A 533,661-nucleotide genomic window follows, 5' to 3' on the forward strand; every position below is an offset into this window, starting at 1 on the left:
TAAAACCAAGGCATGCTCAGCATCTCGGCCCTTTTCTGCTCAGGAACTCAAACCATGTGATCCTGTCCACCATTAAACCATCTTTCCAAGCAGTCTCCATGTTTCCAGTGTCTTTTTCCCCACTTGGAACTGAACCCAGAAGGATATTTCTTCCAACAAAAGACAATACAAATGAACTAAAATTTACAGTTAGCGCTGATACACATATTCGGTATGCATCAGAAGTGAATGTTTGTTTCTTAACCATTCTAGACTATCCAGTTTTGGTTGCCACAATGTAAAAAAGAGGTTGAGACTCTAGAAAGAATGCAGAGAAGAGCAACAGAGATGATAAGGGGACTGGAGGCTAAAATATATTAGAAACAGTTGCTGGAATTGGGTATGTCTAGTTTAATGAAAAGAAGGACAAGGGTTGACATGACAGCAGTGTTCCCATATCTCAGGGGTTGCCACAAAGAAGAGGGAGTTAAGCTGTTCTCCAAAGCACCTGAAGGCAAGACAAAAAACAATGGATGGAAACTAATCAAGGAGAGAAGCAACCTAGAACTAAGAATTTCCTGACAGTTAGAACAAGTAATCAGTGGAACAACTTGCCTCCAGAAGTTGTTGATGCTCCAACACTGGAAGTTTTTAAGAAGAGATTAGATAACTATTTGTCTGAAATGGTATAGGATTTTCTGCCTAAGCAAGGGGTTGGACTAGAAGACCTCCAAGGTCCCTTCCAACTCCTATTCTATTCTATTCTATTCTATTCTATTCTATTCTATTTATTCTATTCTATTCTAGAATTATCTGCAGATTATTAGCAGGTGGATAAATAGAATATACACGGCATTGCTTGCTTAGCCCTTTAAATCTAACATCCTGGTATAGTTACTTGCATAAGAATCATATAAACATTGTTTTTATTTATGATCATATTTGAAACCATGTTTATGCGTGTCCTAAAGAGGAACTATGTACTTCCTGCTATAGTTCATATTTTTATTGCTCTCTGTAGGACACTTGATGCTGTTCAGGTGCAGCATGATTTCTTGCTTCCTCTTCTGCAGACTGCAAGATGCGAGTCTTGATTCTCCAGTTGCAGCTGCTTGGGGAAAATGTAGGGAAAGTTGAGATATTTACACCTTGTCTGTGACTTTGCTGGGCTCATAAGGATAACCTCTTGGGAACAGACTTTGAACTCCAGAATTGATGCAGCAGAAGTTCAACTCTTCTTATGTAATAAGGCTATTTATATTTTCACAAGAAAAGTTTCATTTCTGGTAATCCACACATGAGAGGGTAGTATATGACAAGCATGAGTAAGATTTCCTCTTTCTGAATAAGTTAATATATTTTTTAAAAAAATCTACTCACTAAAGAGGTAACATTCAAGAAACTCCCATAATGATTTCAAATTATTTCATAATTCCTGAAATATCTTGGTGCACTGGAAAAAGCGAGGCAATTAATAACATCAAAAAGACTTTCACAGAAGTCTGACTGCACCAAAAAATGTGACATCTCCATTCAAGACTATTTTGGCACTTGTCCGTGGTATGGTAAGCTGAAGTTCATCTCCTTCTTCTAATTTTGCAACACCTGCCAAAACATTGCAATCATTTTAAGTACAACAGTCTAATATACCCAGACCAAAACAAATCATATTGGCTATGATTTGGCTAGTCCTTAATTGACAAAGCTGCCACCTTCTTTCATTTTGAGGTTAAACAATGCATGTTATGCACATTATAAACACCTATAAATAAGGTGTATATAAATAAATATAGGTAGTCCTCAAGATGCCATAGGCCATTTAATGAATATTCAAAGTTATAACACCCTTCCCACCAAAAGCTATATATGAACTAGTTTCAAAGTTACAATGTCTGCAGCTCCCTCATGGTCATTGGCCCATTTAATCGACCACAGAAACACTGCAGCACATCCACCCACCTATTTCCCCTCATCCTGCTTACTGTGTCCCCACAGATACTGGGCCTGCTTTTCCACCTCACCGGCTTCTACACACTCCTCACGCCCACCCCCAGTCACTGTGTCCCCACTTATCTTTCAAATATATCCAGAACTCAAAGTTGGAGTAGGGAAGACCACTCTATTGCTGGGCCCTATGGCACAATCAAGGAAAATAAATCCTATTGGGTTTACTTTCATCGCTATGCTTTGTTTCCCCCAGGGCCAGCAATACTAGTGTAAAGCTAGCATTGCTGTCACCGGGGGAGGCAAAGATTGTGAGGAAAGTAAAACCAACAGGATTTCTTCTCAGGTTCTCCAGCATTACCAATGCTAACGTAAAGCTAGTGCTGCTGGTCCTGGGGGAGCAAAACATAGCAAGGATAGCAGAACCCAAAGGATTTCTTCCCCTCAATTCTGCCATGTGGCCCAGCAATGGAGTGGCCTTCTCTACTCCAACTTCCTGAACTCTGGACATCCGTGAAAGGTAAGCGTGTGATTGTGACAGGGTAGATAGGGAGGAGGCCTTAGGGATGTGGGGAACCCAAGCGGCAGGAAGCGAGTGTGAGGTATCTCAGAGGATAGGTGGAAGCCTTGGGAGGTCCAATGTGGGTGGGCCTGTCCCTGCATTAGGCCTCCCATGATCTCCCACATCCAAGTCACCCCATGCTCTACTTAATGTCCCATGCATTTGTTTAATGAATGCATTGGGGAGAGCAGGGATAGGGAGGTTATTAATGGTGTGGTTCATTTAATATAGACCCCAACTTTTGACAGTAATGGATAGGTTCCATTACTGTTGTAAATCAAAAACTATCTGTAAGTCCTTTTCTATATGGATCTTGACTTCCAACATGGATGAAAAGGCAGACTACAGTAGTGCGGTGTAATAGATATGCAGTATAGTTTAAGATTATGGAAGCTGCCTTGGGGCTTTGGATCAGTCACTCTTTCAGATTCCAGCCTCTCCTGAAGAATTCTCATGAGGCTCAAAGGATGGGGGATCATGGACATTAGTCTAAACTCTTTGGAGAATGGTCAAAATATAAACAAATCTCCATCAGTTAATTGCAAAGCAGCCTTAGTTGGAACAGCTTACATCCTGTGACAATACCTTTAACGTCATCAAAAAACAGAATCTTCCTATTCCAGTCCTTAGGAAGGACTCAAGAGATGGACAAATGTAGGCAAATCCAGTCTAAATACCTGTCTGACTATGCAATCAACAATAATAATAAATCATGCATTTCAATTTCTTCAGGGACTTGGGTCCACTCAGCAGCAATTCATTTTCTAAGTCCTGAGAGGCCTAGAACATTCTTCCCCATTCCTAACAGATTTTATGCCTATGTCCATCAGGCAGTCCCCAGTTTTATGCCATTTTCCTAACACAGAAAGATGTGCCCCAAAGCAAAAAGCAGTGTATCTTTGCATCTGTTTCTCTAACAGAGGTTGCTGCCTGCCACTGAAATTAAAAGAAAGAATTAACTGGAATTAATGAGTAAGGAGGTAAGGAGTTCAGCATAGCCCACCACACCATCCACTAATGAATCCTTTTATATGGCTAATTCTGTTTCCTACCAGTAAAATGCTTATCTAGGCCAATAAATTTAGGATGGTTTTCATAATTACCAGCAGTATAACAAGAATTGTTAGGAGAGGTTTCAGGCATGTTTTGCAGGCAACGAAATAATGTAACCAGACTGAGATCATCTCCAACGACGTGGGCTTTTTTCCTCTGAATCAAATGTCCCATTACAAACATTTCATCTGTATATAAAACCTGAACAAATAAATTTTATTACAACTTTAAATTAATACTTCAGACAGATTAGTAAAAGAACTTTTTTCTCTATTTTACCTGACCATATATGAAGAAGTAGCCAGTTTCTCTGACCAGTATTTTATTTCCATGTTCTTCTAGAGCTGTTCCTCTTTTAAAGCTAAGAAGCCAGGGAACTATACTTGAGTCATCTGAAAAATTATTAGTATCTCATTAAACATGGATTAACTATTTTCCTTGTATATTTCCTATGATTTTTTTAAAAAGAAAAAAATCATTATGCCTTTCAGATGAGTAGCTCAAACAGAAACTAAGAACAAGTATTAATGTTTGATGAGTAGTTCACATAACTAAGCCATGACTAGTGTTGAGGATACAAAGGGAAAAGAAGGATGAAACACTAAAAGGTAATTTACCTTTTATTTTTTCGCTATGACTTTTAAAAATCAAATGTAGCAGTGCTTTTGTATCATCTTGCTTGTTTCAACTTTTTTTGTAATATATGTGCTTTTTTCAATATTCTTTGTAATCTATTTCAATATTTTAACAATACATATGGATTTTAAAAAAGAGATAAGTAGCTTTTGTATACCAAGGTTTCAAAAACAGCCTCCTGACAGAAGCTATATTTTTATGGATCTACTAGGGTTCAGACTCTATCTGAACTCACCTCAGAAGGTTGGTGAATTAAAAGAATGCAGTGGAATGTAGGAGAAGACTTGTAGTCAGGTATCCTAGTTTTTTAGCATATACTGGTTAAGATATAGAAACAAACAAATCCTTTGTTTTGGACAAACTTATGGACAAACCATAATTGGTTGTGCATTCCCATGTGTCATCCATTGAAACAGTGGACCATCAGAGTTGAAAACTTGAACCTCTAATGCTGATCCAGAGTTTCCCCTAAAAGTGGGAAAGGTGGAGTGGTAAAATGCTAATAAATATAATTGGATTTTCCCTTCCTGCATTATTTAAGAACAAGGTTGCATTTGAACAATTATAATGCAATGGCAGAATATGTCTACTCACAGAAAATTGGTGGGTTGCGCAAAATCAAGTTAAGAAATTAGTACATTACCATGTTGCTGAATGGCACTTTTGCTGTCAGCCATCAATTGCAGACATGACTGTAATACTAGAAAGAGATATTTCAAATTAGACAGAAGGGGAAAAAAAGGAAATTAATGTGGAATTCAAGTAAAGGAAATAAAATATAATTAGTTTCAGGAAAGTTTTGATTGCAACTCTTCCTACACTACTAATGAGTGTTTAATTCAAACTAGTTCAAGGGAATGTGCATTCATATTCTGTAATGAATACATGTTGCTAGGGGCCCATTCAAACTATGCCTGGAAAAAAAATGACAGTTTAGAATTATAGTATTGCTAATATTATATTTTGAAAATAAATGAACCATGTTAATAAGAGCAATTATAAAATGAAATATACAAGATACACAAGTTCACCTTTGGTTAGATGTACATGAGTTGAGTTCCACTGATAACTGATCAGGGAAAGAGAGAGAAGGATTAAAGTTCATCAAGCAACAATTCATCTAAAGGGTGGAAGCTTGAAAGTCACCCATCTTTTCAGCAGGAAAGTTTGCTATTACAGATATCTCAGGTCTACCCTATCAGCATCTGATATTTTGACCATATAAGACCCTCCATGTTCAGCCACAATTCTTAATGTCCTGGACCCTGAGGTGTTTTTCCAGAGACCACTATGATCTCCAATCAGATCTTACTTCATCCAACCAGATCTTACCGTACCTGTTTCTCCTCTCTGAGAGGGGGATCTTTTCCCCCTATGTCTGTCTCCAGTCCACATTATGTTTTGGTTTCCTCGATGTGATCCCAAAACAATTCCCTGACAAAACACAGGCAAATAAGCATCATGAAGACTATAATTGCTCCCTCTCTCTCTCTCTCTCTCTCTCTCTCTCTCTCTCTCTCTCTCTCTCTCTCTCCCTCCCTCCCTCCCTCCCTCTCTCTCCCTCTCTCTCTTCAACTCCTCCAGTGCCCAAAGGTTTTCAACTCACCTGGCTGGAAACTGCATTGGCCATCTTCCAGTATGGAATGAAGGGGCTGGCTGCCTTGGTTTCTCCCAAGGGCTCAACAAGCTGTGGAAATGAATTGCTTGCCTGAATCCTGCCATTCAGCTTGCTGGTGAGGACTGCTAGTTCTGCTTTTAGTGCAACAACATAGTAAAGAGATGCTGCTGCCAGGCAAGAGGAGACAAACACTGCAAGTCCAAGAAAGATGAATAGGAGTCCATTGCAATCAAAGCCATTAACAGAATGAGAGGAAGAGGGGGAAGACCCACAAGTGGTGAAGGTATTGCCTTTTTCTCGCGGGAAATTCATAGATTTCATGACTCCTTTATTAAAGGCCAAGTAGAAACTTCAGCTACTTCTCATTCTGTGTAATGCAAACATTTTGCCAGTTGCATCCAAGCTACGTGGTCAAAATTCCATACTGCGTGCTTCCGGTCATGAGAACCTGCTGATGCCACGTATGTTGTTTCTGCTCTGCATCTGCACAATGTAAAGCTCTGTTTCTGTATTTCGGCAATGAATCTTCCTCATTTTGGTTTCTGCCTCATTTATTACCCATTATCCTCATTATGCAGCCCCATGACCTTGCCTGACTGCACAACCTCTACCAATGAAATTGCAGTTTGCAGCTGGGCATTAATTTCCTCCTTGGCAAATGAGTGCATTTGTGTAGGGTGGAAGAATTTTTAAAAAAGTGGGACTTCTGTCCATTTATAGTTCCCTCATACGCTACATATATCCCCTTTCATTAGGTCTGCTGTTGTAGAATCATTATATCAGTTCCAGATGTTCTTGTCTCGTCATGTATGGTTTCCTCCATTAGCTCACTTATCATTAGATTGTCCTGGTGGTGCACCTTGTTATTCCTGATGATATCCAAATCGGCCTGATTCTCTTACTTCATGTCAGTCTCATATCTGAGGCAAGCAGGTTAAGTGCTTTGATCAAAGACCCTTACTGGTAAGGTGGGCACCAATCAGGATTTGAACCAGTGGTGGGTTGCTCCCGGTTTGCACCGGTTCACAAGAACCGGTAGTAAAAATTTTTAGAACCCACCCCTGATTTGAACCTGTGTCAAGGATCAATGTTATTTTAATTTTTTTGCTTTTAAAAAACAAACTTTATTAAATTTAAAAAGATAAAATTATATAAAACATTCACATTAAAATACAATCAACAATACTAATCACTAGAAACTAAATATATGTAATATATAAGTACAATTATACACAGTGACTTATTTCCTCTTTTATCTTAATGACGGTGTATGATTATTACTTTTAATTTCTTACTAAATTTTAACTTTACCTTCTTTTCCATTAGTTTATCCACTCATACCAACAGTCCCATACCTTAAAATACTGTGAGTCTTCCTTATCTTTCAATTTCAACGTTAGTCTATCCATTTCTGCACATGTATAGATTTTTTGAATTATTTGCTGCTCCGTTGGCAATTGATCTGTTTTCCAGACTTGTGCTAGGGCTAACCTCGCCGCCGTGATTATATGTAATGTTAGATATTTTTTTTCTTTTCTAATGTTTTGTTTAAGCATTCCTAACAAAAAGATTTTTGGTTTTAGCTCAATATCTTCAACAGTTATTTCTGATATCCAAATTTTTATTTTTGTCCAATATTTCTTAATTTTTGGGCAAAGCCACCAGACATGAAAGAAGGTTCCCTGTGCATGTTTGCATTTCCAAATCTTCTTCGCCAATCTCGCAGGGGCTAGATACCATCTGTACCACATCTTGTAATGGTTCTCCTTATATGCTACTGATTTTGTTATTCTATAGTTGGTTTCCCATACCCTTTCCCATTCTTCCAATTGTATATTTTTACCAATATTCCTTGCCCAGGCTATCATTTGTCCTTTAACTAGATTTTCTGCCAGGTCGAATTCTAATAAATATTTGTAAATCTTTGAAATCAGGTTTCCATCTTTAGCTCCTAGTAATTTGTCTAGGCAATTGGGATTTATTTCGATTCCTCCTTCCTCACTATCTTTATTGTATCTAGTTTGTATTTGTAGGTAGGGCCACCAATCCATTTCTATACCTTGTTCTCTAAGTTCCTGCCGTGTTTTTAATTTTCCTTGAGAATCCAGTAGTTCTTTGTATCTTATTAATTTATGGGCAGCTAGTGTGTTGGGGTGCATTGCCGCCTCCAATGTGGATATCCAGCCGGGAAGGGATCAATGTTCTAACAAACCTGCCACACAGCTCCCACATATATATATACTGTATCATTAAACAAAAAGATAAAAACTAACACAACTTATATAAAGAAGGAAAAAGATAAAAGACATAGAAGAAAAAATAAATGGCTTCTGATATTCTTCACAGCAGCTATATGTATAATGTATTTTAATCTCTCTCTGTGTAGTTACATTATATTTTTCTTTCTATAATCCGAGTGATCATCATAACCATAAATCAGCCCAGAAACTCTTTTAAAGTGGCTAATTCTTTTGATGCAGTTCCCTGGTTGGGAACTGGCTTCCTGGTTTCCGGTTGATGGTATACTGCCCATTAATTTAAGGGGTAATATAGCTGCTTCCACAAGTACAGCATGACTCAGAGACTTTCTACTTGAACTGTTCAAGTCTTGGCTGGGTGTCCCAAGTTTCCATAGTAGAAACATCAATGAAGGTATTTCCTGTTTCTCTCCTGAGGACAAAGGGGTTTTTACAACTCCATTTTGCACATGTTTTTGGCATCAGGATCTGAGGAAACCATAACTGGGACCAGCAACTTGGTCATTAAGCAAAATGGTTGCTAAATGAAATGGAAACTGTAGTAATGGTCTTTCCTCAGCTTTTCTTTGGTTTACAGAACTGTGAAAGTTGCAAATGGAAGAATTTACTTTTTCATCACTATAACTAATGGCCACTAAACAAGACAGCTACTAAACAGGGGCTAAAGTATCTCTATGATATTTATGAATATTGTAGAGCCACTTTGGTAATGGTTGCACTGAGCTAGAAACTGGGAGATTGTAAGTTCTAGTTCTGCATTAGGCACAGACACATTAGGCACAAAGGTGACCTTCAGCCAGTCACAGTCTCTTAGCCCAGTGGTGGGTTTCAAAAATTTTTACTACCGGTTCTGTGGGCGTGGCTTGGTGGGCATGGCAGGGGAAGGATACTGTAAAATATACATTCCCTCCCCAATCTAGGGGAAGGTTACTGCAAAATCCCCATTTCCTCCCAATCAGCTGGGACTTGGGATGCAGAGAATAGATGGGGGTGGGGCCAGTCAGAATTTTTACTACTGGTTCTCCTAACTACTCAAAATTTCCGCTACCGGTTCTCCAGAACTGGTCAGAACCTGCTGAAACCCACCTCTGTCTTAGCCCTAAGAAGGTGGCAGTGGCAAACCATTTCTGAAATCTTGCCAAGAAAACTGCAGTGACTTAACCAGATAGTCATCAGGAATTAGTAACTTAAAGGCCCTCTCCCCACCCCTCTCTCTCATCTCTAGCATATAATTGAAAATCTGATACGTACTCATAAATTTTGTGGTTGCTTTGCAGCTTGTAAATATCTCCAAGTCAGATTGTCAAATGCAGCTCTAAATCTTTGCATAAAGTTCTGGTAATTATCTAGTAACATATCATTCCTCAGCAGACTGAAAGAATAATCCTGAAGGGAGCTGTAGGAAGCTGCTAGTTGACCCATCATAACAATTCATGCTGTGTGGTAAAAGTCAAATACTAATCCCAGGCACTTTCAAATTTCTCCAACATTCACGGGACAGCAAAGAAATATTTGTTGGGCTGCAGGCTAGCAACTACTTTGGATTTTGTGAGCTGCAAAATAACAAACTCACTGCTCAATTATCTATTAAGTATTTTCTGTTTTTGCCTTAACTAGGCATCCATACTGCTAGATACTCAACAATGTTGCTACTTCTTGTTAATATGTGATCATCCCTTGCTGATGCTGAAACTATACAGCTATTTTTTAACTATTTCCCCAAAAGCAATTTAAATAATGGGGGTAGGGAGTGAGGAAAGAGGCTGGTAGGATATGAAACTTGATCAACATTGTGGGTAGTTTTGTTATGAATTACTCCTTCTGATGCTTCCCAAGTGTCCAAAATTATTCAATAAAACTTTGTTTCTTGCTTTTAGTCTGGTGTTTCTTTCCTTCTTCAGTTTTCCAATCTGCAACCACTTCAGCCAGTCACAACCTGTTGTTAGAAGAAATTTCCTGGTTCCCCAGCTGGGAAACAGTCACCGGCGATGAGAAGAAATTGACACTGAAACAAGCTGCCAGAAAGCAGAACTCTTTAATTCAGGAAGGCAAGAGAAAGTAGTGACACAGCTCAAGCGTTCCTGGCTAACAAGCAGTTTGGGATTCTGTGTCTGTGGTTTTTTATACCTATTTTCCCTTTGAAGCATCTGTAGTTTGATGGGTTTTGGTGTGCCTCTAGTTGAAGTGATTGCCCTGAGTTTTTGTCTTCCTGTTTTAATGGGTTAATCCTGGTTCCAGGACCTTTGTTTTTCCTATCCTGTCATGGTCCAGGAAAAGGAAGTTCTGGTTTTGCCTTGGTGAGTTATTTTCAGCCTGGTCCCACTTATCTTTATTGCTCTACTTAAGTGTTTCTATGGTCAGCTTTGTTACTTTTGTAATAGCAGTTAATGGCTTTTAGCTGCTCTGAGTTTTCCTTTCAGCTGGTTTTTTGCTTTGGGGTTTGAATTTATTTTTTTAAAAAAAACAAGTTTTATTGGTTCCCCCGCCACATTTACCCACATCTTTTTTGAACAGAGCATTGGCCATATCTTATCTTATACAATTAATCAAATTCAAATACATTTTACTCAATTACAGTTTTTGCCAAAATCTCCCCCCCCTTTTTTATCATGTCTCAATATTTCTATGCTTTCTTATATAAACAACATCTTCATTTGCCCTTAAATTCTAATTATTGCTATTTATTCATATTTGTTCTCTTTTATTCTTTAAACAATTCATTCTTTATCTTAATATCTTTATATTTGTTCGGGATTGCCTTTCTTCCATTTCATCTTTTTTATTGTACAGCAATCTTTCTCCTCAAACCTACCACCTCTCTCTTTTCTTTCCTTCTTACTTTCTTTTCCCCTCCTCTTCTTCTCCTCCCTACTTCCTCTTCCTTTCTCCTTCTCCTCCTCTCTTCCTCCCTCTCTTACCCTCACTCCTACTCTAATTTCCCTTCCCTTCCTTCCTCCCTTCTCTTCCTTCCCTCTCTCTCCTTCCTTCTTCCATCTCTCTTCTCCTTCCTTCATCCCTCTCTATTGCTTTATTCATTTTCAATTTTATATTTTCCACTATGGAGTCCAGGCAACCCCGGTCTTTCTTTCATTTATCAAGTATATTTCTCAAAATTTCCCCTCATCTATTTAATTATCAGCAGTATATTTCATCTTATTCCATTTTTTCTTTTAAATCTTTACTCAAACAATCTTCCAACCCTTAGACTTTTAACTTTTAACAATATATTTTTTCTACTTTACTTTGTTGGAAGAAACATCCTTCTGGGTTCTGCTCCAAGTGGGGAAACAGACACTGGAAACATGGAGACTGCTTGGAAAGATGGTTTAATGGTGGACAGGATCACATGGCTTGAGTTCCTGAACAGAAAAGGGGCAGATACAGTAAATCCTCGGGTTTTTATGCTCTCTCTGGCTCTGCATTTCTTGGGGCCCCGAAAGAGTATCCTGATTGGTTGCCAGACTCCCAGGGGGTGGGGGTCTTGCTGGCTGATGGTCACATGTGCTTCCCAGGTCACATGTGGTGAGTTTCTGCTGCTATTGTGTAGAGGGCTAATCCTATCTTTGACAATTCCTACTATGGCTCTGCCTGAAGGAGGTAGATCTTTGTTATGTAGAGTAGACTGGCCCAGGCCTTAATGGCCCATTGACAAAGGGTGGGGGGCAGGAAGGTGGGAGCTGCTTTGTCTGTAAAATATGCTTCTCATATTTCTGCCTTTTTCATATTTTCTAAAATATTTCACTCTTCCAGGAAAGGGGTGGGTGCTAACTTCCTACAATCCCTACTCTTTTTTTTTTCAAAACGTGAGTTTTGAAACAAGTTCTTGGCAAAAGATTAAAATTGATCACATCAGGGAGGCTTAATGGGTGCTTTTAATTTTCTAATGCAAAGGGGAAAGACATTGATAGAGGCAACAGAAAAGGATTCCTTCAGTGGCTCCTGAAAGCTTTCAACCATGAAGGTCTAGCAGCCAGGAGAAAAGTTCTTTCAGGAGAAAAAGAATTTTACAGTATCCAATTTCTATGCCAATTAATTTCAGATTTCAAATTCTATGCCAATTATTTTCAGATTTCAGATATCACTTTCTGTGAGCTTCCAGTCAGGTTTCAAGCAAGCACATGTCCCAAAAATTTTTCACAGCCATGGTTTTCCTTTAAATTGCAGGCTGCCCATTTCCAAGGGTTGGTTACTGAACCTGCCCTAGCTCTTTATTGCATCCAGGATTTGTGAGTCCAAACTGAGGTTAGCCAGTGTACAATATCCATTCCTTTTTTTTTTTTTTTTTTTTGGTGTTACACATAATGAGCCCTGGGATTTCTACTCATGAGACCACCAGTGCAATATATTTTCCTTTACTGGGCAACTGGGCAGCATCATTTGTGAGTCACAGTCAGGGCTTGGGTTTTGGAGATCACTTTTTCTGCTATCTCTTCAAGTAAGGGAATTGCCTGAGGGGGATTGCCTCCTTCCCCATCGAATTAGCAGGGAGATAAGTCTCCTTGGGCTTTTAGTGCCACAGAGCAAAAATCAACCTAGGAGAAGCTTTGTGTGGAGGTAAGCGAGGGAAATAGTTTCAATCTAATTCTGAATAGTGTGTCTCTCTGTGTGTGCATGTGCATGCAGCTACTTTTACAATACAGGCAATACAAACATTTTGGGCATATTTCTCCTCCCCACCAGACAGAAATCTAGAGTGTACATAACTTGCTGTGGCAATCACTCCCAAATACAATTCTTACAATAAACTGATTACAATATAAATGAGACAAGAAAGAAAACCTTAAAATGAATTTCCACCCTCCCCTCATAGTCTTTCCAGCTGTCTTCTGGGAATTGAAAAGAGTCTTTTGGTCTTTACTTATACATCTCAGGGTCTTTTCTTTAATGTCTGCTGGGTAGCATACTTGGTGGTAGGGCTGGTCAGTCAGGCTTGGGAAGGTCTGCTCCACTCTGGTTGCTGTGCTGACTTTCAGTGGAGGCTGGATTCAAACCCAATTCCTGGTTCAAACAGATGGAAGGTCTCCTTTGGAGGTAGCATCTGGATCCATGTGCTCTGCTTCCACAAGTTGCAGAGTCCTTTGTGCAGGGCTGAAAGACATTAGAACAGGGTCCCCTCCCCCCTTTTTTGGGTAATCTTCCCAGGAAAGGCAATGTAACAGGATTAGAGATGGGGGGGGGGTTGCAGATAGCTTGCAAGCAGAGTTTGAAAAGAAACAACACAACAGTATTGCAGTTACTAAACAGATAATGCAGTTTCAACAAAATGGAGACACAACAGATAAGAAAAAAACTGGATTCACATCCTTCAGGAAAGAGATGAACAGGTAAACCCATTTAAACACATACAGTAAATGCAAGACTGATTTTATTCTTGTAAACAAACTTAAAATGTTTCCTCATAAACTTGAGTTGTTACTTTAAGATACAGAGAGAGGAGGAGAAAAAAACAGAAATGAAATGAAATGAAATGCTCTCTTTAATCTGTGTTTGTTGGCCAGACAAACACAGGGCAAAGGCTCTTTCTTTTTTTTTCTCTCTCTCTCCCATTTTTCATTGTTTCAAACTTTTTTTTCCTTTTCTAACAATTTAAAATTCTTGTCTCTAGAGATCAGATACATTTTACAGTTACAATTACCTCGAGGGTGCACAAAGACTTAGACACACACACATAAAACAAGGAAGACAAAGAGAAGAAAACAGAACTCTGAGATTTCACACACACTGATCATTCCCACATAAATCTCAGTTAAATTAGGGAAGGCACAAATCTTAAACATACCACGTGGTTGCATAGAAGACAGAGAGACAAACAAACAAACAAACAAAACAAACAAAATCCCCAACATTCCTATTTATATATTTCCCTTTTCTTTTAAGTACCTTTATTTAGCCAAATTTGTCTCCCGGTGTTATCTCTTAGCAAAGCCCATTTTTGACACAATTTTCCTAATTTCCTTTTATCCATGCCCCTCAATATGGGCACCCGCCTGGCGTCCCAGGCCGCGAGCACTTCTTCCACAGGGGTCCCCGCCACCCGCGAACTATCGCTACCCATGACCCTTTCCTTTTCTCCGGAAGGATCACTTCGACTTAGCCGGGTGGCACGCCGTCAGTTTTCAGAGAAAAAGCTCTGGGAAGGACTTCGATTCCCTTACGAAGTATGGGCCCCTTCCTCTTAGGGAATCGCCGTAGTTTTTCGGATCCAAAAAGGGGATCCGGGAGGACCTGCTGACCCCAGCAGGTGGTACTGGCACCTCCTCTCACACACACACGCTCGCCCCGTGTCTGGGCTGGACAAAACCGGGTTTCCCTTTCACAATTTTATTACCCCCCCTCACACGCTTGGCTTTCGCTCGGCTTCCATTCCTTTTAAACACAAAGTTCCACATTTGGTGACCCCCCCTTGCTTTCTCTATCCTACCGGTCATGGCTTGGTGGAGCTAGCAGTAGGCAGAGGTGCGGCTAGAGGTCACTCAAAGAGGTGAAATCAGACTGTTTTCCAGGTGGAATCCCACACACACACATCCTCCTTCCCTAACAGAAGGTCCTGTGCTCTGGCAAAACCCCCATGCTCTCCAGACTGTTAGTCTTTCTGCGGCTAGGAAATGCACAGAGGAAGCAAGATCCAGCTGTAATTGGGAGAAGGGCCTTCACTCACACACATGCAGGCATACACAAATTTCCCATGCTTTTCCATACTTCAAAATTAAAATTTAGAGGTACTCACCTTCTTTCCAAGCAGCCTTTGAGCTCAAACTCAAAACCCCTTTAAAACCTAGTTCCAAATGGCCAAGGTCCACGAAAACATACCCACAGACTCAATGGGTCTGCTGCTAGCAAGGGAGGCTTACCTGGGCCTGGTCCTTTGGTTAGGTTAGCTTGGAGTCCCACTGGCTCGCCAATTGTTGGAAGAAACATCCTTCTGGGTTCTGCTCCAAGTGGGGAAACAGACACTGGAAACATGGAGACTGCTTGGAAAGATGGTTTAATGGTGGACAGGATCACATGGCTTGAGTTCCTGAACAGAAAAGGGGCAGATACAGTAAATCCTCGGGTTTTTATGCTCTCTCTGGCTCTGCATTTCTTGGGGCCCCGAAAGAGTATCCTGATTGGTTGCCAGACTCCCAGGGGGTGGGGGTCTTGCTGGCTGATGGTCACATGTGCTTCCCAGGTCACATGTGGTGAGTTTCTGCTGCTATTGTGTAGAGGGCTAATCCTATCTTTGACAATTCCTACTATGGCTCTGCCTGAAGGAGGTAGATCTTTGTTATGTAGAGTAGACTGGCCCAGGCCTTAATGGCCCATTGACAAAGGGTGGGGGGCAGGAAGGTGGGAGCTGCTTTGTCTGTAAAATATGCTTCTCATATTTCTGCCTTTTTCATATTTTCTAAAATATTTCACTCTTCCAGGAAAGGGGTGGGTGCTAACTTCCTACAACTTCTTACAAGTATATTATTTAAATCATTTTTTGCATTTCAATTTCATTTAATTTTACATTTAATTTCCATTTTCCATCTTAATTTCAATTAATTCTTATAATTTATTCTCTCCTTTTAGTGCTTCTTCCAATATCATTCTTTCTTTCACATTACATTGTTCTATTTTTCATTTAACAGCATTTTCACATACAATTTCTACAACTAGTGTCCTTCTCTTTATTGACAAATTAATATTTTCACTGACTCTTAACCATTTTCTCTTGGTCTCTCCACAGTTCTCTTTCTTGATGTTTCCCTCTCTTTCTCCCATTTCTTTACCTTCTTCTTTTATCTTATCTTATCTCTCCCCTTCAGCCTTTTTCTTTTAATTTTAATTCTATTGCTTTTCATTCTCAATCTTTCCCCATTTATTTCTCTTCTCTTCATATTTGAGATGTATTTTCCCTTATCCATTTTTATTCTATCACTGTTAAACCCAGTGTAATCATCTTTATCTTTTTTTTTCCAATTATTTCCTTTTCAATATTATCTCCTTGTTTCTTTTGCTTCTCATTCATCTTTTCTCTTTCTTTTTTGGCCATCTAACCAATCCTCTGCTTCTTTATTTCCCTTAAATGCTTCCCTTATTTTTTGAAACATCTCCCTTAGTGTCTCATATTCATCCTCCCAGTTCTCCATATTTTCAATTTTAAAAGGCTAGGATTTTTAAGCTTGTTCTTATACTTCAGGTTTCAAAGTCCATATAATATCTCTTTTAAAAAAAATGTCCACTTCAAATATTTACTTGAGCCAGTACAATTTAGTTTTTGTCTCTTTAATCTTGCTTCAGCTGCACAAATATGCACTCCCACACCTCTCTCTCACGTTCTTTCCACCAACAAATGTCTTCTCCAATTCACTAGTCTTCTGGCAACAAAATCTCCATTTTATAATCCACAAGAACAAACGTTTATTCTCTCTTTTCCAAATTAAATCCTTTATTGTTTTAAAAAAATATTTTTCTGTCTCCTTTTTCCTTATCTTCTTATTTTTTCCAAATCCAATTATAAATCCAGGTGGAAGATTCCTTTTAGGGCTTTAGGTTTGATTTTAAAGTTCCTTTTTTCTCTCTCTCTCTGCTTAAATTCCCCAGTGCTAATTAGCCGCCAATTTCCGCTGGGATTTCTTTCAAGCTGTTAAAAGTTTTTTCCTTTACCTGTGAGTTGGCTAATTACTCTCCCGGCAACAATACTCCATTCAATTACCGCTCCGACATTCCCTCTTTCTGATCGTGGCCGTTCTGGCTTGGGACAGCTCCTTAATGGCTGCCTTCCTTCGCTGACGGGTCGAAGACTAATGCCGGCACTTCAGGGAACTTGCCCATTCCCTATCCATGCCAGCCAGCATCTTCTTTCTTCGCTGTCTTCACAAGACAGCTATGATCCCTAGGGATCCCTAAAATCGGCTAGGATATCGGTGCTCTCCTGGAGCTCCAGAATCCACACAGTATCGCCTGATGCTGGCCACGCCTACTCTGGGGGTTTGAATTTCTTAAAGGGGGAAGAGTTGTTTTAAGTCTTTTGGCACTGCTTTAGTGGTTTCTGGCACTGTCCTTTTGGAGTGTACTTCCCACACTGTCACATTCAGTTCTCTCAATCTTTGTGAAAATATAGACCAGTGATGGCTAACATATTTGCCATCGTGTGCCAAAAGCGGGGGGAGCGCGAGGGGGGGGTCACATGTGTGCATGCCCACACTCATAATTAATTGCGCCCTGCCCCCTGCGCTCCCCATGCTTTTGGCACATGATGGCACGGTGGGCCCGGTAGGCCCGTTTTTCGCCCTCCCCAGGCTCCAGATGCTTTCTAGGAGCCTGGGGAGGGTGAAAACAGCCTTTCCCACCCCCACGGAGGCTGTTTCCCAACTTCCAGTGGGCCCAGAAGGCCCGAAAATCAGCTGGCCGGCGTGCGCATGCATGCTGGAATTGACCTAGGGCAACGCTCGTGTGCCCACAGATATGGCTCCGCATGCCACCTGTGGCATGCGTGCCATAGGTTTGCCATCACGGATATAGACCATTGCTTCTTCTCCTCTGGCACTTCATCTGTTCTCCAGATTTTCTCAAATAGAGGCTCAGAAAGCCATTCTACTGTGCTTTGAGAAGCTGCTTTGCAACCAAAGATTCTCAGTTTGCAATTCAAACACCATGGAGCTAGTCAAAGATGATCTTCCCTTCATGGGAACTGAAAAGAAAACTACCGTACTTCACACAGGTGAATTTGGATCTGGTGACAATTAAGGACTGGCAAATACAATATCAATTACGGAGAAGTATCCTTTCATTATTTACCAACAAGCCTCATCATAATCAGTCAGTCCTGTGCTCATTTCTATATAGAAGGATTTCCCACTCTCTTGACAGGGCTATAACCAGTCATTTCAGAAATTATACAGAGAAAAGCATCAACTCATGCAGTAAATGGGTGCCACATAAAACACTGTTGCATGGAGTCAGCTACGATGAAATAAGTTCTTCAAAGCATCTTCCACAGGACCATTGAAGGCACCAACTTCAGTCTGTCCCAAACAGCAATTTCAAATAGACAAATCATGCAACTTTTAAAAGAGCACTATAAAAAAAGACAAGCACAATGCTTTAATTTGAAATTTGGAAATTAGCAGTAAGCAGCAAGGTATATTTATATTTAAAGCAGACCACACACAGGAAGAGGAAATTAGGTACTAATTGTAAATGCATCATTTTATTGCATATTTCAGTACACAAATGTAGACTTTGAGTAAAAATGTAATGCAAAGAAAAATGAGAAATAAAATGTAAGCAATTCTTTTATTATATATTACTCATAGTCTGAACATAGAGGAAATGGCAGGACTGTTCAACTTAGTTTTTAAGTCTACTCTTACACACAGGCACATCATGTAACATTTCAGAAAAATCTCCTATTAAACATATTTATTCAACTTCCATTGACTTCAATCCCTTTTTTAAAATGCTTATACATACCACCTCTCCCACAACTGCCATGGAATGTGTTACATGATTTATTGCAGGCTCTGCAAGTGCAAATGAGGTGGAAAGATACCACTTTGTGAAAGTACTGTAGATCAACAGTGTCTTTGAGGGGAAAAGTCAAACTTAAAACAGTGACTTTTGAAGGGAAAATGTCCTACCTCCTCCTCGGCAATTAAAAAAAACAAAAACTGTTTTAAGAGCTTAAAAACGCTCAAATAAAGTTGGTGAAAAAGATCTCTCTCTTCCAGGCTACAATATTGGAAATTTAGGAAGCAGTTGGGGAAATGTTTGTAAAATATAATTGCTAAAGATAATAATGCAAGACTGGACAAAATACAGGTTTGTAAAAAAACAAAATCTTGCACAATCTTTACTCCAAAAAATTAACAGTGTTACACTATCAATTTACAAAAATTAAAGGACTATCTAAAATGTATTATATGTGATCCGAAGAAGAAATTGGTCAGGGAATATCATACCAAAGAGAATTTCTCAGCAAATGAGACATCAGCACACTATCATTTACAATTTCAAATTTTAATGATAGCATTGTAACAATTTTACAAAACATTAACTAAAACAATGCAATAATGGTCATATTATATTTCTCTCCCCCTTTCCCATCCAAATGCACATTTTAAATATCTACTTGATCAGGTCACATATAAATTTGATAATTGACTATTAGCATAATAGGACATCATATAACCCTCACACATAATTTCTATATTTACTTGGATCTGGTCTGCAAAACTCCCAATGACCACTAGAGCAGGGGTCTTTTGGACCTCAGGGACCACTAAATTCATAATTTTAAATCCTGCGGACGGCTAATATGATCTGCCTAATGACCAGCTGGGTGGGCGTGGCTAGGTGGGCATGTGACTGGGTGGGCATGGCCAACTCAATGTCACTCAAGTCGAGGTGCGCCTCGCCAGCCTTTACTCACCTCTCCCCTCCCAGTCCAGGCTCCTTAGGGCCCGAAAGGAAGCAGTTGTTGGAGCTAAGCAGCCACCATGAGAAAGAGTTGGCAAAACAGCTGACTCAGTTCAAATTGGATCTGACCGAGAAGGAGGCTCATTAGAAGCACCTCACTGAGGACTACGAGCATAGGCTTTCCAAGCAGAGGGAAGACCTGCGGGAGTGCAAATCCAGGTACCGGCACCTGGAGGCTCAGCAGGCTGAGATGGTCAGCCAGTTCCAGGCCATGATGCAGTCCCACTGGAACAAGGTCCTCTGGCTCTTCACCACTTCCTTCTAGCCTTCGCCCAAAGCCCCGCACCAGGAGGCTAAAGCAGACCCCAAGTTGGAATTTCTCCCCCCCTCCAATCCACATAAAAAGACCCCAAAGGGAGAGACTCTCTGCAGCAACACAAAAATTCATTGCATGTATCCGTCCCAGGGGTCGTAGTTTGAGGACCCCTGATTTAGTGCAATATAAAAAAATGCAAACAATTTTTCTGTGGACCAACAAAATTTTCTCATGGACCACCAGTTGGTGACCATTGCATTAGAGGGCAGAAAGGAACGTACTTTAACACTTTGCTGCCATCTAATGGTTGTCTGTATTTTTGTTGCCCACATCCAAAAGCCTCAGTGGAACTTTCTTCCAAACAGCAAAAAGGTCAATGTAGTGTTACAACAGGGGTGAAATGTAAAATTTGTTACTACCAGTTCTGTGGGCATGGCTTGGTGATGGGGGTAATGTGACTGGGTGGGCGTGGCCAACTTTTTTTTTTTTTTACTTTTTTTTAAACTCTCCTCCTCCTATTTTCCTTACAACAACAACTTTGTGAGGTGGGTTGGGCTGAGAGTGATTGGCCCAAAGTCACCCAGCCGGCTTTTATGCCTAAGGCTGGACTGGAACCTACCGTCTACCAGCTTCTAGCCTGGCGCTTTAACCATTAGATGAAGATGGTGTATTTAAAAAGGTTATCTCTCAAAAATATTGGTAAAAGATTAATCAAAGTTTTAATTACAAGCTCAGGAAATTACTGACCCACAAAAGTTGCTCTGCTATCAAAATATGAAAATTATGTATTTCTAAAATATGATAAGCTTCAAGGTTATTAAAAATGTCTGTAAGTCAAAGCAAATATCTTGTAAAACTCAAGAAAAAAGGGTCTAAAGTACAATAAACCAACAAACATAATGCTATAATATCAATTCCTAAGTAATTATGAAAGAATACCTATTTCTGGACAACCACTGTAATAGTCTAGCATTATCCTCATGGTTGGCATAATTCGATTCACGTACTTTTGCATACATGTGTTTGTGCCTTCAGGTCAATGGTCATTCCTTGATCTTTCACCTGAACAAATCTCTGCAACTTTCTTGACAGGATTTCAGTTTGGTGTAATGTGAAGACAGAGAGCCTGGAAAGCAGGAGTGAATGAGCCCTAGTCTCAACTCAAACATAAAAGCTAGCTGGGAGACTTTGGGCCAATCATTCTCTCTCTCTTAGCCCAATCCCCTCATAGGATTGGCTGTTGTGGTGATAATAGGAGGAAGGAGTATTAGTTATGTTTGACATTTTACAGTGTATAAAAATTATTAATAAAAAGGAGGGATACAAAAATCTAATAATAATAATCTCAGAAATGAATTGCCCTTACCTGCTTTCTAGCACTGAGAGAATGACTATCTCCAGGTCACTCAGCTGGCTTCATGCCTAAGGCAAAATTAGAACTCACAACCACATAGTTTCTAGTCTGATGCCTTGACTGGCTTTCATTTAGCATAGTATAAATATCACACTGCCTGTGTTATTCTGAATATAATAATCAATTTTCGACACCACATATACAGTATTTAGCATAATAATACTAGAATATTTCTCAAAATATTTGGTGTAGTGTATTTTTTTATTATGATTATTTTGTTCAAAATAGCACAGGCAGAGAGATGTTTCCAAAGTAAATAATGCCATAAGAAAAGCATAGAAAAAAATTTAAAAATGTCAAAAGTGCAAATGCTACTGGGATGTAAATGCATTACATATTATGTTATTTTTGCTATTTTTTATTTTGCACTATAATTAACAAAATGAAAAAGATGCTATTAGACTATAACAGTCTATCCTTAACTACAAAAACCCACTGAGTCACTTTGGGTCAGTTACTTACCAGTAATTACTAGTCTACCTCATAGGTTGTTTGGGGGAAAAGGGAGAAGAGAATACCATACATCCATTGCCTTGAGTTTCTGAGTGAAAGGTGGGGTATACATCTAATAAATAATAATGTACTATGTCAGTGAAAAGGAATGGCAAAAATAAGGATAAAAAGATGCCCCATGTATAAATTCAATATTAATCCTTGTTGTACTTATACAGTGGTACCTCGGTACTCATTGTTAATTGGTTCCGGGAGGCGCAATGAGTTCCAAAAACACTGAGTACCAAACAATTTTTTCCCATAAGGAATAATGTAGTGAGTCACAAGGCAGCCAACACCAAATTCTAGCTTGTGTGTGGCGTACCAAACAATGAGTACCAGGACAAAATTTTTGTGTCAAAATTCATTGAATACCAAATTTGATGCGTTTCAAAGCAGTTGAGTATCAAGGTACCACTGTATATTAAGGTGACCAGATTTTAACATTGGTAAAGAGGGACATTGTGGGCGTGGCTAGCTGGTCATGTGACTGGGTGGGCGTGGCTAGCTGGTCATGTGACCGGGTGGCCATGGCTATGTGTATAGGGTAAGGTGAACAGATTTTAACATTGGTAAGAAGGACACCATTGTGGGCGTGGCTTATTGTGTGGGCGTGGCTTGGAGGCCATGTGACTGGGTGGGCGTGGCTAGCTGGTCATGTGACCGGGTGGCCATGGCTATGTGTATAGGAACTATTCAGAGGGCTGAAAAGTCATTTCTGACAGGTCCTCACACTTTTGACTGGTCCTCACACTTATGACCATCCTCACATTTATGCCCGTGCAGCATTCTTAACAACCATGTCACTCATTTCACAACTGCTTCTCTTCACCATGGTGACAAGATAGGGCAAAAACGTAAAATTTGAGGACAGTCGTAAGTTCGAGGACTGGTCAAAAGTGCGAGGACCAGTCAAAAATAACTTTTTCAGCCCTCCGAGTAGTCCATATGCACAAAAGGACTAACCAGAGGGCTGAAAAAAGTCATTTCTGACAGGTCCTCGCACTTTTGACTGGTCCTCACACTTATGACCATCCTCATATTTATGCCTGTGCAGCATTCTTAACAACCATGTCACTCATTTCACAACTGCTTCTCTTCACCATGATGACAAGATAGGGCAAAAATGTAAAATATGAGGACAGTCGTAAGTTCGAGGACTGGTCAAAAGTGCGAGGACCAGTCAAAAATAACTTTTTCAGCCCTCTGAGTAGTCCATATGCACAAAAGGACTAACCAGAGGGCTGAAAAAAGTCATTTCTGACAGGTCCTCGCACTTTTGACTGGTCCTCACACTTATGACCATCCTCACATTTATGCCCGTGCAGCATTCTTAACAACCATGTCACTCATTTCACAACTGCTTCTCTTCACCACGGTGATAAGATAGGGCAAAAAACGTAAAATGTGAGGACAGTCGTAAGTTCGAGGACTAGTCAAAAGTGCGAGGACCAGTCAAAAATAACTTTTTCAGCCCTCTGAGTAGTCCATATGCATTAAAGGATACAGCAATAGAGAGGGATGAAGGAAGAGAAATTAGAGTAGGAGTGAGGGTAAGAGAGGGAGGAAGAGAGGAGGAGGAGGAGAAAGGAAGAGGAAGTAGGGAGGAGAAAAAGAAGGTGGGGGGAAGAGAAAGTAAGAAGGAAAGAAAAGAGAGAGGTGGTAGGTTTGAGGAGAAAGATTGCTGTACAATAAAAAAGATGAACGGGAAGAAAGCCAACCCCAAACAAATATAAAGATATTAAGATAAAGAATGAATTGTTAAACTTTAAAGAATAAAAGAGAACAAATATGAATAAATAGCAGTAATTAGAAACACACATACAAACATACAATGTATTTTCTTTGAACAGAATATTTGGCTGGTTCACAAATTTAAACAGCGTTTAGTCATTTCAATTAAATTTACAATTTCTATATTTCCTTTTTGCCATATTTATTCCTCATCTATTTTTTAAAAAAACCAATATTACCCTTCATCCTCATCTCTAATCTTAATCAAATTCAATTTTTCCCTTCTATTCTATATTATACCCCTTCCCATTGTCATCTATTTTTATATCCATCCTCACATTGGTTAATTATGTAATTATGTAATACAGTTGTTTAATACAAATTCAACATTTTAATATAAATCAATTAGTTATATAACTATCTTTTTTGTATATTAATCAATATGAACATGAATATTCCAATTATTTCCATGCAATCCAATTTCTTACAAATCAATTAATTATATCTATCAATAATAATAAACCAAATAATTTCCCCCATATATACCTCCAAACCACAACTTAATTGCTGGGTCGCCCGCCCCTCCTCCCATCCGCGCGGCATCAGCCTACCCTAGCCCAGGGCTGGGCAATTGTGGCTCTTTTACAACGTTTGGACTTCAACTCCCGCCGAGCCCATTCTGGGGAATTGTGGAGAATTCTGGGAGTTGAAGTCCACAAGTCTTAAAGCTGCCAAGGTGGGAGACATCAAGCATGAGGCTGGCCAAGTATCCTCCTTGAGAGACAACAGTTGAACATCAGGAGAGCTGTAAGAGGGCAGGGCTACATTTGGAAATTTTCGCATTTTTGCAGGTGGTGCATTACGATCTGGTGTCTGCAATGGAGAGCAAAATCCGGCTTCTTCTCTCCGCTGTAAGGGCGGCATCAGGATTCCACCTTGGTATATTTGCAGCACAAGGCAGCCCTCCTCTCCTGTCGCTTGGGACTCGGAGCGGTAAACAGCGTCTGGTTCGGGGAGCAGCCGGATTTTGCTCTCCATTGCTCTCTCGGCCCCCTGCAAGCTCTCGTCTCTCGAGGAACGCTCCCTGAAATGGCGCGGGAAACTTTGGTTGGGCTTCTCGAGAGATGAGAGCTTGCAGGGGACCGAGAGAGCAATGGAGAGCAAAATCCGGCTGCTCCCTGAACCAGACGCTGTTTACCGCTCCAAGTCGGCAGGAAACGAGGGCTGCCTTGCGCCGCAAATATACCAAGGTTTTTTTTTTTTAACACTGATCAGCTGTAGGTCGGCCCTTTGAAGCCCCGCGGCAAGAGTTCAAACAGTTTTTTTCCCTCTAGCCATCAGCGGGGACTCAGGAGGCAGAATGAAAAATCGGGACTTTTTTAAAACGCCGCGGGACGCGGGACAAATTGCTCAAAAGCGGGACTGTCCCGCCAAAAGCGGGATGTCTGGTCACCTTACTGTATATGTAAAATGTATGAAAAAACTGTCTCATCTAGCTGCATCGAAAAATATTGCCAATAGTTTCTTAGGAAAGAGAGTTTTAAACCATGTATCTTAAAGTGTTAAGATTTTGAGATGTCTGAATGGTTCTAGACAGACTGACTGGCTTAAGGGGAGGAAAGTCAAATAATTTCTAAAAAAAAAGTTGAATCATCACTAGATGAATTGTATGGAGCAAATAATTTGATTTAATAATAATGGAGGTCAAATTCCTATATATGTATTGTTGCATTCACAAATTGCTATCAGGTTTGCATTTTATTGTAAACCAAACTTTGCACAAAGTTTTCCAATACTTGGGAATTTAATTCTTGAATAGGAATTAAAGATTCTTTGCTCAAAAACCAGAATATTTTCAGTTTATATTTGTGTTGCATATATGTAAACACACACACAGAGAGACAGAACACACACAGTATCTCTATACAAAACCTAGAAAAAAGTGTATTCTCCATTGTGGTCATATAGAAAGATTCCTTTTTTGATAATGAATTACATGGAGAATTAGAGATGAATGTAAAAAACTGAACTTTCAGTATCCTACTCTCAATTATCAACATGTCATTCCAGGGGAAAAAAATAATATTTTAACTGTACTGTTAGGCAGTTTAATTTTTTCATCCCAGGGCTTCCTTTTTTATCTAATTTGTTTTTCTGAAAATATTTATCTAATGGTTTCCCAAACAATTAAAACAATATAAATTTTAAATTAAAGACAGAAGAAATAGAGAAAAATGTAAAAAAGTGGAAAAGATATAAAGATAAGAAGGGGGGAAAAAGACGACCTAATAAGAAAATAATAAATGGCTTTCAAAGTTTCTTTCTCTCCATAATCTACTTTTTGTACCAATCAAATCTCTTAAATCATCAGTTCATTTTTTTCTTTTTTCAGTAAAAAGTCCATAAGGAGTTTCAAGTCACTAATAAATGGAATAATTGATTTTTCTCAAAGCAAAAATTTAATTCTGCCATTTCTGCTAATTCCATCATCTTCACCAACCATTACTCCATTGTGGGTGTTTCAGAATCTTTCCATTTTTGTGCATATTGTTGCTCAGCAGCAGCAATCATATATATTTGTTTCTCTTAACCTGCTGTTTCTTTCCTATAAAATACTTGTTGTGCTGTGACCCATAAAAGTATTTTCAAGTTCAGTTTGGAATATATTCATTCCATATTCTCAATATGGCACTTCTGATACAGTAATTTTTAAAATCTACATTCTTTATAGTTCAATAGAGTCATGCCTTCCAAACCTCAGATCATGCTAATTCAAACGTTCTTTTATTTCTCAGCAGCACCCACTCTTTCATCCAAAGTAAACAACTGGCCGCATACTAGTTTTATATCAGGCAATCTCAATCTCCCAGAGGGAGGGACCACCTAGATTTGAACCAGGACCTTCTCATGATCAAAGTAACTAAAAATCCATAGGAAAATATACAGAATTCATTTTGCAATACCAGGACTGCAAACTAAAGTCTTGGGCATGACCAGGTTTACCTGCCTTTGACATTGTATGTTAATATCAAAATGATTATAATCTTTAGATATACCTTTTCTTATTTAAATACAGAATGAGTAGTAAAAAGTATTTAAGTAGCCATTCCAATTAATTGTTTTTCCCTTAGTGCTATTTATAATATTTATAATATTAAAAGATGTTAATCATGAATCACAAAAATTAAATTTGGAGATTTAATCATATGTATTAAAGTAATAGTTGCCGGATTTCTTCTGCCAAGCTGGACTGGAAAATGACAAATGGGCAGTCAAGGACAAAGAAAAAGACTTCAAATAAATGAAATATCATAGAAAAGCTCTGCTTCTACAGTCTAAAATAGTTTCCTTTGTTTATGACAGTTGTACAGCTACACAAAAGAAACACATACCATTAAAATAAAATACTGCAGAACAATTACATGGTGATCGAAACAAAAAGCTTGTTGTATCCCACCAAATGGAAAATCTGCTCCTCTTGTCCCAAGAGCTGGGGGAAAAGAGGCGAGGTGGTGCAGTGGTTGAGTGTAGTACTGCAGCTACTTCAGCTGACTGCTAGTTCAGCAGATCAGCGGATCAAATCTCATTAGCTCAAGGTTGACTCAGCCTTCCATCCTTCCGAGGTGGGTAAAATGAGGACCCAGATTGTTGGGGGCAATATGCTACTTAGTATACTGTCTTTGGTGTAAGCTGCCCAGAGTCCTCGGAGAGTGGGCGGCATAGAAAAATGACAAACAAACAAACAAACAAACAAACGCCAGATCTTAACCTTTCTAAAGCTTGCAGCGCTGAGGCCAGCGATGTACCAGGAGGAGAAAGACAAGTCCAAAGGCTAGGGGTCACTGCTGAGAAGGCATGCTTCTGAGATCCCACAAGATGGCATTGTTTCATCTTGGGCCCTTTCTGTTGGAACGTGGGATAGGCAGATACCGTTGGAAAAATGCAGTCCCATAAACAATTCACTCCAATGCCATGCAGTGGTTTATAGGTGACAACTAGCACTTTGAATTGCAACTACAAATCTATATAGAGCCAAAGCATCTTGTGGTGTCACATGAGTATAATGAGGAATGCCTTTAACTACCTGCATAGCTATATTCCAAATAGTCTTCATAGGGCAGCCCCAGGTAGAACAGATTGCAGTAATTCACTCAGGAATGACTAAAGATGAATGACTGGGAGCAGGTTGAGCTGAGTCTGTCCTTCTATATCGACAAGTGATAGGACCTTGAGGTACAGTTGCAAGAAAAAGTATGTGAACCCCTTGGGATTACGTGGAGTTTTGCATGAATTGGTCATAAAATGTGCTCTGAACTTCATCTAAGTTACAACAATAGAAAAACACAGTCTGCTTAAAATAATATTACACAAACATTAGATGTTGCCATGGTTTAATTGAACATAACATGTAAACATTCACAGTGCAGGGAGGAAAAAGTATGTGAGCCGCTGGCCTAATGACTCTCCAAGAGCTAATTGGAGCCAGGAGTGAGCCAACCTTGACTCCAATCAATGTGATGATATTGGATGTGTTGCTGACAGCTGTCCTGCCCTTTAAAAACACATACCTGTTTTCGGTTTACTGATTTCAAGAAGCACTGTCTGATGTGAACCATGCCTCACAGAAAAGAGCTCTCAGAAGACCTACGATCAAGAATTGTTGACTTGCATGAAGCTGGAAAGGGTTACAAAATTATCTTCAAAAGCCTTGATGTTCACGTGTCCACGGTAAGACAGACTGTCTACAAATGGAGAAAGTTTAGCACTGTTGCTACTCTCCCTAGGTGTGGTCGTCCTGTAAAAATGACTGCAAGAGCACAGCGCAGAATGCTTCATGAGGTAAAGAAGAATCCTAGAGTGTCAGCTAAAGACCTACAGAAATCTCTGGCACATGCTAACATTTTTGTTGACACATCTACAATAAGGAAAACATTAAACAAGAATGGAGTACATGGGAGGACACCATGGAGGAAGCCATTGCTGTCCAAAAAAAATATTGCAGCACGTTTGAAGTTTGCAAAAGAGCACCTGGATGTTCCACAGCACTACTGGCAAAATATACTGTGGACAGATGAAACCAAAATTGAGTTGTTTGGGAAGAACACACAACACTATGTGTGGAGAAAAAAAGGCACAGCACACTAACATCAAAACCTCATCCCCACTGTAAAACATGGCGGAGGGAGCATCATGGTTTGGGGCAGCTTTGCTGCCTCAGGGCCTGGACGGATTGTTGTCATTGATGGGAAAATGAATTCCAGAGTTTATCAAGACATTTTGCAGGAAAACGTATGACCATCTGTCTGCCAACTGAAGCTCCGCAGAGGATGGGTGATGCAACAGGACAATGACCCAAAGCATACAAGTAATTCAACAAAAAAATGGCTTCAACAGCACAGAATACGCCTTCTGGAGTGGCCCAGTCAGAGTCCTGACCTCGACCCGATTGAAATGCTGTGGCATGACCTTAAGAGAGCGATTCACACCAGACATCCCAAGAATATTGCTACACTGAAACAGTTTTGTGAAGAGGAGTAGTCCAAAATTACTCCAGATCGTTGTGCAGGTCTGATCTGCAACTACAGGAAACATTTGGTTGAGGTTATTGCTCAATAACCTCAACCAAAAAGACGCCTAGAGAGCAGTTGGAGATCTAGTCGCTCCGAATCCGACCGAACACTGGTAAGATCTCATAATAAGACTTACCTAGTGGCGATAAAAGCGGCAAAATGTAACTATTTTTCCGCTCTTATTGCATCGGCAGATAATCGCCCAGCCGCCCTGTTTAGGGTGACCCGTTCCCTCCTCCATCTGGGAGCGCCGGAGGATCCCTTGCAGGGTCATGCCAAGGATTTTGTCCAGTATCTGCACGATAAAATCACTCAGATTCGGGAAGGCTTGGTCTCTGACTGGGTAGGTACAGAGGGGATGATGGGTGCCGGGCTTGAGACTGCCATTTGGGAGGAGTTCGACCCTGTTGCTCCCGAGGACATGGACAGGATACTGGGGCGGCTGAATGTGACCACATGTTTATTGGACCTGTGTCCCTCCTGGTTGGTGCTGGCCTCCCGGGAGGTTACGCGAGGCTGGCTCCAGGGGATTATCAACGCTTCCTTGAGTGAGGGTGTCTTGCCATCCGCCTTGAAAGAGGCGGTGGTGAGGCCCCTCCTCAAGAAGCCTGCTCTGGATCTGGCTGTTTTGGCTAACTATCGTCCGGTCTCCAACCTTCCCTTCTTGGCGAAGGTTGTTGAGAGTGTGATGGCGCGACAGCTTCCTGGGTACCTGGATGAAGCTGTCTATCTGGATCCGCTCCAGTCCGGCTTCAGGCCTGCGCACAGCATGGAAACGGCATTGATCGCATTGGTGGATGATCTTTGGAGGGCTCGGGATAGGGGTTGTTCCTCTGTCCTGGTCCTGTTAGATCTCTCAGCGGCTTTTGATACCATCGACCATGGTATCCTGCTGCGCCGGTTGGAGGGGTTGGGAGTGGGGGGTACCGTTCTGCGGTGGTTCTCCTCCTATCTCTCCGACCGGTCGCAGTCGGTGTTGGCAGGGGGGCAGAGGTCAACCCCGAGGTGCCTTGTTTGTGGGGTGCCTCAGGGGTCGGTCCTCTCGCCCCTTCTGTTCAACATTTATATGAAGCTGCTGGATGAGATCATCCATGGCTTTGGGGTGGAGTTCCATCAGTACGCTGATGATACGCAGCTGTACATCTCCACCCCAGGCCATCCCAACGATGCCCTTGAAGTGATGTCCCAGTGCCTGGAGGCCGTGCGGATCTGGATGGGGAGTAACAGGCTCCAACTCAACCCTTCCAAGACCGAGTGGCTGTGGCTTCTGGCGTCCCGATATAGCCAGCTGGTGCCATCGCTGGCTATTGTGGGCGAGTTATTGGCCCCCACGGATAGGGCTCGCAACTTGGGCGTCCTCCTGGATGCACGGCTGTCTTTAGAAGAGCATATGACGGCTGTGGCCAGGGGGGCTTTTTATCAGGTCCACCTGATTCGCCAGTTGCGTCCCTTTCTGGATTGGGATTCCTTATGCACAGTCACTCAGGCACTCGTCACTTCCCGCCTGGACTATTGCAATGCTCTCTACATGAGGCTCCCCTTGAGGAGTACCCGGAGGCTCCAACTGGTGCAGAATGCGGCCGCGCGGGGGATTATGGGAGCAAGGGGTCGCTCCCATGTGACACCTCTCCTGCGTGAGCTGCATTGGCTTCCAGTGGTCTTCCGGGTGCGCTTCAGGGTGTTGGTTACCACCTTTAAAACGCTCCATGGCATAGGACCTGGGTATTTGCGGGACCACCTTCTGCCGCTGATAGCCTCCCACCAACCAGTACGCTCCCACAGAGAGGAACTCCTCAGGGTGCCGTCAGCCAGGCAATGTCGGCTGGCGACCCCCAGGGGGAGGGTCTTCTCTGTGGCAGCTCCCGCCCTCTGGAACGATTTGCCCCCGGAGATAAGGATATCGGATCTCCGGGTCTTTCGCGGGGCCCTGAAAACTTTTCTTTTCCATCAAGCAGGGCTGGCGTGAACCCCCCCCCCTTTTTTTTTAGTTGTTTAGTTGTTTAGCTTTTAATCTGTTAATGGGTTTTAATTCGAAGTGTTTTAAATTTGGGCCAAAGTATATAATTCTTTTAATAATTTTAAATTTTGTATTGTTATGTGTTTTAGTTCTGGTTGTGCACCGCCCTGAGTCCACTAGAAGGGCTGTATACAAATTGAATAAAATAAATAAATAAATAAATTGCTGCCAAAGGAGGGTCAACCAGTTATTAAGTCCAAAGGTTCACATACTTTTTCCTCCCTGCACTGTGATTGTTTACATGTTATATTCAATTAAACCATGGCAACATCTAATGTTTGTGTAGTATTATTTTAAGCAGACTGTTTTTTTCTATTGTTGTAACTTAGATGAAGTTCAGAGCACATTTTATGACCAATTCATGCAAAACTCCACGTAATCCCAAGGGGTTCACATACTTTTTCTTGCAACTGTAGATATTTAAAAAAAAAAAAGGTGGGGGGGGAAGACCCCTGTGGCACTCTTCAAAGCAGGAATTTAGGACATGACTCTGCCCTCAAACTGACTGGAACCTTCAGACTTTGTGGAAGAACCACAGGAACATAGTGCTCTCTATACCCAAACTGTAAACTTGACTAGGACACCATGAATAATATGAAAAGGTCACCAAGGGCCAGGATGAATACACAATCCCCATCCTAGATCTGCCACAAATCAAGGGTGACCAAGTTTTTTCAGTACTCTACCAGGTTCTGAAACCTGATTGCCACCTTCAGAGCTGTACTCTGATCACATTCTCCATTTTTTCTAAGAAAAGCCTGGAGACAGGCTGAGAATTGTCCAAATCACAGGGATCAGCAGTGGTTTTTTTGAGGTAAAGACTCTTATCTCTTTCAGAGTTGGAAGGATTATCCTCTCTCAAGGAAGCATTCATCATTGGAAGGATCTACTCACATGCGGCCTTAACAAAGCAGGAGCAGGGGTTGAAAATACAGATTAATTTTAGTAACATCTTTAGTAACTAATCTTGTATCTAGCTGTCTATGATTCTCTGAAAACAAACTGCCAAATATATTTTGCAAACCATGTCTATCCACGGAGTTAACATACACACTATACTGAACTGCTTTATTCTTCCCTCAATTCAGAACACAACATTCAGCAGCAAATGTGTTAAAATGTCTTTTCCTAAAATAAAAGAAGACATTTTATTAAAACAAATAGAACTTTTATTTGTTTACAATGCAGTGTAAAAACTATGTTGGATCTTAAATCAGTAGATATCTCCGTGTTTAATTTTATTTTTTAAAGATAAATACAGACAGAATACACATTTTAAAAATGGTAATTAATGATCACTTCCCACAAATCCAGGTACAATGCAGTTGTGTCAGAAAGACAGACTGGAATTACAATTATATTATTGTTACATTAGATGTCATTTTTGCCATTTCTTCAGGGGAGTGGCTTTTTATAACTTCTTTGATAAACTGTTCGAGTGCAGTAAAGTAGCCTTGGCACTGCCAAGTGTCATTATGAGTTCCATCTGGAAATATTGCCAATCTTTTAGTCCGAGCAGGGGAAAGTTCGTAAAGTTGCTTCATCATAACTGGAGGAATCAATTGGTCAGCAAGTCCAGAAATGAACAGTGAAGGCATCCTACACTGAGATATTTTTCTATAAGATAGGAACTTGTTCTTATAGCACCATAAAGGAAGGTACCTCATAGGGAAAAAAGAAAACAGAGTGCTGGCCATATGTGGGATACTAAGGAATGTATTCTCCACCAAGATGGCAGAAATCCTATGAGAATTTTCAGAGGCCAGGTGAATAGCAACTGCTCCCCCCAATGAACGGCCAAAAAGAAAAATTTTTGTCTTGTCAAGATCTGATCTAGTCATCACATAGTCTAGAACAGCCTCAGAATCTAAATAGATGCCATCCTCACTTGCTTCTCCTTCACTCTTCCCATAGCCTCTATAGTCAACCAATAATAAATTTACTTTCAGGTTTACCAGCATCAACAAAGCATTTGGTAGTCGATGCCCAATGTTGCCTGCATTCCCATGAAAATAAATGATAGTAGGAGAATATGAGGAATTATCACCTGTGAATCTGAGAAGAATTAGGTTGAGCAACACACCATCTTTGGTTTTGATAAAGATATTCTCATGTGGGATGCCAGTAGGCATGGGAACATAGAGTCGTGATGAAGAGGGTTGCTCAGGGAAATAAAGCAACACATCCTGGAATTTATATAATATACCTGTGATAGATACAAATATTAACAGAGGTAAAATCAGGCCACCATACAAATGAAAAGTCACTATCAAAGGTAAGAGAGAAATACGGCAGACACCCCAGGACCATGACACCAAAGCAAGCAGCCACTTTTCAATGGAAGTCCAAAGCATCCATGATTTTTCCATTATAGTAGCCAATGAATCTCTAGTCCACATGAATCCTGAAAGAAGAAAATACACTTAAGCTTAAAACAACAAGAACAAAAAAAGTAAAGCAAAACAAATGGTAAGCATAATATATCAGAAAAATTGCTCTGACAACTGAGCAATTTTTGAAAAATAAAACGAAATAAGTGTCTCATCTAAGGCACTTGAAAAGTATATTAATTAATTTAACAAATTAATAAGAAAATTAAACTAATTTAAAAATTCATAAATAAAAGACAGAGAAAATAGAGGTAGGGAAGGTTGAGAGCTTCAACCCCTTTCTCTCCTTAGGTTTGACTGATGCCTTCTAAATTAAGGCAAATTAAATTTGTTCTCTTCCCCCATTGACCCCAAGAGAAGCCCAATTTAATTAGATTTAATCAAAATTCTATAATTCAAATCCATGTACAAACATACCAGCTTGCAGCAACAATTAAAACTCATTAGTTGGCAACTCAGAGCCATTACTTAATGTAGAAGAGCAATGTTGTATTCAATATTGGTTTTGCCCTAGTATGAAACAAGAAAGGAAACTTCATTGCCTGCCATACAATCTCAACAAGTGATGGCCTTTCTTTGGCTATGCCTTAATTGAAAATACTTCTACAATTGAGACAGCTGTTTTTTACCAACTCCCCTCCTATTCTTCCTTTAGCACTACATTACACTCTGTTCTAAAGATTGAAAGGATGGATTACAAAAGAAACAATCTTACTACGAAAATATGCTGTCTAAAAATTTTCAAAGAAATTGCGAGCTGGAACACAAAATATATTAAGTGAAGAAGACAGGGCAGTGTACTGCTTTGGATTTGAAGTGTTTCCCCAAAGACATGAGTAGCCTTGACTCCTTTAATGAGACACAGACAGGTGCAATGTTTGTACTTCTACATGCAAAGTACCATCTCTATTCCACAAATTATTATTTAAATGTGAATTTAACCAAGTACATAGAAGGGGGTAAAATAGGTATCTCAGACTTTTCTAATTTATTACTTGAAGGTAAAAGAAAGGATCAACTTTGGCCTTAGATGTGAGATACAAGATGCAGAATGGCTGAGATCACAAAGTGCTGTAGGACAAAGGAATGCAAGTGAAGAATCAGGATAACATCACAGCTCATGCTTGACATGTTTAGGTAGCAGCTGACTCCTCACTTTTATGCAACACCATTCTAGTTTATAACTTAGGTTTAGGTAATTCTGCCATTCAAGACTAAGTGTTTTTTCAGCCTTCTGTATCTTGTGATCACCTCTCTTCCTGCCAATTCAATAGAGACCAGGGCTAGGACAAGGACATACAAGTGAATCCCCTTTAGATCCTCCCATTTATACTGAAACTGTGGCACAGCATATAGAATGTAAGACACATACTCTAGACTACTAAACATATAAACGTAGAAATGGATAGGTTATGGAAGATCAACCCTGCTTGCTTTGTAGGGCAGATTTCCAGGCCAGAATTTTGATTTTTACAAAAATTCTATAGGGAAAAAAACCTTTTTCAAACTTGGGGTGACAGAAGTTGTATTATCTTTCTAAAATATGTAAGATAACTAAGACTCTTTTCTACTTTCACAAAGCCATGTGTTCTTCCAAAAGTAATGGTTCCTTGAAGAATGAAAACATCTTCATTGATGCTTAGTAGAATGATTATGTTACAATCTTATCTACTATATTTCAGAGGTAAAATTTCTAACTTTGAGTCATAACCAAATGCAGATGAGAAAATGACAAATTTTAATGACACACAAGCTTTCACATTAAGCTTAAGTATTCATCTTTTCATCCTTTTCCTTAACATCCCATTTGTGTTGCATCATTTTAAACTATAGGCCTGAGGGTTTTTACTGACTTCAATTAACATCTAAGCTGTTTTAGCAACCTTCTAGGTTGAACAGCAGCACATTAAATTTTTAAATAGATTACAGTTCTTCATCTTAATAATGCTGAACCTGTAGAATTGATTCAAAGAAATTTTAAATAACCATTATCATCCAGTAATATCTATACTAGCATAATAATTATATGCATAAATTTTTATGGCCATATCTATTTACTCTAATTTTGATAAAAGCTGCTGAAAAAACAAAACCTTCCAAGGCTACCAATAAAGTCTACAACCAGATAATAATTTGATCCAAAATAGGATGAGCAGAACTATAGCTATGCAGCAGCTTCCTGTCTCATCCAGCCCACTTGCAGCTTCAGGTTTATATTGTAAACTACCCAGAATCACTTAGCTCAGGGTGTCAAACTCATTGCACCACGTGACATTTTTCCCATTGGCAGAGCTGGGGTGGGGGGTGGCCTGCACATGATGCATCTGGCCACCAGTTTGACACTCTTGATTTAGGATGATATAGAAATGTGATGAATGAATGAACTGTTTTGAGAATCAGATGGCCATTCTAGCTGCAGTATTCTTATATCCCTCAAACCAGATGCTTACAGTTGAGGGACCATCAAGAATAGAATTGTAATAGATTGCAGCTGGATCAGAGGACCAAGAACTGCACTGAGGTGCTTTCATTTTGAATCACACAAACTTTAGCCAATGTCATACAGAAAAAATATTTTAGATACACAAATTACTTTAGTCTAATGACATACCAAAAATGACTTGAGGAAAATATCACAAACATCTCATCATTCAGGAATCTAGAAATATATCAGCACCCATGAATTTGAAATATCTTTCTTCAGCTCCTACAGGGTTGGTACTTAAAAGCATAATGATGGTTTTGTGCAAAGGATAATTAAACTGCCTCTCAGAAGTACTACCTTCTCATTTCGTATTCTTAGATTTAATTTTTTTTCAGATTTCTAACAAATATGATAATCAGGATTGCCAAGAAAAAAAACATGTACATGATAACTTTGTACATTAAAAGTAATAGTATTTCAGTCTTATGTCAAACTATTATAAATGACTACCATGGTTGGTTATAGAATTTTAAATCCTGATTTCATTGAGACTACTTTATCTATTTATCATCCATCTATGCCCTAATCTTGGAACTGAACAACTGCAACAGTAATATTAATTTTACAGTATTATTTTAGTTCTGGTTTTTCTTCATTCTTTTAAAAAAATAATCATAGCTGTTGATTCTTGTCATTATTTCAGCCCTGTAAAATATATGTTTAAGTGTTGCTTATCCTATATTTGTTCCTTGGTAATAATAAGTGACAAAGAGATGAAAGATTACCAGTAATGAGTGACAAAGAATCTAGATTTTTAAACAAACTATTCTGCAGATTTCATTATTTTTTCAGCTGTTAAGCCTGATGTGTTTAACTTGCAGCATCATGAGAATCATTTAACTGTTCTCTGAAAATTAAACTCAAAAGAAAATAGACTCAAAAACATAGATGGGAATAAGATACCCTTCCTACTTTCTCACATGTTCTCAATTTCTAGAATATTTAATTTTAAGTTCAGCTTTGTGCTAAATAAACAAGTCAGATTCACAAACCATATTGGAAATTGATTTATTTCAAGCTGACCACCTTGTTTTACAAGACAAAAATTGGTTTCTAGATCATACTAACTTTAAATGTATTATATAAAACAATGTTACAAAATTATTTCTACCATAGGGTAGGGTTATAGTACATAGGTCTAAGGTTTCAAATGAAATTTGTTGCAGACTCTCCACACAATGTTAAACTATTGCTTGGAAATACTGTTTGTGTGCCTTTCAATCTGCTTTACCACAAAATCTTTTAAAATCTGTTCTTAAAGTAATCAAATAAATCAACTATCCTAATTTTTAGCATTATTTTTAATACCATGGTTTACATTAGTGCAAATTCTTTGAAGAAATATCTACAGATATGTTCTATATAATATAGAAGAATAATACACTATGTTTTATAATAATAGCATGGAGAAAATAGTTTAAATGGGCCCCATGCAATCAATGTTTCATACAAGAACACGGAAGAAACCCAACTGTATCTTATATATCCACTAGCGGTATCTCAACAGTGCAAATTGCTTTAATTCACACATAATGCATTTGTGATATAAAGGCTTTGGTGTGCTTGTTTGTGTACTCCAAAGGAAGCCTATTATTGTATTTCTGAAATAAGCCAGTATTTTTCCAGACCTAAATAATTTCTGGGTATGAGCTAAGATATTTATTAGCAATCTAATGTAATGTACATAAACAGTAGAATTTGGCACTGACCCGAGAAACTACATGGTAATATATGCTAATAGAAACACAAAAGGCAGCTGATGCTTTCATACCTAAGGATCAACTTCTTGAAGAAAATGTCTCTTACATAAGCCATCTCTTTTCAACTTTAGATCAGGAACTGTTTTACAACAAAGAATTCCCACAGGATTTAGAAATGGAGCTAGGACAGAAAATAAAGAAGTTCAAACAGTAACTATTTCAATTACTTACTACCATATTTGTTTTGAAACGATCTTACTGTTCACAAATCTTACTAAAGGTGTTAAATATTTTAGTAAGCTTTATGTTACTGTTTAGTAAGCCATAAGAAACTGTGACCGACTGGAAAGAACTACACTGTCACCCATTTTTAGAAGTTGAACCAGCAGAGTGTTCAACACTGTGGATCTCCTCTGGCCAAACCTGATATAATACAAAAGACCGACAGTCCGATCTTCCAACGTATGTTTGGCTTAAAAACAATCGTGGGATCAATTCGGATAGACGGAGGCTCCGGTACAACAGCCTAATCATCATCTCAGCCTTAGCTTGTTCACTAGGTCCAACCTTTCCCAATCCGGGGCAGTTCAGAAAGTCAAAACTCTTAAATTCCAGCCTCCCCAGCCATCAAGGGTCCTTTAAGGGACGGGCCCTATTTCGGAAGGCCGCGGTGAAATGTCCTTTTCGAAAGAGATCAGAAATCCCCCGCCTCGAGTATGAGGAGGCAGCGAGGGAATGCTTCCGAGAGGAGAACTACCGGTACATACGGGCAGCCCTTTCGCGCCCACCCCGGGGATTTTCGAGAGAAACGCACAGCGGCACGAAGGGAGACGCAGGAGGCGAAGCGCTCGATAGACCCTGGAGGCGCCCGAGGCCGTGGACACTTTGAGACGGCTGTTTCCCCACCCCACCAAGGGAAGAGGACGGCGGCGCCCCTCCGCTTCCTAGCTAAGCGCGCAGGCCTCTGCTCGAATCAGCGGAGTCCCGGCACACCAACCTCATCGCTGCCCGGGACGGGATACTCTGCATCCCATCCTTCCTCCTCTTGGACCAGGCTCGACTCGCTCAGCCGTCACTTCCGGGAAACCGATTCGACAACGTCACAAGTGCTTCCGGGCAACGAGTGACGAGGACGGATCGTCTTGAACCGACGGAAAGAGCCCTGCGCACCAAGTTGGGGAACGCAGCAGAAATTGGCTAGCGAGGGGATGAGGGAAGAGGGGCGGGGCTTCTTTCTCGGGTTCGAGGGCAGGCCAGGCTTCCTGTTTCTATGGCGACATCCGAACCGCCCCTGTGAAGTTCCGGAGGTAGCGCTTTAATAGGCCGCGGTTCGCCGTGGAATGAGGAGGCGCCGTTCTCCCTGATTACCGTAGCTTGTAATCTGCCGGTGAGAATACATTTGGGTACATATCACATATACTCGTGAATAAGCCAATTAAGGTAGAATTTTTAACCAAAGCAGCATGAAAAATGCGCCACCTACCAATAAGGCAATCCTTGAAGTTTCTCTTAGTTTTCACATTTGGCTTCTCGGCGGGTGGTTTATTTTTGGGTTAAAAGTTCAAGGACTGGTTTACAGTGTCTGCAGGTGGGCTTACTCGTAAACATAAGACACCGGTATTTTACTTTAAAATGTAACCTTATTTACTTGTGGATACATTCATCTACGAATAAGATGAACCCATTTTTTCTGGATGTACTTTGGCACTTCAAATTCTAGGCTTATGCCTGAGGTTTATACAGGAACTTACAACTGGGTTGCTTAGTGATTGTTCGAAGTTATAACAGACCCTTTTCAGATTCAAAGTTTTGAAGGCCGCCTCCCCCATTGGTCACATGACAACCAGCCTGCATTTATGGTTGTTTGCAATGGCCTGCAGTCACATGACCATGACTTATGATGTTTTTGCCAAAACTGGTTTTATTTCTGGGTTCTGACAAAGAATGCTCCATAGCAAACAGTGGATTTGCTTAATGGCCTGCAACATTCAATTAACCGCCATATTTGCCTAACAACTGCTGCAAAAGCCATCATAAAATTGCGGGCAGTCACATGATGATATAGTTGATGCTCATCGTGACTTATGGCCATAATTGCAAGCTCAATTATGGGCATAATTCGAGAACTACCTGTATAGTACCTGTATGTTGTAGAGGACTGCTGGAAATGGGTCAAAAGCTGTACCCAACCCTGCTAAATTAGGCAGTGCTGTGCTTGATCCTGTTGGCTTTTTTTTTTTTTTTTTAATGGCTATATACCCAGACCAGGGACTTGGAATGTGTTAAGGGCCCTATTACTTGACTTTGCTATTAGTTGATTAATCATCACAGCTGCTGTTTATACTTATTTATTTTGTGGATGTTTTTATTGTTTTAATATCTTTAAATTGTTTTATAATTTTAGAATTCTAAGCCGCTCAGAGTCACTTGGTTCAGTTGGGCAGGTATAGAAATTGAACAAACAAATAAATAAATCTACCATAGCTAAATGGGCAATATTATTCCGGGAGTGCTGGCAGTCACGAATGCCTCCTCTTTCCCCAACAGTTCTTGATCCCACAGAATTGGGATAGGAGAATTGGTGGTTAAAGAGCAGCTGCCCAAACATGCTTTTCTTGCCATTCCTCCTAGCTGCCTGAGATCTGTTGCCAGATCTGGCAAAGTTGGCACAAACTGTTGGAAACATGGCTGATTAACTCATTCAGTGAGTCCAGATTTTCCTACTGCTATAAGGCAAATGGTCCTGAAGATCAGTAGGCAAGGATTGGGGCAGGGACATATCCACAACAGCCTCTGGCTGTTATCTTGATACAAGATTAAACAGATAGATGACAGGGCACAGCTTCTGCCAAAAGAAGCTGAAAATCTAACTATATTGTATATACCATATATTTAAAATATAATTTAAAACTGGAACAGGGAAATATGTGTTCAGGGTGCCTTCTCTGTGGGTCAGAATGTGTTAATCATTACTTAATCATTTGTCATCCTCCAAGTACGGTTGCTGAAGTTTCTCTGATCTGCAGTTAACAGGATGTGGGAATGACAAGTTTGATGTAGTTTGATGGTTCTGGTTTATAAACCAGGAGAGACTGAGTTCTAGGTCTCCCTTGGGCATAAAAGATGATTAGGTGACTTTGAAGCAGTCGCTATCAGTTCAGTCCACCTCACAGAGTTATTGTGGGGAAACAGATGTATTAGATATGCTTGCTGCCTTGAGTTATAGATAAAAAGGCAAGACAAAAATATAAGTCCTTAGAAGACAAATCTGGTGTAGCAGTTTGTGTTGGTTTATTCTCCCAGTCTGGGCAGTGCTGAGTCTAGGCAGCATTCTATGTTTCCACCAGATGTGGCAGTCATGGTAGGAGAATGGGAAAGACTGATCCAGTATTTGCCTTTGCAGGTGGCCTAGTATAGAGTGGACTCAGTTGCTCTAGGTTAAACTCTTGGCTATCTCCATCTGCTCTCTTTCTGAGCAACAGAATTCTGTTGGATCAGCACCTTAAGGGAAGCAGGATAATTGGCTCTATTTTTTTTGTTTCTTTATTAGATTTTTATCCTGCCTTTATTACTTTTTAGGTAACTCAATAACAATAACAGACTTATATATCACAGTTTTCCTCACTGTGTTGCCATGTAGTACTACTATATCATTATATAGCAAAAACACCTTCAAAGGTAAATTAAGACTATAAAGTTAGAATAACTGGATATGAAAAGAAACAATATAATATAATAGTATATAACACTGCCGCCTAAAACTTTTTTATTTAGTGTCTCAGATGGCATTTGGCTTTGCCTGTGTACTTCATCTGATGATATTCTGATAACCAATAGAACATGTTTCTAACCACATATAGATCACCATGGCATAGCTGGAACCAAAGAGTAAGACTAAGTTTATTACTTTGAATTTAATGTTCATTATGCAATGTCGAGGTATAGAATTAATTCACAATAAACCAATAACTAAAAATGTTCAAACTAAAAAGAGCTATGCATTTGTAATTCCTTTGGTTGTTTCTCTTTGTAGAGAAAAAACATCTAAGATGGCTTCAGTCCCCACTTCACATTCATCTTCCAAGCTAACTGTAGCATCAAAAGTCCCATTTGCAGATCTCTGTTCAACATTAGAACGCATTCAGAAGTGCAAATCTCGATCAGATAAAACAAGATATTTCAAGGATTTTCTAGATTCCTGGAGGAAATTTCATGATGCTCTTCATAAAAATGAGAAGGATGTGATAGATTCTTTTTATCCTGCAATGAGGCTCATTCTTCCACTGTTGGAAAGAGAGAGGATGGCTTATGGAATTAAAGAAACAGTGCTTGCTAAGATGTATATTGAATTGCTAAATTTACCCAAAGATGGAAAAGATGCTTTAAAACTTTTAAATTTTCGAACACCCACTGGCTCACAAGGAAATGTTGGAGACTTTGCTATGATTGCGTACTTTGTTTTAAAATCAAGATGCATCAACAAAGGTCAACTGACCATACAACAAGTAAATGATCATCTAGATTCTGTTTCTAATAATAATGCTGCCAAAAAGAAGGATCTAGTTAAGAAGAGCCTTCTTCAATTAATAACTCAGAGCTCAGCACTAGAACAGAAGTGGTTGATCAGGATGATCATAAAGGATTTGAAACTTGGTGTCAGCCAACAAACCTTATTTTCTATTTTCCATCCTGATGCTGCAGAATTGTACAATGTCACAACAGATTTGGAAAAGGTTTGTAGGCAGCTGCATAATCCTTCGGTATCACTTAGCGATGCTTCTATTACATTATTTTCTGCCTTTAAACCAATGCTTGCTTCTATTGCCAGTGTGCGCCAAATTGAGAAACAAATGAATAATCAGACTTTTTACATAGAGACCAAATTAGATGGTGAACGAATGCAGATGCACAAAGATGGAGATGTTTACAAATACTTTTCCAGAAATGGATATGATTATACTCAGCAGTTTGGTGCTTCTCCCCTCGAAGGTTCATTGACTCCTTTCATTCATCAGGCCTTTAAAAATATTCAAAACTGCATTCTGGATGGTGAAATGATGGCCTATAATCCTACCACCCAGACTTTTATGCAGAAAGGAAGCAAGTTTGACATCAAAAGGATGGTGGATGATTCTGAATTACAAACATGCTTCTGTGTATTTGATGTTCTTATGGTCAATGACCAAAAGTTGGGTCATGAAATGCTGAGCAAAAGATACAACATATTAAATACAATTTTTACATCAATACCTGGTCGAGTACAGATTGTTTCTAGAACTAAAGCAAACACACAGAAAGACGTAGTAGATGCCCTAAATGAAGCCATTGATAACAGAGAAGAAGGAATTGTAATAAAAGACCCCACATCAATTTACAAGCCAGATAAGCGTGGGGAAGGATGGCTGAAGATCAAGCCAGAATATGTGAGTGGGTTAATGGATGAACTGGACCTTTTAATTATTGGAGGCTACTGGGGTAAAGGTCTTCGTGGTGGCATGATATCTCATTTTTTATGTGCGGTTGCTGAGACTCCTTTGCCTGGTGAAAAACCATCTAAATTCCATTCCATTTGTCGTGTTGGTTCCGGTTGCACTATGAAAGAACTCTATGATCTTGGCTTGAAATTAGCCACATATTGGAAAAAATATGATAGGAAGGTTCCACCTTGTAATATCTTATGTGGTGTTGAGAAGCCTCAAGTCTATATTGATCCTTGTAATTCAGTGATTGTTCAGATTAAAGCTGCTGAGATTGTGAGTAGTGATATGTATAAAACAGAATGCACATTACGTTTTCCCCGCATTGAAAGAATAAGGGAAGATAAAGAATGGTATGAATGTATGACTCTTGACCTTCTAGAACAACTCAGAAGTAAAGCTGCTGGGAAGCTTGCAACAAAGCACCTTGATGTAGTTGAGGATGAACCACAAGAAAAGAAGCGTAAAACTCTGGCAAAAATTAAAAAAGCAGTTGGTTTAATGGATCATTTTAAAGCACCCGATCTTTCTAAAATAAACAAAGTTTCTAATATTTTTGAAGATGTTGAGTTTTGTATTATGACTGGGACACAAAATTATTCAAAGTATGCCCTGGAAAGCAAAATAGCAGAATATGGTGGCAGCATAGTTCAAAATCCTGGGCCGGATACTTACTGTGTTGTGGCAGGTACTGAGAATGTTAGAGTGAAAAATATTATTTCTTCCAACAATTATGATGTTGTGAGAGCCGAATGGCTTTTACAGTGTTTCCAAGCTGGAAAGTTTGTTCCATGGCAGCCTGCTTTTATGATTCACATGTCTCCTGAAACAAAGCAACATTTTGCTTGTGAATATGATACTTATGGTGATAGTTTCACAGCTGATACTGATCCACTAGAGTTGAAGGCAGTGTTCTCAAGAATTAATACCTCTGAAAAGATTTCTCAGGATGTGATTGCTGATATAGAAGCCCGTTATTCTTGGGAAAGTTCCCTAAGTATGTTCAGGCAACAAACCATTTACCTAAGTCTTTTTGATGAAATGAGCAATTCAAGGGACAGAATAAATCAAACCAGATGTTTAACCGTAGAGTTGATACTTCGCTTTCATGGAGCAAAAGTAGTGTCACAGCTTGAGGAAGGTGTATCCCATGTAATCAGTGGAGATCATTCTGATTTGAAGAAAATAAAAGCCATCAGAAGGACATTTAAGAAAAAGTTTAAAATTGTGTCTGAGCAATGGATAAAGGATTCTGTAAAAGATGGAGAATTACAAAATGAAAACTTGTACATAATGTAAGATTTTAATTTGTAAGAAAAGTCTTGTTACGATTGTGCAGTGTTTGAAGAAGGTGATTTGCAGTAACAGGAGTGGGAGTGAAGTACATCTCTTTCAAAATAGCCATTCTTTCTGCAAGATGATGTGGCTGCTTCCAAAGTTGTTTTCAGAGCACACTCTAACACTCTAGCTGGCAGAATGTGCTTTTTGAATATGTTGCACAATTCTAATCTTTTAATATTCCAACTCTTTTGAAGATATGTGAATGAAAGAAAAGGATGCTCAGGAAAACGGTGATGATGATTTCTCAATTTTTGTGTTTTTATCTGTTTTACCTAGCTTTTAATATATTTATAGGAAAACCTGTATTACTCAATTATATCTATTAAAATATACAGATCCTAAATAAATTTTATTATTTGCAGCCAATAGGGCTATATGTTGAAATTTCCAGTACTGAATGTGGTTTGAGATGTGGTTTAATTGTTTTTAAAAGTGCTATCTAAATCTGTGTTTCATTCATCTTTAATGTATTGTTGTAATGATGAACTTTTAAATGAATGGATATGTATCCTCAGAATTCAAAACATCTATAATCTTAAATGCATCATAGGAGTGCTTTCCCCAGCAAAGAGGCTTTTAGTTAACAAACATAATTAAAGTTTTAGCAAAAGAGAATCCAGGGATCTATTTTCTGAAACTTGAAAGGGCTGCTTTTCAATAGAATAGCAAGAATAGTTTGTTTTGCACATGTTTTCTTTTTCCATCATTCTGTAATAAATATTTAATATAATTAAATAATATATATTTTATGATTCTGTTTTGAAATAATTAATTGAGAATATTTAATTTTATGTATACAAAATGTTGATGACTGTGCAGTACAATTTCTAGTAATAATGTGTTTTATTAAAAGATATTACTAGCATTAAACATGGTTGGGATAAACAGATGTCCATCATCTGACAAAAAATTTAAAAATAAAATAATTAAAATTTTAATTAACTAGTTTATTTTTAATTAATTAAAAAGAAAAGGCTTTTCCAAAGAAGACAGAAGGCTGCAGGGCTGGGGTAGATCTGGCATCCCTAGAGATTCTCCATTCTCCATGCAAAAAGGCTTTTCCAAAGAGCACAGAAACATGTATAAGAGCACAATATCTAAAGAAAACAGTTTCACCAGCATCTGAGAAGACGGCCACTTTTTTGCCACTTGGCCTTGAGCTCTACTGATCATCAAAAGGTAAGAAGGCCTGAATAGTGAGGGAGTATGAGATACTTCAGAGGGTGCAGGGAGGCCTTGGATGGCTGGAAGCAGGTGATCTTGTTCCTGCACTAAACCCCCATGGTCTTCCCCATCCCTGAGGTACCTCATTCACACTTAACAGCCTATGCAGTCAATTAACAAATGCATTGGGGGAGGAGGGATGGGGCTCCTTCATTCAATATGATTCAGTTAATGTTATGACCATAATGGGCAGATGCTATTACAGTCGTAACTTAGGACTACTGGTAGTTGTGTTTCTCAAGAGGTAGTGAATGTGGGCAATGTATGTGTAAGTGCAAGAGGTGATAGAACATGGTAGTTTTGATGGTTGTAGAAAATTAGTTAATAGAAATTATTGAAGGGAGTAAAGGAACAAATTTCAATGCTAAGGTTAAAGAAACCTGACACTGTTTTAAAAAAAGACATAGTAAGAAAGAGAAAAGCCTGTATTATAAAACCTAGAAGGGGGGTGAGACAACAAAAAACCCCAAACTCCTAAAAATGGGAAAATTAAACCCTACCAAACAAAAACTTATTACTCCCAAATTATACCTAGTTCTATATAATTTAAATAGTGTGATGCATGTGTGCATTGGAAGTTATTACAGGTGGTTGTACTAAAGCTGCCAAGAGTGGTTAATAAATAGTTAAACTACCCTACCTGCTAAAGAGAAAAAAAAAAACTAGTTTGTCAGATCTGCCATCTTTAGCTTAGAGCTTTGCTGGCATCCTTCCATAAATTGTTAGGGGGCTGGGGTAGAAGAGGAAATAGGCAATTAGCATGTAAAGGGTAGAAATGAGCTAAAGAGGAGGGGGTAACAGGTTGACAGAAGCCAGAGATGTGAGAACCAGCCTGTTCCAGTCTTCAAGGCTGCAAAGCCTGAGAAAGGAATGTGAACTGCACCAAGCAGTTCCAAATATCTGAGCCGTTCCCAAAACACGTATGTGGCACATCATTGGACGAAAACAAACCGGACAAGGGGGGAGGGCCGGAGACAAAGGGGAGTACTGTAACACTGTGTCTGGGAACTTTAGTTCTAGCCTGCTTTCGTTGCAACCACTAATCCTTAGTAAAAGAACCTATCGTTTCAACTAAATGGAGTCAAGGGTCTGTCTTTCCTAGAGACCTAGCTGTGGAAAGTCTGACACAGTTGGACACACAGGCTATTTTTGTTTGGCACCTGACTGAGAAAAGAACTAAAGGTGCCAAATTGTCAAGAGGAGGCTGTGAGTGTCTGAAGGTTTCACATCACTTGACACTGTACACAGGCAATTGTGGAGTTAACCACGCCCCCTATTTTGCCACAGTCTGCTACAGTTGCCAATAAATGTAAGTTTGATGTCTTAGAAAAAAATCTGTGCATACTAAAACATCAGTTTGGTATCTTTGGAAGTATTTGTAATAGAAAATTGTGATGGTATGCAAGATGAAGCTCATGTTCATCCCAAAAGCCAGTCTCTTTAATCTTTAATCAAACCAGGGGTGAAATGCTACCAGTTCGGGCTAGTTTGCCTGAACTGGTAGTAAAATATGCTACTGGTTCGCCGAACTGGTAGTAAAAAAATGTAAAAAAAAAAAAGTTCCAACAATCAGCTGAGTGACGGGCGATTGTCAGAACTTTTTTTTTTTTTTACTTTTTAAACATTTTTATACTACCGGTTCGGGGGAATAGGTAGTAAAAAAATGCTTTAAATTTTTTTTAAAAAAGGCTCGGACGATTGTGTGGTACAGCTGTGATCGTCTGAGCCTTTTTTTTTTTTTTTTTACTTTTTAAAAGCATTTTTTTACTACCTATTCGCCCGAACCAGTAGTAAAAAATGCCTTAAATTTTTTTTAAAAAAAGTTCCCAAGATCACGCACCACAGCTGATTCCCCCCCCCCCCCGCTGTTCTACTTACCTTCCCAAGCCTCCTTTTGGTGTGTATTGCACATGCACATGCAGTGTGTGTTTGGTGCAAACTGTGCATGTGCATGCACAGCTTGCACTTGGCGCGCACCGCGCATATGCAGCCAGCGTACCGGTAACAAACCGGTTCAGATTTCACCACTGAATCAAATCATAATAAGATTATTGTAGCACATTCTTCTTCTTTCTTTATTCAAATTTCTATACTGCCCTTCTCCTTTCGGACTCAGGGCGGTGAACAGCCAAAAAATAAAACATTTTATATACAAAAGTTAAAATAAATTTAAAATAATTAAATAAATTTGGCCCATTAATTTAAAACATTCCAATTAAAAGCCATATCAAAATTATTAAAACCAATCATAAAATCAGGACAGCCCGGCTAACTGAAAAAAATAGGTTTTGAGAGCCCGACGAAAAGTCCGGAGGTCTGGGATCACTCGTATTGTATCACTCACATTGTATTTAAAAGGCAGTTTTTTTCTCATAGCTATTGAAACTTCTCCTCTTGAAGTTAGAACTAATACAGCAATATGGAGAAGGAAAAAGAGAAGAACTCATATTCCTTTTGCATTCTAACTAATGTCTTTCCCTTCTGGGATTCTCAGATCTATATAAAATAAACCAAAGTGAAAAACCAATATCATTTATGTACAGTTTACATTTAGAAGATCTACTAGTAGATAGCCCTGTAGAAAAGGTATTAAATTCTCATGGAGATATCTGGAATGTAGAATCATAGAGTCATAGATGTGTATGGGATGACCTCTGACAATATGGCTGTAATCATACTACATAAAGTAATCAATCAAATTCAGTTTCATTATTGGTATAATTGAGAATAAAGACTCAATTTTCTAAAGTGCAAGGAGTTTATCTGATAAAATTACATATAATTAACCATTAGCCATATTTTCTGCGGGTGCACAACAAAATTAATTAAAAATTACTGTAACTGCCTGGCTGGGTTGGTACATGTCATTAAATCAGGCACAATTCATTTAACAACTGCCTTGCTCAGCAATGGAAATTCTGGTTCCAATTGTGGTTGTGACTTGAGGAGGACCTGTGTAATGAATCATAGTAGTTCAAAATCTGCAAAATTACTCCTTAATTTGCAGTAGTGGATCTGAAAATGTTGTTTTTATCAGCATTTGAATTAATTTTTTTCAGCAAAAAGGCAAGGAAAACATCTTTTAGCAATTAATTTATTTGATTTCTGTTTATAACATAGTTCATATTACGTCTACTGTTATATTTCCTATATTTTCTGTTAATTAGTTTGATATAAAATGTATTTGGTATAATTAAATCAAAAATTTAGATTGTACTGCTCTCATTTTCCAAATCTAATGTTATATGACATTACACTTTACAACCATGTTGCATAGCAACATAAATTCCATCTCCAGTTACTGTCATTAAGTGAGTGCTACATAGTCCTGGAAACAATTGCAATGAGTGACTTTAATGAGTCATAGATAGGAGTAGCTGCATTCACACTCCTGTACATTCTGTTTCCAGCATTGAGAAAAGTGATAGACAAATCTTTGATAGTGAAGCACTGTCTTGCAAATTCCCAGCAAAGTTGCATACTATTTTTCCAGGTCAGCTTTCTCCAGTTTGCAGAATATACACAGTTAAAGAAAATGGTCTTGTACCAGAATCACAAGCAGCTAACCTTTTCATTCATGTTGCTGACTTTGCCCTTTAAGTTTTCATCCAGATCATGTATTTCAGATGTCCCTGTAGAATAGTCTTTAGCCATCAACTTAGATTCCTTTCTAAAGCATTTCATTTGTGTTAACTGATGTGAGTTGTACACTACAGTAGGGATAGTGTCCATTAAGAACAACTGCAGAGGTTTCTTTTTCTCTTTGTAGTGACATTGGAGGTAACGTACAAAAGCGGATCGGTAGGTTTTACTGAATAATGTATATATAAGTGGGTTGACTGCTGAAGAAAGGTAGCCAATCCAAACAAAAATATTAAGTAGATCCTCGATTATATCTTTGTCACATGCTTCCTTGCAAAAAGCTACCATCACATTTGTGATGAAAAAAGGACACCACATTACCACAAACAGGAAAAAGACAATTCCAAGTACCTTGGATGCTTTCTGTTCATTACTTATTGATTGCATCTTTCTCCTCCTAAAAGTTCCTGATTCTTTGTTCAGAGAGTGTGTGAAATGTTTATCCAAAGAAAGAGAACTTTGAGGGAAAAAACTGAATGAGCCAAACTTAACTTTTGAATCAAGATCATTCATGCATAATGTGGCTTCTTTCTGAAGGGATTTTATAGTTAAAAAATAGGTGATCACCATGATAGCAAGTGGAATAAAAAATGCTACAAAAGAACCAATTAAAACAAACTTTTCATCCACAAGAAAACAGCTTCCATTCTTGAAAACTTTAGAATCATCACGGAATCCAAATATAGGAACTGGCATTGAAATACCTATATGTTTAGTTAAAAAAAAGATAAGCACAGTCATTTTCACTTTTAAAAATACGTCATTCTGTGATGTACCACAATGGGTGCCTACTCGTTCCCAATAACATTCCTGAACATAAAGATCAGACCATCACTGCAGAATGTGAATTTGCTTCCTTGAAGTTTGCACAGCTATTCAGTGGAAGCGAAAAACAAAGTACCATCTTACAAATAGAAGTTAAAGGTTTTGGCTTTGGTAGTAGCTACAAGCACTGAGTAAACTCTACAAGGACAGATTGGAAAACCACTTGAACAAATTGCTGAATTCAAAAGTCACTAGCAACACCAACTTTATATGATAGAATTTCAATTCAGAAATGTGAATGTTTATTGTGGTACTTCATTAGCTTTTATTTGGAAAAAAACACAATCATAAGATTTTCCTGTTTGGCAGGTTTAGTAATACAGGCAGCACTCATTCAGTGGCCTCTCATTCAGCAACCATTTAAAGTTATGCTGCCGCCGAATGGGGTGAAGCGCACCCGGAAGACCACTGGGAGCCAATGCAGCTCGTGCAGGAGGGGTGTCACATGGGAGCGCCCCATCGCTCCCATAATCCCCCACATGGCCGCATTCTGCATCAGTTGGAGCCTCCGGGTGCTCCTCAAGGGGAGCCCCATGTAGAAAGCATTACAGTAGTCCAGGCAGGAAGTGACGAGTGCCTGAGTGACCGTGCGTAAGGAGTCCCGATCCAGAAAGGGACGCAACTGGCGAATCAGGCGAACCTGATAAAAAGCCCCCCTGGCCACGGCCGTTATATGCTCTTCTAAAGACAGCCATGCATCCAGGAGGACACCCAAGTTGCAAGCCCTCTCCGTGGGGGCAAGTAACTTGCCCCCAAAAGCCAGCGATGGCACCAGCTGGCTATATCGGGATGCCGGCAGCCACAGCCACTCGGTCTTGGAAGGGTTGAGTTGGAGCCTGTTTCTCCCCATCCAGACCCACATGGCCTCTAGGCACCGAGACATCACTTCTGGGACACTCTGTGCAGGATTTGCCTTAACAATAGCAACTGGAACAGCTGCAACTGCCATTGTAAGTTGATGCAGTCATATGACATTGTGCTTTCCAAACACTCTGCTCAACAATGAAACTGCTAGTCACATTTACCTTCATTAAGCAAGGACTACCTGTACTATATTGTTGTCCTAATGCATTCTCACACACAACATATAAATAATGCTGGTGTACCTTGGGAATCACACATATATATTTGCCAGCACATATACACTTTGAGACAAAGCTTCCCCTCCTTCTCCAGTGATTTAATGCAGTTGAGATCAATGGGAAGAGGAAGATAATATCTCCTCATCAGCAAACTTTATTGAGATTGTTCTATTTCGGATGCGGTGAGTGCATTTTTAAAAAACTCAGTTGTTTATTCTATTACTTACTTTCTTTTTAAGATTTAAGACTTTCTTTTAACACTCCCTCCAGCAAAAACAGAACAAAGCTGTCCTTTAATACTGTATGTTCAAGCCATACATATTTCATCCACTGTTAGTCTGCTGTGAATGATCAATGCCTATTCTTATGGGCTATTTTGGTTTTGCATCTTTTATTTCCATGCATTCTATATATATATATAGTAAAAGGAAACAATGTTATCTATGCAGGACACAGCTAGAGAGAAAGACAATGTTCTAGTGCTCTGCACTGATGCACATATGCCAATAAAGCACACAAAACTGCATCTTCGAGAAAACATCACTTAATAAACTAACAACAGTTACTGCAGTTTTCTCTCAATGGTACACGTCTGCAATTAACCGTGTTTTTCTTCTTGTATTACTTCTGTAATTGTAATTAAAAAATGGGGTGGTGGTGGTGGAATCTCCTTGTCTCCTTCTGAAAGGACATGCTAACTAAAAAAGACATTATTCCCAGAAAAGAAATGTTATGTCTCAGGCCTTCATTGATGATTAAGATTAACAATATACTTACAGCAGAAAGCAATAAAACTCCCAAATGTTTAACTGATCAGGGAATTGATCTTTCATGTTCCAGCCATTGTCCCATGCAGCACTTACTATTGTTGAGCAGTGTTATTTCATGTGAAGAGTTCTTGGGATAATAAAGCTACTGAGCTGTGGTGAATTTACAAAGCACTTTCCTGATAAATTGTTTTGGCTTAGGACCTGGTTATTTACGGGACCGCCTACTACCACCAATAGCCTCCCACCGGCCAGTACGCTCTCATAGAGAGGGACTCCTCCGAGTGCCGTCAGCCAAACAGTGTCGACTGGCGGCCCCTAGGGGGAGAGCCTTCTCTGTGGGGGCACCTACCATCTGGAATGAGCTCCCCCCGGAGATACGGAGGATCCCGGATCTACGCTCCTTCCGCCGTGCTGTGAAGACCTTTTTATTCCATCAGGCGGGCTTGGCCTAATTTCTTCCCTTTTTAAATATGTAAATTTTAATCTGTTTTTAAATTATTGGGGTGCTTTAATCTGTCTGGGCCAAAATGATTTAATTTGATTTTATCTGGTTTTTACATTTTTTGTATTTATGTATTTTATTGTTGGCTGTTCACCGCCCTGAGTCCTTCGGGAGTAGGGCGGTATACAAATCAAATAAACCTAAACCTAAACCTGTATCTATTCAGATTTGCATTTCACTTTATAAGTAAGTGTATTTTGAAGGGAAGACTCCATTTGAATTAAAATAGTAGCAGTACATTAGCTTTTAAACTAAATCCTGGGGGCGGAGGGGATCAATGTAAAATATTGACAATTTAGTTCAAATTGAATTATCTTGGGGTGACATGGAGCTGAAAATATTTTTGATTGCCCAAATGGGATTAATAGTAATAAAAAGCCATGAAATGCAATAGAAAATATGGCATCAATCAAGACATCAAAAGGCCCCAGGCAAAAATGCATAGCTTTAGAGAGAGATTGGGATAGGATGCACATATAATTTTACTGAAAGTAAAAATCTCTGATGATAGCATAACACATAAAGATAGAACAACTCACCTATTGATACTGTCCAAACAAGAGCAATTTTTGCCAAGGCCTTTGTCCTGGAGTTAAACTGGCTGTGATGAATGGGATCTTGAATGGCAATATAACGATCCAGAGATATGGCACAGAGATGCATGATGGAGGCAGTGGAGAAAAGCACATCTAAATAAATCCACACAGCACAGAGGTTCCTGGGCAGTGGCCATCTATATTCTGTAACCAAGGACAGCTTTTATTAACTCTACAGCAGTTTGGAAAGCTATATATTTCACTGATATGAAACACATTTTCTGTTGTTATATTTTATCTCATCCATCTACAGATTTTTAAAAGTGGTTAGTCCGTGTCCTTCTGATTCCTCCAAGCTCTTGAAGGCTCCAATATCCAATTCTGAAGCCAGCAGAGTTCTCTAGATTTCACTGCAGCTGATATGGCAGCAAATCTGCTAAATTGTAATGATACAATTGTCTTTGTACTCCGCCTTCCCATCTTTGGACTTCTTTTAAATTGTATAGTTTGCACCGAAACCTCCTTAAATCTGGGAAGGGGGCACATCAAACCCTATCCAGTGCTGATATCACATTTAAACTAATTGTAATTGTATTTATATAATTTCTAATTTCTCTGTTTTCAGCTTTTAAGATAGTCTAGTGAAACTGTCATTAAAGAAAGATAAAATTGGAAGTGACGACACCAGAACCAGTCCAATGAATATTTCTGATGATAAATACTTAGGACTTCTTTTTCTATAGTGCCATTATTGCAACCATTTCCCTACCATGCTATATTCCATTCAAATTAAAATTTAATTTATTAAAAGATACAGTACTGTTGTAGATCAGAAAAAGAGACCAGAAAAAGTACACAAATTACAATCATCCAATTTAAAAAACTGCTCAAACTTGAGACTAAAAATATCTAGAGTACCTTCACATCCAGTAGGTTGCAGCTTTTATTGTAATGTGTTTGTCAGGGTTCCAAGTTAACACCCCCAATGAAAGAAGACTCTGAGGCTTGAAGTTCTTCAAAGTTCCATTTTATTAGAGATGCCATATTGGCATCTAATATTCCCACAGCTGGGAAAACCAGAATCTGAACATTTCCAGATTTTCCACACCCAAAGGAAAGTCCAAGTCCCTGCCCAGCACCCACATGTCCATCACATGGTCCAATCAAAGCACCATCCCAACTGAAGATGCCTCCCAGCCACACCCCTCCAGGTGCAGGGCAAGATGTCTTTGACTCTCTGAGAAAGTAATGTTATCAGAGGTGGGTTTCAGCAGATTCTGACCAGTTCTGGAGTACTGATAGCAGAAATTTTGAGTAGTTCAGAGAACCGGTAGTAAAAATTCTGACTGGCCTCACCCCCATCTATTCTCTGCCTCCCAAGTCCCAGCTGATCGGGAGGAAATGGGGATTTTGCAGTAACCTTTCCCTGGATTGGGGACGGAATGGAGATTTTACAGTATCCTTCCCCTTGAGTGGGGTGGGAATGGAGATTTTACAGTATCCTTCCCCACCATGCCATGCCATGCCACGTCCATCAAGCCACACCCACAGAACCGTTGGTAAAAAATTTTGAAACCCACCACTGGTTATTATGACTACATATTACCCCTGCTCCATACAATCCCCCCTCCCAGTTTTCCACAACAGTAAATGTGGCAGGCCTGAAGGCCCAATGCAAAAGATGGCTTCTAGGCTTGATAGGCCTCCCCCCTCCCCTCATCAGAAGATCGTGTCCTGCAACGAGAATAACACAGGGGGTTAATTGAAAAGACTAATCACCTCTTCCCCTCCCCAGGGGGACCCTTTGGCTTATCAGGGTATTTATCATGGAATTGTTTTACTAGCTTGTCTGCTTTTACATCCCAGCTTTTAACCCAAGTAGCTTCAGACAAAGGGTACCCTTTCCAATGAACTAGATATTGCAATTGACCTCTATATAATCTATATCTAAAATCTTTTTAACTTTGTAATGGGTTTCTCCTTGCACCACCATAGGTTTGGGAGGTGGTCGAGTCTGTGGTCTTAATCTAGACCCGATGGCTGGCTTCAAGATACTGCAGTGAAAAACAGGATGCCCTTTCCCTAGAATGCAGGGGAGGCTAAACTGCACTGTCACTGGGTTGATTACTTTCACTATTGGGAATGGATGTAAAAACTTAGGTCCCAGCTTTTTACTAGACAGCTTTAGTTTTATGTATTTGGTTGACAGATAAACCCGATCTCCCACACGGAAGGGAGGTTGAAGAGATCAGTGTTTGTCTGCTTGCTTTTTATATGCCTCAGCGGCTTCTGCTAGCACTTTTTTAGTGTTCTCCCAACCCTTTCTCAGCAGCTCCGTCCACTCAGTCAGGGTTGTGGAGGAGGGGGTTCTCTGGGCAGTTCAGGCATGAGTACAAAGTCCATGCCACTTGTGACCTGAAGGGGGTCAATCTGGTGCTGCTGTGCACGGTGTTGTTGAAAACAACTTCTGCAAACAGCAGCAGGTCCGTCGACTTCTCTTGTTGGTAATCCACATAACATCTTATATATATTGTTTCACGATTATGTTCACTCGTTCTGCAGCTCCATTCATACTCATATGGAAAGCCAAGCTAAGTCCTTGTGTGGATCCAACTGATCTCAGGAACTCTCTCCAAAACTTAACTGTGAATTGGACTCCTCGGTCTGAGCTGACCCGGCGGGGTATCCTGTGCTGTCGGTAAATCTGTTTGATGAACATCTTTGCCAGCTTCTTTGCTGAGGGCAATCTCGAGCAAGCAGTGAAGTCCTCAAAAGGTAAGTGAGTCTCCACAGGCCTGCCTGTGGGGGCCCAGCATGGTAGGCTGTGTATGTGGGAGGGAAGCAATTTCATGAGGTATCTGGATCATGGGAGGCCTTGGGTGCTCTGATGAAGGTGGCCTATTCCATCACAAGGCCTCCCCACCCTGAGATATCTCATGTGCACTTAACGAACCGGGCATTCGATTAGCAAATGCATGGGCAAAAGGAGGGAGTGATTGTGGTCAAGTTACACGATTCACTCCTATGAATTCTTGGGTTACGAATGTAATTGGCAGGCTCCATTACATTCATAACTCGAGGATTACCTGTATTTTAGGACTTCTTGTGAGTGTTGACAGATGTGTATCTCTTTGTGCCTTTTCAATGTACATATAGGCAGAGACAAACAGACTTTATATCTGTTTGAACAAACACAAGTGCACAGACTGAAAAAATTATCTTTACAATGCTTTCAATAGTTATTCAAAGAAAAGATGCAGAAAAAAATGGCATAAACTCTTCTCAATATTCCACTTTTAATAATAACCCTGCAGCTATTTTCTTAGAGTTCCAAAGTTTTCTGAAGATCCAAAGTAAAACATGGCTTCCATGACTGACAGTGGGAAGTACATCCTACCAAAACCAGACATTGTATTTCTCTTAAAATTAAGGCAATAATATATGTCCATAGCACTCTTAAAAACTTCTCTCTCACTTATCCCTGAAGCACATTATAGAAAGCTGTCATTTTGTCTAGAGAAGCTTAACTTCAAGAGCATAATTATCTCTATGCATAATGATAGCATAATGATCTCAAACACTATGCTGTTTCAGAAAATAAAAATTCATTTGGACAGTGTGAAATATTCCAAACTAATCTACAAATGCAAGATCAGTTTTCCACAATCACATTATTAATAGTTTCTACTTTATTTATATGCCACGCTTCCTACTCAAGAATCCTGAGTGACCTCACATAGGATATCTGTCCCAACCATAGGCATTGAGGGTTGCTCTTCTTTGGAATTTAAACCTCAGACACCCGATCCTGCACAAAGCATTCCCTCAAATATTAAATATGTAAGCCACCCAGAGTCATTCACTGAAATGGGCATTTAATAAACATTCAATCAAACAAACAAATAACAATATTAGTTCCTAAACCATATGCAGTCTTACAGATATAACCCTCACCACTACATTCTGCCTCAAGCATTTGAATTTATAATGCTTGTGAAATACTCCTGATATTTTACATCAAGGTTACTTTCTTATCCTTTAGTTACTGAGGAACTCTATGGCAAATGAATCATAGTTAGGCAATCATCTTTTAAAATTTGCATGACTTTTCATCAGGCTATCCAAAGTAGTGATAACATTGAAAACGGTGTCACACGGATCTGTATACAGTTTCATAATGATACACCTAATTTCATTAACTTGTTAGAGTTACAGTAGCTGTATAAATATACAACAGTCATTTATTTTAATTCATAACTATGTTGATATTCTTATCTTCAAATTTTTTCTCCTAGAGTATGATTCCCCACATAGTGATGATTTAGGGTCCTTAGTCCCATTACCAGTCTAGTCTAAAATTTAATGATTTTGCAGTCTTAATTCTTCAACTATGAAATCTGAATAATAAATGCAATAGATGTTGCACGTGTTTAAAATATACAGTGATATACTTACTGATCTTTAAGTTCAATACAAATATTTAATTTTTTAAAAGTACAAGCCATCAAATTGTGCACATATTTGGCAATCTAGTACTTTTTGGATACATTGGAACAACAACTAGAATTCTCAGATAACTGTGAGGACAGAATGAGGACTGTAGGGGGCCTTTTTTAGTCAACAATGCTCTATTATTTGAGAAACAATGAAAGCATCTTGCAGAATTAAGGTTTTAGACATCTACATCTTCTAGTTCATAATTCTAATTTTTTAGAAAGCCTCTTTTCACTGAGTCTATAGTTACATTAAAGTAACTTGTAATATGCATATTAATCAATTAAAGTGCGGTATATTGAGTTTTAAAGGCTGTTAATAGTACTTACCGTATAATATAGTTAGCATTGATATCGGCATGACAAGAAAACCCAAGAGCATATCAGTTATTGCAAGTGACATCAGGAAATAATTTGTGGCATTGTGCAGCTTCTTTTCTAATGAAACAGCCAAGATGACCAGAATATTTCCAAAAATGGTTATAATAATCACAATAATAGTTAAAAGAGCAGGCCAGTTTTTCTCATGAAAAATAGGAAATAATGATGCAGTCAGGTTCCCTTCACAAGAACAGTTCATTGTATGATCAAAGTCTGCAGTCACATTGCATAAACAAGACTTGTTAATTTCTTCAGATGTAAGTACACTTCTGTTGAATTTTCTATCTTGGCTTAATTGTAGTAAGGAATATGCTGTTAGGTTCACAGACCATTCTTCAGAAAAAATATCCATTTCTAAAAATTCTGAAACTGGTGAATATATACCATTAAAAATGCAAATTGCAGCTATTTTATTACCATCAAACTCTATATTGATTATTAGTGCCAAAAAGGAAATAAAATTTTACGAATAAAATTGAGTCGTTCAGATGACTGTATGATTTTCAATTTCATATATAATTTGATATTATATACAATAAGTCTTCCTGAACAATTACAGTCAATTTCAAAATATTAAGGAAAAGAAAAAGCAATCCATCCTCCTCCAATGTTTTTAGTCATAGCGATCTTCCCTCAAAACATTTTAATCATGTAACTGACAATTAAAAAATATTGCAATAATTAGTTACAATTATTATTTTGTCCTATCATAGAAGTTATTAAATACCATATATTTATTTAATGCTCTCATTCTGAAAAATGCTATAAGAAAAACACTTACAATGTATTTGAAAAATCCTCTATATTAAATTAATGCTGTGCCTTGATTTATTTTATCCTTCATTGTATTTGCTAGCATGATATTCTTTAGTTCCAGTTTGCATGAATCAAATGCATTTTGTAGACTCTTCAGCTGTCCTCTTACAGCAACAGTGTTTCCTTGTCTGTTAAGTCTTCTTTGTCCTTTACAGCTGTTCCACTTATACTTCCCTCTGTTGTTTTTGTCCTAAAATGAATCATATTGGAAGAATAATCTCTGGATAATCATCCCCAAAAATTATAATGCACAGAGAAAATAAATTTCCAAAGTGGGTTCAAAATAGTTTCTAGCAAAAATGGAAGTGATTCTCTTTTGTCCTGTTTCTTTATAAGATGTCACATTATTTTTGACATTACATAAACAGCAAAGGCAGAAGGAGAATAAACTGAACAGAGCTGGATTTTTTTTACGTGTTGCAGTTTTATATGTATCAATGTGAGGCATTCATACTTTAAAAAAATTAACATTTCCCACAGGATATCCTGCAGAGCAGCTCTTGATAACAGCAGCCTGTAATAAAGTAGATTCTTCTATGAAAAAGAAGAAGCAAGGAATTGCATATAATGGGCAAACATCAGATTATTCATTTCAACAAATTTATCACATCCTAGCTCTAAATTGAAAGTTGAATATTACACTGTCAATAGTTTAATTTGGGAGGGGGGTAATTTTGATGTATAGAAAATAATTTGTTCAAGAAAAGGAATTACCTTTGCATGCTTTTTGGATTACAAACAACTAACTTGGCTTGTTTGAAAAAACAACATATAGAAAGCAACTACCTGAGCACCTCTATACAACCATAAAATTTCCACTTGAGGTTGTCTATCTAACCCCTCTTGAAGGACACCAGTCCATGACATAGCCTTCCTCTCCTAACCAGACTATATCTGAGGGCAGCTACCATAACATTTATTTTCTCTGAAGTGCTCTTTCTCACTTTCTCCAACCCAACAGAATCCTTGTTATTGGCAAAACATGTAGGATCTGTGGTGTATCTGAAGTTAATGATGTGGTGGTGAAGTTGGGGAATCTTCCTCAGCATCTTTCAGCTGCTTTCAAAAGGTGTCATTGTGAGGCTGGTGCATGCAGACTTCAGAGTCTCAACCAGTCAGAGTCTGACTGGTTTGGCATTGTACATTTTTTCTACTTGTGTCACCACATGTAGGAAAAGAAGACCCAACTGACAGCAACTGTCCACAGGACTCAGAGCTCAGTCCATTAGTTTACTTTATTGTCATTGCACCTTGTACAATGAAATTAAATGCCATGTTCAGTGTACATTATAACTATAAAAATAAAACACACATCCTTCACATTCTATCTATACAATTGAATTGAAAACCCAATATTGCATTAATATTGCACTATACCGTAGAATTCAATATAGTTACTGCCCTGGGATAGAAGCTGTTTTTCAGCATATTTGTTCTTGTCTTTATTATCCTATAGCATCTGCCAGATGGTAATAGTTCAAAAAAAAGGGTGCCCTGGATGAGCTGGATCTTTAAGAATGTTTTGAACTTTCTTAAGGCAGTGGGAGCTATAAAGCTCTTCCAAAAAGGGGAGAGGGCAACTAAGGATCCTCTGGCAATGACATTAACCCTCTGGAGTGCTGTCCTATCTGCCACTGGGCAATTGGCAGACAATACACAGGTGCAGCAAGTTAAAATAGTTTCTATGGTGCAGCAGTAGAAGGTCACCAGCAGTTTTTCATTCAGTTGTTGTTTCCTGAGAAGTCTCAGGTAGTATAATCTCTGCTGGGCCCTTTTCATCAGTGCTGCAATGTAAGTGCCCCAGGCCAGGTCCTCTTTTATGATAACACCCAGAAACTTAAAACTGGCCACTTGCTGCACTTGATCTCCATTGATTGCTTAGCACATTGTAAGCCGCCCTGAGTCTCCAGAGAAGGGCGGCATATAAATCAAATTAAAAAAAATAAAATAAGCAAGGGCTGGATGTCTGATCTATTCCTTCTATAGTCCACTATAAGATCCTTGGTTTTATTGCTGTTCAGTACCAAGCTATTGTCTCCACAGCAGGAAAGCATTAGCCTCTAGCTATGTGGGTGAGTAAGAATTATAACCAGTAGTTTACTGCTGTTGATAGCACTGTGTGCCTTGCCTACCAGCCCTTTTATGTGTATGTGATGAGAGGCTGATAAGAAGGGTGCTTAGCTACCCACAGGTTATGACTGGACAAACTCCTACTTATTATGCAGTTAAGGTACATTATTTGATATATAAATTAGAGTGATCACCATCACTGCCTGCCCACTCTTGGTGAATCAGATGCTGATCAGCTATATGTATTGGGAAAACTGTATGTCAAACAGGAAAGGGGAGCTTCGGATCCTTGAGTGCAATCTCCATCATCCCACACCTGTTGTTCAGGTGTTAAGAGTAATCCAGTGAGGTAAAGGCTTCTGAGTAAAACAGAAAGGAGACTCTATTATTTTATTGGTCCCTCTGCAATCAAGTTCTGTTGAATTGCTAAATCCACCACTCTAGATATCTGAACTCACCTCTTCCCCCATCAACGACAAAAATTGGTGGACATTTTCCTGCTGACAGTATAACCCACCAATCACTGTATTTTAAGTTGCCCTTCAGCATCACTCAGGCTTGTTAATGAAGCAGAGTTGAGATCAGCTACAAGAGTAGAGCAAATTTATATAGTACCAGCACACTGGAGCACATTAATCAGATTGTCTAGGTCTATTCTATATATCAGTAAAATTAAAATAGCATCTATGCTATGTTTACTAAAAATAAACATATTTTATATTCAATGAACATAAAAGAGATAAAACAGGGCTCCCAATTTGAGAAGCTAATGGGTATATTTAAGAAGCATATTATTGGTACTAGCTGCCAGTTGAGAAGAGTGGATCCTTGTCCATTCATAGTCTCAACCCATCAATTTGTAGAAGGCAAATGACAACTTCCTTGACTACTACTAAAGCTCAATATTTCCAGACAAGATGGAGAGGCTTCTGGTCAGTAAGAAATCAGGCACAGGTTTGAGTTTATCTATTCTGGATGAGGTTGTTTTCTCCCCCAAAGAACAGATCTATAGTCTGGGAAAGCTCTTTGATTCTCTCTTGTTTCTGAATTTAATTTCTCAGTGATTATATAACTATGTTCTCAGATGCTGCTGGAAGAGTCGGGAGACCTAGACTTAAGCTTATTGTTATGAAGACGTGAACACTTACTGGAGTCAGGGGGGAAATAAAAGTATACTGTAAATATCAAATAAAATAGGGAAGAAGATAAGTGGAGCATGTTGGTGCTCAGTTGGACTAGTGGAGTTAAGGGGTCACCATACTTTCACTGTACAAATGCCAAAGGGCATTGAATAGTGTTTTAGTCTAACTTAGTATAGTGTCTAACTTAGTATACAAAATAATTTAAATATCTAAGCAAAAATTGTTTCCCTATATCTCCAATAATTCCAAAGGGCTTATTTTATGGCACACATGCTCATATAAACATCATTTTTACACCCTGTGCACTTTTTAAACACATATACGGTATCATGGTATACGTCTGGACTCTTTTGGGGGTTTGGGAACAGGAGGCACTGTTTTGTAGTGGCTCTTCTCTTTCCTCCATGGCCAGTTTCAGCTGGTGTTGTGGAGAGAGGTCAAACACTAGGTCCCTGCAGTGTGGGGTGCCTTGGGGCTGATGTCTCCTTCCTCTCCTCTTTTAACATCTACATGAAACCATTGGGTGAAGTCTTCTGACAGCATAGGATATACTATCATCAGAATGTTGATGATAACCAGCTATAAATACCCACTCCTGTCCAAACAACTGCTACTATTGCTATAATGGCCAAGTGCTTAGAGGACTGAGGGCCTGGATGGTGAGAAACTGGCTTTGCTCAACCCTAGAAAAACTCTTTGGGTTTTTGACCCCTAGGGTGTGGTGATTTGCCATCCTTGACTCCTTGGATACTTCCTTGGACTGAGCTGATGCACAATTTGGACATCCATCTGGATCAGGGATCCTCAAACTATGGCCCGTGGGCCGGATATGGCTAATCAATGCAATGTATCTGGTCTGCGCAGTGGTGGGATTCAGCCAGTGGTGGGTTGCCCCCAGTTCGGACCAGTTCGCAAGAACCAGTAGTAAAACCGGCAGGAGGCCACACCCACCGCCCCGGATGTCATCATTGATCTGCACATGCACAGACGCTTCTGTGCATGTACGGAAGGTGCGTGCGCGAATGAAGTGAGTGCACACATGCAATCCCGTTGTGAACCGGTAGTAAAGGTAAGTAGAACCCACCCTTGGATTCAGCCCCACCCTTCGCCCTGCCCGTCACCCCTCTCCTCCCAGCCACTCCTTGTGTGGCTGGCTTTTCCCAGCTGACGGGGCCTGGGGAGGAGATGCCTCGCCTACTGTGGCTGCTAGTGGGCAGGGGGGCAATGTGGGTGGTGCAGCCTCATGGTCCCTGGCTGCCCCCACCTGCTGGCAGCTGTGGCAGGCAAGGATGCAAAAGGAGCGGCAAAAGGAGTGGCATCCACCAAGGTGCAGGAGTTCCTCCAAGAAACAGGCATGACGGTGGCAGCACTGGCACTGGCAGCAGGCAGAATGGAGGGGAGGCACGTGGTGTGGACCAACCCATGTGGCTGAGACAAGGCAAGTGGCTGCCCAAAACCTCCAGCAGGCCGCACCGCATTCCTCTCCCCTGTGCCTCTGCCTTCGGCTACTGCTGCCACTGTGGTGAAGACAAAGTGAGAAGGGTGTGAAGCGGATTCTGCCTACTCCGTCTCATCTCTTTTGGCTTGCGGTTGAAAAGCAGGTCATTGCTGGTCAGCTCCTTGCCCTTGGCCCGCGTGTGGAGCATGTTCCCCTTGTACATCCGATCCACCTTGGCTCCACCGAGGCCACCACTAGCTTGTGCAGGTCCATTAGGCCGTCTGTTCTGCCCCAGCTACGGATCCCAAAGAACACAGCACAGACAAAATTTTTACAAAACTTAATTTACTAAAATAACTCAGTCTTTTCCAAACAAAGGCTGTTAATAAACTTCCTTAACAGCCTACAAGAAAACAAAGATAAAGTAGTCACAATCTTACTAAGGTTGGCAGAAAGCCCAGAAGCAAAGTGCAGAAAATCCAGATGCAAAGGAGAATGAACTAAAGTTGTTCCCTACAAAATTGCTTCAGTCGGCGTTCCTCCTTAAATAGGCTAAGGGAGTGGCCAATTAGTCCCAAGCCTTACTCTCAAGGAGACCTCCTCCTGAGGAGCCACTCCTGCCTTTTGGCAGCTCTGCGTGCCCATGCATTGAGAAGAGGCTCCTCCTGTTCGTCCTCTTCACTTAAAGGAGCTTCTGGAGGTTTTGAAGGCCCTGGCTGAATCCCTGCCTCTAGCACCACATCTTCTCCAGCCTCCTCATTGTCTGACTCGGGTGCCAGCTGCACAGGCTGCTGGCGCAGTACCACACCAGCCTCCTCGCTGTCAGAATCAGCTACAATCCGTACAGGCCGCTGACGGGCCACAACAGCCGTCACTGTTCGCCATCACCGCCCAGAGCACCAAACCCTATCCAGCTATGGCCCCCCCAAGCCCAGCTGGAATCACATGCCTCCCCCCCATCTCTGCTGGGCCTGGGCAGCCAGGGCTCCGATGGGATTCTGGCTTTCCCCTCTCACGGTGACCGTTTTTTGCTTGCTGGGCCTGGGCGTGCTTTATCACCTCTACTTAGCCTTTCCAGTTGGGCGGGTCTGCCAAGCGGCGTGGACTTGCCACCCAGGAGCTGCCAGGGTAGAGACTCCCAATGATACACCTCCTTCATTGGGGCTGCTCAGCAGGGAGAGCCGAGCCCCACCCTTCCCTGCGAGGCAGCAGCTCCAGAGCATTTTTGGGGTGCTGCCCGACTGAGGCAGCTCCTTCAGACAGAGCCCCTGAGGCTACAGTGCCTTCCCTGTACTGAAGACAGCCTTCTGTCTTGCAGCCCATCTCTGCCACATCTTGGTTCCGAGCTGAGGGTTGCAGCCAGATTCCCCACTTGGCCGGTGTTCCGGGAAGGCGTGGCTTGGGGGTAGTGAGGCTTCCTTTCGTGCGAGTGGGTGAGTTGGCAGAGCGCTGCCCGAACCAGTGCCTGGGGCTGAAAGGCCCTCTTCCTCCAGCCTTGGAACAGGCGCCGCTTCCTACCCCGCACCCCGCTACACTTCAGGGAAGCCTGACAGGGCATCGCATTTTGGGTCTGGTAGCGGATGGGGAAATACCATGCCAGCCCCAGTTCCTGCAGGGCCTACTGGCAAAGCACCCCTCTTATGCACCTGCCACTGCAGTCGGGTGCGTGAGGGGAACACACTCCAGCCAAGGGCAAGACCCGCGAGGGGGCTGAGGAGATGACCTCTTTCTCTTTCACCTTTATTAAGAAAGTGAGATGATGACAATCCCTCCGTTTCCTATGTTATACCTATGGCCCTGGATGTAAGGATTGTGCCAGTTCTGCTTCCTCCCACTCCAGATGAGGAAAATGGCTCCCTCAAGCTGTTTTCAGTTTAGCAGATTTCACACTTTCAAAACCATCATTCAGTCCCCTTCCTTGAAACAGAATGGTTTGGTGTTATGTTGCCATAAATCTAACTTTTTCAAGAACTGAACAAGGTTATCTTTAAGCTGGTTTGGAGAATATTTTTATATTTGGAAACAGTGAGTTTCCTCCTTTTCTACGTATATTTTAACCATGAGGCTCCCCATAATCTTTCCAGTAAAATTATATCGTTTAGAAAAGATTTCTAAATGATATAATATAGCTTTTAAAACCACTATTGCTTTTAAAATCCCATTAAAAGGTCCAAGACAAGCAATAGATTTTAAGTGTTTATCTCCTAGATTTCCCTATCTTTTGTATAAATGTGGCCTTAAGGGCCAATAGGTAGAACAAAATTTTTGAAGAAATATCCGTTTTTTTTAAAGTATTGGAATGTGAAAAAAGAGCAAGATCTTTTCCAAAGTTCTAGCTTTGCTCATGAGAAAGCTGCAGTTTACTCCAAGCCAGTGTACAATGGTGAGAAGTAATGCAAAAATATTTTTTTCCTGTGCCCATACATCAACAGGTATAGGCATCCCAAAAGATGATTTATCATATCCTACTGTTTTCTTACAAAACTGTATAAGGGGTTAATAAAGTCTTATTTTGAACGAATTTGTAGAAATGTTTCCTTCTCATTCTTTCATTTCTCATGTGGACGTATTTGTAATATTTCAAAGATAATAATAATTTAAACAATACAGTTAAAAGACGAAGATTTAAGCATTTCGTATTGACTCATCAGTATCTACATTACAATAACATTACAATAAATCAGCCTCAAATATAAGATCTAGCATGAGCATTAATTAAGCCTATGACATGTGCAGTAAAGCAACCAATGGCAAGCCTTACGCCCACGGGAGGCACGTGACCTATGATGTCCCTTCCAACTCTGTTAATCTGTTAATATATTAAGTGCTATAGAAAACACGGCTATTCTTGAAAGGGTAGTGATTGATATTATATGTTTATATCTTTTTCATAAAAGATAAGAGATAACACATATTGATAGAAGTGATGTAAAAATTATACACTTACACAAGTGTCATTAATTACATCAATTGTCTGCTGCTTTTGCAAACAAAGGACTTCATTATTTGGGGTGAAGTCCAAAGTAAAACTGTCTGTTGCATTCAAAGTCAACTGAAAGTAGGTCCATAGAACTGAGGCTCTAATCCCATTATAGTTGGATAAATTATCTACTTGTAAATTTCATTGCAATGTTTAAATAAAAGAATGCTGAAAAATAAGACTAAGAACAATGCTGAGCTTTTTAAAATTTTATTACTTTATATCATGTCTGCTTAGCACTAAGATAAATAAATTTTATTTGTTTACAAACAGAAAACTCCATGGTACCAGAAATTAAAAATTAAGTGTTACAGTATTTGCTGTAGTGGTTAAGTTACTGTGTTCAAGGAGTAGTTGCTTTAGAAAACAATAATTGGAGACATACACTGTTCATAACTAGTTAAGCGAGATGTTCCATTTATTCAGTGTACTGCAGAATATAAATACCTTCAATGCATTACCAATATATGCCAATCATAATATTCTAATATTTTTGTGCTTCCTGAATTATTTCTCAACGGCTGTTGAATGCTGCAAGTGTAACTGCTCATATCTACTCTCAACAGTCTTATCACTTGGTGAATTATCAGAGAGGCAAAGGGAAAATCCTATTCACATCAAACTTATATTTGGAAAAAACAAATCCATATTTTTTGTTTACAACAGATATATTAAGAACTGCTCAGTTTGCATTTGGAAATTTAAGGAACTAAGATCTGTAACTTAAGTAATCGGCATCAAACCATTCTTTTACAATAAACATTCTATTCATAGAAAAGTGAAACCTGTATGTGGTCATCAACACTACTACACATCAAATGCAGACATACATAAAAGTTGGAAAGGGGAGAAGAAAAGCATTTCAGAGAAAAAAAACACGATGAAGGATTAGGATATTAACTACATACTGGACTAAATTGGCAACTGAAATTTAACATCTACTTGGGCTTGTTTTGCTAGGGTCACTATTTCAGAAAGCTTCACAACCTGGAAGACAAAACAGAAATTACTATGAGATAATCTCTTCAGAAAAAGTTGAGGCAATATATACTTTTTCCTACATGCAATATTAGTGAACCTTTATTAGTTGTAAGCCCACTTTTCAGTCAAGCTCAAGTTATTGCCAAGCTGAAAGATAGCCTTAAATCCCCCCTTTTAGGTAGGTATCTAAATTGATTAAGTAAAGTAACTGCATCAAAGAGATTGGCAAATTTGGACAGGTTAGGCCAATATGATGGCACCTTTGATCAGTGGCTTTCTTGTGGTTTTCTGAAATGTGTATATAGTCATGGGATCTGTATCTAAGTTCAAGTTATATTTCTTATAATCAGAGATGCCACTTTCAACATCAGAGATCCATCTATTCTTCCTCTCTGTCCATATCATTTCTTCATCTTATCATTTCAGTCTTATCAAAACTGATTTTACTCTTCAGATATTTTCAGTTCCACATAAATCATCTTGAAAGTTATAATTCTGTGGTTGGCTTTCTGATCTACACCCACACACACAAAAAGAACCATTAAAGATTTTGATGTTTAATCTGTAACTTGTGACAGGTCATCAGGGCACTGAAACCCAAGAGTGATGCTCCAGCACAGAGAATTAATATAGTGAACTTTATACAACTGAGAAGTAGTAAATTAAGTATACAAATTAAGTAGTAAATATATACAAACTAAGCTTGAATACATTTATACAAATTCTACAACAGTCTGAATTTCTTAAGCATATGAAATATTGTCCTTATACATGCCCCTATTAACAAACTACAGTGGGACAAAAAAGTATTTAGTCAGCCACCAATTGTGCAAGTTCTCCCACTTAAAAAGATGAGAGAGGCCTGTAATTGTCATCATAGGTAGACCTCAACTATGAGAGACAAAATGAGAAAACAAATCCAGATAATCACATTGTCTGATTTGGAAAGAATTTATTTGCAAATTATGGTGGAAAATAAGTATTTGGTCACCTACAAACAAGCAAGATTTCTGGCTCTCACAGACCTGTAACTTCTTCTTTAAGAGGCTCCTCTGTCCTCCACTCATTACCTGTCATTACCTGTCCTCCACTCATTACCCTGCCACGTGGCAGCAACCCTGCCCGAGCTCCTCAACGTTATCGCCACGGTGGCGGTTGATACCCCCAGACTTATGGTCATGGGGGATTTCAACCTGCCATCTGTGGGTGAGACGTCGGAGGTGGCTCAGGAATTCATGGCTTCCATGACAGCTATGGACCTGACCCAGTTAATTCATGGCCCTACCCACACAGGGGGAAACACGCTGGACCTGATTTTTGTCTCTGGAGAGTGGTTGAGTGATCTTGAGATAGGGGATATAGTCACCAAGCCCTTGTCATCACTCTCTCCTTCGCCTTGACCTTCGAACTGCTATACCCCGTCGCAGGGAGGCGGAGCCAGTAAGATGGTTCCGCCCCAGGCACCTGATGGAACCTGATAGGTTCCAGATGGAGCTTGGGCCATTTCCTGAGGCTCTGGCACACGCCTCGACTAGGGACCTAGTTGCCGCCTGGGATAGGGCGGCTGCTGGAGCTCTGGATTGGGTCGTGCCTTTGCGGCCTCTGACCTGGCGCCGATCTCACCTAGCTCCTTGGTTCACCGAGGAGCTGAGGGAGATGAAGCGCTGGAAAAGACGCCTAGAGAGTAGTTGGAGGGCCAGTCTTTCTGAATCTGACCGGACACTGGTAAGATCTCATATTAAGAATTACCTAGTGGCAATAAAAGCAGCAAAATGTACATATTTTGCTGCTCTTATTGCGTCATCAGATAATCGCCCGGCCGCTCTGTTTAGGGTGACCCGCTCCCTGCTCCACCAGGAAGTGCGGGAGGACCCCTTGGAGGGTAGAGCCGAGGATTTTGTTCAATATGTGTATGACAAAATCACTCAGATTCGGGAAGATCTGGACTCCGACTGGGTAGTTCCAGGGGGGTTGACTGAGGCAGGTCTTGAGAATGTTATCTGGGATGAGTTTGATCCTGTGACCCCTGACGATGTGGACAGGATTCTGGGTGGACTGAACGCAACCACATGTTTATTGGACCCGTGTCCCTCCTGGTTAGTGCTGGCTTCCTGGGAGGTGACGCGAGGCTGGCTCCAGGGGATTATAAATGCTTCGTTGGGTGAGGGTGACTTCCCCGCCACCTTGAAAGAGGCGGTGGTGAGGCCTCTCCTCAAGAAGCCTTCCCTGGACCCGGCAGTGTTGGCTAATTATCGTCCGGTCTCCAACCTTCGTTTTGTTGTGAAGGTGGTTGAGAGTGTGATTGCACGACAGCTCCCCCAGTACCTGGATGAAACGACGTATCTGGATCCGTTCCAGTTGGGCTTCAGGCCTGGGTACAGCACGGAAACGGCATTGGTCACGTTGGTTGATGATCTCTGGAGGGCTCAGGACAGGGGTTGCTCCTCTGTCCTGGTCCTATTAGACTTCTCAGCGGCTTTTGATACCATCGACCATGGTATCATGCTGCACCGGTTGGAAGAGTTAGGGGTGGGGGGCACTGTATTACGGTGGTTCTCCTCCTTTCTCTCCGACCGGTTGCAGTCTGTGTTGGCAGGGGGGCAGAGGTCGACCCTGAGGCCCCTCATATGTGGGGTGCCACAAGGGTTGATCCTCTCGCCCCTTTTGTTCAACATTTATGTAAAGCCGCTGGGCGAGATCATTTGTGGTTTCGGGGTGAAGTACCACCAGTACGCTGATGACACCCAGCTGTACATCTCCACCCCGGACCACCCCAACGATGCCCTTGAAGTGATGTCCCGGTGTCTGGAGGCCGTGTGGATCTGGATGGAGAGGAACAGGCTCAGGCTCATCCCATCCAAGGCCGAGTTGCTGTGGTTTCCGACGTCCCGATATAGTCAGTTGACGCCATCGCTGACTATTGGGGGCGAATCACTGGCCCCCATGGAGAGGGCTCGCAACTTGGATGTCTTCCTGGATTCACGGCTGTCTTTAGAAGAGCACTTGACGGCCGTGACCGGGAGGATTTTTCATCAGGTTCGCCTGATTCGCCAGTTGCGTCCCTTTCTGGATCGGGACTCCCTACACACAGTCACTCATGCCCTCGTCACTTCCCGCCTGGACTACTGCAACGCTCTCTACATGGGGCTCCCCGTGAGGAGCACCCGGAGGCTCCAACTGGTGCAGAGTGCGGCCGCGCAGGCGGTTATGGGAGCAACATGGTGCTCCCGTGTGACACCTCTCCTGCGCGAGCTGCACTGGCTCCCGGTGGTCTTCTGGGTGCGCTTCAAGGTTTTGGTCACCACCTTTAGAGCGCTCCATGGCTTAGGACCTGGTTATTTACCGGACCGCCTACTACCACAAGCAGCCTCCCACCGGCCAGTACGCTCTCATAGAGAGGGGCTCCTCCGGGTGCTGTCAGCTAAACAATGTCGACTGGCGGTCCCCAGGGGGAGGGCCTTCTCTGTGGGGGCACCCACTATCTGGAACGAGCTCCCCCCAGAGATACGGAGGATCCCGGATCTGCGCACTTTCCGCCATGCTCTTAAGACTCTCCTATTCCAGCAAGCCGGCCTGGCCTAATTTTCTCCCCTGTTTTAAAATTCTTTTAAATCGAAATTTTAATCTGTTTTAAATTATTGGGATTTTTTAATTGTCTCGGGCTAAATTATTTAATCTGGTTTTAATTATGTCTTTTAACTTTTGTATCTATGTATTTTATTTTGTGCCTGTTCACCGCCCTGAGTCCTTCGGGAATAGGGCGGTATACAAATCTAATAAAACAAACAAACAAACAAAACCTGTATTAATGGCACCTGTTTGAACTTGTTATCAGTATAAAAGACACCTGTCCACAACCTCAAACAGTCACACTCCAAACTCCACTATGGTGAAGACCAAAGAGCTGTTGAAGGACACCAGAAACAAAATTGTAGACCTGCACCAGGCTGGGAAGACTGAATCTGCAATAGGCAAGCAGCTTGGTGTGAAGAAATCAACTGTGGGAGCAATAATTAGAAAGTGGAAGACATACAAGACCACTGATAATCTCCCTCGATCTGGGGCTTCACGCAAGATCTCACCCCGTGGGGTCAAAATGATCACAAGAACGGTGAGCAAAAATCCCAGAACCACACGGGGGGACCTAATGAATGACCTGCAGAGAGCTGGGACCAATGTAACAAAGGCTACCATCAGTAACACACTACGCCGCCAGGGACTCAGATCCTGCAGTGCCAGACGTGTCTCCCTGCTTAAGCCAGTACATGTCTGGGCCCATCTGAAGTTTGCTAGAGAGCATTTGGATGATCCAGAAGAGGATTGGGAGAATGTCATATGGTCAGATGAAACCAAAGTAGAACTGCTTGGTAGAAACACAACTCGTCGTGTTTGGAGGAGAGAGAATGCTGAGTTCCATCCAAAGAACACCATACCTACTGTGAAGCATGGGGATGGCAACATCATGCTTTGGGGCTGTTTCTCTGCAAAGAGACCAGGACGACTGATCCGTGTACAGGAAAGAATGAATGGGGCCATGTATATCGTGAGATTTTGAGTGCAAACCTCCTTCCATCAGCAAGGGCATTGAAGATGAAACGTGGCTGGGTCTTTCAGCATGACAATGATCCCAAATACACTGCCCAGGCAACGAAGGAGTGGCTTCGTAAGAAGCATTTCAAGGTCCTGGAGTGGCCTAGCCAGTCTCCAGATCTCAACCCCATAGAAAACCTTTGGAGGGAGTTGAAAGTCCGTGTTGCCCAGCGACAGCCCCAAAACATCACTGCTCTAGAGGAGATCTGCATGGAGGAATGGGCCAACATACCAGCAACAGTGTGTGCCAACCTTGTGAAGACTTACAGAAAACATTTGACCTCTGTCATTGCCAACAAAGGATATATAACAAAGTATTGAGATGAACTTTTGATATTGACCAAATACTTATTTTCCACCAGAATTTGCAAATAAATTCTTTCCAAATCAGACAATGTGATTGTCTGGATTTGTTTTCTCATTTTGTCTCTCATAGTTGAGGTCTACCTATGATGACAATTACAGGCCTCTCTCATCTTTTTAAGTGGGAGAACTTGCACAATTGGTGGCTGACTAAATACTTTTTTGCCCCACTGTATGTAACAACTGTTGAGAGTACCTGTGTGGTTAAGAACCAGTGGCAAAAGTATATAGAAACGTTTTCACTCACCATTTTAGCAGCTTCATCCAAGTCATCACAAGCAAGTATTTTCAGACCACTGTCTGTTATTAAAGCTTTGGCATCATCAACTCGTGTACCTGCACAATTATATGGTTGTTTCAGGATTACAATATTACTTCTCTCAATTTCAATAATGTACAACATTCAGCTGCCACACCATTCCTTCCTTCCCACTGATTTTTCCCATAATTTATAGGCCTCTAAGGCTCTAGGAGTTGACTTTAATGTCAAACCTCTGTCAAGAATGCATTTCTGAATTAAACTGCTTTATTATCATTCCAGCCTAGTTTTTAGGTACAGGCCAATAACCAACAATTTGATTGAAGACAAAGCTTCTACCTGTTTATAAGTAGAAACAGGCTTAAACATGAACGGTGGAAAATTCCCAACAGAGCAGAATTTTCAATTGTTCTCAGTTCAATACTAGAACTAAGTGTGCCCATCCCCCCCCCGACATATATTACATTTAAGTTATCTAAGGAAAAACTGCTTGTAAGTATAACCAGATCTCACTTGGTAACTGCTTTTTACAAAGCAAGGATATTGGGAGTGGGGAGGTAACAGAGTGCAATACTGCATGTGGTAGAGAGCTAAGGCAATTGCTCCAGGTCCATATAGCTTTTTAACATATGAATATTATTATTTAAATAGGTATTAAGATTTTTTTTTAACTATCAATGGATGGATGAAAAAAGCAAAGAGGTCACTCACTAATACAGTTTTGGATTCAGCTATATTTGGAATGCTTACCTTGTAACCGTACAACAATAGGTATTTTTAGATCCAAATCTTTTACTGCCATAATTATGCCTTGGGCAATCACATCACATCGCATAATGCCACCAAAAATATTTACTAGAATAGCCTGAACCTATGTAAATAAGTAATACATGTCATCATAAGTTGAAGAACTATTAAAAGTAGATATTCTTTAAGCTTTTCCAATGTATATGAAAACAATTTGTTTTAATCAATTTTTGAAACATAAGCAACTAAACAACTCTGTAGAATATTCATACGTCAATCCTTCACCCTTGTAGGAATGGGTTGATTTCTACATAATGGAATACACTTAAAAGATTCAAGTTGTTCCTTTTAAAAGTTATTATTTATTTGGATTCTTTCTCCTTAAAACAAGATGGCTATCCAGACTCAAGGAAATTGGGGAGGTGGTCTTTTGCAAGTCTTTTATTCTGACAGAGAGTAAATGTTATAATTACACATGAAATGCGTATCCATATTCACATTTAGACAGGCATGCTTACTTAAACAAAAAACAAAAAACAAAAAAAAACCCAAAGACCTAGCAAGCAATTATCAATCCAGGAAAGCTCAAGTAGGACCCAGACTAGCTCCATACACGGTACTTCTTGCAAAAAGAAGTTGGTACTTTATTATTGCTTCTTCACTGCTCTTAGAACTGGAAGTTTGTAAATATTAGTGACACATTTTCAATTTAAATAGCGAGCTCTGGCATATGCAGCAAATCAATAGTATAGGTAGATTATCTAGATCAGGGGTGTGAAACTCAATGCCTGGAGACCAGATCTGACCTGCGAGGTGCTTAGATCTGGCCCGCGGGGCCACCCTAGAAACAGCAAAGGCCTGGCCCGTGGTGCTTCTGACAGTGAAAATGGAGCTTGAGAGGGCTTCTGAGCTCTGTTTTCACTGGCAGAGGGTTACAGGAGGATGTCACAGCCAAAAATGGAGCTCGCAAGGGCTGCAGGTGGCCCTCCCAAGCACCACTTATGCTGGCAGAGGGTTACAGGAAACTGTCACAACCAAAAACGGAGCTCAAGAGCCTGTTTTTGCTGTTTTTGCTGATGTCACATGAGTGACATCAAGCTGGCCACGCCCACCCTAGCCACCCTCAAACACAACCTTGATGCAACCCTTAATGAAATCGAGTTTGACACCACCGATCTAGATTATAGTTCTAGTAGAACTAGAAAAGGAAGAAAATAATGTTTGGTGCCAATAGTTAAACCAAAGATATGAATCTTCTTAGGAAAAATCTGCAGATATTCAAACTTAAAATTAAAAATAAACTAAGCATCAAATAGGCTGAGACTGGAGATAAGGTGATATTGGGAATTTAAAAGCATTTTAAAAGTTGGCTTGCCAAAAATAGGTAATACTGACAAAAGCTTGTTGAAAGAAGTTTTAAATTTTAATGAAATGCAACAAGGAGTGAAACATCAATTTTTGTCTAGAAAAATAGCAAGAAAGAAGGGGGATAGAGTGTCAACAGAAAATTATTAGTACATTGCTGGTTTCTAAGACATAATTATATGTCAATAATCTATATTTCCTAAACTTATTTTGGAAATACAATTTGTTAGCAAAATACATGTCTATATTTGGCAATATGGTTGCCAAATTGGTTATACAGAGGAAACTGTATAACATTTAGCAACCTTAATATGATGCCACTGCAATCTTTTCAAATAAAATGACCCACAGTATTCCCTACTAAAAGTTTAAATGGGTCCCATTGTGCTATTATTGTTATTGTTCTTTGTTTTTACTTATTCTTGGTCTCTTGGCTTCTAATCTTGTGTTTGCTGCTCAGAATCATGATTATGACTTGTGGTTACAATATGTAAATTGATATAACAAATAAATAGACAGTGTCCAATGCTCAAATATTTAATGTATTGGATAATTACCCTATGGCAACTAGTGTTAGCAATAGTGGATTTCTAAAAACCATAAATTGAGTGAATAGTAAATGCCTGGAGGGATAAAGTGGTCTATCCTCCAAAATATAATAAAAAATAAAGTGTATAGTTTAATAAAGAAGCAAAGCAGGTGGCAGAATATAAAGGAAAAACTACTGAAACAATATTTACAGCCTATATTTCTACAGAAATATTTCTATTTTACATAATTGTGTGTATAAACTGCCACATCTTTCTGAGTAGAAAAACAGATATATTGAGAGATTGTTTAAAAGATTGAAAATCAGAATCCAGGAGGGCTGAGTAAAAGTGAGTTGCTTATTGACTGCAATGTCAAAAAGCTCTTTGAGAAGCCCTCTCAAACTATGATGCGTTAAAGTGGGGCTATGGTAGAAAGAAACATTTCAGTCAGTTAGGCAGTAGACTCTTAGGTAAAGCAACAGACCATGCTATTCAAAAGGGTTCTTTTTTGCAGACAGAGATTCATAGGGCTAATCACAACATATTATATGTATCTGGGTGAGTTTATAGCCATGATGGCGAATCTATGGCACACATGCCACAGGTGGCATGCAGCGCCCTCTCTGTGGGCACGTGAGCTGTCACTCCAGTTCAGCTCTGCCATGCATGCGTGTGCCTCCTGCAGGCCAGCTGGTCATCAGGTCTCTGCCGTGCATGAACGAGGCGCATGCAGGGGGCTGCACACACATGCGCGTGAGGCGTGTGTGGCAACTGGCTCATATTTATGACAGTTGCAGTGTCCCAGGGTCAGGTGATCCCCTTTTGCAACCTTCTGATAAGCAAAGTCAATAGGGAAGTAAGATTCACTTTAACAAACGGGTTACTAAATTATCAACTGCAGTGATTCACTTAACAACTGAGGCAAGAAAGGTTGTAAAATGAGGCAAAACTCGTTTAGCAACAGATATTTTGGCTTCAATTGTGGTCATATGTGTACTGACTACCTGAACTGTCTTCACTGGAAAAGCTGGGATACATTCAGAGATGTATCTGCCTGTAAAACAGCTCATGTTGAACTGTATAGCAGTGTCAAACATTAGCACAGGAAATATTTTATGAATGTAATTAAAAAATGTTTTATATGTTTAATAAAGTTTGCCAAATTTCAATTCCATGGGTGTTATGCGTCCCAGAGTTTGGACAAATTCTGCAAGTTAGCCTATTTGAATAGCTTGGTTTGAAAATATTTGCCCTATGATCATCATTTTATAGAATGGAAAAGAATATAAGAGTTGGAAGTGACCTTGGGGGTCTTCTAGTCCAAGCCCCTGGTCAAACAGGAGACTCTCTACCATTCCAGACAAGTGGCTGTCCAGTCTCCTTTTTAAAAGCTTCCATGGATGGAGCACTCACAACTTCTGAAGGCAAGCTCTTCCATTCTTCTCACTGTTAAACTTTGCCCAGGGAAAGGTTATGGAATCGAGAGTTTTAGTAGTATAAAGATCTGTGATAGCGAACCTATGGCACGCGTTCCAGAGGTGGCACGCGTAGCCATATTGGTGGACATGTGAGCTCAACTCTGGCGCACAGAAGTAGGGAAACAGGCTGTTTCCTGCCTCCAGAGAGCCTCAGGGGGTGGTAGGGAAGGCCCATTTTTCTCTCTCCCCAGGCTCCACAGACTTTCTAGGAGTCTGGAGAGGGCAAAAATGGCCTTCTCCACCCCCTCAGGAGGCACTCCGGAGGCCGGAAATGGCCCGTTTGCCAACTGTCAGCCTCCACTTTTATATTGCTTGCTTGCTACGGCTGCCATTGAAACGGGGGGAGGGGGGAGTTGTCTGGATAGTTGGGAGGGGGGAAGTGAGCTGGTGGAGTAAATTGGAGAAAGTTTTCCTCAACGTTTCTCTGCAGCTGGGAAGTGCGCTGATAACCAGTCAAGGTCAACTGTCCTGGCATTCCAGAAGGATGGAGCCATCGGAAGTTGCACCCCACATGATCCCTGAGGGAGATATGGATTGGATAATCCTGACTGGACCATTGGGGGGTGGGTTTTAAGGATGGTTTCTAAATAATAATAATAATAATAATAATAATAATAATAATAATAATAATAATAATAATAATAATAATAATAATAATAATAATAATTTTATTTCTATACCGCCCTTCTCCCGAAGGACTCAGGGCGGTGTACAGCCTATTTAAAAACACAAAACAAAACAACGATTAAAATTTAAAATCATTAAATAGATTAGGCTCCAATTAAAATCCCAGAAATTTAAAATACCCCAATTTAAAATTATGATGTTGATAGCCCGGCCTGGCGGAACAACAGGGTCTTCAGTGCGCAGCGAAACACCCGGAGGTCGGAGATCTTACGTATTTCCGGGGGCAGTTCATTCCACAGGGCTGGGGCTCCCACAGAGAAGGCCCTCCCCCTGGGTGTCGCCAGCCGACATAACTTGGCCGATGGCACCCTGAGGAGACCCTCACTGTGGGAGCAGACTGGTCGGTGGGAGGCTGTTGGTGGCAGAAGTCGGTCTCGAAGGTACCCGGGTCCTATGCCATGGAGCACTTTAAAGGTGGTAACCAACACCTTGAATCGCACCCGGAAGACCACTGGGAGCCAGTGCAGCTCGTGCAGGAGGGGTGTCACGTGGGCGCAATGGGTTGCGCCCATAACCACCCGCGTGGCCGCATTCTGGACCAGTTGGAGCCTCCGAGTGGTCTTCAAGGGGAGCCCCATGTAGAGAGCATTACAATAGTCCAACCGGGAGGTAACAAGGGCGTGAGTGACCGTGCGCAGGGTGTCCCGGTCCAGAAAGGGCTGCAACTGGCGAATCAGGTGAACCTGAGAAAAGGCCCCCCTGGCCACAGCCGTCATATGCTCTTCTAAAGACAGCCGTGCGTCCAGGAGGACACCCAGATTGCGAGCCCTCTCTGTGGGGGGCAAAGATTCACCCCCAATAGTCAGCGATGGCACCTGCTGACTATATCGGGGCGCTGGAAGCCACAGCCACTCGGTCTTGGAGGGGTTGAGTCTGAGCCTGTTCCTCCCCATCCAGACCCGCACGGCCTCCAGGCAGCGGGACATCACATCAAGGGCATCGTTGGGGTGGTCTGGGGTGGAGATGTACAGCTGAGTATCATCAGCGTACAGATGGCACTTCACCCCAAAACCACAGATGATCTCACCCAGTGGCTTCACATAAATGTTGAACAGGAGGGGCGAGAGGACCGACCCTTGCGGCACTCCCCATGCGAGACGAGATATGTGATTTTTGTGCCTATTGCCTCAGACCTTTCTTTTCTTTGGTTGCATTCAGTTCATACTCAGTAAAACTATCTTTCTCTATGAAAATGGAATCGGGTTTTTCTTTCTTGAGTACTGAAAGGAGGCATACCTGACAGGTGGGACCAGAAGGCCTGTTTTTTGCTGTCCCAGGCTCCAGAGCCGTTCTAGGAGGCTGGGGAGGGTGAAAACGAAAGGCTCTGCAGCCCGGGGACAGCAAAAAATGGGCCTTCCGCTCCCACTGGAAGTTGGCAAACGGGCCGTTTCTGGCATCCAGGGGTGTGTGGGGAACCTACCCAGACTCCTAGAAAGGCTCTGGAACCTGGGGACAGCAAAAAACGGGCCTACTGGGCCATTGCGTGCCAGGAGCGGGTGGAATGGGGGGGGTTCGTGCGCGCATGCGCAGGGCACATAGAATTATGGGTGTGGGCCGCGCACGTGTGACAGCCCCCCGCTCCGGGCATGCGATGGCAAAAAGGTTAGCCTATATCACTGATATAGATGATATGGAAGTATGGGCATCTACTATATTTAGATTTAGAAAGGTTTAGCAGGTAGCAGAGGCTACAACAAATTAATGAAAGCTAAGTAGAACTAGCTTTAGTCAGTTATTGAGTGGGAAGCTGCTAGGGAGCCAGATGTATATATTTTACCATTACACTATACAAATTTATAGATAAAAGAAATTTACTTGCATTTAGCTAAAGGCCTTGGCAAAACAAGGACACAAACAACTTCAAAACTGGCTTCCTCACAGAGTGCACAAGTGAAAATAGTGAATGTCTTACAAATATTCAGATTAAGATTTTAACAATTAACAAACAGTAATACAATTTTTCTACACAAGATTATGAGCCTGTGCACATTTTTTAGTAGACAGCATACTGAAAGCTTTTTGAGACTTGTTTCTGAATATGAGAATAGTATATGAGATTATGGTATCTATAAACACTCAATAAGTATTCTGACAGAAAAAAGTCCTTATTTATGATACACTAGCATTTGGGTCCTTCAGCTCAGAAAGAGCTTTAAAGAACTACAATGTAATAAATCAAAGATTCTGTTCATACCTTTTTATCTGAAGTTATAAGCTTAAAGGCCTCAGTTACTTGTTGCACTGTAGCACCACCTCCGACATCAAGAAAATTCGCTGGAGTGCCTCCATGAAGTTTAATTATATCCATTGTAGCCATTGCCAGACCAGCTCCATTCACTAGAGTGAACGTGGGGTGGGCAGAGAGAAAGACAAAGGATGAGGATAAAAAAGAATCACTACGATCCAGAGCACCCATGTTTTGAGCTTCCTACATTGGATGAGCAAAACATACCCAGGCATCCAATGCTTCCATCTAATCCTATGTAATTGAGATCTGCCTTTGCTGCATCCCTGTCTCTCTCATCTTCCTGGGTCCAGTCCTGCAGGTCGAAGATTTTCTGCTGACGATAAGCCGAATTGCTATCAAAATTTATCTTTGCGTCCATACACATCACTTGGAAGACAAATAAATTGTGTTTAGACCCCTTAGCACTAAAACTTAAACTTCTCTCCTAGAAAAATATGTTCTGGAAGTTAGGTGTGATGTCACACTACTCTTTCCCCCCTCACTAAATGCAGTTCTGCAAAATGACAGATAACTGCATTCTTTGTGATCTAAGATAAGTCAGTGTAACATGTCTGCCTTCTATATCGCAGGTACTTGTTCTGAATTTTTGTTTACTTTTAACCTTTTATTTAAAAAGTACTGGGCAAGGTTGTGTCAAGATTCCAGCCACCCTTGTCGTTCTCCATCCCATAATACTCTGATACCTAAGTAGGCTAACTTCTAAATGACTGAATTCAAAGAACCATTGAATTAGAAGGGCATCAACTACAGTAGAAGAACCCTAAAGATAGCTGTCAATGCTTGAATTCAAATATGTAGATCTAGAATCCATCCCTTTTGGAGGCAGTCTGTTTCCTCAACAAACAGCCTGTATCATCAGATTATTCTCCTAAAGTTTCGTTCAGTGATAAGAGTGGGGAACCAGGGCACCTCTAGAGGACATTAAACTCATTATCATTTTAATAAACATGGAATAAGGCGAGGGATTATTGTGAGTCAGCAACCTTTGCCGTTCAGATGCTTACCAATTATAAGAGGAGTTTTACCTAAATCCTTCCCTTTTGAGGGAGATTTACTAAACCCACTGGCTCTAGTCCCACTATTTGGAGCCAAGAAATTGGTTCCTTCATCTGTGGCAGCTTTCAGTATTTGAAGATGGCTGTCATGTCACCTCATCATTGACCTTTCTCCAGACTAAACGTCCCAACTCCTTCAACCTTTCCTCATAGTATTTGGTTTCCAAGCACATCATCAACTTCATCACCCTTCTCTGGATACATTCCAGAGAATTTGTCAACATCCTTCTTAAACTGCAGTGCTTACAACTGAACACAGAATTCCAGGTGAGCTCTGACCAAAGTAGAAAAAAGTGATAAAGTGACCATTATTCCTTGTGAATTGGACACTATGCGCCTTGCCAGTTTAACTGCTGTATAATGCTAATAGGAAACTGATCTGTATTTAGATTTGGCTTACAACTCTAGAATCATTCTGCATTTTATGCATGCACCCATCCTTATTGTGCTGCATCTTCTCTGTTTCTTTATCCAAAACTGATATAAAGTTTAGTAAACACTATGTTGCATCTCATTTGTCACTTCTTCAAAATAGATCAGAGTCACTGAGGAGCATTCAGTGCAAATACAATCAAACAATTACGACAGATAAATATCTCCATAAAATAGTACAACCTTCTCTATATTTTACTAATTTGTTAAAAAGAGTATAATAACAACCTTGCCAAAATCAAAATATATTACATCATAAGACTCCTATGATGTACAAAAAAAGGAGGCATAATTTGCTTTTAAAAATTCTATGCTTATGATGAACATTTTTAAAAACATGGCATAGTTTTCTGAAGAAACCATAGATTGAGGCATATATAATGCTAAGCCATCCTTACATTTAACCACAGATGCAATAAATTGGTCCCAACACATTCTAGAATACTAATGATATATAGCATTTTACAAGAGTACCATTGTGAAGACTGAGTAGCAATATGGACATAAAGATTGCCCTTCCATCATACCATGATATCCCAAGTAAGTTTTATTGTTCATAATTTCCTTTTTAGTGAAAAGAATAGAACTTGGATACTGAAATTTAAGATTTTTATATGTCACCATACTAAAGAAGTCCATGAGAAAGTACTTTACCAATCCCAGTTGAATCTTCAACCATTGGATTTATTTCTACCATAGTGGCATCAAATTTAATGAAAAGGTTGTATATCTTAATCATATTTTCAGCTGCTTCATCTACCAAATTAGCAGGAAATCCCATTTTCTGGGCTAGCTAAAAAGAAAATAAAAGAGGAAGACAGTAAGAAACCAAATACTGTATTATTTTATATTACAAATAAATATGCATAGCATATATCTGGGACACTCAACAATAAGTGTCATCTGCTCTCCTCACAGATGAACCATATTGCCAAAATTCCTGTTACATTTCAAAAATTTTGGAAAAACCCTGATGAAAGCAATACATTCACATGTAAAGCATGAAGCCCTTCCTTCTGTAAATTTGTGTGGTGATCCTCAGTGAACATCCAGTCATTCCTCTTGGGGAAAACAAAACAGAAATCCACTTGTAGTATAGCTTTGATTAAGCATTGTATAACTAACAAACCAAACAAAGATAAACTAACATTTTTATTTTTGTTCCTAATTCAATTCTTATTTTTAAATTTTAATTTTTATGAATTTTTAAAAAGTTCCAGAATGCATGTATACCTTCCATTAAAACTATATTGAGAGCCTGTGAATTATGAAACTAATGAAACTGCTAATTAATGTAGACAACATTAAGATAGATGGACCGAAGACCTAGTTCTTATTGAACATACAAAAATGATGATGGCACTAAAATCATTTAATATATTCTTGAAATTCCCATACTGCATCTCTGTCAAAGAACAGGATGTTATGCAACAAAGCCCACATGCAAAACAAAATATGCCATACATTGTATCAACATATTCTGTTTAAGGACAAATTACAAAGTTCTATATTGCAGCTTCCTTCTCATAGAACATTTCCCTGGGCATCTATCCAATATATTTTTATCAGTTCAATAGGTCGCACCACTTATGTTATACACGTGCTGTCACTGAGCAAAAAGGGCCAGTTCATTACCCTGATGGCTTGTTCTTTTTTAATGCCTTCTACAATGTCAATTGGTTCCTTCGCGATTGCATCAGGATTTTCGGCAGCCACATCTTCAATATTGACACCACCCTGAGAACTGCCAATGAGAACAGGCCCCTGAAAAGAGGAAGTGTGTTAGCAAATTAGTACTATATTAGTACTGTTTAAAACCAGAAACCACATTCATACTCTTGTTTAGCCTCTTTAAGGCTTTAAGGTTTTTTAATAGGCTTCCAGACAATAGAGCTATATATTAATGGTAACTAATGAGGGTGAATGCTTGTGACTGAGTGGAAGACAAATCAATAAAAGTTTATTAATATAAATGTGATAGCCACATAATTTAAAATTCTGATAACTATTCCAGCCTTCTTTGTTACATCAAAAACCCTGTAGTAGAAATCCTGTAGGAAAATATGCATCATTTATGGATTTTTTATATAAGCTGACTGTCAAAGACAGTAAGAGTCTGGTATCAACTTGTAGTACAGTACATACAGGTAAGGATTCCAAGCAGCTTTAACAGTTTTCATTTTATGCAAAAAGGTTTTAATCCAGAGGACAAATACTGTCTATTCACATATTTCCAAATATCCAACTAGCCCTCAAATTCTTTACAAGCCATGACCCAAAAGTGGCAAGCAAGCTATCATTTTATATTTTTATTATATTTAATTCTATAACATTTATTTATTTATTTATTTAATTTTTATTTTAGGAAATTTATATTGCTGCCTATTCTCACATGGCGACTCAACGCGGCTCACAGGAATATAAAAACCTCATATATAAAACAATGAAACTAATAAAAGATAATGATCACATAATAAATAAAATAATAACTCCCCATCCCCTACCCTGGCAACAACAAATCACATGAGCCATTTTACGGGCTGCATCCTGCTCTCCATTTCCCAGGCCCGCTGGAGAACCAGGTTTTCAGAGCCTTCTGGAAGAGTGTTAGAGTGGGGCCATTCTACTCTCTGGGGGAATGATGTTCCAAAGAGAGGGAGCCACCATGGAGAAGGCCCGTCTTCTGGGTCCCAACAGGTGTATCTCCCTAGGGCAGGGTTGTCAAACTTGATTTCACTGAGGGCCATATCAAGGTTGTGTTTGACCTCCAAGGTGGGCATGTCCAGCTCAACATCACTCATATTGGGTGTGCCTGTGGTGGCCCAAGCGTTCTGCCAGCGAAAATGGGCTCCCAAGTTCCATTTTTGGCTGTGGCGGCCTTCTGCAACCCTCTGCCAGCGAAAACGGAGTTCATGAGGGCTGCCCGTGGCCCTCTCGAGCTCCGTTTTTGGCTGTGACAGCCTCCTGCAGCCCTCTGCCAGGGAAAACAGAGCTCGGGAAGGCCGCATGCAGCCCTCCTGAGCTCTGTTTTCACTGGCAGAGGCACCATGGCCAGTCCTTTGCTGTTTCCAAGGCAGCTCTGTGGGCCAGATCTAAGAACCCTGCGGGCCACAACATTCCTTGCCTCCCCACTCTGGTGGATCAGGTAGATGTGACTGGCAAGAGATGGTCCCTCAGATAACCTGGACCAAGCCATGAAAGGCTTTAAAGGTGACAACCAGCACCTTGAATTGCACTTGGAAGCAAATCAGCAACCAATGCAACTCAAGCAGGAGAGGTGATACATGTGCACACCAAGGTTTGCACAAAACCATGTGGGCCGCTGCATTTTGCACCAACTGAAGCTTCTGGATGCTCTTTAAGGGCAGCCCCATGTAGAGCAGGGCTACTTAATATAAAAGTATACTAAAGAAAACTGTAAATTATATGACTGACTATGGAACAAGATTTTTATGTAGTAAAATATTTTCACACGGTAACTGTCTGTACTAGGCAGATGCACTTGCCTGAAATGACCGTTCCATGGTTATGGCAAAATAGTATTCTCTCCTGGGATATCTGCGTTCACAAATAAATACTTGATTGCATATCCTTCCCTTTTCTCCTGTTTGTTTGGTAAACAACTTTTTTCCAATCATTTTTGAGGATATCTCTTTTGCTTCTTCTGGACTAAAAAAAATCAAGTATTAAAGATAGAGGAAAGTAGAAATAATGTATTTTTTAAAATTGCATTCAATTACGAAAAGATGGCAAACGAGGCTGCTGGGACTAGATATAAACTTTAATTACTAGGTTCAGAGAATCTCTTAAAACCAGTTACTTAGAATTGCAAGTGGAAAGATTTGTTTAGGTTCCCTCTGTAAATCCTATAGGCATTATCTGTCCACTTGGATTCCAAATGTAGAACTACATAGATCATATCCAGCATTGCTCTTCTTACAGTCAATTTTTCAAATAACAAACATGATTAGAATTCTGATATTGAAATAATTCAAGAAAATGTCTGAATGTTGTAGATTTCTAAAATCTAAAATAGAGTTCATCTATTGATTTAACTTACGAAAAAACTATTTTCACTCCTCCTTTAAGGCCACCTTCAAATGTTCCTTTTCCCCTGCCACCTGCTAAAACTTGTGCCTTTACAACAAGATCCTTTGCACCTAGAATAAAAAGGGAAAAGGCAAGAACTATCTTAATTTAAATATTAAAAATTGCATGACATCTTTTAATCTATAGCAATTGTACATCTAGTTTTGAAAATCAGTGACAAAATAATGCATTCTAAGACAGAAACTATTCTTTGCATAATGAAGAAAAAAATGAAATCAACTTTTTATTATTGAAAAATATCCTTGGTGTCAAGCTAGAAAAATATACAGCTCAAGAAAGATTCCAATAAGATTATGAACTTGTTCCTCAAGATGTAACTTTGCTGTTTGCTTTTTAACTAAAACAGGTCAGAAGTGCACTAGCTGTTAGTGAAAGGAGATTACTATCACAAATGCTTCTGTAAACAGTCAGCTGAGACCAAATATTTCACTTTTAGATAAGCTTAAAACAGCAGCATGGGGTTGTAGGATGTTTGAGCATTAAAATGCTCAAAATATTTTAGCACTTGTGGAACAAAAAAAAGTGTTAACAAAAAGTTTGCTGCCTTTCCTTTTGACATCATTCCCAATTAAAAAGTAATTAGGTTTCACATTTGTATTAGTATGCTTAACCATGAAATATAGCAAAATAAAATCCCTATCGCTTGAATGACTCAAACATAACTTTTAGTCAATCTCTTTCTACCCAACTCACTTCACAGGATTGATGCTGTGGGGAAAAACAGCAGGAAGGAATATTGGGTATGCCTTGAGTTATATATACAAATATAGGATAAAAATTTAATAATAAACAGCCACTATCAACACTTAAATTGTAAAGAACCTCAATCATAAAGATTGTTATGCAGAGACAGCTTCTATCATAAAGCTGTACTACTTTTTAATGGAGTTTTTTTAATTAGGTGATTTTTAATATTAATATTTTTTAATTTTTAGATGTTTTAATAGTTTTAATTAGGTTAATATAAATTTTTTAGTAGCATTTATCTGTTAATACCAATTAATTCCAACCTGAAGACCTGTATTCCTTTTATAGTAGCTTCTTCCCAACATCTACTAGAATAGCTAAGCTATTCTAAGTTAACTTAGAATAGCTAAATTCATAATTCAAGGTCGACTCAGCCTTCCATCCTTTCTAAGGTGGGTAAAATGAGGACCCGGTTTGTGGGGGCAATAAGCTGACTTTGTATAAAAATATACAAAAGTATGAAGGCTATTGCTTAACGCATTGTAAGCTGCCCTGAGTCTCCGGAGAAGGGAGGCATATAAAAATAAATAAATAAAATAAATAAATAAATATGGATAGACTCTGGAATGGGAGTTAAAATAAAGACATATGTTTAAAATGGCCTAAATCTCATGATTTTGGTATTTTTATTTGAAGAATGAAAACAGGATACTGCATGAACTTATAAATGTTATTATATATATTTCCTTTAGTCATTTACCTATTTTTTTTGCAATATTGTAAGCTTCCTCTGGTGTCTGTGCAACCAATCCATATGGAACAGAAATGCCAGCATCTTTCAGTAATTCCATACTCAGGTACTCGTGCAGTGATAAGTTCCTTCGTTGCTGAACTTGAAATACACGTCTATTAAATAAAACTGGATTTCCACCTATAACCTGTGGAAATTAGAACACACCTTTCAACTGAACAAAAATGTTAATTAATCCTTTAGTATTATTCTTTCAAATAAGTGATTAAATGCTTTTAAGAAAGGGTCAGGTCATGTGTTGGACTTTAATCTTTTGGTCTTTGAAATTTGGAGATTTTTTTTTTCTGTTTCAATTTTCACAATGCTGTCAGGTTCCGGCAATTCACGGGAAGAAAGCAAAGGATCCCACAGTCCTGGTTTGCAATAGGTTTATCTTCGCCAAGAATAACTCCGGCACTTAACTGACGATCACTGTGTGAAAACAAAGTCAGGGCTAACCGCCCAGTGCCAGCCCACACCATTTAAGCCTCTCCCCAGCCCTGCCCAACCACCCACATGCGCACTCCACCCATCACGTGAAAACCATCAGGCTCCAAACAGCTAGGCACACCCAGCATGCAGGCACCCGCCCCGCTTCTCAGCTGTGTGGCTGCTTCACAGCTGTTCAGCCGTGAATTCAGCAGCACCAACTGGCTTGGCCTATCTTCGCCCATCCGACTGGCGGCAATCAGGTCTGGGCTATCAACGCCCATCCGGCTGATATTCTGCCATGGTGCTTTGGTGGGTGTGGTGCGGCCGTGCAGCATTCAGTTCCCCACTGGAATGGCAGTTCCGGCCTCTCCTTTCCCCGCCAGGCACACCAGGGCTGACAAATGCCTTTTACCACTTCCTATAGTTCTTTAGTTTCTTTGTACATAAACTATGTATATTGAATCTAATGGATTGCAGATACATATAAACTATCAATATATGAATTGAGGAGACTTTTGAGAAAGGCTGAAAGAGGAAATATAATAAATTTGCTTGTATTTTATGATTTTTGTAGATGAAAAATGTGTATGCCTTTTTTTTCTTTTCCATATATTTCAGTGCAGTTTTGTTAAGAATCTCTGTATGGACATTTGTATGTATATATACGATAACACACATACACATAGTTATTCTAATTAGTTTGATGTAATGAATAACATGTCATGTTTATTGAAAAGGTAGTTACAATACATTTCCACAAGACAAAACATTTCCCTTTCCAGATGTTCCTTGAGAAATGTCTCAATCATCTGATTAAAACATCCTAAAAGCTTTAAAATGAAGCTTCTGGGTGAGGTTTCTATGATGAACTGGGCACTCTGAAGTAGCGGAGATGGTGTAGCAACTGTGAATGTTGCCCAGTGTTGATTTCTGGTGGGCAAAAGTCTTTCCGCATAATGGAAAAAATGGGAAATTGCCCACTTGTGTCCTAGAAAGCTGCTCCTCTTGAGCAGACTGTAGGATGAAAGTCTTGTGATCTTCTTTTGAGTAGAGCAGCTGGGGGTCAAAGGAAAAAGAGCTTGCTTGAACTCTCAATGTGCAGTTAAAAGACAGTAAGTTCAACTAGCACTTACAAAAGAAATATCCTTTTGCAATAGATATTGCCACAGCATTTTAAATTGGCTTTACATTGTATCTCACTGGATTGGAATCAGGTTTACCTTAGCTGCTTACCAGAGTGCTTTAGCTCATACAGTTCTGTTTCTATACCACAGGACCATTTTTGAAGTAGATGCACCAAAGAATAACTGCAATAACATTGCTTCCTATTTCTCTTATCAACCAGAGCATTGACATAATTACTGATTAGGCAATGGTTAACATTTTTAAGATCTCCTAAAATCCAACTGTATGCCATTCTAACTGCCCCAGAGAAGACAGATTTAATTCAGTTTAATTCAGATGGTATGGATCTCTGGCAGTTTGCTGACAAAATTTTAAAAAGCTTACAGAACCATTTGAAATATCTACTATAAGTTGAGTTAATGCCTAGCTAAGAGCAAAGTGTCAAAAAATAGAAACTACCCGAACATCTAGGAACCAAGATTGAGATGGCTTTCTTAATGGCAGAGATTCCCAAAACTGGAGAGTTAAGACTAAAAGAAACTTAACTCCCATTGAACATCCACAGTAGACCCTTTCTAGAAGTATCAAAAGATGAAGTATTTAATAGGTAAGTATCAGTCCTAGCCCAAGAAAGATATAACACAATCCAGCCAAAGTTCAGTTATTTTCTTAGAACTTGTAGACAGAACCTTGCCAGACTAAACTTAATCAATAGGAGATTCTAGGAAATGGCTATCCTAAATCTCTTCCTTTTCTCATGATCCAGGTTGAGATTGTGCCATGTTTTGTTTTACCCCCACCCCCCTTTCCTTCCTGGGAACCTGCTGTGTTACTGTGTTCCATCACTGTAAGACTTTAGCCAAAACACAGCTTGAATGTAGTAGAGAAATTACATTAACTATCTGCCTCACTGCAACATCCATTGATAAATTGTATCACTAATTTGGAATACCATTACAGGTAATTCTTGATTTATGACAATTGGGATTGGAATCTTGGTCCTTGAGTGGTCATTAAATGAGACACTCATGTGACTGCTTGGCTCAGCAACTGCAATCCTTGTATCCCTGGCTATGTTAAACAATCTCCCAGGCCATTAAATAGATGGAGCAAAACCCAAGCAAAACTGAAATTCTTCTGGCAGCAGCCTATTTGGTCTCCAGTATTCCTGCAGCCCAGCTCCCTTCCATGCACAGAGGAGAAATCCTTCATGAAGCTGCAGGAGTGGACCTGAAATCTTTGAGATTTCAATTCTGTTCTGGCAGCCTGTCTTTTCCCTTGCCTCTGTGCACATCTGGCCACTGTAAAAGATTATGCTGTCCCTCCCCCCCCCATGTATGGTGACATGTCCACATTTTGGGAAGCCAGCAGGAAAGGTTACAAGTGGAGGAGGCTTGTAACAATCTTCCCCCATAGCCTTCTGTAGAAATAGAAGCACCTAACGCCACCCCTTCAGTATGTCTAACAGCTCCTAATGATGCTCTCTAGATGATTAAAGAAAGGGGAAAGGGAAACACATCCAGCAGATAATGGGAAGTTAGAAGCCTGTCAGGAAACAAATTGTTTAGCAGATTAGAGATGTGTTGTTTCTCCACATTATTCTCCACATAACTGAGAACACATTATTCCCCACATTACCACCATCTCACTGAAGTATTAACTCTTATGTCATCACCCCAGTGTCAACATGTAGCAATCTTCACTTATTCTGTTTTTAAACAATTCAAAAGCAGGGATTCATTTCAATTAAAATATAAGCACTTCAATACAACCACATTTAAAAATTACTGCTTAAAGAAAACCTCTGAGAGCAAACCACCATTTCTTAATTTTCTGTGTCTATTTTATAATAATATTGTTCAAAAAAAGTCAGTTTGGTGTAGTGATTAAGGCATCAGGACTAGAAACAAGGAGACTGAATGTTCTAATCCCACTTTAGGATGAAGACAGCTGGGTGACCTTGGGCCAGCCCTTCTCTCTCAGCTCTAGGAAGAAGGCAAGGACAAGCCACTTCTGAAATCTTGCTAAGAAAACTACAGGTTGTCCGGGTAGTTGCTAGGAGACAAAACTGATCTGAAGGAACTCTTCTCCCAATACTATCCAAACAAACACTCAGCAACTACATATAAACAAAGATCAGGATAAAGACACACATACACCTTAAATCTCAAATGCCTATGGCTCAACTTAACTAAGCAGAGCAAATGCCATAATGGATGGCATTCTTGATATAAATTCTGTAAATAAATTCCTAGTGTATGCTGCACCCTCAAGATGGCATAAGACTAAGATCAGTTGATAAGGAGTATAAAGTCATAGCACAAGTATTATATCGAATAGCCAGATTCTATAGGGAGTTTTGTTTGTCAGAGTAAGTATGCTTAATCTGTCTTGGTAGCAAAATGACAGCTCCTTCGGAACAAATGTAATATTTTTAAATTGTACCCTGTTTCCCCTAAAATAAGACATCCCCTGATAATAAGCCCAATCGGGCTTTTGAGCGCATGAAATAAAATAACTCCCCCCCCTGCAAATAAGCCCTCCCCGAAAATATTTAAACTCATGTGCAGCCAGTCCCTGCCATTTCCTCTGGTTTCCTCCATGCACCCCAAAATAATAAGACCTCCCCAAAAATAAGGCCAAGTGCTTATTTCGAGGTTCAAAAAAATATAAAACAGGGTCTTATTTTCAGGGAAACACGGTAATAGCAAAGATAGCATGCTGCAATAATCAAATCTAAAAGTAATTCAGAGCAATCTGTGTCCAGGAACTACTGTAACCGGAAAGAGGCACTCTTTGTTCTGGAAGCCAATGATGGCTCTGGTATAAGCATATCTCCAGGTTATATAACTGCTCTCTCTTGTCCAAAACAGGCAAATTCCCAAACTAGACAACTATGTTGCTTATTGGGATATAACCTCAACATACTGGGTTTCAACTAGCTTACCATTTTCTCCAGATATTAATCCATAGCACAGTTTATCATAATATTAAAAGAGAATATGAGATATTTAGAATAGTTTTAATGTCACTCCATTTCTTCTGATGATTGCTCCTGAAAGCTGCATAAAGATTTCAAACAACATTTGTAACAGTATAGAATCCATAAAAACTTGACTTTCACATGACCATGGTATAACCACCCAATGGTCCCCTTATGATCACACCTCCATATATGGAATGGGACCATTGTAAAAAACAAAACAAAAACCCAATTTCCAATGCAAAAAGCTGGCCTGGAATGATATTATGGTTAACAGAATCAAAAACCACTGAGAGGTCAAGAAAAACCAACTAGGTTGCATTCCTTATACTTCTCTTCCTATATAGCTTATCCAATAGGTTTCACAACCAAGACTTGAAACCAGATCAAAACAGAACTAGATAATCTGCTTCTTCCAAGAGCATCTGCAGTTATGTAGCTACCACCTTCTAAATTCCCTTTACCTGAAAGGAGATATTAACAGATTAATTACTGTTAAGATCCAAAGAAACCAGAGCTAATTTTTTTATTTATACACCACTTATATTCAGCAACTTTTCATTCTTCAAGGATAAAGTTACCTCTCTTCCAACCTGTTCAGCTAATCCTCTGAAACTAGATTAACTCAGCCGTGATATGTAGGAGTTGAGTTGAGATATAGTCTAACACAAGTTTCTTGTCCATATTCTCAGGTCAAAAGAACTGATAATTCAACATAACCAGAGAAGTCCAAATCTTGGATATGCATAAAAGTATGTTCTGTTGATTATTTTTGTGCCATTTCTGCTATCTGTGCTTCAGCCATCCTCCATCCTACCTCATTTTCTGTAAATCCTTTGGGAATAAGTGACGTTCCAGCATCTAAAGAATTAGCAGTAGTACTTTGTACTATAGATTAAACCCTTATCCACAATCTCAATGCCTATATTTGTATCACATATCATACATTTATTTATAAACACTAGGTTTTACTGAGTTAATTTGAACATACTGAAAAAAGTTACAAACTCTCAAAGTCTAACAACGGGAATATTCAGTCACTAAAATGTGGCATGTGTGCAAAATGAATGCACCTGAGTCTCTACAGTGTGCTCTGTTTATTTTTCACAATCAAGTAAAAGTTTTGTTGATTTTAAGCTTACTAAAGCCTTGAAAGAGTCTAGAATGTAATGTGAGATGTGAAAAACACTAACCTTTATCCTATTTGAAGCAGCAGAAATAATTATACAAGAAAACAGAATATACATAGATTCCATTTGGATTACTCTAACAAGAAAATGAGAAGTACAAAATGTAACTCCGCTATGTGCTGTGGTAACTTTAAATTGAAACAATTAATGTTACAGCAATGACAACTGCTTGAAGACCCTGCATCACCTATGGGGAAGAGTAGGTGGTTCAGAATTTTTTAAAGAAATACTTGTGAAAAATTACTCTTATGTTAAATAAAAATAAGAAAAGGCAGAGTCAATGAAATCACCACCAGCTTCCTTTGGCTATTTGAGTCCACGTTGGCACTGAGACTTAAATAATCACCCTCTCTTGGCTGTGCTTGCACGACATAGTGAATCATAAATTAACCAAGCAGATTTTAACTTAGTGTATTGTGTAACCTTAATTGTTTTAGTTTACAATTCATGTGTTGTACAAATCCAAAAAATCAGATTAACAGAGAAAAACACAGTTACGATTAAACATGAGTGTGTTTGGCAAACATATCCTACAAATTGCAAAGGCAGGTAAGCAGGTTAAGCTTTTCCATATAAATATACGGCTCACATATACTTTCATTTTTTTTGTAATAAATACTGTTTTCTACAATCAAGATCCTTTTAAAACTAGAATCTGTCTTCTAAATTATTAACTATACTTTGTAGTCTGGGGTCATCTATACGTCTGATAAACAAATCTTTACATTATAAATCAACAACCTGCATCAATGATGCCAACCCTTTTTAAAGTGCAGAAGAGCCATTCAATAATGTATAATCAGTTGGCTGACAGTAAAAGGTTGGTTTCCCATTAGAAACTGAATTGCCTCACTGCTGTTCCTTCTTCCCAAAGACTCTGTCCCACATGTGTTGCCCTGAGCCGAATCATTAAGAGAGAGAGACAATTAGGCTTATCTTTGGCCTTTCAAAGACTTCAATTATTTTTTTCCCCATTTTTTTCCTAGTAGAAAACATGCAAGCAATTACAGTTTAGCGGGAACCAGGGGTGAAATGCTCCCAGTTTGGACCGGATCGCTTGATCCAGTAGCGATGGAGGTGGGTGGTTCGGAGAACCGGTACCAAAAATCCCTGCCCTCCCCATGCCCAGCTGAGCCGCACAATCATCAGAGGCTTTTTTTTTCTTTTAAAAGCATTTTTTCTGCAACCTCTTTGGCCGAAAAAATGCTTTTAAAAGTAAAAAAAAAAGCCTCTGATGATCATGCGGCTCAGCTGGGATCATCAAAGGCTTTTAAAAGAAAAAAACCAATTTTTTTCTTTTAAATGCCTCTGACGATCCAAGCTGAGTTGCCTGATCATCAGAGGCATTTAAAAGAAAAAAAAAGTCTCTGCCGATCAGGCAACTCAGTTGGGATCGTCAGAGCCTTTTGAAAGCATTTTTTACAACCTCTTCGCCGAAGAGGTTGTAGAAAAAATGGTTTTAAAAGTAAAAAAAAAAAGGCCATGCCCACCGTCACATTAACCCCCCCACCAAGCCACGCCCACAGAACCGGTAGTAACAATGTAAAACTGTATGAACGGGACAATTTTCAATATGACAGCTGAAATAATGAACTGATCTATTCTTTTGGCCTGGCAATTTATAAAAAGTTGAACAGAACGGAGCTTCAAGACAGAAGATCCCAAGGATATTCAAGGTCACATTCTTGTTCAAGCTGACAGCAATGAGAACACATTGAGTATGACTATTTTCCCTATTGTAAGAAACATAGAACCTTCCTAAAGTGATCTCAAACCTTTATTAGGCTACTTTTAAAGGGTACAGTTCATCTCTAGTAACTTGTTTTGCATTATTTTTCTGAGAATAGTTAAAACAGACCTAAGTAAATTAAATGTACATTCATTCTCTAAATTAAAGGTTTAAATAGCAAATATCATTCAAGTATTTTTCATGGGTATTTATTATAATGTATGTATTAAATTTACATCCTTCCTTTCCTCCTGGAGGTCAAATAGGATGCAAAAAATTCTCATCTGCATTGTCCCCACAACAACAGTCTTATGGGATGGGTTGAGCTGAGAGACAATGACTGGCCCCAAAGCTTTTACTGTGCTTCAATGGCTGGATGTGAATCTGGTTCTTCCCAGTTCTTGTCCAACAAGTTAGCAAATACTTCGTAAATATTTTCCCCCTGCAAGCGATCATAAACTGCTGCACATAGAATAAATTGCCCTATTTTCAGCATTGTCAGATATAAATCTGCAACTCAGAAATAAGAAAAAAGGAGGTTTTTTTAACCAAATGGAGATAAACTATTAAGCTAGTCTAATAAAGATCAGGCAAAAAACAACATAGAAACATTTCTTTGGCAATGTAGCTAATGACAATGAACAAGCCATGCATATGAAGAAACTCTTAGCATATGGAAAGGACAAGCAGAAAATTGAAGATACTTGATTATATGCAGGAAATTATTTGTTGGGAAAGCTGTAAAACTTTATTCAATTTGTACATCTAAATTTATGATCTGTCAGAGACCGCAAAAAACTTTGTACTTTTTCTTGCCTTTGTTTGGTATGACAGTTACTGCTTTGGTTCTGTAGGCATTCTATTTCTTAAACTTGGCAATTACAATAACTTCTAATTTTGCATAGTAGAATTATGTACTGTTACTGAAATTTTAAAATATTTTTGCATATTTAAATTACTTATTTAAAAAATTACATGGCTATCTATTTTATAAATGATAATCCTAGGTAATTCAAAATAGTAATCTAAACTCACAAAATCCCCAAAGAACTATACTTCCCATGACAGCAGCACAAATTTCCACCAACTCTACATTTGCTGGGTTCACTTCCATCTCAGTCTAATCAAGTGAACAGCTAGGTCTTCACAACCCTTGAAAAGGCTAATAGAGGTAGCTCTTTGAATCTTGGGGGCAGGGGAGAGGGGGAAGGCTGTTCCAAAGGACTGGGGCAGCCTCAGAAAAGTTGTGCCTTCATGGTCTTACCAGATGACACCATTTAACGAAAAGAAGCTGGAGCTGACTTGGGGTAAGCAAATTTCCTCAGAGAGATGCTATCCTGCAGAACATGGCCTCATGTCATTCATGGCTTTAACCAGCACCTTGAATTGCATCTGGAAATGAACTGGAAGCCAATGCAGTTCATGCAACTGTGGTGTGACATGAGCAAATAATGAAATATGTGCTGCTCCAGTTCTGAGTGGTCTTCAATAGCAGCCGCATGTAGAGCATGTTGCAGTAATCTACAGAGCGGTGACAATAAATGACTATGGCTAGGAGCCGTATGAATGATTGTGAGCAAAGCCCCCCTTAGCCACAGCTGCCCCTGCTCCTACTCTTGTTCAGTATTTTCCTAATGAAAGATTAGTTGATGCTGACATTAGGTACCGATACTTAGATACTTGTTTGTGATCTCATGAAATACTGTATGTGTTGGTTTTGGGATGCCTCCTGCTATATATCCATCCCTAAGAACAATAAGTGTTGTATTTTCTCTATTTGTACAGTATCTGCCTTATTGCTGATTGATGCAGGCCAAAATCTTTAGCAAGAATTTGGCAGCTCTTTCCAGTCTCCTGAACATCAACATGAAGACTGCCTGCATCTCTTTTGACTGAGGCAAGATTCAGTTCTACAAACATATGAAGAGCAGATTCCAGTGATGACAATCAATGTTTGTTTTATAGGGAAGGAGCTCTTAAACTCCGATTGCCCCACTCACTGAAACTTGATTCAATGTGTCCCTAAGATAGCTGATTATCCTAAGGTTTCACATATCTTTTCCAACAAAAACAGTGAATGTTGGCTTAGCATGTTCAATAAAGCCACTGTACACAGTTGCAAGAATCTCTACTAACAGAATAAACACACTGTGAGTCACAGTATTGCAGGGATATGAATAGGCACCAACTTCATCTCAGGACTTTATACTTTAAAAAATACCTAAGTGAAAATTCCATACACATTCCCCCCAACTATCAATACACAAAGGCAATCAACAGCACCAGAGAATGTTATCCCACAAGTGCAGAAAAGGCTGCAGTTATCAATGTCTTATTTCTTTCTAAAAAAACATATGGAATATCAATGCTCACAGTCCTTTACTGTAGCTGTTCCACCTGTAATTGAGCAAAATCTGCATCCAAAATACATAAAGCCAACCCTTAATAATGTACTTTGGTTTTCCCTTTATGATGCCCGAAGCATACTGAAAGAGTACACAGGCCATGATCTTTCTGAATGACCTTGCTTTAGCCAAGTGATTACAACCTTCCTCCCTATCTTCAAACTGAGATTCAGTGTGAACTTTCCTTGGCAGGCACCCCAGCACCATTCCGGCCAGCCCTCTCTGCTTTCACCTGTATCCACTCTTCTTTCCAAACCCTGAAAGGTGCTGAAATAAGCCAGTGTAGCGGCCAGAGGCACCTGAACAGGAGCGGGTGAGGGTGGGAAGAATGGCCGGGGCCTCAGTTGCCCTCCATCTGTGCTCTTTCCCTGTAAAGGAAGGAGGCACCCGATCCCCTTCGGGGCGCCTCGGGTCAGTGTGTGTCTCTTGCAGCTGAACTCCCAAGAAGCTGCGGGTGGTGGGAGGGTGGGAAGGACGTCCCCATGCCTCTTCCCTGCCAGGGATCACCTGCCCGCTCGCTCACCTTGGCAGCAGCGTTCAAAGTCGCGTGGCCGCTGCCACCTTGGCACCCACTCAGCTGCCGGGCGGCCGCGGTGACCACCCGCGTACAGATCATGGAGGCGGCCATGATCGACCTCCTTTCTGCGGGGCACCGCCGCTCCCGAGAACAGCCCCGCCCGCCCGGCGCCTGCGCAGAAAGACAGGAACTGATCCGAAGGCAGCCGAGTCTCTTGGTGCGTTTGTTCTTCTTCCTGCTCCAGGGAGGAAACGGAAACCACCGGCGGGGACGCCGGGGACGGTTATCCTGCGTTGGCGGCGCGTAAGACGTCTTTGAGCCCCTTGGGCTTTACTTCGCGGGCACGTTACCGATGCCCCGATTGCTCCGCCCCTCCTTTAAAGTATTTTAGGGATTTGATTACGTAGCGTCGAGTTGTTTCCGATTCCTAGCGACCGCAGACAGTTTTTCTCCTTAACGATCTACCCCCAACCTGGCCTTTCGAGTCGCGGTGACGGGCATCGGCTCTATAACCGAGTCCTTCCACTTGCCGCCGATGTCGTTTTTCGTTCCACCTTTCCCAACATAACAGTAGCTGCAAAGAAAACTTCCTTTTCCCTGCCTTTTATCCGAAGAGCTTTAATTTTATTTATGCTATTGTAAACATTTTAAACGCCCCCCCCCAACCGAATGGCATGCTGGGAAAAAAAAAGGGCCTCCCCTTCGCAGAAACTTATGAGGTTAAACGCAGGCGTCATGGGCCGCCCACCCCCTTTAAAACGGGGTTGTGTTTCCCAGCAGGGAAGAAAGCGGCCTTATTGAGTGTAATGCGAGGCTCCGGAACAGAAGTGGGGCTTAAAGCCGCGTGAATTTCCTTCTCCCTTTTCCCTGCGCAGGCCTTGACGCCGAGGTCACCAGGGGCCGCTCTCAGCTCGCTGGCTGCTGCCCGGCTGCAGTACTTTCCTCCGATCTCACCCGCGGCTTCCCCTTCCGGCCAGCAGAGGCGGCGGGATGGCGGCCGGAGCGAGCGGGGAGCAGAGCAGCACCAGGGAGAGGCTGTTGGCTGCCTTGGACGATCTGGAGCTCCTGGCCAGGTGGGCGCCGTGGATCTCTCCGGGGCCGCCGTTGGCGCTCCGCTGCGGGATTTCGCGCTGGACGTGGAAGAGCCTAACCAGGAATTAATGAGGGCAGCCCATGTTCTGGGCTGGTCGTCGTCTTCTTGTGTTCCGGGCTCCTATCCTCGGCCAAAGGGGTGGTTTGCACGGCGTCCCAACGTGCAACATAACGTTATTGGACGGTTAATAAGTACCCAATTTCCAAATTATTGATTTCTAGGCTCACGTGACAAAGAACTATTTATATCTCGCCTTTATTACTTTTACAAATAACTCAAGGTTGGGAACACACCTTCCTCCTATTTTCCCGACGACGACAACCCTGTGAGGTGGTGGATTGGGCTGAGAGAGTGACTCGCCCAAAGTCACCCAGCTGGCTTTCATGGGTGACTTCAACTCACTTGCTTTTTAACCTGGTGCCTTTGCCAGTAACCCAAACTGGCTAGTGGTTAACCATAAAATGGAGTTTTCTATTTCCCTGCAGAACGGTTGTGGAGGGCTGGCAGACTTGCAGGAACAAACTTGAGAAGCATCAAGTTGAGGGAAGTGTGGTCAAGATATGTTAGACAGGATGTAACTCTTGTTCTTTTTTTGAAGCTGGCTTTTGTGTGAAAATTGCTCTTCAAACATTTTACATGTTCAAGTCTGGGGTATAAAAATTACTTTTCTGAATTGAATGTAATTTATTTTGATGCACCTCTGAGCAGAATTTTAAAGGTTTGCTTTACATTGCAAGTGCTACTTCACCTGGCAATCCAAGGTCATTAGCAATTGATGATTAGGGAAAAAAAATTACCTATAATAACCCAACTGGTGCCATCACAGACAGGATGTCCACTTTAAACACCAGGCCCTTTCTAGCTCAATTTCACAAATTATATATTTTTAAAACTAGAATCCCCATCCCTGTTTGTTATGTTTTTCCTATAAGACCACTTAAATTGTTTTAATTTTTTTACTAACTGCATTTATTTATCAGTCATATTTTTATAACAATTATGTCAGTCAAATATCAAATCTAACTGGATTTACCCTGAGTAGCTGAAACAAGGGGAGGGGGGAGCAAAATTTAAGATGAAAGGAAGACTTAATTTATTTGCTTTGAAGGAGCGGGTAATATACTAAAACTGTCTTTTTGCTCACACACTTATATTGTTTTGGTTTAGAGAATTGATTGAAGTTTTGGCAATTTCAAGAAATCAGAAGCTAGCACAACCTGGGGAAGAGAGCCAGGTAAAGAGTTTAAAAATCTTATAAAACTATAGAAAAAATATTTTGTTAATTATCTACAGGTTGACCAGCTTGAAAAGTAAAGTAGTATGTCTGTTTCTCCATTTTTACTTACGTTGTTACATAAACAATTTTATACTTTTTTTAATCCAGGCCGAGTTTTATAACTAGAGCTATTAGAAAATCTAGATAGCTACTACAAGATTTGATTTTATTGGAAATCCTGAAATTGGCAAGTTACATTTTCCTATAATATATAATTATTTGTTGCACAGATCCTGGAATTGTTAATTCAGCGGGATAAAGAGTTCCAAGAATTGATGAAACTAGCTCTTGATCAAGGGAAAATCCACCATGAAATGCAGGTATTGGAAAAAGTTGTAGAGAAAAGAGACAATGATATTCAGCAGCTTCAAAAACAACTGAAAGAAGCAGAGCATATTCTGGTAAGTGAAGTGCTCAATATCTTTTGATGTTTCTGCCTATTAAATCAGTCATACAGAAAGTTGGTATAGTTTATTAGTATTAAATGTTCTAGTAAATGCAAATTAGGCTAGTTTATTTTTAATATCTTCAATCCTTTCCTTTGGTTGCTATGTTATTGCAAGCCAAAGTTGTCTATACTTTCTTGAAATCTGTTTTCTTTCTCTGTGCTAGTTTGCATGGTTTTTTCTTGATATTTAATAATAATAATAACAGAGTTGGAAGGGATCTTGGAGGTCATCTAGTCCAACCTCCTGCTCATGCAGACCACCTATACTAGGGATTTGAATCGCTTAACTGCCAACCTTTCTGATCAACAAGGTCAGCATCTTAGCCACTGAGCCACCTAGCTAGCCGGTAGCCATGTAAATATTTTATATGAATCCTACAGCATGTTACTAAAGAAGATATAATGGCTCCTTGAGCCTGAAACCCCTGGTTATCAAATTGTTGTCTGAATTTATATAGCATAAAAAAGGTAAAGGTTCCCCTCACACATATGTGCTAGTCGTTCCCGACTCTAGGGGCAGTGCTCATCTCCGTTTCAAATCTCTGTGGTCATGTGGCCGGCATGACTATGGAACTGTAATTAAGCAAGAGGTTGAATTGTACAATTCTTTGGACCAAAAACTTATTTTGGCTAATATGCTGTAGAAAATCAGTCAATTTAGTTTTTTCTTTAGCATTTTATATGAAGCCAGCTGGTTCTCATTTAATTAACAGCCCATTATTTAACTATGGCTTAATACAATTTTAAACCAGGCAATTGATCAAGATTTTCTTTTGTTAGCAAATTGGTTAGAAATATAGCCCTAAAGAAGTGTAGAAACATTCTTGGGATCCTATTAAATAACCAAGCTGCTGTTCTTAGACTTTTCCCTTGATTAGGATAACTTGCATATTTCCTATACAAATTTTAATTTCTGTAGAGGATTTATGAAAGAATGCACTTTTTATAAATCAGCATAACAATGAATAGTATTTTACATATAGGCTACAGCTGTTTATCAAGCAAAAGAAAAACTGAAATCAATAGAAAAGGCAAGAAAAGGTAAGTGTTGTTTTTAATGATTTCTTAAGTCTGTTACCACAACCATAATTTGAACATTGCATGTCTCATGAAATTTATAAACATTGGTTTCAATCATAATTTATTTTCATCAATAATTATATATTTTAAAAATTAATGGTACATTTGAAAAACAAGACAATTCAGTAGCATTACATATCATTTATTCTTGTTTACTTCAAGGCATTTTCGGTCACTTGCACCTTGATAAAGCTGTGATCAAAAATTAAATAAAATCTTGCAATCTTCTATGAGATCTTTGAGTCCAACAATAGATTCCTCCCGGAACAGTTATTTAGAAGAGGATTGAGGTGAAACTAAAAGGAGGAATTGAACAACACACACATTCCTGGTTTAATTTCTCTAGCTTTGTAAGGACAGTTTTTGGTGCTTCATGGGATGCTAGATATAATTATGAGAAGGGGAAACAATGGCCTTCCGGAGATTCGAAAATTGCAACTCCCAGCATTATTTACATTAGAGCAACAGGGAATTGTAATTTATGGTGAATTATAGAGCAGAACAGAAAGTAAAACTACTGGAATGTCTCTGTTGTCTGTAATATATTCGTGAATCAGCAGGGAGGAATGTTCAGAATGTTTGGCTTTTATTGCATCATGTTTGCACAATAATTTAATTTGAAGACTAGGAATTATTTTCATTTGGGTATTTCAAAGAGTTTCTCATGAGAACCATCATACCATATGAAAATGCAGCATCTTAGAAGATAAATTTCCATTATAGACAGGGCCGGATTTAGATGAAAAGAGGCCCTAGGCTATTCCACTTATGAGGCCCTTTCACCTATAGTGAAAGTGTAATTTTAATTTTGCTAACAATTTGAATGTAGGCCCCTCTTGATCTTGAGGCCCTAGGCTGAAGCCTAGTTAGCCTATAGGAAAATCCGGCCCTGACTATAGAAGAGATTGAAATGCACATAGAACTGCCCCCCCCAAAAAGAAAGGGGTTGGGAAAACAAAAGGAAATAATCATTTTATAATGTTAGTGGTTCTACATTTTTTTACTTGAAAGGAAGTGAATAGTGTGAATTTTTGTGTTAATTTTATATTATAGTGAATTTTGTGTTACAGAATGGATGGCTGCATGTATTCATTGCATCTACATTTCTTACAGGCGCTATTTCTTCTGAAGAAATAATTAAATATGCTCATAGAATTAGTGCCAGCAATGCTGTTTGTGCTCCTCTAACTTGGGTGCCAGGTAAATAATAAATATGTCTATAACATCTTATTTTTACTGGCAGTAGGTATTTACATATTCTTTGGCAACTGCAAATATGTTTATGTGTACTACTTAGTAAATTTGATAAGACCGGTAATGCAAAATACATATTTTCTAACATGGGAGATTTATGCAGTGTTTAGGATTATTAAGGTGAAAGATGCTTTGGAGCACACAACCATATGAATGTAACATGCAATTCCTTGAATCTGCCTTCTAGAATTAAGCTATAGCTTTAGAGACAGCCTGGGAGAAGGTGCAGCTGCTTTAAGGAGTTGCTAATACTCTTTGAGTGCTGAATCTTTTTTCCTTTGACTCTGAATTTCTGACTACTGAATGCATGCATGTTTTGTGCTACCAAGTGAGCAGCTGTTAACTTATCTAAGATTTTTTTTTAATGAAGAGTATGATAGGGAAAATAAATTATTTGTTCATTCATGCTATTTTTAAAGCTGGCCATTCATGAATGACTTCAGGTGGTTTACAGAAGGTTAAAACAAGTAATAAAGGTAAATGAAAGCAATAGTAAAAATGATCACAAAAGAAAAACCACTATTATATATTTGAATTATATTTGCTTATTCAGAATTGCAAACAAAATCATTATTTTTAAGGGGATCCTCGAAGACCATATCCAACTGATTTGGAGATGAGGAGTGGTCTTTTGGGTCAGATGAACAATCCTTCAGCAAATGGAGTTAATGGACACTTACCAGGAGATGCACTTGCAGCCGGCAGATTACCAGGTAATAGAAATTTAAGAGAAATGAGTCTGCTGTCAAGTGTGTTCATATGCACACTTTAGGTATATAAAATGCATATATATGTATGGGATATGCAATGTGGAACCTTAGGCATGACAAATGTAAATCTCAGAAGTTAATGAAATTAAGAAAATAAAGACAAGTCCCTTGAAATAAACTATTTAAGAATTTGTTTAAAATAAAATCAGATTGAAATTATTCAAAGAAATTAAAAATGAAAATATTAAAAGCATTTACATCACTGTAGTGAAATGTGTGTACAGTATTTGCACAGGCTTGAGTAAAAGAATTGTTTAAAAAAAACATTTAGTATTTTATCAGGAGATTATTTCTAACTTAAATCAAAGCTGGTCTGTAATGGAAAAACAAGTGACACTATGAAATGCAGTAGAGAGGGATAAGATCAGGATGTCTTCAGCTATTTTAGCACTTAGCACCATTCATTCGTTCGTTCATTCATTCATTCATTCATTCATTTATTGGTTCGATTTATATGCCGCCCTTCTCCGGAGACTCAGGGCGGCTTACAATGCGTTAAGCAATAGCCTTCATACTTCATACTGTATATACCTGCTTAGTAGGGCTTTCGGGCCCCCCAAGCAATGTTCTTTTTTATACAAAGTCAGCTTATTCCCCCACAATCCGGGTCCTCATTTTACCTACCTCAGAAGGATGGAAGACTGAGTCAACCTTGAGCCTGGTGAGATTTGAACTTGCAGTAATTGCAGGCAGCTGGCAGCTAAGTGCTACTTAACAGCACTTTAGTCCGTTGCGCCACCAAGGCTTCTTTAGATTTATTTACTTTACTATACTATACTTTACTATATATACTTATATATAATTTACTATATAAATTTAGACTTATATACTGCCCCATAGTGCTTTACAGCATTCTCTGGGTGGTTTACAATGACAGCATACTTCCCCCAGCAATCTGGGTCCTCATTTTACCAACCTCAGAAGGATGGAAGACCGAGTCAACCTCCAGCTTGATAGGGATCAAACTCCAGGCTGTGGGCAGAATTTGTCTGCAATATTGCATTCTAACCACTGCGCCATCAGGGCTTGGAGTTTTTGAAATATCAGCATCACCTTACCACTGAAGTTGAAATCTAGGAAGGGAATAAAGTTGCCTTTTTCTGTAAAATGCTTTTCTGGTGAAATTGTATATACTGCTAATTTTAGAGGAAAGACGACTTCTGAGGGATGAATTTAATCCTGTGATTTTTTTTAAATGGAAAAAACAAAGCTTTACTGATGGCGAGAAGAGTTAAGCACATTAATTTCTAAAGAAGACAAGTTTCTGGTAGTTTGAGGTAATAGTCTGAGAAATAAATTAGACAAAAATAACAAAAGGGTGGATAGGTGGCTTGGAAAATAAGAAAAAGTGTGGTACATGCTAAACCAGAAATTTCTAGGGTTGGTATAAGTGAGAGAGAGAAGCAAATTAGCTTATTGACCAATTAAAATAAATGGAAGATAGCATAAAGAATACCTGCTTTTATTTGCTGTCTTGTTTATTGTGAGAGCTTTGTTGAAGTTCTTCTAAAGCCCAGGTTGGCAGCACATTGCTTGCAAATGCCAATGAGTTCTTGCAGAATCACTAGTATTCCCTCAAAGTATCCATATCCTTTAGCATCAGCAAATCATTTCACCATTACCTACGCCTTGACATTCTGTATGCTCTGAGATTGCACTATCTTGGCTCAAGGTGGTAGAGGATAACATAAATTCTGCAGGAGAACCCATTGTGGCTGTTGATATGCTTATTGAGAAGCTTTATGAGCTGCCTGGCAGAAAATAAAATTATGGCCAATAGTTTATACTTCCTTGTACATGAGGAGTACTTCCTTGTACAGTTGCATTTAGTATGGAAGGAATTTGGGAAATCCAGTTTTGGTGTCTGGAGAAGGTCATTTGTTTTATACGGAGGAGGGTGTTTGTCCAGTTATTTAATACTATCCAATTGCTGTCTACAGTAAGCATGCATGCAGTTTGCAAAGGGAAAAAGTATACAGTAAACAGTTGTGCCCCAATGGAAGATTGTTAAAAATTTTATCAATATTGGTTGGTTCAATTATTTTTATCTGCTAAGCATATGTTGTATGGTTTGAAATCAGGAAGCTGATATCTTTTTAGATTAACAAATTATGGGTAATCGTCAATTTACAAGCCCAATTGAGTCCAACATTTCTGTTGCTAAATGAGAGTTGTGTGTTTTGCTCCATTTTACAACCTTCCTTGCCACAGGTAAGTGAATCATTGCAGTTGTTAAGTTAGTAACATAGTTGTTAAGTGAATCTAGTTTTCCCATTGACATTGCTTATCAGGTCGCAAAAGGTGATCATATAACTTCGGGACACTGCAATAATAAAAAATACGAGTCAGTTGCCAAGAGTCTGAATTTTAGATTTAGACTAACCTTATTCTCACTTTGAGTGTACACTAATCAGCATATATTAAAATGAAATTTCGCTGCATACAGCTCTGAAAGTCACCATCTCCAATATACACTACATAAATAGGACTAAATAAATAAATAAATAAATAAATAAAAAATTATACCCACATATATGACATGGAGAAATAACAGTCTACTGCAGACTGACTAGGTGGCTACAGACTGACTAGGTGGCTCAATGGCTAAGAAACTGAGCTTGTCGATCAGAAAGTAGGCAGTTCAATGGTTCGAATCCCTAGTACAGGTCTCCTGCATGAGCAGGGGGTAGGACTAGATGACCTCCAAGGTCCTTTCCAACTCTGTTACTGTTAAAAGGATGTACACTGTACATGTACATAGGGAGAAAAATGAATCTTGCGAGTTTATCAGATGGATGGCATAGGGAACAAAGCTGTTACAGAATCTGGTAGTCTTGCTAGAAATACTTTGAAACATCCTCCCAGAGGAGAGCAACAAACTGTGAAGTGGGTGTGTGGGGTCTCTAACAATGCTTTGAGCTCTAAGCACATAGCGCTTATCAATAGTATCCTGAATAACGGGAAGCAAACTTCCTATAATCTTCTCAGCTGTCCTTCCCACTCTCTCTATGGACCTTCTATCTGAGGCACTGCTGCCATCAAACCAAAGTGATGCAGTTTGTTAAAACGCTCTCAATTGTGCCTCTGTAAAAAGTGCCTAGGACAGAAGATATGCTCTTCTCATCCAACGGAGAAAATGCAGATGTTAGTTTGCACGTTTCACTAAGGATGATGTGGAAAGACCAGTTTAGATTGTTACTTATCTGCACCCCCAGATACTTAATACTGTTGACCACCTCTACAGCTGCATCCTTGATACTCAGTGGAGTATGACCAATTTGGCTCTTTGATCACGTGACCACGGGGATGCTGCAATGGTCATGTGAAAAACTCATAAATTGGTTTTCAGTGCTGTTGTAACTTTGAATGGTCATCAAATGAATGGTTGTAAATTGAGGACTACCTGTACAAGGTACTCTTAGCATCAGAGGGTTTAATGCAGGGGTGAAATGCTCCCGGTTCGGACCAGCTTGGGTGAGTAGGTAGCGATGATGGCCGGTGGTTCGGAGAACCGGTAGCAATGGCAGCTGGAGGCTCTGCCCACCCGCCCCATTCCCGGACTACTACTGCTCACCTTTCTCCCGCAGCTGGTTGTCAGGGAAGGCAAGCGCCCGAAAGGTACCGGAGTCGCTCACTCTCCTCCTTGAATGAGCCGCTCTGGTCCACGCGCCGGCTGCGCAAGCGCACATCCAACCTGCCACTGAATTAAATAAACTGTGCGCTTGCGCAGCTGGCGCGTGGACCAGAGCGGCTCATTCAAGAAGGAGAGTAAGCGACTCCGGTACCTTTCGGGTGCTTGCCTTCCCTGACAGCCAGCCGCGGGAGAAAGGTGAGCAGTAGGAGTCCAGGGAATGGGGTGGGTGGGCGGAGCCGCGGGAGAAAGAAATATAAAAAGTTTTACTATCGGCTTCTGTGGGTGTGGCTTGGTGGAAGGGGGTCTTGTGACTGAGTGGGCGTTGCTGTGAGTGACATCGAGTTGGCCACGCCCACTCAGTCACAGGACACCCCCTCCCACCAAGCCACGCCCACAGAACCGGTAGGGAAAATTTTTAGATTTCACCCCTGGTTTAATGGGAAAAAAGAGTATGTTCTTCTGAAATCAGTGGGAATTACAAATATATGGCTAGTTTATTTCGATTTTTGTAAAATTGATGTGTAATTTTATACTGTAAACTTCTGGTTGCCCGTCAGAAGGTTCTTCCATGTCATTTTAATATATTATTAAGAAATAAATAAGAGCATGAAGTAATTATATATTTCTTTTTTCTTCAGATGTACTTGCACCACAATATCCCTGGCAATCAAGTGACATATCAATGAACATGCTTCCTCCTAATCATAGCAATGACTTTATGTTAGAACCTCCTGGACATAATAAGGAGAATGAGGATGATGTAGAGGTTATGTCAACAGATTCCTCGAGTAGCAGTAGTGACTCCGATTAGGGTCTGCATCTGAATCACTTGACTGTACCAGCAAATACACACATTCTGCATTCCAGATAGAGGCTGTGGTACCAAGGAGGAAACTTAAAAATTCATGAGAATCATTCTTTTGTATTTGATGAATAAGACTTTATCCCAGAATTTCAGATAATTGTTGAAATAGGGTGGAGTAGCTACTGGAAATGTGTTATGCTCTGACATAATTTATTTTGGTATGTGTTTACTCATAAAAATCTTTTTGCACAAAATAAATCTCTATGAAATTGCTAGTTAGCTGTTGCTTGTGAGTAGAGTAACACTTTCTAAACAACAAAGAATTGCAAGGAGCAACTGTCACCAATTCCTTAATACATTTTTATAGTAAGTCTTCGTCTTCAAAATAGATCTTCAAGCAGCAGAGATGTGGGAGAAAATGTCATTCTTCAGCTCCATTAAATAAGCATTCTATGAGTAAAAGTCTGCTAACTTTAGATATAATAATCTCTCAGATTGCATAAAATCAGAAAATATTATTTAGATGAGACTTCCCCAGCCTGCTACTTTGCATGTGCATTCGTTTGTAATACTCTACTAGCATTCCCACTTCCTAGGCTTTTTGTCATGGGAATTGTAGCCCAATGCACACAAGGAGCATGAGAGTATAGAATAGTTTTGTATGAATTTTGCTAGCTGGATTCATTAACAATCAGGTTGTGTAAGTAGTAAATAGCTTTTACATATAAAATAGTAAGTTTTCACTAAAAATACTGAATGTATTGTGGTTACACCAAGTCTTGTTTAATGAATATGAGGGAACTGAGGTCATAAGGTCATGTAACATCTCCCTAAATCATGGATTTGCTGGCACTTAACACTCCCTATTGTGACTGTTAAGTGCAGACAACCTGAATTTTTAACAGCAAGCTAGGCCCATTAAACATGCCCTAAGCCTGGCAACCAGTGTGCGCAGGAGATGACTTTGGTTCTCAAACTTGGAGGACAGAGACAATGAAGGCAAGAGGGATCAAGGGAAAGGGAGAGAGAAATGGTGTCAGATCATCAGAAGCCACGCAGGGCAAAGGAAAATATCAGTGATAGAAGCTAAGGACAGTCAGAGAGAGAAAGAGTATGATGAAGAAAGGGCTGGCTTTTCAGTAGCACGCTGAGGACTTGGCCTTCCCAATGAACTAGAGGAAGAGATAAATTTTAAGAAAACCTAAGTAATATGAATGGATACAAACATCTTGGAAACGGTTTTTTTAAAATCTCATTTATTGATTAAATCAGAATTGGCTAGTTCTCTATATTAAGTTAAAATTAAATTGATATACTCTGTGAACTCACCATGCCTGTTTGGATTAAGATTTCACTTGTTATACTTGGGCACATATTCCTGACTGTTCCAGGTTACAGGATGGTTTTTTTCATATTTGCTGTTTTATCTTACCTGCTGGGATCCCTTGCTAAAATATGTTCATGTCAGTTTTAAAACAGCAGTTTTTTTAAAAACAAAACAAAACACAACACTTTCCTCTTGGATCTGGTCCTGTGCTAACTTCTCTTTTTTCTTTCCAATTAAAATATCCCCAAATCAAAGGCTTTTTTTAAAAAAAAATAATTTTCCTAAAAAATTAAAGGCTCAGTTAACATGAAATGGATTTTCATAGTTCCTGGTTTACTCAGTTAACCATAGAGGCAAAATTCACACAATATATTTTAATGTGGCTGAACAAATTTTGATTCAGTGTATCATGCAAAAATAACTAGTGGAAAACTAAACACAATGTGGGTTATATAGTTGCATAAAAACATGTTAATGTTTTTTCCCATTATTGGAAAAGTTTCATGATAAAAAAAGGTTTTCACGCTGGTAGTAATTTTTCTTTCCAATGGTGGTACTCCTAAATCAGAGCAAAATGGATTAGAATGGGAAGAGTTTAAAATATGGACCTTTTGTGATTAGACTGGATCATATCAATTATGGAGACAACTATAATCCTTTTACTATACAATCATCTTTTCTTACAGAGCAGAGTAACATAAAATATAGGATGCATTGTTGCAGCTGCTTTGACCAATAACAAAACCATAAGTATCACAAGTATGCATTAAGTCTGCATTAAATTTGTTGTAAAGAAAAATATGTGAAGCGGTGTGCCAAAATACAGCATTTGGAGGGAATATGATTACTGCCAGTCATGCACTATTGACAGAGGTTAGTTCAAGTATTTAGAGAAAATGTACAACTGATAACAAAAGTCTGATAACACTGATAACAAAAGTCTCTTCATAGGGGCCTACTGATATATTTTTTAAATGCAGAAAATATAACTTATAGATTTCCAGTGTACCCAATCAGGTGATTTAATTCTTCTTTGAAAGGATTATAATTTTGTTCTCTTAAGCAGCGTAGAGGCCAGAAGAGTATATTGGCTGGTGGAAACTCATCCCATTTTACCCATTCCCAACCTACAAAAAGAAAGAACAAATGTTTCAGCATAAGAAGTACATTAATCTGTCAATGATTGCTAGGATGATGTAACGTCAGATTGGGAAATGGGAGTTTATATAGAGGAAGAAATTCACTGGCAAGTAGTAAATGTCTAAAATTCCCAGTGTTGATATACAAAGACAATGATTTTTTAACCCAGAAACACAAAACTATTTCATCATTTTACAATGCTCCGTATGGCTGTGACAGCTGCAAGTGGTGCATATAATGTTCAATTTTTAAAAAGAAAATTAAAAGCATAAAAATTAAAAACATTATAAAGAATTTTTTTTCATACATCTAAAATGTAGGTACCTCTCAAGAGGTAGAGAAGACCTATTGCATGCAGGTGACAGTAAATGTAAGTGCCAATCTCTAACAGTCATCAAATCTATCCCAACAAAAATGATGTATATCCTGATCTCAAACTCTTTGAATGGTTAATTATTGCTTCAATAACACACATAAGCACAAGCCCAGCCCTGTATAATAATAGTAGCCCTGAAGGATTAGGTTAAGGGTCATCTTAATCCAGCATTTTGTTTCTCATACGGTACTTGTTACCAAGATATCTTCAGAAGGATGGAAACAAACTGTTCTGCATAAAACTATGTTTAAGCATTCCTGTTTTATTATTACATTTTAGTGTACTATCAGAGTTGCAACCTGCCTAATTATTTTGGAGTCTTACAACTTGAGATGATATTTTGTTACAGGAAATTTAAAGACAAATATTGAGTGGACAACTCAAAAGATAATACTGGGACACATTTTCAGTACCCTGGAAATTAATTCAGTTTACTTCAAGATAAATTAGAGAAACTTGCAGCCCAAGCCTTGCCTAAACACAATATCAACAAATAAGGGATATGATTTGCACTTTCATACACACACAAATGTTCACATGAAAAAAGCAGAAAACCATTCTCACATTATATATATATGCAGACAACATGGATACAGAGTTTTTTAAAAACTTACTTTCATTTTTATCAGGTTCCAGATTCTTTGGTTCGGATTCATGATTCATATCAACGTCTCCTTTCATTAGGATGGTGACATAATGGTAATTATCCTTTAAACTGGCAGCATTTACAACTGAAGCAAACTGCACATTTGTTAGATGCAAAGCAGCTTCTTCTAAAGTTTCTCTCTCTGCACATTCTACCAAACTTTCACTGCACAGAGAGGAAAAGTGAAGGAAATATGAGTTAGTCAGAAAGCAAGAGTGGTTCTATCAGTTTGAAATATCACAAGAATCCAGTTTATATGACAACCAGCAGGCATCAACTCTGAACAAGGTGCCTGAATATTTTTGTCAGCTTTATTCTCAAAGAAATTGATTATAAAGAAGTAATAGCACTTTATTTTCATTAATTCATTTTCTGTGATGTAGCATAATTTTAATATTTGTTTACTGGTGTAAAGCTTTTTTGTATGTGGAGCTAGTGGAAAATATTTGGTGTTTCAGTAGCTTCAGATTGTTTTTCTTATTTATTGTACTTTTATAACCCTACAACATGGAGTGGCCATAGGTACGCCCCTTTATATGCAGTCAGTGGAGGAGGTCAGAGCAGGTGCCTAGGGAGGTCTTTGCTCAGCTTCAATCTATGTGCCAGTTATGCCCTTTCCTGTATATGGAGGTTCTCTGCTTGGTCATTTATGCTGTTTAACTCAAATTTGGACTACTGCAATATGCACAACATAAGGCTAACCTTGAAAGGTATCTGGAGGATTCAGGTGGTACAAAATGCAGCTGCATGGGCAATTTTAGGTGTCCAAAGGATATATGTAACACGTCTGCTTCGCAAGCTGCATTGGGTGCCAATTTACTTCCAGGTCCAATTCAAGGTGTTGATTGTGACCTATAAAGCCCTACATGGCATGGGGCCAGGCTACTTATGGAAATGCTTTGTCCTATTACATCAGCCCGTCCCACATATTCAGTTAAGGGAAGATATGTTTCAGACTGTCAGTTAAAGAAACTCCTACTGGCAAGGTCAAGGAAGAGAACCTTCTCTGCTATTGCCCCACCCTGTGGAATATTTCCCCTCTCAGAGGTGAGGCAAGCCCCCACTTTCCTGGCCTTCTGAAAAGGCATTAAAACGTATCTCAGTCCCCGACAAAACCAGCATGGCTGCATAAAAAAAACCTCTGATAAACTGAAAGACAAAAACGACAAGAATAAAAAGCATATAGCGTGAATCTGGTCAGGAAAGCTAGGGCTCAGAACTAAGAATTGCAACAATGTCAAAAATAATAACATTTCTTTCAATATGTAAAAAACAAGAAAAAAGTGAAGGAATCAATCAGTCCACTAATGGGAGAAGATGGCAAGGAGGTGACAGGCAGCAGTGAAGAAAGCAGAACTGCTGAATTCATTCTTTGCATTGATCTTTACACAAAAAGAAAAAAATAGTTCAACTTATCAAAGGCAACACTATAGGAGACAGAATAAGAATGCAAGTCAAAATAAGCAAGAAAATGGTAAGACAACACCGATCCATTCTAGACGAGTTCAAATCACTTGGATCAAATGAATTACAGAGTTCTGAAGGAGGCAACAGATGTGATCTCAGAACTACTGAACCCTACTTTCAAAGATCCTGGAGCACCAGGGAATTACCAAAGGACCAGAAAAGAGCTGATATGGTTCTTATCTTCAAAAAAGGAAAAAAATGGATCCAAGAAACTACAGAACTATCAGCCTGACATCAATATTTGGGAAGATCCTGGAAAAGATAAACAAGCAACATATCTGTGAATGCCAGACAAACCTTATTGCATTCTTTGACAAAGTGACTAAATTAGTGAACCAGCGAAATGCTGTGGACATTGCACTTCAGTAATTTAACCAAGTAGATCACAGCCTACTTCTTGGCAACATAGAAAAATTTGGGTAGACATCACCACCACCAGACTGATTCGTAGCTGGCTAACCAATGACTCTCAACATGTAGTCCTCAATGAAACTACATGTACATGAAGGGAAGAATACAGTGGGGTACCCCAAAGTTTTGTCTTAGGCCTAGTACTCTTCAACATCTTCATAAATGTTTAGATGAGGGGATAGAAGGGGAACTCATCAAATTTGCAGACATCAAGTGGGGGGGAGTAGCCAACACTTTAGAACAGGGTAGACAATTACTTTTCCCAAGGGGCCACATGCAAAATTGGGACTGTTGTGGAGGGCTAAACCAATGAGGCTGCTGCAGCGCCCCCCACTATCATGGACTGGATAAAGACAGCCATGGACCATAGAATGCCCATGTCTGTCTAGAAGGATCTTGACAGATATGTATACTGGGCCTTATACAACAAAATGTAATAAGCTTTTATATTTAGGCAAGAAAAACCAAATACATATGTATAGAACAAGTGGTACCTGGTTTAACAACAGTAATTTTGAGCAGGATCTCTGTGTCCTAGTAGATAACCGCTTAAGTATGAGCCAGCAGGGTGCTGCAATTGCTGAATAAAGCCAATACAGTCCTAAAGCTGCATCAACCAAGGGATAATATCAAGATCACATGAAGTGATGATACCGCTTTATACTACATTAGTACAACCACACTTGGAATACTGCATTCAGTTTTGATCACAATACAAAAAAGATGAGACTGCACAGAACAGCAACAGGGTATGTTCAGCCTAATGCAGAGAAGGACAGGGGTGACTAGATAGCAGTCTTCCAATATTTGAGGGGCTGTCACAGAGAGGAGAGGGTCGACCAATTCTCCAAAACACATGAGGACAGGACAAGAAGTAAGGGATGGAAATTTATCAAAGAGAGGTCCAATCTAGAACTAAGGAGAAATTTTCAATGGCAATAATTAATCAATGTAACAGCTTGCCTTCTGAAGTTGTGGGTGCTCCATCCCTGGAAGTTTTAAAGAAAGGATTGAAGACCCATTTGTCCAGAATGGTATAGGGTCTCCTGCTTGAGCAGGGGGTTGAACTAGAAGACCTCTGACATTCTTTTCAACTGTTATTCTGTTACTATTACTGCCACTAGAAAGTCAAGCAAAGCTCTGACATCCCATTATTCAGATCAAAGCCTTTCCTTCCCTTCCCCTCAATTTTCAAAGGGAAGGGAAATGGGGGATTTATTAAAATCCCCCATTTTAATAAAATTATTAACCAGCAATACCAGATTTGGGCTACAAAAAAGAGCGAACGTTGGTCTACTATATCTATTCGTTACCACTGTCATTTGATGTTTTGCAACCAAAATCTAGAAGCTTTACCACCAATAAAAGTTTAAAACAATAACACTCCATATAATTAAAACTGTTTCCAGCTTGAGCAGGGGGTTGGACTAGAAGACCTCCAAGGTCCCTTCCAACTGTTATTCGGTTACTGATGACGACTGACTTGACTTCTTACTTACTAATTCCCTTTTCCTTCCTTCCATCCCTCCCTCCCTCCCCTCCCTAGGTGTAGGAAGCCTACAACTTTTTAAAATTAAAACCGAGCATTCATTCAGAAGGCACCCCATCTATTTATCCCGGTGTTTTTCAAAGACTGCAGCTTTAAATGTGTGGACTTCCATTCCCGGAATGTTGGCTGTGGGATTCTGGAAACTGGAGTCCAAATATCTTAAAAATAGCCGAGTAACCCGCCAAAGCCCCTCCGCCAGCTCCACGTGCGCAAGAGGAACGGGCCGTGCGACATCATCACGAGGCACGCCTCCAACTCACCCGAACTCTAAGTGTCCTCCGGGAAGCTGGAAGAAGCCGCTGCCGACGACACTTCTCCGCTTGCCTACTAGGACGCAACCAGGGTGCCTGAGGCTCGTGATCACCACCCCAACTCCGACCCCTGGGCGCAGCGGCTTCTCCATGGCCGGTCTCGCAGACTTATGTGCGGTTTAACTCCGCCTTCCTCGGCCAGACGGTGGCGCAGCCAATCTGCGTGGGAGAGGCGGTCTTTTCAGGGCTCAACTGCCGGTGGTAACTGCCAATTTGGTAGCAGAGATGTTCTTGAAGGATAATTATTATCTCGATTAAAAAAAAAACTTTTTAAAAGGACAGAAACCGTCTTAAACTGTCCACTGGGAATGAAAGAAAAGCTGACTATACACATCTACTAATCAAACAATGGCGGTGGTGGGTGCAGTTCAGGGTAAAAGAGCACAAAATAATACCAATAGGGGTAAAAACGCTAAACTTCATTTTAAAATGAAGAGCCTAGCTCTGACTTTGCAATGTACCCCTTGTTACCTTAATCATGATTTACTGGATTTGCACAAGCACTGGGCCACAAACTGATATCCTGAATGAAGCACCCTTGGTTATTCTTGCTAAAATTAAGCAGGGTCAAACCTGATTAGTAGGTAGATGGAGGCCACAGGGAATTATGGAAGGGTAAGCTAGACCGAGAGAGCCAGTTTATGGTTAAGGCATCTGTTCTGTCGGGAGAAGGAGGCAGGAACGGAAGGAGGCTAGGCTGGTACAACTCAACGTTTATTGCTAACACCAACAGCTAACAAGAACAAGGCAACTCCGCGCGAGCTAACGCACGGACAGAACTGTTGCCGTCTGACAGCTGCTTAAATGGAGGAGCTGTCAGACGGAGGAACCAATCGGATGGCTACATTTTCCCTCTCTTTTGCTGTTCGAGTCTTAATCAATCAGGAACGAGCTGTAGCCGACTGGCTCGGGCGGAGTCGTAAGTGCGAGGACTTAACACCATCAAGGCTAGAAACCAGGTGTCCTTGAGTTGGATTAGCTTTGGCCAGTCACTTTCTCTCAGCCCTAGGAAGCAGGCAGTGGCAAACCGCTTCTGAAAAATTTTGCCAAGAAAACTCTGGGAACTTGTCCAGGCAGAAAAAGAGAAAAACTCCCACATATGCAGAGGGAAACAAAGATGTCCGTGTCTTGACTAGGAGTTGAGCTAACTGGCTGGTCTTTAATTTACAGTTCAGGCAGTTATTTAGCCAAAGATGAGCACATCTGTAATAGCAGAAAGTGCCTTGAGCCATGGCTCATTTTAGTAGAAGTAAATATCCGCATTAAAACCCTGGAGGGGGATATGAGCCTGTGTATGACCGTGGGAGTAAAATGAAAGGTGAATGCATTTAGGAGACATTTTGTGATGTAAGGCATGGTTGCCTTATTTCCTCTAGTAGCTCAAGATTACATTGAGTATGGTCGGAACCAAGTGAGCTTTATGAGCAATTGCCGACCTAAGCCAGCGAGTTCACACCAGCTGAATTCACCAAGTTTCAGACAGCCACAATCTAGCGCCGTGCTCAAGTTAGCATCTCAGATACAACCGGAATGAAGGCGAACCTGAGTAGTTGCGGTCATGTTTGTTTTTGTGCCTCGGGCAAACTTCCTCAGAAGGCTCGCGCTCTGCCGGAGCTTTTGGTTTCCTGCGCAGCAGCTCCGACTTCTGGCCCGTCGAGTCTGGTTCCCGCTTGCCTTGCGGCTGAGGGTTGGCTGCTCGATCCGGCTGTCGACGCTGAGTTGGCTGGCTGGCTGGCTGGCTGGCTCCCGCCCTAGCGAATCCTCTACCTGCCTTTCGGTTTCCCTTGTTCGGTCGGGCAGGCTCGGCACCTGAGGGCGATAGAGAAGGAGAAGGGAAGCCGCGCAGAACCTTCAGCTGCACCGGTTCTGCTCCTGGGACTCGGCGGGAAGGAGGCGGAAGCCCGATCGGCCACCTTCGCCGCAGCAGCCTGACGTTTGGTATCTCTTCTGAAGCCTTAGCCGAGAGCTTTCTGCAGCCATGGTGAAGGTCTCGTTTAACTCGGCCTTGGCGCAGAAGGACGCAGCCAAGAAGGAGGAGGACGAGGAAGTGGGGCAGAATGAAAAAAACAGCTGCAGCAACCAAGTGCTCATCTTGCCCCCAGACACAAAGGTGAGGAGGAGTCCGGCGCCAGCAAGTGCTCCTGCCGAGGGCCAGCAGCAGAAACGGGCGGTTTTCCCGAGCGCTGAGCAGCAGCTTATCTTGCAAGCTGCGGCCTAAAAGATCAATCGAGAAGGGCAGCGCCGAGTTTGGAAGGAGAAAGATGGGATCAACAAGGAGGGACTGAGGCGTGGAGGGGGGGTTCGCTCATATATAGGGCCTACTGAGGCTCCGGAAGTAGCTTTAAACCGGCTGGGGCTTTCGAGAGGAGTGTATTTCTCATGGGTTTTTAATGTGCGTTAGCTTGAAGAGTTGCCTCGGAGCGCGACTATGGGAAAGTGAAATATTACCTAAATTTTGGCAGATCAGTTTATGAATCTAAAATGGCTGATGCGTGAGCAGCCTTTAAACATCGCGGGCCTCTCTTTATATTTGCATATTTTATCTCAGTTGCGCAGGCCTTTCGTTTTTCTTTTGCATAACATCATCTTTTTCGGAGCTTGGGCTGTGAACCTAAAATAGTTGGGCCTGATTAGTACTTAGTACTAACATTAGTACTTAGGAGATCAAAGGGAACTCCCAAGACTAGATTGACCTGGGATTTAGGGGAAAAAAAGTATATCATATTTTGACACTGGATGCAGATACCAATAAAAGGGCAATGGCAATTGATTTCAAAATTGGTATTCTTGTTCACCTCTCTGGGTAACCTGTTCCAGTTACTCCCTGAGCCCCAGGAAGAAGACAAAAGTAAACCAATAATAAAAATTGTAGGCACTTGCCAGGCATCCAAACTGACTCAGGCATGGCTTGTCTGAAGATTGTGATTTTGGATTTCAGTTCAGTTCAGTTCAGATCCAGTATAACTGATCATACAATACCTGTTATATAACCCATTATCTGGATCTATGCAGTACATTGAACCATAAACTAACCAGATGTGCTGGGTTTGTACTATACAACATTTTAACCTGTAATGTTCCTTGGGACTGACCATGGAAGACAGGAGGAAGATCTGGAGCTTAGACAGTGGTCTGATAAGAGAAATCTGAGTTCAAAAGAGGGGTGGAGAAAGGGTCGCAGAAGGGATCCTGCCTAGTTTTTGAGAGAGTAAAAGTAGGGGACAGGAGAAGTACTTTCAGACTTACAGGATTCTGTTAATTAACTTTACAATAAATACAGAGCTAGTATTCATTGTCTTGCTTCTTATCTGGGCTACCTTGAAAAGCTTATCAACCAAAAGGGGAAATCAAATTTGTTAAAACTATCAAAGCATAGCATGCTATATGTGTGCAGTTTTTAGTTCTTTAAGTGAGCTGATTAAGTGTGGGTTTGTGAACAAAGTATTCATTGAAACACTTGGTTGTCCTTTGTCCAGATACTATAACTTAACATCAACCTAAAGTATACCATCTGATGTAAAGAGAGTTGCAACAGTGACCATTTGGAGTTCAAATTAGTCCAAAAACTGTGGGTCAGTCTTGATGGGTAAGAGATTAAAAATGGCATGAAACTTACTCCTGGAACCTAGGAAGGATTTCCTAGGATTTCTTCTATATTTTTGAAAGAGATTTGTTGTTCAGGAGACAACAGGTCAGAAGAGGCTTCAGGCAATTGCTATCTCTTTTCTTTGGATTTTGCCTGTCCATCAGTACTTGGGCAGTCACATTGGTCTATTGCTTTCTCCCTGTTGATGGTGTTGCTGAAAGAGCAGCAATCCAAGAATTCTTGTGAATGAAGAGACTAATCTGCTTTGCATGAATAAGACCATGTGGCTTAATTTAATTTTGGTGTGCTGTGTAGGTATTTTGTATAATATCAACACAGATTTGAATGATCAGGGGAGAAATGCAGTTGAAGGGCTATCTGTTTGTGACCAAGATCCAGGAGCCAATTTTCAAGATTTTCTCCTTGTTAGAAAAAGAACAGAAATTTGGTTGGCATACCGTGTACATCCATGCGGTGCAAACTTTCCCAGTTAGGGCTGGCAGTAGCAATGGAATGTTCTGAGGTGATGATACTGCAAGGCTTCAGGTCCCTTCAGAAGCTGCCTTGGGCAACCAGCTTTGTGCTTGTCATAACTTAACTATGACAGTCTTAGAGCCGTCCCAATTCTTTGTCAGGGGTTGCTCACTTGATTGCAGATTTTTCTCATTGGAGCTCCTTGCCTGGGAGATATAGCAAACTTCTTACATGATTCAGGTTCATTCAGGACACTGGTTTCCACTGATGTTTTTGGGAGGGTTTTTTTGGTTCTTTCATTGTTATATGGCATCTTTTTTAATGTGCATATAATTTTCATATGCAAAGTGTATTTTAAAAGCACATTTCCAATTGTATATGTCATGTTACTAGTTTACAATATCTTTTAATAAAGAATAATGTAACATCTGCTGACTTTTAAAGTAAGTATAAATGTGTTGTTGCATTTTGAAAATTCTATTAGATAATAGACTTCTAAATAAAGCAGTAGTGACATTAATTATGAAAACTTTTTTTTGCTCACAGACATCTAGCAAGTAAGTACAAAAAGAGTCATGTAATTGTTATGACAGGAGAGACGGTGGCACAGAAGTCTGTCTGTCTGTCTGTCTTTCTTTCCTCTCTCTCTCTCTCTTTCTCTTGTTCTTTCGTTCTTTCTCTTCCTCTCACCTTTTATGACCTGTAAAGCAAAGTCAGTGGGGAAATCAGATTCACTTAACTGTGTTACTAGCTTAATAACTGCAGTGATTCACTTAACAGCTGTGACAAGAAAGGTCATAAAATGGGGCAAAACTTAATTGTCTTGCTTAGCAACAGAAACTCTGGGCTCAATTGTGGTTGTAAATTCAGGACTAACTGTAGTTAGTCCAGGAAATTCCAGAGCTGTTAGTTTAATTAGGAAATTAAACAATTGGAGGAAAGCAATGGCATGCCAAGAAATTTGCATGGATGCATCTACAATATTAGGAGCTGATCTTGAAGATGTTATCTACATCATCTGATACATTTTAAAATTCTTTCATTCTGTCTGAGATTGATCTGTATAGTATAACCCATTATTTAGAGTGCTCCCAATTTCCTGTCCATGTAATTTGAGTATCTCAGCCACTGTAGATATCTGCACACTGAGTATGTATGTCTGTAACAGATAATTATTATTATTATTATTATTATTATTATTATTATTATTATTATTATTATTATTATTATTATTTTATTTCTATACCGCCCTTCTCCCGAAGGACTCAGGGCGGTGTACAGCCTATTTAAAAACACAGACAAAACAATGATATAAAATTTAAAATAATTAAATAAGTGGCTCAAATTTAAAACCCCAATAAATTTAAATACCCCAATTTAAAACTATTGTGTTGATAGTCCGGCCTGACAGAACAACAGGGTCTTCAATGCGCAGCGAAACACCCGGAGGTCGGAGATCTTACGAATTTCTGGGGGCAGTTCATTCCACAGGGCTGGGGCTCCCACAGAGAAGGCCCTCCCCCTGGGCGTCGCCAGCCGACATAACTTGGCTGATGGCACCCTGAGGAGGCCCTCTCTGTGGGAACGAACTGGTCGGTGGAATACTTTGTTCATTACAATAGTTTATACACTGCTCAAACAACTAAAGGGAACACAAAACTACTGTATGTAGTGAACAAAGTATTTAATAAGGCTATTTCATTCATTCAGATCTCGGATGTCTTCTGCTTGTGTTCCCTTTATTTTTTTGAGCAGTATATATTAATCACTGTGCATTTTGAATATGTAGCAGAAAAAGGAAACTTGAGAGTTCACAAGGTTGATGCTATATGGAACAAAACTGTGACTGAATCTAGATGTTCTGCTTTGGATACTACGAAGCTTCCTCCCAGAAGCTAACAAGGAAAACCAGTTGTGAAGAGAATGTAGTGTCCCAGACAATCCCGCAGAGTCTGCTCAAGCATTGCTTATATGCTATATTCTGGATAGAAGGAAGTGAACTACCAATTATCTTTTCTGTCATCCTCACCACTCTCTGCACCACCTTCCTGTCTGAAGCAGTAATACTTTCAAACCAGAAAATAATGCAATATGACAGGATGTTTTTGATCATCCCTCTATAGAAAGTGGGAAGGACAGGGGAAGGAAGATAAACTTTTCTCATGTGATGTAGAAAATGCAGCTGCTGTGCCCTTTTCACCAGTGTCTCACTGCTGTGCGACCAAGCTAGCCTACTCAATAACTGCACACCCAGAAACTTGATGCTGCTAACTACCTCCACAGGTGACTCATTAATATGTAGAGGTATGCTGAACCTGCCTTTTCTAAAATCGATAATGATCTCTTTAGTTTCTTCTGTGTTTAAAATGAGGCTGTTTTTGTTATACCAGTTCACTAAATCCTCTACCTCCTTGCAGTAAGTAACCATGTTGTCATCTTGAATAAGGCCCACTACTGTTCTATCGTCCACATACTTCACAATATGGTTAGTGGTAAACCTAGCACAATAGGCATGGGTCAAAAAGGATGAACTTGGGACACAGCCCTGAGGAAAACCTGTGCTCAAGAAAATGGTGTTAGAAATATTAGTCCCAACTCGCACATATTTATCAGTAAGAAAATCAAGAATCCAGCTGTACAAAGGAGTATTAAAGCCTAAAATGCCCAGTTTGTATACTAGATGCCGAGGGATGATTGCATTAAATGCTGAACTGAAGTCAACAAACAGCATTCACACAAGTGCTTTCTGTTTAATAATTTAATAAATTTATTTTATATTTATTGAGTAAATTTAATAAATTTCTGTTTAATAATTAAAAACTGCCTGGAAAAAATAATTAGATGTGTGGCCTTGGTAGAAATAAGTGAAACCTCTTTTTGCTGATGGAATAGCTTTTGAATTAGAATTCCACCTGCCACTCCAGAAGGGAGTTCAGGGATTCCGTGGAAGATTTGGTGGTTGTTCAAGGTGGAAAAGAAGATAGGAAAGGAAGCCTGTTCACATAGCATGGACACAAATGGGGATTACATTATACCTACATGATGTAGCTCAGGGTGAGTTCTACTTACCTTTACTACCGGTTCGCATCGTGCCTGTACAGATCACTTATGATGACGTCTGGGTCAGTGGAAGGAGCCTCCCGCCGGTTTTACTACCGGTTCTTGCAAACCGGGGGCAACCCACCACTGATGTAGCTGGATATACCTCACTATTGATTACTTTTTTTCTGTGTGGCTTTCTAGGATCCAGCAGAAGTGGTGCCTCTTGGACAAAGAAGAGCTTGGTGCTGGTGTATGTGTTTTGGATTAGCTTTTATGCTTGCTGTTGTAATCCTTGGCGGTACCTATCTGTATAAGTATTTTCATATTCAGGTAAGATGAATATATGACCAAGCTTTGAATGTTTTTGTTGTTAACTTTCTAGGAATTGTCCAACTTGTCTTATCAGCTTAAGTCTTAATATAAAATTCATTTTTAATATTTTTAAATTTGAGAAAATTAACTCCAATACAACATAAACTATATAAATACATTTGGATTTAAGCTTAATAATAGGAAATATTTGCCAGTGTTCCTGCTGTGAAAACAAAATCTAGATTATCTAAACACTAGATTATCTCCTTAGTTTTCAATTGGTAAAAGTTTTTCAACTTGTTGAAGTTTCTTACTGATTTTAGTTAGCAATGTTGCAAATGGCAAATATATGTACTGTTAGTTGTCTCCAGAGGAAATGTTCTCAATATATATTTAACCTGAATAAAATATTAACTGTATATCAAAAATGGAAATTGTTTAAAGTAATGGGTAAAATGTAAGCTGTTCAGTTTTTATATTAGAGAGAGAGGAAAAGTGTTTTTATTTATTTGTGATGTTTTATCTCGCCTTCCCTTCAGACACTCAGAGCAGCATATTTTTCAGTTCCAAGCACTTTTATTTTTAAAGCTTAGATACAAACCTAAGGGAGAAATTAACAGTGACCAGGACCTCTGTCCTTTTTCTCCCAAGTGTTACGATAGGAAAAAGATTATCTACTGCCTCTCTTTGTCAGCCAGATTCAGAAGGACAGCTAGCTAACTAGCTCTTCTTTCTTGCCTAGAAAGGTTACTTCTCTGGATGTAGCAGTTTGGGCTCTTTGTTAGGGCATTATTTTTTCTGTATCATTACTTTGCTGTGAACCCCTGTGCAGTTTAACAAGAACTTTGAATTCACTAGCTATAGGAAACCAGGCTAATGTTGGAAAGTTAATTGAAGACTACAGGATATAAAATTATCTTGAGCATGAAGGGGAAAAATGTCACGGTATGTCACATGACGGCAATGTGATATGGTGAGTTTGGCACTTTGGTCTTGAGTATTCGATCTGAACAGCCTGGTGGCATCTTCATTTAAACATCCTTATGGAATTAATATAATTTTCTAGGTATACTGCATATAGTCAAACTAATACCGTGGGCTGGTTTGTACAACACATTGGGCTAAAATAGAGTTTGTTTCTTCGTGATTTCATACACAATTAGTCTAGACTAGAGCTAAAAATAAGTTGTGATTCATTTTGCTCATAGTTTGCTTGTACATTAGCAAAAGAAAGACAATATTCACCATAATAAAGTTAAAGTGCATATGTATGACTTGCTGAAGAATGTTGGTTGGTTAAATTAAGCTACTCAGTGCCATCTTAATCTGATTCTGTTGGCCATGTTATTATTGCTAGTGGTTGACCTGAATTTCAAAATATAATTTCTATGTCTACCAAGGCAACCAGAATTTCCAGCTGCTGCTATCTAGAATTTCAAATAACAACTGGTCATTCTCTGGTCAATTTTAGATTGATGGATACAAAATAGTCTGACTCAGAGGCCTGGGTGATTTCTGAAGGGGCTTGGTAGTTTTTATCTTATTTACCAGCAGATGTTCTGGATAGTTGATACTATCATTCCTAATCATCATTTTCCTTTAAAAATCCCACAAATGGCAAAAATGGGCAAGAACTGGATTGAAAGCAGCAATTTTGGCTGTTTGGAGATAGCTTACTGGTGGGAAATAGCTTGTCTTTCAATGGACCTCCTTTCTCATTTTTAAAAGTTGAAAAAAATATAGTGAAAGTTAGGCCTTTTTTGGCAAATTTTGCTGATGCAATTTTAAAACCTAGTTATCTTTTGTGGCCTACAGAATGCTCACCTTTGTGGTAAGCCACAATATGGATTCTCATTTTTAATTTTTGTTCTTTGTGTTGTCTGAACCAAAACCAAAATGGTTATGCTTATCCGAATAACACCAATGTAGTCAACAGTGGTTCATTTAATAATTAAACAAATATGTATGAAATTTGTATGAAGGTAACCTGAGGTTTTGTAGTAATTATTACTTAATGGTTGGCCAGTACAAAAAGTTGTAAGTTCAAACTACAATATCTCTTTTCAGATGATAGATAGTAATCTTCCTCTGATGATAAATTCTGCTCTGAATAAACTATAATATTATCTAATAAACTTAAAAATAGAGTGGCTAGTATTCCGGATTTGAGATTTAGCAGTGATGAGGTGGGGATGGATATATATTGCTACAAGATTCATGAACTCTGCTTTCTTTTGCATTGGCTAAGGTGTATTACCTTTGTTTTTTAGGAAAATGTTTACTTCTGTGGAATTAAGTATATTGAAGATGGCTTAACCCTAACTGACTCAGATACAATTGCTTCAGCTCGTTATCAGATAATTGAAGAAAGTATCCAGATCCTTCAAGAGGAGGATGTTGAGTTCATTAGTGTGCCAGTTCCAGAATTTGCTGACAATGATCCAGCTGATATTGTCCATGATTTTCAGAGGGTAAGGAATAATGCTCTGAATAACATTGTAATTGCAGGGAAAGGAGTTTGAAGTTACAGATTATTTCTGGTGTCTTTGTTATATTTGTATATATACTGTTAAGTGCACAAAGAAAGCCAAGGTAGGTCCCAGAAGTAAAGGAGGAAGTAAAAGGACTGCGTAAATTGCTTAAAGAGCCGTGGTGGTGCAGTGGTTAGAATGCAGTATTGCAGGCTAATTCTGCTGACTGCTGATTGCCAGCAGTTCGATAGTTCGAGTCTAACTGGCTCAGGGTTGACTCATGCTTCCATCCTTCCGAGGTGGGTAAAATGAGGACCCAGATTGTTGGGGGCAATATGCTGATTCTGTAAACGGCTGAGAGAGGGCTGTAAAGCACTGTGAAGCGGTATAAGTCTAAGTGGTATTGCTATTAAAGCCTGCAAAGTTCTGAATTTTCGGTTGTTACAAGTGAAGAAATAATTTAATGATGTAAGAACAAGCAAAAGACTGCTTGTATCCAAGCTTCTAAAAACAATGTGCCTTTTCTGGGTTAGTTTTAGGCTGAAACATTTAATACTATTTAGAGTTTACGAAGGACACTCTTTCCCACCTTTTACTTGTGATATATTGCACTAAAATTTTAATATAATAATATTAAAAAATATAAAAATAGCCCAATCTACCAAAACCAGAACTGTAAAAGACAGACTAGGAATACAAATTAAAGTAGGCAAGAAAATGATAAGAGAACACCTATCCACTCTAGACGAGTTCAAATTCAAATGGATTATATCCCAGAGTTCAGAAGGAGCTGGCGGATGTGATTCAGAATCACTGAATCATATCTTTCAAAGATCCTGGAGCACGGGGGAAATACCAGAAGACTGTAAAAGAGCTGACATGGTTCTCATCTTCAAAAAAGGGGAAAAGATAATCAAGCAACAGATCTGAGAACACCTAGAAGCAAGCAAAGTTATAACCAAGCCAACATGGGTTTGTCATAAACATATCATGCCGAACAAATCTTATTTCATTATTTGAAAAAGTGACTAAATTAGTGGACCACAAGAATGCTGTGGACATGATATTTTTTAATTTCAGTAAGATATTTGACAGAATAGACCACAGCCTACTTCTTAGTAAGTTAGAAAAATGTGGGATAGACAGCATCATCACAAGATGGATTTGTAACTGGCTGACAAACCGCACTCAATGTGTAATCCTTAATGGAACTACATGTACATGGAAGACAGTAAGTAGGGTACCCCAAGGTTCTGTCTTAGGCCCATGCTCTTCAATATCTTTATAAATGATCGACATGAGAGAATAGAAAGGGAATTTATCAAATTTGCAGATGACACTAAGCTGGCAGGAATAGCCAACACCCCAGAAGACAGACTCAAGATCCAGAAGGATCTCGCCAAACTTGAATACTGGGCCCTATCTAACAAAATGAAATTCAATTGTGAGAAAAGTAAGGTTTTACGCTTAGGCAAGAAAAACCAATTGTACAGGTGTAGAATAGGTGAAAAGTAGCTCAATAGCAGCAACTGTGAGATTGATCTTGGAATCCTAGTAAACAACTACTCAAATATGAGCCAGTAGTGTGCTGCAGCCACCAAAAAAGTCAATGCAATCTTCGGCTGCATTACAGAGAGATAGAATCAAGATCACATGAAGTCTTAGTACTGCTTTACAATGCCTTGGTAAGACCATACTTGAATTACTGCATCCAGTTTTGGTTGCCACAATATAAAAAAAGATGTTGAGGCTCTGGAAAGAGGGCAGAGAAGAATAAAGAGGATTAGAGAGCTGTAGACTAAAACATATGAAGAACGGTTGCAGGAATCGGGTATGTCTAGTGAAAAAATATCTAGGGGTGACATGATAGCAGTGTTCCAATATTTGAGGAGCTGCCACAAAGAAAAGGGAGTCAAGCTATTATCCAAAGCACCAGAAGGCAGGACAAGAAACAACGAATGGAAATTAATCAAGGAGTGAAGCAACCTAGAACTAAGGAAAAATTTCCTGATAGAAGAATTTATCAGTGTAATGGTTTGCCTCCAGAAGGTTTTTAAGAAGAGACTAGACCAGTGGTTCCCAACGTGGGCCCCACGCCTCACAGGGGGGCACTTTGATTTTTAATGGGGGCAATTGGAGCCTTGTTTAAACCAAGTTAATGGCTTGGTTATGCATGAGTAGGAGTTCACTTTTTGAATAGTAAGAATTATATGTGATATGGGGAGGGGGAATCATCAGGATTTTAAAAATGCTTAGGTGGGGCATAGCCAAAAAAAGGTTGGGAACCACTGGACTAGACAGACCTTTGTCTGTCTTCTCTAGGATCTCCTGCTTGACCAGGGTATTGGACTAGAAGATCTCCAAGGTCCCTTCCAACTCTGTTATTCTGTTATATACCTATCATGTATTATTTTGATCTGTATTTACTGTTTTAAATGTATCTGGAACATATGAGGTAGAAAACTATTCTGGAATACTTTCCAGAAGTTAAGCTAATTCTCTTTTTTTCTTGTTATCAGAAAATAATGTTTTAATAACTAGAGACTGAAATGGAATAAATGATACCTGAAGTATTTAAATTTTTGTCTTTGAAAGAGCAGTATACTACACTAAGTCATATACAATGTTACATATTCTAATACTATTAAGAGATTCATAACATTTCTTTATTAGAGACTTACAGCTTATCTTGACCTCAGCCTGAATAAGTGCTATGTCATTCCTCTGAATACGTCAGTTGTTATGCCACCTAAAAACTTCTTAGAACTGCTGATCAACATCAAAGTAAGATTAAAATAGGTTTTTTTTTATGTATTCAGTAATCCTTATCTTTATTAAGCTAATTTATGTCCCAGTTGATTAGAATGACTGTGAACCTAGTTTTATCCCATTATGGTATTTATATTAACATTTTTACTACCTTACACTAAACCCATTTAGTAATAACCCCTCCGAACAAAACCAGACCTTTGCAATTTGTTCTTTACTTATGGTTGAACAAACATCAAACAGACAAGTTTAAAAAATTAATATACATAAATTACATAAAAGGTGACCAAAACTATAAAAAAGGCACCAACTGCTTCCCATGGGCTAAAGCTACAGGTAATAATTTTGCCAGTGCCATAGAGAAATCGGTCACTTTAAAGGAAATCAGTACTCTCCTCATTACAAGGAGAGTACTGATTTCCTTTAAAGTGACAAATTGGAGTTATATGTTTTAATTGCCATTGTGTGTAGAGTGGACATTTTAATAAAATATGGAATATAGATTCAATATTTGTATTTGAAATAATAAATAACATTTTCATTTGAACAATTGAAATAACTTTAAATTGTCACCCTTTTGGATGCATAATTGGGTCAGAGGAAAAAAAGTCTCTTATATGAAGCATGCATGATCATAAAAGAAAAAATACTCAGGGAGAGTCAAGGAAGATGGGAGAATTTTATTATAGACATGGGTGATTTGAGCCTTGACTGATTAGATGATATAAGTTACAGACCTTCCTTTAGAGTTCTGCTCAGATTTTTGTGAGCCTAAAGTAAATAATGTAAAGCTAATATTGACAGATCATAATTTGTCTTTGCAGGGTGGTACAAATCTATTCTTCAGGGCTAAGATGAACCACAGGGATCATCCCAAAGAATTTATCTTGCTTGAGACCCTAAGCATTGTAGTTTTGCCATGGGCCCTGAGCTGAGCTCTTTATTTTGCTATTTTTAGAAACAGCTTGGAAAGAGTACAGGCTGGACATCTTCTTACACATTTGAGTACCATATAGCAGTAGTATACCCAAAATATTGACCTTGAATAGCTTAATGGTATGCCATTTGGATTTTAAAAATCAGTTGGCATCCTGGAAGTATTTTTTAAAAGACAAACTTTTCAGTCCATGATTTAAACTATGAGCTCTTGAAAAAGTAGGAAGTAGGCTACTTTCTTTCTGTTTCTTAAGATCCATATTCTTCAGAGGCAAAATTATAGATATAATATAAATTGAATTAATAATAAAGAAGTTAAATGAAAATGAATGCAACATATTTAATATTTTTTTAAACTCTTCCATGATTCTATTAATTCATGTAGGCTGGAACATACTTGCCACAGTCATACTTGATTCATGAGCAGATGATAGTCACTGACCGCATTGAAAATGTGGATCAACTGGGTTTTTTCATTTATCACCTTTGTCGTGATAAAGAGACTTACAAATTGCAGCGCAAGGAAGTACTGAAAGGTATGGTATAAACATAGTTGAGATAATAAAGATAGCCTTAATTAATGTTTTGTTTCCACATGAAACTATGCAAAACTAATATTTCAGTCTGTATATATTTTGCTGCATTGTAATAAAATCTGGTACATGCAGTCTTCTCTTACCAATGCTAATTGGGATCAGGAACACCATCACTAAGCAATATGGTCATAAGTCATGACATTGTGTGACCATGTTGATCTGTGACAACAGTTGCTGGAATTTGGCGAGTTCTGTGTGATTGCAGCATCCTGCATTTACCCATTTGCAACCTCTTGCTGGCTTTCCGATTGACTGCATGTTGAAAGCCAGCAAAGACGGTCACAGGTGGTGATCACAGGTCCATGGGATGTTGCAGCATCATAATTGTGAGTAAGTCACCAAATGTGATCATGTGATTCTGGGAAGGCTACAACTTGGTGTACCATTATAACATGAGAGAGTGGCTAATAAGCGGATTTTACATGAGGATTTACTTATATTATAAAAATGTCCATAAAAATATCCATGCCTCTTATAGCACCTAATTTTTAATATTACAGATGTGCATATTTAATATATGCAAAGCTTTAAAACAGATTTTTTTGCCTTTGAACATTTCACATCAGATTGCAATGTCAGTAATTTTATGCTTAGCACAATGTTCTGGTTGGAAAAAAACGGTTCTGAATAAATTATGAATATACTCTATTATAAGAAGAAATGATGCTATACCTGTGGCTAAATTATTTGGTGTAGTGGTGTATTAATTTTACTAATATTACTTTCATGTATTAAAACATTTTTGTACATTTTTCCCACAAATGTTTGGCAAACCTAAAGTTATGTACTACTACTTTGATAAATTAAGCATGTGGTTAACTTACCAACATTAATGACATTTAAACGTATTTAAAAGTATTTCATTGGAAGTTTGAAAATGTCCAGTATATTTAGATAGAATGCCTTATTTTACAGTATTTCTTAGGACAGTATAGTGAAGAAACCTGAAATTAAAATTGAAGATTTGATTACATATTTAAATTATTTAAATCAAGTTATTTATTTGATCTCTCTCTGTGAGATAAAGAGAGTCTGAAGGGTGTGCTATGCAACTTCAAAGCAGAGTCCACAGTGCTCCATGAGGCTTATTCCCAATTACACAGATATAAATTCATGCATCTTTTGTCCACTCAAGAGTCCAGTGAATCTGTGCAGTGAATGGAAACTGATAGAACCTCTTCATAATACAAATTTAAACTTAGTATCTTTCTACAAATTTCAATACACACTTAAAATAAGAAACCAGTGAAGATAGCAGATGGAAAAATTTGGATATACTTTCTGTTGAGAACAGTGCTTAAAAAAAAAAAGAAAGAAAATCCATAATGCTCTTTTTTAGGCTCACCTGTCTTCCCGTTGTTAATAATAGGAGATTCTGTGACATTGTATGAGTATGTGTGGACTGTGGTCAAGGTATTGTGGTGCTGACTGAGTACAGCTATGTATGTGGGAGGGAGTGCTGTAGTGTGAGCACATACTACAGAGTGAAAGATCCCTGGGATCTCATAGCGGAGCTCCTTGAGAAAAGCGACTTACAACCTTCTCTGCTGGCTTCTCCATGGACTTTGCTTTTGCCAAGATGGCAGGAAAGGTCGCAAATGGTGGTCATGTCACTGCAGGACACCTCAACTGTTGTAAATGTCAACTGATTGCCAAATACCCAAATTGCAACTATATGACTATGGAGTGCCTTGATGACCAAAACTTTTAGGACTGGTTGTAAACACCAATTATTCAGCTCCATTAGAACTTCAAATGGTCACTGAGTGAGTGATTATCAAATGAGGATTACCTGAATTCCCATACGGCCTGTCATTTCAGTACAGAATAAGGTCACTGTTTCTTTGCAGAGTTTTCTTGTATTCAAGAGACTAATTTAGATCTTAAATGGGAGAGCTGCTCTACATACTTAACAAAATATACAGTGTTTTTTCAATGCATATTTTTCCATACAAGACAATGTATAGTTTCTTTATAAAATTACTTAATATTTTATTCATTCTCCCATAATAGGTATTCACAAGCGTGAAGCAGGTAACTGCCGGATAATTCGACATTTTGAGAACAGATTTGTGATGGAAACGCTTATTTGCGAAGAATAAGGAATGCTACTGTAACAAAAATTAAGATACTTCAGTTTATCATTTCTATTATATGCAGTGATTTCTTTTTATCATTTATGTAAAGAATAGACAAGCCTATATAGCTTGTAATTGGATTAAGTAATCCAATTACTTAATCTCATGAAACATCTTTGTCATATTTTGAAGTATAATCTTATTTTTTATGCTGGAATAGAAGCTGTATATTGTTAGTGTATTTCACATAATAAATCCTGAACTATCAAGAGATAAATTGTGCATCCAATATTACCAAAAAATTCTATAAAATAATTCTAGTTAAAAGCTAAAAAATGTATAGATCAGTTGCAACTTTTGAGGTTTTTAACAGTGTATTAGTACTATTACTGATTACAGCTCATTAAGAAATATTTTATAAGAAAAATGGAATTTGTTGTGTTTCCAGTCACACTTAAATTCACTTCAAATTGGCTGTGCTAATATAGGTGTCTGCTGTACAAACTCCAGCAGTAATTTCATGTTATTGACCTGTATATAAATTAAGTGTATGCAAAAGAAAATAAATAAAAATCTGTTTGTGTAAATGTTTTTGCTAAGTTCTTTTACATGAACTGTGTGTTTAAGAATTGTATTTTAGAAATTACTGGAGTTAAATTTTTATAATTACTAGGTTACTAAGTCTTGGAATTATTTAAATTTATTTGTAATAGTGATTTAGAGTAGAAATGAAACACTTTAAAAAAAAAGTAAATGTTAAAGTATTGGGTTTTTTTTTTTTTTTTTACTAGGGGTTTATCATTTAAATGTGTATTTAAGAAGCAAAGAATGGATTTTTCTTGAAATCCGTTCTCTGGCAATCTCTCTGCATGCAAGGTGGAGGAAACAAGTCAGGCACAGGAGAGATGCAAAAGTGGCTTTTCCCCCACCCACTCCAAAGAGTGAAGAGATTGGAGAGAAAAGAATTACAAGAGAAGGAAGCAAGTGCACACTGGGAATATGTTTGAATGGAGTGCTTCCAGCTGGCAATGACAGTGCATTGCTTTTGTTGTGTATTCCTCAGTGCGCATGCTTATTCTCTTGTAATCCCTAATTTCTCCACTCTGCAACGGGAAAAAAAACCAAGGTAGGCACAGAAAAATTTGGATTGATTGTAATGGTAATCATATGACAAAGGAATGGGGTGAAGGTCGTAAATGTGGGCATTGGTTACAAAATTATTTTTCCAACACCCTCATAACTTTGAAGGTCAGGAACCGGAAGCGTGTGATACTGGCTGGAAAATAGTGAAGCTCCGATGGGCTTCGTGAAAATCCAGCCAGACAAACTGCTGTCGGGGGAGTCTTCGGACCGGAACCGTCTTAGAGGGACGGGGGAGAGAGAGAGGCAACTCAAAAGACCAAAGAGGAGCAAGCAAGCTCCTCGGAAGGTCGGAGACAGCTCTTTGAGCTGACGGTGGGGGAGGCGGCCATTATGTCCGCTACAAGCTGGGGCAACCGGATTAAGATGTGAGCAGGAGTGGAGAATGAACAGAGTATTGTTACTGGGTAAGTAATTGGCCAACTCAAAGGTAAAGAAAAAACTTTTAAAAGCTTGAAAGAAGTCCCAACGACTAATTGGCACTTGGGAATCTAAGCGAAGGAAGAAAAGGAATTTTAAAACTAAAACTAAAGCCTTAAAAGGAACCTTTCACCGGGACTTAAAACTGGATTTGGATGAAATTAAAACAAGACAAGAAAAAAGGAGAGAAGTATTCTTTAAACAACAAAAGGATTTAATTTGGAGAAGAGGAAATAATCATTTTTGTGGATTTACAAAGGGATATTTTGTGGCTGGAGGATTTGTGAATTGGGGAGAGACATCTGCTGGTGGAAAGAAAGTATCATACTAAGCTTATTTATATAATCATGAAAAAATTCTGGAAGTACTGTAGGAGTGTTTTGTTTATATAACTAGAACGTGATTGCAAGAAGAGCGGGGAGAACAAAGACTGAAATTGGAATGGCTCAAAGGAACGTTTGAATTGGACACTATCTGGAAAGAAAAAAAAAGAAAAAAGAGACACTACATGGACTTTGAATATGAATTATATGTAAAGGAATAATAAACTTAAAAATCCTTGCCTTTTAAATTGATAACTTGGAGAATTGGGAAGGAAATAAATGAAAATAAAGATACAGATCATTACACTGGGATTAAGAGTGACAAAATAAAATGATTACACTGTGATTAACAGTGATAGAATAAAGATGATCACACTGGGATTAATAGTGATAGAATAAAAATGGATAAGGGGGAATACATCTCAAAAAGAAAGAAGAGAAAGAAATGAGGAAGAAAAAGGAGAAGAAGGCAAGGGAATGGGAGAAAGGGAGGAAAGTGTCAAGAAATGGAATTATGGAGAAATTAAAAGAAAATAGGAGATAGTAAAAAGGAATTTAAAAGATTAATATGCTAGTTGAAGAGAAGGATGTTAACTAGATATCATGTAAAAAGCAATTTAGAAGGAAGATACAGATTATTGTAACAGATATAAGTAAAGATAAAATGAAATGTGAGTAAGTAAAAAAGAAGAAATACACTAAGGTAAAATAGATCAGTAGATGCAATGTGAAAGACAGAATGGACTATATATTTTGTTTTTGGAAGATGTACAAATTCGAGCGAAATAATAGTAACAAAAGAATTAATTGAAATTAAGGGGAAAATTGAAATGTAAAATTGAATAAAATGGAAATGTTAATAAATGATGCAAGTAAGAATAAAACAATACATGTAAGAAATAAAATAGAAGAAATATATTGTTAAGGTTATTGGAAGGTTATATTAGTAAAGGATTTAAGATAAAAATGGAATAAGTTGAAATACATTGTTAATAATTAAAAGATAAGGGGAATTTTGAGAAAATAAATGAAAGAAAAGTCAAGGTTGCCTGGACACCATAGTGGAAAATAGAAAATAGATACAGCAATAGAGACGAAAGAGGAGTAGAGGGATGGAAGGGAGGAAGAAGAAGAGAGAGGAATGGAAAGAAAGGAAAGGGGAGGAAGGAAGGGAAATAAGTAGGAGAGAGGGTTAGAAAGGGAGAAAGAGAGGAGGAGAGGGAGAAAGGAAGGGGAAGTAGAGAAGGAGTAGGAGAAGAGGGAAAAAGAAAGTAGAAAGAAGGGAGGGAGATGGAAGAGATTGAGAAGAAAGATTGCTGTACAATAAAAAAGATGAAATGGAAGAAAGGCAACCCTGAACATGCATAAATGCACTAGGATAAAGAATGAGTTATTAAAAAATAAAAGAGAATAAATATGAGTTAAAACAGAAAAATTAGAATTTGAGGGCAAATAAAGATGTTTATATAAATAAGCATAGCAATATTAAGACATGATTAAAAAATGGAAAAAGGAAATTTTGGCAAAAATTGTAACTGAGTAAAATGTATTTGAATATGTTAAATTGTATAAGTTATGATATGGCCAATACTCTGTTCATAAAATATGTGGGTGAAAATGGGGGGGGGGGAAATCAATAAAACTTGATTTAAAAAAAAAAACTTTGAAGGTCATGGATAAGGCACTCAATAAGTAAGACCAGAAGTGTCAGGGTGAGACTGGCTGGGAAAATACCAGGCTGTAATGAGTCTGGCGAAACCAAGCCAGACGAACTGCTGTCGGGGGTGTCTTTTGGGACCAGAACCATCCTGTAGGGACGGCGAAGAAGGAGAGGCATCTTGGACGGCTAAGAGGAACAGGCAAGTTCTTCGGAAAGCCAGAGAAAACTCTTTGATCCGATGGTGGGGGGGGGGGGCGTCATTGCGTCTGCCATGAAGCTGGGGCATCCGGAATAAGAATTGTACAGGAGCGGATATTTGGACAGCGTATTGGTACTGGGTGAGTGATTGGCCAACTCACAGGTAATAAAGAAAAAAAATTGGAAGCTGTTAAAAGTTATCCTGGCATGGAAATAGCAGCTAAATAGTGTCGGGGGAGGTTAATTGACAGAGAAGAGAGAAAGTGAAAGTAAAAAACACGAAAGCCCAAAATGGAGTTTGATGTTTAAACTTTAAATGTGGATACTGAATTTGGAGAGACTAAATTTATTATAAGAAAAAGAAACTCAAAAGAAAATACTTTTGGAATAGGATTGGATATAAACTTCAAGAAAAATTTTGAACCTTAAAGGAAGATTAAAGAATAAAGAAAAACCCACAATAGAAAAGCCCTATTAAGGATTTTAAATTGGACTTGAACTGGAATGTAAAGTTGGAAATTGGAAAGCAAAAAAAATTAGAAGAGAAAGTTAATTGGATTTAATACACAAAACTGGATACTTTGTTAAATTGTTGATTTGGAACTGATGGATTCTAGAGAGCCATCTACTGGCAGAAAAAAAAGTACTACAGTGAACACTTTAAATATGGGAAATTTACTGGGTCCTTGAGCCGTGAGAATTTGTAAGGAGCATTTGTTTGTCTTCTCAGTAACTTGATATTGATAATACAAGACGTGGAAAATAACAAACTTTAAATTGGAGTTAAAAAGCAACTAGAATGTCAAAATGTGGCAAGAACTAATTGAGATGGTTAAAATGGTATGTTTTATCATTTGATTTGGACAGAAAAAAATCAAGAATTTTTCCGGAGTATATTCAACGGGATGAACAAGCTATTAATGAGAAGCAAGAAAATAACACTGATGACAAAGACACTGATGAAAAACTAAATGATTACATTGGGAGTAGCAATGAAAAAAAGAGTGAATAACAGTTTCAATGATTACACTGGGATTGACAGTGCTAAAAATAGAGAGGTCAGAAAGAAACAAAAGAGACAGACTAACAATGGGGGAATGAGTAAGGTAAGAGGAAAAAAGGGGAATAGATCAGTGGGGAATAGAGGGCAATCAAGGCGAGCAATTTTTTTTTAATGATTACATTGGGATTAACAATGTTAAAAATAGAAAATCCAGAGGGGAAAAATTGAATGATTACATTGGGATTAACAATGGGGAAACAAGGAAGTTGAGAGGAGAAAAGGATAAAAGATAGGATAATTGTAAAAAGAAAGAAAAGAAAAAAAAAGAAAATGGGTGGTATACTAGATGGACCAGGAGAAAACGGTTAAAGGGAGTAATTAATGGATAGGAGGAAGGGTAATATGATATATATGTAAAGTAACAAATGTATTAACAATGGTATTAGGATTAATATTGGTGATTATATGATTTGATTAAGATGGAATATATTTGGTATAAAATGATACATTTAGAAGGGATTAAAAGATTGAAACTTAAATGGCAATATAATTGGTTTGATATAAAATGATTTATTTAGAAGGGGAAATTATATATAAGTATAATAATAGTTTTTATCAATAATTGTGTTAGAAGTAATATTGGTGATCATATTATATGAATAAGATGAAATATATTTTCTAACCCTGAAAGCGCAAAGGAATTGTATTAATATCAGGACAGTAAAAATTGAATTATACAAAATGAATTATTTGAAGGGGAAAGTTGGAATGAATTTGAAATGGAAGTTAGGTTTACTCAAAACGAGGGTTATAAAAACAAATGTGAAGAATTGTATTGTTTCTGATAAAATGATAAAAAAAGTTAATTTTTAGATAGAAATGATGTAAAACAAATATAAAGAAATTTATGCTTAAAAGGGTAAAATAATGGATAAGGTAGTAAGACAGGAGAAAATGGTTATTGGGATTGTAAAATTGAATTTAAATGGTTTGATATAAGAATTTATTTAGGAAGGAAATTTTGAATGAAATTGAAATGGAAGAGAGGTCTGGAAGAAGGATAATATGATATATAAATAGTAATCATCTTATTAATAATGGTATTAGGAGTAATATTGGTGATTATATTAAATGATATATTTAGGAGGGGTTTAAGAAATGGAAAGTTAAATGAAATTAGAATAACAGATGTGAAGAAGTGTACTGTTTTTGCTAAAATGGTAAAATGACTAATTATTAGATAAAGGTGATGTAAAATAAATTCAAAGAAATATATAGTTAAAATGGTAAAATGATTAATAAGGAATTATGATATGATAAACTGGTCCACCTTAGGAAAATAATTGTGAAAAATTAAATGATTAAATGACTGTGTTTAAAGTAAAGGGTTTCAATAGAATAAAAAACTTTGGAAAATAGATGTGATAAAGGGAGAAGTAAGATGAAATAGGTTAAAATAAGGAGGTTAGGGTGGATTGTAATATTGATTATATATTATATAGTAAATAAAAATTAGAGAAAAGGAGAAAATAGAATACATTGGCAGAAATTGATATATATATAGTAAATTTATAGAAAATAAGCTGTATGAATTTTGATTTGGTCAATACTCTATTCAGAAAAAATGTATGTTTATGTGTCTTGAAAAATATAAAATTGTTTTTTTAAAAAATAAGTGAGGACTATCTGTATTAGCATGGAAAAGTGTTCTGAAGAACTGAACAAAGGAGAACAAAATCCAAACATAGAGTTTATTATGGCCCAGATAGAAAGTTAAAAATAATAAAAACACAAAACAGGATAAGAATGTTGGAATTTGTAGTGTTAGTCAAGGTATGTCTAATTTTACAGGCTGTATAATGGATTTTCATTGTTCAAGGAAACAATCACTGATCTGATAACTAAATCACTGATCTGATTGTACATAAAAAGATCAGAATTTGTCAGGTAATTTATTAGACAAATCTTATGAGCCTCATAAGAAATATAGTGTAAGATATGAGCTGTAGTTTCAATAGCCTCATCTGCAGAGGCAAAGTTTTAGCTCATAGGGAACTCTTCTATATCAGGCCTCCAAAAACTTGTGAGAAGATTATTGAAGCATGCTACAGTTAGTGATCTTTGGAATTTGTAGGTTATATAATGAAAATATATTGGTTTGAAAAATAGGTTTGAGCAACTATGTCAGATTTAAAGAACCCTCCATCCAAACTCCTGGATTTTAAGTCCTGCTTTGGCTATAGATGACTTTGTGCCTCTCTCTCTCTCTCAGCCCAACCCACCTCACAGGGTTATTTTTGGGAAAACAGGGGGAGAAAAGTGTGTATATTTGCCTTCTTGAATTATTTGTAAAAGTAATAAAGGTGGACTACAAATATAAAAATTATGTGGTTAACACATTGTGTAACCCTTTAAATTATTGTAATTTTCGATTTGAATTAAGTTTTAAATTCTGATTACTTCTGCGTGAACATTTATTCACTTTGATTTGGGATCATGAGAAATATTGATAAAAGTAGTTAGCTGAAGATCGGTGGATTATGATTTCCATAGAACCAACCTAGTTGACCAAGTCGCAACAAGTCTTGCATGGAGAGCACAAGGACACCAGCTTCCGCCCAGCAAACCTAGCGAAAGGGGTCGACGTCGACAGCAGTAATTGTTGGCGTGAATATCACAACATCTACTGTTCAGTATAAAAGCAGTCACTAAACCATGTCAGTGGTTATTGGCTCCCATTAGGGAGCCTCCGGGACTCCAGCAGAAGGGCTAGAAAAGGGTAGCAGCAAACACTCCTGCTGTTCAAAGCAACTTTTGAGATCCGCCTGTTCTTCCAGGGTGGTCGCCTTCCCCCTTTCTTTGTGCCGAGCCTCTTAAGAGACATTGCATGAAGGGTCGGCTTTGCCTACGCAAGAACGGGTTGGATTCACTGTTTCCCTCCTTCCCTGTTCCGAAAATGTTGCAGAGATAGAAACTTTGAGAGTTATAACTCGGATTCACTTGTCACTCCGAGAAAATGTGGCCAGTTTGGCACAAGGTCGGTGGGTGCCAGGCTGGAAAATCGAATGTTCTTTATTGGCCAAGTATGATTTGTCTTCGGTGCATAAGCTCTCAGTGTACATAAAAGCTATAAATGATAAATCATGATCATAGGTAGAAATAGAGTTCAACCGTTAAGCCCGTGAAAACCAGCCCAGCGCTCGGCGCCCAGGAAGCCTCGGCTGAGTGCGAGCCGCGTCCGTCCATGTATCTCTACGGCAGGCTCAGCCGGAGCGCTTCACCAGAAGTGACGTCTGGGGGAGGGGCGTGAAGCATTTTCCCGCGGTTTGGGAGACGGGAGGGGATGCTTTGAGGAAGGCGGCTACGGTAGTGGCCGGCCTTTTCTGCAGCAGCGTCTAAGGCTCTCGGGGGAACCTCTATGTGGCTGGAGGCGTCGAACATGGCGCCGACCAGTCCCTCCCGGAAAATGGGAACTGGCCCCTCAAGCCAGACGGACGACAGCTCCGAGTCCGCGGGGGAATCTGAGACTCTCGCCGCCGCCGCCGCCGCCGCCGCCCCCCAGGCTCCTGACAGGTCAGTTCGCCCCGCAGCGGTAGCTCTCGCCTGGGGGCGGAGGGTGGGAGTGGGGTGAGGCGTGGGGCAGCAAGTGAGAGCTGGGTCAGGAAAGAGGAGAGAGGGCCGTCAGTCCAGCTCCTTTTGAGTGGCCCGTAGGTTGCCATCTTCTTTTCCGTGCAAGGAAGGAAATTCGTGGCCTCTACCTCTCGATTGCTCCTTGGATTAAGGGAATCATATTTTGGGGACTCATGGCTGGATTTCTCCCCCCGCCCCCCCAAGAGCTTGTGTGTTACATCGAAAATAAAATGATCTAAATAAAATAAAATTACCAACCGAGCCTTTCCCGTTTTAAAAGCTGTCGCCCTTATTTCCTCTTGGAAAACGAGTGGGTGCCAAACGAGGTCCCAAGAGGAGTGAAACAGCTTGATGGCTTGGAAAAGATGCTCAGGAGACCAAACAGACATGTAAATAAACGCCCATCCTGATAGTGCTGAGTTTTGAGATCAGTGATATTTAACAGGACAGAGGAATACAGGCTTCATTCTCATCGTTTGCCTGTGTTTTTAAATAGGCTGTACACCGCCCTGAGTCCTTCGGGAGAAGGGCGGTATAGAAATAAAATTATTATTATTATTATTATTATTATTATTATTATTATTATTATTATTATTATTATTATTATTATTATTGATCAGATGCAATGGCTGCTAGAGTTGAGAACATCATGTTTCTCTCTCTTGTTGCCTGTGCAGCTTTCCTTTGTGGCTGTTAGGCTCATCATAATCTGAATTTTACCTGGGAGATAGATGAACAGAAAAAAAAATATAAACATTGCCAAGTTCTTGAGATTTCTCTCTCCACAATAAATGACATTTGTGTGCAAGAAATTATACTGCAAAGAAAAGGCAGTGCTATAACAAACTCAAAATATTACTGATTAAAATTAGTTTCCTGTAAAATCCTTTTCTCTATCTGCCTATACTATAAAAACCATACATTTTTCACAGATATGTGAATACAACTCCTTCCCTAAAGCAGTAATAGTAAAAGAAAAGCCAAGATGGAGATGTCCTAGGAAGAGGTTAAACGGAAGAAGGAATAGAAAATCAGAGGAGAATAAGATAGAAGTAACAACTGGAAAGAAGAAAGTACCTGTTTAGATATTAAAAGATCAGCAAAGCAAGGAACACTTTAGGTGATTTTAAATTCTGTCCAGCCTTTCAGCAGCAATGTTTACAGTCATATTAAACAAAAACTGAGGGAGATGAGCCCTCTCTTTCCAGGTGATAGTATTTGGTATTTGGATTAGTAAAATTCAGATGAGACAAAACTCACTTAACAAATTTCTCACTTTAGCAACATAAATTCTGGGCTCAATTGTGGTTGTACGTTGAGGACTACCTGTATATGAACATATGTAGCTGAAGTTAGAAAAATAGAGCACAAGGAAAAAAATTCACATCCAAATTCTGGGATGATTGGAGAGGCAAGACCTTACAAATAGTTTTTACCTACCCTATTATGTTTATATATTTTTTATTCAACAGCTATTTAAATGGAGACATTTTCAATTTGCAGAAAGAGCTTAGGTTTGATCTTTCTTCTAGTGCACATTTTTCAAGCCCAGAGTTTTATGAGAGTAAGTAGTCTTGAAAAACCCAACTCCTTTTTTTCCCTCCCTTCCACCCCCTCTTAACTGATAAGATAGCTCCTGTAAGTTCATTTTTTTTTCTCAGTCTCATTTTTGAATTTCTCTTATAAACTTGACACCCATGGACTTTTCCAGATATGTATATATGTAGGTATGTATCCAGGTATTTATAGACTGCCATGACTAACAGTAATTGTGTAGTTTAAAAACGAAAATGGGGGAAAAGAATGGCAGACTAATATATCAAACATTCTAAAAGAGGTCCTTTGCCCACTATAACCCATAGCCTGAGAATCTAAGGGCTTGTTTAAATAAGAGTATGTATGTATGTATGTATGTGTGTGCATGTGTATAAATAAAATACTAACTAAAATATTTGGCCTAATTTACTTTCAAAATTTGATAATATTGCTTCTCATCTTCATATATCTGAAACTGAGACTCGAGCTTCTTTGCAAAAACTATTTCTTAACCAGCCATCAGTTTTACAGTGGTAAAAAAAGATAGCAATTACTTGAAGTTTAATATTATTAGTGTTCTCTTTTTCACTTTTCTTTCTTGTTACCTTCATCTATCCTCTTAACATTTTACTGTCTTAGTAAGAATAGGATATAAAATATTGGCATAATATTCTAATATAGAATATTAGAAAAAATATAACAACGAGAGTAGAGGCTGTGAGATACTGAGTTTGCAGCAAGGTTTAAAGATAAAATAAACGATGGGGGAAAAAGATGTGTTAGCATGCTGAAAAGACCACTGGCAGGTTTAAGGAACTAACAAAACATAGATCTAAAATTACATCACTGTTTAATAGCAACAATTAAAGTGTCATTGTTTTGAAATGATGCTTTTCATCAGAATTCTTTTTAGGTTTCATAATGAATAAAATACGTTTCACTGCATCCACATACCACTAAAATAACTGTACATTGATATATATATGAATGAACTTGTGTCTTGAGTTCATGGAATGAGGTCAGGAAAATACCATGGTACCTGTTGGTAACAAATAGGGCCTGTGATTGCATTTTTCATATACAATTTGCATTGTTTGTGCTTATTGATACATAAGAAAAGTATTGGAAGTGAAAAGTCAGTACCTTATTTGCTAAAATAGTGTAGTACATATTCCACAAAATTATGCAATCTGTCAAGTACCTAAAATATTCAGTTTTATAAAGTAATATATTTCTCTTTGCTAGGCTTTTGTTTGCTGAAACAGACTTTGTTTCCTTATGTGATGCTTTACGCATAACAGACAATGTGAGAATAACTGCTTGGAAGGCCTATGAAAAAATGGATATAGTGAGTATATCTTCCTTATTAAGTATGTAATTTTATTAACTAAAAATGTAATAACCATAATACGTTTTGGAAAATAATACCAAACACACACACAAACACTCACACCCATCCCCCCCCAATTTAGTTTTTGTTTATATTTTTAGTGCTATTTCACTTTTCTCATGAGCTGTTCTGCCCCAGCTACGGACCCCAAAGAATGCAGCACACACAAAGTCTGTACAAACTTTAGTTTACTAAATTAAATCAGTCTTTTTCAAACAAAGGCTGTTAATTAACTTTCTTAACAGCCTACAAGAATCCAAAGAATAAATAATCGTAATCTTACTATGGTTGGCAGAAAGCCCAGAAACAATTTGCAGAGAACTAAGATCCAGACGCGAAGGAGAGTGAAAGAAGTTCCCTGCAAATTGCCTGTCGTTGTCCTTCCTTAAATAGGCTAAGGGAGTGGCCAATTAGCCCCAAGCCTTACTCTCGAGGAGACCTCCTCCTGAGGAGCCACTCCTGCCTTTTGGCAGCTCTGCGCACCCATGCATTGAGAAGAGGCTCATCCTTTTCTTCCTCTTCACTTATGGGAGCTTCTGGAGGTTCTGAAGGCCCTGGCTGAATCCCTGCCTCTGGCACCACATCTTCTCCAGCCTCCTCATTGTCCGACTTGAGTGCCAGCTGCACAGGCTGCTGGCACAGCACCATATCAGCCTTCTCGCTGTTGGAATCAGCTACTAGCTGCACAGGCCGCTGACGGGCCACAACATGAGCTGACATTGATTTTAAAATAAATATTAGTTCACATCTGATAAAATCTAGACAAAGTTTTGTTTTTTAGTGCAAGTAGTGTTTAGTTTCTTGTTCTCCATGCGAAAATGGTTGCAAAGTGCTAATATTTCAGAATTGCTTGTTGCTATTTATGGCTGGCAACTTTGATAAGGTACACAGTCCTTCCTTATGTAAACAGAAGGCCCATCTATAGGTAGACCTTTATTTATTTATTTATTTGTTTGTTTGTTTGTTTGTTTGTTTGTTTGTTTGTTTGATATATATTGCTTCCTATTTGCACATAGAGACTTAAGATGGCTTACAAGAATATATAACATATAAAAACAATAAAAACAGTAAAAGAGAGAATCATATATAATAAAACAACCACCCGCCCTGGTGACAATACATCATACGAGCCATTTAATGGGCTCCATCTCGTTCTGTGTTCCCCAGACCCACTGGCAGAACCAGATCTTAAGTGCCTTCCGGAAGAGTGTTAGAGTGGGGATCATTCTAATCTCTGGGGGAATGATGTTTCAGAGAGGGAGCACAGAAAGGCCTTTCTTCTGAGTCCCACCAGATGTATCTCCCTAGGGGATGGGACCCACAACATTCCTTACCTCCCTGCTCTGGTGGGTCAGGTAGATGTGACCGGCAAGAGACGGTCTCTCAGATAACCTGGTCTCAAGCCATGAAGGGCTTTTAAAGGTGACAACCAGCACCTTGAATTGCACCTGGAAGCAAATTGGCAACCAATGCAGCTCCTGCAGGAGACGTGAAACGTGCACATCGAGGTCTGCATAAAACCATGTGGACTGCTGCATTTTGCACCAACTGGAGTTTCTGGATGCTCTTCAAGAACAGCCCCATGTAGAGCGCGTTGCAGTAATCAAGACAGGAAGTGACTATTGATGATACCTTCCTTTCTTTCCTTCCTTCTTTGGGTAATAGGGAGTCTGTTCCAGCTTCTTTCTCTGTATAGTCTACTCTAAGCTCCTATGGCTTGTTTGGCCAGTAAGAATGGATGAAATATAGAAATCCTATTCAATAGTTTTGCATTGATTTCTTGACATATCCCAAGCTGTACTAATATTCAGGTATATCCTAGAAAGTGTTTCTGTTACTCTTGAGTATTAATTATGGTTGGAGAAATGCAATTTGATATGCTGGCTCTAAGTACAGAATTGTATTAAATATAAAAGGCACACATATGCATAAAAGTATATGTATATATCTTCTGCCTATAATAAAAGGATTCCCATTTATGGCTTCATTCAATTAGTACCAAGACTTTTAATACGATTGGGAGGAAATATTTTGAAGTATAAAATATATATTTTCATTTTTCTGTTTTTTAAAAACCTTTTTGTTCAAATCCTATGAAATAGCGATAAATTATTCAAATTTTGGGACTTGAATATGAGACTATTGTATAGCTTTCACCTCCTGGCATTGCCAGATCTTTGCATTTTCAAGATATCTGGAAGATACAAGCTAGGAAAGACTTCTCAAATAGTATATACTGGTGATATGGTACCAGGCAAATAATTTCAATCTTGAAATGTTACTCAATAGCAACTATAGGATAACAGTTAGGGCTTAAACAAAAATCCCATTTTTTCTATTATCTCCCTTTTCTTTTGATGCAATAACCTTCAATATTTGATTGATCCTAAAAAGCACAATCCTAAGTATTGGTGAGCTATTCTTACCTTTGAAATAACAATAACTTAAAAATTATTTTGAGTTCCCCATACATACAGCAACAGCAATTACCTTTTGTAAACTGATAGATGTTGGTCCACTTACTTTGATAATAGAAGATATGGTGGTAAACTATATAAATATAACTACAAAAGTTCTATATAAAACAATTATATTGAATATAAATTTTGATCTGATATTGTTTATTTATTACAGCTCTAAATTTTTTTTTTATGACTAACTTATTTTAATCACAAGACTTTCCCATCACTGTAAGAGGGAGATGGTATTCCGATGTTCTATTATATTAGCTTCCTTGTACAATTATCTACTTTACCCTTTTTGTCTTAACCATCTGTTTTAAACCATCTTTAACACCTTAAGAAGAAAATGTCCTCTCATCGCCTCCAATTCTATCTCACCTCCGATGTATTCAATAACAGAACTCCTAGCACTGCGAGATTCCCCCCTCTCGCAAGTTTGGCCCTCCCAGTTATCTAGGGCTGCCCTCAAGGACGGGTTTTGGAACCCCGAGAGGTGGTATGCTAAGAACCGGAAGCTTTGGGGTTTTTTAGATAGTTTTTCAAATTCTATTTTAAGGGGATCTGGGAGGAGGGTGGTTTCCAATGTAAATAATGAGGCTGGGGGGCCTCCCGGGAGGGGGGTGGGTTGTATGGGTTCAGGGATTAACCCGCGAGGGACGGGGTCTAGTCCATCTGAAGAGCACGGCGGAGGAGATGCAGAATCTGGGGCCAAGGAGAGGGTTAGAGCTTGTGCTGTTGATAGACATTACATCAGTACTGTAGGTGGGAGGGGCAGATATGACGGGAGTAGGGGGCCACATCAAGTTGCGGGAGTGCGCGCTCGCTGTCTTCAAGCGGTGGCACGCTCCGGCCCCCAATGCTCTTCTCGTTCCCCAGGTGGCACAGACCCTCAGGCCCTGGGCCTTCGGCTGATGCTATGCAATGCCAGGTCCGTGGTAAATAAAGCCCCCCTCATTTGTGATCTTGTTCAGGAGAGGGGAGCGGACCTGGTGGGTATTACGGAGACCTGGTTGGGCCAGGAGGTGGGAGTCCCTCTCATAGAGATGTGCCCACCCGGTTTCCGGGCATTTCATCAGCCAAGGTCACAGGGAAGGGGCGGGGGGGTGGCAGTTATCATTAAAGAGGGTCTTAGTCCGAGGGAGGCCACTGTTCCTCAGACGGTCGGATGTGAGTCCCTCCTTGTGAAGTGGGGTTATGGGGTGCAGATGGGCCTGCTGGTTACGTACCTGGCTCCCTGCCACGTGGCAGCGGCCTTGCCTGAACTACTCAACGTTATAGCCGCGGTGGCGATTGATACCCCTAGACTTATGGTCATGGGGGACTTCAACCTGCCATCCGTCGGTGAGGCGTCTGAGGTGGCTCAGGAGTTCATGGCTTCCATGACGGCCATGGACCTGACCCAATTAGTTCATGGCCCTACTCACACGGGGGGAAACACGCTGGACCTGGTTTTTGTCTCTGGTCAGTGGCTGAGTGGTCTCAAGATAGGGGATATAGCGATCGAGCCCTTGTCATGGTCAGATCACTCCCTCCTTCGCTTTGACCTTCGAACCGCCACACCCCGCCGCAGGGAAGCGGAACCGATGAGGTGGTTCCGCCCCAGGCGCCTGATGGACCCAGATAGGTTCCCGACGGAGCTTGGGCCATTTCCTGAGGCTCTGGCACACGGCTCGACTGAAGACCTAGTGGCTGTCTGGGATAGGGCGGCCGCTGGAGTTTTGGACCAGGTCGTGGCTTTGTGGCCTCTGACCCGGCATCGATCTCACCTGGCTCCCTGGTTCACCGAGGAGCTGAGGGAGATGAAACGCCGGAAAAGACGCCTGGAGAGCAGTTGAAGGGCCAGCCGTTCTGAATCTGACCGAACACTGGTAAGGTCTCATATTAAGACCTACCTGGTGGCAATAAAAGCGGCAAAGTGTAACTATTTTTCTGCTCTTATTGCGTCATCAGATAATCGCCCGGCCGCCCTGTTTAGGGTGACCCGCTCCCTGCTCCACCAGGAAGCGCGGGAGGACCCCTTGGAGGGTAGAGCCGAGGACTTTGTACAATATCTGTATGACAAAATCGCTCAGATTCGGGAAAATTTGGACTCTGACTGGGTAGATTCGGGAGGGAGGATGGAGGCAAGTCTTGAGAATATTACCTGGGAAGAGTTTGATTCTGTGACTCCGGAAAACGTGGACAAGATACTGGGCAGACTAAGCGCGGCCACATGTTTATTGGACCCGTGTCCCTCCTGGCTGGTGCTGGCCTCTCGGGAGGTTACACGAGGTTGGCTCCAGGGGATTATAAATGCTTCCTTGAGAGAGGGTGTCTTCCCTGCCGCCTTGAAGGAGGCGGTGGTGAGGCCTCTCCTCAAGAAGCCTTCCCTGGACCCAGCAGTGTTGGCTAATTACCGTCCAGTCTCCAATCTTCGCTTCATTGCAAAGGTTGTTGAGAGTGTGGTAGCGCGACAGCTTCCTCAGTACTTGGATGAATCGGCTTATCTAGATCCGTTCCAGTCGGGCTTCAGGCCTGGATACAGCACGGAAACGGCATTGGTCGCATTGGTAGATGATCTCTGGAGGGCCCGGGACAGGGGTTGCTCCTCTATCCTGGTCCTATTAGACCTCTCAGCAGCTTTTGATACCATCGACCATGGTATCATGCTGCACCGGTTGGAAGAGTTAGGGATGGGGGGCACCGTGTTGCGGTGGTTCTCCTCCTTTCTCTCTGATCGGTCGCAGTCTGTGTTGACAGGGGGGCAGAGGTCGACCCCGAGGCCCCTTGTATGTGGGGTGCCACAGGGGTCGGTTCTCTCACCCCTTCTGTTCAACATTTATGTGAAGCCGCTGGGTGAGATCATCCGTGGTTTTGGGGTGAAGTATCATCAGTATGCTGATGATACTCAGCTATACATCTCCACCCCGGACCACCCCAATGATGCCCTTAAAGTGATGTCCCAGTGCCTGGAGGCTGTACAGATCTGGATGGGGAGGAACAGACTCAGGCTCAACCCATCCAAGACCGAGTGGCTGTGGTTTCCGACGTCCCGATATAGTCAATTGGTGCCATCACTGACTATTGGGGATGAGTCATTGCCCCCCACGGAGAGGGTTCGCAACTTAGGCGTCCTCTTGGACTCACGGCTGTCTTTAGAAGAACACTTGATGGCTGTGGCCGGGAGGTCTTTTTATCAGGTTCGCCTGATTCGCCAGTTGCGTCCCTTTCTGGATCGGGACTCGTTAAAAACGGTCACTCATGCCCTCGTCACTTCACGCCTGGACTACTGTAATGCTCTCTACATGGGGCTCCCCTTGAGGAGCACCCGGAGGCTCCAGCTGGTCCAGAATGCGGCCGCGCGGGTAGTTATGGGAGCAGCATGGCGCTCCCATGTGGCTCCCCTCCTGCGCGAGCTGCACTGGCTCCCTGTGGTCTTCCGGGTGCGCTTCAAGGTCTTAGTTACCACCTTTAGAGCGCTCCATGGCTTAGGACCGGGGTACTTACGAGACCGCCTTCTGCCACCAATAGCCTCTCACCGCCCAGTATGCTCCCATAGAGAGGGGCTTCTCAGGGTGCCGTCAGCCAAACAATGTCGACTGGCGGCCCCCAGGGGGAGAGCCTTTTCTGTGAGAGCACCCACCATCTGGAACGAGCTCCCCCCAGAGATACAGAAGATTCCGGATCTGCGCACTTTCCGCCATGCCCTCAAAACATTCCTGTTTCAGCAGGCCGGCCTGGCCTAACTTTCCCTTTATATTGCTTTTTGATTTTATTTTAAACTGGGATGTCTTGAATTATCTAGGACCAGAATGTTTAGTATATTTTAATTGGTTTTTTATTATTAACGTTTGTATTACATGTATTTTTATCGTTCGCTGTTCACCGCCCTGAGTCCCTTAGGAATAGGGCGGTATATAAATTTAATAAATAAATAAATAAATAAATAATACAACTGAGCTAACCTTTTTTTTCTAGGAAACCCAGCTAAAAAAAGAAATGTGGGGCATCTGCATTTTTATGGCTGCAGTTGACCTGGATGAGATGACATTCACTTTTACAGAACTTCTGAAATGTTTAAAAATTAGGTATGTTTTTTGTGTCCACATAGATCGGCATAATTTTGCAATTATAGTAATGTCTGTTTGACATTAAAGAATACATAAATTTTATTTAGAGTCATGATGAGAAGCATCTTTTATATTGCCTTAAATGATCTGTATGAGTGTTCATAATCAGTAATTAGTAAATTACATGTTAAAGTAGTAGGATTGCTAATTTTGAGGGAAACTGGGTTAAGACAAGAAACATTTAAGCGTTCTACCATCTTTTAAAGCCTCTCTCCCACTGCTATTTGAGCCTCTTGAAGAAATTATTCATTTATACATATCCCTCACATTGTTTCCCTCTAGGATAAACAAAAGCATGTAGAGTCCAAAAAAAACCTACTTTGGCTAAAACCTACTTAGCCAAAGAAATTAAAAGCATGAAGTAAAGGTAAAGGAAAAACTAATACTACTACATCTCTTAATATCTTTTTGTCTTTGGATACTGTCCTTGCTCATTCATACATGAGCTTATAAATCACCATAATACTCATCTCTTTTAAAGATCTTATCACTACCATCCAACCAGAACTTTCTTAGTTGTTCCTTTCCTCTCAATCTATTCACTCATCCATTTCAGTAATGCTGCTCAGTAATGCAGAATTATGTAAGGCACACTTACATACCATAGTTCTTTTCATTTTATTCCAAGCATCTTCTACATCAGCTTTCCTTACTTTCATTTTTTATTCATTCTGTTGGGTAATTGTTTTATTTAGTTAATCATATTTGTATAGCCAGTCATCTTATAATGAACGTGGGTAGCGTACCTTATAAAGCTATCAAAATACCGTATTTTTCAGACTATAAGACACTCCTGACTATAAGACTCTCATTAGCTTTAGAGGAGGAAAACAGGAAAAAAAAATCTGCATCTGCCTCCCAGCATCCATCTGGTATTCATCTGGCTAGCGTTCTTGTAGCAAACAGCCTGGTTAGCTTCAGCACGTTATAGCAACTCCAGCATGTGGCTTGTCAGGGCTTCACTCTGTTGCGCCTACCACCAGTCAACTGAGCTGAGCGGCTGCTGCCGCCGGGGAACACTGGAGCCTTCACTGCTGAACAGCTGATTGGCGGTTGGATTGGCCTCCCAGAATACTGCCGATCAGCTGATCTAGGTGGCAGGGATTGCCGGTGGGGATCGCTGCAGCGGCCCATTCACCACTGCCCATTTGCCGTGGCCTGTTCGCTGCAGCAGCCCGTTCACTGGCAAACGGGTGGCGGTGAACAGGCACCAGTGAACAGATGATTGGCGCCACACCAAACCCCCTCCACCCGCCGCAATATTCTGTCTATAAGATGCACAGACATTTCCACCCACTTTTGTGGGGGGGAGGGAGGTGCGTCTTATAGTCCGAAAAGTAAGGTACATAAAAACAGTAAAACAACCAATTAAAATGAAAACAGAAACAAGTAAAAATTAGTAAAAATGTAGCAAATATGCATAAATATACTCTAATTGTCATAAAGCAGCGATTCCCACCCATTCTGGTTCTGTGGACTGGTGGCGGGAGGGGGGGAGGGGATGGTTTTGCGCATGCACACACTGCTTGCGGAAATCCAACTTTGCATGCTTGCCTGCTGCTTGCAAGGCCAAGTTCCCAACAGGCTGCGGGCAAGCACCAGGCCACGAACTGGGGATTGGAGACCCCTGTCATAAAGCCAGCTGGTTGAAAAAAATGCTTTAAAGGCCTTGAAGGCCAACACGGTTGAGGCCAGTCTCTTCTGCGATGGGGGGAGATGATATTCCATAGGATGAGTTCACAGCAGAAAAAGGCTTTCCTTCTAGGTACTGCCCAATGGAACTCCCTGGTTAACAGGACACACAACATACCTCTCCTGTGGACCTGATGGGATAGATGTACAGTAAGTGGGGAGAAGCAGTTCCATCAAATATCAAATAATCCGTCTTAATATTTTTTTCATCCAGAATCATACTTTTTCTCTTTTTTTCTTTCACATTTTTTCTTTGCTTCTGTGTCCATGTTTTTTCCACATCCATTCTTGGTGGTCCCCCAAAATGGCTTGTCTCATGTTTAGAACTTCAAGCCACCCTTGTATCCAGCTCTGATTCTGTCAGACTTTCATCTGTTATACTTTTAGATTTATATTCTGTAGAGATTTGTCTAAATGAATGAACATCCTTAAATGCTTGTATTCAAAACAAATCTACCAAAATCTAGTTCTTTCATTTTCTCTATACTCATAAATTGTGGATGTCACCAGTATAGATTTGTAGCATCATGTATATCCACAACCCAGTGGTGGAATTCAATTTTTTTTACTACTATTCTGTGGGCATGGCTTGGTGGGCGTGGTGTGGCTTGGTGGGCGTGGCAGGGGAAGGATACTGCAAAATCTACATTCCCACCCCACTCCAGGGGAAGGATACTGCAAAATCCCCATTCCTTCCCCACTCCTGGGGGAAGGATATTGCAAAATCTCCATTCCCACCCCACTCTGGGGCCAGTCAGAGGTGGTATTTGCCGGTTCTCTGAACTAAAAATTTCCACTACTGGTTCTCTAGAACCTGCTGAATAGCACCCCTGCCACAACCTTAATAGTACTGTTTCATACTTTCTGCTATGTATTTTAGCAATTTTATTTATAGTTCTACACTTTCAGTTCTTAGCATGTATTCATCAACTGCATTCTACAAAATCAGTTCCTCTTCATACCTGTTACAGCAGTGACAGCTGTGGACTGCCATTGCTTCTTTTGATCTTATGAGATGATTTTTTTAAACTTCAAAGTTCAGCCTATGGCTCTGAGTTTCCTTGGTCATCACCATTCAAGTACTAGCAAAGTACTTACATTTTTTTGGCTAGACATTACTGACTGCTATAATAAATTATTAGTTGATTGATAATAATCAATAGTCAGGATCATTTAAAAGTACAAAAACAAAGAAAAGCAAATAGATAATATAGCATACTGGCAACTAAGAAAATAATCCACAAAATAATATTCATTATTCTATTACTGTATTAATACATCTATAATCCAGATAATGTATATCTAAAACCTTAATAGGTATATATATATAAATATAGTCTCCCAGGGAATTCTTCTATTAGGAGCAAAATGAAAATAAATCTAATGTCCCTATAGAATTTACAGTGTAATACGTATGAGATGGTTTCAACTTTCTCATCACCTCATGAGCAAATAGGATAATTTATAAAGATTTTACTACACCTGCCTTGGGTGGAAGAATGTTGAACTTAGGGAAAGTTGGATTTAACAAAAATTACTCTTAATTGTTATTTATCTTGGTTGAAGAACTGTGATAGTTTTTAATAACTATTCAAATAGCATGTTTTTGGGTTGTATAAATAAAACTTCTGAAAGTTGACCACCCAAGGGTCTGAAGGAAAGTGGTCAACATACGGAACGACTATACTGATATGTACACGTGCCTCACTTTATTATACAGCTTTTATTAGAGCATGTCATACAGAAACACACACAGTGAAAACACAGGAAAATAATTCATACAATACTGTATCATACAAAATCAATACATTTAATACATTTATGTATTGTTTTTTCATGGTTTGTTCATTGTTTCTGAAAAAAAGAGTCATTTTTAGTCTGTTTCTTATTCTTTTTATGAAGGTAAAAGAAGAAAGCACTCTCAACGCTAGTTATACCATTCAGCATACCTTGGCATTTTTCCACAGAAATGACTTTAATGCATTATCAAATGACTGATATCCTCTTCTTTTGGAATATCTGCAATTTCTGTGTCCTCATTTAATTCCCCACTTAATTCTTCTGCTTCATCAGCTGCTTCCAGCACTTTTTCACTGGGTTGCACCTCGGTCAGTACTGATTGGAAAATTGCTTCTGGGTGAGGTTCATTGCAGATTATCACATCGTCATCCATTGCAACAAAATCTTCAAAATCTACTCCCTAGAATTCCACCATGGGAACTGGGCTGTCTAGCGGGGCTGCAACATCTTGCTCTTGTAACAAATCCAGTTTTCTTGATTTCAGGCCAGGGTGGATAAAAATCAATGATTTTTTTTAAAAAATCAAAAAAATCAGATTTTTTTGATTTAAATCGGATTTTTTTGATTTTTATCGAATTTATTTTAATAAAAAAACTTTTGGGGTAAAAATCTATCGTAAGATAGTTTTCTATTTAAGATACATAAATAATTTAGTTTATTCAGCATGAAATGGAGCTTAGTTATGTAGCATGAGGCTGTATATTCTGCAACACTGGGACTATCGGTGAGTCAACAGTGGGTCAGAGGAGTAGCAGAGATGACAGTTGCTCTTTAAAAATTATGATTTAAATCGAGTTGATTTAAATCAAGCCTTTTTACTAGTGATTTAAATCATGATTTAAATTGTGATTTAAATCAACTCGATTTAAATCAAACCCACCCTGTTTCAGGCTGAACTTTATTCCAAGCAAAACTAATCCAGAGAACTGCATCCAGAGCAGTAACTGATGAAATGGATGATTTTGCTTCTGCAGACGAACCATAGGTTTGAATTTTAGCAATGACCCACTGCAGAAGCTGGGCTCAGTAGTGCATTTTGAATGTTTTGATTATGCCTTGGTCAAGAGGTTGAATTTTTGATGTAGTGTTTGGAGGCAAAAATTTCAGTTTCACGTTTGTAAGATGATTCACTTGGGGGTGGCTAGGACAATTGTCCACTACAAGGAAAATGGGCCGTTTCTTTTTCTTCATTTCTCGGTCAGTACCTCTTATCCACTCCTCAAATAGGGCATCAGTCATCCATGCAGATTTGTTAGATTTCCAGGTGACGGGAAGGTCTTTGGGCTGCAGGTTCTTGAATGAGGGTGGCTTTGCCGATTTACCAATCACCAAAGGTTTTAGCTTCTCTCTGGTTAAGCTAGTGCACAGCAGAACTGTGAATCGTTCCTTAGAAATTTTTCCACTCTCACATTTGTCACCATAACGAGGCTTCTGTCAAGCATCATCTTGGAAAAGAGTCCACACTTGTCAGCGTTAAAGATGTCATTATCTTTGAAGTCACTGGCGAAGTCTGGTAACTTTTTAATGAACTCTTCAACAATTTCTACTGGATCTCCATCAGATTCACCACAATATTTTCTAGGAGATCTCATGTTGCAGTTTAAATTTCTTGAGCAAACCACTTGATACTTGGAAATTTGATCCCCTGAGCTCCTTTGCGAACTGAGTGTTAACGGCCCTCATTTATTTGAATCAACGTAACGTGGCTTCATTGACTTCATCCAGCGAAGTTTTTCTCCTTTTCCGTTGTAAATCTCCACTTTCTTCATCCTATCTCTCCTGGTACTCATCTTTATGTTTTTGGATATTGCTTACTGTTGTCTTGCTGACACCAAAATGTTCCGCCATCTTTATCATTGGGTATTTTTTTTATCGATCCAGGAAAAGGAAAAAGGAAAAAAGGAAAAAAATTGAAGTGGAAAAAAATTAAGACTTTGTGCCATTTGTATTACGAAAAGAATCCATAATTATCATTGTTAAACTGCCGAATCAAAGTCCAAAATATTGTATTCTTTGATATTCTTCTTGAAAGAAATTCATTGCTACCAATTCTGCATTTCACTTTACTTGCCCTTGGTGCAGACTAGACTCAACTGGTCAAGTTATAGAGAATAAATTAATACTGTGTGTCATGCTCCAGGTGGTCAAGATATAACTTACAGAGTTGGACTATATAGAGAGGTTGGTTTTCTATTATGCACATATAATGTATGTCTAGTCTATGAAAATTAGATTAATTTAGGGAGATAGTCAATTATGGAGGTTTTATTGTAATTATATTTATTAGGTTGTGAAAACATCAGACATGAGACAGTATACTAACAGAAAATATCAGACATGAGAACAAAGTCACTGTTATAATACGGAATATAATCTCATAGGAATGGGAAAATATTAGACTTAATTTAGTAAATGTTAGAAATGAATGATTTGTTGCTCTCTTTTCTACTTTTCTTGCAGTGTATACAAATTTCTGCACTTGATTAAAGAAATAGATGTTAACATGGATACAATTAGTGCTAAAATGGACTGTACTATATCACGTCTGAAAATAAAATATGATATAATGTTTGCACTGTACCAGAAGTTTACAAGGTAAAATATTCATTGTCTATTGCATTTTGAAATTTAGATTTCTTTAAAAAGGAGTTTTTGCTTAAGCGATACTTAAATATATGTTATGAAATAGCTTTATTTATAATTGCTGGTAAGAAAATTAGGACAAATTTAAAGGTTATTTTTTGAATCAGAACCAGGAATCACATGATTATTCCACTTTTGTACTATTAACAATTGTTTAAAAAGGAAATTTATAGCTTAATCTTGAATTTTATGACTTGTTAACATCATCTAATATATATTTGAAAAAGAAAATATTATAAGGGCTATTAGTGAGTTCCAAGTTGTTTTTCCTTTGGGGTTATTTTTCCTTTGGGGTTAAAAAAGAATAAAATGAGTACTAAGTACTAAAAGATTATATAAACTGTTTAACTATAATTACCCAGATACCTTGACCCCCATAGTGAAAGAGTTCAGGACAAAAATAACCCCAATGCTGATTTATGGTGTGGAATTTTGGACTCTTACAAAAACTACCTTACTTGAACAAGTAGAGACCTTTTTTTTAAGAAACTGACAACACATATCAGCTCTTGTGGTCAGAGCAGAAACATATATCCATTCCATACATAGTCAATCAGTAATTAAAGTTTTCACATACTGATAGGCTATAGGTTACCCGAATACAAGTAGTGCTCAATTTATGACCCCAGTTGAGCCCAAAATTTTTATTGCTAAGTGGGACAGTTAGATAGAATAACTTTATTATCACTTTGTATACTAATTGGCATACATTAAAATGAAGTTTTGTTGTATACAGCTCTCAGGGTCATTCATTACCTGCAATATACACTACATAAACATGACAAAATAAGTAAATACAAAATTATGCATATATTATATGACACAGAGAAACAACACAGTCTAGTTCGGATGTATACATGTACATGGCGAGAAAAATGAATCTTGCAAGTTTATCAGATGGATGGCATAGGGAACAAAGCTGTTACAGAATCTGGTAGTCTTGCTAGAAATACTTTGAAACATCCAACAGAAGAGCAACAGAAAGAGACCGTGAAGTGGGTGTGTAGGGTCTCTAACAATGCTTTGAGCTCTAAGCACATAGCGCTTATCAGTAGTATCCTGAATAACAGGAAGCGAGCTTTCTATAATCTTCTTGGCTGTCCACACTCTGTATGGACTTTCTATCTGAGGCGCACTGCTGTCACCAAACCAAACAGTGATGCAGTTTGTTAAAACGTTCTCAATCGTGCCTCTGTAAAAAGTGGCCAGGAGAGAAGGAGAAAGATGTGCTCTCCTCACCCGACGCAGGAAATGCAGATGCTGGTTTGCACACTTCACTAAGGATGACATGTGGAAAGACCAGTTCAGATTGCTAGTTATCTGCACCCCCAGATACTTAATAGTGTTGACTACCTCTACAGCTGCATCCTTGATACTGAGTGGAGTACGACCATGCTGGCTCTTTCTAAAATCTAGTTGTGAGTTTTATCTCATTTTACTACCTTTCTTGTCACATTCTTAAATGAATCAGTGCAGTTGTTAAGCTAATAACATGGTTCTTAAGTGAATCTGGCTTCCCCATTGACTACTTCTCAGAAGGTTGCAAAAAGTGATCACATTACCCCAGGACACTAACCATCCTAAATACATGCCAGGTTCTCTGATAGTGAATGTTGGTTTTATTATATTCTTTTTATAATATAATATTTTTACTATGAGCTTTGTTATTTTATATTGTTTATCACTTAATTTTTAAATAAGTGGTTTAAACAAATTTTAACATGAACATAAATTGATGGATGTAATATGAGATGTAATATGTTAGAGTTTTGCTTTTTTTTAGTTCAATAACAGCTAAATGTTTACAACTTTTTTCTTATGCTCTGAGGACTACCAGATCACCTCAAGAACATAGTCAGCAAAGGCCCTTCTTGTTGAATTGTGAACCCTGAGGTCTGCTTCCTAAATTTTTCAAAAATGATAAATAATCCCATTTTGCATCAGCTCAGTTTCACTAAAAATACTTTTGCTACTATAATCAATTCTGATTATCCCCCATAGGAAAATCATCTCCTTTAAGATATTATAAATATATTAAGGTGAAATTTCAAATTTTATAACCAGATGTGTTCATTTCTCTTGTTTTTAGGACTTGTGAAATTATCTGCATTAACAAGCCCAATGATCAGTAAGTCTGTTTTCATAGAATAAAAATGGCTAATATTATTATTATAAAACTTATTATTTCAAATATTCAGGTAGTGCAATGGGAAAGGGCATACGGGTGAGCAGATAAGTATAGTGTTATTAGCTGATATTTTCTTTAAATGACAAAGAATCTGATTTTACATGTTACCTTTACAATTAGTGATGGAGAGGTAAGAATAACTTTAAGAAATACTCTTACCATAATTATATATCTTGAAATAAATTCAGATGATAAACATAAGTATAGCTATTCATCCAAGCTGATGGTACAAGAAAGTGAAAACTATTGCTCCTATCTTGAATTTTTATGAGTTCTTTTTTTGTGTGTGTGTCAAGTTTTTTTTATTTATATATCAATATTTTGAATATAGTGTATTGTCTGGGCATATCATTTTACGAAAGACAAGAAAGAAAAAATAACCCATATACTGATAGTAATGATAATACTACAACATTTTTATGAGTTCTCATAAAGTTAATAGTAGGAGGGCAATCATATTGTTTTACTTTCATTGATGTAGTGTAATGTTAGCATTTTTCCTAAAAATGTAAACAAAATATTCTTATTTAACTATTTTATTTGGCTGAGAAGGTCTATGCCATGCAAACTATATTTACAATTGTTTTAAAAGGTCAAATGTGAAAACTTACTGTGTTTTATTTGTAGAACTTGTGCTGAAATAAGTTCTTGCTTATTTATAAAACTCTGTTGGATCATGTTTCTTTTAGCAAAAGGTATGGATGTTTAAATCATATTTATTATTACATGCAATTTACTTCATTTCAAATTGTGTTTATAACTGAAATAATGGTTTGATTAATAAAGTATTTTGGGGGATTTTTTGATTTAATATTGATTCAAGACAATAAAAACAAGTAATAGTTAATATTATTGAGTGGTACATTAGTATATTTAAAACCTATTTTTATTCTGAGATCTCAAAGGATTGTAATAGTCTCCCCTCATATAATTTCTATAATAAAAATGTGTGGCAACAAGAATATGACTTGCCCTGTGTCATTCAAGGAGTTTCATGATCTAGTGGAACTTGAACTTCAGTTTCTCTGTTCCAATCCAACATTTTAACCAACGTATTATAGTAGCTCACTATTCTGGTAGGACCGAGATAAGGTTTATCTTATCAATTTATCTGAGCAAAGGAAAGAGGAATATATTTAATATCTGTACCAACTGAAATTCCATATTCCTCTATTTTTTTATTTATTTCTATCCCATATATTATTTTTACAAATAAGGCAGCAAACCTATTCAGCACACCATCCTCCCGTTTTCCCTACAATAACCCTGTGAAGTGAGTTGGGCTGAGAGAGAGTGACTGGCCCAAGGACACCCAGTTGGCTTTCATAGCTAAGACGGAATTAGAATTTAGGGTCTCCCATTTTCCAGCCCGGTACCTTAACCACTATACTGGGTGTCAGCAACCTGCGGCTCTGGAGCTGCATGCGGCTCTTTCAGCCCTCTGCTGTGGCTCACGATGCTGCTGCTGCTGCTGCCGCCTCCATGGTCTGCCCGCCATGCGCAGCACAGTGAACGCGCTTGGGGGATGATGGGGTTCCCTCCTCCTGGCCCTCCCCACTCACCCCTGGCAACAGCAGCGGCGTTGGACATGGTACAGCATGGGGCAGGCCAGTGTCTTGGGGTGGAGAGCAGGCTGCGCGTCCAGCACCAACTGAGGCTGGAAGTAGCCGCCCGCTGTTTCCTGCAGCAGTCAGACAGCGAGCGAGAGAGAGAGAGAGAGAGCTTCAGCTTGATTTGGCTCCGTCTGCTCCCATCTCTCCGCCTTTGCCCACTTTTGCAAGGATTCAGTGGATGCTACCTTGGTGATGGGGGGGAGGGATGTTGTCCTGTACTTTGCCTGCCAAGCATCTTCAGGGGTGCCTGGGGACTATATTTTCTGGCCACTTAGGACAGAGTTGCAGGATGTGTATGCATGCCTGTGTGAGTGTGCTGCTGCTTGGGATGATGCTTCTCTGATGTGTGTGCAGCAATCTAAGGCGGCAACCTTGTGGCACTGTGATGTAACAGCCTGACACTCACTCCTTTTGTAACGCAAGGTTTGTTTTTGTATCTTTCCAGAGACGGAGAGAATGTGGCTGAATTTCCTTACAGTTATTCCCTGGGTGTATGGGTTGGATAGTAGGGATGGGGAGTGGGGGAGAGAGAGGGGGGAAAGAGAGAGAGAGAAAGAAAAAGGAAAAAAGAGAAAGAAAGAGAGACAGAGAGAAAGAGGGAGGGAAAGAGAGAAAGAGAAAGGGGGAAGAGAGGGAAGGAAAGAAAGAGAGATAGAGAGGGAGGGAGGGGGAAAGGGAGGGAAAGGAGGGAAAGAAAGAGAGAAAGAGGGAGAGGGAGGGAAGGAGAGAGACAGACAGACAGATAGAGACAGTCATGTGTCTGGGTGGGAGTGAGTGATGTTGAGTTGGTCACCCCCAACCAGGCTTTGCGGCTCCCGGTGTTTTCTTTTCTGTGGGAAACTGGTCCAAATGGCTCTTTGAAGTTTAATGTTGCAGACCCCTGCACTAGACCAAACTATTATTAACATTTTATGAATTTTAGGGCTTCCTCTGAACTAGGGGGGTACAGGAGAAAAGAAGCAAATAATTATTTTATAGTGGCTTTGATGAAAATTTTAAAAGAAAAAGTCTTGATTTTTAAAGATTTATATTCAGCACAAATATTTTTATTTAATATTTCAGGAAAAATACTGCAGATGGAAGATGATTTGGTTATCTCTTTCCAGCTTCTGCTGTGTGTTTTTGATTATTGTACCAGACAATTACCCCCTGCACTACTTAAAGAACCATATAGTAAGGATTTAATATGTTTCATTAACAAATATAATAATAATGACTATACTAAAATATAACAGTTCAAAAGATGATATCCTTCCTTATACATTTCATAGTTGTGTTTTCATTTCAACTATCGCTTTCTTCTGCTTTTATTCTGTTCTAACCCATTTGTGTCAGGCACAAAAGATAAGATCCACACATGGTCCAATTAAACTGATTTATTACTATTCATGTCTATGCACAGAAATATTCTCAACTAAGAGCATATGCTGGGAGTAAGATAAGGTCAACTGAATTCAAGGGTCGACTTAGTCTGCTTGTGGCTACATAGAACTTCTAGGCTGAGTGCTCTCTTTTAACTCCATTCTCAGGTTCTGGGAACACTCCTTGCCTATTTAATTGCAATATAACACTTTTTCATATAATGATCTAAATGAGCAGGTGCAAATAGAAATTTTTAAATTTGAATCAGGCTTGGGAAAATTCTGAAAATTAATAAATTATTGTATGTGCATTATTTTATTTTAGCCCGTGCAAGTATATGAACTGGCTTAGAATTATATTTTTATCATGCTGGACAAAAAGATATTTGTCCATTTCTTTTACATCTCTATAATTCTAATGGTGATTATAAAAACTGGAAAAACAACTGGAAAGACATTACCAAATCTAAAGAGAATACACATTCCTATATTTATTTTTTTCCAGAACTAAAACTGAAACAAATGTTTTATATTCATATTACAGAATGGAAGATATACTTGTATTTTGTAAACTAGTCTTAAAAATGCTGGAATATTATATTTTGATTTATATAAGGATGGCCAATCAAAGACCATAGTATTGGTCTGAAGTTGCTATTGTATTATATTAAAGTATGGTAGATACAGCTGATGAGAATTCAAAAGTCAATATTCAGAAGGCCACAAATACCTCACTTGTTAATATAGCTCTGAAAACATTTATTTTTATTTACAAATAATCCTTGATTAACCGCCAATCGCTTAGTGACTGTTTGAAGTTACAACAGCATTGAAAAAAGTGACTTATGAACGCTTTTCACACTTAAGACCATTGCAGCATCTCTATTGTCATGTGAACAAAATTGGAATGCTTGGCAATGGTTCATATTTATTCATATTTCAACCAAGAAAGGTTGTAAAATGGCGCAAAACTTAACAACTGTCTCACTTAGTAACAGAAATTTTGGACTCAGTTGTGGTTGTTAATCAAGTAATACCTGATTAACATTAAATTCAGTTACCCTGATTATTTATTAAATTTATTTGCCACCCATCTTGTTTTGAAGCTACTCTGGACGGCTTTTAAATTTTTTTTTATTTAACAATACATTTAACTAGATGTGTCTCATTCTAACCTGTAGTTGTTCTGTGGATATTCCAATGATTTTCTTAACACCATCTATTCAAATAATCTATTATCTTCCTCTTCCTAGTAACATATCATGTAAAGGTTAGAAGGGATCTGGGAAAACATCTAGTCCAGGTACCCAGTACAAATTTCAGTGCTACAGCATTTCTCATACATGACCTTCCAGCCTCTATTTAAACATGTACACATCTCCTAAGGAAATTTGTTTCCAAAGGAAATTTGTTTCCATTCCAATCTCCTAAGGATATTCATTTTGAAAAGAAGCTGTTTGGGTTCACAGTCAAAATAAACAAACTCCTTTATGACTTGGCATGATGCATGAGTGCAGTCTATAAAGTGACCTGCAACAGTCCTGAGATGAGAGAGAAGAAAGTCTTCTTAGCTGTCACCTTTGTTGGTCAATAAAACAATATATGCTACACAAATGGGGATAAATTAAATGAAAAGAAGAGAGTCATCTATTCCATCGCTAGAATTAATGAAAAAGTCTGACCTAGCTTTGGGTTTAAGTATTGTGAACCCTTATGGGCTTATCCTTCAACTTCAGAAATCCATGCCAACATGTTCCTGTTATCTACCATCTCCTAGGATGTTCATCAGCTCCTGACCTTGAGTATTTTGATTTGGCTATCTTTATCAATCTAAAAATTATTATGCTTATATAAATATTGCCAAGGTGACGCAGTGGTTAGAGTGCAGTACTGCAAGCTACTTCTGCTGACTTCAATTTGGCAGTTCAAATCTCACCAGGCTTAAGGTTGACTCAGCCTTCCATCCTTCCGAGGTGGGTAAAATGAGGACCCAAATTGTTGGGGGCAATATGCTGAGTCTGTAAACCACTTAGAGAGGGCTGTGAAGCAGTATATAAGTCTTAAGTGCTATTGCTATTCCTTGTGACATAAATTCATGGTTTCTTGTTCTATCTTCTGGAGCAACTCTTGATAACTCTGATTGCCCTTCAGACACTTGACCATCTTGTCTTCTTATAATCATCTTCCATCCAGGCTAAATGTATCCTTTTCCTCCAACTGCTCCTCATAGGCTTTTTCTTCCAAGCTCTTTATCACTCCAGTTTGTCAGCGGCTTACTTAAGATATGCCTAAAACTGATGGCAATATTAGGTATGACTTAATGCAATCTAAAATTGGGGAATGGGAAAAAAGAGAGAGAAAGAATTGGGAATAGGAGTGCAACAATGTATATTTTATAATGAAATTCTTAGGTCATATTGGAAGAAATGGACGAGATTCTCTTCAAGATTGCCCCATCCCTTTGAGAAGATGCTATGAATAACATGGGAACCATTTGGAGTAGTGTGAAAAAGTAGAAGAAGGAAACTTTATAGAGGAAAAGAAGCAACTGGGAAAAATCACTTCTTTTCCCTTTTCCTCCAAAGAGAAAACACTATCTGATATCTCTTCAAACTAAAGGATTCATTCTATTCCTAGAGAGATGTGGACTAAACCATTAGACTTTTTCAGTTTGATATGAGAATTAAGATCTTAAGTCAAAGTTTGTTAAGTTTTGAGGAAGGTATCACACAGAAAGGACAGATGACTTTTGAAATTTATTCATGAACTGAATTATATTTTATTTATGGATTTATTGGTTTTACACTTACTTTCCTCCAGGAGCTTAAGATGGTATACTCCCTCTTCGCAATTTCCCCACAGCAACAACCCTATCATGAAGGCTGAGCTAAGAGTGACCAGCCCATTCAATAGGCTCCTGTGGTTGAAAATGGACTAGATTTTCTTGGTGTGTGCCCAAAACCCTATGATCTGTATACCACACTGTCTCACATGTAAAATAGTTCTTTTGGGAAGCACTCAGCCTGTCAAGGAGGAGGGCTTAAGCATGTGTGGATCTACCTGTTCATGCCTGACAATTTCTGATCTAGCAAACAAATCCTTTTTTGTATACTTGAAAGCACTTTTTAAATTTTGTTTATTGCTTTGACGTAATTCTTTACAATAAGCAAATGACTGGCTTCTTTCCATAGAATCTGTAATTGCAGTATCGTCTCGAACAAGTAGACAAGGTCAGAATAAAAGTGCAAGAACATCAAACATTGATACAGACATCAAGGTTATTGAAGAGCTCTGTAAAGAGTATGATTGTAATTTGGATGAGGTAAGAGTAGAATTTTTATAATTTTGTATTTTTAATTTTTAATATATTTTACCAGGTTTTACTGAAAGAAATACAAAAAAATGAAAAGCGAAACATACAAATAGTCCTACAACCACTTGGTTGGCGACCACTCCAAGTTAGAGCAGCACTGAATGAATGGGGGCTATGCCTGGTCCAGCTGTTCCAGAACTCTCACAATCTGGTTGTTCTTCCCCACCCGCCCATACATCTTTCCCCAGTTTCTCCCTCACCTGCACCACACACCCATGTACCCTTCTCAGTTTACATGGTATCTTTTGCATACACCCTCCCTGGCCCACCTCTTGTGCACTTTTCCTAATTTATGTCTCTCCAATCTTCCCTCACATTTTTTTACCATGGTAAAAATGGTCTTAAAGTTGGATCCAATGACTTGATGAATAGTTTTATAATGACATTGCTTCGCAATCAAAATTCTGGTCTCATTTGTTATAAGTCAAGGAGTACTTGTAGAACGTTTTGCCTTTTATGTAATGTCATCTAAACTAATAATGTTCCATGATTAATTTATGTATTAACAAGCACCCAAATGCTAATCCTAAATAAAAATAAATCTCTTAGGATTTCACTAGCTAAATTGAAATTATTTTATGATAATTATAATTGACTTTATATTTTATCAGCTATGGAATATGAATGTAAATTCAGCAGAGTATGTCTTTGTAGGCTCTCTTGGAAAATGTCTTCTTATATCTCATTAAGATCCTGGCAATCGCTGGGGTCCACATAATAGAAAGGGTATTCATTTCTGGATTTTTAAGTAGCTGACATGTTTCAGTCCTGTTGGTTATATTTTAATGAATAATTAACTTTATAAAGGTCACGAATATTCAACTTTTTTGGAAAAGTTCTGCAAATTTTTTTCCAGCCTATAATCTCATTATACATTTTTTTAAAATTCCATGATTTTTAAATTTATTTATATATTTATTTACATCCCGCCTTTATTTTTTCTTTTACAAATAAGTCAAATCAGCAAATATATCCAACACACCTTCCTCCTCCTATTTTACCCACAACAGCAATCTTGTGAGGTGAGTTGGGCTGAGAGTGACTAGCCCAAGGTCACCCAGCTGGCTTTCATGGCTAAAGCAAAACGTGAACTCATGGTCTCTTGCTTTCTAGCCTGGTGCCTTAACTGCTAGCCCAAACTGGCTCTGGAGTTAATTAGTTGGCTGGTATTTTCTAGGACACTTCCTGTTCCTCTTAATTATTTGAATATGGAAACAATATTGGATATGTTTCCAATATTTAACACTTGTTTTCTCTCTCTACTGGATGCTCAGCATTCATATCTTCTTTAGAAGGATTATATTTGCTTAGTAAACTGACTTTTCACACTGCTTAAATAAATTGTATTTGTCAACTGTAATTTTTTCCTGTCATAACCAGTTCAATATTTGCACAATTTTGATATTTTAGTCAGTGGTTGCAGAAGTGATGAAGGCTGCCAGGGCGAGCTTACTATTTCCATTACAGGTAGTCGCTTAACACTGTTCAAAGTTACAACAGACTCAAAAAAAATTACAACCCATCTTTGAAGTTACAATTGTTGCAAAACTTCCCATAGTTACATGATCACATTTTGGACACTTGGCAACCCTGCTCACATTGCAGCATCCTGTGGTCTGTTTTGTGACTTTTTTTGTCATTTTCTAGAAAATAAAAACCCCATTCGGACAGCCATATGACGTGTTTAATAATCACATTATTCACTTAACAACTACAGTGATTTGCTTAATGATTGAAATAAAAACTGAAATAAATAGATTGAAATAAAATCTAATTCAATCACAGGCTGACTTGACACACAATTACAATCACTTGAAGACCAAAACCTCAGGTACAATTGTGGTCATAAGTCAATGACTACATGAAGATAGCTTTCATAATATTGGTAGCATCTGATATGTAATATATGCTGTTAATATGGATGTAATAAAGTTTCATTATTTGCTCTTTGCTGTCATTCCTTTGTAATAGAATCAGTAAAGCTAATCCTGAGACATGCAGTGAATTTAGTTTTCAGGTGGTAAAATAAGGGAAGGTACTGCAGAAAAAGAAGATGATTCTCTTTTTTATGGTCAAAACTTAGGATGCTAATCAATCTGCTTAGAACAGTTCATGCAAGTGATATGTCCTAAACCATATGTTTTCATAGGAATTCATGCTAAACTAAATGTAATTCTAGATAACAAGTCTCAGATGTAGTAATGTGTTCATGCTACTAAATTATAGTAATAAACCACATACATTTTTATACCATTTTATGCATGAAAAATGACACTCATGATACTGATGCTCTTTTATAATTTTAGGTGAAAAATGTTTACTTTACTAGCTTTATTCCATTTCTGAATTCAATGGGCATTACAACTTTCGGAAGTCTTCAGGAGGTAAACCTAAATTAATTTGAAAATCAGTTTGCCATTATGAATCCTTGATCTGATTTTGATAATTAGAAACTTGTCCCTTGATAGACTTTTCTAATAGGGAAATGCTACTTACCAGTTTTTAAATACTTTTTATTAATATAGATGCACTTGAACGTCAAATGACATAAAATCAGTGGTTCTTGAACTGTTTACCCAATTACCCTTTTTCTGATAGGTTTCCAAAACCGGATCCTGGACAAAAACAAAAAATTATAAATTACTCCATTACCCCAAGAATATGCCCATATTATTCCCTTAGTAATAATTGCCCACAGTTTAAGAACCACTGCATTAGATGATAATTTAGGTAATGCTTTTATTAAAATAAATTGAGTAAATAAATGGAGTATAAACAATGTTTTCCAAAATAAATTACATATAAATGTATCATAGATGAATAATACATTTTCAGTATGAATCTATTTTTCTTTCAACAAGGTTGAAGATATGTCAAGCAAATATGAGGAAATGTATTTGAAAAACAAGGATATTGATGCTAGATTATTTCTAGAGAAAGATGAGACTTTGCAATATGAAAATGCAGAATGGTAATATATTTTCTTTTTTGCATAGTCCGTATTCCAGTAATATCTATTCATTCATTAGATAATTTGAGGATTAGCTTCAGCTGCCTCACAGGCAGTGACTCATAGGCACCTCATTTAAGAATGGAAGATTAGAATGAATATCCAGATGTCTGATTTTATTGACAATAGAACACAGTCCAATTTGGTTAAAGATACTTTGCTCTCTTTTATTAATTCCTATCCAGCTTTGGCAATGCTGTTGCTGCTTTTGTAGAAGCTTAGGCTAAAGTGGATATTTGATCCTTCCAAGTTACAATATAAATAAGTAGATATGATTTTGAATTATAAGAGTCAGTCAAGCCTAAGTCTGGGACGTTTGCTAAAGGAAATGAGAATGAATAAATACTAGATGAATATCTAATACATCTTGAAAAAAATTGAGTGAAAAGAATGAAGCAAGAAACGTCACAGAACAAGGGCACTTATAGGGACTACTATTATCAGAACTCAGCTAGGAGTATGTAACAATCCCTCTTTGAATGTTGCCATTAACAAGAACTCTGTCATGAGTGGTGGGGGGAACAAATGTGACCAGAGATTTTAGCTTGGTTTAAGAAAAGAAGCTTTTATATACCTACATGATACATATGTGTAGAGACATTTTTCTTATATTAAGTTTACAGTTAGAGAGAACTCCTACAAAAAACCAAATTGAAGATTCTCCTATTGTACTTCCACAAACCCCTGTTCGGTAAGAATCATTTAAATTGTATTAATATTGAATTACCGTAGTTTTTTCGGAGTATAAGACGGAGCTTAGTTTTTGGGGAGGAAAATAGGAAAAAAATCTGCCTACCAGGTATTCATCTGGCTAGCGTCCTGAGAGGGAGCAGCAATGAGAAAAGCAGGCAAAGCACTGAGATCGCTTCACTCACTAGCGCCTCATTAGGGCTGAAAAAAGCTTCAAAAAAAGCTACATTCAGAGTATAAGTCATGCCCAAATTTTCAGCTTCTTTTAGGGGGGAAAAAGTGTCTTATACTCCGAAAAATACAGTATTTTAATGGTTTAATTAAATTATTTTTGAATTGTAAGTCTCACACATTTAAATAAATTGAACGAAATAAGTGTCAGTTTCTTAAATATTTAGATCATTAAAATATTGCATACATTTACATTTGTAGTTTCAAAGGAAAAATGCAACAGTAAGAGTAGTCTTAGCCTATTTTAGCGGTTTTAGGGGTTCAAATATTTTAATATTAGCAGTTTTCTCAAAGCTTGCAAACATTTTATTTCTTAGATCCATTTAGCAAATCTATGATTAAAATTGTTGTACAACTTCACTGCTCCTGCAAATAAGTTCTTAATAATATGGGTAGTTTGAAATGCTTCAGAGGATGTTAATACTACAATTATAGGGAACAACTACAATGTTATATTAAAAAGTTATATTTCTGAGGAATGTCTTTATTTAAATGCTGTTGTGTTTCAGAAAATACTAAGTGTTCTTCATTCACTTTAGAGCTGCAATGAATACTATTCAGCAGTTAATGATAATATTGAACTCTGCAAGTGATACTCCTTCAGACAACCTTCTCTTCTATTTTAATGTAAGTAGCAACAATTTAACTATACTTGTGACTTTTAATTGTATCAGATTGAGTTTTGTTTTTGATTGGAAATAATAATTGCTTCAGGTATGGTATGGTTAGTTTCAATAAGATCCAATTTGGTTAAAAGTAGACATGTGAAGAGGTTGGCAGTGTATACCTGCTGTTGATCAGGTTTGTTGGCTTACCATCTTGTGCACACTACACCAATAAATTAGACATTTTTTATGCCATTCTGTGTTTTTATGAAGAGTATTTATATATACTAATTGCTTTTCCTGCAATTCTAAAGACTGCTGTTTAATTTCTGAAATTATTTTTTGTTAGGATAGTAACAAAATTTAATAAATCTCCATATTTGCTTTTGCTCAGGTATGATCTGGGCATGCAAAAATATTGTTGTTTAACTAAATGGAGTGGAATATAACAGGAGTTCTTTTGTCTTGTAATTGCTTTTATGAAATATAAAACATACCAGAAAAATAGGTGGATTCAGGTTAAGACATAGTAAGACAACTGTTAAAACAAGCCCTTTAGTTATAAGCACATTCAAAATTATGGTGTAATATTACAGGAAAACCAAGCTATGTCTTACGTTGTTAGGATCTTTATATGTCTTTTTGAAACTAAAAAGAAGATAAAGAAACATACATTTTTCAACATTATAGAGCAGGTGTCCCTAACCCTCAGATTGCAACCTGTTACCAAGCCAAGCCTGTTTGAAACAGGGCCATGGGAGATATGGGCAAGTGCGTGCACGAGTTCCCTCCACTCACACATGTGGAGCTGTGTGTGCACACATGTGCCTGCCCCATGCCAGGCTAGGCTGCCAAGCTGGAAAGGATGGGGACCACTGTTTTAGAGGATATAATTTTGTCAGGATTTAGTTCTTTCTTCTCTGATAAGCCATAAACTTTGGTAAAAGGAAGATTTTTGCAGGATGGGCATTATTTCTGTCAGGAATAAAAACACAATGTTATAATAAAATTACTAATTAAGAAGAACATTGATATTATTTTTTGAATCATTGGGTGAAATTCAGCGGTATCTATCCACTATGGTTGACATTGGCAGAAAGGATTTCCTCATATACAGCTTTCACCAACAACTTCTCTAAAACATATGGATGTTCCAAAGGACCTTTTTAGAGCTCAGTGACAGGAGGAAAGGACAAGTCAGTTTCTGTAAATTGATATTTGTGTACTTATGATTACTCCCCTACGGCTTGAATTTATTTATTTTACTTGTTGCTCTGAATAAATTTTCTAAGTAGAGAATAATTTCTATTTCAAGCAACCTCAATCTCCCTGATCTGCCATCCCAATAGCTATTAGTCAAGGGGACAATGGCTGAGTTTTATACATCATACTAACCCAGGATTTTGAAAGTTGTGTTGATATGACAACCAGTTTGGTCCTAAACTGGGCAACATCTCATACATGGGAAGGAGCTGACACAGAAAATGCTTTTTGCAATGACCACAGAAAATGGTCATTGTCTGTACTTCAAATTGGAGCATATTCAAAGAGCTTGTTGAACTTAAAATAAATATAGCAATAGCAATAGCACTTAGACTTATATACCGCTTCATAGTGCTTTACAGCCCTCTCTAAGCAGTTTACAGAGTCAGCATATTGCCCCCAACTATCTGGGTCCTCATTTTACCGACCTCGGAAGGATGGAAGGCTGAGTCAACCTTGAGCCTGGTGAGTTTCAATCTGCCAAACTGCTGAACTATAACCAGAATATAAGCAGACTTTTTAGGCTTATGGGCTAAACTTTGTTTTTTTCCTCTTTTTCAATCATTGCACAAAATCCTAAAATCTCAGTTAATGCAAAGGCAAAATGTGACTCACCCAGAAAGTTATTTTTGGTCCTTACTTATGTTAGTTACATATGGGGGTGTCATGCTGGGGGTGGTTGATAGATTAATAACAGATTCCACCTCCCCCATGCTTATCCTACTCCCCATTCCCCATCTTTTAATTATAATTGATAATTTGTATTTTATAGTGTTTTTTATATATATATATATATATATATATATATATATATATATATATACACATGTTTTTGTATTGTTTTATTCAGTGTTGTAAGCCAGCGGTCCCCAACCTTTCCAGCTTTGCAGACCAGTGGGGGGGAAGGGAGAGGGGATGGTTCTGCGCAAGGGGCGGGTGAGCCCGCACACACCCACCTGCTGCTTCTATGGCCTGCTTCTGAACGTGGAGCGGACCAGTAATGGGCAGTGGCTGGGGATTGGGGAGCTCTGTTGCAAGCTGCCCAGAGTCACTTCATGGTGAGATGGGTGGCAAACAAAATTAATAAATATTCTGCCAACCAGGGAAAAACAGGTATTAATATGAGAGGCATTGTTTTATATAGCAAGCATCCATGTCATATTGTACCCTAAATAGGTCTATAATATTCATCCCTGTAACAAACCTTTGTTATAACATGTTCATAATAGCAGATTCTAAATAGTAAGATTACTTCCATATTTTGAACTATGTTCAAAGGCAGGTTAATATAAGAGGTTATCAGAGTGGGAATCATTGCTATCTACTGACTATAATGTTCATAGCAATCATACTATTCTGATAAAAATAACTCAAGTTGCAGAGTGGGTTCTTCTATTGTAATAATACATCTGTGAGTTTAAGTTTTAAATTAATTCAAAGGCTCTTTCTTATATGTTAGCCTCCTGAATTGATTTCTTAAGCATAATAATTTAATTACATATGTTTGTTCTGACTAAAACAATCCCATCCTATTGCTAATAAAATGAAGCAGTGATTTAATAATGTAATGTCTAAAGCTTGTCCTCTAGTTAAAGATATTTTGTTTTTCTATATTATTCTATAATATTGTGTATCTAAAGATGCTGATGATGTTACCTATTCGGTTGTGTCTGACTCTTCACGATTCTATGGGCCAGGTCTCTCCACGTTTTCCGATCATGCACTACTATTTTGAGTTGTTCTGTGCTCTGGCTGGTGTCAGCTTTGATTATGGTATCTAAAGATTTCCTTCCAAATATTACAGAACTGCACAGTTAATCCTCATAAATCAATAGTGAAAAGAATAGAAAATATGGGTATTATCTTCAAGAACAAATTTGCTGAAGCAGTTGGACAAGGCTGTGCTGAAATTGGATCTCAGGTAGGGTTCTTCAATAATTCAAAACAAAATATATTTTTTTCTTAAGTGCTAGGAAAATTCTGAACTGGGGAATGCATTGAGTTGGGGAAATCAATGAGTTTAAAGTATTCCTCACGAAACATATAAGTGTTGTCATAATTCTTATAAATTCACACCCTTTACATATTTGTGGAAATATGCTGCAAATAAGATGCTGCAATTATCTGTAGAAGCAAGCTGATTTTAACAGCTTAGTTTTTTTTAATGTCAGTTCTATTTTATTATCAAAACATATTGTGTAATCTAGAACTCAAAGAAAACATCATATCAGTGTTGGCGAACCTTTTTGTTGTTTCGTGCCAAAAGTATGTGTGTGCGCGCAAACGTGTGTGTGTGTGTTGGTACACATAATGCAATGTGTGCCCCACCTGCGCATGCGTGCACGACCCCACATGCTCCCCTGCACATGTGCGCATCCCCGTGCATGTGCCCTATTTTGGGCCTAGAAAGCCTCCTGCACCAAACTTTGCCAGCCCCAAGCCTCCACCAGGGAGGGAGGGAAGCCTCAGCTGCTGCTCCTGCCGCCGCTGGGGAAGCGGCAGTGCGAGAATCGCCGGGGCGAGGGGGCCCGCTTCCCTTCCTCCCCGCCTGAGCAGGCTTCTTGAGTGGCCCCAAGCCTCCGCCAGGGAGGGAAGCCTGTTCCTGCTGCTGCCAGGGAAGTAGCAGTGCAAGAATCGCCGGGGCGAGGGGGCACGGTTCCCTCCCCACCTGAGCAGCTTCTTGTACGGCCCCAAGCCTCCGCTGGGGAGGGAGGGAAGCCTGGAGCTGCTTGCGGGCGTCAATGGCCTGGCTGGTGCACAGGCGCGCTAGGAGGAGCTGTCCAGTGAGCATGCGCACGCCAGGAAATGAACCATCAGTTGGCCAGCTGATCTTCCTGTTTCTGGCACTACCGCACCTGTGAAGGCCAGCTGATTGTTGCACGTGCATGTATATATATATGCCTGCTTATAACCAGAAGACTAGCTGGCCGGTGCTCATGTGTGCGCCGGAAACCCAGAAGAGGAATGGGCGACGCTGTGCATGCCAGGTGACATGGCTCTATGTGCCACTTCCAGCACGTGTGCCATAGGTTTGCCACCACGGTCCTATATGTTAGAACAATATAGAAATGAAATAAAAACCAATGTTGCCTATAAATGTATTTGAATGAATGGCATTTGAGGTGCTACAATAAGAATTGGAGAACTGCTGAAGATGGCCTGCTGAATGCCTTACTTGACCACCTTTTTCTAAGAGTATCTAATTCTCAAGTTAATTAACATAGATTTTGCAAAATATCACTAAGATCAATGTTTTAAATACATAATTCTCTTCAATGGCTTTGGGTACATTCCCATGAAGGGATAGCATGCAAATATGAGGCATGTATCTTTTATTATTTGGTGCAGTATAAAAGAGATAAAGGGATAAAAGCGAATTTAGCACTTTACTTAAACAAAAGTTTAACATTCAATGTGATGTATTTCCAAAAGTATGTTATACACTGAAGTATTTTTTGGCTCATAAGATAAAGTATGTTATAAAAGTCATGGTATTGTGTATGATTTTTTTATATAGGCATTGAATTCTGTTTTTTAAATTTTTGGATGCTGACCATAGTAGACTTTCTTAAGTAGTACTGTATAAATGGTCCACAAAAATTGGCAAAAGAGATTAAATAATTTGCATTCATAGCATTATGTTTCACTTGTAAAATATTTTATTTGCTATTTCAGAGGTACAAAATTGGAGTAAGATTATACTACCGAGTGATGGAATCCTTATTGAAGTCGGTATGTTTTCAGTATATTATTTTTTATAATATTCTATATGTTAGCTTTATCAAATGCTATGCTAAATTTTTAGTTATATATCTGTTACAGGAAGAAAAACGTCTGTCAGTTCATAATTTCAGGTATGTTTACTAAAATATTCTTTAGATATCTCTACTTTGTAAAACTGTTTTAGAATGCTTATATGATAAAAATTATCATATAATTTGTTAATGTTTGTCATTGTTAATGGGGTATGTTATTATTTTTTTTACAGCAAACTTTTGAATAATGACGTCTTCCACATCTCTCTGCTGGCTTGTGCTCTTGAGCTAGTCATGGCTACATATGGCAGTAAGTTCAAATTAACTAGAAGCATTATCAAGCAGACATTCTTGGGACAAACTTCTTTTCCCAAAGGGTTTTCTGTGATTGGGAATCTACCATCTTTAAAATGTTATTTTAAATGTAAAGTCTTGTAATAAATAACTCAGCATAACAGCTAATTTTATACATGACTTTGTTGCTCTACATTGATCAGTTGTGTTCTCTTAAGCTTCAAGAAATGCTTCACAGAGCGTGAATTTAGAGACAGACTTGTCTTTTCCATGGATCATCAACATCCTGGATTTGAAAGCCTTTGAATTATACATGATTGTTGAAAGCTTCATTAAAGCAGAACCAAGCTTGACCAGAGAGATGATAAAACACCTAGAATGCTGTGAACACAAAATTATGGAATCACTTGCATGGCAATCAGTAAGTTGTTTTCTAAACATATAATAACCATGGTATTGTACATCTGTGTTCCATAAAATTATTTTAATTGTATATTGGGTGAACTCTGAATTTACATTAGGACAATTTTATAAACGTATAATCCAAGTAAAGTAGGAGTTGAAGTGATACCTATTTCCTCAGTAGAACACACATACTTTTTAAATTGTGAAGACTGGTTTGAAGACCTACATTCAGAGGCATTTTCTATTTCTTTATACGGTAATAGTTTTGCTTCTCTACAGTGTTTGGAAACAGATTAGTTGTTGGGTTTGCACCTGCTCCTTAGAATGAATTGGAAGTGAATTACTAAAAAAGGTAGCAACTTGAGCAGGACAAAAATATTTGTCTCAGGGGTTTCTTGTCAGTTCAGTATTGGTCTTCTTTGGGGCATCTTACCTATGGCCTGTACATACTCCCTCCACCCCTTGTCTTTGTTATCGGACAGTTGCATATAATTTGAATTTAAAAAGGATGTAAAGGGGGAAAAGAAAAATACCTTCATTAGATTTCAAAGACCGTGACTAAAGAAATCAAATGTAAGCTTTGTTCTTTAACTTTAATGTATTGTTTTGAAAATTATAGAAATTGGTATTGGGTTGTTTAAATAATATTGAAAAATGAAAATTGTGGTCAACTCCACCTATCTTTATACACAGAATATTTCTGCTTATCTAATAATAAGGGGGAAATGAACCTTGGTTTCTCAATTTTTTCAGCTTCAGAACCATGGTGTATCACCACATAGTAGTACAGGTAGTCCTCGATTTACAATCACAATTGAGCCCAAAATGTTTGTTAAGTGAGACATTTGTTACGTGAGTTTTGCCCCATTTTATGACCTTTCTTGCCACAGTTATTAAATGAATCATTGCAGTTGTTTAGTTAGTAACCCAGTTGTTAAGTAAAACTGGCTTCCCATTGACTTTGCTTGTCAGACAGTTGGAAACAGTAATCCCATGACCCTGTGACACTGCAATGGTCATAAGTATGAACCAGTTGTGAAGCATCTGAAGTTTGATCACATGATCATAGGGATGCTACAAGGATTATAGCTGAAAAATGGTCATAAGCCACTTATGTCAGCACCTTTGTAACTTTGAACGGTCACTAAATGAACTGTTGTAAGTTGAGGACTACCTGTAAACTAAAGGAAGAAATAAATCAATAAATCTTCATTTTTGTCATAGACCAGCATCATTAAATGAAGGAAGAAACTTGAGTTTTCCACTTTCTAGTTAAACACTAAAGCAGTCAAAAGATGACTGTTTTACCTGGAAGGGGACCAAAATGATTAAGAAGGTAAATTCAGCATTTTGCATTTTGCAATTGGAAGTCTTGGACCCTAAGAAGTAAATAAGATTAAACAAACAAACAAATATTACATAAAACCTTACTTTTTCCATAGTAGTCTACTGTAGAGGTCCCCAACCCCTGGGCTGCATCCTGTTCAGAGCCAGGCTACGGAAGTGGTGCATGAGCACGGTGGATAGCATGCGCATACAGCTCCATTTCTCTGAGCTGTGTGCACGCATGCTTGCTGCTTGTGCAAATGGAGCTGCATGTGCTCACCCTCTGCTTGCACGGAACCATCCTCTTTTCTCCCCCTACACTGGTCCGTAAAACCAGAAAAGTTGGAGACTGCTGGTCCACTGTTTCAAAGACTTTTATGCTAATAACAATATTACAATTTTTCAGTTTACAGATTTTATACTGGGTTTAATTACTTCTGAAAGTGTTCAGTCCAAATGCATTCAGATAGTCCTGATGATCAAACATTATTTTAACTCTAATCAAAGCTGCAGTAACAAAAAATGGACTCTTAAGTGATTTCCACAGAATATATCAAGATTTTCTGGTTTTAGCTGTTCTCACAAGTGTTTTTATTATTATTATTATTATTATTTATTAAATTTTTATACCGGCCTTCTCCCGAAGGACTTGGGGCGGTGCACAGCCAAAAAATAAAACCAACAAATATATAAAAGTTAAAAAACAGCTTAAAAAACATATTAAATAATCTTGTCGCCACGTGTTACAGTGGGGCAAAAAACTATTTAGTCAGCCACCAATAGTGCAAGTTCTCCCACTTAAAAAGATGAGAGAGGCCTGTAATTGTCATCATAGGTAGACCTCAACTATGAGAGACAAAATGAGAAAACAAATCCAGACAATCACATTGTCTGATTTGGAAAGAATTTATTTGCAAATTATGGTGGAAAATAAGTATTTGGTCAATATCAAAAGTTCATCTCAATACTTTGTTATATATCCTTTGTTGGCAATGACAGAGGTCAAACGTTTTCTGTAAGTCTTCACAAGGTTGGCACACACTGTTGCTGGTATGTTGGCCCATTCCTCCATGCAGATCTCTAGAGCAGTGATGTTTTGGGGCTGTCGCTGGGCAACACGGACTTTCAACTCCCTCCAAAGGTTTTCTATGGGGTTGAGATCTGGAGACTGGCTAGGCCACTCCAGGACCTTGAAATGCTTCTTACGAAGCCACTCCTTCGTTGCCTGGGCAGTGTATTTGGGATCATTGTCATGCTGAAAGACCCAGCCACGTTTCATCTTCAATGCCCTTGCTGATGGAAGGAGGTTTGCACTCAAAATCTCACGATATACATGGCCCCATTCATTCTTTCCTGTACACGGATCAGTCGTCCTGGTCCCTTTGCAGAGAAACAGCCCCAAAGCATGATGTTGCCACCCCCATGCTTCACAGTAGGTATGGTGTTCTTTGGATGCAACTCAGCATTCTCTCTCCTCCAAACACGACGAGTTGTGTTTCTACCAAGCAGTTCTACTTTGGTTTCATCTGACCATATGACATTCTCCCAATCCTCTTCTGGATCATCCAAATGCTCTCTAGCAAACTTCAGACGGGCCCGGACATGTACTGGCTTAAGCAGGGGGACACGTCTGGCACTGCAGGATCTGAGTCCCTGGCAGTGTAGTGTGTTACTGATGGTAGCCTTTGTTACGTTGGTCCCAGCTCTCTCTACAGGACATTCACTAGGTCCCCCCGTGTGGTTCTGGGATTTTTGCTCACCATTCTTGTGATCATTTTGACCCCACAGGGTAAGATCTTGCGTGGAGCCCCAGATCGAGGGAGATTATCAGTGTCTTGTATGTCTTCCATTTTCTAATTATTGCTCCCACAGTTGATTTCTTCACACCAAGCTGCTTGTCTATTGCAGATTCAGTCTTCCCAGCCTGGTGCAGGTCTACAATTTTGTTTCTGGTGTCCTTCGACAGCTCTTTGGTCTTCACCATAGTGGAGTTTGGAGTGTGACTGTTTGAGGTTGTGGACAGGTGTCTTTTATACTGATAAGAAGTTCAAACAGGTGCCATTAATACAGGTAATGAGTGGAGGACAGAGGAGCCTCTTAAAGAAGAAGTTACAGGTCTGTGAGAGCCAGAAATCTTGCTTGTTTGTAGGTGACCAAATACTTATTTGCCACCATAATTTGCAAATAAATTCTTTCCAGATCAGACAATGTGATTGTCTGGATTTGTTTTCTCATTTTGTCTCTCATAGTTGAGGTCTACCTATGATGACAATTACAGGCCTTTCTCATCTTTTTAAGTGGGAGAACTTGCACAATTGGTGGCTGACTAAATACTTTTTTGCCCCACTGTAAAAACAGAAACAACCCATTAAAATTTAGTATTTAGGCCAGCACAGCTTGATGAAATAATAGTGTCTTGAGGGCCCGGCGAAAGGTGCGTAGGTCAGGGATCATACGTATCTCCGGGGGCAATTCATTCCAGAGGGCAGGTGCCCCCACAGAGAAGGCTCTCCCCCTGTGGGTGGCCAGTCGGCATTGTTTTAATTATGCAACTAATTCTTAGCTACTAGTATATTGATAAAACCATCCACCAAATGCTGCTATACCTCCCAAGTCTCTCAGCCTAACTTAAGCTTCTTTTCAATGTTGAAGGCCTATGTAATCATCCTTTTCCAGAAACTGATTTGTAACATTTAATCAAGAGCATTCTCAGCTTTCATAAGGACATAAGTGGCATTTGGTGTTGCTCTCTCTTTTAGTGTTTTCTAAGATACTTCAACAGATATTGGAAAGCTTAATTTTATTTATAGTTTATATAACTTTTAAGTATTAGATGCCTACTGCTTTTTTAAATGCCCAAGATGCTGAGATATACAGGCCTATCCTCTGTACTGGTCTTGTTCTTAAATGTATTCACATCAGATGATGGGACAGATTAAATAGGGAATCTTCATATTACTAGACCCTATTAAAATTCTACATATTAGCCTCTTGCAATAAAGGAATCTTGCTTTCAATGATAAAGCAGGCAGATAAATCTAGAGGAGTACACTTACGCATCTAGAAAATTATTTTTCTAATGCAAGTATAGGTAGTCCTTGACTTACAGCAGTTCATTTAGTGATGATTCAAAGTTAAACAGCACTGTAAAAAGTAACTTATTACCATTTTTACACTTATGACCATTGTGGCATCCCCATGGTCATGTGGTAAAAATTCAGATGCTTGGCAAGTGCCTTATATTTATGATGGTTGCAGTATCTTGGGGTCATGGATTACCTCGTGTGACCTTCCCCATTGAGAAGGAAAGTCAATGGGGAAACCAGATTCACTTAACAACCATGTTACTAGCTTAATGGTAGTGATTCACTTAACAATTGTGGCAACAAAAGTAGTAAAATGGGACAAAACTCACTTAACAAATGTCTCACTTAGCAACATCAATTTTGGGTTTAATTGTGGTTGTAAATTGGGGACTACCTGTAATAGTCTTCAACAGCAAGATAATATAGAAAACCATGTTTCCCGTAGCTAACCAAGTACAGTTATTCTGAAAGTTCATAATCTTTTCCTCTTCGAACTTATATTGCAACTACCTCTTTAATTTTTCTGAGGATACGTCATTCCTCTATCTGAACTTATGGATATTATCTTGTGCAGAACTAGATCATATCCTTGTCAGTCATGGAAGCAGGAGTTCATTTTAGTTCTGCCTTAGTGGTGAAACTGCCTCAAGTGGTTCTTATGTCAGTTAATTGGAAGAAGACGAGTACAAAACAAGGATTAAAACTCTATGAATACAGATAATAGGATGCAAAGTTACTAGAAAACTGACTTAAAAATAATAGAATGCGGAAAATTAGTTTCTGATAAATGTGTGAGTGCTTGTATGTGTATATGCATGAAATAATTTTATATATCTAAATGACATAGACATACAAAAAGTTAGATAGAAATTATCTTTAGGTATGTTAAATATTTCAATCTCTGCGATCGTATATGGAGAAAAAAATTAGTTTTTTAGAATAACGGATTAACAAACCCATGAATGAATGAATTTAGATTGCATATTTTGGAACATTGTTTACAAGATACTGCTCAGAATTTGTAATAATACTTATTAGCAGAGACAATTTAATACTTGCTTTAAGTCAGTGTTTCTCAAACTTGGCAATTTTAAAATAGGTGGACTTCCAGTTCCCAGAATTCCCCAACCAGCATGATGAACTGGAGAAGTTCCGGGTTTCTGATGAATTGAATCATAGGGGAAAAAATCCTGACATGCATAGGGGGGAAAAAATCATATTTAGAATCCTAAAATCTCCAAAGAAATAATGAGTAAAATACAAAGAACAAGGAATGATTAAAGTTGCTTACAGAAGCTACCTTAATGTTTATATAAACACACACACATTGAGACTTCTACAACATAGTTGTAGCATTGTCCAACCCAAAGTTTCCTGTGGTAGTTTGCTATAATTACTCTACCTCCTTCCATAACCACGCAACTAGAAATATTTCAGAGTAAAATCTGGCTCATTGCCATGTGCTATATTTATTTTCTAAGAAATATGTTTGGTTCCTGTGAGGCCCAGAGGGTTATGTGGAATTAAAATGGCAGATAGCTGGAGGCCAGCTCTTAAGGTTGAATGCTCTAGTTGCTCCTAAATGAGAAGTGACTTTGCATGCACATACATGTAGAGACAACTGGGTGTAGCTTCCAAAAGAAATGTGTGGACCTTGTAAATAAAATTGTTGCTTTATTTAATTAAAGAATCATGTGTTTCTACATGTTGGAAACATCTCTTTTGAATGCTTTACTCAGCCTTAGTCATAGCTTTATAGTGAAGATAATTTCTTGCACATTTTGCTTTTGAATAAGGATTATTAATATATTTGTAATTGACTATGTTTTGATATTGATTGTAGCCAGAAGTGCTTTTCTCTAGTTGAGAATTATGTGCCTATTTTATTTACCGGCATTAAAGATGCAATCTTTTTTTAGTATTACTATACTATTACTATACAAGTATTAATTTGATTATGATTTGATTATTGTAAAATTTTCTGCAAGATACTGAGCCTTTAAAATCACTGAAAATATAAAACCAACTGATTATTGGTCTGTACAGTAATTTAAGGTGAAGTAGTTTAGTCTTCTGATAAAAGTTGCTGAGCAATTAATGGCTGCTCAAGATAGTAGTTAAACTGTGAAACTGTGCAATTTAAAAGATGTGTTACCTCGAACACAATATATAAAAATCCATCTGAGCTCTCACATCTATCTTTTAAAGACTAATAGAACTAAACAGTAAAATTAAAGAGAACAAATGTGTAAAGTATAGACCAGAAGAAAAAAACATTGGAATCTCACTATAGTTTACTCACTTATATCATTTTTTAAAATTATGGATTGCCACAATTAGCCAGGTACTCAAAAAACCCTAAGTTGTGAAGTTTATAAATCAAAATAAATTGTATACATGTATCAGTACAGGTAGTCCTCAACTTACAACCATTCATTTAGTGACCATTTGAAGTTACAAGAGCACTAGAAAAAGTGACTTATCACTGTTTTTTTACATTTAAGACCTTTGCGGCATCCCCATCATCACATAATCAAAATTCAGATATTTGGCAACTGGCATGTATTTGATGGTTACAGTGTTTTGCAACCCTCTGACAAGCAAAGTCAATAGGGAAAACAGATTCATTTATCAACTGTATTATTGAGTTAACAATTGCAGTGATTCACTTAATAACTGTGGCAAGAAATGTCATAAAATGGGGCAAAACTCATTTAACAACTGTCTTGCTTACCAACAAAAATTTTGGAGTCAATTGTGATCATAAGTCGAGAACTACCTGTATAGATAGGTTCATATTTTAAGCTAAAAGTAAACGAACAATATCTTACATTGTGAACTCAGTGTATTAATTGTTCCCTATTATTACTAGCTAAAAGAATTTAAAAATATCACAAGTCATCTACTTAGAAAGATGCATTTATGTATCTTTCTTAGGCAGTGGTCCCCAACCTTTGTGGTTTGGTGGCCTGGTTGGGGGGGAGAGGAGAACTGGATAGCGTGAGTGGCCGGCCAGCATATGTATGTGCAGCTCTACTTGTGTGAATGGCAAGGTGGCGCGCATGCATGATTGCTGACCAATCCATCGCTCACACAAATAGATTTGCATGCATGCATGCTCTGGCCAGCCACTTGCACGGCCAAATTATGAATAGGCCACGGCACAGTAGTGAGCCATGGCCCAGAGGTTGAGGATCCCTCTTCTAAGGTACAATATAATTCCAGTTTTTTCCTGCAATTAACTAATATCCCAAAAATGTATCTGAAAATCTCATAATATTCTGTCCAAAGGCTATGCAAAAATTGTTTTCTCATTCACAGTAGGAATTTTTTCAACTGTCACCAAAATTTTGGAGATAATAATAGCTCACTTAGAATTTGTTAATTCCATGTGATAGTTATATTTATATTTATATTTAATAAATATATTTAATAAAGTTATATTTAATACTTCATAATTCAAATAAACAAGGCTCAGTTGGTAAACAATCCCCATAAACTATTTCTCTTCACTTTTACATGGTAGAATTTATTATATACAGTCTTTTCAATAGTGAATTACCTTTGAATAAAATAATAAATTGTCCATGATGTTAATATTGATACTGGTAACATAGAAATAAAACAATTTATTGGATAATAAGGAAAACTATTAGCATTTTATTATAACACCTCATTTTCCAAAGATATTGAATAATAAAAATATTTTCTTTTAAATCCACACAGATGAAATATTTTTCTAATTTGATAATATAAATTTCATGAAACAACATCTTACAGATTAAAAATAGTGTTTAAAATTCTCAACTTTTAAATTCAATATAACCATTTACATTTGTAGAAAACATAAGAATATTTATAGCTGAATTCTATTTTCTAACTCTGTCAACACCATTTATATAGTAGATTCAATGTCCAGTACTCTTGCTTTTAATGCTTGGGATCGAACTTGAGTATCAGAAACTTGAGTTTCAGAAAATCTCTGTCTTCTAGTTGATGAAGTTTTCATTTTTATTGAATTTTGAATACTGCTTGATATAAAATAATATACTATAGGGTCAAAACAACAGTTTGAAACAGCAATACACAGAGTGATTGGATACATAATTCTAACAGCAGTAACAATTGAACAATTAATCCATGCTTGGGTTCTCATGAGGGCATAAAATATTAGGGTGATGTTATAAGGAACAAAACAGAAACAGAAAATCAGTAAGTGAACAAATATCATTCGTAGAACTTTTTTTTTACTTAATTTATTCCTGGTCAGTGTAATTGGCTTATTTAATGTCCTTATAACTATTGCAGAGCATGTCACATTCAGTATGAGAGGAATAAAAAAGCCTACTGTTTCAATGAAAATAATAATTCTTGAAAGGTAGGTTTTCCAAGTTTTTTCAGAAAAGTGTTCAAAACATGTATTGTGTGTCCATCCTTCAGTACTAACACGAGCATTGGTGGATTGAAAGAAGCTTGCTGGTATGCTTCCTGTTGTCACAATTATCCAAATTATAATGCAGATGATCTTTGCATTTCTTTTTGTTCTGATTGTCTTTGACCAAAATGGATATACAATTGCTAAAAAACGATCAACACTGATACTGGTTAAAAACAAAATGCTTCCATACATGTTTGTATAAAACAGTGTGACAGAAATCTTGCATAGTACATCTCCAAATGGCCAGTCTTTTGATGCAAAAGAGTAAATTCTGAATGGTAATGTAAACACAAAAAGGAGATCTGATATTGCTAAATTAAGCATGTAAGTTGTAGTTTCATTTCTGATTTTTAGTGTGCACGTAAAGATGTAAATAGCAACACAGTTTGATATTAAACCAAGGACAAATACCATACTAAACACACAGCCATATAAAGTATATTTAAAAGAGTCTTGAACAGTACAATTGGAATTTGCCACCATAATGACAACTTAATTATTTATAATTACAAAATTCCTCAGTAAGTCTGTACCTTTGTTATAGTTGTAGTAAATCCTCAGATCGTTTATAAATCTAGTCTTTCCCTTCACTTGGGTCCACATTATTTGAAATTTTCATAGTTCAGTAAGCCAGTCTACTTATCAATATGTCATTCCTTTCTTCCAAAAATATTAGTTGTTCATGTTCACAAATCTAGACAGTAGTAAATTTCAGAAATAAGGAATATTGTCCTTCAAATTAATTAAAATCCAAAATATAATTTCTTCAAATGTTGAGATTGCTCTTCTTATTCACTGGAAAAAATATTGGAAATAAAAAAATATTACAAATAAATCCTTTGTAAATTTAAATTAAATAACTTTGAAACTCCTGGGAAAATAGATGTCCAGGTTTCATCACTGTGTTGCAGTTTTCAATCTTCTTGTCGTTGAACTGTACGATAGAATAAAATTCCGAAGCATGTCCTTTCTTGCTGAATTTCAGCTCCCTCCTCAGATGCTACTCTGCTATTATGCGTTTCCGTCTTCAGAGAAGATTAAACAAAAAGCCCTACCCATGCTTACTCAACTTACATGATAACATCACAGGAAGAAGGGGCTGAGCTACAAAAGGTTTCAGTTTTCAATTCTGCTTTAAGGTGTTTAGTTGAAAAGATTTTAGTCACAAATATTTGTATTGGAAAGTATGCATATAACTCAGTATGATAATCAAAACTTCTTTAACTCTCTTGAAATCTTTGCTAGACTGAACTTATTTTAGAGACACGTAAACTTTATTAGGCTTAAACATAAGTGTTTTTCTGTAATAAACCTAATACATGTACATTATTTAAAGCTTGTTGTAAAGGCATGTTTGCCACATTCATGCAATGAAGTATGGAATGGGACTTTCAGGCTCCCACCCTTGGCTGCGCCTCCTTCGCCTCCAGCCACCTGCCTCAGCCCATTTACAGCCAGCTTTCCTCCTCCAATTCTCCTGGCCAATGGGCCTCTGGCTTCCTATTTTTACCCCCTTCCCATTTTCACCCCCGTCATTGCCTCTGCACCTGGACTCTGGCCTGATGCCTAACTGGCAGTTCGGCTGCTGCCTCTCCCCCTCCCCCTGCCCCTGCCTGCTTGATACCGAATGGGCTGTTTGACTGCCCCCCCCCCCACTATGCATCACCACCTTTCAATATCCTCCACTGCCAGGAGCTGCACACAAACAGCGTTTGCCTGCTGCCCCCCCCAAGCCCCCAGGAGCAGCGCGCAGGCAGCGTTAGCCTGTTTCTTCCTACCAGCACCAGCACCAGCCATATGCAGGCAGCGCTTGCCTGCGTCCGCCCCTCCAGCCGCCCAGAAAGTTTATAAATAAGAATATTTTTGCTCTGCTGTGTTCTTACAGATTTTTCAAAACACTTACTTTTTTGCATTAAACTGTATTTTCTGAGCTGGCATTTCCTTGTTGATTCAAATGAGCTTTAGAGTTGAGCTACTTTGAAACCAGTCTTTATTTGATGAAAGCCTTAATTAATGTTTCACCTTGATTTCCTATACATGTATATGTAACTAAATGTAGGATGCTTAATGCTATGGGACAGAATTTAATATATTTAACTTTATGTACAAATGTGGTATCTAAATATTTTCCCTAGATAAAAGTGAAAGAAGGTACAAAGTCCTAGATGTAGGGTGTGGCTCTGCTTAGTAACGTTCCTTTAAAATTCAGCTCTATAGTGCTGGATTATCTGGGCAGATCAAGTGAATTTATATGGATTTTATGGCATCTTATTTCTTGTGTGACCATTCAGAAACTATGACAACAGCTTATTGATCATACATTGGATAGAAAGGACTCTTGTTAGATTTTAAGTGTTTCATAAATTTGTCTTTGATCATAAATACTATAGATATGTATGTATGTACTACTTTAAAATCCATTTATGAAACTTATAGTCTAGCACCACTAAGTGGTGGAATTGTGCTATATCTCACTTAGAAGAATTGATATGGCATTTTCTGTAAACATGCTATTGTCTTTTAAAACTTCTGAGGAAATGCTGAAAACAATGTGTAATGAATTCCACTTATCTTTAGGTAATAGTAGATGGTTTTTTTCCTGCAGAAAAGTAACATCTTTGTATAGATACTGTTTTACTTGGGTGCTGCTTTTTACTGTTTTGTTATTATATTTTTAAAAATCTACACAAAGACTCAAGATAATGGGGTTTGCCTACTTTAAGAACCTGTACCTACAGCATTTCTGAAGAGGTTCTGTGTGTGTCATGCTCTGTCACTATTTTGGTAGTTTTGATTATTCAACTAGTTGTCGTTTATCACAAAAGTTGACCTATGGAGAATAAAGAAACTTGTACTATTACTTAATATAAATGAATTTCTGTATACAAAGTTGGAAAGAATAATATAAATTGGTTGCACTTTTTAAGTACTTTAATATACTCATTTCACTCTCTACATATAATCTCTCATATTTCCTTAACAATAGAATAAATTATTTGCAAAATTCCCAACAGAATAAATAGTTTAATTTTGGGAGCCTCCATAGTATGATGACTTAAGCTAGAAATAATAAAAGCTACTTTGATTGTTTTTAAATCAAATGTTGATAATTGAGGTAAATAAGTGTAGCATTCAATGAGCCTAGAGGTAATTTCATTCCATTTCAGCTATGATTTTGGTTCCTTCCCAACTTTTAGAGAATATTTCATGACCCCTGGACATGCTTAGTTCTTACCAACATTTTGAAAAAGTTTATATCACAGCTTGCCTTTTTGGTAACATTGTTTTGTGCGATATTGTTATTCTAATGTATGATATTTGGGAATTGTTTTACTACATATTTCTTGGCCATTTTCCTTTATATAGCCTTATCTTTGTTCTAGGGTTAAATAAGAAATATTCCTTTGAATCATAGCTACGTAGTACTTGAATAAGAGACCTCTAGGAAATTTCACTACTTGGCTTCTACTGTGGTACTCTGCAGCACTGCACCTTTTTCATTGGCATCCAGAATTGGCAGTCCAAGATTTAGAAGGCCTGTCCATCTAATATTATAAACTTATAGAATTGAACCTTATTGGGACTCAGTATAGCACATTTTTACATGGTATTATTAATGTGGAAATCAGGCTTATTTGTGACACAAAATGAAGCAGAATAGTATGAAAGTCTTACAAATTTGTGTATGCTTATTATATCTTATTGGTTTCTTTATATATTTCAGAATTTGTGATTTACTAATGTAATTATTTAAATAACTTAACATGCAACTTTCTGTATTCATATATACTTCATATATACTGTAAGTTTTATGGTTGCTAAATTCCTTGCTGTTAAAAGCTGTATTGACAAATGTTTGAAATGTATATGAAAGTTAGCTTCCATTCTGAGTAGTCATAGATGGCACTTCTAAGATAGACTATTGTGTTATGAGTAAGAAGAATTTAAATAAGAAATGTAATTATTGTTTGGTGTCTTTTAGAATTCACCATTATTTGAACTGATAAAACAGTCCAAAGACCGAGAGGGGCAGGCTGATGAGCCCGAACCTGCCCACTATTTTACTCAGCCTCTTCAACATAATCACAGTGCTGCAGATTTGTAAGTAAAAGGAAATATTTTCCACTTTCATACAGAGCTACCCTCAATGGGAATCCAGATTAAAAGATTGCTGATAGATGGTTGTCTAGCATCTGCTTGAACATAATGCAGCAGGAAACGGAAGATTGCTACCTCTCTGGGTAACTGTTACCATTGTCAAGTGGTACTTTCTCTTAAGAATTTCCCTAATATTCACTCAGAATTTGCTTTCCTGTAATCATAAGCTTCAGTACTTGTTGCTTTTGTCAAAGTAGCATTCTGCTATTGTTTTGCAAGCTTTGCTTTTGTGGGGCAGGCAGGCATCCTTATAATGCAGAAAAGAGTGAGCAGGCTTTTTGATAACGCAAGGCTGTTTTTGTCAGTCTGCTTCCCCCTATAGCCTGCGATCTAAATCCATGATCTCATATCTTGCACTTTGCACCATCCTTTTATCTGTTTGAACAGTGCTACTTTCTGCTATTTTATTCGGTATTTTACTGTCTTTGAGAGATAATGGCATCTAAGGAAGTTTACAGTAAATGCAAGTTTAAAACACTTGGATTAAAATTTAAGTAGGTTAAGACAGTAAACAGACAAGATGCAGCAGGAAATAGATCCAGTATGATGTTTTGTCTGCAATTTTTCTAGCAATGTGAGCTGTGTCTTATTAGTAACAGTCATTGAGAGCTGGATTGGAAAGCAATTAATGGAGAAGGAGGTAGCCCACCTTATACTCAGTCATTTTGAAAATAAGGTTTATGGTCTAGAATATCATTACCCTAATTATCCTTTTTATTCTGTGTGTCTGTATCCTTTTTTTTAAAGGTACCTCTCTCCTACGAAGTCTCCTAAGAAAAAAGTTTCTTCCACTTTTGTATATTCTTCTCCAGAGTCACAGGCTGTGGGATTAAATCAGTCTCAGAAACCACATAAATCTATTTCTTTGTCATATTTCTATAAAAAAGGTAGGTGGATTTTAAAAGCTATTTTTCAACATTATCTCATCGAATCTAGATTGGGCTGTCTAACCTTGGCAATTTTAAGACTAGTGGACCTCAACTCTCAGAATTATAGGAGTTGAGGTCCACCAGTCTTAAAGTTGCCAGGGTTGGACACCCCTGATTTGGAGTAAATCAGAAAGGTAGCAGTGAGGGGGCAGATGAGCCAACTGCACAGGGAAGTCTCCTGCGCCAGTCTTTTTTGCCTGGCAAAAGCCATTTCTGGCTGGAGGGAAGGACTGGAGATGGAACAGATATTTAAGGCATGTTTCGATTCTAAGTTAATGCATTGCCCCCTTTACCACTAACTTTTTTGCAATTTAATAGTCCTGAAGTATATTTTAATTGCAGCATTATGTAAATTATCAATATTTCTTAAATATTTTAATGCATTTGATATCTTTTGGAATTACTTGCCCATGACATATGTCACACAATTTTCTTAAATATAGAATTTTACCAAATTAAAACATTATTTCATTATTATGTATTACTAATTCCTAATATGTTTCTACAAATTCAAGTAATGATTTCAGATTACTAAAAAGACTTCTGCTGAAATCACAGCAGAGTTTTAGAAAAGAAGAGCTTCTATACCATTCTCAAAAGTGACAGTCTCTCAATAAATATGCTGACTTTGTACAGGCTAATATAATTTTTGCTGTGATTAAAATAACACATACACCTTGTTACATTCCTGGAGTAAACTCTTAAATATATTCTGTACATTATATTACATTATCTCCCTGTGTTTCTATAAATATAAATATTGATTTGACCTTGTTTGTAATTTATAAACAAATCTCTTTCCAGTGTATTGCTTGGCTTATAGAAGATTAAATAACTTATGTTTGCGTCTTCTGCCTGACCATCCTGAACTTGAACATTTGATATGGACCCTTTTTCATCACACACTGCAAAATGAATATGAACTGATGAAAGACAGACACTTAGACCAGGTAATATATTTGACTGGATCCACTTATTTACTTTTTTTTTTTAATTTAGATTTTTCCATGCTCAAGCGAGTTTACATAACATTATGTTACATTACATTGCCTTAGTCCTATCAGAAACTTGATAATAGGCAAGCAAAAACAAATGATAATGTTATCCATTCAGTCATGTCCGACTCTTGGCAGTTCTGTGGGCCAGGTCTCTCCACATCTTTCAATCTTGGACTACTTTGAGCATTTCTGTGCTCTGGCTGCTGAGAGCTTTGATGTTGTCCAGCCACCGTATTCTTTGACAGCCAGGTTTCCTTTTACCGCTATCTCTTCCAAACATAATTGCTTTCTTCAGTGAATTGCCCCGCATGACATGGCCAAACAAGCAGTAACACACAAATGGTAAGACAAGATTAGAGGGAATATGAGTCAATTATATTCCTTCAGGGTTATTTATCATTGAAAGCTAGTATCCTTATTTAGAGTGGTAAATGTAGGAAGTAAAGGATTCAATATCATTCCCAAGTTTGGCATATAATTGGTGTTCCATATCTATTTCTCATATTAAATATCTACATGAACCTTTCTCAGGCTGGTGCCCCAATTATTTTGTAGTACAATGTTTAAAGGATTTTGTTTTTGGTATTTAATATTGCATAGTTTTATTATTCTTATAATTTTATAATTTTGTTATGTTTGTTATTTCAATTGTTTAAATAAATTTTACATATTTTTTAAATTAAACAAGTGCTCCAATAGCTAAGGTTTTAAAGCTTTTTCCATTCCTGAAAAGCCGGGGCTGGACTTTCTTTAATAACGAGTGATGATGGTGATGAGAATAATGATGGCTCCTCTCTGCATTTAAACAGATTATGATGTGTTCCATGTATGGCATATGTAAGGTGAAGAATATTGATCTCAGGTTTAAAACTATTGTGACAGCATACAAGGAACTCAACAATGCAAATCAAGAGGTATGGGACACTTTTTAGCAGTTATTATTGCTATTATTTGTATTAAAACTCTTATTTTGTCGAGTACCTTTGCAACAATAGCAAACAGCCAGAAGCTTCTAGACATCACTGATTTATGGATGTTACCTCTGACAACTTCTAGCAGATGTGGCAGGAAACAATTTAATCAACTTGCCTTTCTGCTAGCAATCAGATTTTGCAAGAATGCGACATGTTCTCAAAATTCCAAATGAATATGTGGTCAAAAACTAAGCATAATGTCAACATTAATTAGTATATCACTATATCCAAATATGAGGTTCCAGTTAAAAATACTTCCCTCACATTTTATTCAGTATACCACCTGTCTAAAGCATTTGAAAAGGATGATTAAAAAAAGGTGAAATTCACTGAACAGTAATTATTCATTATATTTTTAATTCATTCAGGACCAAACTTTTTTTGAATAAATCATCCTCAGATTAAGGAAGCTAACATTGTTGTGGGAGGGAATGTGAGCATAAGAATTTTCCAAAGAAGGAAAATCCTGTACAAATTAAGTATAACAGAGATGTTACAAACAGATATAGCTACTGGAAGAAGTTGTTATTATAGGGGGCTGATGCTTAAATTTCTAATCAATTTCATCTAGACATTCAAGTGTGTTTTGATCAGGGAAGGACAATACGATTCCATTATAGTCTTCTACAACATGGTATTTATGCAAAGACTGAAAACTAATATTTTGCAATATGCTTCCAATAGGGTAAGTAATTACATGTCTATCCTCTAATGAATATTTCTCAATAAAAATTGACAAATCCCCATAGCGCTAATTTAAAATTTCATCTTCCAGCCTCCAACATTAACACCCATTCCTCACATTCTACAGAGCCCTTATAAGTTTTCTAATTCTCCTTTACGTGTTTCTGCTGGAAATAACATCTATGTCTCACCTTTGAAGAATCCCAGCAAATTTTCTGAAGGGCTATTGTCACCCACAAAAATGACACCCAGAACAAGGTTAGTAAATTATTCCTTTAAGCAACTAAATCAAACGCCAGCCTAAAATGGATAGATATTTTTCAGTTTTAATACAAGTGATCACAATTCTGCTCTTCTTCCATTATAGGAAATATCTATTTGATTAGACATAAAAAGTTGTTTGTACAATCTGCATACCCTCACCCTCAAAAAGAAACCTTGCTCCCATAGACATTATATTTATTCTATATAGACATTCTGGATGTAATGTGAATGGCATTCATAGTTTCCTAGATTTTAATGTATTTGTTAGTGGGCTAATAGAGCCTCACGTGGACTTTCATATTGAGCTGTCTATGGGGGACTTCTATTGAGGCCAAGGGAACCATAGATTCAAATAGCTAATTGGGAGGAATGATCAGTTCTAGCCTCCTTTCTCTCTGTTCTCCCCTTGGCCTGTTTACTGTCATCCCTGCTGCTTGCTAGTAATTGCTCTTTTGCTGCTCTGACATTCACGTAGCTGGCCTCAATTGCTGATGTGAACAGCAGCACCCTTTTCTTGGTCAGGTGGGGATCCAGTTTCTATCAACTAACAATCCTTGTTTTGCTGCTTTTACCCATATTTTATTGTAAAATACAGTTTTTCTGGAAAAATGCTAAAAAAAAAATCAAAACCTGAGCGCAGTGAAAAATAGTGCTCACAGAAACACATTAACACTGGGCTGAAAGAAAGCCTGCCGCAAAGAAATTAAAAATGGAGCTGCATTGTTCTAATGCTAATATGACAGTAATCAACACAAGGGCTACAGAAACTTTAGGGCACCAGATGGAGCAAAGAAGATGGAGCTGTTGTTTGAAAGGGAATCCGCCCTTCCCCTCTCTGCAAAAGTTGTATAAATGAGCAAGTGATTCCCACCCAGTTTAAGCTGACTGCTGCTGGGCAGGTTTTAGGGCATTCTGGCAGATAAACTCACTGACTGACCAGGGAAGCTTATTTTAAAGGACCTTTAAATTTATGGACCCTTACATTCCCAAAGTATCCTTCTAGTAAAACTTGGTGGAGGCTTGAATATTTTCCTAGAAACTACATGTGTGGCAAACATGAATGAGAAGACTGTTTCACAGAACTTCCATGTATTTTTCTGATTATTATTGGGAAGAAAAAACATTTCAGGTACAATTATGTTTAAAGGTTATACCTCATGAATATGATTTGAGTATTTAGAATTAACATTTTAGATTTATTGTCGGAGAAAGCATGTATTCCATCTCAAGCTGAAAATCATGATTCACTCTAAAAAAATTGGGATCAATAACTCTCAAAATTTATCTTTATGAATCTCCAAAAATTGAGGCAAACATCAAATCCAGATTAATTTATCTGCATGTTTGAATAATTTCTGGATGTGCTTTTGATTTTGGCATAATCAAAAGTTAATGAGTGCGACTTCTTTTTAGAATATTTCTGTTTGCCTTTTCTGTCTTCAGAAAGTGGATCCTGTTGTGGCATGGGGAATTAGTAAGACAGATACTATCTGTATACCTGTTTTTCCTGAAAATAAGCCCTATCCCAAAATAAGCCCTATTTAAGAGCCTGCGCCCATTCAGTCTGGTTGCTTGTGATGCCTTGGCCGCAAGGTGAGCTGGAGCTGCTCCACGCACCCTGCATTGGCTTAATTCAGGGCCTCCTCAGCCAGGCCATCCACGCCCTGATACCTGCCTTGCAGCGGCAGCACCAACAACAACGTGCAGGAGTCCACGTGCCCACCGACCCACTTCTGCTTCTCATGGCCGCAATGGAGCAGGAGACTGAGTGGTGTGCCGGTGTCACAGCTGAGAGGTGAGGCAGGCGTTGGGATGTGGATGGCCTGGCTGCGGGGGCCCTGAGGTAAGCCAGTGTGGGGCAGCTCCACCCCCCCACCTCACAGTGGTGGCACTGGCGCACCGCATGGCCTCCTGTCCCGCTGTGAGCAACCATTGGAGGGGGGAATAAGACACCCCTGAAAATAAGCCCTAGTGCTTATTTTGAGGCCCTTAAAGAAAATAAGACCTGGTCTTATTTTCGGGAAAACATGGGCAGTAATACAACTGGACAATATTATATAAATTGCTTTATATTAATATATGTCTATGTAGTGTGTAGTCTCAAACATCATTTCTAGAAAAAAGATTAAATACTTTTTTTTATCTTGTCCTACAGAATATTGGTTTCAATTGGTGAATCCTTTGGGGTAAGTTTCCTATTTTGAGTAATTATTTAAATTAAATGTATTGCATTGGGGTTTGCTCTACATACAGCTGAGGTTTTACGTTTCTCCTAATATTTTTTGATGAAAAGTAATTGAAAGTCAGTTGACACTGGAAGAAAAAACAAGACGCAAGGTGTTATGACCCAGATGGTCAAGGCAAAGCAGGCCTCTAGAGAGTCCTTTATTGCTATAAGTAAATATTGCAACAAACAGCCCTCCAACGACCCCATGCTACCCTGAAGACATCCACCCTCTCTTCCCCCAAACAACAGCCCATATATAACAAAGGAAGTCCACAGAGTAGGAGCATGCTCACAGGGTGAGTTCCAGGGTCCCAAGAGTCCATCCAGCTAAGCGAGTTCACAAGACACACTGTACTCCACAAGGCAAGGCATGAGACAAAAGGCAGTCTCCTCAGGGCAAAAGGAAGGTATAAGCAAAAGGCAGTCCTCAAGGCAAGGCAAAAAGCACGAGTCAAGGCTGGGGGAGTATAAGCCAAAACAAACAATTGTTCCTGGCAAAGACTAAATCCCCATAGATTCTCCTTAAATCAATCCACTCCAGGTGTTCCTTGTGAGGAAGGGGTGGGGCGACCTTCTACTGAGTACCCTCACAGCCCTTCTCTGAGCTTGCCTATGCTCTGCTCTCCGTGCCTTTGAATTGAGGTGGGGAGGCAGCTGTTCCTCATCGGAGGAAATCTGCTGCCTATCAGCACCACTGCTTGTCAGCAGTCGATCCTCCCGTGTCTGAGTGCAGGTAGCTCTCCATCTGGTTGACACCCCTCCCCCCCCAAATGTCTGAGAGGCCTGGGACAGCAATGTCCTCAGCCCCAGGCCTCTTCAAATATGTCGTCCCCGTTGGACGGTCCCGATACCACCACCACCTCCGAACCAGGCTCCGATGGGGCCATGACACTAGGTTTCCTCTGCCTGTTTTTCTGTTCCAAAATTAACATATGTTTATTCCCAACTATTAGTAAGGAACAGACATTCATTAGTAGGAAAAGGGTTCAAATGGAACCATAGGTAATGGTTGTGCAAAAGATTGTAGATCTGGCTTTGAGGAAGGGAAAATGGAAATTGTCCTGAGAAAGTGGAAAGGGTGAGAAAGAAACTCAGGATAATACTGTCTCAGTTTTATTGTAATATGAGATGAGGCAAAGAGAACCTCTTCACAAGCTTTCCAGATTCTGGTTATCCTACTCTGCAACAATTACTGGAATCCCCGCTGCTTCTCTTTCTTTATCTTGCTTGCTTCAGAGGGATGACAATTAGCAATGTCAGTTCACCTCCATAGAAATTGGAGCCAAAATATTTTGTGGGCATCAAAGTGCATGTCAATAAAGGAGAATATTTATAGTTCAGGATTGAAACGAAGGGTTCTTTATGTTCTCTGATCTTGGTTGCTTTCTTTCTTTCGTTACGTTTTCTTTTTCCCTCATGAATTGGATTCCTTTAAAGGTGTTGATGATTTTATGGGTGTTGTCTAATTGACCTTTTTTCATTATGATGAAGGTGTCATCTACATATCTGATCCATTTTTGTGTTGCATTTGTGGGAGTGCTATTGATTCCAGATGTTGCGTAACGACCTCCATTGACAAAACTCTTTGAATTATGACTCAGATTATCAAGATTTTAGGTTTCCATTTAATTGTGAACATAGAACAAGTGTAATCAGAATGGAATGGGGTGCTTTGTCAAATCTTTTGCTGAAATCAAGATGTATCTGCATCATTCTCCAAATCTCTTGAAAGAATTATCTGTTCAAAACAGGATATATCATTAATTTGTACAGTCTTAAAAGCTCAGTCCTAATTTCTTTTAATTACTCCATCGTTTTTGGGAAGCTTAGAGATCAATCACATTATACTCCTGTTCTGACCCAGCCCTTGCAGAAGCAAGAAACTGACTCCCTGCAAAGAAAACCCCTTCTTTATTTACACATTGGGAATTAACTGCATTCACCAACAGAAAGGCCAGGCAAGAGTCCAGCAAGAAGTTAACTGAAACAATATTCCTTATCCACTCATTATGATAAATGCAAGGCTGTGAACTCCCAGCCAGGAGGCTGCAAATTAAGTCAGTTCAAACAGAAATAGACAAGCTTCAGTTTTGGCAAGGCAATCTTTGTCACTCTCTGTTGCTCGGCATTCTGAACAACGGCATGCGTAGAGGTTTGGAATATGCTGTCAATTTGTTTTAAGAGCCCGATTCATATTTTCTCTTAAAGGATTCCACTTAATACTTATCCAACCATATGTAAAAATAAATTATCTTTTTAATTATCTTCCTGGTATTCTAGAGTTCTGAAAAGTTTCAAAAGATAAACAAGATGGTATGTAACAGTGATCGTCATCTCAAACGAAGCTCTGAACTAAGCACCACTCCTAAGCCTTTGAAGAGATTGCGTTTTGATATAGAAGGTCAGGATGAAGCTGATGGAAGGTGAGCCGATTTCTGAATAAAATAATGCAGGTCTGTATTAGTGGCCCCATCTCAGTATCTAGGTTCATTCATGTAGAGTTTTGGCTTACTGTGTGGAAACCCACCTCTGCCATCTAGTTTATGGCAGAAATGTTGTAATTTTTAATGAGATTATGGTGAAAAAAGACATGATTACAAAGTCATCAGAATAGTTTCATTTAATTTTCATTAAATTTATATATGAACTCAGTATAATAAACTTTAGTTTTTTATTCATGTCTCTGCATTTCATTGTATTGCAATGATTTGTGTGTAGGAGAATGGTTGGGATATGTAGATGGGAGGGGTCAATTGATTTTATAAAATGGATTATTTTATTAGTTAATGCTATTAGTCCTGGCCTGCCTGAAGTCTCTCTTTTGGCATACCCAAGCATATGTGGACAGGCAGATATGTCTGTCCATGCATCTTTGTACTAAGCAACGGGACATCCCCAGGATTGATTTTAACTGGGTTGACACCTTTAGGTTGATATGATGTAGAAAATGGACATTGGATAGGATGTTTGTTATATATTTATAAGAAAAATCTCAGTTTAGTCCACTTGGATGCAGTGGACAAATTTCCCTGTTATTTGCATCATTTATTCTATTTGCATATTGATTATCAGATGGGTACAAATGATGTAATTTATATCATTAGCATAATATTGCTATAGCCCAGGTATGTCTAACATTTGGCTTGCCTGGGCTGCATTGAGTGAAGGGGAATTGTCCTGGGCTGCACATAAAATGGTTCATTGCAGTCAGCCAAATGTTCAGACAGGATTTGGCATTTTATTTACCTATCGAGTCCTTCCCAGAAGCCTGGGATAGGAAGATGTTGTTTCATGGTGTTAGAGGTATTGCAGGACGAAAGCTGTTTTTAGTAAACCTGCCTTTTGCAATTGACTGATGGTGAGTTTATCAATGCCGATGGTGTTCAGGTAGTGCTCCAGTTGTTTTGGGATTGCATCAAGGGCTTATTACTATTGGTACTACCTTTGTTTTCTTTTGTATGTATATAAATAACCAATTTCCTTTATTTTTTAATTTTTTTAAATAAAATCTTGGGCCACATTACTACCTGTCTAGGGCTGCATGCGGCCCGTGGCCTGGACATGCCTGTTAATAGATGATATGCTGTCTAATTCAGTGAGCACCCCCTTTTTTTCCAGCTGGTCCATAAATTATTTATTTGCAATTTCTTCAAATTTTATTTTTAGTAAAAGCAGTATGTAGAAGCTAAAAATGAAATTTGAACACTGTTAAATTGATATCTCTCTTTAACAATATCCCCCTGCCCTCCTTGGCGGTTCTGCCTGCTGGTTTTTGGTGGTTTTCTTGTCCTCTACGCAGGGAACTTTCCAGCTCAACCAGACTACTTCTTGAACTGTTTTCTACATATACAGTACATATACCACTTATTGGTAGTTTATTAACATATTAGTTTGCAGGTTCCTGACTTCAAAAATTGTTGCCGTCTTAGCAAGTTAGTAATAATAGTAATAGTAACTTAGTTAGACATAGTGTTATGTCTAATTTAGTTATACTAATTAGTATATATGGCAGAGAATCCTCTGAAATAGAGCTGTTGTGTTGAAATTGGAAATTCTGTGTAATTTGTTATTTTTGGGAAAAAAATGAAATTTGAATTTTAAGTTTTAAACTCAGGATTATATAAAAATGAAAGTAGTCTTACTTTTCAAAGGACATCTGCATAGGGAAGGCATGTTCCCCAAGCAGAAGATAACCTTGATTTATTCGAAGTTTCTACATGTGGCAGATATGCAGCTGAAGGAGATTTATTCAATTTGGTTACTATAGGTATTGCAGTGTGAATTGTCATTTGCTGTCTAGAGCAGACCTGGGCATTTTATGGTCCACAGGCACATCCGGTTTGCAGATGGTCCCAGTCTGGTCCGTGGTGGTGATGGGGTGGTGGTAGTACTGTAGGGACAGGGTGGCAGGGGGTGGGGCAGTAGCCCTTCACAACAATTCTACTTTCTCATGTAGCCCCTTGATAAAATTAATTGCCTGCCCCTGGTCTGGAGTCACAAGTTATGTGCAACACACTTTGAAATCAGAACTGTGTAAAATGTATAATTTATCTTCCCTTATCTACAGGGAACATCTTTCTGGAGAGTCAAAATTCCAACAAAAGCTTGCAGAAATGAGTAAGTTTTTGTACTGCATGAGAATAATATAAATTACTACTGGGGACATTTGAGATGGTCTTATACAACAATGAGCAAGTTCCTCACTAGTGCCATGTATTTACTGGGCTTTGGGGGTAGTGGTTCCCAAGCACATAAAGCAACATGCTATAATCCAACAAGCTCAGCTAGTCACTATTTAAATACTTCATGTAAAAGGAATCTCCATGCCATTTGGATTCTAATCAACCTCCAGTATCATCTGGCCTGTTCTTTAGCTTCCCAGCACCTTTACTTTTCCTCTTCCCCAGGAAATCCCTCAACCTTGGTTTTTCCCACCCCGAAATCCTCTCCATTTTGGTCTGTGTCCAAAAGAGAAGAACTCCATTTCACTCCATATCTTGGCCACTTTTCAGTTCATGCATGAACAATTTTATGAATAATATCAAAATCCCCAAGATGTAATGAAAATCTAGGTACCTGCATTTCATGAGGATTCTGTTTTTAATTTACAGATCCAAGATTAGCTGCTTGCATGTCTTCAATTTTATTTTAGCAAATGTCTTAATCAGTTTAGACTAACACATTTAAAAAGGCAGTACTGTTTTTGTTTTTCTAGCATCTACTAGGACTAGAATTCAAAACCAGAAACTGAATGATGGTGCTGAAGTTTCAGACACTGTACAGAAGTGAACTGCTCTTGAGACCCTGGATCTGCACTGTAACTTTTATTTCTACTACATTGTTTTGCATATATTGCGTAGCTAATTTAATTAGTTGAGTTTAATGTTTTTCAGTGTTTCATGCTATGACATAGCATATGTATTATCCATTTAAGTGTTAATTTATACATATTAGTTTTCAGTAAAATTGATTTCCCAGTGCATTGTTGTTGAATTATATTACCTTTTCAGTTTTTATTGAACTACTTTGTTTTAGATATTCGGGTTCAATATACAAAATGCACTAGTATTTTATTAAGAATTGTCATTTTAATGTTAGAATTGATGCACTATTTATATGTTTGAGGTCCCCCTCCAAGGAACACCCAACACTATGTCAAAGAACTGTCTGCAGGACAGAGTTCTACAATAATTTATACAATTGGATTTATAGTCATTAGTTCTGAATGCCCCCCACTTGCCTGGGCAGTGCACTTAAGTATGGTGTCTAGATCAAATCCATTAGCTAACAATTTTATCTTTTTTTCCATCTTAAAACTCATATACAAATTAGAAAATTTGGCAGCCTGGTTGAATGTTATTATTTTATTTCAGTAAAACACAATGACTGCAACAAAACACCTACACTGCACACTCTTATCTGTCTCCTGAGCAGAGAAGTGTAATTCTGTAGCTGTCATTCTTTAATCTGTTAGTTTTGTAATAATCAGTAGTCAAGATTGCAAACTCAATATAGACTATGAAAATAAAGTTCTGAAATTTTATTAACAGTAACTATTAAGAGTTGGCTAACCTAAACTATCATAACGAAGTATTTTGACAAATTGAGCATAGAAATATTCTGTATTCTAATAAAAATTAAAGATTAATAAAATAATTTTAAAAATAAGAATGAGAATCATTAATATACAATGAAAATTATATTTAATATATTTTATCCTGAAGTTGAGTTGCTGATATAATTTAGTTTATTGGCTTGCTAACTATAATTTAGTAAACATGAAATAGAAAGCAATGAAACTTTCAGAAATATTTCATACAGTGAACTTAAACCTGGAAAACTGGCTGATGGAATGCAATCCACATTCTTTACATCCTATGAATCTGTGTTTTCTCAGTAAGTATAAGAAAATAAGGACCTTAATGTTTAAATGTGTTACCTTATGAAATATACTATTTAAACTCAAATTCAAAACCTTCAGATTTAAGTTTAGAATCTAGGTTACTTATTGTTTTGTGAATCTATTCATTAGTGTAAACAAATTCTCCCACAAACAATTATTTCTCTACTTATCTGAATTTATTTGCAATAAATGTCATGAAGAAACACATATATTTACATTTTCATTTAAAATTTCAGAAATATCATAAAAGAACAGGACTGTGTGGAATCATCCTCATTCTTATAGTCTTAATATGATTTTTAAAATTGGGTTATTTCACTGAAAGTTTGGGTTCTGGCAAAATAGTGACTCAATATTACTTTATCTCATACACAACTTTAATTGACTAGGGACAATGATGTAGGTTTAGCTGTTCCGGGATTAGATTGTTTGGAAATACGAGAGCAAGACATTTATTTCTTGCTTCAGGCATGCCCCTTGAGCTTCCCGAACTCCTGTTTGAGAACTTTGTTAGATGTTCTAGCCACTCTGTATACAGTCTTCACCATCGACTCTTCAGTTTCTCATGAGCAAAACCTCCTACCTCAAGCAGAATCCCTGAAGGTTTGATCAGTACTATGTATAAGTCAAGGCAGATTTAGCGATAGTTTTCAATGTTACATATCCAGAAATTGTTCCACTATTAGAATTAGTTACTTGCTCCTAAACTGTAAAAAACTCTTAATAGAAAGAAGTAAATATTTGTGTCAATCAATTGGGATATTTTTCACTCTGCAGAGGATATCAATGCCATTGTCTTTTAGAAGATAATTAATATTAGCACTGCGGGAGATGGTCTGGCTGGAAAAAAGATTCTGCCCAAGAGAGGTGAACAATTTTACAGCAAGATATATGACTTTTCCTTTATCAGCCTGTTGCCCCAACCTGTATTCTAAAAATAAGTGTTCCGCCTGGCCATCAGTCCCAGTTTGGAAATTGTTAAACTAATCAATCAATTAAAAACTAGGAAAGCCTCCAACAGTGAACTAATGCTGGCCAAATTGTTATTAAAAATATTGATTGGTGAGTTTGCCATCTCCTGCTTTATTCACATATCCCAAATACCTGAAGGCTGAAACTCTTCTTTCATCATCCTACTTTTAAAGAAAAGCAACAGCCTAATTATCATCCAGTAGCATTCCAATAAACTAGATAGACACTTTCACTTTTGCAAGATTGGTTTGGCTGGGACAAGAGAAATTTCTAGATGTACAAGTTGGCTTTATGGAAGGGATGACACAAAGTTACCTAGCATAGTTTTAATTTTATTAAATCTCTAATACTTTCATAATTGCTGTGGGGTTCCAGAGGTTTTATCTTTTGTGGGCTTCCCTTTCCCTTCTAATTTTCCAAAGCTCATATTCCTATTCATAGACTAGCAACTTCAGCTGTTGGTAAGAAAAACGGTTGCTTTCATATTGCAAGATACTGTAGCAACTGTCTGCAGATATGATATCTGTGGACAGGCTTTTCCTGAAGCATGGAAGATTATTTCAAGATATTTAAAGTAGTTTAGCTGTATCAAAATTTAATTACTTAGCTTTTAGTGAAAACTGTTGTTTTGGTGTTTCCTTAATTTCTAAGATCAGTTGTCACAGTAGGGAGCCAGAATGCATAATGCTCTTTTTAAATAAGGTTTATGAGAAAATTATCATGACATCAGAAATACAAATAATGATAATGAAACTATCTTCATTATTAGGCAAGGGTTTTACTTCAGTTTTTAAATGCTCCAACTCGACTGGCTTTGCTTATGAAGTTCTTCATGAGGTCATGGTCCATTTCTGCAAAACCTGGAGACTGAGTAACGACAGTCAGGTGGTTGATGCAAAACCGGAAGCAAAATTCCTCTAACTCCTAGAAATGGAGTGTTTACATATTAATACACACTACTAATGTGTGATATTGTTCCACATAATCACTATAGGTGGCAGGTCAGGGCTGAAAAAAAGATAACCCTATAATGGAAAAAGAAATCTGGAACAGAAAAACAGCCATGACAATCTATTCCACTCATTAAAAATCAACTTGTTGCATCTCATAGCTAACTGAGGTGCCAATTTCTCACTCATGAAAATTTTGCTCTTGAGGGGGAAGAAAATTAAATGGAGTGAGAGAAATGTTCATATTAAAAAACCTCAAGAACTATTTCAACAATCCTACAAAATATGAAATAAGTAAAAAACCATGATAAATAAAGTATCAAATCATACTCTCCTGTGTCCCTGCCTTCCCAATCAGTGAACAGCAGATTCCCAAATGAAATGACCCAATAGGCGTTCAATTAAACTTTTCCTAAGCTCTAATTTACACCTCTTTGTCTTGGGTCCTCCCCCTACAGTTTTCCATATCCCTTAAATGTAGTTGGGTCACACCCTAACTAAATCCAGAGTTCTAAAACAAATAGCAATTGACTGTCAGGACTGAAAAAAAATTCTTGGATGAGAAGCAAAACATTTTCAAGGGAAAAAACCAAGAAAGTCCAGTTGCCTTTTGGAAAAGCACCTTTGAGACAACTATGACCTAGGTGATTGAGAGTTTAAGAAGCTAGTTTCACTGAGTTCAGAATATTTCCTTTATTCACCTCTTTTATGGCGTTCTCTAGACACCAAATATATCCTTCCCAACAAATTGTGAAATTGCTCTGATATCTTGAAAACTACAAAAATTGTTATTTTTAACAGCAATTCTTAGCATTTGCACAATGGTTTCACTTCTTCAAAGTACTTCACATACAGACAGGTCCAGAAATATTGGGATATCGACACAATTCTAACATCTTTGGCTCTATACACCACCACAATGGAGTTGGAATGAAACAAACACAATGTGCTTTAACTGCAGACTCTCAGCTTTAATTTGAGGGTATGTACATCCAACTCAGGAGAACGGTGTAGGACTTACAGCAGTTTGCATATGTGCCTCCCACTTGTTAAGGGACCAAAAATAATGGGACAGAATAATAATCATAAATCAAACTTTCCCTTCTTAATACTTGGTTGCAAATCCTTTGCAGTCAATCACAGCCTGAAGTCTGGAACACATAGACATCACCAGACGCTGGGTTTCATTCCTGGTGATGCTCTGCCAGGCCTCTACTGCAACTGTCTTCAGTTCCTGCTTGTTCTTGGGGCATTTTCCCTTCAGTTTTGTCTTCAGCAAGTGAAATGCATGCTCAATGGGATTCAGGTCAGGTGATTGACTTGGCCATTGCATAACATTCCACTTCTGTCCCTTCAAAAACTCTTTGGTTGCTTTTGCAGTATGATTTGGGTCATTGTCCATCTGCGCTATGAAGTGCCGTCCAATGAGTTCTGCAGCATTTGGCTGAATGTGAGCAAATATTGCCCAAAACACTTCAGAATTCATCCTGCTGCTTTTGTCAGCAGTCACATCATCAATAAATACAAGAGAACTAGTTCCATTGGCAGCCATACATGCCCACGCCATGACACTACCACCACGCTTCACTGATGAGGTGATATGCTTAGGATCATGAGCAATTCCTTTCCTTCTCCATACTCTTCTCTTCCCATCACTCTGGTACAAGTTGATCTTGGTCTCATCTGTCCATAGGATCTTGTTCCAGAACTGTGAAGGCTTTGTTAGATGTTGTTTGGCAAACTCTAATCTGGCCTTCCTGTTTTTGAGGTTCACCAATGGTTTACATCTTGTGTGGTGAACCCTCTGTATTCACTCTGGTGAAGTCTTCTCTTGATTGTTGACTTTGACACACATACACCTACCTCCTGGAGAGTGTTCTTGATCTGGCCAACTGTTGTGAAGGGTGTTTTCTTCACCAGGGAAAGAATTCTTCGGTCATCCACCACACTTGTTTTCCATGTTCTCCCAGGTCTTTTGGTGTTGCTGAGCTCACCGGTGCATTCCTTCTTTTTGAGAATGTTTCAAACAGTTGTTTTGGCCTTGCCTAATGTTCTTGCTATCTCTCTGATGGGTTTGTTTTGTTTCTTCAGCCTAATGATGGCTTGCTTCACTGATAGTGACAGCTCTTTGGATCTCATCTTGAGAGTTGACAGCAACAGATTCCAAATGCAAATAGCACACTTGAAATGAACTCTGGGCCTTTTATCTGCACATTGTAATTGGGGTAATGAGGGAATATCACACACCTGGCCATGGAACAGCTAAGCCAATTGTCCCATTACTTTTGGTCCCTTAACAAGTGGGAGGCACATATACAAACTGCTGTAAGTCCTACACCGTTCACCTGAGTTGGATGTACATACCCTCAAATTAAAGCTGACAGTCTGCAGTTAACACACATTGTGTTTGTTTCATTCCAACTCCATTGTGGTAGTGTATAGAGCCAAAGATGTTAGAATTGTGTCGATGTCCCAATATTTCTGGACCTGACTGTACAAGAACTGCTTCTAATTTTTACCAGACCCCATAAGATAGGCCAAGCAGTATTCCAACAGCGTGGATTCCTTGACTAACACTACTCAATATATTAATTGCACAGACAAATTCAAGCTCATAGCTCAATGTAGAACAAGGACCCCCAGTCAGTAGCAACTCAGTAAAGAACATTTTCCATACCTTTGCTTCATACTTGATTGCAGTTGATAGAAGAGCAATTGCATTCTCTTCAGAAATGCCCTGCTTAATTGTTTGTTGGCAAAGCTTCTTTAGTCGGTTGTCTCTATAGAAGCTTGCCAAGTCTAACAGGCCTGCCAAAAGAGGGGGGGGGGATCAAGTCTATACACAGGCTAGAAGAAACCTTTAGTAACACACAACTATAAAATACTTCTGGAATAAAAATGTTGCTAGTGATGTCACATATGAAAAGCTGGTGTTTTAAACATAGTTATCTGCAAATTTAATATGCGTTCTAAATGATGACTGTTGATAGCAGTTCTAGGCTCAAAAAATGATGACAATCCAGAAATGGGGGGGGGGGGTTTGTTAAGTTTGGAACCTCTTTTCATCAGAACATTTCTGCCCTGGGCCATCTAAAGCACTTTACAGATGCCTGGAGGTTGTATGCATGTGGATGAGGAGGAATCAGCTTCAGCTTTGGCTCAAACCTGACAAGACCAAATAGTTTTAGGTCCCCCCGTCTGTCTTTTCCACCATAGAGTGGCTCCTTTGCCTTTGAGTTAGAGACCATCACAATCAGGGAGATTCTGTCTTTTATTTTGTACTAAGCATCTGGAAAAGTCGAAATTTGCTTCAAGGTTTTAGCAAATGTATGGAGCTTCTAGTCTCTTTTCCCCCTTTCGCATATAATAGAAATGGGCAAGGAAATTCTTCCTCATTCTCCCTTCTCTGACTGCCAATTTAACATTAATTTCCCAATTAAATGGAAAGACAATTCAACATTGGAGCCACCAATGGAGCTTCCACTATCTGGAAATCCAAAATTATATCTTGTGGAGTTCTGTGCTCTGGAAATATTTTTTTTTAAATAAAATTTTCTAAGCTACAATTCTTATAGCAACAAAAAACTCTCAAGACAGATTCCAGCAGAAATATTTTCAACTCAGCAAAAATGTTAAAATGGTTTTAAGGAAAAATAATATATTGGTTAAACTGCCTTTTTTGACACCTGTGACAGCTTCATGGGAATGAGCTGCTTTTATTTTAACTTTTCTTATTCAGTGCCTTGTCTGCCTAACAATTATATTATGGTAAAATCTCAATTTAAGAGACTAACTGAGGGACAAGATGTCTGTTACTGAGGAAAGTTTGATGAATCCAAGAGTGAGGATTTACATCATTTGCATAATGATATAAATTCATTTCTGAATTCTATTTGCATTATTTCTGCCGTAATTTGTTCTACTCCAGTTAAAATCTACTATGTGATGGCAAACCTATGGCACGCGTGCCATAGGTGGCACATGGAGTCATATCAGTGGGCACGCGAGCTCAGCCAATTTTCAGGCCTTCTGGGCCCACCGGAAGTAGGGAAATAGGCTGTTTCCGGCCTCCAGGGGGTGAAGAAGGCCATTTTCGCCCTCCCCAGGCTCTTAGAAAGACTGGGGAGCCTGGGGAGAGCAAAAAACGGGCTTTCCGGTCCCACTGGAAGTCAGCAAATGGGCCGTTTCCGGCCTCCAGAGGGCCTCCGGGGGGTGGGCTCCTAGAAAGGTTCTGGAGCCTGGGGAGGGTGAAAAATGGGCCTACCAGGCCCACTGTGCCATTGCATGCCAAAAGCAGGGGAAGTGCGAATGGCTCACGGACGCATGCACAGGTGAGGGCAGGGCACATTGAATTATGGGTGTGGGCACATGCACGCACGAACCACCCCCACTCCCCCCACTTTTGGCACCCAATGGCAAAAAGGTTAGCCATCACTGTACTATATCAATGTCTGGTAAAATAAGATTTCACTGAATTACTTACATATAGAATAGCTAAGTAGTCTGCATTTCATTTGCAGACAATTGTCAGGTGAATTTTTTCATAGTTCTAGTGGGAAATATGGGATTTTCCCTACATAAAGGTAAGCTGATATTATCTTGGACAATATCAGCTTACCTTCAATGAAGGTAACAGTAGCAAGGCTTAATTTTAATTTAATGCCCATGCCTGATTTTTTTGCTGCTAAAGCAATTGCTTTTTCCAAGGTGAGACAGAAGAGAGAAAAGGGTGTAATGAATACTTTCAATTCTCATACGTACTCCCCAAACTATACACAGTTAAATAGCTTTGGAGCCAACAGAGATGACTAAATTCCTAACTATCCTGTTACTATTGATTAAAACAAAGGATGCAACAAAGGACAACTAGGCTACTTAAATCTTTCTTAAAACTATTCTCATAATTATTCATAGAAATATTAAATTCTGAAAAAAAAGACCTTTAATTACTAATTATGAACATCTACATGTGCCTATCTTTATTCTGGCCTACTGGGAAAGTCACAAAAATGTAGAATATATATATACTCTATTGTTATTGTGTGTGTGTGTGTGTGTGTGTGTGCAATATAATGCTTTTTCTTATAACACTGCACAACTTGTTATACCAGTCTGTTTATTTTCCTTCGTCACTAACAAAATACTTTCTCTAATGCTACAAGATGTGAAAAATATATGCAAACTCATTTCATACTCTGAACTAAGTTTGCACAAGTCAGTATATTCAAGAGTTAATAGTGTATGTATGTATACACAAATATGTATGTAAATATCATGAAAATATATATTAACACCTTAGCTGGTTGTTCCAATTACCTATGGCATCTTCAGGAGGGAGACTGATGCTATCTGTATAAAGATACTCCAAAAATGCTCGGTAAACAGGATATGAGAATTCACTTATTTCTATGATTTCCTCAGTACCATTGTTCAGAACTGAATGAAAATGTTCACACCTAGGCATAAAAGGGAAACAGTTATAACATCAGCACCAACAAACAACTCAATTCCTACCATGTAAAAGAAAACCTGAAATATTAACATGAAAATGATATGGGAAAGATGAACCCCTGCGAATGTAACTTGTATTAAGAGGGACTGAACCATTCCTTTCCATATTAGTTGTGTTTTTAGAATTGACAGTATTTTGTGCCTTACTGCCACACTAAACTGGCTTTGAAATGAATTATATACCTTGTAGAGACTTATTTCTATTTTTGACAATGTAATAATCAGCACAATATTTTGCTGATCATGAAGCTGCTTATTCATGCATGATAGATTTTTCATTTAATGAAAAACATACCGTGTTTCCCTGAAAATAAGACAGGGTCTTATTTTGTTTTGAATCCCAAAATAAGGGCTTGGCCTTATTATCGGGGGGTCTTATTATTTTGGGGGTGCAGGAGGCCCCGGGTGGCCTGCGCACTCACAGCCGGGAGTCCGGCAGAAAGAGGCTCCCTTCAAGTGCTATCAAGCCCCTCCCCTTCTGCAGGATGTGTGTGTAGAACACAAGCAGCCCGAAGGTACCAAGCCGCGCGAGTGTCTGTTCTCCCACTGCTCTCGCGCCTCCCAGGCCTCACCATGTTGATGTGGGCGAATGCCACTGGTGCCCACCACTAGCACCCGCGTGGAAGCCATGGCCTGGGCCAGCTCTCCCTGCAGGGTTCAGCTCCAGCCGTCACCATAGAGTGGGAAGCACACTCCCAGAGCGGCCACTGCCCTGGCTGGGGTTTGGAAGCCACAGAAGCATAGTTTAGGTGAGAAAAAGAAAGACTTCTGCTGCTTCCCTAGCATGCAACCAAAAGCAGAAGCTGTATTTTAATAGTACTGGAAAAATTTTCTGTATATGGGCAAAAAAGGCCAAAAAAGGGAAGCTAATGAAAATATTGGAGAAGATTTAGAATTTCATACCTAATTTTGAGGAACACTTTATGAACATAAATGTATTTTCCATCTACTTGAAACCTCAAATCAGCATTATCTGGGTTGTCAAATGCCTTTTTTATTGATTGAGCTATTGTTAAGTGATTGTCAGGTTCTGAAACAAAAATATTACGAATATTTTTCAGCAATACTTTCTATTTCAATCTCTTTCATAGTACATAAAAACAAGAAAATAATGGAAATCAAACATTTTTCATTACACAAATAAAATCACTACAAAACCTGGATATAAACAAAGCAACAAGAGAATATTTTTGTTACATTCTTCTCTTATTCAGGAATAATGAGCAAATGATTCATTTTTTGACAAAGTGACTAAATTAATGGACCAGCGAAATTCATCAAATTTGAAGACACTAAACTGTCAGGAATAGCTAACACCCTAGAACCGTGATGGCGAACCTATGGCACACGTGCCAGATGTGGCACACAGCATCCTGTAGACACACGAGCTATCGCCCCATTTCAGCTCTGCTGCACATATGTGCGTGCCTCCAGCTGGTCTTTGGGTCTCTGCTGCAAATGCATGGGGATGGGGCGCATGCAGGGGGCATGCAAATACATGTTTGGGGAGTGGGGCACGTGCGGGGGGTTGCACTCGCATGGGGTGGGGTGCGTGCAGGGAGGTGCACACATGCACAGGGGGCGTGCACACACGCAGAGGGCACGCACGCATGCATGGGGGCACGCACATTTGAGCAAGGGGTGGGGCGCATGTGTGGGGCGCATTGCATCTTGGGGGTTTGGGCGCGTTTTGGGCACTCAATTCAGAAAAGGTTAGCCATCACTGCCCTAGAAGATAGACTCAAGACCCAGATGGATCTCGAGAGATTTGAACGCTGGGCTGTATTTAACAAAATGAACTTCAATGTAGAGAAAAGTAAGGTTTTACACTTAGGAAAGAAAACCCAAATGTATAGGTACAGATTAGGTGAAACATGGCTCAATAGCAGTAACTGTGAGAGGGAACTTGGAGTCCTAATGGACAATCACTTAAATATGAGCCAGCAGTGTGCAGCAACAGTCAAAAAAGCCAATACAATCTTAGGTTGCATTAACAGAGGGGTAGAATCAAGATCGCATGAAGTACTAGTACAGCTTTATAAAGCCTTAGTATGATCACACTTAGAATACTGCATTCTTTTTTTATCACCATATTATAAAAAAGATGTTGAGATGTTAACAGATTAACAGAGTTGGAAGGGATTTTGTAGGTCATCTAGTCCAACCCCATGCCCAAGCTGGAGACCCTGCACCATTTTTGACAGATGTCAGTCTGGAAAGAGTGCAGAAAACAGCAACAATTATTATTAGGGAGCCTGAAACACAGTGCACTTTTTTGATTTGGGGAGGGGATCTCAGCGCTGCTGCCTGAAAACCCTTTCCTCTCTGAAGGCTTCAATCCCTCCCCTGGAGGCCTGAAATGCAATGCACTTTTTTGGCCTCCGCACACCCCGTTTTTGGATTCAGAGAGGAAAATCAATTGGAAACAAGGTATCATAAAATTTCAGATGCACGTGACTTTTGCTGAGAACTGAGGAGGCAGAGAATATAAAAGAACTGAGGGGGCAGAGAATCGAGAAACAGCCATGCCTGGTCACGCCACACCAACTGAGGGCATACCCATAGAATACAAGGATTTAGCTGAGGTTTTTAGCGAAAAAGCCTCAGATGAGCTCCCCCCCCACCGCGCCACTGACTGTGCAATAGAAATCTTACCCGGTGCGAAACTCCCTAAACCCAAGATGTACAGCATGTCACCGAGGGAGTTGGAAGAGCTGAGAACATTCATTGAGAAAAATCTAGCAAGGGGTTTCATCGAGCCAGCTCGACCAAAAATTGCAGCTCCAATGTTATTTAGAGAAAAAAAAGATGGCTCAAAATGTCTCTGTGTTGATTTTCGAAATTTGAATACGATCAGTGTGGAGAACATGTATCCCCTCCCCCTTATGAAAGATATGCTAACACACCTCGCTAAAGGGAAAAGTTTTTCAAAGCTGGACTTAAGGGAGGCTTACTACTGTGTCAGAATTAAGGAGAGGGATGAGTGGGAAAAGGCATTTAACACCCCCCTCGGGTGCTACCAATTCAAGGTGCTCCCCTTTAGGTTACAAGGAGCCCCTGCAGTGTTTATGCAGTTAATAAATGAAGTGCTACATCAGCATTTGTATAAGGGGGTCCTGGACTACTTGGGCAACATTTTAATATATACCAAGACCAAAGCAGAACATGTAAAACTAGTTAGGGCAGTTTTAAACAAACTCTGCTCTGCCAAACTTTATGCTAAACTTTCTAAATGTGAATTCCACCAAGAGAAGATTGACTATTTCGGGTACCGCATTTCACACCAGGGCGTAGAAATGGCCCCTCTAAAAGTGCAGACTGTATTTGATTAGGAACCTCCATGCATGTGTAAACAGTTACAAAGCTTCCTGGGTTTTGCCAACTTTTACTGCCAATTTATCCCCGCTTTCACTCAAATTGCCCTCCCCATCACCAAGCTCTTAAAAACGAAGTGGGAGGGCAATCCTAAACCAAGGCAGTTGTTGAACTGGACTATGGAATGCCAGGAGGCATTTGAAAAACTTAAACGGCTGTTCTCGGCAGTACAAATTCTAAAACACCTGGACCCGGAGAAACCATTTGTCATACAAGCAGATGCCAGCGAAGCGGTCCTCTTCAGAAAAATGAGCAAGACCAACTACAATCATGCGCTTACACATCCAAAAAGTTGAATGAGACTGAGCAAAGGTGGGCCATTTGGGAGAAAGAGGCTTATGCAGTTCGTTGGGCATTGTTAACCTGGAGACACTTCCTAGAAGGCAGTAAGACCCCTTTTGAAGTCTGGACTGATCATAAAAATCTAGAAGCCCTAAAGACCCCAAGGAAACTCTCCCCAAAACAAGTACGATGGGCTCAGTACTTTAAACGGTTTGATTTTACTCTAAAATACCTCCCGGGAGGAAAAAACTTTCTGATGCGCTATCCAGAAAACCACAATACAATAGTGTGAAGTCAGACGTAATCAAACCCATAGTACAAAACAATCAACTAGCCGCTAAAGTAGTCACCAGATCCCAGGCAAAAGAAGAAACACTGATGGACAATGACACCACCCAAACTTTTAAACAAGCATTGGCCACCGATGAATTGTTTTTGAACAACAAATCTAGCTGTCTGATGAAAGAAGACTTGGCTTGGGTGGGAGGGAAGTTGTATGTTCCAGCGAGCCAAAGACTAGGTTTAAGGTAAGACGCCATGACTCCAGATTAGCTGGACATTTTGGGTTTCTGAAAACTTTACACCTAATTAAAAGACAATTTTGGTGGCCATTACTAAAAAAGGACATAGAAAGCTATGTAGCTAACTGCCCCATTTGTGCAGCAGCAAAAAGATGTCAGGGGAAAACCCCAGGTCTTTTGCAGAAAGTAGCTGAGCCTTCAGCGCCATGGAGAGAGATTGCTATGGATTTCATTGTAGAATTGCCAAACATGAGGGAAATACCGTTATTTGGGTCGTAACAGACCTGTTTTCAAAACAGGCGCATTTTATACCTTGCCAAAAGATCCCAACTGCTAAAAGTTTAGCCAAATTATTCCTAATACACATTTATTGACTTCATGGAGCTCCACAAAGGATCATCTCCGGCAGAGGGGTTCAATTCACCTCCAAATTTTGGAGGGCATTTTTGGACATACTTGGTACTAGCCAAGGGTTGAGCTCCTCACACCACCCGTCTACTAATGGAAATTCTGAAATTCTGAACTCGGTATTAGAACAATATTTAAGATGTTTTATTAATTTTCAACAGGATAACTGGACCGAACTTTTGCCTTTTGCTGAAGTTGTGTTTAATAATGCTGTACATTCAAGCACTGGTTTTACCCCTTTTAGAGTAGCAACAGGCCAGGATTTCAGCCCCATGCCTGAACTACCCACAGAAGAACCTACCATCACCTCACTTAAGGAGTGGATGGATAATTTGCAAAACTCATGGCCAATGGTTAGATTAGCCTTAAAGGAAGCTAGAGAGGCTTTTAACATTCAAGCTGACAAGCAAAGGATAGAACCCAAACCTTTTCATGTTGGAGACAGAGTATACTTATCTAAAAAATTCCTGAAATCATTACAACCATTGAAGAAACTACGGCCAAAGTTCATTGGACCCTTCCCTATCACTAGAGTCATCAATCCAGTAGCAGTTGAACTACTCCTTCCAAAGACACTCAGGCAAGTCCAGGCAGTACTCAGGCAGTATTCCGTATTAGTTTACTCAAGTGAGAAGTAATCTCATCCCTCAGACCACCTGCATCTACACCACCTGTTCCCATCATGATTGAAGGTGAAGAACACTTTGAAATCAAGGAAATCCTTGACTCTAGGATCCACAGAGGGAAAATCCAATACTTAGTCACTTGGAAACATTTACCATCAGCACACAACGAATGGGTCACTAAACATCATGTTAGGGATCCAACCTTACTGAGAAAATTTCATTCCCAATACCCTAACAAACCTTGTTAATATACTATCATGAAATTTTGTTTATATTTGTTTTTTTTTTTACAGGTAGACCCTTTCGTTTTCTAAGGAGGGTAGCATGTCAGATCCCTAAAAGTGATACTGCCAATCAATTGGGAGAAGGGGGAGACTTGGATTCGATTTACTAGCACTGCCTGTGTCAACAGATATTTTACAATCTGTATCCTGGCGCCAAAGAGCCCTGAGATCCTCTTAAAGTGGAGGAATGTTTATGATAGCCGTGCGGGTTGTTTCACTTTAAAGGATAACGGTGTGAATACATGTTTGTTTGGGTTCTCAGGGAAACTAGTAAAGAAAACATCTTCACACTTGTGTACTGGCTAAAATCTGCATTCTGACTTAAAGGGAGGGGTCTCTACTGCTTTAACCCTACTTGTCTTGCCGAAGGGTATTCAGATCTTGCTTTAACTTGGTTGCTATCACTTCTGCTTAATAAAAGGATCCGTTTGAACTACCATGGTTCAAGAGTCTTTACTTTCTTAAGTTGGAAGGAGAGGCAATCCTTATACTAGCCCTCTGCTCTTCCCCAGTAGCATATTGGACACCTTCTGACCTGAGGGGCTCATCTTTCAGCATCATATATTTTTTCCTTTTGGTACTGTCCATGGGGTTTTCATGGCAAAGTTACTGGAGTGGGTTGCCATTTCCTTCTCCAGTGGATCACGTTTTGTCAGAACTCTCTGCTATGACCTGTCCATCTTGGGTGGTCCTGCACGGCATAGCTCATAGCTTCATTGAGCTACCCAAGCCCCTTCACCACGATAAGGCAGTAATCCATTAAGGGGGTACTTTTACCCCCTTGAGTTATGGATTTGGAGTCTCCAAATCCATAACCCAAAGTTCTTATTTTTCTTTGTGGCACTCTCTTGGGACCTTATATTACTATTGGAAAGACTGCTGCTTTTATTCTACTGATCTAGATAGTCACAGAAATATTATCTTTTATGATCATCATTGTCTGCTTCCCTAGGATTAAAGTTTTTTTTTAATTTCTCCAATACAATTTTCTATCTTTTAAGTTTTGTGTCTTGATATCCTTACCTTTTTGCTGTCTACTTCAGAACCCTAAAAACTGTGTCTCAAATGAAAAGTAATAATTAGAGTTTCTCTAATTTTAGGTGCCTTAATTTGAATGAAATAATGGGATGAGTGGAGGGGAAGAACTAACCTCTCTTCCTAAAAGCATTAACCTTGTCTTTATTAGTAATGCAAATTCTGCTCAGAGTGGCTTACCCCAGGTCTCTTGACCCCAGGATGCAAAACATTTGCACAGCTTGAGTTAGAGGGTAATATATTGAGCAAGCTCATGTCTGGGAAGGAAGTCTTCCAGTAAAGCTAGAAGCCACAGTTGGATACTGATTGGCTCGAAGGACAAGCATACTTTAGCAGACTAAACAGTAAAATTTCATATATTCCACAGCAAAAAGCTGTTAAATGAGTACTCTGTATTCATTTACTCCATGTCAATTCAGCCCAAATCATTAGTTTTATATGGGAGGACAAAGAAGATAATTAAAACAAGTGGTAAAATATCTGCATAATCGTCTAGTAGTACATGTTGTTGTATGTAACTGATAAAAGTATTTTCTTCTTAAAATTATTTGTTCAAAGACTCTTCTATGGATTTTACATGTTAAAGGCCTTTGTCCCTCAAGTAAATGTATGTACGTATCTATTTCTCTCTCTTTCTTTCATGTACCCACTTACCCACCCATTTGGTGAACTTTAAAATGTGCTTTCTACCAATGTTGTGCAGGTCTCTTCACATCAACTTGGTTTGGAAGTTTCTACTACAAAATTAAATCAATGTGGCTCTAAGCAAAACAGATAAAAGCGTCCTTAAGAATTTTTCATGGCAATTTCTATTATCTGCATGCTGGCATGAAATTTCCTAAAATAATACAAACCAAAAACTTCTAATTCTAACCTTAATCCACATAAAGCCATAATACTTTACAATTGGAAATTTCAGATAATCTTTCTTTCAAATTCCATTTAAAGATTAAAGCTTTTGGTGAAACAACAAAGAGTGGTATTTTATGAATTCATTCTTCCAGGATCACCCCATTTGACTTCTTGATAACCAACTTTTTGACTCCCAATGCATTTGATGTTTACTTTCACATCTTCTGCAGCAGGGGTCCCCAACCCCAGGACAGTGGACAAGTACCAGTCCGTGGCCTGCATGGAACTGGGTCACACAAGCAGCAGGTTCATTTGCGCAAAAGTGCATCAAACCATCCCCTCTCTCACCCTCATGCCACGCTACTGCTGCTGCCTATCCATGGAGCCAGAAAGGTTGGGGAGCACTGCTACAGAATACCAGACTGAAAGAAATGTCAAAAGTCCAGAATGGGTGGTTGTTCCTTACTGTCATTATAGCACATAGCAATGAATGGTTTAGAACCTGGCTATCTACAAGACCGCATTCTGCCACCGATTGCCTCCCACCGACCGGTACGCTCACAGAGAGGGCCTCCTCAGGGTACCGGCAGCCAAACAATGTAGACTGGCGATCCCCAGGGGGAGAGCCTTCTCTGTGGGGGCCCCTGCCCTCTGGAATGAATTGCCCCCGGATATACGAAGGATCCCCGACCTCTGCGCCTTCCGTCGTGCAGTGAAGACCCTGTTATTCCAGCAAGCCACTCTGATGGGATAAATGGTTTTAATTTGGTTTTAATGGGGTTTTAAAATTGGTTTTAAATGAGAGTTTTAAATTCGGCCTATGATTTAATTATTTTAATCTGCTTTTAAATTCTATTTTGTACACTGTTTTATTATGGCTGTTCACCACCCTGAGTCCTTCGGGAGAAGGGCGGTATATAAATTAAATTAAATTAAATTAAATTAAATTAAATTAAATTAAATTAAATTAAATTAAATTAAATTAAATTAAAAAATTAAATTAAATTAAATTAAATTAAATTAAATTAAATTAAATTAAATTAAATTAAATTAAATAAATAAATGAAGCAGAAAAATGGGGAACACACGAAAGAGTTGTATCTTTAGCCTAGGATGCACTACTGATAGCGAAAAAGAATGTGACTTTTTCCTCCAAATCATGATTCAAACTCTTTTTAAGGACTGCACTTAAAATATGGTAACTTATACATCTCCAAGATCTAATTTAGATTCAGGAATGCAAGCATTAAAAAAAGTTAATTTGAAGCTCACCTACTGAAAGGAGACGCCAAGTCACTGCAGGAGTAGCAAAACAAGCAAACACATCATCAGTGCAGCAGAAGTGGGTGAGGAATGGAAGAATGATGGACTGTCCCCGGCACTGACCCCACATATACACATCATCACCCTGGGTTTTAGCAGCAGAGGTGTGAGAAGAGTGACATGCTGCAATCTCTACAATTCTAAATTTGAAAAGAAAAAATAAAAATTTCAGAAGTGTAAGGAGAACATTCACAGCCAGGTTACCTGCGGAGCCATCTTACATCTGCATGCCCCACCTAGTCAGGCAGGGAAGGCATGTTATGTATCCCATCAATTAAAGAATTCCAACTGATAAGAGTCCAAGAAGAGAGCCTTCTCACCCCAGAGGTGAGGTGAGTCCTCACTCTTCTGGCCTTTCGGAAGAGTTTGAAAACCTGGCTCTGCCAACTCGCATGAAGCTCACAGAGGAACACACAATCTTGAGGTTGGTTACTACCTTGAAGGCTCTCTCCCCACTTTTTTGGGGGGGTGTAGCTTGCAACATGGTGGAACGACACAAACTCTGGGGCTCTGGAGTAAGCTTCGATATCTCAGCTGTTTTGGGGGTTCATAGGGGACCATAGCTGACCCATAGGGTCAGTGAAGAAAGGAGGCACAGGCTGGTGTGGGCAGGGAATCTGTAATTTCCCTGTAACGCCAGCGAAGAGCCTTCGACTCTACAGCTGGGAGGACAGCATTGAGAGCTGTCACAAAGCCAGAGCAGTCACGAGTGAAGAGAAAGAGGAAACAAGGCATGACATCTGGGTGAGAAAGTAATTGCTATCTTGGAAATAAGACTTCTATTTTTTAAGAGATAACCTGAACTGTAAAAAAAATTAATTAGAACAAAAAGGAACTGCAAGAGCGAAAGGGGAGGAACTGGATATCTGGCTACCTCCCCATTTCTGGATCAGTGGCGATATAAAATGCTGGCCAAGTATAAAAATTATTTTTTTCAAAGAATATGAACTGATTGTGAAAATAAGGGAAAGCATATTGGGCAGAGTGAATTTAGATTGAAATCTGGATGGTTTTTGGACTTTTAATTAGAAACCGGAAAGGTCTAATGCAGAACGAATAGACTTTAGATCAGAGAAAAAAAGTTGTGAAGATATACAGTGCCATCTAGTGGCAAAAAAAAAATCCTCTTTTTTTTGAGGAAGTGTGGAATGAACAAATGACCTTGAGATAAACTGTTTTATGACTCAGTGAGAGTAAAAGTGGAGAAGGGGAAGAAGAAAAAAGATTAACAACTGAGTAATAGTTCAAAGACTACTTTGTTGGAATTGTTTTTTTTCCCTGTCTATATATTATCTGCTGATAAATTATTTTTGCTGACTACCTGGAGTGCAAATTTTTGGATCTTTTCTCTTCCTTTCCTCTATTTTTTTCTGTTTAAAACCTGAAATGTGGAAAAGCTAAAATTTGGATATTGTATTTTTCTTTCTTTCTTTTTCCTTTTTTGGATTTTGCATTTCTTGATATTTAATATTTTGTATTTGGGATAACTACTCTTTTTTCTTCTACTTATTGTTTTTTTATTGCATTTCGATAACCAGATTTTTATTTTTTATTCATTTATATTTTTTCTTTACTCTCTTTTTTATAGTTGGGTTTTTTATATTTTTTGGCTGACCGCTGGACTTCTTGCTTTTATTTCTTGATTATTAAAACTTCTTTTTGGCAGTTAGTATTTTTTTTCTTTTCTTTTTTCTTCCACTGCCTGGATTTTCTTTTTCTTTTCTTTTTTCTTATTTCAGTTTCCCTTTAGGAGGAACATTAGTGTTTGGTTTTGTTAATATCATTTTTTAAACGTATGGATTAGGGTATCAAGAACCTGAAGATTTGTGGTGACCAGGACAATAAACGTGGATTATAAATATTGATTTATGAAATTTGGATTATAAATTGGGCGATTTGAAAGTAAAAATTAAAATGAAGAAGCAACCACAACATTTATCATCACCATCAGTAACAGCAGCATCAAGCTCCGCAGCACAAAAAGTAGCAGAAACAACAAGACAAAACCAACATGGAATTAAAAAGCATGATACAAGCAATGCATGATGACCTTAAGGAAATGAAAGAAATGATGGGAAGAAATGAAAAAGATTGATAACAGTGGAAGAGAAAGCAGAAGTGACAGAGAAAAAGTTGGAGATAGACTACAGACTTACAACTACAGATAAAAGCCAGGAAAAGACAATTATACAGCTTGAGATGGAGAGGGCAGATTTTTACTTAAGGTTCCAAAACATAGAGGAAGAAAAAGGAGAGAATTTACTAGAAAAAATTGCTGGAATATTAGCGGAAGTTATGAAAGAAAGCCCAGAACATGATCATGATTAACAACCTTCCCTGCTGGCTTCAATGGGGAAACCTGCAGGAAGTCAGAAGTAATGGTCATGTGAGGTCCTTGCTTAACAGTCTGTAATGATTTCCTTTACAATGGTAATCAGGGACTGCCATCACTACGCAGAATAGCCATGTGAGATCATTCTTTACAACTGCATTGCTTTAGCGACAGAAATTCCAGTTCCAATTACCATTGTTAAGCAAGAATGACTTTTATTGGAAGACATTACAGGCAGTCCTGGACTTACAACAATTCATGATTGTTCAAAGTAAAGACAGAGCTGAAAAACATGACCCACAACCAGTTGTTGTACTTATGACCATGATAGTGTCCCTCGTAGTCATCAAAATTTGTGCACATGGCAACTGGCATGCAGTTATGATGGTTGCAACATCTCAGTGTCCTGTGATCACCAACTGACCTTCCTAGGATGCTTTTGAGAAGTAAAGTCAATGGGTAAGCTGGATTTACTTGATGACCATGGCAAAAAAGGTCGTAAAGTTGGGTACAACTCACGTAATGACCATATCACTTAGCAATAGAAGTTTCAATTCCAATTGTGGTCGTAAGTCAAGGACTACCTATATGACCTCACTCAAGGCAAAATACCAAGCTGAAATAAAATTTGTTAATTGTCAGTATTATACAACATTAACACAAAGTAAAAATTGTTTTTGGTCAATATGGCTAGAGATTTCTTTTCAACTTCAGAAAATAAGTTTATAAATACCTTTGCTTTATGCCTAATCACTAACTCTTATTTTAGAACTTAGAATAACTTTATTGTCACTTTAAATGTACACTAATCGGCATACATTAAAATGAAATTTCGTTCCACACACCTCTCGAAAGGTCACTACCTCCAATATACACTACATAAACATGACACAATAAATAAATGAAAAATTATGTATAGAATTTTATATAATATGTATAATATATGTATAATAAAATGTATATAATAAAGTGACTTATGACCATTTTTCACATTTTTAAAAAATTTTTTGATTTATATGCCGCCCTTCTCCGGGGACTCAGAGCAGCTTACAATGCGTTAAGCAATAGCCTTCATACTTTAGTATATTTATACAAAGTCAGCTTATTGCCCCCACAAACTGGGTCCTCAATTTACCTACCTTAGAAAGGATGGAAGGCTGAGTCAACCTTCAGCCTGGTGAGATTCGAACTTACAGTAATTGCAGACAGCTGGTGTTAATCACAATGCTATCAGTCTGCTGAGCCACCAGACCCTATTTATGACCACTGTAGCATCCTGATGGTCACATGATTTACATTCGGATGCTTGACAACTGGTTCATATTTATGACGGCTGCAGTGTCCAGGGGGCATGTGACCATCTTTTGTGACTTTTGCTGAGCAAAATCAATAGGGAAATCAGATTCACTTAACAACCATGTTACTAATTTAACAACTGCAGTGATTGCAGTTAATCACTTAAGTAATGTGGCAAGGAAAGTCATAAAATGGGACAAAACTCACTTAACAAATTTCTCGCTTAGCAACATATATTATATGCTCAATTGTGGTCTTAAGTCAAGACTAGTTGTATTTTCTTTACTACTATTTTTGTACTACTATTGCTTATTTTTGTTTTAATCTTTTTTATTAACAAATTGAGATAGCTATGATTTGGATCATATTTAGGGGATAAAAACAGAGAATATAACCTTGTATATAAATAATTACTAATTCACAAGAATTAGTAATTGGTTCTGCAGAGCAGTTGGGAAGCACAGAAAACTATCAAAAGATATAACTTAACATCGAATGGCCATTTTTGTCTGCTAGAAGTTATTTTATGTGATTGTAGCTGCCTTAGAATCAGACAGACAAACAATTCAGTAACAAGTATTTTTTCTTAGGTCCTTGCCTAATGTTTAAAGCTAGAAGCATTCTTACAGCGTAAAACTTGTCCGATTGAGTCAAGATGAACAGAACTGTACCTGTCTTGATGTATTGTGACCAGCACAGGGTGTAACTGGTTACTCCTATTGCCAGTTCCCAGCTGGCCATAAGAATTGGCTCCCCAGGCATAGATATGGCCTTCATCTGTTAACACTAGTGTATGTGCATAGCCGCAGGCAATCTAGAAAAGAAAAAGAATTACGTTCTATTATTCAGAAATTATGTTTTTTTTCTGATTCCATGAAAAGATAGGAAAAAACATCCAATTTCTTTAATTGCATTTTTGAAAAACAAAATAAAAAATAAAGTATAGTTGAATCATTTTCAAAAAAATCAAAGTTGCTCATAAGAGCTGTGCCTAACTGTGAGGTACACTGAGCTTCTTGTCTCAAAAGCAGATGGGCAGATAATAAAACATGTAGGTTGATTCATTAACCTTACTTAAGAGAGATCAACCATCCTCCCTAATTCCAAAATAAGCAAGCCAAACTTTGGCTATCTTCTTGCTGGATTTCAGAGTGTGATGTTCCCATAAAGCTGGGGAAGATGCACTAAAGAGGTTGCCAAACGGGCAATATCCAGGCCAAGAATGAAATCAAGAATTATGAGGAAGAGCGGAAATTAGGAGGCATTTAATCTACTAAATATTTATGTCAGCTTTGTTCTTTCTAGTACAACCTATAAGACCTTGATTTACAACCACAATTGGGATTGGAACTTCATTGTTAAGCAATATGGTCATTATGTGAGTAATCATGTGACTGTTCCCAATTCTATGATCTTTTTCGTCACAGTCACTAAATGAATCACTAAGTCATTAAATGAATCCAGCTTCCTCCACTGACTCCATTGTTGGAACCCAACTGAGGAGGTTGAAATGCTGATTTTGTACCCCAACATACTACAACTGTTGTAAAAACATCAGTTGCCAAGTGGCTGAATCATATTATTACATGACTCTGGGGATGCTGCAATGGTTTTAAATGTGTGGATGTTGTATGCAACTTCAAGTCCTGCCTAAGCCATGAAAACCAACTGGTTGATTTTGGGCCAGCCACGCTCCCTCAGAACAACCCACCTCACAGGATGGGGAAATAGGAGGGGGAAGGTATGTTTGGATATGTTTGCTGCCTTGGGTTATTTATAAAAATAATAAAGGTGAGAGACAAAACAAATAAACAAACAAATAAATATATTTATGAAAGAGAGCCAGTTTGGCATGGTGGATAAGACATCAGGCTAAAAACAGGAAACTGAATTCTAGTCCTGTCTTAAGCACAAAGCCAGCTGGGTGACCTTGAGCTAATCTTGCCTTCCAACTCTTTCAGATTCTTATTTCTGCAAGCACTGGACAACTCATTAAGTTATTGGCAATATCACTTTGTTTTCAATACATAAGACATCTAACTGAATTTTACTTATACTTTCTATTCATCTCAATATTTAAAATGGCTAGTATCAGCTAAAATATGAAATAAAGATGCAAAATATAAAAATAGTACAAATGAAAACTAATATTTAAATTATTTACAATTTGCTATTAGTTTGTAACTAATGTTTTGGATACATCAGAAATCCCAGTAATTAGCAATTAGGATCTGAAGATGCTGAAAACATACCCTTTGCACGTGGATGCCTTGTAAAGCTGCTATTCTGCATGGTGTCGGCTGATTGCCACCATTGCCTAATCCAAGCTGACCATTACCATTATAACCCCAAACATAAACCTTAAAAAGGAGATAAATCTAGTTAGTATGTGGGTGTACATATAAATCAACATAAAGCATATAAAAATAACACACACACACCATTAAAATTGATCTGTAAATTAGAGTAATTTTATGTATGATTTTTTGCTACATATTTTACTCTTCATTTATGTAAAACAGTAACAATATTGTCCTGTATGGAGATATTAAAATACCTGAGATCAGGCTAACATTAAAACACCTGTCCTTTCTTAACCGGGGTGGGGGGTGGGGATAATAAATTGTCTCATGCTCAGGGAAATCTCAACTGATTCAAGGTGGCAAACAGCTTGAATATTTTTATCCTTAAACACTCTCTTTCAACTCCAACACTGCATCGGTGAAAATGGCAGCTTGATGCTTTAGGAACTAGTTTTTACCTAGATAGTGGTTTTTCTTGTTCTCCCTTCCCATTATCTCTGGTGTCCTTCAGATAAGAGTGATAGGCCATAAGAATCTTAGAGAAAGAGGTGTCATTTCTCAACTACTTTTTTTTTTTTTTTAAAACCACAACGAAGAACATAAAGTCAATCATCATAACAAAGTACATAAATGTATAAGTCAATAGCTGTTTAAAAGCTCCATATAGTAAATTATCTTTGCTAGCTTCCCTATGAACAGTCCATCTTTATAGGAGGCAGCCCAATTCTACAAACTACTTTGGTCTTCATGATGTTCAGATGACAGCATCTCATGAAAATCTGAATCAGAGGTTTGAGTCAGAAGAATAAAATTGCCACATGACTGCTAGACCTCTTTTAAGTTTAAGAAAGTATTAAACTGAATGATGAATTAGTGGAATCTAACTTGAAACTAATTCAACATCTATAACATCTATATAAGTGCATCAGGGGTGGGTTCTAATTATCTTTACTACCGGTTTGCAACTGGGCCGTGCATGCGAACTTTGTTTGCGCGCTCTTCTGCGCAAGCGCAGAAGCGTTTTTATGACGTCAGGGTCAGTGGGCGGAGCGTCCCGCCAGTTTTACTACCGGTTCTATAGAACCGGTGCAAACCGGGGGCAACCAAATACTGAAGTGCATTTTATAAACAATTTGCTCCAATTTACACTGGTTGCAATCAAGCAAAGGCTACCTATCATACATTCAACAACTGAGACAGGAAGTCAGACAGACATCTAAGCAAGTGTTAGTTTTTCAAGGAGCATAGTGGAAGGATAAACCAAGACTACTCAAAACTATTTGTCCCATATACTTAATATGGTAAATAAAACCTGTAATATATCTATTTAATTTCCAGTCTACAACAACTTTTAATTAATTATTCAGAACTTAACCTTCATTATTTCTATTGAATTATATCAAGATAAAATGCTAATACTATCTCAATTAAAACTATCTTTCCAATTTACTATACAGATTTAGCAGCACAAAATACATTCTCTTTATATTAATTCTTGGAAAATATAATGATAAGGTTGAAACTTCCTAGCTGAAATCCAGAGATTCATGAAAGTTCAGGTATGTGTCACAACCTAAAGGTCACTAGCCCACATTACACAACAAGGGAGGGGGGAGGAGAGGTATTGTCCAAATGATTTAGATTAAGGCATCTGATTTATTCTGTATTCTGGGAGTCCTCAAATAACAATGGCAATTAGGACTGCTGTTGCAATATGGTTGCAAAGCAAACCAAGCAGTCCCTGTTGCTATTGCAATCCAAGACAAGTGATTAAAGGGAAAGCAGAGGGAATATGAGGGTGCCACAGGAAGGATGGAGAAGGCCCTGGGATGCCTGGCTTAGGTTGTGTGCGAGTTAGTGAGGAGAATGCTAAAGTCTGGCATAAGTACAGGAAGGAGGTTGCAGTGGGTGCAAGCAAAGGGAGGGAAAGTGGGTGCATTGAATGCATGAGTGGAAAGTAATGAGGGAAAGGATAACTACATAACCATGTAGCTGCTATAATGGCCAGGACTTTTGAGTCTCTTTGGATAGACTTTGAAGAGTTGCTGAACCAATCAACATTAAATGAGGTATAACTGTATCTAAAACACTTTATACCAAAACTTCTGACTAATGAATTCCAAGTACAGCAAAGAAGAGGGGAATAAGAAAAGAAATGGAATGGTTAAAGAGAGAAAGAGTCAAATCCAAACAGAAACAGAATATATTCATATAAAAAGGGAAAACTATTCTGAGGCTGTGACAGAAGGGAGGCAAACATTTGAGTAATTATCAAGAGATAGGAAAAAGGAGGAATTTTCAATTTTTTCAATTTAATTCAATTTATATGCCGCCCCTCTCTGAAGACTCAGGGCGGCTCACAATACATTTAAAATCCTAATAAAAAACATTTAAAAATTAAAAACATTAAAACTCATTCATACCATTCATGGCCGGATCTCGCGAGCGAGATCAACGGCCCCAGCCCTGCCAGAAAAGCCAGGTCTTCACCGCTTTTCAGAAGGCCAATAGGGTGGGGATGGTCCGGACCTCAGGAGGTAACTGGTTCCAGAGAGCTGGGGCACCCACAGAGAAGGCCCTCCCCCATGGGCCTGCCAGCCAGCATTGTTTAGCTGATGGGACCCGGAGGAGACCAACTCTATGGGATTTTACCGGTCGCTGGGAGCTATGCGGTAGAAGGTGGTCTCGAAGATAACCTGGCCCTGAGCCATGTAGGGCTTTAAAGGTAATAACCAACACCTTGAATTGTGACCGGAGACCAATAGGGAGCCAGTGCAGCTCGCGAAGAATTGGTGTAATGTGGGTGTACCTAGGTGTACCCATGACAGCCCGCACGGCTGTGTTCTGGACCAACTGTAGTCTCCGAACATTTTTCAAGGGTAGCCCCATGTAGAGCGCGTTGCAATAATCTAACCGTGAGGTGACAAGGGCATAAGTGACCGTGAAGAGAGACTCCCAATCCAAGTAGGGTCGCAATTGGTGCACTAGGCGAACCTGTGCAAAGGTCCCCCTAACCACAGCTGTCAGATGTTGCTCTAATCTTAGCTGTGAGTCTAGGAGGACACCCAAATTGCGAGCCCGTTCTGAGGGGGACAATTTCTCCTCCCCCAGAACCAAGGATGGACAGTCAACATAGTCTTTAGGAGGCAATATCCACAGCCATTCAGTCTTGTCTGGGTTAAGTCTGAGCCTGTTGACTCCCATCCAGACCCTCACAGCCTCCAGGCACCGGCACATCACATCCACCGCATCACTGAATATGAGCAAACAGCCCTTGAAAGGCAGAAGGGCTGCTGGATGTTTCAGTTCAGAAGCCAGTTTGGGCTCCATCATTTGAACTGTAAAAAAGACAACAAAAACAGAGATGAAGGGAGAAAATACAACCAAAAGCATCCAGAAGGAAATGTAACAGGGGTGGGTTCCAAATTTTTTTACTACCGGTTCTGTGGGCGTGTTTTGGTGGTCATGTGACCGGGTGGGCGTGGCCAACTTGACATCACTCATGTCAAGGGTTAGGGTTAGGATGCCTGGCCTCTCCTCACCTCAAAGGCCTCAACGAGATACAATTTCCCTGTCTATTTATTTACTACTACTGAACATCCAAAATATACTATTTAATCCTATGTACATATGCCATATGTGTACATACATATTACATAGTATAGAGTGTATATAGGCACACAAAAGGATACATTATCTACTATATATACTGTATCTGTATGTATACACACAGAGAGCTCTTTTAAAACTATACACATTCAACCTCACTTACTACATTTGGAAAAACACACCCAGAATTTCTGTCACACATTTAACTATAACTTCTATACCTTTAGAACATTACACAGACCTTCAGATATTCTTCCCTACCTAGCCTGCACATGACTGTTAAGAGCCAGGAGAGGTCATGGATTGAGTAAAATGTGGTGAAACTCACTTAACAACGCTCTTGTTTAGCAACCAAAATTTTGGGCTCAATTGTGGTCATAAGTCAAGGACTATCTCTGCCTTCCTCTGCATGGCAGCCTTGACCTAGTACTCCTTCTCCTTTCTGGCAATTTTCCTCTCTGTTGGAGGCACCAAAACAATCTAGACGATATAAGGTTTCCTGCTGGAGCAGGGGGTTGGACTAGATGGCCTCCAAGATCCCTTCCAGCCCTAGATTGCTATCCTGTTTCAAAGCATCTTCTGAAGCCATGTCTAGTGCCAGAGTTTGTGGTCCTTCCTTTCTTTCTTTTTCTTTCTCTCTCTCTCCCTTCCTTCCTTCCTTTTTCTCTCTCTTTTCTCTTCCTCCCTCCTTTCCTTTCCTCCTTAAATGCCAGCAAAACCCACCACTTTGCTCCTAAAGTGGTCTAGGGCAGAGGTCTCCAACCTTGGAAACTTTTGGACTTGTGGACTTCAACTCCCATAATTCCTCAGCCAGCAAAGCTCCCAGAGTTCCTTAGCCAGCAAAGCAAAGCTGGCTGAGGAACTCTGGGAGTTGAAGTCCACAAATCTCAAAGTTGCCAAGGTTGGAGACTCCTGCCCTAGGAAAGCAATCCATGTTGCTAAAGCAAACAAATAACCCACATTGCATCTGTTTTAGGGGAGTAGGTTCAATTCATTGCCCAGTTGAAGACTGAAATGAAATGCTCCAAGCTGACAGCATTGCTTCTAATAACATTCCGCTCCAGATCAGATCTGGCTTTTTTTTTTTTTTTTTTGCATAAAGGAGGAACACGGAGCGAATGAAAACAAAAAGCCTCCAGCCTCCGATGCAAAGCAAATTAAAGCCTCTTTCTCCCCCCCTCCCCCTGCTTCCCTTTTACCTTTGTTTAATGCTCTGAAAGTTTTTCTCTCCCAGGCAAGCAGCAGCAGGGGACAGAAGCAGCAGCCACTGACTTGGAGATGACATGGAGCCCTTCACGTGTTCTCCGGCAAGCTGCTTTCTCTCCCCTGCTCTCTTGCTGGGAGAGAGAGAGAGAGTTTTTTGCAGCACTGTGTTTTGGGGACCCATCCAGAAAGCCTGGCACAGAGAAACAGCCAGGTTGAAGGCCGGTATTTTCAGCGCCCACAAGGAACCGCTCTTTGGTTCCTTGTTTTTTCAAGCTCAGGCTGCTTGGAATGAAAAGCTATTGCATAAAACGCATGGCTGGGGCTGAGGAGTGGTTCCTCGTGAGTGCTGACTTGCCTTCCCATCTACCACCAGCCATGGGAGGAAGAAGGTAAGATCGCAAGCCCGGCGGGATGGGGGGGGGGCGTAGCAAGCTAGGCCACAGGCAGCATGGCCTGGAATGGAGCTGGGCTGGGCCGTGGCAGCTTAGCCAGGCACGCGAGCCCAGCAGAGACAGTAGGAGGGGCCATGGCAAGCAACAGGGACCGGGGGAGGGGGCTAGCGCGACTTGCATACTTACCTGAAGAGGCAACTCAGTTGGGGTACAGGGCAGGCACCACATGGGAAGGCAGTTTAGTCAGGCAAGCTGCAGAGCAGACTGTGCGCATGTGCAAGTGCCACACAGTCTGCTCTGCCGCCCGGGCAGGGCAAGCGGGTGGGGCAAGTGGCGACCGGGGAACCAGTTCGGGGGCGTGGCCAGCCAGCCATCTTTACCAGTTCCACGACCGACAACAAATTATCGCTACCGGATTGCCCGAACCGGTGCGAACCGGTTGGAACCCACCACTGAAATGTAAGTATAACCACTCTTATCCTTCATTAGAATTTTTCCTGAGAGCAAGACTAACCAGATTTCTTTTGATTTAATTCACGAGTCTCAACAAGAGCATGAGAAACCCTATTTACTGATGGTGACACTTCTTATGCAATAGTACTGGGTGTCCATTTAAATCTCATATAAAAAAAATTACTATTTTTGTTTATGAAACTTTAGAAAGTTAGCTAATATCTAAATTCTATTATCTTAGAATTCAGCATATAGTTTTGACATATAATTCTTCTTAATTGGCTCCATTGATTAATAATTGAAGAGACAGGCACCATGAACAATTTAGCACATAAGGCTTCGCATGTTAAAAAAATAAGGTCTGTAATACAGAACAATACCTTACCTCACCATTTTCTATCACAGCCATTGAGCACATCTGACCACAAGCAATGTTAATTGCTATCTTGTTTTGTAAGCAGCCAGTAACTCTTCGAGGAATAGGCTGATTGGCTGTTGAACCAGATCCAATTTGTCCTGAATTATTATAACCCCATGAATACACCTGCAAAAATAAACTAGTAACAGACTGATATGCCATTCTAGAAATACATTTGTTTTCATAAAAATAGCACAAAGAAAGAATGCTAACTGATATGGACTCAACTCCATGCAGATCTATTGTGTTTTGTGCATGGAATAAAACATGTCTTTTTTTGTGGACAGATTTCTGTCAACATTTCTAGTACCTTTTCCCTAGAAAACTATGTTATTTAATTATCATGTCTTAAAGTACAAAAATAATATTGAAATAAAAGTAATACAAAAGTATTTGCAACTAATGCTTCAGTCAAAAAAATTCAAATATTTTTACCTACTATAAAAAAATTCAATTATTGGTACATAAAATTAATGCTGCTTAATTATTCATGTTTCACATTTGAAGTCAACAAGATGCTTCAGAGTCTGCAGCAATCTTGCAACTCCTTAAATCAAAGGTGTCTCTTCCCAAAACTGCATGCAGATGCATTTATTTTCCAGTTCACAGACTTCCTAACTGAGTATATAGGTTTATCTGGTTAAGTCTAATTCTGACCTACGTTTAAACAGTCCACTTATGCTGAGCCAATGGGGAAAAAAGACCTATAAAAAGTCTATCTAAAATGGAGTTGAAAGGTACCGGCTACAAAAAAGGTGGTTCCGCCCCAGGCGCCTGATGGATCCTGAGAGATTCCAGATGGAGCTTGGGCCATTTCTTGAGGTTCTGGCACACGACTCGGCTGGGACTTAGTGGCCGCCTGGGATAGGGCGGCGGCTGGAGCTTTAGACCGAGTCGTGCCTTTGCGGCCTCTGACCCGGCGCCGGTCTCACCTGGCTCCTTGGTATACTAGGAGCTGAGGGAGATGAAGTGCCGGAAAAGACGCCTAGAGAGCAGTTGGAGGGCTAGTCGTTCTGAATCCGACCGGACACTGGTAATATCTCATACTAAGAATTACCTAGTGGCGATAAGAGTAGAGAAGAGTAACTACTTTTCTGCTCTTATTGCGTCATCAGATAATCGCCCAGCCGCCCTGTTTAGGGTGACCCGCTCCCTGCTCCACCAAGGGGCGCGGGAAGACCCCTTGGAGGGTAGAGCTGAGGATTTTGTACAATATCTGTATGACAAAATCGCTCAGATTCGGGAACAGCTGGACTCTGACTGGGTTGATCCAGGGGAGATGACAAGGGCAGGTCCTGAGAATATTATTTGGGAAGAGTTTGATCCTGTGACTCCCGAAAGCGTGGACAGAATACTGAACAGACTAAATGCGACCACATGTTTATTGGACCCGTGTCCCTCCTGGTTGGTACTGGCCTCCCGCGAGGTGACGTGAGGCTGGCTCCAGGAGATTATAAATGCTTCTTTGAGTGAGGGTGTCTTTCCCGCCGCCTTGAAAGAGGCGGTGGTGAGGCCCCTCCTCAAGAAGCCCTCCCTGGACCCAGCTGTATTAGCAAATTATCGTCCTGTCTCCAACCTTCGCTTTGTTGCGAAGGTTGTTGAGAGTGTGGTTGCACGACAACTGCCTCAGTACCTGGATGAATCGAATTATCTAGATCCGTTCCAGTCAGGCTTCAGGCCCGGGTACAGCACAGAGACAGCATTGGTCGCATTGGTTGATGATCTCTGGAGGGCTCGGGACAGGGGTTGCTCCTCTGTCCTGGTCCTATTAGACCTCTCAGCGGCTTTTGATACCATCGACCATGATATCATGCTGCACCGGTTGGAAGGGTTGGGGGTGGGGGGCACTGTTTTACAGTGGTTCTCCTCCTTTCTCTCTGACCGGTCGCAGTCTGTGTTGACAGGGGGGCAGAGGTCGACCCCGAGGCCCCTTATATGTGGGGTGCCGCAAGGATCGGTCCTCTCGCCCCTTCTGTTCAACATTTATGTGAAGCCGCTGGGTGAGATCATCTGTGGCTTTGGGGTGAAGTACCATCAGTACGCTGATGACACCCAGCTGTACATCTCCACCCCAGACCACCCCAATGATGCCCTCGAGGTGATCTCCTGGTGCCTGGAGGCCGTACGGATCTGGATGGGGAGGAACAGACTCAGGCTCAACCCATCCAAGACCGAGTGGCTGTGGTTTCCGTCGTCCCGATATAGTCAGTTGGCACCATCTCTGACTATTGGGGGCGAGTCGTTGGCCCCCACAGATGGGATTCGCAACTTGGGCATCCTCCTAGACTCGCGGCTGTCTTTAGAAGAGCATATGACGGCCGTGGCCAGGAGGACTTTTTATCAGGTTCGCCTGATTCGCCAGTTGCGTCCCTTTCTGGATCGGGACTCGTTACGCACGGTCATTCATGCCCTTGTCACCTCACGCCTGGATTATTGTAATGCTCTCTACATGGGGCTCCCCTTGAGAAGCACCCGGAGACTCCAACTGGTCCAGAATGCGGCCGCGCGGGTGGTGACGGGAGCAATGTGGCGCTCTCATGTGACCCCTCCTGCGCGAGCTGCACTGGCTCCCGGTGGTCTTCCGGGTGCGCTTCAAGGTTTTGGTTACTACCTTTAGAGCGCTCCATGGCTCAGGACCAGGGTACTTACGAGACCGCCTCCTGCCACCAGTAGCCTCTCACCGATCAGTTCGTTCCCATAGAGAGGGGCTCCTCGGGGTGCCGTCAGCCAAACAATGTCGACTGGCGGCCCCCAGGGGGAGAGCCTTCTCTGTGGGGCACCTGCCATCTGGAACGAGCTCCCCCCAGAGATACAGAGGATCCAAGACCTACGCATCTTCCGCCGCGCCCTAAAAACGTTTTTATTCCAACGTTTTTGGTCTGGCCTAACTCTCCCTTTTAAATTGGCCTTTAAATTGGCTTTTAAATTGGGTTTTAAATCTCTTTTAGATAAATTTGGATGTTTTAATCTTTGAACCTAAACCTAAATTATTTAATCTGTTTTTTAATAGTTTTTAACTTTTGTATGTCTTTGTATTTATTTATGGCTGTTCACCGCCCTGAGTCCCTCGGGAGTAGGGCGGTATACAAATATGAAAAATAAATAAATAAATAAAATAAATAAAATAACAGACGGGTAAGTGCCAGTTCTATGAAGTAGAACGATGATCATTGTTCCAATAATTTGGTATAACTCTGAGAATGGAGATTTGAAAAATAGCACTACTGTAAGATTCCTGAAGTGTGGTTACAATTTTACTTTCAATAGAAAAGCAATGCATTTGTAGAATTATGATATGGAAGCAATTGAACTGGAACATATACAGTACATTTTTTTATATTTTTTTAAGCATGTGCAGTACCTTCCTATATATTGTAAAGATAGTACAGCACAGCATGTTAAAAAAATTCCGCCTTCCTGGTTATAGCTAAAAAATGAACCACTTGCTCCAACAGAGTTATACCTTGTTCATATTTTTATCAGAAAGAATAAAAATCAATGCTTAGGTAATTAAGGACCACAAAAATGACAGCATTAAGGAATTAGAAGTCATTAGTTTTAACGCTGTGGGGGTATGATGGCTGAGAAAGCTGACAGTCTCGATTTGAGACCCAAGCACCGAGCTCTTCTTATTTGTTTGAAGTCCTGCCCACCTAGCAATACAAATGTGAATAGATAAATAGATACTTCAGTGGGAAGGTAAGAGTGTTCCATGTGCTTTGGCATATAGTCATGCTGGCCACATGACCACAGCAGCGTCTTTGGGCAACACTGGCTCTCTCGGCTAAGAATTAGAGATGAGTATTGCCCCCTTGAGTAGGACACGACTGGAAAGGGGAATCCTTTACCTTTAAGTTTTAACATTGAATTCTTGCTGTTTTAAAAATTTTATATAAAACTCCCCCCTTATGTTTTTTCTTCCTGAAAATGGAAAAACATGAACTGGTGATTTCTGGATTTAACCATTTAAAAAGGGCTATATATGGAAGAAGGAAATTACACGACGTTATTTTGAAAGGGGAAATGGAATCAAGTAAATCTAATTGGTGTAAAGATTGAAAGTAGCTTCTTTAAGCACCTTCACTTTCTATTGTTTTCAACACATTTTTCTTCTCTTTGATTTTTCTTCATTTTTCATATCTTTTAACTTTGTTAAAAATTATATTAAAAAATAAAATTGATACAAAATTCAAAAGCAACTTGCACAGAATTACAATAATTCTTCTCACCTCACCATCAGCAGTCAATACCATTGAATGATGTGAGCCACAGGCAACTTCAATTACTTTTTTGTTTACCAAGTTGGTGGAGATTTGGCAAGGAATGTAGCTGTGACTGGTTGTTCCATTTCCCAGTTGACTGTAAGCATTATGACCCCAAGCATATACTTCTCCCTCTATAATATAAGAAAATAATTTTGAAAGGCTGATATAAAAATTGGCTACATTACAAGCTATCTTTTTCACAATGAATAACAAGATGATTTTCCTTCATTGTGAAATAATTACATAAATCACAAAAAAATGAAAAACGAACCCTTTGCTAACATTAATCAATATAATAACGGTTGAAACAAATAAACAGAGTAGATGGCAGGCTGAGAAGGGAATGATGTCTGTAAACCAATCAATATTCAAATATTGTTATCCTTGAAGTGGAATTTCTTTTACATGATATACAAAATAGTGTGACTATCTGCTTTCTCTTTTATTATCTCATTCTTATTAAAAAGATCCAAACATCAAAGCTTTTCCCCACACTGGCTTCAAAGGGCTTGTTACCAGCTGCACAGATATCATCAGAACGTTCTACAGCTAAACTACATTTGACAGACCTGAAAGATTCCTTCTTTGGGGCATATACCTCAAAGATTTACTTTGAGTTACCTAAGTTCCTTAAGGCCACCATCATAACTCTAATTTAGACATAATGCTTGAACGGGAAATATAGAAAGATTATACTTTGAAGAACTAGAATTTCACATATACTGCCTGTTCTTCACTTCTTTGTACATCACTTATATAGATATCTAGTAAGCTGCAGTTATCTGACAATTAGGCCTTAACTACACCCTATCTAGGCAATAGTGTCACACAAAGTTTGACATCTGATCTAATAGTTGTGGTACATATGTCAGAAAACTGAATACTTTATGAACTTGCAAGTGACATTGATATTGTTCAGGTCCACAGATAATGGTGAAAAAGTTTAGCTAAGTGACCTATGCACATACTTTTGTGACATGCAAATATAGGTAACCATTTTAAATAACTGGCTCTATTCCAAATAAAAACTATGATAATTAATCAATAGTGACTAATTTTCACAACCGTTTTATTATTATGAAACTGGGCAGATGGCCTATAGCATTTGTCCAAATAACGAAACAGTATGGGAAAGCATTCCCTAAAGGTCTGGTCCAAGGCTTGTCCAGGTACAGAAGTTAAGAATCCAAATGGATCTTACATGAAGCATGGAAGCATTTGATTCATGTTGCTCTACAAATGTGATGAAACAAAGTAAACAGTTGAGTTGAAACAGTGCTTGGTAAGCTTGTGGAGAAAAGTATATTATAAACCAACACTGCAGTGATCATATCTGAAAACTGGCATTCTGAACATCCATAATCATCACAATATAGCCCAAGATCAACTTCTGCAAATGGATTCAAAGTGATTGTATTACCATTAATCACAATTCAAGAGCATAGGGCATCAGTACTTTATCAACCAGTAAGAACAGGTTAATTGACTAGGGAACTAATTTGAGACTTTGGAGAATATGTAGTGCAAGTTGGTCAGTAGTGACCTCTCATAGTTGACATAAAAGTGCAGGTGATCCAGTAGAGTCAAGATAGCTGTAATATGGATAGCTTCTTCACTCAAGGGACTGTTAGTAAAAACAAGATAAGGAAAACTGCCAATAGCCATTAAACATGCAAACACTTAAGGCAATGGAAGGCAAATTCCTTTATTGCAAAATGAAGAAATTTCTGATGATCTGCTCAGATGGTCTGATAGAAACCAGCATCCATCAAATCAATGTAAACCAATCTCTGAAGATTTTGCAATGAAAGAAAGAATGCAAACAGAAATGGCAGCATGTTATGAATCCTACATGTACTGGTAGCAACAGTATTGAAACTAGAACTGATGCAATTTACTATTCAGCCTAGGCGGCTAGCTTGTCATTAACTAGATTAATCATCTAGACTGGAGAACAAGTGGTTATTTCACGATCTCTCCTTTATTCAGAGATTTCTCTAAATAAATTTAAATAACTCAACAGAAATATCATTTTAATATTTTTAATTTTTTAAAGTATAACACAGTGGCCAGAATGCATAACTGCAGGCTAACTCTGCCCACAGCTAGGAGTTAGATTCTGACCGACTTAAGGTTGACTCAGCCTTCCATCCTTCTGAGGTTGATAGATTGTTGAGGGCAATATGCTGTCTCTGCAAATCGCTCAGAGAGGGCTGTAAAGCACTATGAAGTATATATATGTAAGTTTAAGTGCTATTACTATAACTGTTAAAATTGAACAGTATCAAGATAATGAAGCACAGCTCAGCAACTACAATGATCTTATAAGCAGAGCCTGTTCATTGTTCCTTGTAAACCTTGAGAGGGAACCTTTCAGAGCCCATCAAATATAGCTCATTTCTAGAATGTTCCAAGGAAATTTGGATAAAAAGTTAATTATCTAGAAAGAAGTTACGTTCATACAATACTGCTATATTGTTTTTTTTCCATTCTCTAATGTCTTTGTAGTCCAATCTACTACCTCCTAATTGCTTCCCTAATATCACTAGGTACAGGATGCATTATATTCAATCAATTATTTATTGTTGTTTATATCCCATCTAATACCTTGCTGCTGTATCCAAGCACACATATCTTTTACATACATTTATAAAGAGGGACTTTAACAAAATAATGTATTTTCAGCATCTCCCATTGACCAAAATTCTAGGGCAAACAGAAACAATATTTGAAACTTTGAACCTAGTCAGATTGTATAGACTTGCTTGATTTTTGATGTGTTTTGAGGTATAAACACATTTCATTTCTCATGATGTTTTGTAACATTTAATGAAGAATATGTACAGCTATAGAATAAATATATCCTAAAATTCATAGCTTGCCTGTCATACAAGTTGTTTTATTACAAATTTTGAATATTTCTTAGCCATGTGACATTTAAAAGCAAATTGCTAAGTGTTATTACAAGTAGTCCTTAACTTATGACCATTTGTTTTATGACTGTTTGAAGTTATGACGGTGTTGAAAAAAATGATTTTATGACCAGTCCTCACCCTTACAACTCATGCAGCATTCACACAATTAAAGTTCAGGCACTTAGCAGCCAGCATTATATTTACAATGGCTGCAGTGTCCCAGAGTTAGATGATTGTCATGTGCGACCTTCTCAGGGCTTCTGACAAATCAATGGGTTAAACTGGATTCTCGTAATACTCACAGCATAAAAGTAATACAATAGGGTGTGACTCATTTAATCATTGCATTGTTTAGCAACAGAAATTACAGTCCCAATTTTAAGTACAAGTCAAGGATTATTTGTACATCCCTTCCATGTACTATTCTAACAACTAAGCTCTAAGTACCCAATTGTATAAGAACCCCATCTACTTTATCATTTAAAGAAAAGTAATTTCAGCATCTCCCCAGAATTTCTTAGCTTTCCTTTCTTAATAATATTGTTATTTTAAAAAGAAAAAACCTTTCCAAGTAATATATTAATAAAATAACCATAGCAAGAGCCATATAACATACCAGTAGTAGCCAGAACAACATGAGGTCCACTTCCATAACTGAGGGAAGCTAATTTTTTGCCACATAAAATATTTATTCTTCGAGGTTCAATGCTGCTCTGTACATCACCAATTCCCAAACTTCCGCTGCAGTTAGTGCCTAAAGCAAAAACCTATTACACAATGATACTGTCAGTACCAAAATACTTTTATAAGCATATATAATTAAAATATTTAAAAACACCCAAAATGCATTTATAATGAATTTTGAGTTTACATATTTGAGGATATATATTTCAGCCACATTTCTGCCATGTATTCTGCCCTAAAGGAAACCAAAAGTGTACATCAAGTATAAAATTTATAATAAACATCATGGAAGTGAGACTTATTTAACAGATGTACAATATAGTATATTTATTCTTTTTTGTGTTAGACCTGGGGAAAAGCTACATATTAAGCAAGGCAGAGAAGTCTCATGCCTTCCAAATCTTAAAACAAATGTGCATGCAAAGATTCTTGGCATGTCAAGCTTCAAATTTGTATGGAATCATGAACAACTAAAGATAAAGTCGATACCAAGACAAATAGCTATTCACTGTTATATCTTCAAAAATTACCTCATCATTTTCAGTTGCATAAAGAACTTCATTGCCAGCACTGCCAAATACGCAAACCTGACGAATTAACTTCAATTCCTCTTGAGAGTGGAGAGCAAATAATGGCCATTTCCCAACATCCAGCATCTTCTGTTTCGGTAAAAATATAGTATATACAGATATTGCATAATCTGTTATACTGCTGCCCAAACTTATACAAGTATGAGATAGTTCAGACTTGGCAAATTTTGGGATAACTGTGTACTGTAACTTCCTAACTCTGTGGAAACAATGCAGTTTAATGAGTCAAATTAAGATTAGCTGAGGGACAAATTTCTATAAAAAGCAATATTTGTAGCTCAGCATTGAACTGTAGGGTCCTTGGTATGCTCTAAGCTAGGCTGCTTTCTTCCAGACATTTCACTGCCAAACTAATAACTTCATCAATGCTAGTAGAGACCCCACTTGCTACTAGCAATGTTGATGTTATCTAGTTTGGTAATGAAATGTCTGCAAGAAAACAACCAAGCTCAGAGAGCACTGAAGACTCTATAGGAGAGACTCCTGTATAGTTACTTTTATTCTATACATTTTATTAATGGGGTTTCCTTATTGTGTTTTCATTTGTTCCAATCCTATCATCTTCCTTGTATGTATCTAGAACCACATTAATATTAACATTCCATTTGTTGAACTTTCTATCTACGATGGGAAAAGTTCATTACAACTGTCTCCCCTGAACATTCCCTGCCCTGACTTTTGAAGTTCACAGGATGGAACAGCAATACCAGACATTTCTTGTAGTGAAGGGAAACAATAATAAGGTTATAATATTTTGGGACCTTACAGTAGGATTGAGATCAAGCAATGAGAAGATGGCCAAATCACTATTATCAGACTTTACTCACTGGTATCTTCTTAACAGAACATAATCCCACAAGTCACTTGGCATAATTTTCAAAACGTCCTCTCTAGTGACCAGGATACTGATGGAAACAGAAGCCCCACTGTTCACAAACCCCTCAAATTGTCTCCATTTTTTTTAAGTAAAATATTTTGCTTTTTTTAAATGCTCAGAGCCATATGAAGCACACCAGAACAAAGCTATTCCAATTAGTTGGAATGTAGCCATTTGGTTGTCGAAATGTAGAAATAATGACTTCATAACTAGTTCAATGTGATCTTATTGCAAGAAACCTGGCTTCAAACTTATTTGGCGTTAAACTTTGATCAAGAGAGGGATCTCTCAGCACAGACACATCAGATCTGCATAAACACTGTGTACTAGTGAGTAGGACATACAACTATCTAAGGAACAATTTTCTAATATAGGGGAAAATGACTTTATACTGATTATGAAGTTAACTATACTGATTTGTTTGGAGCCCTGTGCATTTGTATGCTGCTATTATTCATGACTGACCAAGTATTCCTTCCTGATCATAAAATGTTACAATATCTAAGTAGTGGGATCTGTCTTACTTGGTGTCTATACAGGCAGCTTAGGACCCAACAAGTCTTGACATGTGTATAGCCTACAACAATATTCTGCAATAAAGTGTTAGGAATAAAGTGTTAGGAACATACCAACATCCCAACATCTAAGGTCTGCTCTGGAGATGCAGGTACTTATTCGTTTTTCCTGCCAGCCAGCCAGCCAGCCAGCCAGCCACTTGAGGTAATGTAGAGCAGATGGCCTCTTCCTAGTTGCTAACAAGAAGAGAAAACAGTTCTCATACAGACCATTGAAAGAGAAAATGTATTATTTATTTGTCAAATTTATTTGCCACCTATCTTGCCATGGGGCCACTCTAAGCAGACATTAATAAAGATATTTATCAATATTATAATAAAAAGATGGACTGAGAGCAAAGGGGAGGGACGTGGAGTCTGCAATCAATCCAGCAGCCACCTTCAGCGTGCAATTCCCCCATTTGGTCCCTAGACCAGCGGGCAGAGCAACGTCTCCAGGCTCTTGCAGAAGGATAGGAGGGGATCCCGTATTTCAAGCTATTGCGTGTACCGCTCAGACCACATGACTATGTGGTATGTATGCCGCTCAGACCACATGAGAAGATAAACCATGGGCTGTATGCCACCATTCACATTTGGTCCGTTTTGAATTTTCTCGCCCGCCAACAGGACCCGTGTCGAAGTTCAGTGTCACATGTAAACATTAGGAACAGCAACACTGCCGAGCCCTCCCAAGAAACGGTTGCAAATTTTGCAACCTTCGAACCTCTCAAGGAAAAGTTCAAAACTAAACATAATAGTCCATTTGTGTAGCTCACAAAAGGATCTATACGTGTGAATCAACTTCTGTGGGCATAATTGTCAACTCAGATTTCTAAAATGTTTCGGTGGGGGTGGAGGACGAGCAGGCCAACATGCACACACACAAACACACGCGCGCGCTAAATGAGCTCGGTCTCACGAGGAACACGCTTGTGCACCCGGAGAGCTCGAGCGGGAGAAAGGACGAGGCCGTCTCGCAGTCTTCCCTGCAGGGGCAGCGCCCGGTCCAAACGTACCTCCAGCATTCTAGCCGCTTCGGCAGGGGCAGCAGCAACCCGGCAGGCAGGAAAAACAGAGCGGCCCGATCGCCGCGTAAAACGCACCCCGGCCGCTTCTGATTCGCAAGGCTCAGAGCGGCGGGCGGGCTTTCGCGTTTTGATGAAAGGAGGCGGGGCGTTGCTATCCCAGAGCGGCGGGAACTGTTGTGGCTTCGGTCTCTTTGCTGCTGGGGTGAAATCTCCTTGCTATGGAGTAAAACCGCGTTCCTGCTTTGCAAGAGCAATGAAAGTCCTGTAGGAATACTGTATCCTGAACTGCAGAATCCTAACGATCGTTAAAAGGCAGTACCGTATAAGGGGAGCTTTTCGTGGGTCCCGCTGCCACCCAGCGATGGTCTTGATTAGTGGGCTTGCATAAAATGGTAGCTTTTGACCAAAATGCAGGCAAAAATCTCTCCTCCTACGGGTCAAGTGAGGTAATAATGAAGTGCTTGGTCAGAGCCAGGGCCAGAAGAACATAACCCCTTTATTTAGCCGAAGCCTATCCACTCTCAAACCCAAGGGTCATCGGGGACTATGGATCCCGCAGGAAGCGCCGCCATGGCTCTTCCCGCCCGCTGAGGCGCCACTGCTGCCGAAAGGGCTGCTCAGGTACTGCTGGGGGAGCCTCTGCCCGGCCAGGCGGCCGCCTGCGCGGAGGCGGGGATAGAACGGAGTCCCCACCCCGCCAGGGCCTGGGGAAAGTCCCAAGGGGGCCCGCGCTTCCTTTCGGAACAGGATTGAGCCAATCGGGGAAAGGAAGCCCCGTTCTGCCCGTTGAGAAACGTCGCCTTAGTAATTCGATTCCTACTCTGGTTTATGAACGAAAGAAGTGACACTGAATGCATATTCACGAAGTAGCTCGCTCGCTCGACGGGTTGAGCCGAATTATTTCTAGCCCCTTTGCTAGCGGTGGCGTGTTATGCATGCTCTGGGGTGGATCACCAGTGGAGCAGTCTCCCGGTAGTATTCACCGCCTCTCCCATAGAGGTGAATTCGAGGAATTTTTTTTTAGCAAGAAAACTTTCGTCCCTCTTAATTACCTTTCCTTTCCAACATCGGACCAGAACTCAACTCGAGGATAACTTAACTTTCCTATAATAAATGATTTGCCTGGAAGGAGCCCCTTCCAGGATTTCTTATTTTGATGTCCTAGTCTAGCACATTGTTTAGGGTAAGGCTTCTCAAAATTTATAGTATTGTAACTTCCTAAAATGGATAAATGAATTTGTGTCATTTTCTACATGAATAAAACTCTTTCGTTGGTTAGAATTCTGCAAAAAAGGTACCGTTTATTAAAACTCATGGTTCCAGACTTAAGCTGTTTTAACAGTAATCTTTTCCCCATTTTTAAAAACTAGAATTTAAACAAAATTCTAAACTTCACTTCTACCTGTGCTATGGAGACTACATATGTTACTCTGCTGGCCATTTATTTTTATCCTGTCTGCATTGTTTTTTTTTTATAAATAACTCAAGGTGGCAAACATTCCTGCTCCTATTATCCTCACAACAACCCTGTGAGGTGTGATGGGCTGGGAGAGAGTGACTGGCCCAAGGTTACCCTGCTGACTTTCATGCCTAAGGCAGGATTAGAACTGTCAGTCTCTTGGTTTCTAAAACAGCAATTGAATTTTTGAAAAAAAATTATATACTTTTATAAATCACAATCAGAATTTACCAGCTGAGTTTGACTGAGAGCTGTTTTGAAGTAAAGAGCAAATAAAGAATAATGTAGATAAAAGAAATAATGTGAATAAAATAGGAATCATACAGAGTCAGATATATGGGCTCTGGGGGACCCTCTCTATTCACATTATTATAAAGGGAAGACGTGCTTAGATACATGAACTCTGAGAGACTCTATCTATTCACATTATTATAAGAGAGGAAAGTGCTTGTTGGAAATTACATTAACAAACAGTTAAACCCTTTTAAGTGGTAATATATCTTCTGATACCTAGATGTCACGGAAAGGACTGCTATATGGAAAAACATCTGAGTGACCTGACTGTGAATGACACAAAGACCTATATGTTACAAAGAGTTACTTAATCTAATGAATTTACCCAAGGACAGTAGTAACTCTCCCATTAGCGACTCTGAGCACTTAAGAAAAGTTGTGTGGCTAAGATAATTTTATAAACTAAGATTAATGCTTTAAGTAATTAGATGAATTTATTAACAAGTATATGTAACCATAGAAGGAAAATCGGATGTATGATCTCATGATTAACCATATATGGAAAATGTATGATCTCACTGAATCCTTTGTCTTAGAAATGTATAAAAACCATTGTATCAGAGTTCTTTCTTTGTTCAAAGCTTCAGGTACAAATCTGGCTCTGAACCTTGCGCAATAAACTGTCTCTGACTGGCCTGGGAATGTTTTTTAGTCCTTCCATTCCACTACATTTATGGCACCCTGGCAGATGGGACTAGAGAACAAAGAACTTTTGTTCTGCCAGACAGCCTGCCCCAGCGGAACCGACGCCTCCCCAAGGAAAATCCACTGGCCGGCCATTAGGACTCCTTTGAAGTCCACGGAACCTTTTGGTGAGGAGGTGCCGTAACCCGCTGGCAAAACAAGCTAGTCAAGGATCCTTAAAGGCTAGCCAGACACAGAGACCTTAAAGAAAAAAAAGAAAGAAAGAAAAAAAGGAAAAAGAAAACAGGTAAGTATAAATCAGAGAGTTAAAGTCTCTCTGTTTAGAGTACCCACCCGTTAAAGGGGTGGCAGAGGGGCCTGATCACCCCCTACCTGGAGACCCAGTGGCCTAATGGATAAGGCACTGGCCTCCTAAGCCAGGGATTGTGGGTTCGAGTCCCACCTGGAGACCAGGTGGCATCCTGAAGTCTCTGGAATTAAGTATTTAAAGTATTTAGTTAAGTATTGTGTGGGATTGTGTGGGTGGTTAAACCTCTGCGGTTCTCATAGACGACTGTCGGAACGTCCAGCGTCGTGAGCCAGGGGTAGTGTTGTTAGAAGGGTGGTAATAAATATTGATCAGTGGAAGACTAAAAGAAACCCCCCCCTTAATTACTCAAGTATCAGGCAGAGTTTGCTAGGGTCTGTTTGATGAAAACTAAAGAAAGGGGAGAAATAAAACATTATGCAATAAAAGTTTTTTTTAAAAAAAATGTGTGATCTTATGTGTGGTAAGAGAAAAGAACTAATTGCAGTGTTATAAATTTTCTGATAAATTGCCGTTCTTAAAAAGCTAGAGAACTCTGAAAGACATTGTTTACTAGTCTTCCCACCCGGGGTTTAGCAGGCCGTAAAGAGGAAAGCCTGTCTAAATGGGAAGACTTGATCAATTTGGTGTGATTTCTGTTAAAAATATATATATATATATAATGATAGTGTGTAAATTTGAATGGAATTGATTGTGATATTTTTGGCTGGCCAGCAAATTAAGTAAACTTGTGCTTGAATAATTGTAATGATTGGTTTGCATGAAGTGAGATTTTTGCATGTGAGATTGGTGTACGCAGTTTGCTTGCAGCGTGAATGTGAAGTGTGTTGAGGGTAAAAGTTGGTGAAAATGCACTTTAATTCCCCTTCATATAATTTGTGGGAAATGTCTGTGAATTGTGGAGGTTAGAGAGAAATGCAGAATGTGTTGCTTTGTTGGAAGAATGCTGAATGAAGCAGGTTGCCTGCTTGGTTGCCTGCTGTAAAACTCTTTTTTTTCCTCTCCCCCCCCTTCTTTTCCTTTGGAAGTGAGAAGCAGGAAAAGGGTGGGCTGTTGGATTTTTTTCAGCGGACATCTCTCTCTGCTGACGGCTAATGTGGTTTTTGCTGCTGATCTCTTTAATTTGCATACGAAAGCTTTTCTGCTCTGAATACAATTTTGATTTTATTTTTTTTCTGAAAATTTTTGAGGTTTAAAACGCTTAATTAAACCTATATAAAAGAAATGATTTTGAAAGATTTTTTTAATCTGACTTGCATTTTACTAAAGGCAGAGAATTGAAACTAAAGTTTGATATATTTCAGATTTGTTTGTTTGATTGTTAGCAGCATAAGTTGTTGTTCCTTTCGAAGAAGGAGCTAATTTGTTTATAAAAGAGAGATATTCACTAAAACACGGAGATGGCAAGCTGAATAATTATAGGGAACGAACAACTACAAAAGGTTAGGAAAAACAGAGTGTGAACTATACAACTATTACTTATTTGCCAGATCCAGGACAGAAGAACCTAATCACAAACAAAGACATTTAACCATCATAAAACCACACACACACAAAATAAAGAATTCACACGCCAAATCAAAAGATGTTTTTTTGGGGGGGAAAAAGGGTAAAATGGTTACTCTTACAGTTACGACAGGCTAGCCTCGGAACGCTGTGCTTGTGTTTGTTTCTTGCCTGCCTCCCCAGAAACAATAAACTGATTCTACTCTCAAGCAGCTGACCTCCAATCATTTCGAAGTAATCTCCCAGCCGGGAGTTTTGAATTCAGGAAGGGAAAGCTCTGCCTTTCAACAATCCTTAAAGGGAAAGGCTTCTTTTTCCTTCCGACAGGAGTAGCAGCCCCTATCTATAAACAAGCAAAAAAATTAAGATAGTTCTATGCAAAATTAATTGTATCTGGACCTTGGAGTTTGAAATGGGAGGGACATGAAAGAGGAAGCCTTGAAAATTTGAAACAAGCTTTGACCAAGGCTCCTGTATTAAGTTTACCAAACTTGGAAAAGCCATTCAATCTCTTTGAAAACACACACACACACACACACAAATGAAACAATTTTAATGCAGCAGACAGACTTGATTGTAACCACAAATCACAATTTGAATCAAGCACAGTTCTTAGCCAACACCAGATCAATGGATCAGTTTGGATTAGAACATTATGGTGCTGAAGTGATTGATTTACAAACAAAAATAAGACCTGATTTGGAGGAACACCCCCTGGAGAAAGGAGAAGCAATTTGTATAAATGGTTCCTCTAGGGTGGAAGGGGGAGTACGGAAAAATCCTGGAAACAAGGGGTTTGCCTCGAAATTGGTCTGCTCAAACCTTTGAATGGTATTCATTAAATTAAGCTCTATGGACAGGGAGCCTGGATAGCTCAGTAGACAAATGCATTGTAATTTAACACCAGCTGTCTGCACTTACTGTCAATTCGAATCTCACCAGGCTCCAGGTTGACTCAGCCTTCCATCCTTTCTAAGGTAGGTGAATTGAGGACCCAGTTTATGGGGGCAATAAGCTGACTTTATGAAGGCTATTGCTTAATGCATTATAATCCTGAGTCTCCCGGAGAAGGGCGGCACATTAAAAAAAAAAAAAAAAAAGGAGGGGGGATGCTGGATACTGTATGGGATACTGGAGACTGTATGGGGATGCTGATGTATGCTGGATACTGTATGCATTTGGGATAGTGCATTCATTTGGCAAAATATGGGTGGAGTCATTGGGGAATTCAAGCTATGTAGATGAACTTTTAAAAAGCTATGGTTGTATTGGGATATATCCTTTAGTAACATCAATTATAAACAAATGTTTGATTTGTAAAAAGGTGAAGGAAGCATATGCATTAATTTTCTGGAAACCAGAGACAAAGTATTGAAACAATATATGTATAAACTGTCCAGATATTTTAAAGTTTTTAGGAAACAAGGACTATTAACCCAAACACCACCTTTGAAGTTTCCAGTCCATAAATTCCACCATGATGATTGGATGTTCCTGGAAGGAAGTGAAAGGGCCCATGCCAGCCCCAAAGGAGTGGAAGGATTGAGTGGTTGCCTATGCTGTTTCCCAACTGAAGAGGACTACAACTGCTCAGATCCCTTTGCGCTCTCCCCCAGATGTATTAGTTTTGTAACTGTGCTTTTAAGATCTTAGGAGGACAGTCCTGGATCCAATGGGCGAGACTGAAGCCCGCAGACCAAAGTGATCCAGCCACATACCAGGTGACAACAACTGACCAGCCCTTGGTGTTGAGGTTCAAGAAGATATCCTGCTGAGTCCTACCGGCAATGGACTCTCAACGCACGGTGGTGATCGTCAAGCTTTGCTGAACCACCCCGGAAGCTGGTTTTCTACGCACGGCTGAAGCTTGGAATGGAGGAAGACAACATTCCATGACTGTAGTTTGTAATGTAAAACCCATTAACAGTGATAGTATCCAGTAAGCACTTATTAAAAACACTCATGGTTGAGGAAGATTGGGGTGTGGGGACTCTGGGCAACAGCTACTTTAGCCCTTCTGTTGGTATTGTTTTAATACAATTGATATTGCCCTACCCCAAGTTACACATATCCCTAACCCTCTTCCTAACATGGTGAACTTGTAAACTTCGGGTCTTGCGCTCTTAAGGCCTTGTGAGTGTGGGAATAAAGTCAAGATGATTTATTTGGGGTTGTGGGTACTATTAGCCAAGGGTCTAGTGCATGATACTAGCTTGAACAGTAGTTCTCCAGGTTGTGTGGATGTTCAAGAAATTCCCCTTGTCTCTGCAGAAGGATTTGAAGATGTCAAGAATCCCAGGGGACCTAGCAGCATCAAGACACTGAATGGGGACACTTTTGGTCAAGTCCGCTCCCGCCAACAACGTGGCATCAGAAGGTGGAGTGGGTACCTTATTCCTAAACCAACTCCTAGACCTAAGGTTAAGAGTTTAACAATCCTGGTACAGGGGGGAATAGAAGGCCCCCCACAATAATTGAAGGGAAGAGATTGCATATCAGGGATACTGGAATTGGGTCGAAACCTGGTTAAATCATAGGGTCACCTTCCCTGTGTGTGTAGAGACATCAGAAACCTGGTAGGCCTATTGGATCCCTGACAAAAGAACAATGTCCATCAGAAGTGTACCTTGGTCCTAGAATGAACCTTAGGGATGTAAAACTAACCAAAGATCTTTTTTTCCTTCTGCACACCACTCACTTTCTCATCACCACCAGCTGCCATCATCACAAAATGGGGAGGATGGAAGAGGTCCTGGAAGGTATCCAAGGAAAGGTGCACTAGTCTGTTCCAGCCCCTCGCCTCACTATCTGGTTCTCCATTAGGTCCAACACAGGTTTATGTGTCTTCTTTCCTCCTGGGATACTACCTCCTGGTATCTTTTTGAAGGTCCAATCCTCGGAGATAAGCAAAAGGACCCTTCACTAAAAGTCCCATTACAGCCGCTGACAGGAATGTTTGTGGTGGGGGCTTTTGGGGGTCTGGACTAATGCAAGGAACATGCACACTAGTACTCCTTTTTCCTGAAATAGATGTTGTCAGTGGAGAACATACCATCCCTGTTCCTTTCATGGGGCATGTTCAGAAATGGGTACCAATCCTAGTCCCACTATTAGTAATCATGGGGATAGGAACTGCAGTGGAACAGGTGTAGGTGGGGCAACACACTCAGTAATACAGTTTCAGCAATTATCAAAACAAAGCTTGAACCAAATTGCTGGAACTCTGGTGGAAGTCCAAGACCAGATAGAGTCATTGGCAGCAGTGGTCCTACAAAATCAACGTGCCTTAGACCTTGTGGCCACAGAGAAAGGAGGTATGAGAAGATTGTTGTTTCTATGTGAATAAATCAGGTGTGGTCAGAGAAGTTGCCAAGGATTTGCAGGATAGGGCATCCAAGATAAGTCAGAGGTTACAAAAAACTGTCAGGTGGTTTTCTTGGTTGCCTGGATCCGGCTGGATTAAGCAAATGTTATTCTTGTTGATATGGCTGTGGCAGGCCTAGCTTTTATTCCTTGTGCAGGCCTAGCTTTTATTCCTTGTGTAATCCCTGTGCTGAAACAGCTATCTATCAGAGCAGTGAAAGAGATACAGACTGCGAAGGAATTAGTTTTGACTGAGCGCTTTCTTGAAGAAAAAGTTTCTGAAACAGACACATATGTCGAAATAGGGTCTGGGAAAAGAATGGAGGGAGTACCTCCAAGGATTAATAGGGTGAAGATCAAGAAATACCTATCTCTTGCCTAGATTAGTCATATGTTGTGGGATATTATATGTTGGCTTTGTGTATTAAGGGACATAGAGTGTTGTGTAGGAAGTAATGGAAGTTTATGCATGGAAAAACTTCCACAGGGGGGAATGAAGTAAAGAGCAAATAAAGAATAATGTAGATAAAAGAAATAATGTGAATAAAATAGGAATCATACAGAGTCAGATATATGGGCTCTGGGGGACCCTCTCTATTCACATTATTATAAAGGGAAGACGTGCTTAGATACATGAACTCTGAGAGACTCTATCTATTCACATTATTATAAGAGAGGAAAGTGCTTGTTGGAAATTACATTAACAAACAGTTAAACCCTTTTAAGTGGTAATATATCTTCTGATACCTAGATGTCACGGAAAGGACTGCTATATGGAAAAACATCTGAGTGACCTGACTGTGAATGACACAAAGACCTATATGTTACAAAGAGTTACTTAATCTAATGAATTTACCCAAGGACAGTAGTAACTCTCCCATTAGCGACTCTGAGCACTTAAGAAAAGTTGTGTGGCTAAGATAATTTTATAAACTAAGATTAATGCTTTAAGTAATTAGATGAATTTATTAACAAGTATATGTAACCATAGAAGGAAAATCGGATGTATGATCTCATGATTAACCATATATGGAAAATGTATGATCTCACTGAATCCTTTGTCTTAGAAATGTATAAAAACCATTGTATCAGAGTTCTTTCTTTGTTCAAAGCTTCAGGTACAAATCTGGCTCTGAACCTTGCGCAATAAACTGTCTCTGACTGGCCTGGGAATGTTTTTTAGTCCTTCCATTCCACTACAGTTTGGCACTTTTGAACTTCACTCCCTGTGTTGCTTGCTGCTACTGCCTAAATAAAGCAGGAGCAAGTTTTGATAGTGCTATCAATTTGGACAAACATAAGCAAACTGGCAGCTTCTGCGTCTTTACTGGAGTTGGGGGTTTTCTGGAACGCTGACATACACATTTATTTTTTTAAAAAATGTGTCCCATCCCCTGGAATCATAATCCACATTTTGAAATCTTTGGCTTAGAGCTACCACATCTGGCCCTCAAATGTCTCGGAGTGTCAAACCTGAGTGCCGTATTGGGATGTTTTTTTGCCTTTGTGGAGTCGGGGTGGGCAGCTGCCAGTTTGACTGGCCTTGCTCTAGGATAACCCCTAGAACACAGGAGTTTTTTGTACTGTCATTTCTTTTTCAGATTTTTACAAACTAGATCTGGTAGCCAAGCAGCTTCCTATTCAAATATTAACCAGGCTAATACCCTCCCCAGTTTCCCTTTTTCTATATTTTTCTATTTGTTGTAATCTTTATAATAATACATATAATAATATACTGAAGGGGAAAAAAATCATTAGTAAATCTATCCTGCCCCTGCCTATAATCCATCCCTCACCATCAGCCAGAAACACACAATATATATAAGTTATCACCAGAATATTTAATTGCTCTTGTGTACGGATATATACCGTGTTTCCCCGAAAATAAGACTTTGTTTTATATTTTTTGAACCCTGAAATAAGCACTTGGCCTTATTGCCATGCACTCAAAAGCCCGATTGGGCTTATTATCAGGGGATGTCTTATTTTGGGGGGAACAGGGTATGTCAAAAATTCTTTAAGATTGAAAAATTCTTTGAATATTACTATTTAAATTGGCACCCTTTTTGAATGCCTCAGAGATTCTTTTCCAGAAACTAATGTGAAGATGAGAAACATTTACTTTTTTATTTAGAACAGACAAAAGCTGGCTAATTATGCAAACACCTGTCTATTCCATCTTCTTAGTATCTCTATATTAGTCACAGCATTAGCAACACCCTGTGGCTGCCAGTGTGGTTGCTGTACTTATACCTGAAGAAATCGGCTTCAGTGGATGAAGATTGCAATATGGATGAGAACTTTTAGTCAGAACTCCTAAGAAGACATGTAAAGTCCAAATTATGTTGAAAGCATTTTTTCAGCCTCAGCTGATAGATTGACTCAGTACATTGCCCCCGATGAACAGGATAAGAGGGAGACAGACACATGTATCCTCTTCATATCTTCAGAATTGCATGCCTGAAAATTGTTCTAATATATATAGCTAAATTAAGTAGCATATTCAAGCCCAAAGTTTCCTACTACCAAATATTTAATCAGTTTTGAGCATTATAAGAAACATCACTATCCTCATTCCAGCGTTTCTCAGCCCTTTTCTTTCTGTTCCTTTCAGCCATTACAATGGCAGCTACCACAGTTACAAAGACCGTAAAAGTTATAACAAGAACAGTCATTGTCTCAGCAGTACAAAGCTCCGTATCTACAGCTGACAGAGGCAGGTTTCTCAACAGATGGGGCTCCATGCATGTCATGTTATAATAATCATCCAAGATCAGTCTCCTAACACTGTGCAGTTTTGCAAAAACTCTCTGAAGATCACAGTCACAGAACCATGGATTGTCTGAGAGTAAGATGTGAGTTCCAGGGGTTTGCAAAGATAATAATGTTTTGAATTTAATATGCTCAATTTTATTGTGGATCAAGTTAAGTGTTGTAAGGTGGCTTAATGGAATAAAGGCTCCGGGAGCAATAGTTTTTATCATATTGCCCTCCAAATTCAGGATCTCTAAGTGTTGCAGCATAGAAAATAATCTACTATGTAGGACATGAAGGCAATTGTTCTGAAGGTAAAGTTGCCTCAAGGACGTAAGACTGCGGAAAGTCCCCATTTCTATGGAGGAAATGTTGTTATTTTGCAAATTCAGCTTCTGAAGGTTTTCAAAGTATTGAAAACTCTTGTACTGTAGCTCCTGCAATTTATTGTAGGCCAAAATAAGTTCATGGAGAGAAATAAGACCCACTGAAAAACTGTTGCCAAGAAATGATATATCATTTCTACCAATATCAAGCTTGTGGAGCCTGCCCAATGAAATGAATGTTCTTTCAACTTTGTGAATGGAGTTGCTGCTCAAAAGGAGAACCTGCAACTTCCACAGGGAATTTAGAGATTTCCAAGGAATAAAATACAAGTTGTTTTGAGAAAGGTCCAAGTGTTCTGCATCAGGGGGAAATGTTAGATTGGACACCAGAGCATGAACTCCTGAGCAGTTCACAAACATTGTCCCTTCTTTGCAAAAACAGATTTTCTTGCAGGCTTGGTAGATTTTAGAATCACTGTGTGAAAGAGCAAACCAGAGCCAGACTAAGCAATGGAAATACATTTTCTGCCTTATTCTGTGCTTTTGTTGATTCCTGTTGAGTAATACAAATAAAATATATATTTTAGAAAAAGTTGCATAATGCATAATTACATTTTAACTACAGGTAGTCCTTGACTTACAACCACAATTGAGCTCAACATTTATGTTAAGTGAGAAATTTGTTAAGTGAATTTTGCCCCGTTTTATGACTTCTTGCCACATTTGTTAAGTGAATCACTGCAGTTGTGTTAAATTGGAAACATGGTTAATCCAGCTTCCCCATTGACTTTGCTTATCAAAAGGTCACAAAAAGGGACCCCAGGACACTGCAATGAATATGAACCAGTTACCAAGCCACTGAATTTTGAACATGTTATCATGGGGATGCTACAACAGTCATAAGTGTGAAAAATGGTCATGTCGCTTTTTTCAGTGCTATTGTAACTTTGAACAGTCATTAAGTGATCTGTTGTAAATTGAAGACTACCTGTATCATCATGAGACAAAGTTGTTATCTCATTGACATGTTTCCCGTATACTTAATAAATTGCCAGGTTGTCAAGTTCTCAGCAGTTTCCACAGATTTTGAGTTACAGTTTAGTTACATTGTTATTGGCTGTCTGCATGTTAAGGCTCTTCAGCACATAACATGGTAGATTTAAGTAAGAATCTATTACTTATAATGAATACACAACTAAAATGATTGATTATCCAAGGGAGCAGTTGTTTTGAGTTCCCATTGCTCCCAATGACACTAACAATCAAGATACCATCTGACAGAAGATTCAAAATAGGTATGTTCCTTCTGCATTTAGGATAAAACAGATTTTGTTTCATCTGCATACCTACATTTTAATGCAAATGTTGATAACTTGATAAGTTTGGGATAAATCTTTTAAAAAGCACAATGGATATTAGTGTAACTATTTTTTCTGTATTTTTGATAAGAGAATAGGCTACCCACTTATAAGCAGAAAGAAATGAAATATGAATCAAGGAAGAGAGGTTTGACCTTATATTTCCTTTAATTAAAAACTAATCATTTAAGCGACAGTTAAGTAGTAAAAATTAACTTTACTCAGTTAATGTTTAATGGATATTCACTTTAATGCTTTATCGTAGGGCACTGATGGTGAACCGTTTTGGCACCGAGTGCCCAAAACTGGAACGTATATGCACCAGCCGGCTGATCTTCACACGAGCCGGAGCACTGGAAACCGGCACGCACAAAGAGCAGCTGGCGCATGCGTGCCCACAGAGAGGGGTGTGAGTGCCACCTCTGGTATCCGTGCCATAGGTTCGCCATCACGGTCATAGGGATTATGACAATTTAAATTAAGATTTTTATTTCAGAATTCTTATTTTGTAGGACATTTCTGACTTAGAACATTTCTATATTGTTTCAATCAATAGATTCCCAAGGTGGTACAAAAGTTTAATAGTTTAAAAAGTTTAAAATACTTAGACATACAATATACCATTTACCAATTGGCAAACTATGAAAAGCTTATTTAATCCCTTGGAAAAGATGCTTATAAATAAGATGCCGGTCTACTTAATGGTGGAGGGTGGAGAGCTAGAGTTGTATATGATGTAAGGAACAGCTTCATCTTAAACAAGGCAGACCTTGAGATAATTTCACTTGATGAAGAGTGTGGGTTTTCTTTTCCTGATATGCACTGAAATTCTTTAAAACATTGAAAAGATTTCATTAAAAGATGAATTAGATGATTTTGCTTGAAAGGACATCACTTCAAACCCAAGATATTTATATTCTTTATCTTTAATTGATAAAGATGCCTCATATTGAAAAATAGGAGTGGGCAACTTCCATTCCTATTACAGCTTCCAAATGTTTGCTTTGTAATGTAGCACCCATAATATACTGATAATTATTGTAAACATGGCTTATCATTTTGAGATGGAAAATATGGAAACCAGTATTGAGCTATAGAAGAGGCTCCTGAAGACCTTATTCTCATTTTATTATAAACACAGTTATTTTGAAATAACCCTAAATTTGTTTTAACTGAGACTGCTTTGACAACGATCCACAATATATTAATTGTGTATCATCTCCCAGTGATGAAGTGTAGTAAATTATTTGAGTATTTTTAATGCATGAAATGTGAGAGTAAACTGTCATAGCACTTGTGTATGAATGGAGAAATCTCAATAGTTCCATTTTTTCCATGTTCCAAAATTATCCATGTTAAATTGAAAAAAAAAAAATTAAGTTTTCAATCATTATAGAACAACATAAAGATTGTACTAACAAAAATGTCTTCCAACTCCTCACCTGGAACAGCACAAATGAAAAGATACTTTTCTATTGTTTTTCATTGGTCTGCCTTTTCAGCAACTTTCACTATTTGTCATATCCAACAGTAGCAAAAGCAGTCTTACCTTTGTTGCTGCCCGAGACGCCCATAAAGTGCATGTTTCAAATGTCTTTCAAAGGATAGTGGCTGGTGGAAAAAGTATAGAGCTGAAAGGATTGGTTGTCATTGTGCTAAGGCAGACTAGTTGAAGTGTGTGTGTCTGCAGAAGCATCAGGTTAAAAAGAAAAGTTAATAATTTAAACAGCTGCAAATGAACATTTATGCCTACCTCCTGCTTCTTTTAGTAAATACTGATACTCAAATCACCTTGTAAGAGTGTGGAAATATAGCAGTACACGTTCCTTGTAATATATTGTGCTCTCTCCTATAATACACTGAAAGTTGATATGGGTGCATATTTTAAATAGTTACCCATATATGTATTGGCAAGGTATCTCAATAGACGTGTGAAGCAAGTGATGGAATAGTAAAAACATTGATTTCTACTAAGGTATTTTTGCAATAATACTGTATGTTATAGCATGCTTCCCCTTAAAACATGGGTTTACTAGAATGTATTGTATTTGTAGTCTCCAAACCCCATCAACCCATGACATTAAAATAAACAAGACTGCGTATTCTTGACTTTGATTTTATTCTTGAATATATTCTCCACCTCAGCCCTTTGACTGTATTCTTGAATATACATTCTCAACTTCAGCCCCTAAGTAATGCTAAAAGTTTGTTCTTTACTTATTTTAATATATCAACTAAAATTAACAGTTCACATTATTAATGCAAAGCTTGCAGCATAATTGCTTCAGGTCACAGCTACCTTGTGTATTGCTAAAAATTGATATTGAACCTTTCTTTAGCATACAGCAACTAAAGTCTTTTAACATATAGCAGTTTAGCAACCTAACCAAAGGCGATCTGCAATTTTAATCTCTGGTTTAAAACCTTCCACAGGATGCTTGCCCACTACACCACCAAGCTTGAAGGAAATGCAAAACAAGCAATTTGTCAAGATTGAACTGCTTTGCTTCTTTCAAACCTTCTCACTATTCAACTTGCCAATGAACTGGGGGGAGGGAAGGATGGAATGGAGTGCTGAGAATTTGTGCATGGATCAAGAGAGCCTGGAAGCCATCATGGTCACCACTGCAGGTGTTTGAGAAGAGCTGGACTGTTCCCATAACAAAAAGACGTCTCATAATTGAACAATATGATCACCCAAGGGTGGAGAGAAAGGGAAGCTTTTGTTTAACTAGGCAAGCATTTGCACAGAAAAACTAGAGCTGGTTTTGATTCTTCAGTACCAAAATGCTGTTATCTAATAAAGTTTTACTTTTGGAAATTCAAAACTCCCGAGATTGTTTGTTTTGGGTTTGCTAGTCGAACAGTTGACATAATTGGCATATTCTTCCAGCTTTTCCAAGATAATCTTGTCCCATTCTTGTCATATGCTACAATAGCCTATTGTAAATATCCAAAATATAACCTATAGTTGATTTTAAATCAGTGATGTAAGATAATCTTTTTCTCAGTATATGATTGAAGTTTGTATGGAATGTCCAGGTAAGCTAAAGTTTTCTTCCATTAGTACAATATATACAGGTTTTGTTAGTTTAACCCATAATACGTATGAAAGGATATAAGTCAGAGTTGTCAGCGAGTCCAGAGGTCAGAGTTTCATTGGCAGAATCCACATAAATGTCACTTGAGTTAGAGATCAAACCAGGGATGAAATCTACAAATTTTTGCTACCGGTTCTGTGGGCATGGCTTAATTAGTGGGTGGGACTTGGTGGTAAGGTGACTGGGTGGGCGTAGCCAAGTCAATGTCACTTCTTTGCCCTTTTTTAACCTACAAAACACAACACAACACAACTGGCTCACCCATAATGTAAAAGCAGCTGTGCTAGACTCAAAATGGCCCCGCAACGAGCAGGAACCTCACACAGCCACAAAAAGCCCCCAAAACCAACTTTCACACTTTACACACACACAACACAACACAACAGCTCACCCACAATGTAAAAGCAGCTGTGCTAGCCCCAAAATGGCCCCTGCAACAAGCAGGAACCTCACACAGCCACAAAAAGCCCCCAAAACCAACTTTCACACTTTACACACACACAACACAACACAACAGGCTCACCCACAATGTAAAAGCAGCTGTGCTAGCCCCAAAATGGCCCCTGCAACAAGCAGGAACCTCACACAGCCACAAAAAGCCCCCAAAACCAACTTTCACACTTTACACACACACAACACAACACAACAGGCTCACCCACAATGTAAAAGCAGCTGTGCTAGCCCCAAAATGGCCCCTGCAACAAGCAGGAACCTCACACAGCCACAAAAAGCCCAAAAAAACCAACTTTCACACTTTACACACACAAAATTCCACATACAGCTTTATGAGATTTTGTGTGTTTGTGTAGTTAGTGAAACACTACAGAAACACACTAAATCTCAGAAAGCTGCACAAATATTATCTTATTTTAATTTATTTTTATTTTTATATAAAAGCAGCTAAATTTAAAACTTCCTAAACTTTAAATGGCTAGGTCTAAAAAAAAGAACAACTAAAAAAAACCCCAATTAACTATTTTTTTTAAAGCTCCCAAAGGGGAAAAAAACTTACCCAATAGAACAGGGGTCTCCAACCTTGGCAACTTTAAGACTTGTGGACTTCAACTCCCAGAATTCTTCAACCAGCTTTGCTGGGAGTTGAAGTCCACAAGTCTAGGCAGGCAGGCAGGCAGAAAGAGCTGCTCACCGATGAGCTTGATTGCAGGCAGGGATATTGTTGCTTGCTGATGCATGGATTGCGATCGTCATGAGATCAGCAGCTAAGGTAAGCAAGCTGGAGGCTGGAGTCGGGGTGAGAAAAAAAGAAACTTTTTTTCTTTTACATGGCTCTGGCGATCCAAGCTGAGTTGCCCGGTTAGCAGGCAACTCAACTGGGATGTCAGAGCTTGGCTGGTCAGAGCCATTTAAAAGAAAAAAAGGCTCTGATGATCCCGGGGCTCAGCTGGGCATGGGGGGCGGGGGCAGGGATTTTTGCTACTGGTTCTCCGAACTGCCCGCCGCCATCACTACCTACTCACCCGAGCCGGTCCGAAACCAGGAGCATTTCACCCCTGGATCAAACCCTTGTTTCCAGCAAAGGAACTTGTGTCAGAGCTGCCTCTTAAATCAGGCTGCAGGCAGCTGTCACTAATTAAGAGAATTACTCCCTTGCTTGGCAAGGAGTTTCATAGAAGTCTCTGTTCTGCTTTTCTCCTTACTGACAGGGTGCAGACTTTACGTCCTCCTCTGACTGTTCCAGCTATTCAAGTGGTGCATGTTTTTGGACAGCTTCGTGCAATTAATTCCTGGATACTATCATTCCACAGGTTCATCTCAAACAGGATCTTCTTAATTGGATGCATAGTCTGAGTCCTGGGCCATGACATACCAGCAAGTTTTAGTTGAATCCTACAAATTTGGTGTACTTCAAAATATCTCTGTTTCTGCTATATGCATATAATTATGGGTTTGATCTACATGTATTGGTAGTACAATTGAATTTATAGAAACAGCTATTTTTAAAAGTTAGAGCTAAGTGAGGAGTATTACAAACTTGTATTAATGTTTATACTGCTTGAACTTGTTTAGTTATCTAAGTATTGCTATATAATGGATTTCAAACCCTTTCTCACCAGGTAAAATCTCTCCCCCCCCCAACAAAAGGTGTTTCTGAGAAATCAAAAAGAAATTTATTTCCTTGGATCAAGGAGTGAGACTATTGACGGTAAATGTCAATGGCCTCAATGCTCCGACAAAGAGAAGACGTATACTAACCAAAATTGTTAAAGCCAAAGTGGATATAATATGTATGCAAGAAACGCATATTAAATTATCACAAGCTAATTTATTGAAATGCCCTAAAGCAGGGAAACTGTTTGTAGCGGCTCCAGAGGAGAGAAAGAAAGGAGTAGCAATGTATGTAAAGGAACATCTCTCGCCGAAACAACTATTCGCAGACGAAGAGGGAAGAATACTAATATTAGAGGTGGAATTACTACAGCAAAGTATTATTGATATGAATTTACGCCCTGAATACTAAACACAAATCATTCTTCCGAAGAATACGAAGAGAAATCCGAGACTTGGAATTCGAGCAGGTATGTCTTCTGGGCGACTTTAATGCAGTTATTAATAGGACAAAGGATTACAAAACAGGGGAAAACTAAAAAAAAAAAAAAAGAAAGAAAAGAAACAGAGGACAAGATAAGAAGATCTTACCAGCCATTTGTAATGAAATGAGAGATGAATTAGGATTGAAAGATACCTGGCGCGAGCACAATCCGATAAGTGAACAATTCACTTATTATTCTCCCAGGCACAAATCGTGGTCCAGGTTGGACATGATTTCGATGTCACAAGAACTTAATTCTCAAGTGGCAGAGGTCAGAATTATGCCGAATGACTGGGCGGATCATAACCCAGTATTAGCCGTATTAAAGAAAGAGGGGAAAAATAGAAAGAGATGGATAATGAGATCAGAGATTTTAAAAGAAACCGAATTTATACAAAAGCTCAAGATAGAAATATCCCTTTTCTTTCAAGAAAACAAAACACCAGGAATGCCACTTCAAATAATTTGGGATACTGCCAAAGCTTTTATAAGAGGTCTTATTATTAAACACACGACCATTAAACACAAAAAAGAACAAGAAAGGGGTGAGTTAACAAGTAAATTAATAAAAGCCGAGGAACAACTACAAAATAATCCACTATCCATAGGAGCAAAAGAACAGATAGCACTCCTAAAACACCAGCTTAATCTCTTGGAGCTGGATAAATTGAAAGATAAGATAAAGGCAGCAAAGCAAAAACACTTTGAATCAGCTAATAAATTAGGAAGATGGCTCACATTTAGATTAAAAAAGGAAAAACAGAATAGACGAATTGATCAATTAGAAGACAAGGAAGGAAATTTAATAAAAGACAAAAAAGGGAAAGAAAAAATTGCAGTGGATTTTTACAAAGAATTATATAAAAGAGAGGAGATCATAACAGGTGCGATAAAAAATTATATAGAGAACTCGGACTTACCCAAGATACCCAACTTAAAGAGGAAATTACCTTAGCTGAGATTGAAAAAGCAGTGAAGAAACAGGGAAATTTGAAAACGCCTGGCACAGACGGACTTCCAGCTGAGTTATATAAAACAATGTTTGAGGTAATGGGAGAGCATATGAAAGATTTATTTAATGAAGTCCTGGGAAAAGCAGAAATTCCCCACTCATGGAGGGAGGCCAATATCAGTTTAATTCCTAAAGAGGAAAAATTTTCACCACAATTCTAGCAACAGATTAAAAGGCTTCCTGAATGAATTTATACATAATGACCAAAATGGATTTCTACCATCACGACAATTACAAGATAATTTAAGAGTCATGCTAAATGTATTGGAATATTACGAAGATCACCCAGGCAAACAGGTCGCACTAGTTTTTATAGACGCCCAGAAGGCATTTGACAGAGTCAATTGGGAGTTTATATTATTACAGTTAGAACACATGGGCTTTGGACAGAGATTTATAAACGCAATTAAAGCTATCTATTCCAAACAAACAGCCAGACTACTGATAAATGGGGACCTGACAGAAGAATTCCCTATTGGTAAAGGCACAAGACAGGGCTGTCCTTTATCCCCTTTACTTTTTATCTTATCACTAGAAACATTATTGCGTAAAATAAGGAATGAAGAAAGAATAAAAGGCCTTATAATTGGACAACAGGTATATAAAACCCAGGCCTTCGCAGACGATATGGTTTTTATCTTGGAAGAGCCCATAGAATCTTGTTTATATTCAATAGAGACAATTGAGGAATTTGGGGCGGTAGCAGGTTTATTAATCAACAAAAAGAAAACAAATATATTAATTAAGAATATCTTAGAGGAAGCTAAGAAGGGCTTACAGGAAGTGACTGGATTAAAAGTAGTTAACAAAATTAAATATTTGGGAAGTTGGCTAATTGGCAGATGTTCGAGCATACAAGAAGACAATTATAATAAATTATTAATTCAAACAAGAAAAGATTTAGATAAATGGGGTAAAATACAACTCTCACTTCTAGGACGAGTAATAACAGTAAAATCCTACGTTCTACTGAAGTTCAACTTTTTGTTTCAAACCGCCCCAGTGAATTTATCCAAAAAGTTTTTCATGCAGTTAAACCAAATAATAACTAAATTTATCTGGCAGGGGAAAAAGCCAACGATTAAAAAAAGATGATGCAAGAGATAAAAGAAAGAGGAGGCCTGGGCCTACCATGTTGGGAGAACTACTACTCAGCTGCTCTGTTAGCCTGGGTAAAAGAATGGATTACTTTAGGTAATAGTCGTCTTCTTAAAATAGAAGGTTACGACCTACAACAGGGTTGGCATATGGCACTTTGGAGAGATAATACTCCACAAAGCAAATGGTTCACCCGACATTACATAAGAAATATTTTAAATATTTTAAATTTTTGAATTAAATATTTTAACTCGAAACTAATCAAAATCAGGACTGAAAGTTCAAACATCTCACCCTGCAGGAGGCTGGCTTAGAGAAAAGGGCTGACAAATTAATTGGAGGGCTAAAATCATCTCATTGAATTCATAGCATGACATTGAAAAGCAATCGTTAATGTAAGACAGACTAACGCCATATACAAGACTGGGAAAGTATCTTGTGATTTCCAGTCACACGTTCACTTGCAATGAAAGAAGCTGGTATTATAGCACAAGTAGGACCTCTATTCTAGATTAATTAATCTTACTGTTTTTGAAAATGTGGATGAATTAGCAACTACAATCATAAAGAAGTAAAATCATTCTAAGTATTAGAAATATATTTTGAATAAGAGTCTGTGCAATTAATCAGTTGAACATTTTTAATAAAAACATACATTGGTACTTAGCATTAATAATATAAAAACGGAAAGCTGTAGTTGTAAGCTTCCCAGTAATTTTGATTAAAAAAACCTGAGGATTGTTTTATATGAAATATCAGTGTAAAAAGCACATTCAAACACAAAGTTTGTTTTTTTTTATAAAAGCTGATGCAAAATTTATCACACAGAGATCTCTTTATTCAAATGCACATCCATGTTGAAAGATCCGCAGGGTATAACACTAGTAAGCTGTTCACTGGTGAGTAAAGCAGTGACGAAAGAACTCTGGTTCATATTCAAGGCTGGTTCTCACTACATTTAACTCTTTTCTTGTGCAGCTTGTCCTAAATTCATACAAATTTAAATTAAATTTGTTATTCCACAAACTTTTGGAAATAGATATATTACAATTTTAAAATAATATATTTTAAATGGGATTTGAATTAAACAGTATGGAAAATCTAACTTATAATTAAAAGTGAATCTGATGCTATACAAAATATATTGACATATTGCTATTTAAATAAAGTATAAAAGAACATATTGTGGTCTAATTTGCACATAACAGTGAGACATAATTCTTCCCACTCCAATAAGTCTAGTTGTACATGTTGCTTCTGCATTCTAATTAGCTACTGCAACCAATCAATTTTAGCTTCAGGCTTTGCCTTAACAAGCCAGGAGTTCTTAAACTGTCCATGGTTTGTATAGATTTAGATCCTAGAGTTAACATTTGGGGTTCAGCAGCATTTTGATTTTTTTAAAAATATATGACTCAAGAAAGCAAACTACATTAAGGCATTTTGTTCTTGAAGTTTCTACTGCTAACTAATTCCTAAATGTAAGGTTGAGCTTCTAGAAAATTATGCTTGTAGCTGTAGCTGACCAAAAATGTATATAATTGCACTTAAAGTAGCATAAAAGAACAAGCTTTTTGCTGTGCTCTTAAACTAAAGTGAATTACTGATATTGTGATATTACTTAGGTACATAGGAATATATACACTTAATGACTGTAATTGGGATTGGAATTTCCATTACTTAGTGATGCAATCATTAGGCCAAATATCAATGTAACTACACCACTTAGCAACGATAAATTTTGGCAATCCTGGTTGCAGTCATTAGGTCAGGACTTCACACTTCTTCTACCTTGCTGCACTCACCTCTGCCTGAACTCCCGCCCATCCCCTATCACCCCTTTTTTAGTCACCCTGCAGTTACTTCTGTGTTGCCTCTACCAGTTGACTTCCCTGTCTTCTTCCTCCTGCTGCTGATAAGGTGCCTCCACAGCCTGGCCCTTCGTGGGGCCTAGGAGTTTTCATCTTGTACCTTTGGCCGCCCCTCCTTCTCCTCCAGGGTTCCTCCCTTGGGTGATTCTCCACTGACTATTCTCCTCGGCTCCACCCATTCGCACTGGGCAATGGGGGCACGTTCCCTCCATCCCACACGCTTTGGCACGGCCCATTCACAGAAGGAGGGTTTGGCCTGGGTTTTCGACGCTCGGGACAGTTAGTCACCAAGCAGCCATAAGCCACAGTGGTGGCGTTTGGGAGAAGGGCTCCAGCCAAATGGCTTTAGGAAAGCAAAACACTTGTTAGGAGAAGTAATGGGAGGGGGTAGGGGGTAGAAACTCCTGATAAAGAACAGTAAGGGAAGAGCGGGGGTGAGGGGGGAAAGGGAGGGAGAGAAAAAGGAGAGGAAGGAAGGACCATAAACCCTGGCACTAGATGCAGCTTCAGAGGATGCTTTGAAACAGCACAGCAATCCAAGGCTGGAAGGGACCTTAGAGATAATCTAGTCCAACCCCCTGCTCCAGCAGGAGACTTTATATACATCAATACACACACACCTTGAGGGAACTGTCCCAGGCATCGAAAAACCCAGGACGAACCCACCTTCTGTGAATGGGCCATGCTGAAGTGTGTGGGATGGAGGGGACGTGCCACATTGACCAGGGTGAATGGATGGAGCCGAGGAGAATAGTCAGCAGAGAATCGCCCAAGGGAGGAACCCTGGAGGAGAAGGAGGGGCGGCCAAAGGTACGAGACGAAAAGTCCCATTCCGCCCTTCGTGTGCTGATCACACACAGCATTCCCAAGGCCTTGATGGCAAAGGTCAACTGGGGACAGCATGGGCAACTGAGCTGAGGACAGCCAAAAGAGCAAAGATTGGGGGGGGGGGGGAGAGAGAAATAGGTGGGTTGGGTAAGTTGAAGTATACCATGTGATCATGAATGTGGGCAGGCTGCCAAGTGCCTACATTTTGATCATGAGACCACAGCTGGTCAACCAATCATTCAGTACTGTCATAACTTTCAACAGTTGCTGACTGAATAGTAATTAAGCAAGGAGTACTGTTTCATGGCGAAAACCTGTACTAGTTTCTCCCAAACTTGGTTGAATAATTTGACTGGAATTTGCCTGTCATGCAGACAGAAGAGCTTTTACATGTTCTCCAGAAGATAAAGGAGAATAGGAAATCATTGAATGAAACTTCTATAGTGTTCACACCAAACTCAGTAAACCGAATCTAGTTTAAGATTGGACTTTATGTCAATACTAAGATTATCAAGTATGAGTTAAAACAGGTTAAGGCTTTGATTCAGAAATTATCAATATGAAGTTACCTGGCAGAAGAATTCCTAGTCTTTCCTGAACGGCCTCCAAGTGTGCAATGTATTCAGTTAATGAATCTTCAGGATCTTTGGATGAAGTTTGTGAAATAAAACTAGTAGACCTGTAAAACAGAAGCAATTATACTTTTCCTTTAAAAATATTACATATCTTAGAAAATATATAAGTAGAAAAATACAAAAGGATGTGTTAAGAGACTTACAACTGTCATAGAAAACGGACATTTTCCTTATTTATGTACATGCCTTTGAGTCTGTGATGTCTCCTGGCAACTGTCTGCAAAACCCTGAAATTTTCTTTGCAAATTTTTTTGGAAGTGGTTTTGACATTGCCTGCTCTCATTTCTAGGACTGATAGTGTGACTAGCTCAAGGTCACCTAGCTAGCTTTGTGCTTACACCAGAACTCATGATCTCCTGATTTCTAACCTGAGACATTAATTGCTACAGCAAACTGGCCACACTAAACTTTTTGGTATATGAATTGTGAACAGGGTGGATTTGATTTAAATCAAGTTGATTTAAATCACAATTTAAATCATGTAAAAAGGCTTGATTTAAATCAACTTGATTTAAATCATAATTTTTAAACTGTCATCTCTGCTACTCCTTTGACCCACTGTTGACTCACCGATAGTCCTAGTGTTGCAGAATATACAGCCTCATGCTACATAACTAAGCTCCATTTCATGCTGAATAAACTAAATTATTTATGTATCTTAAATAGAAAACTATCTTACGATAGATTTTTACCCCAAAGTTTTTTATTAAAATAAATTCGATAAAAATAAAAAAAATCCGGGGCTTCCGGTCTGGCTTCTGTCACCGCCAGACGGTCCTTTGAGACCGCCAGCCCCGTCGCCCGTAAAGAGCCGCCTTTACACCTGAAAGGCGGCTCGAAAAACTCCGTTTCCATAAGGAAACGTGAGACAAAGCCGGCGAGGGCAGGTAGAGCACTCTGCGAAGTCCCCAGAGTTCTTTTTTACCTCTGGGGAGGAAGCAGTATGAGGCTCCCTATTCTCGCCGCTGCTCCGGGCTTCGGGCGAACTCTGCGCTTTGCAGAGCCAGGCGATGGGACCAGACCAACCAACGAAAACTAACAGATTTTCTGAATAAGAAGGATGAAATCTGGACCTGGGACCCTAAATTGCAAGTACTTCTAACAACCCTAAGACTGACTTTAAAAGCAAAGAAGAGTGGAAGGGGGGAAAAAAGAAAGTTTAAAATGGCGACTGGCTGAGGCTTGAGAAGAGCTGAAAGCGAAAGTACTTCCGTTTGACTAGTTTAATATGTTATAAAGTAACTGAGATAACAGTGCTGGCTAGAAGTGAAGAGAAAAATTCTTATTTCATGCTTCTTCCTTCTTAGAGGCTTGATATTGATATTGTTTGGAGAGAAGTCTTCTTCTTTAAAGGGGAAAAAAGAAAAAAAAATCTGCTCGTGTGGCAGGATGGCGTTAAAACTCACAAAGCCAGACAACCAAGCTGTGTGTGTGTGGGGGGGGCTCCCCCATTCATAAACCACATGAACAAGTTTTGAGTTTGCAGATGCAGAGGAATGGCTTTAAAGATCTAACGCAATTTGTATTGGAGGAGATGGCAAGACATGATGAGATTGTGAACCAGAACCTTGAAAAATTTAGACAGGAAATTAAAGAGTTGGTTCAACAAAAGTATGATAAATTCAAGCAACATATGATAAGTTTCTTAGATGCAATGATAAAGATGGATGAAAAGTTTAATTCAGAAATAGAGTCTAATATGAAGGAAGTTGATTACAAGATTCATAATTTGGATAATAAAATACAAAGAATTGAAAATGATTTAACAATGATTCAAGAAAATAGCTCAGAAGTAGAGCTAAAAATAAAGGAAGCTGACTACAAGACTTACAATGCAGATAATATAAAACAAAGGATTGAAAATGAAGTCATAATGATGCAATTCAGATTTATGGAATTTGCGGTCAAAATTAGGGGAATACAGGAAGATAAAAGAGAAGATTTGAGAAAGATGTCTGCTGAAGTTCTGGCTGGGATTTTAAAGGTTAGTCCTGAAGAGGTATCCTGTAAGATTGATAAGGCCTACAGAGCAAATTCTTGGGTGGCAAAGCAAAGGCAGTTGCCTAGAGATGTGGTGATTTACTTTACTGATAAAGGAATAAGAAATGATATTGTGCAAAAGTCTTTTAACTCCACTCTTGAAAGGTATGGAAGGAAGATTTGGATATTTAAAGAGCTACCGCCCAAGGTGCTAAAAGATAGAAAGGATTTTGGTTTTTTGGTGACTGAGCTAAAGAAACAAAACATCCCATTTAGGTGGGATGCTCCAGTTGGAATAATATTGAGATATCAAGGAGAAAGATACCAACTAAATACTGTTGAAAAAGCGGAAGAATTTTATTATAAGGTTCTTAAAATGGACTCAACATCTCCATGTATAACACACGAGGGGAATAAAGAAAAGCAAAATCAACAAGAGATTGAAACCCAGGCTAAGCAGATGGAGGCGGAGGTAATGGAAAAACAACAAGTTAGAGGCTTTTGTGGACGAGCCGCTTATGGATTCTCCTTCAGAGGTTGTAGTTGGATTACCTATAAATACAAGAGAGGAGGCTTTGGATTCTAATGTGATGACTTATCAAGTTACAGACCAGCATGGAAATCAATCAGTTGATATACAACTCCTAGAAAGGCAACCAGGATGGAGATCTAAGCCACAAAAAGTTAAGAAAAGAAGAAGCAGGTCCTACAAAAATAAAAATTTTTAGACTAAACAACAGTGTAATGCCAGTTACTTAAGAGACGATTAAAAACATGAAAATATAGCTGAGGCAAAGTATTGGTTTATACTATCTTGAGGAGAGTGACAGATCTCTGCAGTGCTGTGTTTCTGGGATGTGGAAGATGGCCTTTAACTGAGTGGATTGGAACTTTCTATTTTGGACTCTTTGACAAATGGATTATGTTTATGCTGAGCTATAAGGCAAAGAGAACTATGGGACTGGGGCACGCAGAAGATCTGGTTGTTATCCTAATACGGTGGTTGGAATTAATAATCTAGATGAAAGACATTACAGAAGACACTATATGGAATATAAATATTAAGTCACTCGGGTGGTTTTTTATATACGAAAACATTTATTATTGATGGGAGCAGATGGTAATTGAAGATACTGAACATACTGTTGGAACTAGAATTTGATGTTACCCTAACATGGGTGATGGAATTAACAATCCAGCTGAAAGATATTACAGAAGATACCATATGGATTACAAGCTTAAAGTCATTTGAGGATTTTATCTATATATGGAAATATTTTTTAGTGGTGTGGGCAGAAGAACAAAGATATTGAAAATATTATGTATGGTAGGCCTGCAGGAAAGTGGGTGGAGATAGGCTAGCTTATTGATTGTTTAGTTTAGGAAAAGGGATGTTATGTTATATTAATATACGTAAAAGATTTGAATTAAGAGATATATGTATGGGGGAGGAGGAAATGGATAGATTATGAGTTGAAATTGCCAAATTAGGATTTATTATATAATTTTATAGTTGAATGTTGCTTTGAAATGTATAGTATAAAGGGGATATAATAATATTGTTAGAAAGAAAGGGTCATCTTATGGGGGGTGGAGTAAAAAGGATGGTAAAGTATTATATAATCTGTTATTAATTTGGGTTTTATTCTGGAGAAGCCACAGGGGGAGGGGAGGGGGAGGGGGGGTTAGGGAGGAGGGGGAAAAAAAGGGGGAAAATCTGTATTTGAAAAACTTTTTCAATAAAAAATAAATAAATAAATAAATAAAATCCGATTTAAATAAAAAAAATCCGATTTAAATTTAAAAAATCTGATTTTTTTTATTTTTTTAAAAAAATTGTTGATTTTTATCCACCCTGATTGTGAATAATGGTATATATTATATCAAGAACCATGATAAATACATATGAGTCACAAAATGAAAACTATGAAGTACAATAAAATATGTCCATAGTACTAAAAGTCCGCTCTAATTTTAAAATCCTGTGAAATTCAAATATTGACTTTAGGCAGATAGAAACTCAAATTCTGGATGTTTTATAAATCCACGTACAAATCTATGAACTGGGGTTAAGGTTAGGGTTTAGGAATAGGTTACAATTTGAATTAAATTGTGTTGTCAGATTATTCTTAAAATATGAAATTATTTTAGACATTGAAGCATAGTCCTACAATGTAGTTCTTTGTCCATAGATCTAATGTCTTAATAAAACTTATTATCTCTGTAGCAAATAGTTAATTTAGCATATTTTGATGGAATACATGGTTTAGTAAACCTCAGTAAAAATATCACGGGTTGAAATGGGAACTGAACTTTTCAGATCTGTTTATCATCATTTTCCAAAATTGTTGAGCTTTGTAAAATTGCCAGTAAATATGAAAAAAATGATCTGACATTCTCCATTACATTTCCAGCTATTTTAAGCAAATGAACTATCCATTTTAGCAATCAGAACTAGAGTAACAGCAATACAACTTATACCAATTTTCTCCAAATATAATATTCTTTCCTTGAAATTCCCATTGCTGCTTATACTGGTAGATATATTACTGCATCTTAAATCCATTTAATTATACAGTCTTTGTATAAATCTTGACTTGTTTGATTTCTAAGTCAGATGCTTTGAGTTACATATTATAAGACTCAAATCCAATGCAGTACAAATCCAATTAAGTCAGTAAGAGTTCCCCTTGTTCTCCATTCTTTTAATCCTGTACTACTGGTACTTGTCTGAAGACACTGAAACCAGTCCAGTGGACCAAGCCATTGTGAATTAAGAATCTCAATTTTTTAAAGAGGAATTGTCTTGGGCTGTATGTAAAATCTATAATATAATTAAAGTATATTAATCACATAATGTTAAAAGTTTACAATCTTGTGGGACTGCATCACTAGCTACCCAGGACAATATGAGGCTTGCAGTTTGTGAGGTGGACACACCTGATCTAAATTCATAATTTCTAGTAGATTTATGACCATTCATTCAGCAACCATTCAAAGTTACAGTAGTACTAAATGAAGGACTTGCTACTGATCCCACAAGTTCTAACCATTGCAGTCCCCCTGTCACATGATAAAAAATGTAGGTATCTGGCAGCCCACTCACATTTAGAACTGTAGAGAGGCTTTGCCTATCTCACCACATCTATGCCCTTTTGCCCCCTGTATTTCATGATCCTTTGTTGCCTTGCCTTCCAAAGCTTCGTCTCTCTCAAGCAGCTGTTGGCTGCACTAGGCTTTCTTCCCAAGGACACACAAGGTGGTTTCTTTGTGAGACTTGGGGAAAACATGGCCAGTAGCTTCCTTGGGAAGGACCATTCTATGCTGGACATACCTTGTCAGCAGCAAAATCAAAAAGACATGAAAGTCAGCTGGTGCAGCAGACCACATATAGTAGGTGCCCTGGACTGAAGGTGGTGAGAACAAATGAGGCTGCAGTTCTCCCAATGCAAGGGCTTGCTGTGTGGAGAGCAGAGGTGAGCAAAAGTATTCTACAAGGCTCCTTCCGAGAAAGGAACCTCGTCCTTCCAAATGAACCCCAGGGTTGCTTCTATTTAAAAAGAGCAGTAAGCTCAAGCCCTTTTGTTGGAGGCAACAGTTTGAAATCTTGTGACTGATTCTGGACCTGGATAACAACCCTGCTATGAAATTTGGACTCTTGAACTTTTCCTGACCTCTCTTATGCCTATTGCTTTGGATTTGAACTCTCTCTCAAGGCAATCTTGCTAGACATTTGGGGAATTGATTTTGTTTGTGTGTGTTTATGTGTGAGATTTGCTATTACTATTTCCTAGTAGTAAAATTTGCAATAGTAAAATTTGCAAACCTTTCTATGTGCTTGTGAGTATGTGGCCTAAGATAAAACAATGGCACTGTTTTCATGGAAGCCATGCTGCTACTTTTTAACAATTGCATGACTGAAATAAATTCTAGAAACTAAAAAAGAAATGTAATCAGTAAGATAGATAATATATGATAGAATAAAGATGGCTTTATTAAAGACAATCAAATTCATACCAATTACAAACATTTAAAAAGAAGACTTGTTTTCCTAGTTAAGTTTGATATGAAACTTTATTCATATTGTATGTACTTTTTATCAACAAGTACTTGAATCATACCATTGAAGCTATACCATTCATAAACATGGAAATAAAATAATTACATGTAGATAAAATAATTTTGATATAAATAAACAGATTTTATCTATAGAACTGAACAAGACTCTAGTTAAGCATAATATAAATATTTTTATAATATTGTTAGTAAAAATAATCCTGCAGAAGACACACATACACACATACAGTGAAGTAAGATCTGCACTAACCTGTTATGTAAATGGTGTAAGGATTTAACTGTGCAGCTTGCAAGTCTCATGAGATTATTTCTGTTGCAGTATTGACCGTCTGGAGCAGCGTAACTTGGGAAGGGCTGTTGCTGCTTTAGTACTTCTAAACTAGCTACAGGATCTGTTTTAAGCAATGTAAAATTTTAATCTGAATTGTGAAAATTTTAGGTTATAGCTGTTTCCTCACAAATGAAGAAAAATAAGCATGAATAATATAGTACATTCTATTGTGCAATAAACACTGTATGTATAGGTAGTCCTCAAGTTACGACCATAACAGATCCTGCCCATTGCAATCAGAAGGGCTGTTAAGCGAACCACCTCATTAACAACTGCCCCATCACTGCTCTCCCCAATGCATTTGTTAAGCATGGGAGCATGGGATGCCTTGTGGAGGGGGAGGCCCTGGAAGGCCTAATACAGAAACAAGTCCACCTGCTTTGGGCCTTCCAAGGCTTCCCCCCACCCTGTGAAATACCTCCTATTTCCTTCCTGCCCACAGCCCTATGTGGCTCCTCTGTACTCCACCATCACAATCACACACTAATGTTTTGAGATCTTCAGAGCTCAAGGAGGTCAGGATAGGGAAGGAGGACAGGCTGCTCTGTTGCTGGGTCATGTGACATAATTGAGAAGGAATCCCGTCTTGAAAGGGAAAACCCTTTCATCATTGCTAGTCTTATCTATGCTACAGTGGTGGGTTTCACTTACCTTTGCTATTGGTTTGCTCGCGCGCGCGCCACTTCTGTGCATGCGCAGAGCGTATTTGATGACATCTGGGTGGGTGGGCGGAGCCTCCCGCTACTACTGGTTTTCCTGAACCGGTAGCAACCCACCACTGGTATGCTAGCACTGCTAGCACTGGGGAACCTAAAACTGTCTAGGAATGAGAGGAAAATTGGCAGGATTTCCTGTCCTCACTAGCATTAGCACAGGTAATGATGAGGTAGCTAACAATTTTGAAACTATTGACCATGGTATCCTTTGGGACTGATTTAGGGAATTGACAGCGTTGCACTTGTTCACCTCCTTTCTCCAGTCCCAGTCGGTGTTAACAGGAAGTGACAAGTCCAATTCACAGCCCCTTCTTTGTGAGGTGCCATGGGGTTCTCTCTAATCCTTTTTAACATCCACACCAAGCCCTGTGGAATTAAACATGAAACTGCTGGGCAAGATCATTTGCCACCATGGGATGATGTTTCAACAGTATGCTGATGAGACTCAGTTATATATCTCTATCCTGGGATAAGTGAATGATGTAGTAGATGTTATTTTGTGGTACCTGGAGTCTATTGGTGCCTGGATGGGGAACAACAGATGTCAGCTGAAGATGGAGTGGCTGTATATCCAGATCCTTAGTCTTGGATGAGGTTGCACTATGCCAGATGGACCTGGTGCATAACTGGGAAGTCCTCTTGGACTCATGACTCTTGCTCAAAGAGCAGGTGGAAGCTGTGGCTAGGGTGGTCTTTGATCAACTTCATGTTGTGTGCCAGTTACTTCCTTTCCTGGACAGGGAGGCTCTCAATTTGATCAGTCATGCCCTTGTCACCTCCCATTTGGTATCCTGCAACTACATGAGGCGACCCTTGAAAAGTATCTGGAAGCTTCAACTGGTGCAAAGTGCAGCCCTGTGAACTATACTACTAGTATAGTATACTAGATGCCCAAAGAAAGGCACATGTAACACCTCTGCTCCACGAACTGCATTGGGTACCAGTTTGCTTCTGGGTCCAATTCAAGGTGTTGGTTATTACCATAAAGCCGTACATGGCATAGGGCCAGGCTACCTACGAAAACTGCTTCGTCCCATCACATCATCCCATCCCACACAATCAAGCAGGGAAAGTATGTTGTAGACATTAGTTAAAGAATTTCGACTAAGTCTAGGAAGAGAGCCTTTTCTGCTGCTGCCCCTACTCGATGGAATATTCATTCTCTGAAGGTAAGGCAGCCCCCCACTCTCCTGGCCTTCTGAAAAGGGGTTAAAATGCAGCTCTGTGATCTTGTGTGGGGAGCCCAAAGGAGTGCATAGTCGTGGGGTTGGTTAGCACCATGAAAACCATCTTGCCTTTGTCAACCAATTTTTAACAGGATTAATTATTCCTGCCTCCTTAAAAATGTATAATTTAAAATTTTTAACTCAAAATTTTAACTAATATTTTAATTTTTTAATATATTGATTTATATTTTGATGTCTTACTGTATAATGCTACTTGTCTAGAGTCCCTTTTTGAAGGCAACGGCTGAATGAAATGTAAATATAAATATAAATATAAATATAAATAAATAAAGTATTAAAAGTAGTGTATTTATTTCCTGCCTAACCCTAACTTCAATGATACTAATTTTATTATGAGGAAGGTGTTTGAAAATCTCTGAATTAAGATATATATTAATTTAGAATGTTTTTATGTAAGAAATAAACAATGGCTTAAGATTTTAATATTGCTAGTGACAATACATTTTGAGAATATAGCATATATTGGCATACAAATGCTAATTTGCCTGTAACAGTCATGTGTTCTTTTCACATTCAAATTAATAAAACTGAATTAAAATTGTAATTGGAGCAAATATCCAATTATTTTATCAAAATATCATACAGAAAAGAAATATGATGTACCTATTTGTTATAAGCAAGTGACAGATTTCACAAGATCTTCATATAGATATAATTTTGCTATATAAATACCCTCAATTTAAGGCAGCTAAGCCATCCATTGAATCTCTCCATTGCTCTCTAACAACCTCTGTCTCATATCATTTGCAAAAAGTAAGAATATGTTCTGTTAATAATTACACTTTTTCAATTTCTGCAGCAAAATAAAATCTTATTTTGTTTACTCAGAATAAATCAAACTGAAACATATGTATATATCATTACTTTACTTTTCAGTTTACTTAAGAGATGATTTACTAACACCAAAGCTATAGGATTCATCAGAAAAAACTCTCACATGAATTGCGTCCAAGGCTAGAAGAAATGGCTTCCAGTGGCATTTCTTTCTTATTTACTTTATGCCATTTTCTCACTAGAAACTTTAATCTTTAGAGATAGAAAAAGACAAACATTAATGAGTAACTTGAAACAACACACAAGATAATATTTCTATATTAACTATTAATTATAGAAGTTTACAAGTGCTGCTCAACCACAATATTTTGCTTTCTTATACTTGCCTTGTTTTTAAAAAACAAGGAAACAATGGATTAAAGCTTTACTTATTAATCAACCATTTAAATCCCATTAGTTCCATTGGACTTGCAAGAATTTTTATTCAGCAGAAGTTTCTTATGTAAACCAGTATTAGGAAATAATTAATTAATGTAAACTCTTTGGGGAAAAAAAGTACTAAAGATAAGTTACCTTAATATTGCAATGACCACACGAACTGCAGATCTGAACTTGGTAAAAAAACGGCTTCGTGTTACAGAAACATTTAGATCAGGAGGAGAAGGATAAATGCCCATGCGTGCTATCAAGGACAATGTTGCTTGTTCACATTCTTGAAATCCACCCAAAAGCAGAAGAAGGTATTTTTTCTGATAAACCAGGGCCTTCCTAAAACTCTCAGCTCTCAAATATTTACGATATAGCTTTTGTATCTAAATAAAATAAAAATAATAATTCTTATGGGGAGCTAAGAAACTATTCAGAAAATACTTCTTGTGAACTGCTTATGTTTCCATAATAATTTGTTTCCATCTACCATGTTTCCCCAAAAATAAGACCCTGTGTTATATTTTTTTTGAACCCCGAAATAAGCGCTTGGCCTTATTTAAAAGGGTTTGCAAGAATGTAGGAGGGTATGTGGATGTCTAGTGTGAATGGGACCAGGGAGCGGCTGCTGCCATTGTTGTGGTCCTGCAGAGCTGGCAGCGGAGTCAGACAGTGAGGAGGCTGAGGAAGAACATGGGCCAGTCCTGGAGGCTGGGGAAGGCCCGGATGAGGGCTCTACGTCAGAGGCAGAGATGGAGCCAGGGCCATCTGGGAGTGATGTGCAGACTCCGGAGCTTCCAGAGGCTGACAGCAGAGAGGCAGAGGAACAGGACGAGCCTGTTCCTAGTGCACGCATGAGAAGTGCTGCCAGAAGGCAAGAGCAGCTAAAGCAAAAAGGACGACTTGGGAGTAGGGCCAAGAGATGATTGGCCCCTCCCATAAGGCTTAAAAGACCAGCAACGGCTCTTGGCCTCTTTGTCAGAAAACAACATTGATAGATTGGTTTCTTGTCTTGCTGCATTTATTTCTTGTTGGCGTCTTCTGCTTCTGAACTTTTGCCAAGAAAAGCCTTTGGCAGGTTGCCTAAGTAGACCAAGTTTGGTGATAAGGCTGAAGAATTGTGTTATGAAGAATTTGCTTTGATTTAGTTTGGACTACGCTGAGAATGAGTTAATTCTCAGCTCTTCTAATAAAGTCTGTTTGTTTCGAACTGTTTGCGTCTGATAATACCTACTTGGGCCTGAGTCACAACAGCCATGCGGTAACTGCTGCTGGAGGCACAAGGTTGTGTAGATGTGGCATGAGCACAGTGGGCCTAGAGTTGGCTGCTGTGAGATAGGGGATGCTGCATAGGTGGCTGCCATGGGGGGTGCAGCAATTCCACATGAATATGGAGTATAACATCCCCAGAATTCTCAGATGAAAAAGCCATGGGAATCTCAGCGATTTACCAACCTTTTGGGCACCAGGGATCGTTCGGTGGAGGTTTTTCTGTGGACTGGAGAGGGCGTGGTTTGTGTGCTGCCTGCATCTGTTGGGTGGGATTTCACTTATTTGCGTGGACCGGTTTCTGGCATGCCACGGACTGGTGCCAGTCCACAGACCAGAGGTTGGGGAGCCCTGTACTATAGCAACTCAGAATCTTTCCTACCAGCTCTTCGATTGACTTTGCTTAGGGGAAGCTAACAGCAAAGGTTGCAAGTGATGATGACGTGATATAGGATACTGCAACTGTGGTAAATGCAAGTCAATAACCAAGCACCAGATCATAATCACATGACCACATAACTTAAATATAGTTACAGTGTTGTTTACCTTTGGGCTGGAAGACATCACAGTTTGCTTATTTTCTGGCACATTTGTTTTGGTTGCTGCATAGTTTGTTCCTTTCAAACCATTCTGTAAACCACGCTTATCCTGGTAAATATACCCTTCTGATGCTTGCACAGTGTGAATTATACTTGTAGGGATAATCTAAATGTAACATTTAAATAATGTGATACAAACTTCATAATACAACAAAATTGCTTTAATTCAACGATGTAAATATATACTGTGTTTCTCCAAAAATAAGACCCTGTCTTATTTTGTGAACCAGTAGTAAAGGTAAGTAGAACCCACCCCTGCTTGGGGGGGGGGCTATGTGTGGTCCCCCGGGCTCCATTTTCGGCCTGGACAGCCTCCTGTGGCCCTCTGCCAGCAAAAACAGAGCCACCAAGGGCTGGTCCTTCACTGTTTCCAAGGCAGCCCTGCAGGCCAGATCTAAACCCCCCATAGACCTGATCCGGCCCGCCGGCCTTAAGTTTGACACCCCTGATCTAGGCGTTTGGTAACTGGCTCACATTTATGACCAGTTGCAGTGCCCATTACCACTTGATCACCCCTTGTGAACTTCTCTTCTGGCTTCTCCAGAAAGTCAATGGGGAAGCCGGTATGGAATGTTGCAAGTTGCTGGCCTAAGTCTCTTGCACCTGTGCACCCAGCTCTAGACTTGTGCCAGCCACTCACACATCCTTGTGCACCCTTCCCAAGCATTGCTTCTTTGCACCCTTGCACACCCTCCCTCTCTCTGCCTCCCTCACACTATCCCTAAGCTTTCCTTATACACTTGTGCACCCTCCCCAACCTTTATAATATTTCCCCCACACTCCTTGTGAACTCTCCCACCTGGCAGCGTGCGCACACACACACACACACACACACACTCATTTAATTTCCCAGGGAAAGATTTGGGAGGGGAGGGGAGGGAAGTAGTTTAATATGATTTTTTAATTTTTTATAATAAAATATATACACACACACACATACATATATACAGTAATATAAAATGTTGTATTATAATAATATAAGAATAGTTAATTTATTTTAGACACTCTACGGTTTTAAAGGACAAGATCATAGGCTTATGCCAAGATTCTGCTACAGAGGCTTTTCAAACCACAAAGCTTGGAAAAATATGTTGCTACTGTGAGAGTTTTCTTGCCATTTTTAATATGGATTTAGATCGCAATTCACTGAAATACTAATTCAAAACTGATGTGATACTTCACAGCTTTATCATTGTGGAGAAAATAGGAAGAGGAAAGTGTGTTGGATATGTTTGCTGTCTTGAGTTTTGTAAAAATAATAAAAGCAGGATATAAATAATTAAAATAAAATATTTTTATCCTATTGGAAGTTATGATATTAGCTGGTTTTCTGTAAATTAAAATCTGTAACTTAAGTCTAAATAGTTATCTATGAAAAGAAAATGTACCCTCTTACCACAGGTTTGGAAGAAGCCAGTAATTCTTTGATTTCAAGTATATGAAGTAAGGCTGCAACTATCTCATCATTTGATGCAGACCAATTTACTGTTCTGTTAATACAAGACAGAAAAATTTAATCTAGGTAGCTATGTGACAAGTAGCTGTCCCAAAAAACAAATATATAATTCTGTATATTTAGTCTTGAGCAACTTAACTAAAGATAATAAGTTTGTATAAAACAATTAACTAATCTTATATAGAACTTTGCAGCCATATAAAATTAATATTCACCAGCCAACCTCAAAAGTGATTTTGGCCAGGGGACAATTTCTGCTACTCAGAATCTTCATAGAGCACTTGCCTAAAATCTGGAAAGCAGTTAATATTCAGTAAAGAAAGCAGAGTTACATGTATCATTGAATTAAAGCTTTCTGATTAAGTATCGCTAATCTAAATATAATATCAGGTATTGCTGTTAACATTTTTTTCCAAGTAAACTGATATTTCTTGAAAGGTATAGACAGCGTGTCCAATTGTTAGAATGAATAAGTTACCCTTATTTCTCCAATTTCTAGAAGATGTTTCTAAAACAAAGAGAATTCTTAAAAGAATACTCACTTGTCTATAGTTTTATATATGAACTCAGAAAGATATGCAGCAACAAGAACCAGCTGTTCTCTGATGTTTTCCAATATCTGTTGTTCAACATGCAATCTTACAGTATCAGTTGTAAAAGTTAAGTTAGCATAATTATTTTTTGAAGGAAATTGGTTATATTTTTTAAATAATATTTCTTGATTCTTCAGATCTTCTAGCATTTGTTGCAATTCCTTGAATCTCACACAGTTATGTAAATATTGTAACGTGGACTCATTCTATTGAAATAAAAAATACAGTAATTTGTATTATATCCAATAATGCATATGCACAATATTCATAAACAGAGGGAAGTTGTCAGTGTTATTGATTTTTAATTGACAACAATATTATTTGAAATATACTTCTCAACCTCTGAGTATCCTGAGATTTTTTAAAATTGTATTAATCCTTCTGCAGTCATATACAGAGAAACAAAGAACCTTTTGAGGTACAAGAGGCATCTTGTGATAGTTGTGCTAAGAGAAATAAGGACTGAGTATGCCAAGCTGTTATTATATATCACAGGGACAACCAGAATATGATGAAGAGGTTGCTGAGGCTGCAAAATGTGGTATCTATCCCTCTGAATATTCAACATGAATGACAATTCAAAAAAGACTTTCAAAGTCTACAAGGTCCTGGGCAGAAAAATGGGAATATAAATATTGTTTTGGTAATTTTTCCACTTATCAGGATAAAATCTTTTCACATGTTGTAAGAGGAACAGGATTCTAGAAGTCAACAATTAGCTATATACAGTAGGTCACAGAAGTGAGTACACCCCTCACATTTTGTAAATATTTAAGTATGTTTTCATGTGACAACACTGAAGAAATGACACTTGGTTACAACGTATAGTGGGTATACAGCTTGCATAACAGTGTAAATGTGCTGTCTCCTCAAAATAACACAACACACAGCCATTAATGTCTAAACTGCTGGCAACAAAAGTGAGTGCACCCCTAAGTGCAATAATGAGGACATTATTTGGCAAAGGACGGAGTCCCGGGGCTGCATGCGGGCAATGACGGCAAAGCTGGTGCACATGCGCACTAAGACATTAAGGCCAGCTGATCATTGCACACGCATGCGCACCAGTAACCAGCAGACTAGCTGGTTGGTGCGCATGTGTGCCCTGGAAATCCGGAAGTAGAATGGGCGATGCCACGCGTGCCGGGCGACATGGCTCTGCGTGCCACTTCCGGCACGCGTGCCATAGGTTCACCAACACGGGCCTAGGCCATCTTTATGTAGAGCAACAATTCATTTTTTCCCATCCTCAGAGAGTTCATTGCCATGAGGTGCCATGTTGAACTTCCAGTGACCAGTATGAGAGAGTAAGAGCCAAATTTAACACACCTGCTCCTTCACACCTGAGACCTTATAACACTAACAAGTCACATGACACCAGAAAGGGAAAACGGCTACTTGGGCCCCATTTGGACAGTATCATTTATTAATTTAATTAATTTAATTTAATTTAATTTAATTTAATTTAATTTAATTTAATTTAATAATTTAATTTAATTTAATTTAATTTAATTTAATTAATTTAATTTTTTAATTTAATTAATTTAATTTAATTAATTTGATTTAATTATTTAATAATTTAATTTAATTTAATTTAATTTAATTTAATTTAATTTAATTTAATTTAATTTAATTTAATAATTTAATTTAATTTAATTTGTATACCGCCCTACTCCCGAAGGACTCAGGGCGGTGAACAGCCATAGAATAAAACATATAAATACAAAATTTAAAATAGATTAAAACGAATTAAATAATTTGGCTGATTTTTTAGGGATTTACTCACTTTTGTTGCCAGCAGTTTAGACATTATTTATTATTTTATTTTATTTTATTTTATTTTATTTTATTTTATTTATTTTATTATTTATTTTATTTTATTTATTTTTTTTATTTTATTATTTTTTTATTTTATTGTTTTGTTTTGTTTTGTTTTGTTTTTTGTTTGTTGTTTTGTTTTGTTATTTATTATTTTATTATTTTATTTTATTTTATTTTATTTTATTATTTTATTTTATTTTATTTTAATTATTTTATTATTTTATTTTATTTTATTTTATTTTATTTTATTTTATTTTATTATTTTATTTTATTTTATTTATTATTTTATTTTATTTTATTTTATTTTATTTTATTTTATTTTATTATTTTATTTTATTATTTTATTTTATTTTATTTTATTATTTTATTTATTATTTATTTTATTTTATTATTTTATTATTTTATTATTTTATTATTTTATTATTATTTTATTTTATTTTATTTTATTTTATTATTTTATTTTATTTTATTTTATTTTATTTTATTTTATTTTATTTTATTTTATTATTTTATTTTATTTTATTATTTTATTTTATTATTTTATTTTATTATTTTATTATTTTATTTTATTTTATTTTATTTTATTTTATTTTATTTTATTTTATTTTATTTTATTTTATTATTTTATTTTATTTTATTTTATTTTATTTTATTTTATTTTATTTTATTTTATTATTTTATTTTATTTTATTTTATTTTATTTTATTTTATTTTATTATTTTATTTTATTTTATTTTATTTTATTTTATTTTATTTTATTTTATTTTATTTTATTATTTTATTTTATTTTATTTTATTTTATTTTATTTTATTTTATTTTATTAAATTTCTATACCGCCCTTCTCCCGAAGGACTCAGGGCGGTGAACAGCCAGAAGATAAAACACAGGAAATACAAAATCTAAAATAAATTAAAACAGATTAAATAATTTAGGCTGAATTTTAAAATACCCCATAATTAAACAGATTAAAAATTTATGTTTAAAATTTAAATTTAAAAGAGGAGATGATTTAGGCCAGGCCAGCTTGATGAAATAAAAACGTTTTAAGCGCGCGACGGAAGGTGCGAAGATCCGGGATCCTCCGTATCTCCGGGGCAGCTCGTTCCAGATCGTAGGTGCCCCCACAGAGAAGGCTCTCCCCCTGGGGGCCGCCAGCCGACATTGTTTGGCCGACGGCACCCGGAGGAGCCCCTCTCTATGGGAGCATACTGGCCGGTGGGAGGCTATTGGTGGTAGCAGGCGGTCCCGTAGATAACCAGGTCCTAAGCCATGGAGCGCTTTAAAGGTAGTAACCAAAACCTTGAAGCGCACTCGGAAGACCACCGGGAGCCAGTGCAGCTCGCGCAGGAGAGGTGTTACATGGGAGCTCCATGTTGCTCCCATAACCACCCGCGCGGCCGCACTCTGCGCCAGTTGGAGCCTCCGAGTGCACCTCAAGGGGAGCCCCATGTAGAGAGTGTTACAATAGTCCAGACGAGAGGTGACGAGGGCATAAGTGACTGTGTGTAGGGAGTCCCGATCTAGAAAGGGATGCAACTGGCGGATCAGGCGAACCTGATGAAAAATCCTCCCGGTCACAGCCGTCAAGTGATCTTCTAAAGACAGCCGTGAATCCAGGAGGACGCTCAAGTTGCGAGCCCTTTCCGTGGGGGCCAATGATTCGCCCCCAATAGTCAGCGATGGCACCAGCTGACTATATCGGGACGTCGGAAACCACAGCCACTCAGTCTTGGATGGGTTGAGCCTGAGCCTGTTCCTCCCCATCCAGATCCGTACGGCCTCCAGGCACCGGGACATCACTTCAAGGGCATCGTTGGGGTGGTCCGGGGTGAGATGTACAGCTGGGTGTCGTCAGCGTACTGATGGTACTTCACACCAAAACCACGGATGATCTCGCCCAGCGGCTTTACATAAATGTTGAACAAAAGGGGCGAGAGGACTGATCCCTGCGGCACCCCACATATGAGGGGCCTCGGGGTCGACCTCTGCCCCCCTGTCAACACAGACTGCGACCGGTCGGAGAGAAAGGAGGAGAACCACCGTAATACGGTGCCTCCCACCCCCAACTCTTCCAACCGGTGCAGCATGATACCATGGTCGATGGTATCAAAAGCCGCTGAAAGATCTAACAGGACCAGGACAGAGGAGCAACCCCTGTCCCGAGACCTCCAGAGATCATCAACCAACGCGACCAATGCCGTTTCCGTGCTGTACCCAGACCTGAAACCTGACTGGAACGGATCTAGATACGACGTTTCATCCAGGTACTGGGGAAGCTGTCGCGCAACCACACTCTCAACAACCTTCGCAACGAAGCGAAGGTTGGAGACTGGACGATAATTAGCCAATACTGCCGGGTCCAGGGAAGGCTTCTTGAGGAGAGGCCTCACCACCGCCTCCTTCAAGGCGGCAGGGAAGGTACCCTCACCCAATGAAGCATTTATAATCCCCTGGAGCCAGCCTCGCGTCACCTCCCGGGAAGCCAGTACTAACCAGGAGGGACACGGGTCCAACAAACATGTGGTCGCGTTCAGTCTACCCAGAATCCTGTCCATGTCATCTGGGGTCACAGGATCAAACTCGTCCCAGATAACATTCTCAAGACCTGCCTCCGTCACCCTCACTGGACCTACCCAGTCGGAGTCCAGACCTTCCCGAATCTGAGTGATTTTGTCATGCAGATATTGAACAAAATCCTCGGCTCTTCCCTCCAAGGGGTCCTCCCGCGCTTCCTGATGGAGCAGGGAGTGGGTCACCCTAAACAGGGCGGCAGGGCGATTATCTGATGACGCAATAAGAGCAGCAAAATGGGTACATTTTGCTGCTTTTATCGCCACTAGGTAAGTCTTAATATGAGATCTTACCAGTGTCCAGTCTGAATGCTGTGTGTTGCGTTATTTTGAGGGGACAGCACATTTACACTGTTATACAAGCTGTATACTCACTACTTTACATTGTAACCAAGTGTCATTTGTCACATGAAAAGATAAATATTTACAAAATGTGAGGGGGTGTACTCACTTCTGTGATATACTGTAGATTGTGCTGCTATCTTTGAGTTACTTGATCATGGATCTTTTACACAAAGAATTCATGAAAAAGGTGGGCTACATCTCATGGACCCAGGAAGTATGTGCTCAGCAGGTATCTCACTATTCTCAACAAGAAAGCATTAAATTGAAGAAAAAGGGAAAGGACAGAGAAAGCCCAGAATTGAATGTATCAGTAAGGACTGAGAGCAAGAGTTTTGTCAAGAGCAAAAGATCAGGTCCACACCTGAAGTGCCAATTAAACTGATTTATTGCACAGTAATATTCTCAACTGATAATTAACACATGCTTGGATTTAGATACGGGTAAACAGAATTCAAGGAAGGTTGGACTTAGTTCACTTGTGGTTACTTAGGGATTTTAGGGTGATCCCACCTTTAACTGCATCCCCAGGTTCTGCCACTCCTTACATCAACAGTGCAGGAGACAAGAGGAAATCAAAGGAGTAGAAGGTTATGTAGAGAGTGAAAGAAATTATAAAAGTGGAATCAATAGGATTCATTATTTTAAACATGATATTATTGTGAGTTTATTAGGTTACCTTAGACAGCATAATAAATGGAAGAAATCCTTCTGTGCCACATTAAAAACTTGACAATGGGAGATTTTAATTAATGTGATATCTACTGGAAATTAACAATTACAGTCTTCTCTTGCTGATAACCTCTTTCGCAGAAAGTAGAAGGAACAAAGGTAGAGGGTTCTATTTTGGACTCAATCATTTTTAATTTTATGTATGTGCGTATGTATAAAATACATTTATTGTATTGATTATATGAGAGTCAGAGGCTGGATGACCTGGGGCCAGTCATTCTCTCTTAGTCCTATTCACCTCACAGGATTGTTGTGGGGAAAATAAGAACAATATGTATTAGGTGTGTTAATAATAGTAAAATAATAAATAAATAATAAAAATAATAAAAGTAGGACACAATTCAATTCAATACAAATCAATCAATCAATCAATCAATCAATCAATCAATCAACGTTTTTTACTCAAAGACTTCAAACAGAGCAATCTGTTCCAAATACGTAAGTAGCCCTTGCACAGATGATCTAAAGGCAGGCCCACAAAATCTAAAGCTCTATGTAGATTCTTTTATATGCAAAATGCATTATACTACTAAGGTACCCTCCCCCCAAAAAAGGATATTCTTACTTGATTTTCTTGAGCTTCTAGAAGTGCGCTTAGACAGTGACATTCAGTTTGTTGCTCCTGTGCCATTTTTCTTTCTACTTGTACTGTCCTGATCTCTTGATCTCTCGTTGATTGTTTCCACCCCATTTTTGTTTGTGCTTCTTTTTCTCTTTGTACCTCCAAAGTATGAACAACATCTTGTTTTTTATTTTGCATCATTGACCCTGTAATTTGAACAGTGTTTTGGAGAGATTGTTCTTGTTGAAAGTCTTTACAATGCAGATGCATTTCTTCCATCTGTTTCTTTGAATCAAATATCTGCTGCTGTGATTTCTCAATTATAGCCAAAAGTTTCATAGAATTGGACCTTTCTAAATGCAACTGTGCTTGCAATTCCTGCAATGAATCTTTATGTTTACAAGACCCACATTCATTTAATCTCATAGTCAGATGTTCTGTCAAAACACGTTCATGGTTCAAGGCAGTTAACATGTCTGCATTTTGTTTTTTTTCAATATCTAAATTTTTCTGCAGTTCCAACAGTTTATTCTGATCCTTGGATAATAAAGCCTCATAGCGAGAATGTTCAATTTGGAGTTCTTTACGGAGATTACTGTTTGCTGACTGTTCATGCTCTAAAGCCACAGTTAATTGATTGTTCTGAATACACTGTAACTCCAAGGCAGCTTGCAACTCCTGTACAACACAAAGATATATTTACATTAATTAGAGTAAAATTCAAAGTTGACTATGTATGAAGTCTAATACCATAGTCAATGCAATTTCATGGAAATTAAGATTTGAGTCCAGACAGCTTTAAGAAAAACAGAAAGAAGTATAGTCTTTAAAAAATGCAAAGAAACAATTTCACCAGTGAAAGAAGGTCTATCCTTTGTACTTGTGTTTTCAGCTATGGGTTATACCTTCCCGAAGATAAATTGGTTTATAAAACAGCACCATACAATCAGGGAATGGGTCTGTCTTAACACGCATTTACCCAAGAAAATAAGTTAAAGAATTAAGTAAATTAATGAGACATGAATAGTAAATATATTTTTATCATTTCAATTGGTGTTGCAAGGGTGAACCTATTTGAAATGCTTTAGTTGATTGAAGTTTGCCAAACTAGCCATGTATAGCTTATACAAATCTAAAGTGTACTTTTGCTGGTTAGCTGAAGATAATTTGATGATCTAAATTTTAAAATATTTTGGAGGTAGATTTACTGCTATTAGGCTTTTCTTTATAACTATTGGGAATTTGGACTGAATCTGTCAGGACATAAACATCATGCCATATCCAATAGAACTAACATTCAATTCAGGGGTAATGAATTTGATAAAGCCCTCAGAGAAGATTTTTAACTGGTGAGCAGTGTGTTATCTTATCAAACTTGAAAATATTTTGAATTTTCACATTTGTCTTATTTTTCAGCATATTTGACCATGTCATGGCTGCCATTCTAAATTATGTTGCTAAGTTATGCAACACAAGCAAAATACAAAAATAAATGCCCTCTCTCCACATTGAGGTGTTAAATATCGACATAAATTTTATATAAATTTATATTTATGATAAAAAATAGGGCAAATTCTCTTTTTATTGTTTGTAGAAAAATGAAAGTGCTCTACTGAATTGGTTATAGCTGTCTTTTCACTGACACATAACTTTCTTTAATGTAAATTGAATATTAGATGATCTTTGTAAGATAACTATTGAAAGGAGTCCTTTAAGTATTTGAGTTTTATTTTTCTAAGTAACTGACCTAGTAAGTTTGTACCTTAGTATATTTGGAGGGAAATAAATAAAACAATTGGATGATTTTATTCTCTTTTACATTTAAGAAGTATTAACAACACTACATGGAACTGAGCTAACAAAAAATAAATGTAGATTGAACTTTGATATATTCAAGGAAATTCATGGTGAAGTTAATTTCAACTTGATATTTTATCTAGTATTATTTGCTTGTCCAAAACTATGCTATAGAACAGTGATGGCTAACCTTTTTGCCATCGCGTGCCAGGAGAGGGGGGGCGGGGGAGAGTCACACGCACACATGCCCACGCGCATGCAACCCCACCCACCCCCGCTCCTGGCACATGATGGCCTCGTAGGGCCGTTTTTCTTTCTTATCTGGTTCCAGATCCTCTCTATGCATCTGGGAAGGGAGAAAACAGCCTTTCCCACTCCCTTGGAGGCCCTACGGAGGCTGAAAGGGCCCATTTCCCAACTCTCGGTGGGACAGGAAGTGACATTTTTTGCTGTCCCCAGCCTCCAGAACCTCTCTAGGAGTCTCTAGGAGCCTCTCTAGGAGTCTCTGGAGGCTGGGGACAGGAAAAAACATCACTTCCTTTCCCACAAGGAGTTGGGAAATGGCCCCTTTCAGCCTCCGTAGGGCCTCCAAGGGAGTGGGAAAGGCTGTTTTCACCTTTCCCAGATGCATAGAGAGGGTCTGGAGCCAGGTAAGAAAGAAAAACGGGCCTTCCCCCAGGCCCTCCAGAGGCAGGAAACAGCCTGTTTCCCTACTTCTGGTGGGCCCAGAGGCCCGAAAATCAGCTGGCCAGTGTGCGCATGCGCCCCAGAGCTGAGCTGGCGTGCCCACTAATATGGCTCCACGTGCCACCTGTGGCACATCATGTCCCAGTTTCTTTGATCTGGATAGAGGACTAACATTTAATCTAACTATAGATTCCTTCATTTTTCAAACATGCCATTTAAAATGATTACATGGGAGGCATGGCTAGTGCCGCGGCGATAAAATGGAAACTTATAAGAGTGAAGACAGGAGAGCAGACAATTGCAAGTAACAAACCCTTAATTCCACGCTTAAGTTGCTACTTTTTAAAGCTGCTTAAAGGAGTGAAGAAAATGGTGCTTGTGCTTAACAGGGTGTGAAAGTGAAAGTTAACTCTCGATAAAACTGTTAACACCCAGCACTGTTCAAGGTGGTTGGATTAAAAAAAAAAAAAATGGCTGGGTTTTTTGAAAGTGATGAAGGCTCACTATTACAAACATCAGTAAATACACAAATACTGATTGTGGATCTCTTTAAAGAAATTTTAGAATCATTTACCTCCGTGTTTGTGGAAAGAATGGAAGGGCTTTTCAAGAAGGATTTTATTCAAGTTCAAAACAAAGATACAAGTGAAGATACTGTATCGGTATTTCAGTTGCCAAATAATAGTGAATTGCTGAATGAAGAGGTGGAAGAAACAATCCAGTTTAATGTGCCTTTGGGAAATGGAATGGATGTTTTTCAAATTAAGAAGGAAAGGCTGAGAGGTTTGAAGGAGTGTAACCAGGAAATATTGAGAGAGATTTCTCCAGAGGCTTTGATACAGTCAACGGGAAAATTGTCAGGAGGCGTTGGGATTTCTAATATAAGAAGGAGGATTCGAAGTGGAATTTTACAACTTTTTTACAAAAATGGACTCTCAATCTTAGTTAAAGAGGTGTGTTTACAGAAAGGAACTACTTTAAGAAGAGAACAAGATTGTAAGGTACAGCAACTTCAGCTGAAAATTCAAGAACTTATAAAAATAAAAGAAGGCGGAGGAATAAGACTGAAGAAGGAGGTTCGCAAAAAAGTCAAGAAAAAATGGAGATGGAAAAATTACAATCCTTTTGCCTGGGGAGGATAGTAATAGTGAAAATGAATGACTATACCTGTATTTAGGGATATGATTTGTTTTGAAAAGTTATATTAAGTAATGTTATGTTTGAATTGTTATGGGCTACTGACCAAACTTTTACTTTTGTCCTGAAGTATATTAACACTAAAGTTATATTTCAAGGAATGCTTTGTTGAAAAATTTATATAAGCTCATGGGTTAAAAAAAAAAGAAAAGAAAGAAAAATATTGGGGATGTAAAAGTTATGGACAGTGTAGATCATTTAATATAAGTTTACGGGTTAGAAGAAAGATATTACTTAAATTTTTATATTTTGTTTTAGATTACATTAATACTATATTAAAGAATGTTTTGTTGAAGAATAAATATAAATTAGTGGGTTATAAGGAAAATACAAGTGGTGCAAGGGTTGAGGGAAGGTTTTTACAGTATTTTTTATAGATATCAAATAGTGAAGATGTTATTTGATTATACGCAGTGGATTTGTAGAGAATAAGATGAATAGGTCTATGCAAAGCTATTAAGTAAGGAATGTTTCCAGGAAGAATTAATATAAGTTTATGGGGTAAAAAGTAAAAATAAGATTTTTACAATATAATTTATTTGAGATTGGTTAAAATATTTTGTTAATGTGTTAATATATGTAAGGGTTGGAGATGTGATGGTTAACTGTAATGGGGCTCTGACTGTGCAATGTTGGAAGAAAGAAGACTTGTTTATTATTGAAGAATGGACAAGAACGAAGTTGGATTGATTACTTTCAAGCAATAATTGGTTTAAATAGTTATATTCAGATATGAACAAGGGGAGTTAAAGTGCAAAAGGCCAGTTGCGGCCCTTTCTTGATCGGGATTCCCTGTGCACAGTCACTCATGCCCTCGTCACCTCTCGCCTTGACTACTGCAATGCTCTCTACATGGGGCTCCCCTTGAAGAGCACCTGAAGGCTCCAACTGGTCCAGAATGCAATAGCGCGGGTAGTGACGCACTGGCTCCCAGTGGTCTTCCGGGTGCGCTTCAAGGTGCTGGTTATCACCTTTAAAGCGCTCCATGGCATCGGCCCTAGCTATCTTCGAGACCGCCTGCTGCTACCAACGATCTCCCATCGTCCCGTGCGCTCCCACAGAGAGGGCCTCCTCAGGGTGCCATCAGCCAATCAATGTAGGCTGGTGACCCCCAGGGGGAGGGCCTTCTCTGTGGGGCACCTACCCTCTGGAATCAGTTGCCCCCAGAGATAAGGAGAAACCAAGACCTTAGTGCCTTCCGCCGTGCCCTTAAAACCCACTTTTTCCAGCAAGCCGGGCTGGCTTAAGAAGAAATTTTAAATGTTTTAATTGGTTTGTATTTTTAATTTTGGGCCAAATTTATATATATTTTAATTGTTTTTTAATATTTGTATTTTATGTTTTTTAATTCTGGCTGTACACTGCCCTGAGTCCTCAGGGAGAAGGGCGGTATATAAATTTAAAATAAATAAATAAATAAATAAAATAAACCTATAGATAGTTAGCTTATGTTTTTTTTTTTATATGTTTGTTAAATGCTATATCCTGTATTTGCTCTGGGAGTCGGGGGGGGAGGGTTGGGGCAGGAAGGGGGAGGAGGGAAGGGAAAATATGTGTAAAATTCTTTAAAACTTTTCAATAAAAAAAAAGTAGTAAAACAAATCTAAAAGCTAGGAGAACTTTAACAAAGACCTTTTTTAAAATGATGGAGGAAATAGGAATTAAAGATGCATGGAGAGAATCAAAACCAAAGAAAAAACAATACACTTTTTATTCAAATCTGCTTAAATCATGGTTGAGAATTGACATGATATGGATATCATTGGAATTGCAAGAGAATATACAAGAAGTAGAAGTGGAATCAAGTATTTGGGCAGACCGTAATTCAATAAAAGCTAAATGGAAAGGACAAATAAGAAAACCAAGATGAACATTAAAGTAGCCAGCACTGAAAGATAAAGAGTTTATACAAACAATGGAGAAGGAAATGGATTTCTTTTTTAAAAAGAATAAAAATGGAGAAACATTCCTGCAAAATGTATGGGACATGGCCAAAGGATACTTTAGGGGATTAGCAATCTCCTATATAGGAAGGAAAAATAAGGAGAAGAAGAAAAGATGAAAGGGATTAGAAGAAGAATACAAAAGACTTGAATTCGAATTACAGAGAGACCACAAAAATTAAATAGCAAAAACCAAATGGAATTAGTAAAACATGAAACATAAAAAATGAAATTAGTAAAACATCTTAGAGAAAGAGGAATTGACACAAAAAATGAAAGCAGCCAAACAGAACTTCTTCGAAAATGCAAACAAGCTGGGAGATGGCTGGCATTCAGACTTAAAAAAGAGAAAGAAAAGAAAGTATACATAAACTGCAAGATGAGACGGGTACAATTCGACACAAAAATGACAAGAAAAAAATAATAAAAGAATTTTATGAAAAACTATACAGCAAAGAAAACATACTATGGTAGAAGACAAAATATTTGGAAGAAGCCAACTTACCAAAAGTGTCAGACGAAGTGAAAACAATGTTGAAGGAAAGAATAACAATGATGGAGTTAACAGAAGCAATCAAGAGGCAAAAAAAAAAAAAAGACAAAACACCAGGACCCGATGGCTTACTGGTAGAATTCTACAAATACTTGCAACACACCATAGGTTCATATATACTCGAAGTCTACAACGAAGCACTGTTTGAAGAAAAGATTCCCAAAACATGGACGGAGGCAATTATAACATTGATACCTACTCTGATTTACTATAAATAAAAAAATTATAGATCAATATCATTGTTAAATGTAGGCTGTAAAATTTATGTCTCAATAATTGCAAGTAGACTTAAAAGATTTTTGAATGACTTCATACATGTAGATCAGAACGGATTTTTACTCAAGAGGCAAATTAAAAACAATATGCGGATGATCCTGAATACATTGGAATACTATGAGACGCACTCCAGAAAGCAGATGACATTGATTTTTCTTGATGCACAGAAAGCTTTTGACAATTTGAGTTGGCAGTTTATGTTCTTACAATTAAAACAGATGAACTTTGGAGAGACATTTATCAGTATGATTAAGACACTATACTGAAAACCAACAGCAAAGGTGATTATAAATGGTGATCTGACTGAGAATTTAAGTATAATGAAAAGTACAAGGCAAGGCTGCCCTCTATCCCCATTGTTATTTATATTAACCTTAGAGTGTTAGCTAGAAACTTGAGACAAGATAGTGAAATAAAAGACATGAAAATAAAGAAGGAGGAGTATAAACTACAGGCATTCACTGATGACTTGGGTGTTTATTCTAGAAGATCCACAGGAAACAGGACCTAAATTAATTGCAAAAATAGAAGACTATGGTGCAGTTGCAGGTCTAAAAATAAAGAGAAAATGAAAATATTGGTTAAAAACTTTACAGATAAACAGAAGAGAGAATTTACAAGAATGATGAACATGCAGATTGTAAAGGAAGTTAAATATTTAGGAGTCCAATTAACAGCAAGATGTGTATCTCTTAAAGAAGATAACTATGATAAACTGAAAACAGAAATTAAGAAGGACTTGGAAAACTGGAAAAACAATTGTCCCTATTGGTAGAATAGCGACAATTAAGATGAATATTTTGCCTAGATTATTGTACCTCTTTCGGACAATCCCAATAAAGTTGGGGAAAAATATTTTGAAGAATTACACAAGGTGATATTAGAATTTGTATGGCAAGGTAAAAAAGTGAGAATAAAATTAAAAATACTACAAGATGTTAAGAGTAGAGTAGGGTTTGGCCTTCCGGATTGGGAGCTATTCTACCAAGCATCGGCACTTATGTGGGTGAAGGAGTGGATTAATTTGAGGAATACAAGGTTATTAACACTGGAGGGTCATGATTTGCAATTGGGATGGCATGCCTTTCTATGGTATGAGAAGGGTGAGATACATAATTACTTGCAGAGGCACTACATTAGGAAGGCATTACTGTTAGTATGGACTAAAATCAAAGAGCAACATTATTGGAAAATACCAGTTTGATTATCTACAATGGAGGCCAAATGTCATAAATATGGAAGAAATCATAAAGATATAAGGGCATACTAAATGAAAGGGGAGAATTAAAAACTAAACAAGAACTAAACAGATCAGGGATTGACCTATCATGGTAGCCACAATTACAGATACAATCCAGGTATGAAAAAGACAGGAAGGTGTATGGGTTTTATAAAGAACCAAATGAGCTAAACCAGATGCTAATGGGAGCAGATGAAAAATTATTTAAGAGGATATATAATTATTTAGTAACCATTAAATTGGAGGAAGAATTGGTAAAAGAAACTATGATAATTTGGGCTAAGAATTTTGGCTATACAATCGAATTAGACAAATGGCAGAAATTATGGAATAGAACCTACAAGTTTACAATGTCAACAGCGTATAAAGAAAATCTCTATAAAATGTTTTATGGAGGTCACTTGTCACCTGCAAGAATAGAGAATATGTACAAAGACAAATCTGTCAAATATTGGAAATGTCATATTATCACATGTGGTGGACATGTGGAAGAAAATTCACATATGGCTAGAAGCTATGATAAAACAACACATAGACTTGAAACCTGATATAGTCCTGCTGGGCATGCTACCAGAAAAGTACAATAAGGGTAATACATATTTAATTTTACATATTTTAACAGCAGCTAGAACTGTATACGCACAATATTGGAAAAATCAACAAACTCCCCACATATGAGAATATAATCAAAAAAAATAATGGAATGTGCAGACATGGATAGGTTAATGCCTTTAATGTAAAAATTAAAGAAAAATAAGATTCTGAATACTTTATGACATGGGAACTTTTTTTATAAATGGTTAGTCGATAGATACAGAGATCAGATGGACGGGTTTATATGAAATATGGATTATATGAGAAAGAAAAATTGATTAATAAACATTTTGATGCTTATATAATTGATGTTAATATGGAAGATAGTATATATATAACAATGATTGATAGTATCTACTATATGTTTGTATGTTGATAGGATCATAATAATTATGAGGATGTTTAAATTTTAACACTTTTATTACCTAGAAAACACACTGTTCAATTTAGAAATGGAATTTGTGATATAAAATCAATAAAATGGATAAAATTATTACATGAATTAATTTATGTTTATTTATATTTGTTCTGAACATGATGAATGCTTAATTTTCTTGGAGCAGGATTTGAAGACAAGAATATAAAAAACAGTGTAGCAATAGGAGTTATTATTTTCATGAGATATTTTACCTCTATAGCTTTTGATTTTTCATCCTCTTTTATTTTATGCTGTTTCTGCTGTTCATCCAATTTAATCTGTAATTCTATGTTTTTAAGATGTTCCCTCTGTAAATTCTCAAGTGCTGCTGTAATACTTCTCTCTTTATTTTCCAATGCAGAACTATGACATAACATTTTAAAATATTATTTATAAAAATTGTTATTCTAACTATTGTTTTTCAGCAAATTAGATCTTTAATGAGTGAACAAAAATAAAATCAATATATTTTTCACATTATAAATTTTAATCACAGTGGTATAAAAAAAGTCAAATTTCTTTTTGTGAACCTTTTCATGCTGGTATCAAATACACAATATAAAAATAATTTCTCTATCTGTGCACACACAGCTGAAAACATAAACTAGGAACGGTATGTTTCATTACAAAATTAGGGCTATGTGAAAAGGACAACTAAAATAAGAAATCGTAACAATAATGAAGTTAATTACCACAATAAAATTAACAAAAAAACTTCTTTATGTAGGAAGCAGGCATTTTATTAGCGAAGTTGTAAACAGCCAAAGAGAATTTGAGCATCTATAAATTAGAATTCGCTTAAAAGAATCTCAGATGTGAGCCTTTATACTATACAGTAGGAATTGATGCTATGTACTCTAAAATGATCAGTGAATTGGTGTGGACCACCCCCTTCTATTCAAATTCCCATGAATAAAACTAATGATTTCATGAGTGAGATAATCCTACTGAAGGGGCCATGAAAATCCTACATCTTCCTTTTTTCCTGATGCAAATTTTAGGAACAAATATAAACTAACCCTATGCCAGAAATATAGTAGGTTACTGGGAGGGCTTTCCACATGCAATTTACTTTGGAGTAATTTATACAGTTGTAAGAAAAAGTATGTGAACCCCTTGGGATTACGTGGAGTTTTGCATGACTTGGTCATAAAATGTGCTCTGAACTTCATCTAAGTCACAACAACAGAAAAACACAGTCTGCTTAAAATAATATTACACAAACATTAGATGTTGCCATGGTTTAATTGAACATAACATGTAAACATTCACAGTGCAGGGAGGAAAAAGTATGTGAGCCCCTAGCCTAATGACTTCTCCAAGAGCTAATTGGAGCCAGGAGTGAGCCAACCTTGACTCCAATCAGTGTGATGATATTGGATGTGTTGCTGACAGCTGTCCTGCCCTTTAAAAACACACATCTGTCTTGGGTTTACTGGTTTCAAGAAGCACTGTCTGATGTGAACCATGCCTCGCAGAAAAGAGCTCTCAGAAGATCTACGATCAAGAATTGTTGACTTGCATGAAGCTGGAAAGGGTTACAAAAGTATCTCCAAAAGCCTTGATGTTCATGTGTCCACGGTAAGACAGACTGTCTACAAATGGAGAAAGTTTAGCACTGTTGCTACTCTCCCTAGGTATGGTCGTCCTGTAAAAATGACTGCAAGAGCACAGCGCAGAATGCTTCATGAGGTAAAGAAGAATCCTAGAGTGTCAGCTAAAGACCTACAGAAATCTCTGGCACATGCTAACATTTTTGTTGACACATCTACAATAAGGAAAACATTAAACAAGAATGGAGTACAAGGGAGGACACCACAGAGGAAGCCATTGCTGTCCAAAAAAAAATATTGCAGCACGTTTGAAGTTTGCAAAAGAGCACCTGAATGTTCCACAGCACTACTGGCAAAATATACTGTGGACAGATGAAACCAAAATTGAGTTGTTTGGGAAGAACACACAACACTATGTGTGGAGAAAAAAAGGCACAGCACACCAACATCAAAACCTCATCCCCACTGTAAAACATGGCGGAGGGAGCATCATCGTTTGGGGCTGCTTTGCTGCCTCAGGGCCTGGACGGATTGTTGTCATTGATGGGAAAATGAATTCCAGAGTTTATCAAGACATTTTGCAGGAAAACGTATGACCATCTGTCCGCCAACTGAAGCTCCGCAGAGGATGGGTGATGCAACAGGACAATGACCCAAAGCATACAAGTAATTCAACAAAAAAATGGCTTCAACAGCACAGAATACGCCTTCTGGGGTGGCCCAGTCAGAGTCCTGACCTCAACTCGATTGAAATGCTGTGGCATGACCTTAAGAGAGCGATTCATACCAGACATCCCAAGAATATTGCTACACTGAAACAGTTTTGTGAAGAGGAGTGGTCCAAAATTACTCCAGATCGTTGTGCAGGTCTGATCTGCAACTACAGGAAACGTTTGGTTGAGGTTATTGCTGCCAAAGGAGGGTCAAACAGTTATTAAGTCCAAAGGTTCACATACTTTTTCCTCCCTGCACTGTGAATGTTTACATGTTATGTTCAATTATGGCAACATCTAATGTTTGTGTAGTATTATTTTAAGCAGACTGTGTTTTTCTATTGTTGTGACTTAGATGAAGTTCAGAGCACATTTTATGACCAATTCATGCAAAACTCCATGTAATCCCAAGGGGTTCACATTCTTTTTCTTGCAACTATAAATCCAGCCTGACATTGGCTCACCACCACCTCTCCTTGCAAAATAGCTGCCAAACTGTACTACAGAAAGGGAAGAGGACATGAACCCTCATTTACCCCACTTCCTTAGGGCTTCCAAATGCCCCTCCCAGCCTCAATTTTCGCCGGCAAAATGCTCGAGGGCTTTGCCGGCAAAAACGGAGGTTCAGCGGGATGCACACGCCCCTCCTAGCCTCCAATCTCACCGGCAAAGGCTTTTTGCAAAACCGACTAGAGCAGTGGTTCTCAATCTGTGGGTCGGGACCCCTTTGGGGGTTGAATGACCCTTTCACAGGGGTCGCCTAAGACCATCGGAAAAGACATATTTTCAATGGTTTTAGGAATAATTTTATGGTTGGGGATCACCACAACATGAGGAACTGTATTAAAGGATCGCGGCATTAGGAAGGTTGAGACCCACTGGACTAGAGCCTATAGGGACGCAATCTTTCTTCCCTGTAGGACCTTGGCAAGCCCAAGGTGAAACCATGGCAGAGAGACTGCACAGGAGACAGCACCATTGATCATCAAGATCTACATAAGGTAAGTGATCAGGCAGGATTGGGGGGTGAGGGGGAGGAAGCATGAGATTTCTCAGTGGGGCAGGGGAAGCCTTGGGTAGTTAGAAGTACTACTCTCCCCATGGCCTTCCCCAACCTCAGATACCTTGTGCACTTAAATCACGTGGGCGAAAGCATGGAGTGATCATGTTTAAATTACGTGATTCACTCTTACGAATGCTAGGGTTACAAATGTAATTGGCAGGCTCCATTACATTTATAACTCGAGGACTACCTGTATATGGAAATAAAAAAGAAAGATAAGACTTAAAAGAATCCTAGTGACCCTGGTTGCAAAGCTCTTTGGCAGAAGTCCCTTGTGTAGACAAGCTGGCTACTACAACTCTACTACTACTACTACAGAGCCTGTAGTACAGTGGACTAAACACTGTTATTAACATCTGCTGCTTGCAATTACTGCAAGTTCAAATCTCACCAGGCTCAAGGTTGAATCAGCCTTCCATCCTTTCAAAGGTAGGTGAAATGAGGACCCAGATTGTGGGGGCAATAAGCTGACTTTGTATAAATATACAAAAGTATGAAGGTTATTGCTTAACGCATTGTAAGCCATCCTGAATTGCCGGAGAAGGGCGGCATATAAATTAAAGCAAAAGATAAATAAATAAAAAAAAATCTCCCTCCGCCTAAAATTTGCCTATGATCCCACTCTCCAGAGGATTGCAAACTTCTTGTTTAAAAACCCTATGGAAGAAAAGAGACCGTTTTCATAATATAGCAATGAATTAACAAAAATGTAAGGCAGAATCCATTTGGAAATCTTTACCTGTATTTAATTACTTCATTTTGGGTATTTTGTAAAGATTTTTCTAATCTCTCATTTGTTTGTTTGCTCTCACAAAGATCTGATTTCAAATTCAATATTGCAGTGTGTTCCTGTTTCAGCAATTCGTGCATTTCGGAAGCTTTCTCTTGTTCATGTTTTAGGGAAGCCTGCAAGTCATTTGCAATGGATTGTTGTTGCTGAAGTTTGTATTCTAGAAGTTCAACTGAAAATAAAATTAAACATTGCAAAATGTAAATACATAAATCTATTTCTAAGCTTTCTATATTTTTCCCAAATATATTTCCCAATATATTCCCTTTACCATTTTTAAAAATTAAAGTTTCAATTTAGATGGAAGGCCAATGAGGATAATAAGGTAGTCCTCAATTTAGCACACTTCATTTAGTGATCATTTAAAGTTGAAATGACACTGAAAAAAGTGACTTATGACAATTTTTCCCACTTACGACCATTGCAGCATTCCCATAGTCATGTGATAAAAATGAAGACACTTGCACCTAGCTCATTTTGATGGTTGCAATGTCCTGGATCATGTGATCACATTTTGCAACCTACTGATAAGCAAAGTTAATGAAGAAGCCAGGTTCACTTAATAACTGTGTTACTAACTTAACAACTGCAGTGTGTGATAAGAATGGTCATACAATGGGGTAAAACTCATTTAGCAGCTGTCTTGCTTCGCAACAGAAATTTTAGGCCCAATTGTGCTTGTAAATCAATTTTTATGTTTAATATTTATTTATTGAATATTATAATATATAAACATTTATTTATTAATTAAAATTAACAATGAGAAGAAAAGAAAAATACATTACCCTGTCTTTGAAGCTGTTGTTCTTGCTTTTTCCCATGATTCTCTGTATTTATAAGTGTTTCTTGGAGTTCCTGTAACTTCTCTTGACTTTGAAGTTGTGTAAGTCTCAACTGAACTTCAAGATCTTGCATATCAGAAAGCAAGCTGCCCCTATCTGAGGATGAAAGATGTTCCATGACTCTCTTTGGTTGCTGCTCCTCCTGAAAAGAAAGTTCATTTCATACACTGAAATAATATATGGTAGATTTTTAAAAGATGTAAATTCACATGCGTATTTTTTACAGCACAGAATTTAAAACTAATTCAAACTATGAATTACATATCATTTACATTTTTAGGCCGTTTGAATTTACATAGATTTGTAAGAGTTTTTCTGATTCCTTAGGGAAAAATAAAACATTTAATATGAGTTATTTATATTGGCACTGGTTTGGATTTGCATGTGTACATGCATGCATATTTCAGTGAACCACAATTTGTCTCAAATAGGAATTTGAGACAATTAATATATAATTGTTTTGTTCTCAATATGGTATGTGATTTCCAGACTAATTTTTTTTAGAAATAAAACACTGGGAAAAAATAGCCATACACAGCTGTTTGCTTCATATTAGTGAACAGAATGTGGCAGTTGAAAATTATCATTTCACTTTACTGTTGCAGGCAAAAGTTTAGACATTTAGTATAATTGTATGTTTCAATTCATCCTTAAAAAATGGAACTTGGTACAACATATACATGATACAAAGTTGTTATTGAAATTCTCTGCAAATTTTAATGTATATTTACTAGTTATGTTCATTTACTTGTAGATTCAGAATAGGAAAATAGTGAACATGACAGATACAAATATTTGAATCTGATTTCAATCAGTACTTTTTAACACATCCTTATTCCAAATGTTTCCTATAGTCAGCTTTCTATACGTCCTTTTCCCCACTCTTCTTTGCAAAACTCTCTTACTTCAGAAATATTTTTAAAGTCTCCTTTGCACTGCATGCTTGAGACTTCCTTACAGATTATCAATAATATTCAAATCTGGTGACAGTAAACATACCAACCTTTATCTTTCTTTCTTGTAAATACTTCATAGCTGCTGACTTTGAGGTGTGCTTCAGATTGTTGTCTTGCTGAAAAAAGCATCCTTTTTCAGCTTTAATTCCTTCACTGTTTGTGGGCCATAACCCTAATCATTGGTATTTAACTTAATTCATTCTTCCTTTCATTGCATAGTATTTCCTGTGCCACTGACTGCCATACCACTTCTACAGCAACTCCATGCTCAATGGTTGGCAAAGTGTAATGGAGGAACAGTTTAGTTTTTCTCAATCCAAAGCAACTTGTTCGGAAAATGTCCTGGTTTATCAAGGTTTTTTTATGGTTTAAATGATGACTTATGAAAAGATTGGAGAAAGAATTTATTTCTGACAATTTGCCCATGCAGATCATAATTGTTTAATCCCAAGTGGGATTAACTACTCAAGTGAGAACTAAATTTCCAAGAGGTCATTAGTGGTTTGTTATATCCTGTCAATCTGACTAGTTTTCTGGCAGTTACAGCATTTTTTATTTAGTTCTAGAATTTGCTTTTCTATGCATAACAATATTGATACATGATATAATAGGTTCTTGGGAAAAACTCGATGCACATGAAAGCAAACACTAGCTAAAGAACTGGCAACTGTAATTTTTATATCGTTTTGTATGTAATAATTACGTATTAATTATATACATTAATAATTACAGTGACTGTAAACAAAAATATTATAATATCCATGTACCTTGTTTTCTTTATTAGATTGTTTGAGATAATTCTTCAGTGATTGTACTTTATCAACCAAGATTAGTCTCTCTCTTTGCCAACCCTCCACTGATGGACCTTGTTGAATCTTATCACCATCATCAAGAGGTAAAGATTTTTCTGATAGAACAAGTATTTTGTAACTCTCATCATATACCATCTTCAGCACAGTCTGAAAAAGAATTAAATATATTACTTAATGAGAACAAAAGGTCAACACTTAGCAAGGCATTTACCATTTGAAAGTTTGACTTTCTGCTATGTTGCAATTTATAAATTAAGATTCCTACATGCTGTGCCCTTGAAGGAGAAGGAAATCTTTAATTATTATTATTATTATTCATCTCCATGTCCAGGCTTTTGTGATGGAGGAAGTACAAATTTAATTTCCAGCAACAGTTGCTGTTTATATGTTAAGAAAAATACTAAAAGGAAGACAGAGTAAATGGAAAACTTTTCTTTAAATTCTGTCTTCTGTTGAAATCAATAAATACCTTATTTAAAATATTGCTATTTCATATAGATAGTAGATCACCTATTTATTCATGAGACATTACCATCAACTGTTGCGACATCATTTCTGTTTCTTTTACTGTTGGTGCAGTGACATCTGGAGTCATTCCAAAACACTGCAGAGGAGCCATGATATTGCTGTTTTGGCATACCTTATTTTCTGGCTCTGCCTGATTAAGCTGAAGTATCAAATCTAAACTAGTATCTGAAAAAGAGTATTAAATATGTTATTTTTTCCATTTTTATTTTTGATGCAACTTGTTAAAATAATAGTAATTAAAATAATAAAGTATATAGAACAACAAAAGGCAAAATGTTTATTGTCCTCTGTGAGGGCCAAAGTGCACCAAATGGTAGCATGATTTTCTAATGCTTGTGGTTTGCTGTTAGCTTTTTGTATTTAATTTCTATTCAAATGACTTCCTAATCTGGTGCTCTCTAGTACACATTATTTCATCTCCCATATAACCAAGTCCTTGCCCATGCTAACTAGAGATTATGGGTACTGAAATGCATCTTTCCCAGGTAGATGATCATTTGTGGGGGGGAGAGGACTGTCTAACTTAACTACTTTATTTACAGCTTCTGTTTTTATAAATTATTCCATATCCTTGTTAGGCCAGAATATTGTCATGGAATGCCACAGAGTTAATTCTAGGAAATATGTATCCATGAACTCACTGCTTCCATATTCAGTGCTTGCACTTTGAAGTCTGGACATTGTCACTTTCAGACCATCTTGTAACTTAGGTGGTATCAGAGAGAAGACTTCAGTGTTGTTTACCTATTAGATATCATAATAGGAAAAAGAAAAGAAAAATGGAATGAATTCCTAGGTATGTTAACGATTGATCTACAACCACTCTTGCTTTTATTTATTTAATAACCCATGTTATTAAATAACATCTCTTTCCATCCTTTTGTTCTAAAAATAGTCACAAGTTGCACATAACCATATAGCTGAAACAATATGAAACATAAATTTATGAACATTTTTTCAAAGTACACTATAATATTCTAAAGGCTATGTGTTAATGTGACCAATGGTATTTAACATTGTACAGTATTAGCTGTGCAAACACAGTGCTAGTCTTTGCACTCAAGAATTAAATGAGTCCCCACTACTGAATATTCTGAAGCAATATGCTACACGTTTTACATACAAGTCATAATATACTGAACCCAAAGGAACCCTGAAGTAGGTGATCCTCGTATCAGTGACTAAAATGATATATTTGCACCCCAACTTGTAGAGAACTCATCTGAGGAAAATAGGTTTCTACAGAAACTCTTGTTCTCATAAGAAGCTCTGCGGAAGGGTGATCTTTTTTAGATACACCAATACTTCAATCCAATCCTGAGCATTGTAAAAATCTCCCAATGTTTTCCAGAGCATTGGAAGCAGCAGATTCAATACTGCAAGAATCCAGTTTTACTAAAAAAAATATCCTATTAGGAAAAAATCAATTTAAACAGGGGAAACATTCAACTGAATAAGACCTGGAACATAAGAAAAGTGAATGTTCTCCTCAGTACCGCTGCTCAGGTAAGAGCTCTAGCTTCACTGGGCAATGAACTGCTCTCCCACCATAATTTCTACCAGTAATACATTAACAGGCTTCACATAACACATGCTTCTTGCAAAATTTTAATAATTTTCCCTCAGTATAAAAGGAGCATGCCATATAAATTAAAGGGCCTTCCACAAAATGTTGTAAGACAAAACACATGGTCATCTGAGTGCAGATCATCATGTGGTATGAAGGGAAGGGAGTGCCTGGTCCTTTTTTAATTCTACTTTCTCATTAGAATTGAGCAGCTTGAAAGGAAATTACACATAAGCAAGGGGATAGGAAAACTAGTTTCAAATTCCTCAAGATATTTTCTTTATTCTTAATTTCTTGAATTATTAAATGTACTTTTTATTTTTACAATTGCCCCATGTGCTGGCTACCCAAATTTGCAGAGAAATTCAATCTTTTCCTTTTAGAGACTCCCAATAAGAGAAGATTAAGAATAATTTTCTTACTTAGAGAATGACCCTTGGGCAGACACTACATCTCTTCAGGCATACAGAAATCTGAATTGAAAAACTCAGCTTTCTTTTCAGGGAAATCAGATTCTTTGGCATCGGTCAGAATATTATACCACAGTTCTTGATAGCTTACATAAAGCTTCACATGGTTTTAATTCTCTTGTTAAAGCAACAATCTTCTATGATATTAGGAAAAACTTAAGTATCCAGCACTGTCAAGACCCCAAATAAATGGACGTTGACTTACCTGAACGTCCCTTTTCTGGGCGCTGCGTACACTATCCATGAATGGGTTAAATCCTTCAGCCTTTGGCAAACAACTGAGTGATAAATTTTTTCCCCCTTTCTGGCTGCCAAGCCACGCCCCCAATCCCATGATACCCTAGTCTGAACGAAGGCGCAGCGAACGACAAACAACTGTCGAGTAAAATAAACCACAACTTTATTAGCAACCAACTTCAAACAGAAATTTAACACTAGGAATACAACCCGGCAGGCAGCCCAAAAACAAGGGAGGGTATGGATAGTGTACACAGCGCCCAGAAAAGGGACGTTCAGGTAAGTCAACATCCATTTTCCTGTACGCTGCTCCCACTATCCATGAATGGGATATACCCAAGCTCAAACTCCACGGTTTGCTTCTTCCTGTGGTCTCGAGGTGACGGGCAAAAGTCCGGCAAGATGAGTTTCTGGAAACCAGGAATTCACCTTGGGCACGAAGGAGGGGTCCAGACGTAGGATCACTGTGGTGTCTCGGAAGATACAAAGATCCTTTCGAATAGAGAGTGCCGCCAGTTCTGAGACTCTCCTAGTCGAGGGGATAGCCAGGAGAAAGGTCACCTTAAAAGCCAAGTACTTGAGAGCAACTGACCCAAGGTTCAAATGGGGGGCCCATCAAGGCCCGCAACACTAGAGGTAGATCCCATGTTGGATAGCGGTGCACCGTAGGGGGGCACAAATTCGTAGCACCATGTAGAAAGTCCTTGATGAGTGGATGGTGCGATAGTGACTGGTAGGGTGCGCAGGTGATGACCGTTGACAAGGCCGCTGCTTGACGTCTTAGGGTAGCCGGGGCCAGTCCATTGTCTAGTCCCATCTGCAGAAACTCAAGGATGTCTTGTACCGCCACTGCTGTGGGATCTACATGGTGGCTAGAACACCAGCGGCAGAAAGCCCGCCAGGAGGCCTCGTAAATGCGAGCCGTTGAGGGCCATCTGGCCGCCTGGATGGTACTGACGACCCTATCTGACAAATTGTCTTTCTTTAGAATGACCCGTTCAAATGCCAGACCGCCAATTGAAGCAACTGAGGCTCTGGGTGAGTTACCGCCCATTGGCACAGAACTACCTGGTGTGCTGTTATCACCCACGGTGGGTCTACGGATAGTGCCACGAGGTCAGCATACCACATCCTTCGAGGCCAGTTGGGAGCCACCAGAAGTAGGTTGGCCCTCTCGGTCAGCAACTTCCAAATGAGACGTGGTAGAAGTGGAATCAGTGGGAATGCGTATAACAGGCCGCTGGGCCACTTGCAGCGAAGAGCATCATGGTCCTGCGCCTGGGGTGCTGGGTAATGAGACATGAAGCGGGGCAGCTAGGTGTTGGCTGGAGTCGCAAATAAGTCTACCTCCGGGGTCCCGAATCGGGAGGAGAGCTCCCGAAATAGATGGGGATGGAGTTGCCACTCTGCCGGATCTATCATTTCTCGACTGAGCCAATCGGCACTGACATTGATCGAACCCGAGATATGATTTGCCCTGATTGAGAGCAATGTCTCTCTGCCCAGCTGAACAGGGCCTCGGACTCTAACATCAGAGCTCGGGACCTTGTGCCCCCTTCTCTGTTCACGTGTGCCTTGGCCGAGATGTTGTCCGTCAGGATCAATACGTACTGACCTTGTACTGCGGCTTGAAATTGGAGTAAGGCCAGCCTGATCGCCCTGAGTTCCAGGAGGTTGATGCTGTTGTGTTGTTCTCATTGTGACCACTGGCCCTGTGCCACTAGGTTGTGGAGGTGTGCCCCCCACCCTCGAAGACTTGCGTCTGTCATAAGGGTCAACCTGTCCATGTCTAGAAACTTGCAGCCCTTGAGGAGCAAGGCTGACGTCCACCAACTGAGGCAAAGGCGGACCTGGGAAGGTAACCACACTTCGTGCTTCGAGTTGGCCTTGCCCGCCCGTTGGAAGGAGAGTAAGAGCCATTGGAGGGGCCTCGAGTGCCTGCGTGCCCACAGTACAATGCCGAAGCAGGAGACCATCTTCCCGAGCAGACGTGATAGTTGGAGTAAGGGTACTCTTCTCCGGGCCAGGATCTGCTTTATCAGGTCTCGAATGCTGTGGACCCTGTCTGGAGACAGGAATACCTGGCCCTTGACTGAATCTATCACTGCTCCTAGGTGAAGGAGCCGGGTGGAAGGCTGAAGATTGCTTTTCTTGAAGTTGATCGTGAAGCCGTGCTCTTGGAACGCTTTCAAGACTAGTTTCATGTCCTTGACCGCCTGGTTGTGCGATGACGAGAGGACCAGAATGTCGTCCAGGTAGCAGAGGATTTGAACCGGAATGGCTCTGAGTCTGGCTGCCACCACCGCTATCAACTTGGTAAAGGTGCGGGGTGCCAACGAGAGTCCGAAGGGCATTGCGCAGTACTGGAAGTGGTGTCCCACGTGCTTGAACCTCAAGTACTGGTCTGGGTGAATGGGCATGTATAAATAGGCGTCTCGCAAGTCGACTGACTGAAGAAGGTCTCCTTGTCTCACTCCCGCTAGAATTGACCAGAGGGAGTGCATTTTGAACCTGCGGTACTGGACTGTCTGATTCAGATTTTTTAAGGTTTAAAATGCCCCTCCAACCCCCGGAACTCTTGGGTATGAGGAAGAGGATTGAATAGAACCCCAAGCTCTTAAAACAAGGGAAGAATTGATGGAACAAGGTATTTCTATAGACTGGTGGCCATATAACCAAATTAAATCTAGATATAAAAAAGATAAGGAGGAATTTGGCATTGAAAAGAGCATAAATGGATTTGACAAGATATGGATGGGTACGGACGACAAAATTCTAGCTAAATTATATAATTACTTATTGGAGTACGATATGGCAGAGGAAGTAGTTAAAGAACCGGTTAGCATGGGCCAAAAATATAGGACAGAATATAAATCTGAACGAATGGGATTCAATATGGAATAATAATCTTAAAATGACAAAGGCGACGGAAAACCAATACAAGCTGTTTTATAGATGGCATATGGCCCCAGCTAGGATAGCGAAGATCTACCCCAATTCGAGCCCTAAATGTTGGAAATGTGACCATCAGCAGGGTACTTTTTATCATTGCTGGTGGACATGTAATCAGGCACAAAAATTCTGGAGGATGATATGGATGTGGATTAGAGAAATAATAAAAGAAAATTTTGATTTCGACCCAAAAGCCTTTCTCCTGGGAATTTTGAAAACTGAATATGCAAAAAAGAAAAAGTATTTAATTATACATTTTCTGACAGCCGCTAGAATTTCCTTTGCCCAGTATTGGAAAGAAAAACAAATACCACCTCAAGAACATGTTATTGGAAAAATATTGGAGTGCGCCGAAATGAACAAATTGACTTCAGAAATTAATGACAGAGAAGATTCAGAATTTTATAGCGTGTGGGACATGTGGTACGAATGGATGGGGAAAAGAAATAAAGAAGGAAATAGAGATTAAATATTAATTAATTAACAAAATCTATATGAATAGTATTATATTTAGTCTTAGAGAGTTGAGCACTATTATCTTTAAGTGTTTTGAAATTAAATCTAGCTTTAAGAAACAATATCAAATAAAAGACAAGTAATAATGCATGTAGATGTATATATGTATATAATTGCACAAATGAACCGAAAATGTACCGAATGTATCACTATATGTTATAATAAAATAATAAATAATAATAATAAAAATCAAATTAAAAAAAAAAAAAGAACCCCAAGGTGTGTTGGTTCGGTGGTACTGGTTCTATGGCCCTGATTTCCAAGAGGTGGGCAATCTCTTGAGACATCAGGAGCTTGAGTTCCTTTGAATGCGGGGTCGGGCAACGCAAGAAATGATGGGGAGGAGGACCTGAGAATTCGATAGAAAGTCCAGAAGAAGTCATGCGCTTTACCCACAAGTCCGAGGTTAACTGGGCCCATTGCTGGAGAAAGAGGTGGAGTCTTCCGCCTATAGGGCCCGCAGCTTGGGCGTCACTTCCCCCTTCTGCCGGTTTTGAATCCGGTCCCACGAAACGGTCGTTTGGACTGTTGGTTTTGGCCTTGGTCTCGGAACTGTTGTCTGTCTTGATACTATTGCTGCCCTGATATTGGGAGTGCTGTGAGGAGGACCCCCTGGGTCCTGAGTTGAGACGAAAGGGCTGTTGGAGAGGGTATGGTGTGTAGCTGCGCTCCTGATGGCGGTAGAACGACGGAAGCACCTTCCTTTTGTCTTTGTCCTTGATCAGTACGGGTTCTAAAGCCAACCCAAATAACTCAGGTGCTTTATACGGGGCTGCAGCCAGCTTCCACTTTGCCTTAAGGTCGGCCTTCCGGGGGCGTAACCAAAACAGTCTCCTCGCCGTGACAGTAGAAGCAAGAGCCCTTGAGGCAAATTTTGCCGAATTTAGAGACGCATCTGTGGCATATTCGGTGGCAGCTACTATTTTATTTATGTCTTGATGTAGTCTGGTGTCCTCGGGAGGAAGCCTTTCTTGCAGCTGCCGAAGCCAAATGAGAGATGCCCTGTTGAAAAAGGACATAGCTGTTGTTGATCTGATCGCCCAGGCCGCCGCCTGATGTGACTTGCGAAAAGCCCACTCTGCCCTTTTGTCCTCCGCCTTGAGCCCGTCCAAGGCATCCGTGGAGATCATCGAGGAAGAAGACAGGGTCGCAACCGGCTGGTCCACTGATGGAAGGGCTAGTAACTCCTCCAGTTCCGGGGCAGAACAGTACAGCTTCTTGTCCAAACTGCTGGGTGTCGTTAGCAAAGCCGGCTGACCCCAGGGGTTCTGGATTACATCTGCGAACAATTGCGGGCAGGGTATATTCTTTTTCCGGTTTAGAAGATTTGAAGAGCGCGTCGTGGGGCCCCACGGTTGTGTGATTGCATGTCCTGACCTCCCTGGGCACTCCCAGATTAGTCATGAGACGAGCCTTATGGAGGAGTAACTTGAACAAGGCCGGGAGGAACAGACCGGTGAATGCCGGAGTATCGGGCATCAACACCTCGTCCTCTGAGAACTCAATGTCCTCTGGCCCCTCCTCTGAGTCCTCTGATGAAGATGCTTGAATTTGAGGCGGCTGAAGTTGAGAATGATGCTGATGATGCGTCCCCTGGGCCGTGAATGGCTGTAAGGGGACCTGTGTAGCCTGCTGCAAGCCTGCAGCCAGGAGTGATGATAATGCTGACGAAAACATAGACTGAAAATCCAGTTGAGTTGCCAGTAAGGGCCCCCTTGCGCCCGTAGGCCTGCCACCGTTGGTGTATAGGTCGCCTCCGCCACATGGTGGTGTTGGCCTGGTGAGCCAGCCGCTGAGATGTCCGGTAAAGAAAGGGAGACACCTTTTGCGTGGAGTAGAGTGGCCCGACTTGGCTGGATCGGGAGTCACTGGGGTCAAGGCCAAGCTTGTAATTCTGGGGCCTGCCTCCCTTGATGCATAGGGCGCGGCTTTTGAGGGTTCAGTCTCCATGGTTGGTGTTGCCGCCACTGCCTTTTGAGCCTTGGCGCACTGGCGCTCCAGTGCTTTATGGCGTCTTAAGGCATCTCTGTCCTGTGTGGATTGCACCTTGTCCGCACTGGATTTGCGGCTGGAGTTCTCAGCCCGCTTCCCAGTGCACTTTTTGGCTGATTTGGTCACCTTGCGAGGTGGGCTTGATTCCAGCTCCAGGTCAGAGGAGAGGGGAGAGTCTGACATGGTTGTTCAGCAGGGTATATGACCCGGTTTTTTTTTTTTTTTGTACTTTTATGGTCTGTTGAGGGCCCGAAGGTCCCCCAAACCACCTTCTACAGCAAGGGTTCCCCGGCTGAAGTCACTTCCCCCTCCTAATTCTTGATGACTGCCCCAAATGTCTGGAACCTCCGGCAGATTGTCGCTGATGGTCAGGAGAGGAGCTGGTCTAAATTCATCATCCAAAATGGCGGCCCGAGGGTCCGTCACAATGGTGGGCGCACGAGGCGCAAAGTTCGAAGGAGCCGGTAATGAGAGGAGGCGGCCTGAGGGTCCGTCCCAATGGCGGGCGCACAAGGCACGAAGTTCAAAGGGGCCGGTAATGAGAAGAGCCGGTCTGAAAAACACCCAAGATGGCAGCCCGAGGGTCCGTCCAAATGGTGGGCGCATGTGGCGCGAAGTACCGGGGAGCCGGCATAAGGTGGCGGACTCACAATGGCGGCCCGAAGGTCCTACCAAATGCCGCGCGCCATCAGAGAGTTCGAGGGTATTTACAGCAAAACTTGGATCGCAATGGCTCACCGACGCTCCTGAGTCTAAGCTCCGCGTTTCCTCAGCCGCTCCGACCTGTCTGCCTTTGACGACCAGCTGCGAGACGGTCACGATGATGGGGATGGCTGCCGTGTCAAGCGCACCCCCACCACGCTGAGGAGAAGCCGGGTTCGCCCTGAGATGAATGGCGAATGGCAATGATTTAAAAAGGGCGCCGAGCGCTGAAGCGTGGGCGGCCCGAACCTCCGATCCCGCCACCCAACTGATGAGCGCTCCTGCTGTTCTCGTGCTCCAAGGGGCAAGCCAAAACACGAAAAGGAAAATACTCAAAAATAAATCAAAAGCCTATGCGTCCCTTGTGAAAGGGAAAAACAAATCCCTGGATAAAAATCCACAAGCCCCCAGGAATCACTTCAGCGTTTGCCAACAACTGAGTGAAGACTGGGGTATCATGGGATTGGGGGTGTGGCTTTGCAGCCGGAAAGGGGAGAATTTTTTAAATATCACTCAGTTGTTTGCCAAAGGCTGAAGGACTTAACCCATTCATGGATAGTGGGAGCAGCGCACAGGAAAATTACAGTGACTGATCTAGATTTTATCTGCTTCATTCAACCATGCCTAGTAGTCATCTTGACTAAGCATCTTTCATTGGATTCCATCTACCATATATAACTTCACCTGGTCTTGAGGAGAATTCACCTGCTAAGGTATGGCTCATCAGATGCCTTTGCCTATTCTTCTGAATCCCAGGACATAAGTAGATTTAAGGCTTCCTCTCTCAAATTTTTCCCATCATTATTTTTTCATTTTGATCACCCTTTTCATCCAACAACCAATGCACTAATTATGTGGCTTCCATGAGAAATCCTTTGAAAATTTTCCAGGCAAAAACAAGGTACTGGAGTAGATAAGCTTTTGGCTTAATCTATACAAATTTGCTTTTATAACTTGCATGATTCAACATAATCAATATAATCAAATATTATTCAGAAATATTTTGGATCTTGTGTAATTATAGCACCTCTCTAACCATAAAAGTAATCCCTTTTTTAGGTTTTCATGTCAACCTGAAATAAGTGTAGTTGCTTTAAGAATCATATTGAATTAATTTTTTAAAAGCAGACTGGCATTCTTTTAGGCTTGTACAGAAGCCTAAAAAAGGGAAAGTCTGCTTTAATATGTAGAGATGCTGCATTTATGAAAAAAGTGAAGCACTTCTTCCCAATCACTTTCAAAGCATGCACAAGATAATCAGTAACACTTTCTTTGAAATCATTAACGAATGGGTAGAATAATCCTACATTCAACTGTTATAATAGCTCTCTTATTAGATTAGATTGCTGCAATTGTGTTTATTACTTCCTAAAGTAATTATATTTACTTTCAAGGAGTCACTTACATATAATTGATTATTAAAAGGCCACGGCAGTATTATCTGAGAATTACCTTTGCTTTCCTGACAAGAGTTCATGGTGAAATGATACAAAAAGGACTATGACAAAGTAATTACCATTCATAACTCATTTAGTTTCCATGGGAACTGTTGAAGATACATGACTCAGCAACAAAACAATGTGAATATGGAAATAATTAGTTACTTACTGATACATTTTCTTGTAGACCATTGCACTTGTTAACAGAAGAGGTGGGTTCTGAGAACACAGAAGACAAAAAGTCGGGATTGGCTGCTGCATCCTCACTGCTATTAGAATAAGAAACTGGACATTCTAAAACTCTAGGGGTGTCTTCCTGGATGATTGAGTTCTCCGAGCACAGGCTTTCAAAGGCTATACTATGCATAATATCAACTTCTGAGAAGGGTGTTAGGGAAATACTCGCTTGAAAGTCTAAATTTTGGTTCTCTTTTCTCATATTCTCAGGAGAATCCCACCAAGTTTTATTCATGATTATATTCTGAAAGCAATTTGGTATTGTTTGAGAGATTTGTGAGTTTTGAGAATCCTGATTTGATTGCCACATATTTTTAAAAAGAAGTTTCAGATTTTGCTGTACTTCATTATGATCTGTTTGCTTCCTCTGAATAAAAGGGATGTCTTGCAGTTGTTTATTGTGAATATTTGGATTTCTGCTCGAGATCTGCAGATTAGTCACACTATCTTCTTCCTGTAAAATAATACAAATCTTTAGAAAATTGCTGTAAATTGAATACTTCCTAACATTAGCTGAGATAAAACAGAAAATAGGGAGCTTTGTGCAAACATGCTTTCTATAAAAGAAAATGAAGCACAACTACATTTCTCAGTATGAATTCAGAAAAGTTTATTTTTCCTAGTCATCTAGCATTCAGTGATACTTCAAAGTTAACTTGTTTGAAATTTCCTAACGTTGTGGTATTTTCCCCCCAATTAGATATACTGACCCATTCTTTTGATAATATGTTTAGAGTAAGTCTGTAAAGATGCATCATAACAATATTAAGTTTTGGTATGATGGCTTGGCAAGAGCCTTGGTAGTACAGGGGTTTAAGGCACCTTGTTATTAAGCTGGTTATTAAGACCAGCTGCCTGCAATTACTGCAGGGTTCGAATCTCACCAAGGCTCAAGGTTGACTCAGCCTTCCATCCTTTCTAAGGTAGGTAAATTGAGGACCCAGTTGTGGGGGCAATAAGCTGACTTTGTATAAATATACAAAAGGATGAAGGCTATTGCTGAGCACATTGTAAGCCGCCCTGAGTCTTCGGAGAAGGGCGGCATATAAATCAAATTAAAAAAAAAAAAAGCTAGTATTACTGGTGATAGGCACATTCTGCTTACTGAAAAATGATTGATAATTTTCCTATACATCTGAGTTTCTTTTAACGATGTTTATCTTAACCTCTGAGTCTATTAAAGATTTAGCAATAATTGGGGTTAATACCTACCAGTGGGAATGAAAAATCAGCAGATGCGGAAAGCATATTACTTAAATCTTCCCCTTTCTCTTTTTCTTCAGAGGAAAATAAGGCATGAACATCAAGGGTATTAGGACATGCAACTTTTTTCTGGTAATTGTCTCGGTCATTTTCCATAGGGATCTTCAGCTGTGAGTGAAACAGATCTTTTTCAGACCTTAGTAATTCTAGTTCTTCCACCTTTTTCTTAATTTCAGCCTTCAGTTCTGCAAGAGTAACTTGAAGTTCACTTATCTTTCTTTGATAAGTGATCTCGTTATTGTGCAGTGCTTGTGTCATAATTTTAAATTCATTTTCAAGTTTCACAATATTTTCGGTTGTATGCTGAACTTTAGCTGCTTGCTCTACATTCTGCTCTGACACTATTTGGAGTTGTAGTTCTGTCTCTAACAGTTTCATTTCTCTCTCTCTTCGGTGAACTTCAAGATCCTGACTACATGAATTCATCTCTTTCATTTCATCTTCCTTTTGCATTACATACACCTTCAGAAGCATGTGTTGTTCTTGCATTTCTTTGTATAACAACTGTAAAGATGCTAACGCAGAACAGTGCTGCCTAGAAGATTCCTGAACATTTTCAAAATTTTGTTCTAGGATTTTAAATTCCATTTTAAACTGAGATTCTTTTTCATTAAGCAGCTGCTGCAAAGTTTCTTTATCCATCAAAGACATTTCTAGTTGTTTCTGAAGTTCATTCTGACTGCTACTAAGCCATACACAGTTGTCATCACCTTTTTCGTTTTCTAAAAGACTTTGTGACCCTTCCTTAAATTTATTATCAAGATTCTCTTCTGGTTCTTCCAAAGAAAAATAATTTGGATTGCCTTGCCCATTTTCAATTTCATGATAAATAGGTATAAGAGCTCCTGACTCCTCCTGAAGCTTCTTAATTACTTTACGAAGCTCTTCGATTTCATCTTCTTTTTTTCTTAACAAATGCTCCTTCTCACTACGAAGTTCTTCTATAGTTGATTTCATGACTTCGGTTTCAAGCATTTGCTTTTCGAGAACCTGAAATATTACTATGCATTAGTTCTGACGTATCTTTTTATTTTTAAACATATATTATAAACATATTTTATTTTATGTGATCTATGTGGACAGATCTTTTTAAGATCTTTTGGTGGCGCAGCAGACTAAAGTGCTGTTAAGTAGCACCAGCTGCCTGCAATTACTGCAAGTTCAAATCTCACCAGGCTCAAGCCTTCCATCCTTTCGAGGTAGGTAAAATGAGGACCCGGATTGTGGGGGCAATAAGCTGACTTTGTATAAAAAAGAACACCGCGGGGGGGTGGGGGGCGAAAACCCTACTAAGCAGGTATATACAAAAGTATGAAGGCTATTGCTTAAAGCATTGTAAGCCGCCCTGAGTCTCCGGAGAAAGGGCGGCATATAAATCGAAACAATCAATCAATCAATCAATCAATCAATAATTTTAATATTGTGAAGTAGAAACTAATTAGAAACTCAAATAAAAACGTGATTGTGGGCTGAAAAGAAATGATGACTCAAGCAGATAGTCCTCAACTTACAGATAGTCCTCAACTTACATCAGTTCATTTAGTGACTGTTTAAAGTTACAATGGCACTAAAAAAAAGCGAATTTATGACCATTTTTCACACTTATGACCACTGCAGCATCCCCATGATCATCTGATCAAAATTCAGATGCTTGTGAACTGACTAATATTTATGACAGTTGCTGTGTCCTGGGGTCATATGATCACCTTTTCTGGCCTTCTGACAAGCAGAGTCAACAGGGAAGCCAGATTCACTTAACCATGTTACTAACTTAACAACTGCAGTATTTCACTTAACAAATGTGGCAAGAAGAGTAGTAAAATTGGACAAAACTCACCTAGCAAACTTCTCACTTAGCAACATAAATTTTGGACTCAGTTGTGGTCATAAACTGGGGTCTACCTGTATTTGTCATATTTGTCACATAAGCTGTGGTGGTGCAGTGGTTAGAATGCAGCAAGCTATCTCTGCTGACTGCTGGCTGCAGTTCAATTTTTCCCAACTCATGGTTGACTCAGCCTTCCATCCCTTCTCGGTAAAATGAGGAGCCAGATTATTGGAGGCAATATGCTGACTCTGTAAACTGCTTAGAGAGGGCTCTAAAAGCACTGTGAAAAGTCTAAGTCTAAGTGCTATTTCTATTTAGGTCAATAAATAAAATCTAGTATTTTAGAACTTTAGCAGTAGAAACTTCTAAAATAATATTCTCACTGCTTGAGTTTCTGGCAATTTTGTTGTTATATCTGTTTGAATCTCTATAATTTAATATATATCAATAGATAAGGCAAATTTTAAAAAGTGGTATTTGTTACCTCATTTTCCTTGCTACTCTCTATTTTTTGTTCCAGTCTCTCAATTTGTTCATTCAGGTGATCAGTTTCTTGATTTTTTTCTTCAAGCAAGGATTTGAGAAACTGCAGAATAACCAGCTCATTTTCACCTGGATTTTGACATCGTATGGCCAATTTTTCAATGTTTTCCTAACAGAAAAAAGGTCTGTGTTAGACAGATCAATCTATCACAATCTGTTCCTTTACTGTTGACAAAAATAAAACTGCATGCTGAAACTCCAAATATGTCCCACATTGTGGAAAATATTAATAATACTTTTTTTTAGTTTATATGTATTAAATCAGTACCTTCTCTCTTATATTTGGAACAAATTATATTTGGAACAAATTGGAACAAATAGCCTCTGCTATTAGGAATATTATGAGATAGCATAGCCTTGATTAAAACAACTTTTGGCTTGCAGATGGGTAAAATTTAACAAAATACGTTTGCACTGTTATGTAATTCTGTTCAAAAGTACAAAGCTATTGCATTTTCCTATTTTCTAGGAAATAGATTGTGTTTTCAAGATTCTTTCTCTTAGCCTTAATAGAATCTGAGCTCAGACATCAAGCTACAAACAGGATTGAAACATAGCTTCTAAATGGGGGAAACTTATACTCCCAAGCTGAAGATACACGAGCCTTGCACTTTAAAAGCAAAATATACTTTGATGTGTGCTATATACAACATAGACATCAGTTAGCATGTAAAGTATAAAGATAATTCTGTTAAAATTTACAGCCTTCAGTGCCTCAAAATTTTACTTATATTTATGTTTTTAGGTTCCTTGCTCTTATTTGTATGTCAATGAGGACTTACTGTAATCGTCCAGGCCAAAGGTGTCTAAAGGTTGAATCATGGCAACTGGATCAATCTTTTTTAATCTGAGACGTTTTGTTGCTAATCCAAATAACTTCATCAGTCAGAGCAAAATTGCTATATTTGTATTTTTATGTCTATTTCCAAAAAATCACTGAGTGATAAATTTCTAACTCAAAGGGAGCCAGGCCGTAAAATACTACACTAGTTTCAATCTATAACAAAGTCTTATTTTTTTAAAATGAATAATGTTCCTTCAATTTTTCCTAGAAATTAGATGGGAAGTCTATCAAAACACCAATGTTAGCACTTCAACAAATGTAAATGGAAAAAACAGCTCTGCATTCCTTTCTGAAAACCATATAATGAATATAAACGTATCTGTTCTCCTAAGAAGTCCAATTTTGAACAGAGACACTGGAATTAAATTTAGGATTTGCATACCATCTTCTCCTAGTGCAATATTTCTCTAATTTTACTCATGCTTATTATTTGCTTTAAAAAAGGCTGTGCACCTAAACTAGATCTAAACTCTAGGTCTAGTTTTAATTACCGATAATGTTTCGTGGCATTGCTACAGCAAATTCTCCCAAAAACACATTATATGTTTTCTCCGTAATTAAGGTAATTTAGAGGTAGTTTCTAGGAACACAATCTCTAAAGAAACTATTTTTCCTTAAAATTAAATTGCAGACGTACTTTCAGGTGTGCATTTTCTTCTTTCAATTGGATTAGTTTGTTGATGTTAGCATTTTTTTCCACTTCTAACTTTGATTTCAGCTGTAAGATTTCTTCATTTTTATTCATTAAATTCTCTTTAAATTTTTCAAGTTGTTCTAATAAATCAGCAACCTGAAGCAAAATGAAATTATGGAATTAAACAAACTATTACTATCTTCAGTCATTCTATCAACATATCTTTGTAAAAGTTCACATTATTTATTTATATAAATTATATATATTTCAGTTAGAATGACTCCTAAACTGTAAACATCTATCAAAAGAAAGAAAATTACACCCAGATTTGCAAACCTGAGCTAAAAACTCTCTTACAAAAAATGGTGACGAATGCGCTAGCTTCATTGTTTACAAGCAATCATCAAGGAAACCTCCAGCTTTTCTTTCTTTCCTCAGATCAGAAAAGTAAGAAAGAATTTGGAAAATGCTAAAAAGAGACTTAATTCTTTTTATGGGTTGTGGAAATTAAACAAATGGCATTTTGTGCAAGTATGGAAATGTTTTCTGCAGACTCCATTTAACCATGAAGATTTTTCTGAGAACTAAATAAGACCTAATATTCTTTGTATTTTAGAGAAGATAGAATCAATTGTTCCATCTGCCCATGATGGATAGAAACTAAATTGGGATGTTTCAGGAGGCAGAGATTAATGGTCGCAAATCTCATTCAGCACTGTTGTAACTTCAAACAGTTGCTGAAAAAATGGTCTTTAAATGAGGATTATCTGTATAAACATCTGCAAACAAAAGAAAAAGGATCTGTGGACTTTTACAAAAGACATTATGCATTTATAAATTATATTCTTGGAATAGGATTTTTCACTGCTAATTATATTTTCACATGAGAATAATCAACATGAAATTTGTTCCCACTGAGTTTTATTTGATGTACCTCTCTCTCTTTTGTTGTAAGTTCTTCTTGTATTTTTAGTTGTTCCTTTAGCATTATATGATCCTCATTAGTATCAGTAAGTACTCTATGTCTAACTTCATCTAGTTTAGATTGCAAAGTAGAAATCAGAATTAAATTTTTGTTATGTTGCTGCTGTAATGTTCCTTTATCCTGTAAAACATCAAAAATTGCTTGAATAAGTAAATATTGTATAAATAAATATTTTTTCATACATGTTGATGTTTTAGCTTTCTAGAAACAACAAAAGCAAGAGGCAAGTGCTGCTCTAGTCAGTAATCATGTGATCATCTTTTGAAAGGATTTTATATGTATTAATATGTAATTAATTGAAGATAATTAAAGTTCACAAAGCCCTATAATTAGGCAATCCAGTCCAATACCCCCTTCCCAGTAAAGAAAGTAGTTAAACTACTCTTTACATCTTGTTGTTGAGTACATTCAATAAAGAGAATTTCCCTCACTGTTCTGGGTAATTGGTTTCGTTCTGGAAGTCCTTTTTTGAAATATTGAACTGTTATCTCACTAACTCAAATCCATAATAAACATTTTCTCCAGTGGACTTAGCTTCTTATTCCCTTGATTATCGTTGCTACCCTTTGAACACTTGCATTTCAGGCAGGCTCCAGGAGAGAAACAGTATTGATCACACTTGTGATTTGATAATCTCGCAAAAGTGTGATAGGAATAATGCATCCATCCTTGCTCTCCTTGACCTCTCAGCACCCTTCAATACCACTGACCATAGTAGCCTTTTGGTATGGCTGCAAGTTCTAAGTGGCACAGATTTGCATTGGTTTGGCTGTTTTCTAAGACTGGTCCTAATCAGTATTGATAGACTGAAAGGTCCAGTCCCTGGCCACTCCTTTGTGACATATGCAGGGCTTGGTACTTTCTGCGCTCCTCTTTAACATCTACAGATAGCTGCTGGGAGACATCATCTATCACTTTGGGATGAGGCATCATCAATTTTCTTGACAATACTCATATTGTCATCCAGGTGACCCACATGTTGCTATTGCTACCATCTTGCAGTACTTGGAGGTTATGGGGTCTGGATGGGAACAACAGACTTTGGTTAAACTCTGATAAGACTCCAAGTGGCTATAGTTTCATGGATCCTCTTTAGTTCTGGATAGGGTTGCACTGCACCAGAGAGATCCCATGCACAACTTGGGGTTCTTCCTAGACTCACAACTCTTGCTTGAAGAAGGCAGTTGTAGCTAGGAGAAACTCTGTGCAATTTTGTGTTGCATGCTAGTTGCGTTCTTTCCTGGATCATGGGTCCCTGAAATCAATCTCTCAGGCCTTGGTCATCTTGCAATGTGATCAGCAGAAGTTGGTGAATAATTCTTTTGTTTCATTTTTGTTTCCTAAGCTGCATAGTCCAACTACATTTTTGTCAATATCTCCATCTTCGGCATTCCAGTCTCCAATCATATGCAACTCATCTTGCTTACATGTTGTGTTCGCTTTCAGATTGAACTTGACCATAAAACTCATCAACCTCCTTTTCTTCTACATCAGTCATTGAGTATAAACTTGGATAATCTTCATATTAAAGTCCAAGAAGTCTAATTGGTATTATTTGGTCACTGTTTGCATTATATCCATTGTCCTTGCTAAATCCTTCCTGAAGCAATGCTGTACTTTTTTGTTTTTCATGTCCTAGCTAGTGAACAGTATAATCTTTTGACTGAAAATGTCCAATCCCAGGCCATTTCTATTTGTTGATGCTTAAGATATCAATAAACAGTTCACGGATATCATATTTTATTGCATTCAGTTTTTCCATGATCATGTTCTTTATGTTCCATATTTCCACTATAATTCTTCTTTCCCGCTTTAATTTCACTGGACAACTTTTTTCAAAAGTTTTGCTTTCTGGAAACCTTCTGATGATTATCATAGATTCCTTCAAACTGAACACAAATATAATTTCAGGAGGACATATCACATAGGAATCTTGAGAGTATGAAATTAATTTTCAATTATTATAATGTATTTAGTTACTAATATTTCTGACATGCTGCATGAGTTCAACAGGGGCAGAAGTGTTTAGCTGATGATTTTGGTTTGTACTCAAGTGCCAGTTGCTCCTCACTGCAGTGTTTAACAATAGCCAGCCAGCCAGTATTAATGGATTCCAGTTGCCCTGATATCATTTTTTGATTATGGCAGTATCCTAATGAAAATCTTCATGATGTTTTTCACTGACTGCACCTAGATTTTGGGGAAAGAAGTCCAAGAGTGCATACAGAAAATGAATCTTAGTGACATTTTGAATTCCATGGTCACATGTGCCATAAGAGGTTTGTCAACCAGATGAATGTATGTTGGTGCTCTATAGTTGCCAAGAAAATTCTCAACATCTTCCCTGAATGCATTCCAGGCAATTTTCTCTAGCCTGACTAACAGATCTTTGAATTGCTTGACACTAATAATGTATCTGATCTGTGGACCAACAAAAGCCTTCCTTAATCTTGGCATCAGTTATTCTTGGAAACAACATTTTTAATCAGTGAGTTTTATGTAAAGTGGAGGCAAAAATATTTGCCGTGTCAACAAGGGTTCATGGGCCACATTTTTCTCTCCTGGAACCAAATTCTTTCAGAGTGGTTATTTCTTTTTAATGTAAGGTGACCCTCTTGCACGGCTGTCCCATCTGCATATGTAACAACAGTACTTGGTATATCTGAGCTGCATTTCAAGCAGCAGAGCCACTACTTTTGGATCTCCATAGATATTTCAGTTGCATTTGGTGTACTCGATGTGCTTCAACAACAGTTCCGTTTTGCCATTATGTAAAAACAGAAGATTTCTATAGAACATTAAGCAATAGGTTAAATTACAGGTTATTTTTGTGATTAGCAGCCAAAAATCTGTAAGACATACCCAAAAGTGTTCAGGAAGCAAAATCTTCATTATCCAGTGTTTTCACTGTGTCCAGTGTCTGCACAGAAACATCAGCAACTGGCTATCCTGAATGCTTTAATCTAACCACTTCACTGATACTGTTAGATCCTCAGCATTTTCTCAATACGATGCTGAGTGCATCTGACCTGAGAGAACTAATGTCTGGCATTATACTGGCAATCACTTTATACTGTATAACCGAGTGATTTTCTTGATAAAATAAAGAAATGTTTTTGCAATTGCTTTCTTCCATATAAAATGAAATGATACTTTGGCCATAGTTACTAAAGTGATCATCCACTGCAAGCATCTACCCAATATACAGTAGGTACCTATTTACTTTACCTGACCAGCTGGGATGACCATCAAACCTTGATGAGAATATATTCTTACGCTCTTATCAAGAAAATTACCAATAATAAAAATGAGATATGATTAATAAACAAAAACCTATTCAAAATAAGGGGGGCCTGGTGGCTCAGCATTAAGATGCTGGGCTTGACAGCTGGAAAGCTGGCAGCCCAGGTTCGAGAGCAGAGCACCATGTGACAGGGTGAGCTCCTGTCCTCGCCCCAGCTCTTCCTAACCTAGCACTTTGAAAACATGCAAATCCGAGATACATAGGAACGACTTTGGTGGGAAGGTAACATCGTGCTGGCCACATGACCGCCAAAATGTCTTTGGACAATGCTGGCTCAATGGCCTTAAAACAGAGATAAGCAGTTCCCCCTTAGTTGGCAATGACTAGTGAAGTAAAATCTGAAGGGACCCCTTTACCTTTTATTCAAAATAAACAGATATTCCCTGATTATATTTCAATCAGTCATGTGCTTTCAGACCTCTTCCTGCCCCTCACAATGCTTCCAAATACATGCCCATGCCTCTTAGTAGACCAAGCCAAAATAGTTGAGTAGCTACATTTTTCTTTACTACCTGTTTGCATTTTCCCATCTTCATTGAGAAGTTTGTACATTTGAAAAAAAGCGCACAATTTCAGTTATTAGCTGTCCTGTATAAATTCCAAACCCTTTACTAAAAATATAATATTACAAAATTAAGCTTACTTCTTTTAATTCAATTTCCTTCTTTTTCATTTTTTCCAGTTCCTGCATATGTTTATCAACATTCTTTGCCACCTCCTTATTCAGACACTGCAACTCCCTGACCTGTCCTTCCAACTTTTCTATTTCTTCATTACGAGCAGCAAGGAGTTCCTCTATTTGCTCTTTTTCTGTAAAAAGTCTGTTATAATCATCCACTCTCTCTTTTATTTCATTGTGGAGCGATTCTACCTATAAAGACAAATACAAAAGAAACACCAACGATAAGAAAATAATCACCATATTCCTAATATTTTTACTTTGATTAATCTAATGTTTCAAATCAAAAGCTGCTCCTTGGCAGTACTAAAAACCCGAAGGCCTATATTCAGTTAGCTCCTGCTCAAAGTATTTTGCTCCAAGGCAACTGGAGACTCTCTGAAAGATCCCAAGAGATTACAAGGAAGAAAAAAGATAAATCTTAATGCATGTATGGTAGTCAAGTCATTATACTTCATCCTGTAATGTAGACAATTTATATATTCAACATATTCTAGTTTTAATGATACAGTCATATAAATGCTAAGATACACATAGGTCTCATGTAGTCCTGCCTTGCATCAGAAATGAATGGGGGGGGGGAGGCTTAGATAAAACAGTATGCCTAATTATAATTAATTAATATGCATCTTTAACTTTTCAATGTTTAATGGCTAGTGGTACTATTGATATAACAAAAAGGATGAAGGCTATTGCTGAGCACATTGTAAGCCGCCCTGAGTCTCCGGAGAAGGGCGGCATATAAATCAAATTAAAAAAAAAAAGTTGATTTTAGAGCTTTATTATGTACTGTATCTTATTGCACTGAAAAAAGTAAGAAATTACTGCTTTTTGTTTCTTTTTAAAAATTTTCTCACTTCCCTCACTTTATCTCCTCTGTCCCCTTTCTCCATTGTCTTTATTTCTATTTCTATTTTATATTAAGAGAAAACTTTTAATAAAATAAAATTAAAAAAAGATTATGATCCAGACATGCCAGGTGTTATGATTACAACATTGCAAGCTGCACTCATGTGATTGCCATTTGTGATATTCCCTGGTTTCCCAGAAACAAAGTCAATGGAGAAGCTGAAGGGAATATCACAAATTGCTCTTGCTACCTCCCCCCACCTCCCCCAAGGAACTCCTTATGGAGTATGAGATCAAAAAAGGTAGCAGGAGCAACTTGTGATCTACCCTGTCAGTTCTGGATCATAATCTTTTTTAATTTTTAATTTATTTTGAATCTCTTACTCTATAGCACTGTGCCTGCACTGAATAACATTACCCCATACATCTATGGCTTCCACCAATCTGTATAGTCTCTGCTTATCCACTTATGCCCTCTGTTGGCCCTTCCAAGATCTCCAATGATCTGCATGTAGCCAGCAACTGCCTTGTAAAGGGCCAGGCCATATGCACTTTGTCAGCAGTGGGAGGAAAAAGACAAAGCTGGTGGAGCATGCATGGCAAAGGGCAGAGCAGCAGTAGTGTAAAAAGAGCATAGGGTAGCAGGGACAGCAAAGATGGCAGAGTGTAGGCTGGCCAAAAGAGTAGAGAAAAGGGGGAAATAGGCAGGTGGGAAGAGTTGAAGCAGAGGCAACAACAGCAGAAGTGTGAGGTTCTGTGTTGTGACTCCGACTCCTGAGCCTGTCCTCATGGAGGAAGAGGACTCAGAAGGTGAGGGGGAGGAACTGACAAGGCCTCCCTCTCCAGGACCCTCCTCTCTGGCAATGCCTCAGGTTCCATCCAAAGGCCAGGGAAACAGCCTAGGATGGGCCAGGAGGAAGGCATTTCGGAGCACCCATTGATAGAGAGTGATAATGATGAATCCTGGCTTGATCCCAGGCAGCATCGGAGGGAGAAGCGTGCGCAGCAAAGGAAGAGGCGTGGGAGGGCCAGGAATTGAGCTGAGTCACTGAGCCACACCCCACAAGGGATAAAAGGGGGCGTGATTGCTCAGTAGGCTTTGTGACGGACAAAAGTTTTAACTCTAAAGAGTCACATGGTGAATCCTGCACTTCGACTCAGATATATTTTGGACTAAACTCTTGTGGATAATTTGTCACTCTGGAAACGGATTGCAGATAAGGCATCTCCTGCTTTTTGGGAGTACTAATTGGACTTGGCAGGCGTTTTACAGTAAGCTGCCAGAACTCTCGTCTGCCAGGAATTCTGGTCTATTTATACAATAAATTATTGGCAGGCGTTTGATACTGCATTTGTCTGTGTGAGGATGGGGGACAGAACATTCTGGTCTAATGACTGCATGATTCTGGACTAACAATAGTAACTGAGATTACTGAAATTGATCTAGGACAACTCACCACGGCCAACATACTGCAGCCAACTCACTATGGCCAAGTTGCCATGGGACAATTCAATGCTGTTTTAATTGTTTCATTCAGTTACTTTTATTATTCGTGACCATTTTTTTGTCAAAATTATTTTAACTCTTGTATTTCTGGATTGACTTTATTTTATTATTTGCCACAGTCACATTGAAATTAATTTAAATTTTGTATTTGTTGAATTATCCTGTGGCGAGTTGTCCCATTCCATACTGAAACTGCCAAACGGTGCAGTCATATGAAGTTTCGCTTGAGAAGCGCTTAGCTTAACGATGGAAATTTTGGGCCCAACTAGGGTCATTAAGTGAGGATTACCTGTAAGGATTTCATTGCAGGAACCTTTAAATGCTCCATGATAATGAGGAAAGTGAATCAAGTTGACTGATTAATTTATAGCTGGTTCTGATCTTCATAAAGCCTATATACTCTAGATTGCCACATTTCATAAAATGATACCAGAAAAAGCTTGGGAAACTATGGCATTAGAACACTACTTTGATTTCTATTCCTTGTTCTGTCAGTAAGCACTCATCAACTTCATTTACTCATTGCTGATTAGAAGCAAAAAAATTGGAGGAAATGAGTGAGCCTATAAAGTTTCACTTTCTCCCTGAGTGCCTCTAATTCATTTCCTTTTATTTGGGAAAGTCTACTAAAATTGTGGCCTGAGAGGCTTCAGTTCTGCCATCCTGTAGCTGAATTTACTTTTTCTCTGTTAAATCTTTTAAAATCTTTTGGTGCCCATGGTACATCAACAAAATGGTGTAAAACAAAACATTTATACTGAACTCATTGGAACACCATATCCTATTGTAATGGAACATAGTTTTCCTATTTAGCCTGCATACAATCACAGCAGATCATATTTGACTTCTAACATTCATTCTTCTTCATTTTGATAGATTCTCTTAATGCTTGCTTCAAGCACAAGGCTGCCCAGCCAACAAAATACTTATATTGTAAGTTAACACTAAAAATAGTTTTGATATGCAATGATTTTACTCACCAAATAGGTTCTGGACTTTCCAGAAGCTTGGGATTTTGTTGTAAGTTTTAATTCCATTTCTAGTTTCTGAATTTCTTCTTGAAACTCATCACGTTCATGTTCTCTTTCAATAGCTTGCTTCTGTTAAGAAAATGAAAGTTAATTTTACAGATATTAGAGTCTATTTTAGATTTCAAACCAAATCAAAATAATTTAATTACTAATTTTTAACATTTATTTTTTTCATAGATTAGCATAATTTTATACTTTGCGAGAAACCTTTAAGTCAGAGTGCTAGAAAAAAAAATATTCCAAATTTTTATACATGTTTTTCTTACATCCATGAAATCTCTCTGATTTTTCAGCTGTCTTTCAAGAGTTTCCATTTGTTGTCTTAGGTCAATAACTTCAGATGCCATTGCAGCTAGATTTTGATTTTTGTTTAACTGGTCTTCAAGTTCAATCTCCAAGATTTTCATCTGTGTATTCAAGTTTGAACAATCTTTCTCTGCTTGACACTGCAATTCCAAATTTGTTTTTGCTAGACGCTCTATCTCTTTGATTAATTCTAATACATAAAGGAAAAAAAGCAGTACCAAGAACATAACATTTTTCAAAATTCATATATTTTTAAATTAGTTATATACCATAAATTAATCTTTTTTTCAATACACTAGAATTATAATTATGACTGAGATTGGCATCTAACATTGTCTTGGCAAGGCCCAGAATTGACTGCATGTAATACAGGGAATAAGAATCTAACTACTTTTTCCTTTGTAAAATATTCTGTAATATAGCTGTACAAGGAGGATTTTGGGAAGTTAAAGTGGAAGTTATAGCCACCTAACTCTGATGCCTATCATCATTGCTAGTAAACCTACAAGGAGCAAAAGAGGAGGGTTAATGAGAAGAAAACTTCACCATAGCTTCCCCAAATTTCAATCAGTTTTTGTGAAAAGGTTATCCTCATTCTCCCCAGATCCATGTATAATCATGTCTATATGGTATGGGTCACAATGCAAATGAATCTTTCAAGAAACATGAACATTTTCTAAAGTCGTTAATAAAAATATTATTGTTAGAATTAACACTTGTGCTGCAGTTTAACCAACATAAATACTATTGCCTACTTTTGTTTTAAGTAGATACAATGAAAATTACATTAACACTGGCAGCAGTCTTATTCTCCAGCCAACATTTACATAAATTACATAAATTACATATTTAATATAGTATTATATATTTCATTTCATACCAACTTCTCTCTCTCCCACATTGGCAGCCAAAGCTTTATTTTGATTTATTAGTAATTTTTGTTCCTCTGCAAATCTTGCATTATGCTGGGTTAACTTCTGAATCTGTGCTTTAAGCTTTTCCAATTCTGCAATGAGACGATGCTCAGATTCTTCTTTAAGTTTTAAAGCTTCTTCCAAATAATGTCTTTCTGTTAAATAACCTTCAATGAGACCTATAACTCAAAACAGAGTAACATTTGAATTATTATTGAACAACAGTAAAATAATTTATACAAAATAGTAATATAATAACTGTTAGTGCTTAGCCCTACTAAGCAGGTATATACAAAAGTATGAAGGCTATTGCTTAACGCATTGTATGCCACCCTGAGTCTACGGAGAAGGGCGGCATATAAATCGACCCAATCAATCAATCAATCAATCAATAATGCTAACATTCTCTATGTGTAGGATTCTATATGCAGGGAGTCTGTCTTTAAAATGTCAATTTCACTATATGTAATTGTTTACCATTTATTCTAATTATATCAACATTAAACCACCATACAGTTAAAGCATCAGATGGCAGTATAATCAGCATAGCATGAGATAATCTTTTTTCCCCATGTAATATACTGTGCTCTGCAATATTATAACACCATAATCAAAATACTCCTCCCTTAAAACTTTCTTGTTGTTATTTATTTCTGACTTCTTTTAATTTGATGGATGTAGTTTAATCAGAAATGTCTGTCATTGGTTGCTTCTGCCTGCATTATCAATGACAGCTCTCTAACCATTTTGGCTTCTTTTTCTGTTGTTTTAAATTTTTTCAATTATTAATGTCTTTTCCAATAACTATTGCCTTTCCATTAAGTTTCCATATTTAACCTTTTGCTTCATTATTAGTATTTCAATTGAGGATTCTGACTTTACATCATCCAACACTGAATGATGTTGTGGTCCAAGTATTCTCAATTTTTCCAGATTGAGCAAATATCAAATTTTAAAATGGGCTGGATCTGTAAGTTGCAGAGAAAAACACTCTAGTTGTAAGTTGCAGAGAAAAACACTCTAGTAAATATATCAGTGCATTCCTATAGGAAATGTAGTTAAGCAGCTACTCAGTGTTGCTGACCGCTCCATTTTAAGTCTCTTCTCTCTGATCACATGATCCAGGCTGGAATATATGCTTCCCACTATCCACATTCCAAGTCCTTGAAATACATAGATGCAATGTACTAATTTGTTATTCTAAAACAGTACTGACGCCTCACCTCTTATAGCCAGTTCTGGTAAAGTGTGGCAGAAAGAATTGTAGAAGCCATGTTTTCCCTATCTTCTTTATTAATTGACAAATTAATAGCTCATATTTCTCAGGAATAATCCAGTACTCAATTGATTTTTACTACTGTACCTAAATTTTTAACTGAATTCTACTGTCAAATTATGAGGATTAGCAATAAAGAATAGAATGAATGAAATTATATATAATAGAGTCAAGTGAAAACTTTAGCAACTGGAAAAACATGTTGCTATAGTAGCAAAATTCCAGTATTTATTCAATGTTTATGGCTCTCTACTTGCTAAGAATTTTCCTCCTCTTCATGTAATTGTGGCCAGGTCCATGATCCATTACTGGGAAGTTTAGCTTGCTTACCTTTTGCTTTATGAAGCTCTAACACAAGTTGATTCTGCACTTTACTCTCTTCATTAAAACAGTCCATTAATTCGTGCTGTTCATTAAATGTTTGGCATGATTCCCAATTCTTATTCTTGCATTCCTCTTTAATCTTACTATGGATATTGTGCATTTCCTCCAGCTTCCAAACAAAGAGATTTAAAAGACAATGAAAATATGTACTCTGAGAGACAACCTGAAGTCTTAGATTGCACCTAGTCCCCAAATCCCTCTTATAGCTGTCACCTGAGATTATTATCAAAATCTGATGGCAAATGACTAAATAGTAGCACAATTCCTAGTGCTTATTGGCGGGAAATATATCTAGAAAGCTGATTTCTCCCTGCCCTCTTCCAAGAATCCAATGAAAGAAAGGATAAGGAATCCTAGCTTTGTCAGTAACATAAACATATCAGCATTCTGTAACTATTTTAAATTTAAGTACAGTACCTTCAAAGGAAAGATATTAAATTGTAGTGAAGTTTCATCTATACTCATATTTTTCTTACACAAAAACAATTTGTAGATAGGAAATTTTATATATAAAATTTGAAACCCTGAAGGTTGTGATCCTTGGGAGACTGAGCATCCAGGTGTGTATGTCACAATTAAAATAATGCCTTAGGCATGGTGTCATGTTTGGACTTTGGAGTATTGGTAAGATAAGAATATAAGTATCCACCTGCTTCCTTTTTGAAGCAGAAAAAAGGGTTTCTAGGGTTTTATGAACCATCACCAAGATTAAATTCTATGTTATATTATAGAATATTATTTGAAAGGAACGTTTACACTTCCATAATGTTTTTATTATACAAAATGTTTAATTTATCTATTAGATTATCATTATATGTAAAATGCCATTAGTTTTGAAAATGTTAAACTACTAAAAATAAAGTAAAGCTATTAATATATTTAGTGGACTGGAGTTTTAGTACAATTGAAATGGACAATTTCAATTTCTTAAGAAGCGTAAGTGATATTTAATCATATGGCAAAGCATTATTCAATAATGATTGATAGATACTGACCAATGATAGTTGGGTTTCATGTATCTCAGAATTCTCAATTGATGTGCCATGCAATAATTGTACTCTTTAGAATGTCTATAACACTATTAGTAATGTTGGGTATTTTTACTTGCTATGTTTCATAAAGCTACATTGATCTCTCGCTGTTTTATTTAATCATATTGCTGAGCATGTAGTTATTTGCTTCACTTATGACCATTCATTCAGCGACTGTTCAAAATTATAAAAATGCTGAAGAAAGGACATGCAATCTGTACTCAAATTTATGGATGCTGCAGTGCATCCATGGTCACATTATGATAATTTGGGCGCTTGGCAATCCACCTGCCATTCTGACCAACCACAAGGACACTGCAACTGCCCCACTGATCTATCACCACCCCACCTCTGTTTTGCCAGATCCCAGAGGCCCTGGGTCTCCTCCCCACTTAGTCATGCCTTACTCCACTTTGGAAAATCACACCCTCCTGAGATCCTGAAAATAGTGCCCACTTCCAAAATGCCATCCACTTCTGGGATGGCTCTAGGTGGCTCTGTAGGAAGGCCCTGTATCACATTGGCTGGATGCTCTTTCAAGAAAGGTGACCTTCAGAAGAGGTAAGCAGACAAGGCGTGATGGGATAGGGTGGAAGCTCAAGATCTGTTGTTCCCAGTGGGGTGGGAAGCTGTGCAAGGTTGCCTAAGGAATGGGGGCGCCTTGCACACACCGCGTATGAGCTGGGAGAGATGCTGCAGAGTGGGCCTATGCCTATGCCAGGTCTCCCAGGAACCCACTCCCATCCTGAGGCACCCTGCAGTCTGCTTAACAACCCCGAAAGAGAGAGCAGGGATTGTGGTCTTTAAGCAGGGCAGTCATGCAGGTGCCTGTTAATAACCACAACAATTTATCACTGTAATTCCAGGCTCAATTGTGGTCATAAGGCGAGGACTATCTTTATTTAAAGTGCTATACTGAAGACTGTTTGAGATGCAATAACATGTGAACTATACATAACAGCAGCATATCAATTCAAGAACTTATCTCCCTTCCCTCCATTGATATAAAAGAATAGGTCTTTAGCACTGCCTGGCTTCCCATGCTATTAATATATAAAATTTAATTACTACTTAGCTAAATAAAAGTATTTTACTTGTTTGGTTGATTCAGCAAGCATATCAAGAAGTTTCTCCACAGCGATATATAAACAACAGCCAATTTTTTTAATCCTCTCTTCATTTTCAAATATAAGTTCTGGATTTTCAAAAATACTTTCACATAAATGCTCACTCAATTCCAAAGAATCAAAGCTGTGTTCCAGTAGTGTTTGATCAGGAGCTTCACCTGTTCAATAAATTGATTTTTAAAATGTAAGTTTAAAAAACATAGAAAAACATTTTATTATATTTTGCTAATAAAATTTTATAAACCAAGTTACAATTCAACTGAATTAAAATTATTACAGAATTGTCACTGTGCAGAATTCAGCACCTATAATAGAATTAGTTTTTAAAAGAGTATCTTTACACGTAACTTTCCTGCATTTAAAATATTCAAGAGATTCTGTTCTGATTGTTTTACGCTACTTGTTGTTCTTAGTATTTTTAGATTTACTATTTAAAACTGTATCTGCAGATGTTTTTATTTTTTACTGGTGTTGATTGGATTTTATTGATTTTAGTATATTCTTTTTTGTACATTTATTATATTGCTTGGTAGCTTTTTTATCCCCACAGTGCTTCTTTCTGCACATTCCAAATGTAAAACATTTGACAGAGTCTAATTATGTCTCCACAGGAGGATCCCATATAAGGTATGGATATTTCTCATTCTCAATCAATAAGACCTTCATAATGAGTCCTTAAAATCTGGTTTAGAGGGTTTAAATAAATTCATAGCCATGTGAAGAACTTCATTTAGAGTATTCTTCTTGTTTTCTGTGGTTTACAATATCAAATTGAATCCTTGGTAAAAGAAAATTTTAAGTATTGACCAACTAGTTCAGAATGATAGCTGGACTTACTGTAAGGCATTTGACTAGCCACTGAAAGATGGATCTAGGAGGGAAGGCTTAACTGCATCTCTTCTAGTTTAGGTCTATGATTTCCCAGTCCAATGGAAGAAATCCCTTCCCATCAGACTTCATCAATAGCAACTAAGTTGCAAATGAGATGGGAATGGGACAATTTATGAGTTAGCATTAAGTGACTAACATGTACATACAGGTAGTCCTTGACTTACAATAATTCATTTAGTGACGGTTCAAAGTTACAGCCACACTGAAAAAAGTGACTTATGACCATTTTTAATACTTATCACCATTTTCAGCATCCCTCATGGTCAATTCAGATGCCTGGCAACCAACTTATATTTATGACGGTTGCAGTATCCCAGGGTTATGTGATCACCCTTTGTAAACTTCTGATGAGCAAAATCAGTGGGGAAGCCAGATTCATGTAACGACCTTGTTACTAACTTATCAACTGCAGTGATTCATAACTGTGGCAAGAAAGGTTGCAAAATGGGGCAAAACTCATTTAACAAATGTCTCACTTAGCAACAGACATTTTGGGCTTGATGTGATTGTAAGTTGAGGACTACCTGTATTGATCAGATACTGCTTTTATTTTATGGGCCACTGATATCTCTACTTTTTTTTTTCAACCCAGGATGAATATGAATAGTTGTAGCTAATCATTTTAATTAAATAATTAAATGATTAATTAATTAAATGGTTTATTTATTTATTTAATGTGGGTGGCATGCAAACCTAGAAAAAAACATAAAATTAGATAGACAGCTCAAACTAAAATCCAAACTGATGTATAAGGCCTTATATTTCTACAGTCTATATAACATACCCCCTCCTCTCAATCAGTATTGTAAAAGCCTACGAAGCTGATTCAAATAAATCTAAAAAAAATTAATATGGCAAAGAAGAAATAAAAGTAGGACTATGTAACTCCAAGTTATGCTGCCTGCCTGATAACCTCTCCCCCCACCCCAAAAGGTAATGCTATATTTGAACAGGGTCTAGTAAAGACTATAATATATTCCAGAAAGAAAAAAACTATCAACATAAATGTCTAATCCTCATATCAAAGACTGTTTTTTGTTCTCAGGTCTTTTCATTTGCATCCTACATCCAGGCTCATATCAGTACTCAGAGAAAACTGCAAAATAATGAAGGTGCTGTCTTTCTTTTTGTCATTTAGAAAGGCAGCTCAAGGGATTTCAATGGTAGTGATTAAAAGAACAAAAGCAACAGAAATTTGCAACAGTAGGTTCCTTTCATTGACAGCAATTAAACACACATTTAGCACTCCCAGGACTGGGAAAATTGGGCTGGCAGCTCTGCCACTAAGCAAAGTGGTTGCTAAGTGGGAAATCACCTGACCATGACTAGGCTGGGAAAAGGGGCTGCCTATAGAAATGGTTTGCTTTTCTTCATAGAACCCCTTGCAGAGCAGAGATTGGAGAGGAAGAGATTTCAAGAGAGTAAGCTATTTGCTTACTACACATCCCGAGCAATGCCAACAGCAGGAAAGGGTTAGTTAGGCAAATGATAATCTGCCTACACAAAGCTCTTAGTTACCTCCCACCTGGCAGAGTGGAGAGACTGGACAAAAAGAGATTTTAAGAGAGTACTTATAAACAGTTATGTATAGTGTGCCCAGGGCTGATAGCCCAATCACATTGCTTTCAATGTGTAGAAGAGCAAACAACTTATTTTCTTGCTATCACTTTCCTTCCAATCTCTCTGCAAGGGGGCCGGGGGGGGGGCAGCACAGGGAAGGAATAGGACAATGCATATTGAATATAATGGCAATCACATGAGTGAGGAATACTACAAAGGATGTAATTGAGCAAAGGTTTTTTTTCAGCATGATCATAACTTAGAACAGTCACTGAACAAATGGTTGATAAACAAAGACTACGTGTACAGCAAAGCTATGGAAGACAGCAAGAACATGGTTGCAAAATTCTGTCAAATAATTTATTTTCTATTCTACTTATTTACCCTGGCAAATTCTATTGTTTTTCTTTAATTTCCATAGCTCTATTGTTTTCAATGGGTGTGCAAGTACTGTTTCTTCAGATATGATCTCTTGTAACTCTCCAGATGCCAAGCTGTCATCAAGACAAAGGTCAATTTTCTTGCAGATAAGATCTTCCATATCTTTTGTGGACTGCACCATTTTCAGAAGTAATTTCAAAGCCTGCTGACGAGATTTTTGTAGTTTATCCCTACAACAAAACATTATAGATTGAATTGTTCTGTTTGCCATTTCCACTGATTACCTCTTCTTCCCACAATGATTTCTTCCTTATTAGAAAACAGGAAGCAAATTAAAGCAAAAGCAAAAATAAATGTTTACATGTTATGTATTTATTAGAAGCTATACAGGAAAGGCTAAAATAGGTGTAATTCTTATACCATTTCTCCCACAAATTATCCCTAGTCAAGAACTTTTCTAAAATAAAGTTGAAAATTATAATTTTATTTGTAATTTTGTATTTTATTTAGGTATCTAAAATTACAACTTTGGATACAAAAAAGCAAGCAAGACAAGTTATATTTCAGCTAAAATTATTCTTCCTACCAACACAAAACAAAAGTTAAAGTTTTGATATGCATCATATCCAGGTGACTCATTCTACATTGACCTGACACAGAAACACCCAGAAATTTAAGTTTTACAAATGACACTAAGATCTAAGGGTGAATAAGGATATTTGTCACTTGCTTAGGAAACTGGATTAGTAGATCAAACAATTCAAGATGGTATGCAGCAGCCTACTGAATAGCACCAAGGAACAGAATGCAAGGAACAGTTAATAAATAAGGGCAAAAAAGCAAAGTTGCTCCAGGCTTTCCTATTAATAACTTCCATTAAGCATACTGTATATTTTAATTGTATTAATACTTAACCCTTTAGCATAAAATTTCCTTTTCTCCATTTGGTAAAAATGTGCATCTTTCCTTGTACTGCCAAAGATTTCCAAAGTAGGCTTATGCACCTTACCAGTTGATTTATAACAGCTTACTATCCCATAGAGATTAGTTATTGCTCTTTAGTGTTTAGGCTATCAGTTGGAAAAGCACTGAACAAGATTTTAAAATTGGACCAAGGGAAAAAAGTCTCATGTAGGAGGAACACTATGGTCCCTAGGTTGATTGTCTCCAGAAACCACGAAGATCTCAAACAATGGGAAATTAGAATAGAATTATATTAGCTTCATCCTTTATTCTTAAAGATTTTTGGAAGCAGACTGAGGAGAGATATACAGGAATACTTTCCACCATGGATCTTTTCCAGGTTATTTGTACTTAAAGCAGCTGGATATATGACATCAGTAAGGACCAGCAAGCTACATAGTTAGCAGCAGGGGTGAAATCTACTTACCTTCCCTACTGGTACGGAAGTGCATGCGCCCCACGCGCGGACCCTCTGCACATGCGCAAACCCTTCTGCACATGCACAGAGGGTAAAAACAGGTCCTGGTTAAAATGGACATTGGTCCTACCTGAACGCCATTTCTAGTAGAGCTGGTAAAGAGCATCCAGAGAGGGTAGTAGCTCTATGTTCTGCATGTAGACTGAGCACGTGATTTTATTTGCATCTCTGGTCATTCCCTCCTTGTCTGGTGATTCCCAGTTTGGCAAGGCAAGCGATGCATAGACTTGTGACCTGTAAAACAGTAGTCCCTCTCGGATTGTGGACCAAACATTCGTAAGGGTGGGGCTGGATGCTCTCTACCAACTCTACTAGGAAGGGCGTTCAGGTAAGACCAACGCCCATTCTCCCTAGAGCTGGATTGAGAGCATCCGGAGTGGGACATACCAAAGCCGGCCTGTCCCCTTAACAGGTGGGTAGCATCTGGTCCTAAGTCCCCCAGGCATTATGGACCCTCTGGAGGATTCTCCTCCCAAAAGCCACTTCCGCCGAAGCGAAGGTGTCCAACTTATAATACCAAATGAATGGTGAGGGGGAGGACAATGTGGCTGCTTGACACACCTCCTCAATGGAGGCCTGCGTCGCCCATGCCACTGTGCTGGCCACACTCCTGGTAGAGTGAGCCGTTATTCGGCCTGTGTTGGGAGGGCCTAAACCTCATATGCCTTGGCTATGCAGGCCCTCAGCCACCATCCCACTGTTGAAGGAGTGACCCTGTTGCCTAATGTTGATGGTTGGAATGAAACAAATAAGGACTCTGTCCTCCTGAATGAAGACGTATGCTTGATATAAATACGGAGGGCCCTTCTGACATCCAAGGTATGCCATCTGTGTTCAACGGCATGTCGTGGCTCCGGGCAGAAGTTTGGTAGGATCAACTCCTGCGCCCTATGAAACCAGGTGTTAACCTTAGATATGAAAGAAGGGTCCAGCCGCAGGATGACCCTCTCCTGGTGAAAGATGCATAAATCCTGTCTGACTAATAAGGCCGCCAGTTCTGAAATCCTTCGAGCTGAAGTGATTGCAATGAGGAATGCCACTTTAAGCATCAGGAAACAAAGTGTGGCTGGCCTTAAAGGCTCGAAGGGGCTGCCCGTGAGAGCTTGCAAAACCTTAGTCAGATCCCAGATGGGATACCTGTGAACGACCGGTGGACACAAATTAGTAACTCACCTAAGGAATCTGCGTACTGTGGGATGTCTGGAAAGGGATTCCCATGTCCCGAGAGACAAAACCGAAGACAATGCTGCAACTTGCTTCTTGATGGCACTGGTGTTAATCCCTTATCCAACCCGTCCTGGAGGAACTCCAGGACCTGAGCCACCGAAGCTGCCGATGGATCAACCTGCAACCTGGAGCACCAGGTGCAGAAGGACCTCCAAGTTGCGTTGTATATTCTAGATGTGGATTGTCGTCTGGAGGCCTGAATAGTGTGGATGACCCTGGGAGAGAAATGTTTGCGCCTCAGGGCCTGTCACTCAACCGCCAGGCGGTCAGTTGTAGCCACTGGGGCTCCAGGTGGATCAAGGCCCTCTGGCTGAGATGGATCCTGTCGTCCGGAATCCTCCAAGGTCGCCACACTAATAGAATCATCAGGTTGGCAAACCATGGTCTCCTGGGCCAATGAGGAGCCAGCATGATTACCTCTGCCTTTTCCTCCAACACCTTCCTGATGACTGCTGGGATCATGGGAAGAGGAGGAAAGGAGTACAAAAGACCTGGAGGCCATGGAATGCGGAGGGCATCTGTCCCTTCCGCTCCCCGTGTCCGGTACCTGCTGAAGAAGCATGGTAGCTGAGAATTCTCTGGGGATGTGAACAGATCCAAGATCGGAGTCCTGTATTGATCTGACAGTAGCTGGAATAGAGAGGGATGCAGACGCCATTCCACCTGGTCCACCTTCACTCTGCTGAAACTGTCTGCCTGCACATTCAGGACCCCTGAGATGTGCTCTGCCCTAAATGACAGAAGGTGCCGCTCTGCCCAGCGACCCAGATGACCTGCTTCTGCCATGAGGGACCTGGAATGTGTTCCCCCCTTGTCAGTTGATGTGCGCTTTGGCCCTCACATTGTCTATTAGGACTAATACGTGGCGGCCAGAGATGGAGCCCTTGAAAGCCTTGAGAGCCAAATGGACCACTCTGAGCTCCAGCCAATTGATCTTGTGGGACAGGTCCTCCTGTGTCCACGCATCCTGGGCTAGCAGATTTTGGCCATGGGCTCCCCAGCCAGAGGCTGGCGTCTGTCGTGATGGTGATGCGGGAAGGTTCCTTGAACAGGCAACCCTTGCGGAGGGCTGGTGATGTCCACCACAGGAAGGAACGCCACACGTTCAACGGGAGTCTTACCTTGTCCTGTGAGTTGCTCCTGCCGGATCTTTGGTATGGCAGGAGGAACCATTGCAGCGTCCTGGCGTGAAGTCGTGCCCACGGGATTACATAACATCATTTTGCCGAGGAGCTGCAACAGGAGTGAGAGAGGAACTGCTCTCATAGCCATTATGCGCCTGGCTAGTTGTTGAAGACTGTCGTTCCTCTCCAGAGAGAGGGAGATTTGGCATGTTGCTGTGTCTATTAAGGCTCCCAGATGGAACAATTTGGTCATTGGAGAAAGGTGGCTTTTCTTGTGGTTTATGGAGAAGCCATGATCTTGAAGCGCCCTTATTGTGGCCTATAGATCCCTTTCCGCCTGTCTGGCTGATGAGGACTGGATCAAAATATCATCCAAATAGCATTGGACTCTGATTGGAACTGAGCACAGATGGGCCACCAGAGTCACCAATATTTTCGTGAAGGCCCTCAGTGCTGATGAGAGGCCAAATGGCATGGCTCGGTACTGATAATGTCTGTCCGAATAGGCAAAGCAAAGGAACTGCCTGTGTGCTGGTTTGATCGGAACATGAAGGTATGCTTCTCTTAAGTCTATTGAGGTGAGGAAGTCGCCCTCGCGCGTGCTGTCCAATATTGATTTGAGAGACTGAATTTTGAATTGTTTGAACTCCAGACACTGGTTCAGATGCTTTAGATCTAAAATTGCCCTCCAATCCCCGGAAATCTTTTGAATCACAAATAGAATCAAATAGAACCCTTGTCTCTGTTGCTCTAGAGGGACAGGTTCTATAGCCTGGATCTCCAGCAAGTGCTGGATTGCTGTCTCCATCAGGTGCCTTTTGGAAGCGTCCCTGGAGACCGGGCATGAGAGAAAAATTTTGGGGGGAACAGAGAGATTCCAGCGCCAACCCTGACCATAGTGAGTACCTATGTGTCTGAAGTCGTGGCCTCCCACTGATGGAAATGGAGGCTGAACCGGCCACCTATAGGTGGTGAGGTCCTGCAGTCACTTTGCACGGTGGTAAGGACAATTTCTAGCCCCTTGAAAGGGCTGCTTTCCTGAAATCTGACCTGTCCGGTTGCCTATCCTGGTGGCTAGGATACTGTCGTTGAAAGGGCTGATAGCTAGAACCCGGATTGGGGGCCCAAAAGGACTGCCTCCTATAATAAGGAGAGGGCCGGTGGTCCCCCCGTCTGTAAAGGGAAGGCATGGCTTTGCCCTTGCCTCTGGTCTCAACCAGGATAGTTTCCAGAACTTCTCCAAATAATTTGTTACCTATCAAGAGAGCTGAAGCCAATTTCCATTTGATTTTATTGTCGGCCTGCCAGTGCTTAAACAAAACAGGCAACGGGTAGTAATTGAAGATGCTATGGACTGTGAAGCGAACTTAGCCGCATTCAATGTGGCATCTGCTGAGAACTCAGCTGCAGCGATTAATTTATTAATATCTTGGTGTACCCTGAGATCTTCTGGTGGAATGCGTTCCTGCATTTAGCAAAGCCAGAACAGGGAAGCGCGGTTGAAGAATGAAGCTGAAGTGGCAGCCTTCACCACCCAGACAGCAGCCTGATGGGACTTATATAAAGATAATTCAACCTTTTTGTCATCAGGTCTCAGGCAATCCATTGCATCAGTTGGAATCAGAGCAATGAATATCAATGCTGCCACTGGGTTGTCCACCATGAGTACTTGTAAAATTTCAGCCAGATCTGGAGCAACATTATAGAGCTTCTGCTCAGTTCTGGAAGGGGGAAGCCCTGCCCCAGGGCTGTTCCATTGATGTTTGACTACATATAAAAATAATTTGGGTGATGGAACCACCTCCACCTCAATTGCTGACTCTGTAAAGAGCACATGACCAGAACTCCCCAGGCTGGGAGCAGGGTCGGGAACAACCTCAGATTCAAATTTCGTTTTGGACTTGGCCTTGCGAAGCAAGATTTTAAAAGGCCTGTAAAGGGGGAGGGATCTGACTCCCTCCCTTCATCCTCAGAAAAGGCCATCCAATCCTCCTCCTCAGCCAAGGAGTCTCTGCTTCTGATTGAATGGGCCACAGATGGAAGACTCTGAGGCCCCATCCAAGCCTCTTGAAGTACAGGCTGCAATACTGGAGGCTGATGAAGTGGAACCCCTGGAGAAGGTAGGTCCCTTTGCTGCAAGACTATGGCTATACCCTTGGCAATAGCTTGAGAAATCATTTGTTGAAAATGACCAGGTACTGCTGACACAGTTTCCTCCTGTGGGCGGATCCCTGGGGCAGTCGGAGTAAAGGAAGCTGTGGGCCTTGAAGTGGAATACAAGCCTGACTCTGCAAAACTTGCTGCAGGCAAACTAGGGTTTGCAAATGCAAAGGCCTCAGCTCTATCCAGAACCTCTCCCAAGGTGGGAGAGGACAATTCCCTGGCGCCATCTGGCAACCAGAGACTGTAAGTGGCTGGCTGCAAATGAGCTGGATCGTTAATAGGATCCAATGGCTCCTCTCCCTGAGGGTGGGAAATTTCCACTCCTCCTCTGGGGGAGGAGGGGGTCACTACGCTTCTGGCTCTGTTTAGCCTTCTGGAGCTTGGCCAGCTCTTTCTTCAAGGCCTTTTGACGCCTTTCTGCATCTTTTTTGGCCGATTTCGAGCCCCTCTTGCCACTTGAAGTGGCTGCCTGGCTCCTTTGTTGCCCCCTTAGCTGCAACTCTCTGACTGGAGGTTCCCTTCTTCTGGCCCAAGGAGGAAGTAGGGCAAGCCTTCTTGTCCCCTTTCTGGGCCTGCTGGCTGGTGGAAGGCGCGTGCGACACCATTTACCCCCACAACAAAGATAAGCCGGCCTGCAAAAGGCTGAAGCTGCCGTGGCTCTGATTGCGCTCCCACGCGCTCCTGCCGCTTCACAGTGTGCCCAAACTGGGTAGGGACTGATTTCCCCTCCGCCCTCCACCGGGAATGCCCAACCCCCGGCCCAATTCAATGCCGGCCTACAAAGGCCCTACCACTAATCACGGGTGGCGGGGACTTTGGCTATGGAAGCCGGAACAAGACCGCTCGCCAGCAGACCAGCTAGAGGCCTAATTGCCAAAGCGATTCTCCAAAATAAGTAAAAATAGTCTCTAAAGCTCACGCTTGGTTGTCTCAGAATGAAAGGCAAAGCCGCTCATTTAAACAGGTCTGTCTGCAATGAAGACTGAGCCGAACTGGGAATCACCAGATGAGGAGGGAGTGACCAGAGATGCAAATAAAGATCACATGCTCAGTCTACATGCAGAAGATAAGAGTTACTACCCACTCTGGTTGCTCTCGATCCAGCTCTAGGGAGAATCAGGAAGTAACAATGACCGGGTGGGTGGGCGGAGCCTCGCGCTGCCGTCGCTACCGGATTTCCGAACCACTTGCCGCCATCGCTACCGGTTCAGTTGAACCGGTCCGAACCGGTTGCATTTCACCCCTGGTTAGCAGTGACAAAGAGCTGATAAGATAAATTCTAATTTCACTATCCACCTCTTAAATGTTTGGGTATTCACATAGTTGTGGATTATTCATTCTACTACTATATCACACAGTTGTATTTTTATCCTTGCTCATTGACAGATATGAGATGAATTTCCACCCAACTCTATTTTATTTCTTAGACTATTCACTTAACTTATCCATGTACCTTTTTATTTTTTAACATTAAAGTTTTTAATACTATCCATTGATCATACCATCAAAACAGTTTACTATGTTGAAGATCTGAGAGATCAGAAAAATGATATGATGATTTTACTTGGGCTAAATCAGATTCTGCATCTTTCACTAACGTAGTCTCTGCTTCCTACCAATGTATTTATATTAGAAGAAACACTAATATACTATAAACTCTAAGTGCCTCTTTCCCATCCCATCTTTAAAAATGCATATTGGTAAACTATATCATATAGTTAAAGATTTAAAGAAGTTTTTTTATTTCTAAGTTTCATATAATTCTGGAATAGAATATTAATAATTAGGCCATCTCTTCTAATAAGTTCTGCATTATATCATAGTGTTTATACAAAAGTTATGTTAAATATTATATATTAACATATATTGTAATTTCTCTACAAATTATCTCTGAATTCTGAAACAATTTTGAAATTATTATTACATTGTGTTGCATTACTAATGTTTAATATTAAATGTTTAAAAGTTGGTCTTATTGTTGGCAAATATGTTAGCTTTAATATTCTCTATTATACATACCTGCCCATCACACTATTCCCCTTCAGGGTAAGCAGTATTAGGCAGAGTGCCGAAAAAAGGTAAGAATTAATAAGCACAAGAAATTAAATGGATATAACAACAAAAATACTTTTTACTAGATCTAGTTGATGCCAACACCATTCATAACTCTCTCTATACTTTTCTGTTCTTGAACAATCCTCTCTTCTAGCACATCCATAAATCAGTTCCTTTTTTTTCTTTACATTTCCTGTCCTTGAATGTCATTAATGCTATCCAGCTACAAGTTACTTGGTTTTCTTGACATGTCCCCCATTCTTCCTTTATATATACTATTCATTGTTCTACAATTTGATCTTCTTTCATTTTTTCTATATGATCAAATTACTTCGATTTAGTACTACTATACTGATCATTAATTCATTCTAGATCTTCTCTACTTTTGCCAGATACATTTTAAGTAACTCACTTCAAATTACTTTTGTTTGTCCTTACATATTCCATGTCCACATCCATTTTAACATTCATTTCTTGCGCAAATCACATATACCCCAATACAATTCTATCAGTAGTTGTATGCAATATAAATTTCCCCAGGTTTAGTACACATTTTACCAAAATATAGTTTACTTGTTCTATTTTTTCCTTTTATTTATGACTTGAAATTATTCATTCCATTTTTTTGTCAGGATAAATAACTTGATATTTGATATATTAATTCTCAGACCCATACAATCTAACAAGCTAATATTAACTGCAAATCATTTGGGTTCTTGGCAAACAAGACATCATCTACATACAAAATATGCATACATGTTCGTAGTTTGTTTACTTTATATAAAATACAAAATGTACTCCAGAATGTTTCAAGTGTTCAAACCTTTCATTCCTGTAACTGTCAATATCAGATCTCAACATGGCTATAAGAATATTTTCTTCCTGATTCTCTCTCTCTTGTGGATATAATTTTTTAAATTCAGTATTGGCCTTTTCCATTTCTTTCTTTAAAAAATTGACTTCTTTCTCCAACTGTGGAAAAAAATGAACAGTAAGGATAAATATCAATTTTTGCTAACAAGCATGCAGCTATCTTGTATTTTCACTGCATTTTGATGAACCATGGCACATAAAATAGAATAAATAATGTTATGGAAATTTGGGAGATAGCAAAAATATTGGAATATATCTACATTTATGCTTTAGGCTTGAGTGAATGACCTATTTTGTGATCAAAGTTCACATATGTTTTAAAATCAGTTACCAAGAACAATAGCAAGCATGTTCAATGTAAGAATATTACTGGAATAGATAGAACCAGAATTTCTGGCAATGTTTTTAAGACTGTACGACAGCAAAACAGACATATGCACAAGAAAAATTTCCTTCTGGAACTTGAAAAAGGTTTAAAGCACTAACTTAACAACTTTTACCAAAAAAAAAAAAAAAGTACAGGTAAAACTTGACTTATAATTGGAATTACAGTAGTAAGTCATGCTGGTTGTTAAGCGGGTCACTACATCACTACCTCCGATCTTAAGACCCTTTTTTGTGGTTGTCAAGTGAATCACTGCAGTTGTTAAATGAACACTGCCGTTATGAATCAAATCCATTGTTCATAATGGGTAGATTTTGCTGCAAACCAGGAGTAAATACTGGTTTCCTGCAAAAAAAATGCCATAAACCTTAGTTGTAAGTCAAGTTCTACCTGTACTTTTTTTTTTTTTTGAAAAGTTGGTAAGAGGAGCAAAACTGACCACTTCTATTATAGTTTCTTAAATAGGTAATTGCAAGTTATAGCAAAATACAAAATGAGGTCCAAATGGAAATACAATTTTACTTTTTCAAAAAACATTTCTCACCTGTTGCTTGTCTGACTTTATTTTCTCCAATTCTTTCTGAAGCTGCTGAAATTTTTCTTTTCCTTTTTCAATTTCCACCAAATGAAGATCTTGAAAGCCCTGTATTGTTCTTTTATGTTCTTCTTCCATTTGGAGGATTGTTTTTTGCAAAACATCCAGGGCTTCATGATGCTCATCTTCAAACAAAGGCCTCTGTGTTTCTAGCACAACAGTCAATTCTTCCTATATAGAATCAAAGATAATAATTCACAAATTATAAATTGTTCATCTTTGAAAAAAAGAAACAAAAAGTTGCTACCAGAAAAAACTAAAATAATTCTTCCCCACCATACTTACAGATTAAAACATAATTTAGAGTTTATTACAAAGTATTCTTCCTGTTTAGTTCTAACTTGAAACAATGCAATGATTCATAGTTTATGTCACCATGCCTTCTAATAGTCTGCACATTATCATAGATCTAAGTTCACTACATTTTAGTGGTAAACTACCACTAAGGTACCAGATCTAAGTTGCACAATTCCAGACAACGCTAATTTGGCCCCAATTTTCAACTAGTTGCTTCATAGCAATAACAATAGCAACAGCAACAGCAATAGCACTCATATACAGCTCCATAGTGCTTTATAGCACTATCTGAGTGGTTTACAAATCTGGGTCCTCATTTTACCGACCACGGAAGGATGGAAGGCTGAGTCAACCTTGAGCCACTCAGAATAGAACTCCTAGCTGTGGGCAGTTAGCCTGCAATACTGCATTCTAATCACTGCACCACCATGGCTCAAGGTTCATGTACAGCAAAGGCAATCTCTATTATAATCAGAATCACAAAAATTAAGATAGAACATGTTTAAGATGGTCAGGAAGTCTGCAATTACGCCTTACATATATTTTTTTCTTTCATGTGCAACAGAGACCCAAATTTCTATATATCCTAAATGACTGAACACTCAGAACATAGACTTTAAAACTAACTAGTAGGGGTGACCTTCGATTTAGTTATGGCAATCTGACATGAGAAGAAAATGAGAAACCAACTGAAACTAGTGACAACAATGCTATTATACTTAGCATATGAGTAGTCCTAACCTAACGTTCACACTTAGGAACTGTTCAAAGTTAGAATGGTGGTAGTGGTGGTGATGGTGGGGGAAACAGCTGTGAAACCAATTCCTGTACTATGGATGGTGGTACCCATATTTTATAAAGTCATAATGTTTAAATCATAACAACTGCTATATATTTATTTGAGTGTACTGCTATTGAAAAATAAAATATAAAATGAAAATACTAAAATTGCAATTAAAATAACCAGGTAAACCAACAGCATTCATAATTAAAATTAACAATCAAAATTTTCAGTTAAAAGCCTCACTTCTGAGATATTTTATGAGTTATTATGCCTTTTGGAGATAGCATTCCAAAGAAAAGGGGCAGCAGCAGTAGACAAAGCTTGACTTTTGAGTTGCTACCAGATGAGGTAGGTGGTCCTTAGGCAAACTCCTTAATGTGTAATTTTGATTTCTGGTTTGATATTGCAGCGAGACAGTCGTGGATAGCAGGCTCCGTGAATCCCGTCCAACCCTTCTTCGTTAGAAGGCCTAAGGGGCTAAAGTCACCCTGGAGGGATGACGAAGAAGGGACTCCTTGCTGATTGCGGGAGAGCAGCGGCTCTGCCACTCGATCCAAGGCACCCTCCCAATGAAGAAGAGAGACGGCCATTATGGCCACACCGAAGCTGGGGCAACTGAAGAAGAAATACTAATGAGCTGGAGCAGTTCATGAACAGAGGATTGGAACTGGGTGAGATGATTTTCAACTTCTATATTAGAAACTCAACCCCAAGTAAAAGAATTTTTGAAAGACTCTCCAAAGCAATGAGAAAGCAGCAAGTTAGCACATGGAGATAGATTATAGATCCAAAAGAGAAATAAAATTTTAATGGAAGACTATGAAGTTTTAAAATATAGGAAGACCGGACTGAAACTCTCAGTACTGTGAAAAGTGATTTTAATTTGCTGACAATGTTTGACTACTGGAAGAAATTGCATAAAGAAAAATGGACCTTTTGATCATTTGACAATCCCCTTGGTTTTAATGCTGGAATTTGGAGCTGGGATGCCATCTACTGGTGAAAAAAGATACTATACTACTACCGTGTTTCCCTGAAAATAATACAGGGTCTTATTTTCTTTTGACCCCCAAATAAGGGCTTGGCCTTATTTTCGGGGAAGTGTTATTTTTGAGGGGCAGGAGGCAGCAAGCCCACCGGCCCCACCCTCTCCATCCCACCACCTGTTTGCCTGCAGCCGCAATGACCCAAATTCTCCACACAAACCAGAAATTCAGATCTTCCAACTTCCTGAAAAAAAAATAAAATAAAAAGATCTCGCAAAGTTGGAAGTAATGTCACAGACTACTTTTCTTGCCCTGCAAGTGGCAGTGGAGAATGGAGCAGGAAAGCAGGTTAATGGAGGAATGTGGCTGCCATGGGAGTGGTGGGGGGTAGGGATCTCTCTCTCATACACACCATCTTTTCCTTCAGAACAAGGGGAGAGGCAGGAAAATCCCCCCTCCCCATTTTCAAGCCATTTGCAAAGACGCCCCATTCAGAGCCTTCAATGTTGCAATCCTGGAATATGCTGAAGGCTTGGAATAGGGTGTTTTTTGTGAGCAGCTTGAAAATGGGGAGGGGGGGATTTTCCTGCCTCTCACCCTGTTCTGAAGCTCAGCACAGACAGAATAAGAGGCAAAATCTCCCCTCCCCATTTTCAAGCCATTTTGGACCTACGAATCAGCTGTTTCTTGAATGGCAGCTGGAGCGCCTCAGCTGATCCCATTAACGGAACAAGAAGCCCTGAGATGACGGGGGAAGGGAAGGGCTGTCTCCTGTGCTTGCCACACCCATCCTTTCACTAGGGGTTATTTTCTGGGGAGAGCGTATATTTACGCCCACCCCAAAAATCAGGCTTGGCCTTATTTTCGGGACATGTCCTATTTTCGGGGAAACATGGTACATGGTTGAAAAAGACCTTGACGAGAAGCCAGAATTGATAAGAAGGGAAACAAAGTGAAAGGCAAACAACACCTGGAAGGCCAACTTTTTGTTTTTTGTTCTACATCTATTTGCTTTCTGGCTATTTGGGAGTAACTGGTGAGCCTTTTGAAGATCTTCAATGTAGTGTGGATTATAAACAATAGAAATTGCTCTCAAAACTCAACATTTGACTTTGTGGATTAATGAGACATGGGGAAATTTGGTGGGCCATTCTGGATCATAAATATTGTTTGATAGAACATCTTATGAGGCGAAAGAAGAAAAGTTCGTTTTTACAAATTTGGATACTCAGAGGGAGTAAATTGGCAGATTTCGAGGACTATAAAATTCGTGGATTCAGAGGAACAGTTCCGGGATTGAGCAAATTCTTCTAATATTGGCTTTTTGGTGTTCTGGACAATTGAGATATTGGTGGATTTGGGATTGAGTAACTTTTAGCCCATTAAATTAAAGCAAAATGTTACAACAGGGAAAAACAAATACATTTCAAAAAGAAATGCTATTGATGTTTCAATGTATTCAGGAAGCTATGATAAGGAACCATAGGGAGATGGAGAAACTGATGCATGATACAGATGTGAGACTAGGAAACCCTCAGCAAATGACAATCAAAAATGAACAAAAAATTCAGAAAATAGAGGAGAAATTAGGAGGAGAAAAGGAAAGAATAGAGGAGATAAATCAACAGATAATATATATGGAAGAGATAGTAATTTTTTTTAAAATAGAATAGGTAGATTACTATTTAAGAGGTCAAAATATAGAAGAGGACAAAGAGAAAGAACTCCCAGATGTAATTAAAGTGTTATTGATGGGTGTTCTAGAGATTCAACAGCGAGAGATAGACATAGAGGCAGATGAAATACTTAGACTAAATGTGACTGATGTAAGGGGATACAAGATCCCAAGGAAGGAACATGGGAGATTTGTCAAAAAGTCAGTAAGAGTTGAAATACTAAAAAGGGCAAGAGATGATGGATAGATGCAGTATACTTCTTAATATGGGATTTGCTTTATTAAGGGTTAGAAAATAGAGATAGAGATTAGAAATTGGGAAAATATTATGTATACTGCTACATAATAAAATTACTATATATACGTAAATGTTAGAAGTTGAAAGATTATTATGTATACCTAAATAGCATTATTATTAATATTGTGTATAAAGTAAATTGACCCAGAAAATACACTGTTCACTTATGTATGTCAAAGAAAAAAACTATAAATAAAATTATATTAAAAATGTGTAATTTTACATACAAACTGTTGTTTTATCAAATAGCTTGGATCAAATAAAAAACCCTTGTTACTGCATCATTACTGTACATCTCTTTAAAAGCCTTCCCTACATCTTTGAATTCTTAAATAAGCTATTTGAAAGAATGGTTTCTCAAGTGCAAACAGATTACTGAAACCATTACTACAGCAGCCAGAATGAATAGCCTTACAAGTCTACTAAAAAGATGAGATCTAGCCACTAATCCAATCTTTTATAGATGATAGTATGTCCTGAGAGTGGAACTAAGACCTAAAGATGCAAAACTGTGTGCACATGGGAAAAAAGGGGGTAATGCAACAGATAATCACAGTGCAACTATGATAACTAAGAACCGAGGTGGCGCAGTGGTTAGAGTGCAATACTGCAGCTACTTCAGCTGACTGCTAGTTCAGCAGATCAGCGGATCAAATCTCACCGGCTCAAGATTGCCTCAGTCTTCCATCCTCCTGAGGTGGGTAAAATGAGGACCAGACTGTTGGGGGCAATATGCTATTTAGTATACTGTCTTTGGTGTAAGCCACCCAGAGTCCTCGGAGAATGGGCGGCATAGAAATATGACTAATAAATAAATAAATAAATAAATATCCAGGTTGGCTTATATTGCTAAAATCAGAACTCAAAACCAATTGCAATCTTTACTGTTCAACTCTACCTTATGAACATCTTCATGTTCAGCAGCCATTAATTTATGTTTTTCTTTTTGAACATCAGCCAGTTCTATTTTCAGATTGTCTTCACAAATCTGCAATTCTTCAGCAAATTTTATTGTATTTAATTCTTGAGCCAAAAGCATTTCATTTTCTTTATCTTTCTGAAATAATTGTTCTTTCAATTTTATCTGTAAACCGCCAAGAGCTTTCTTGTGCTCTTCTTGCAGGAACTTAATTTTAAAAAGATATGTAGCCTCCAAACTATTCAAATCAGATAAATGCTTTGTTTCCAGCTGCGTAATGTGTGCTTGATTATTTCTCTGGATATCAGCCACAGGAGTCTCTAACCAGTTCTGTTGTTTTCTTTCTAATATAGATTTGAGAACTTCAATTTCAGCTTGCTGGCTGGATGTAAGGGACAAAATGTGTTCCTTATGTTTTTGATGCAACTCTTTATTTTGAAGCTCTAGCTCATCAATATGCTTTTCCCTCAATTTCTGGAGAAGAATTTCATGTTCTGCTCTGTTTTTTTTATTTTCTTCCAAAAATCTAGATTTATAAGGAAGCAAACAAAATATATTACCAAAAATATAACAGGGCAAAGAACAAATAACATAATAATGTAAAATATCTGGAATATTTTTTGAACATTATCTTAAAATGCTATTCATATTTCTTCTGCTTGTAACTGTAACACAAGGCAAAAGAAGTCTGCTTATTTATTTCTCTTATCATCCATCTACTTTTTTCTGCCCCACATTAATGTGTACCAGGAAGTATAGCTAATTTTTAAAAACCAAGTCAACTAAAGCTATTAATACAAGTCCATGAAGAGAAGACTGAAAAGAGACATGACAGCAGTCTTCCAATTGCTTGAAGGACTGCCAAAAGGAAGAGGGTGACAATGTATTCTCCACAGAACTGGAGGTAAGACAAAAAACAGTTGGTTTGCCACAGGGAGATCCAACCTAGAAATAAGGAGGAATTTCCTGACAGTGAGAATTATTAAACAATGGAACAGCTTGCCTCCTGGAGTTGTGGGTGTTCTGTTGATGGAGGTTTTCAAGAAACCTTGGGCAGGGGATTCGACTAGAAGATGCCCAAGGTCCCTTCCAACCTTATGATTCTATGAAAGTTTGTTCCATAAAGGATAAGATAAGATAGTAGCATAGTAGTCTTCTGCTGAAATCCAAAGATAAGATTATTTACAGGTAGTCTCTGATTTACAATGGCAATTGGGACTGGAATTCCCTTTGCTAAGTGATGCAGTCATAATGTGCAACTGTATCATTTAGTGATGGCATCACCTACAATACCATTTGTCATCATTAACTGAATCACACTATCACTAGGCAAGGTAATTTCATGCCGGTTTTTCATAGCCAGTCAGTTTGTTTGTTTGTTTGTTTGTTTGTCAGATTTATATGCCGCCCTTCTCCCGTAGGACTCGGGGCGGCTCACAACAATAAAACCACCTGACAATAGATAAAGATTAAATAATATTAAAAACCAATTTAAAATCCCCAAATCCCCAAGTTGCCAGGAAAGATGCAAGTTCCAGGTCTTGGAGGAGGTAAGAAGCTGATGCTGGAATGAGGGAGAGAGTCAGGTGCTAAGTGGATATGTCAGGCAGGGTTAGGGAGAATGTGTGAAAGGCACCATGAGAATAGGGAGAATGTACAATGGTATGTGAGAGGTACTGTGCAGATTGGGAATGACATGCAAGTGTTGGCATGGTGTGAATGAGGAGGGGCTGGATGCAGGTGCACAAGATAGGGGAAACTTACCCCAATGACTTTCAATCTTCCCTGTCATTGACTTTCTGGGGAAGCTGGGAGGGAAGTTTGCAAATAGCGAACATGTGATGGGTACTTGGCAACTGATTTTATGAAGATGTTGCCAAGCACCCAGATCATGGCCACATGACTACAGGGTTGCTAAGATGGCTGAAGACCAGTAGCAACCATAATTTGTTCAATCCAATCATAACTTGAAATGATCACTAACCGAACAGTCATAGGTCAAGAACTACCTGTACTGTTTTGTCATCCTGATAGTGTGGCACTATACATACAAACTTGTACACAGATCTTATGTATAGATTATAGATTTAGTGGCAATAGTAATCTGCAAAACAAAATTCACCTTTAAATTTATTAATTTAATTAAGGGAAATTTTCGGTTGAACTTCCGGCAGTATCAGAAGCTTCGTCTGCGAGCTGTGCAGCTGGCACCAAACTTTTCCTGTCAGAGGGTCCTAATTGGGACCATAGCCACTCCGGAAGAGTGGTGAAGCAAAGGGGGACTGTCTAGCAGGTAGAGAGGAGCCGCATCTCTTCTCCCTGACCTGGAAAGTACCCTCAACCGACTGCAAAGAACAGTGGCAGCAAACGATGGCTGCCATGAAATCGAAGATGACCAGAATACACAAGACTAAGCAGGAAAAGAAAAAGTGAATATATATATATATATATATATATATATATATATATATATATATATATATATATATATATATTTATTTATTTATTTATTTAAAGTATCCCCAAGAAATACGAGGGGGAAGCATACTGGGACTATTTGCTAGTGGCGGAATAAGCACATTTATAGAAAAAAAAAGTCATAATATTGAAGAGAATTTTTTAAAAGGAAACAAAGATAATAAATTGAACTCTCAAAGTAAAGATGTGACACTGAAAAGGTATTTTTAAAAATATTGGAATTTGATCTGGAATTTGTTCCTATTTTATTACTATCAAATTTACCCACCTATTGGATTTACAATTTAAAATAATTAAAATTGGATTATCAACATTATGCAGAGGCAAGACCAAGTTGAATTAGGAGCACCATCTGCTTTTAAGAGAACTGTGCACCTATGGGATCTTTATTTTTGTTGAATTATAAAGAATTACTTTAAATTTACTTTAAATTTCAAAATTATGAAACTGTTGAACAAATAAAAGTGATTGGAAGGGATGTGGATGACCCTCCTGGATGTTTTTTTAAAAAAACTGGACTGACTGTAAAATGGAAATAAGTGGAGATAACAATATGGAGCTGATTTAACAAGACATTAAGGATTTTATAAAAGAACAATGTAAGGAGATGATGGAAATATCTGGCTGTATGGATCGTATAGAGCAAAAACTGGAAAATGTAATACAAGGAATAACAAGTAAAGACCAGGACAATGAGGAAAGAATGGAAACACCCGAAAGAGAGGAGAATGCAGAATTGGAAAATCAAAAAGAAAACAATAAGAAGACATTAGTAAAATGAAGGGTGAAAAAGGGATTAGAGCAGAAGGAAAGTATCTTAGATGTGAAAAGGAAATGGAAGAAACAGGAAGATAGTGGAGGAAAAGAAAAAGGGGTTAGAATAAGTAGTCATAGAAAAAAACAACGGGGGAAAAAGATGAGGGGAGAGAAAGCTAGAGGTTATAGACAAAACAGACCTAAAAGTAGATGGAATAAATGATCTAAAAGAAGTGTACGGGAGGCAACCTCCCCAAAAAAGTACAAAATGTCTGTGTTATTTTAATAAGCTATATACTTTCATTAGGCATTGTATATAAATGCTAGGCATTGTGCAGAATAACAAGAACTATTTATTTTGAAAAGTATGAAAAAAGAGTCATTTACTGAACCTTTTACTGAAAAGATGGGTATGAAAATGAAAAGAAATGCAAAATAAAGCATAAGGCTATCTTACTGAAAAAAAAGAAAAAGACCAGTCCTGACTTACTTGTTGCGACAAGGAAGGCTAGAATGTCATATTCTATTTTATACTTTTAATACTTTGCCAGTTTGCCTTTTGGCATTACATAGTATGTCTAGGCAATATGTGAAATATTAAGCGTTTCATACTTTAATGTCCCATTTTTGGCATTCTATAGATTTCCTAGGCATTCTAAAAATATCTAATTTCACACATTGATGGTTAACATATTAATGAAACAGCTAAACAACTGCACATATAGGGTCTAGCCTTGGGAGTTGGTTATGAAAGCATTTACACTAAATGATCAAGTTATTAGTAATAGGAAAAATTACAAACCTGCTTTGTGCTTCTTTGTATTTAGCCTTATATTCTTCTTCTAAAACTTGTTTGGCTTTTTCTAATTCTTCAGCCATGAGAGTCTTTGTGGAAGATAATTCACTGTTATATTGAGCCAAAGTCTTCTGTGTATTCACTAAACTATCTTCTAACTGCTGGATAGTATTCTGTTGCTCCTTTAGAGTTTTCTCTAATTCTACAATTAGAGCAGCCTGCTGTTCTTGAAGACAAGTCATTTCTGCTTCTCGAAGGTCAGACTGTCTTTGCCATGTTTGCTTCTCATATTCTGCCTTGTTTTGAAGCTCTTTTTGAAGCAATAATATTTTTTCTTCAGATTCTGCTACCAATATCTTCTTTTCATGTCTCCATTCTTCAGCTTCTGCTTTATGAGTCTGTTCCACTTCCTGGAGCAATTTTCTAGTTCTTCTTAATTCAGCTGTATGATCTTCAATTAGTTTATGCTTAATCTATTAAATATTACACAAAATCCATTTGTTGTCCACTTCCAGATTGTCATCATTTCTCTCTTCCCCCTCCTCCCGTTACCACTCTGATACCACAACCCATCTTATGTCCTCCATCAATCACTCCCTCAAATCCTGGGAACCATTTAACATAATCATCTCCACATTAAACAATCACAGCCAACTATCAGTGAATAGCATCTCCCCAATCTTCTGCTGTAGCACAATCAGCAGCTGGAGGAAACACCAAGTGGATGCAAAGGCCATACCCCACATTCCTTATACCATTTGCTAAGGGCTGGAGCTACTTGCTTAATCTCCCAATAGATAGAGCCAGTTCAGGATCTTAAAATTGCAACTAAGAGTGCCAAAGGCAGTCCCACAGGAAGTCCAGCAGGCAAATGTAGTATTAGCATTTTATTAAATCTTCGTAGGGCAGAAATAGATTTCTCCACTTTTTGTTCACCTTCCTTTGCATACAACTCGATTTATAACTGTAATTGAGTCTGCCAATTATGGTGGTAAGTCATTATGGTCATAGTACGTCATCATGTGATCAGACCAGATTTTATCATTTTTGCAGTGATAGTCAAGCATATGCCACGGTTGTAAAAACAAACCCATTGTTCACTATGGGGCGGGTTTTTCCCCCAGAAACTGGAAGTAAACACCAGTTTCTGGAAAAATGTCACAAATTGTGGTCATGTGATCATGGAGTGCTACAAATCATTGTAAATGCTGGCCAGCTGCCAAGCACCCAAGATGTGACCCAGATGTGGCTGGCTATAGTGACTTTGGCACTGAATCGTAAGTAGTTTGGGGGGGTGGGAGAGAGATCCTTTGTAAATTTAAACAATCGCTAAGCAACCAGTTAGGAGTCAAGGACTACATATATTCACTCCTCTTTCTTGCACATAAAAAAATGTTTATCTACTGACCTTGTCATTGACTTTTAGAAAAATGTCTGCTACAGTCAGTTTGCTTTTTTCTATATTACCAATAGCAATCTGAATATTTATAACCTAAGTTAATGGTAATATCTTTGAGCTAGTTTCATCTTTAATAAAACCATCTTTTAAACTCTGAAATTAAATGTTATTTTTTAAAAATTATTTATTTACATTTACCCTTTGTCCCATTTATTTGTACTCATTACCTGTGCTCATATCCATGTTTATACTTATGCCTGTTATCCCGTACGTTTGACAAAATAAATAAAAAAAATAGTAAACACGCACCTTATTTTAAAAAAATGGCATAGATTTACTATTTTTCAATAATAAAGATTACTTACAGTGTCTAAACAAATTATTTCCTAAAAGCAGTATTTTTGCATTGCTCAGTATATACCTGTTCTAATTCTTCTTTCACATTCTTTTCTTGTACTATGCCGATTTCTTTTAATTCAGTGTTTTTTCTCTTCAGTTCTTCTATTTCTTCTTGTTGACTAGAAATAGATTGCATCTCAAGCTGAAGACCACCCAGGTCATTCTTGTATTCATTCGCTAATAACAAGAGTTGCTGTGCCACCTCTGTTTCTATCTGATGTGCAGCATCTTGAGTACTTTGTTGACGAATTTTAGCAATCTCTGAAAATGATGAAATGTTTTAAAGCACAGAAAAGAGAGTTTCAGAGACTAGCAGTCCTCAATCTTTCTGGCTCTACGGACTGATAGAGGTGGCAGTGGCAGGGGTTGGAGGCAATAGTTTCATGTGTGCAACTTAATTCTGCGCATGTGCAAATAAAGTTTCACATGCTCACCCACAGACTGGTTCCTAAAAGCCTGGGGGTTGGGGGGCCCTGTGATAAGACTGTAGTTGAAAACTTGTCTTGTGAATTCTAAGAAACTATGTTGTCATTTCTATTATGATGCACTTAAAATTATTCATACATCTAACTTTCTGATAAGAGACAATTGTCAACCCACATGAAGTAGCTGGAGAATATTGGTTCTGTCCCAATGAAAGCCAATCTAGAAAAGTTACTTCTGCAAGTTAAAGAGACAGTAGAGAAAATATATGTATCTAAAAGTATGCTGAAATTCTAGAGATGGGATTAACAGAGCTCTTATTATCTAAGCAATAAATCAGGAATATCCTCCCTTTATTATTTTTATAAATAGCTCAAGGTAGTGAACATACCTAATACTCCTTCCTTCTATCATTTCCCCCACAACACCAACTGTGTGAGATGAGTTGGGCTGAGAGTGAGTAACTGGCCCAAGCTGGCTACTAAGAATTGCAGTAAATTTTATAAAAGGTTTCATAAAATTTTGCTCTAAACAATATAACCTGGTAATTCAACCATTTAGTTGCAGGTTTATCAAATTACACGATAAAATATTTTAATATATTTTTCAATGTATTTATATAACTTATGTAGGGGGGAGGGAGGAGACACCAGGCAATCTTTCCTATACTTGACCTGTTGTTTTTCTCCCATTGCATAGAGAAAGGGGAAGTGATTACAAAGGGTGAGCAGGGACTCTCCACTCTGCGGGGGGGGGGGGAGGAGGGGGAGACAGGTCAGACACAAGATAATACAAAATGATTATAATGGCAATCATGTGAGCAAGAGACACAGCAAAGGTCTCTAAGTATGAGCATTGGTCGTAAAATTATTTCTTCAGCATCATAACTTCAACTGGTTGCTGAACAAGCCGGTCAATAAGTGAGATCTTCCTCTACAATACATGACTACTGGCTAAGTGGATAATCAATTATTTATCTTTGATATTTGATGTAAAATGTGCCCATTTATAGTGTAGAGGTTTTTCTTGTAAATCTGTTACAAATCAGGGCATTTAAAAACCACAGCTTGCTTATGAGACAGTCTTTTACCTTTGAGGTGTTCTTCTGAAATTTTTGCATGGAGCTGTTCAAGATGTAAACAATGTTTCTTTTTCAATTGTTCTATTTCAGAAGTATATCTATCTGAGAGCTCCAATTTCAGCTTTATAATATTCTCTTGGTACTGGAGTGTGAGAGTAGATCTTAATAACTCAATCTCATGTAAATGTTTTTTATCCAAACGCAGTTGTAAAGAACAAAGTTCTTCCTAGAGTATGTATGAGAAATCTATTATTAAGACTAGGAAATTTAAATTTTTATCTAATTTAACTATTTTGCACTATTTTATACATTACCACAATCTATACTCTTGCTTAAAGTGCAATATTATACTACAATATGCAGATGACATTTTACAACATCACAATCGGGTTGAAAAAACTGAATCTTCATAAACAAAATGAGAACTGAACAAGTATTAAGTATAGCATTGTTTTAACAACTGGAGTATTAATGCAAACAAAGTTAAGGTACAGAAATGAATAAAATAATTCAAGGAAAAAAGGTTCAATGATAATGATTTTAGAACACAAGTAAAATATTTGAAGTGATTACTTTATAGTGAATTATCTATTTAAAAAGAGATAAAAAGGAATATGAAAATAGCATAAGCATTGAATTTATGTTTTTACACATTTAAAAATTTGAAAAAAAATGTTTTTAGAGCAGTTTTAAGGTGGTAAAATGATATATTTATTTTCTTCAAAAAATTTTTTGTTTTTTTCCTATGAATAAAACATCTCCCTCACTCCACTTTCAATTGGGTAGTTCAAAACTACAGAATTTTAACCACCCAGAAGAAAATGATTTTTCACGTCACATTTAAATTAAAAATGGATTGCTAAGGCCTGATCAATAACAAATAGAAAGAGAATTCAGTTCAGCCATTCAACATAGCTCAGAAACAAAGAGCCCTGCCCTGCTTCCCTAATGTGAGTTCTGGAAAGATCTGCAGCGATCCAGAGTTTGAGGAAGCAGAGAAGGCCATTTTGTTCCTGGGCCATGTGGCGCAACCCTGGAAGCAGCTGCCATTTTTGGAGTGCCTGCAATTCAGGGCAGCCGCCCCCAAAATGGCAACCACTTCTGGAACCATGTCATGTCTCCCAGGAACATAGCAGCTTGCCCTTCTTCCCTAACCCAAGCTTTGGAGATCTTTGAAAGCTAAGTGTATGATGGATGATGTGAGGTGAGGAGAGTCTGGGATCCGATGGGGTGGGAAGCAGACCTAAGGCCTGTAAGGACTCTAAGGGGTGGGAAGCAGAGCAAAGAATGCCTCAGTGGGTAGGGGAGGCCTCTGAAGGCCTGGGACATGTCCTGTACTAATCCTCCCAGTGCCTCCCTTGCACATGTTTAATGATTGCATTGGGAAAAGTAGGGAGGGGGTAGCAAGTTAGGTGATCATATGGATGCTTCACTTAATGGCTGTCATGCCTTCTGACTGTAATGGGCAAGTTCCATCAAGGTTATCAGTCAAATACTATCTGTAATTCAACTGTTGACTATTCAACCTAACCATTTAAAACAGAAACAAGAACACTCTTTTCCAACTTCAGTAATAGGCAACCTGCAAGGGGACCTTTATACAGGTTCACCTTGTACACCAATTGCGACCCTATCTGGAACGGGAGGCTCTTCTCACCGTCACTCACGCCCTTGTCACCTCACGGTTGGATTATTGAAACACGCTCTACATGGGGTACCCCTGAAAAGTGTTCGGAGACTAGTTGGTCCAGAATGCAGCTGCTCGAGCGGTTGTGGGTGCATCTAGGTACTCCCACATTACACCAATCCTCCGTGAGCTGCACTGTGTAAGGGAGGCGCTGGGAGGACTAGTACAGGACACAATTCAAGGTGTTGGTTATTACCTTTAAAGCCCTATAAGGCTTAGGGCCAGGCTCTCTTCAACATCGTCTTCTACCGCATAACTCCCAACGACCAGTAAGATCCCAGAGAGTTGGCCTCCTCCGGGTCCCGTCAGCTAAACAATGTTGGCTGGCAGGTCCGCGGGGGAAGGCCTTCTCTGTGGCTGCCCCAGCTTTCTGGAATCAGCTACCTCCTGAGGCCCCAACCGCTCCCACCCTACTGGCCTTCCGGAAAATGGTGAAAACCTGGCTTTTCCGGCAGGCTTGGGGCCATTGATCTTGCCACTGCGATCTTGCGAAATCTGGCCATGAGCGGTGTTTATGGGTTTTTTAAACGTCTTTTATTGTATATTGTTTATACTGTCTTTGTTGTAAGCTGCCCAGAGACCTCGGAGAGTTGGGTAGCATAGAAATACGAAAAATAAATAAATAAATAAATAAGTGGGAAGCTCCACTGTAAGGATATGTTCTCAGCAAATCATACCCTGGCATTTTTACACTATAGAAATCAGGTGGTATGGAGGAGCTAAATAACTTTTAAATACTATTTGTTGCTTGGTAACTGACCTTATAGTGCTCCAATTGCTGAGTTAGCTGTTCAAACAAATCCAATCTCTCTCTTTCTGTCATTTCTTCCAATAGCGTAACAGAAGGGCTGTATAAAATATATGGAATAATTCAGAAAAATAACTTTAGCTAGTATTCTTTTAAGAACAGAATAATTTAAACTTTCTGAATTACAATCTGAGACAATCTTAAAATCCTCACATATGTATCAATATTGTAATCTATGATGAATCAAATAAGAAAATACTAGCATGAAGTAATAGGGACACGGTGACTCAGTAGCTAAGACACTTGTCGGTCGAAAGGTCAGCAGTTCAGCGGCTTGAATTCCTAGTGCCGCGTAACAGGGTGAGATACCGTTACTTGTCCCAGCTTCTGCCAACCTAGCAGTTCAAAAGCACATAAAAAATATAAGTAGAAAAATAGGGACTACCTTTGGGGGGAAGGTAACAGCATTCCGTGCGCCTTTGACATTTAGTCATGCTGGCCACATGACCACAGAGACATCTTCGGACAGCGCTGGCTCTTAGGCTTTGAAACGGAGATGAGCACCGCCCCCTAGAGTCAGGAATAACTAGCACGTATGTGCGAGGGGAACCTTTACCTTTAGCATAAAGTAAAGCTATATAGATTTCCTAATTCATGTTCATTTATGATGGTTAGAGGACACAAGTGTTAGTAATATACAGCTAATTTCACACTAAGTGCTCAGTAAAATTCTAAAATTCCAATATCTGTAAAATAGGGGAATAACTGCTCAAGAGTCACTCGAACAGTTATTCTGGAAGTCATAGTACCTTTTCCTATTCTTAGTGAACATGGCTAGCTAAAAAGTTTTCTTTAACAAGAAATTAAAATAATACTGGGGTGGAATCAAAAGCAGGATAGCAATATTAAATTATTAGCTTCACCCAAATTCCATATCTTGTTCTTGTGATTTTTCCATCTCCTCTATGGAATAATCTTTTACTTCTTGCAATCTCTGATGCAACATTGTTAATTCTTCTCTGTAATTTTCTTCCACAGACTTCAATTTCTGTTCAAAATAAAGCCTTAGTTGTTCCAACTCAGTTTCATGTTCTGTCTTTTTTTTATCCCATTTAAGTTGATAATCTTTTTTCAGATATTCCAGTTCTTCCACATGTGAGGTACGAGCAAGCAGCTGTATTTTCAGTTCTGATGGATAAAAAAATATCATTCACTTTAAATATATTAATTCAGCTGAATTGTTTTTAAAAATGCAATCCCTATACTATTAAGGTTTCAATACTGAATGCAAACACTACTGAAAACTGGGACTTAATTCTGAACATGGAGATCTCATTACAAAAACATACATTTCCATTCTATGCACATCTATGAAAAAGATGAATTAATTGAATTCAGTAGACTCTGATATATATCTATGGGGTTGCAGCTTAAGTTTGTAATATAATTTGATTTTCTCAGCTGGCCCTCTGAAAAGAAATTATAGGAGAAATAAATGATTAAAAGACTGTTTTTCATCAGTTTTTTCTTTAAAAAGCATCCTCATTCTTTCCATGGTACAACAAGATTGCACATTACAAAATGATGGGACCAGAACAAGAACTAAAGTTGCAAAATTAAATTAATATATAGAATTATTTCATAATATTTCACTATTTATTTAAAATTAATTTTTAGAAGGGCTTTGGGGATAACATGAAATGTAAGGTTACAAATAGCACATTCTGCATTAAACTAGAAAACCAGATTGGAATCTTGTAACCTATGATGAATTAGTTGTGCAATTGCAATTAATAAAGGTAAAGTGATTCCATTATGCTCTATCAGATCCTTAAAAGAGAGTTCCTAAAGAAGGAAAGAAATGTCTTATTGAATTTTTTAAAATCATACAGACAAAATTCTCCACATAAGAAATGCAATACTTTGTTTCACTTGTAGGCAAGATCTACAAAACTACAAACTGAGTCAAGGACTACATGTATAGATAAGGTACTGTATAGAAAGTTATTGGAGGTGTACTTTAGGTCCTTCATAATATTTGAATAAATACCGGATTTTGAGATCTCAGACACAAATGTTTAATATCATACACTTCTTGCATCACTTCTATCAAGTTAAACAAATCAAAATAATGTTATGATTAATACATCTTGTATTACATCTGTCCAATTACATCTATCCAATTAACTTTCTTGGGAGAATTCCCTATCTATGGCAGTATTTCTGAATAGTTTTGCTTTGTGCAATGACAGCATCAAGAGCTCTTTAAGAGGTGAAAGATAACCAAGCAAGAAATACCAAAGACTGATTTTGAGTAAATGGGAAAAATGTGTATGAGAAAGAGTGATTCCCCCCCTAACTCCAGATCATTCTCTAACTCCTCATCATTGAATCCAAGATGGCGCCGCCAAATGTTGCCTCGGTGAAATGTTAATGGTTTGTTTATTTTTAATTATTCTCTGCGACTCACTACGGATTTCTTACACATGAGACCATCTGCTAAAAATTAAGCAACGTTTCTTTAAGGAGCAGCTTTCTGTGATCTCTCCTCTCTCTCCTCCTCCCCCCCCCCCTTTACAAAGGCAGAGGAGATTCTAACACAGGAAGAAGGAATTTCCCCGGAGTTATGGATTACCAAAAAAACCAAATGGAAGAAGCGAAGAAAGAGAGGTAAAAGGGGGGGGGGATTTTAAACAGATTAAGGAATAGGAGAAATAAAACTCCTCTGCCTTCAATTTTCCCAACCAACGTACGTTCACTTGCTAATAATATGGATGAAATACTCCTTTTAAACAGATACAATTCTGACTTTTAGAATTCAGCAGCCCTATGCTTCTCTGAAACCTGGTTAAATGAATCAATTGAAGATAGCAGCCTGCATATCCCAGGGTTTCAGATTCAATCTGGTAAAAAGAAGGGAGGAGGCTTATGCTTATATATCAACAACAGCTGGTCTCAGGATATAATATATAAATTCTGTAATGAAAACGTAGACACATTAATTATCAACTGCAAACCATACTATTCGCCTCATGAATTTCCCTTATTTCTTCTAATTGCTGTTTATGTCCCCCACAAGCCTGTGTAAACAAGGCATTACGAACTCTAGCTGACCAAATTATGGAGGTTGAAGCCAAATACACTGATTCACTGGCCATTATTTTGGGAGATAGAAACAAGGCAAACTTAAGGAAAGAGCTAACAAAATACTTTCAGCATGTCAATTGTCCCACTAGAGGCAAGAATTGCTCATTGCTACACAACACTAAAAGATGCTTATCAGTCCTTACCACAAGCAGCTGTGGGACACTATGATCATTGCATGATTCACTTGTACCTGCTTACAGGCAAAGATTTAAAACCACAAAACCAACAATTAAATCAGTGAAGACCTGGACGGAGGAGGCAAAGTTAAAACTACAGGCCTGCCTTGACTGCACTGATTGGAATATTTTTGAAAGTACCTCTGCAGAATTAGATGAACTCACAGAGACTGTAACATCATATGTCAGCTTCTGTGAAGACCTATGTGTACTCACCAGGAACTTGCGAATATACAGTAACAACAAACCTTGGTTCACAGCTAAACCTAAGCAGCTATGTCGTTCCAAAGAGAAAGCCTACAGAAAAGGTGATAAAATGCTGTACAATCAGGCCAGAAATGTATTAACAAGGGAGATCAGAGCAGCAAAAAGAAGCTACTCTGAAAAGCTAAGGAATCAGTTCTCAACAAATGAACCAGCAAACATGTGGAAAACTCTTAAAAGGATGAGATGGATAGATAGTATCATCGACCAATGAATATGAATTTGGGCAAACTCTGGGAGAGTGGAGGACAGGGGAGCCTGGTCGAATTGTGAAGAATGAGACACAACTTAGGAACTGAACAACAACCATTACTGTCAATTGAAATTAAAAATTTACAAGTGAGTTTGTGATACATATGTCCCCTACTTTTGAACATGAAAAAATTGTATCTTTTTCCAAAAATGAAGGTAGATATAATTTAAAATGCTGTTAATTTAAATAATATAATTTAAAAGAAGCTATTAATGATTCCTTTTCTAAGTATACAATAAGACACTAAAAAAAAGCATTCCATAAAGCAAAATACATTCACTAAATTATAGCAAATCTATTCTAATTACAATTTACAATTTCCCAATTTTAAACCTACCACTTAATTCTTGCCGGCTTGCCCTTGCGCCATCCAATTGTGACCAAAGTTGCGCCATTTCTTCTTCTGATTCTGCCTTTAGTTTCTGTATCTACAGAAGTCATCATAAGTTACAACATCAGTCAGTTTTTACATTAACACGTTACTATATGAACTGTGGAACATTATTAAGGAGGAAGCTGAAGACTCAATAGGAAAGAATCATTTGGATCACATGTACAGTACACAAAGAACATTAATATTTGATAATACTTTAGATATAGGAAGTTAGTGGAGATAATTTTTCTAATCCATTATATGAAGAAATATCAGATTTTGAGTTATCACAGACTCAAATGCTTAAAATCATACTCTTTTTGCAATGATTCTACAAAGTTTTTGTTGTATATCATAATGCTGTGAATTATCAAAGCCACATAAATAACAATTATATTTTTATAGGGCATCTAGGTTACTCTGGCTAATCTCAAAAAATGAAATAAGACCAGGCCTGGTGATTAATTGCAGGAGAGACCACTAGGATATACCAGACAAGGATATACCAGGATATGCCAGACTAGGAAATTTAAATAAGATTCAGAAGACAATGAAACTATTTCATACTGTTGCTGAGACACTAGGACAGCAATGGCGAACCTTTTCGGCACCGAGTGCCAAAAAGGGAGTGCATGTGGCATGAAGTGCTGAAAAGGGAGCACTTCACGCGCATGTGCGTGCTTGTCAGGGCTGTGACCAGGAAGATGAGCTGCCCAGGGGCCATGTGCGCACTGGATAAGGTAGTTCCGGTTTTCGCTGCTGCACATGGACACGCGCCGATCAGCTGGCTGGCGTGCATGCTCACACCAGAAAACAGAAGACCAGCTCTTCCGGTTTCCAGCACTGCCGATGATCAGCTGACAAAGACCATCATTGCTTGTGCATGCGCCAGAAATCCAGAAGAGGAATGGGTGATGCCATGTGTGCCAGGCGACATGACTCGTGTGCCACTTTAGGCACCCGTGCCATAGGTTCGCCATCACGGCACTAGGAGTTGAGCTAAAAGCTTTACATGTACATAGAGATTAGGAACACTAGCGCTAAAATGTTTTCTTCCAGAGCTCTAGAGAATCTGAAATAGCTTAAACTCCTTGACATTATGGACAGTAATATGGATACTCCAAGTGTGAAGTAGGACAGCGCCAAAAGTTGCAACAGAGAAGTGAATTTCTAACTGTTGTCAGACCAGTAGAATTTTATACATGGAAAGGACAGAATGCTTCTTTCACTTTATGGTTTTGTGTAGCAGTAAGGCACAATTCTGCACAACATTTTACAATACTGACGCTCAAGAGGATTTGTCTTTATCAAATACTTTGTCCATAATGCATATTTACCTCCTGCTGCAACTCTTCTACTTGTTTCTTGTTTTGTTCTTTTATATCTTGCATTTCTTTTTCATGCTTGCTCTGCAGTGTTTTCATGGCTAGATGGTATTTATTTTCTAGATTTTTATGTTCCACTACAAAATAATGTTGAATTCTGTTATGAACATTCTTATGAGATGACTCATTTAAACTACCTTTTTTAGTATGAGAAGTAGAGAACTAGAGAATTCTGAAGAGATGTAGGAAAAAAGTAGTGAATTTGATGGTCTGCTTAATTTGTATAATTTTATTTAACTTTTAAAAAGTCACCATGGGAGAATAGGCGACAATATAAATCTAATAAATAAATAAATAAAAAACAAATCATTGAAATTTTTGGAGCAATGCAAAAACAAAAAAGGCTATAACCGAAAGAATTATGTGTTTGTCAGTGGTGTGTATGTGTGTGTGTATGTATAATAGATATAATAGAAAGAAATGGGGAAAAAACAACAAAGGGCAAAAGGGATAGCTGTAAAGGAGAGTGGTTAGCAGTTTAGGTACAAAACGTTCTAAACTTGGATAGCTTTTCTAGAATGGATATATATGGAGATGAAAGGGATATGCTGGTAGACAGAGTACATTTAAATGTAATGAAAAACAGTGAAACAAGCCACAAAAAATAAAAAAATAAAATGACCCTAGTAATGAATTTGCATGAAATAAAAAGATGTTTTGTTTCCCCACCTGAGTTTCAAATTGACTATGTTGCAAGGTACAAAGCTTAAAAGAATATTACAAAACCACATTCCTTTGTAACAAAATTGGCAGAACAAAAGTGAGAATTCGGCCCAATACCAAGGATAAAGAGCTAATCCTCTCATAAATATTCTTCACTAGATATTTAATCATCCTTATTCAGATTAATATGGGATATTTTAAACAATACAATCAGGAAAAATTAAATATCGTGTTTTCAGTTGGGCATAGGGGCTTATGAGGTCTTATATATTCTTTGCTATAAGCCAAGCCGCTGGAGATTATCATCCTCCAGAAACCCCACTGCAAGCAATGCTGCTTTTCTTCACAGGAGAAAAGATACTTAATACTAAATCTAGATACATTACTACTGGTAAATAATGTCCAGGACACTGGGGACAAGACATGGATAAAACTGAAAGAGGAGATTCTTTAGAACTACTGGCAGAAGGTGATAGTGACAGTGTAAGAACTGGAGTAATCCTCACGCTATCACTTTTCCTACCAGTGCAGAAGACTAAGCAAATCTTGATTATCTGAGACAAAGAAACAACATTATTTAATACATATAGTCCTCGACTTACAAAAGTTTGTTTACTGTCCATTCAAAGATACATCGGCACTGAGAAAAGTGACTTATGACAGTTTTTAACTTATAACCTTATAAGTTATAACCATTGCAGCATCCCCATGGTCACGTAATCAGAATTCAGATGCTTCACAAATGACTCATATTTATGACGGTTGCAGTGTCCCTGGGGGTCAGGTTATCCTCTTTTGCGACAAAGTCAATGGGAAAGCCAGATTCACTTAAAAATTGTGTCCCTAATTTAATGACTGAAGTGATTCACTTAGCAACATAAATTTTGGGCTGCATTGTGGTCACAAGTCGAGGTCCACCTATATAGAGCATCTAGTATTGATTCTGATAGTTACAGTTTCAGTTCGTAATTACTTAAGACTTAACAAATTTCACATCATTTTGTATGCCACTCCACTTTTGAAAAACATACTTCAAAATAAATGAAGTCTACTTTGTATTGATAACAGTAACAAACATCTACTTGTTTTAACAAAATCTTTTATTTTGCTGATTTCTTGACCTCTCTGGGGAGCATAGAAATATTGGAAAAAATTATTCCCAAAATGAAGTGCTTACTTTCAACCTGTCTTTTTTCAAGAGAAAGCGTCTCCATTTTTTTCTTTAATTCTTCAGTTTCTGCTGTTAAGTTTTGCTTCAGCTTGTTCAGTTCAGTCTGATGTTTTACAGATAACTCTTCAGATACATTTTTTAAACTGACATCTACATTCAAGGCCCATTCCTTTTTAAGATTCTAAAAGGAAATTAAATTTAATAATGAAAATTCCATTACCTTAACAAAACATTTTTTCCAAATTGGACTCTTCGTAACTTTAGTAACTCTTCTACTCTGTCCCAGTTACTATATTGTAAGACTTCACAATAGGAATTCACAATAGGAACTTCAGAATAGGATTCTATTATAAGGCATCTATCAAAACATGAAACACAACCTACCTTTTCCCCCCCCAATAGCATTAACATCTTACTAATCATCTCAGGATTCTTTTAGCACCTCTGAAATCTGTCTCCTAATGGGAAACACAGAACTCTAAATATATCCTTAACTAGGTGATCTTAGGAAGACTGGTATTGGCAATTTCACTCCTATCCTTGCCTCTTACATAAGGGGCATTCTGGAAGAACTGAAACAGCAACGTTTGTCACTCTTAGCACTGTTGCCCCATCCTTCTTACATACATATATCCTTTTTTCCATGCCTTTAATACAGTTATTACTTTTCTGCACTCCAAGGCAGAGGAGTCCAGAGTTATGCAAGTGGTAATGGTTCCCAGCTATTGATTGCCAACCTATCAGCTATTGAAAAACAGTAGCTAGGATGAAGATAGGAGAGGCAATAGTCAAGAGCGATTGAGTTGCTGCACTGCAATTCCACACAAGATGGACAGTAAGCTCAAGGTATCTTCTGTAAAGTTTAACCTACATTAGAAATGAGAACACCTTATTGACATCTCAAAATTAATTTTTAATTAGCATATTCATATCAAATTCTGAACAATATTAAAACAATCTTCTAATTTAAAAGATAGAAAATGTGATTTAATAATAGTAACAAATTACATACAATACCTCTAAAATGTTAAGATGCTTCTTCTCCATTTCCAGACTTATTTTCACCTTCATTTCATCTGCAAAATGAAGTGGAACAGAATGGGACTGACATATAGGTTCAAATGAATATTTTTTAAAATTTGGTCGTGAAAGCACATTCTTCATTAATTTTCAAAGTTAGTACAAATTTTTGCACATCTTTGTTAATATTCCCTCCTTTAGCTTGTACAAAATAGTCAAAATATTACAAAGCTTGAAATATATATTTTTATTTAATTTTTTAAAATGTTTTTGGCAACTCATTTTTTTTCATTTTATTTAATCACTCTGAATATACTGCATGATCCATTATTACAGTATTTGGGATTCATTTTGCTTCCTATTTACTGCTTCTAGTAATAAATCAGCTCATCAAAAAATCTGGTGTTTTATTAATCATATTGACTCAGAATCTATAAGTTGTATACCCATGTCAAGTTGATGTTTCAAAACCATTTCTTCCTTTTCTTTCTGATTCTGTTTGTTTATATGCTCCAATTCAAAATGGTATCGACTTTGCAGAACTGCATTTTCTTGAGCATGCTTATCATTGAGCATTTCACGGAGCTCCATTAGGGCAATTTCCTTCTCCTTTGTCAGATTCATTTGCATTAGCTCCATCTGAGATGTGCATATGTTATTTGAACTTAGTCTTATGGCATCCAGTTTAAGATTATCTGGGACCTACAAATGAAAAAAGACAGCATATGAATGAATATGCTTTATTATAATTATCAGTTTCTCACAATATTAGAGTTCCAATGCTGTGCTCCTTGGAATCAAGCTGCTACTAAAAACAGAAGATATATTAGGTTTATATGGGGTTTTGAGAGCAGCATGCTGTTTCCTCACAGCTTGGTTTCATAATTAGTATAACATCATGCTAACAATATAAACGGCACAAATTAAAAACTTCATTGGTTGCAATTAGTGAGGATTTAAGATCTGCAGTAGCCAAGGACTTTATTATTCTACTAGCTGGATACCTGTGCTTTGCTACAAAACTATGTGATGAGGCTTGATAAATCGACACTTACAGCTTGACAATTAATGAGTAGTAGGCCTCTCCTCTCCCCTTCTCTTCCTCAGCCTTGCCCCACAGAACCCTATCCTATCCTATCCCCTTCTCTCCCTCAGTCTTTTGCATTTGGAACAGATTTCTTTTCAGGTGGGGAGGGAGAATAGAACTCCTAAGCATCAGACTGTGTTAATAATAATATAGGAAATACTAATGCTCTGATGGTCATTTTGAAAAATCCTTTCTTAGTGAGCACCTAGACGCCAAGAGGAACATATGTGGCAAATTTCAAGTTTGTAGGCTTTACGGTCCTGGAGATTTTGTGATTAATGCATGAGTGGTTTTCGCTTTTATATATATAGATTGAATATTGTACTTCAGCTTGCTGCAGCTCCCCTTGAAGCGTAGCTTCCACTTTTTGTTGCAAGTCTTCTAATAACTGCTTTTGTTCCTCCATCAGTTTAGCATGTAGGTTTTTGTTCTCATCTTGACACTTAAAAAATTCATCTATGTCATAATTTTGTTCTTGTTCCTGAACCTAAGGAGAAATAAAGAGCATTACATATATTTATACACAAGAACATTCCCATATCATCAGAAATATGATAACCAGATTTCAAGGTTGGAAACAAAATTTGCTTTTTATTATAAACCTGAGATCCAGCAGCTGCAGTAAACATATATTTGGAATTAAGTAACTCCAAATTCAAGACTATTTTAAGTATCAAAACCAAATTTACAGTCCTTTTTTTTATTGAGTTTTCTTCATCAGCAATATGTTTTACTGTTTGGGGTTGGTCATTTTTCCTGCTGATTTTAAACAAATTAGATCAGGAATGTGCGCTGTTCTATTTCAAATCACCAAGCTACCCAGATATACCTTCACTCTTCTGATAACAGCATAAAAATTATTAAAGTGTATATTACTTTTTTTCCTCCAAGATTACAACAGTTTGATTTGTATATCATTTGCATACTACACTAAGATAGTTTTAATATTTCTTTGCTATAATTGGATGATTAGCATCGTTATTTATCCTATGGCTGTTGCTACAAAATTGTGCTATGAGGCAGGGCTACGGACAACCCCTTAAAAGTGTGTGTGTGGGGGGGGAGAAAGAGCCACGCGCCGTGCAGACACGCGCATCCCACACCTGAGGCTGAGAGAAAGACCCTTCCTCACCCGGTACATAACAGTCCCCGGACACTCCGGATGGAGCATTCGCCCCCTCCCCCAGGCAGCTCGGGAAAGCGCCTGCACTCTGCGACCACTCCACCCCAGAGCAAGTAGAAAGCAACGCACTTCTGGAGGAGCGCGGGGGCTGCCAGCAGCCTCTCGAACTCTTGCCGGATCTTCCCCTTCCATATCCAACCGACGACCCGACTCTCGGGCCAGCAACGGTCGCGCAACCCGTGGAGGCCTCCAACTTTCAGCCAATGGGCTCCCTCGGCGTCATCCAGCGCCCCTCCCACCCAGGTGCCCTGCAAAGCCGAAGCGAAGCAGCCTCGGCGCCATGTATTGGAGCGCCGGGAACCAATAGGGAGCCGGTAGCAGGGCGCGACGCTCCAAACTGAGCTGGCGGCGCAGCTTCCGGAGCCTGTAATCGCTGAACTGGGAAAAGCGAGGGGGAGGCGCCCTTAGAACTCCGAAGCTCTTTTGGGGTCCTTGGGGAAACAAAGCTTTCTTTTGGTTTCGATTGTCGAAATTTCAAAACTGCAACCTGTCTAGGGGCTTCAGTACTGTATACAAAAGATGGAGTAAGAACGGCCTCTGAAAGAAACTTATGTACTAAATTCCCTACGAATTCATACGAGCCTGTTTCTGCCGATCGTGCACTCGAAGTCCCTGGCACGGCCGTTTCTATAGTAGTTTTCTGTTTACATTCTTTTTCACCTTTGTAAGCCTAGGTCCTAGGTCGTCTGCGATTGGGCGAGCAAAGAAAATGAAATTGCAGTGTTTTCGGACGGCGTACTGATGTATTACTTTTGTGGAAGAAAACCATAAAGCATTAGTAATTTGTACTGTCCAATAAATTTTCTCAATCACAGTCCAATCTAGTACACTATTGAAGAAAAAATACAATATGTGTATATATTGGATATACGCACACCCCCGTTACGATTCGAGCATACAGGTTTAACAAATTATTATATATATTTTACCTATACCACCATTATGAGAATAGGGAGCATAGCGAAGCTAGTGGTGAGAACAAATGAATTATTGAAACTGGCATGGCTTTTTAAAAAGGTAGTTTCAGAAAAAATAAGACCCAGAGTTGGAAAATAGCATTGAGGTTCCTTTTTTTCGCTATCAGCTGTAAGGCCTCCTAGTTTACAATGGACCTATTTCACCCTCCTCCAATGCGTTAAATGTTAGTAATTTCCAAGAATCGAGTTCTAACTCTTCATTTTTCTCTACAGCTCATGCGGATGGTTCCCCAAAGAAAACTCACAACCATAATTTGATCCAGAAGAACACTTTGCACACTCTGTTTTAGTTTTAAATTTCAATCCCCGCCTTCATTCTCAAAACTATTAATACAGTACAGCGAAGCAAAAACATGGATTTCCTCCATATCGAAGAGCCGCCGGCAATAGGAAGAGGAAAAGGCAGCACCGTAGATTTTAACTCGTTGATGTTTATGAATCAAGCTCTTTTCCTCCTATGTTAAACAAAGAAAATTCATCTTAAGAAAAACGGACGTTTCTCAAGCGCTAATCAGCAAAAAATAAGAAATATAGAGTGGAGCAGCTTCAAGGCGCCTGCAGTTTCCTTGATGGCTTATGTATTTCTTCCCTGAAAAGACCTGGAACCAACTGTATTAATTGCACATTTATTATTTTGGTGTTGAAGTGTTTAATAGATTTTTCTTACAAATGTGAGATTGGATTTACTACATAACAAGAGTGAACTTTTTTGTTTACAGCACTGAAGCTGCATTCTGCTTCTATACCAATTGAAATAGTTTGTACTATTAAATAGTTTGTACTATTTCAATGGCCCTAATTGTGGATTTTTGATACCACCTTTTATTGAAAAAATCAGTGATCAAACTGATTTTATCTGTCAAACAGAATTTTAGGTAGGCTTTCAAGTTAGGAGAAATTACAATACTATGTATCTTCCCTGGCCGTGTATATAACGTACTGTACTTAAGTTAGTGGAGGCAAAGTACCTTCAAGTAGTTTTTGACTCCTGCCCACTCCTTGGACAAGTCCTTGTGGTTTTCTGGGCAAGATGTTCAGAACCGGTTTGCTGTTTCCTTCTTCCTGGACTGAGTTTTGTGCCTACAGCAAGACTAGAATTCACAATGTTTTACTGGCAACCATGATTTCTACAAATCAGTCCACCAATATGTTTTAAAGACTGTTTCATTGTACAGGGAGTCCTCAACTTACATCCACAATTGAGCCCAAAATTTATGTTGTTAAGTGAGAAATTTGTTAAGTGAGTTTGCTCCATTTTACAATTTTTCTTGCCACATTTGTTAAGCGAATCACTGCAGTTCTTAAATTAGTATTTAGTTGTTAAGTGAATCCAGTTTCCCCATTGACTTTGCTTGTCAGAAGGTCACAAAAGGAGATCACATGACTCCGGGACACTGTAATCGTCATAAATGTGAGTCAGTTGTCAAGCATCCAAATGTAAATCACGTGACCATCGGGATACGGCAATGGTCATAAGTGTGAAAAATGGTCATAAGTCACTTTTTTCAGTGCCAAGGTAACTTTGAACAGTCACTAAATGAACTATTGTAAGTCGAAGACTACCTGTATTGATGAACTAACCTTCAGTTCACCCATATATCTTCTCATTATTGCATATCTAACAGGAAGGGTTAATCAACTAACTTCAGGACATAACTCTTTTAGAAAGAGGCAATTATTGCAATGTGTTTGAAAAAGACGCTTTTGAAGCCAGAGGACTGTAATAACTAACCTAATAACTAATCTCAAGCATTTTCCAGGGTCTGTTGAATGAAATTCAAGTCCTATTGCTGAAACTCCACTATCTGAAAATTATATTATAATTTGTATTTAAAAATCCATCACCTAAGAAAACTGTATGAATGTGAGAAAAATGGAATAGCTCCATTTCTGACAGAAATGTTATGAAACGTGTGAACTCAGTCTAGATACATTTTAAAATGTTGGCAGTGAAAGATTGCAAATACAGTATTATAAATCTTCCTTGGCCGTGTATATATAGTACTGTACTTACCGTAAGTTAGTGGGAGCAATGTACCTTCAAGTCATTTTTGATTCCTGCCTACCTAAGGAATTAACCTAGAAACTGGTAGACTGAGCTTTGGTACCACCCTAGGCACAAAGCCTAGGGTGGTACCAGCTCAGGATAGCCCCCGACCTTCTTTCTTTCCGTCGCGAGCTGAAGACGTGGCTCTTTCATCAACTCAACTGATCCATTTGGGGATACACTGTTATAATTTTAAACTGTTTTAATAGGGTTGTTGATTTTAATAGTTTCATTGTGATTTGTATTGGAATTTGTCATTTTGTAAGCTGCCTTGAGTCCCTAGGGAGAAAGGCGGCATATAAATCGCAATAATAAAATAAATAAATAAATAAAACCAGCTCAGTAACCTTGGGCTAGTCATTCCCTCATAGCCCTAGGACGAAAGCAATGGCAAATCACTTCTGAAAACACGTTAGCAAAAAAACTGCAGGGATTATCCAAGCAGACACTAAGAGTCAACATTGATTCAAAGGCATACACACCTACATACACACACATAAATGTAATTGATACATACTATCTCAGATGTGACTGCACTGACTAGACTTCTGATTAATAATGTAGGAAAGTATTTTTCACATACTGCCCTGACAGTTTTTGCAATAATTTATAATTAGAAGTCCTGGGAAAAGAATTATATTAGGCCATATGAGATAGTATCTTTTTTGAAGTAATAATCTTTTAATTATTAATTGGTACATTTTGTTGCTTGGGATTTTTTTAAATTTTATCTGTGATTGGCCAGAAATGGAAACAAATATAGGAGACCTAAGTCAGTGGTCTTGATATACAGCTATATATTATTTGTTATTGATCAAATGTGCTTTAGATTAATCTTCAGCACAACTATACAATCTTCATTCTATTTTTCTTTGATTTCTGAAATCATGACTTTAATGAACATAAGTTGATGCTTTATATTGTCAGATATTGGTCATAGTATGAAATTTCAGGAATTATTTTTTAACTACAGTTTGGGAAACACTTGGTTGAAACTTCACCCATTTTTGTTTGTTTGTTTTCTGTCTTTCTCTGATGACCAAATATTGTATGAGTCAGGTGAGTACTAATCCTTGGAAATACATATTGTTTAAATTGCAACCAACAGATGTGAAGCTAATTCATTCCTTAGGCTTAACAGAGTTATTAAGAGGAGGGTGTTAGCAACGCACAGGGTTGGGCACATTGAACTTGCACTGGAAGAGTCAGCAGCCCTAAAGAAAATATTTCTATTGTTCTAGTGAAACAATATCTTAGCAACCCTGTTGAGTGTACATTTCAAAAGACATGGTGCAGTATAAGAAGTTTCTGTTCTTGTAACCACAGCCTGTAGCTGTGGTTACTGAGGAAAAAATACATAGAAATTCATAATGAAGCTGGGGAGAGAGAAAGTTAACCCATGTTCAAAATAATGTAGCTTACCAGACACACATTACCTTGGAATTTTCCCCCAGTGATGGAATCTGATGTGGCTGATCACATGACCCGTCTGAAGCTCAAACTCCTTGAAAAGGTAGGCTGATTTTTCTACAATTATATCCAAGTATTAACTATCCAGTAATAGGGCAGAAAAAAAATCTATCAAAATGAAAATTTTGGCATAATGAAGATTTTTTCATCATCAGTTAGCTGTCTCATACTGAACATGTCAAGAATGCTATGTATGCATAAATATGTACCTTTTGTCAAGCATTCCTGATACTTTGGGCCTTTCTGCAATTTGTCTTGATTTCCTACCTGCCTATCAGAAAGTCTTACTGTCATAAACTTTACTGTCCTATTGCCAAGCCATATCCTGCTTCTAGTGCCTGTGTTCCGTAAATTACTTTGGAGGAACCAACTGACAAAATTACACAGATACTTGAAAAGTTGCCCAAGAAATGTGTTAGAATAGTGGAGGAAACCCTGCTTTTACACTGGTGTAAAAGGTAAAGGTAAAAGTTCCCCTCGCACATTTGTGCTAGTCATTCCCGATTCTAGGGAGCGGTGCTCATCTCCGTTTCAAAGCCGAAGAGTCAGCGCTGTCCGAAGATGTCTCCGTGGTCATGGCATGACTAAACGCTGAAGGCACATGGAATGCTGTTACCTTCCCACCAAAGTGGTCCCTATTTTTCTACTTGCATTTTTTATGTGCTTTCAAACTGTGGGGTTGGCAGAAGCTGGGACAAGTAATGGGAGCTCACCCTGTTATGTGGCACTAGGGATTCAAACTGCTGAATTTTCGATCGACAAGCTCAGCATCTTAGTCACTGAGCTACCATGTCCATCTTGAGCCACCGCGTCCCTCTCCCTCTACACTGGTGTAGCTAAGGACAATTTTACACTGATTGCTGGCTAGGGTTAAAATATAAAGCAAGTTTACAAGAAAGAAAATGGATGTCAGAGGGCATTGATGCTTTCAGTCCAAGAGGGATGTCTACTCTAATGCTGTATAACAGCAAGTTGAGTTTTATGTCATTTAAGATTTGTCTAATTGTTTCCCGCAGATTCCTTTTCTTAAGAATCAACGTTTTTTTACTATGAAAACTTAACGTGTTAAAATTAATGTGAGAAGTTACAGGTTTTTTTAAAAAAAGAATCGTATTATATTTTTCCACAGAAATTAGAAAATGAACGTGAAAACTTGGATGACTCTGAATCACCCTTCTCTACAAGTAAGCAATTAAAGCATATTTGTACTGGAATTATGTATGATGTCAAGTCATGGATTGCAATAAAGAACTCTGCAAAATTAATCCCATCTGGATTTAATATCTGCCTAAAAATATTTTATCACACCAAGTTTTATTGATCAGGTTACCTAATTAATTGCTAAACATATGGAGGATGAAAGTTAAAAATATCAGCGCAAAAGCATTAATCTAGGATTGCAGGTCTGTGTATATCTACTTGCAGAGCTGTCCTGAAATCTCCATATGGCAGTACTTATCTGTTTATAAGTATGTTGATATAATGTACCCTGTTTCCCCAAAAATAAGACATCCCCTGATAATAAGCCCAATCAGGCTTTTGAGGACATGTATTGAAATAAGCCTCCCCCCCGAAAATAAGCCCTCCCCAAAAAACACAGAGCTGGAAATCAGGTAAGGCAGCAAGAGGAGCCCCATCTTGCTCCACGCGCCCCAAAATAATAAGACCTCGAAAATAAGGCCAAGCGCTTATTTCAGGGTTCAAAAAAATATAAGACAGGGTCTTATTTTCGGGGAAACACGAGTATATTATTTTTATTACTTTTCACTATCTGTTTAATGTGTTTATACTTCATTATTAGCTGCTTGGAGTCCATCAGATCTGGGATAGATTACAAATATTGTTAAATAAATAAATAACAAACATGGATTGGCTTGACTTGCAAAAGCTCTGACCCAAAATATGACCCTCCTTTTCCAGTTCTTTCTCTTGCTTGCAATGTCAGCTTCAAGATCTTCTTTAAGTGGAGTGACAATTTTTGAATTCTGCAGCTTTGTAGTTTTGCTCTCTCTTTTCTCTTCACTCCTTTTTAAATGACATATTAATGTCACCCATATTTTTTTGCAGGGAATTATGACAATTATGGCTATGCCTTACAAAGTGCACTGAGAAGAAGGAAAGACCTTTTACAGCAGCTCAGAGTATGATATCCCTAATTCTTATCATTTTCTTTTAAAAATGGAATAAAATACATCTTCTTCTGCTCACTTTTTACTATGTTAATATGATGTTAATAGAATAGTTTAGTTCTTTGCCAGATAATATTATCAGTTTAGATAAGGTATAGTGGGAATTTAAGAAAAGTAAAAATTCTAGGGAAAAGCAAAGTAATTTTGAGTAGGTAAATTAGGGAGGAGAGGCAAGAAAAACATTTTTGCATCATGATTTTTTTGGGGGGGGGAAAGGAAAATCTCTTATAGCACTTTTAAAGTTTAATAAAATTGGAGGTGGAGTTATGCAGTATGACATCTATTTCCCTACAATATGTTGAATACAATTAATGAAAAGTTTAATGTTCATTTTTTTTTGCTAATGACTAGCAAGAAATGACTATATACTGGAAATGTCTTCAATTTCTGTCTTGTTACAGGTTGGTTTTCTTTAAGCAAATGTATGCGTTTAGAAAAAACTATACTTTGTGTTATAGGAACAAAATCTTTTGGAAGAGATTTCAGTACCACAAAGTTTACCAAGAATTCATAAAAAGTCCTTGAAGCCACATCATATCTACCAAATTCCTCCTCCTCCTCCTCCTCCTCCTTCTCCTCCTCCTCCTCCTCCTCCTCCTCCCCCTCTACCTCAACAACCAAGAATTATCCAGCAAACAGTAAGTGTTTTCTGCTTTATTTCAAGGAGGAACAAAAACTCCCCATCAAACTAATCCAAGCAAAACTAACTGTGGGCACAAATTCATTATATAACAAATCTGGAACATCATTTCATCAGTACATCATGATTTCATAAGATCCCTTGGGGTATTATTGGGTTCCAGATTTTATAACTAGCAACTCAATTGCAGATATTAATGAGAACTGTAATATATTCACTATCTAATTTCTGCATATTAGGCTATGCAGGTTTCTGCATATCAAACAGGCTGAGTTACTTTGTTGTGCCCTGATCAGATGGCAATTCTTGATGAACAAAATTTGCTGGCAGATTTCAATTCCTTAACTAATTACCCTGAAGATGACACCACATATTAATTGGTGAATGGTCCAACAGTGTATACATTAAAGCACTTTAGCACTGGTATGATAAATTTAATATTGAAGATTTAAATAAACTTTACGTTCGATTTGAGTGGAATAATCTGAGATCCCAAAACCCTAGATACAACTCTTAGAATTGTACCAATCATGAACAACTGTAATTTTTAATAGAATTATTAAACACATGGGAAATAATACTCATAAGCATTTATATTGTTACGTTATGTTATGTTTTATGTTATGTTATATACTGTACTGTATTATCAAATCAATTTATATGGTTGCTACAAATGCAATTCTGGACAGCTACCAACATATTAAAACAATAGAAAAAGAAATACAACATAAGTGTTATATTTAAAATGCTTGTGTTGTATTTCTTCTTCTATTGTTAAATTAAATCTAATTTAATTTTTTGTCCCGGTCTTTCCCCACTTCTTTGTAATGATCTTCTTCTATAATGATCTTTTCAATCTTCGTGAACCAGCATGCAATTCTTCAGAACATACAGCTTTGCTAGCCTCTCTTCTCTCTCTTCCTAGCTTTCACTGTTTGTTTGCTCAGTGAATTCTATGTAAGTATAACATTTTAATTGTTTAATATGTTGTCCATTAACTTCATTTAGCTGCAGATATACAGTAACAATGGAGCGACGGTTTACTTTTTGACTATTCTTTTTTTCCATCTTTTTTGTTTTGCAAGTTACCACAGCAACCAGCAACCATAATTCAACAAATACCTTCATATCAGCCACCACTCATTACACAGATTCCAACTCCACAGTCCTTTTCAGTACCCAGATCTGGGAGTATTAAAGAAGGTATTTGTGTTCAAAACTATAGTTCAAAAACTATAACTATGTGTACACTATGTAGGAATAACTCTCATTTAATATAGTAGATCTAATTTCAAGTCCAAGGAAATATATCTAAGATTACAGCATGCTGCAGAGCTACAACCCTATGCAAATTGACTCAGAATTAAGTCCACTGGACAGAACTTGGACAGGATTGTTGATAGGGCTCCTATCTATGTACACAAATTTAAGAGTAAGATTGGTTAGATTCAGGGAGACTAACAAGATTTTATTTCTTCCATTCAATTGTGTTCGATTCTCAGACACTAAACAAGTCCCTGTAGTTTTCTTGGCAAAGTTTTTCAGAAGTGGTTTGACCTTGCCTCCTTCCTAGGGCTGAGAGAGAGTGACTGGCCCAAGATCACCCAGCTGGCTTTGAGCCTAAGACAGGAATAGAACTGACAATCTCCTAGTTTCTAGCCTGGTGCCTTAACCACTAGACCTATAATGGCGAACTTATGGCACGTGTGCCCAAAGTGGCATGCGAAGCCATGTCGCCCAGCATGCGTGGCCTTGCCTGTTTGTCTTTTAGGTTTCTGGTGTGTATCCGCATGTGATGATCAGCTGTCCTTCATTCACACGGCAGTGCCGAAAACCAGAGTGTGCATGGGCGCCGGCCAGCTGATTGTCGGGTGCACATGCGCCAGAACTCGGAAGTTTGGCTTTTCCAGAGCGCGATCCCTTTGTGTGTGTGGCAATGCCGAAAACCGGCCTGCACATGCATGCCGGCCAGCTGATCGTCGGACATGCATACACACTAGAATCTGGATATCGGCTTTTCTGGAGCGTGGTCCTGACAAGTGCGCGCGCACGTTTCCACACGATGGCTCACCATCACTGCACTAGACTAAACTGGGTCTCAACTTTTAAGTAAAATGGCATAAAGAATGCCAAATATTTTTTTTAAATTTTCCGACTTACAAGGTTTGGGGATGCAATTTAAAAAGTAAAGAGTAGCTATGGAAAGTCTGGTTGAATAAGAGGAGCTTACTTTACTCTTCTTTACTGATATAACCTGTGTCTGTGTCTGTATTATGTACTGGATAAATTTAATACATGCAACAAAACAAGGACTTGTGGATAAGATAGTGGCACCAAGTGACAGGAAATTTAGATCTGCACACAAGTGCTAATCTTAAATTATAATCAGACAATCTAAATAAATACCGTAAATAAAGGGACAGAAAAGGTGAAGTCACACCACTGACCAATGTAGCTTTGAAAAGAAATAAAACCATTCATGGCACTTTCCCTGACAACTTTACCATACTGGCAGGGATGTCGCAAAATGGCAGGCATAAGCAACAGAAGGTAGAATGGTGTCTTCCCACCTTTATTATTTTTACATAACTCAATGACGCCTGAACATATTCAACAAACCTTCCTCCTCCTATTTTCCCCACAATGATAACCCTGTGAGGTGGCTTTTAAGGCAAAGGCAGGACTTGAACTCACAGTCTTTTGCTTTCTAGCCTGGTGTCTTAACCACTAGACCAAATTGGCTACCATAATGGCATGCACGGGGCAGTTGTCTTCAGCCTGGGATCTTGGTTCAGGTGCAGAGAATAGCTGAGAAAACTTGTCCAAAGATGTGGCTGCTTTAAGGAGCTACAAAAGATGCTACTTGAGCACTCTGCACACTCTAAATAAACATATATTACTCTGATATAAGGTAGGCAAGTAGCTAAGAACCTGCTTGGTTTTTTTTCATTCAATTGAAAGATTTATGATGTCCTTTCCTAGATTCTGTCTGGACAGTCTTTGAAAATAAAGGAATTGTTGAACTAATTATTTCCTTCTTTGTTGAAGAACTCTGTGTACATCTGTAGTACGACCACTGTGTGGTACGACCACTGTGTTACTTCCAAGTTGTTAACATGTGCTATTGTAATACTTTTAAAGTATAGATTTGGCAGCTCAGCTAATACTAGGCTGCTTGTTTTTTTAAAAAGGCATTGATCTGAGAGATTATGCTGTTCAAATGGCTGTACTTCACCCTTTGAATTACATTATGTTCTCCATTATAACCATAGGATGGTCTTGAATTGTCTTTTATCCGTTATAGATATGGTAGAAATGATGCTAATGCAAAATGCACAGATGCATCAAATCATTATGCAGAACATGATGCTGAAATCCTTACCACCAACATATTCACCAACTAGTGGGTACGGGGTCCCTATGCTTCAACATGGACAACAGGTAATAACTATTTAGTCTGAATCGTATCTGTACATTTTATTATTATTATTATTATTATTATTATTATTATTATTATTATTATTATTTAAATTTGTATACCGCCCTTCTTTCGGACTCAGGGCGGTGAACAGCCAGAATAAAAACATCTATACACAAAAGTTAAAATAATTATTTAAAACTAATTAAATAAAATTTTGGCCCATAATTTAAAACATATCAATTAAAAATCAGTATCAAACGTTAAAACCAACATGAAATCAGGCCAGCCCGGCTAGCTGAAAAAAGTAAGTTTTTAGGGCCCGACGAAAAGTCCGGAGCTCTGACATCACTCGTATCTCTGGAGGTAGATCGTTCCAGAGGGTAGGCTCTCCCCCTGGAGGTCGCCAGCCGACATTGTCTGGCCGACGGCACCCTGAGAAGGCCCTCTCTGTGGGAGCGAACCGGCCAGTGGGAGGCAACTGGTGGCAGAAGGCGGTCCCGTAAGTACCCTGGCCCTAAGCCATGGAGCGCTTTAAAGGTGGTCACCAACACCTTGAAGCGCACCCGGAAGTCCACTGGAAGCCAATGCAGCTCGCGCAGGAGAGGTGTCACGTGGGAGCGCCCCGTCGCTCCCATAATCCCCCGCGTGGCCGCATTTTGCACCAGTTGGAGCCTCCGGGTGCACCCCAAAGGGAGCCCCATGTAGAGAGCGTTATTTATGTGTGCTAATCATTTTAATGGTCAGCGTCATTCGAACTGAGATTCTTAAAAGGATGAATTATAGTATACAGATAGTTCTCATTTAGGGACCACAATTAGGACTGGCAGCTCTGTCATTAAGCAGAGTGGTGGTTAATTGGCAAATCACACAAGCGGGACTGCGCTTTCATTTTCCCCACTCCCCCACTTCTGAAATGCTCAGCCCAACACTGGTATAATTAGCAAGAAAGGAATTTATGTTTCTAGTTACAATCATTGGAGCGGAAGAGATTACACATGAGTAAGTAAGAAGGCACATTATGGGAAATATACATCAAATGGAATGCACTGGCACCAGGAGTCACAAGTGTACCACATAAACAGCCTGCTGTATTCCTCATTGTGTGCCTGCTTACTTCTTATACTCCCTTCCACTCCATTCTCTCTACTGTGGGGGAGGGGGACTAGCAATTTCTGTAGGCAATCTCCTCTGTATCTGACCCTTTTTTCACCTTTTTTTTTCCAATTTGAAACCTAAGTTTTACAATACTTAAAAATTTCAGTACTGAAACTGCATGCACCAATATACTGTAGTAGTTTTGGCCAACTTCAAAAGTATAAGTATATTGCATTTCCAATCAAAACAAGTGAAAGCATTATACAATGAAATGTTTTGTGCTTCTTCCAACATGAAAGATTGGCCCTCCCTGAGTGGAGTTTCTTATGGTGGGAAGTGAGTTTGTCACCGATTTATTAATGTATTTTGTGAGTCTGAAACAAAGGAGAAAAAATGGATAAAACCATAAGCTTCAAATCAATATCGAAATCATGGCATCATTTGACTTGATGTATTTAATATATTATCCTGATTTTTTAAAAAAATATCTGCAGTTTACTGCTCCTATTCCAACAAGAGTGGAGAAATCACGACCATCAACTATACATCATCATCACTATACATCTTTAGGAGCACCAGTTATTCCTTCTCAAAGTGGCTTCCCCATGTGGCCATTAGTTCTGCAACCTGGTCTTAGCCCACAACTGGAAGGTTTCCCATCTGAAGTACATAATCTGCCCATTCCAGTTAATGCATCACACACGTAAGTCAAGAGTTTGCCACAGTAGGAAAACTGGTTTCGAAGTTTTCTAAGACATTGGTTCTATTTGTTCCCTTTTTACAGTATTCCAGTTCAGGTACATTTCTTTATGTATTAGCCATAAAGAATCACAGAGAAACAACAATAAGTTGTTGTGAAATATCAAAAGTCATTTTTTCAGGAATAGCAAGTTCTGTTATATTCCCTATAGCAAGTCATATTTGAGTTACTTTCAATTGCTCAAAGGTGCACTAAAAGGAAAAAATAGATAAATCATATAAAGTTAGATCGTTGTGTAAATATGTATTTCTAACTACACATTTTCCTTCCCAAAGTGTGCCACCTCACAGACTGCTTGGATTACCTTTGGGTTTGTAGATTCCATAGCAACAATCTAGAAAAGGTAATTTGAGTGCAGACTTCCTGTATTTATATCAGGGCTACGTCAGCATGCCAGATTAGCCCTTTTCTGCCTGCTAACTCAATAGATTTGAGATGTTTTTAATTGTTCAACTAGGCACAACTAACAGTAACAGTGATGTTCCTCAGCTTGCCCTATCGGGCTTCTCTCATAACCTTGAGAGCTTTTCTGCTTTCATAAAGTGTGAGCAGAATAAAGATGAACAATCCTGAATCTAGGAAAGTCCCCTTTAGATTTATAGGAGTACAAACACATTGACTAGACATGGTGGGAATTATAGCCCAAAACCCCTTGAAGCTTGAGTTTGGACATTTCCAAATCTGTATCACCTATTGAGGAGGAAAGTAAGCAAGCATCTTTTTCCAATTATTGTACAGCATAGGAGTTCTGGTTGCATCTTCTTGCATGAAACTTTTGTTTGTTCAGCTGATCATTTTGTAGTAAGATTCTCCTGGAACAGCTGGTATAGAGAACTCCTGTTAGGGAGAACTAATCTGCATATTAGATAATGTAAGCTTATAAGGACAAAGCTGTAAGTTCCCACAGATTCTACTACAGAATTTATACTAGACCCATTTGATGTGTTTGGTACCATAACTGTGCAGCAATATTTGCTGAGTTCAGAATGTGAATGAAAATAACATGTGGAGAATGGATTGGAGTGTATTATGTGTCTTCTGAATGATTCCAGATAAAATATTGGCCCCAAAAGAAGCTGAGAAAATTTTCTTTTATTTGGAATGGCCCCGTCAGCACCTAGAGTTATATTTTTAATAATTTTTTGGATACATATTTTATTTTCCACCAGAATTAAGATGATGATGAATAGCTTATATAGTTTATCATTCTACCTCTGGCTATTCCTATGATTTTTAATTTTAAAATTAGATTAGTATGCTGCCTTTATAGAATTATTTATTTTATAATTTATACAATAATAGAAAAATATGTGAATTTATAGAAAGCCTATGATGCAGGCATAGTACTGTAAATAGTAAAACATAATGAATAGACATACGCAATTGATTTCAATTATTAATGAACTTCTTGACACTATAAAGATTTTATTCATGAAACTATCTGAGATGCAAGATTTTGGAGCTAGAGAGAAGGAAAGAGAATTTTAGTAGCATATATAAACTCGTTTTCCAAATTAGTTTTTTAGTTCCTTTCTTTGTACCCCTCCATAACTGTAGAAGTACACTATTACCTTGCTTAAATATTGTATACACGCTAACTGGTTTCTCTTACAGGTGGCTTGCAAAGGGGCAATGAGTACCTAATTAAAAGCATTGGAGCTCTCTCATCTGATACTTCACTTCGCTGCAGATAGACAGAAATTATGCACATTTGCTGAGAACATAGGATTTCCAGTGAGCATAAAATTTCCACCTGATACAACAGACTTATGCATCAATTTTATTTGAGCTATACTACGTGATAAATATTGTGCACCATATCCTGTTCATTCATGTTACAGACATGAAAGAGGAGGAAGAATGCCATAGGAAAATAAGGAAAAGTGCCAGCATCCATACTGGCCATACTGGAAGCTATGAGTTACATAGCAGCAGTCATATGATAATAATTAGGAAGTGATGGAGACACCTTTGCGCATTGTTCAATCCACCTAACAACATTTAAAATAGGATGTAATCAACAGGGCCTTTCACTGCAAGGCTGTCTACCGGAGTGGTCGAACTAGGAGTTGATGGGAAATCACTGCTCTAATTACCCCAAAACAGGGAAGAAGGGGTAGCATGGAGCATAGTGGCACAATTCTTCTCAAACAATGGAAATAGTGTTTGGTCATACAGACAGAGTAATAAAGCTAAGGAAGCCAGAACTGTTGTAAAAGTGCATTGACTAGGGCATCAGGAGCAGCAAAACAAGCTCTATGAGACAGAATAGGAAGAAAATAGTTGTAGTTTAGCTAGCAAGAGTGTCATCATATGCAAAAGAAAAGGGGGCCCCAGAAATCAAAACTATTGTGCTGGCTATTGTGCTGGCTAAATTCTTCTGTTGCAAAATAATAGAGAAGCTATGAGGCACTCATCATCCCTTTTCTTTTGTGCACGTTAAATAATTCTGGGTTATATGTGCAGAATGTCCAAAGTTTAAAACTGCTAGAGCTTCTCAACAGGAGTGGCTTGGAGCCTTCTTTGCTATCTGAAAACATTATTGTTCTTTAGTGTCAGGCCCAAGCCCAAAGACAACAGAGTGAAATCCAATTGACTCCAATTCTTTATTTGCTTACATGTAATAGAAAAAATCGTGCTAGACTACAGCTATAATCTTCTAATCTAATAAATACAGAGAGAGAGATTCTAGGGTATAACCATCCTGACGCTATCCAGTCACCAAATGAACTGTTTTAAATCCTGGAATCCTGGGAAAAAGTTAATGCTGCCAGCCAGTGAATTTACTTCAGCAGCAGATCCAGTCCGTTCAGAGACTGAAAAAATCCTTGTCCTTTTCTTAATAATGACAATCCTACATTTTACATTCAGCTGTAGTTCTACAAGATCAAAATCCCTTTCAATCATTTTCCTGTCTTCCACTCCTGGAAAGTGGAAAGCTCTCCAACCTCCTCATGTTAATCAAGAGATCTGAAAGGGAACTGAACCTGTCCTTCTTTGAATGCAAGTACAGCTCTGTGCATGATCCAGGACCTAAATAAATCAGCTCTGTGCATGATCCAGGACCTAAATAAATCAGCTCTGTGCATGATCCAGATTGTACTGACAGCTGTATTTGCCTTTAAGTAAACATTAGAACTCCCTTTCAGACCTATCACCTGAAGCATGCATGACAGTTGGAGAAATTGGGGCAGGGTTGAATGTTACCCATCCTCCCCTAACTTTGAATTTTTCTCCGTATTCAAGTTCCTGAATAAGATTTGTATTTCTTATGAAATTCTGTCAATTAGAAGCAATTTACAGAACAGAGGTCCTTCCAGTCAGTCTCAAAACTTCTGTCTCTCGAGATCTACGTTTCAGTATTATGCATGCAATATTGCAGAAAAGAAAGTTTCTCTGATGGTTCAGGCCACTTGTTATCAAATATAGCAAGAGGATGGGTATATGGAGAAGAGTTACAACAGTGATATAAGCAGCAGGCAATCTTCCAATTGTGAGCAATGAGTTACTATGTGTCTCATGGAAACAAAGGAAGATGGCATGCCCAGGCTTTGGGAGGCTCTGGTTTCTTAATGTTTAAACATCAACAATGCTTTCTGAATCTTTCTTTTTCCCCAAATGGAATGATATTGTGTTTTGTTTTGTTTTTGTTCATGACACTTTGCTACCAAAACCAGCAACAAACCAGGAAGTTGTTAAGTGAGATTCGCTCCATTTTATGACCTTTTTTTGCCACAGTTGTTAAACAAATTACTGCAGTTATTAACTGAATCTGGCTCCCCCCCCTTGACTTTGCTTGTTGGAAACCAACTGGGAAATTTACAAATGGAGATCACATGACCCCAGAATGTGCAATTATCATAATACATGCCAGTTGGCAAGAGCCCAAATTTTGATCACATGACCATGGGGATGCTACAATGGTCATAAGTGTGAAAACTGATTATAAGTCACTTTTTTCAGTGCCACTGTAATTTTGAATGTCACTAAATGAATGGTGGTAAGTCAAGGATTACATAAATGGCCCTCAAGTTTCCACTTATGAGTTCTGCTTTGGAGCATGAATTTGCTCCTGAGCAATGCCTGTCCCTGAGCATCCCGAACTCTGTATGTGAGGTTTGCAGTTCTTCAATAATTGTCTCTTGAGTGATTTGACAGAATCCATGTTAAAGTTTTAGAAGATCAGATGTTAGTGATAGCTCAAGTTCTTGAATGGGAAGTCAATATACTCTCAGGCCAAATGTCTTTCCTTTAGGGCTCTCAGATTGTGACTGCAAAACTTTAGGTGACTACTAGGTGGCAGCAGAGGCCTGCATGAAAGTCCAAGTCTGAATTTATGGCTGGATGTTTGCAGGACAGATGTTAGCCTTTTTTGTTTGTTTGTTTCTATTGTTCTCCATTTTGTATTGTAAGTGTATGTGAAATGGGAATTGAGATATCTAATACCCAGCTGTGTGATGGTCTCTTTGATTATCTGCAGTAATGTGTATAGGATGAGAGTATAAATTCACGGTACCATTTACAGGTACCATTTTTTTCCTACATTGACATTCTGCAAAATTCAACAAAACATACAATATTTACAGTTATTATAAATTCCGAAATTAAAGACACTGGAAAGATAAGGAGATGGGGTTATGGACCACCAAGAAGATTGGCAAAAGTTTGGTGTAGTGGTTAAGGCACTAGGCTAGAAAGCGCAGACCATGAGTTCAGGCCTTGTCTTATCCATGAAAGCAAGCCCAACTCACCTCATAAGGCTGTTGTTATTGGGAAAATAGGAAGAGGAAGGTGTGTTGGATATGCTCACCACTTTGTGCCATTTGTAAAAATAATAAAGGCGAGGTATAAATACATTTTAAAAAAGCAGTAGTGGAAAGAGTCTGAGAAAATTGGGTTCTCGGCCAGTCCACCCAACTGCACTGGAAACAAGCCAACACCAGAACGGAATAAAGCAGTTGCAATCCTTTAATTAGGTTCAGCACAGCAAACACAGGCAGGAGAAAGGCACAAGCCGGAAACAAGGTTTAAAGTTAGCGCTACACGCAATCGCAGTGTAGCGCCTTTTATATACACAGCAATAAATCAAGTGGCAATTAAACAGTTAACATCACCCCTCCTTCCCCTAGCTGGCCTGAAGGAGGAGCACAATAAATCAATTAACAATCAAACAGTCAACATCATCCCTCCTTCCTCAAGCTGGCCTGTAGGAGGAGCGCGTCTCTGTTACAGCACAAGGCAGCGTCATCTGCAAACACCATGCCCCCCCCATCTCCGATGAAAGAGTTCGCTTCGTTTTGTGTGCGGGTGGTAAAGACTTCTCAAACAGCTGATGACACGCCCTCGGAGAGTCCAACAGCTCGCCCCCTCCTCGTCGTCCTCCCTAGTGATGGCGAGACCCAACCGAGGCTCGACAGGGGTATTAGGTTTGTGGGAAGATGCTTAGAAGATGTGGTAGCACTGTGAATTTTTATAATACCAATTTTTACTCTTGCACAAGAGTAGAAGCAGCAAGAATTTGTAGTTGAACAAATATAACTCAAATTCTGGTACCTAATTTTCTACCAATATTACATCTCAAACAGAAAACCTTAATTACAGGATTGCATTGTAATTTTTTTTTAAATTTTATTTGCATCTGTTCAGTCTGATACATTTTGTTTTTTCCTGGGATTACAGTTCCAACCATTAAATTAATGGGGTGATTGGAAAAACTAAATCATTCAAAAGCATCTATAAATGCATTTTTCTGTGCTTGTTTCACCAATTTATATTATAAATTATTATATTATTCTCATGTAAGATTAAAATATTGTGTACTCAGAAGTCAAAATAAATAAACCATATTCTCGATAAAGAAACACTGAAGTTTAGTATTTCTTTGATATTACTGCCCTATTTTACATGCATAGCCAAAAAAGAACAAACAGAATAAAGTGTTGTTGCTTTTCAACATTGATTGTGTGGCCATTTTAGGAGGGGGATTAAAAGATCAAGAATGCATCTGACACAACTCCTCCCCCCCTTGTGCTGGCATTGTGATTTTCAGGGATGTAGATAAGGGTTGGGGGAGATCTTGTATCACAATGATACAACATTGTCATTGTAATTTTGGCTTGCTGCATACACCATTTTCACGGGCTGAACATTAAAATACATGAAGTTGGAGAGTCAGCTATTGCACTCAATAACACAATTGGTTTACAAATTACAAGTCACAAGTGGTGTTAGATAGGGCGAATGAGGATCCAGGAGCCAGGTCAAAGTGAACTCTTTAATGTACAGTGAGAATCCAGCAACTTTACAATCTAACAGCTCTCCTTATATAACTACTTGCCAAGTGTGTTAGCCAATGATCATCGAGCTTTTTCCTGCTCTAATTTTTCCTCCAAAATTAGATACATAACACTCCTCCCTCCCAGAAGGCATTGTACCAAGTATTTACATACATAATCGCGCTAATGACTAGGGCATTCCCTGATTCTAGTTGACCTGCGCAATTCAGTTTGAGGCGGAGATCTGGGCTGGTCGGACGGACTCTGTCTCTCCCAGCCCAGCCAATGGAACCTCCTGGAATTTCTCATGGGCGGCACAGATTTCAGGTGGGCCTGGCTTCTCGTGGAGGAGGTGCTGGACACCAAAGTCCTCAGGTAAGGCTTCTGGCCACTTCAGGTTTGAGTTAGCTGTTGGAGTAACAATTGGTGAGTCAGGGACTGGATCGGGGTGGGTTCTAAAATTTTTTACTACCGGTTCTTTGAGCATGGTTTATTTTGTGGGTGTGGCTTGGTGGGTAATGTGACTGGGTGGGCGTGGCCAACTTTTTTTTTTTTACTTTTAAAAGCATTTTTTTCTACAACCTTAAGAGGTTGCAGAAAACAATGCTTTGAAAAGCTTCTGCCGATCAGGCAACACAGCTGGGATCATCAGAGGCTTTTCAAAGCATTTTTTTTACCACCTCTTCGGCCAAAGTGATTGCAGAAAACAATGCTTTGAAAAGCCTCTGCCGATCAAGCAACTCAGCTGAGATCATCAGAGGTTTTTCAAAGCATTTTTTTTACCACTTCTTTGGCCGAAGAGGTTGTAGAAAGAATGCTTTTAAAAGTAAAAAAAAAAAAAAAGCCTCTGATGAGGTGGGTGGGGTAAGCGACCAGCAACCGGGCCAGGGACCGGTTCGGGGGCATGGCCAGCCAATATTACCAGTTCTCAGAACTACTACAAATTTTTACTACCGGTTCTTGTGAATCGGTGCAAACCGGGAGCAACCCACCACTGGACTGGATTGTACTTGTATTCTGGTTCGTTGAGCTCTGCCTGGGCAATACGCTTTCTTAATTGATCTATATGCCTTCGCCACACTTTCCCATTACTAACTTCCACAATATATGACCGGGGGCCAGTGATTTCACGAATATGCCCAGCTACCCAGAGGGTTCCCTGCGCATAATTTCTTGCGAATACAGTGGACCTTATGGGGAAAATCCTGGTCCTATTTTCGGCTTCCATATACCCCTCAAGTGAGTAATTGGGATGGACCCATTAGGAGTTCTGCCGGGCTTCTTCCCGTTGCCATGCATGGGGTAACATGTTGTGCCACTAGAAAAGTGTCAATCCTGGCCTGCCAATCCCCTGGGCCAAGTCTGGCCAAGGCCTCTTTGGCCGATCTGACCATCCTTTCAGCTTGACCATTACTGGCTGGATGAAAAGGTGCTGTGAGGGCGTGTCGGACCCCAATTTCAGCCAGGTACCCCTCAAATTGCATAGCCATGAATTAAGGCCCATTGTCCGAGACCAGGGTGTCTGGTAGGCCATGCGTGGTGAATAGCCTCCAGAGTGCCTTAACTACAGCCTCCGCAGTGGTGGAGTGCATTAGGATGACCTCCAGCCACTTAGAATAAGCGTCCACTACGAAAACCTTGCCGGGACCCAGGGAATGGAGTAGGTGTTGCACAATAGGGACAGGATAGGTGCTCTGCTGTAGAGCTTTATTGAGGGTGCACTTATAGTCAGTGCATATGTGCACTGACCCGTCAGCTTTAATTGGAGTGACTATCGGGGTCTCCCATTTTGCCCGGTCGACTGGCACTAGTATACCCTGGCTTATGAGCTTGTCCAGCTCCTGGTCTATCTTAGGTTTAAGCGCAAATGGCACTCTTCTCGCTTTCAGTGTAATGGGGGCTATCTGGGGATCCAGATTAAAAGAAATAGGAGTCCCCACATACTTGCCAAGGCGGTTGTCGAAAACATCCTGAAATTTGCGGAGCAAGTTGTCTGCCAGGCTGCTGGTGACGGAATGGATACCAGTCACTTCCATGCCCAGGGCCTTGAACCAGTCAAGTCCGAGAAGGCTTGACAGACGTCCGCTGACCACGGTGATTGGCAACCACTTGTTGAACTTGCCAAATTTCACCTGGAATGTCCCATAGCCTTCCACAGGGATGCGATTTCTCTGGTAATCATTCAGTCTTAGACGCTGACGTTTCAGCTGGTGTTTCTGTAGTTTCGGAATGGCCGCCTTTAGTTCGGCCCAGGACATGATTGTGATAGATGAGCCAGTGTCTATCTCCATTTGTCATGGCGATCCCTCAATCTTGACTGTCACATGCAGTTTCTGCTCCGGGGATGTGGTAGCCTGGCTGATGTGACTCTGGAACATCTCGGGGGTATTATCATAGGCGCTTCTCCTCTGGAGGTTGTTCCCATCCCTCTTGGGGGGTCGTGGTTGGCCAGCCTGGCTGGTAGCCATTCGCTGCCTGTGGTTGGATGGTTGAGTCACCCTGCAAACTCGCGCCAAATGCCCTTTCTTATTACATTGCCTGCAGATGGCATCTTTGAAACGGCATGTCTGCCTCTGATGAAACCCCCCACAGCTAGCACAGCTCTGTTTCTGGTCGTCAATATCGTTCTGCTGCTTGCTCTCTGTTTTGAATACTTCTTCCTCGCTTTCTTCAGCACTGTCGGTTTGAGCTGATTCACTATGGATGATTTTTGTGCCGCCTGGGGTGGTGCTTGCTGCTGCAGAGACTCTGCTGCTTTATTCGACGATTCATGTGCTCTGACTTCATCTAGGGCCGTGTTGGCAAACCTATGGCATGCGTGCCAGAAGTGGCACGCAGAGCCATGTTGCCTGGCATGCGTCGTGTCGCCCATTCCTCTTCCGGGTTTCCAGGGTACGCATGAGCACCAGCCAGCTAGTCTGCAGGTTACTGGTGCGCATGCGTGCATGACAATCAGCTGGCCTTTAGTGCAGGTGCGCACCGGCCATGCCATTGTTGCCCGCATACAGCCCCGGGATATCCACCCCTTGCCAGCCAGGAGCACTGCCACCAGTCACTCCCCTATGCCTGGCTGCCTGCTTGCCTCATCACCGCCACCATGAGGAAAGGCCCTGCAGCTGCGCTGCCTGGAATCCATGTGGGCTGGCGCAGGGAGAGGACAGATATGGCTGCCTGGAGTGTGAGGGTGGCAGGAGGAGGAGCTGCTGCTGCCTTGTAGCCAGCGCAACCAGCCTGCTGTTGCAGCCTGCCACCACCCTCTCTCCCCCGCCAGCTGCTCCTGCCACCGCTGGAGAAGGGGAGCGCAAGAACCACCACCGCTGGGTGCAAGGGGGTGGTGGGAAGGATCTGCGGTCTGGGGCTTCCCTGTCTCCGCACCCGAGCAGGCTGTTCAGGTGAAAGAAAAAGCTGTTGCCGGCTCCAGACCTGGTGGTCCACAAGCTCAGCCCAAGCTTTACAAGCCGCTGTCTTAACCACGCAGCCTTGCCAGATCACCAAACAGCCCACCGTGTAGGCACAGCAAGAATCGGCTGGCCCAAACAGCCCTGCCTCGGAATAACAAAGACAACACCATCCCCACCCCCCTTTCCACCTGGTACAAGGGGGTGGGGGAAGGATCTGCTTTCGGAGCTTCCCTGTCTCCCCAGCCAAGCAGGCTGTCCAGGGGCAGGGATTGAAGCCCCCACTTGCTGCTTGTTGCCCCAGCGCAAGAATCGGCTCCGCTGGGTACAAGGGGGTGGGGGGAAGGATCTTCTTTCGGGGCTTCCCTGTCTCCCCACCTGAACAGGCTGTCCAGGGGAAGGAAAAAGCCACTGCCAGCTCCAGACCTGGCAGCCCGCAGGCTCAGCCCGAGCTTTACAAGCCGCTGTGGCACAACAAGAATCGGCTGGCCCAAACAGCCTCGGAATAACAAAGACATCGCCGCCTCCCCCCTTTCCACCTCCTCCAGAAAAGGGCTAAGTGGGTCGCTCCCACCCACCCCCTCATTCTTCATTCATTGTGGTGTGAAGGGGGAAAAAACCCACAGGAAATCCTGCTCCTGGTGCTGCCAGGGAAGAGGCACCGCAAGAACCACTGTTGCCAGGTGCAAGGGGATGGTGGGAAGGATCTGCTGTCTGTGGCTTCCCTGTCTCCGCACCCGAGCAGGCTGTCCAGGGAAAGGGATTGAAGCCCCAGCCCACTGCTTCTGGCGCTGGCACCCCCTCATCCCTGGCAACAGCGGTTCTTGCGGTGCCTCTTCCCTGGCAGCACCAGGAGCAGAAAGCAGATCTTTCCCCCCACCCCCTTGTACCCAGCGGAGCCGGTCATTGTGCTGCCAGAAGCAGCAAGTGGGGGCTTCAATCCCTGCCCCTGGACAGTCTGCTTGGCTGGGGAGACAGGGAAGCCCCGAAAGCAGATCTTTCCCCCCACTCCCTTGTACCCAGTGGAGCTGGTCATTGTGCTGCCAGAAGCAGCAACTGGGGGCTTCAATCCCTGCTCCCAAAAGCCCAAAACAAGTCGCGGTAGGGGCGGCATGAAGCGCATGTGGGGGACTGCGCATGCGCAATGCAGAACGTATGCATGGGGGAGTGTGCGCAATGTGGGGCGCATGCATGGGGGTGTCACGTGTGCATGCGCACGCGTGAGGGATCGCATTGCATTAATAGTGCTGGCACGCGCAGGCATTATCGCGCACACACACACTTCCGGCACGCAACAAGAAAAAGGTTCGCCATCACTGGTCTAGGGTAATGTGAAGGGTGAGGGTCATCTTGGCCAGCAGTCACCTCTGGAGGCTAATATCCTTAACCTCATAGATTAGTTGCTCTAGGTCTAGGAGAATATCATCTAGATCACGGTACTTGCAATGCGTGGCGGCCTTGTGTAATGCTGCCATGTATGTATTTATTGACTTGCCGTCCCTTTGGAGTCTTTGCCAGAACTCATAGCGCTGAATGAATTTGGATGGCACGGGGGCATAATGTGCCCTCAACGTGGTCTGCAGGACTTGCCACAGTACAGACTGTACCAATGTTGGCTCTGACAGCAATTCGGCTGTGTCAAACACTTCGTGGCCGCAGTGGCTCAAGAAGAGGGCTCGCTTCCGATTGTCAGACAGCCCTTGGAGGTCATTTGCTTCGAGGAAGCATTCAAATCGCGTCATGTACGATCCCCATTTTTCTTTCACGGGATCGAACGGCGGTGTGAAGGCGGACATCGCTCTGCTATGCTCGGCTTGTGCAGATTTTCCTGCCTGGCTGGATTCGGTTGTCAGCTCTTATTTGTGCAACCTGTCTACCTCGATCGCACCCTTGTTGCCAGTGTTAGATAGAGTGAATGAGGAGCCAGGAGCCAGGTCGAAATGAACAACAACTCTTTTATGTACAGTGAGAATCCAGCAACTTTACAGTCTAACAGCTCTCCTTATATATAGTAGCTACTTGCCAAATGTGTTAGCCAATGATCATCAAGCTTTTTCCCGCTCTAATTTTCCCTCCAAAATTAGATACATAACAGGTAGCTTTTACTGTGCTTTGTGCCACATGTTAAACTAATTCAGATTGTAGCATACCACAGCTTGTGAAGCAGTCCCATGGTCTGGCTGACAACTAGGACGTTCTTGAACTTTTTCTTTCCAAAAGGTTCAGATTACGAGTACCTACACTGGAAAGAAAGAAGAAAAAAACACCCCAGCCTGCTATAATAATTTAAAAAGATGGATTCACAATAGGAGCTGAGTGAGAAGTACACCAAGGAATTCCCTCATCCTTTCTACAGGTAGTCCTCAACTTAAAACCATTTGTTTAGTGACTATACGAAGTTACAACGGCAATGAAAAAAGTGACTTATGACTTATGACCACAGTACTGTTGCAGCATCCCCATGGTTACATGATCGAAATTTGAATGCTTAGCAGCTGGCATGTATTTATGACAGTTGCAATGTCTCAGGGTCATGTGATCAACGCTTGTGATCTTCTGACAAGCAAAGTCAATGGGGAAGCCACTTCATAACTGTGCTACTAACTTAATAATTGCAGTCAGTCACATGACAACTGTGGCAAGAAAAGTCATAGAATGTCCTTTCTATGTCACTTAACTGTCTTGCTTAGCAACAGAAATTTTGAGTTCAATTGTGGTTGTAATTTGAGGATTACCTGTATAGGTAACAGATACCCATCTTCAGATTCAATTATTTTGTCTTGGAGGCAGTGGGGAAGGGGTGATCTTTAGTCTTATTATTCTACTGTTGAAAGTTATATTAGAAAATGAACAACCTGAGAAGACCTGATGTCAAAATGTAATCTGCTTCTGCAAAATCTGGTTGGTCATTGAACTGAATGGACCCTCCTCTTTCTCCTCCCTTGCAAAAAATTTTTGCTGAATGCAAGAAGAGGGTACAGAATCTTCTGACTAGTCAAAGGAGAGACATACAAACCATGGATTCTTCTAATACACAGAGGAAAAAAGTAGCTATAATTGGGGGAGGATTGGTAAGATCTTTTAAAATATAAAAATATAACAAAATTATGGTCACTGAGCAGAACTGCAAACCAAATTTTAACCATCATTGCTGAATAGTGTCTATTTTTTGTATTTGAATGAAACAGGAAACCTAACAAGGTTTGTCTGTCTGACAGAAAATGTTTCAACCTTTAAAAATCTGTTTAAGATGAAAATAGTTGCACATTCTGTGATGATAAAGGATTGTTTTCATGTCTTCTTATCTATGTATACTCACAAGTATGTCATAATTCGTTTTCACTTTATCATATGGGTTTCTCAATGGCTTTTGAAATGTATTTGTAGGAATTCTGGACCTGTTTGTTTCCAGTAGCTTTCCCCTGTAAATTGTAGCTACTGAAGTTCTGTTGGTATTTTGTAGCACCATTTTAATTTTTAATTGGCACCAGTCTGCAGAAATCAGGAAGCTACCATAAGATGTCCCATGTCTGCTGAGTATGGGATGGTGTGAATTTGTGTGTGGGAGAGAGAAAGAGAGAGTGAGAAAGTGTGGGGTGGGAGAGGGTGGGGATAATATTACTTACTTTGTATAAAAATGAATTGGGAAGAATTTTTTTTTTTTAAATTTGATTTATATGCCGCCCTTCTCCGGAGACTCAGGGCGGCTTACAATGCGTTACAATTTGATTCTGTGTAGGACTTAGCTTCTTTTTTTGTTGTTGTTGAAAAAGTTTTTATTTTATTTTATAATCAAACAAATATACAATATAAGCAATCATTCAATCTATCATCAACCTTCAACCCCCCCTCCCCACCCCTCACCCCCGACTTCCCAGAACAAAAACAGGGCATAGACTTCAACAAACATTTGCTAACATGTGCTAACTTACTGCAAGATTTAAAACTCCCTGGACCCCTTAACTCCCCTTCTACAAAGTCATCAACCTCCCCTTTCATTAACTCTAAGGGTTCTAAAAACATTAACAAACATTGATCATTCAAACCCTAAAAACTCTCTTAGTATATCTGTAAAATATTCTTAATTCATTTACTTAAACATTTTACTCTCCCTCCACTTTTCTCAAAATTCAGATATTTTAGAAAATCTTATAACAAAAAGTAAACCTTAATTAGTCAATAATTGAATTTCTGCATTTTCCCCTCAATCTTCCTTCCTCCCTCTATCATTTAAATTTTAAAATATAATCATTTTAATTAGCCATTAATACATAAAAATTTTATAACAAAAAGTCTTCCTCCCTCCAACTTTTAAATCTTAAAACATAATCCTTTTAATTAGCCATTAAAACATCAACTGCAAAACCAAAAAAGATTAATCTTCCATTCTTGCTTTCTTTTTATATTTTTTCCAATCTTTCTTCATTCCTCCTAGTTCTGTTTTGAGGAGGTTTTTAATTTTAATTTGAGGTTGATGTATCTGTAAAAATTGTCCCCTTTTGGAAAGTGTTTCCTCTGATTTAGAGCCACCATATCGCCTCTCCTTGCTTATATAGTCAGTCACTTTATTCCTTGTTCTGTAAAACCAAAAATTATCATCAGTTCGCAAAGAAAAATTCAGTTGTTTCTTTTCAGTTAGTTGTGTGAAAGCCGCTGGCAAATCTCCTTTTTCCTCCAAAACCTCGCAAGGCTGGTCATTTTCTACTTTTTTCCTCTCCAAATCATCACAAAGAGCAGGAAGTAAGCTTGAAAATTCTTGAGAACCAGCCGATTCCACCTTCTCTGCTTTAATCAAAATGTCTCCTGCATTGTCATTGTGCTCTGTATTTGCTTTTGTGTCCTCCAACAATTCTTTTAATTTCCATTCGAAGATTGCTATTTGGTTAATCTTAGCTACAGTATGATTGTTCATGGCTTCCTTTACAAATTCTGTAAATTCATTAATAGAATCCTTGTATCTCTGTGAATTAGTCGACTGTGTCATTTCTGACACCACTGGAGAAGTTCCAGCACTTTCAAAAACTCCTTTCTTGGAAGCCATCTTTATGACCATAAAGTCATAAAGTCATAAAGTCACAGCCATAAAGTCTCTTGAACAGCTTTCAGCAATTTGTTTGTAAATCCCCAAGCAAAATGATCTTTTCTCCAAGCAGCTCTTTAAAATCAAATCCAGCAACTTAAAGCCAGTCTCTGAGCACAAATCTGTCCTTTCCTTTCTAACTTTTACTTTTAGACTCACAACAAAGACGCCATCTTCACCTCCAGCTCAGGAAAGCATTATACTTGCAAAAGCTTGTTCTCCTGCTTCCGTTCAGCCTGCTTTTTGGATTCAATTAATCTTCTTTTTGACAGCAGAGTTGGACGCGACGCCTAGCTCTGTTAATACAGAGTCGCATCGGATCCGGAGCTTCAGTGGGCTGACGGGGGGGGGCTCTCACCCTCCAAGCCCCTGGAGTTATTCCGGGGGCTTCCGGGGAGCTCTACCCTCACCCACCGGCTCTCCTCCCCTTCTTCTCCCGAAGGAGAGGTTTTTGAGCCGTCTGACAGCTGATTAGCGCTGTCAGGACGGCTCCAACGGAATCACGATGCCAGCGGTCTAAAAAGACCGTCCGCGGCGCCAGCGGAGCCAAACCCTGTGTAGGACTTAGCTTCTTGAAACTTTCTGAGAAATTTGTTATTAAGGACAAGTGACTACAGTAACAGATGCCTGTTTTATTGTTAAAAAATATAAAGCCTCCCCTGTGTCTAAAGAAATAAGGATAAAGTAATATGGAAATTAGAATATGGTCCATAAAAGACATTTGTCTTTTCCTTAAAAGTTTCTAACTGTGATACTGTGATGTGAATGGCAGCAAGTCAGTAGAGCTAATTTCTCCTAATTGGGAAGGTTCTGTGCAAAAAAAAAAAAACACCTGTTAAAAGTTGGTAAAATTTGTGGTTTTGAGCAAGTTAAAAAAGAAAGCAATTCTAGAGACAAATATGCCTCAAAAACAGAATTGAGAATGATTGTATGATAAATAAATAAACATAAAATAAAACATGACATAAAAATGAAAATATAACAAGACAAAAACATATTTTCCAACTTGTTTTGACTGTTATAAGAAGCAATGATTAAATAGTTTCCTTATTCTCTGCATTTCATGACTTTTTATGAAAGGAACTTCTTTATGTGGATAGAAACAATGAAGTGGCAATCTTCACATTTCTAGCAGAGGAAAGTCCCTCAACATTTACATTTTGTCAACATCTTGTCGAGCCTGATTCACACGAATATATCATTTTGGGGGATTTGGTTGACTTGATTCTCCCCTACAGAAAAGGCTTCAGATGCAGTATGCATTTTAAAACCATGTAGCATTCTCTCAAATCCTTTTCAGCATATTTTCGTTTTTGGCTGAAAAAACACTGTAATGCTTCTGTTACAGGTGGGTTCTCTAAATGCTTCTTTCTTTGCAAGAAGGGGATTCCAAGTAGAAATGTATGAAGCAAGATCAGGTATGATCTGTTATTTGATAATATGTGAACATTTTAGATGATAAACCTACGTATATAGAAGCCTGCAAATCTTACTGCAATGCTGTTTTTGAAATTTCTTATTCTTTCAGAAGTGGAGATTTTATAGTATTAAATCACCAGGAGACTTCGATAATTAGAATTATTTACAATAATACTTTAAGTGATGGTTTAGTTTTTTCAGATCAAATACAGCATATCTGTTATCCTTATATTTGCAAGTTGGAGCAATAGGACCTGCTTCTAAACTTCACATCAATGAATTTATACCAACATTTATTGATCAAAATTGCAGAATCAGTAAAAAATTTGTAGAATCTTTTGCCCCATGTGTGATTTTAAAAACAGAAGAAAAATCTGTATGTTCAATCATTTTACCTGTGAATACAGTATTCAGGATGGAGAAGTAGGGTGACAAATATTACACTATGGAGAAATACAGCATTGATGATTCCTTGATAAGACCAAGGAAATGGTGTTATCCAAAGCCAAAGTATAAGCATGGAATGTTAATAAACTCACATATGAGAAGATAAAATCATATAAATAGCCAGTTGTCTTGTTAGAATCAGGGTCTACAAGAGCCTAGATGGGAAGTCCATCAGCCATTGTCAGGTTTTTCTTTTCAAAAAGTGGGAATTCTATCCCTTTAGTTCTCCAAGCCTTCCAAGCAATTCAAACAATGTAACATTTCTGAGATCAGTTTTCAGAGTGTTATCCTATGTGCCCAATTCAGCCCCCAACTTAGAAGACTTAGAGGATTTGTCTACCTGGAGGTAAGAATTTGGCTCATTAAAACCTATTATTGGCTGAAATTTATAGCCACAACCTGGTGTGTGTGTGTGTGTGTGGCTACATTTATGCTTGCTTACTGTTGATCAAGCTGGATAAAAGATCAAACTAGCTCCATTCCTTACATTGCTGAGGATTCAATACTGTTTAAAAAAACTATTCCGCTCAAATAACAACAACAACAAAAGTGCAAGGGAAGACTCAGAGGAAAAGACATACAGGCAGACCCTTCTGCAGTTCTGTGGCCAGTTATTTTCCTCTGGCTGGTGTCAGGCACAAGAAGGAGGTCAGAAAATCCTATGGAATCAATAGTGTTTGTTTGGGGGGGGGAGGGGGGAGGGGTGGCAGCCGGATTGAATCTTCGTGTTTGAAAAGCAATCCATTGTCCATCAACATCCAAAAAGGGAGGGCAAGGATGCCCTTGAAGTGATGTCCCGGTGCCTGGAGGCCGTACGGATCTGGATGGGGAGGAACAGGCTCAGGCTCAACCCATCCAAGACTGAGTGGCTGTGGTTTCCGACGTCCCGATATAGTCAGTTGACGCCATCACTGACTATTGGGGGCGAATCATTGGCCCCCACGGAGAGGGCTCGCAACTTGGGCGTCCTCCTGGATTCACGGCTGTCTTTAAAAGAGCACTTGACGGCCGTGACCGGGAGGATTTTTCATCAGGTTCGCCTGATTCACCAGTTGCGTCCCTTTCTGGATCGGGACTCTTTACGCACGGTCACTCATGCCCTTGTCACCTCCCGCCTGGACTATTGCAACGCTCTCTACATGGGGCTCCCCTTGAGGAGCACCCGGAGGCTCCAACTGACGCAGAGTGCGGCCGCGCGGGTGGTAATGGGAGCGACATGGCGTTCCCATGTAACACCTCTCCTGCGCGAGCTGCACTGGCTCCCGGTGGTCTTCCGGGTGCGCTTCAAGGTTTTGGTTACCACCTTTAAAGCGCTCCATGGCTTAGGACCTGGGTACTTGCGGGACCGCCTACTACCACCAATAGCCTCCCACCGGCCGGTACACTCCCATAGAGAGGGGCTCCTCCGGGTGCCGTCAGCCAAACAATGCCGACTGGCGGCCCCTAGGGGGAGAGCCTTCTCTGTGGGGGGACCTACTATCTGGAACGAGCTCCCCCGAGAGATACGGAGGATCCCGGATCTGCGCACCTTCCGCCGCGCCTTAAAGACCTTACTATTTCACCAGGCCGGCCTGGCCTAATTTTCCCCCTCTTTTATAAAAGATTTTTAAAATTTTAAATATCTTTTAGTATTTATATATTCAATTTTAAATTGGTTTTAAAAGTTTGGGGTTTTAAATTTGTCGGGGCCAAAATTATTTAATTTGATTTTATTCTATTTTTTAAATTTTGTACTGTATGTGTTTTTATTGTTTGGCTGTGCACTGCCTTGAGTCCTTCGGGAGTAGGGCGGTATAGAAATCTAATAAAATGAAAATGAAATGAAAAATGAAGAAAGTCAGAATGATGTGAACAAAATTGCAATGAAACCCCTCACCACCCCATTGTGTAAAGCCATTCCCCCAGGAGCAGAAAATTGCTATGAGGTTGAAAGTCTGTATAGATTCTCAATCATCCAGGTCATGGTTGTCCCAAAGGTGCTTTTTCAGGAGGAATTGGACTTCCTTGTTTTTTCTTTAAAGATGTTTCACATCTCATCCAAGAAGCTTCTTCAGCTCTGACTGAATAGTGGGGAATGCAAGGATTTATATTCCTTGCAGACAGCTGGTCATTTACATCCTTTTTGAGGGTCATTGAAGCACTTGGATGTTTTGGGATGAACATCCTTCGAATGGTGTGGGAGTATGAACAGATTTCCAGAAAAATTGCAGACTTCAGAAACTAGGAGCACTACTCAGGTGACCCTGAAGACACAAATAAATCTCCAAGTGCTTCAACGACCCTCAGAAAGGATGCAAATGACCAGCTGTCTGCAAGGAATATAAATCCCTCCATTCCCCACCATCCAGTCAGAGCTGAAGAAGCTTCTTGGATGAGAAGCAAAATATCTTCAAAGAAAAAACAAGAAAGTCCAGTTCCTCCTGAAAAGCACCTTTGGAATTGCTATGAAATTGATTTCATTATACATGTTTTCAGTCATATAGAGACTGACACTGCCCCCACCCCCCCCACAAAGGATATCCATCATGAGGTACAACAGAGACTTACCCTGAGATTAAATGGACAGCCAATAAATTTTATAAATTTGTTCTGTCACCAACCCCACGCACACACACCAACAGAAGTTCAGGAGTTAAAGACCAAACCAGCCGGCAAAATCCTTTTCCTTATGATAATGGAACTTGGCAACAACCTAGTGGCTGCCTGCCAAGAATTTATTATTTACAAAGAGGAGAGATAACTTCTTCCTACTTCTGATACATCAAAGGAAAGCAGCTCAATAATTACAATCAAGTCCAGAGATAATCCCGTCTTAAAGCAAAAGTTCGGCAATGCAGAATGGCGTGGAAGCTTTCAGCTTTGTTCGTCACAAGGTTTGACTGGCCACCACGCTCCCTTTTATATCCTGTGGGGTGTGGTCCAGTGACTCAGCCTAATCTCGGGCACGCCCTTTATTCTGTTGCGCGCGCTTATCTCTGCGACGCTGGCGTGGGTCCAGCCAAGACTCATTACCCTCATCACTGTCCATCTGTGGCTGCATGAACGTGCTTGGCCCCGGCCCTATCTCTTGCTCTTCAGCGGACACCGAAGGCATTGCCAGAGAGGAGGGTCCTGGAGAGGGAGGCCTTGCCAACTCCTCTCCTTCACTCTCGGAGTCCTCTCCTGCCGATGACACAGGCTCAGGTAACGGAGCCACAACAAAATTATAAATAAACATGTCATTCGTATTCTTCTGCTATCCTTAATGGGAAAAATCGTACAGTTCTACCCTGGCACAAGTCAATATTTGGAAAATGAGTAATATGGAATTATGAACATTTTTGATACTAGCAATTATAATATCTCAATGCACACAATAAACGTCTGCTTCATTTCTTTTCAGATATCCGTAGTTCAAGTGTAACTCGTGGCAGGAGCATTAATTTGGCCTTATCTCACAGGGGACGGGAAGCTCTCAAGGCAGTTGGAATGGAAGATCAGGTGACCTTAAAGAGAAAGAGCTAACATTCTCTGTGGGAGGTGGATCATTATAGGACTATTTGTTAATTTATTAATAACATTTCTAGGGCAGAGTATTAAGGATTCTGTCCACCATAATCAGTGGTGGGTTGCTCCCAGTTCACCCTGGTTCGGGTGAACTGGTAGTGGTGCTGGCGGGAGGCTCCGCCCACCCACCCAGACGTCATCAAAAACAGTCTGCGCATGGGCAGAAGCAAAGCGAGCATGTGCGCCCGCATGCTACCAATAGCAAACCGGTAGTGCCGGGATTTGAATCCCACTACTGACCATAATGTAAACATTTACAAATAATATATAATTATATCTTTTACCCCTTGTTGCCTTGGCAACAGAGCGTGCATATCTCCATCAAACTCATCTTCCTTACTCTCTACAGAACAATAAATCATGCTGCTAGCTATTGTGTTTGACCTTACAGGGATTAAATCGTTAACTTTTTAGGTTGGTCTTGCTTGATGAAAGTCCACTACTTTCATTTTATGGGCTTACATTACTCCTTGGCTGCCAATAATTCATAGTGGAATATGTTGTGGATGATGTAGAGTTTAGATAATGATATGTGATGGACCAGTAGAGATCTGTGTTCAAGAGACCAAACAAAGTCTTCCAGAACCTTCCAGTGAAATAGACCATATAATGAAGGAGCCTGGTGGTGCAGTGGACTAAACTACTGTTAAAGTAGTATTTAGCTACCAGCTGCCTGCAATTACTGCGAGTTCAATTCTCACCAGGCTCAAGGTTGACTCAGCCTTCCATCCTTCCGAGGTAGGTAAAATGAGGACCCGGTTTGTGAGGGCAATAAGCTGACTTTGTATAAAATAGAACACCGCTTGGGGGGCCAAAAGCCCTACTAAGCAGGTACAGTCAGGTCCAGAAATATTGGGACATCGACACAATTCTAACATCTTTGGCTCTATACACCACCACAATGGAGTTGGAATGAAACAAACATGATGTGCGTTAACTGCAGACTGTCAGCTTTAATTTGAGGGTATGTACATCCAACTCAGGTGAACGGTGTAGGACTTACAGCAGTTTGTATATGTGCCTCCCACTTGTTAAGGGACCAAAAGTAATGGGACAATTGGCTTCTCAGCTGTTCCATGGGCAGATGTGTGATATTCCCTCATTACCCCAATTACAATGTGCAGATAAAAGGCCCAGAGTTCATTTCAAGTGTGCTATTTGCATTTGGAATCTGTTGCTGTCAACTCTCAAGATGAGATCCAAAGAGCTGTCACTATCAGTGAAGCAAGCCACCATTGGCAGTTGCTGGCTTGCTTTGTTGGATCTCCTGGGCGACCGTGGGGCGTTATTTGGCCCCTTGGTCGTCCCAGAGGCCTCCATGAGGATTTATGGAGGCTGGGCGAGGCTGGATGAGGCAAGCAGCATGGTCCCAAGGAAGATCCGGGAGGGGTTGGGGAGAGCTGGACTATGACTGAGGGGTTTTCCCCCCTATGGCATTGTTGCCTCTGCTCTCCTTTTTCACCCCCATCCCCCTGAATGTGGTGATGCCATGTCGTGTATGCCTGCTGAACAATCATCTCCGGGTCTAGATGCCATCTTGACCTCCCCGGAGGTAATGACGGTTATGATCTCCGCTGTCTGAGCCTGTCTGGACTATGTGGACTGACCTGACCCCATTCTTTCCCTCCGTTGAATGGAGGTTTACATCTGGGGATTCAAGTCTTGGTGGAGTGGGTCTATAGCTGCTGTCTCAACTCCGGCTTTTTGGACGATCGTGGTTGACCAGCCCCCGTGAGAGGAGGGCTGGGTCACCCTCTGCCGGACCGAAACAGCATTTTACTCCCGCCATTGCCGTGAGAGGGCACTGAGGTCTCACATGCTCCATTGGAACTCTATTGAAGCCTGGCATTTCACTCCTTCTGACTGTGATAACATCAAATTGGCCCCTGGTTATTGGCCATGGACTACCACCTCCCTTTGATCTTTGATGTACTCGGTGAATGACCTTCGTGCCCTGCGAGACTCCCCCCTCTCGCAGGTCTGGCCCTCTTCGTTATCGAGGGCCTATCTTGATGACGGGCGTTGGAGCCCCGAGAGATGGCATGCGGTTAAGAAGAGTTTGAGGGGTTTTTTAAGTGGGTTTTTTAGTGAGTTTTTAACAAAAATTTTAAGGGGTTCGGGGGGGATTAGGGTGGGTTCTGGGGGAAATCCACCGGGTTCAAGACCAGCCTTAGCGAAGGGCTGCGACATTAGGGACGTAGAACCGGAGGTCGGGGAGGGGGTTGGAGTTCGATTTGAAGAGGGCTGTTCCATCAGTACAGTGAGTGGGAGGGGCAGATATGGCGGAAGCTGGGGACCATATCATGTGCGGGGAATGCGCACTCGCTATCTTAGAGCGATTGCGCATTCCGGTCCCCAATGCTTTTCTTGTTCCCCAGGTTGTTCAGATTCTCAGGGCCAGAGCCTCCGGCTGATGTTGTGCAACGCCAGGTCCGTTGTTAATAAAGCCCCCCTCATTCACGATCTTATTCAGGAGGGGGAGGCGGACCTGGCGGGCATTACGGAGACCTGGTTGGGCCAGGAGGGGGGAGTCCCCCTCGTGGATATATGCCCACCAGGCTTCCGTGCATTTCATCAGCCGAGGGCTCAGGGCAGGGGCGGGGGGGTGGCGGTTATTATAAAGGAAGGTCTGGATCCAAGGGAGACCACTGTTCCACAGATAGCCGGATGTGAGTCCCTCTTTGTGAAGTGGGGTCGTGGAGTACAGATGGGCCTGTTGGTCACGTACCTGGCTCCCTGCCACGTGGCAACGGCCCTGCCCGAGCTCCTTAACGTTATAGCCGAGGTGGCGGTGGGCACCCCCAGACTTGCCATCATGGGGGATTTCAACCTGCCATCTATCGGTGAAACGTCTGAGGTGGCTCGAGAGTTCATGGCTTCCATGACGGCCATGGACCTTACTCAGTTAATTCATGACCCCACTCACACAGGAGGACACACTCTGGACTTAGTTTTTGTCTCTGGTCAGTGGTTGAGTGGCCTTGATATAGGGGATATAGCCATCGAACCCTTGTCATGGTCTGACCACTCGCTCCTTCGACTGGACTTTCTAACCGCTGCACCCTGCCGCAGGGAGGCGGGACCGACCAGGTGGTTCCGCCCCAGGCGCCTGATGGACCCTGATAGGTTCCAGATGGAGCTTGGGCCATTTCCTGAGATTCTGGCTCATGACTCGGCTGAAGACCTGGTGGCCGCCTGGGATAGTGCGGCTGCCGGGGCCTTGGACCGAGTCGTGCCTTTGCGGCCTCTGACCCGGCACCGAACTCACCTAGCTCCTTGGTTTTCCAAGGAGCTTAGGGAGATGAAGCGCCGGAAAAGACGCCTGGAGAGTAGTTGGAGGACTAGCCGCTCCGAACCTGACCGAACACTGGTGAGGTCTCATATTAAGACCTACCTAGTGGCGATAAAAGCGGCGAAAACTAGCTACTTTGCCGCTCTTATCGCGTCATCAGATAATCGCCCGGCCGCCCTGTTTAGGGTGACCCGCTCCCTCCTCCATCTGGAAGTGTGGGATGACCCCTTGCAGGGTCGAGCTGAGGATTTTGTGCAGTATCTGTATGACAAAATCGCTCAGATTCGGGAAGGGCTGGCCTCTGACTGGGTATGTCCAGACGGGATGACTGAGGCAGGTCTTGAGAGCGTTATCTGGGGGGAGTTCGATCCTGTGGCTCCCGAGGACATGGACAGGGTCCTGGGACGGCTGAACGCGACCACATGTTTATTGGACCCGTGTCCCTCCTGGTTGGTACTGGCTTCCCGGGAGGTGACACGAGGCTGGCTCCAGAAGATTGTTAACGCTTCTTTGAGTGAGGGGGTCCTGCCGGCTGCTTTGAAAGAAGCGGTGGTGAGGCCCCTCCTCAAGAAGCCTTCTCTGGATCCGGCTGTTTTGGCTAACTATCGTCCAGTCTCCAACCTTCGCTTCATTGCGAAGGTTGTTGAGAGTGTGGTGGCGCAACAGCTTCCCCGGTACCTGGATGAAGCTGTCTATCTAGACCCGCTCCAGTCCGGCTTCCGGCCTGGGCACAGCACGGAAACGGCATTGGTCGCATTGGTGGATGATCTCTGGAGGGCCCGGGATAGGGGTTGCTCCTCTATCCTGGTCTTGTTAGATCTCTCAGCGGCTTTTGATACCATCGACCATGGTATCATGTTGCACCGGTTGGCGGGGTTGGGGGTGGGAGGCACCGTTTTGCGGTGGTTCTCCTCCTACCTCTCTGACCGGTCGCAATCTGTGTTGACAGGGGGGCAGCGGTCGACCCCGAGGCACCTTGCTTGTGGGGTGCCACAAGGGTCGGTCCTCTCGCCCCTTCTGTTCAACATTTATGTAAAGCCGCTGGGTGAGATCATCCGTGGCTTCGGGGTGGAGTTCCATCAGTACGCTGATGACACCCAGCTGTACATCTCCACCCCAGGCCACCCCAATGATGCCCTTAAAGTGATGTCCCAGTGCCTGGAGGCCGTGCGGGCCTGGATGGGGAGAAACAGGCTCCAACTCAACCCCTCCAAGACCGAGTGGCTGTGGCTTCCGGCGTCCCGATATAGCCAGCTGACGCCATCGCTGGCTATTGGGGGCGAATCACTCGCCCCCACGGAGAGGGCTCGTAACTTGGGCGTCCTCCTGGACACATGGCTGTCATTAGAAGATCATTTGGCGGCTGTGGCCAGGGGGGCTTTTTATCAGGTCCGCCTGATACGCCAGTTGCGCCCCTTTCTAGATCGGGACTCCCTACGCACAGTCACTCAGGCACTCGTCACTTCCCGCCTGGACTACTGCAATGCTCTCTACATGGGGCTCCCCCTGGGGTGCACCCGGAGGCTCCAGCTGGTCCAGAACGCGGCCGCGCGGGGGATTTTGGGGGCGACGAGGCGCTCCCACGTGACACCTCTCCTGCGCGAGCTGCACTGGCTCCCGGTGGTCTTCCGGGTGCGCTTCAAGGTGTTGGTGACCACCTTTAAAGCGCTCCATGGCTTAGGGCCGGGGTACTTACGAGACCGCCTTCTGCCACCAATAGCCTCCCACCGGCCAGTACGCTCCCACAGAGTGGGCCTCCTCAGGGTGCCGTCCGCCAGACAATGTCGGCTGGCGACCCCCAGGGGGAGAGCCTTCTCTGTGGCGGCGCCTGCCCTCTGGAACAACCTCCCCCCAGAGCTACGTACAATAACAGACCCCCGGATTTTTCGTCGGGCCCTAAAAACCCATTTATTTCAACTAGCTGGGCTGGCTTGAGTCAAATTTTAAACGGATTTTAAATTGGAATGTTTTAATTACGGCCAAAACTATTTAATTATTTTAAACAGTTTTTAGATCTTGTGTGTTTTGTATGTATGTCTTGTTTTTACTTTGGCTGTTCACCGCCCTGAGTCCTACATTGGAGAAGGGCGGTATAGAAATTTAAACAAATAAATAAATTAGGCTGAAGAAACAAAAAAAAACCCATCAGAGAGATAGCAAGAGCATTAGGCATGGCCAAAACAACTGTCTGAAACATTCTCAAAAAGAAGGAATGCACCAATGAGCTCAGCAACACCAAAAGACCTAGGAGACCATGGAAAACAAGTGTGGTGGATGACCGAAGAATTCTTTCCCTGGTGAAGAAAACACCCTTCACAACAGTTGGCCAGATCAAGAACACTCTCCAGGAGGTAGGTGTATGTGTGTCAAAGTCAACAATCAAGAGAAGACTTCACCAGAATGAATACGGAGGGTTCACTACAAGATGTAAACCATTGGTGAGCTTCAAAAACAGGAAGGCCAGATTAGAGTTTGTCAAACAACATCTAACAAAGCCTTTACAGTTCTGGAACAAGATCCTATGGACAGATGAGACCAAGATCAACTTGTACCAGAGTGATGGGAAGAGAAGAGTATGGAGAAGGAAAGGAATTGCTCATGATCCTAAGCATACCACCTCATCAGTGAAGCATGGTGGTGGTAGTGTCATGGCGTGGGCATGTATGGCTGCCAATGGAACTGGTTCTCTTGTATTTACTGATGATGTGACTGCTGACAAAAGCAGCAGGATGAATTCTGAAGTGTTTTGGGCAATATTATCTGCTCACATTCAGCCAAATGCTGCAGAACTCATTGGACGGCGCTTCACAGTGCAGATGGACAATGACCCAAAGCATACTGCAAAAGCAACCAAAGAGTTTTTGAAGGGACAGAAGTGGAATGTTATGCAATGGCCAAGTCAATCACCTGACCTGAATCCCATTGAGCATGCATTTCACTTGCTGAAGACAAAACTGAAGGGAAAATGCCCCAAGAACAAGCAGGAACTGAAGACAGTTGCAGTAGAGGCCTGGCAGAGGCATCACCAGGGATGAAACCCTGTGTCTGGTGATGTCTATGCGTTCCAGACTTCAGGCTGTGATTGACTGCAAAGGATTTGCAACCAAGTATTAAGAAGGGAAAGTTTGATTTATGATTATTATTCTGTCCCATTACTTTTGGCCCTTAACAAGTGGGAGGCACATATGCAAACTACTGTAAATCCTACACCGTTCACCTGAGTTGGATGTACATACCCTCAAATTAAAGCTGACAGTCTGCAGTTAACGCACATTGTATTTGTTTCATTCCAACTCCATTGTGGTGGTGTATAGAGCCAAAGATGTTAGAATTGTGTCAATGTCCCAATATTTCTGGACCTGACTGTATATACAAAAGTATGAAGGCTATTGCTTAAAAACATTGTAAGCCGCCCTGAGTCTCTGGGGAAGGGCGGCATATAAATCAAACTAATAAATAAATAAATAAATAAATAAATAAATAAATAAATAAATACAAGATTTCAATCAAAATAGAGCTGGAAGGGTCCTTGGAGCAGCCCTCTGCTCAAGCAGATGACCTTATATCAGGGGTGTCAAACTCATGGCTCATGGGCCAGATTCGGCAGTATGGCCACCCTGGAAATAGTGAAGGACCGGCCCACAGTGCCTCTGCCAGCAAAAACAGAGCTCAAGGCTCTATTTTCAGCTGTGATGGCCTCCTGCAGCCCTCTGCCAGTGAAAACGGAGCCCGGGGAGGTCGAGCGCAGCCCTCCCAAGCTCCGTTTTCGCTGGCAGAGGCACCGTGGCCCGGTCCTTCGCTGTTTCCAAGAGCTTCGATGAGAGCTAGCCACTCCCACCCTGGCCACTCCCACCCTGGCTCCCTGAGGTCAAACACAACCCTGTTGTGGCCCTCAATGAAATCAAGTTTGACAGCCCTGCCTTATACCATTTCAGTCAAGTGACTGTCAGTGTCTTCTTAAAAACCTCCAGTGATCAAGCACCCACAACTTCTGAAGACAAGTTGTTCCACTGGTTAATTGTCCTCACTGTTAGGAAGTTTCTCCTTAATTTCAGATTGCTTCTCTCCTTGATTAGTTTCCATCCATTGTTTATGGTCCTGCCCTCTGGTGCTTTGAAAAATAAATTGACCCCTCCTCTTTGTGGCAGCCTCTCAAATATTGGAATATTGCTATCATGTCTCCCCTAGTTCTTCTTTTCTCAAGACTAGCCAAACCCAAATCCTGCAACCATTCTTCATGTTTTAGTTTCCAGGCTTTTAATCATCTTAGTTGCTCTTCTTTGAACTTTTTCCAAAGTTTCAACATCTTTTTTGTAATGGATGCAGTATTCCAGGTGTGGTCTTACTAAGGCTTTATAAAGCAGTACTAATACTTCACGTGGTTTTGATTCTATGCCTCCGTTTATACAACCAAGGATTGCATTAACTTTTTTGGCTGCTGCCGCACACTGCTGACTCATGTTTAAGTGATCCTCCACTAGGACTCCAAGGTCCCTGTCACAGTTACTGTTTTTGAGCCAGGTTTTGCCTAATCTGTTCTTGTACCTTTGGTTTTTTCATACCCAGGTGTTGCTTTTCTCCACATTAAATTTCATTTTGTTGGATAGGGCCCATTGTTCAAGTCTGTCAAGATCTTTTTGGATTCTGAGCTTGTCGTCTGGGGTCTACTTGAATCTTTCCGAGCTGCTCCAGGATGACTTGACATGTGTAGAAAGCTCCTGTGGTGTCTTGCTTGAAGAGGCATCTGTGCTGGTAGAGAAGGTGCTTGGCAACATCCACATCTAGGGAAGCAGTGAATTCTCAGCAACCTTTACAGCCCAATGCTCCATGAGCTCTGCCAGTTGCAAAAAAATGGAAGAAATGGAAGAAAGAACTGAAATGCTGGGAGAAAGTATTAATTTTTGTCTATGAGAACAGAAGAATTTAAGAGGGGTTCCATCTCCCTTTTGGATGCTTTAATTATCAGGCAGGAGAAAAGTACAAATGTACACAATACACAACAAAGAATTAACAGGGGTAGAATATGGCCAGTGATCATTGTGCAGGAAGTTTTGAATTGTTAATCTTTAGATAGATCGATTATTAATTAATTAATTAATTATGAAATTTATTTGTTGCCCATCTTGTGTCCAATGACTCTGGATGGATTATCAATAATAAGAAGGAAAGGAAGATATGTTGCAAGTCACTACAGACAGAACATATAGAATGTCAAATAATACGGTTGGAAGAGACCTTGGAAGTCTTTTAGTCCAACTCCCTGCTCAAGCAGACCCTATAACTTTCCATATAAATGGCTGTCCAGTCTATTCTTGAAAACCTCCAGCGATGGAGCATCCACAACTTCTGAAGGCAAGTCATTTCAATGATTAATTGTTCCCACTGTCAGAAAATTTCTCCTTTGTTATAGACTGGATTTCTCTTTACTAATCTTTCACCCATCACTTCTTATCCTGATCTCAGATGCATTGGAGAATAGACTGATCCATTCTTCTCTGTGATAGCTAGGTTACAAACCTTCTTAGGCAAGTGGGCACACTTGAGCTTGAGAGTATGATACAGTCTCTGATAAGGAGCAATCAGTGGTGGGTTGCCCCCGGTTCGGACTTGTTCTATAGAACCGGTAGTAAAACCGGAGGGAGGCTCCACCCACCAATCCTGACATCATCAGAATGCTTCTGCACATGCACAGAAGAGCGTGCGCACGGCCCCGTTGTGAACCGGTAGTAAAGGTAAGTAGAACTCACGCCTGGGAGTAATGTTTGCCTTTTATAAAAGGGCTGCCATAACATTTCAAGATTCTAAAAAGCAATCCACTAGTTAAAACTAAAATAATTTGCTTCCAACCAAAGAATATTCGGAGACAGCTGATTTAAACTTCCTTGGTCTGGTTATGTTCCCCCCCCCCCCGCCCCCAAATGTAACAAGGTTTTTGAAAATTCAAAAATTGCATGCAGTATTAAAATAATTTTTTTTTCAATTAAATTTCAGATTGTTTCTAAAGGCATCCCCATGAAAGGAAGGAGAATTCACACTCGCTCAGGGAAAAGATATACAATTTTTTATGGAATAAAGAACCAGGTATGTTAAATCAGTCAAAACATGTTAAAGCTAAAGCATTTAACTTTTGTGTTTTATTTTTGCATACTTGTGCATGATGTGACTAATGAAAAATCGGCTACTATTATGAACAGTGGCACTACTGTCTATTTCCTGGAAGTATGAGGACACAAATGGCCACTTTCAATATTGTGCCCATCTTTAGCATTGCTCTCAGGGAAAGCTGGGATCAGCAGGAGTGCATGGCACACAGTAGATTCCCTTTTGCTATATTGTTTTGTCTAGAAGAGGATAGAAAGATATACCTGTGGACTAGTTATCTAATCTAGCCTATAACAATAATCTCTGCTCTTATATATGTATTCTCATTCTCTCTCTCCCTTCTTCTAAAATGTGACAGCATATTGGAAGAATGGAGTGAAATTTGGGGAAATGACTTTAAAATAAGAGTTTTTGTTTAAAAAAAAATCATAGGGTGTCTATACAGACATTGATGAATAAATGTTATTGGATTAGAAATGAAAATCAAAATGTTGCCTCAGCAGATGAGGCCCATATTCAATGCAATTCATACAAATAATTTATACTGTACAGTAATTTCAGGTAAGCTCTGCTAGAAATTCAACAGCAATTCTAAAATATTGCAGCCTTGATTTGGTAACCTTCAAAATGGGCTCTTCCAATTCTTTTCTACTTTCAACAAACAGAGTGATATCGGCTGCCTTGCCACTTAAATTGTATTTTGGACAGCTATTTTGATTCCACCCTTTTTCAGTCTCTGCCATACTTCTTGACATAGATATTTTAACTTCCTCTTCTTCTGTAACTGTATATAATTCTGTAAATACTTTCCTGTTTAGTGAATGATGTGCTTTCTTTTGTACCTCACTTTCTAGAGAAATCAGTTCCTAAATATTTTCCTTCTGTGCCAACACTTCTGTCATTTTACAATTTCATTTGTAAAGGGGTTCAGTTTAATGTTCATCTGCTTCTATCAAATTAGTCAGAGTATTTCTATCTTAGTGGCAACTTTATATATATTTATATATAATTTATATGCCACCCTGTCTTGCTCTCCAAGACGATTCTAGATGGCTTACAGTATACCCTGGATGGATTACAATTATACAATATTATGATGTATCTGACCTTAAACACTTATCTTTCTTAAGTTTTTTTTTTTTAATTCTATTTGTTGGTATTCTTGATTGAGATATCTTACCTTGCTGTTTCTTGCTTGTCACTGACATTTATTGGTTCTTCTTAATATTCAAAGCTCTTATCCTTTGTTGTCTGTCATGAAAGTTTGTTTTGAAAGTCACTTGGATATTTTCTTCTTTGAAATTTTGGAAATGTTTTTTGTTTTCGGAATGTCTTTTATCTCATCCCCCACTTCATCAGGTTTTGTTTCACATGAATTAAGCATGTCATTTATATTCCTTTCTTGCTGGCACAATTACTCTCTTCAATTTAATCCATATATTTGATAGTGAAAATTCACTATCTGTAACAGTCTGTAACTGGAAATATTTCTGAGGGCTGGCATGCACTTGTCCATTTTCTGTGTCCCGTGGTGTAGATCTGCATCTGGTAATGCCTGTGTATAGAGTCTGTGCTTATATTGCATGAAGCAATGCTTGGGAATAATCAAAGCTTTCCCCCCCAACCTATCTCCTGCATAATTGTAGCTGCCCATTCCAATTTCTCCTCTAATTCTAGCTTCTTTCCTTTTTCAAATATTTTTATTCTATTTACCCATTAATAGTCCTACATGCTTTTCCAGATGATGTGTTAAGCATTTCCTGCAATTTGCCATAGAATTCCTAAATGCCTTTCACCTTTGCATTTATAATAGTTCATTATGCTATTTCATTTTATTACATTAATGGTTGCTGGGTATCCACTAATTCTAATAGATATCATTTCTGTCCTGCATTGAGTTAACTAAGCATATATAGCAGAGTTGCCCAACCTTTCCGGGCCGGCTTTGCAAACTGGGAGGGAGTGGAAGGGGATGCTTCCACGTGAGCACACACGCTCACCACTCATGCAAATGGAGTGCACATGCACATGCTAGCCCACTGTTTCCACAAGTGCAGATGCACACACACATATGCCACTACCACAGCCTGGTTCCAAAAGGCCCAAAGGGCCACAGCCCGGGGGTTGGAGACCCCTGATATATAGCAATGCCCTTTTGGAGCATCATTGCCATTCTGATCCTTCATATGATCTTGTATCCTAAAGAGTATAATGTAATCATCTGATTTAAAGTGACCAGATCCAGTCCATCTAAAATCCTAAGGCAGGGCTGTCAAACTCGCAGCCCACAGGCCGGATGCGTCACGTGCTGGCCACGCCCACGCCCAGTTTAGTGAGGGGGTGGGAAAGTCATGATAAGTAACGTGATAATGCCGTGACGATGCGAGTTTGACATCCCTGTCCTAAGGCATCAAATGTAGTATGCTTCATTTCTGCTTTGATGATTTCAGGTTTTCTTTGGTTCATGCTTCTCACATTCTCTTTTCCAATTGTTTCAGCAGTGATACCACCACTGACTCGCAATAGCAATAGCATTTAGACTTATATACCGCTTCACGGTTTTTTACAGCCCTCTGTAAGCAATTTACAGAGTCAGCATATTGCTCCCAACAATCTGGGTTCTCATCTTACCAACCTCAGAAGGATGGAAGGATGAGTCAACCTTGAACTGCTCAGAATTGAACACCTGGAGTGAGCAGTGAGTTAGCCTTCCAGTATTGCATTCTAACCACTGTGCCACCACTAGCTATGCTTGCAGTTCTGGTCTGGTGAGTTCATCACTTCCAGATTTACCTGTGAATATTCAATATTCCTCCCAAGTATCTAAAACAGTGCCTTCTGACCTAGGGGTGATAATGTCTCACCAGCTGGTGTCTAAACTTGCCTGAATTTTCAGCCATGTGCATATGGTTTTCTTGGTAAAAATACAGAAGAGCTCCTCTATTGCCTTCTTCTACGTATGGTGTTTGGAGATGCTTCTTCTAATTTTGTCTTCCTTCATCTCTTCATAGCCTCTCTTGCTATGGTCTGTGTTGTGACTTCCTTTACCCTTTCTATCTTACAAACAAGATTGATTCTGGAAATCATATTCCCATTAGCATTGTTCTCAGAGTTCTTGAAAATATGGAGTCCTCCAGCACATCAAGAGATAATTCTTTAGGATAGACTTTTAGTAACCATGGCCTCTGCTCATGAGAATAATCTAAGATTTATATTGCTAAAATATTGGGAAAAGTGTATTGTACAAGGCTATATTTAAATATAGTTAAACATATAAAATGTTCTCTGCCTTATTTTGTTTTTGTTTGTTTTTAAACAGTATATTCTTTCTATAGATAGAGCAAATTTGAATAAGGGGTTATTAACTGGTAAGTGTGGATTAATCTGTTTTGATCCTTTCTCAATTTATCATATTTAAAATTATGTTGTGTTTGAGGTAGAATCATCATTACACAGATAGAATCAAGATATAAGAAGGATGAATGGCTATTAACTGTTTAAAATGAGTGTCTTCTCCTTTTGCATGAGCAAAGACTACAAGCAGTAAATGCATGCTTGTAGAGAAGAGAGAGGGAACTCAAAATCAGCACCTCAATAAAGTCTCTGAAGACACCAACTCTTAAAACCCATTAAACTTCTGCTATTTGTCAACCGGCTGCCAAATTCTTAGGTTTAAATACTCTTTCAAAGTAACACACTTCCACAACCTCAGGCAAGCTGAACATCTCAGTAACTACAAGACAGAGAGTTTATCTAGTCATTTTGCTTTAAATGCCCAGCATGCTGCTATGTAGAACACGAACATTTGGTGGCAAGCCAAAAAAAGAGACTGCAGAAAAGTAATAATGGGCATAGCAAAAGTTATATTGGTAGAGTTTACTAACCCATCCCCCATTCAAGAATAGGAGAACAACACTTTCACCAGGCATAATAGAAAGTTGCTCAGAGCTGGTAGAGTCCTGGCTGCTTACACTAAGCAAGTAATGAGTATGTTGGAGTGGGCCAGACTTGTTTTTCACCATATGATTTGTCTTTGTGGTGCAAAGTAGAGTTATTGAGAAGATGAAGGCAGAAAGTTAGGAAGTGGAAGTGGATACATCACATCAAATGCCAAAAGTCAAATCTTGTGTTGACATGTGTGACAGGCCAAATTACCCATATCTAACTACAGGGATCTTAGTGAATGGACTGGGTGAGAAAAAGTGATTAGAAAATATGCTACGTTCTATAAAAGTATTTATTACAGAACTATTTGTCAGGGCTCCAAGGAACACCCCCAACAAAATAAAGCTCTGAGGCCTGAGGTTCTTCAAAGTTCCAATTTATTAGAGATGTCATGTTGGCACATCTGGAAAAACCTGAATCTGAAAGCTTCCAGGTTTCCCCCACCCAGCTAAGAGTTCACAGCCCTGCCCCACACCCACAAGTTCATCACATTGTCCAATCAACTCTTCACACTCCACCTGATACAATCTTCATGCAGTCTACATCAGATGCTGGCAAAAGTCCTTGAGTACAGAATGTTGTTATGACTAACTTTCTACCGCTCCAACAACAACCCCCTCCCAACTTCCCCAACTAAAATATGTAGCAGTTTAGAAGCAAAAAGAAAATTGTCTTCCAAAACTGACACTGTTTTTTGTGAACAGTTATTCTACCTCTAAGAAAAAAATATATCTAAATGTTTAGATTTCATGTTGTTTCTTTTTTCTCTATTTACAGCTGCTGAGAAGTATCCCAATGTTAAGTTATACTTTGAGCACAAACTGCTTCACTGCAATGTAGACTCGGGGCTACTGACCTTTTCAGGGTAATCAAATGGCTCCGATTTTTCCAGCACACTCTAATCATTAACCAGTACCCAAACATTAGGCCACACTGACTCTTTCCAACTGTTATGGGCCTATATTTGTGTGAATTGAAAAATCATTAGGTTCCCCATCCCCAAGTTAGCAAAGATTAATAATTTAACCTAAATTAACAAACATAAAAAAATGTTTAATCAACAACCAGAAGACTGCACTTCACAAACTCCTGGCAATATAACTTCTTGGATGTAGGGGCTTCTGCTGAATTCAGGATATATTTTTTACTTGAGCAATGATTTATATTTTCAGGAGATTATGAGTTTTTTCAATAAATAAATCTTAATACAAAGCGCCAAGTTTATGCATTTACTTAGTCTCCTCTTCATCCTCTTCTTCTTCTTGTAATAAAAATATAAGATGAAATGTATGGAAACATATTTGAATTGGAGTTTGAAAAGATCATCTCACACAAAATCATTATGTATAATATTGGAATATAGGACTCAGAAATCTATACCTTATTTTTAAAACCTTATTTTATTGTCAGTAAAATCTAATGACATGTAGAGTGTCATTTGTTACATTAAAATATAAATTTTAAAAGTCAGGTTTTTTGAATTTTTTTAGAGTTACTATTCAATGTCAAAATTCTTATTTCAGAAATAGTTTACTTTTCCCCAAATCTGAAGGAGTCAAGTAGGGAAAAAAAGTAAATTTTTTAAACTTAGTGCTACAAGAGAGATCTAAGTAAACGGAAGTCATGTTCTATTATCACACAATATATCACAATATTTATTTATACCTGAGCACACATACTAATGGTACTTTTTGTGTTTTCTTAAAGATCAGACCAAATGACTAAAGAGGTCACCTGTGACTTAATTGTGGGCTGTGATGGAGCCTTTTCCACAGTTAGGAAGCAGTTTATGAGACAAACACGGTTTGATTACAGCCAAGTATATATTCCACATGGATACCTGGAACTGAAAATTCCTCCAAAAAATGGAGATGTAGGTAGTTAAAATTCATGTTCCCAGTTCATAAGGTACATTGGCGTTGACAGATACTTTTACATTACTTTTTTTTTGATCTTTCAGTTTGCAATGGAGCCAAACTATCTTCACATTTGGCCTAGGAACACATTCATGATGATTGCACTGCCAAACCTGGTAAGAGACCCTAAATGCATCTTTCATCTTTGACAATTGAGAATCTGGATTTGGTCTGGACAATCAGTTTCAGTCAACATTGACTTCCTGGAAGCATACGGTATTATGGATTGCATACCTGGAACTGTATGTCTAAATTTTTACTGATACAAATTCCATTCCTACACTCCATTCATGGTTCATGCAGTTCATTCCCATTCTTATATCCTCTCTTATTGCTACTGGCAGGTAATTTCTGATTCCTCCAACTACTGAACTGCCTGAGTGGATTCACTCATTCATAATTGTTCTCTCTTATATAAAAGCATTGCCAGCATAGTTTATTACAGCCTGAAGGGTGATTTTAGGAGGAGTCACAAAGTGGAGGAAAGGAAGCATCACTTGCACGCTGTACTAAGATATGAAATTAACTTCAATCATCAGAATTGCTATTTTAAAAGCTTGATTAGTATACAAGAGTTCAGAAGTTTCTATTTTCTCTGTGTTACAGTATAACATATTCTAGAAAAGAACAAGGTTCGAATGGTCATTTTTTTGTAGTGAAGGAAGAGTGTAACCAGTGGTGGGTTCCTCCCAGTTCCGCTGAGCTGGTAGCGGTGACGATATGACATCACCGAACTGGTAGACGGTTGCCTGCAAAAATAAATGGGTAGACCAGTGCCTGCAAAAATACATGAGTAGATCAGTGCCTGCAAAAATAAATGGGTAGATCAGTGCCTGCAAAAATAAATGGGTAGACTAGTGCCTGCAAAAATAAATGGGCAGATCGGTACAGCTCTGCAAGCAGTTAAAAGCCTGGTAGACTAGTACCTCTGCTAAATCCTAAATAATTGTCATATGACCATCAAGCCACGCCCACAAAATAAGCCACACCCACAGAACTGGTAGTAAAAAAAAATTAGAACCCACCCCTGAGTGTAACAGATAGAGTTAAATATCAACTATTACTATCTATTGTGTCCCCTTCTTCCTTCCAAAAGATAGTTTCTTGTCAGATAAAAAAATGACAGCCAAAACCAACTTTGCTATTTCATTTCTTTAAAAAGACTGAAAAAGAGCCTTTGCTATTCCATCAAGGTTGGACAGGCCTGATTTAGTAATGAAGTTGTTCTAAGGATTTATTTTCTTTCCCAACTTTAGACATTCTCTTGCTGTATTATACAGTATATCAGGGCTGCCTGAAAAATCAAACAAACAAACATAAGTCAGCCTTCAGTAATTCAGAGTAGAAGGTGTGTGGTTCAGCGGTTAGAAAAGATCAGCTCTGTCTTTGTTCACCCTTATCTTTTCTGGCTTTAGTTTCAACTGATAGGATTAAGGATTATTTCATTGCTCAACTTGTTTTTCTTCAAGGACTTGATAGATTAGATTGACCTAGTCCATCCTTTCTCTCTGCCTGTGGCTCAATGGTATCAATATTTTGTACACTCCTAGTTTCTAACAGACAGTTTTGGAGCTGGTATTTTAAAATGCCCTTTTCTTTTACTCCATAGGCACTCATTTGCTGATGGTTGCTGTCCAAACATGGGCAAACAATAAATAAATATTTCATTTTTGAATGCCGGTTCCATTTCCAAACCAACAGACTCTAAATCCTTGAAATGTGATTAACATCTCATCCATTTAATGATCTGCAAGTTCACCAAGATGACAGATAAAAATTTGTGGGTATCTCCCCACTTGCATCTAATCATAGTGCTAACATGCCCTGGCAACAGCATTTTCCTATGTCCCTAAGAGATTGCCTTCAGCTCATTGCCAATCTATCAGTAAAGCAGATTTAAGTCATCCTTAGCTATACTGGTTTTATAGTAGCCCAAAGAAGCATTTATTTAACAACACCCAGGAACACACTCAATATAAAGAAAACTGTAGATTTTGTCAGCCAGAAAAGTTAAGATGACTAGCAATGAACAGAGCCAATAAAATATAAGAGTTTGACAATGGAGATATATTACTATAGTTTTCTGTTTTTTCAATCAAACAATGGGGGAAGCCCCTAAAGTAAGTGCAGTACCTCTGAAAAGGGTGGGACCCTCTTTTTTATTGAAAACCTCATGGAACAGCATAGAAAATTATAGGATTTAAATATATATAAATATATGTATATATGTGTGTGGGTGTGTATTCAAATAAGTGAACTTGACAAAACTGAATGTATGTATGTATGTATGTATGTATGTATGTATGTATGTATGTATGTATATTCTTTCATTTGCAAGGAAATTAGTTTTGGACTAAATCAAAATTCTTTTCAAGTTTTCATGTAATTTAACCATTTTAATCCATAGGATAAATCATTCACCTGTACACTCTTCATGCCCTTTGATGATTTTGAAAAGCTTGCCACAGGAGAGCAAGTGCTGAATTTCTTCAAAACTTATTTTCCAGACTCAGTTCCTCTAATAGGAGAGTAAGTTTCAATCTGTCTACTATAAATCAAATCAAAACAAAACAAAACAAGCGTAATCTAAGAATAGAAGCATTTAAGCATCAGTGGGCTATTGCACATGACAGAGCAAGCTCTTGCAGAGATTATGATAGACACTAAAGTCATTGATATTGTTCTTTGGGCGGTGCTTACTATTGTGCATTAATTTCCACTTATTACTTTAGTCTTCACTCTAAAAAAAAGATTCTGAGATGGGTTTTCTGTAAATTCTCCTGCAATCCAAGATGGTTAATAAAAGTTTAACTCAGGAAAATAAACTGTTTGAATATTAAAAAAGCAAGTAAAGATCAAAACAAGTCCAGTTGTCCTTCAACCCCAACTTGTATATTTTATTGAATGTTTGCTTTATATTAGGACTTAATTATTCCTTTAGTGGTGTTTTTTTCAATGTTATATCATAATGCAGATCAACAATAAAAATAGTTTAAAACAATGCAGAAAACCCTCAGGAGCTCAGTCATACATCTGCCTATAATTTTTTTCATTTGATATGTATGTATGTATTTGTGATCTTTAATTTTTCTTTGAAGTTCTGAACTTACACATTGCTACTTGTTGGGTATTTAAGAATAGTTATGCCAAAATCCCACTTCCCATTCTCCTTGCAGCTTTCAAAATATCCATATTCCAATCAGTTATCAAATGTTAATGTTTACTTAGCATTTAATCAGTGATACAGCACTTTGAAATTTCAGGCACGAACTGATGCAAGATTACTTTGTGCTACCAGCTCAGGCAATGGTCTCTGTGAAATGCTCATCGTATCACATTGGCTCTCAATGCGTGCTAATGGGAGATGCTGCACATGCTGTTGTACCCTTTTATGGCCAAGGCATGAATGCTGTAAGTCAATGAATCTTTGCAACTGAAATTTTTGTTGTTTTGTGTTTCTCAATAAAGAGCGCTTCTTTGCAGCTATCAGCTTCCACCCTCTGCAGTAGTTTCAGATAATTGCAGAAGTGTCCTCATTGCTAATCTGAAGGAGTGGAGAAGGAGCTGGCCAATTAAAAAAAAAGCAGTACCCTATTTCCTCTGCATTTGTTCACACAACAAGGAAAATGGGAATGAGAGTAAGGGGAAAGCTGCCAAGCAATAGGGCAAAGGGATTGTGAGGTGGTGTCTGGATTTTCTTAGGGCAGGAGAGACTCGGAGCAGGAATGCAGATAATGTAAACATGCCACATCTATTAACAAGTGAGCATGAGAACAGGAAGGCAAAAACTTCATTATAAAAAGGGAGATGTGGGAAAAGAACATGATGGATTTGGAGTAGGATGGACTATAAGTTCTGTATCAGCCTCTAGCTAAATTAAATAAAAATACCTCAAGCATTTCTTTAACAAGCAGCGATAACCATCATAGGGAAACTGATCAGAAGCTTAATACATTAGGGGGGGAATAAAACTACAACTATATATAGGAATTGTAGTAATAATAGTTTCCTAGAAAATTTTCTACCTTGCTTGACTATTTCCTCAGTGGAAAATTCAGAGGACATAGTTTACATCTATCTTCAGAACCAGTAATAAGGGAACTAGCTGTCAAAACCACATAGAACAAAATTTTAAACAAAATTTATCAGAGCAGAAAATAAGTTTAAAGTCTGGTTTTGATGCAGCAAATGGGTCTTTCTAGGTAAATGAAGCAGGAAGATGACTCAAGTAAAGATTCTAGTTCTGCCAAGTTGTGGAGATAGGAGTCAGGGTTAGACAAATATCATACGCATGATTCTAGGAATTAATCTTGTGGCAATCCAGGTGAAGAACAACTAGGTCTTGGAGTAAGAAAGCTAGCAAGCCTAGAAGACAAAGGATGTCTGCTTCAAGAGCAATCATAGAGGTGGGACAAAAAATTACAAAGAATTAAATAGATCCGAGCTGTGCCCAAATGATTAAGAACAAAACAGTAAATTCACCAAAAACAGTAAAAACAAGCTTCAGAGATGTTCTTATTTACTGATCTCTTTTTAAATCTAACAATAGAGAACTTTCTTGAAATATCATTGTGAACAGAAAGATTAGCAAAGATAAACATCAAAGGATAAATCAGCCAAATGTTGGAAATGTTTGCATTTGCCGGGCTCATACTATCATATGTGATGGTCATGTTTAGAAGCAAAGAATTATTGGTCTAGAATATAGAAATGGTTGGAAGAAATACTACATAAATCTATAGTATTAAAACCAGAGTTTTTTTAATTGGGTTTTCTCCCAGAGAGATATAGTAAAGAAGATGTATATTTAACTATACATATAATAACAGCAGCAAGAATTGTATTTGCACAAAATTGGAAGACAGAAAAAATTCCATCAGAAGGTGAAGTAATAAAAAAGATTTTATACTGTGCTGAAATGAATAGATTAACTTTAAGAATTAGAGATAAAGAGGAATCAATGTATTTCAAGACATGGGGAAGATTTTATATATGGTTAGAAAAGAAATATGAAGATAAGAGGATAGATAAATGATTTAGATAATAGAAAGTTAAACGAGGAAGAGGATAAAAAATAGAAACCCAGATGACACCAGAGTAAATGAAAAAGGGGGATGGGAGGGGGGAAAAGAAAGAAGATAATAAGAATAAATGTACAATTATGATGATAATACTGATAGATAGAATAAATCTGAAAAGAAATTGAAAGAAAGTATATACTATTAGAATACAGAAATTGCTCAGATATCAAACAAGGAGAATATTCCACAGCAAAGAAGATAGAAAGGAGAGAGGAGTAGAGGTTAGGAAGAGGAGAGGGAGGGAGAGGAATGGAAGAAAGGGAAAAGGAGAGGAAGGAAGGGTAGGGGACAGTAGTAGGAGAGAAGGTGAGAAGGGGGAAAAGAAGAGAGGAGTGGGGGAAAGGAAGGGGAAGTAGGATGAGGTAGGAGAGAAGGAAGGAGAAAGTAGGAGAGGAGAGGAGGGAGGGACGGAAGGGAAAGAGAAGAAGGAAGGTTGTTGCAAAATGAGGGAAGAAAGGGTAGAAGAGCAACTCCGAATGTAAATTAAAATGACTTTTTTTAATGCTTTCTTTAAGGAAAACATGTATATGTATGATTAATTATGTATAAGAAAATGTACATTTTATGTTATGTGCATAAGAAATAAAACTGAAAAACTTTTCAAAAAAAAAGATATCATTGTGAACAATAGTGATACTTAACAGGCCAAACTTCCTGCCCCCTTGCCCCTCTGAGGTTTTGGGGGAAGCCTCTCCTCAAATGCCTTCCACTTCTGATTTATTAAAGTTGAGGTAATCACTTCTGCTTTCTTAATTCTGAGTTAAATATTTGTAATTGAGCATTTAATTGTTTTAACTGGTCAGAAAGAACAAAGCATCAAGGTTTGAGGAGGTGTTACCTGGCCTGTGTGACAACCTTATCATTTGAAAACTGTAAAAGTAATTTGGCACCTACTAGGTCAGGGGTGGGCAATTGTGGCTCTTTTACAACCTGTGGACTTCAACTCCCAGAATTCCTGAGACAGCTTGGCCAAGCTGTCTCAGGAATTCTGGGAGTTGAAGTCCACAGGTTGTAAAAGAGCCACAATTGCCTACCCCTGTACTAAGTCATACATTTCTATGTTTTCCCCAATGCAATACCCATGGAATTAGAATTTACTACTTAAAATTAGGTTCTTACTTTCCTTGCATTTCCCCCCCAGGGATTTGAAGACTGTCTAGTCTTTGATGAGCTGATGGACCAGTTTCAAAATGACCTCTGTAAGTGGCTATGAGATAGAAAAAACAATATTCTACCAAATGCAAATTAAAAATGGCTTTATGTGAAATGAGTTCAGTATCTCGGTCATCTACTTCCCCATCCACATATTTAGGGTGTGTCTTCTCCTTCTGCAAAAAGGCATAAGAATCAACTCTCCCAACCTCTGTGTGCTAGGCAGATTATAAAGTCAGATAGGTGCTACATGTATGTGTATAGCAGAATAGAAGATAAGGACTGTGATTGCTCCTGAAATGGAAAGAATCTTTCTGAGATAACTTAACTAATATGGCCCAGGTGTCACAATCTACAGGTTTGGAGGATTATTCTGTGGGAAAAACATTTGTTTCCCCATCAGCAGTAATAAGAAGGAATTGAACATGAAGCACACCATAAATTGGCTACTTACCATGAGACCAGAGTCTCCTCTTTATCATGTGTACTGTGAGTAACATTGTGAATTACTCTGTAATATATGCATGAAATAGTCTAAAGCAGGGGTATCAAACTCACTTCATCACATTGTCGTATCAGGACTTTTTTCCCCTTTGCTAAACCGGGTGTGGGGTTGGCCAGCATATGACTCATCTGGCTCATGGGCCGGGAGTTTGACACCACTGATCTAAAGCAAATAACATGCATAAATTGACTCCATGTTTTTATGCTAATCCCATGACATCTCAGTTTTGGGCCTCAAAGTCCCCCTCCTGTTATGTACTGTACTTTTTAAAGACAATGACAAATATGATGTCTCTGCCTGCAGAAATTCCTCTTTTAGCAAACTATTTTTAAACTAGACCAAACTGTTTTTCATTAATCTTGTGAACGTGTTCTGATAATTTGATATATTGCATTTCATTTTGTTTGTATTTATAATCTGGAACTGCCTCAAGACTGTTCTACAGACAAAATCAAACATTATATATTTGCTCTTTACTTTGTTTTGTAGTTAGTTCAATGAAATTAATAATCCTATCCTACCCTAGTGTTACTGTTTTCTTTAAAAGGAGGTGCTGAATAAAGGTCATGAGTTATTCCTCAAACTGCATTAACATATTATCCTCTAGTTTTTCAGTCACCAGAAATGGAGGCCGGCATCAATTGCACTGCTCTAGTAGCTGAGGCTTAAAACATAGAACATAGAATAATAGAGTTAGAAGGGACCTTGAAGGTCTTCTAGTCCAACCCCCTTCTTCTTCTTAGTTCAGCCCCCTTCTTCTGCTTCAGTACAATAACAGAGACCAGCCAGAGTGAGTGAGTGAGTGTAGTGGAGATAATTTAAGAAAGCCTTTGGTGGATTCCCCTGCATTTATTTCCCTTTCACTGAGTGATACCGGTTTGTGGGATACATAATAGCACTGCTTGGTGGGCTTTCAAAGAGTGGGAAGCTCTTATCCAAAAATTCTCTGGCTGGCAAATTACAGGCTTACAGGAAAAATGAAAAGGAGCAATTCTGATCAACTCCTGTTTCAGCCTATGCCCTTCCTCCATGCCTGGGATATGTGCCAGTTGGAAAAGCTGTAAAAGCTGGGTAAAAGTATAGGGTGAATTGGAAGGAAGCTGCAGCTGATAAACACTGCAAAGGAATGGCAGATGAGTGGCTTCAGCTGGCAGAAACTGGAATAGCCATAGGGCATTCAGTAGGATAAGAATAGGCAGAATGGCATTGAATCCCCAGAATAACAGAAACAGAGAAAATATGGTCAGGCAAAACTCATTGTTGGAGAAGCAGTAAAATCTGGCAGGTCTTGTCTCATTTAAGTCAACATTGTGTTCGGCAAAAGACAAGGACAAAACTAGTTTAGCTATCTAAGCCCTAGCTTTTAGAAAGTGGCCTTGTATACAACAACCCTGAGAAATGTATTTATTTGCTAGAATTATATTGTGCCTTTATTTTGTACAAGTGTACATAATGCTCCTGCCTCCATTTTTCTCCACAACAACAATCTTGTGAGGGGGGTGGAGCTGAAAGAGTGTGACTGAGGCCATTCTCAACCTTGTTTTAAAAAAACGTTCAGGTCTTAGGGAACCCCTGCATTAAAATATTTTTTTCTACAGCTCATAGTACATTAGTATGGTCAGTAAGTTGTAGGTATAATAGTCTAATACAGTAATAATTGTTGGTGGTTTTTGGAATGGATAATTATATTTTTCTGTGGCTCTGGTTTTTTGTTTGATTTTTCCCCTGCCAGAAAGGATATGAAGTCTAATGTAAGTCAGTAATATAAGTAGATGAAACTTAATTTTTTCCTTTCTTTAAAAAAATCCTGCTTGATTTTTTAAACACATACAAGTAAACCTAAAAGTCTTATCACAAATTTCTTCTGTAAAGATGCTAATGAGCAATGATATATGTAAAGTTTTTCCCCATTTAAACTAAAAAAATTAGGGGGGGCCCTTACCTTTCCTGAAAAAAACAAAAAACATTTGCAAGGTTATCATTCTTAAAATCCTTCCTTTCATAAATTTTAAAAACTTAGAAGGCACACATACTAAACCTTTGAAGTTAAAATATTAAACTTTTTAAGCTAATTAAATGTAATTTGTGTAAAGGTACTCTCATTCCATTTTTTTAAAGAAAAGGCTGATTATGAAAAAATATGGACAATATTGAACAGTGAAGCTATTAAAAGTCTTAACCCTAAGAAATATGTATAAACATCTAGAAACTTTATACAAAACATTGAAAAAATGTCCCTTAGTGAGTGACATGATGATATAAATATAAAGTAACAGTTACAAAATTATACAGTAGACGTTATTAATCTGCAACAGCAAAATGGCAGGCCAGCAGCTGAGTCATGGTCTGTAAAAATTTCCAACGCTGCAAGCACTGGTATTATGTGACATACAAAGTTTTTTAAAAATATGATATTTTTTTATTGCAATCTCTTGCAGAACCTGAATTGATAAGGATTGAAGTAGAATATTACTGTAAACAGTTTACAGATTGTATCTCTAGACACTGTATGCTCATAAAGCTATAAATAAAACATGAAAAAGCACGCAACAAATGCTTATCAGGGAATGGCAACTAGCTGCAACTTCTATTTGCATCTTCTGTGGCATATCAAAGTTTCTCTCTGAAGAAGGCCTGTCCCTGTGCTTTTTCCTTAGGCATTTGCCTTTCAATGTTCTCAAAGCTGAGGGTACCTGACGATCATGCAATTTCGGATTTAGCCATGTATAATTATATAGAGGTAAGTTAAAGAATATTTGATTGGCCATTGAATTATGGGCAAGGCCACCAAATGCAAATCTATCTCTTTCTGATTTCAGATGCGGGAACGTGTGAATTCAAGGTGGTTCATTTTCCGAAAGCATATAGACAATTGGCTTCATGCCCTCCTGCCCTCTATCATCATTCCTCTGTATACTATGGTGAGACTCTAAACCTTAATACTGTAGGATTTTTCATGTATTTTTTTTCTCCCGATTATCCACTTTTTCCTTCTGGGATATGCCCAGGGTCCTGTATTGATTTTGTAATCTCCTTTAGGTAACATTCTCCAGAATCCGATACCATGAAGCTGTGCAGAGATGGAAATGGCAGAATAAGGTAAATTAAATTCAGATGCATTTGCCTGACCTACATCAAACATTTATTATTGTAGCAAATGCATAGGAAAAAGTTGAGAAGTATATCTATCTTCACTTTAGATTTGATAAAGATGAAAATTTGGAATATATATTACCATCAAATTATATGTACTGTAAAGATGCAAATAGTTTCCCAGGTCGTACCTGATTCATCTCCTCTTTGTTCATCAGGATGGAGAGCATGACCAGACACACTCCAGGACAACCACTACATATAACCCCCTAGCTAGAATTTGTGAGTCCTGAGGTTGTTCAGGATCAGCAGGGTATCAGAGGCTGCCCTTAAATCTCTTCCTTCCAGGACTCTCTTCCTTCCTGGAATGTGAGCCCAACTTCACCAAACAGTTCTGAGAGAACTAATGAAGTAGGATGGTTAAATGCTCATTATCATCAGCTTCCCTTGTGCCATATCTTGCCAGTTTCATGGTGAGGTAAAGGGACATATGAAAACAGAAAGCTGTCAGCCTTGGAAGCCATATTAGGCCGGAAGCTTCAATGCGGCCACCTCCTCATGTGTGGGAAAGTAGGAGGGGGATTTAGGAGAGGGGAATTAGTAGACATAATAACATTCTTCCTTTCGGTCAAGGTTAGGGGCTGGGTCGAGGTGGAACGGACGTTGATTGGAACATGTGATTGAAAGGGGAGAAGTGGGATGGTTTTGGGAGCTTTGACTTACTGAAGGAAAGCCCGGGCTTTTCAGATTCGGAATAATGTCAGATGTGCCAGTTTACCTATTCTAGTAAAGAGAACTTTGGAGAATGCCTGCTTCCGCGTCTTTACTGGGAGTTGGGGGTTTTCTGGAACGCTGACATTAGCAATATAACAAAGAAATAAAAATGGTAATTGTTAAATTGTGGGCGATTGAAGAAAGAACTCGACACAATGTAACTGGAAACACTTTATTTAACTCCGAAACAGCAATGGCTACTCTAGCCCTGGCAGCCCTTTATATAGTCTGGAGCTGTCCGCGGCTTCACCCACTGACGTGCCTCTAAATTTCCCGCTTCTCAGGACTAATTCCTGATTGGCTTATTTAAACTGTCACTTGATATTCAACACTCCTCCCCCCTAGTTCAGCGTCCGCCGGTCCAGTGTCTCCTAGGCTACATAGTCACGTAAGTAGGCGGGTCACTTGGAGGCTCGACTGGACCTGCGCAGTTCAGTCATTCCGGTGTCTTTGGAGTGAGAGGTTAAGGTCCGTTGCTCTCTCTGTGTGGGCTCCGGAACTCTCTCGAGCTCGGTTTCTGGCCTGGATTCGCTTCCTTCTCCCGCTTCACTCGGCTGTCCTCTCCGGTCCCCTTCGGTGCTCGTCTCCTCCTCCGGGGTCTCAGGTACATGCTCGCTGTTGTTTTCTTCCGGGCTGGTGTTTGGCGTCTCCAGTCCTGGCGTTTGTGGACCGGCCCACTCTGCTGCTACTCGTTTGTCTTTTCCTTCCCCCTGGCTGTTATGTTGGGGTTCACTCTCGGCCCTCATCAATCTTCCCCTGATCTGGTCGATGTGCCTTTTCCAGTGCTGGCCGTCTGTTGTTTGGACCCAGTAGGACAGGGGTCCCGTCACCTGGGTTATCGTCGCTGGCACCCAGAGTGGGTTTCTGCTCAGGTTTTTTGCGTGTACGCTGTCCCCAGGCTGGAACGCTCGGATTCTGCTCGTGGAGTCAGTTGGCTTCTCCGTGCTGTACTGCGGGTGCAGCCTGTCCAGGGGGGATCTCAATTTGCGGCCCATTAGTAATTCCGCTGGGCTTCGGTGGGTTGTGGCACTTGGCGTAATGTGCTGGATGGCCAATAGTTTATCCAATTTGGCCTGAATGTCCCCTGGGCCCAGTCTCGTCAATGTCTCCTTCGTAGATCTCACCATCCATTCCGCAAGACCGTTCGTTGATGGTTTTTTGGGGGCGGATAACGCGTGCCTTATTCCTTGGTCAGCGAGGAACATCTCGAAGGCGTTCGACGTAAATGGTGGCCCATTATCAGAAACTATGAGATCGGGGATTCCATGTGTGGTGAATAAGCGTCTCAAAACTTTAATCACTGCGTCTGCTGTGGTCGTCGTCATGAGCACTACTTCGAGCCACTTCGAGTACGCGTCCACGATGACTAGGAACGTGTTCCCTTTGCATGGCCCTGCGAAGTCGATATGTAATCTGGCCCATGGTGTTCCCGGGTTCTCCCAATCGTGGACAGGGGCTGAGTTCGGAGCTGCCCTAGACTCTTGGCAGTTCACGCAGGAGGACACCCACGTTTCGATTTCTTTGTCCATTCCTGGCCACCACACGTAGCTCCTGGCTAGCGCTTTCATCCTCACGATTCCCGGATGCCCTTCGTGGAGTAATTTGAGTGTGTGTTGTCTTAATGTGTCTGGAATAACGACTCTATCTCCCCACAGCACGCACTCCCTTAGTCCTGACAGTTCATTTTGCCTCCGTCTGTATGGTGGGAATTCTGTGCTTATATCCTTTTCTTCCGGACACCCCTTCCAAATCCAATTTAAAACTCGCGCCAACATTTTGTCCTTCAAGGTGGCCCTTGCGATGTCGGCTGCAGATATTCGGGCTTCCTCCATCGTCTCTATTAGCAGTGTGGTCATCGCTGGCGCTGGATCCTCCCCTGTTTCTGGAAGTGGGCATGTACTGAGGGTGTCTGCATGGTCGATTGATTTCCCAGGGTGATGGAGCAGTGTGTAATTGTAGGCTGCTAGGAATTCCACCCATCTAAGCATTCTGGGTGACAAAACGGGGGTGTTGGTTTGTCCCCCGCTATGATGCCTAAAAGCGGCTTGTGGTCGGTTATTAGTTCAAAGTTCCGACTGTAGAGATACTCATGGAACCTTTTTATTCCGGCTACTGCGGCTAGCGCTTCTTTGTCCAATCGGCTATAGTTCCGTTCGGGTTTCGATAGAGTTCGGGAGAAAAACACAATGGGGGCTTCTGTTCCGTTTGGCATTTTATGGCTCAATACAGCTCCAATGCTGAAAGGGGATGCATGTTAGTCTTATTGGCAATGTCCCGCTGTATTGCACCAAAATTCTGTCCGAAGTTAGGAGGTTCTTTATGTCTTTGAACGCTTTCCTTTCTCGCTCCCCCCATCTCCATTCCGCCTTTCTGTCCAGCAGCCGGTGAAGTGGTTCAGCAGTGGTGGCTTTCTGTGGCAGGAAGATATTATAAAAGTTAAGCAACCCCAAAAATGCCTGCAGTTTGGTTTTATTTTTTGGAGTGGTTGCTTCTTTGATCGCTCTCAGCTTTCCCGGGGTGGGCCTAATCCCCGACTCATCTATCAAGTATCCCAGAAACTCGACCTGGGTCTCTGCTAGCTGGCACTTGTCCCTTTTAACTTTGAGCCCCACTTTCTGGAACCTTGTCAACACCTCCCTCAGTCACTGCTCCAGCTGGGTCGTGTCTCTTGCTGATATCAGGACATCGTCGAAATAAGGGATGACCCCGTCGATTCCTTGTAGGAGCCGTTCCATTAGACTTTGGAATAGCCCGGGCGCTATGCACACCCCGAATTGCAGTCTCTTACATTTGAACGCCCCCCTGTGCGTAACGATAGTTTGTGCTTCCGCGGTGGCTTCATCTACGGGCAGCTGTTGGTACGCTTGTGCTAGGTCCAACTTTGCGAAGATTCTTCCCCTCCTCAGGGAATGCAAGAGGTGTTGTACTACTGGCACGGGGTATGCGCTTTGTTGGAGCGCCTTATTTAATGTACTTTTATAGTCTCCGCACAAACGTACTGACCCATCAGGCTTAATGGGTGTCATGATGGGGATTTCCCATCTCGCGTGGTCTATTGGCTCTAAGACCCCCTGCGCGACCAGCTTATCTATCTGTTCATCTATTTTTGGTCGCAGCACAAAGGGGGCCCTCCGGGGTTTGATTCGATTGGGGCTACCTGGGGGTCTAGATTGAACGTGATTGGGGACCCTTTGTACTTGCCTAACTCTCCGTTAAACACTTCCACGAACTCCCTCATCAGGTCTTTCTCCCAGGTGTCGTTTTCGATGTGATCGATGCCGGTGATGGCTAGCCCCAGTGGCTCGAACCACTCCATGCCCAGCAGGCTGGGTCTGTCTTTGTCCACTATCGTGAGGGGTAGCGTGGCTTTGAACGTCTTGTAGGCGACGTTGAACTTGCTGATGCCTACCACAGGAATTCGGTTCCCTTGGTAGTCGATGAGTGTGAGGCACTGTCATTTGAGGTCGCGGGCTATGATGTGTGGCAGCAGCTTCTTGATCGTCGTCCAGGACACCATCGATAGGCTGGATCCTGAGTCCAACTCCATCTTGCAGGGTCTCCCCTCGATCAAGACTGTCGCCGCCATCTTGTTTGCTCTCCCCGTGCTGGCATGGCCGATCACGATGGTCTGATGGGTCTCACCTCGATCTGTCATCGTTTCTTTGTCCTCGCCCAAACGGTTGTCTCTTCCCGCTGGTCTGGAACTTTCTGCTGTTCGTTGGTGAACGGGGGGTCTGGTCCTTCTGGAGGCTGGGTGGGATGCCCTGCAAACCCTCGCTATGTGCCCTTTCTTCTCGCATCTTTGGCAAATAGCATCCCGGAATCTGCATTCGGCTCTTGGGTGGTTTCCTTCGCATCCCGAGCACCAGGCCTCTCTCTTCCCTTGTTGTCTCTCCTTACGATCGGCCCGAAGGTGATGGACTTCATCCTCCTCGTCCTCGTCCTCCGATTCTGATTCCGCTCTTTCATAGTGCACAGCTACCTCCTCCTTTACTGGTGGTCCGCTTTTCATCTTCTTCATAGCCACCGCCGATTTCTGGGATGCCTCGGTTGCGGATGCTTCTTCCAAGGCCTCCTTGAATGTGATTTGAGGCCGGGCCAGCAACCTACTCTGTAACGTGAGGTCTCTCAGTCCCAGCACTAGACGATCCCTCATGGCCTCTTTCAGGTTTAGGAAGTCGTATGCGGCAGCTATTTCTCGCAAGGTCACCACGAACGCACTGATCGACTCTCCCTCTCTTTGGTCCCTCCGGTAAAACTCATGCCTTCTTACCAGGGATGATGCCTGCGGTGCGTAGTGTGCCTTGAGTATCTCCTGCAGCGTTGTCCAGGTCATCGTCTTCAGGTCGGCTGGGGCGGCGAGCGCCTTTGCCATTTTAAACACTGCTGGTCCGCAATGGGTGAGAAAAAGGGCCCTCTTCCTCTGCTCTGACAAACTCAACAGGTCGTTTGCCTCCATGAACATGTAGAATCGCTTCATGTAGGCTTCCCAATCTTCCCCGGTTGGGTTGAATGGAGCAGGTGGTATGATTGCAGACATCACGGTAGCCGATGATCTGACCGGTACAGTACGGTGGATCGGATGGGTGGCTGATGATTGCTTGGAGATCGCTGTGCTGTCCTGTTCCTTCAGATCCCATCTTCGTCGCCAATGTTAAATCGTGGGCGATTGAAGAAAGGACTTGACACAATGTAACTGGAAACACTTTATTTAACTCCAAAACAGCAATGGCTACTCTAGCCCCGGCAGCCCTTTATATAGTCTGGAGCTGTCCGCGGCTTCACCCACTGACGTGCCTCTAAATTTCCCACTTCTCAGGACTAATTCCTGATTGGCTTATTTAAACTGTCACTTGATTACTGAATTCAACAGTAATTAAGGATGCAAGAAATGCTGGCTGAACTCAAACCTAAATTTCTTTGGGACTGACATTGATGTGTGTTCAGAACAAGAGCCTTAAATAGCCAGATTTAAGTCTTACTAAAAATGTTGGCAAAATAATTGCAATTGTTACCCCTGCAATATTTTTCAGACCTTTTACTAAAATTCAAATTTTTCATTGTTTTAAAGGTGATCAATAGAGGCCTCTTCCTCACCATGGTAGCAGCAGCAGTGATTGGCATCTATCTGTTCAGAAATGGAAAGTTACCCAAAATTGACTTTCGTATAAAGGATTTCTGGAGACATACTTAAAAATGGTGGGAAACTTTCAGAAATCATTTGAGATAGAAATGAATGCTTTCTGAATAATTAGTCTCTATTTTAGAAGTTGGTCTTCCAAATATAAAAACACATATGATATAGATGAATGCTGGATCCAAGACCTAAATTCCTGTTCATATAAAGAAATTCACTATTATTTTGTTATCAGTGAACATGTCAAGCCGCTTCTAGATTTGGACATGCCTTGCATTTCATCGTTGCTTTGCTGTCTTGTGTTTCATTTGCAAGGAATCTGCAATATCCCAGCTATATCATCAACACATTTTGACAGAAGACGCTAGGGCGTTTCTAAGACTGTTCTACCATCTCATCTTCGGTTCTCTCCCATAAGATAATCATTATGGCAATGCTTGGTGTTATCTAATTCAATTGTTTCTGCATCTTTTAAAAAATATTTTCATGTAATCCTGTTATGGATATGTTCTCAAGTTCTAGTATGGTGAAAAAATAAATAAAGTTGTTGGTTAGGATCCAGTTGTCTATTTCTGCTAGAACAGTTTCAGTAATTGCAATAGAAAGGTAATGATTCTCTCCTCTATAATTATCTCCCTGCGCATCCTCAAAATATGACCTGGAGGGTCTTTCAGGTTTTGTGGCAACAGTGAAATTCAGCTTGCATGATACAGTATTAGTTCCATCCAAAGTTCTAAATCTCAATGTCATGCTCAATGGATTTTAAGGCAGATGGTTCTGGGAGGATGGTAAGATCGCCAGTGGGAAGACACTGGGAAAATTAGGAAATGAGCAAGTCAGTGAGACAATCCTAGAAAGATGGGAGGCAGCCAAGCTGGTGGGAAGATACTATGATGATTGGTAGGTGGAAGAGCCAGCAGGAAGAGGCTGAGAAGGTGGGGTGGGGGCCAAAGTTGCGAAGAATAGTGGAGCAGAGAGCAGAGAGTATGCACTAGGAAAATTGGAAGTACATTTGAATCTGTTGTATTTCTGATTACATACCTGAATCTCATTTACTATTTAATCCCAGCTGAATCTTCTCCTGCTTGCCTTTAAACGTATGAAAATTCTATCTATTCATAATTTAAGGGGAAATAAAATTGATACCAAATAATCCCTTTCACATCTCAGACTACTTCAACACATAAGGCATATCTGAGCACAAATTGAAATGTACATGAGCTTTATTGATATCAGTGTATAGTTGAGAATTGCAAGCATGGCTATATAATTACAAATTGAAATGGCTTTAAATCAGTAAAAGATTTATTGATTTCAATGATGCATTAACAACATTTATCAAGTACCTTATTAAGTGCCTGGGATTTGCAACAAGCCAAAATTTTATGAAAACAATGCTATGCACATTTGTGACATCAAAAATACTGCTCCCTTCATACCTATACATGTGATACATTGCAGTGCTAATACAAAACGGGAGAATTTCATTTCCAATTGTTGTCTTGCCATTTTCTCTCCCTGTGGAGGGTCATGCCTAGCATCTTAAGAATTGACAAACTTTAATATACAGTGCTAAAGTGACTGCAATTATCTTGTTTCATCTTGGTTGCATACAGCTTGCCTGATCAAACCAATCTTTTTCTGTAGAACTACAGGGTTTTTTTTTTAACCCACAAAGAAGTTTAATTCATATACCACTCTATTAATTAAAATTTGTTAAAATGGGTTGTAACTTGTGACAATACTATTCCTCATGTAGTGTCCAGAATTTGTGCTTTCATGTCAGCAATTGATGTCTACAGTGCTGAAAATTTAGGATTTACATATGTCAATAGATCAAAAATGAAACACACAGCTTTCAAACATCTCATCTGCTACTATGTCTCATGCTGCTTGGCTTTGCATTTGCTTATATTCTGTGGACTTAACCAATTTAACCAAATTAGTAAAAATGGTTTAATTCAATTGGTAAACCAGGATAAAACTCTGTTCATGCATCTCATCAATCATAATATGGTTTGCCTGATTTATGACTTAGCATGTTCTTTGAATGTAGCGCTAATCAACAGCCCAAAGAAAGCTATACCATAATTTGTGGATCTGTCAGCATTTTTTCAGTAGAAGGGTTTTCTATATTCAGCAGCTGATATAGTTAAGTTTAAACCAGAAAATGGAAGTTACCACTCAGTCTTATCACTCACTGGGTAATACTTTTGGAAAAACTCATTTTTCTGGACTAACAAAACATTCTGAACAGTGGAAAAGAAATGCAAATACATTTTTACCAACATGTTATTGTTTAAAACAATCCTATTACTGGGGCTTCAATGGCCAATTGCTATCCAGACAAGATATCTGGCAAAAGGAATCTCATCCTCAGTTCATAATCTGCTCCTCAAAGTTATCAGATCATCAGATCCCTGATATAGCACCAGGTGAATAAAAGTCTTTATGGATTTTCCAATTCATTTGATAATAGCTTCAGACTTGTCCCTTACAACCAGAAACAAAATTTTGGGTTTGCTGGACAAGACCTCACAAAGCTTGCTGACCTACAATCATGGATGAGCCAAAGCCATTTGACGCTATTCCACAATAGCCAAATATTCCCCCACACACACAAAAAAATCCCCCAATATTTTCTGACTACTCACTTGGTTTTGTAAACTAAAAGACAAGCATACACATAGGTACATATAGGCAATATGTATGGAAAGAGCAATGCTAGAAATGTGTTAAGTGCTGGAAGCCCTCTGAGGTAGTAAATGCAACAATTTAAAGCAAAGGGACTGAATGCTGATTGGCTGCTCTGCTCTGATTGTTTTGAATTCAACATAGTGCTTACTTGGGAAAATTGCCAGTTTGTGGTAATAGCTCATCACCTTCTCACTATGTACCTCACCTTAAAATAGGCCTTATTGTTAATTAAGCAAAATTGTTAATTAAAAGAACTCCCTGAGTGGCAGTTGGCAATTTTATTTACATACTATATAGTAATATAGTAGAGTTTTAGGTAATTTCACAAATGAAAATTCAAATTTCTACAGTTTGTGTGGTTGATGAATGGAAGAGGCCTAGTTGTTCTGAGTGCTTCATCTGAGTTATGCAGTAAAGTTCTCTAATGCTTAGTTTTTTTAAAAAAAATGGAATAGAATCATGAATCAGAAAACCCACAGAATGGTTTTCTCAAAAATAACTAATATTATACAGCAATAACCGTTGATTTAGGAAAAGCAAATGGATTCATCTTCTGTTTTTCTGCTGAAGAGTTTCTTTGTGCTTTACACTGTTGCTGAAGTTTCATTTCATTGGCCATTAAATCGGGGGTTCACAACAGTGGTAGTGGCACTCTTGAAAAGAGGATTGTCAGCCTGTCAATAAAACATCAGAAACCTTTAGCTGTTAATAAAACCTAATATTTCAAAAGTAGATCAGGATTCAGATGGACAATTATACACTCACTTAACGTGATAAAACCCAAAATAAACAGCAGGAAGACGATAGAATCTAAACCAAAGGCCTGCCCAAGTACCCCAAGCTGAATCAATTACTTTGATTAATAACTCAAATACAGGAAGAAAACGACACAAGAGGGTCTTCTTCCTTTATATCTCGTCACAAGAGTTAAACATCTTACCTCATTCCATTTGGCCTTGGATTTTTCCTTCTCAAATCTGTGATATTCTCTGCGATCAATCAACTCTGCCACTAGCCGCCAAGCCAGGAGAAGAAGGAGCCCAATAAGAGCCACTCCAGCTATAGTGCCCCCCACTATGGCTGCAATGTTTGGGGGTTGGGGGCATTCTAAGAGAAGAAGGAAAAATGATTAAAATACGTGTGCTTGACTGAGCGCTAGGTATGTTTTTATAAGACTATATCTGTTTGCATATATTACATACTAGTGGTAAACTTTTTTTAATGGATAAAGATGAGGCAGAATTCAAAAACTTTTCCCTATATAAATAACAGATCCTGAATCTCCATATGAGATTGCCAGAAACTCTTTAAAGGCCACATATTCTGTCAGTGGCAGGGTTCGCCATCCCATCAGGGAGACCTCTTAACTAATTCTGACTCACTAATTCCTACAGGGTCTTCTATCACAAGGAAGAAAAATCCTCATGAGATCCTCTCAAAATGCTGAACAATACAAGTTGCCTCTTTTCCCATTACTTACACAATGAAGGTCAAGATCTGTTTCTGTTACTGGCTGTGACCAACACAGCACTAATGCCATTTCTAGTCAAGAGATATTACAATGGAGAACAGATGTTAGTTTTTGGTGATGTGGCACTAAGCATACCTTTCTCAGGGTTGACTGTAATAGAATATTGCTCTTCTCCGTCAGTCTGAAACATTGTGTAAGAGATCCAGCAATTCTGTGAATCCTTCTCCCTGCATTCTTTACTTTTTGGTTGCACTTTACTTTCAAGAGCAATATTTGAACAATTATCAGAGCAATTCTTCTGAAACGGACCACTCCCAAAAGCAAGACATTCAACACAAGAACTAAAAAACAAACAAACAAGAAGCAAAGCTTTTTAAAAAAGTTTCATAACAGAACCATTACAAATCTATATTTTATATAGCATATTATAGCATATTGTAAGTGATGATGTAAAGCTGAGAGAATCCAAACTTATTAAAATACATACTATGTAAGTTCTGTTTCAGGAGGATGAAAAATTTGAGCTAACCTCAAATAGATGAGATCTCTCAGTGGTGAAATCTGAACCAGTTTACTACTGGTTCACTGGCTGCGCATGCGCAATGCGCACCACGCACCAAATGCGAGGTGCATGTGCACAGTGCATGCCAAAAGGAGGTATGCGGTAAGTAGAACAGTGCGTTGGGGGGGGTGATCAGCTGTGGCGCACAATTTTTTTTTTACTTTTAAAAGCATTGCTTTTAAAAGTAAAAAAAAAAAGCCTCTGACGATCGTGCTGCTCAGCTGGGATTGTCAGAGGCTTTTTTTTACCTTTTAAAAGCATTTTTTCTACAAACTCTTTGGCTGAAAAATGCTTTTAAAAGTAATAAAAAAAGCCTCTGATGATCGTGCGGCTCACCTGGGCATGCGGGGGGGAGGGATTTTTGCTACCGGTTCTCCGTACCATCCGCCGCCATTGCTACCGGATCCAGCGAACCAGTCAAAACTGGGAGCATTTCACCCCTGGTTTACATTAATTGTCCCTGGTCAACTGGTATTGTTTACTAAGGAGAATAGAGACTGAGGTAATATACTAATGAGACTCCTTCCAAACCATTTTATGATATAAATAATCTGAACCTGAAGTGGAGCAATAAAATCTAGTTGTACAACAGATATCTCTCTAGGAGCCTAGGATTTGTTGGAGACTCCCTCTTTGTATTTTTAATACCAAAATCTACAGACAGTAATGAATTGATGCCAATTCCTGAATAGGTTGGGAAATCAATGGAAATAGTTTAAGGTAAGTTCTGCTTAACCCTTTATACTGACAATATAGCAGCTGGCTCACTGTCTCTCTGTTAACATAAAGACCAAAACATGAATAGTAAAAATGATGTACTTTGGGATTTAAATTAAATTTGTTATTGTGCATTTGTATGTGTTATTACAATGAGCTCTACTTTTTGTTTATTAGAATATGCATTGCTGCCATATTTTTAAAAATAAGATCAAGATTTTTTTTGAGAGAAAATTAGGATGATTGGACATTTCCCTGGGTGTTGAATAATGATGGGAAGAGACTGTAATGTGTAATTTCTATTTGCTAAGTTTGTGCATACCTAGATATTTCAGAAAGAAATAAAGGCTAATCAACAACAACATCAAAAGGGCAAAGCTGTAATTACACATAACTAACTATGCCTTGCATGTTTACTAAATAGTTTACATCTTTTTGTATCGAATGGAGCAGCTTAGGGAAGCTCTGAAAATTAACATACTCATCTTGTGCGCAAAGGCACTATATAGTTGTCTCATAGAGTTTGCTATGTTCTGTAATTTGAATGGAAGTAGAATATAGATCAGAAATGATAAACAATTGATCATATTGATTCTCACCATGATAGCTTGGGAATGTGTTACATAACATAACATAACATAACGTAACGTAACGTAACGTAACGTAACGTAACGTAACGTAACGTAACGTAACGTAACATAACATAACATAACATAACCATATAACAGTATCTACAGTATATATCTCTACCTCTATCTATCTCTCTGTCTGTCTATCTGGCTAGCTAGCTAGCTAGCTAATCTATCATCTATCTATTATCTCATTCTGATCAGTTGAAAGGGAGTACCCCATGCATATACAGTATGCTGGACTAGTGATCTGTCTAAAGTATCAATGAACTTCTTCAGTTCTGTATCTTAAATCACAAACCAGTATATCACATTGGGTGATCAAATATGTTTTAGAATTGCTTCAGATTTTATCATGCCTCCAAAGGTCTTTGATTTTTAAGAGAACAATGTGAATTTGAATTTGTTGTTCTTAAATCAAAGCCTTGCTTTAAAATGAATGTATAATTGCTAAGAAAATATGAGTTAGTATATAGTAAGTCTGAAGAAGTAGCAGCAGCCTGTTACTGTGGAAAAAGACAGTACAGGTAATCCTCAATTTATGGCCACAATTGAGCTCAAAATTTCTGTTGCTAAGCAAGGCAGTTGTTAAGCAATTTTTGCCCCATTTACAATCTTTCTTACCACAGTTGTTCAGTGAATCATTGCAGTTGTTAAGTTAGTAACACAGTTACATGAATCTGACTTCCCCATTGACTTTGCTTATCAGAAGGTCGCAAAAGGTGATCACGTGACCATAGGACACTGCAACTATCACAAATACATGCCAGTTGTCAAGCATCTGAATTTTGATTATGTAACATAGGGATGCTGCAATGGTTATAAGTGTATAAAACTATCAAAAGTTACTTTTTAGTGCATTGTAATTTCAAATGATCACTAAACAAATGGTTGTAAGTAGAGGAATATTTGCACAAGGTATCACTTAAACCTAAAAAGTATAATGATGCACAAAGCTTGGCAATAACTTGCTCAGTCTACCAAAAAGAGAGTTACAATTAAATTTTAAAGTATTATATCAGGAACTCTTTGACAGAATGAACCCAGAACTGTTTATCCTATTCCCTCCCCCCAAAAACCAGGGAAATTTACTTCCATTTACAATATGTTTGATGATAGCTTACAATCACTATTCCAGTCACAAACTCAAAGGTTAAAAGTTTAATTAGCCAGATTAAGGTAGGAAAGGTTCTAGTGGTGTCAACATTCCTATAGATTTAATAAATGTTATTAAGTTATTGATAAGCAATTCATTTGCATTTATAGATTAAGATACTTATATACCCAAAGACCAATGAACTATTAGCAACACACTTTTTTAAAAAAAATCATAAAAAGATGTAATTATAGAAAAAACATTTTGCTGCATTATTGGTACTGTAAAATTTGTTCAAAGCATTTAACTGATAGCTAATGAAGAGAAGGACAAAGGGTGACATGATAGCAGTGTTCCAATATCCAAGGGTTTGCCACAGAGAAAAAGGGATTGACTTATTCTCCAAAGAACCTGAATGCAAGACAAGAAGCAATGGATGGAAACATATCTAGAACTAAGAAAGATTTCCTAATTGAACATCTCTCTAGAACTAAGAGAAATTTCCTAACAGTTAGAACAATTAATCAGTGGAACGACTTGCCTCCAGAAGTTGTGGGTGCTCTATCACTGGAGGTTTTTAAGAGATTGGGCAGCCATTTGTCCAAAATGGAATAAAGTCTCCTTGAGCAGAGGGTTGGGCTAGAAGACCTCTAAGGTCCCTTCCAACTTTGTTTTCCTGTTATTCTGAAGAATATCTTTTCTTCTGTTAATCTTTTCAATTAACTATTGATAGACTATGCTCTCAAATCTATGTCAACTCTTGACAACTACACAGATTTTCTCTATGATAATCTGTCTCTAACCAGATCCATCTTGCTACTGGTTATCCTGTTGTTCTCTTTCTTTCCACCTTTCCCAGCATTAGAATCTTTTCCAGAAAGCTTCATGTTTGCAAAATATGTCTGAAGTAGGATAATTAATTATAATTTAAATCATTTTCCAAACCTTAAACTCTAGCTAATTTTAATATGTAATCTAGTTTAACAAACAATGATTTTATGAAGACTAGCTACAGAATTTTTCCTTTGTACTGAAATGTCAGATATAATCTAAAAAAGAAATGACAGTAGCCCAATTTCTCTTTACAGCAACACTAAAGGAAAGAGTGTGCAAGCAAAATGTTTACTGCAGCTCATTATGTCTCAAATTCCTTGGATACTTTTACTCTCAAAGGATTTCTGACAGTGTCAGCCAGATCTCCAGCATGGGTTTCTTCAGCGTGCTTGGTATCGGCTGCCATAGTAACGGGGAGGGGGGGGTCTCGGATATTTGGGATGGGGAAGTGAGCTAGTGTAGTCCCTTGAGAACTGAAAGGGAGGTTTGCACTCATGAAATATGGTGCTGCTGAAGGGAGGTTTTTATACTCTGTCAAGGCCAACTGTCCTGAGACTCCAGATGGAAGAAATACCTGAAGATGGGCTTTTCTACAACATCATACTGGATAATGATTGGACTCACACGGCTGGATCTTGTGGGGAGGGATTTGGGGTGACTTTCAATCTGCAACTGTTGAATCAGATCTTGCCTTGCTTTCACTGCTATCACTTCAAACGTAGTAAAAGTACCTCTTCTCTAAATCAATGGAGTTGGGGGTCTTCTTTCTTGAGTTTTGAACAGAGGGAGGACTGACAGACAGTGACATTCAACACAGGCTCCTAAGTAAATCTAGAAGTCATGGAATAAGATGGCATATTCCTTTAGGATTGCATTATTACAGAATAACAGTTGGAAGGGATTTGCAGGTCTTCTAGTCCAACTCCCTGTTCAAGTAGGAGACCCTATACCATTCCAGACAAAAGGCCGTTCAATTTTTTTCTTCAAAACTTCCAGTGATGGGGCATCCACAACCTCTGGTGGAAAGCCATTCCATTGATTAATCTGCTAGGAAATTTGTCCTTAGTTTGAAGTTACATCTCTCCTTAATAAATTTCCATCGGTTACTTTTTGTCTTATTCTCAGGTGCTTTGGAGAATAAGTTAACCCCTCTTCTCTACGACAGCTCCTCAAATATTGGAAGATTAGTCTCATATCATATCATCCCTTGTCCATCCTTTCGTTAGATTAGACATACCCAATTCCTGTAACTGTTCTTCATGTTTTAGCCTCCAGCTCTCTAATCATCTTTGTTGCCATTCTCTGTACTCTTTCTAGAACATCAACATCTTTTTTATATCATAGTGGCCAAAACTGGATGCAGTATTCCAAGTGTGGTTTCACCACAGCAGTATAAAATGGCACTAATGCTTCATGTGATCTTGATACTATCCCTCTGTTGATGCAGCCTAGAATTGCATTGCCTTTTTTGGCTGCACACTGCTGGCTCACATTTAAGTGGCTGTCCGTTAGGACTCCTAGCTTCCTCTCACAGTTACTGCCAGGTACCTTTTCTTTAGCTGTACATTTGGTTTTTCTTCCCTAAGTATAAAACCTAACTTTTCTCACCACTGAATTGCATTTTGTTGGATAGGGCCAGAGGTGGTATTCAGCCGGTTCGCCCCAGTTCACCCCCCCCGCTATGCCATCCTATTTAGGTACGTTTTTGAGGCCAGGTGCATGTGCAGAAGGCGCACAAGTGCGTGAAGCAAGCATCCACGCGCAGAGCGAACCAGTGATAACAAAATGTGAAACCCACCACTGGATAGGACCCAGCATTCGAGTCTGTCAAGATCCTTCTGTATTTTGAGCCTATTTTATAAAGTGTTGCCTATTCTGCCAGCTTGGTGTCATCTGCAGATTTGATGAGTTCCCCTTCTATACTGTCATTGAAATTGTTTATGAAAATGTACTGGGCCTAAGACAGAACCTTGCATGCTTCCTCCATGTAAATGTAGTTCCATTGAGGATGGCATGTTGAATGTAGTTCAAGTTAGTTATGAATCCATCAGACAGATGCTGTTGATCCCTCATTTTTCTACCTTACCAAGAAGTAGGTGGTGGCTTACTTTGTCAAGTGCCTCACTGAAGTCCAAGTATACTAGCATTGTGTTAGTCCACTAATTTAGTCATTTTGTCAAATAATGCATTAAAATTTGTCTGGCATGATCTCTTTTTTACAAACTCATGTTGGCTTCCAGTAATAGCTTTGCTCGCTTTTCAGTATTTGATTATCTTTTCCAGAATCTTCCAGGTATTGATGTCAGGCTGATTGATTCATATATTACAAGTAGCAAAGTGAAATTAAGTGATGATAAGGAGTTGGATCAAAGTAGACAATTCCCGCATATCACTTACATATATTTGGCACAGGGAGATTGGCAACTTGGGCAGTCCTCACAGAGAGGGGGCTGATAGCGTCCATTACATTTGCATGTATTGCACTGACATTGCCCACGGAGACTGCACACGTTCCCATTCTTATTCCGGCATTTTTCTGTTGAAGCTAGGCACTGACAGGCAGTGCCGTCATATTCTGGGTTACATTTACATTTCCCACAGTCACAAGAACCTCTTGCTGAAAAGAGAAATTGGAGAGGTTAGGACCAAAAGCATTTCTTTGCATCTTCCTTGACACATAACATCCACATTATCTAGAAAGAGTTATTAAGTTAAAATACAGGCCAGCACTCTGCTGCAGATGGCCAACCATTCACAAGTGACCCACTGCAGGTACAGAAGCCCTGGAATTCTGTGCATCATATGAAAAACACTGCAGTGTTGCACCCTGTTATTAACACAGCTGCCTGCAATTTCTGCAGGTTCGAATCTTACCAGGCTCAAGGTTGACTCAGCCTTCCATCCTTTCTAAGGTAGGTTAAATGAGGACCCAGTTTGTGGGGGCAATAAGCTGACTGTATAAATATACAAAAGTATGAAGGCTATTGCTTAACACATTGTAAGCCGCCCTGAGTCTCCGGAGAAGGGCGGCATATAAATCAAATTAAAAAATGCAAGAACAGCTTGTCCTTGGCAAACTGGATGTTCAAAAATTGAAGTAAGCAATATTCTAAAGAAAATAGTCAACATTTATTTATAGGAACACATAAATTCATCCCAGGTATATGGTTATCAGCTGCTTTACTTCCAGATTATACAGTGTGGATCAAAGTGCTATTTATACAGCTCTTTGTAAAATGCAGAAAAATAACATAGAGTGCAAAATGGGAATCATGTTTTACAGCTTATAGTAAAAATGTCTGGAATAATAGTATCAAAGGCCAGAGGAGGTAAATTTGGTATTTTCATATTCAGCTTTCATCAGTCACTTACCTTCCCCTCCACACACTAGATTATTGTGAAGTTCACAGTTCATGTTATCACATTCACAGAAGGGACCATAAATATGCTTTTTGCTATCTGCCATAGTATGGCAAATACATTGTCCACATACACAATCTCCCAGGCCAGAACAAATGACTGAAGAATTGTCCTTTCGACAACTTTTTTCCAGTTCCTTACTGGTTTTGCCTCCAGTCTTACAATCACAATTCTTTCCAACATAGCCAGCATTGCACCTGGCATGAAAGAAGAAATATTCAACATCAAAGAATAGCGTTAGCAAGCAACATTAGCATGCTCATCCTTATTTTCAACTACAGTTTCTTTTACCTGTATTTATAATCTGTTACTATACAGTTTGCATCCATATATACTCAACAAAAAAGGATTCCCACTGGATTTTACTTCTGGATGGAGAGGCATAGAATTATTCTACTAATTTCTTTTTAGTCCAGCCCATAGATGCCTCTGCTGCTCAGACTGTACAGATTACACTATTCTCCTCAGGTTAGTAAACTGCTATTTGAATTCACTTGCAACAATCACAAAGGTTTCAGGCAAGTATTACATTTATAAATATATACAATCAGATTTTTTTAGTTCTACTTTGTTTCATAAGTTTATGTTTTACATTTTTAAAAAGTTTCTGTATACTATGCATGTGTTAAAAATTACCCAGAAGATTTGTGAATTTGATAAGAAAATGATTCAGTATGAAATATTTGCTAGGCAGGTACTCAGAGGGCCAGTTTGATGTAGTGGTTAAGGCATTAGTCTAGAAACTGGGAGACCATGAGCCCTCCCCAAAATGTTTTTTATTACTATTTATTGTTCTCAAGTTAAGTTCCTTGCCTTGAAAAAATTCAAGCAGGCATTTCTTTTTTCTATGAGAACAGTTTTTTTATAGACAGACTACATGAAAATATTGATATACAGCTAGTCCTTAAATTACAATAAATTTTTTAGCGACCATTCAAAGTTACCATGGTGCTGAACAAGAGGTACTTATAACTGTTTCTTGAGGTTCTGGCCATAACAGCACCCTTCCCCACCCCCACCCCCAATAATCATATGATCACCATTTGCAACCTTCCTTGCTGGTTTCCCACAACAAAGTCAACAGGGTAGTGAGCAAGGAAGGTTGCAACTCACTCCCACAAGTTGCTTTTTTCCCCCGAGGAGCTCCTATGAAGTTTGAGGTACTCTATAGCAATAAAAGACAGTATGTGTACCTCAGAGTAGATCTGTGGGGTCCCTGGTACACTCTGAACTTGGTTTTCTTACAGAAGTTTCATTACCAAATGTCTACTAGAAGGTAACATCGGTACTAGAAGGGAGTGGGGTTTGCTCTCTTTTATGCACTAGTGGCTTGCTTTGTCAGTGTTGGTAGGAGTGGTCTTCATGGTTCCAGGTGCATGCCCTGCCCACCAGGGTGAAATACAAATTTCCAATAAACTGTACAGCTGGATGGAAAATGGCCCAAGAAAGTAAGCATAACATTATATGGCTGATGATCATGATTGCACACCTCAGACTAAACGAATATCAGCACACTGTGGAAAACCTCAAGGAACAATTAGTATAGACCATCACACCAGAACACACATAAAGGCCGACAACCCTCATGAAGATTACTTCCTGGAGACATGCTGGAAAAAGAAAAACCAAACTACAAATCAAATTCATTTTCAAAACTATAACAGGCAGAAGACTAGCAGAGTACATCTATGAACACCAACTAGCATTCAGAAGAAATGGTGAAAACTCCTTATTTTTACAACACATGGACAGACTTAACCATGGTTTCAATTGGGAAACTCTGAAGATCCTAGACCAAGCCAAGTCCAAAAATGCTAGAGAATTCCTGGAACCCTGACAATGACAAATCAGATATCAATACTACATAGACATAAACAGCATCTACATAGTATATACCCATAATGGCAAACCTATGGCACGCGTGCCACAGGTCTCAGGAATGCCGTGCGAGGCGCAATCAAAACACAGCAACAGCCTTATTCAGCTCTTTTTGGCACGCTGGTTTATTCGTATCCACATCCGGCTACACACTGTGATTCGTAAATACGAATGAAATCGGCGCTACGTTACACCAGGAACGTTTATATAGCCCATCCTCCCATTAACCCATTTAAACCGCGCCCTTGTTTATTACCATACCCCTCGTTAGTGTTAGCGGCATCAGCGCGTTCTGGAAGGTGCTGTTTGCTGCGTCATCCGGTGAGGTCCTAATCCCATCGCACCCAATACCATCACCCCACACCCCGCATACGACCGTCTCCACCCAGTGCCACCACCACCAAGTACGTATATGTCCCTCGATGCTTTCAGTGCGCATTAGCGATGTCGAGCAGGTTGCTAGGCATGCTAGGTGGCACGCAGAGCCATATTAGTGGGCACGCCAGCTCAGCTCTGGGGTGCATGCGCGTGCCGGCCAGCTGATTTTTGGGCCTTCTGGGCCCACCAGAAGTAGGGAAACAGGCTATTTCCTGTGTCTGGAGGGCCTGGGGGTGTGGGGGGGTGGGGAAGGCCCGTTTTTCTTTCTTACCTGGCTCCTGATCCTCTCTATTTATCTGGGAAGGGTGAAAACAGCCTTTCCCACTCCCTTGGAGACCCTACGGAGGCTGAAAGGGCCCATTTCTTGACTCCCAGTGGGACAGGAAGTGACTTTTTTGCTGTCCCCAGCCTCCAGAGACTCCTAGAGAGGCTCCTAGAGACTCCTAGAGAGGCTCTGGAAGCTGGGGACAGCAAAAAATGTCACTTCCTGTCCCACCAGGAATCGGGAAATGGGCCATTTCAGGCCTTTGGAGGGCCTCCAAGGGAGTGAGAAAGGCTGTTTTTGCCCTTCCCAGATAAATAGAGAAGATCTGGAACCAGGTAAGAAAGAAAAACGGGCCTACCAGGCCATCATGTACCAGGAGTGGGGGAGAGGGGGGTTGCGCGAGCATGTATGTGGGCACGTGCATGCGCAACCCTCCCCCGCCCCCCCTCTCCTGGCATGCGATGGCAAAAAGGTTAGCCATCACTGGTATATACCATTCAAAAGAGACAATCAAAAAGCCAAAAAGACCCAAACACCTCCTCACCAGCAAGCCAGATACGCAGAGATTATTACCAAAATTAATACTAGACCAATAATCAACTCAGTCAAACAAGGTAACAATAAACAACAGCCTACTCAAGGGACCACCAAGACCATTCCCACCAACACTAATAGGGCAAGCCACTCATATATCAAACAAGAGCAATCACCACTGCCTTCTAGCACTGATGATGTTACCTAGTTTGGTAATGAAATGTCTGCAAGAGAACAATCAAGTTCACATAGCGCCAGGAACCCCATAATCCATAGCACACACACCCCTGCCAGCACACACTGTCTATATCACCTGCCAGCAGTATCTGCACACTGCCTCATGACATCTGTGCATCACCTGTACTCCTTGCCCAGAATTCCCACCTCTTCCTGCTTAATGACCTAAATAGTCCTGGAGTTACAATGGCAACTGCACCTATTGCGACTGCTGTCATTAAGTGATACAGCAATATGATGTTGCACTATATGATCGCTTTGGTTATCACAGAAATTATAATCACATGTCCAACACACCTTCCTCCACACAACAATAACCCTGTGAGATGAGGTGGGCTAAGAGCCCAAAGTCACCAACTGGTTTTCATAGCTAAAGCGGGATTTGAACTTATGGTTTCCTGTTTTCTGGCCAGGTGCCTTAAACATTAGACCAAACTGGTGCTCAATTGCTGTCATAACCTGAGGACTACCTAATAGCAAATATTTGACTTGTGTTGCTAAAATAGTTAGATTACCTGCAAATCCCACAGTTTATAGTCCCTTGTCCATTGCAATCAGATTTATTTGGTAATTCCTCATCACATTCACAGTTGCACCGACTGTATATATGTACAGTGGTCAAGTCTGTGAAACCAAGAGGCTGCAGAGTAAAAGTCTGATTTTCAATGCATGATGTTGCTGTAATTTGCACTTGGAAGGTAATCTGTAAGAAAAAAAGAAGACTGCCCCATCTAGTCTCAAATGACATTTAAAATAATTAATAGAGACATTGTATTTCATTAATTATTTATCTAATTATTTACAAATTATTTTTTATGAATATCATTTGGTTAAATAAAATTCTATGTTTTCAAGGATTATTCAACAATGGATGTTGCAGAGATATTTACAACAGAGACGTATGAACTTTGGAAATAAGATACAATTGTTGGTAAAGCTCCTAATTAATAACCTAAGGACCTAATAACTTACTGGGTTTTCCTGAAAATAAGACCCTGTCTTATATTTTTTTGAACCCTGAAATAAGCCCTTGGCCTTATTGCCATGCGCTCAAAAGCCCAGTTGGGCTTATTATCAGGGGATGTCTTATTTGGGGGAAAAAAGGGTAATAACCCAAACTTGATGCCAGAGGATAGCAATGGTTGGTTGCCCCCTCTGGATTCCACTTCAGTTTAAAGTATTGACCAGGAATGGGAAAAAGAGATTCAGACAACCTATCGAGAAGGACTTACAACTAAAGCCACTGTTGATGAATGGATTTGGTTGACACCAGAGGTTATACAAGACCTGTGTCAAGGAGTTGAACATTGAACTAGAGGAGCAATAGGGGCAGAAACTATTGGGGTCATTGCCATATGTGTCCCCAAACTATATTGTAATCCAATACAAGTGAGAGATGGAGGTCTACCTGTTCTTATAAAGAAAGATTTGAGGAAGGATCAAGCTGAAGACCCTCTTGTACAACTTGACTGTGAAGGCCCTAAAAAGCAGTTAGCTGACATTTTTGCTGACTGATTTACTGAAGGAAGCCCATCTGTTGCATAAAGAATGGGATCAATTGCAGCTCTACAATGTGGTGGCCTACAAAAGGACCCCTCAGATAGTTCTGAAGATAAGTGGCAATTGTTTCTACCTGAAAAGCATAGAGAGACAGTGCTGGATGATTTACATGACCATGATGATTTGAGACCAGAGAGAACATTTAAGCTAGTAAAAGATCAGTTCTATTGGCCTTGCATGAGGGCTGATGTTGAAGGTTATTGTCACTCGTTTGTATTACATGCAATGAAAGGCTTTATCTTTCCAGAGCTGCCTCAATGGGCCACTTACAAAGTGGAGGATCTATGGAGCTAGTGTGCTTCCTGTGTTTGGAAGTGGGCAGAGAGAAATGTTCTGCTAGTAACCGATGAGAGAGGGTGGGGGGGGGTCCCAGGGTCTGGTTTCAAGGCCAGAATCCATCGAAGCTCAGTAGCTAAGAAGAAGCCACAAAATATAGGCTGAAGGGTATCAGACAAGATATGTTGACTCCGGTATTAAAAGCTACATTTTGTCCTACCTTGAACAAGGTTTATCTTGAGCAGGAAATATATTTTATAAAACAACTGGCACTAAATGTATGCAAAAGCAACTTCAATGAAGATTGTCTCCAGATGTAACATTCTGTCAAGAATCTGTCCCTTGGATTCAGGCACATCTTTTAAGAAAGGGGGTGCCACAATTTTATGTCAATTTCATTTTTTAAAAAAAATAAGGAATGGGAAGGAATTTTGAATGGAGCATAGTATCTTTTAAATTCAAAGAAAAAAAATCACAAACTTTTCAACAGAATCTTTAGGTTTGGTGAACAGGCTTACAAAATAAATTAGTATGTAAATAAATGAAAAACTTTTTGGGCATAAATGCTTTCGGAAATGGAGAAACTACTAGCCTTTTCTTTCTATGTACACTACAGTCAAAATACTTTTCAACAGAAACAATATATGAGTTACCCCCTACCTTATCATTTATTTTTACATTGTCACATTCCCCTTGTGGTTGGTTCTTTGTATGTATCTGATTAAGGCAGAAGGAATCATATGAGATTTTGATAGAGCTTGGCACAGAGCTGTGTTCTAAAATAATTTTGGAAGATAAATCCTAAAATGAAATAAAAATAAACTTGATGAAAGACTAGAACCAGTGTCTTATTACCATATTCAGAGGAAGAAAAACAAGATATTGTTGTCTGTAAGTTCACAATTATACACTCCTTACATACAGAATAAAAATAAAATTAAACAACCCCAAAGAATTTTGGTGTCTCTCATTTTGATGACATATCTTATTGTAAGTGATGATCCACTAATACAGCTGACTGCTACTTTCTTACAGAAAGTACATAGTCTTCCAAACCAAGAGACAGTCACAGCAACATTTTTTTCTGGAAGATGGCTGGATTTTCTCTCCCTATAATGAATGCATTATTCTCTGGCCTGGAAAGCAAAATGGTCAGCTCAGCTACAGTTATCCTAGTGAAGAGTTGTTTTGTTTTTACTTCTTCTGCCTGACACTTTCTTAGAAATTTAAATATATTTCAAAGGGGTTAAATAAATAGCTGATTTAGCACACTTTTTCACTGCAAGGACTACACCAAATTCTTTGGGGCTGCACCTATGCATGATGGGTGCATGGAAATCCACAGATATATCTTCCTTACACACATGCCATATGTGCATTATAATTATCTAATACAAATAATATTCGTATTAAATAATTACATAGAGAATTGTATCTCTTTACAGTACTGTATCTTTTTCTGTTATATTTTTTCATTTATTTTAAGCATTTATTATCTATTTTTTATGCAGCCTTTTGATATAGTGATGCATATCCTTTTGAATTTATTCCTTTTTCTTTTTTTTATTGTTATTTCAAAAACAATACAAATTTTATTTTAAAAAAGAACTTCCTATACATATACAGACTAGCTTTAAGCTCTTAGATGGGGAGTGAAGGGGAAGCTATTATGGGTTTTTTTATTCCCAACACTGACAAAATATATTATTCTCCCAGAACTGGATTGGGAGAAAATGAGAAGCCACAAGATTTTCTGTTTCTTCACTGCAAGAATGACATTCTGCAGTAAGTAAGTAGGTTGTCGGGCTGCCTGGAAGTGAGAAACGGATAGAGACAGATGTGTTGAGCTGCAGGCAGCTTCCAGAGATCATATATACTAGCCTATGAGCTAGAAGCGGACTTAAGTAAGATAAGAAGATTATTAATAACACTTACATTATAAGCACGCTGGATGAGTTGAATTATATTATTTGAATTCTCCTGCAGTTTTCCTACAGCAGACTTGGGGATCATTTTGCTCAGTTTCTATCAGTAAAAAACAAATATGCCAAAAGCATTAGCTTATGAGCTTTCATGCAGCATGATACAGGGGTGGGTTCTACTTATCTTTACTACCAGTTTGCAATGGGAGTGTGCACGCTTCTGTGCATGCTCAGAAGCTTCTGCGCATGCGCAGATCATCCATTATAATGTCCGGGCAGGCGGGCAGAGCCTCCCGCCGCTTTTACTGCTGGTTCGCAAGAACCGGACAGAACAGGGAGCAACCCACCACTGGCATGATACCATTTAGCATTTGCTTTGTTCACGTGACACAATTTATAAAATCTTCTATTTTATTGGAGATTTACTTACTTCATATGTATCGTAGACTTTTTTGGTAACAGCAAAAATGGGCTGGATTTTCTTTTCTTTAAGTTTTTGTATCAACTGACCAACAGAAGGATAATCCTATGGAACCAAGGAAATGGTATGAGAGCTCTCTTTTCAGGTATTGTTTAGCTACCATTGTACAACTCTCATATTTTCCCACTTGTTTTTCTCCTCCCACTTTTTCTTGCCACAAGAAAATCTCCACTGAGATAGAAAAAAATGGAATAATTGCTGAATGCTTACTTACTATATTCATAATTGTATGGATGCCTTATTGCATTCTACTATTTTATTCTGTCTCTCTTTTGTACCATGCCATGTGACTGGTAGTTCAAGCAGCATCACTCTGAGAGCAACGCTGGCTTTGAGTAACAGAAGATCAGATTATGAGACCTCTTGCTTTAGAGATGATCACTCTCAGAACGTGACCCTCACTAGTCTTGCCTAAACAATCAAGATCTTCTGTCATTCGCCATCCTTTCTTCAAAAGGGGTTATGGGACGACCAACGGAACAATGGGTTTGTAGTGGGCATGCTTCCTGTTTATCGGGATTAGAGGAAGTGCTGTGGACAGGACAGCCCCTTTCGGCTATTCAATAAAGCCACTAATTTTTCCCCCAGAATCCCCAAAATCTTGTACAGCTTTAATGAACATAAATAGCTTCTGTGTTCACACAATATTGGCACATCTTCTTTTTAATAACTGTTTAATAATCTTCTGTCTTTTTAATAAATGTTTAATAATCTTCTGTCTTTTTAATAAATGACAGAAGATAGCCTTACTACATTTTAATATTTTGTTTGTTCTTTTTTTATTCCACGGATTTCTTTTAGGCAGCACACTTTGTATATTGGTGTGTGTGTGTGCATACATGGAGGTACAAGTATAGTACATGTTACTCTAAATATATAATCGAAATATATATACAATTGTGTAATTACCCTGTTTATCCGAAAATAAGACATCCCCTGATAATAAGCCCAATCGGGCTTTTGAGTGCATGCACTAAAATAAGTCTCTACCCCCGAAAATAAAGCCTCCCCAAAAATATTTAAACGCAGAGCTGGAAATTAGGTAAGACAGCAAGAGGAGCCCCATCTTGCTCCACATGCCCCAAAATAAGGCCAAGCGCTTATTTTGGGGTTCAAAAAAATATAATTCAGGGTCTTATTTTCGGGAAAACACAGTAGATGCAACTAAAAACAATATAAAATCTTCCTCTTAATATAATTATTGCTTATTGGATTGCACATAATTCGATAAATCATGTTTTTATTGTGAAAATGATTGGCCTCTTGATTCTAATTTCTAGAGGGCAAATAGTGCAGACCAGTTGCTGTTTTAGTTAGTTCCAGTCTATTTCTAGATTGAAAAAGAAAACTACTTATCATATAGCAGGGCTAGCCGACAGCTACTTGTATACTTACATATTCATTGCTTTTTTTATACATATTGTCTTCCAAGTGACATTGTCCATCAAAAGGTGTTAAGATGGCTCCAAGTTTGCCATCCCCAGCAAAATGAAAACCATCATCTGTTGTGTAGACCAGTAAGCGAGTCACATTCTTCCAGCCAATTATATTCTGGATTTTAAAGTATAACAAATTTTAAAGCAGTAGAAATTATAACAAATTACAAAATCATTGATGCAGGAAGGAACATGATGAATCGATCAATTTTTTGATCTAAGATAGGCAAGCTTATCTAATGTCACAGCTTTAACAGGCACCTGTCCTGCTGCTAAGGAAAGATATTCAGCATTTCCCTTCCTGATATCTTCCACCAAAAGTGTTCTTCATGAAAATTTATTTTTCCTGACCTACCCTAAGGCTGAATTCAGTGGCAGAGATACAAAGAAAATAAATGTGAGGCATTCTACTTCCCAAAGCTCCTCAGTTGTGATTCAGCTAGTGCAGTGATGGCTAACCTTTTTGCTATCATGTGCCAAAAGCGGGGAGATCATGGGGGGTCACACATGCGCGTGCCCACACCCATAATTCTATGCACCCCCCCATGCATGTGCGAGCAACCACCCCCCCGTGTTCCCCTCGCTTTTGGCACGTGATGGCACGGTGGGCCGGGTAGGCCTGTTTTTTATCCTCTCCAGGCTCCAGAGGCTTTCTAGGAGCCTGTGGAGAGCAAAAACGGCCTTCCCCAACCCCTTGGAGGCCCTCTGGAGGCTGGAAACAGTCTGTTTCCTGACTTCCGATGGGCCCAGAAGGCCTGAAAATCAGCTGGCCAGTGTGCACATGTGCACTGGAGCTGAGTTCGCATGCCCACCGATATGGCTCCGTGTGCCACCTGTGGCACGCGTGCCATAGGTTTGCCATCACGGAGCTAGTGTGTTTATTGAAACCAAGAACAGAGCAACCAAACCTCAGGAACCATAAAAAGAATTTATTTTCTAATAATTTTTAATCTTAAGAAACCGTAAAGAAACAGTAAGATATAATTGAAGTCAAATGTTTCATTCCAGGTGAAAAATCAGCCTTAGCAGAAGACAAATATTAGTTTTAATAACTGTGTAAATCCTGGACTGTTAATTATGTTTAGTTTGTCACTTTTTTCCTGCAAGCTGTTTCAGTTGCCCATACTGACAACAAGCACAATATAAATGTAAATAATCATAGTGTCATGTCAATAGCGGCATTTATATGGGCTTACATTCATGCTCCTGAACAGAAAATTATTTGTATAGAATTTGTGGAGAAGTAGCATATATTGGAAATAATAAATTAGTGAAACCATCTTCATTTTTTAACCCAAAAAGGTCCTTAGTCAATTCTATTTCCACACAATTCTATTACCTCACAGACAGCAGCCTGCATCATGGCATCAAGTCCTCCCTCTGGCGCATCAAGATTCCCCGATATGTTCTGCTTCCCTACTTCTTCTTTAAAACTCTGTACATCATCAGTGAGGCTAAGCACATGCCTGAAAGCAAATGGTGGTTGGCACTTGGTCTCTTTGGTTGGGCATGGATTCTGGAGCTTCTCTGGATGGGTGTTTACAAATGGCAAGACAGTCTTATCCACAAAGGCACCAAAACCTAAAGGAAATATTAAGGAAAAATAGTCAACCTTGTTCAATGTAAATGTGTGTATGGGAGAACCATAAATCACTTCAGGAAAATATCATTAAAAATAAAATTATAGGAAAAAACAGGACTATTCATACAATTATTAAAATTATAAAGGATTATCCTCAGTGGTGGGATTCAAATAATTTAACAACCGGTTTTCTGCCCTAATGATTTCTTCCAGCAAACAGTTTGCCAAACTGCTCAGAAAGTTAACAATCGGTTCTCCCGAAGTGGTGCGAACTGGCTGAATCCCACCACTGATTATCCTTTAATAAAAGGGATGCAGTGGCTCAGTGGCTAAGACACTGAGCTTGCCGATCGAAAGGTCAGCAGTTCAGCAGTTCGAATCCCTAGTGCCGCGTAACAGGGTGAGCCCCCGTTACTTGTCCCAGCTTCTGCCAACCTATCAGTTCGAAAGCACGTAAAAAATGCAAGTAGGAAAATAGGGACCACCTTTGGTGGGAAGGTAAAAGGGTTCTGTGCTCCTTTGGTGTTTAGTCATGCCAGCCACATGACCATGGAGACGTCTTCAGACAGCGCTGGCTCTTCGGCTTTGAAACAGAGATGAGCACCGCCCCCTAGAGTCGGGAACGGCTAGCACATATGTGCAAGGGGAACCTTTACCTTTACCTTTTACAGTATCATTTAATAATCAAGATACAGTTGGATAAATATATATATTTATCTTTTCTTTTGTTAAGGAATAGCTATTTTCCTTGTACACAGCTGTTGTGCAAAACAGAAATGATGCTTTTCCCTTCACTTAGAAATACTATTCCCTCTCATTTTCTACTAACTTCTGTCCTTCAAGGACTTGTTTTGGAGATACCAACTGTCTTAAGAAGAGCTTGGTTGGACTGCACTGAGGACCTACCTAGCCAAGCATTCTGTTTCTTGCAACAATCAGTCAAATCTCATCAGACATCTATGAGAAGGACAAGAAGATAACGGATATTCAAATCAATGCTAACTCTCCTGGAGAAGGCATATTATTAAGGCATATTTGTAGCTTTATCCTCCATGAATTATTTAATATTCTTTTAAAGCCATTTAAGTCGAAGGCTCTCAGTATAGCATAAAAAAGTAAATTCTGCTATTTCATTTAGTAGTATGAGGAACACTTTCTTAAATTCCCCCAACCTGTAGCTTATTTGTAGGATCTTGGTTTGCAGCACAATGTGAGGTGAAGATTTTTAAAGTTATCTCAAAAGGCTTTAGTGCTGATCTCTCAATATTATCATGCCCCTGTATTTTTCCAGTCCAAATGTCCAAAATGTCGCTTTGCAAAATTTCCATTTACAAATTGCAATGCTGGAGCTCTTTGGTGCTTGGGGCAGGCTGGCTTCCCTTTGATATTTCTACTTCTCCATTGCTGACAAATTACAAATCTTGATACTGTCATGCTGGGCTTTTCACCCAGGGATATACCTTATTATTCACTGTGGAGATAATCCTTCTGAGATAAGGATGGGGCAAGTACATGCAGTGGCATTAAGTAGTTGATTTGGCACTCTTGCCACCAGAATAAGTATTGGTTGCCCTTGGTGGTTATTCAAAATGGTTGAAGTGGGGACAAGTGCTGACCATTGTGAGACCAAATCTGAGGGCTTCAAGAGTGGAAACTATAGTAACATAGAAGGCCCCTAATCTAATTCCAAATAATGTACATCTTCCTTACAGAATTATTGCACCAGATTCCAGAACTCTACACTCCTTTATTCCCATGGTATGGTATTTTATTATATCAAATCAAAAGAAAGGAAAGCTTGCTATAAAATATAGTTGCATATAATGTTAAAATTCTGAAAATGGCTATTTCTTACAAAATTAAGACATGTCAATTAAGATATGATAAATAGATCTCATAGTATAGAATATCTCAGTAGAATCTTAGTAGCTGGAAATACTTGAAAAAATAAGAATGATGTCAAGCTTAGTTCTTGGCCACTCATGGACACTGCCATGCCATTTTCTTATCAATAATATTAAGCCATTTGTACTATTACCACCTGGAATATATTTTCGTAATTTCAACAGCCTTAGAGTTTCAGAGTGGTGTCTTATTGACCACTAGTTGAGTATGTTTCTTATTAGGTGTTTTTCAAGATCAGCTAAAGTTGGTTAGGTGCTTCCAACTGCTGTGACAAGACAGTTGCATATTTTAGAAGAATGTACATACCTATCCGTGCACGTCTGGTAATACTCTGGAGAGCTTTAAGGAGATCTCCTCCTAATTTCTTCACTGTTTGCAAATCATCATCCATAGAAAATGAGAGGTCCATCAAATAATAGAGATCTATTGGATAATCTTCCCCACGCTGGAATGTCACATTAAAAACAGCAGGTTGTTCTATTGGTAAAAGGGAAGACATTGAACATCTGCTCCAATTTTACCTCATCTCACAAAGCTAGTGATGCTTTTCTGAACTAGAAGACTGTAGGCTGAGTAGATTGTGAGTCATGTGAGAAACCCATGAAAGGACAGGAAAGGACAGAATAAATCAACATGGTGGTCAAATTGTGGCAGAATGATAAAGAAGGTACCACTGAAGTTAATTAGGTCCCAGGGGAAGGTACAGAGTGTAGGAGCAGAGGAGCAAAGTGAAAAACGCACAGAATTAATGGGGAATATGGAATATTTGGTAGAGAAACAGAAAGCAATCCAGCAATCATTGTGGATACACAAACACATTCACATTCTCTTTAATTTGCATAACTTTATATGCAATACTCAGATCTGACATAAATATTCTGAGAGATGCATATAGTGTTTTATTATCCTGAAAAGTAGGAAATTTTAGAGTAAAAAATTGAAATTAATAGAATTGAAGTTAGTCTAAATTATCGTGCCAAAGTCATGGTGAATGAATTGCCTTGGAAAACACAGTTAGTCATGTTGTCTAAACATAGCTTTTGGGTAAGAAAAAATCAAAATATCAATATATTTGAAGTGGGATTATACTAATTTTCTGTTTTAAAAATGCCTGATAAGAGGTGGAAAAAGTCACATGTGTCATATGCTTCCTATCCTAAAATTGCAGTCATCGTTTTAGCCATTTCCTAAATTTATGATTTGAGGTTCAGCTTGTGAGATACCTGGTCTTAGATGCAATCGCACCACCTCTGGGTAGATTTGTTTCTTTGTGTTTGATTGAGCAGAAGAAACTGGGTCAACAAAGTTTTCTGGGAAAATAATATTTCCATCACATCCCTTCTCAAGGAGCTGCTGCTTTGTGTCACATCGAACAGAATCTGGTTCTCCTATTTTTGTGAAATCCTGTGTTTCATAACAATCAAAGCACAAAAACACTTAATAAGCTTGAGATATTGGGTGGACCTAATATATTTTAGATAGAGGAAAATAATATTTCATTGTTAAAGGGCATACTTCTTGCAATCATCATCATTATTATGATCATCATCATCCCAGCAACTCTGGGCAGTTTACCAATTATTTAAAACATTTAAAAACCAAGTAACAGTACAAAAAAGCATAAAACTACAAAACTACAAAGCAGAGAAACAAACCCAGATAGGAACAAGAGAAACAAAGTAAATGGGGATCAATTGTTCTCATCAAATCTAAGCAAAGAGCCATGCCTTCGAAATACCAGTAGAGTTAGGGCTATTTATTTCTTAAAATAATAATTAATCTACTTGGTATTCACTTGGTACATGAAGACAGTACCTCCTTTAAGTTGAACTCAGTTCTTAGAACTTAATGATAGGGCCATATAGTTTCCTTGACAACAATACAGAAGTGGTATGAGATTGCATTTTTCGAGGGTGCTTTTTCATCCAGCCTAATTTACTGAATATGTTGGTCCTCTGCATCTGCCTCCTGGTCAGTGAGGTGTGGTCAATAGTATCTTGGCTTGCAAACCTATGCCTCAGATATCCTAAATTGCATAGAATAACATAAGCATGCCAAATTGGCATTAGTTGCCCTTTTGGCAAACTAGCCAACATTTGCCAAAAACTGGCTGATAATGTCCTTATCATTAGCAAGAAATTCTGCAATGGCTCCAGTATGACGGAGCTATTTTTATTTTTCTCTTGTAAAAATGGTTTAAAATCCTTGATTGACCAAAGCCTTGATGGGCACATCAGAAGTAGTTGAAAATATAAATTTATGGGATTTATGCTAAAATATCAAGTGTGCACAAAACAATTATTATTTCTTTAAGAATAGCCTTTATAAGCCTTTGAATATACTTATTCTTTTTGGGATCAATAAAGCCTATTTTTAACATCTTCCTTGTAATTCCACTTTTTAGTGGGGAAACTAAAAATGGATGAGAATTAGAAGAATCTTACAGATTTTCCATACATTCTGTTTCCCTAGCATTTACAACACCAAATCAGAATACCTAAAACACTGTAAACACAAACATATTTATATTGTTGTGAATTTAGAACAGGGGTGGGTTTTACTTACCTTTACTACCGGTTCGCAAAAGGGCCACTCACGCAGAAGCTTCTGTGCATGCATAGAAGTGTTCTGATGACGTTGGGGTCATTGGGCAGAGCCTCCCACCAGTTTTACTACCGGTTCTATAGAACCGGTGCGAACCGGGGGCAACCCACCACTGATTTAGAGTATGAAGACAATACCCAATCAAAATTTAATTATGTTCCACAATAAGAGGGAAAATCAGTTCCTCATTTTAACAACATTTATTTCTGTATGCTTCTGGTGATTTGTGCATACATTCTTTCCTTGGGATTAACATTAGGTGTGAATGTAAGGAAAGACTGAAAAAAAAGTACGATATAGAAACATACTCAAATTTGAATCAATAGAAGTATCCATAGATATTTCTGCCCTCTAGGAACTAGCTATAGTAAGCATTTGTTTTCTGATCCAAAACCACAATTGCCTGCAGATCAGTGGTGAAATGTAAAATTTGTTACTACCGGTTCTGTGGGCGTGGCTTGGTGGTGGGGGTTAATGTGACTGGGTGGGCGTGGCCAACTTTTTTTTTTACTTTTAAAAGCATTTTTTCTACAACCACTTTGGCCGAAGAGGTTGCAGAAAAAAATGCTTTTAAAAGCCTCTGACAATCAGGCAACTCAGCTGGGATCGTCAGAGGCTTTTAAAAGCATTTTTTTTTCTACAACCTCTTCGGCTGAAGAGTGTATGGTATATCATACATGGACTAGAAATATAAATTAACATTTCAACTACCATAGATTAATAGAATCCAATAAAATATAAATGTCAAAGAGATCTATATTCAAATATCAATGCTGCCATCTAACCATTGAAGCGCAGCATTGTTTATATTAAAAATATCTGATGCTGGACCAGTATATGCCCTCAGCTTTCAGCCAGCCACAGTGTGATCTACAGTTTGATGTGGGACATCAGAGTCACACTGAGGGGATGATATTATGCCCCATTTATACAGAGAGTCCCAGCAGACACCACGTGATGTGTGAATTCTATTCAGGATTGCCCGTTGCTGATGTGATAGTTCAAAGCCTGGCACCTGTTTTCTGAGGTCATTTATATGTCTATAACTGGCCATTCCGTGGTCCATTTGGTTTTCCACTGAGAATTGATCTTGGGTAGATGTTGTGCAAGTGCCAGCGGGGGCTTCCTGGATTTGAGTTCCATTACAAGCAGCTATAAGAAAGAACATTACAAAGGAATGTAATGGTTATAGAAAACAAAGTATGCTTTGTTTCCTATAACCCCAGTAAAGTAGCATTTTGAGAGATGAGTCAGAGAAGGTCAGATTCATCAGATGATAAAATAAAGATAAAATTCTTTTTTTAATATTTTCAGACTGCAAGGTAGTATTTTCTTTTTTGGGAGCACTGAGAGCAACAAGTCATTTCATAAAGCAGAACTTGATGTGAGCAAAAGTTTCCACCCAAAGCAAAAAAACAAAAAGCAACCCCAAATACCTAATGACAGTTGAAAGGGACAAATTAAAAAGATACATCATTCTGAAGGACTCTTTAAAATGTAAGGTTTTGTGTTTTGTTTCTCTTTTTTTTAAAAAAACAACCTACCCGTTTCTTGCACCAGGCACAACCAGGGCCAGACTCAATGCAGTCCTGACATGTTTTTACGTTGTATTTGGTACATTTGAGAGAAAATGCTTAAGAAGGAAGAAGAAGAAAATGTTATAAAAGAGATATTATAATAATGAACAACATAGAAGTTGAAGTACCCTGAATCTCCCCAGATATGAAAATAGCCCACCTTGGCAGCAACTTACAACCTGGAAATGCATTTTGCCAGTCGCCCCAAACTGTTCTTAGCCTTCAATTTAGGATCACAATTGATTGTGGCTTATTCTTAGAATGTGATGGGACATATTGACCCTTCAGCAGAACCTAAAGAATTGGGCTTCTTTATTTCAATGGTCTTAAGCATCTTCCTTATTCTAACGACTGAGGCAATATGGCAGAATTGCATAGTAATATTGCTTAGTAAATGCAGCTTACCTGTTGTCAACAGCAGCAGCAGAGCTCCAAATAGCAAAATGAAGTACCTAGGAAACATCTCCTGTGAAAAGTAAATAGGATGCAATGAAATATAAGAAATGAGACAATTATCTTTACAATGCAGGCCTAAAATTTAAATAATAAATGGAAGAAGATACTTTGTGGAGGAAGAACTCCTGAAAAGAAATGGAAGGATTCGTAGTATTTGTTTATACTTGTGTTGACTGTTTTAAATTATGGTCACATTAAAATTACTGTGAGTTACACTAATAAAATAATTAACTTAATTTAACGAATGTAAAATACACAATATCAAGGAACTGGAACTAGTAAGACCACACTCTGAATACTACACCCAGTTCTGGTGACTACAATACAAAAAAAGTGTTGAGGCTCTAGAAAGAGTGCAAAGAAGAGCAACAAAGATAATGATGGGCCTGGAGGCTAAATATATGATGAATGGTTAGGAGAGCTGGGTATATCTAGTCTAACGAAGAAAAGGACTACCTTCTCATTAGGAGTACCTAATGGTTGTGTCCTGAGCCAAATGCTCTTCAACGTTTTTATAAATGATTTAGATGAATGTATAATAGGGTTAGGGCTGAACAAATTTGTATAAAACAAAACTGGGGGAGGAGGGGACAGCTGGCACTCCAGAAGATGGGCACAAGATTCAAAGGGATCTGACAGACTTGAATATTAAGACCTATCCAACAAAAAGCAGTTTGATGGGGAAAAAAATGTAAGGTTCTGCATTTAAGTAGGAAAATCCAAGTGCACAGATACAAAATAGGAGTTGGCTTGGCACTAGTACAGGTAATCCTCAATGTACGACCACAATAGATCCCAAAATTGTTGCTAAATGAGACATTTGTTAAATGAGTTTTGCCCCATTTTATGACCTTTCTTGCCACAGTTGCTAAGTGAATCAGTTGTTAAGTGAATCACTGCAATTGTTAGGTTAGTAGCATGGTTGTTAAGTGAATCTGGCTTCCCTATTGACTTTGCTTGTCAGAAGGTCACAAAAGATGATTGCATGACCCTGGGACACAGCAACCATCATAAATATTAGCCAGTTGCCAAGTGTCCAAATTCTGATCACGTAATCAGGGGGATGTGGCAATGGTTATAAGTATGAAAAATGGTCATAAATTGCTTTTTTCGATGCTGTTGTAACTTCTAATGGTCACTAAGCAAACTATTGTAAGTTGAGGACTACCTCTACCTATGAGAAGGACCTGGGCATCCTAGTAGGCCACAAAGTAAGCATAAAGGAGCAGTGTGCTGCTATGCCAAAAAAGCTAATTATATTTATATTATATTACTATTTTATAATTAGACAAATGGTTGCCTTCTTGCTCAGACTGGATTAAAAGCCACAGAATATGTTCAGTACATGCTTTACTACAAAGGTGAGGAAACCCACAATATCTGTGCTATATATAACCACTATTTCTGCTCTCTCACAAGATCACACACATAAAATTCAGTGGCCAATTGTTCAATTTTTATCACACAAAAATGTTTTGATAAAATATGTCACATATAGGTGTATTAAACTTATTTTGAATAAAGACAGCCTCTCCCAACGAGCTAAATGTTTTTTCTCCTTCTTCTGGTATCATCACCACATGCCTTGCAATTCTGAAGGCCAAAAAACAATTTAAAAAAGACTATGGCCTCCAATCCCCACCTCTTGTCTGCCTTGCTTTAAGTGGGGACTAATAAAGTTACAAAACTTCAAATCCTTTGGAAAACCTGTATAAAGGTTGGATATGCATTTAAAAAATATGAGTCACTATAACATGTACTTCTCTTCTTCCATGCCAGACAGTAGTGAAGTGTCATTTTTTGTATTTTACTTTGTTTTAAAGTAACTATTATTCAGCACCTGGAAAGAAACCAAGAGGGCCCTCATGGCCAGGAATTTCATCAAGATATAAAGTACTGAACCAAATTCTTCTGAATATTTTTTTAAAAAATATTTTTATTAATAATAATAAAAAAAACAAACCAACATAAATACATTAAACCAAACATACAAAACGGACAAACATTAATTCAGTCCAATGACTGACTTTTAGAAGTTACTACAACGGTGGGTTATTTTCATATTTCTATTTGTATCTATATCTACATTCACATATTTACATGGTTATATATGTATATATATAATTGACTCCTTGTTTACTTCTATGCATTTCTATTGAATAGTCGAAAATTATCTTTATATTCCTATTTTTGCCTCCAGCCAGCTGTACCATCTTTGCCATACTAAATAGTAGTCAGTATCGTCTTTCTCTTGTATTTCTTTTGTGAGCTTATCCAATTCTGCACATTCTGTAATTTTAGCTATTATTTTGTCCTCTGTGGGTAACTGTTCAGATTTCCAATGTTGGGCAAAGAGTATACGTGCTGCTGTGAGGATATGGATGATCAGATATTTTATTTCTTTGGTATATTGTGCTGTGATTATTCCCAATAAAAAGATTTCCGGCCTCATTTCCAGTTTTTGTTTTGTGATTTCTTCAATCGTTATTTTAATTTGTTGCCAATATTGTTTTGCCCTTCGGCATGACCACCAGAGATGATAATATGTCCCTTTCTGTGATTTACATTTCCAGCACATTGGAGACGTATTTGGGAACATCTTGGCCAGGTGCGCCGGTGGGAGGTGCCATCGGTAGAACATTTTGTAGAGGTTTTCCTTATAGGGTATAGACAATGTCATCTTATAATTTATCTTCCACAAATTTTCCCACTTATCCAGTTCAATAGTATATCTTATATTTTTGGCCCATGTTATCATATTCTCTTTGACGACCTCCTCTTCTAATTTGTATTTTAGTAGGTACTTATAAATTTTGGTAATCATTTTCTCATCTGTACTTTGTAATATTTTATCCAGTTTATTTGGTTCATTTTGGAATCTGAATTGTGCCCGATCAGTTTTGTATCTTGATTCAATTTGCATGTATGGCCACCAATCAATGTCTATACCCTGATTTTGTAATTCTTGTCTTGTTTGTAATTCTCCTTCACTGTTCAGTAGTTCTTTATAACTCCTCATTTTCTCTATATCCATGGCGTTGGGATATATTAGTGCTTCCATTGTCGATAACCATCGTGGAATTTTGGTATAGTGCTTTCTAATCTCTTGCCATGTTTTGTACAGTGATTCTCTGATAATATGTTGCTGGAAATATCCATGGTGTTTATTTTTTCTAAGAAGTTAATTTATTCCCAAAAATGTTCCTACCCGTATCCGTGTTGTCTTTCTAGACCAGGGTTCTGCAACCTTAAACACTCAAAGAGCCATTTGGACCCGTTTCCCACAGAAAAGAAAACACCGGGAGCCACAAAACTCTTCCCGTGCCTGACTATTTCTTGAGCAGCCACAAAACTATTTTATTCATTTTATTCGGCTTATATGCCGCCCTATCTCCCAATGGACTCAGGGCGGCGCACAATAATAAAAACACACAATACACAAGCCACAATACAAAATAAAATCTAAAATCTAAAAAAATTAAAATTTAACCCTTAAAACCCCATCAGTCCAGGTCAAGGGATTTGAAAAGCCAAGTTTTTAATTCACGGCGGAAAGTGCGAAGGTCAGGCACTAATCGGAGCTCCAAGGGGAGTTGATTCCAGAGGGTGGGTGCACCCACAGAGAAGGCTGTACCCCTGAGGGCCGCCAGCCGACACTGTCTAGATGATGGCACCCTGAGCAGGCCCTCTCTATGGGCGCGAACAGGGCGATGGGATATCGTTGCTGGCTGTAGGTGGTCTGCCAAATATCCTGGACCTAAGCCATGTAGGGCTTTATAGGCCATCACCAGCACCTTGACTCTCACCTGGAGGGCAACTGGGAACCAATGCAAGCCGCGCAGGAGGGGTGTGACATGGGAATATCGGGATTCTCCCATCACAACCCGCGCAGCTGCATTTTGCACCAGCTGAAGCCTCCAAGTGGTCCTCAAGGGCAGCCCCCATGTAGAGAGCATTGCAGTAGTCAATCCATGAGGTGACCAGTGCATGAGTAACTGTGCGTAGGGCACCTTGGTTCAAGTAGGGACGCAACTGGTGCACCAGACGTATCTGGGCGAATGCCCCCCTGGTCACGGTCGTTATATAGTCTTCTAAGCTCAACGTGAATCCAGGAGGACGCCCAAGTTGCGCACCCCATCTACAGGGGGCAAAACTTCACCCCCTATAGTCAGCGATGGCACCTCTCCCCTGAACCGAGATTCCGGTACCCACAGCCACTCGGTCTTGGCCGGTTTGAGTTGCAGTCTGTTTCTACCCATCCAGACCCGTACCACTTCCAGGCAACAGGCCATCACATCGAGAGCATCACTGGGTTGGTTTGGGGTGGAAATGAAAGGCTGAGTATCATCAGCGTACTGATGATACCTCACCCCAAAACCACGGATGATCTCCCCTAGCGGTTTCATATAAATGTTGAACAGGAGAGGCGAGAGGACCGACCCGTGGGGCACCCCACAGGTGAGGGGCCTCAAGGTCGATCTCTGCCCCCCTGCCAACACCGCTTGCATGCGACCCGAGAGGTAGGAGGAGAACCACCATAGAACAGTGTCTCCCACTCCCAGCCCCTCGAGGTGATGCAGCAAGATACCATGGTTGACGGTATCAAATTCCGCTGAAAGATCTAATAGGATTAGAACAGAGGAATAACCTCTGTCCCTGGCCCTCCAGAGATCATCCACCAGCGCAACCAATGCCGTCTCCGTGCTGTATCCAGGCCTGAAACCCGATTGGTATGGGTCGAGGTAATCCGCTTCATCCAGGACCAGCAGGAGCTGACGCGCCACCACATTCTCGACAACCTTTGCTAAAAAGCGGAGGTTGGAGACTGGACGAAAATGACTTAAAACAGCTGGATCCAAGGCCGGCTTCTTGAGGAGGGGCCTCACCACCGCCTCCTTTAAGGCGGTCGGGAAGTTTCCCTCCCTCAAAGAAGCCACTATCACCGCCTGGATCCAGCCTCCTGTCACCTTTCGGGCTGAATAAACTAGCCAGGAGGAACACGGGTCCAGCAAACAGGTGGCCGCACTCAGCTTCCCCATGATCCTGTCCACTTCCTCTGGGGTAACAGTCAAACTCTTCCCAAAGCACAAGACCCGCTGTCTCACCCCCGTCTAACTCTATCCAGTCAAAGTCCAAGCCGTCCCGAATCTGAGCGATTTTGTCTGACAGGTGCTGACCAAACTCCTCGGCTCGTCCCTGTAAAGGATCTTCCCTCACCCTCTGATTTAAGAATGAGCGGGACAACCTGAACAGGGCAGCCGGACAATTCTCTGCGGATGCGATGACATCGGTGAAGTAGCAGCGCTTTGCCGCTGCCAACTCTCCCAGGTAGGCCCGTGTGGCCGACCTTAACTGAAATCGGTCAGATTTGGAACGACTGGCTCTCCAACGGCTCTCTAGGCCTCGTCTATGCCGCTTCATCCCCCGGAGCTCCTCGGTAAACCAGGGAGTCAACCGGGGTCTGCGACAGGTCAAACTAGCATATGTAGTTGAATTAAACATTCCGTTTTCTTCTGAAACTTTTCTTTTCTTGGATTTATCCATGGTTGGCCTAACCGGGCATTGAATAGCTCAATAAATCGTGTGCCGGCAGGTGTCACAGATTGGTTGTTGTGACACATATTTTGAGTAACAGGGAGCTGCAGCAGAGGAATGAAAGAGCCACATGCGGCTCCAGGTCAGCAGGTTGTTGACCCCTGTTCTAGACAGTACAAATTTAAAAAAGAAATAACATGCCCCTGGCTGACATGAAGGAAGCAATGACATTTGTAAAACACTACAGTATGAGGAAACATTGCAAGCTGCACATTCATATTCTACTAGCATTACAACAGAGCATTTCAGATTTTCCTCTGTTGGCAGATGATAGCCAAAAAAGGAAGAATGTTTCTCTCTTTTGTCTACTTCCAGTTTGATTTCAAAAGTGGCGAAAGGGCTTGGTTTTACTCGTACAGACAGAGCCTTTCTGTTTCCCCCGTTTTTTTAATGTATTAATTTTACAAGTACAAGCAATTTTACAGAAAGGGGAGAATGAGAGAAAAGTGAAAATAGAAAATTACAATGATTATAAAATTAGTTAAACTATTTCAAAATTAATGTAATATAAATTTGCATATTTGAGTACTTTTTAGATGTTAAGTGTGGATGTATTACATATAAAGGCTGATATTATATTACATCAATTTAAAAATTTAAATCATTATAAAATAAATCAATATTAAAATTGGGTTATTGCGTAGCATAATAATTATAACAACCATTACCCATAAAATATAATTCAAATTGCAAACATTTCTGACTAATCTAAATTGCAAACTAATCTGACTAATCTAATCTTCTGGCAAATTTATCAGATCACAAAAATATTGGCTATTATAATCTTCCGTTAAGAGAAACCCAAATTTTGGCTTTGATATAAACCCATTTATAAAACTACAATCCAAAAATAATTTCAATGTTGAATTACATTCTATATTAGAATTATTTTTCAAATAAAAAGTTAGTTTTGACATCAAGCCCATAATTGCATAATCATTCTTCTACAGAAGAAATTGCTCATAATTTTCATTTAGAAATGCAGAAAATCCTAGCAGTTATTATCATGTATGAAACCAGTTCAATATACTTTGAGGGAATATAAGGCTTAGTAAATTTCTAAAATTATTAATCCTAATAAAGGTAAAGGTTTCCCTCGCATATATGTGCTAGTTGTTCCCGACTCTAGAGGGCCAGTGAACCCAACAGGGATTTGCTTCCCCTATGGCATACTTAACAAATCGATGTTCCTAATCATCAAAGGGCCTTTATTTTAGCAAGATGTCACATTTCCCCCTCAGCTGTCCTTGACGGCTGATGCAGGAAGAGCTCCTACCCACAGTGACAATGCCCCTGTGACCCTGGACACACAGAAATAATATAACATGTACTTCTCTAGTAGCTGTACTATAAAGGCATTCATTTTAGTCTCATTTTTGTTATTGAATAAAAACCAAAGGTGCACAGCACAATTTTACACCTTCCTGCTGCTCTCAAATACCAACCCTGTTACAACATATAGTGTTGCTAGGTTTTGTGCAGAAGCACTTAAAAGTTTGTCAGAAGATGATCTGTGCCACAAACTAGTTTTAATGAGCATCTAGACTGTTATTACATAGTTTTGTGGTATGATAGATTTAATTTGTTGTTTTACCAACATTTATTGCTTTTATTATTTAATATTTTTAGATATTTTTAGCTTTTTATGTAATTTTTATTTTTGTATTTTATATGTTTTACATTCTTTTGTACTGTACTTCACCCTTCTTGTGTTTGTTTTTGACCATAATAAAGGTTGGTTTATTGCCTCTTATCTTGATATTAGATAATTCACAACCATGAAAAAAATGTACAGAGAAATTTGGTCAATGGATGACAATTGATATAGATTAAAATATTTAATTGTTAATAAGACAAATATAAAATCTTTCAATATTCCTTTTTCAGAATAGCCAGGACCACCTCACTGGTTTAAGCATCTACAAATAAACAGCATATACTCATCCAAAAGGAATGACAAAAACAAAAACAAAAAAATACACATGGAATACTTAGAGATTTGACTGAGTTAAAAAAAGTATTATACAAAACTCAGATAATTAATCATAAATAAGTTGTTGGTGAAATACAAAATTTAATGTCGAAAGCTATATGATTACAAGTAGTCCTCAGTTAATGATGGCAATTGGGACTGGAATTTTTGTCTCTAAGCGATGAAATGGGAAGCTGCAATGTCATGTACCTGCACTATTTAGCCACAGAAATTCTAGCACTTCCAATTGCCATTGTTAAACAAATCAACAAATATTGTTAAGCGAGGGCATCACATTTGCAACTTCTGCCATCTTTCCCACTGACTTTGTTTGTCGGAAGCTGGCACAGAAGGTTATAAATGGTGATCACATTGTGGACACTGCAACAGTCACAATTATGAGAACTGGTTGTAAGTATCACTCATTCAATGCTGTTGTTGCTGAATGAGTGGTTGGAAGTGAGGACCACTGTAAATGGATGCAGAATTTTAACAGAACAATCCACATTCAGTGGAAGAATGGGACAATCTTCTAACAAGAGGAAAGTGAGGTATTAATTCCATACTACAAACACAGATACGGTTGGATACTTTCTTAAATGGATGAAACTCCACTGAACTCAACTGAATGAACTTCTGGGCAATATGATCTGATTATTAGTCAATCTATGATGGTAGGAACATTTCCATAAAAGCAGATGACTATATTTAGGAGAAGAGCTAGGAAACAGAACAACATAGGCAACTCTCTTGCAACAAAGCAAGTGATAGAATCAAACTGTAACCACACTATTAGTATAAATTGAGTAATGGATGTGGTGCACACCCACATAATTCTGTAGAAGTGTGGGTGGTGACTAAGCTCTGTATAGTGGCGAGACTGAGTTATAGTTGAAGAAACCTTTGGGTCAAATATTATTTTTGCTATGAACTCTTAAGTTCGGCACTGTAAATTTGTTTCTTAAACTTTCATTCTCAGACACTGCCAGCTTCTTCTGTTGTGGGATGAGGCATGCAGGGAGACATTGACCAAGCTTACAATGTTACTGTAATTTGCAATTCTTAGGTCAATTATTACAGAGAAGAGGTCATTAAAAAAAGGAAGAAGGATATCTTTGAAAATTTCTCAAGCTGATTCTTGCTTCACACTTCTGCCCAGAATTACAGCTAAACTGGACCCAGTGATTATTGTCTCATAATGTCAGCCCCCACTAGAAACCAGGAACTCAATTCCACAGGAAAGCTAAAACTACTTTTATTCAGATTGGCTGAAATGTGAGTGACAATGTACTCTAAATGTAACAAGGTGGCAAGTTGGAGAAGGTGTGTTTATCTCTTTATAAATGAAACTACACTAGCATTGCACCTTTAATCTGTAAAATGCTTGCGAGAAAGGAAGCAGAAAATAAAATAAAGTATCTTCTTTGTTTTAACTTCAACAAGTTTGTCATTACTCTGATTTGCTGAAACAAATATTAAAGAGCTGTTTCATCCTGACGTGTTTCAAAAATAATGTTGATTAAGCTAGCAATAGTTTTGCCAAGTTCTAACATACTGACCAACTTTAAATATGAGCTTGTACTGAAGAAAGTAAAGGAATGCATGTGATTTCCAGACTAATCATTTATTTATTTATTTATTTATTTATTTATTTATTTATTTATTTATTGGTTCAATTTATATGCCGCCTTTCTCCGGAGACTCAGGGCGGCTTACAATGCGTTAAGCAATAGCCTTCATACTTTTGTATATACCTGCTTAGTAGGGCTTTCGGCCCCCCCAAGTGGTGTTCTTTTTATACAAAGTCAGTTTATTGCCCCCACAATCCGGGTCCTCATTTTATGGATTAAGTAGCAGCTAAATGCTACTTAACAGCACTTTAGTCCGTTGCGCCACCAAGGTTCAATTATTATTTGTTTTAATAAACAAATAATAATTGCTAAATTATTATGTTTTAATATTCACATTGAATTATTGGCATCAAAGTGGTCTTCAAAAACAGAGTCTTCAAAAACTCCTTCAAATAGGAGAAGAACAAGAAAGATAAGTGAAACTTCTTTTGACAGGCACTATCAGAGTCAGTCAGACTCTGGCACTGTCAGCTTACTCATTTTATTCATTTTGTTTTTGGAGGATTCTTCCTTTTTGTCTCACCATCATCATCTGCTCTTCTCCTTAGTCATTCCTGGGAACTGTGTGAATTGCACTTTACATTGTAAAGTGTATTTCAAATACATTTATTTTAAATACATTTTATTTTAAATTATTTATATTATTTAAATACATTTTAAATTATTTTAAATTATTTAAAAATAATGTTACATCATCATCTCCTCTGGTGACGTAAAATTATTTAACACCATTGACAATGCTGCTGCCCTACAAAGCGACCTTGACCACGTGTCAGAATGGTTGCGCATTTGGCAACTCCAAATCTCAACTAATAAATGCTCTATCCTACACATTGGCAATAAAAATCAGAACACCAAATACAAGTTGGGCGGAAATGACCTTGTAGATGACCCTCATTCTGTCAAGGACCTAGGAGTACTCATCTCAAACGATCTAAGCCCCAGAGCTCACTGTAACAGTATTGCCAAAAACGCATTAAGAGTTGTTAACCTAATTTTGCGAAGTTTCTTCTCCAATAATATTGTATTGCTAACTAAGGCATACAAAACCTTTGCCAGACCAATTCTTCAACACAGCTCATCCACCTGGAACCCACACTGTATTTCAGACATTAATATGATTGAGCGGGTTCGGAGGTATTTCACAAGAAGAGTACTCCATTCCTCTACTCACAATAGAATCCCTTATGCCACCAGGCTTGAAATTTTGGGCTTGGACAATCTGGAACTGCGCCGCCTGTGGTCTTATCTAAATATAGTACACAAAATTGTCTGCTACAACTTCTTACCTGTCAATGACTTCTTCAGCTTCATCCTCAGTAATACACGGGCAAACAATTGATAAAAACTCAAGGTAAACCTCTCCAAACTCGATTGCAGAAAATACAACTTCAGCAACAGAGTGGCCAACGTCTGGAGTGCTCTACCCGACTCCGTTGTTATATCCTCAAACCCTCACAGACACCCCATTCCTAAAAGGTCCGTAAAGGGGATGTACATAAGCGCACCAGCGTGTCTACCATCCCTGTCCTACTGTCCCCATTTATTTGTATTCATTTCCTTCATTCATGTCCATGTTCATATTCATACCTGCTACCTTGTACATGTTTGACAAACTAATAAATAAAATAATAAAATGAAATGAAATAAAATGAAATAAAATAAAATAAAATAAAATAAAATAAAATAAAATAAAATAAAATAAAATAAAATAAAATAAAATAAATAAAAAGAGTGTTGAGAAACAGGAAACTCTGGGTTGCTCCCTCCCGAGTAAAGAGCCTATTAAGGGCCTGGTGGCTCAGCAGACTAATAGCATTGTGATTAACACCAGCTGTCTGCAATGACTGTACGTTCGAATCTCACCAGGCTCAAGGTTGACTCAGCCTTCCATCCTTTCTAAGGTAGGTAAATTGAGGACCCAGTTTGTGGGGGCAATAAGCTGACTTTGTATAAAATATACAAAAGTATGAAGGCTATTGCTTAACGCATTGTAAGCCGCCCTGAGTCTCCGGAGAAGGGCGGCATATAAATCAAATTAAAAAAAAAAAAAAAGAGGAAAGTGTGGCAGGTCTCCCAAAGCTGTCTGGATCGCTATTTAAACATAAACATTTGATAATAGTGCAAAAATTCTAGTGACAAAGACATCTGCATTTTATTGAAAATTACACCTCATTTCTCTTCTAAGTGTAAAACATAATGAAACTGCAACAGCTAGTTGAGAGAGGCAGCATCTATCAGCATCTGAAGTTTTTCTTTCTTCTTTAATAAATGGAAAACTAATTGCAAAGTTTTTTTCTGATGCAATTTGATAGCTTTAAAGCCTCCAAAGAAGCTTTTTTAATTTATACTTTGGTGCAGTTAAAGCATCGGGCTAGAAAGTCAGGAGACTTTAAATCAGTGGTTCTCAACCTTCCTAATGCCGCGACCCTTTAATACAGTTCCTCATGTTGTGGTGACCCCCAACCAGGGGTGGGTTCTAAATTTTTTACTACCGGTTCTGTGGGCGTGGCTTATTTTGTGGGTGTGGCTTGGAGGTCATGTGACTGGGTGGGCGTGGCTAGCTGGTCATGTGACCGGGTGGCCATGGCTATGTGTATAGGGACTACTCAGAGGGCTGAAAAAAGTCATTTCTGACAGGTCCTCGCACTTTTGACTGGTCCTCACACTTATGACTATCCTCACATTTATGCCTGTGCAGCATTCTTAACAACCATGTCACTTATTTCACAACTGCTTCTCTTCAACATGGTGACAAGATAGGGCAAAAACGTAAATTGTGAGGACAGTCGTAAGTTCGAGGACTGGTCAAAAGTGCGAGGACCAGTCAAAAATAACTTTTTCAGCCCTCTGAGTAGTCCATATGCATAAAAGCATACAGCAATAGAGAGGGATGAAGGAAGGAAAGGGAAATTAGAGTAGGAGTGAAGGTAAGAGAGGGAGGAAGAGAGGAGGAGAAGGAGAAAGAAAGAGGAAGTAGGGAGAAGAAGAAGGGGGGGAAGAGAAAGTAAGAAGGAAAGAAAAGACAGAGATGGTAGGTTTGAGGAGAAAGATTGCTGTACAATAAAAAAGATGAAAGGGAAGAAAGCCAACCCCAAACAAATATTAAGATATTAAGATAAAGAATGAATTGTTAAACTTTAAAGAATAAAAGAGAACAAATAGAAATAAATAGCAATAATTAGAAACACACATACAAACATACAACATATTTTCTTTGAACAGAGTATTTGGCCGGTTCACAAATTGAAACAGTTGTAGGAGGTTAGCACCCACCCCTTTCCTAGAAGAATGAAATATTTTGGGAAATATTAAAAAGGCAGAATATTATATTTCCCTGGATGAGAAATGGAGAAGCATATTTTACAGACAAAGCAGCTCCCACCTTCCTGCCCCCCACCCTTTGTTAATGGGCCAGAGGCAGAAAGTCAATCCTTTGTCAAAGGACATTTGCAACACAATAGCAACAGAAACTAACACAATGGGCCCCATCAAGCCATGTGATCCTGTCCACCATTAAACCATCTTTCCAAGCAGTCTCCATGTTTCCAGTGTCTTTTTCCCCACTTGGAGCAGAACCCAGAAGGATATTTCTTCCAACACAGTATTTAGTCATTTCAATTAAATTTACAATTTCTATATTTCCTTTTTACCATATTTATTCCTCATCTATTTTTTTAAAAAACCAATATTACCCTTCATCCTCATCTCTAATCTTAATCAAATTCAATTTTTCCCTTCTATTCTATATTATACCCCTCCCCATTGTCATCTATTTTTATATCCATCCTCACATTGTTTAATTATGTAATACAGTTGTTTAATACAAATTCAACATTTTAATATAAATCAATTAGTTATATAACTATCTTTTTTGTATATTAATCAATATGAACATGAATATTCCAATTATTTCCATGCAATCCAATTTCTTACAAATCAATTAATTATATTTACCAATAATAATAAACCAAATAATTTCCCCCATATATTCCTCCAAACCACAACTTAACCATTTCTGCTTTCAACACAATATACAATTAATAGTATCTCAATTATTACAATTCCCTAGTTAAATAGAGCTTTTTTTCTTTTGTGTTTTAAAATCTTGAACTCTCCTCTTTTGCCCTAAATTTCCCATTGTTTGCACTTACCTTTTTTGGTGAGGAAAAAGAAAAAGAAATCTCTCTCCGTGCCTCATTTTGTCACGTTACAGCAAAGACCCTGCTTCCTTACTTTCAATTTCTCTTTTCAGCATAGCTAGGGGGAAAAAAATTTGCTCCAGGAATTTACCTCTTTGCAGCTAGCTCTTTGAAGCCCCGCGGCAAGAATTTAAAGTTTTTTTTCCCTCTAGCCACCAGCTGGGACTCCGGAGGCAGCAATAGATTGGGAGTGGGCGGGGTAAGTGAACAGTGACCGGGCGATCCAACAAAGGCAAAGGTGAGTGAAGGCGTGGGGGGGGCAAGAGAGGGCTTTGGCGACCCCTGTGAAATGGCCGTTCGACCCCCAAAGGGGTCGCGACCCCCAGGTTGAGAACCGCTGCTTTAAATTCTAGTACTATCTCAGCCACAAAGACAGCTGTGTGACTTTGGGTCAGTTATTCTCTCTCTGAGCCCTAGGAGAGAGGCAATGTCAAACCATTTCTGAAATCTTGTCGAGAAAATTACAAGGATGTGTCCAGGCAATTTCCAGGTATCATCACTGACTCAAAGGCACCGAAGGACTGAGAAAGGGAAAGGGAAAGGGAAAGGGAAGAGAAAGGGAAAGGGAAAGGGAAAGGGAAAGGGAAAAGGAAAGGAAAGGAAAGGAAAGGAAAGGAAAGGAAAGGAAAGGAAAGGAAAGGAAAGGAAAGGAAAGGAAAGGAAAGGAAAGGAAAGGAAAGGCTGCACTGAACTCAAGGATTTTTCTTGTTTTTAAATTTCCATTAACTTATTTAAATCAATGTTTCATATTCTGACACATTTAATTTTTATAAAAATGGGGAACAAGTTGACAAAATTTATTATGAATATGGTGAAATACTGTAGGGAAAAAAACAGCTATATCTTAAACAAGGAACCACTTTCCTCTCCCCTCCCCTTCTGAAGTGATGGCCAATTTACCAGAGCATGACAACCCAAAAACTAAAAACTAGAGAACCTTACCACAACATAAAAGGAGGAAGGGAAGCAGAACTTTTAGTCAACAGTTACATTTTTTTTAGTCAGCGGTTACATATGCTGTGAATACTAAACAGGATAAAAAGTTATTTATAAATTGGTTAAAAAGTTCCAAAGACTATTTGCTATGTGTTAATCCAGAAATGTTTTGGTGTTGAAATATTTTACTGTTGTTTTAAGGACGTTTGAGGGACCGACAAATCTTTGGTCATTCATTAGCCATTTTTTTAAAGGAACATTTTCAGGGGTTCAACTAATGATATACATGAAGAAGCATTATCAATAGCTAGAAAATGGATCAGTTTCATTTAAGGATTTTGACTGGCATTTCATATTCAACAGGTAGGTTATCTAGCATTTTAACAATAGCTTCAATTAAATTGGTACCGGTAGTATAAAGTTACTTTTAATAATAATGATGAGTCCTACAAACATCTTTATCGTTGTTTAACAAACTTACAATTATAAGTTGGTGGACACTATGTGATTTTAAACAAATATTAAATAATCTAACCAAAGAAAATAATTTGGTAGCTACTAGACAATGATCTAGCAAACTTGTTAAAATGAATACAGCAAGAGTCACCATTGTACCATTTAGGATGATTAAATTAAACTTCTTACAAAGACTAACAAGAGTCCGCTTAATTGATGTTCTGATCTGCAGACTGCCTGTTGTGCAATTCACTTAAGTACTGGAAGATACATATTAATCTATTATTAAATTAAAATGCTTTAATTTTAATCATCAGGGAAGTTACATTTGGATACAACAATAAGTGCTGATCCTCATGCAAAACAAAGTAAGGGAGATTAAAGAGACTGATTTGGAAGAACTGTGAAAACAGAAATTCAGATATTATAGATAACCTTACTTCTGTCAGAGGTTCTCTATTTTTAATAATCACATAAAGGGAAACATTCTGCTTTCATATCTGAGAAATTATGCTTCCCAACAGAGTTGCCAACAGCACTTTTTGTCATATTGTTGTTATGGACTGTTGCCACCAGGAAAATGTTAGATACAACAAAGAAGATTTTTTATTTATTAAGTTTCTATACCATTGGCTCCCAACTACTCTAATTCGTATTAACAACATCATTTTTTGCAAAATGATTTTTACCAGAAGGTAGGGAACTATGCTCAAAACAAGTCCCTCAGATCAACCTGGAAGTATTGTACACATTTTCAATTAACATTGCGATGCTTATTGATCCATTATGCCACAGTTCCTAAACAACACATCTAAAGTATTGCAATCCTTATAGTTGTGAATTACAAGGTTGCATGAATACTATTTGCACACCCAATTTAATTAGAAACAATGGGATATAGCTTACTGAAAAACAAGCCATGATACAAAATTCTCACAGTTCCTTACATCCAATAATACATGCTTATAAATAGCTAACTCCTCCACAGTAATCGATGAAAAAAGTTAAACATTTCTGAATAGTATTTCAGCAAAGAAATACCACTCTAACCACTGCTGTATTCCCTCATTCCCTCACATGCAGAATGTTGGGTGGAATTAGCCATCTTATTTTAAAACAAATAGGTCTCTGCTTAATAATTCCAGAAAGCCTGCCTTGCCATCTTGATGCACTCTGATGCACCCACTGCTAAGAGCTTCAGATAAACTGGTGATAAACTACACAGATAAACTACACAGCTGAAACCATGCTCGCTCTCTCTCTCTCTCTCTCTCTCTCTCTCTCTCTCTCTCTCTCTTTTTTACAATTTTAGGATATTTACAGTATTCCTGTGATAGGTACCTGACTGCTTGCAATGCAATGACTAAACAGGCACTCTGTAAGCTCCATATACCAGGATTTAAAACTGAGAAGTTGATTTAGAATTGAGAAATGGTAGTTAAGAAAACAGCCAAGAAACAGGTTGCTTTTTCTTAGACAAAAATAAAACAAGACAAGTGAACAGAAACAGAGCGTCAAGTCTTTGTGGCACAACAGATATGTTACCTCGATGGTGAAAAGCATCTGTGGCTGCTGGTAGCAGAAGAATTAAAGCTTGGTTGTATTAAAGCCACAGGGAAACAAAAATAGTGGAATAGCTGACAATTCACAGCACAAGAATAAGTAAAAAGCAATCCCAATTCATAGATTTTTCAAAAGAAAAAGGAAATGAATATACAATGTAGTTATTAGTTATAATAATCTCATTTCAAAGGAGAGAAATACCCAGAAAAATGTAAAAGAAATATAAAACGTACATCAAGCAGTCTCCGTGGCTTCATATCAGGTTTCTTTGTTACTTGTGAAAATGTGGAATTCCTATTCTTCTGAAGAGTCACTTCTGTATTAATAATAAAAACAAAACAAGCCCACAACCCTCTCTTTAGAAAATGACTAAAGTCACACCCCCTTCCTTTAGTGTACTGATCTTCTATTTCTGTAGAGAGGAAGTGAAAACAGAGGAAGAGTAATTCAGTAAAGAATATGAAGAAAAGAATATTCAGTAAAGAATATGAAGAAGATTTCATTCAAACCTGTGCAGAATATACATTTCTTTGGCTGTAGATGTACAAGAATTAATGGGATCACAGTCCTTTCATAAAGATCAATAAATAACTACTAAAGATGGTTTGTATCCTAGCTTCATAACATGAACCTCCCTTTTTTGGCCAGTACTTAAAAGCTGAAAAGAATGGAGCTGAGGTACACTCTTGCTTAGCTTTTCTTGGGATGGTAGTGGTACAAAAAGGCTTCTGTATTTTTCATGGCATCATAATTAGACAAAATAGTTGACAATCAACAATAGACACTGCTAATTTTTTCTCATACCCTCTCTTTGGAGATTGAATCAAAAATTACATTTATATTAATAAAGGAGGCAGAGAGAATGCATCTGGGAATATTTTTTTAAAGAGATGATAGAGTGCAATTCAATGGTCAAATATTGACTGTACCACTTTAAACCTCACTTGCTCCTCTGCCCAACACATTTTTTCTTATAAGGACTATAGTAAATTGACTGCACTGCTTGGGCATCTGAAAAGGATAGTCTACAGTAGTGGGACCCACCAATCAAAATCTATCTTTAAGAATTCAACTACTATCAGGTCCTTTTCCAATAACTTTGCTATTGTTCAGTTGTTGAATAAGGTTACTATGCAGTCTTAGACATGGACTCAGCAGGCTACTCTACCTGAGTTTCATTATCAATACACTATATCCAAAAGTTGTAGAACAAATTGTCATGTAGAACATGACAAGATAGAGATGGCATTGAAAATAGATTTACTAGTGAGAGGCCAAGAGAATGACTTAGAAAAGGATGTTTTACTGGATCTACATAAGCAATTAGCCAAGGCTTTATAATTTCAATGGGAAATACAAGTGACAAACCAAAAGAATGACATGATAATATTTTTCCCTACTGGATTTATAGAAGGACTTGTTAAAGTTTTATAGAGCTCTGAGCAATAGGACAAAGAAGAAATGAAGAGAAATCAAATCCTAGGACAATATTTGAGTGAACTAAAAACTGATGGAAGAAAAAGGAATATAAAGCTGGTTTATTTGATCAAGGTTGAAACAAGCTATGTTGTTACTTCTGTCAGTCCTTTGTGGACTTCCTGCTAATATCAGGACTGAAAAGATGATTTTTGTGAATTTGTTTATAGATAAGAGATGGGATATGGGAAGGAGAGAGAAATGTTCATTACTTTAGAGAGGGCAAAGAATTACCAAATTTGTTTATACTTATTGTGATGAAGGTTGGAAGTCACTTCTTTACATATTTCTTTTATTGTTATTATATTATTATAATAAAAATTCTTAATAAAGGTAGATAGATAGATGATAGCTAGCTAGCTAGCTAGATCTATAAGACAATAGATACATAGAAGAGTCGTGGTGATGCAGTAGTTAACATGCCGTATTGCAGGCTAACTCTGCTCACACTGCACTCACTGTTCAATTCCTTCAATCCTGAAGGGCTCAGACTTCCATCCTTCCAAGGTCAGTAAAAGGAGGACCCAAATTGTTGGGGGCAATATGCTGACTCTGTAAACTGCTTACAGAGTTGTTGTGGTTCGCCAGCAGCCTGTGGAGCTGGTAGCAGAGTCGGACAGTGATGAGGCTGAGGAAGAACATGGGCCAGTCCTGGAGGCTGGGGAAGGCCTGGATGAGGGCTCTGCGTCGGAGGCAGAGATGGGGCCAGGGCCATCGGGGAGTGATGTGCAGACTCCGGAGCCTCCAGAGGCTGACAGTAGAGAGGCAGAGGAACAGCAGGAGCCTGTTTCTAGTGCACGTATGAAAAGAGCTGCCAGAAGGCAAGAGCACCTAAAGCAAAGAGGACGACTCAGGAGTAGGGCCAAGAGATGATTGGCCCCTCCCATAAGGCTTAAAAGACCAGCAATGGCTCTTAGGCCCTTTGTCGGAAAACAACGTTGATAGTATTGCTGCACTTATCTCTTGTTGGTGTCTTCTGCTTTTGAACTTTTGCTAAGAGAAGCCTTTGGCAGTTTGCCTAATTATACCAAGGTTGGTGATTAGACTGAAGAATTTATGTTATGAAGAGTTTGTTTTAATTTAGTTTGGACTACGCTGAGAATGAGTTAATTCTCAGCTGTTCTAATAAAGTTTGTTTGTTTTGGAACTGTTTGCTTCGATTACTATCTACTTGGGCCTGGGTCACAACAAGAGTGCTGTAAAGCAACGGTCCCCAACCATTGCGACTTGGCAGACTGGTTTGGGAGAGGGGAACTGGGCCATCTGAGTGGTAGGCCTGTGCATGCGCATGCAGCCGTGCGCAAGTAGCAGGCCAGCATGCACACATGCAGCTTGACTTGTGTGAGTGGTCAGTGTGCACGTGCATGAATGTCTACTGGGCTGCTGCTCATGCAAGTCTAGCTGTGTTTGCATACACATGTGCTCCAGCCAGCCACTTGCATGGCCCAATTCCAGTAGTGGACCATGGGCCAGGGGTTGGGGACCACTGCTGTAAAGCACTGTAAAGCTCTCCCTCTCCCTTACACACATACATATACAGGATATCTCAAGTCAAAAATTGGCTGTAAAACATTTTAAATTATTTTTTTAATTTTAAAAATTAATGAATGCATGCCAGAAATAATTATATATAGTTATTATTAAAAAAATTGCAATGACTTATTTATTTGGGGAACTGTTTTATTACTTCTGAAACAAGTATATTTACCCTGTTTCAGCGGTGAAATCCACTTACCATCGCTACCAGTTTGGGTATGCTCCCATGCTACATGCATGCACACTACGTGCGCGTGCGCCTCTTCTGTGCATGTGCAGATGGTTAAACAACGGGATATAATGACATCCTGGTGGGTGGGCGGAGCCTCCCGCCACTGGCGCTACCTGTTCGGCAAGCCAGATAGAACAGGGGGGGATTTCACCACTGCCCTGTTTCCCAACCAGAATAAGACCCAACCAGAAAATAAGCCCTAGTGTGATTTTTCAGGATGCTTGTAATATAAGCCCTGCCCAAAAAATGAGCCCCAGTTAAGATTGTCAGCCAGACGGATGCATTTAATGCTGTATTTCCCTGAAAATAAGACCAACTGGAAAATAAGCCCTAATGCATCTTTTGGAGCAAAAATTAATATAAGACCCGGTCTTATTTTTGGGGAAACATGGGTATGTATACAGTATACCACACACTTTTGGTAAAGAAGTCGGAAAGAATTGTAGCAGCTGTGTTTTACAACCTTTTCCTTAATTCTTGCTTAAGACTCTTAAGCATTCTCACTACTTAAATGATAATGGGAAAAATAGGAAAGATTTAGTTCCACCCCTTTTTCCCTTCCTATTTTAGTTAATATGTTCCATAACACCCTTCTAAAAACAACAGCTAAGATTCAGCACAAATGTCGAAGCAACCAATTGCTGAAGAAATAAGCAAAACACTAAATGAAGGTTGTGGTGAAGTATGGATAGTCCAGTGAGGATGGGTCATATCCTGACTCTGATGCAATATTTGCAGGGTTAAGTAAGAATGAATAGTACTTCAGGAAATGGGAATGGTTATATTTGTTGTACATTTAGATCCTACTAATAGAAATGAGAGAAAAACTTATCACTGGCAAATACAATTTCTCTTTTGTAATTGGATAAGATCCACCACGATTCCCCCAACTATAAAGTCAAATAATTGATCAAGTAAAGAAATAATATATGTACATGTTTATAAAGTAATGTGGTTTTTTTGTTCTCAGGGCAAGTCTGTTTAGAAGGAAATGAGACTTACTTGCTTTGCCATATGTAACTTAAACCATTTAGGTTTAAATCCCACATCCCAAATTTATACTCGTAAATTTGAAAATAAAGTTGTAAATTTCTTTCTCCCACCTGTGGAAAGAATGACTAAAATTGAATTTTCATTTCTATAGAAAGTCATACTACATGGCATCCCATTGGAGTCACAAGCCACACCCATGAAGGGTTGACTCTGCCTGCTGATCAAGAACAGTCATGCTCTTTTAATCTCTGGATTTAGAAATTGTGATGGAAGTCATAGAATAATAGGGTTGAGAGTGACCTTGGAGGTCTTCTGGTCCAACCCCCTGTCCAAGGCAGGAGTCCTTCTTCCATCCTGGACAAATGGTAATCCAATCTTCTCTTGAAAACCTCAGTGATGGAGTACCCAAACCTCGAGAGGCAAGCTGTTTCATTGACAAATTGTTCTCATTGTCAGGAAATTTCTCCTTAGTTCCAGGTTGGATCTCTCTTTAACAAGCTTCCACCCATTTCTTCTGGTCCTGCCCTCAGATACTTTGGAGGATAAATAGACCCCCTCTTCCTTGTGACAGTCCCACAGGAATTGGAAGAGAGCTATTAGGTCTCCCCTAAGCCTTCTCTTCAGTAGGCTAAGCGTACCTTAGCATACCATTACCCGTTCTTCATATGGTTTAGCTTCCAGACCCCTATTCATCTTTGTTGTTCTTTGCACTCTTTTTAAGGTCTCAGCGTCTCTTTTGTATTGTGGTGACTAGAATTAGACATAGTATTCCAAGTGTGGACTCACTAGTGCAGTATAGAGTGATTCTATAACTTCTCATGATCTTGATGCTTTGTTGATGCAACCTAGAACTACTGTATATTGGCTTTTTTGGCAGTTTCAGCACACATCTGTCTCATATTTAAATGGTGGTATACTAGGACACCTAGACCCATTACAGGTGCTACTGTTGAGCCAGGTACTGTCTGTTCTGTACCTGTGCATTTGATTTTTCATGCGTATGTGCAAGACCTTACTTTTCTCACCAATGAACTGCAACTTGTTGGATAGGGCTGGAATTCATCAAGGTACTTCTGAATCCTGAATCTATCTTCCTATGTGTTAGCAATGGAGTTTCATATTTTTCTTTCTGTCTGATACAAATAGTTCTTGACTGACAACCATTCCTTCAGTGACCATTTGAAGTTACAACAGACTGAAAAAAGTGACTTATAATTGTTTTTCACACTTAAGACCATTGCAGCATGGTCACATCCCCATGGTGATCGCACGCAAAGCGGATGTGCGATGCAAACCGGTGGTAAAACTGGTTAGAACCCACCACTGATCACATCATCATAATTCAGACACTGTGTGACCTTCTGACAAACAAACAAAGTCAATAGGCAGCCAGATTCATTTGACAAGTGTGTGCCATCTTTTGCATTGGGGCTTCAGGCCTGCCACATTTACTGCTGTGGGAAATTGGGAGGGGAGATTGTATGGACCATGAGTGATATATAGTCATAATAACATTCCTTTCTCAGAGAGTCAAGGACATCTTGCCCTGCACCTGGGAGGCTGGACCTGGAAGGCATCTCCAGTTGGGACGGTATTATGATTGGACCATGTGATGGACTTGTGAGTGTTGGGCAGGGACTTGAACTTTCCTTTGGGTGGGGAAAACCTGCAAACTTTCAGATTCATGGGGCAAAATTGAATTAACCACTGTCTTGCTTAGCAACAGAAATTTTGGGCTCGGTTGTGGTTGTATACCAAGGACTACTTGTATTGTTTTTGCTTGGGCATTTATTATCTCATTTCTCACAATTTCCCGAGCATTTTGGACTGTGTTTTCTTCTAGGATTTCTATGCAAGGAATTCTTTCTAGTCTTAGTTTGCTAAAGTCAATTCTTTTAAAGTCTAAACATTAGTCTGACTTTGTTCACTTACCTGTGGCTGCATTATGATGAATTCTAGTTTGACTCTCTCACAAAGTTCCTATAGGTTCCACTTCCTATTACTTCCACTCCCTCAACCATTTCTTCCCTACTAGTAAGAATTAAGTCCAGTGTAGCTGACTCTCAAATTCCCTCCTCCACCTTTGGATGATAAAGTTGTCAGCTAGGCACATCAGGAACCTATTTGATCTCTCACTTAATGCAGAATTTTTCTTCCAATTGATGTCAGGGTAGTTTAAGTCTCCCATTACTACTCTGGTCTGTTTTCTGCATACCTTAACTCAGCAATACATGTCTTTTTTTCATGGGGAAGTCTGGTATTTGTATGATGATGTCAGGATTCATACCATTTGCTTAATTGTCATCTGTGGAAATGACAAGATGCGAGGCGCCTTGTGTGTGGGGTGCCACAAGAGTCGGTCCTCTCACCCCTTCTGTTCAACATTTATATGAAGCCACTGGGTGAGATCATCAGTGGTTTTGGGGTGAAGTATCATCAGTACGCTGATGACACTCAGCTGTACATCTCCACCCCGGGCCACCCCAATGATGCCTTTGAAGTGATGTCCCGGTGCCTGGAGGCCGTGCAGATCTGGATGGGGAGAAACAGACTCAGGCTCAACCTGTCCAAGACCGAGTGGCTGTGGTTTCCGGCGTCCCAATATAGTCAGTTGGTGCCATCACTGACTTTTGGGGGCGAGTCATTGGCACCCACAGAGAGGGCTCGCAACTTGGGCATCCTCCTGGATACACGGCTGTCCTTAGAAGAACATCTGACGGCTGTGGCCAGGGGGGACTTTCTATCAGGTTCGCCTGATTTGCCAGTTGCGTCCCTTTCTGGATTGGGACTCCTTATGCACGGTCACTCACGCTCTCGTCACTTCCCGCCTGGACTACTGTAATGCTCTCTACATGGGGCTCCCCTTGAGGAGCACCCAGAGGCTCCAACTGGTCCAGAATGCGGCCGCGCGGGTGGTTATGGGAGCGACATGGCGTTCCCACGTAACACTTCTCCTGCGCGAGCTGCACTGGCTCCCAGTGGTCTTCCAGGTGCGCTTCAAGATACTGGTTACCACCTTTAGAGCGCTCCATGGCTCAGGACCTGGGTACTTACGAAACCGCCTTCTGCCATCGGTAGCTTCTCACCCGCCAGTACACTCCCACAGAGAGGGGCTCCTCAGGATGCCGTCGGCCAAACAGTGTCGACTGGCGGCCCAGAGAAGGCACAGAGAGCCTTCTCTGTGGGGGCACCTGCCCTTTGGAACGAGCTCCCCCTGGAGATACAGAGGATCCCAGATTTACGCACTTTCCGCCGTGCCCTCAAGACTTTTTTATTCCAACAAGCAGGGCTGGCCTAACTCTTTTTTATTGTTTTATTTTAATTCGAATTTGTTTTTAAAAATAGGGGTGTTTTAATTAGCATGGGCCAAATTTATTTAATATGTTTTTTTAAAAAAAAAAATTTAAATTTTATATTGTATCTGTTTTATCTATGGCTGTTCACCGCCCTGAGTCCTTTGGGAGTAGGGCGGTATATAAATCTAAATAAACTAAACTAAACTAAATTGTATGTAAATCGGATATACTGATGTTGAGATTGACCTCTGCATGCATGTATTATAAAATGCACTATGAAGAAATAGACAGCAAAAGCTAAATACAAAGAAATTGAGTTTTGTACCCATTAAGTTTAATTGTTTAATTGGAGTGTATTAGAAGGCAAAGATTTTAAAATATAATGGGAATTTGAAGGTTTTCATTCCTATAATCAGACTTGATTTAGGATAAATAAAAAATAGTCTATGAGAAAAAGACACTAAAAAAGCAACAATTTGATCTTTTGCAACAAAAGCAACCTTTATCAATATTTTATTGAGATCAATCTGAATTATGATAAAGTCCAGTGGTAATCTTAAACACCTATTGAAGTTAGAAAACTGTATGAATATATTCAGATTTCATTTTAAGTAAGAAAAGGTGGGATGGTACAAAAGATCAGATAAATGACAAATGAGACTCTTTTAAAGAAAACTTTGGCTATGCATGTTCTCTAGATATATCTATTTGAGATATGTTTTTACCATTTTTTAAAATATTAATTAAGGTTATAATTATCATTCTGTGTGGTTTTACTTTTTAAGTTACTATGGATCTGAAAAGTTTTGATAGAATAAAATAAAATAAAGAGCAAACTCACAATAAAGACAAGTAATTATTATCATCACAACACTTTTGAGAAGAGTGAGAAGTGTTTGCATGAGAGAGAGGAAAAAATATTATTTGCAGATGGAACAGGAAACCAATGCTGCAATCTGAAATGCAGAATTAGTTTGTCACTTCTTTAATGTTTCCTGAGAAACATCTCTAATTTGCCAATGAGAACAATTTTCTCATTTTATTCTGTATGAAAGTGTGTATAGGTGTGTACTGTACAGATCCTTTTCCTTTTTTGTTGTTGTTTTCAAGTGGTACGGCACTAATGATGATGTGGTTCCTATATATTTAAATAATAGTATAAATAAAAATAAAAAGGAACAAAAATGTAAAATAATGCAGAAGCCAGAACAGAATGGGCCAGATGTGTTATGAAACAGTGGGAAGGTTATTTAAAAATAGAAACTTTTCATGATATGCACAAACACTATTACTTTTATTAATTCAAAACCAAATGAGAATGTAATAGAAATGCCCAAAATCCAATGTAATTCAGATTTAGAGGGTATTGAGTATAAGACACAAATTTTCCAGAGAAACTACATTCTCAATCCTTTCCAGGGAAAAGTCAAGTTTTTTTTAAGTAGCCCAAAATGCAAGCATACAAAGAAATTCACGGCTACACACATTTATTTATTATATCCTTTTAATATTCTAAATATACCAGATATGCTAAATAACTTACAATTTCCCCTCCCAGAACAATACACACATAAACATCACTGTAATGCTGTACATGTAAATAGAGTTCTCCCCACCAGTGGTCCTGCGGAAGAAGAAAATATTTATTACTTTACAAAATATTAACAGAATGAGCACTATCCTAACTTGGGAAGTAATTTCCCAGAGTGAGAAGTTGTGACCATCCAACAGAACTCCACTCCCTAATTCCTTAGTGAGTAGAAATTCGCTGTATTCCCTCTTGGCTAACACATTGGTGGGCAGATTCTATTTGGAATAGATGATCTTAGTGAGGACCTTAGTCATGGAGGTTATTATGTAAACAATATCAAATTTATAAAACTGATACAAAATGCATATAGATTCAAAGAAACAAAATATAGTAATTCACAATGAATCATCATCCCAATCAGATTGCAGTTAACTGTATAACTCCAATCTGATATAGGGATTCTGTCCTCTTTGAGGTGGCCTTTGAAATGAAGAATGCAGTCTTATTGATGATGTACAGATTTGTTCCCTGCAATAAGTAAGACTTTCTCCTGGGTGCCCCAATAGGTTAATTTAAACATTTATATGCCTGGAACTTCTAGGGCCACGATGGCGAATCTATGGCACATGTGGACATACGAGCCATTGCCCTAGCTCAGCTCCAGCACACGAGTGTGTTGGCCAGCTGGTTTTCGGCTGGCCCCACCTACGCTGCCCCTCCCCTCCCAGGGGTCTCCACACAGCCCATTTTGTATTCCAGTTAAGTACAGGGCTCGCGCGGAGGCTCTGGGAAGCTGTTTTGGCCTCTGGAGGGCCTCTGGGGTGGTGGGGGAGGCCATTTTCGCCCTCCCCAGGCTCCAAGAAAGCCTCTGGAGCCTGTGGAGGGTAAAAACGGGCCTACTGGGCCCACCAGTAACCTTTTTGCCGTCACATGCCAAAAGCTGGAGGAGCATGGGGGGGTCACATGTGCAGGGGGCAGGGCACGGGGAGGGGGCATTGAATTATGGGTGTAGGCACACACGCGTGTGACCCCCCCCCGCACTCTCCCCACTTTGGCACACAACAGCAAAAAGGTTATCCATCGCTGTTCTAGGGAGACCAAAAGGATAAAGATCTTAGACTCTTAAGTGTCCTTTCTACTGTTATATGAATAACAAGTTTAGTTGGCATGAACGGTTAAGAAGTAGGACTCTGGACATATTTGGAAATACTGTATAGATTTGTGTCCAAAATGCAGTTCCTGTTGAAGTTTGGAGTTTATCATATCAACATATTTTATTATTCATACTTAATTAGAAATTAGACATTTGGATTAGACTTTGTAGCGGAACATGGAAACTTTCGTTCATTTTATGAAACTACAGGCCTTTTGGTCTGTTTGGCAAGCTAGAAAGTATTCAAAGCTATTAATTTATCTTGCGGACGGCGTTGGGGTGTTTTGAGCTAGATAAAATATCGGAAGAGTTCTTAACTATTATTTTCATTCCTCTATTTTACTGGCATCGGCTTTAGTTTAAAAATGTTTTGAGTTCCAATTTTTAATTTAGCCCTCCCCCCTCCCTCCACACCCCCCGCGCGCCTGCATTCCGATAAAAGAAAAAGGAACAGAATTATCAGTAAGGAATCATCACTAAGTCTCAGTTTGGAAAGCCTGTTCCTTTTATAGTTCTGCATCGGTCTCTTTGCCAGACACGGAATACGTTTCCTCCCCCTTTGCACACGTGCATCTCTTGAGTAACGGTGCCCTAAGCTCTGATTTCAACACTCCACGGCCCAGAATCTCCTTCAAAACTACGAAACCCGCCCGGCGAATTGGTAAAGGAGACGGCAGCGCTGACGCCCCCTCGTGGCCGAAAAAAAAAGGGGGGCGGACTTCACAGCGCAGGCGCCACACTTCCGGGGGAAATTGCTAGCGAGCGCGTGGTCTAAGTTCTTTTGCCCCCTCCCCCCCCCCTTCCCCCGATTGCTGCTTCCCCCTCGCGCGCTGGTTCCTCTTGGCTCGCGATGGTGGGGAAAATAGTAAGGCGGAGGAGGCTCCACCAACCCGCGCCGAAGCCGACACAGCCACAGCCGAGTGGGGGCGAGGAAGTGCTTTCGGCGGCCCTGCAGACCTTCAGCGCTAACACTGGAAAGGTGGGTGGTGATGGTGCGAGGAGGAAGCGATGAAAAGAGGAAGACAAGGGCGCGAGAGACGCTCTCCGGTGTCCTAAGCTCTTATTTCAACACTCCACTGCCCAGAACCTCCTTCAAAATACGAAAGCCGCCCGGCCAACTTGTAAAGGAGACGGCAGCGCTGCCGCCCCCTCGTGGCCGTAAAAAAAAAAAGGGTGGTGGTGGGCGGACTTTATAGCGCACGCGCCGCACGTCCTGGGGAAATTGCTGATCTTACTGTGAAAGGAGAAATTTTCTGAAAGTTTAGAACACTTAATCAATGGAATAGCTTGCCTCCTACAGTTCCATCACTTGGAGGTTTTCAAAAATAGACTGGACAACCATTTGACCGAGATGGTATGAAATCTCTTGCCTTGAGCAGGATTGTACTAGAACAGGGGTCTCCAACCTTGGCAGCTTTAAGCCCGGAGGAGTTGCTGGCTGGGGAATTCTGGGAGCTGAAATCCTCCGGGTTTAAGCTGGCTGGGGAATTCTGGGAATTGAAGTCCTCCGGGCTTTAAAGCTGCCAAGGTTGGAGACCCCTGGACTAGAAGACCTCTGAGCTCCCTGCCAGCCTTATGATTCTGACTTCTATGTTCAACCAATTTTCAGTTTGCAGTTTTGATCACTGCAATTGACAGTCTGAGAAAGGCTGATTTTAAAAAGTAATTCCTATGTCTAAAAAAGAAAAGAAATTAAGTTGATTTTCATTTAAGCTGCATTTTTATAGTAGCAACAGTGATGTTGTTTTAATTCTTGCATTCTTGAATAAAATGGCAAAAACAGCAGCCTCATATGTCTCAATATGATTAAAGTGACATTTTGAGGAAAGAAAAGAAAAAGTACCCCCAAAAACAAACGAATGTTCTTATAGAGGTATTAAAGCCTGTTCCATAACTGAGGGAGCTCAACCAATCTCATTGCACATATGTTGTGCACTGACAATAAAGATTTGAATTTGAATTTTTGATGGATAGACTCAGAATAAGTCGGGCGCTGCGACTGCTGGCCTAGCCCTTGAAGCAGCAGGCAGAGGCAAGGGGAGGAGGCATGTGATCTGGCCCACCGGATGCACTGCACAGCCACTTCCCCCGTCATGGCCATGGGCAAGCAAAGACAGATGGTGGGACAGAATGGTAGCTGGCTGTGGGAGGCTCATCTCACGTGTGCAGTGGAGCTGGAGAACAGCAGGGGCCGAGCGCGCAGGGGCCACGGCATGGCACTACCCCCGCCTTGCTACCTGCCTTGTGGCGGGGGCACCGGCAGCATGCAGAAGCAGAGGCATGAGGAGGCCTGCTGTTCTGTCCCCGTACCATGCACACACCCAACCAGCCAGCCGAGGGTTAAATAAACTCTTCAAACACTCAACTTCAGTGATAAGGAACTTGGCAGCAACTCCGTGGCTGCCTGCCAAGAACTTTTACTCCGATAACACAGACAAAAATACACACAGTTTGAATAGTCGAGTTTGTAATTAAATCCACAGCAAATAGGCGTTGTGTCCAAAGGTGCAAAGTGACTCACCAGAGATTAGCTTTGTCTGTTACAGAGTCTGAATGGCCACCAAACTCCCTTTTATAGCCTGTGGGGTGTGGTCCAGTAACTCAGCTTAATCTCTGGCACGCCTCCTTTTCTCCTGCGCACGCTTGTCTCTCCGACGCTGGCGTGGGTCCAACCACAATGTTTCTTCATCACTATCCGACGGCTCGGAAACACCTGGCTCCTGGCCAATCTCTTCTCCTTCGGGAGACACCTGAGGCATTGCCAGAGAGGAGGGTCCTGGAGAGGGAGGCCTGGCCGTCTCCTCTCCTTCATGTTCGGAGCCTTCTTCCTCCGATAAGATAGGCTCGGAGGACGGAGCCACAACACCTGCGATCCGGCTCGCCAGACGTGGCCACCTTCCCCATTGCAGCTGCGGGCAAGCAAGGAGGAAAGGCATTGTCCGGCATGACCACTCAGAGCTGAGGTTTCCTGCTCATGTGCTTAGTTGCCAGCACACCCATGTGAAACACTACAGAGGTGACTTCATTTTACAGGCTAGATTTGCCCCTTTCCCATTTCTCTCCACATTCCTCTCTCCTTCCCTCCAGAAAGGAAATCTCTGCCTTTCAACACAGGCAAGGCTGATGTACAGGATCTCCCTCCTTCTCCCCAGAGCAGTTATCTTTCATTGTCAAAACTGGGAAGCCACCTATTCCTCCTCTTACCCACCTCCCCAACCACCAATCAGCTCAGCCCACCCCTGCACAAGGCTCCAAGAGGAGTTGCAGGGCCCTTGCAGAGGCAGGCGGTGGGGGTGGTGCCACACCGCGGCTCCTGTACGCTCAATCCCGTGTGTCCCAGCTCTGCCGCACATGCAGAACAAGCCTCACATGGGCCCCCACCCCACTGTTTGTCTTTGCTTGCCCCCAGCTGTAATGGTGTGCTGCATTGTGTGCCTACCCCCCATGCCTCTGCCGCTTGGAGGGCCGGGCCGATTGTTGCAGCGCTCAGACTCACCTTTGCTGCACAGACTGTCGGCCTCCATATGCTTGCTGCTTCCTGTGCTGGCCACGCCCCCCAGGGCTGACAATCTTAACGGGGTTATTTTGGGAGGGTAGGGCTTAAATTAGCAGCACCCTAAAAATCATGCTAGGGCTTATTTTCTTGTTGGGTCCTATTTTTGGGGAAACAATAAAAGTTAATAAGCTAAATATATTAAATCAGCTTGAAGAACAGGGTAGTGATTACATAAACTAAGATACCAAGAGGTTTGAAGTATTATACGTTCTGCAAAAAGACTAGCAGTGTTTGCATACTAGATTGCATTACAGTAAACATGCCTCCTTTAAAAGAAGAAATGAAGTTATTGCTCCATTTCTGTATATCAAAATGGAAACAATGATTAAACATTGGCTATCTCCCATCTTTTCTTTTCTTTTTTTGTTCTTGTTAGGGCAAGGGAGTTCTGACATCAGACATTTTTTCTGGAGTGAATATTGATCCAAAAATTCTAGTGAAGAAGTTGGACACTGATTCAAGGAATCCTGTTTCAGTCATAAAAGGTAAGAATTGAGCGTCTTTACACATGTCTTTGCAATGAATAAGAATGTAAAAATGGATAAAATTCATCTTGTAACGGCTGTAATTTGATTTGATTTGATTTGAAATTGATAAATTGGATCAAGGGACAGAAGTGGAAATAGCTTCATATTGAACAGAAAGCATACTTTTCTTCATGCTTAACATCACGATAACAATGATTCTTTGGCTGCTTCTCTACTTTGTGAGAAATAGATGATCTCAGGGGACTGGAATTCTCCCCATTAAGACTTGTTGGTGATGTGATCCTGGTTGTCAGGGCATGTGAACTGGATCCAGTTCATCTCCCTAACTTAAATCAGTGCTTGCTCCCAAAAGCACATATTTTACTCAAGTTGGGAACACACTGGAGTTCTCAAAGTCTATCTTTGTGGTTTTTTGCTCATAATACTCTTCCCTCCCTGACTATGTATGAAGTGCATTTATGTCAAAATTGCTCAGAAGAGAATGGAAAACAGAGTGCAAAAACTTACTGCTGATTTGTTTAATGTCCTGTATTTTTAGTGTAATAATGCAGTTAGGCTAATTTTTTCCTAAACAACTTGCAAAAATGACTGTTGTAAAATTATTTAATTTTTGAGAAATTGAGCGTTGGTCTTACCTGATACGCCCTTTCTAGTCACTAGGAAACGCCGGTCACATGAGGGATGTGACTTATCCAGTAATCCTAGGACCGAGTCTACCAACTAAAGTCCCGCCTCTTCCTGTATCCAGTTTGAGACTAGGACGTACGGTAAACTGTCGTGTCTGTAAAGATAAAAGAGAAGTAAAAAATCCCCAGGACCCACCCCTGTCCCCCAACAGCCATAATCCATCACGAGAGGTGCCGAACCAACCGGGAGGGGGTGACTGGTGTTTCCTAGTGACTAGAAATGGCGTATCAGGTAAGACCAACGCCCATTCTCAGTCACGGAGGAAACGCCAGTCACATGAGGGATGGATATACCAAAGCCCATGTACCTATTGGGAGGGAGAAGGCCGGCACCACTCGTGGTCCTGGAAAGATACCCTCTGCAGCACTCATCGCCCAAAGGAAGCTTCCGCCGATGCATAAACATCCAACCGGTAATGCCGGATAAACGGAGACGGAGAAGTCCATGTAGCAGCTCGGCAGACCTCCTCGAGAGATGCTTGGGTAGACCAGGCAGCCGAAGAAGCTGCACTCCTGGTAGAGTGGGCAGTAACACCACGAGGCACTGGCAAGGATTGAGCTTCGTAAACTAAGGAAATGGAGGCCCTGAGCCAACAACCCAAGGTAGTGGAAGAGACCTTCGACCCCATGGACTGGAGTTGGAAAGACACAAAAAGGGCCTCAGAACGACGAAAGGAAGAAGTCCTGGAGACATAAACCTTGAGAGCCCGACGAACATCAAGCTTCTGCCACACCTTCTCCAGGCGATGACGAGGGGAAGGGCAGAAGTTGGGGAGAATGATTTCTTGAGAACGATGGAAGGCTGTATTGATCTTTGGAATGAAGGCTGGATCTAATTGTAAAACCACTCGATCAGCATGAATGATGCAGAGGTCCTGATGAACTGAGAGAGCGGCCAACTCCGAGATTGTCCGAGCCGAGGTAATCGCTACGAGAAAGGCCATTTTAAAAGACAAAAATTTCAGAGAGACTTCCCGGAGAGGCTCAAAGGGAGGACCAGTAAGAGCCAATAGAACCTTGTTCAGGTCCCAGGTTGGAAACCGATGAACCGAGGACGCAGATTGGAAGCGCCTCTGAGGAATGAATGGATAAGAGGGTGAGTGGACACAGACTCCGAGGTACCGCAGGTGAGGATAGAAGAGATGGCAGAGATTTGCCTTCTGAGAGTATTGGGAGAAAGTCCCGACTTGAAACCATCCTGAAGAAATCCTAGAATGTCAAGAATGGAAGCAGCAGTAGGAAGAACCTTCTTACGTCGACACCAGGCAGAGAAGGCCATCCAAGTGGCATTGTAAATACGGTTTGTCAACTCGCGACGAGAAGCCTGGATCGTAGAGATTATTTCTGAAGGGACCCTGGCTGTGGACAGGAGGAACCGCTCAACCTCCAAGCGGTCAGCCGGAGCCACTGAGGGTCTGGATGAGCTAGGCGGCCTTGCCACAGAGAGATCTTGTCATCCGGAATCTGCCAATAGGGTGAGACAGAGAGAGCCACCAGATCCGCAAACCACGGTTGTCTGGGCCAGAAGGGAGCCAGAAGGACGAGCTCGGCTTGTTCCTGCAACAGCTTCCTGATGACCCTGGAGATGAGGGGAAGAGGTGGGAAAGCATAGAGAAGAAGACCACAAGGCCACGGGCTGATCAAGGCATCCACAGCCTCGGCCCCCTGGACAGGAAACCTCAGGAGCTGGTGGTTGGATTCGGACGCAAAGAGGTCTACTGCTGGAAAACCGAAGCGATTCACAATGTCCTGGAACAGAAGCGGATCGAGGCTCCACTCCGTCTGGTCCACCACTGAGCGACTGAGGGCGTCCGCCTGTACATTTGAGGACCCCGAGATGTGAGAGGCATATATGGAGTCCAAGTGACTCTCCGCCCACCTGAAGAGACGGGAGGCTTCCCTCATGAGTGCCTTGGAGCGGGTCCCTCCTTGTCGGTTGATGTGGGCCTTGGCAGCTACGTTGTCTGCCCTGATCAAGACATCCAGACCCCGAAGGAGAGGAGCGAACTTGCGAAGGGCCCGGAAGATAGCTCTGAGCTCCAAGATGTTGATGTGAAGTCCTCTCTCCTGGACTGACCACTGCCCCTGAGCCAGATGAGACCCCAGGTGAGCCCCCCATCCGAAGAGGCTCGCATCCATGGTGATGCTCATGCGCTGAGGATCTCTGAATAGGCACCCCTGAGCAAGAGCCAGAGAGGTCCACCAGGCCAAGGACCGAAGAACTGCTGGGGTCAAGGGAACTCTGGTCACTGACATACTCCTGCGAGACTGTTGAAACGGAAGCAAAAACCACTGAAGTTCTTGGCTGTGAAACCGAGACCAGGGTGTGATCCCAAAGGCAGATACCATCTTCCCTAACAAGCAGGAAAGACCCAGGAGAGAAAAAGAATGCGAAGCTCTAACCTGACCTGCCAATTCAACAATACTGTCCTGGCGTTCTTGTGTAAGGGAAACCTGCAACCTGACAGTATCAATAACAGCCCCCAAATGCTGGATGCAGGTGGAAGGAACTAAGTTGCTCTTGGAACGATTAACCAAAAAACCATGGGACTGTAGAGTTTGAAGGGTGACCTGAACATCCCTATTACCCCGGGCCTCAGAACTAGACAAAATAAAAATATCATCTAGATAAAACAAAACTCTAACAGGAAATGATCTCATATAGCCCGATAAGGAAGCCATGATCTTCGTAAAAACCCTGGGAGCCGAAGAGAGGCCAAAGGGAAGGGCTCTATACTCATAATGCCTACCCTGATAACAAAAACGGAGATATTTCTGATGTTCAGGAAATGTGGGCACATGAAGATATGCCTCCGTCAAGTCGATGGTGGACAAAAAATCACCTGGACGAATAGAAAGGAGAATAGTCTGGAGGGATTCCATCTTGAACCGACGATAGACTATATATCTGTTCAGCCTTCCAGCCTCCTGAAGCCTTGGGAACTAGAAACAAACGAGAATAAAAGCCCTGGCCGACTTCCTCCTGGGGAACACATTGAACAGCCCTAATCTCCAAAAGATGTTGAATGGCCTCTTCCAGCAGAACCCTCTTGGTTCTGACATGGGAAACCGGGCACCTGACAAACAAGATAGGGGGAACAGAAGCGAACTCAAGGGTTAAGCCAAACCTAATTGTACGTCTAATCCAAGGATCTGAAACTGAAATATCCCATTGGTCAGCAAAGGATGCTAACCGACCTCCAATTATGGAGTCAGGGATAGGAAAGGGAGAACTAATGGGATCTACGGAAGGGGCGGCCCCTACCTCCCCTGAAGGGCCTGCGGGAAGGGAAACGGGACCCCTGCCTGACCTGGAAATCCTGCTGTTGTCCATCCCTGGGCTGAGAGTAACACTGAGGCCTGGACTGGAAGGAAGAGTAGTCAGAGCGAAAGGAATTGGCTCGAAAGGAACTCTACTGACGAGGATCAGATCTCCTCGATAAGGAAGGCAGAATCTTGTGATGATCCTTTGTCTCGATGAGAAGTGGATCCAATGCTGAGCCGAGAAGGGAGCCGAGGCAAGCCTCCACTTGTTTCGGGCATCCGCCTGCCACTGTCGAAGCCAAAGAAGCCGTCGTGATGTCACTGAAGCCCCGATAGCCTTCGCTGAGAACCTGGCCGCATTCAGAGTGGCATCAGCAGAAAACTCAACATTAGCTAGGATTTTGTTGATGTCCTGGTGGGATCGTACATCAGAAGAAGGCAGTGGTTCCTGCAGTTGGCGAAGCCAAAGAATGGAAGCCCTGTTAAAAAAGGAAGCGGCCGAGGAGGCCTGAATGGACCAAGCTGAGGCCTGGTGATCCTTGACCAAGGAGCGCTCAAACTTCTTGTCTTCAGGACGCAGAGATTCCTCTGACGGACCAGTAATAGGAGATGCTGAAGAGAGAGCCACCACAGGTGCATCTACAGAGGGAACTTGAAGGATGTTAGCAAATTCAGAAGCCATATTGTAAAATCTTTTATCTAGACCATTAGGAATAGGGCCAGAACTAGGAGAAGACCACTGTCTTTGGATCACATCAGAAAACAGCTTGGGAGCTGGAACCACCTCTGCACGAATGGAAGGCTCCTGAAATAATAATGATGAAGAGGGATGCTGAGAAGAAGATGTAGAAGCCCCCTGTCCCCTTTACTTTTTATAATGGCGCTGGAAATTCTACTAAGAAAGATTAGAGGCAACAAAGAAATTAAAGGATTACAAATTAAGAAAGAAATTTTTAAAATACAAGCCTTCGCGGATGACGTGGCCTTAATAATGGAAGATCCCTTGAAATCTGGTCCCAAGGTACTCCAGGAAATACAACAGTATGGTGAAGTCGCTGGCTTTAAGCTTAACAAAACTAAAACTAAAATCTTAGTAAGAAATATGGCGGAGATAAATAAGAAGCGGCTAGAAAAGTCCCTGGAACTTCAAATAGCAAAGAAAATAGAATATTTGGGAATCTGGATCACTGTAAGGTATTCCTCCTTAAAAGAGGACAATTATAGTCCATTACTACAAAAAATAAAGCAGGACATAGATAGATGGAAGAAACTAAAACTATCCCTTACAGGTAAGATTTCAGCAATTAAAATGAATATTCTCCCCAAAATCATATTTCTATTTCAAACCATTCCGGTGAACCTGGATAAAAAATATTTCCTAGATTTGGAAAAGAAGATGCGAGACTTTCTGTGGGAAGGGAAGAAGGCAAGAATTGCATATAAAACACTGCAAGGAAAAAGAAATATGGGCAGTTTCGGATTGGCAAATTTACCAGAAAGCAGCTAAATTAGTATGGATCAAAGAATGGGTCACATTACAAAATAAGAGAATCCTGACGCTAGAAGGCCACGATCTACAGGCAGCCTGGCACGCTTATTTATGGGGCCCAAAGAACAAAAAGAAATCACATTTCCACAGACACAAATTAAGGGAGACTCTGATCCAAACATGGGAAGAAATTAGACAAAGATTTTATACGAAAATACCGTTTTGGCTCTCAATTATGGAGGCGTTGATTGCTACTAATAAAAGGGATATTGGGAAATTTGGCACGTATAAAGACATATTAGATGGAAATGGTATTCTTAGATCACGAGAAACACTAAATAATCAAGGTTTTAATTTGGACTGGTGGAGCTACACGCAGATAAGTTCTAGATATCAAAAAGATAGGGATCAATTTGGTATAGAGACGAAGTACAACAATCTAGATAAAATTATGTTGGGGATTGAAAAGAAAATGCTAGCCAGATTTTATAACCTCTTATTAGGCGAAGACAGAGCAGAAGGGATAGCTAGGAATCAACTAAGCATTTGGGAAAAAAATATTGGCCACAGACTAAATTTCAACGATTGGGAGGAGGCTTGGAATAGAAATTATAACTTTACTAAATCAGCAACTTATAGGGAGAACCACTACAAAATATTTCACAGATGGTATCTAGCCCCAGCTAGATTAGCAAAAATATTTCCTAACGCCTCAGGAATTTGTTGGAAGTGTGGAAAGGAGGTTGGCACCTTCTTTCATATGTGGCGGTCCTGCTCAGAGACAAAAAAGTTCTGGACAAAAATACGAACTTGGCTGCGGGAAATAGTGGAAGAAGATATAAAATTATCTCCAGAAATTTTCTTACTAGGAATGACGGGAGATGGACTCTCTAAGGACAAGACACAATTGATTACACATATTATAACAGCGGCCAGATTAACTTTCGCAAAATACTGGAAAGATAAACAAATACCTCCAGAGATGACAATAATAAATAAAATTTTGGAATGTGCAGAAATGGCAAAATTAACCAGTATGCTTAAAGATGATGAGAATTCAAAATTTAAGGCAGTATGGGAAAGGTGGTATAAATGGTGGAATAATAGAACAAGACTATAAGGATATGCCTATTTCTAATAATGATAGATTTGAAGATACTTGTTGTGTATATACTGTATATATGTAATCGCACGATATCTTTTAAAAAAACCTTTTTTAAAAAATCAATAAAGTATATTTAAAAAAAAAAAGAAGCCTCCTTTTGAGTGGAAGAAGAAGAAGAACTTCCCAGGCCAGTAACATTTTATTTATTTATTTATTTATTTATTTATTTATTTATTTATTAATTAATTAATTAGATTTCTATACCGCCCTACTCCCGAAGGACTCAGGGCGGTGCACAGCCAAACAATAAAAACACATACAATACAAAATTTAAAAAATAGAATAAAATCAAATTAAATAATTTTGGCCCCGACAAATTTAAAACCCCACACTTTTAAAACCAATTTAAAATTGAATATATAAATACTAAAAGATATTTAAAATTTTAAAAATCTTTTATAAAAGAGGGGGAAAATTAGGCCAGGCCGGCCTGGTGAAATAGTAAGGTCTTTAAGGTGCGGCGGAAGGTGCGCAGATCCGGGATCCTCCGTATCTCTGGGGGGAGCTCGTTCCAGATAGTAGGTGCCCCCACAGAGAAGGCTCTCCCCCTGGGGGCTGCCAGTCGGCATTGTTTGGCTGACGGCACCCGGAGGAGCCCCTCTCTATGGGAGCGTACCGGCCGGTGGGAGGCTATTGGTGGTAGTAGGCGGTCCCGCAAGTACCCGGGTCCTAAGCCATGGAGTGCTTTAAAGGTGGTAACCAAAACCTTGAAGCGCACCCGGAAGACCACCGGGAGCCAGTGCAGCTCGCGCAGGAGAGGTGTTACATGGGAACGCCATGTCGCTCCCATTACCACCCGCGCGGCCGCACTCTGCGCCAGTTGGAGCCTCCGGGTGCTCCTCAAGGGGAGCCCCATGTAGAGAGCGTTGCAATAGTCCAGGCGGGAGGTGACAAGGGCATGAGTGACCGTGCGTAAAGAGTCCTGATCCAGAAAGGGACGCAACTGGCGAATCAGGCGAACCTGATGAAAAATCCTCCCGGTCACGGCCGTCAAGTGCTCTTCTAAAGACAGCCGTGAATCCAGGAGGACGCCCAAGTTGCGAGCCCTCTCCGTGGGGGCCAATGATTCGCCCCCAATAGTCAGTGATGGCGTCAACTGACTATATCGGGACGTCAGAAACCACAGCCACTCAGTCTTGGATGGGTTGAGCCTGAGCCTGTTCCTCCCCATCCAGATCCGTACGGCCTCCAGGCACCGGGACATCACTTCAAGGGCATCGTTGGGGTGATCCGGGGTGGAGATGTACAGCTGGGTGTCGTCAGCGTACTGATGGTACTCCACCCCGAAACCACAGATGATCTCGCCCAGCGGCTTCACATAAATGTTGAACAGGAGAGGCAAGAGGACCGACCCTTGCGGCACCCCACATATGAGGGGCCTCGGGGTCGACCTCTGTCCCCCTGTCAACACAGACTGCGACCGGTCAGAGAGAAAGGAGGAGAACCACCGCAACACAGTGCCTCCCACCCCCAACTCTTCCAACCGGTGCAGCATGATACCATGGTCGATGGTATCAAAAGCCGCTGAGAGATCTAACAGGACCAGGACAGAGGAGCACCCCCTGTCCCGAGCCCTCCAGAGATCATCAACCAACGCGACCAATGCCGTTCCCGTGCTGTACCCGGGCCTGAAGCCCGACTGGAACGGATCCAGATACGTCGTTTCATCCAGGTGCTGGGGGAGCTGTTGCGCGACCACACTCTCAACAACCTTCGCAACAAAGCGAAGATTGGAGACCGGACGATAATTTACCAACATTGCCGGGTCCAGGGAAGGCTTCTTGAGGAGAGGCCTCACCACCGCCTCTTTCAAGGCGGTGGGAAAGTCACCCTCACTCAGCGAAGCGTTTATAATCCCCTGGAGCCAGCCTCGTGTCACTTCCCGGGAAGCCAGTACTAACCAGGAAGGACACGGGTCCAATAAACAAGTGGTCTTGAGCTTTATATAACAAAGATCTGAATAATTGAGGCTTGAAAAGCCCAATGAAGGAAGGCTGGTCTGGCTCCAGACCTTCATCATCCGAGAGATCTTGATCCGGGGCAATTTCCCCTTCAGATAGGGAACCTTGACTTGTATTCTCCTGGGAATCCCTCTTTTCCTCACAATCCACAGGATCAGCAACAGCCTGGGCCCTCACAGAACGACTCTGCTGACTCACATAACCGGAGGCCTCAGAAGAGGCTCTTTGCTGCAGGCCTTCAGCAATACCCTGCCTAATTGATAATGAAATAAGCTCTGACAAGGCAGGAGTTAAACTCAAAGGAGCCTCAGCCCCTTGATTGCTAGATTGAGCTGGAACCTCAGGGGGTCCTTGCCTTGGAGGGGCCTGAATAGACACAATTGGAGATAGAGGCCTAGCAGCAGAAAATACAGAAGAAGCATCAGCAACCACATTCTCACCCAGAGTAGACTGATCTGGAGAAAAATCATGTTCAATTTGGATTTGAGAAGGGGGAACAGCCACATTGGAAGTGGGGAGGGCAGAGGATTTAGAGGGCCCCACAGCAGGAGATGAAACTCTAGAGGCCTCCGATGCAGCCTTCTGAAAGGCCTTTTCCATGGCCTTATGCCTCCTGGTCTCTTCCCTTGATGATGCAGCAGGATTGGCACTCTTGGAATGAGTGGATCTAGTAGAAACTCTGGCTGCCTTGGAAGGGACAGGGTCCTCTGAAGATCCTTCCTTAGGATCAGAAGTATGGCCCCTCTTTCCTTTGTTCTGGGATTTATTGCCCCTAGCATCCGCCATTTTGGAGCAGGAAATTACTTTCACAGCTCAGAAATCTAAGGCCAAAAGAGGGAAATAACCCTTAAATATACACCCACAGGGAATAATTGGTGGTTCAGGTAATTCACTGCGCCAGGAGAGAAGCTGGAAGGAGCCAGAAGCCAGGATGGTCAAACAGGAGGCTGGAAATGGCCGCTAGCCAAATGGCTTAAAGGCGTGGCAAAATTAGGCGCGGAAAAGCCTCGCGCCAAAACTTGCAGCAACAAAGGTTCCAACAGCTGCAGGAGGCAAGGAAACCTCCCAAATCGCCCCAAAAGGACAGAAAACTGCTGCTGATAGGCGCGGCGGTGCTTACGCATGTGTGCGCTGCCGCGGGGCTGCTCATGGCTGCCGGAACGCTCCTAGCGCTCCCCAGCTGATTTCAATTAAGTCCTGCTGCTTTTTTGTAAAACGCCAGCAAAGTAAGTAGAAATGAGTAAAATAGGTAGAAAATAGCAAAAAATGGTCAAAAAAGCTCTCCCCACGTGGAGTTAAAAGGGAGAGCTAAACAGACACGACTGTCCTCTACCGGACCGAGTCGAAAAACTGGATACAGGAAGAGGCGGGACTTCTTTAGTTGGTAGACTCGGTCCTAGGATTACTGGATAAGTCACATCCCTCATGTGACCGGCGTTTCCTCCGTGACTGAGAAGTCCTAGTTACTGTTACTTGTTATACTGTTCCTCAGTTTACCTATCTATCTATAAACATGCAAACAGATACACATGCATACAGACATGCACACACTAAGTAAGTACCGTGTTTTCCCGAAAATAAGACCCTGTCTTACATTTTTTTGAACCCTGAAATAAGCGCTTGGTCTTATTGCCATGCACTCAAAAGCCCGATTGGGCTTATTATCAGGGGATGTCTTATTTTGGGGAAAACAGGTTATCTTTTTTTTTTTTATTAAAAAGAAATACAATTTTCTCCCCCCCACCCTTCCCCTTCCCCACATAAATTATACATTTTCTTATACATAAGAAATCCTCCATATACATGTTTCCCTTAAAGAAAGCATTAAAATAAAACATTTTAGTTATATTCGGAGTTGCTCTTCTCCTTCTTCCCTCATTCCACAACAAACCTTCTTCTCCTCCTCCTTTCTTTCCCATCCCTCCCTCCTCTTCCCTCCTACCTCTTCTCCCACCTCATCCTACTTCCTTTCCCTTTCCCCCACTTCTCTCTTCTTTTCCCCCCTTCTCGCCTTCACTCCTACTCCTGTCCCCTTCCCTTCCTCCTCTCCTTTCTTCCATTCCTCTCCCTCCCTCTCCTCTTCCTACCCCCTCCTCCTCTCTCCTTTCTAACTTCTTTGCTGTGAAATATTTTCCTCCTTTAGTATCTGGGCAACTCCTATATTCTAGAATACACTTTCTTCTGCTAAAACATTTCTCTATTCATCACTTTCCCCCCATCCCTTATCCCCCCCTCCCCACCCCACCCCTGACTTCCCAGAGCAAAAACAGGGTATAGCATCTAACAAACATATGCTAAAATAAACTAACAAATTATAAAGTTCAAAGTTCCCACATGTTCTTTGCTCCAATTCAACAACCTCCCTTTTATAAATTCTCAATACCAATTAAATTAAATTCATTCTTCCTACTTATATAGAAAAAAAAGAAAAAAAAACCTTTTTCTTAATGCATAATCCGATACTTTAGCAGTCTTACAAACAATAAAAATCATGAATAAATTCCATTTCTATACCAGAAAAAAAAATTTCATCTTAAAATCTTGCACATTTTATCTCATATATCTTTTAAAATAATATAGTCTAATGTTAAGCATTTTAAAAATCTCTTAATACCTTTAAAACACTTATTTACCAAATATAAATTTCAGAATCTATAGGAGGGTATCTTTCAATTTTTCAATTAACCGTCTTAATACCTCTAACTTTTTAAAAGAACAACCCTTAACTATCCAAAACTAATTATCAGTTTACAATAAAATTCTGAGTTTAACATTAATCCTCTTCACTTCAAAGGGTTAGACATCCTAAAAGCTTGTACAATTTATCTCATATATCTTGTAGAATAATATAACCTTATGTTAAACATTTTAAAAATCTTTTAATACCATTAAAACACATATTTGCCCGTTGCCAATTTCAAAATCCACAGGAGAATATCTTTCTTAATCTTCTGTTCTTCACTTCTTTTTGTATTTTTTCCAATCCTTTTTTTTAATAAATTCTTTCAACAATCCCCCCCCCCAGTTTTATTTTGGAAACTTTTAAAATAGTGATTTGAGGTTGATGTTTCTGAAATACTCACTCTCTTCTTGAAGTCAGATTTTCTAACTTAAAATCCTCATCTCGTCTCTTCTGGTTTGTATAATCATTCAATCCATTTCTTTGTCCATATAGCCAAAATTTGTTGCCATAAAGATTGTCAGCTTGCAATAAAGAAACCATTTGTTGCTTTTCTGTCATTGGAATGGAAACGTCCACCAAAACCTTTGTTTCAGCTGTACCAGCCAATCTCTTAATCCTGTCCATTTCCTGATCTTCCAAAAACAAATTCTTCTGAATAATTTCCTGCTTATAACTTCCCAAGCTATTTTTTGAAAAAGCCCTTTCGATTGTATTCAGCAGGGCTGAGGTAAAAAAGTCTAAAAGTTCTTGAAAAGCCTGGACAGTCACGGCTTGGGAATTTGCTGATTCACCAGCCCTGTTGTCAGCCATATTTCAGCTACTTTGTATTTATCCAGCTATCAGGACAACAATTCAACTTTTTTCCACACAGTATAAAGACCAGATTTTAGTTAAAATCAGAACCAAATTCTTTTCCTCAATACCAAATTCTTTTCCTGGCCGCTTCCATTTAAAACTTTCTCTTTCTCTTAGGGTGTAATCCAGTAGCTGTAAAGTGTTAACAAGCCTTAACGAGCGCTTCCCCTGGTAGTTTCTTCCTCCCGCCCTCAGGCGCCATTTTCTGCATATTAAAGCGGAGTTAAAGTGTTACTTGCAAATTTCCTTTTGTTTTCTCCTGATTTGCTCCGTCTGCGATCGAAGTAAAGATGTTAAAAATCCCCCCTGTTGATTTTCTGCAGATTCTGGTCGCAGCTTCTAGCTCCGCTTCAGCGGAGTCGTTTCTGGTCCGGAGTGGCTTGACAGGCTTCAATAGGGAGCCCACACCCTTTGCGCCCCAGGATTTCTCCTAGCGCACTTGGGGGGGCTCTACCCCCGCCTGTCGACTCTTGTCTCTCCCCTTTGCCCGGGGAGAGGGTTCCAAGCCTCCAGACAGCAGTTTTTCGGCTGTTCTGGGGCTTTTACGGAACCAGAGAACGGGCGCTCAAAAAAGAGCATCTTCAAAGCTGCGGAGCCAGGCAGGAAGTCGAAAACAGGTTATCTTGTGGTGCATCTTGTCCCTTGAGAGAAATTTTCATAAAATGTAGAAATTCATCCAATAATGCTCTATATTTTTTTAAAATACAGATTTTTACCTCTTGGTGCTTAAATATAAGCAGCTAGAAGCTGGGCAAGTCATTCTTGCCTAAGATGATATATCCCCCACCCCTTCAAAAAAAGTTTACTTATAAGTGCTTTTCTCCTTTTAGTTCAAGAGAAAGTTTATGGAGAAGTGCTCTTATAGTATTGATAATCCAATACAGTATTACTCTGTAATATTATTTAACTAATTCACTGTCTTATGGATGCCTTAATTGTTGGCAAACTTGCACCCTCCAATCTATTACTTTCCAGTCATTACAATTATCTACATTTTTACAACACAATCAGCTCTTATCTTGTAGAATTTTCAGAACTTTCATGAGCTAGAAGTTGCTATTTCAAGAATCTTAAATCTACCCTCTAAAATCATGTTATTAAACTCCTAACATTTGAATCAAACATTTATTACATTCAATACTAATATTTTGCAGTTTCCGTGGTAACTAGATTGCAAAATGAATTGTTTTCATGAGGCTTACATTTTTGGAAATAAAACAGTCAGGTCTTAGAACATAACATTGTATATAGATATCATTAGGTCAGAATTTAAAGCAATAGAGGCTGTAACATCCAGATACCGCCAATTTTTAAAAAAAGTTTATTTGCTTCTTCATTCTTTGCTTTTCTTACATTTTGACTGATTAAGGTTCTGGAGAATTAGACATCCCTTAATATCCTTGTTGATTCTAATAAAGCTACTGATTTTTTTTTTCAGAAGGATAAGCATGATTTTCATTTGCATATGTAATAACTGATAGAAAAATGTTTCCTTTCTAGAAGGAAAAATATTTGTAAAATGAATTTACAGGCTACTGCCAATATTATGGAAGCAGACTTTTGTTTGTGCAGTAGAACTTCTCCTTCCTTTCCTTCCTGCTCGTAAGAGTTAGTTCTCATACTATCAACACTATCAGTGTGAACTAGATACGAACAAATCTGACCATGTGACAACAAAGGACAGATGGAAAAAGGCTAGAAAGGAACAGGCAATATATTATATAGCGCAGGAGAAAAAAAAATCGAAAAGTTTGAATATTTCTTCTTTGTGACCACCCAGCCACGCCCACCTGGCCACTGTAAGTCATCATAGTTTTACATGCAACTGGTCCTTTGAGGGCAACCATAATGCTGATGTGGCTCTCAATGAAATTGAGTTTGACGCCCCTGGATTATAATGTAGTTGAAACAAACTATGGCTTTCATTTTATGCTTTGAATTTATATTAAAGCTCGATGACCTTGCCCTTCACACATATCTGTCCATGCCAAATCAGAATATATGCTGAAGCATTCAACTGGAAGAAGTACACAGTTTGGAAATCCAATAAATTGCTAATGAAAATGCCATTTCACAAATATTGACTGAAAAAAGAGCAAGCTTTGGTGGTTGTCAGTGTCCTCTTCATGCAGCAGATGATAGCAGTGCTAAAAATAATATCAGGAAAGGACAAGAATGATTTACCAATGTTTGAAATCCATTTTGCAAGCTTTCTGTTTTGATACCTGAGCAAGCAAAAGGATGCAAATTAGAGGTTCATTAAGAATGTTGCAGTTTGCTTCTGAGTGTAAATAATACAGAATCCTACAGAGTTGTGTGACCTCTTTCCTAAAACATCCAAGTTCAGTCTGAGGTAGTCATTCATATTAATGTAGTAATTAATTAATGTAGTACATATAGGAAGGGGGATATTTGCCTGTTCCCTATACTATCACTAAGAATAAGGAGAAACTTGCAAGGGGCACACTATGGGGTGCATGTTCTCTGATCAGTATCTCCCTTCTGAATTGATTTTACCTGTCCTATTCCATTAAAACACTATGGATTTTCTGTATGCAGAAGGAATATTGGTTTCTATCGCTTTTCTGAAGATAAAAAGCAATTACAATAATAGTTGCCCTTTTTTTAGAATTTATCTTTTGTTTTCACATAAAACCTTATTAAAGATATCATCTATAATCCAGTAATTGGATGCTTATGGACTAGCACCCCAATCATGTTATTTATATAGCCTAGTTAGAATATTTTAAGTCTTTATTAATTATAAAAGACAGAGACAGTAGATGTAGGCTGTTTAATATGTTGTTTTATTTTCTGTTCAGTTAATTACATTTATTTCCATATATATTCTCTATGCATATAGAGAATATATTGTTCATTGATGCAAAGAAACATTGTTATTATTTCTCTTGTGTTTCAGATGAAGATGAAAAAGTAATGTCTAAGAAAGAAAAAATGAAGATGCGTAAGGAGAGATGGCTGCAAAGTTAGTATTTGTTTAATGATTTTCACAGATAGCTGGATTGTTAGGTACAGTGTGTCAAACAAGAAAATGCTCCTGGAAATATGAATAAGAATCTGTCTGAACAGTTATTTCTGACAAAGGCCCAGTATATATATGGAATGGGGTGTATAATTCTGCTGGCTCAAATTATTTCAAAATTTACCTAATTTTCTTAAATACATATAAATTGTATTATGCTTAGATATGTGCATATAAAATACAAATGCTAAATACTATATAGTAGTTTGTCGTGTAATGCCTTTTAATTACAGAAATAAACCATACAGAAATAATTCCCCTTCTATAATTCTATAATTTCTAAGGTTTTTGCCCCCAAATCTAAGATCTTGCCTAAAAATTACATAAGAAGTAATCATGTGAGCAAGCCATATTCTGACTGTTAAGAAGGTTAGGTTTCCGCCTGGGACAGACAGATAAATCTAGTGGGAGTATAGAACCCCAGGCCACTTTGGTCTTCCGTATTGTATTCGATGGCTAAAATTCTCTGGGGCTATAGAGAAGCTGGAACGATTCCTCACTGGAGGAGAAATATAATTTAAGTACATGGAGAAAACGGGGTTACATTGGTGCTTCTTTTGCCTGTTTCCAAGGAGCCTTCTCAATTTTAATTGATAAGGGTGTGGTTTTGTGTGTGTTGAAGACAATGCTGACTTAATGTTTAATAATTTGGTATTAGTTGTATTGCTTAGTTAAGATTATAATGTGCCTTTGATTGCTTTAAGTTAGGGAGATAGTCCCAAAAAGGAAAAAGACAAGAGTAATGTCTTTGGCTACCATAAAGCATAAAGGGTAGAAGTGCCTTGGTACTACAGTGGTTTAAAGCACCCTGTTATTAACACAGCTGCCTGCAATTTACTGCTGGTTCGAATCTCTCCAAGGCTCAAGGTTGACTCAGCCTTCCATCCTTTCTAAGGTAGGTTAAATGAGGACCCAGTTTGTGGGGGCAATAAGCTGACTTTGTATAAATATACAAAAGGATGAAGGCTATTGCTTAATGCATTGTAAGCCGCCCTGAGTCTCCGGAGAAGGGCAGCATATAAATCAAATTTAAAAAAAAAAAAAAAGTGGAAAGGTAAGAAAATAATGAGCCACTTGTGGTAAGAAGTATGGGATTTCATGATTCAGCACAAAGGAAGTGGAGCGAACAAAGGAACATAGACATCTAAAGTCTCTTCATAAGTGGAATCCTGGAAGGCCAGATAACAACTAAAATGGTTTCCTGAGAGGACATTTTAATAACCAAAAATTGTTTCTCAGGATAGACAAAGTGTATTTTTAAACTGTGTACTGATTGGGCTATATAGATTTTGCAAACAAATATCCCTCAGTGAGATGTTTCATGCCAAGATCAAAAAACACAGTTAACTCACTGAGGTTTCATTAAAGATAATTTATTTTAATGATCTCTGGACAATAAAATGAATAATAATGATAAAATGAATATCTAAGTACATACTGTAGAACCAATTTCACACTTCAATCTTAGAAGGTCATTAGCATATCTGACTTGAATTTATAAATCTTGAGAATGGTTGGAGTAATGAGAGAGAATGATTGGAGAAGAAAAATAATGAGACTTAATAATAACAGCTGAACTGTTTTTAGAGGGCAGAGATTTGTTAGCTAGGGAGGAAATTAAAATGGAAAGTCTGACAAAAAGTTATCCTTGTATAACTATTCTTTGGGAAATAGCTGAACTACTGAAGGGAAGGGGGAAGTTACAGGATTGAAGAATTACATAAAGTGTAACCAAGTAATTGATTTGAGTTCAATTGAACTGTCACAGGGTGATCCTTTATAGATAAAGGTACAGTGGAAAGAAGAGAACCAGTTTGGTGTAATGGTTAAAATACTATAGTAGATTAGCAACTGTGAGACCATGAGTTCTAGTCTCGCCTTAGGCACGAAGCCAACTGGGTGACTTTGAGCCAATCATTTTCTCAGTCCTAGGAAGCTGCCCAAAACTTTGCCAGGAGAACTGCAGGGCTTTGTTCAGGTACTTGCCTGGGGGAGGAGGGGTGATTTAGTTGGTGATGCATAAGAAAGAAATATGTGAAAATCAAATTTTATTATCCCTTGTAGCTGAAATTAATTAGGAAATTGATGTAATGTTGCATTTCTTTTACTTCAGCAGTAATCAGTTACAATTATATGCCTTCGAAACAGTTGATATTACTTCCTTACACATCAATGTAGTAAACTAATTGTTAGGGGATTTAATTACTTGATTAGCAAATTTAATTCTGTAACTATCAAAGCAAATACATTTTCATCGGTTGATTTGCTTCCTGCTGATTTTTTTGGGGGGGCGAGAGAGGAGACATTCTGTTTTTGTCCTACTTTTTTTTTGACAACTGGAGAGTTAAAATTCATTCTAATGGAATAATAGCAGTTTTATGTTTTCCAGTCCAGTCACAAATAAATCATGTTAAATTAAGAAAAAAGGAAGAAAAAGAATTCAAATTTTGACCACTAAAAATGTACCCTGTGGCTTAACCCCTAAAATGATTTCATAGGAAAAGAATTCAAAATTAGGTATGTGCAAGCTTTAAGTAAGTGACATTTTTGGAAAGCTTTGAAGCAACAGAACTTCATAACTGCAGACCAAAAAAAGAAGTGTTGCAGAACTGAAAATACTGACAACTAGCCAAGAGAGTGCTTCCAAGAAAAGTATATACAATCCATATTTTTCATAAGCATCTATTAAAAGCAACTATGACAGGTCAAATGAAGGTTGTACGTTGAGATGTCAAAACAGCATAACTCAAGGATGAAGGAATAAAGGGAGGTAGTAATGTACTAACTGAATTAACAGAATGCTTGCAGCTCAATAGTTCATGCAGAGAATCCATGATAATGTTGAGTAGGTCTTCAGCTAAGAAAAAGACAACCAGATTGAACTAATATTCCAACTCAAGTTATGTACTTTTCCGTCTTTGAACATTACATTAATAGGAATTTTTAAAATTATACCAGGTCTTTGAATAAATTGCAGTAAAATTGACTGATTGTTTTAGCACTTTGAAGCTATTGAGCTTCTACTGTTCAGGCTAAAAGTGCTGTGATTCCATTGTTGTAACCCTGAATAAATAAATATTTCTTTTTTACCCTTTTCTTCTGTCTTTCATTCTTACCAGAAACCTTTAAAGAAAGAACAGAAAATATGTTTATCTGTTGCATATAAGAAAGCTGATGCTACAAGTAGAGAGAGTAAAACCAGTGCTTTAGATTCCTCTTTCTTAACACTTTAAAAGGGCAATAAGCTATTAATTATTGAGTGTGTCATAGGTCTATTTTCAGTACTAGGGAGAGGTGCTTCTGACTGTGTACTCTTTTCCTTTATTTAAGAAGGACGTGATTTAATTTAATTGCAATAGCTTTGCCCTAAAAAATAGGGGTGAATCAAGATTGCAGAATACCTATTATGTACCAGACTATTATAATTCAGGTATTTAATTTTTTTGTTTGATTTAAAAAAAAATCTAACAAGAAGCATCAATGTTGAAATAAACCCATTGGCATAAGCTTTGATCTCAAAGCCCATTTAAAGAAAAGTTCTGACAGAACGGAAAGTTTTGTGAAAAACTTAAATAAATATGGTGAGCTGTTCAAGATAGTAAATTTTTACAGGTAGTCCTTGGGTTATGACCCTTTGTTCAGTGACTGTTGAAAATTACACAGTAATTTTGACTGGCCCTCAAATTTGCCATTGTAGTATCATCACAATTTGGGTGCTTAGTAACCAGCTCGCAGTTATGATGGTTGCAGTATCCCAAGATCACATGATCATCATTTACAACCTTTCCTTCTGGCCTTCCAGAAGCAAAGTCCATGGGGAATCTGGCAGAAGATTGCAAATTGCTCCTGCAAATTGCCTGCACCACTTTTTTGTCTGCCCACACAGGCTCTGTAGTGCCTATGGCATGCTCTCCTATGGTATCTACTCATGCTTCATAGCAACTCCCCCCTCCTCCATGCTCCATAGCACTTGTCTGCAGCACCTACCCACTCGCCCTCTGTACTGCCTGTCCCAGCTCTAGCACACTCCCATTCATAGTACTTCCCCAATCAGCTTGTTTGTCGGGGCCCTCATGGTCATGTAAGGTGCTCGCTTAATGACCCACACAGTCCTGGGGTTACAACAGCAACCAGGACTGCTTGGATTGCCATCACTAAGCAATGCAGTCATGTTACTTTGCACTTTACAACCACATTGCTTAGCAGTGGAAATTTTGATCCCCCTTGACATCATAATCCAAGGACTACCTGTAATGTAGATGCCCTGTTGAAAATGGTGAATTCTTTATATGTTTGTCAGGTTTCTTTGAAAGTTGGCATGCTTGAAGCAGAGGCTCATCTAAGGACATTAATCCAAGGGTAACACATGAGAGAAAGTGTTCCTTATGTTTGCCTAGTTTAGAGAGAATATAAAAATGAACTTTCAGCTTCAAAAACTATTCCTTTCCCAAGCCATAAAACTTAGTGCGTGTATAACATTCTTTTTATTTATTTATTTGTATCCCACCTATATTATTTTTATTTTTTATTATTTTTACAAGGCAGTGAACATACCCAACATACTTTACTCCTCTTGTATAATTATTTATTCTTTGGATTATTGACTCATAGCACATTGTTCCATTAATCTTACTGCTGACTAGATTGCATTTTCTTATTTTTGGAGCTTTGCATTTTAAAGTTTACATTTTGACAAAACGCTATACTTTCACTAATAAAATCATTTTACTCATTGCATTTATACTACAGGACTTCTTATTCAGGCAGTAGTACACAATGTAAAAATTAGTTTAACAGAATTTTAAAGTACTTTCCTAATAGATGTTTCTCCCTTAAATAGAAATTGAGAGCATTAAGTTGGCAAAGCAGCAGCACAAAGCAGAGGCAAAGCGGAAAGCGACTCCAGTTGTTGGAGATATGCATCCATTGATGGATGCTCTGCCTGAGCTTTCAGATCTGGTGACAGTAAGCAAGTTCTGCAAACAGCGTACTAAAATGTAAGTGCTTTGAGTACTGTAATAGATGGTTCTGATTCCTCATTTAAGCAAACTCTGGCTGTATATAAGAAAGCTTCAAGGTCGAAGGCTTTGCTTAGGTTCTAGACCAGTGGTTCTCAACCTTCCTAATGCCGCAACCCTTTAATACAGTTCCTCATGTTGTGGTGACCCCCAACCAGGGGTGGGTTCTAAATTTTTTTACTACCGGTTCTGTGGGCGTGGCTTATTTTGTGGGCGTTGCTTGGAGGTCATGTGACTGGGTGGGAATGGCTAGCTGGTCATGTGACCGGGTGGCCATGGCTATGTGTATAGGGACTACTCAGAGGGCTGAAAAAAGTCATTTCTGACAGGTCCTCGCACTTCTGACTGGTCTTCACACTTATGACCATCCTCACAGTTATGCCCGTGCAGCATTCTTAAAAACCATGTCACTCATTTCACAACTGCTTCTTTTCACCATGGTGATAAGATAGGGCAAAAAACGTAAAATGTGAGGACAGTCGTAAATTCAAGATCTGGTCAAAAGTGCGAGGACCAGTCAGAAATAACTTTTTCAGCCCTCTGAGTAGTCCATATGCATAAAAGGATACAGCAATAGAGAGGGATGAAGGAAGGGAAGGGAAATTAAAGTAGGAGTGAGGGTAAGAGAGGAAGAGAGGAGGAGAATGAGAAAGGAAGAGGAAGTAGGGAGGAGAAGAAGAGGGGGAGGAAGAGAAAGTAAGAAGGAAAGAAAAGAGAGAGGTGGTAGGTTTGAGGAGAAAGATTGCTGTACAATAAAAAAGATGAAAGGGAAGAAAGCCAACCCCAAACAAATATAAAGATATTAAGATAAAGAATGAATTGTTAAACTTTAAAGAATAAAAGAGAACAAATATGAATAAATAACAATAATTAGAAACACACAAAGAAACATACAATGTATTTTCTTTGAACAGAGTATTTGGCCGGTTCACAAATTTAAACAGTGTTTAGTCATTTCAATTAAATTTACAATTTCTATATTTCCTTTTTGCCATATTTATTCCTCATCTGTTTTTGTAAAAAACCAATATTACCCTTCATCCTCATCTCTAATCTTAATCAAATTCAATTTTTCCCTTCTATTCTATATTATACCCCTTCCCATTGTCATCTATTTTTATATCCATCCTCACATTGGTTAATTATGTAATATTACAGTTGTTTAATATAAATTCAACATTTTAATATAAATCAATTAGTTATATAACTACCTTTTTTGTATATTAATCAATATGAACATGAATATTCCAATTATTTCCATGCAATCCAATTTCTTACAAATCAATTAATTATATTTACCAATAATAATAAACCAAATAATTTCCCCCATATATTCCTCCAAACCACAACTTAACCATTTCTGCTTTCAACACAATATACAATAAATAGTATCTCAATTATTACAATTCCCTAGTTAAATAGAGCTTTTTTTCTTTTGTCTTTTAAAAACTTGAACTCTCCTCTTTTTCCCTAAATTTCCCATTGTTTTCAACTACCTTTTTTGGTGAGGAAAAAGAAAAGAAATCTACCTGCCTAATTTTCCAATGTTGCAGCAACAGCAAAGCCAACAGCCTGCTTTACTTTCAGTTTCGTTTTTCAGCATAGCTAGGGGGAAAAAAATCTGCTCCAGCAAGCAGCAGAGCCCTGAGCAAAACAGCTGAGAGCAAATCAGCTGAGAGTCGGGAGCCGAACTAATCAAGGGCTAATTAGCCTATGCTGAAGCTCCGCGGGCCAATAAAATTACAAAAAAACACCGAACCATTTGTTAAATTGCTGGCTCGCCCGCCCCTCACCCACCACTATTTATTGGCAATAAATAGTGGTGCGGAGGGGCGGGGCAAGCCAGCAGTTTATCAAAGGGTTCGGCCAAACCCCCTAGAACCGGCAGAATCCCACCACTGGCTATAGGGCGGCCCTTTGAAGCCCCGTGGCAAGAATTTAAACAGTTTTTTTCCTCTAGCCATCAGTTGGGACTGAGGAGGCAGCAATAGATTGGGAGTGGGCGGGATAAGCGAACGGCCGGCGATCCAACAGAGCAGAGAGTGAGGGTGAGTGAAGGCGTGGGGGGGGGCAAGAGAGGGCTTTGGCGACCCCTGTGAAATGGCCGTTTGACCCCCAAAGGGGTCGTGACTCCCAGGTTGAGAACCGCTGTTCTAGATACGTAAAGTAAAAAACCCCTATCACTTTTTGCTGTTAATCAAGATTATGAATACACTTATTTGTTAGCTCCTACCGTGTTTCCCCGAAAATAAGACTCTGTCTTATATTTTTTTGAACTCTGAAATAAGGGCTTGCCCTTATTTTGGGAGGAGTCTTATTATTTTGGGGCACAATTTGGGGGTGGCAGGTGGGGTGGGGAGGGGGAGAAGCGAGGGGCAGGAAGCCCTGCCATGCCTGACGAGAGAAGAGACGACAAGAATCACAGCTGCTTTTGCAGCTGATTGAGGCTGCAAAAGCAGTAAGAGAAACGGTGGAGGGGAACCAGGAGGATCAGGTAGATGAGATGCTGGGTGGTGAGAGCGGCGACCGTCGCCACGAGCAAAACACTGGATGAAAGTACCCGCTGTGCAGGTGTGCTGAGCCTGCATTGCGTGGCTGGCGGGGCGGCCACAGTTTCCCGAGTGCAAGCCTTTCCCGGTTGCTGGACACCGGGCCCTCCCTGCCCTCCACTTCCGAGCAGGGAGGCTGTCCTTGGTGGGCGGAGTGGCAGCTTCCGCCTCCTCCTCCCGAAGGCCCGCCCCACTTAAAGGCCCAGCACGGCGCTTCCCCTAGCCCGGCCGCCCGTCTCCAAGTGCTCCGATTGCGCAGCCTCCCAGCCCCTCGGGATAAACTGGCCAAGAGGCTCTCACAAATTCGCTCACAGCAGTGAGTCAAACCTGTCCTGAGCCTCACCACTTTCAGTCACTGCCTCCCTGGCCCGAGGCTGCCGCAGCGGCTCATTCACTTAGGAAGGACGTGCCCTTTTCTGGCCAGTCGTTGCTTTGGAGAAATGTCACAGCTAATCTCCACACAGCCTCGCCCACAAACAGTGCAGGCCAGGAGCCCTTTACTCCCCGGTTCTGCCTTCAGGACTCTACCGGGTGGCCCCCTCCCCACAAATTCTTGGCCTGCCTTTGTCAACGTTACAGAAGATGCAACACTGCACACTGCCCATAAGTAACATGCAGCCTCTCACAGTAACGAGAATTGCCTGCAATTTTCCTTACTGTGAGAGGCTGCACATTGCAGAGAAGAACGAAGCAAGGCGGGGTGGGGTGGGGTGGAGGACAAACCAAGGCAGGGGCTGTGGAGCTGCCCCAAAGCCCCATATCGGCTTACCTGAAGGCCCTTCAGCCAGGCCACCCATGCCAAACCCTCCCCCTCCCCCCCCCAGAGCAGCCACATCCCTTCACTAACCTGCTTTCCAGCTCTGTTCTCCCCTGCGCATAGTCTGTTGGACTACAGTAAAAAAAAAACAAATACCAGTAGTTCAGACCTTCCAACTTCTCATGAAGAAAAAAAAAATCTTGCAAAGCTGGAAGGTGTTTTTACCATAGTCCCACAGAGTACTTTTCTTGCCTTGCATGTGACGGTGGAGAACGGAGATGGAAAGCAGGTTAGTGAAGGGATGTGGCTGCCTTGGGAGGTTTGTGGGGGTGAGGGACCTCTGTGTGTGTTGTGTAGAGAGAGGGGGTGGGGCGGAGAGAACATTGCTGCCAGCCCTGGATAACTCTCCGATGTTGGATCGGATCTCTCTCTTTCTCTCTCTCTCTCACACACACACACTGTTCTTTCTTTGGGATTGCAGCACAGATGGCCCTTCCAGGATTGCAAGGCTGAAGGCTTCAGATGGAGCATTTTGGGGATGTGTGTCTGTGCTGCGATCCCAAATCAAGAAAGATTGGCAGGAAAAGGGGGCAGAGGCCAGCAGCTGGGGAGGTGCTCTAGAGATATAGGCCGAGTTGCACAGCCCTCGCTAGCTTAGCTGATCAGTGGGCAGCAATTAAGGGGCTGAACCTCCAGGAGGTGACCGGGGAAGGGAAGGGCTGCCTCCTGTGCTGGCCATGCCCACCCCTTCACTAGGACTTATTTTTGGGAGAGGGCGTATATTTATGCCCGCCCCAAAAACCAGGTTTGGCCTTATTTTCGGGATACGTCCTATTTTCGGGGAAACACGGTACTAAGGATGTGCTTTCAAAATTTTCCAATCCTTTGTTGACTGAAAAGTTGCAAAGGTACACATACTTGCTTCAAAAGAGATGGACAAACTCCTGAAGGCATGTTTTAATTAAAAATCAGGACTGTCCTAAATATTGGAAGTTTAGATAAATATTTGTAAATAATTGAAAATGTGAAGCTTTAATATTATTCCAGGAATGTATAACTACAGATCATTTTTCAATAAACTTGTTAATTTGTCTTAAAGTAAATTCTCAAACTTAATTTATATATATATTTTTTAAAAATGTTTTGCTGTTGTGTAATTTAGCAACTACTCAGTTGATAAATCAGTAGATGCTTTAACAATGGTAGAATGAGAAAAATGAGGTTTCCGGGTTATTTTCAAAGTTGGAAGTAACATGGTTCTTCCTGTCACAGAAATACTATTTATTTGGAATTCAAAGTAGCACCACATTGTTCAAAAGTGATGGACACTTTTAGAAAACAAAACTATGGGCAGAGTGCATTAACCATTATTTCTGTTTTCTTTAGGCAGAAGAAGAAGAAAGTGTTGACAAATTTCAACCAGATGAAATCAGCCCAGAAGCGCAAGGTCTTGTAAGTATTCATAGGGAAAGAAGTCTCTTGAGCATTGACACCAAAATCTGCTGTATCACAGTTGCAGAGCAATTCTGTGGTTCTGCTGTGGGAAAAGTAGCTGCACCCCGATATTGCCAGTGTGATGAAGTTGTGCAGATTCCATTCTTAACAAGTAGCAAGGCAATAGCAAAATAGCTGTAAAAACAAATTCAAAACCAGTAGTACTTGTACCATCTCACATTCTCTAACAGTTTGTTGCTATCATGCCATCATGTATGCACTGACAGTGTCCCTTATTGAGCACTGCATTAAAGATACTAATACATGTTGATCAGTAACGTTCCTTTACTTGGCATTTAGTGTGCAACATACACTATAGATATTTGACCTATTTTGCTATTCAGAAATTAAACAGAAATTAACAAGGCAATCAAAATCCTGATAAAAAGTGCCCATAATAATTTGAGAAGGTTGTACAGGCTTAACAACTGGTCCATTAGCAACCAAAGTTACAACTCTAAGTATCTCTAAGACTTCCTTAGAGATACTTATGACCTGGTTCTGAACTTCTGATGGCTGCACATACACACCTGCAAATGATTGCATTTGGGGCATTTGGCAACCCAATTACATTTACGGCCATTTACACAGTCCCACTGTCATATGACCATGATTTTTGTGATTTTTGCCGGTTCCTTCCATTTAATTCTGGTTTCTAACAAAAAAATGCCCCTTGAAGGAAACAGGTTCATCTAGTGACTGCAGTGTTCACTTAATGACCACCACAAAAAAGGTTGTAAAACTGGACAGTCAGGTGTCGACCTGTTTAATGACTGCCATGACATATGACTGTAGTTCCAGGCTCAATTATGGTTGTAATTTGAGGACTATGTGGAGCCAAATTGGAAACAAATTGGAATATTCTAGGTGATGTCTTGCCCTTGGAATGGTCTTTCCCAATCTTGTGCCCTCCAAATACTTTGGATTTTAACTCCCATAATCTTCAGCCAACATAGGGTTTGAACATATTCTGGTTGGGCTTTATTCAGTGTATCTGGAAGGCAAAAGCTGCCATAGGAAAAATGTGCTTCTGCTCCTAAAAAATCAGTAGCAATTAATGGAAGATATGCTCTACACACTTCTGCCCTCTGCATCACATCCCATTTGTTTTGGAGGACTTTATAACCCTCAAGAGCATCTTGTTTCTGGGGAAATGGGATGATATGGCTGTGGAAGAGATTCACAAAATCAGGCTCTCTAATTTAGTAGAAACATTTTCCTGTAAAGAAGACACCAATGGGAACTATTTTGTAAAAGTACAGTAATATAATATTTTTTTACAGTCAGTAGGACACTGGGTGAGCTCAGCTGTGCCTTGTTAGTGTCTCTTTAATTTCTCTATATTATAAGAATATATGCTGGGAGCATTGGCAATAGGATTTATTTAAAATGTAATGCTTAGAGCTCTCTTCTTATGGATTACAGTTTTCAGTGTACATATGCTATCAGTTTGGTTATGTTAAGTTGGTCATATTTGAGTGTGTTAATATATTGTAGCAAAATATTTTGCTTTACTAAAATACTGTGCATCTTTTGTTAGGACATTTTTCCATCCCTCACACTTTAATCTTCTCTCCCCCCACCCCACCCAAAAAATGTAATGCCAGCAAATTAATTGATACATTTCTCCCTTTTCTTCCTTTTTTTCCCCCAGGGAAGAGGAAATGGCACAGTTTCACAAGACAATATCAAACCCTTTGTTCAAAGCCAACCCTCTGTCAATCATTAGTCAGCATCTTTCCAAAAAACTAAAACAGGAGAACAAGGAAGAACCACTTTAATACCATGCCTGAGGATGTTTGAAAACTCCAGCAATGACTCCATCATGGCTTTATCTATACAGTAGCTTAATGTAACTTTCAGAAACCAGACCCAGTCACTTTCTTTGCTGAGCACAGAAATAAGGTGATCAACATCAATTTGCGCACTATGAGTACTAGTTACAACTCTGGATTGTTTTGTTGGAGACTTGTGAAACTCTGTAGATGTAAGACTGTTCTAATTTCCCAAATTTATCCTAATTATAGTTCTGTAATGTAATGTATAAATCATCAACTTTCTACCTCCGAGTAATGTAAACCTTTTTGTTTGTTTCTTTTTGTGAGCAGTTAAATGGCTGCCTTTAGAAAATTGTTTTGGTAAATGCAACATTGTGATTAATAAAATACCTAGTGCTTTGCTCTTTGAAGATAGTCAAAATCGCTTTTTTAAAATTTGAAATGTGATGACATACTTAAAGACCGTACATATTAGATGTGTACATTCAAGTTAGTTTGTATGTATGTGTAAGTATATTTGTACACAAACATCAGTATTTGTCTGTATAATACAGTGGTCCCCAATTTTTCCAGCTCCACGAACCAGTAGTAGCTGCTGTGGGGGGCGAGAGGATGGTTTCATGCACATGCCCACTTGCGCAAATTGGTAGCTTCCGCAACCCAGTTCCCAATGGGCCATGGCCCAGTACTGGGCTACAGCCCAGGGGTTAGGGACCCCGGCATAACATACATGAAATTATGGAAAGTAATGTCCATTTTATCTAGCTGAAAATGGACATTACTTATAAACAGTTTATAAGATCTATGAAATTCAACAGCGGTCTCCAACCTTTTTGGCTCAACTTAAGAAAGTAAAAACTCTTGAAATGAGATATTTCAAAAGGAACCTTTTATTAAGCAGAAGTGACAGCAATGGATTCAAAACAACGTCCGAATACCCTTAGGCAAGACAAGTAGGATTAAAGCAGTAGAGACCCCTCCCTTAAACCAGAATGCAGATTTTAGCCATTACACAAGTGTGAAGATGTTTTCTTTACCAGCTGCCCTGAGAACCAGATAAACGTGTATTCACATTATTATCCTCCGTTATCCTTTAAAGTGAAACAGTCCCACATGGCTGTCATAAACATTTCTCAATGTTAAGGAGATTTCAGGGCACTTTGGCACCAGGATATAGGTTGTAAAATATCTGTTGACACAGGCAACGCTAATAAATCGAATCCAAGTCCCCTTCTCCCAATTGAATGTCAGTATCACTTTTAGGGATCTGACTTGAAGAAGCTATAAACTAAAAAATAAAAGACTAAAATCTTTTCAGCTATTAAACTTGGTCAGATCCTGTTCCTTGGCATAAAATAGCTGTGTTATGATGTAGAAAATTCATCCAACAGTAATAAGTGGGCATAAAATTTACCAATAGGATCTTTTTTTTTTTTTTAATTTGATTTATATGCCGCCCTTCTCCGGAGACTCAGGGCGGCTTACAGTGCGTTAAGCAATAGCCTTCATACTTTTGTATATTTATACAAAGTCAGCTTATTGCCCCCACAAACTGGGTCCTCAATTTACCTACCTTAGAAAGGATGGAAGGCTGAGTCAACCTTGAGCCTTGGAGAGATTCGAACCAGCAGTAAATTGCAGGCAGCTGTGTTAATAACAGGGTGCTTTAAACCACTGTAGTACCAAGGCTCTTGAGAGTAATGAGTGGATGTGGCTGGGGAATTTGGGGAATTGGAATTCACAAGTCTTAAAGTTGCCAAGGTTGGACACCCTGAAAAAAAAGCAGTGGGTATTTATGACTATCAAAACGTCCTGTAGTCACGTGATCTACATGTGGGTACTTTGCAAGTGGTGCCTGTCTATGTCGGACAAAACATCCATAATCAACATCTGGGTACTATACTTAGTGACTTTTGCTTGTGATGCAACATCATTATTTTTTTATTTGCTCTCCAAGAAAATGAAGAGAAGGCTCTTGCTCTTGCCCTTAAGAGCATTCAGAAATCTCTCAAAGCATAACCCATATCAGAAGAGTTAGCTTGCCCTTAGAAGACTTCATATGTTATACTGTGTCCTAAGAAATATGATCAAGTGTGACTTCTAAAAGAGCCCTCTTTCCATCAGCATTATATATTTTTTTCAGGTAAACAGCTTGTTCTATCACCTTTCATTAGACAGAAAATTTGGATACTGCTACCTCATCATCTGATAACTGTCTCCATGTAACTCCACATTATGCAAATGTTTTCAAACCATCCTTTTTGCTGGCCATAAAAATGCTAGGTTCCCCATTTCTTATACTATACCGTGTTTCCCCGAAAATAAGACCCTGTCTTATATTTTTTTGAACCCTGAAATAAGCACTTGGCCTTATTTTCGTGGAGGTCTTATTATTTTGGGGCGCGTGGAGGAAACCAGAGGAAATGGCGGGGACTGGCTGCACATGGCATTTAAATATTTTTGGAGAGAGATTATTTTCAGGGGGGGGCTTAATGCATGCACTCAAAAGCCCAATCAGGCTTATTATCAGGGGATGTCTTATTTTAGGGGAAACGGTAGTGATCACAAAATGTTCACACATTTCTTAATTTATTCATAATTGTATAAATACAATGGCATTTTCTTCTGGCTCTAATCTTCCATCTAAAAGTTAAGGTCTCTATGTTTTGGCCACAGGAAACATTAAGTGCAGTTACCATTCTATTTTTGATGTACAGGAAGTCCTTGATTTATGACCTCAGTTGGGATTGGAACTTCCATTGCTAAATGAGGTGGTTGTTAAATGAGTCATACCCAATTGTAAAGTCTTTTTTTGCTATTATGGTTTAAGCAAATCGCCATGATCATTAAATACAGTCATGTGAAAAAGAAAATACACCCTCTTTGAATTCTACGGTTTTATGTATCAGGACAAATCATCAGGTCCTTAGCAGATCTTAAAAGTAGGTAAATACAACCTCAGAGGAACAACACATGATATATCATGTCATCATTTCTTTTACAAAAAAAAAAAAAAGCAAAATGGAGAAGCCACATGTAAAGAACTAAGTACACCTTATGATTCAATAGTTTGTAGAACCACTCGCTTAATGACCACAATACTTAGCAACTGAAATTATGGTCTCATTTGTAGTCATAGGTTGAGGACTATCCTGTATAGTTAACTCAAATATATTGAAGGATTATGAAAACTGGGTGATTTATTGTCTGAGCAACCACACTTGCCTTGACTGAAAGTGAAATAGAAAAGATACTGGAAGGCTGTTGATCAGCAGACTTGTTTAGCTTATGAAGTGCCCCTGGGAGGAAAACAGATCTGCCTGACCTTTGTGACTATTGGTGATCTTTGTGACTATGTTTCACAGCATTTTGCTGAACCTCCCCCCCTCCCACACACACACACAATTGCAAGAATCCTAGAATGAACTCCTGTGAGGGCATCTGCACTCCTTTTTACTTGTGGACTCTTATGAGAGGGTATTATCTAACATTTCTGCCACTTCTGGGCTAGATCCTTGAATTGTGGTAAGAGTATTTGCATATGGCTGCGGGATTAAGAGCGACCAATTTCTTATTTTATGGTGATGTTAATGTGAATGTTTAATTGTATAAGATGGGAAAGTTATTATTTAGAAATGTACTATATAGGACTTCCGGTTGACGTTGCAGTGGGAGCAGACTAGAAAATAGTGGGCTCTGATGAGCCGTGTGAAATCCAGCCGAATGAACCATTGCCGGGAGGCTTTCGAGCCATAGCCTCTTGCAGGGACGGTGAAGAAAGGAGGTGTTTTGTGGACCGTGAGGAATTGGCAATTTCCTCGCTGGAACAGAAACAGCTCTCCCAAAGCGGCAGCGGGGGCAGCGGCCATTTTATGGTGGCCATCTTGAAGCTGGGACAACTGGACTGAAGAATTGATTTGGAGTGGTGTTTGGACGGAGTGCTAGAACTGGGTGAGATAATTGCCAATTTATACTAAGAAAAAATTGAAATTGGAGTCTTAAAAGAAATTCCTGAGCTTGGACTAGCATATCTGGCATTTGGGGGGGAAAAACAGGCGGAAAAAAGAAGAAGCTGGGACTGTAATATAAAAAACCTAAGAAGAAGTTTTAGATCTGGAAAATTGAGAAAAGCAAAATATTTCAAAAGGGGAAAAAAGTGATTTTTAGAAGAAAACAACAACTTATATGAGGATTTTAAAAATTTCTGGATATTTTGATAATCGGATTTAACAGACTATTTTGTAACGGAATAGTAACGGAGAGTCATCTGCTGGAGGAAAGAAAAAGTACTGCAGTACTAATAGACGAAACAGAAGAAATAGCAGCTGGAAGTCCTGACCTTGGTCATATAGAAGAAGATAATTTGGACACTGAGAACAATTAAGGAGTGACTGTTTTACATCTGAGATTTTGTTTCATTTTCCTTCTCTCATGGAAGATAGCTTTTTAATTGGATTTGACTGTTGCTGAATTTGGACAATTAATAATTGTGATCTTTTTAAACTTGAAGAACAAAGGAATAATTGAAGAAGAAAAAGACGAAAAGAAGAGATAAGAAAATTAAATAGACTTTAAATATTGGCTAATTGCAAAGAAATACAATTGGGGAGGTTTTAATAATCTTTTAAATTGTTACAAAATGGAGTTGCAGATATATGAAGAGTTAATTTTGATGTTTAAAAGTAGGCATGAATGTTTATTAGGCAAAACCCCAGAAAATTCACTGAAAGATATAGAAAAAGAAAGTGAAGAGGGAATTGTAAATGAGAAGCAAGAAGTTAATAATGTTGAAGAGAAAATATTAAAAAATAAAAATCAGATAGATAATATTATAGAAATTTTTGGGAATGCAAAAAGAGTAGAGAGGAAAGGGGGAAAATTCTCCCTAAAAAAGAAATAGTTAAAAGGGAAAAGGGAAATATCTGGGAGAGACAAGGGAAAGTCTTGGTGAGGGATGCTCAAAAAGTACAACAAAAAAAGATAAAAGGAATGCAGAAGATGAAAAGTAACATATAAAAAGAAAAAAAAGAATTGAGAAGTTAGAGCGAGATAAAGGGTCAAGCAAAAAACTATTAGAAAATGGGAAAAGATTGAGAGATGATGGTTAAAGATGAATGATGATGAGATAAATATTAGTAAATACATATAAGGTAGATTAATAAACGGGAATGGGGAAGTAGACAATATAACAATAATAGTGATTGTGATAGTCTTGAATTTAAATTGTTATTGTATTGGTAAGAGAAGAATTATAGGATATACTGTGATGTTATTTAGGTGAAGGCATTGAATATGAAATGATAAAGAAATGTGAAAATAAGTAATTTGATAACATTAATTTTGATAACAATGTAAAATAAGATGAATATTTCAAATGTCAATTGTAAAGAGAATAACAATGTTGAAATCATGTTAGCAATTATTATTGTAAAGAAGAATGAATAGAACTTGTTTGTGAGAAACCTCAGCAGATTGAAATGTGAAAATAAGTACTTTAATATTATTAATTTTGATAACAATGTAAATTAAGATTAATAATTCAAATGCTAATGATTGGGAAAAAGGAATTAGAAACATAATTCTGGAAATGAAGAAAGATGGTAAATAACTGGAATAATTGAAATTGAGGAGAAATATAAGGCCTAAAATGATCTTATTTGTAAGTAAAATTGAAAATGATAAAAGAATTATGGAAAGAGAACAACATGGCAGAAGTTGAAATAATAAGATATGGTGAAAAATGACTAATTTGTGATAAAGGATTATATAAAAGAGATGAATATTGAAAAAAATGGGAAGATTAAAATACATTATAGTTATGATTATGATTATGTATAAGATGTGACTCGGTCAGCACTCTGTTCATAAAATAAGTATGATGAAAGGAAAAATGTAATAAAACTTGTATTAAAAAAAGGAATGTACTATATAAGTTTTTTTTTTAATTTGATATAATTAAATTTCATATAATTTGATTTATATGCCGCCCTTCTCTGGAGACTCAGGGCGGCTTACAATGCGTTAAGCAATAGCCTTCATACTTTTGTATATTTATACAAAGTTGTGCCCCCACAAACTGGGTCCTCATGTTTTATTTCTTCATGTTATTTACTCTGGATATTTTAGTTAGATGTTTACAGTGAATGTTTTAATTGTTGATCGTATTTAAACTGCTATGAGTATATGTGGATTCAGGGGCGTACAGATTTCATAAATGAATATGTACAATGGATAATCCATTGTCCATCTGAATCCTAAACTGACTTCTTTCAGTTAAATCATCTTCATGTTTTTATTAAATGCCATGTTTTGATTTTTAATGAAACCATTAAACCATGTTTTTATTCAATACTTTTATTAGTGACACACACAGGGGCCAGTTCCAAATCCCGTCGCTACTGGTTCGCTCGTGTGTGCGTGTGCACTTGTGCGCATGCACAGCGCTTCTGCGCAGAAGCTTCTGCGCATGTGCAGAAACGTCCGGGCAGGTGGGTGGAGCTTCCTGCCGCTGCTGCTACCAGTTCGCCCGATCCGGTGCAAACCAGTAGCAACCCACCACTGGACTCACATGCTCACTCTTGAGTGAAGCGCAACAAACCTGTGTGGTTTTCATTGCAATAGTATGTGAAACGCTTCATCCCTGCTGCTTTCTCTTAACTTCCCAGTCTAACCTGCAGCCCTGGGATTTCCTGTTAGTAAGTTTTGGGTCTTGATTTAAAAATATATCCATGGAGCTAATCAATCAAATGCTCACTTGTATTCAGCATTGGTGTTGTTAAATGTTTTAGTTGAACATAATAAGAATTTTTGCAGCAAGGATTTGATAATTTCCTTATTGGTTGCAGGTAAACTTGAAGCTTCTGAACATTTCATCTCTTCCTATTAATTCTTGATGCAAACATTTAGAGTACTGCTTCATCCAAGGACACATTTTTAAAAGAGAAATAAATAATGTAGATGATAATTAGGTTAAAGCTGTCTTAATGTAATACTATTTTTTTACTTGGATCAATTTCAGTCCAGATAAATAAGGGAAAAAATATGGAAAAAATTATTTGCATAAATTTTATTTGCATAACTAACAAAAAACAATATTAATCATCTTCCTAAAACCTTTTGATTCTGCTATTTCCATAAATATAACATAGTGACATAAGGTTTCCATGTGCATTTATTTTTTCTTAGCAGTTTTTACTCATTTTCCTGTATTTTGTAGCCAGCTTCTTTTATCTAATGCATTTAGTCTGTTTTAAAAATCTGTGGAAAAGCTTGTGAACACAGTCTGAGTCCTGGCTAGACAGATAAATATTTTGACTTCACTTAAGGCATTTTTCTTTTTTTCCTAATTTCTAAAGTCAAAACATTAGATTTATTTTACAATTATGTTTAAGCTACATTATGTACTTAAAAAATACTTAAGTTTCTTCCTTATATTGGAAAAGTATTCAAATATAAAATACATATACAGTAATGGAAAAAATGTGTTTCAGGAGAAATTAGTACAAAATCTTCAATAGGCAATCTTTATTTTAAAGTTAACCAAAATGTTATGAGTGAAAAATAAAATGTTTGGAAAAAAAAGATTTGGTGTCTTCAAACCTATGTCTTCTTTTGTCTCACTAATTTTCTCCTTTACATGGTTGGGTCTCAGGATTTTCTGATTCCTCCTTTGTCCTCCATGTTCATTCTAACGCCAAGTCATGTCACATTTACTTTTAAAGACCATTACTTTCTTTTCTCTCAATAAAAAAATTGGCCCATCTCCTGCTCAACTTGTTTACCAAAATCTTTTACTTTCTATTTCATTAACTCACTATTGTCTGTTCATATCCATTTATGATCCTGCACTTCACTGCCAAAAACATTCACCTGATATTTATTGATACCAAATTATTTATATTACTAGCATTTAGAAAATGTTAGCTAGAGTTTGGCAGCATATAAGGATTCTCTTGAGACCCAGATGTTTTTGGAGCATAGACCATATCATTTGGCAAGCTTCCTTTCTCTCTCTCTCTCTCTCTCTCTCTTTCTCTCCCTCCCTCCTTCTCCCCCTCTCTCATAAATTGGCTTTGTTTCCTATCTTGGCTTGGTGAAGGAAATGTCTGAACATTTTTTTCTTCTAGACAATATTCCAATCTGATGCTTATTAATGATTTCTAATACATTTCTATGAATTTTGGGGGAGGCATTTTTTGCTACTCGGGCATAATTGCAACAGATATCTTGCTAGAGAAGGTATATCCTAAATAATTTGTTTACAAATTATTATTGTCTCAATGCAGAGCATATAAAATGTTGTGAAGGAATGGGATGGGGTGTGACAAGCAATCCCCATAATGACATGGTTTAATTTTAGTTTTAAAAAAAAATTTCATACCAAAAGCTTACATCATTGAAAACATGTTAAAGTTAGAAGTTTGGGGGAAATCCTATTTTTTGTAAGAGTGATTATAAGTGTCCATTAAAACTAGATTTTCCTTAATCTAGCCTGATTTCTTGGTGACTGCCTAGGCACATCTATATTGTTCTTCTGGCAGCAACACAAGTGACTTTTTATGGCCTTTTTCTGGGATAGTTTTTCAATTCAACTTCCTAGATTAGCCTATTATCTTGGTTTTTGTGGAGGTCATCCAGATACTAACAAGTCGAACCCTGCTTAGCTTTTGAAGATCAGTCAAGATTAGTAATTTTGTATAAATTTTTAATATGATTTAAGAAATTAATTCTATCAATACAAACATAATATCACACTAATCAAGAAATAATTTCTAATTGATTTCTACTGCTCAGAAAGATTTGCTTTGACTATGCAACAAGAAGCAATTTAATGATAAATGTTCTTAGTTCTATCAGTTCATCTCTGAACAAATATAAATTTGGGTCGTTCTTTCTGATCTTCGGCCACCAATAAGGACTCCTGCTATTTTTTCTTGGATCTTCTACAACCTTGGACTTTTTAAAAGGCAGTTTTAGAACTGTGAGAATATAATTTTGCATAATGTACATAGTACATGCATGCATAATCTTGCTCATTTTCCTTTCTGCACATAGGCGTTGTTGTGTAATCACACTGTGTAATATTCAGAACATTCTACAAAGAGATTAAAAGCCTCAAAACTGGAGAAAACTGATAAAACTAATGGGTATTATTTTCAGGTTTCAGACAAAAAGCAATTCCCCAAAACATTAGTGGACATAATTTTATATTTATGAGGAAAAGGTGAATTGCACGCAATTCAGCATGCTTGCAGAGCCTAACTCACATTCCTGACTTCTGAGAAGGGCATGGTGAACTGAATACAGGTTTAAGACAGCAGAACCAATGAACCGGTGAGTACACCAGTTCTTTGGAAACTCTCCAGATAAGGAAAAGATGGGAGATTGCTCACATGTGCTGCAGATGACTGATTCTCATGAGGAAACCACAGGACAGTAGTTTTCTACAAGTTTGAAGGCCAGGAGTTGATAGGATCAGTCAACTTGCTAGTCGCTGTTTAAAAGGACACTAAATTAACAAACCTCACTTTCTAACCATTTTCAGAAATTGCTCATGAAGTACTATTAGAGATCCTCAAATTGACAATTCTAAAAATGCCAGGTGAGTCTGCCTTCAATCAAGATTGAATGAAGTTTTTAATCCCAAATTTAGGAATTTAAAGAATCTGAAATAACAGCAAAAAACGAAATAAGATTTTGATCTTGGAAAATTATAAATGGAAAGTTATAAAAGGGTACAGATAAAATTGGAATACTGAAACTTAGATTTTGGAATTAATTATAATGAATGGTCAGCTTCCCATAGGAAATGTATTCCATTTTGGTTTTTGCAAGACGAAACAAAAATAAACAATTTCACGATTTCAAAAACTGGACAGTTTTTGTAGAGTAGAGGAAAAATTCATAACCTGCAAAAATGTTGCAAAAAGTTCTAGTAATGAAAATACTACCAGAGATTTTTAAAGAATGGAATCAGATATTATGTAGCCACAATATCAATAATGTCAATAATAATGTCTGCTTTTATGGATAGACTATGACCATAATATGTTATTTAAGAAATGACAGATGTAGAACAAATTTTACTGATATGATAGAGATAGTATCATAATGTATTTACATTTGACAAACGAAGAGAATAATTTAGAAAAGGATTTTTCTCTGAATCTATAGAAGAAATTGATTGAGGCATTAAAATTTAAAAGGGAAATATAAATGACAAACTAAGACAGTAAACTGGATAGTTTTTTCCTACTGGATTTACAAAAGAGGTTTGTTAAAATCTTGAAGAACTCTGAATAACGGGACAAAAAAGTAATAAAATTATCAAATACTATGACAATATTTGAATGAACAAAAGATTAAAATTATTAGAATTCAAAATTGGTTTATTTGATCAAGGTTAAAACAAAATATGTTATTACTTCTGGGAACCTTTACAGACTTTCTACTGATACCAGGATTGAAAAGATGATGTCTTGTGTATTTTTTTACAGATTAAAGTTGGGGTATGGCACGAAAAGAAAAATGCTTGTAATCTTAGAGAGGGTAACTAGTTAATAAATTTGTTTATCTTTGTAATAAAAGTTGGAATTACTTTGTCATATATTTTTTGCTCTTTTTTTTTATGTTCCCACTTTTCTCTTTCTTCATCTTTTTTTCTTTTTTCTTAAACCTTTTACTCCTATTTTCTTTTTAAAGGTTAAATGTAATAAATGTTATTGTTATAAGCAAAATTCTTAATAAAAATTGTACACAGGACACAGACACACAAGGTATCTTAAGCAGGTGGAGAGTTTGTTTACTTCTGTTTCAATCTGTCCTTTCCTGTTTCTCATCAACCATATGCAATTGGTTATATATGTATATGGTAAAGTCAAACAAATCCTTATCATGACTATAAGGCCAATAAAAAGTAAAAGTGATACAAAATTAAAAGGAAAGAAAAGTAGTACAATTTTTTAGGTAAGGAGAGGTGGCTAGTCAACAGAGGTGCAGAATTGGACAACTCGGAAAGATAAATCTGGTATGTATATGGTCTTCACATAACTTCACAAACCTTTCACATATCATAGGGTCAATAAGATTCCTATTATGAAAATCATGTTGACAATTCTGGTATCATTCCACTTATAGCTAAAAATGGCAAATGTGATTTCAGACTTCATCAATTGAAATATAGTTTCTAAATTATGGGAACTAATAATTCTACCACTCTTGCATTTACTTAGAAATAACAAAAGCTAAATACTATCTTTATTAGGAATTATGTTGGCATGATACATACATAGTTCTTATTACCCAAATAGAAAGTATAAAAAAAGTAAACATGATTCAAATAGTTTATACTATTTTTCAGAGACAGTATATCCTTGAGCACCCTTGGAACAAAAGGAATTAAAGCTATTTGTTGGTCATGAACACAAAATTAACTTTCAAGTATAATAGGTTCTTGTCTTGATGGTAGCCAGAGCTCTATATCTTACTTGGTTGACTTAGTTGAAAAGACATAACAGTATCTATTACTATTCTGAAATAAAGCAGCTCAGTCTCAGACAAGGATGTTCGCTGGTCTGGAGTTCTCTGATAGGAAACCTCCTGCTTCTCTAGTAATTAGATCAGGAGGGTTAGAGTCGCCTGACTTCTTCAATTCTGCAGTGCATTCTCTAGTTCTGCAATTATCTCTGTGTGCCATTTGAGGTTTGAATGCCTTAATGGTAAATCCAGCTGGTCATTTTCGTGAGCATGGTGCTCACGAATAAACTGCAGATTAGAGGCAGATTGCTGGCTTACTTGCTCTGCTGCTCGCCACCTGCAGCTCACAGGCAGCGAAAGAAACCTTCTGCCTCTGCGCATCAAGGAGGCTGAGCAGCAATGAGAAGAGCACGGACCTCCTGATGCAGGAAGCAGCTGCCAGCGATGCCTTCAGGTGAAGATGTTGTGAGCGGGAAGGCTCGATCCCCCTTAGGAGCTTCAGTTTACTCGTGAGCACCATTGGCCTTTTTCCCTGCCTCTCCTGGCCAATCTTTCTCACAAGTAAACTGCAGCTAGGATCTCCCTCGTGCTTCCCTCGCAGGCCATGCTGGCTGGGAAAAACACATGGGAAGGGCTCCGGTGCTACGATCTCCTGCATGTTTCCCTCACAGGCCAGGCCGGCTGGGGGAAACACATGGGAAGGGCTGCAGTGCCACGATCTGGCTTGTGCTTCTCTCACAGGCCAGGCCTGCTTGGGGAAACACACGGGAAGAGCTCTGGTGCAGCAATCTCCCATGTGCTCCCCTCCCTCCACACACACATTGATCCACCCACTGCTGGTATCACCACTCTGCCAGTTCTCCCTTCCCCACTCACCTGCTGGCCCATGCCCTTTGGCCTTACCTTTGCCAGTAGCAGTGAGCAGAAGTACGTGGCTAGATTCTGCAAGTAGTGGCTGGGCGGGGCTGGCGGGCGGGTCAAGCATCGGGCAGACAGAGTGAGTAAGTGGGGACTGGGCAACTGGTTTGGGGTGTGGTCAGATAGAGGTCGCTACCAGTTTGGCAAACCACGGCAAATTTCTACTAACGGTTCGCCCAGACCGGTGCGAACCGGCTGAATACCACCTTTGGCCTGGATGTTGGCAAATCAGAAAGACTGAATTGGTGACAATTATGGAGAGTTGCTGTGGTCCCTGTGGTATGATAGTGACTTTGGTCAACTATATTCAAGGTTACCTTTTCTTACTTTTTCTGAGAGCAGACAAAGGTATTTTTATGAGCTCCTAACCTGATTTTCAAATACGCTGTAATTAGTTTTAGCTGAGTTTTATGATAAGATATAAGATGATATGATATGCTGAATATTTCATTAGGTTGTATTGGTGTCATTGTTTTTAGCCTCCTTGAATACCACTTGGTTGAAAGGCAGATATAAATCTAATAAAGAAACAACATTAGTGCATAGCAATTCATCTCATAATATTTATTTTCGGTTGGAATGTGGTTCCTGTTGATTTTTCTCCAGTAATCAAAAATAACCAATATAATGGTTGGCAGATTTTTCAGCAACATTGATTCATTTTGTAGTTGCTGACATGAAGTGAGCCTTTGATTATGGGAGGATACAGCCTGTTTTCAATTTAAAGTTGCACCACATTTGACTGATCACGTGCCCATCACCAATTGTCTTTAAATAAACTTTGGAAATTTTGGTTAAGATATGATATTGTGAAACACTGGACAACACACAGCAGCTTCATGTCCTGAGCTTTCAGTTTCTCTTCTGACCTAAAGTGCAGGTAACTCTTCAGCTCATTTCAATTTATTTGGAGTTTTTATTATAGTAGCAATGAAAATGAATTGATAAAAAACTGAGTATGACCTTTTTGGACCCTGTCTTTATATGTTGCTTTTTAAATCTTTTATTGCATATTAATTTATGTTCATTATATTTATTTAATAAATATGTCAGACAGGTACTTCAAAAAGTTCTTAGTTCTCTATGTGGTAGAATTAAGATTTATGACTGATTTCTAAGAAGTATATAAACAGATCTGAGGCTCTTGCATGTGTACCGCAAGTAAAGTAAAGATGAATAAGAAAAAATAATGTGAGGCAACAATCCAAAGATCTGCTTTCTTTCAGAAAGTGAGGTAGGTTGCTAGCAGAATTGACTGTCAGGAATGCTGACTCATGCCCAGATTTCCACATAGGTAGGTGTTCCAACCTGTATTTTAAATCAAAGAGCTTGTGGGGAAAATATTTCAACTGATGTCTACTTAGTCATTTCCAAGAACACTGCATGAGACTTCTTTTCACTGAGAAAATTAATCCTCCCCCAATTAATTATACAGGGACAATAAGAGGGTGTGTCAGCAGACCTTGGCCTACTCTAGCTAAGAAGGTATACCAGGAGAAAGTTGAAATGGATGCATCCTCTGATAATATATATTTTCTATTGTCTAGATTTTCATCAAATTAAATTATTTTAATTACCGTTGCTTCCAAACCAACTCTGCTCTATACTTGGGAGAAAACGCAAAATTACTCAAGGTGTGACTTTTATCTGCCTAAAATATTGCCATGACTGATCATCCAGAAACTGCTGTCTGACAAGCAAGGATATGCACAATCATGCTTGTCAATTCTCTAAAGGACAATGGCAAAGAGAAGGACAGACAGAGGCACTTAGAAGGAAATAGCTTTACACAGAAAGTAAGGAACAATTTCACATGCCATTCTAGAGACACCTTGCTACATTTGAAAAGAACATATTATATGATATAGACTAAGGAAATATAATCTACATGTTTATATGATGAACATTTAATATTCAATTTACTGTAAGACATAATAATTCACCCTGACTTCATAGAACTATTTAGAAACATAATCTGATAGCGTCATTTGAATTCTTTTAAAAAGTAGAGGGGAAAACACTGGTTTGAAAAAATGAGATCATTGAAGGGATGTGGTGCTCTACTGAATAAAGCATGATGTGGTGGAATTAATCTATGAGCAAAGATGTGATGTGATGGACTACAGTGAAGTAGCAGTTTCCCAGGAAGAAGAGACCACATTCCAAAGAGTGGGGGCAAGACAAGACACAACATAGCCTGGAGCTGGATCAGAAACAGGATGAAAGTTATGACAGCTACTCCCTAGAATCTCCCAGGACAAAACAAAGGAAGTCCAGTTGCCTTTTGAAAAAGCACCTTTGGGCAACCATGACCTAGATGGCTGAAAATCTCCATAGACATTTAACTGCTAGGATATAATTAGTTTATGGGTCTCTTGAGAAGATAGGAAGAGGAGAGTATTCATTTTTGCTCAGTAATTAATTGACTTCCTAAGGCTTTGTGAAGAAAAGAACCTAAGTGAAATATGAAAATATGCAGGAGGCTTAAGCCAAATTTAAATAGTTTAAGGATTACTGATCTGCTAGCTCATCATTCTACACCAATTAGAGCAGTTAAAAATTAGTATTCCAAATCATAGATGTAACTTTACATGCCAGAGCTTTTCTCAGCACAGTGTTATAAACAGTTTCATAATTACATGGAAAAAATGCTTCTAGTATTCCATATACCCTGTTTCCCCCCAAAATAAGACATCCCCTAATAATAAGCCCTATCAGGCTTTTGAGCGCATGGCAATAAGGCCAAGCACTTATGTAGGGTTCAAAAAAATATAAGACAGGGTCTTATTTTCAGGGAAACACAGTAGTACAAAGTAGGTGATTCATACTTATCTACAGGGCATTGAAATGGAGCAATTTCTACAAAACAGTGGAGGCTTCTCCATCTCTAATGATATTTCAAATATGTAGGCATAAATTGATCTTTTTTTTAACTGAAATCCAAGAAATCGAGACATGGGAAGACTCCACGCTCAGTGAGAACAGAGTGCAGAGATTGTATTTGAACAAATTGGTTATTTTATGATTATAATTATTTATTTATTTATTCATTCATTACATTTCTATGGCACCCATTTCACTACTGCTCCAACTCTGGGTGGCATATAACTGTCCTCTGATACCTTTAGTAAGTAAAACATCTACTAAACTTTCACAGATAAAAGAAAGCCATTTCTTGTAAACTATACATTAGAATTAGTTAAGGTTACATTTCCCTGAAAATGACATGCAGGACAGTCCAATTCTGCTCAAAAATGGGAAAAAAAGCTTAATCAAGGTGGAGGAAGAGGGGGAGGAGGAAGAGGAGAAGAAGGAAAAGGAGAAGAATAAACAATAACTGTATCTGGATTCCCTTTTTGTTCTCAGAGGAACACTTCTTCCTCCATGCAGACTAAGGTAGATTAGAACAGAACAGAAATTCAGTATTCTGGATATCTGTACATTTTTAATGCCTTTGAGAAGAAGTAATCTCTAGTCTTAAGAATTCAGTTCAACTTGTTTTTCTCAAGCTCAGTCTTTGCTCTCAGATCTAGTTTTAATAAAGTCATTCCCAAAGATGATTTAATTTGCAAGAATCAAGGTTCTCCTTTTGCCCAACAATTTAAACTGTTTGTGATTATGTTACAGATTCTGATGGTGACAAATCATATGCCACAGAGAGGTACTTCATGTATTTCATTCATATCTTGTTATTTCAGAATTGAGATGAGAAACACAAGAAATGTCAGGCTTACTGAGATTGCATTTCATCTATTCTAGATCTACTTGCCAATTGTCTAAGAATCTGTACTTCGGGTTATTACGGATGTCTTCAACAGTTATAAATTTATAACTTTTTCTATACAAAAAGTTTTCATCCAAATCCACACGTTTAACGAATTCTGTTACTTGAACAGGTAGAAGCAGATGTAGGGAGAAGTGAGCCTTTGACTATGGGAGAATACAGCCTGTTTTCAATTTAAAGTTGCCCCACATTTGACTGATCACGTGCCCATCACCAATTGTCTTTGTCTGGCAGTATTAGTGCAACACATATCTTGAAGCACAATCATACAACAGCACACAGTAAATTTTAATGCAATATGCTTCAAACTAATATAGCACAAAGAGCATTAAAAATATTTTATATCCCAAAGGCTAAAAACTAGGCAATAAAGCTGTTAGTATTTTCTTCTTCTAAGAAACCCTAGCAACTAGCCCCTTGCAAAGAACAAGATCTGGAACTAAGTTGCCCTTGCTTGCATGAAAATGTACAAAATCTGTACAAAATTTGATGGTTGCTTAGTTATTAGACTTTTTAAATTGCTATTTACCAAAGCCCCTGCATAATTTACAAGATGCCAAAAATCTAGTAACATTTTAAAAAATATAAAGTATATAATTATTGGGAAGAAATCTAATAAAACGTTAATTATAATTTTGACAAGAGGGTTAATCATGCTAAAACAAATTATACAAGGCAGGCCAATTGAGAGATCTGTCTTTTAAAAAACCAAATATAGGCCAACTGGAATTTTACTGGAAGTGAGTTCCACAGGGCAAGCAAAGGAGAAAGCTTGATCCCAAGAGACTGCCAGATTCTCCAGATAATTTATAAGACTCCCACTCTCAGACTGTTCAGAAACTCATTGAACTTCCATCAGACCCTCCAGGCTTTGGATGCTGAGCCCCTGCAGTTCTGGTATTTAAATGCTTGTTTGCTTCCAAGCACACTTTTTTAATACTACTTTTCTGCTTTTAACATTATAAGCGGCTTCCACTTAGAAAGTTGGGTGGCTTCTAATTTATATCTGTCTGTTTCCATCTGAGTGGTGGAAGTCTTGCAGAAGCAGCTCTTTGTCAGGGGACATGAGGTCAGTCTGTTCAGGGTCTTAAACTAGTAAGACATTATACTGTATCTGGAAACAAATTGACAGCCAGTGCAAAAATGTCAGAAGTTGTGTAATATGGTCATTGTGGGATATTCCAAAGACTAGGAAAGATCACTGCTGGTATTCAGCTAAAGGTGGAATACTATCAACTGGAGTATTTTTATTAATAGAGATTACTTGAACTTGTCCTATACATATTTAATCTGCATGCCTTATTGTATTCACAGATTTGTTTTTATTTATTCAGAGCTTTAACAAGTAACTCTTCCTTCAAGTCAAGTTTAACTTCCGATTACTTTATGGACACATGTACACAATTCTCATGGTAACAGGATAGAATTAATTTGCCACTGCATTTCCTGAGGTTATTTTAACTTCCCATTCTAGCCTACAACTCTAATATTTTTTGCTAACTCCCAATCAAGTATTAATCAAGTTTTACCTTTATCTTAGGAGTGCAAATTAAGGTTTGCAAAAATACCTTGTGTCTAGCAAAAAATGAGAAATAGGCAATAGATATAAAAGCAAAATGACTAGGTACAGTACATGGAAAGAAAAAGGGAGCTGCACTGATTATGAAACTTCTATCTCTGATCACTGAAAGGCTAGATCTCTTGATTTTTTTCAGAAACATGATCATTAGTACATTAAAATTGAAAGCAGTTAGTTTTTTAAAAAAAGATTTTCCTTAATCAGTTACATGTCTAACTATGCTATGCTCATCTACGTTGTCTGACAATTTGTTGGGTACTGGAATTCTTTTTTTAATAGCTGAAAGACACATGCATTCAGCTGCAGTATTTCATTTCAAATTAGACAGCATGATATTCAAATATGAAACAATTATGGTAACAGGGCAGACAGTAGACTACTGTATGGTAATATCATGTAGGCTTTTCTGGTTAGTTTCTACTTTTTAAAATAATTGACATTTTCACATATTGTTTTCCTATCACTATATTACAGTCAAACATTATGAGAGGTAATGTTGCAGGATCCAATCTGGGTCAGACTCGTGCTGGAGCCTATCCTTCAGGAACTTCTCTCCCCACATTCCAATAGAAAGAAGTTCCCTGAGGCTGGGCTCCAGCACGAGTCTGAAAGATCGGAAGACTAAAACCTCTAGTCTCGGCGACCGACCCAGATTGGATCCTGCAACTTTATTCTGGGACACATATGTTTGCTTTCATCTGGGAAAGTAATGAACTTAAGAAACCACATTATTTGAATATTTGTGCATATAAAAGATTTTACATAATAAAAGAAATTAGAATGGTAGCATTATACATATAATAAGCTTCCTTTCTCAGGTCCAATGTCAGCATTAATATGTAAGTAGATAACAATTTTTAAAAAGTTTATTTATATAGTAAATCTGGCAAGTGAATATGCAAGAATGAAGGCAAATATATTTAGGAGCCAAGGGCTTGGCAGCACAAGGAAACAACAGCCAATTGCCAGACATCAACATACCAATCAGCCAATAGGAAAGCACCACATAAACACGACTCACAGAACAGCCCAACGCATGTATTCCAGTAGAGAGAAATTCCCAGAAGATATGCTCCAACATGAGTCTGAAAACTCGGAACAATAAAACTTGGGTCCTGGTGACCAACCCAGATTCGATCTCATGAATATGCAAGGTCTATCTTCCTCATCAAATAATGTGAAAAATGATGGTTATGCCAACAGTACTGACACATCTTTTTTAAACAAACTGCAGAGATATATCCGATAGAGTTATTTAAAAATCTCCTTCCTCCATATTTTAATATTACAGTAGGATTCACATGGCAATATACTTTGTGCTGTTTAAACTGATTTGCTATTTGATTGTGAGAAGATAAAGCTTTACATCATATAATACGAAATTCATTGGATTGTAGCCATTATTGGAAAGAAGTCTTATTGATTAAGTATGTATAGTACTAGAAATCCTCTGAGGTATATTTAAAAATACATTAAATCATGATACAACAAAATAACATTATTTATCAATCAAGAAGGAATCAATTTATTTAATTCTATTCTACCACAATTCTAGGATGAAGGAATGGACAGGTACAGTTCTGTATTTAAAAGATAGATAGAAATCAGAAGGTATTTCTCCTATTATAATTACAGCATCCACCTCTAAATTTATAACATGGCAAACGATGGGCTGTTGGTTAGAGCTCCAAGCTTGGCAATTTGGTTGCAAATGATTCTTCACCATTCGAGGAGACATCATCAGTACACTCTGAATTGTGCTCATCTAGTAAACCATTTACTACAGTCTGTGGTAATACTTTCAGAATTGATGAAAGACAGAAAAACAGAATGATTTTAATGCTTTTAAAAAGCTGAAAATGTTAACTACATGAAAGAATTTCAAAGCTAAAATTTGTAATCTACTTATATAAATAGATAGCCCATTAAAGGTAGATCACAAGAATCACAAAGTAATCACTCACTTTTACCTTTATTAGGAAAATCGAGTTTCATTTTAAGTTTTTCATCTATAATCCTACCACATACTGATTAAAAACAAAGCTACAAACTTGCTCAATTACAAAGTATTTTTTTTAAAAAATTGGACACAGTACATTGCTCTTTTTTAGATGTTTTCAAATTTCTGCTGTTCAATTGGCAGAAGGCTATTGAGGGGAGGAGCTCATTGTCCTGTGCAATTTCTAGTCTGCTGCTGTTAAAGGAAACTGAAAAACAAGATCTTATATAGTCTGTAGTTTACAAGACCATGGTGATTTTGATGATCAAAAACTATACACTTTCCTGAAGGAAATCAGAATCAATCTTTATTACAATCACAGACCAGCACAAAAGTTAAACATTACAATAAATACATTCTCTTTAAAGTATTGAAATTTATATCCTTGAGACTACACGGCTCCTGTGGATACTCATGAACCTGGCAACACTTCCCATACCATCTGCCAGTCTCCTTTCCACTTCTATTTTTAAGTTAAAAAAAAACCCCTTTACTTTTTTAAAAACAAAGCTAATTTAATAGGAAGAAAAACACTTACATATAGCAGGTTGCTTGTGAGGTATACTCTGGCAAATGGGTATTCTGTGACTTTTCATGCCCTCTATGGCAACCACTAATAAGTAATATAGTGACACAAATTTATATACAAAATACTAATGTTTACAGTGATTTTAAAAACATTTTAGCTTCATTGCAAGCTGACAAATCACTAAAATACATAGCATTCAAATTCATGTACGTTTTGTGTGTGTGTGTGTGTGTGTGTGTGT

The 533,661-nt window shown here is 39.1% G+C and overlaps 17 protein-coding genes, 1 long non-coding RNA gene and 1 other non-coding gene across 48 annotated transcripts; 9 read left to right on the plus strand and 10 right to left on the minus strand.

Moving 5' to 3' along the window:
• Positions 1-888: 888 nt before the first annotated feature.
• TNFSF13B (TNF superfamily member 13b) lies at positions 889-6,319 on the minus strand. Its single transcript, XM_087882217.1, has 6 exons — positions 5,781-6,319; positions 5,512-5,608; positions 4,818-4,874; positions 3,818-3,930; positions 3,589-3,739; positions 889-1,584 (listed from the first exon to the last, which is right to left on the minus strand). The coding sequence occupies exons 1-6, from the start codon at positions 6,111-6,113 to the stop codon at positions 1,472-1,474; spliced, it is 864 nt and encodes a 287-aa protein (XP_087738343.1). The 5' UTR covers positions 6,114-6,319; the 3' UTR covers positions 889-1,471.
• A 25,808-nt stretch (positions 6,320-32,127) lies between these two features.
• Positions 32,128-38,659, minus strand: ABHD13 (abhydrolase domain containing 13). Of its 2 annotated transcripts, XM_087886145.1 has the most exons (3): positions 38,554-38,659; positions 37,628-37,737; positions 32,128-33,385 (listed from the first exon to the last, which is right to left on the minus strand). In XM_087886145.1, exon 3 carries the CDS (start codon positions 33,378-33,380, stop codon positions 32,337-32,339), a length of 1,044 nt encoding a protein of 347 aa, XP_087742271.1. In that variant the 5' UTR covers positions 33,381-33,385; positions 37,628-37,737; positions 38,554-38,659; the 3' UTR covers positions 32,128-32,336. The 2 variants fall into 2 exon arrangements, with proteins under 2 accessions (XP_087742271.1, XP_087742272.1); XM_087886146.1 differs by lacking the exon at positions 37,628-37,737 and having other exon boundaries at positions 38,554-38,647.
• An 18-nt stretch (positions 38,660-38,677) lies between these two features.
• On the plus strand, positions 38,678-45,110 carry LIG4 (DNA ligase 4). Of its 2 annotated transcripts, none has more exons than XM_087886135.1 (2): positions 38,678-38,943; positions 41,590-45,110. In XM_087886135.1, exon 2 carries the CDS (start codon positions 41,606-41,608, stop codon positions 44,330-44,332), a length of 2,727 nt encoding a protein of 908 aa, XP_087742261.1. In that variant the 5' UTR covers positions 38,678-38,943; positions 41,590-41,605; the 3' UTR covers positions 44,333-45,110. The 2 variants fall into 2 exon arrangements, with proteins under 2 accessions (XP_087742261.1, XP_087742265.1); XM_087886139.1 differs by having other exon boundaries at positions 38,696-38,959.
• Positions 45,111-48,392: 3,282 nt separating this feature from the next.
• HTR2A (5-hydroxytryptamine receptor 2A) lies at positions 48,393-58,922 on the minus strand. Of its 2 annotated transcripts, XM_087886157.1 has the most exons (4): positions 57,779-58,258; positions 52,959-53,159; positions 49,166-49,944; positions 48,393-48,579 (listed from the first exon to the last, which is right to left on the minus strand). In XM_087886157.1, the coding sequence occupies exons 1-4, from the start codon at positions 58,179-58,181 to the stop codon at positions 48,502-48,504; spliced, it is 1,461 nt and encodes a 486-aa protein (XP_087742283.1). In that variant the 5' UTR covers positions 58,182-58,258; the 3' UTR covers positions 48,393-48,501. The 2 variants fall into 2 exon arrangements, with proteins under 2 accessions (XP_087742283.1, XP_087742279.1); XM_087886153.1 differs by lacking the exons at positions 48,393-48,579; positions 57,779-58,258 and adding an exon at positions 58,611-58,922 and having other exon boundaries at positions 48,679-49,944.
• Positions 58,923-66,469: 7,547 nt separating this feature from the next.
• Positions 66,470-97,855, minus strand: SUCLA2 (succinate-CoA ligase ADP-forming subunit beta). The gene is made up of 11 exons (XM_087886162.1): positions 96,985-97,855; positions 86,568-86,745; positions 85,071-85,170; positions 84,517-84,679; positions 82,646-82,774; positions 81,665-81,803; positions 79,728-79,889; positions 79,470-79,612; positions 73,219-73,339; positions 72,457-72,545; positions 66,470-67,262 (listed from the first exon to the last, which is right to left on the minus strand). Exons 1-11 carry the CDS (start codon positions 97,087-97,089, stop codon positions 67,188-67,190), a joined length of 1,404 nt encoding a protein of 467 aa, XP_087742288.1. The 5' UTR covers positions 97,090-97,855; the 3' UTR covers positions 66,470-67,187.
• A 61-nt stretch (positions 97,856-97,916) lies between these two features.
• On the plus strand, positions 97,917-107,613 carry MED4 (mediator complex subunit 4). Its single transcript, XM_087886172.1, has 7 exons — positions 97,917-98,051; positions 99,239-99,305; positions 99,578-99,748; positions 100,779-100,836; positions 101,989-102,075; positions 102,711-102,842; positions 107,172-107,613. The coding sequence occupies exons 1-7, from the start codon at positions 97,969-97,971 to the stop codon at positions 107,342-107,344; spliced, it is 771 nt and encodes a 256-aa protein (XP_087742298.1). The 5' UTR covers positions 97,917-97,968; the 3' UTR covers positions 107,345-107,613.
• A 1,320-nt stretch (positions 107,614-108,933) lies between these two features.
• NUDT15 (nudix hydrolase 15) lies at positions 108,934-115,267 on the minus strand. The gene is made up of 3 exons (XM_034426891.3): positions 114,515-115,267; positions 110,796-110,992; positions 108,934-109,792 (listed from the first exon to the last, which is right to left on the minus strand). The coding sequence occupies exons 1-3, from the start codon at positions 114,655-114,657 to the stop codon at positions 109,656-109,658; spliced, it is 477 nt and encodes a 158-aa protein (XP_034282782.1). The 5' UTR covers positions 114,658-115,267; the 3' UTR covers positions 108,934-109,655.
• Positions 115,268-115,659: 392 nt separating this feature from the next.
• ITM2B (integral membrane protein 2B) lies at positions 115,660-131,416 on the plus strand. Its single transcript, XM_034426888.3, has 6 exons — positions 115,660-116,675; positions 121,869-121,997; positions 124,250-124,450; positions 127,124-127,234; positions 128,541-128,691; positions 130,765-131,416. The coding sequence occupies exons 1-6, from the start codon at positions 116,544-116,546 to the stop codon at positions 130,851-130,853; spliced, it is 813 nt and encodes a 270-aa protein (XP_034282779.2). The 5' UTR covers positions 115,660-116,543; the 3' UTR covers positions 130,854-131,416.
• A 7,351-nt stretch (positions 131,417-138,767) lies between these two features.
• Positions 138,768-198,872, plus strand: RB1 (RB transcriptional corepressor 1). Of its 5 annotated transcripts, none has more exons than XM_034426869.3 (27): positions 138,768-139,146; positions 141,985-142,087; positions 148,549-148,658; positions 154,653-154,787; positions 156,925-156,963; positions 157,651-157,718; positions 159,699-159,809; positions 163,189-163,319; positions 165,677-165,754; positions 166,232-166,341; positions 166,997-167,071; positions 167,841-167,928; positions 170,974-171,090; positions 172,845-172,901; positions 172,992-173,023; positions 173,158-173,234; positions 173,437-173,639; positions 186,456-186,574; positions 187,379-187,518; positions 188,365-188,510; positions 189,368-189,472; positions 190,104-190,217; positions 190,308-190,474; positions 192,636-192,666; positions 194,988-195,130; positions 197,275-197,324; positions 197,923-198,872. In XM_034426869.3, the coding sequence occupies exons 1-27, from the start codon at positions 138,992-138,994 to the stop codon at positions 197,994-197,996; spliced, it is 2,778 nt and encodes a 925-aa protein (XP_034282760.2). In that variant the 5' UTR covers positions 138,768-138,991; the 3' UTR covers positions 197,997-198,872. The 5 variants fall into 5 exon arrangements, with proteins under 5 accessions (XP_034282760.2, XP_034282761.2, XP_060545393.1 ...); XM_034426870.3 differs by having other exon boundaries at positions 190,344-190,474; XM_060689410.2 differs by lacking the exons at positions 138,768-139,146; positions 141,985-142,087; positions 148,549-148,658; ... (11 more) ...; positions 172,992-173,023; positions 173,158-173,234 and adding an exon at positions 183,459-183,586 and having other exon boundaries at positions 173,502-173,639.
• On the minus strand, positions 181,664-182,956 carry LPAR6 (lysophosphatidic acid receptor 6). The gene has a single exon (XM_034426879.3). It carries the CDS (start codon positions 182,954-182,956, stop codon positions 181,931-181,933), a length of 1,026 nt encoding a protein of 341 aa, XP_034282770.2. The 3' UTR covers positions 181,664-181,930.
• RCBTB2 (RCC1 and BTB domain containing protein 2) lies at positions 181,664-238,980 on the minus strand. 17 transcript variants are annotated; one of them, XM_087886263.1, is made up of 13 exons: positions 238,163-238,892; positions 237,219-237,341; positions 235,653-235,781; positions 235,055-235,205; positions 231,488-231,654; positions 227,226-227,384; positions 221,130-221,237; positions 219,549-219,691; positions 215,199-215,389; positions 207,447-207,573; positions 206,349-206,488; positions 203,710-203,840; positions 181,664-183,268 (listed from the first exon to the last, which is right to left on the minus strand). In XM_087886263.1, the coding sequence occupies exons 2-13, from the start codon at positions 237,222-237,224 to the stop codon at positions 183,266-183,268; spliced, it is 1,455 nt and encodes a 484-aa protein (XP_087742389.1). In that variant the 5' UTR covers positions 237,225-237,341; positions 238,163-238,892; the 3' UTR covers positions 181,664-183,265. The 17 variants fall into 17 exon arrangements, with proteins under 17 accessions (XP_087742389.1, XP_087742387.1, XP_034282764.1 ...); XM_034426873.3 differs by lacking the exon at positions 181,664-183,268 and adding an exon at positions 188,515-188,847 and having other exon boundaries at positions 238,163-238,856; XM_034426874.3 differs by lacking the exon at positions 181,664-183,268 and adding an exon at positions 192,821-194,445 and having other exon boundaries at positions 238,163-238,856.
• A 1,969-nt stretch (positions 238,981-240,949) lies between these two features.
• On the plus strand, positions 240,950-241,024 carry TRNAR-CCU (transfer RNA arginine (anticodon CCU)). Its single transcript has one exon. It is a non-coding gene; the product is annotated as a tRNA-Arg (tRNA).
• A 7,174-nt stretch (positions 241,025-248,198) lies between these two features.
• Positions 248,199-251,817, minus strand: LOC117671150 (uncharacterized). The gene is made up of 2 exons (XM_034426878.3): positions 251,736-251,817; positions 248,199-249,381 (listed from the first exon to the last, which is right to left on the minus strand). Exon 2 carries the CDS (start codon positions 249,348-249,350, stop codon positions 248,286-248,288), a length of 1,065 nt encoding a protein of 354 aa, XP_034282769.2. The 5' UTR covers positions 249,351-249,381; positions 251,736-251,817; the 3' UTR covers positions 248,199-248,285.
• A 6,947-nt stretch (positions 251,818-258,764) lies between these two features.
• PCNT (pericentrin) lies at positions 258,765-363,880 on the minus strand. 4 transcript variants are annotated; one of them, XM_034426866.3, is made up of 42 exons: positions 363,570-363,880; positions 362,643-362,804; positions 361,677-361,932; positions 361,228-361,286; positions 360,217-360,391; positions 358,329-358,453; positions 356,956-357,046; positions 353,702-353,966; positions 352,791-352,878; positions 350,353-350,569; positions 348,862-349,100; positions 347,048-347,514; positions 342,991-343,537; positions 338,002-338,223; positions 337,023-337,171; positions 328,193-328,419; positions 325,325-325,515; positions 323,146-323,308; positions 321,506-321,718; positions 320,586-320,815; positions 320,269-320,388; positions 316,897-317,124; positions 312,899-313,069; positions 311,968-312,120; positions 310,428-310,595; positions 308,065-309,105; positions 306,785-307,306; positions 297,382-297,484; positions 296,745-296,905; positions 296,168-296,359; positions 294,388-294,586; positions 293,552-293,774; positions 289,696-289,846; positions 280,782-281,456; positions 274,700-274,956; positions 274,098-274,191; positions 272,649-272,807; positions 270,981-271,219; positions 270,571-270,659; positions 267,590-267,731; positions 261,217-261,326; positions 258,765-258,932 (listed from the first exon to the last, which is right to left on the minus strand). In XM_034426866.3, exons 1-42 carry the CDS (start codon positions 363,630-363,632, stop codon positions 258,907-258,909), a joined length of 9,372 nt encoding a protein of 3,123 aa, XP_034282757.2. In that variant the 5' UTR covers positions 363,633-363,880; the 3' UTR covers positions 258,765-258,906. The 4 variants fall into 4 exon arrangements, 3 of the variants coding, with proteins under 3 accessions (XP_034282757.2, XP_087738344.1, XP_087738345.1); XR_015731211.1 differs by lacking the exon at positions 270,981-271,219; XM_087882218.1 differs by lacking the exon at positions 272,649-272,807.
• LOC117671147 (uncharacterized) lies at positions 363,781-365,267 on the plus strand. The gene is made up of 2 exons (XR_004592782.3): positions 363,781-364,024; positions 364,691-365,267. It is a non-coding gene; the product is annotated as an uncharacterized LOC117671147 (long non-coding RNA).
• Positions 365,268-367,806: 2,539 nt separating this feature from the next.
• C1H21orf58 (chromosome 1 C21orf58 homolog) lies at positions 367,807-380,991 on the plus strand. The gene is made up of 9 exons (XM_034426864.3): positions 367,807-368,037; positions 369,124-369,178; positions 370,062-370,135; positions 370,642-370,821; positions 371,909-372,026; positions 374,128-374,264; positions 375,834-376,042; positions 376,375-376,442; positions 377,714-380,991. Exons 1-8 carry the CDS (start codon positions 367,981-367,983, stop codon positions 376,415-376,417), a joined length of 873 nt encoding a protein of 290 aa, XP_034282755.2. The 5' UTR covers positions 367,807-367,980; the 3' UTR covers positions 376,418-376,442; positions 377,714-380,991.
• A 7,734-nt stretch (positions 380,992-388,725) lies between these two features.
• KMO (kynurenine 3-monooxygenase) lies at positions 388,726-436,991 on the plus strand. Of its 3 annotated transcripts, none has more exons than XM_034426861.2 (15): positions 388,726-388,843; positions 392,201-392,270; positions 396,101-396,198; positions 405,548-405,637; positions 408,978-409,026; positions 410,381-410,468; positions 411,311-411,476; positions 411,564-411,635; positions 413,927-414,048; positions 414,783-414,930; positions 417,742-417,799; positions 420,915-420,997; positions 421,077-421,178; positions 421,297-421,356; positions 427,196-427,818. In XM_034426861.2, exons 1-15 carry the CDS (start codon positions 388,790-388,792, stop codon positions 427,316-427,318), a joined length of 1,383 nt encoding a protein of 460 aa, XP_034282752.2. In that variant the 5' UTR covers positions 388,726-388,789; the 3' UTR covers positions 427,319-427,818. The 3 variants fall into 3 exon arrangements, with proteins under 3 accessions (XP_034282752.2, XP_087738346.1, XP_034282753.1); XM_087882220.1 differs by lacking the exon at positions 427,196-427,818 and adding an exon at positions 436,965-436,991 and having other exon boundaries at positions 388,741-388,843; XM_034426862.3 differs by lacking the exon at positions 427,196-427,818 and adding an exon at positions 421,569-422,158 and having other exon boundaries at positions 388,741-388,843.
• Positions 428,467-472,541, minus strand: ITGB2 (integrin subunit beta 2). Of its 2 annotated transcripts, none has more exons than XM_034426860.3 (16): positions 472,367-472,541; positions 455,728-455,788; positions 455,290-455,378; positions 452,365-452,545; positions 451,448-451,618; positions 448,994-449,235; positions 447,614-447,769; positions 446,168-446,263; positions 445,751-445,840; positions 444,476-444,616; positions 442,495-442,682; positions 438,640-438,884; positions 437,665-437,884; positions 431,565-431,770; positions 430,899-431,065; positions 428,467-430,632 (listed from the first exon to the last, which is right to left on the minus strand). In XM_034426860.3, the coding sequence occupies exons 1-16, from the start codon at positions 472,388-472,390 to the stop codon at positions 430,567-430,569; spliced, it is 2,343 nt and encodes a 780-aa protein (XP_034282751.1). In that variant the 5' UTR covers positions 472,391-472,541; the 3' UTR covers positions 428,467-430,566. The 2 variants fall into 2 exon arrangements, with proteins under 2 accessions (XP_034282751.1, XP_060545378.1); XM_060689395.2 differs by lacking the exon at positions 472,367-472,541 and adding an exon at positions 469,131-469,165.
• A 10,520-nt stretch (positions 472,542-483,061) lies between these two features.
• Positions 483,062-513,546, plus strand: SLX9 (SLX9 ribosome biogenesis factor). The gene is made up of 6 exons (XM_034426859.3): positions 483,062-483,329; positions 486,283-486,391; positions 501,418-501,483; positions 506,381-506,537; positions 511,251-511,316; positions 513,013-513,546. Exons 1-6 carry the CDS (start codon positions 483,201-483,203, stop codon positions 513,137-513,139), a joined length of 654 nt encoding a protein of 217 aa, XP_034282750.2. The 5' UTR covers positions 483,062-483,200; the 3' UTR covers positions 513,140-513,546.
• The last annotated feature ends 20,115 nt before the right edge of the window (positions 513,547-533,661 follow it).

Source organism: Pantherophis guttatus, chromosome 1 (assembly GCF_059756535.1).
Source record: "Pantherophis guttatus breed Tessera chromosome 1, ASM5975653v1, whole genome shotgun sequence".
Classification (NCBI taxonomy): Eukaryota; Metazoa; Chordata; class Lepidosauria; order Squamata; family Colubridae; genus Pantherophis; species Pantherophis guttatus.

Bases quoted from the DNA above. Each gene is read 5' to 3' on its own strand.
- LPAR6 (XM_034426879.3), bottom strand. From the start codon at position 182,956: ATGGTGGCAAATTCCAATTGTACTGTTCAAGACTCTTTTAAATATACT.
- LOC117671150 (XM_034426878.3), bottom strand. From the start codon at position 249,350: ATGTATTTCCATTGCTTAGTCTGGCTCTGGTTTGCTCTTTCACACAGT.
- LIG4 (XM_087886135.1), top strand. From the start codon at position 41,606: ATGGCTTCAGTCCCCACTTCACATTCATCTTCCAAGCTAACTGTAGCA.
- PCNT (XM_034426866.3), bottom strand. From the start codon at position 363,632: ATGGAAGGGGAAGATCCGGCAAGAGTTCGAGAGGCTGCTGGCAGCCCC. The intron at 361,287-361,676 runs GTATACAACTTA...TTCATTTTGCAG, and splicing joins GAAACATCAACTTGACATGG to ATGAAATGAAGGTGAAAATA. The intron at 343,538-347,047 runs GTTTGTAATTTT...TTATAAATCTAG, and splicing joins TACAAAGAAGCACAAAGCAG to ATTTTTGGAAGAAAATAAAA.
- RCBTB2 (XM_087886194.1), bottom strand. The intron at 235,206-235,652 runs GTAATTTTTGAA...ATTGTGTAATAG, and splicing joins ATGCAACTGAAAATGATGAG to GTTTTTGCTTTAGGCACTAA. The intron at 215,390-219,548 runs GTACAGTTCTGT...TTTCAAATTTAG, and splicing joins GTCACAATACATCAAGACAG to AATTGTAGAGATTGCAGCAT.
- SLX9 (XM_034426859.3), top strand. From the start codon at position 483,201: ATGGTGGGGAAAATAGTAAGGCGGAGGAGGCTCCACCAACCCGCGCCG. The intron at 483,330-486,282 runs GTGGGTGGTGAT...TGTTCTTGTTAG, and splicing joins TCAGCGCTAACACTGGAAAG to GGCAAGGGAGTTCTGACATC. The intron at 511,317-513,012 runs GTAAGTATTCAT...TTTTTCCCCCAG, and splicing joins GCCCAGAAGCGCAAGGTCTT to GGAAGAGGAAATGGCACAGT.
- TNFSF13B (XM_087882217.1), bottom strand. From the start codon at position 6,113: ATGAAATCTATGAATTTCCCGCGAGAAAAAGGCAATACCTTCACCACT. The intron at 4,875-5,511 runs GTACGGTAAGAT...ATCTCTTTCTAG, and splicing joins CTCTCAGAGAGGAGAAACAG to TATTACAGTCATGTCTGCAA. The intron at 3,931-4,817 runs GTAATGTACTAA...ATAATTTTTCAG, and splicing joins AAGTGCCATTCAGCAACATG to ATGACTCAAGTATAGTTCCC.
- HTR2A (XM_087886157.1), bottom strand. From the start codon at position 58,181: ATGGATATTTTTTCTGAAGAATGGTCTGTGAACCTAACAGCATATTCC. The intron at 53,160-57,778 runs GTAAGTACTATT...CCTTGGTTACAG, and splicing joins AATGCTAACTATATTATACG to AATATAGATGGCCACTGCCC. The intron at 49,945-52,958 runs GTGAGTTGTTCT...CTAAACATATAG, and splicing joins TGTTTGGACAGTATCAATAG to GTATTTCAATGCCAGTTCCT.
- NUDT15 (XM_034426891.3), bottom strand. From the start codon at position 114,657: ATGGAGAAGCCGCTGCGCCCAGGGGTCGGAGTTGGGGTGGTGATCACG. The intron at 110,993-114,514 runs GTGAGTTGGAGG...CTCTCTGTGCAG, and splicing joins GGAGGACACTTAGAGTTCGG to TGAAAGTTTGGTAGAATGTG. The intron at 109,793-110,795 runs GTAAGTTTTTAA...TTCTTTTTGTAG, and splicing joins GGAACCTGATAAAAATGAAA to GTTGGGAATGGGTAAAATGG.
- SUCLA2 (XM_087886162.1), bottom strand. From the start codon at position 97,089: ATGGCCGCCTCCATGATCTGTACGCGGGTGGTCACCGCGGCCGCCCGG. The intron at 84,680-85,070 runs GTAAGTTAAATC...GATTTTTTTTAG, and splicing joins GGAGTGAAAATAGTTTTTTC to TCCAGAAGAAGCAAAAGAGA. The intron at 73,340-79,469 runs GTATGAACAGAA...TTATTTACATAG, and splicing joins TTATAACTTCAGATAAAAAG to GTTCAGGCTATTCTAGTAAA.
- MED4 (XM_087886172.1), top strand. From the start codon at position 97,969: ATGGCGGCCGGAGCGAGCGGGGAGCAGAGCAGCACCAGGGAGAGGCTG. The intron at 100,837-101,988 runs GTAAGTGTTGTT...CATTTCTTACAG, and splicing joins AATAGAAAAGGCAAGAAAAG to GCGCTATTTCTTCTGAAGAA. The intron at 102,843-107,171 runs GTAATAGAAATT...TTTTTTCTTCAG, and splicing joins TGCAGCCGGCAGATTACCAG to ATGTACTTGCACCACAATAT.
- ITGB2 (XM_034426860.3), bottom strand. From the start codon at position 472,390: ATGAAGCCACGGAGACTGCTTGAT. The intron at 452,546-455,289 runs GTAGGTTGTTTT...TATGAAACACAG, and splicing joins GTGCCTGGTGCAAGAAACGG to GATTTCACAAAAATAGGAGA. The intron at 449,236-451,447 runs GTATGTACATTC...TATTTCCTTTAG, and splicing joins TACCAGACGTGCACGGATAG to GTTTTGGTGCCTTTGTGGAT.
- ABHD13 (XM_087886145.1), bottom strand. From the start codon at position 33,380: ATGTGGACTAGAGATTCATTGGCTACTATAATGGAAAAATCATGGATG.
- ITM2B (XM_034426888.3), top strand. From the start codon at position 116,544: ATGGTGAAGGTCTCGTTTAACTCGGCCTTGGCGCAGAAGGACGCAGCC. The intron at 116,676-121,868 runs GTGAGGAGGAGT...GTGGCTTTCTAG, and splicing joins TCTTGCCCCCAGACACAAAG to GATCCAGCAGAAGTGGTGCC. The intron at 124,451-127,123 runs GTAAGGAATAAT...TTTCTTTATTAG, and splicing joins TTGTCCATGATTTTCAGAGG to AGACTTACAGCTTATCTTGA.
- KMO (XM_034426861.2), top strand. From the start codon at position 388,790: ATGGATTCTTCTAATACACAGAGGAAAAAAGTAGCTATAATTGGGGGA. The intron at 410,469-411,310 runs GTAATCAAATGG...GTTTTCTTAAAG, and splicing joins GGGCTACTGACCTTTTCAGG to ATCAGACCAAATGACTAAAG. The intron at 414,049-414,782 runs GTAAGTTTCAAT...TTGAAATTTCAG, and splicing joins TCAGTTCCTCTAATAGGAGA to GCACGAACTGATGCAAGATT.
- RB1 (XM_034426869.3), top strand. From the start codon at position 138,992: ATGTGGCTGGAGGCGTCGAACATGGCGCCGACCAGTCCCTCCCGGAAA. The intron at 156,964-157,650 runs GTAAGTCTGTTT...TTTTATTTGTAG, and splicing joins ATTAACAAGCCCAATGATCA to AACTTGTGCTGAAATAAGTT. The intron at 173,235-173,436 runs GTAAGTTCAAAT...TGTTCTCTTAAG, and splicing joins AGTCATGGCTACATATGGCA to CTTCAAGAAATGCTTCACAG.
- C1H21orf58 (XM_034426864.3), top strand. From the start codon at position 367,981: ATGGAATCTGATGTGGCTGATCACATGACCCGTCTGAAGCTCAAACTC. The intron at 372,027-374,127 runs GTATTTGTGTTC...TATCCGTTATAG, and splicing joins ATCTGGGAGTATTAAAGAAG to ATATGGTAGAAATGATGCTA. The intron at 374,265-375,833 runs GTAATAACTATT...AAATATCTGCAG, and splicing joins TGCTTCAACATGGACAACAG to TTTACTGCTCCTATTCCAAC.